The sequence below is a fragment of the Lasiosphaeria miniovina genome (assembly GCF_030549165.1).
Source record: "Lasiosphaeria miniovina strain SMH2392-1A chromosome Unknown B0T26scaffold_8, whole genome shotgun sequence".
In the NCBI taxonomy this organism is placed as follows: Eukaryota; Fungi; Ascomycota; class Sordariomycetes; order Sordariales; family Lasiosphaeriaceae; genus Lasiosphaeria; species Lasiosphaeria miniovina.
This window is the reverse complement of record NW_026848227.1, coordinates 3,301,480-3,771,908: the sequence shown is the minus strand read 5'-3', so window position 1 is coordinate 3,771,908 and position 470,429 is coordinate 3,301,480. Positions and strand designations below refer to the sequence as shown.

Below are 470,429 nucleotides of genomic sequence, written 5' to 3'. Positions count from 1 at the left end.
ACCGCAGTAGTGGGAGATGTATTCTTTGGTTGAGTTGAGCTTGTGTTGGGTCTGCATGACGCGTTGGCGCCATTTCTGGGGTCGATGATGTCTTCCTGGAAGATTCTTCTCGACTGCGCAATGCTGAGGGAGTATTCGTAGTGCTTCAAGACCCGCGCCAGGACACGATTGTACACCATACATTTCGAGATAATCATCTTCAAGGGGTGATAGGCTAGGTTGAGAGGACTGTGGTCGCTGCCGCCGCCGGCCTGTCCGAAGAGAGGTTGTGGCTGTTCAGACATGAATTTGAGCGTCTGGCTGAGCGTGGATATTTGTTGACGGCTGGGTTTGTGGAACCGGGGCGATTGGGAAGATGAGAACGACGGCGGACTTTCCAAATTTTCAAAGCCGCTGCAAAGAGGAACCTGGCGGAACAAAGGTTCATTATCGCTGGGGCTCGTCATAGACTCTAGAACAACATCTGAGGTTGACGAATCGACGAGAATGATGTACTGGGTAGACGAATCGATGAAAATGATGTGCTAGGTAGACGAATCGACGAGAATGATGTGCTGAGGTAGCCTACAGCCACTACAGCCTACAGCAGCATATATATGCACAGTTGACTAGATTCCTAGGCGCACAGGTAGCTGTTTTGTCTAGCTAGCACAGCGGCACCTAACGTATTTTATAAGCGAATGCACCATATAAGCGAATGCCCCACGCCCCATACAAATCAGCACCTCCACCTACAACACCGCTTTTTTCCACCACTCGAAATGCGGTCGCCGTCAAAAGAAGCCAGGCTAATCTTGGCCATTGAGGCTCTCGAAAAAGATACAGATCTTACTATTCGAGGCGCTGCTAAGATCTATCAAGTCGATCCTAAGACTCTTAGGCGCCGACGCGCCGGCCAGCCTTCACGACGCGATATTCCAGCCAACTCACGGAAACTTACGGATCTAGAGGAGAGTACGATTGTTCAGTATATAAGCGAGCTTTGCACACGCGCATTTCCTCCTGGGCTTCGTTTTGTGGAAGATATGGCCAACCGATTGTTACGCGAACGCGACGCGCCCCCTGTCGGTAAGCTCTGGGCTCACAACTTCGTCAAACGCCAACTAGAGCTCCGGACGCGTTTTTCGCGTAGATACGACTACCAGAGGGCTAAATGCGAAGATCCAGAGATTATTCGCGAGTGGTTTGCCCTAGTACATAACACCAAGGCCAAGTGCGGCATCCTTGACGACGATATGTACAATTTCGATGAGACTGGCTTTATGATGGGTATGATTACTACTGGGATGGTTGTTACTACCTCTGATGGCTATGGGAAGGCTAAAAAAGTCCAACCTGGTAATCGTGAGTGGGCTACATTTATCCAAGCAGTAAATGCTCAAGGCTGGGCTATCCCACCATTCATCCTCTTAAAAGGAAAATACCACCAGAAAGGCTGGTATGAATGTGGCCTTCCGGAGACCTGGTACATCGGAGTAACCGACAACGGCTGGACTACAAATACGAAAGGCCTAGATTTTATCAAACACTTCGATCTCCATACAACATCTCGTACAAAGGGGAGATACCGGCTCTTAATCCTTGACGGCCACGAAAGCCACCACTCCGACGATTTCGAGAACTACTGCAAGAAGCATAACATTATTACACTCTGTAAAGTTAGGTGGGGGGGTAAGCGAACACTACTGATTTAGAACATTCTGTATAAGCAGGAGTCCCAACTAACCCTCCAACAAAAGAAAGGGTGATCTTTTTATTTACAAAACTTCAATACAATCTTTGATATCCTCTGAATCATCCGCTTCTTCCGCATCTTCTAAAACCTCTGCTGCACGCCCTACAGCTCTCTGGGCCTCACGAATAGTCTGAATATTCGCAAAGGTGGTATTTGGATCTTCTTCAACCTTCTTCTTCTTTCTGGCTCTTATTGATTCGAGAGTGTGTTCTAGACCTTCAATCTTTCGCTTCCTAATAGCCAGTTCAAAGGCCTGTTCATCCAAAGCCTTACCAATCTTTCTGAGGAAGAGCTTATCCGCTGGCATTGCTTTGATGATGCGTGCGAACTTCTTTGCCTGCTCAACGTAATCACGTGCCTTTCTAGGAGTCCTCCACTGCACCCGATCGTCTCCATAATCCTCCAGGATTGGCATACGGAGTGTGCGAACCTCTGGGGTAACTATAGTAGTTCTTAAGGGGCGTGAAGTATTAGAATTCTTGAGGAGGAGTGGGCTTCTTAGCGGTTTGTTGACATTCAAGGGCCAAAGGCCTGATGCCTTCCATCCTGACTTAGCATTACTCTTAGTAATTGCCTCTGTGCGTGAAATCTGGTAGCATTCCAGAAACGCACGTTTTCCGGCTACAGAAGAGTCGTCAAAGGCGTTAGCAAGAAGGTCCTCAAGCCGTCTGCGATAAAGTCGTTTTAGGGGGCCAAATATGGCCAAATCTAGGGGTTGGAGGACATGGGAAGTATGGGGAGGCAGATAAATAATGTGAATATTGTTTGTGTATGCCTCCCACATATAATCGGCAGTTGTGTGGCTGCCATGGCCATCAATAATAAGGAGTCGTTTCTCAGAGGAGTTTGCTGGCTTGGTGAGAGGAATGAACACATTTTTTAACCATTTGAGGCTTGTCTCATCGGTAGTCCATCCTTTCTCAGTTGCTGTAAAGAACCAATCCTGAAATGGCTTCATATCCAAAGGAAACCATTGTTGTTGAACGCTTTTCCCCTTAAAAATGACCAAAGGAGGAAGGCAACGGCCAGCTGCTGAGATGCATTCGACAAAAGTGGTCCAAGTGCGGGTTCCAGGCTGTTTTTTTTTGAAGCGCCTTAAAGGCACGGCTTCCAATGACAAGGCCGTTGGTTCCTCTGCCTTCCATAATACCAGATTCGTCCTTGTTCCAGCGATTCTCTGGCTTAATCGCCTTGATAGCTGGTGTTTGGAAATGGTTGAACCAAGGTCGAATTGTTGACTCTGTAGCGCAGTTGACGCGGACCGAATCGACTCTCTTGGCCCTCTGAGTCTTCAAAATTCGATTGCGGTTAAGAAAGGCACGGCACCACCCCTTTCCAAGTGGTAAGGAGTCCCCCCTTTCAGCTAGAATACGGCGTGCAAGCTCCCTGATCTGTGCATGTGTAGGGGGCAATCCTAAATCTTGTTGAAGAAGAATCCATTCGACTAAACGATCCTCTTAGGTCTGTGTAAGCCTTTGCTCATCTTGATGAGCAACATTTCGAGGTAGGGAGCCATGTAGACGGCCATAAAGGGTGGAGGGTGGAACATTCCATTTTCGCGCGACTTTGCGTAATCGATGTGTTCTGACGGCTTCCTCGCAAGCCTTGCGGAGGTCTTCTTCTGTATATGAAACCATTGTCAAGAGAAGAATAAAACGAATTGAAGATGAAGAGAATTGGAAAAGAATTGGTTGAGTTATGGGCTTTTTATATAAGAGGGTTGGTTGTGTTCCTCGCTTATCTAGAATGTTCTGGATCAGTGGCGTTCGCTTACTCCCCCACCTAACTTATGCCTCCGCATTCCTCACATCTAGTCCAGCCATTAGATGTTGGTTGTTTTGGGCCATTGAAGAAGGCCTACGGCGATCAAATTGAGGGGTTAATGCGGATGTACATCACACATATCACCAAGGTAGATTTTCTCTATGCATTCAAAGAGGCATTTTTCATCGCCTTTATCGACCAAAACATCCAAGGAGCATTTGCTGGAGCTGGCCTTATACCGCATGATCCAGGCAGGGTACTTTCTAAGATGACTGTTCGGCTTCGAACTCCAACTCCGCCAGCCTCACCACCAAACACCGCACTACCTTGGCTATCTCAGACTCCACAAAACGCCCAAGAGGCTACCTCACAGAAGGAGCTTATTAAAGGCCGGATATCTAACCACCAAGGCAGCTCTCCGACACCTATGCTGACTGCTGTGGACCAATTGGCTAAAGGTACAATGGCTATGATGCATGAGGTGGCCCTGTTACGTACAGAGGTCTCGGCATTACGAAAGGCCAATGAGGAGCTTAGTAAGCGACGGAGGGCTAAAAAAACACGTCTACGGCTTGGAGGGTCTCTTACTGTACAACAGGCACAGGATCTACTAGATCAGAAGGCCGTGGGTGAGCAGTTAGCCCAGGAAACAAGGCAAAGTGGTGGTAGTGCAAGGGGGGCTCGTACGAAGGCTCGGTGCTGTGGTGTGTGTGGAAAGCCTGGCCATAATGCAAGAACCTGTCAGGAGGCTGGAGAATTGTCTGGTTTATCTATTCCTAGTTCAATTATTGTCATTTCCTAGTGTTGTGGTGGAATAGTTGTAGATAATTGTGGTAGAGTAGTGGGGCGTGGGGCATTCGCTTATATGGGGCATTCGCTTATAAAATACGTTATTACAAATGATGCCTTTTGCCGCCGAGGTCTCTGTTAGAGAGAGATTCCCATTTTTTGTCACTCGGCACTCCTTACAAGGGATTCTCGTCGGAAGAGAGCCTGAAACAAATGTATGAGCAAATCGCCCTCGCACAGAAAGCACAGAAAGCAACCTAGGCAACTGTCTAGCCGAGAATGATGATATGCTTATCGGCGTCGTACACGATTTTTGCCGCGAGATCAGCACTCGCCCGGCCCCGCCCAGGGTCTACTGCTTCTTCGAAGAGAGACAAACAAAATTTGGGGCCATAGCCGGTTTCGAGACCGACGAGGTGAGTGAAAAAAAAAAAGAACCCCCCCCCCCCACATGAGAATAACTATAGCCTACAAGCCCAGCTGGCGGTGATTCTGTACCTAATCGTTACCTAGGCATATGCCGTCGACGAATGTCGGGCACTCTGAGCGGGCATCCCAAGGTCAGACTGGCTCTGGGACACTTTGAAATGGACAAGTTCGAAGACAGCGAGGACTCGCATTACCAATCCGTCAGCTCCAAGATCAAGAAAATGGTTGAAGAGTCTAAGGACATCCTAGAGGGTCGAAGAGGGGGTAAGCAGGTTCCCCAGCTATATTGAAAGACACAACACACCTCCCCCCATGCGTTTCCAGGCCCGGCAGTAAAATATAGGGGCGGCTTTGATCATTTTGCTCTCTCTCCGTCATTTGCAGTGTGCCCTCTTCCCACCTGTGCCCCCTTTTCACGCGTGCCCCTTCTCACGTGCACTCTGACTAACACGTGCAGAAACTCCGTCGACCAAGTCAACGTCAGCCTCGGAGCACTCATTTGCCCTGCTGACGTTGCTTCCCTTCAAGGAGGAGCCCAACTTCATAGGCCGCTGCGGCATACTGCAGCAAATTACGGACAAACATGGCAAGACGGAGACGGTAGTACTATGCGGTAGTCCCGGGATCGGGTAAGTCCATGATACCCTACCTACGCTCCCGAGGGCCCGGACCGACTACCAGGTTACTGACGCGAAACATGCAGGAAGACGCACGTTGCTATTAAATACGCACACAAGTTCACCAAGGACTACCCCAGCTCCAGGGTCTGCTGGGTCAACGCCGCGAGCGCAGAGCAGTTTGAGCAATCCTATATGCTCATTGCGAACGCCTCCCACCTGAGTTTGGACGCAGGCAAGGGCGTGCTCGAAACGGTGCGCTGCCACCTGAAACGCGAGTCTGGCGGCCGTTGGCTGGTGGTCCTGGACGGCTTGAACGAAGGGCTGGACCATCTGAGAGCTACCAACGGGCCGCACACGGGCGAATCGCTCTTGGACTTCATCCCAAAGACCTCCCACATCGGCAAGATTTTGGCCACGACCCGCTCGAGGACCGTGGCCAACCGGCTGGTCCAGCAGAAAGAGCACAGCGTCGTCGACCTGCCCGCCATCGACGACAGGGATGCCGCCAAGCTTCTGCTGGGGTCCGAGTCGGCCATCCAAGACGCGGCCAAGCTGAGGTCGGCGGCCCGCGTGGCAAGGGAACTGGGGTCCTCGCCCGTCGCCCTAACGCTTGCCTACGCCTACCGCAGCACGGTCGAGAAGATGATGCCTCTGAGCCGTTACCTAGAGGCGTTCCGGTCGCTGCCCAAGCCGAAGAACTTGTCGAACCAGGCCATCACCATCAAGGAAGAGGCCGGGGTGCGGCGGGCTTGGCAGCTGCTCTGGAACGACCTCGCTGCCCGGCACCCGGATACGTCGCGCCTGTTGCTGCTGATAAGCATCTTGGACGTGCAGAGCCTCAGCACTTCCTTCCTCGCCGAGGCGGTTGCCGACAGGGACGTCGAAAGACACATCCAGATCCTAGTGCGGTACGGCATGGTGGAGCCCTACGTCAACCGCACAGCCGTCTTCGTCACGGACCTGGTTCGCCAGTGCGCCCGGGCGTACATGGTGGGGCGCGACGAGACGGTGGCTTGCGAGGTCAGGGCCCTCTCGCTGATAGCACTGCTTATCCTGCCGCCGAAGCTTCCGAGGAGGAGCACGACAAGTGCGGCGCCCTGACTCCGTGTGCTCTGGCCGTCCTGGAACTCGGCGTCGCGTCGCCCAGGACGCTGCCGCAGTCGCAGCCGAGGCCAGGCGAGACCATGCCCGTCTACTCTTCAAGGTGGCCACGCATATGGCCCACCAGGGCCAGCACCAGGCTGCCATCCTGCGGTTCGAAGCCTGCCTGCAGAACCTGCACCACCTTGGCCTCGAGGACGAGGCGGAAAAAGCCCAGCATGCTCTCGGCGAGACTACCAGGGCCCATGCCGCAACTAAGGAGGTTGGAGAAACCCCGTCCCCGCACAATTCTTCTGTCCTGGTTCTGGCCAGCCCAGGAGGCGGTAGCGGAGGAGGCGGTAGCGGCAGCAGCAGCAGGACGGACGAGAGCGAGAGCCCGCTAGACCTGGACTTAGGCCTAGTGGAAAAGGAAAACTTCAATCTCGCCCTTGAGCAGGCCAGGCAGGGCAACTACCAGCAAGCCGAGAAAGGCTACCAAGGTGCCTGGCAGGCGTCGGAACGGCGCCTGGGCGGCGGCCACTTCATCACGCTGCGCATCATGGGTAGTCTGGCGCAGGCAAGGTGCGCTCAGGGGCGCGTAGACGAGGGGTGGCCCATCATGCAGCACGTGCTCACCAGGCAGAGCCGCCTGCTGGGACCAAACCACCCCGACACGGTGGTGACGCGCCACAATGCAGCCTATGTGTCGGAGCACTTGGCGTCCGACCTGCGCATGCGGCAAGGAGGAGCGCAACAAACGCCCGGGCGTGTCTGGGAGATTGAGAAATATGGCCAGGAACCTAAACTGGCCGGGGATAGACGGACCCACGAGCACGACAGAGACGTAGCGGGTTAAATTAGCCTTTTCTCCGCCTTTGTTTTCTTTCCTTCAGGACTTTCCTCATCTCATCTGTACTAGTATTGTCACACTTTGTCTAGATCGACTAGTTTTCCGACTTGAAAGGGTGGATTTGGAACCACAGAAAGTACAGCGATTATTGGCGGATAACGCAGATGTAGATGTCTTTTCGAATTTATTTGCTGTTGGAAGTCCTAATATGTTTGCGGTCCCCGTCTCGATATTCACGCCAGGACCAGGAGTTCACGCCAGGACCAGGAGTTCACGCCAGGACCAGGAGTTCACGCCAGGACCAGGAGTTCACGCTAGGACCAGGAGTTCACGATAGGACCAGGAGTTCCCAGCTCTGAGATGATCCACAAGTTAGCACTAGGGCCGCAAGTTAACACTAGGGCGTCTTTCCCAAAATAGTTGCTTTAGCTAGAAAAGCGCCATCGCCATCAGGGCGGAAAGCCTCGGTATGGTTACAGCGAAGTGAACCCTGCTGCCACGTAGACCACATGTAACCCAAGATGTGTAGCGTTTGCTCCCTGTGACTCCTGCGCGCTGCATCCTCCACGGACTGCAAGGAGGCTACGACGGGGGACTTGCTCCGAGAGGAGGCATGCAGGACGCGAGAAGCAGCCGACTCCTGCAAGGTCGAAAGATTGGCGTCAAAGTGTCCGTGGCGATTGGTTCCGCGTCGTAGCACTCGGCCCTTTCTCTACTACCCCAGGCGCCAGAGGTGACGCGGCCGTTAGGTGGGATGAGTACAACAGCTAGAGAAGGCAGCTGTTGCGCCATGTCTCAAGATACTTCAGGCCTGGCCTGTGCATGTCCAGCCTCGATTCGGCGAGTCTGCTGATGGTGTGCACTCGGTACCGCGTCTGCAACCAATAGGACGGCGATAGCCATGGCCATGACCGTCTGTTCGTATGTAGGACGTATGTAGGAGTCTAGGATTATGTAGGGGGGTAGAACCAGCCGCCTCAGCCTTCTCGGCCCAAGGCCGCAACCTTTTGCCGGCGTGCGCGTTGAGGGGGCTTTGGGTTGTTTTCTAAAAATAGTTCATGTCGAAATCTCCTGTACTTGAGTACATGACTGCAACGCCAGAGTCGTGGCGTGGTATAGAGGTCGGGGCGGGCAGTTGTGACCTAAACACGCCTACATTCCAGCACACACAAACGCTGAGAAAAACCCAGAGACCGACAAAGCTGCTCCCACTAGTCTCGGCAGACTGAGACTGTGCTTCATATCATACCTACTTACACACGGAGCCAGGCAGCCAGTATAGAAGCAGCCTTCAGGAGGAGCACGCCTAGCTTGAACCGCTCAGGAGCATTCCGCCGTCCTGCATCTGGGGCCGACGGTCAAGCTCTCGGGGGCGGACGATACGGGCAAGCACAACAAAGCCTAGTCAAGCGAAAACCAATAGGCGTAAGAAAAGATCCCACTCGGCCTACTCTTGGTGTATGCGCTAACTCGCCGATAAACAGGCGCCACAAGCCACAACCAACCCGGCCATCGCCAAGATGTCCACCCCAGCTCCAAAAGCACCAGTGCCTGCAAACCCTTGGCGTTACTATGAATCACTGCCTCTGAGTACAAGCAAGGCCCAGAAAGCTCTGCCGGGCGGCAGCACGGCGGTGGCGGTGGCGACGGCGATCGCACCACCACCGTTTCCACCACCACCGTTTCCACCACCACCGTTTCCGCCACCATTGTGGTACCAGCAGTACGCAGCCATCACGCCCGGCATGCCACCATTCCAGGGCCGCCGTGGATCACCCGCCATTCCAACAAGAATCCAGCCGCCACCGCCGCAGCGGAACGCAGGCCCTAGCACCGGCGTGTTCCACCAGGGGGCCAGTCATAATGGACCAACCCTAGGGCCGCCCCAGCAGCAGCAGCAGCAGCACTACACAGTCCCCGCCGCTCTGGCGCTGGGCGGTGGCAAGCAGGAGGAGGTACCTGTAACCATCCAGCAAGAGCCAAAAGATTTGCCTCCCTCTGACGAGAGCGGTGAGGACGAGGAGGTACTTGTAACCATGCAACGAGAGCTAGAAGATTTGCCTCCCTCTGACGAGAGCGGCGAGGACGAGGAGGTACTTGTAATCATCCAACAAGAGCTAGAAGATTCGTCTACCTCTGGCGAGAGCGGCGAGGACGAGGAGGAGGGAAGCCAGAGTGAATCTGATGGGTCGGGAGAGGAGGAGGGAAGCCATAGTGAATCTGGTGGGTTGGGAGAGGAGGAGGGAAGCCATATTGAATCTGGTGGGTCGGGAGAGGAGGAGGGAAGCCATAGTGAAGCTGATGGGTCGAGAGAGGAGGAAGGTGATGACACTAGCGCTGACGAGTCTTAGGATTACCGAGTTTATGAGGTAGACTTTAACCATTACGAGGGCTATCACCAAGCTTGCGAGGACAACGACGATGATGAAGACGATGAGGACGAGGATTTTGAGGACGATGAGGACGAGGATGATGAGGACGATGAGGATGATGATGAGGCTGATGATGAGGATGACGACGAGGATGATGAGGATGATTAAACTGTCATACCCTAAATACCTCGGTAGGTACTAGGTACGGTACCGTACCTAAAAGAGTGCTAGACCTAAGAGCTATTAGGAAGAGGTATGCAAAACGGTAATAGGTGGCCAAGTTGAGTGTCTTCTACCTATTTAATAACATGGTACGAAACCCCACATCTCCAATTCAAGAAGCGAAAACAGGGAGGTGGGAGTTACAGAGATGGGAGTTACAGTGTATGTTCAATATTGGATTAGTTAGCCTACAGATGAATCCAGATTAAATGCCCTTGAGCAGCGTTGGCACAGCTCAAATAACTCAAATCTGAAGCTATATTTGAATTGAGCTGGCTTCGGAAATTGTCAATGTGCGCAGTAAATGGCTCGATTTGCTTGAGCTAGCTAATTTAACTTGGCAAGCTCCGCTCTTAAACGTACCAAAATCTAGCACTGGCTGGCATCCCTGGACCAAAAAAAGCCGCTAAATCCAGCTAACTGCTTCATTTCGTATTCTAATTCTTTGAATATATCATTTCCCTGGGCTAGGACACCCCAGAAATTATAGGGTTGGCTATGGTCAACTACTGTCAGAAGCCAAATCATGTAAAACCAGTCAAGAATGAGATATTCGCAGTGTGTGTATTGGTTAATGTAAGGAAGAGGGAAAAAGGCCACCAGTCCGTGCTTGCCAATCCGACAGAGACCCCGCTGCGGAAACCGCATGTGGAGGGCCGCCAGGGCAACTTGTGCGCTTCCATAGTGCCACAGCCGGCTATTTAGCAACCCGCCAGAACGCGCGCCCGGGATCTTCGACACGGCCTCAGAACGCGGCCACGGCCTTTGCACTGAAGATGACCTGCTGGAGGGCGCCTGTGTGCATTGCTATTGTGGAAGTATGGATTCCATCGCTGGTTAGCCCGAGGTCGATAAGTACAGCGCCACGGGCAGAGCTGGAGGGAATATTGCCGGGCTTGATTTCGTTGTGTGATAGGGGAGAGCCGAGGCTATATCGCCCATAACGCGGCGTGCGTCAGTAAGAGTGCCCGAGAAATAATTATCATCCCCAAGCCAAACCCGATTTGCGAGAGACGGCGCGGTTACGTCCTCAAGGCAGAGGCTATAAAATAAGCTACCTGGCAAGTCAGGAAGGGGTCGCTGAACGGTGCCTCCGGCGGCCTGCTCGCTGCGCTCGGTATTCCACGACTTAAAGAATCCGAGGATTATCCGATCGACCAGTCCCTGGAGCCCACGAGGGCTTTACAATAAATTACTATTTTTGGCCCAAAAGACCCTTGTTTATTGTAGAGGCCTTAGCGCTTGATGGTGGCAAATATGGTTTTGGCAGGTAGCGAAATAACAATATCTACCCCGGCACAGGAGTAGGATGACCCCGCCCAACTTAAGATGTTAAAAACCCAATAGCAATATGGCGCAATAAGTGACAGACGCTCAGTATCAGCCTCGGATTAAACATGTAAAAACCAGTAAGAAGCTACATTTTATCAGTATTAGGAAAGAAAGAGAAGCTTGAAGGAAGATGTCACGGTCGCCACAGGGCTCATGTGACAGAATTGATTCTATTGGCTGCATTGTGCTTAGGGTGTGGCCTGTGCGCACTGAGCACCACTACCTATTTCTCCGCGCCCTGCGCGGACCTGGCGATAGATTCCTTTCTCTTCTTTAGCTTTAAATCCACATTCGTTACTGCCTTCAACCATTGACATCCCTACTGCGTAAGGCGGGCCGTCACAGAAGAAGAGAGAGAGGGATTAGTAAGAACCAGTCTTGAGGCTGTTTCGCAGCAGCTTCAGCAGAACTAAGGGTAAACTACCTTATAAAGAACAGGAAATAGAATAGTTAGACTATTATAAGTAACTTGAAGTTGGTGCTAAACAGCTTCGTTCTGGAAACGTGCCCACACAGGCTTGAGTGGTACTTACATCCATCTCACTCCTACGCGGCGGCCGAGATAGCCGATACCACCGTGTAGAAGGCAGTGCCGGGTTCCAGAGGGATCCCGTCAGGTACAGTCCATTTTTGGTTGTGACGCCATCAACAGGCTCTTCGTCGTCAGCATCAGTTTTTCTCCTTTTCCCCCAGGTATGCTCGGCGTGGATGTGTGTTGGCAAGTCCTTATTGCCGTCCTTCTCGTTCTTAAGGCTCGGGAACTTGGTTATCGTCGTCCTCAAGACCACACGGTCACTCTGCGGTAGGGGCACGTGGCTTGGCAATAGAAACGTCGCGCGCTTCTCCGGAAAGTCCAGCTCCATCCACGAACCACGGGAGGCCGCGCCCGAGTTGATGGCGAGCCCAAACTTGTGCTGCAGGCCGCGCTGTACAACGACGGCGCAAAGCTCGGCGACAAAGGCCGCATGCGCCGCCAGGTCTGGCCCTCCCTCGATTGTTGTGTACTCAAACGCCTGGAGATGGCCCGAGCCATCCACAACGTAGTTGCAGCCGTAGTAGACCTGGCCTGCCGTGTCGGGCGCCATGGGCTCTAGGAAGGGAATCTTCCCGTAGGGCGGCGCGTCCAACTCGTGCACAGCCAAGATCTCACCTTCTCTCAGATGGAAGTGGATATGCATCAACTTGATATTGACGCTCGCCGGCATGTTATGCACGTCCAAAAGCTTTCTCAGGTGGGCGAGGTCTTCTGCGTAGGTCTCGGCGACATATTCTATATCGTGGATGAAGGGGAGTTGGTTATACAGCAACGCTGGAGGGTAAGCGTTCTTGACTACTCCCGCCATATTAGAAGCTTAGGAAGCGACTGTTTGGGTCCGTCTTCTTGACATGATCATTTGCACTTTTCAGTTGCATCAACACACCACCTTTGGGCTTATTGGGGAGTCTGATTCTTCCATTCCGGCGGCAGAATACTCGGCAAAGCGATGGCGTGCATGGTCACATCTCACAAGAGTCATGACCATTGGCTGTGCTCTTTTTCGCTCACTGTATTTGATATTTTGGCTGTGTGGTTCGTGTCCCACACTTTTTCTGTCGCTAAGCCCAATCCGCGTCCCCATCTCGAGCAGAGCCTTTGATTTCGGGGTCTCTGGACACCCCCATCTACCCGTGGGTCTTGCTCTCCAGGCTCCCTCGTTATTCGAGTTCGCCCCCTACTGCGTAAAGCTCAAGCCTGGGCAATTAAGGCAAAGTTTATAGGGTTAATCCTTACCAAAGCCAGGACGCCTCGCTCTCGGGAAAATTATTACATCTAAATTCCTGATGCTTAAGTCAGCAATAATTTTCCTGCGCAGTTGGAAAAAGCAAAGATATTTTTTAGCACAGTGAGAGCTATGAGTCTCCGTATACCAGAGCCTTGCAGTATTGGTAATCTAGCTGCCACCAGCGGCGCCCTTGAAAGCACCTTGGTAGCTTAGACGCCCCTAACTCAGGAGTGCTAGGGCACTCCGGTCGAAAGCATCCGCCATCCCGTCATATAGTTTCTGAACAGCCACTTGGTCCGTCTCAGTAACCGTGAAGATTTCCCCATCACGCACAGGGAAGATCAGCGCGTGCAGCTCCTTGGCCAGACCTTGGAGAGGAGCGAAGTCAGAGGAAAATTCGCCGAGAATTCCCTCAAAGCCCTCAGGGCTCATGTCGGCAGCCTTATCCCGTCCAACAGCACCGAAGTCCATGGTGCACCATTTCCAAAGCCGCGATGCCTTTGGCATGCCTTTCAGTATGTCATTCGCCTCGTCGCGCACGCGGTCGTTCGCAATAGCGATCCATAGAAACACGTAGAACAGGGACTCTAGGTCGTGCCGATATGTATGTCGTTGTCCTCTGAGGATGCCAATGGCCATGAATCCATCTGACCCAACCATTGGCTCAATAGGACGGGCGTTGTCGAGATCCAGCGCGTAGTTAAAGTCAATCAAGACACCCTTGGGGCCGTCTGCGCTATACTGCGGGGTGATGATCAGATTCTTGATGGCGACGTCGCGATGGAGGATCCTCGCATCCACGTAGAGAGATGGAAGCGCCTTAACAAGGTCGCGCAAGACCTCCAAGAGCTCCGTAATGGACGTGTACTGTCGGATCGGACGGCCTAGAGGGGTGGTTGCGACGCACGAGAAAGTTCGGGTGACAAAGGTTTGAGGAAATTGCAGTCCCTGGCGAAGGTCGGCAATGCTCACCAGGTCCTGATAGCCTACGAGCTGAACTACGCCCCAGGCGTTGCGCTCGTGTGCCCGCTCCAGTAGGCGGACTTCCGTGGGCTCTTTATCCTCTCGCCAGGAAAACTTGACGACAGTGTCTGGCTCCCCAACTGTCGATACCGAGGCGGCATAGCAGGTTGTTCCCAGCCCAACTATGTAGTCGTTCCCAGCCCAACTATGTAGTCTTCCGCAGCCCAACTATGTAGTCGGCCGTTGCAATCGGCTCTGGTCGAAGGTAGAACTTGTCGCGCTGGCGGAATGTGACGTAGCTGTCGGATTCAGGTGGATGATGCTTCACAAAAGTATTGAACCCAGCTTCCTCGTCACTCATCAAGGCATAGCCGGCCAGAATCCGCACCAGCAGGTCGGGTCTCTGAGCCAGGTCGAGCCTCTCGCTGCTGTAGGCCCCCGAGCGATCGAAAACCCAGAGCTCCAGCGCAGTCCCGCGGACTAGGAACCCGTGCACGAAGCATCGAGCCGACTGGGTCTTCAACACTTGGTGTGCATGCTCACAGAAGCGTAGGATGTCGTCATCGTCATCAGCCAAGGGAGTATTGTCGTGATGAAATTCACCAAACACCCGGGTGCTGCCTGCAATGGACTGGGCATCGGATGGTTCGAGGGAGATGGCAGCCCCAGGCGTGCCACCCGTGTTGCCGAACGGCTGGCTCTGGAAGTGGAGGCTGGCTTGGTCGGCCGCGAAGAATAGGGTCTGGAACTGGGCAAGCCATTCCGACAACGAGTCGAAGCGAGCCATGTCAGGGACACCGGCAGACAGCTTGCTGATGATCTTTGCTGACTACGTGTCTTGCAATTTGTTCTGCACCACTACGGACTAGGACTTCCCCTCGAACTTCTCGGCAAAGAGGCCATTGACGTTTCGGATGATGTTGCCTCTCAGCTCGTCCCGAAGAGATTGGAGGGCGGCCGCAGTTGGCGTGCGGGGAGGGAGTCCACACGACATCGCGTTCGATATGTGTGCAGGTGCTATTCAGCAAACAGACAGTCAGCATCAGCGGGGAAGCTGGCGTCGGTAAGCTGGAGAGACGAACCTCTGAGGAATTTGGTGGGAACACTTGGTGCCAAATGTGCACGTAGGGGCATGGACATAAGAGGAAGAGAATAAAAGCAGGTTCTTAATGAGTCTGGGGCGGAGCTAGAGTTGAGAGCAAAAGGTTCCTTCCGCAGGAGAGAGAGGAAAGATTAGCGAAACGAACAAAGTGGGGTAATCGGCACGTCCTCAGGCAATTGCCTGAGGTGTCACTTGGAACCCAGGTTTTGGTTTTGCGAGGGAGACTTCACGGCCACTCGACCAAGATCAATGACGACTACCAATCGCCGCAGCAGCGAAGCTACCTACCTAATGATGCATGGAAAGGGATGGAAGGCAACAAGACAAGCAATTAGAATAGACACCTCACGGGGCAGGCAAGCGGTTGGCAAAATAACGCGAACTGCAAAGAGGGATTGGTCTGTGCGGGTGGCTTTACACTAGCAGACACTACTAATTTTACAGCAGACACTACAACATTCGATGGCATCCGACTCACACCACCGCTGTTGGCACCACACCGCCAGTCCATCACCACCATCACTGCCATCATGGCACCGCATTACCCAACGTCAGTGAAGGCGCACCTCATTGGAACAGCTGCATTCCTCGACCACCACGCCCAGTACTTCCACACTGATCTTTTCAAAGAGATCGGCATCCGCAGTAAAACCCAGGGCTGGGACATCCTACGCATTGCCAAGGACCGGAGGCATCCAAAATGCATCGCCTGCGAAAAAGGATTTGTTTCTCCATTAAGTGCCAACCGCCGCATCTAGGCCGCCAAGCTCGCGCTCCAATATTGTCCTCGTCCAGAGGACTGGTACGATATCCGGTGGTCAGTTGAATACCATTTTGGACTCTTTTCCGAAGTCCGAAGGGACGATTCGGATTATTAGGAAGCCAGGGGAGCGTTATTGTCCAGATTTTATTCACCACCATGAGCCTGAACCAGCGGCGGGAACCGAAATCCGAAGATATCACGTCTGGGCGGCCGTCGGATGGAATTTCAAGTCCGAGATGCATTTTTACAAAGTCCCAACAAATACCAGTAGAAAGATGAGCTTACAGACCTATCGCGACGAGATTCTGGAGAAGATTGTTAGTCCTTGGCTTCTCCGTGGCGATGCTTTCGTGCTGGAAGAAGACGGAGATTCAGGGCAGGGAGGTGGAAATTCGAAGCGTGGGAATATCGTGAAGCAGTGGAAGCAAGACCACGGATTGAAGCATTACTTCAATACCCCTAGCTCTCCAGATTTATCGCCAATCTTCGAATTGAGGGAGGGCTGTAAAGCAGTATATCCGAGCCAATCTTCGAATTGATGCGAATATGATGGGCCTGGCAGTTGAAACAGGGCCTGGCAGTTGAAGCATGGAGGCGACTGAGTCGAGCGAAAATCAATGAGTACGTAGATTCCATGGTAAGGCGGATGCAAGATGTGTTAGAGGGCGAAGGTCGCATGATAGGGTGGTAACAGCCACTACATAGAGATACCTAGATTTATATGCAAATCTGGCCTCCAGGGATGTACCTTAAAGTAATGAGTCCGTCTTTTTTTGTCAACCGCTTGCACAGTAATGCCAGAGAGGTGGGGTTGGCCCCACATGCGTTTCGGTCTTGGCACCTTGGCAGGGCTCCTGCCTTAACAGGCTCTCGAGGCTGGCTCCCACACTCCAGTAAGAACCATCCCTTGCATGTTGGGACCCGCGTCGTGCATATGCCAAGCTAAGTAGTTGGGAGAGCCTAGTATTGTGTGTTTTTCGTCCTCTTTTCGTCCCTGTTTTGTCCCGTGTCCACGGTAGCCTCCGTCGGCCCTTGCACACCACCCCTGTCTTGCCCTCGTGACCACGATCTGATGATCCCGTGATCCCGTCCGTTGATTAAACCAGAGCCAACTCGATTCCTTCCATGTGAGCCCAACGCCTCGCTAATCCAAAATCGACATCATTCTTTTTGTCTGCCCCTGTCGAGCCGTCCAACTCAAAATCGACAGCATTCTCGGCCCTTGTCGACCTATCTTAGACATCATCGCCGCCAGCTCGCAGAGCAGCTCGCCTGCGTGCAATGCGCGTCTGCCTCCGCCTTCCCAAGTCTCTGCAACAACCAACGCAGCCGAGATTGGCGGCGACAAGGTGCACAACTCTAGCCGTCACCAGCTCATTAGCCATTCCACTCCCGATTCGCCCTGACGCAAGCCGCGCAAAGTAGACGATGGCGCCCAGCTCGTAGGTCGCCACGATGCCGTGGGCCGCGGGCCGCGATGCTAGCGCGACGTGGGTACGGCGCGGGCGGCCGGCGCCCTCCTTTCACCGGGTTGCTGTCATTATTGGGTGTTGCCAGCGGCTTGTTCATTGTGATTGCTGCCGATCGGCGATTTGACACGCTCGTGTGTGGGTTGTCTGCTATTGCTGCGGAGGTTCGATACTGCAACGATGCTTCGTGGACAGTTGGCGGAGAGCTGGGAGTTTAAATTGATAACGGCACGCAAGCAGCCGGGGGTGGCGGCCGAGATACATGGCCGTGCCTCATGCATTGCGCCAAGGGGACAGGCAACTAACTGGACGTGGGGATCGTGGCGTTGGGAGCTAAATGCGGAATGATTGAACACCATGTTGGGAGCAGCTAGCTCAGAACGGCTTGTCAAGACGCCGTTGGCGGCACAAGCAGACCTTACTTCCAGGCTATATCCCCTTCGCCGGCTCTGGGGATGCGGGTGGCCCAAGGCTTCCAATTTTAGGTCATGTCGTTAGCTGTGGCGCGGCACCGGAGGAAGATGACGCAGCGGTAGCCACCACTATTGGTTACACAAGCTTAGGTTCCAAGGTTCTCTCCAAGCTGCGCCGCCGAGTTTGTTGGCAGTGGGCCTCAGTAGTCATAGCTTCCTATATGACTGACATGGTCATGAACCATCAATGGTCGAGCAAAAATAGAAGAAAGGTAATTAGGAAAACAAGTTACCAAAACAAGTTACCAAAACAAGTTACCAAAAACAATAGACGGAAGTGTTGTTTGGTGCAAGTTCAGGACTTATCAAATATCAATCAGCTTCAAGAAACTTGAAACAAAGTCGGCCCATGACCGCCTTTTTCTTTACCGGGGAGACCAGCCCGTGGTTAAGAGATCATGTCCAACTCGTCTCCCACAAGCACATGTCGTCGGTCGATCTGATTCCCGACACAAGATTTTGAAACGAGTAACATGCCATATCAACAACTCTTGCAGCCTTGCTTGCTTGCGAAGCAGCATAGGTACGTTAACAGACAAGACGTAACAAATTAGAGTACGGGTTTACTTTCGGAGAAAGAAAAAAATTAACCAACATATGATCTCGTGTCATTAGAATTTACTACAACCGCTAACCTAAACCAAACCACCCCCTCTTCCTCAAATCCAGAATTATAAACACATCAGCTAACTCTCTCTCTACAAAACCGCCAAAACACCCGCGACAACCAGCGCCCCTACCGCTCCCGCAACCGACGCCACACCACGCGCAGCCGCAGCCGTCACGACACTCGACGTGGCCGCAGCCGCCGTCTGCACATTCGTCGCCGTGCCATTCGCGTTCCACGCGGCGCCGGGCGCGTGCGAGGCCGCCGGCGGGTAGTACGCGAAGGTGGTCGGGGCCGCACCCAGCGCTGTAGGCGCGAGCTTCACCGCGACGCCCGTGGTGAGCGCCGGCGGCCGTGGCAGAACGGAAGCCGGGACCGACGGCCCGGCGGTCGCGCCTGGCACAGGGCACGGCGTGGGCTGCGGCGCGACGGGCGCGACGGTGACGGGCACAAAGGCCGTGCCGGTGGTCCCGCCCGACGTCCACTTCTGCGGCAGCGAGTACGTGCCGGTCGTCTGTGGGCAGATGGCGGTCGTGATGGTGATGACGGACGTCACGACGGCGCCGTGGAGGGGGCAGGCGGTGGCCTTCTCGGGCGGGCAGGAGGTGACTGTGTACGTGGTGAAGGTCGTGTACGTGTACGTGCTGAGCGAGAGGGGGGTGGAGGAGGTAGGGGCCGAGGTGATTGGGCCGCTGCTGACGGTGCTGGAGTAGACTGGCGCCGAGGTGATGGAGGCGGGCGGTGACGAGGGGGAAGACGAGGATGGGATGGAGCCTGACGGTGGGGCAGAGCCGGAGACGGGGGCGGAGCTGGAGGCTGGCGCTGAGCCGGATGGCGGCACGGAGCTGGATGCAGGGGCCGGACCGGATGGCGGCACAGAGCTGGATGCGGGAGCCGAGCTGGATACCGGGGCCGAGCTGGAAACTGGTGCAGAGCTTGAGACAGGGGCCGAGCTTGAGACAGGGGCCGAGCTTGAAGCAGGGGCAGAAGACGACGCGGGCGCAGAGCTGGAAGCTGGCAGGGAGCTCGAGGGAGGCGCGGAGCTGGAAGCAGGCGCTGAGCTCGAGGGCGGTGCCGAGCTGGAAGCAGGCACAGAGCTCGAGGGCGGTGCCGAGCTGGAAACTGGCGCTGAGCTTGAAGCGGGGGCCGAGCTCGAAGCAGGGGCAGAAGACGACGCGGGCGCGGAGCTGGAGGCTGGCAGCGAGCTCGAGGGTGGCGCGGAGCTGGAGACTGGCACAGAGCTAGACGGCGGGGCCGAGCTCGAGGGTGGCGCGGAGCTGGAAACCGGCACAGAGCTAGACGGCGGGGCCGAGCTCGAGACGGGAGCAGAGCTGGAAACTGGCACCGAGCTCGACGGCGGGGCAGACGAGGACGGCGGGGCGGTCGAGGACGACGGCGGTGCCGACGACGTGGGAGCCCCGCAGCCACCCACGATTGACGGCACGGCGGCGGCGCCCTTGCCAATGGCAACTAGGTCGGTGCCGCAGTCCTCGGCCTGCGCGAGGTGGATATTGCGGTTGTCCCAATCGTAGACGACATAGGCGGCGCGCAGGAAGGTGTCGCCGAGCACGGCAAAGCTGTCCTCGAAGGCGCCCAGCACGCACACGTTGACGAGGCCGGGGTAGTGCCAGATGAAGTCGTAGTATCGCACGCTGATGGTCTTGCCAGCGAAGGTGAACTCGATAGAGCCGCCCTCGCCAGGGTCCTTGCAGTCGACCGTGTACAGGTCGGCGCTGGGCACGTACACGGCCGACGGGAACGCCGCGACGAGCTTGTTGAAGATGGCCGTCGGCAGCGCGCTGAGCGTGTAGCCGCTGTCGAGCAGCACGGCCAGCCCGTTGCCGCCCGACGGCGTCGTGTAGACGCTGACGACGGTGCCGTCGGCCTGCGTCACCGAGATGGCGTTGAGGTAAACGTAGAAGCGCGTCAAGCCGTCGGGCGACTGCGCCGCGGGGACGATGGGCAGCTTTTCCAGGCTCCCGATGTACTTCTTGGTGTCGATGCCCCCAAAGATGACGGAGCCGCGGTCCGTGTCGAAGCCGCGCAGGTCCATGCTGAAGGCGCGGCTGTTGGTGATGCCCTGCGTGGCCAGCGAGTCGATGACGAAGGGGTACGGGCTGGCCCAGCCGAACAGGTCGGGGCCGGCGCCCATGATGCCGACGACGGCATGCGCGGTGCTGTAGGCGGCGCCGAAGATCTGCTGGTTGATGGTGGCGGGGCCGATGCGCACAAAGTCGCCGACGTACTCGAAATTCGCGTAGCCGGTGCCGTACGTGACGGAGCCCTGCACGCCGTAGTCGACCAGCGAGGTCGAGAAGGTGAAGCGCGGCTGGACGGCGCAGTAGGCCGGGTCGGTCGACTGGGAGCACGTCGGGTTGACCCAGAGCTCGGACGAGCCCGTGTCGAACTGCACGGGCACCGACTGGCCGGGCGTGCCAAGGACCAGGCTGATGGTGTACAGGGTGCCCGACTGGCCGGCGAAGCTGTCGATGGTCGTCTGCCTCTTGCGGTTCTTGGTGTGCTTGCCGACGAGGGAGCCGCCCTCGAGGGCCACCACGGGGTACCGGATGAGGCCGTCGAGCTGGACCATCTTGTTGCTGTAGACGTCAGAGGGCAGCGCCGGCGCGAGCGCCAGCACCGCGGCGGCCGGCACGAGGGCCGCCGCCAGAGCAAAGAGCGTGGGTGCCATTGTGAAGGCGTGATATTATGTGATCAGTGATCAGTGATCGGGAATGAGTGGCTGGTGCGATAAACGACACCGGTGAGCGACTGGCAGGGACAGAAACGTCCAGCAGAAACCACAAACAACAACAAAAATGAGTGACGACGGTTCCAACTCCTCGGCCCGTACCAAACGGAAGAGAGCAAGACAGACCCAGGCCGGAATTCCCGGGGACCTGGGTCTTATACCGCCGCCCCCCTTTCTCGCCCGTCCCCAGGCTGTTGGGCCCAGCCAGCGTTATTGTCTCCATCAGGCTAACACGGTGCCCCGTCCAGATCCACATTATTGCGGCTGACCCGCCCCTGAGCGATGAGCGAGAGGCGAGCAGGGCGTTGAGGGGGCCAATGGCCAGCTGGCGACGATGTCGCAAATTTTAAATCGGATCCACACGCCCGTTCCTGTCCAACTCCGCGCGTGGATGGCAGGCGGTCGGTGGGGGCGGCCTAGGCCGGTTTGGAACAAGGTCGATTTAATGCATGTTTATCGAATGCTACGCCCCATGTCGGGGCCCGTTGTGGGTTAGGCCGCTGCTAGACACTGGCTGGGATCGGCAGCTGGCGTCCAGCCGGTCCATCCACGGGGTGTGATTGATATTTTCCTCACTGCTTTTTTTTTTTTGGGTTGGCGGCTTGTTGACACCGAATCTGGGTATATAAGTCAGCTCTCCCCTCGTGGCCGCAGCGGGCTATTCGGTGGGATTTCCGGGTTTTGTACGTACTTGCGGGCGATCCGGGAGTTTGCATCTCTCGCTGACCGGTTCCAAACCAAATCCACCTCGCCCATGCGCGCCAAAGTGTCCCGCCAAGGCCTCTGGCGACGTGCGCTGACGCTCAATGCGGGAAGACTCTCACTCAGCACACCAGCCAGCCATCCAAAGCCCGCAGCGGTGAAATTGAGCTGTGTGGCGCTTGCCGTGCGCTGCACACACACACACACACACACAAAAGAGGCTGAAGTGATGGCCCAGGACGGCCCAGGATGGCCCAGCTTTTGATCTCGTAACACGAGCAACATGCAAAATTGCCAGGCTCTGGGCAATTGGTCGAGCTTTGTTTTGTTGGATTCCCTTGCGATGCTTGTTCGCTGCGCTGGGAGCTGGCAGCCGCCAATTTAATCGAAACTGTGGCGCTCTCTTGGTGCTGCAAAGGGCCGAACACTAGCGCACTCCACTTGATGCCGCCGCTAATAAAAACACGTCAAGGTCAAGGCCCCACTCACCCCGCTCACTCCACTCACCAGCACACTGCCGCCTGGCGATCCAGGCGATCTGCTGCGGCTCTCTCCGGAAAATTAGCTGGGCACCTGCCAAGGCAATAGGAGCAAGCTTGGCAGCCCAAAACGGGCTGCAGCGCGAGCGCATCAAATTCAACCGCGCATTGTCGATCGCCCAGCTGCTGGATTTTCAGGAGTCGGAATGGTGGTTGGCTGCGCGACTTTTCAAACGACGTGTATAGACTCTGCAAGACACATGGCACGTCGTCGTATTATGCTTTTACGGTATCCTTGTCCTGGCGCGGCTGTTACTATCATTCTGTGCTACGTGATCGGACTCTCGTTGCTACTGTTGCACACGAGTCCGCGTCGGTTGCATCCGGCGCGGAGAACTCGAGGTGAGATTTCTCCACATGCGCGCGCGAGTCCGAACGTGGCGTGGCAGCCGAGTAGCATAGCATTTGAAGGACGTCATCGACGTCGGCTTACATTTTCAAGTGCAGGGTTTTATTTGCCCGTCTATTTGGAGGAAAGCACTTGTGCCTCGCGTGGTGTCCGTGTCAGGGCTTCGTCGGCTCATGTGGCGCTGCAGGAGCCACAGCTGAGGTGAATTTGGTGGGCCAGACTAGGTTTAGGTTGTCTCGTGTTGTTTATTACACACTATTACCGAGTAAATTGTCTACGATTTACGTCATTCTTCATCATTTTTGATTGACTGGCCCGGCTGCAAATGGTTTCCACGGTCGTCTTGCCAGAAATCTAGGCCGTTTCCCTTTTTCTCTCCCTCGCCTGGTAAATGTCAAATGACTCTATATAGAACCGTTCGTTCTCGGTCTCTTCTGTTCCTCAACCCCCTCCCCTAACACCTCGGGCGGGAACAGCCACATGTCCAGCGCGAGGCTGGGCGCATCCTCCATGCGGCAGGAGGTCTCTTCGTCAACGACGGCGCCGTAGCGCGGGACAACATCCAACGGCTTGGAGAACAGCTTGTTCACGGTCTTGAGTCCCCGCATCCAGTCATCGCCCTCCTCGGGCAGGTGCGCGGCTAGCTCGGCGCGCGACCACTCGATGCCAGGTGCCGGCGCCGGCACGGGGCGGCGCGGCACCTCTCACCCCACTGCGTCGTGCCCCAGTCGGCCGTCGGGCAGATGTAGAAGCGGAAGTCGCACCGGGTGTGCGTGACCCCAAACCCGGCCCCGAGCGCCCTCCACCCGGCCTCGAGCGGCCGCAGGTTGCCCGCCAGCGGCCCCGGATGGTCCTGCCCAGGTGGTTGCAGTCGCGATAGTACAGAGACGAGGACGGGGATGGGGACGGGGCGCCGCCCGGGTAGGTGCTGTTGTTCTCGCCGTCGGCAGAGCGGATGTTCGACTCGATCATGCGGTTGCGGCGGAGCGAGAGCAGCCAGATGCGCAGGCGGAGCTCGGAAGGAGCCGGCCGAACTGAGGCTATGTGTCCCAGGCGGGAGGCTCAGCCCTAGCCCGCGCAAAGTAGGCGTCGTTGAACAGCCTGTCGGCCGAACCTGACCGTTGGTCATTGCGCCGATTGATTTGGGCTCGGCTGCCCTGGCTGAGCTGAAATAGAACCTCCCACGAGCAATGAGGCGGCGCGGTATTGTATTGAGGAACACTGAATGGGGAACGATGGATCTGAGATAAAAAGACAAAAGATTGAAGAAATACGGGATTCGGGATAGAACCAGTACCACCAGGCACCTAGGCAGGTAGGCATCATGCACGTCTGACACGCGCTCTGGGCACCCGCGGACAGCACCTCGGGAGTATTCCGTAGGATTTTATGCCGATTGCAACTCATGCACCCTCTTAGCTAGGAGGAAGACAAGAGAAAGACGAAAGGAAGAGAGACGAAATGATTGCACAGGGCAGAATTAAAATTAACGCATAGGATGGACCACGCCTGAAGTGCCAGCTGGACTGACTACCTAGTTACTTAGCAAGCGGTTGCCAAAATAAAAGGCACCCCGAAACTAGCCCATGCAGGTCACCCACTAATAACAGGAGCCTTGACAATTCTACCACTTTCCATCACACCACACTAAACCACACACCACTCACCACAATGGCTGTTGGCGATCTGCACCATCCTACTCCTAAGAAGGCCCAAATAACTGGCACAGTCGGCTTTTTACACGACTGCAAGATTCCATTCTATAAGGCAGATATTTTCCGACATTTCGGTATCAGTTCTCGTAGGGGCTGGCAAATCTTGCATAAAGGAAAGATTCGAATTACTAGAAAACCTGGCGAGCGATATTGTCCCGATTATATTCATCATCGCAAAGAAATACCAGCAGGCGAGATCCGGCGCTTTTATGCTTGGGTAGTAATTGGATGGGATTTTGTCGTCTGGAATTGACCCACTTTTCATGGAATTGGACAGGCCCTGGTTGACATGCCTCTGAGCTTCCTTCATTCTTGACTCGGAATGTCCTCATTTCATTCGGAATGCCCTCTTTCGGGCTGATTACAACGCCTCCCTTGCCTTCTCTCCACGAGTATAAGGAAGCGTTCTTTTCTGTACTTTTAGACCTATTGAGCAGACAATTCAATGCGCTGTCAACTTCGATCGCGTGCAACAGATTTCAAATCTGAACTTCATTTTTACGAGGTCCCGACGAATACGAATGGCAAAATGAGCTTGTAAGTGTATCGCGATGAGGTTCTAGAGAAGGTTATTGCTACTTGGCTTTCGAGAAGGGATACTTTTATATTGGAAGAGGACGGGGATTCGGGATACGGAGGAAGAAACATACGCAAATCCAATGTCGTGAAGGAGTGGAAGGAGTAGTATAGATTGAAGCATTACTTTAGCACACCTGATTCATTAGATTTATCGCCAATCGAAAACTGCTGGCGTGCTGTGAAGCAGCATATTCGTGCCAATTATCGCCTTGCCTCAGATTTGCAATAGCTAGCCCTGGAGGGTTGGAAGAAAATTAGTCAGGAGACGATAGGTTGATTCTATAGTAGTACGAATGTGTTAGTAGGTAAGGGTCGGATGACTGGGTGTTAGTACGTGGAGGTGACTTGTAATTGTTAGTAATTTACTATAGTGGGCTAGGTATTCGCAGGTGGTGTGTGCCTTTTATTTTGGCAACCGCTTGCTTGGGTAGTCTCGGACTAAAAAATAAGTGGATCCTGTCCAAGCATGGTCAGCCTAAAATCAGGCTCGCTTCACCCTCGGCTCAGCTTCGGCACACCATTACTCAGTAACTTGATGGAACATATAGAGTCTCCCCCTAGAGAGCAACTATCTAATCATCGAATCGCTACTCGTTTTACGGCTGTTTCTTCGTTATAGCACATGCATAATCCTCTATACTAGAAGAGCCTAGCGTGTTTGAGAAAACCCTCAAAAGTCAAGGAACACGCTCCCACTTCGCCGTAACGATCTTTCTCGTTCCTGAGCGGCCGGTCCCAGCCTTGGAGCTTGGGTGGGAAATGTTCTGGCGAATTCATAAACATTCCGTGGTGCTTGACCGGCCGCCGACTGAGACCCAGTAGAAGGAGTTAGCTCGACTGCTACTACGGCCCTCAGCTTTTGATATTAGCGGCGTGACAAGAGCCCAGCTCAGCCCATAACCGAGGTGATAAAGCCAATCCCCGCCACGTAGGGACGCCGTATTGCATTGCGGTACAGCCGCGCAAGGCCTGAAAGAGCCGGCGGCTTATCCGTGGCGTAGGTTAAGGTCCGCGACGAGAAGTTCTTCACAGCGGTATCACACCAGATCCTAACCCCATGCCAGTCTCTGACCCACAGCCCGTACGTCTCCGTTAGTCGCACGTGGGCACAGAGAGTTTCTGGTTGTGTGGCCCACGAGACCGTTCCGTCCTCGGCAAACAGTTGCTCTCTGCACTCCCAGAACAGCTGCTCCGAAGTGAAGTGGAGGATTCTAGGGGAGAGAATCCTCTCCGCCCGAGCGGATGCTATGTTGGTGCTGACGACTTTGTAGAAGTCTTTTGTGCCCCAGCAGTAGCTCAGGGTGGAGGACAAACCGCGTTCTCTCGTCACCCCATGCCCTGAAATGTCGACCGTGTCGATCAGACGCGCCTTGGGCGACGAGTCAGAGAAGTCCCGAAGATCAACGAGTCTGCCCGGCACAGGGTATGTTGGCATAAGCCCTGTTAGCCTGAGCTCCGGTGAGCTTGTGATGTCTGGAAGAGGTAGCCTGAAACTTGTGCACCTATTTCGAGTGTCGCAGAGGCTGAGCTGAGATGAATCAAGCTCCCTTGTCTGAGTTGACGCGTGTTTGAAAGAAGGCGCCTGGTCGCAATCTCGAAACCTCGGCCCGTCAGGTCTTCTGTATCATAGGGTTGAACTGGTTAGCTTGTATGCACTTCAATGCTGGCATGGAGTGCCAGATAGTATCAAGCAATGAAGCAATGGTTGGGACTTAACTTGAACTCTCAGACACGTAAATCGGCATAGGGTTGGCGTAAAGCTGTTTATCGCTGTTGGACGAAAGAGCGGCCTGGCTGAGAGTTCTGCGCATATTGTAGAACATTCCCTAGCTGGGGAGATTCGACAATAGATGATGTATAGAGCTGACGCCACTTAGCATGTCGAAGCTGGCGGCACAGAAGACAAAATTCCGCATTTTCTCTCAGTGTCTCAGAACACGGCACATGTGCCACGTCAGAGCGCCCAACGTCCGCAACACCAATTCTGTGGCAGTATCCACAGAGTGTACGCGGTGCCGCGGCGAGAGGTGACGGATTGATCCGGACCGGGATGTCGATGCGCTCGTCGAGGGGCAATGGCCGCGCATTTTCCCGAGATTTCGAGGAAAACCGACGTTTGGCCCAAGAGCGCATTTGGTAGACTCTTCTGGGTAAAACTCGGACACTTGAATTGGTATTGACGCTTCTGGTGAGTTAAGAGTTAGTGGCTAGTGAAACCTAAGAGTTGAAAATCCTGAGGCAATCTACTCTATTTGTTAAGTACCGTTCGGCAGGACATTAGGCCCTATGGTTTGGGTCCGGTTAGGGGATCTCCGATAAATGCCACCAATGGAAGGAGGCACGAATACGCGCAACGTCACGTGTTCGAGATACGAAAAGGGAAATTCAGGAACCCACGCCTGGCGGTGGGGCGTGGGAGTAGGTTTGAAATTCTTCTCGTTGCATGAAGGCCTTCGAGTAATCTTATCGATAAGAGCCCACTTCATGGTTAACTTGGTGTTATTACTATATATAAGCTGTAACGGCCAGTCATATCCAGATGGAACGCGTCGGCAGAATAAGCCCGCTCCGAGCTTTACCCCCAACGGCACTTACGTCTAGATCCCAGGCTAGGAGACACCGCAGTCCTTCATGAGGGTGCTGTTTGTAAGCCAGATATACCTGGAATACCACCACCTCAGCTACATAAGTCCCCCAACGGTCGATTACAGCGCTGTTTCTCTAGCCCTCTTCTTTATTGTCTTACAAAGTTATAGTTACTTGATACCTCTCTTCCTGGTTCGCTTGCCTCTGTAACGCAGTGCCTGTACTAGATAGGTCGACAGAGCGCAGATAGTTCGAAGTTCTAATTAACCCGTAATTACAACGGTGATTTCTCGGATGGGAAAGAGAAAACGGTAGTTACGTGGCAAGGGAAAGCCACCGTTACGTGCAGGGGCGCTGGTGTCCCAAAATTAGGCATAGGTTTCCTTACAACACACCGCCCCATTTACGATCACGGTAAGTATAGTCGGGGCAAATTTCGGCCCAGGTGGGCCTCAGTGCGGCTCACCCCTAGCTCAGGATTTGCGACTAATTGTCACGGCAGGTGCCAAGACAGGAGCTGGGAAGCACGTGCCGACTGGCTGCAGCAACTTGGGACGTGATCTGTGCGTAGCCCTGGGACGTGGTCTGTGCGTAGCCTTGACACGTGATCCACAACCCACCTTATTTCCTTACGCCCCGCACAAGCATGGAACTTTCTTTCCTTTTTCTTTCCTTAGGGCCTGATCTTCTCAAACTCGGCAAGTTGCCAACTCTTCGAAAAAAGGACTTCCAGTGGCTTCGTCAAAGTGGATCTACCAAGAAGTAGTGCATTAGTGCCAGTCAGCCACACTATACCGTAACAGTAAGGCGGTCAGAGCGGTATTCTCACCGCCTTTGGCCACTGAAGTTGATCCTGGCCATGTCCGAGTGCGATGCCCGAGAAGTCCTTTTTTGCAGCCAAAACGACGTACAATGGCATCTTCGAGCGACAGCCAATTGGACCTCGAGCCAGTGATTGATCTTACTGGCGCACCGGGAGCCCCCGAAGCCCCTGAGTCGGCCAGCGACTGGCTTGACAACCCCCTTCCAGAGCCCCGCCTTTCCGACTTGCCAGCAGAGTCGCCGCTGCGGTTTCCAAGCCCAGGCACTATAGTAGCCATAGTCGACGACCCAGGCCGACGGTCGACGGCTTCCAATAGTATTTTGGCGGCAGAGTCGTCCAGCGAGTCCCCCCTTGCGTCCACGGCGCCCCCTAATGCCGGTGCATCACGAAAGCGCCCGGCCCCGAAGAAGGAGTCTACCAATAAGCGGCGCGGCAAGCAGTTGGTTGATTTAACCGATACAACCGACGACCAGTCAAGCTCATCAAGAAGGGCATTGCAGCTGAAGAAGGTGGTATTCAAGACGCATATGACGGAGCAATTGATGCTCTGGTTCCAAGAGTGCAAGTCCGAGGGCCTGTTCAATAGCAGCAAGAAGAAGGATTACGCGCAAGTCTGGCAGGACGTCTGTACTCGCTGCAAAGAGGCCTGGCCGCAGTATCCATGGACCCCTGCTGTTATCTCGACGAAATATAATACCGAGCGCTCTCGATATCGCGTATGGAAGGCTCTGTTGGAGTATTCTGGGGTCTCTTTCAACGAGGAAAGCCAACTACCCGAAGCGGCCGAGTCAGTATGGGAGGCTTTCTTCTTACGGCATAACACTCCCACCAGGAACCATACCTGGCTTCAGCACACACCTCTGGGGGATCCAGAGGTCTACTCAGCAGTCTTTTGGCGGGAAAAAGCGACAGGCAACCATATAATGGAAGCTGAAGATATACCTTCCCAGTCCTTTGACCAGATTCTCGATGACGGCGAAGAGTCCGAGAACGATGAGGCTGAACCTAGCGGTAGCGAAGAGGCTGGCAGAGCAAAAGCATTACGAATACTACCAGTTACGCCTGCAAGGAAGTTGACACCGGCACAGCAACACCGTCGTGATACTGACCCTGACTCCAACCACCGCCGTACTAGCGGTTTGTCGGTCTCTGAGGATACAATTGCCGTTTCGCAAGCCTCCCAGCAAAGCAAGACTCCTGATGCTTTTGATACAGCCTTGTATAGCACTCTTTGTAAAGCGGCCTCGATTATGGCCGCTCCGAGGACCCAAGGCGCCACCGATCTCACCGAGGCTATTGTAAGCTTGGAGGCTCTGTTTTCGCAGGATCTCAGCCGTCAGGAGAGGATAAATTGCCGGAAATACCTTCAAAACAACCCTCTGGCCGTAATAGTGTGGAACGCGTTGAATCCAGAGTCAAAGAGAGAGATGGTTGACGAGTGGAAAGTATGAAGTTGAAGTGGTGGATTTGATGGGAGTCAAGATTGTATTCAATATTCAGCTTCGCCAGCCAATTACCATAGAAATCCAAAATCCAACCTCGGCTAAAGCCACCCTTTCGCCCCACCTTATAACCCCTCAACACCAAGGTTTTGGCCGTTAAATATCACCATTTCTATCCTCTTGATTGACGGTATCTACTATACTGAGCCCACATTGCGTCTGCAGCGGTATGGCGAACCCAATCTGGATGCCGCGTTCCGACCGTCCGCCCAGCTCTGGCTGCCGCAAGCGATATCAATTGCCGCTGTTCTGGTCCAAGTACGTCCTCGTGATTATACTGAAGAAGGAAGTTATGTAACGCAGTCACAGCGTATACGATAAATACTTGCTTCTCAAAGCTGTACTCGATTGGGGCGTTCCGAATAATTCTCCACATCCTCTTTATGATACCGAAAGCCTGCTCGACGACGACTCGGATACGGGCGTGCCTTAAGTTATAGAGCTCTTTCTGTGTCTCTGGCGGGTTTTGAGCATCTCTCCAGTCTTGTAGGTGGTATCTAATATTCGGAAAAGGAATTACGATGCCTTGGCGAGCCCCGAAGCCAGCGTCTGCCACATAAAACCGGTTCTCTGGTACACGAAACCTCCTTCCAAAGGCCTGGGCACACAACATCGCGTCGTTAATCGAGCCTTCGGCACCAGCGAGTACGTAACTGAACGAATAATCGCTTCTGACTGCGGCAAATACGTTCTGAGAGACTCCTCCCTTTCTATCACGCCAGCGGGCTTGATCACGAGTAGGAATGTGGGCGGCAATGTGAGTGCCGTCGATAGCACCGATACAACCGTTGAAGGCGTTCAACTTCGGGTTCAGCTCGACCGTCGGATCAAGCCAATCGTCCTCTGGAAGGCGTACAACGTGTTTATGTAAAGACACCAGCATTGGCAAGACTGTATCTATCGTCCTCGCCACGGAGCTTTGGGTAATTTGGAAGAAATGGGCCGCGTTTCGCTGTGTGGCTGCGTGTGCCAGGATATATAGGACCACCATAACCTTCTGCTCAGCCAGTTGATACCGGCTGCCTTTGAGTCCTTCGTTGGTCCGCAGCCATCGTACGAGGGCATGGAAAGTAGGCTTATTCATGCGAAAGAGGTCCTTGAACCGAGTGTCTGCGCCATTGAGAAGGCAATTGGCCAACCGGCGCGCAAATCGAGGGCCACCGGGGTGTATAACTTCGCGTAGGCCAAGTTGAGTGCCTTGCTGGCTTGGTTGGTGGTTGAGCCTGAGCCGAGGGTGCAGAATCGCCAAAACGGCGGCAATGCTGAAGTCACGGCTGGCTTGGAAAGTATCCCACATCGTCGTTATGCTTCAAGCATTCTTGGTTGGTACGAATTACATACAAAGTCAATGTTGAGGCTCATTTCTAACCCTGTACAGACTTTTCCAACCGGTTCTCAGCCCACTTCCAGTGTGGCTTTGCCTGTGGCGCCAGCTTTGGATCTACTTTCCACCGAAAAAGTCACAAATTCCAGCTTTTCCAGCCATCTTGCAACTCGCCAAGTTATGGGCAAAAACCGGCAGAATCCTCGTCTATTTTACCATATTCGGTATGGCTGTGGCCCGGGCGGCCTTGTAGTAGCGTGGTACATGCGATTCCAGGGGTGTTGGCATGAGTTTGGCTGGCAAAATTTTATGAGGTACAAAACCCACTTTTTCCACTCAAAATTGGTGCCAGAAAGGGTCAAGCTCCCTCCGGAAATTCGATCAATCTTGGTCTTGGCGCCTGGGACCTAAAGTACCGAAAAGCTGACAACTCGCCGAGTTTGAGAAGATCAGGGCCTTAGCTTTAGATTCCACGAATACAGCGACCATATTGCAACCTTGCCTCAATTAGTTGACTGTGCGGTGACACTAATACGGACTCGGACAGAAAAAGTTGTCGGGTGAGACTATATAGGTAAATACAAGTCTAACCAGGTCATTAAAGAACAAGACAAATATATACCGGCTGGACCAATGTTCTCTTCCAACTGACTGCCTTAAGCACCCCCGTACTTATTAATCCAGATTCTAGACGAGTAAGAAGTTGGAAATCTTGTTCCAGCAGAGATCCCCTAAAGAAAATAAAAAGAAAAGACAAGAAAAAGAAAAAGAAGGAAAAGAAAGAGAAAAAAAAGGAAAAGAAAGAAAAAAAAAGAAAAAGAATAAAACGAAAGAAGAAAAAAAAAAGTAAAAGAAAAAAAAAGAAAAAAAAGAAGGAAACGAAAGAAAAAAAGAGAGAGAGAGAGAGAGGGTTAGGTAATTGGAAGGCTGGGTTAGAGTCTAGTCTGGACTTTGATGTCTTTTTCTTTCTTTCTCCCCCCCTAGATAACCAACTACAGCTTGGAACCCAGCCCCAGCTTCTCGACTCTGGCACGACTGCCCTCGAGCCCGGCTAGCGTGGCCTCGTCCAAGCCCGGAATGATCATCTCGAACGTGTCATTGACGACGGCATAGTCATAGTACCCACAACGAGCAATGGGCCTGACCCTCGCCAAATCCAGCCGGCCACTAGCAGGGTCAATCGCCCAGTCAGCAATGTACACACCGACCACCCTGCCGACAACGACATCGGCCGACCCGAGCGGCGGGTTCCCCGGCAGGCGCCAGGTCGCATGGTGCACGCACTCCAGGCGCACGGGGCTGTCGCGGACCACGGGCACGGGGTTGCCACCATCTCCATCGCCGGGCAGGCACCGACTGAAGGCCTTGGCGAGCCCGGCAGCCGCAAACTCGTCGGCGCCGTACGGCAGCTGCTGCGCCGAGGCGTTGACGGCGGCGCGCAGCGCGTGCGTGGCCATGTTGACGACGAACTTGCCGGTCGCCTCGGCGTTGCGCACCGTGTCCTTGCGCGACCCGTCGGCCTTCTGGTTCGCCGCGAACATGACGTACGGCGGGTCGAAGGTTAGGTTGGCGAACTGTGAGTACGGTGCGAGGTTGTGTTGCGGTGGTGGTGGTGGTGGCGGCGGGTAGGGGGTGTCGCGTGTGGTTGGGGGCAGCGGCGACGTCGTCGAGATCCACCCGATCGGCCGCGGCACCACGCACGCCTTGAACGGGTCGAACGGCAGGTTGTGCGGCGTCTTGCCGGGCTCGTAGAACATTGTCTCGCTGACGGGGGGTGTGTGGGGGTGTTTGCTGTCGATGAAGCTGCCTCTGGTAATTGATCGAGAGTAGATGTTGGGAGAACTTGCGCAGGAGAGAGCACAGGAGAGAGCGCAGGAGAGAGCGCAGGAGAGAGCGCAGGAGAGAGCGCAGGAGAGAGCGCAGGAGAGAGCGCAGGAGGAAGCGCAGGAAAGAGCGCAGGAGAGAACCCCGCTTTCGCAGCCACTGGTCGTCTAGATAAACCCCAGCCCGACCCGGAATCCGCCTCCCGGGCGTGCATGTGCGGCTCGAGCTTGGGACGGTTTAGAGTGGTGTTTACCCAGCACCGTCGGGTGGCGCTTAATATCGAGACGGACGCTCAGTGGCTTGATTAGAGTATCTCAGCCAGCGGGACGGTCCGAGACACGCAGATCTGGGAACCGAGACACGCAGATGGGAACCGCGGGTGATTGTCTCGTTGCGCTGTTCTTGTACTACCTCGGGCACATTATCCGAGATCACATCACCGCCGTCTAACTTCGCTCGTCCCTTACGAGAGCCCACGGGCAAATGAATAATCACTATCCCATGTGATTACGCGGAGCTACTCTTGATAGTCTACAGTAGCGATTGAACGAACTAATTATCAACAAAGTATAAATTAAGGTGGGTACAGCAGAGAATTAGACACTGAGAATGCGGCGGCCACACCAAAGCCAGCCGGCCGCCGATTCCCAGTTTGAACCACAGCTAATTACTTGTCAAGGCACTCAGATGGCCCACCCGCCCGCCAAGTCCATGACGCGGGCGGGGTCGATGCGGCCGCGGATCTGACGCAGGCGCGCGGCGTTCGCGGCGCCGTACAGCTCGGCGGGCGCGGACCCGGCGAGCGCGTAATTGGGGTACGCGAACAGGCTGGCGCCGGCGCTGTAGATGCCCTCCTCGGTCGCGACGCGCTTGAGCGTCGCCGCCGACTGGCGCATGCGCGCGTACCACCACTCGTCCTGCGACGGCAGCGACCACGAGAAGTACAGGTTGAGCTTTTGGACCATGTCAGCAAGAGTTGAAAATGGAGAGGGATGGGGAGGGGGCGGGCTCACAGGCAGCGGCGAGCTGGCGTGCGGGTAGGCGCTGTCGGTGGCTTTGGAGCCGTAGGGCGTGAAGGGCTCGATGTCGTAGCTGGCGACGACGCCGCCGTGGGCGGCCTGGGCGGCGGCGATGTCGACCGTCTCGTTGTGGATGGCGGCGAGGAAGCGCGGCGTCAGGCCCGACGTCGAGAAGGTGTGGAAGGCGCCGCGCGGGTTGCGCACCTCGGCCACGCCCGTCGGGATGCTGCTGATGAGCGCCGAGAAGCTCTGCTGCTGCGTCGTGTCCAGCAGCGGCACGATGCCGTCGAACAGCTGGAACGCCGCCGGCTTGTCGGGTCCGTCGTGGAAGAACAGCACCATTGGCGTCGGCCCTGCGGTGCCCGCCTCGAGCGTCGTGATGATCACCGCCTTGGGGTCCTTGTTCTGTCGGTAGAACTGCGCCGTGGCGTTGAGCACTTGCTGGACTGTTGTCGGTGGGTACACGACGAGCCCGCCCTGGTTCTGTCAGACCCGCACGGAATCGTTGAGGCACGGGATAGACTCACGTAGACCTTGGGCGGCTGCGGGTGCGTCGCGAACACGGCCGACGTCACCACGCCGAAGCGGTTCATGCCGCCCTTGAGGGCAAAGAAGAGGTCGCGGTTGTAGTCGGCCGAGGCGTACGTGATGGTCCCGTTCTGTGCGCTATTATCAGGAAATGTCACCCGGACCAGCAGGAACTAGTCGAAGAAAACATACCGGCAGCACAATGTTGTGTCGCTTAATTGTGTCGCATGTCAGGCCTGCAGGGAACGAGTTAGTCGGTGTCTCTAGGATGCCTGCCGTGCGTGTTTGACAGTGCAGTATCCTTGAAAGTGCAGTATCCTTGACAGTGCAGTGTCCTCGACAGTGTAGTGCGCACCGTATTGGTTTGTTTTCCTATTCGATAGCGGGTCTGTTAGGACGGAACGAAGACTCGGAGGCACGTAGAATAGTAACGCACCACGAGAAGCCGCCGCCGAGGCTGAATCCGCCGACGCCAGGGCCAGCAACTCTGCCTCCCACGACATTGACGCCTGTGCCCTCCAGCTCGTTGTACGTGTCCGCCCATGTCTGAACGCACACTATCAGCACAGGACCCGCAAACACTTTTTTGCTTCGAAAAGAGCTAGCTCACCCGTCCGAAACCCAGCTCGACCGTCTTCTTGTCGGCCGACAGGACGAGCTGATCCAGCCGCTTGAGCGAGATGTGTACACCGGGGGTGCTTGAGAAGCCCGGGTTCGACGCGTGGCCGCCCGACATGACGGCGAAGGGGGTGCGGGTGTTGCCGATGACCTTGAGCGCCGTCGACAGGTCGCGCGCCGAGCCGACCTCGAGCACGCATGCCGACGTCTGCGACGACGACAGGAACCAGTGGTGCGTGTCGTCGGCGAAGGACAGGGCACTGACTGCAGCGGGGATCACCGTCAGCACTCGACGTGTACCCATAAAAAGACGACGCGTTTGACTAGGCTTACCCGGGTAGATGATCTCGCTGGCCGACGAGATCTGGCCGGCAATCAGGCCGCACGTCACCGTGGCGTTCTTGGTCAGCTGTGTCACGCCGGCGTCTACCGTGGCCACGCCGGCGGCGAGGGCGGAGAAGCGGAACAGGCTGGATACCGAGAAGCGAGCCATGGTAAAACTTAGTATAGGATCGGCGAGGAGAAGGCTGCGGATGAAGATCAGGGGAAGAACGCCATCGGGACCCAGATAGTGGCTGCGGGGAGATATTTAAGTCTGCTCGTTACGGCGATTAATTCTGTCTGCTCGGGTCAGCCCTCTGCTCGGGTCAGACCCAGAATGGGAGTCCCGGGCGATCCGTCCGTTGTAACTGCAGGGTCACTTTGTTCCGAGGGCATTTTGTCAATATTTCAATGTCGTGGTGGTGGTTCGACTGGAGCCCTGTCTTCGCAGGATCTGGCAGAAATTGCGATGCTGACGTGTGGGATTCTCTGTTAAATTCTTTAAGCACCCCTGTCACGCCTTGAGCTCGCAGTTGGCCCGCTTGGTCCTGTTCATGTAGTCTTGGCGCCGGCAGCCAACGAGATGAGATTTGTATGCTGTGGATACCCTTACTCTCAGCTCGAAAACTACTGGTTGAAGTTGACGTTTGAAACGGCGCGGCCAAGTCACAAGTCACCATCGTCACCACTAAGCTTACATGCCGCAGAGTGCTGAGGAATTCCGACTTTGGTAAGCCAGAATGCCGATCGCCATCTCTTCGGCCGACGATCGATGCATTATGGACCCATGGATCAGCGAATAGCTAGACCCCACCACAGATCCAACCGACTGGTCCGTCGCGTCCAGGGGTTGCCGTCCGTCCGTAGAGCTGACACGGAAGAGCGGACGGTGACCGAGCCTCCTGGGAATTTCGTTTCTGCACCTCGGCCACGCTATGACGCCGTGCCAAGGAACCGCCGCCTTGCGAAAACGAATACGACTGTGGCGGCTGTCAACCCACCACGACCGAGACGCCGGGGTTACATTCACCACGAACGAGACGCCGGGGTTACATTCCGCCGTCGTACTGCCTGCCAGCGGCCCGAGGCATGCATACACGTCGCCGAAGAGCCAGTCGTCTGGCAGTTCTGTGAGGGAGGGCTGTAACCATTGATGGATTTTTGTGCCCTCACTCGAGAACCAGCTCTGCCCTCAACAACTCCCGAGCCGGCTGCTGCCCCCAGTGACGGCCCCGTGGAGTCGATGACGGACTCGGGCACTAGCTCAACGGCAAATCTCTCTTGGCTACAGCAGTAGGCTCTTCTTGGCTCGCTGTAAATCCTGATTGATTCCAGCCTACTACAGTCGAGGGCGTGCCGTGCCGTGTAGGCCCAGAACAGGTAGGCCAGGAAACCTTGAATCCAGCATCGTGAGATGCGACAAACTCAATTGCCCAGGGGCCAGCCGATCGCACTCGAATCCGCGTGAGAAGAAATTAGCCCACGTGTTCCCGCATCCTGCGAGGGGTTTTCGGTCGTCCCTTGACCCATACAGATACAGCCAGTTAATCTAACACACACTCGACGAGCCACGTTCTCGAAACAGTCCAGAACTAACCAAATCCACTCGCGCTCTCCAGCGCCAACTCGCACAACACCTCGTTTGCAATTCCAACCACTAATCAAGGAAGGTAGTCAGGTATCAGCATGTCTGGTGTTCCGTCCCAGTGACATCACCTTGCAGCGCGTCGTATCATTGTGTTGCTACCGCGGCCGCGGCTGTGGCTGTGGCTGGCTGCAATGCTGCCACGGCACGGCGGCAGCGGGCCAAGTCGACATCCACTGCCGTGGAGGAACGCTGCTTGAAGCACAGCCCCCTGGCCGCCGACAAAATGCGATCGCCGACGACGACGGCTACAGTTTTGCTTCTTCACCATGAACAACTTACGGCGACGCGTTTTGCGATCTAGCAATCTCAGTCGCGGATAGCATGAGATGTGAACAGAGCCAATTGTGGAAACTTTAATGGTGGTGGTAATTGGCCGTTAATGACTCGATTGTTTGACCCGTTTCGCCCGCTTCGTAATAAAGAAACTGACCACAACTGACCACAGCTCGCCAGTTCGGCCTTACTTGGCAGCAAAACGGCGAAACGAGCGACCGAAACAAGGCCATTGTCCAAGCCCTGACATTAAGGTAGTTCTAGGCTCGAGCTAATTAGAAGTGTGACTCGAGCAGTTGTTATGGGGGGGGGGTTTGCTTTTGGAGCTAGTTGAGGCTTGACCTGAGTTTCGACAACACACCTAAGCTCGTGATATGACAAACAATAACGAGTCGGATGCTCTGCTAAATTTGCTATGCACGCAAACTCGAGCTTCGAATGTCTCATTGCCATTGGTACAACGCAGTGGTAAAGCAAATCAGATGCCAGGCATCCAAAATCCATACAAGCAGAAGAGAAACCTGGAGTTTCTGGAACGCAATTGTTGCTTTCGAGTAATCAGGTAGCCCTAGTCCTTCCCAAGCCTTTCGAAGCCGTTGTTCTGCCTCAGGGTCTTTTTTTTGTGCAAGAAGAGTTACCCCAAGCATGCTCATCGTCGTCAAAGTTGTTTCGTGCGCAGGACCCCACAGCGATTCATACCCCTTCACTGCCCTCTGATACAATTCCGCTACCTAGCTGCGTTTCCCTTCATACAATTTCGCCGATTGTATATACTGCCTTCGCAATGGATAGAAGATTGGACGCATGTTCTGCCGTGTTGCTGGGTCGCAAGACATTCTTGGATCTCTCAACTGCTTTTCGACTTGGAGACTCGTAAATCCCTCTCAATTTACTCGATACGAGGAGTTCTTCCATCTATCTTAGCCTCCCTGGCGATGTGGCAAGTTGCACCCTAGCTCTTGCTTTCCAACGTCGAGTCCATATGCGGTCCCAAGCAGGCGGGCCGGGAGGCATGGAGGAATTGAGCAACGCCTGATAGTAACGCCCAGCTTCGGCCCATTTGCTGAGGCGTTGCAATACACCCGCAAGGCGGAAAGTCATGTGGGACGAGTGCGAACGGCTGTTTTGGGGGGATAATATCTTCTCGGCAACCTCGAGGCCCTTCCTGGCCAGCTTCTCTGCATCCGCAAGCTCTTCTTCCTGCCGCATGGAGTCCACCACAAGTCCCAGAATCGGAAAGTGCTGGAATGTTCTTCACCACAGACAGTCGTGAAGTCCTGACACGCTCGGAGGGCCACCCGTTTTGCATCTCTACGCTTTTATTGAAGCAAAAGTACACCCACGTATCCTTCAATGCAGGGGACCGTTTCGACGTCTCCAGTTCTGAAAACTCGTGTCGCAACCTCGCTCCCAAACCGAAACGGGCGCCCAGCGACATTGTATTCTCCAATGGCGTGATATACTTCCGCAGTTTCCGCAGTTTTGACCGTGAGTCGGTACAAGATGCGCTGATTCACCTGAAGCTTGGACCGGCAGTCCTGAAGCACGGCCATCATACGAGGCAGATACTTGAGCCGCATACCCCGGTCAATGCGGCGAGTCTCGGGAACGGTTTCGAGAAGTTGTATTGCCATCCATGTGGCACCGGCTCCCGCCCCTGTCTAGCGCTAAGTTGAGCTCTTGACGACTAGGCGGACAAGTCTGTGGACATAATATACCCCTTGTTCTTCGAGCCTCTCCTTAATGAATCCCCATTCTTCCATGATGTTAATGGCCCCGTCGGCTTTTAGGCCCCGAATTTCCTTGGTCGTGCTGTGCAACATCGATGCGTCGGTCCAAGAGGCCGGTGCGGATGTGTTGAATGGAAAGGACGTGGCAGACGATGGCGTCCAAACTCGAAGGGGCCTTTGCGAGTTCAGTGCTTGTCTTTTCCGGTCCGAATCGCAAAAGCAGGCTTCACGATGGTCCGGAACTGGAGCATGGGAGAGTGCGGGGCTGAACCTGAATTGCCCTTTTTCTTTCGTTCCTTTTTGCCTCCGCCGGCCCTCCAGGGGCGCCTGCGATGGGTTGCTCGCTACGCTCGAAAGCCGTTCTTTCCATAAGTAGTTCTAGTTCATCTGATCGGCTAATCCTTAAAATTCATTACCCAGGTAACCAAGTTCCTATACCTCGTCAATAACATGCACGCCATAGAAACTCTCGTCGTTTAATACACGTTAATTCCTATTTTGGTTCCGTTCGTTGTCAAATATCCTTCATGCCCAGCAAGTCACCGATTTGTTGTTCCATCCAACTCACATTCCATCAACTACCCTCTCAAATGCCACAAACCGCTGACTAGAGTTAGACCTACCTATCTGTCCACCCTGTCCGGCTAATTGTTACTTACCAAAGCGAGGCATCCCCGCGAAAAAAAGAAAAAAATACAACCCCCGCTAATCAATCAATGATCGTGTACAGGGCGGACCAGCAGTATCCAAAAGTCGTAGACGTCTGCGTCTTCGTCTCAGGCAGCGCCTCGAAGCCATGGCCGGCAGCGATGTCCGGGCGGCGCGGGAACATGCACGCAGGCAGAATCGACGCCGACTCCCAGTCGATAATCGCCTGGATCCGCGAGTCGGGCGGCGGGTTGACAATGACGTTGCCGCCGTGGCAGTCGCCGTGGGTCATGCGCGGCTTCATAGCCACGGCCTCGCCGTCGTCGGCGGCCCCGAGCGCCGCGAGCTCCTTCTGCGTGCGCGCGTACAGCGCGCGGACGCGCTTCTCGGTCTCGGCGGGGTCGGCGCCCGTCTTGCGGCCGTCGGCGGCGACCTTGGGCTGGCCGCGGTGGTCCTGCGGCGCCGCCGCGCGGATCTTGTCCCAGTCGATCCCCATGCGGTACTCGAAGGCGCCCTCGAACATGGACAGCCAGTCCGGGTACGGCCCGCGGTCGATGCAGATGCCGCCGACCGTCGGCGCGAACAGCAGGTGGTCGATCATGGGCCCCACGAAGAAGTTCTTGGCGTGGCCCCAGTCGCGGTACAGGCTGCCGAAGTGCGTGAACGTCTTGGACGCGTCCCAGAGGTCCTCGCTCAGGTAGCCGACGGCCTCGCTGGCGAGCCCGCGCTCCACCTCGCCGGCGTCGACGTTTTTGCCCTTGTACGGGCCCTGGGGGTTCTGCAGCTTCTGCAGCAGGTCCTCGGCGGGGATGCCGGGGATGCGCTCCAGCAGGATCAGGTCCAGCCCCAGCGGGTTCGAGCCCGACGAGTCGAAGAAGTAGATCTTGGGCACGGGGATCTCGAGCTTACCGACGTACAGCGTCGTGGCGACCTCGTTCTCGACGCCGTAGTGGGGTGCCCAGGGCACCGTGACGCGCAGAAGGAGTTCCGAGGGGAGCTGCATGCAGCCGGTCTTGCCGTAGCGGCTCGTGTCGCCGATGCGGATGTTGTTGACGAGGAAGAGCACGCTGGTCGCGCCCTCGTTGAAGTAGCTCACGCGGTAGCCGCCTGCGAGCGGGATCAGCGGCCGGAACATGCCGGCGTAGTACTCAAGCAGCTGCTTGGCGTCGCGCACGTTGGGCGGCTGGCGCCACGCCGGGCGCACGAACCTCATTGGCGGCTCCTTACCCACGGTTTCCTTCTCCTCCTTGACCGTCCAGGCAAGCCATTTTGGGTCCTGTCTGGCGACTAATTCGGTTTGAGTTGGCGGGTCGCAGTTCTGCACTCGGATGGGGAACCTTACCTGCGGCGGTGCCATTCTCTCTTATCAGGCAGCAATTTGTGGTATCAGGAGAAGGAATTCCAGAAGGAATTCCAGAAGAAGGATTTCCAGAAGAAGGAACTCCAGAAAAGGATTTCCAGAAGATGGGATTATTTCCAGTGTGCGCAGCGGCTTGCAAAGTGGTTCTTTCTTCGCGGTTTCCATTTGGTCCAAGGTGGTCTGCCTTTTAATAAACCCCTCTCGAACAGTGTGGTGTTTCCTGGGCGTCGCTGTACAAGGAGAGCCGCCGTGGCTGTCATGTAAACGGGCTGGCTGTTACTAAACGCGGTGGTTACTTAAACGTCAATTGGGCTGTAATGGAGTGAACAGTGAGAATTGGAGAGGTTTGACTCGGCAAAGTCGAGGATTGTTAATCCATTGCCCTGGCCAGTTACCACCGTCTTAGTCTCGATGTAATTGGTTAATTTGAGCCGAGAACTGCCTGCCGAGAACACATCCTCGACCAACAGACAAATTCCTTTAGGTGAGACCGCTAGGTTTCTTTGTGTTCTCTTTCCAGCATTGTTGTTATCCCGACTAGTTAGCGCATTGTCCTGGAGACACAAAGAAAGGAGGTGGTCCAACCGAATCTGGCGGCCAAGCAAGCACCGAGTCACGTGTCACAGTCAAGCAAAGGGGGCACGAGGTGCAAAGGTTTAGAGTCTTCGAGACATCCATGTTAACACTAGGAGTGGTGGCTCTCCTAGAGGCCGGTACAGCTACCAAATGGATACTTTCCCACAAAGGGGCCTGCCCGGCAACAGTTGCCAGACTGAGTTTGCATTCCACAAGAGGCCCTGCCTTGAATATCATCCAGTTCCCAGACTGATTTTTCCCGAGGACCTGCCCTTTTTTTTCCCCACCTAGTAGTTGGTCCCAGACGCATCAATTTAGTGTTTGTGTGTGTGTTTGTGTCCGCCTGCGCCTAGACTAGTCCGAGCGCGGCCGCGCCGAGTCAAGATAAAGAAAAGTGTTGGATGATAATTACTCTGCGACGACCAGCGCCAGGGAAGTGCTGCCCAGCAGCAAAATCCCCTCGTCGTTTCTCTTTCGCTGCCTGCAGCTGGCAAAAATACACCAATCCTCGACCCTCCTACAATTCGGGCTTGGGGTGGCTTGGCAGCCCCGGTATTGTCGCCACAGGTACTGATGCCACAATACCCTGGAATATGGAGAAGGGGTGCTCGTAGTCCACGTGTGGTTGCTTTTCCGGGATGGCGATCTGGAAAGCCTCATTCATGAGTGGGAATTGAGATGTTCTGAGAGTCCTTATGAACAATTTGTTGGCCGGATCCACCTCTTGTTTAAGCTTGGGAGAGAGCGTCGTCGCCATCCTTGGGTTGGCGAGATCGACCTTGGGCTTGGGAGAACGCTTCGGAGATAGCTTCTGCACTAGTCTCCGAGGGCTCAGAGTCTTCCCTATTCTCTTAACCCATACTGCCATGGTTTTCGTATCGTTATCCGTGGGTTTGTGGGTTCTGTATCCCCAGTGGCGAACATTGCTTATGTGTGATTCTGACGCAACCTGCAACGTCTCAGCTATCCGATTGGATGATTCGGAAATGCTAGCAGTTTCGTCCTCGTCCTCGGTCGGTGCCCTGCGCATGGCGTGCAACTCGGTCCTGTCCACGGCAAGCGCAGCTATCAACATGCGCGTATGGACGTTATACATGCCGTCCGCAATTAGGCGCGCTTGAAACGGGAAAACTATACTTTCCAACTGTCCAAGTGGAGCGACTTCGGTGCTAGCTATCAAAAGGTCGAAAGCGTCTCTAGCGGCTTTGGTCTTGAAAACCTGCTGCTGCCCGGTGATTTCCCGGAAAAACTTTTCGTCTGCCAGCGATTTGTGAAGAACCACATGCTTTCTGAATCTCTCGCTGGGCTTCGGATTTTGCAATCTATCGTAAGGCTGAGGATGTGGCCCAGCATCCGCAGAGGAAGTAGCACTAAGAGCGGAAGTAGTTGATCTGCTGCCGGCGTCGTTCCCAAAGGCGAACAACTCGTGGCGGTCGCGGCTGCCTGCGGGCATGAACATCAATGTTTTGGAATCATCGATGAACTTGTCGGGAATGGGGCCGAACCACGGGTAGAGGGTTTGCCTATACGTGTTTTCGTCGAGACGAATTCCGGCCAGCAGTACAAAATCCACCATGCAGGTATGGGTAACGGTTGGGATGAGGTCGCCGATTCTGAAGGTGCCGCCGCCGACAGATGCGTGATATCCCTGACACAAGATTTGGTGGACTCTGATCCACCCGCCCTCGGCCACTGTCTTCACCACGTTTTTCTTGTTCTTTAGTTCTGTTTTATCTAGCGGCTTATTCACAAAACGACCTTTCAAGAGTTCGCATTTAAAGTCCTCCCTGTGTTCATGCTCCGAGACGAGATGCACCGCCGACTTGATGCTAAAACGGTTGTCGAGATATGCGACGAATCTATACTCGAGAATGCCTTCGTAAATTTTTCTCACGTCTGGCTTGCCGAGCGCCGCTACAGTATCGTAGATGCCGAGCATGGTTATGACTATGTCTGAGTGATGAAGATCTCCCCAGATTGCTTTGTCCGGGACCGGGATCGTTGGCTGCGAGTTCTCGTCACCGTTTGGGTGCGCCTTCTGCCATTCAAGGTCTGCGGTGTGGCCCATTTCTTTCCATATATGGAGATAAATCTTAACCGCCTCCTTAACACGGTCAAACTGTGACCTTGTCTTTTTTTTCCACTCATCTTCTTTGAAATTCTTGTCGTATTTAACTTTGAGTGCGTGTAGGACTTCTTCGGTGATCATGTCCGCCTTGAGAATGCCGAAGTCGTTGATGTGGGCGGCCAGTGTCAGGGCCGTGAAAGCACCGCGGGAGAAGCCAAAGAGGGGGACCTCATCACCAGGCTTGTAATAGACAGCCAAGTAAGTGAGAACGTCGAGGAGCTTAGATTCAAATCCTTTGGCAAAAGCCATGTCGGCTGTCTGTCTGACCGATTCGAGAAAGCTCCACTTGTAGGTAACATCCTCGGGGTGGTCGGTGCCTATTCCGGGTATGTATACAGGTATTTGAACGAAGTGCTTTGTCAGGGGAGTGAGCTTTGGGAACTCGATCGGCGGGATAGCTGGTCTTGGAACGCCCTGCTTGTCAGGCACGTCTTCGTTAATGCCGCAGAGCCACTGGTTCCTTTTGGGGATGTGGTCTGTACGGGGTAGGATCGCAGTGGCGAGTTTGGCGACATTGGTTACTTTCCAGAGATCAAGATGATCCGGGGCGTTGTTGCCGGTTCCGTCGCAGCAAATGACGTGCCGGACGTGTTCTTTGGTGTGGTCTCTGTCGTCGGAGAGTCCCCTCCAGAAGTCAATTTCGCGGAATATAGTTCCCTCGTCGATGAGGACGCCATATGTTCCCGTAAGTTTGGTTTTTGGCGCCACGTAGGGCTTGTGGGGAATAGGACCGGTCGAGGATCCAGCGACGGTAGTCATGGTGGCTATACCGAGCTGAGGGTGGCCAAGGTACCTTAGGGAGATACAATGGCGAACGATACAATGGCGAACAAGGTGAAAGCTTGAGCAACCAAATCAAGGACCAGCGTTGAGTTTGGTTGGGCAGCCAGAGCGTTTGATTTGGTCCGAGGGGTCTTAAGAGGCTGTTGGGTGGCTGGGCCGGAGGGTGATGAGAGTGATGTGATGGAGTGCTCATTAATTACAATGCCATCAGTCTATGGCAGGAGCTTTATACTTGATTTCAAGCAGACGACCCGCGAGTTGAGTCCCGACTCGCGCCCCTTCGCGTATTCTCGTGTGGCCCAGTGATTCCACTGGAACCCGTAATTAATTCGCCCAACCGTGATTCAATCATGATATCTGGACCGAAAAGCCCGATCCTAACTGTGCCAGTTGCTATTCCTGGCGAGCCGAGAAGACGCTATTCCTGGCGAAGGAGGCACGTTTCAGCCAAGCCAAGCCAAACCTAAATTCTGTCTTTCACATGCGGATTGAGATGACTGACTAGGGGCCGGGACTTGGGGCCGCCCCCCACCCCCCGCCCCCCAGAAAGTGTGGCGTGGGGTGCGGCAAGGGTTGTTTGTGTTGGAACTTACGCGCAGGACCACAGGCATTTACGAGACCAAGTGAGTGCGGCATGGACGAAAAGCGGCTCGGCTCCGCTCCCTCCCTCCCCATCGGGCTGGGTTCCCCCGATGATGGAAACAGTCAACAGTCAACATTCGTTGCCGGCTCGGGGTGATTCTAACCAATAAGAACGCTAGAGGCTGAGCGCTGCCTAATGAAATGGGGGGAGGGCACAATAAGTGGGGGCCCATCTTCGTGAACAGTCAGCATTCTGTTAGAGATTCCGGCGAATAGGAACACCAGAAACTGATCACTGCCTAATGAACTAGTGCACAATAAGTGGGGGCTCCTCCTGGCCAGGAACGGGTCTGAGAGTGGATATAGGTACGCAAGGAGAGAGGCGCCAAGGTCTAGAACAGGGGAGGCGGCCACTAGGCCGGTTTAACTTTAGTCGACCCCTAAATAGAACTCGACCCCTGAATAGAACTCGAGGGCCGAACTCGGATATTCCGTGGAAGGAGCTCCCGCAGCCAATTAGACGGCGGGACGGCGGGACGGCAAGGACGAAGCCAGCTAAAAAGTGACGTGACTTGATGCGACTGTGGAGTATGGATCCGAGTATACTCGCGAAGGCGCAGATTTGAGATGTCGGATCCAGTCATTCCCAGTCCAACGACCATTGCACAGCGGCGGGCCTGGATACGATGGGTTTTAATGGTGGGGGCCAGCCCCGCCTTGGCAAATGGTTGGCGGGTGCCGTTTGCGCTGCTCTTTCCCCAACTTGTGCTGCTCTTTCCCCAACCCATGGCGTGGCGTGGGGACGCAGTAGCTTCTTCGGTGGATCAATGCACTTCTATTGCGGCTTGTTGATTGGAAAAGTGGGACGGATGTTACGTCACGCCGCAGGTTGGTTTGAGAACTCCGTCGCCGAGACAGGTAGGCGACCCCACTTGCATTTCTCCCGACGTGGAGCTCTTGAAGCCCGTCCGGCCCATTCGTTGCAGCAGGCTTGCCGACGGTGAAGGAGAAGGAGACTGTGAGGACCAGTCGCCAAATTTCTCTGGTCTGCATTTACATTTACTTCATTGCCTCGTTGCTCTTCAAATTGCAGCTGAGCTAATTAGCACGGAGCTTTGTCCGCTCGCTAAGCCTGCGACCGGATCGGACGTCGGGCTCGGGGTTTTTTTGGTTTCTTAGCGCGGTATTTAGCGCTCCTTCGATTTGACGGACCGGGGACGGGAGTGATAATGGCGAAACGGGGTAGCACCGTTGCGTGCGCTTGCCATTGCCATCCATTGCCAGCCAGCACTGCCCCCCCCTGGCTGTCGACGCCGCCGCCAGCTATTAGTACCGTTCCATTTCGCTGTTTCCGCGTTTCTTGTGTTCCTCCCCATCCACGCCGCCTCGCCCAAACCCCAGGATATCCACCGTGGCGGGAGTCCGCCATAGGCAATCCACCGAACTAATTATAATCGCATCTGCGGCGTCGCGACCGGTGAAACGGAGAAATGCCAATTACTGGGGAACTGTGGATAACTAACTAGGTGCGCTTTCAAGTGCCCATCCAAACTTCCCTCGGCCCCTGCGCCCTTTCGCGTACCGCCTCGCCTCGCCTCTGTCAGCTCTCGCTTCTGCGGCTGTTGGCTTGGGAAATGAAAACGGAATCGAAGACGGAAACGGAAACGGAAATGGCAGGCCAGGCGCAAAGTTTGCCAGGGAATGTCAAAGGGCCGGCGCAGAAGGAAAGAAGCCAAAGCGGCGATCACAGCAGCAGCTACCCGAGACAGCAGCATCCGCCTGCTCCTGCTGCCCGGGACTGGATGCCAGCCTGGTTCGGCGGATCACATGTGGTCGTTGGCCCGCGCATCGGCCGCGTGCTCGACAGCGCCTTCGAGGGCGGATCCGACACTGAAGAAAACAGCAGCGCCGCAGTCATCCTGGACAAGCAGATCGCCCTCGAACATGGCCACGCCATACAGTACCGCACCTGCAGCTGGCAAAAGGTACCGCCCTCTCCTGTCCTGTCCTGCCCAATTAATCAATCGACGGCCGCACACATTTTCGTGACTAATAATATGCGCCGTGTCGGCCGACCAATGGGCAGACGGCAGCATTGCTGTTCTCCGAGTACATCTGCTTGGTGAGCAGTCTTGACTCGACAGAGACCCTAATGTGCCACTGACCCTTCTCTTCTCGCTCACCAAGGCCATCATGAGCTTTCCCTGGTCGTATAGTGTGCTTGGGTTGGTTCCTGGGTACGTGCTCGACCGGACAGCAACAGCAGCCACGACAGCATCGATAACGACCATCCCAACCTAACCGTGCGCAGGCTCATCTTGACTTTTGTGGTTGCCATAATCGTCCTGTACACGTAAGCAACCCCCTGGTCGGCCCAACCCGGGTGCCAGTCTGACGCTGCCCCGTCAGCTCGCTCGTCCTCTGGGAGTTCTGCCTACGGCACCCCGAAGTCCGCGATGTCTGCGACATTGGACAGATGCTGTTCTGGAACAAGACATGGGCCTGGTATGCCACAGCAGTCATGTTCCTGCTCAACAACACTGTCAGTCCGGCTTCCGTCCCGCCTCGGGCTCCAAACGAGCGCGCCCAAAGACTGACGCCGAGCTCGCAAACTGCAGTTCATCCAGGTTCGTTGCGTTGCTGACCACCCCCACGCGTGCCCCGACGCACGCTCGCTGACAACCTGCGCCCCGCGCCCCGCGCCCCGTGACAGGCCCTGCACGTCTTAGTCGGCGCCAAGTACCTCAACACTATGACGGACGCCGATGACAACGTTGCGTGCCGCACCGTGAGCTTCAGCATCGTCGTGACGCTCCTCTGCTGGGTGTGCTCGCTGCCGCGCACCTTTAGCATGCTGTCCAAGATCGGCACCGCCTCGGCCATCTTCACCTTCGTCTCGGTGCTGCTGGCCACCGTGTTCGCCGGCGTGCAGACCCACCCGGCCGGCTACGACCTGCTGGCCATCGGCGACCCCGTCGTCACCGCCCTCCCCGTCGTCAGTACCACCTTCGTCGCCGGCATGAACGCCTTTCTCAACATCTCGTACACCTTCATCGGCCAGATCACCCTGCCCAGCTTCATCGCCGAGATGAAGGACCCGAGGTGAATAGCTACCTACAACCCTCCCGACACCAAAAAAAAAAAAAAAAAGAAATCTTCACACTCTGGTTTCCCTCCCCTGAATTAATCTGACCGACGTGCCCTGAACAAAAAAACAGAGACTTCCCCAAGGCGCTGTGGGCGTGCACGGCGGCCGAGATGGCCGTGTTCAGCGTGGTCGGCGCCGTCGTGTACGCGTACACGGGCAACCAGTACGTGACGGCGCCGGCGTTTGGGTCGCTGGCCGACGGCGTGCACAAGAAGGTGGCCTTCAGCTTCATGGTGCCGACGCTCGTCTTCCTCGGCGTGCTGTACGCGTCCGTGTCGGCCCGTTTCGTCTTTTTCCGGCTCTTCCGAAACACCCCCCGCCACAAGAACGAGCACACTCTCGTCGGCTGGGCCGCCTGGGCCGCGATTTTGTGTGAGTCCTGCCCGAGGTCGACGGCATATGGCTAGCTGTCTCTGGAATTTTGTCTGGGTCGGGTGATGACTAACGCTATGATTGATTGCACTCTGGCCAGTCGCGACGTGGATCCTCGCGTTCATCATCGCCGAGGTCATTCCGTTCTTTTCTTCGCGTGAGTGACAAATTTGACCCTCCACCTCCCGGAGTGCGTCTGGGCGCTAATGTGGTGGGCCCACAGTGCTATCCCTGATGTCGTCGCTGTTCGACAGCTTCTTCGGCTTCATCTTCTGGGGCGTCGCCTACTTCCGCATGCGCACGGCCGACGGGCGCATGGCGTTCGTCAAGGACCGGTCCGTCTCGGGCTATCTGCTGGGCGCCGTCAATGTGCTCATCATCCTCACGGGCGTGTTTTTCCTCACCGTCGGCAGCTACGCGAGCGTTGAGGGCATCATCGACGAGTTCCGCGCCGGGACTGTCGGTAGCACTTTTACGTGCAAGACCAATGGGCTTTGATGGCGCTGGGGTTCGGTTTTAATACGGTATTAGCCGGTTGTACATGACTTCTAGGTCGACGGTGTACATAATTACATACTTATGCAAAAGGGGAGGAATCGCAGGCAGTGTTGGACAAGCGTATTGGAGCGAAAAGGAATTGGATAGCTGAGGTGGAATGGGTGAGACAATATACTGTCGTGGTTTGAGGGAAAAAAGGTGCCAATTGCTTCTTCACGAGAGAGCAGGATCAAGGCATTCGGCAATTAGGAACAAGAAATCCAAGGAAGGGTGGTTTGACGTTTAAGGAGGCTTCTGCAGGTTTCCCGACAAAAACGTGGAATCGTTTTGGATCATCAACCCGGCCGCCGCATGGAGCATGACAATGTGCGGTCGTCCGGGTGTTTGCAATGTATGCCTTGGGAAGGTGAGATCGTACACGAAGCTGATGCACATGTGCCTGAACTGGAGTAGCCACCCCGAAAATGTCCATGTTGCACTGTCAGAGATAATCGGAGCCTTGGCGGTGAAATCTACTACTTTCAATCCTCCTCTCCCGACCATGTTGCCGGCTGTGGGCTGCCTCGGTGCTCAAGAAAGACGGTGTGGTCGCTCTCGGCTTTCTCACTGCTTCCGTGTGTCCCGGTCAGGAGTCGAGGAAGGATAGCCTGGGCGACGTATTACGTGCAGTTTGAGTAGTCTAAAAATCAATCGACCCTAAACGGGCTCGTCTTGGCAAGATATCGGTACACTGGCTCAACTAGAGCGTCAGCCTCCCATGGACTGGTAAAATAGGTTACCTGACGGGTCAGGAAGGGGTCAGCTAAACGGAGCCTCTTTTTTTCTTGTTTTTTGCCTCCGGCGGCGCCTGCGGCGAGCTGTCCTCGCTTCGCTCGAGGGAATGGGTGGCTGGCCGAGGGGTGCTAGTTAAGTTTGGCCAAGTTATAACCACGGCATTTCTTGTATTCGGGAGGAATCTGGTCGTCCGGGGTCTCTTTAATTATAGGGAGGATCGGGCGGTCGGGAGGCTGGCCACCGCGCTTGGATTTAGCGCATCGGGCGGTGGGGGCTGCGGTTCAGGTCGCAGTTCAACATGGGTCATAGAGTTTGACCCATGTTGAGCTTTTCGGTCAGCACATAGCATACGCTGAAAGTCAGCCAACCAACCCAAAGTAGAAAAGACCGGCGAGCAAGGGTAGACATCTGCAACGCACAAAAAAAACTAAGATTCAAAATAATATTGCCGCACAACTATTACTCTGCTTCAGCATATGCCCGAACTTGGACTCAAACCCCAATCCAATAATAACAATTCAGGGGGATTGATTCGCAATGGATGCATCACCAATCCACAGAGGAGCAACAGCCGACTTTGAGAACAGAGCCTTCAGGCGCCACGTAGCTTATACCGAGTATGAGCATGAGCCTACGCCGTCCCCCTCTCCTTCAGACGGTACCCTTAGCGATACCGGCGACGAAGAGTCTGCAGGCCATGAGGATGAGCAGGTGCTCGAGCAAAGTGTCGACGATGCGGTAGAACAATTCTGGAACGATGACGATGATCCGATTGCGGAGACAGCGGGAGAGGTCGTCCGAGGGATGGGTTTTACCAAGGTGAGCTGCTCCAGCATATGCTGAACTGTCAAGGATCGCGAACTACTGGGACATGGAGGGGCTGATTTCCATTGCCCCGCCAACACGTGGAAAATCACGTGTTAAGTGGGTGTGACCCGTGTGCTGATGTAATTGCCCCACTATTCCACCTGCTGGGCCAATCACAGCTCCTGGTTGATCGGTAATTCCTTCAATCGTCAAGTATTCGGCGTACCTGTTCATCTCTGGAAGGCGACAAATTATGCGTGCGATTGGCCGAGGTTGAATTGCGAAATTGAGGAGGAAAGTGGTTTATTTTGGGGGGGCTAGGAAGTTGAAGTACTGCACGGACCACGCACAACGGGTTGACAGCCATTCGACACGGACGAAAACCGGCCAATTCCCGGGCGAGAAATTTGAGCCGCCCGAGACGGCATCCGATAGGTCAGCAGGCAGGCGTTGTCAGCGGTCTAAAGGCCTTAAAGACCTTCTCGCAATAGTGGGATGCCCAGAAGTATACTCCCTCTTTTATGACGTTGTTGACGACCTGGGCAAGCCAGCAGCCGTGCGAAGTAATAATCCACCATGACCTCGTATTCTTCTTGCCCGCCCAGTATTCCGACATGTATAGCGCCCGTGTTGTTGTTATTTTGGGCCAGTCATTCACCTCCACATTCCCAAGCTCTTTGATGTCAAATTTGACCAACTCTTCGTATTGTGTAGAGATTCGTGATGGCTTCCTTCGGGCATCAAAAGCTCGCTTCTGGCCTGTGGAGAGGGCCGCGGCATTAACGGTCGAGACAGGCATATTATCGGTAACTCGGGCGCAAGGAAATCGCTGTAGGAATAGAAGGATTCGGTAGAAAGGTCGGATTCGGCTGTTTATTTACGTCGTGATGGTTGTATTGCAGCTTGGACGGTGCATTGCAGCGACCTGCGGCTTGCCCGTCAGTCAGAGATTTTCCCGGGCCTAGGGAAATACAGGGTTGGCCTTGGTCAGGGAGCGCCCTGGACCCAGGAAAATCCGAAAATCCGCCCTAAAAATGGCCTGGCCAATGGGAAATAATTGACAATTCGCCAATTATTTTGGCCCTACGAATTGTTTGAATTTGACCTCAAAATCGTGTAATTGATTGCTCTAAATGGCTATATTTGATCGATTGAATTGGATAAAATTGAGTTGGTGCCGGCGCTGCTGCAAGGACATGAGGCCGGCGAAGGAGTCAATCGGGGACAGAAACCGGTTCTTGGCCGGTAGCTTGAGCGCCGGGGGCGGGGGCAGCTCGAAGGCTTTGCAATACCTGTCCATGTGCCGTCGTCCGTCTCCGTGGGCAGCATTTTGACCAGATCCCGACCATCAATCTCCACTGCTTCAGCCACCCTCAGTCGCTGTGATCAAATTCCAGCACGATAGAGCACGGCGCATTTCGCATGAACTGGAGAAGGCATACAGTAGGAGGTGGATGGTAGAGAGGAAGATTCTGGGGAGAAATCAGGATGTATGGTGAGGTTATTATATACGAATTACGGGGGGGTCAGTGGGAGGTGGGTGGTGGAGAGGGAGATTATGGGGCAGAAATCTCCAGATGACATGGTGCAGTGGGCTGGGATGAGGAGATGGATACGTACGATATTATTGTTATTGTTGTGATGATGTTGGGGTGGTATGAGAAAAAAAGAAGAAAAGGAGAAAAAGGTTGAGCCGGCAGCAGAAGATCAATTTAAAGAGAATCTGTTGGCCCATTCGTTCTTTCCAATCCCGATCCCGATAGGGGTAGTGACTCCTTGGTAACTGGTTTCCTTCCCGTAGGTTTGAAGGTCAAGCTCCTAAGTCAAGGGAAGAACTACCTACTTGTTGAGGGAGTGCGACTACCTGACCAGGGTAAATAAACCATGGCAAGACCAACGAATATAACGCTAGCCTGGCTGCTGTAGGAAAGCCTCACCTGGACGTTCTAAGGCGTTTCCGTCACTCTTATTCTCCCGACGCCGTCATCATCGCCTTTACTGGGTAATGATAACCCTATTAGCGGTCCACCATTATCACAGTGTACTCATGGACGGGCCATGCTGAAAGCAGTATGGTCTTTCTGACGGAATTCCCTTTCTGACTCAAGGCCCAAAGTCGCCCCTTGTGCACTCCACCGGCTGTAAAAACCTTGATACGATTCGCACGCCCCAAAAGCTTCTTCTTGCCCTTCCAGTATGGGCGGCTAGGTTCTTTAAAGTTAAAGAAAAAGAAATCGTCGAACTTAGGATGATTCTACGGACCTGACAAAGTCAAATCCAAACCGAATTGAAATATATAAACCTCTGACATATTCCGCTTCATCCTATCACGCAAGTTGTACCCTTCATACCTATCACCCAAGTTGTACCCTTGCATTTGCACCTGTCACCCAAGTTATTACCCTTTATCGCATTTATTGACGATGGCTGTCACGGCCGGCTTGGAATGAGGGCGGAACTCCTCTATTGGGCGCTATAGACGAAGATTTTAAACTAAATGGAAAAGGGAAAAGAAGCTCAAAAGCCTCCCCTCGCGAGATTCTTCCAGGGCGTCTCAAGGTGGGGCTCTGGCCGAGCTTCCATTAGTCAGTTAAGTTGACCATGCCTATTTTGGCCCAGCCCACTTTTGGCCCGTGCTGAGCCGCCCACTGACATGAATGACACCCTACATTGAAGCATGTAAAATATCGCCAAATCAACCAATTACTATACAACTTTTGACTTCCTCTTCTTCTTCCGAGCTTTCTGATTCGTCAGAGCTGTCAATATCGCGCCCCACTGCTCTCTGCGCGCGCCGAATGTCTTTTATTGAGGCAAACTTGGAATTTGGGCTCAATTCCACCTTCTTCCTCTTGGTTCCCTTTTTGTTCTCAAGCTCAGCTTTCAGAGCCTCATTTTCGTGTCTGAGCTTAGCCATCTCAAAGTCCCTGAGGGTGAATGCCTTCCTGACCTTCCTGAATAGCTGGTGACGTGCCCTGCGGGCCGGGGAGCTGATGTTTACTTTGGCCAAAGCAACCGTAAGGTCCGTAACCTTATTAGGAGTCTTCCAAGTGCCGTAATCGTCAAGCAACTGTTGTTGTTGATGAGCCGTATCCCTCTCTTCATCGAGAGCAGCTAAAGCCGTACTTTTACCGGCTTTGTTGCTATTTTCTAGCACTTGAGGGCTCGTGAGTGGCTTGAGCTTGTTTACCGGCCACAAGCCGGTAGCATACCACCCTGCCTTGCAGTTTTCTTCCTTGAATGCTTCTTCCCGGGCAGCCCGGTAACAGGTCAACATAGTGCGCCGGCCGGAGAACGTTGAATCGGAGCACAGGGGTAGAGAGTTAAACCTCTTCCGGTATGCCCGCTTCAGGACCGAGAAAACCGTCAAATCAAGCGGCTGAAGGACGTGTGATGAGTGTGCCGGTAAGTAAAGAAGCTGAATGTTATTTTGGAAGCAGGTCCACATATAATCATCAGTTGTATGACTACCGTGGCCGTCAACAATGAGGAGCCGGCGATCGTTGTTGGCCGTACGGGTGTTAGGAAGACTTCCTGAAGCCATTTTAACGCACTCTCATCGTCAATCCAGCCTTTTCTTGCGTGTGGAACTTCCAACCTTTGAAGGGACCCATTTTATTTGGGTAGTGTTGTTGTTGTAAGGTTTTCCCCTTCATGATCACCAAAGGAGGTATTGACCTGCCCGTTGCAGAGATGCATTCCACGAACGTGGACCAATTCCGTGATCCTGACTGCTTTTTCTTCAGCTTCTTGTTGTTGGCCCTTTCCTCAGATCCAAGAACCATGCCGTTGTCACCCTGGCCTTCAAGAAGGCCAGTCTCATCTTTATTCCAACGGTTCTCCGGCTTGATCAGCTTGATAGCCGGGAGGGCCAGGTAGTTGAACCAAGCCGTGATTACCGGGGCCGTGGCGCCGTTGAGCCGGGCCGCATCCATGCTTTGTGCCCGCTGGGTCCGAATTGACAGGTTCCGGGCCATGAAGCCGCGCAACCACTTCGGTCCTACGTATTCCGGCTTGCCTCCGTCCACGGCCAGCCGGCGGGCAAATTCCCTGACCGTTGCATGCGTTGGAGGTAGGCCGAGAGCGCCCTGAAGGATGATCCATTCGGCGAGCCGGGCTTCCGTTGTATGCGGAAGAACCTGCATGTGTTCGAATGCAATATGGCGGGATTTGTGGCCGGCCATACGGTTGCGAAGGGTAGTCCTTGGAACGCCACATTCTTCGGCCGCGCGCCGCAACGGAATGCCTTCTCGGACTTTTTGCATAGCCTGCAGCATTTCCAATTCGTTATATTGAGGCATTGCTGGAAAGATTATTGAAAGGGCTCTCGAATGTAGTAGAATTGAAGGAATTTGGTGTTGTTTTGAGGAAGTTGCCGTGTGTTGAAGAAAAAGGATCGATCACATGTGGTGTAAGTGCATGGTGGCTTGCGCATGGGCCAAAAGTGGGCTGGGCCAAAATAGGCATGGTCAACTTAGGTAGATCCCTCTGGCTAGTCGGGTGGATCCACCCGGCTGGCGTCTGATTAGTCAGAGCATCTGGGAGGCCTGGAGGACCAGGCCCTCACAATGGCTACCAACGCACAACTTGAAGACGAAGCTACTAGTAACGGTTCGCAACCCCAGAGCTACACGCATGAATACGGCATTAAGATGCAACTACTTCCTGATCCCATAACCTTTGGTGCACCGGGCGGCTGGCAAGTCACTTGCGGTTTTCTTTGCCACGACCTGTTGCAGGTGATGCGTCAAGGGCTGTTTTGGTCGACATCCAATATTGTGCCCGAAGGCTGTTTCTACAATACGACGTCGGATGACATCCACAAACCTTACACTATGAAACGTGTATGGGAGCTCCGTGAGCTGCCAGACAAGCCCGAACACCAGTCCCGCTAGATGGGACACATCGTCCTATACGCCTCCAAAAGCGAGCAGCTACGGACTGTCCGGTTGGATACGTTGAGTCGAGGAAACGTCTCTCGTTGTTACGCAGAGAGGAAAGATAAGGCTCACGTGTTCAACTACTCGCCATTGCCCGGTCTGGCCAACGTCAACTGCTGGCAGGACGACCTTCATCCCCTGGACGATTCATGGCGGTTTTGGCCGTGGATTCACCTACGGGGGGCCAACACGAGGAGTCGACCGAAGGTAGAGGCTATGCAATGAAGCCTGAATCAACGTTAGTCAACCCCACTACTGTCAACCAACGCTGTCTTTCCGGCCCTTTGATCATTAGAACCTTGCAGCATAAATGAAAAAAAAGCAATGCTGACCGTTTTCATGCAGGGAGTGTGGTTTGGAGTGATGGGGGGGTGGAGAAATGCACTTACTCGACACAAATTCAGAAAGATTCAGAACCCAAGTAGTCGGCTCGATTTTCCGGTATAATTGCGCCCTTGTAATATACATGGGGAGCGTCGTTGAGAGGCTGTCTCTTCTACTTTACCGTGAGGGTGCCGAAAGTTTCTCGCACAGGGATTGGCCAGTTTACGTCCGTATCAAAATAGAAGACAGGGACTGGGGGTCCTGGGGGGCTTGCACCCCAGAAATCCAATAATTAGACCATGAATATCGAAATATAGAATTATCACGAGAATTTGTTTTAGTGGTAGGATAGCTGTCAATCCGTTGTGGGTGGTCCGTGCGGTACCTTCAACTTTCTAGCCAGCTCCCCCGCCAAAATGAGCCAGTTTCTTCGTAATACAACTTCAATCGCACGCCCGATTTATCGCTTTCCAGCTATGAACAGACACACCGAATACTTTACGATTCTTACCCTATTGATCTCTACTAATATATCACCAGGAACGCGTGTTTTTCGAGGCGCCGCGATGGCTGCGGTCGGGGTCCCTCAACCGCAGCCCCCACCGCCCGATGCGCCAAATGCAGGCGCCAAATCTAGGCGGCTATTGGAGATGGATTTCTTATAGTTGCTCAGGCCCCCGATCATGGTGAGGTCCCCGCAGTGGAGCACGACGTCGACCTTGCCGGGAGCTACGCTGGGTCGGGGAAGGCATCGTCGTGCGTATCTAAAAGAATGAGGAAGGTAGTCGCCATGGTGTTGGGTAGTACTATTTTTCAAATGCGGGCCTGCCGACTTGGACTTGGTGAGAAACAGATCGGGCTACCATCTTATTCAAGCTAGGGTTCATCGTCTCTAAGAAGCCTGACGGTGATGATGACGTTGACTAGTAGGAGTTCGCTGATCCCGACGGGGGTGAGCCTGTTTGGTGCCATCGGCGGCGCAGCGACGGCTGCAGCAGCAATGACGCCAAGCGATGAAAAAGATGTGCCGCCGCCACGGCCACCACTGGAATGCCACTGGCGCAACGACACGATTGAGCCTAAAAGAATACTGGCAAGGGCACCCGCGGAAAAAAAGTGCCCAAAAAACATACAACACTAGGGATTCGCTGGTGGTCACCCACCCAACTACTAGTCTAGCGATTAGTGGCTTATCTATGGGAGAGCAGACGGGATCCCGAGTTCTCCACTATCTATGGCCGTATGTATAATGAAGAAGCGGAAATTTCATTTATAAGTATTACAAACCACTCGACTGTTTGGGTCGTCTGTCTGTAAGGAGCACAGGCTCCACAGAATGCTGGGGTTGGTAATTATGAAGATAGAACAAGGGGCAAGCTCCTATCGCATGGGTAATACAGTCAAATTGGAATGCCACTCAAAGTGTATGAGTGCAGTGAATGTGTATTGCTTGCTTGCAGAACCAAGCAAGAACTATCTAAGACCGTGGGTACGGTCATCGTATATATCTATCTGTAGAACCAATAAAAATGGCCGCAGGGTCCCGGCCCCCGTGCCCGGGACGCGGGACTTGAAAGAAAGGTCCCGTGTCCTGCGAACGGGAAACGGGACACCTCTTATTGGCTGTCAACCAGGCCCGGTCCCATGTCCCGCGCCAGAGGCGTGGGACACTCCTGATTGGCCGAGATTGACTCAGCAGGACCCACGGAGGTGCATCCCTTCAGGGATCCGTAACATGGGAGGTAGGAGATGACAGGAGACAAGGAGTATCGTGCACAGATTGCGAAAGACAGGCTTTCAACACACAACCAATGTATGCTTAACCAGATGCATTGATAGCTGCAGAACCGTTCTCCCAGAGAGCGTGCTGCCAGCTCCTATATCCCTTCGACCGCGAACGTGCAACAGTGACATCTTGGGCCCCACACCACCCCTGTCGCTAGCGCGGTACGTCAAATTTACCGAGAAAAAAAGGAGAAGCCTCCTACATACATTTTTGGCTACAGCAGCCGTCTAACGGCTTCAAGATGGATCTAATTGACCCAATTGAAGATTGTATTACAGTTGCCGTCGAACAGGAAGATTTGGCTGCCGCCTGTACGGGCAGCTGCGAGCGCGAGCCCTGCGATGCAGCTTCTTGGCTGCCCAACGAGCCCCCGACCGAGGAATCTGGCGACGATTCCGGCCACCCTTTTGCACCTTTCGACGTGCCCGATCGCGAGCCTACTATTTCGAGCCTCCCCGAGCGAGCTGTTGGTTTATTTCAGCTATTCGTCCCTAGGCACGTCGTCGAAACCTGGGTCAAGTGGACGAACGAATCGCCAATCCCCGGCCCTCAGGGCCCGGCGCAAAGTCGGTCGAGAAAGCTGGCCTGGGTACCTACGTCTTGCGAAGAGGTCTACTTGTTCCTTGGGGTCTTGATTTATATGGGAATTCATAAGGAAAGGACCATCGAGAGCTATTGGGAAAGCTCTCTAAGTGACCGGAATGCCCAGCATCGGTTTCCTCGTTTCCTTGCCCGCGATCGTTTCGAGATCCTACATCGACGGCTACGTATCTTCGACCCAGCATTGTTCGACTGCCCACCACAACCAGAACAACAGCAGCAGCAGCAGCAGCAGCAGCAGCAGCAGGGCCGGCGGCGGAAACGAACTTCCAAAGATCCCGCCAACGAACCTAATATCCCAAAGGTTTACCGTCAGGTTGACGAGTGGTCCAGATTGATCCAGCATGTCTCGACGCAGCTATACGTCCCGGGTTCGCGATTAACAGTTGACGAATGCATGGTCCGGTATACTGGCCGCTCTATTGAAACAACCACGCTCCCGACGAAGCCAATCCCTATTGGCTACAAAGTTTGGGTGCTTGCGCAATCAGGCTATTTCCTCCGGTGGATTTGGCACGTCCATCACAAAGGCCCGGCCGGCACGGCGCCCTCGGCGCGGAAACGGCGTTGTATAAGGCACGGCAGGCACGGTAGGGAGCAGCAGGGCCGTTATCCCCGTCACACAGGTTGTTCCTTTAGAAGATAAAGGCCTCAATCCGACCCAAGCCGTGGTTATTACCTTATTGAATCTGCTACAAAAAGCTAGATATCACGTATTCCCAGATAACCTCTTTCCAACTCCAAACTTGCTACGAGTCCTTCGTAGTTAAGGATTTGGTGCTACGGGCACCTGCCGTACAAATAGCGGTATTCACGCAGTCCTCGTAGCACTTAAGGCGTCCGAAATGAAAGATCTTCCGTGGGGGGAACTCAGAATCATCCCTACAGCCGATGGACAGGTATCTCTTCTTTCTAGCTTCTCTCTAGCTTCTCTCTAGCTTCTTTCCGGCTTCTCTCCGGCTTCTTTATAATTTGCCTAATAAGTTCCCCGTGTTTTAGGTTAACCAGTTTGCGTGGAAAGATAATGCTGCCGTTCTTGCGCTCTCGACCGTACACGACGGCACCAGTTACGTCATCGCAACCGACGCCGCCCGAATGCTTCATCTACTGCTGGACGGGCTGCCCGCAAGGTATTCGGGGCCGACGCCCGGAAAGAATTGCCGATCCCGAGTTTCATCGACGAGTATAATCATTATATGAACGGCGTTGACGTTGGGGATCAGATGAGGGCGTATTACGCCTCGGGGCGGCCGATTCGGCGGGGCGGATGGCAGGCCCTCGCGTGGGATTACCTACTAAACGTCGTTACGGTGAATACCTTCATTTTACAAGACCAAGGGGAGCCCAACTGGGATCGTGCCACCAATTATCTAGAATGGCGGCAGCTGCTTTCTGAACAGCTAATTGGGACCTTTGGGCTACAAGTCAAGACGCGGAAGCAGGCTCGGGCTGGCACACCGTTGGACAACCGGAATGAAACTATTCCCGTTGAGCAGCATGAATTCGTACATCGCGGCAAGCTCTCACGCTGCGTCATTTGCTCGAAAGGGGCCCGTCACAAGAGCCAGGCTCTTGGGGAAGTATCGGGAAATGCGCAGCGCAAAATGACGAGGAAGGGCTGCCGCCAGTGTGATGTAGCATTATGTACAGGGGGGTTATGCTGGTACTTATTTCACAGCTAAATTTACTAGTAAACTCATGTACCTTTCCAAAAAGTCGTCTGATTGGCCGAAAACCCCTGTCGATTTGTCACTGTTGCACGTTCGCGGTCGAAGGGATACGGTTAAGGTGATCTCCTCTCGCCTACAAGCCAAAGCAGCCAATCGCGGCCAACCTCGCCAATCATCAGGGCAGCACCTACTGGTGTGGCCAGTAACCAGATCGGTGGCCAGACCCTCCACTCCCTCTTCCGGCTTCCAGTTGACGGTAATTACCGCCCGCTCTCAGAGACCCCAACAGTTCTTAGCTCCTTACAGCGACGATTTAACTCAATCTACTACCTTATTATTGACGAGAAGAGTATGCTGGGACTGAAACCTCTAGCCTGGATTGATCAGCGGCAGGCTGGCGATCCATTCCACGTCCACGTCCACGGTCCACGCGTCCACGCCGTGGAAATGGATGGTCCGTGCATCCATTTCCATCCATTCCACGGACCTGCCCGTTACATAATCCATCCATCCACGCGAGGGCTCCGTGGAGTGGATGCGTGGAAATGGAAGCAGGGGTGTGAAAGGGTAGGGGTGGTCCTGGTCTGGCCCCTCAATACCCCTGCAATTCAGGTGGAAACAAGCTTGGTCATGGTTGGCCGAGATCTCAGGTACCTATAATACGGTCATTTCCATATACAAATAAAGGTATCTTTAAACAGAATAGAACAGCCATGGGTCTTGGACATTTCGCGTCAAAGGTGTCGCGTCGAACGCGTCCAGACGAGTCCATTCTCGATGAGTACCGCGTAGAATGGCTAAGACACCGGTTATCAGCTCTATGGCTCTCAAGTCGCCAGATCAGGAGAGTCGGAAGGACTCGTGGGACCTCTTCCCTTGGAAAGATTTTCCCGGATACACGCAATCTCAACGCTGCGCGTCCACATCATCATGGATATGGCAATTCGGCTACGATATTGAGAAGAGCGACGATGATACAAAACGGCGATGGGTTTGCAAGGTCTGTGTTGACAGTCGCAAGCCCAACCCTCATTCGACAGCCTCAAGCGGTACGCAGAACGCGGAGATCCATCTCTGGAATGACCACAAGGTCTACGACCCTTCCGGAAAGCGGAGACCGCCCAGCAAAGCAAAGGAGAAGACACCATCGAGGAATATAGCCGAGATGATAAGCTGGATACTCATGACGTGCGAGAGCAGCAGATCGCAAACCAGATCATTGGCCGCTTTGATCGGCTAGTGTTCCAGCGTTTGGTTGTCTCATGGATCATCAACAGCAACTCTTCTTTCCGACAAACTGAAGATCCATACCTCCGTGCCGCTTTCGAGTATCTCAATCCACTCGTAAAGACAACCGAAGCGCATATTACGCACGATACAGTCCGCAGGCGGATTCTTCAGGTGTACGGGGAAAACAAGGCGGAGATCAAGCGAGTATTAGCGGCAGCCCCGGGGTCAATTCATATTGCATTCGATGGCTGGAGGTCCAATAATCGCCACGCTTTGTATGGAATCTGTTGCTATTTTCTCAACACCCTTGGCCAGCCGGGAAAACTCGTGCTCGGCCTTCCTGAGCTGGTCGACCGCCATTCTGGCGACAATATCGCCGCCCATGTTGTCGAGGTCCTTCGAAGCTACGACATCCGCGCATACACATATAATACGGTGTACTTTGTCCTAGAAAGGAGACCATAGATCCCGTGCTAGAGCTCTATCAATGCCGACTTCCGTCTTAGAGCCTTGTCCTCTCACATCCACCTTTCAATCCGAGGTGCATACTTTATAAATAACATTTTCCCTTACGCATTACACATACGGCCATAGATAGTGGAGAACTCGGGATCCCGTCCGCTCTCCCATAGATAAGCCACTAATCGCCAGATTAGTAGTTGGGTCGGTGACGACCAGCGAATCCCTGGTGTTGTATGTTTTTTTTACTTTTTATATTTTCAGCACAATTCGTAATCGCCGAAAATGCACGGCAGGATCCGGGTTACCGAGGTCCGGAGATGTTCCTCGTCCAGCCATAATAAGCCTAAGAGGCCGAGCGTCTGGTCGAAGTCCAGGAGCTTAACCTGCTCAGCTCACTAGAGTAAAAGAAACTTTTCCATGTCGAGTTTGGTGAGCGGTATGGAATATTTGAGGCCAAAGTCGCGCACTGCCGTGAAAAGGTCAAAGAGGTCAAGAGCATCCTTGAAAGCGCCAATCAAGCCAACCGCGCCAATGGCAAGTCCCGCAAGCTCCATTCTGCGAACGAAATATAATGGTGTGATAGAGCTTTAAAGGTCGCTATTATCGCACAAAACTGGAACGGCAATAATTGGGCAGATGGGATGAAATCGTGTGGAATTGGCTAGGAGAAAGGTTCTACGCGACATGCCCGGACATCAGGCCCTATCGGGCTAAAGTCGATGTCAGAAACTTGTTCAAGTCACGAAATGCTACATGACTGTAGCGCTAATCGGGAGCCTGATTCGGCCAGGGTATAACTGAGAAGGATCTTCTAGACTAACATCGCCTAGAGACTGGTATATCAAGACACGGAATTGGGTTGTCGATGACAGGAAACTCCAAGGCCGCTTTTGGTTCAGCGATGTGGCAAGCTTTGCAGGCCGTGAAAAGGCCACCCCATCAGATTGTACCTTTTTCTCTTTTCTTCGTATGGGGTTTCCTCGGGAAAGGGGTCCGGAGGCCGAAATTTTCTAGTTACAATAAAGCGCCAAGTTACACAGATCGGTGATGCACACACATCAGACATCGGTTCGGCATTCACGCTGATCAACAGTACTACTCTATTCTTCCTTATCCATCTCAATAACCCAATAACCCGGCTCCACGACAGCGGCATACTCGGGAGGTGCCTCTCTCCGACTCTCAAGGACCGAAGCAATGCACTGTTGGATTTCGGCGACATCGATTTTGTACGTGTGTTCGCCCGCATGAGCCGCATCAAAACAATAGCGTATATGGCCCAGCGGGTACAGGCGCTCGGGCGGTGCCGACGTCTGATGCGGCCTCCAGTACATGCACCTCGCAAACCCCTTACCCAAGGATTTCCACACGGTGAACACCAAGAGCCGTCCCTCGGGCCGACCTAGACCGGAATCAGGCATTATGTTGACTGCGTAGTCGGTATAGCAACGTGGACAGGATCTCCTAGGTTCATTAGCATGTCGCTGGGAGACGGGCAGGGAGTACGTACGGGGAGCCGAATACGATGCTGTCGCGACAGATACAGCCGGTTTTGTGGAACAGCGCACACCGAAGCCGCGGGTGCATATTAGCTGTTTCCCCCGCCATCAAGGGGGCAACCTCATTATTGAGAGCGGCGATGGGGAACGAGAAGGCGGTGATTCGGCGAGTCTCGTCCTCGCTGAAGCGCTGGTGGAGACCGAAGTTTGCCAGGTTCGGGACGAGGAAGGAATATTCCTCCCCCCACTGGAGGTGTCCGCAGATGGGGTCGGCGTGCGTAACGAGACGGCCAATTTCGTAAAGCGTTTGCAGCGAGACTGTGCGGTCAGGGCCGATCCAGGGCGCAAACGCATCTTGTTGCCGCATAACGAGTGTCGAGTAAAAGTGGTCGATTCTAAACCGTGTGAACGAGAACCCTCGCCCCGTTGATTGGCCAAACGGCCTTGCCAGGTCGCCCGCTAGCTTCGTCGAGAGAGATGCGTCGACTTCATGCTTGCCGTTATCATTCTGGTGTTTTTTATAGGCTTCGGCAACCAAATCCAGCTTAGGTAGTCGACAACCCCAAGTCTTAGTAGCGCGCGGGAGGGGACCTGGCTCTAGCCAAGGTCCATGTGATGCTGTGACGGGTTTCTTCCTTTCCTCGCAGCCTGACCATGCTGATGCCAGGGTGGCCTGTATCTTTTTCAGGGCGGCTAGGGCGGCGGGCATGGCGATAGATTATGTGTGATGTACGAGAAAGGAATGTTTGAGGAACTCGGCGAGGGGAGTGACAACGCATTTTATCTCTCAAGGGCGGTTTACACGTATAGAGTTTCGGCCGTATAGAGTCTCGGCCGAGATACGGTATCGAAGTCAAGCCGAAGGGTCATGTCTCTATAAAGTTTGCGACCGTTAGTTTCATATAGCCGAGGTACTAGCCAAGGATATATACTATCAACCTCGTTCAATGAGATTCTGCATACTTTGCGCGCTGTAGGCTGCCCTCGACCGATACCGTGGGAAGCTCAAGATGATTGAATCAGAGGGGACCTTGAACCACCACACGCCTACTCCGATCAGCCATCCTCGAATAAGGACGTGACATTATCGACGAAAATTCTCGACTACCGCCTGCCCGCTCGTTTTGGCAACGATAATAGGTTGGTCAAGAGCGACTCGGATGTCGTAATATCGTAAATAAGATAAGACATCGTGAATCACCCGCCTCCTCCGTCTAGCTATACGTATCAAATTCGATTGAGAAGGATGATGCCGCTCCTGCCCATAGATGATTGTAACCCGTGCCCAAATTTGCGTCTCTACTTTACTTCATCGTCTCGTGTCTGAGTCAATGAATTACCGGACAGCTCTACGCGGAGGCATAGAGTACGACTTTTGCTGTCCTCCTCCTGGCCGCAAATCCAGGAGGGTTTCCTTTTTATAGTGGGGTAGGTCCACTCAAGGGCATGGGGCTCCTTACTCGGAGCGTTTGGCGTGGGCAGCGGAGGCTCTGGTTGGCTTGGCGAACCCAGGGTCGGCAGCGGCAGCGGCAGCGGGAGGGTTGGCGGCGGCGGGAGGGATGATGGGGCCGGGGGGAGGGGCGGGAGCTGGTGCGGCGGCGGTGGTGAGGAGGGCGGCGACCCGCTCGTTGGAGGTGGCGAGCTGGGCGGTGGCGGCGGTAAGGGCGGTGGTGAACTCGGCGATGGCAGCCTCGAGTCAGCCAGCAGCGGCGTTGGTGGCGTCGGTGGCGGCAGCCTGCCTAGACATCATGGCGTCTAAGCGCAAACAGCTGTCAGTTACGTCTCTTGTAAAGACTGTAAGCGGAAGATGCGGTTTTTAGGCGAACCCGCCCCGAGTATGTAAAAGCTATCGTTGCTCTATCCTGAGGGAGCTGAGGTGGGTGCTATATGGGTAGAAATGACTGAAAACATACCGTTCTCCTGTCTGAGGGCGGCGAAGGCTTGGAGTTGGGCGGCGAGGGAGGTGTTGGACTCAGTGAGTCCAGGGAGGGCTGCGGTGAGGCCAGCAATACAGTCGGCGAGGACGGGGTTGCCATTTTCTCCTAGGGGTCCTTGGGGTCCTTCGGGTCCCGGGGGGCCCTGCGGTCCCTCTGAGCCTTTAGGAGGCCATATATACCCAACAATCGTCCATATTAAGGCCAGGAGGGCAATAGCGGAGGTAATTGCCGTAGCAACAAAAGAGCCGAAGCTTGAGTGATCCGGGGAGAGCGGCGAGGTTTCGGTGGAGGTGGGGGTGCAAGTTGACGACATATTTACAGCTTGAAACGACAACAAAAATGACGGGCAGCTGACTTCATTCGTTCGGCGAAGAAGCAAGCAAAAGAAGAGAGGAGAGAGAGAGGACAAGAGCAAGACGAGACATGTCTGCCCAACGTCCTTCCTCGCTCCTTCATCGCTCCTTCAAATTCTACTGACAGACCACCCCCAGGCCGGAAGAGAGATAAGTGCTTACCTTGCACTTAACTCTAGCGCCTGCCGGGTTACCACCTTCCACATGGACAACACTCTCCTACCAGCTTCAAGTCCCTGAAATATCGGTACCGTCACATATCCGAAAGCAAACTCGGTAGCTATAAGAACCCGTACGCTTTTCCAAGAAAATTAGATACTACATTTGGGAGCTCTGCCTTCACGAGGGCCGCTTGTTTAAGATCCACTTCCGGACATAATGATATACTCAATTTGATAATATAGTCCATTTAATGGCATTATTCACTTAATGGTATTTACCGACATTCTCCATCTTTGATAATATGCTAGAACGACTCCATAAGTTATCACTAGAACCAGAATATTCCAGCAGAAGGTTGGCTCTGGACTTTTTACCCCATAGGCTCTGTAACCCCTATTTTCTGGAGGAATCGTTGGAGTGGAAAACTCAGGGCTTTGGTCAAGCCGTCGGCAGTTATACTGTGGGAAGGTGTGTAATCGACTTTTATTGCTCCACGGCCAACCTTCTGTCGAAGCTAATGGTTGTGAATATCCGCATGCCGTAGTGTGGTCTGTAAGGTGGCTATCTCCGCAGTCACCAGTCGAATGGTTTGCTTGTTGTCACATAGAATAGTGGTATATGTAGTGTTGATCTAGTCGAATAGATAGTCCCGCAAGCAATTGGTTTATAAATAAGCCTTCTTTCGTGGCTTGCACTAGGGCCAGGAGCTCGGCTTCGGTAGTTGAGGTAGTAACTATGTCTTGCTTATTAGCCCTCTAGCCAACCAGGCCGTCTGATGCGGGAATAGCCTCAATCGCGCATGTCAACAATTAACATGCCCCGCACGTGCACACCTGTAGATTGCATAAGCATCTCCAGACTGGTTGAAGGCGGCAAGGCAGGCGGTGTGCAGTGGAATGCCGTATTTTAATTCGGTGCACTTCCAGAGCGCCATTTTTGACTCCTGTATACACTCATTTTCGGCCGCTTTGAGTCCTAGAGATAAGAATCCTAACCGCCAGACTAGTAGTTGACTCCAGCATTCCATATTCGCCAGAAGATCAGAAAAGGGGCGGATTCTAGATGACTCAAGAGCCCGGGCATCTTCCCAGTGATTGTAGCCTCCTTCCGCTATCAAGGTGTGATCAAATGGTTCCAGCGGCTGATTGAGCTGTATGCTCCAGTCTAGGAGCTTCGAGGCTGCAATCTCTGCGAGCTTAATGTTTGAGCAGGTATTGCAGAGCGCCACGGTCGATTGTTCGGGTGCTAGGTAGGAAGGCAGGTCTTGAGTGAGAAAATTCTCAACAATTGATTTGGGGTATTAGAGCACGAACCGAATGCTTCTGGCGGTAGATACGGGGGCTTTTTGGGGTCCCTTCCGGAGCTTGGCCTGTGAAGCTGCGAATCGCAGGAGATTGCTTGACGAGAGGTTCGAGTCGAGATGCGAAGAAGAGAGAAGGCAGAGTAAGCGGATGTCAGAGAAGAGAGAAGGCGGGGTAAGCGGAGGTCGGGGTAATTCCCAAGGTGCACGCCATGGCTCTCGATTGTGTATAAGCCAGCCTCCGAGACAGCTGCTAGAAGTGCCACCTTGTGGAAAGGCGAGCCTAAGGCGGAGACACGCAGCAGAGTAGTGTGGAGAGCTAGGCGTCGGTGTAAGTAGCCCTGATAAAGCATAGCGTTCTGGTGTCGTTCCTCCGCCGGGACCATGTCCGCAGCTTGGGTGGACTGCTAGTAAAGGAGGTGAAGGTGGGCTTTGTAGACGTCATCCATTAATGCCATCCATCATCCCATGTTCTAGTCTAGAGCGCTGCTTCCGTTATATCAGTAGTGTATGATTGTGTTCTTCTGCTGAGGTTTTTATATTAGAAATGCATACTCTACATAATTTCTTTGCACGAAACTCTCTCTTAATAAGACTATTTACGGAAGGGATAACTGAGATACAGTCACTTTCTCAGGCGGCGTCATCCTCGCGAAACCCCTGTATAATATACGAGAAATATCCTTGTAGAAGCGCAGGAGGATGACTACTAGAACAGAGACACAGGAGATGGGAATACATATTTTCCAAAAGTTGGCCCACTCTTTGTTGCTCGGGGCCCAGTCCCCTTGCATGTTAAGGACAGAGGCAGCCGTGCTGATAGGGAGGCAGAAGGTAGCGACCGATGTAAGGATGAGAAGAATCTTGTTCTGCGACATAGTGCGCTCTGCCTCCTTGAGGCTGAGCTGGCTCTCCATAATGGCGAGCAGTGACGTCAAAAGCTGAACGCCCTGATCGTTGCGCTCGATGGTTTGCGAAATGAGCTCGAGAGCCTGCCCTAGATCCATCTGGATGGCTTCCGAGACGTTGTCGAGCCGTTGTGAAGCTTGATTCCCAGCTGGCTGCGGTGGCAACAACGACCATGGGCTTTTAAGAGCGAGTAGATTACAGGTCGCAACCTGCTCTTTCACAAGACTCTTGTATTTCGCGATGCGGCGCCGTATGGTGAATAGGCTTCGCAGAGCGTGCTCGAGGTCGTCAGGGGTTTGCCAACGATTTCCGTTGCGATTTTCCAGAATCCACTCAATGCTGTTTAGGTCCCTGATGAAATATGTCGTCGCGCAGACCCATTCCGAAACGATGATGTCGAACATGCTTCGAAGGACAATTAGTGGCTGTGGGACTCCTGTCGTAATGAGTAGATCCTCGTTTTGCTCACACATGGCGGTAATTAGAGACCGATAAGAGAAGTTCTGGTGTGTGTTGCGCGCCAGCACATCTCGAGCAAATTTCAAGAGCGGCTTAGTTGTCTGGTTCTGAAGCGGTGGGTGTCTATCATCGACATCGAATGGGGGGTCAACTAATACGACTCCTAGATGGTAAGGGGAGAGTTAGCGAGTAATTTCCCAGCAGAGATAGAGTGACACAAGGAAGCTGAGCATTACCAGTCTTCCAGGCACCTTGCGCGTCAATATCAAACCAAGCGGCGAAGTGATGGCGGACCAGGGCAACGGGAGAAAAGTCTGTGCTATTTCCTTCTTTTCGCCGCCGCTGTATAGGTTCAATGCCTCCCGCTCGCCTGTCGTAGATATCCCACCATGAGCCCGTCTTTGACCGAACCCTGTCATCCTCCAACCGGACTGGACGAGTAAATTCGCGAGCCCCGACAACCTCAATGTTGACGTACTGCGAATCTCGACAAGTTCGTGACGACAAACGTGGCACGTGACGATCTATCCCATGGAAGTTGTACCAAGGCGGGCTGTCGAGGTATTCCTCCAGGAATTGTGCCAGTTGTTTCTCCGACGAATTGGGGTATCGAGTCACCAAGAAGTCCATAAACTCCTCGTCCACACGCTCAACAATAAAGATGCATGCACTGGCACCCGGATCCAGCTTGGTCGCCAAGTTGGAAGCGTTGAGATCGTGTATTGTTCCTAGCTGTCGTTTTCCATCGTATAATTGTAGTACGTCGATAGTAGACGCGTACCGGCTGGGCCGGGAAGTGTTGGGAACGAAGGCATTTCCAGCATTCACTGCTGATTTAGCCGCTGTGACAAGCTTATAGATGTTTGGAAATGCTCGTTCTCCAGGCATATCTGCCACTTGGCGAGTGCAAAAACCCCCTGGCGATTGCATGCTGGTAAGCTGAATGCCCGATGCCACTGCGGGATTTTTGGATTCAGATAGATGAGAAGATCTGTGGCGGAAAAGAACGTTCAGCCCAAGTCCCGGGCCATTACCTATATTAGTACCTGCCTGAAACGGGTGCCGGAAGAGCTATAAGGCAACCACAGAGCCTCAGGGCTGCTGGTAACACTTGGGGCGCGACCTGCCGGACAACGCCGACCGCCTTGGCTTTAGCTGATTGGCTCAGAAAACTAGCCTCAGCCTGCAGGCAGATTTGATGCTGGACCACTGCGCCCCGCAGGACCACCTCGGATTCAACCTCAGAAAAAGCCTCAATTCGCTCGGGATCGGTGGGCAATGACGTCTCGGTTAGACCTCAAAAATGGCCTCAACGCCTCTCGGAATTCTGCATGGGTCATGGCTGAGGAGATTGGATGGCTGATCATTTGAAGGCCCCGTGTTAGGCAACAGATGAGCTGCGGAGTGTGGCGCCTCTAATCGACTCCTCGCCTGGCTGGCCCATCCAACCATACCGGTGGGCCCAAACCGAGCCATGACACCCCCCCCCACCCCCCCCCCCCCCCCCCCCCCCAAAAAAAAAAAAAAAACGTGGGCACACAGAGTGAGTGACAAAATTTTCCCTTGGTGCGAGAGGCATCCATCTGCAGTAACTATGCCTTAGACAGGGCGACCCACTTATGCAATCGCCCCCCTTTGCAATCCCCTAACATCATCACGGCCTACCATAAGAATCGTCAAAATACTTAATTAACGTGTGTGATAAGCGAGATGAACAGACAAGCGAGTTGAACACTTTTGACGCGACGCGCCTCCTCTCTACAAAACACCAAATTCCTCAACAAACTCAAATGTCTCTTCCTTCATACGAAGCTAGGGTGAATTTGGCCCTCAGGGCTATTCAAAACGACCCAAAACTCAGTATTCGAGCTGCAGCAACAACATATCAAGTCACGGTAAATACTATACGCAACCGACGCGACGGCAAACCTGCACGACGTGATACTCCAGCCAATTCGCGTAAGCTTACGGATTTGGAAGAGAAAACGATTGTTCAGTACATCATTGAGCTATGTGCGCGCGCATTTCATCCCCGGCTTTCGTACGTAGAAGATATGGCCAATCGATTGCTACGCGAACGCGACGCGCCCTCTGTCGGTACACGCTGGGCTCACAACTTCGTCAAGCGCCAGCCAGAACTTCGGACGCGTTTTACGCGTAAATACGACTACCAGAGGGCCAAATGCGAAGATCCAAAAGTTATTCGCGAGTGGTTTGCGCTTGTGCACAACACGAAGGCCAAGTACGGTATCCTTGACGAAGATTTGTACAATTTCGACGAGACCGGCTTTATGATGGGCATTATCATCCCCGCTATGGTAGTTACTACCTCTGATGGCCGTGGTAGGGCTAAGCAAGCCCAGCCTGGTAATCGAGAGTGGGCTACAGTCATCCAAGGAGTGAATGCTCTAGGCTGGACTATCCCACCATTCATTATCTTAGCTGGGCAATATCACCTTGCTAACTGGTATCAAGAGTGCAACCTTCCGGGTACCTGGCGTATCGCAACAACCGACAATGGCTGGACTACTAATGAGAAAGGCATGGATTGGATTCGGCACTTCGATTTCCACACAGCATCTCGTACGAAGGGAATATACCGACTGTTAATTCTCGACGGCCACGATAGCCACCACTCCGAAGAATTCGAGACTTACTGCCGGGAGCACAACATCATCACACTCTGTATGCCTCCGCACTCTTCACACCTACTTCAGCCATTGGATGTTGGTTGCTTTGGGCCGTTGAAGAAGGCGTACGGCTGTCAGATTGAGCAGCTGATGCGGATGAACATCACACATATTAGCAAGCTGGAGTTTCTTTGTGGGTTTAGAGAGGCGTTTTTTGCTTCGGTTACGGAAAGGAATATCCAGGGGGGGTTTGCTGGAGCCGGCCTTGTGCCGTACGATCCAGAGAGGGTGATATCCAAGCTGGATGTGCGTATTCGGACTCCAACACCCCCAGCTACAAGCCCAACTACATCGCTACCTTGGGTCTCCCAAACGCCACAAAACCCGAGAGAGGCTGCCTCACAGTCAGCGTTCATCAAAACTCGAATTTCCAACCATCAGGGCAGCTCTCCAACACCAATGTTGACTGCTGTGGATCGATTAGCTAAAGGTACGATGGCTATGATGCACGAGGTGGCTCTTTTGCGTACAGAGGTCTCAGCACTTCGGAAGGCCAATGAGGGGCTTAGTAAGCGACGGAGAGCCAAGAAAACACGTGTTCGGCTTGGAGGATCACTTACTGTACAAGAGGCACAGGATCTACTGGATCAGAAGGCTGTGGGTGGGCAGTTGGTCCAGGAAACACGACAAAATGGTGGTGGTGCAGGGGGGTCTCGTACGAAGATTCGATGCTGTGGCGTATGCGGCAAGCCTGGCCATAATGCACGTACGTGCAAGGAGGCTGCAGAATCGTCTGATTCATCTATTTCCGATTCAGTTATTGTTATTTCCTAGTGTTGTGGTTGTGTAATTGAGGGTAGTTGTGGTGAGGTTGTGGAAATTGTTCAACTCGCTTGTCTGTTCATCTCGCTTATCACACACGTTATAGGTTAAATTCTATGGAAAAAAGCATATTCTAGTCCTCGTCAATCGCCCTATATTGCTCAAGCCCACGGGCGATAATTTCTTCAGCTTCCTGGACCAGGTGTGCAGGCCTGGACTTGGTCTTCTTGGATCTCTTCTTGGGAGGCTTTTGACTAGCTTTTTGAGCTTCGTCAATTTCGTCAATAGTAGCAAATCTGTCGTTGGCGTCTATTTTGACCCTTTTACGTGAATAGGGCTTTTTGGATTCCAACTCGTTAGCTAAGAAGTCGTTTTTTGCCTTCAAAGCAGCGATTTCCGTATTCTTCTGATCGAGTGCCCTCCCTACCTTCGTCAACATAGAGCTAATCGATCGGCTTGAGGATCGCCTTCGAAACTTAGATCCTAATCTCGAGGCGGTAACAGATTTTACCGGCGGGCCTATACACACCCAAGTAGAGATTACGGTAATAAGCTAACAGCCTGAATCAATCGCCCCGGTCGAAGACGACGATGACGATATGCCTTTTTCCAAGTATACCTCGCAACGGCTGCAACGTGCCCGGCGAATGCCTTCCCGGTTCGCCGGCTCGATCATCGACCTGCCTAGGAGCTTACCTACTAGCGAAATCAGCCCTCCCTCCCTTAACCTTGCCGCCGACCTACCCGACGACCTACCCGACAATTCCACACCCTCAGATACCAATCTTAACGACGATTATATGTCCTTTCTTCGTATAAGCATTAGTCTTTCTATTTAGGAGCTTAAAAAATACGCTATATTGATGGAAGAGAGCCCAGCCTACTGGGCGGCGATGACATTACACCCTGGGCACAAAAGGAAGTGGGTGGATAGGTTCCTAGGAGAGGAGCAGTCTTTAAAGGCATATAAGGCGTACCGTGATCTCTACCTAGCTGAGTATGCCGTCGTAGCTCTCCCGTTACCGGCATCACTGGCACAGGCACCCCGTACCGGCCCGGGCGCTATTCTTGTCACTCATAACTACTACGACCCGCCTGACGACCCGGACCGGAAGGACGAACTGGCTGAATACCTTACAGAGGGTGTCAGGCCGGTAGATGACATAAAATCTTGGTGGTTTGGTCGTTAGGGCCGTTGGCCACGGTTGTCAAAGATGGCTTTGGACTTAATGTCTATTCCATCTATGTCATCAGAGCCGGAAAGGGTCTTCAGTGACGGGAAACTGATCGTTGGCACACAGAGGCATAGCCTTGGCGACGATACCTTCAATTTCATTATGTGTTTGAAGAATTGGGCATGTAAATGAGGTTTCTCGGGCTTTAGGGCTTTTTTTTTCCATCACCAAGGGCCATTTTACCTACTTTTTGGTGTAGCGGAAGATGCCGGCAAATATTATCAAATCAGTCAAATGCGGCCTACCTGCAAACAAATAACCACTTTTTGCCCTCAAATACAGTCAGCCAGGGCACCACATTTGACTGATTTGAATTTGTGCCAGCGCTGCTGTCCAACAGCGGGTTGCTTGTAGCTGAACCTGAGTCGAAACATCTGAAGGGGTAGCAAGGAACAGTAACACGCACACTACTAGCAGTCATTTCCTCCTCTTCACACCTGACACTCGGTAGCTCGCACTGAGCAAAAACAGACCACCGCTCAACCGCCCGCTCCCTCTCCACATTCTGCAGAAACCGCGAGTCCTGCTTCGGCGGACAGTTCTCCTCGGCCTCGTCCTCGCACGTGAGCAGGTATCCTTGGGCGGCGGTGGGTAATTTCACGCATGCACCCGACTTAAGCGCTACATCTCTCCAGCGGGCCAACGATGTGGGATTCCACCCCCATCATAAACTCCAAAGAAGGGGCAGGGGCCGATACCGCAAATACACCCGTAAGACACGCAGCGACAGCATTAGCGTAACGATCCCCCATGCATTCACGCACTTCATCGAGGATCGGGCTGCGCAGCCTGGTGTAAAACTCCTCTGGCATCTCTGAGCCACCGCGCAGGAGCGACAAGACGGGCTTCCACAGCGCAACTTCGATGAGAACGACGCCGAGGCCGTATATATCGTACTCCTTCCTGTACAATCCCTCAGCCTCTGCATTACGGATATCTTCTGGATGGCGGTAAAGGTCGTTGCCTAATTCCGACTGTGGTCTTTCCGAGAATTCATCCGTGACATCCGGGCGGGATAGGTCGAAACCGGTGATGACGAATTTGTGGCTTCCCAGGTCGGTGGAGTCCTTGCAGAAAGTGAGAATGTTGTCGCTCCGGAACGATTTGTGCAGCTAATTGGTGCTAAGAAAGCGGAACAGCGCCCTTGCAATGCGTTTTGCGAGTTCAAAGCGGTAGCCGAGCGGGCGCTTTCTCCCATCGGAACTGTCCCGATCGAGTGTTTCGAGCAGTGACATGGGGGATAAGGCTGGATCAGCCCAAGGAGGATAGACATAGACGATGCCAAGCCGGTCGCGGTCGCGTTCCCTGATGATCCCGAGCGCACTCGTTGTGTGAAATCCTTGGTCCTCGGAGCTCTTCCCCAGCAGTCGACACAAGTCAAAGGCGCGGAACAGTGCCTTCTCCACAAATGCGGGCGAGTAGCGTTTCAACTCGACTAGCACGTGTATTGTACGGGGTAGCCCGTCCTTTAGTGATGCAGTTCCCGTGCCTCTGGACCGTGTTACCTGATGAAAGGGGTCACTGGTGAGGTCGAAACGGTCAGTGTCAAGAACCCACGCGGAGAGAATTCTCACAAATGAGTCGTCGTTCTGCGGCGTGGGGCTGTTTCGAATTTTCCCGATGTTGACGGCCACGTTGGTGCTGCCGTCTTTGTTAACGGTAGCATTCACTATCTCCTTCAAGGGTGATGGGGCCTGGGATGCCGTGGCATTCGCCATCAACAGTCTCCTCAAAATGTCAGAGTCGTTGCCCGCAATGATATTGTGCAGCTCCGAGATCTGAGTCTTTGCATCCGCCAAGACCTCCGCAGTCTTGGCCGGTCGAAGGAGAATCTAAACTTTGCTAATGAGCTTGTCTCTTTTTGCAATGATGCTGACTTATTCTCGAGACGCTGGCGCTCCTGCAAGATCGTGCTTACGTTGAATTGCTGGAATGGATTGGTCGAGGCTGGAACAAGCGATAATCCATCCCCATCTTTTCCCGGCTTGTCATACCGGGTGAGGAACTTTCCAATCGAGTCGAGCCGGGAATGCAGGATGGCGTGGTACTCGGTGACTCCGCGAAGGATGTCGGGAATTTGGAGCTGGGGCTTGAGAGCCTGATCTTCAAGACCGCCAATGCGGACCAGTCCAGCTGCGTGACACCACGGGATAAAGCGCGGCTGTTGCCAATGAATCTCCACAATAACCTTCATAATGTCCGCCCCAAGCCCTTTGGCGGCTATGACACGGTCGTAAATGTCACAACATGCTGTCAGTGCCCCGATAAGCCCCGCAACAACAGTCGAGTGGTTTGTAATACCCTGCAGCCCACTGGGTCGTCTGTCTGTAAGGGAGCACGGGCTCCACAGAATGCTGGGGTTGGTAATTATGAAGATAGAACAAAGGGCAAGCTCCTATCGCACGGGTAATACAGTCAAATCGGAATGCCACTCAAAGTGTATGAGTGCAGTGAATGTGTATTGCTTGCTTGAAGAACCAAGCAAGAACTATCTAAGACCGTGGATACGGTCATCGTATTTATTTAATTATGGCGGGCCAGTAAGAGCTGCGCTCTTACTTGCCCGACAGGAAGGAGCTGCCTGGCGCCGGGCACTGCTAGCGTGCCGGGCCATTTCCCTGGTGCCAAGACCCTTCTTGGCACCGGGCCACCCCTGATTGGCAGTCCTTCCGTTTGCCTGGTGCCAAGAGCCCTCTTGGCACCGGGCACCGTCTGATTGGCTTTCGACAAGCGGGGCCCCCAGTCTTGTCTGAGGCGCCTGCCTTCTGCAGCTGGTCCAGTACGAACCAGGTTCGTCACGCCTGTGCGCGCGGCTGGTGTTTGGGGTGTCCTTTCCTTACATTTTCGCCGTAATTTCGTCTTATTTAGTCCCGGGGAGCTGCATATTATAGACATGCGAACCGCATTCCAACTTACTGTGTTACATCTTGCTCCTGAATCTGTTTTCTTCCCGTTGACCCTTCCTTTCTCCTTGTCTAAGCCATAGAAACTTTACATTAAGGCCATGCGAACCACATCCCAATCCAGCAGGCACCGCCGCCATCCTTACCCTTGTTGCTTCTAATTATTCAGAACTGCTGTAAAGATAATCAGACACCAGCCGAATTTGTACGGCCAGCAGGGCAGCACGAGCAGGGCAGCACGCAACCCGTAAGCATCCGCAAGAGAAGGGTCATCAAAAAGGCCAGAGTCGAAAAAGAAATAATTCCATTCTTATCTGCACTCGGGTATTTATCCAACTCAGTCATTGAAATCGTCATATATACACGTACATCTGGTTTTCGCCCAGCTGCAAATAATAAAGCCTACCAGGTCCCGGCCATGGCAAGACACCTCCCCAATACATGAGTGTCAATGCGACAAACATGCCCGCGGTGACCGACCCAGGCAAGTGGCAATTGTAGTTGTGGTCGACTACGCCTTCATAAACGTCAGGGGTGAGATACTCCTCAGCTCCATGGTCTTGGGGAAGGGCGAGAGCTGGGGCATTTCCAGCGTCTCGGAGCTTCTGCCCGCTGTGAGGCGGCGCTCGTCATTAACGTATAGTCTCGCGGGCGTCGCGCTGCCGGCGCCCGAGTTGCCCCGGATGAGGGCTCGCAGGACGGGCAGCGACGCGGCCATGATGGTGATCGCGCCCTCTGCGCTACCCCAGATGGTCACGGCGACCGTGTCGGCTGGACGGGTAGTTGCAGTTAGAATTTGCTCTTGTCATGGGAATTGTGCACGAGACCTACTTGGGTCTCCGGCGAGATTCGGAAGCATTGCGCACTTGACAAACGACGCAATGCCAGCCCTGAAAAATGGTATGTCAGCTTCATCCCACGGCAGGTGGATCGAGGGGCAGCACTCACACGATGCCCATGCTCATGGCTATTATGACGCCAAACTTATCTCTCTTGGACATGGTCCATTTCCACAGTATGACAGTGGGGAAGAGGGCCAGGACGACGTCCATGGCGCCCGAGTAGCCGGCGGACCACTGAAACAGGTAGATGATTTTCTTCTCGGAGATGCACGTCCCGTCGACGCTCTTGTCCCAGATGCGGGCGACGGGTTTGCACTTGATCCACATGAACAGCATGGCGGTGCCCATGATGGCGTTGAGGGTGACGATGATGAACCAGATGGCCACCCTCATCCAGCGCTCCGACAGGCGCAGCAACGTCAGGGCGAACGATGTCTTGCTCAGGGTGGCGGCGAGCACCGAGAAGAAGCCGGCGAAGACGGCGACGAACGGCATTTTTGGCAGGTTCTCGGGCCGCATGTCGTAGCCGTGTTTGCCGTAGTCGAGCGCGACGCAGACCGACGTCGTCGATGCCGAGACACCTAGCGAGATCCGTTGTTACGTTTAGCTGCCATGTCGGCGGGATTCTCGGGATAGCAAGGGGGCGCAACCAAGCCACATACCCACGACGCGATGAGCATGTAGTCGTCCCACCAGAGGCGCCGGCCCCTCGACAATTTGCAATATATCCTCAGGCCCACAAAAGCCAGCGACAGGCTGGTGAGGAGCCAGAAGATAGCATTCAGCTCGGGGCCGAGGTCGTTGTGCGGGAGGCCGTCGTCTTCTGCGCGCCGGGCCGATGCATAATTTGTTGACCGCATGGCGAATGCCGCCGTCGCCGCCATGTTGCAGCCAGAAGTGGGCGATGGAGCCTCAACTGCGTTTCGAGGCAGGACTGATCGCTGTAGGGCTGCCGTGACATATGCCACTGCACGGGACCATTGCGGCCGACAGCAAGAAAACAGAAGAGTTGAGCAGAGTCGAACTGAGCTAGGCCGGCTGTCGACACGGGTGATGGAGAAGATATGGAGATGACAATACGGGCGGAGAAGACCGGGAGGTGGGGCCGCGTGCTTGACGTCGCAGGCTAACGGGGGGGCTAACTCTCCCCAGCCAGACGACCGAGGCTGGAGTCGCCAATGAGGGCGCTGAATCGCTCAGTGCCCTCACCGGGCCGGGAGTGCGAGCCGCATTGACCTCTTGGCCTGCTCGCTCTGAGGCGAGTGAGGGGACGCGCTGCACCAGCCTCCGCACTCATCACAGGCGGACCGAAGGGGGCTAGCTGGTGCTTTGTACATATCTGGGGAGGACTGCAGCAGGTCAGACAGTCCTTGCAGCCACGATGTCAAACGTGACTGTTGTCGTCGTATCCCCAATACTCTTGCAGTCCCCCAAGCCTCCCGCTCGGCCTGCTACTCCCTTGCAGTGGCAGTTGCGCCCAGCGTGTTGCGTGCATCTTCGCCGAAGTCCCCCTTTCTTTGGTTCCGGCCCCGGATTATGGACGCGCGGCGCATCTGCCATTCCGGGACCCCGGGTTCTGATCGACCGACTCTGGCGCCGAGCTAGTCGCGGCGAAGGGCACATAACGCCAAGGCATCAGTCGTATTTGCCCAAGATTGTCTCTCCTCTTTTGCTTTGCTTTTCCCCCGCCGTCATCAAATCCCATGTTGCAACTTGTCACACTTGATTTGTTGCGCACCGACTCAACGTTCGTCTGGGCGCCCTAGACTGGACTGCGAGACAAGTCTAGTCTGCCCCGTTCACTCGAGAACTAGCGCGAGGACCGCCAGAGATTCAACCTGTTTCGAGAAGTCCGCCTTCTGCAATGCTGCACGAGAGTGAGAAAGGGGACAGGCGCGGCTACCCAGCCATCTCTAATGAAAAAATGCATACGCTTGGGCGGGTTGAAGGGCTAGCAGGTTTTGGGATGCACACACAGACCAGCGGTTTGAAGTGGGAGCCCTTGAAACGCGGCACCCCACCCTCCACGAACCATATGCGCTGAGTTGGGCACATGGTATGTATTGCCAAGTGGTTGAATTCCGGCGATCATCATGCGCAGCTGGCTAGGCCGATCTAAGGCGATCATAAAACATATTCCTGCGACAAGTCAGTGTCGACTCCAGCCAAGGCGCACCTAACCCCTTCTGACCCGGGTTGGTAGAAAACCAACCACTGATCATTCCGCATCCCGCGCACTCCCGTCAATCACCAATTCGCATCATCCGACGCTAGTTGGCACACCCTCTTGGCACGAAACACCAAACGTATTAACCCCTCCCTGACTGTGCTGAGCTGGCGACGACGACGAAGTTGGGCGTCACTTGGCGTTTCTAAAGTCGGGAAAGCATGCAATTGAATCTGAAATCGTGATAGATTCGTCAAGGTACCAGGGCTGCTAACCGTGCACTGAAGTGCACCTGAAATCTCTTCACTTGTTTTCAACTATAACCTTTTGTTTTCAACCATAACCTTTCGTTGGTCTTGTTGACGGTGGTGTTAGGTTAGAAACCCTGGAATTGACCTCTCGGCTGCTGATATATGTCCACTGGGCAATGCTCAAGGGGAAAGGTGCTGCTTCGACATACCTGATCATCGTCTAGGGATGCAACGGTTCGACCAAATCCTTGCGCGAAATGATTGAACAGAAAAGAAGAAGAGAAAACCCCCAGGCATTCAGACACCCTGACTCGTCGTCTCAGCCACACGTATCACCTTGTCCCCGAGATAGAAGGTGGTTATGCTGGTCTTGTCGCCCAGCTCGTGAGACATGAGCGGTGTGGGCATGCTCCCAGTCCAGTCCTGTGCCGAGCCTCCGTTGTCCGCCGAGCCCGACTCTCGCTCCTCCTGGGAGCCCCCCTTTCCTGGCCTTTCCGATCGCTGCACGAGGATGAAAAGCCCGGCGATCAACATGCCTAGCCCGCCCAGCCCGACGGCAAACCAGTAAGCAGCGCGAAGCCCGGCTAGGCGGACCGCGATGAGATGCGGATTTGAAACGGACAGCGGCGATGGCGGTCCATCCAACCCTTCCACGTTTGCAGCATGGACGAGAGAATTCTTGTGGATTGATCCGGCCAGGCCGAGACCGCAGCTGATGCTGTAGTTGACGACTGTCGCGACGAGGCTTGCCGCAATGCCCTGTTTCTCCTTCGGTAACGCCGTCGACAGCAGGATCGTGGCTGCCGGGAACGACAGGTTCATGGCACCTGGCATGAGCAGGACTGCAACAAAGGTGTTGGCCCAGTACGACTGCTCCAGGGGCATGATGGCAATCAGCAAGCTCCCCAGCAGGAAGAAGAACATGGCAAAGAACATGACCCACGAGACGGCCACGCGACGCAGCAGCCAGACGGTGAGAAAGGCGAAGAAGAGGCCCGTGATGGCCACGGGGAATGTCTCGGCCGAAGTAAGTAGCGCGCTATGGCCGCGCAGATGCTCGAGGAAGAGGTACAAATAGTAGACCCAGATGCCGTGGCTGCTCCACCCGGCAAATACGCAGGCCAAAGTGAAGGCGGCGTTGCGCTGAAGTCCGCGGATGGGGATAATTGGCTGGGTTGCGACACGGAGCTCAACCCACATGAACGTTCCCAGAAACAGCAGCCCCGCCACCAACAGGCTCGGGATGTAGGGGTTGCTCCATCCGACAATGGGCGCCTGGTTGAGCGCAAAGTTGACCAAGACCAAACCCGCGACGCCCGTGACTGCCCCAGGCCAGTCGAATTCGGGCTGCTCGCCGTCGGGGTTTCCGTCGGGGTTTCCGTCGGGGTTTCCGTCGACGTTCTCTTCTTGGTCGGGGATAACAAACTTGGACACGACAACCAGACACGCGCAGGTGATGGCCAGCAGCCAGAAGCACCAATGCCAGGATATGGTCTCGGCGACGAGCGCCGCCAGCACGGCACCCACGGCGGCGCCCGTCGGGCCGGCCGCGCCGAAGCATGCAAAGGCCAGGTTACGCTTGAGCCCGATGGGAAAGGTGCGGCCGATCAGGGCGATGGCGTTGGGGATGACTAGCGCCGGGCCGATGCCCTGGAAGGCCCGAAACGTACTGAACAATACGAGCTGCGACCGGCCGCAGAACCCGGCGATCAGCGACCAGAGGCTGAACCACGCCCACCCGAGCATGAAGATGCGTTTGTGTCCGTGTATGTCGCCCAGCCTGCCTGTGCGTGGGGTTTCCGGGCCGCGAGTTAGAATATGTTTTTCACGAGGTAACGAGTTGCAATTAAGACAAGTGCAGGAGATGTGAGCGGTCCAACTGGGCGTGTGAGACCATAGTCCACACCTAGCTCAATGCTCACCAGCTAGAAGGATGAAGGTTCCGACAGTCATGCTGTAGGCAGCTGAGAACCAGCTCAGGTTGCCGTAGTCGTGGATGTCAAAGTACTCGGAGAGGATCAGAAGCGGGGCGACCGTCTGGTTCATGGCGGCGAGGGACAGGAACTGGGCGAGGCAGAGCACGAACACAAAGACGGCTTCGTGGACGCGATCGCCGCGCGTCGGGGGTGGTCTCGGGCGCGGGGGCGGCTCTGCGTTCGGGGCCGGCATTTTCGTGCTTGCTATTCTTCCCAGCCTGACTAGACTTAGGATGGGTGCTAGATGGGTGGGTTAGAGGTCGAGGGCCCGTGGGGGGACGGCGCAAGCGTATTCTGCAAATTTCGCAGGTGAGAGCAGGATAAGATTGAAGCACAGGAGAGGTGCAAGACAAGTTTAGCCAAATTTGGAGAAAGAGACGAAGAATACCGATGACAGCAACGTTCAGGCATTTTTTTTTGCTCCCATTTCACCCCATCTGCAAGGAGCATTCTTATTGAGGGCGGCGTCTGTGGTCGCCGCCTTCAATCGGGTCCCATTCACCCAGGCTGTGAGTTGATTCCAGGTTCGATTGTTTCTCCCTCGGTGTTCCGGTGTGCTTGCAGCGCAGAAATTCTGCATATTGTGACCCGAGATGAATCCGCCCGTCTCCAATGCTGCCTGATTGGCCCACAAGATGTAAGTGCGCCCTGGGGAAGGCCGGAACGTCTCTCCTGTCGTCCCTGCCCTGCCAGGTTCTGCTTCTCATGCATGGCCGGGAAGGAGCCTAGCGGCTGCCTTGGCTGGCGTGCGAGGCTCCGCTTCGTGGGGAAGGAGCGGCACGCGGGGGGAGGGCAGGCATAGCCACGGTGACAGTGGTCTGCGCGTACTTGGTAGCGGATGCTGTACCTTAATTTCGTCCGCGAAAGATGCAGCGACAGCGCCTGCCTTGTGGCCCCATCCGCGCATGAAGTCGCATCACTTCGGTCGGCAGCGGCGCTTCTGTCTCTCTCCAATGGGCGGGGAAGTTGAGGTAGTGATACTGTACGAAGTACGTACGCGAGACATGTTCACGTGTGCTCCAGTCTTGTCCTAGAGCCTAATCTACCGATTCTGTCCATGTCATTTTCCCAGTCTAAAAGAGCAACGGCGTACCACCAGCATAGTGTAACGCGAGGAAAGACTTGTTTCCTGTCCCAGCCGGACATGGTACAGCAGCTGGCGAGAGCCCCTTCACAAGCGGAGCCCCTTCACAAGCGGAGCTTACATGCATCTGACGATTTCGGACGCGAGGGGAGGCAGTGAATCGGGTGTGGCTACGTGAATACATGTTCCGGAAGCTTGCTGACTCGCGCCACCACCAATCGCGGGCTGCTATCGATGGCTTGGCAAAATGAAAGTCCGCCGGCGGGAATGGTGGGAGCATCATACGTTAACGACGCAGTCTATCAAGCCTACCGATTCGCTGGTGGGCCGTTTCATGTTTCGACCGCGGCGGTCGTGTTTATCCACCCAAAGCTGGCCTGCGGTGTGTCGCACAGTCTCGATTTCACGGCGGGGGGACGGCGTTGGAGCTGCGGGAGGTGCCGTCTCGGTCTTAGCAGCCGTGTCGGTATGCGCACCTCGGTGTTTGACAGCGGGATGCATTAGCAGAGGATATATGTGGTATGCTGGTCCTGCGGGCCTCGGGGCGTGCTTAAATATCCGGTTGGTCTGAACGCTCCAAGTCCTTGGTTGATGCCGACTTCCAAATGTTGTAATTTGGCCTCAAATGCGAATGTCGAGCGCACAGCACCGGATCTGGGAGCTGGAAGCAGTGAAGTCGGGGCTCGGGGTTCCAAGTGGCCGTCTTCACTTGAGCATGCCCCGACCACGAGACAAAGACAGAAATTACTCCCGTATAGAGCCTCGAATTAATTAAGGGTCTAGCCCTTGCAAGGCGGGGTCTTGGCTCAATTAATTAATTTTAATTAAATGTTAATCGCCATATCGCCTGCCTTTCCAGTGCGTGCCAAGGTTTGCTTGCAATCTGTCCTGGCAGATGTAAAAAGTCTAAATGCACGTCTATCCAGATTGGGCAACTGAGTGCTCGCACAGCTTACACTTGTGAAGGAAAAAGAAGAGCCGCCTCGCCTCTGATATGTTTTGATGTCGTGGTTATTCATGACTGTGATCATGAGGAGATTGGGCATAATTAGTGCCGCAAGGTTTGCGCCCCCAAGAGCACATTCATATTAAACATCCAACCTGTCAGTCCTGGGTGCTAGGACGGCAGTCTTTCGGGTGCTTCCCCGGCTTGTTCCGAATCCGACTCTGAGATCCGAGTTGGGCGATCCGCAGTCCCCGATCGCCACTCGTGCCAAGTCTCCGCAACCTGACTTTTGATTTGGTCCAGGCCAGAATAATGAGCTATGGCTTGGAGGCAAGACGACAGCTTTTTGCCCTGGTCTGTCGACAGGCGCAAATAATACGCGACGGCAAAGACAAGCGCAACTGCAGTCCAGGCTGTGCTCGCCGAGACGGGGATATGGCGAGTTATTGTGCTAGCTACGAGTTCTAGCATCATTTGACCGATTGCCCCATATAATGCGCATAGGCCGAAAACAATCCTGATAATCACGTCGTTTTTCTTTCCAGATTTGTTGCTGTCTAGGATTAGGAGCTAGGAGTGAGGATAATTAGACTCTGGGGTCCTTTGGTGTTCATGCGGTTCCGGTACTCACCGCCGACGTGAACGTTTTGAAAATGTTTGTTTGCTTGGCGAGGGTCTCTCCGAGGATGCGGAGCTCACGGATGTCGTTCTCGATGTTCTTGACCATGACGCTCGTCCGGCCCGTGGCACGTGTGTTTGGATCGACGTCAAAGTAGCACAGGTCGCTCCCCTGAAATCTCTCCCAGGATGTTATCGTCCCGGACAGCCCTTGCATCAGCTCTTCAAGAAGCTGAATGACTTGGTGGGATATCCTCTGGACTTTGCCCCAGTCGGCATCCATGGCGTTGCTGGTCTGCTCGAGTTAGCGATTCGGCGCATGTCGAAGGCTGGCCCGAAAGTCCAAAGCTTGACACTAACATATGGCTTGATAGTTCTCAGCAAACTGTGTCCAACGTTGAGCCACTCATCTTTCGCATCGTTGACGCAAGACTCCATTACTCGCAGGAAATACTCCCTGGCGGTCCGGATTGGGGAATCCGAGGCGTATCGACCTCCGGTCAATGGATCCGTGTTGATTTCGCCCTCGGCAGGTTCGTAAAAGCTGAGGTCGTGCTTGCTTTCTCCGCCATCGTGGTATGTATCGAAGAAGCCGTACGCTGTCCAGAATCGGTTATCCATTCCTGTGACCATGCAAGATGTTTGCACCTCGTAAATGTAGATGTCAGGCCCCACGGCCGACCCGTACAGGTAGCTGACGTTTTTGCCATTCCTCAACGGCCGCTTGTCCGCCCCGAGCCTGTCATCGAATGAGCGAATACCATTTGCCCTCCAAGCAAAGCATGTTAGGTGGAATGAGAGCTGAAACGATTGAAATCCAGACGACTACCGCGCAACAATGTATCAGCCGATTAAAAATATAAGTGCAGCGTGGATATGAACCGGTATCGAGTAACCTACTTTGAGCTTCACGCCCATTCCCTGTTGAAAGGTAATGTGCTTGTAAACAAAATCTCTCAAAAAAGGAACCTGATTGCTGGGTGCTGCGGCAGCAATTGCCAGAGTGCACCAGGGGTCGAGGTTTGTGATATACCTGGAGGAGGTTAGAACGTGAAGCGGCCAAGGTTACGCCCTAATTAGCGCTTACAGCACACGTCTTCTCGGAGACGTTCTCTGAACCCTCTCAGGCGTTTTTGTTGAATGGGAGGATATCTTTACAGTGGTCAGTAAGGATTACAGCGTCAGGGAGGTCAAGGTTGGGGTCTAGTGTGGAATGCTTACCTCTTTCCGCAACAGCACATCGAGAAGCTGTTGCCGGCCCAGAAACAGTATCTTGGCCTCTGATTCTTCCTCCTGTGACCTTTCATCCAGAATTGCCACCAGCTGAGATGACAATTCCCCTTTGCCCTCTATCAGTTTTTCGAAGATCGCAGGCGAGCAGAATCTCTGGATCTCGTCACAGATATACCTTTGCGATGGCTCTCCCACGTCCTCGGTGAATGCCTTCAGGATCTTCTCGGCTTTGGTACTGGTTGAGTCGGTTTGCAAACCGCTTATTTCGAGGCAGTAGTTGCCGAGCTCCGTCGAGTAGACTGCCCATCGGTCGGAGTTGAAGATTTCCGGCCAAAAGTGCCGTTTTGATTTTTGTTTTGGGTAGTGATTTGAAGATCCAGGGAGCCTTAATTCAGGTTCATATTTAGATTAGATACGTCAACTGTCAGTGTTCTCCGAATTCGGGGGTGGGGGGTCCCGAGACATTAATACTCACTTGCTCTCATCCCCTGGCTGCGACGAGCCAATCATATTCGAACTCTCTGCCACTCTTGGGGAATCTAAGACGGGGTTTAAAAGAATGAAAGGTTGCTGCTCTTGGTTGAATCTTGAGGGCAGAAGAGGAGTGAGTATTATTGTGCGTGGTTGTTTGGAGAGAAAGCAGTATATTGGTGTTCTCCGGCGTTGTGTTTCGAAAATCGGCTGTCCCGTTTGTCGGTCCATCTGGACCATCGAGTAGCTGTTGTCGGTAAAGCAGACCCGGGGCATCCATGCTTGTAGCCGGTTGATGATTTTCCTGTGGAGTCCAACCACAGAGAGCCACTCTTGCGTATGGGCGGCTCGTGCAAGCTCGTGTACTAGTGAGCTGGTGAAAGAGTGGCTCCCTACCTCGGCTGCAATTGACTCAAAGCCACACGCTGCAAGAGTCTCGACGGCTCCTTTTCCAGCGGACGGTTCACCAGCTTGAATGGCGTGGCAGCAGTCATACAGTAATAACACATCGCAGTCCACTTCGGCAAGCAGAGAATGGATGACAGATGATGGCACAGTTGGCGATTCTCGATGTCGTCTGATCTTCATGTCAGCTGTCTGCCAACTCAACAACGGAAAGACGGCGGCATTTCACCTTGCTGTCCACACAGGACTCCCGCCAGCCTGCTCGTTAGGTCGCGCGTGACCTGCGTAGTATAGAATGATGAGATTTCCTTCTTTGCCGAAATTGTCAATGAGAGTGGCGATTTTTCTGGACAACTCAATGGCTGGCCGTCGGGAAGGTATTTTCCAAGTCTTCGTATCATAGTGATACAAGGCACCAAATATTGACATGAGGGGTTTGATTTCGGCATCGACGCCTAGGTCGTCATCCTCCCAGCTCATTCCGAGCACCTTGACGGTCCTGCAACCTTTAGTATATCACCTTTACCATCGTCTCTGCAAGTAGAACCGTAGATCGTAGTACCAAGATAGGTTTGAGTAAGACATGGAACTTATCTGTGCATGTTCGGCGTGGTGCTGGTTGAATAGGTCGTATCAATTCGCAATATCGTTTGAACACACGATTGAAAGAACGGGCCAACAGAGAGACCAACAATGGTGGTAAAATGGAAAAGGGAGTTTGAAATCAAGCGCCTCTTCTTTGGCGGGTAGGTAAAAGAATAATAAGCACAATTTCTAGCTATTGAAGAGGTGTAAATGTTCGGCATGAGATAAATTCGTTCAGCGCCGTATTATGAAAATGGAGGCCTTGGGCCCCTAAAATCCCCGACAAATCGCTTCGCCAGACAGCGTGGTATAGGTCGCTACGGCACCATTGAAGACTCGGTACCCTCGATACCCATGGGTGCAGCCTCACCTGCATCCCCAGAGACCGAATCGCGGCTTGCATCCAATGATCGGGATGTGTTACGATTACACACAAAGTTACCAGGGAGCGTGCTTCCTGTATATGTGCTGCCGCATGCATTCGATGATGCGTAAAAGGATCTTTGCAGATCGAGCGTCGTTTCTGCGACCGAGGGCGTGCCGACGTGGCAACTTGTCAACGGCAGTTGCAAGTACTAGTGACGCGCGCCGTAGGCCCGCAGCTCCCTGATAAGGACCCGGAGCAGCTACCATTGGGGCAGGCGCAAAGGGTGGGGAGCAGCAGCCTCAGCCTTCGGGGGAAAGCGCGGCAATCCAAGGCAGGACATTCCATGCCTACCTTGCATAAGAGGTGATTGGAACTGGCTTACCAGGGAAAGTAAGGCTGGAGGCTTCACCGCAGCTTTGTCGAAACTCGAAGGCTCCCAATGATTTTTGCCTTATTAAGGTGCCTACCTAGGGTGCTTATCCGTCCGGGTCGCGCCCTCCCTTGTCTGCACCTACCACGTACACCACAAAAAAACGAAAACAAAGGGAACGATGGACTTGAGCACCTTGAGTGGTGTATCAGAATCTGGCCCAGGTCGTGAGTCACTACACGGGCCTGTGGAGTTCAACGCGGCAACCGAGAAATTCCAGGTCAAAGCTCCTCCATTAAGACATGGTCCTGCAGTCTGCGATTTCGAGCCCTCGATGCTTTTTTGGATAAGTCATTCAAAAGGCCGGAAGGGTTAGGGTTGTGCTCTCGGCTGAAAGGAGGGGTAAATCAGCGGTTCCGAGTGCCGACATCCCCAGGCCAAAATGTCCGCACACTCGCTCTTCAGCAGAGAAACTCGCAGAAACCAGCGCTCGAAGCAAAGAGAATCCTCTCCACATTCTACAACATGCCTTTTTTGTCAAATTCCCCATCGAAGTTGGCCAGAAATCGTTTACGCCGGTATCCGAACCCTTTCCCAACAAGCTTCCGATCAACCCGACAACGGTCAGGGACGGTGGTGTTTCGGTCCCAGTCGTCGCAATCTGCTCCTCGGAGGCCCCTAGTAAGTCGTTACGGACTGTGCGCACAAAGATAAAGTGTTTTCGTTAACACAGGGCAGGACTCACGAAGGAACAGACGCCAAATTTGGAGGTGTTGTAATTGCGGGTATGTCGTCCTGGGACCGAGCGAAAACCTGTATTGCGGCTATTGCGAGCATTCGCGATGCCGGGATTGCCAGATAGAATGGTTGCAGATTTCAAACCAAAGCGCTTCGGAATGTCATCTACGACCTGTCCGATGACTCCTTCACTGAAGTCCTTCGACATCCGATACCCTATCTAAACGACGAGAAGTCACCACCAATCCAGATGGCTGGAAAAAGGAATCATGGGCATCAAGTATGGTATGTGAATGGCAAATCATGGGCGGGCATGAGCATTAATTGTATTTTTCTTGTTTCAATGACTTTTAACTCCCTGGCGGAGAGATTTAGAAGGCCCATAATATGTACGTCGTGTGACCGAATAGTTCGGCTCCTATATACTCTCTCCTTTTAGTTACCCTCCTCGACCGTCGCCATCATCTTCGGTCCCTCTTTGACTTGGATGCCGACTACGACCTGTACGGTTTTGATGATAGTTACCCCTTCGAGGATGCGCTGGAAGAACCCTTCGATCCGGACGCTGACCTCGCCGTGTTTGGGCAGCAGGGCAACGAGGACGCAGATCAGATGTCTTGACCAATGATCGCGATATGTCGGTAGGCATCCCGAACCACAAACGCCTCGGTAACTGCTAGTGACAAGCCAGCCATGGGACACATTTGTCCTTTGCGAGTTGACTTGATAACGTCGACTCTCGCATCGCTGTATCTGGCCCACACGCTGATATTTAATTACCCCAACACCACACAGGGGGGCGGAATGGTCGACACAAAGGCGTCGATCGTGACAGCCGCGTAAGCGAGAAGCCGTTCCCTAATGCTCGAGATTTGCCATGAGGGTTGGAACGCATCCCCGCTTTCCCTTCTTCTCAAGTATATGGACTGACTACCAACACCAGCCGCAGCGCGAGCGCTCACCTCGGCGCGAAACGACGGGCCAACCCGGTATATCGCGGCTCGACAAATCCACCGTGTTTGGCGAACAGACATTATCTAACCATTAATTACCTACGTAACGCGATGTCTGACCTAGCACGGCACGAGACTCAGCGAGACTCAGCCACGACCAACCCAAGTGAGCCGGTCGGTCATGCCGCTCTACGACGACGTGTCGGCACGCTCGTGGACACTGCGCAAGCCTCTCAGGGTACGCTGCATGGTGGCGCCGGAATAGTGCTGCAGGTGTCTGCAAAATTACTAGGGTTGTGAAGCTTGGGGGCCTAGAACGGAGAATCTGCGCCGGATGCGAGGGCGTGTGTGTGGGGGTGGGGTTTTCGCCGCATAAATTTTTCGCTACCTACCGTCTGATAGCCAGAGTGCTCTGTTGCGGTCTGGGCCCTGCGAGGAGGCGCTTGGCACTAAGCCGAAATCCCGCAAAGTCGCTGCTGGTGGCTTGTGCTGAAACCTCAGAGCCTTGCCCTTTTCTCGTTCCGACGGAGTAGATTCTCGACTTTCCACAAATGGAAGTTGAAGCCTCGAGAATTGTGAGGAAGGCCGGTGTAGTAATTAACCCATGTCAACAATGTCTGGCTATAACTGTTCATTCTCATCGCGGAGGCGAGCGCTCGAGCCATACGCTGATGTGGCTGGCCCAGGAGTAAGTAGCATCGCAATCCTACAAGTCGCCTGGGACGCGCGTGCTGACTTGGACCTCAGGTTCTTACCGGTTACTTGGGGACAGCATGGATATGCGTTGTCCTCGTTCTCATCCATTATTTCTTAATATTCGATCCAAGCCAGGATCCACTTGAACTTCCAGCTGCCGGTAATAGCAACCACCGTTTGGTCGCCAATCCAATTGATGCCCTGTTTAAGACCATGGTCGAGATGGTTTTCTCACCCACTAGACAGCCGCCAGCACTCCAGTGGATGAGGAGGAACCCCAAGCTCCAGGCCGCATTCGATAAAGTTAGCATCGGTTTCCCCTTAATATCTATGCCCGCTCGCTCTCAACGGTTGGTGTCGTCATACTGACACTCTCAGGCGATCTTGGCTATGTGCGATATCCAGATAGTCACTGGTCTCGGCATTCTCGTCAGTGGATACGCGGACCTGAGACACGGCATCTCAGCTTACCACTTCCTCCTGGTAGTATTGGTTGCCTGGTTCTCTAATCTTACTCATATCGCCGGTCTCACCGTTTTACGCCGATATCTGCACCGGAAGCCGTTCGAAAAGTGGATTCGGCTATCCTTAATGATGATCCTGTCCGTGATGCTTCTCACGGCGATGGGCCCCACCATGTTCTTCAACTGGCCTGCGTGGCAAGGATCAGCGGGTCTCCCTGGCTCATACGCAATCTGCTTCTTCAGCCCTCAACGAGCAATCGAGTGGCACTACGCCGTCGCCGACGTGGGACTCGAGGCATCGTCCAGTTTCCAGTCCGTTCTCATATCGATGCTGCTCCTCGTGTTCAGCCTCGGCAGCCGGGTAATAAAGCTTCAGTCATCGCTATCAAACGCCGTCAGGAGAGCAAGAAGAGCCCTGAGGAACAAATATAAGACCCATATTCGACGTATATATGTGATACAACCTTCCCGGGAGCTCCGTATTAGACAACTGGGGATAAGGAAATTGACATTCTCCATACAAATGACAGCCATGCTCATATTAAGGATCTACGCCGACTTGCTCGTCTCGAATTTGTCAGACGTAAGGCTTCCATCTCTTCCCTATTTCCCATCCCCACGCATCAGTCAGGGATGAAATTTATCAGTCAGGGATGAAATTTATCAGTCAGGGATGAAATTTATCAGTCAGGGATGAAATTGAGATTCAAGCTAATAGCCTATAAGACATACTGGTTACTTGTATCCGCAATATGGGGAACGATAAAGCTATTACTCGCAAAGCAGTCTGTCGTTATTGACGAGGACAGCTGGGCGTTTGGTCAGATTCTTCCGGTTTGTCTTCTCGTCGCCTCGCTCCTCCCGACTGCTGGGATCGTCTCGGAACTTTGGCGGGCTACTGGAACATCTGATTCGGAACCCGATGCTCGTCCAGGCAACCTATCTACAGGCAATAATCCTCCTGGTGCCCGCCATTCTCCAGAACCAGCGCCCTCCCAGTTCGAGGGGCCACATGACGAGTTGGATCAGGGGGACGTGCCCCCTGAAACTCTCGAAATCCGGCGCCTTGTACGTAACAACCTCGATCGCGACTACTACCATCACGGGACATGCTTTTTACAGCCGGCCGCGGCGCTGATATGTCTGCAAATCCTGGCCGTGACAGTTTCTATTTTCACCGACCTAGTCATCTACCCAAGCGAGATCGCCACTAACGTTCTCCTATTTTATTCCAATTTTATTTTCTTAGTCTCTCCCGGTGCTTGTTTGTTTTATATTCATGCTTGCATATATACTGAACTGTCAATCTCGAACTTGAGACCCTGGCACAGACGGGCGTCGTGGGCCTTTATGCTTGCTCTCTTTGGACTCTACACCCTCTCTCTAGTGGAGAGCCGTGCGTGGGCTGAATCGTGATACCTTTAACGCCAATCTGCCGGTAGATGCAGTGATATATGGATTTTCGTGCATCATTCTCGTGCCGGCAGCTGGTACCTACATTCTTCTGCGGTTGCTTTAAAACCCCGTCTCTATACGTACCGTTGACCCTAGACACCTAGACAGGCAGTGACTACGTATCTATTATAAAGTCCAGATATGCTATAATTTGTAATGACGTAGCGGCTGTATCGGAGTGCAAGTGTCGAGTCATCTCAACCGCGACAGCACCTACATCCTACTCCGCGGAAAAACGCGTGTCATCATCTTATTAGCACCTATACCCTGCTTCTTCCAGAGAGTTCGGTAGATATTTGATTAAAGCAGGTCTAGAGAACTATTCGTGCATCTTATATTATATGTCGTCTGCTTTAATAATGCTTTGCTCAAGGAGGGACTTCCATAGTTAGATTTGCTTTAAAAGTGGTATGGCTTGTACCCACCAACCCGCATATATTAAAAGGTTAACGCCGGCATGTGCCGCTCATAGTAGAAAGTCAAGCAATTGAAAGCCACTGATCCGGCACTTACATCTTATAACAAAATGCACGAAGAAGGGGCCGTTCGAGCGAACATGACAGCACCCCCGTCACACAGACCGACACGCGCGAGTGGGTGCGTTCAACCGTGTTTGCTTGCTGCCTGCCGATAATTAAGACAAACTGTATAAGTGTATTGGACACGAAGAGCTGAAATTCACTTGGCTTAGACTAACCAAGTACCGTTTCCAGCTTTCAAAGTTGCATTGATCTCACGCAACCACTGCGCACAGCCAAGAAGCAAAATATCCGTAAGGCTACGGCCATATGTACCATTTTGTTTTTTGTTTTCCGCTATTCTTTAAAGGTCCAGGGATCTGTAATCCATGTTCTTGTGGGGAGAGCCGCCGAGCGGTAGTTATACCACGGTAATAAGTAGTAGACGACGGCTCCTAATCGCTTGGTTAATCTTCGATATAATTCAATTACTCCCTGCTTCTCACGTTACTTAATCAGCCAAACGGAAAAATCTGCAGATCTCACAAACCCTTACCTGGCACCGCTGGTTCCACTCCCTCGGGCGGCTTCATCCACGTAGTGTCAGCGGCTGGGCTGCCCGACCACAGCCACAGATCCTCCGGACACGACCACGCGACTTGTTCTGCCGTCATCAGCTCGTTGACCTCGTCGAACCGGCGGTTCCTCACCAGAGTCAAAGCCCTCTCGGCAAGCCGGAGAAGGCGCGGCGGGTCTGGTTCCAGATCGCCGTCGTCGCCGTCGCCGCCGCTAACACGGCGCGGCCGCTCGCAGTCTTGCGGGTCCCCCGTCGCCGTACTCGGCGGCCAGACCAGCGCCAACGCCCGTCCCGCTACGGCCGTGAGCACGCGCGGAGCGAGCGGCCTTGCATCGTCGCTGCTCCCGGGCTTGCTGCCGGCGACATCTCCCTGCTGCGCAGCAGCAATAACGACGAGGTGCGACGTCTCGCGGCGGTCGACGAGGATGTGGTTGAAGATGGCCTCGGCCTGGTGCGCGTCGCCATCGCCGCCGCGCGCGCGTAGCATGCCCGCCAGGTCCAGAGCCACCCACAGCAGCGCGCGGTTGTACTGGCCGCGGTCGGCGCCGATGAGCACGCCCTGCAGCGCGCCGATGGCCGCGTCCCGCCGCCCGCCGTCCCACTGCAGCAGCTCGCGCACGTGCTCCACCTGGCACGTCCGGTTGAACGGCAGCCCCCCCGCGTCGGCGGCTGCGTCGTCCAGCTCGGCGAGGAGGTCGGCCGCCTTGGTCGTGTCGCCAAAGTCGCGGTACGCCACCAGCAGCTCGATGGCGAAGTCGAGCGCCCACACGCTGGCCAGGCCGACCCACAGCCGGCGCACGCGCAGCGCGTCCCCCAGGTTGCCGACGGCGGCGGGGTTGCGCTGCTTGCGCTGGACCACGCCGACGGAGAAGCGCGCCGACGCGGCGAACAGGTCGTCGGCGCCGTAGCCCTCGGTGCGCTTCTGCACGATGGCGGCTAGGATCTCGAGCGCCTCGTCTAGCCGGCCGAGCTCGATCAGCGGGTAGCAGTACCACATGCGCGCGCTGAGGTACTCCTTGTCGTTTTGGGTATAGAACTTGAGGAAGCCCGTCGCCGCGCGGGCCTGCGTCTCCAGCGACTCGCGGAACCGCGTCAGGTACAGTTCCGTCTCGCCCAGCGCCAGCAGCGTGCGGTACAGCTCCCTGCTGCGCGTGCCGTAGTTCTCGTCTTCGATGGCGACGATGGTCTTGAACTCGGCGTAGGCCTCCTCGTAGCGGCCGTCAAAGGTGAGCGAGAGCGTGAAGTCGGTCCGCGCCTGCAGGCTCAGCGGATGGTTGGTGCCTAGGACTGCGATGAGTCCGTCCTTGGCGAGCCTGCGGATTTCTGCAGCGTCGTCGTTGGCGCCCTTGTCGACGTAGTACCGCCCGAGCCGCATCAGCGCGAGCCACTGTAGCACCTTGTCTTCGGCCTCGGCGTCTCGGTAAGACTCGCTCAGCGCCGTGTACGGCCGTGAGAAGTAGCCGTCGAGGCTGAGCAGGGCCTGGTCCTCCGCCGACAGGCCCGCGGCCCAGGTCTGCAGGGTCCTCCCGGCAGCGAACGCCCGCGAGGCGCTGCCGGCGCAGTCAAACGACCACTCGCTCCAGTATGCGAACTGGGGCTGGTGGAGGAAGCTGGCGGCGGCGCGCAGCAGCTCGTCGTCGGGGTCATCGACGGCAACGAGGTGGAAGTCCCAGTGCCGCGCGGCGTATCCCCACGACAGCCCGGCCGCGGGGTCGGGCGCGCGGTTCGCCTGCAGCGCCTTGCCAAAGTTGCGGTGCAGCAGCTGGCCGATGCGGCCCCTGGACGCGTACTCGGGGTCGAGCAGGCACCGCAGGCACTGCAGCGCGAGGCTCCGGTGGGACTCGGCGGCCGGGAACAGGACCGTGTCGGTGCCGTCGGTGAAGAGCTGCCGCGACTGGTCCGTCAGAAACTCGCGCGTAGACGGGTGGTAGAGGTGCACGCGCCCCTCTGAGACCGACACCAGGGGCTTGCAGTGGTCCATTACCGCCTTCTCGACGTTGTAGGAGCCAAGCGACAGGGCTCGCCCCAGCTCCGACAGCAATAGCGGCTCGCGGGCTTCGCAGACGAGGAGCAAGATCCTGCGGCGCAGTTCGACAAACCTCTGCCTGGCATCTGGCGTCTTGGCGCCCCTCGCGACGGCATCCTGCAGCATCTTGTCGTAGGTGGACGAGAGGGTTGGCGGGCAGCCGCGCAGTCTGTCTACGAACTCGGACTCGGCACACGGCTCCGACAGGTACAGGAGGAGCATCCGCACCCACAGAAACGAGCCCTTGGCGTCGAGGCGGATTCGCTCCGTGACCCTGTCTCGGAACTCGGGCGGTATGCCGAGGCTGTCGAACCTGGCGGCCGCGAAGAGCTCAATGTCTGGCGCCAAGAGCTGCTCGGTTAGGACGAGTTGCACACACGACGGCGCGAAGGCCTCGAGCCCGAGCTGCGGCCGCGAGAATACCGCCACTTGGACGTGTGGCAAGCGAGAGAGAGCTTTCAGGCTCTCTAAGAATTTCTGCACCGGCAACCTGTCGTCGAAGTGGTGCTGGTCGAGGCCGTCGACGAAGACAAACAGGGGCGTCGTTCGCAAAAGGGCCAGGGCGCTCGTCGTGAGACGCCACAATTCGGCAAAACGGCACGAGTCTGGCCCCTGAGTGTTGATGCTTGCGATACTTTGGAGCCGGCTGAGGATGGGCTTGAGCGCGTCGCTGCTTTGGAGCTCGGGACGTCGGAGGACTTGGGACAGGAGTGATGCCGCTAGCATCGAGGGCCCGCGTCGGCTCGAGAACTCGTAATGTGCGACCAGCGGCGAGTCAGGGCGGCCTCGCAGCTTGTTTGTCAAGCTGAGCGCAAGCACGGACTTGCCAGAGCCTAGGCCCGGTATTTTAGAACTAGAGGGGAGGTGTAGACGAGCACGGGGTGAATGTACCTAGCTGACCCTGTACGAGCAGAAATAGATCCTCGCTTGAACTATCGAGCCAGGTTGATAACACTCGGTGGGATTCCACCCATTGTTGTGTCCCTGTTACCGGGTCATCCGCCTGTAGGGCAATGTGCTCGGCCGTCGATTGCTGCAGCCACTGTTGGATTTCATCGAGGACGCGTGGTGCTGGAACCGTATCAGCGGGCGGTGAGGAAACCTAGGAGCCTCGAATAAACGTGGACCAATACCCACCAATCACGTCTTTCTTGAGGTATCCCATTATGATTTCTCTCATTGCCTCCCGAGACTCGTCTATCCCACGTCAAGATAGTTAGGTTGCTGGCTACCCAATTCTCTTGCCGTACTATGTGAAGCAATGGAGGCCTAAAACAGAGTACGGCCATCAAATGGTACGTTGGGCACCGGAGGGGAATGTACGTGTCATTGTTTGGGAATTGGACGGGGCTGTGTTATTGTTTGGGAATTGGACAGGGCTTGTACTGACCTAATAGGGTAGACCTATAGAGGCCCCCTCTGGTTTTGTTCGCTGTTGTCGAGGGGGGGTTGGTCAACGTCAGCGGTGATCGGCGACTCTGTGACACGATTAAGACAGGATTCGCAAACGTGTTATGCAAATGGTTGACAGGCCGGCTTTTTTAGGCCGGCCTTTTTGAAAGCCGCTGCAAGTAAAAGAGGCGAGGAACAACCACATCCGACCTTGGAGGAAGGAGTTCCAGTGGATCACAGCAGCGACACCCTTGCATCCAAGCACGTGCGAGGCACAACAATGCGCACTCACCTTCTAGCGCGGCGATTGCGTCCATTATGTCCTTTTTGCTGCTGCTCGTATTGGCGTCTGCTCGTGTCGTTGTTAGTTGTGAGCGACCAAACACGCGGATACTGTGCGTTCAAGGGGGGCGGAAAGCGTACACATTCGACTGTAAACTGAGGCGGGTGCACATGCAGAGTCAGTTTGGTTGTCTATCCGTCGGCGAGCTGCAGCTTTGGCGGGACACAAACACTCTGTCTGGACCTCCATATCCAATGCCTTTCCGGCTTTCTTTAAGTGGTTCAGGTTAGACTGCAGCTCGTCTCTCTTGGACCGCATGACCGACTCGCCGAGCCGTTCTGTGTTGTCGGTAGGCACTGTATCAGGGTTACCTGCGCGAGGCGATGGCGAGGTGAAGGAAATGACTTACTCCAGGCACTTGATCCGAGGTGGTCCTTGGCCAGCACCAGAAAGTCGAGAATGCGGACATACAAATCGACCACGGCCGCCTCGACTCCCTTGTGCGTGGGGAAGATGGCCGCGGCGTTGTCCCAGCGAGCAAGTTGGTCGACTACCTCGCGGATGCCCTCTCCGGCAATTCTAGAGGCTTCCTCCTTGTCAACTACCGTCTAACAGGCAATAGGCCATTCGACGATCTTAGTCAGCAGATGCCGTCTTATGGAGGCGAGTGGGTAATTAGAGGCGGGGGGTACTGACCTCGAGAAGAACACGGATTGCTCCCCACACGACGGCAGAGACGGTGGGTTGCTGCTGGATAAATATGTCAATCGCCTTGGAGTGGCGGCGGATCTGGTCGACAATCTGATAGTAGAGATTGGCGAGGTGGCCCTTGCTAGCCCGTGATGTGGTAAATTTGTTGGAGGCATCGACTGCGCTGTTTACAAGGTCTTGGGCAGTGATTGGACGCCCCGCTGGCTGGTTCCTGCCACCAAGCGCGATGAAGTTACGATGAGCTTTTGTTTCCTTGCCGGGAACCCTGCTGCTCACCGGCAGCCGACTATTGTATTTCTGGTTGAAGGTCAGTCCGGGCGCCTCGGGTGAGAACCGCTCCCCACATAGCTAGGGTAGATGCAGGAGGCTGCTGCTCTTTTCAGGTAGGGGATCCAAATAGGGCATTCTCCCGGGGCTTTTCCTACCTCGACAGCGGACCCCCACCACTGAGCCTGGAGGTCCCGCACAGCACCACCGTCACGAGACTCGCTCTCCATTTCCCGCCTCCTCTTCGCTTTCTTGTCTTACACGATGCAGATCGAAGGTGGTCGTTGGCCGGCCCCGGCTCTATAAGAGGGTGATCGGCACCCGCTCGCTCTAATTAATTAATTAATTACTTCACAGACAACTCTCTCCGAGCCCCTTTCCAAGTTGCAGCCAGAAGCAAAAGAGCTGTCGCTCCATCTCGTATCGCTGCCCAACTCAGTACCAGGGCGCTCACTTTCAACCCTCCACCAAGGGTGTACCACTTGCCGCCTAATGCTGCACGCACTGGCTGGCTGGCGGCTTTCGACACACATTTCTCTCTGCGCAGAACGGTCGAGCGCCAACATCTGCATAACCGGGCGATGTGATGGTGGTGGTCAGACACGCCTGCCTGGAACCAAGCCATGCTTTGATGCAGCCAGACGAAAAAGGATTCGGCGCTACATTGGCCTCAAAAAAATTCATAGGGCCGCAATACACTGATACATTGGCATGGAGGGGGCCGCCGCAGGCAACACTATCCCGAATCCAATGTGAGGCTGGCGCATACCGGGCGGCGGCACACTCGTGGACCAGTCGTGTCCATTTAGCAGGAAATGTGGCAAGGCTCTGGGCTTCTAGCAATCACGATGGCCCTTGTAGACCACCATCCAAGCACTGACGAATCGTCTGTGCTACAGCCGACGCTGTGTTACGTGATGTGTCATAAAGACCTTACACTTTCGGCATGGTCTAGTACTGAGTAGGGAGCCCAGGCAGCGCCCGCACAGGCCAGCTAATTAGACCGCCTTTTCACGGGTCAACACTGGTCCCTGGACCTGCTGGTGCAGGCCTTTTTCTTCCTCACAACACAACACAATACACCTGGAATAACCTCTTTTTTGACTGCTTTTGCATGTTTTTGGCTCCTAAGAATATGCACCCGTGCCACGCACCACTTATTCTTGGATTCGCTCAAATACACCAACCTCAACAATGGGGCAGAGTCCCCGGTATTGGCCCCCGAAATACGGAATAACCTAGGTACCTACTAGGTATTAACGTACAGTACGTTAATCCCCGGGCATTGATCGCAAAGGAGGCCACGGATAGAGAATCTTAAACGCGGTTTTCGAGGCACTGTCGGTTGATCATTTACCCTGGAAAGGTGTACAGTTCATTACAAATACGGATGATCAATTCATAAGCGCTGATACAGGGTTGTACGGGGAACTCACCCAATCCGTCTGCCCAATTAGTCTGAGAGATGAGAGGTGCAGAAGATGGTGGTGTGATGTTGCTCCTTTCCCCTCATTCGGTAATCGAGCGAAACCCCCCACATCATGAACAGTTGCCCCGAGCCTCTGCATGATTGCGCCTTTTCTTCTTTTTTGCGCGAGGCTCGGAGGATTCCAACTTGAGCCTCAATCTCACCGAGGCTCCCGTGGACATGGTGTGACAATCCAGTTTTTGGGGGCGGGGCTGGCCAACTGACGAGAGAAATGTTTAGGGGAGGGGGGTGGGACGGGGGGGGGGGGGGGGGGAGATTACCTACAGCTACAGGGAAAAGGAGAAAGGATTGCCAGCTGTAAGAATTTGATGCTAAAATAGATAACCGCGTATGCAGGACAGGCACAAGAAAAAGAGACAGGAAATTGGCCAACAAATGGTTAGAAGTCATAATGGAACAATAGGTAAAAGACAGAGAGGAAAAAGCAAGAAAGAAACAAACAAACAAACAAACAAACAAACAAACAAAGAAAGAAAGAAAGAAAGAAAGAAAGAAAGAAAGAAAGAAAGAAAGAAACAATATGGAAATAATAAAAAGAAGTGAGAAAATACATAACATGGCCCCATGATTTCGATGCCCGCCCGTGCTGCACAATCCTCGATCCTCAACGCCGACGTCGCTGCTTTTTTGTGCTTTTCTGTGACGTGCCCTCGTCCGGCCCGCCGCCGTAATACGCAAATGTCGATGGCTCGGCGCCCTGGCCCGAGACATTCTCCTGCGCGTGCCCGCCGTCTCTGTAACCCGCGTAGTACTCCGGGTAATAGGCGGAACTGCTGGCTCCCGGGTGGCTCCCATAGTAGTGGCTGGGCGGCTGCTGGAACTCGTCCTCCGGCCCGCCACCGTGATGAGCCTGGCCCGAAACATGTCCCTGTGCGTGCGTGCCGTCTCCGTAGTCCGTGTAATGAGATGCGTAATACGTGTGAGGGGGGCTGGACATGTGATCGGCCGTATCACTGGCTCCGGGGTGGCTCCCGTAGTAGTACTGGCTCGCTGGTTGATGGGGCTCGCCCTGCTGCTGGGCATCTTCCGGGTGCATTGCGTCGTGAGGCTGGCTGGCGTGTTCAGTGCGAACGGCCTCGTCCTCGTGGCTGAACATGGCCGGCTGGCCTGCGAGTGTTGTAGATATGTCGGCCCCGCTCGTCTCGGCAGAGCTTGCCGCGTAGGTGGTAGACGATGAAGGGGGTTCAATGTCGCGCGGTGTCTCTGTGAATGCGGATGACGAGGCGGCCTCGCCGTCCTGAACCGTTTGCGCCGGGTATGTGGACGGCTCGACGTAGCTGTCGTGGACTGCTTGGCTTGGGTATGTGGACGGCCCGAAATAGCTGTCGTGGACCGCTTGGCCTGGGTATGTGGACGGCTCGAAGTAGCTGTCGTGGACTGCTTGGCCTGGGTATGTGGACGGCTCGAAGTAGCTGTCGTGTACTTCTTGCCCTGGGTATGTGGACGACTCCAAGTAGCTGTCTCGGCCAGGTCTGTCGTCGGCTGCTGTATCGCCAATGTCAAGTGAGTTCATCTGGTCCTCCAATGTTCTGCTGCTGTGGTCGGCTTGCGCTCTTTGCCCCCCGGTTGCTCTCGTGCCCGCAATGCTCTGAGACCGTTGGCTGTGGCTGACAGGGCACGAACTCTCCGATTCTTGATTCTGCTCACAGACCAACTTTTGCTCTACCTCGCTGCACGATACCCATTCTCCATGCTTTCTGCAAAAGTAGCCCCATTTCCCGCCACATTTCAGGCCTCTCCAGTGTTGGTACTCTGCACTCCACCGCGCGTGGTCCTTTGATTTGGCATCCTCGGGTTCCGGGCGAGGCAAATATTTCAGGTCTGGCCATTTCTGGCGAATGTTTTCAGAGTTGAACATGCCACATCCAATCTGGTTATTCCCACACTGGCGGCCTAATGAGCAAGTGTTGCAGGTGGTGAGCTGTAATTAGAGGGGGGCATGGAAAACCTCGACATACGTTGAACTCGGTGTAGGGGTCACAGTGGTCCTTTTTCCCCGACTTCGATCCCTTCTTGTTCCCGTGCCGGGATTGCTGGGACCGCGACATTCTGTTGTATTAGGTTTACGTAGGCTGTAGAGACTACACAGGTCTCGAGTCGGTGGCAGAACAAAGCCACGCGGGCGTATTAGCGCAGGCAGATTTGATGCGGCTATCGTGTCAAGCCCGCCCGCCCAGTGCCTCGACTTGGAATTTGCTGGTAAATGTGTGAATTTAGGCTCTCTTCATTGGGAAGACGGCAGGTATTGCGTGGGGAAGGCAGATGGTGTGCAGCAGCGGGGTTGCTTCCTTCCTCGTCCGTCTTGTTGCTCGCTTCGGCTGCATCCCTCGTGTTTTTTAAGGCCAGCCCAGGAGCACGCACGCCGGTATTAAGTACCTGGTACTGCACCCCCCTGTAAGGTTAGAGTCGCGTACTTCGAGGTGGTGTGCGCGGTGCCTAACCCACTGGACCGCCAGCCCAAGACGCCATTCTAGGGGCCACAAGCTGTCAGGGAGATACGGCGAGGCCGTGGCCGCTCTGCCGGCAAGTATCCATGTGTTTTGTTTTGTTTTGTCCCATCCAATCAATCACATCACAGCGGAAGCGCTGCAGACTCGAAGCCATGCCGAAATACAACCCGTCTCAGGCGAAGCCGGCACAAGGTTGACCGATACTCTAGCATCAGTACTACCAAGACAAGGCAGACGCTGACACCTTTTGTCCTTTATCATGCTTGTCTACGCCGTCAGCTAGGCGTCAAGGGCTGGAGATAGGGCTTTGTGATACCAACGGTATGTGATACCAACGGTACGGTTGTCAGGTGGCTGAAAGTCTTGCTGCAGTGCCAAAGATGCAAAGACGAAAGGCAAAGACGCAAACCGCAAGAGGGCAGGATCCTGCCACGCCAGCGATACAAAAATGCGCCTAAGGGTTAGGGCTAATTAGATAGTTGCATGACGTATCACGTCAGAATCGTCCAATCCATTGGATGGCAATTTTCCCCCAGAAAGCCCCAGTGACTTCTGCCTAGGTTGCCTTTTTCCTCTTCGCTAATTGGAGGGCCTACGTAGCCGAACTCCGGGAGATGTCAGGTGGGTACCGCACTAGTCCAGCACTATGAGTGGGCGCCCTGACTTCTCTTGAGTCTGGGTGTAACTCGAGTTCAAGCTTATTAGTAAGGCTCTGCAAGTCGGAACTATGGCATCAGACGGCAGCCAATGTGGGTCTTGGATAGCGACGCAGGCACAGCCCCGGGATTCGGGGCGAGCGCGCCCGTGCTGAGCGGATTCGGCGAATGCACCTCACCAGACTCCGGGCTCGCAAGCTCCAAGCCTGTCGTTTTCTCCGCCTGTTCCCAGAGAAGAGCATCTGCAGCTTTTCGCCCAGCACAACCTTCCTATTCTTTTCTTTTCGCTCCTCTCTCTCCCAATCAACAAGACAGCCCCGATCTAAATTCGCATTTAGATCCTAGAATGGATCAACACGAAGAATCACCCGCCGCAGGCGCACCACCGACACCGCCACCGCCCACCACAGACCCAGAAAAATGCCGGAAATTATCTCCGTGGGTCCCAATGGTATCCATGGCTTGGGTCTGTTTCTTTGGCGTCTTCGTCCAGGCGCCGTTTGTGCGCATCTACGGCAGCGTCCTCTGCTGCGAGCACGTCCGCGGCCGCGACTGTCTCTTCGGCAGCCTCGAGGACGAGAGCAGGTGCAGACACGTCCCGGCCGTGCAGGCCCGGCTGGTGGAGATCAGCGCCGGGCTGGTGTTCTGGGGGGGTTTCGGTCTCATCAGCGCCCTCTTCTGGGTTCCCGTGTGGAAAAGGTATCGTAATTACCTACCAGCCATCCTCCCATAAAACCCCACAGGCTCGGCCCCGGTGCGAACGGTGCTTAGGATGTGCAGTTTTGACTCTCGGCGTCTCTAAACTAGGGTGGGCGTGCAAAAGGGTCTCTTCTGGGCTCGCTTCTCGTCCGTTCTTGGGGAAGTCGTGCAGGCCGCGATTGCCTTCACCAACGGGAGGATCCCTCTCGGTGTCATTGTCTGGTTGTCTCCGCTCGTTTCATCCTTGTCCGGCGGCGGAGGCATCACTTTCATGGTCCTGACGACAACCGCGGCTGCAGGCCAAACAAGCCCAGGCAGCAGGTAATCAATTAGAACCTGACCGTGTATTTTTTTCTTCTTCTTTTCTGGCCTTCTTCGCTCCTGTCTCTGACAATCGCGCTTCAGTAGATCGAATGCGATATTCCTACTTGACGCGTTATTGCCCAGCTTGGCTGGAATCTCGGCGAATATGATTGTTGGGTGGTGTATGGCGACCTTGGGCCCGTGGAAATGCCTCTGGCTTGGCCTTGTATTCACCATACTCGGCACTCTACTCCTTCTGCCCCAGGCCTGGCAGTCAAAACACGGCTCTCCCAACACGCAAATGTGCATTTGCGCTGCCGCCATCGACGTGTTCAAGTCTGGTTACAGTCTTTTAATTTCCATCTTCCAGCTCGAGGCCCACTGCACACTCGTTCCTCACAACCGACGACGCCTTGCTATTTTTGTGCTGCTGCCTTCACTCTTCTCCAACGCAATGTCTTTTTCCATCTCTACGCTGAGCAGGTTGTATATTCCCCCACGATTCGATCTGTCCGTCGGCGACGCCAGTCGCATTCTCGGCTGGGCCGAGATTCCAACATTCGTCATTATTTTCATCACCACCCTCTCCACCATGCTCAAGGCAGTGCCCCGAAGGGCATCGCCAGCTCTCTCAGCAGGTGAAAGCGGCGCGGACGTGAAACGCGATATCGTCAAGGTCGCTCTTTGCCTCTTGGCCGGTCTCATCGGCAGTGTCCTCCTGGCCTCCGCCACTACAGTCACCATGTTCGCGGCGGGCCTCGTAGCCGTGTTTCCGTCAGTCTGGTACACGTGCTTCACGCGATCGATTCTTACGACAATCGGCAAAGCCGAATCAGCGACCATGGACTTGCTTTTGCTAGACCAAGTGCTCGAGGCGTTTGGCAGGGTGGTGTTTGTCAAAGTAATCGAGTACCTCTTCCACCGTGGGTTAAAATACGGGTGGCCGCTGAGCTCGCCGTACTGGGGAGTTTCAATCATGTGCTTGTTGGCATTGTGTTTCACTATCTGGGCTCGATTTGCTCTTGGAGACCAGGCGGCGGAGGAGGGTCCCGTGGATGAGTCTGGGACGAGCAACGATACAGACCCAACCGAATCGTCTCCGCTGATTGTGCCGGATCGAGAGGATTGAAACCCGTAGGGTGTGTGCATAGCATATGTATATTACTTTGTCTACTCTGAGAGTGACTTACACATGTTGGAGTTATCACCAAAAGTGAAATGGCTTACACCCACCACCACCACGCACACACTAAATGACCACTATCAACCATCTACCACGGCCCAGTAAAATGTCAAGCAATTGCACGGTACCTGAAGAGGGCATATGTGAACCTCTTTACCTACAAGTTTGGATACCAGCTGGTAGGATATACGATACCTAACAATTAGGGTTTAGGGGCCGGGCGACAAGGGCTTATTTACACCCGGCCCCCACCACCAGCTTCCTGCTCACGACCCCTTCTCCTTTCCCTTTCCGTCTTTCCCCGCACTCGAACTCTCCACGTCTGCATCTCTACGTCTGCATCTCCACGTCTGCATCTCCACCCCCCCTCTTTCCCACCCCGCCGCCCTCGCCGGCGCACCGTCCTGATCCGTATGAGGACATGCTCTGGTGCAGTGATATCATCTGCTCAACGAAATGCGCCGTAAGAGAAAGGTGTACCCGAAAAACACAGGAAGACGAGAACCTACTTGAGTTGTTTCGGCATGGGATAAATGAAGAGCAGAAGATGAAGAGGCAAAATCGGACATCCGAGATGCTCATAGAGGGGTCATTGGAGGCGGATCAATGCACTTGTCCTTGTGTTTGTGGCCATCGCAAAGTGAGGGCTTCTACATTCGTACTAGAGGGTAGGTAAAAGGCTTCTTTCCATTGCGCAACGGGCTTTGAGCAGTTTGTTCACCACACTAGCAATTGAGCCCATCTGGCCAAGGCTCACCAGGGCAGCCAGGGCTCTAAACCAAGGGCGTTCACAACTCTGGGCAACTATCTACAGCTTTACTACTGCCACACCTGCAAATAACTTCACCCGCACATCGTTCCAAAATTTTAAGTTATTAGAAATCTGCTCTACGAATACTATTTCCTCCATCTCCTCCAGCTCTTCACAAGTATATCGTAAAAAACTCAAGTAATATTTATGTTAGCTATGTAAAGACTAAGGTGAGATGGCTTTTAATTAGTTACCCATCACCACGCACACACTTAATAAGATGAGCATAGTTAAGTATTTGCCAAGGTGCAGCAAAAAGTGAAGGAGTGAGCTATTGATTCCCCAGTGAACCGGTCTGAGCTCTGATTGCTCACTTCGCCCAGTGTGCTAATTGGTTGCACATTTGGCTTGGTAATATCGTATTTGCTTTAATCGTGTTGTCGGTTTTCCCTTGCTGCGAGCCATGGTTCAAGTAACACGAATGGAAACCAGAGAACTTAGTGTAGATGCAAAGGTGTGAAGGAGGATTCCTTGTCCCAACTCGGCAAAGCACTACGAACAACCAAATCCTACGTAAGCGACGCTCGCACTCGCACACATCATCCGATGCAGTGTGGGGGCCCCATAAACAGGATCCACCCTCTACGCAGGGAATCACACGTTCGTTAGTGCGTATCGCAAGCAGTGTGCATGCTTGCCAGGTACCCCGTTCCTAGGTTGGACCCAGCACAGCGCAGCGCAGCGGAAGCGGATCTCGGATTCGTCGTATCGAATACGCTGGTCGGGACTGGGTCAGCTGACGCGCGTTGATCCGTTCAGGATCGAAAGAGCTTCAAGTCGCTCGCATGATAAAACGCTACGTCAAGGTGGTAATTAATGCAACCAGTTTCGCCTCCGCGTCTTGCGAAACCACACGCCCAATAAATTCGCCACCTGCACTCCCGTTTCCGTACCACGTCTCCAGGTCTACACGTGTACATATAACGGTCTCCCCGCAGTCCGCCAGTGACAGGCTTATCTTGACCGCATCCGCAAATCCAGGCTAGTCTGAGTTGACTCACAACACCCAGAACGAGATGGACACCACCGCCGCGCCCCCTGCGATCCAGGTCATCGACAAATCAGACCACACGGACCAGCGCGTGGTGGCGCTCTCTGACCATGTAGCGGCGCCGCTGACGGCGGCCGGCTCGGTGCGCGTGCGCAGCCGGCTGCTCGCCCTCACGACCAACAACTTCACGTACGCGATGCTGGGCAGCATCCCGCCGCTGTCGTGGCACTACGTGTGGAAGATGCCTGCGGCGCTGCCGGCGCCGTTCAACAACACGGAAAAGTACTGCCGCATCTCGGCGTGGGGGTACGGCGAGGTAGTCGAGAGCACCGTGGCCGGGCTGCCGGCTGGCACGCAGCTGTACGGGTACTGGCCGCTGGGCACGGCCGCCGAAGACATGCGCGTCGAGCCCGGGCCTGCCGCGGGCATGTGGCACGACACCAGCGAGCACCGCAGTCGGCTGATCCCCATCTACAACCGCTACACGGTGGCGGCGGCGGGCGCCACGCGCGGCAGCAAGGGCTGGGACGCGCTCATGCAGCCGCAATTCGAGACGGCGTACATGCTCAACCGCTTCGCCCTGTCGTGGGACGCCGCCGCGTCGCCGCCCATCCACCCGCTCGGCGGCAACCCCGCGCCGGGCCTGATTCCGGACCCCGCGTGGACGGCCGAGGACGCCGACGTCGCGGGCGCGCTGGTCGTGCTGCTCGCGCCGTCGGGCAAGACGGGGCTGGCGCTCGCGCACCAGCTGCGGCACGGGCGGCCGGCGGCGGCGCGCCCGCGCAAGGTCGTGGCCGTGGGCTCGGAGCGGTCGCGTGCGTTCACCGTTGAGACGGGCTTCTTCGACGACGTGGTGCTGTACGACGACGTGGCCGACGCTGCGGTGCTGGAGCGGCTTACGGGGGTTGTGGAGGATGCTGGCGGCGACGATTCGGTATTGGCTGCGCAGGCGGCGGGTGCGGGCGCGGGCGCGGGCGCGGGCGCGGGCGCGGGCCAGCCGACGGCGGCGGCGAGCGCGAGGAAGAAGACCGTGCTGGTCAACTTTGGCGCGCGTGGCGATGCGGGCGAGAAATGGATGGAGGCGTTACGCGCTCGCTGCGAGCGGCTGCAGGTCGTGGTGGTCGGCTCGGAGCCCGTGGCCAAGGCGCGCAGGGTGCTGAGCTTGCTGACGCAGGAGGAGGGCAGCGGCGTCGTGCAGACCAATGCCGGCGGGCTGCGCGAGAAAGCCATTGCCTTGTTGAGCGCTGCTGTGTACCTCCCGCAGCAGACCGCCGCGTGGGAGGGGTTCAAGGCCGAAGGCGCTGTTCCAGGACTGCGTTTGGAATGGGGACAGGGTCTCGACGCTCTCAGCCACAGCTGGGATCGTCTGGCCAAGGGAGAGTATGGGCCAGAGGTTGGGTTGGTGTATGAGGTGTAGAAAGTGGAGCGTTGGTTCGATTTCAATGTCAAGTATTCCATAATCGTCGCCGAGGCGCAAATTGGTTTTGGGATCCTAAACCACTGGCTACATTGCTGCAGTCTAAGCCACACAGACACTCGCCACGGTACGTGACTTCTTCAGGCGTTCACAAATGAGGCGAGACATTCTCTGACCGTTTTTCAACCGACAGCCTGATCATGCAATCGTTTAGACTTACCAGTAGTGCTTTGCCATCCCCTGCAGCTGCGCAGAGAGTAGTGTCAAGGTCAAGCGCAAGGGCGGAGTAGTGGCCCGAATCTTCCCAATCCCGGGCACTTGCCTCCAAAACATCCTTCAAGCTAAGGCTTCCTTTGTTTTCCAGCAAGTGGCACCATGGTATGTACCTGCCTAGTCCGCCAGGTGAAAACGGCCTCGTGTCTGGAAAAAGGTGCGTTGTTCCAAGCACTATGATCGCTCTCTTCACAACCTGCGCACCGTCATGAGGCTTCGCCTCTCTTGTTGTGACCAAAATAGACGCAGCCCCCATTCGGTGTTTGTGGGGTTGTACGTTGTGCTTGTCGCAACAGTGCTCTCTCTGCGCGGTAACGAAGTGGAGACAAGTGCGGTCCCACGAATCTGCGGGGGCTAGGTCCGAGACGGTGATGATAACTTCCCGTGTCTCGCATGGTGAAGGAACGAGCAGGAAATTATATTCAGAAGCGGGTGAAAGGGTCGGCAGGCTGAGAAGTTGGGTCTGAGGCGAAACCTCCGTCACGGCAGTTCTCAGGAGCACAATATCCTGACGCGTTAAGATTTGGTTCTGGAAAGCTACAAGATTGGTCATTAGCCTTCATGGTAAGAGGATTGTGTGTAGGGTAGGAATAACACACCATAGAGTGGAGTCAAAAAATCCGAAGTAACAGGACCTTGAGCAGTATCTGGGGATGCCCCCGCATTTCGAGTTTTGTTCCTCGGAAACAAAGCAATTGCCCCGGGGGAAAATGTCGACATTTTTGCTCCGTTCAAGACCCGATAATACAATGGCCTGCCGGTGGCTGATTTCCCACGCTCGGTAAGAATTAGCGTAGGATACGTTCCGGGGATAGGCCCAACTTGGCAAGCCAGAACAGCCACGACACTTTTTTCTCCAGTGAGTTGGCGAACAGAATCCCCAGAGTCTTGCCGAACCATGACTGTAAGCCTCAATCCCTCCTTGGTGAGAGAAGTCGTTTTCCTCCAGGTCGGGAGAAAGGGCCGGGAGTAGGCATGCATAGAAATGCATCCTGATAGGGCGAAATGACGGGGCGACGGGGCAAGAATGTCGTGAAACATCAACGTGGGCCATGAGAGGGACCTGGACGGTTCGCCCAGCCAATACCATGCCAGGATGGACTGTTCGTCGGATATTTTAATGATCTCTTCTTGTAGACGCCGGAATGCCCGAGATCCTTCGCCGTATATCAGGGGCATGTTGATGTCAAAGAGTCCCATCAAGCAGTAAGCTTCGTCCTCAACTCGGCTTGTCGTCCGTCCCGAGGCCCAGAACATCTTTCTTACCACGCTGACCGAGCTTAGCGGGAGTTTGTGTACTAGAACCATTTCGTCAACGTTGCTGGCTCGACATATCAAGGCCACGAGGGCCTCGTCCTTCTTTTCCCCTAGAAGCTGCCACTTGCTAGAGTAGAACTCGACATGGTGGGGAGCGATCAGCTCCTGTAGCGTCCACCCCCTGGTGAACCACCTCGCCTTTATCAGCCCCTACACGTCGTCGACGTCGCAGAGGTAGGCGTAGCAGGTTCGGGCGAACTGGTACCACTGGTACATGGAATTGATGGCCTCGGTAAGCTCGGCGCTGCTGGACTTGTCGATGCAGCACGTGTCGATCCAAATGTAGTCAAGATGTTGGCTAGCGGCAAGCGCGCAAGCCGCCTCGACCTTGGCAAATCCGGCCCTTTGTCGAGCTTTAGCAAGATCGGCCATGTCGGAGAAGAGCACCTCGTCATCTTCCCACGTATGCGACAGGATGGAATAGGGGGGGAATTTGTCGTCAAGGTTAAAGAAAGACTCGAGCTGCAGGGTGCGAGTGTTGAGGAGCTTCATGGTGGGAGAGAAGCGCGTCAATTGATCTGCGGGCGAAGGTACTTTGACGATGGTTGCCTCTTGCGAAAGGCGGAAAGAGCAAGACACGCAAGCGGGGAGAGGGGAATATGACTGCAGCCTTGGGTCACAGGACGATTTCTGATTAGGTAGTTGGAAAGAGTACTGTAGAGTAGAGCTAACTGACCCGTCGCTTCCTTTTCCGGGAGTGCACTGCTACACCGATGCTGCGCAGCCCGGGCGCAGCTGCCTTATACAGTCCATTTATTGAGACCAGTGAAACCAAGTCCGCGGATACAGAAAGAGCTCTGACCCCCCACTGCAAGAGACTGGACTCGAAATGACGCCAATAACAATGCACCATCAGGCGCTCGACACTGCAAGAGACCGGGCTCGAAATGACGCCAATCACAATACATCATCAGGCGCTCGACACCGCAATCGCGCGCCGAAACACATCGGCAAACCGCCAAACATCCACAAAAGAGCAGTACATGGGAACCGGCGCGACGCGGATCACGTCGGGCTTCCGCGCATCGAACACGACGCCATTTTGCACGAGATAGCGGCTCACGCGGTCCAGCAAGCCTGGCCGCAGTAGCAGCAGGCTCAGCTGCGACCCGCGCTCGGCCGGGTTTGCCGGCGTGATGATGCGAAACGCGGGCTGTCCCGCAACGTGACCATTGCCAGCAGACGACGGCAGCGACGTCCCCAACAGATGCTCCGCGTACGCCGTCAGCAGCAGCGCCTTGTCGCGCAGCGCCGCCATGCTGGTCTGGCCAAACACGGACAGCGCCGCCGACAGCGCCGCGAGGTCGATGGCCGACGGGTTCGACAGCTGGTAGCCGGGCGCGCCAGGCGTCGGCACAAACGTCTTGGCCATGTCGAAGCGCACGCTCTTGTCCGCGCCGTACCAGCCCGCCAGCCGGTGCCGGAACTGGCCCGCGCCCCAGACGCTGCTGCCGCCTTTCGCCTCTCCGTCTTCCTCCTGCGGCCCGTCGCGGCCGTGGTGCCGCTCGTGCACGAACGCGCCGGCGATGGCGCCCGGCCCGGCGTTGAGGTACTTGTACGTGCACCACACAGCGAAGTCGACGCCCCACTCATGCAGCCGCAGCTCGACGTTGCCGGCCGCGTGCGCCAGGTCCCAGCCCACCACGGGCACGCCGCGCGCCTTGGCGTGCGCCGTGATGCGCGCCATGTCGAGCAGCTGGCCCGTGTAGTACTGGATCCCCGGAAGCAGCAGCAGCGCCGCCGAGTCGGCGTGCTCGTCGATGGCCGCGAGGACGGCCGCTGTCGCCAAGTACTGGTCCGCGTCGGGCTGGATCTCCACCATAGACGTGGCCGGGTCGAGCCCGTGCCAGGCGATCTGCGACTGGACGGCGTACTAGAGCCAAGGCAAAAGCATCAGCCTGGCACCTGTGTTGATCACGGGGGGGTGGGGCGCAGCAGGCTCACCCAGTCGCTGGGAAAGGGCCGCCACTCGAGCAGGATCTTGTGCCGCTTCTCGGTGGGCCGGTAGAAGCTCGCCATCATGAGGTGCAGGTTCGTCGTCAGCGTGTTCATGACGACGACCTCGCTCGCCGAGGCCGCGCCCACGATGGGCACAAACTTGCGCCCGCACTCCTCGGCCAGGTCTTGCCAGCTCGCCCCCAGGGGTGAGTTTTCCAGAGCCGTAAAGTGACCATTCACCCCGAGCGACGCCCACGTCTCGAGCTGTGCGTCGACGTGCGCCTGTACCGCTCGTGGCTGTGCGCCGAGCGAGTTACCGATCAGGTAGACAGACGGATCATTGTCGTCGTTCCCGTCTTTTTTGTCTCGGTGGCTGCTCTTGGTTGAGCCGTTTGTCCTTGGGCGCGGACTTGGCGCGTCTGTTGATGCATTGTCAGCAACCGAAACATCAAGGTGGTAGCGCGGTTTGACCGTTTCAGTCTCCCACTCAGTGTCACCTTGGGACGCAGCTACTTACCTGGAACAGTACCATCCAGCGCCCTCTTCTTGAGCGACGCCCTGGTCGGGATAATAAACTGTTCCCGGAGATGGCTGAGCCCGTCCTGAGCGTCCAGTGCGTCTGCGTACGCAAAGGAGTCGGCATCAGGATGGAAGTCGGGAACCCGGCCTGCCCGGAGGATCTTAACCAGGGTCTGGAAGTCCATTTTGAGTAACACGCTGCGAAAGTCGGTGTGCAACTATGGCACGATTGTCACCAGTTCAATAAAGACAGTTCTCTGCGATGCGACGTTGCCCGTCCAGCAAAGTGTCGAGGAGAATTGAGTCTCTTGGAGCCCAAGGTTGAACGGTTGGATCGGTTTCTTGAACCTCTTCCCGTTCGACAACGACCTCTCTGATCGACATTTATATCACCCTTAGCTGCGGCCCCGCTGCGTTGTTGGTTTGTGGCCCCGAGACCGGAAATCGAGGGACGGAAGCGCGACGGACCCACTTCCCGCGCTCCGTCCCCCCTGCCATCCGTCTTCCGTCCCGAGCCTAGCTAGGGGGCCGCAAAGAAAAAAAAGGAAAAAAAAGGTAATCTGCCAATCGTCAGCGTGCTCAAACCCCTGCAAGACCCCGGTCGAGCCATTTTCTGCTCCCGTGACGTTCCGTTCGTGCTTGCTTCCGTTCTGACCACCCTGGGTGCTGTGCAGGCTCTTGCGGACCTAGTCGTCGCCCCCAACACGGAGGCCAATGCGATCGTTTTCAATCCGGCATAAGGAGATAGTGTTGATGGCACAGGATAACACTACTCTCCACCTCTTGCAGCGCGGTTTAGCCAATGGTGCAGGGGTCTTGGGGAAAGGGCAGGGCTGTGATTAGCTAGAAGCCGACTGCGGTAGCGTCGACGTTGTTGGTTAGCACGGCTGGTGCAGGGTTTAATTTTCTGATTACGCTGTCCGGCTTCTCTCCTCCTCTTCCTCAGCGCGGTCTAGGAGCTTTCTATAGTCATTCGTCATTCGTCCTTCGGATCTTAGACCTCACTTATCCTCTGTACGCGCGGACCCGTCTACCTCGGCTTAATTCCATTCCCTCTCTAGTGGTGCTGTGGCGGATATAATATCCTCTTGTGTCGGCCGATCCTTCACTCTCTCTCCAGTCACGTCATCATCGATTTACCTCCCCGCCGCATTGTCTAGACCATGTCGATCCCCCCAGCGATGCCGCCGTTGCTTTCCAAAGATGCTTTCAGCCCTAGCCGCTACCGGGCCCTCTTTGCAGAGTACGCCATTTCCTCGAATGGGTTCCTGCCAGAGAACGCTCCTCTCACCGAGCTATCCGACCCCTACTACGGCCCCTGGGAGTCGCTGATAGCCGAGCTTCCTGGGTCGATAGAGAACAGGACGGTGCGCGATAAAGTCGACAGGCTGCCGGTCCTGTCGGCTGACCACTTGTCAACCGTGGTAGAATGGAGGCGGGCATATGTGATCCTGGCCTTTATCGCCCATGGTTACATATGGGGCGGCGACATGCCCAGCGAGGTGAGTAATATCTGACTTCGTTCGTGGCGATTTGTCACCCATGGCTGACTGCAACTCCAGGTATTGCCGCCGTCCATCACGGTCCCGCTCCTCCGGGCATCGGGCCGCCTGGGCCTGCCTCCGGTGGCAACCTTTGCGTCCCTGAATCTCTGGAACTTCCGGTCGAGCAATCCCACGCTCGGGTTCGCAGACCTCGACTCGCTGCACGCCTTGCACACCATCACCGGCACCGAGGACGAGTCCTGGTTCCTCATGGTGTCGGTGGCCATCGAGGCGCAGGGCGCCTACATGATCCCGGCCATGCTCGACGCGCTCGACGCAGTCGAGGAAGGCGACTACGCGGCCGTGACGCACGCGCTGCGCGAGATGGCGCGCTGCATCGGCCGCATCGCCGCGCTGCTCGAGCGCATGGACGACCGCTGCCGCCCCGCCGTCTTCTACCACCGCGTGCGCCCGCTGCTGGCCGGTAGCTGGAACATGGCCGACGCGGGGCTGCCGCGCGGCGTCTTCCTTGACGAGGGCCACGGCCACGGCGCCTGGCGCCAGCTGCGCGGCGGCAGCAACGGCCAGAGCTCGCTAATCCAGTTCATCGACCTGGTCCTCGGCGTCGAGCACACGTCGTGCGGGAACGACGCCGCAGCAGCAGCGAAGACAGAGCCACCCGCTGCTGTGCTGTCGCCGTCTCAGTCCGGCAACTGCCCGCGCGGCCGCGGCGAGGGCTTCCACGCCGAAGTCAGAGCGTACATGCCCGACCCGCACCGGCGCTTCCTCGACCACGTCTCGCGCATCCGCCCGGGCGGCATCCGCCAGGCCATGGCCGACTTGCGGGCCGCAGCCGCAGCCGCAGCCGCAGGCAGCAAAGTGGAAACCTGCCCGGCAGGCCCAAACCCAATAGCCCCCGGCGAGCTGACGCAGCTGCAGGAGGCGTTCCAGGGGACCACGCGCGCCCTGGCCGCGCTCCGCAACAAGCACCTGCAGATCGTCGCGCGGTACATCATCGTGCCCGCCCGCCAGCCGCCGCCGCCGGCTGCTTGTCCTATGGGAACGGCTGGTGGTAATGTTGGCAAGGGCGTAGTCAACCTCGCCACGGCCTCTTGGCGGAAAACGGCTGCTGCTGCTGCTGCTGCTGCGGAGGCAAAGGGTGGGAAGCGGTATTCTGCGGAGCTGGATTTGCTCAAGCTCACGGGCACGGGCGGCACGGCGCTGCTGCCGTTTTTGAAGCAGGCCCGCGACGAGACGTTTCGCGCGGGCGAGATGGTGTGATAGGAGTCGGGCATGGGCATGATACTGGGGCTGGGATTGGGACTTGGGCGGTCTTCTGGAATTCAACATTATCCATAGCGGATTAATGAGCGCGCTGGTTTCTTGGAGTGGCGAGTGGTGCGTTTCTCTGGGTGGAGGTTTGACTTAAGCAAGGCTATAGCACCTAGATCTAGACCAAGTCGCACGAGCGATTCTAGAGCCGTGGTTGCCTAGGTACGTAGACAGGAAGGAATTGGAACTAACAAGGGAGGCTGGATTTTCTTACACGTGTTATCGGATATTGGCGATTTGTTTACAGCCCATCGATAGGTTAAGCAGCCGAATTAAACTCGTGTCAAGTGACATGAATCAGGATAATTAGGATAATTGGACATCCACACACCCTTCTGCAACTATTTTCCAAAGATCTGCATTATTCTCACACACTTGCCAACTCCCCCAACCCCCTTAAATACATATCCGCAACACTCTAAACGCCGTGCAAGCTCTTCCCCCAACTGAGTCAACAAACAAAGAAACTCGCAACACTAAGCCCGACCAGTCAAGACCTTGAACAGCGACACATTGTTCCAGCTCCTGTTCCCTTCCGCCGCATCGGCAGCGAGTCCTTTGGTGACGGCCGCTGCCGCCGCCTCCGCCTTGCCGCGCGTCCACTGCTCGAAATCCTGCACCTCGCAGACACTCCGCGCCAGCGCCACCTCGACTTCGAACGTTGCCAGCTCGCCGCTAGCCCGCGCCTCGTGGTTGCGCTCGACTTGCTGGATTCTGTCTCAGTGGTCAGCACAAACTCAGACTCTTGTTGTTGTCGGTGGCCGGGAGAAAAGGAGACAGCAGAGAAATGGCAGGACGTACATGTTGCGCACGCCCGCGTTTAGGTACAGCAGCACGGCCGCCGCAAACGCCGGCACCGCGGGCATGGCCTTCCCCGTGGCGCGCCGGTACCCGTCCACCACCTCCTGCATGGTCGCCGCGCCCGACGTGGCCACCAGCGTCTTGTGCAGGTACTGCGCGTGGTTCTGGCCCGCGAAGTCAGCGGGCAAGTGCATGTGGAATTTGGCGGGATGGGGGGGCGACGTACCGCGAATATCCCCGCCGCGAGCTTGCCTATGTCGTCTGAGGCCTGGGATAGTAAGGTTTGTCAGTAATGCTAGAGGGTAGGTGGAAAGTCCAGTGGCGCATACAATCGGCAGGATGGTCGTGTCCTTTTTCAGCCCGTGGTGGAAGATGGCAGTCGTGATGGGCCCGAGCCCGCCCTCGAAGTTCTCCATGAAGATGCCTGGTCTCAGGAAACTGTTGGGCCGCAACACCGTGTCAGTGGCGTTTCGAAAGGGGTTGTATGCAAATGGAAATTGATCCAAAGAAGGATGATCGGAGTCGGCTAGAAAAGGGGACAGTAAACCCACGTCCAGTTCAGCCCCTGCGGGCCTAGCTCCGTCTGGCAGTAGTCCTCAATCTCGCGCTTGACCTTGTGCCCCGGCTCGGTCGTGTCGTCGATGTTGGAGCTGGTCGGGACCGTGCTCGAGTAGACAAACGCCGGTACGCGGAACTCCAGCGACAGGTTGGCCAGCAGCTGCACACCGTCGGTGTCATGTCAGCCTGCATGCGGCAATCCGCCCCCACCCCCGCCCCTGAGTCATTATCATGCAGTCTTGTTACCATGCCCGCCCGCACGGGGGGATAAGCCGAATGATGACAGACAGACAGGCGTGAGACGACCCGTCCTTTCGCGCACACTACCCACCTTGGCCTGGCCGCGCTCCTTGTCCGGCTTCGCGCCGAGTCCCTGAAAGGCAAACACGGCGAACACGCCATAGATGCCTGCGCCGCCGCGGTCGAAAATAGCGCGTATCGAGTCGGGTTCGTCCAAGTCGCCCTCGACGAGCTCGATGTGGCTGCCCGCGCCGCCGCCCGTATCTTCGGCCTCGCGCAGCAGCGACAGCGCCGCGGTCGACCCTGCGTTGCGCGTCAGTGCCCACACCGTCCATTCTTCGGACGCAGATGGTTGCGGGAGCCGAAGCAGGTGGCGGGCTGTCGCGCGGCCCTGCTTGCCGGTTGCGCCGGCGACGAGCACGATTCGCTTGCTCGGTGATGCCATTTGTGGTGCTGATATCGGGGGTAAGTTTGGTTCTTGGTGCTGCGAAGCTCAAATAGCGGTCTTGTGTTTGTGTAAAGATCTAGGTGGAGTAATTGCATGGAATGACAAAAGCGAGACGGAAAAGACGGAAAACAATGGGGTGGAGAAAGACTGCCGCGGATTATACTGTTAAGCAGGTGCCGTACCTGCCTGGGTTGTCTAGATTTGTCCACCTGCTCTTTCCGCAGAATTCCAGCTCCATTTCGGTTCCCGCACTGCATCGTGCATGGTCGCGTCCATATCCAAAAGGGGGCGAGGTACGGAGGTGCCTTTCAAAAGTTTTGCGCAGTGCCAAGAAAGCCACCCTCTTTAATTACATACGACCCTGGCCATCTTGGCCCCCTAGCTCCTTATTCTTTTCCGGCCCTCTCGATACTCGTTACCTCCTTCGCACTTTATTACCTGTTGTATATGCTCAACAATCCTTTCAATCCAGGCTTGAATACGCTGCTGAGTAAGTTTTTCGTTCCAGCAATGTTCCCATGCTCGAATAGCCTCAGCCCTGCTTTTTGGGGCTCCCTTTTTGGTTGTTTCTCTCTTCATCCAGAACCAACAAGGCTCTATCATATTAAGATCAGGTGAGTTACCTGGCCAGAGGAGGCGGAGTACCTGATGGATATCGTATATACGCTGTTGAGCGCGATGAGCGTGTGCGCCAGCCTTATCCTCCTGAACAAGCGTATTCGGCCCACAGCTTTTGGCGAAAGGGATAAGCTTTGGTATAAGGATCTTGGTTTGATAGCGATACCAGTCGATGCCTCCCTTGGATTCTCGTACGAGTTTGCCGTTCGCTTTGTTCCATCGCCATTGTGGTTTTCTGCCTCGTTTCGTAACCAAAGAGAGCCTTCCCATTTTGGTATCCAACTCCCACTCTTCACGCATTATTGGTTCCAACTCCTTATTCCATTCCTCAAGATCCTTCTCAGCTTGCTCCTTTTCAGCCTTTGTTTCCGGAAGCCAACAATGGCAAGGCCCCTTTTGATCGTACGAAAAGCAACCCCAAAACATAAACTCCGAATATCCTTTCCACCGTTCACGAATACAGCTTTTAAGAAAACGCTCATCAGCTTTCCTCCAAATACGATATCCTCCTCGGCGATGAAGTAATACAATAGAAGTTTCATCAGACCAAATAACACGTTTCCAATCTTCTAAAGTCCAATCTTTATGATCAAGACACCACTTCAGTCGTTCCTCCTTCATCTTCTTCGTCAATCCAGGCTTCCTCGTTGGCTTCGTTTTGTTGAATCCTGCTAATTTGAGGATCCTCCAGATTGTGATAGCTGAGATGTCGAGGCCCTCGGTACTGAGCTCACCGGCCAGATCAGCACAGGATTTCTCACGGCCATATCGATCTTTGCGAACCTTGGCGATAACCTTCTCGGTATTTTCGGGGGTGTGTTTTCGTGGACGGCCAGAGCGAGGGGCATCTTCAACCCATTCATCCTTAATAATTAAGGGCCGTATATTTGGATCAAATCCACGCTCAATAGCCCTGGCATATATTCGATTGACGGTACTAACGGAAACCCCGGTTTGTGCAAAGACATCGGCCGAAGAAAGGCCCACAATAGGAGATTTGAGGGTAACTATAAGCGCACGCATGGAAATATCTGTATTTGGCGACATCTTGATCGTTGTGTTGACTGTTGAGCTGTGGAAGCGGGGTTGAGGGGTAAGATTACGTGGCCAAACCAGATGTGGTGTGGTCGCTGATCATTCAGCTAAAGGGGTGTGGCTGGCTTGGCATTGCGCAAAACTTTTGAAAGGCACTTCCGTACCCCCCCACACTCACCTCACACACTGGCACTTACGCGCGTAAAGATCAGCGAATGAGCGGGGCACAAACCTGCCATCTCATCCATATCTTGCCCAGCAAAAATTCAACTTTGGCGGCAGGGCGCAGGAAGACACCAAGATCTCTCAGCCCTCGCAGTCTGGATGCGCGTATGCGTGTCAGCCACCGCAATACCCTAAACGCACAGCAGGTTGCCCCTGCGTCTTTGGGCCTCAAAGCCATGTATTCGAATGTAGTTTGTCGGGTCTAGGCAAGCCACATCGCTATTGAAACGGCGCCTCCAAATGCAATCAGCAGCTTCGCACATCTGGGCGTGTTTCGTGGGATAGGAAAATTGACGCCACAGGGCGCTGCGCCGCTCAACGAGATGGCACAATATAGTGCAACCACCCACACGGCTAGGCGGGAAGGATTTGTCCCGAAACTTTCAGACTTCTGAGGGGGAAATAACGCAGGTATCTCTACTAAAGAGAGTTGTTTGCCTGCATTGGCAGATGTGCTAGGCACAGGCCAAGCCTGGCCTAGCCTGGACCACTTAATGGTCCATGCACCACCAGCCTATCGCCATCATAGATTTCCCGCCTGCCGGCCGATACAGTTTAGCTTCCCCAAGCAATTCATCACCTTTCATACATCGCCGTGCCTCGCATAGCAGAGGCGTAGCACATTAAACTACGCTATTTTGGAAGTCAAGCCCCTCGCGGCTTTTACGTTCCTAAATACTAAAATAACGAATATAAATACAAAGATACTTTATAGATTCCTGAACTACTAATATAAAATTGACCTGTTTTGACGTATAGCTTTCTCTAACCCGTGATCAAAGTTGACAGTGGCTTGAAGGGTCGTGAATTGTCTGTCTCCATCCTATCTAATAATACAGGAAAGAAAGCCTTTTATGCTTCCAAGAAAAGGACAAAGGAACCCTGGTTCAACAGTCTGTTTAGTCGTACTACGTAAGGGACTCAGCCGTAGCAAGGGAGAAACAAGAGGGCATTCGGAAGTCCGGGAGCCCGAAAAAGAGACCAGGGCTGAAAGTAACGAATGAAGGGATACGCAGGGATATACAGGTATGTGACTTGATAATGTGGCTCAAAAGTGGCTCAAAAGTGGGCGACACTTTCCGATAAGATACCTCCGGAAAAGGGGCTACGAATATAGATCTAGTATAGAGTTGCCGCGTAAAAGGTTCTATCCCTGTCTCTCGTCGTAACCTACCCTCTTACCGCAACGGCGCCTGTGCCATCTGTCTCAAGGGTCTGGTTCTAGCCCCAACCCAGCCCAGCCTAGCAGGGCTGCGGCTCAGACAGTGATAGTAATTGTGGGGAAATTCCAGCCCTCGTGTTTGCTCCTAGATAACCCGTCCAATGTAGAAAGAAAAAAATTCCAAAAAAGCCGCGTCTTATTTATTTAATGATAATTAATTAGGGTCCGTAGCCCCGCCCCACCGGCCCACAGCACCCCCGGTATCACGGCTCAGTCAACGTAAAGAGACAGGGCTGCAGTAATCATCGCTGAATTCGTAGAATCTAAAGATGAAGAAGGAAGCTATGACGGGGACCGCGCAGGGCGCGGGGAAATGGGTAGTTGTGGGCCACGTGATACGTCAGGCACAGACCACACTCCAAACAGGAGCCTGTCCAGGCCATGCCGTGACACTACCCCCCGGCGGAAAAGCTTCGCCCCGAAGCTTACGTAATTTTCATGATCCATCAATCTATTCCGTAGTTGAAGACAGTCAGTTGGCCAGGGCTGTCAAGGGAGGCTGACAGTCCTGCATAGACTGCATGTGTTGTTATTGTACAGAGCTGTCAGAGCGCGTAGTGGCCTGACAGGGTGTTGTGACAGGACCGATATCTGATTACTCAGATAGGTCGTTGATGAATTCGCGATCCATACGGTCCTTCAGCTCGCGTAATTCAGCTAAAGTAAGGTATTCGCGACCAGGAACTGGCTTGGCAATGCCGTCAATAGGCTTGACTGCAAGGTCGAGAGAAGCAAGTTCGCCGATATCCATCGGGGTTGCATGGTTGTTCGATTGACCACCGTTGGAATGGCTGTTGTACGAGCCTGAGCCAGGGTTTCCAAGCTTCTGAAGTAACTTGACGAAGTCATCGTAGTTCTTGGGGACAATGACCTGGGTATCAAGCCGGGTACGTGTGACCTTGTTGAGTCCCTTGCGTAGTAGGGAGATCTTTGTGTTGTCAGGCCACGTGTTGGCTTTGGCCTTGTACATCAAGCGTTCGAAGCGCATAAGGAATGCCGCGACGCCTTCATTGTCTTGCTGTCGGCAGCTATGGAACTTGTCCTCTGCGTTCTGGACTTTGTTGGGATCGTCATGGAGTCGCTTGAGCTGATCGATCAAGGTCTGGGGATCGTAATCATCGTTGTCTTCAGCTTCGGTAAGCTGAGGCATTACGAGAGCCTGGACCTTGGTGTCAAGACGACCGTAGACGTAAAAGAATTGAGCCTCATTGTTGCCAATTGCTGCTCCATCGATACGAAGCTTTGCTTTGATTGACGGGAACCAAGTGTCCCAGTTGGTATCGGAGCCAGAGAACTTTTCGGTATCAGGAATGCCAGGCTTCGGGCGACTGTTCCGGCCCGATAGAATCTCTGTAAGCATCGTGATGTTGGTCTCCAGAGTCGTCAGTCTGGTCGTGAGGTTCTCGAGGGTCGCGTTGTGACCGTTGACGATGTGTTGCAATTGAGCGATCTGATCAGCCGGGGTCACGGCCATCGTGAGGATCAGGGTAATCGGCTGGCTTTGAAGAAAGGTCCGATTGCTAGGAAGGAAAAGGATGTCGAATAGAGGGTCCGCCGGTCCGCTGCCTGGCCTTGGATTCTACTCTCTTGCCGCTGCCTTGAACACACGTAGCTAGAAGCTCCCCAAAGGTGTAGCAGGGAAGATTTCGGTCATTACCAGTAACCTTGGCACTCAGGGCGTTAGGTCGAAGGTGGAGGTGGAAAAAAGCGGCGGATTCCGCTACGCGCGACCGTGGTCGTGCGAGCCACAAAGAAAACGCGGGTTCTTTCGGTCGATTGAAGAAGAAGGAGAATAGGATCCAGGCTTCGGTAAGGAAGGCCGTAGAAACGATCTTTAGATTATCACGGCTCAGTCAACGTAAAGAGACAGGGCTGCAGTAATCATCGCTGAATTCGTAGAATCTAAAGATGAAGAAGGAAGCTATGACGGGGACCGCGCAGGGCGCGGGGAAATGGGTAGTTGTGGGCCACGTGATACGTCAGGCACAGACCACACTCCAAACAGGAGCCTGTCCAGGCCATGCCGTGACACCCGGCCCCACCGACCCTGCCAACTCTGGTGGCCATCTGCCCCGAGGGCCCCGTCGCCGTCCCTTACGGCACCGCCCCCTAGGCCCTGTCCCCAGGGGTCCCGTCCACCCGGGCACCGCCGCTCGGGCAAGCACCTATTGGGACAGAGCCCCCAAGAACCGGTTCGCTACTACGAGCACACCTACGACCACGCCAATCACCACGACCACGACCACAACCACCGCCAATAACACCTACCCCGCCTTACCGATCTCGACCTCGAACCAACACTCCCCCTTCTCCACCCGGCTTAACGGCGCTCCGACGCCGACCTCCCTTCCCGTTGTAGGGTTCGATCCCCTTACCGACGTGACTTTACGTACGACGGTATACGACTTGACCTATTTAATACCTATTAACGTTAGTCTAAGCCGTAAGGGGTAAGGGGTAAAGGGGAGGGGGGAGGAGGGTTACTTACTTTCTTATCGGTAGGAGATCCGACGGTCGGCAGGGCAGGGGGTTACGCCGAATGTTTTCTACACACAGCTCAAATCCTGCGTGGAAGACAAATGTGAACACTGCATCCACAGCAAGGAACCGGATACGAGTGATCGGGATTAGGATACCAGGCGTAATTAGAGCCCAGCATGCCCAGAATAGCAAGCCGTGGTGTCGGGCCGTGTACCCCTTATCGAGGGCGGGCGATCTGGACGAAACGAGGGATAAAGCTACCATATCGTGGAATCTAGCTTGGACTCCTTCTTGGACTCTGGTACCGGAACAGAAACCTTCGGGACCAGGTCGGGCGGTTTCCCGCCGAGTGGTGGGTAAGGGAAGTGTGGCTGGACCAGGCTGGTTGTCAAAATGCTAGCCAAAACGTGTCTAAGGAGATGCGGAGGAGCTTCTCATGGAGATATAACGTGTTTTGAGGTCTTTGGGTTCATCGGACCTCGGATCCTGGGAAGTCAAAGTTTAGGAGTGCTAAGTCACGAAGCTTATAGACACGCATGTAAATCCTTATAAATTCTCGCCTCCAAGCCTCCGCCTCCAAGCCTCCGCCTCCGAACCTCTTTCGCCTCCAAACCTCTCTTGCTTCCAAACCTCCAAACGGCCGCACCATTGAACCGTCATCAAACAACTTCCTTCGCTCATAATGTTGCTGCCGCCGCAGGACCCATTGGTAGTCAGCATGGGCAACCCGAGAATTGCGAACGATCCGCTACCGAGGGAATACACCCGAGATTACACATTCGACGTGCGGCTTATTCCCAACACCGCAAGGCACAACCCGCCACTGGACTGGATCGTCGTGGCCGTTTTCAAGTGCCATGATCTGCTGCAGGTAATGCAGAAGGGCCTGTTTTGGTCGACATCCAACGTGGTGCCCGGCGATGCATATTTTACCATCATGCCCGACGTTGACATGTACACGGTCAAACGTGTATGGGGACTGCGCGAGTTCCCTGACAGGCCCAAGTCGCAGTCAAGCTGGGTGGCAGAAATCTCTCTGTATGCCTGCTCGATCCCAACCCTTGCGAACTTTCGCCTGCATCACCTGCACCAGCGGAATATCTCCTCCTGCGAAGCTATGACGGACGAGGGAGTGCACGTTTTTAAATATTCTCGCCTCTTTCCTCTCACAAACATCAACTGTTTTGCCGACGACCTGCATCCGTCCTATGGCTCGTGGTGGTTTTGGCCCATGGATACCGTCGTCGCGGACTGCGGCGCCTTGACTCTAGGGCCGGGGGAGAGAATGGAAGAGTACTAGGGGAAAGTGTGATTCCCCTCCCTATAGCCATAGGAAAGGGGGGAAAGGAAGCCTAGAGCAATTAATGTAATTTTTGCAATTCCATAAACACATAAATGTCGAGAGAGAAAGCAAAGAAATTGGTGATGGCAGCAGCAAAGCGGGCCGAGACATTTCATCTGCTCGGGCCGGCTCACGACTCCTCCCTCGTCAACAAAAGCCCTCCGCGGAGAAAGACGAGACGAAAACCGATTGTCGCCCAGCCGGGCAAATTCGACGCCGGCGGTTGCACCAAACCCTAGATCGGATGGGGCGCTAGGCTGGATTGGGAGTTTTCGTTAGCAAATACTGACGTATTTAATTACTGGGGGCCCTGCCGTCTTTTTCGTTCTTGATTTCAATCGGTAGTCGCAACTCTGCTCGTTGGGAAGGCGCCGCCGCGGTGCTGCGAGCCCACTCACCGTCTCTCGTCAGATCAAGTCAGACTGGAAGGTGCCAGCCGACCCAAGCTCGTGCGACCCGCACCTTTGGATACCAGAGCTCGGTCTTTTATTTGTTCTTGTCCGCCGGGCGGATGACGAGATTTTACTGATGGCTTGCTTGCTCACTCATTCAAAATGCGGCACGTCCTGTCGCGCGCCCGCCTGCGCGCGCGTTCCCCCTTTCCCTGCCGACGCACGTCTTTGAACTCTATTGCTGATCCACTTTGACACTGGGGTGCTCTTCCCTTGTGCCCGTCAACTTGTGGCTCCGCCCCCGACCCGCCCAGTGCCTTTTTACCTTTTACTGTGGAAACCGTTATGGAGCCAGCGCAGATCCGAAGCCATTGCACCAGTCTGGCACAGAGAACGAATCTCGAGGAACACCCCGTCTCCGTCTTGATCTTCGCCTTCCTGCCTGTTTTCCAGGCCTGGTCTTTCGGGCGTGGCGCAAGGTAAAATCGCAAAGACTGAAGCAACAATGCCGCTCCCACGGCCAACGCGGCTGTCGCAATGGAATGTGGATGTTGACCACGTGCTCGGCCCCATGGTGCCGGCGTCGGTGCTGCCGCACCTGCCGTCCGCGCTGGGGCACTTCCTCGGCCACCGTGACCCTGCCGGGCCCGTGCATAGGAAGCTCGGAAATGTTGCCATGGTCTTCTGGGCGGCCATTGGAGTCTTTTCTAGCCTGGCTACCATCGGCGTCGTGGCACAGCACATTCCCGCCTTCCAGAGCCGGCAGGTGCCGACCATCATAGGCAGTCTTGTACGTGTCTCTCTGTCTCACTTTCTGATGGTGGCACAATGGCTGACAGGCAGCAGGGCGCGGCCGCCGTGCTCGACTTCTACGCCATCGAGTCACCGCTGGCGCAGCCGCGCAACGCCGTGCTGGGCCAGCTGGTGTCATCGGTGATCGGCGTCGGCATCGCTAAGCTCTTCGCACTGAGCGCCCACTTCGAGGCGGTGCGCTGGCTGGGCGCCGCGCTGGCCTGCGCCGTCGCCACCGCCGCCATGGGCCTCACGGGCACCGTGCACCCGCCGGCCGGCGCCACCGCGCTCTTGGCCGTGCTCAGCGACGACTTTTTTCATCTCGGCTGGTTCCTGCTCGCCCCCGTCATGCTTGGCTGCGCGCTGATGCTCGCTGTCGCGCTCGTCGTGAACAACATCCAGCGCAGGTTCCCCGTGTACTGGTGGTCACCGGAGGAGACGGGGGGGTTCTGGCGGAGGGGACGCGAGAAGGGTGAGAGCGACGGCAGCGGTGGCAGCAGCAATGAGGGGGATAGCCGGCGGGATCTGGATGGTGCTGGTGCCGGTGCCGGTGCTAGTGCTGCGTCAAGGCCGGGGGACTTGGAGTCATCGGTGACAGAAAAGAAGCCCAACGGGCGGAGAGTGATCATTTCGAGAGACTTGGTCCAGGTACCGGACGACATGGACCTCACCAGGGAGGAGATGCTCTTTCTCGAGGTTATAAGTCAGCAGTTATGATTAAGCACTCAGGCGAGGGAATGCGAATAAGGTCGTGCAGAATACACCACGTTTCTTGGTTTGGAGGGAAACATGGTAGGGCCTAGGAGGGAGTGACTTCAGCGCCGGCGCACCTCGAAACCCATGCAACGAAACAACCAAAAAACATGACCCAACTGTCCTAACCCAACAGATTGGCTCACGCGCACAGCAAGAGAATACAGTAGAAAACACACCCGGGGCTTTGTGGACTGGGCTGGCGAAACCACGGGCCCTAGTCCGCTGTGACCAAAATCGTAAGGTGCTGTCTTTTATTGACCAGGGGCAGATTCACAATCCCAGCGGCTGGGCTGGGCTGGGCTGGTCTGATTGTGGCTGTCTGTCAGTCTAACGGACAAAAGAGGGCTGAATGATGAGATTGAAAGCAGCTGAATCGCAAAGGCAACGCTTGATCGACGCCAACGGGTGAAACTTTACACACGCACATGGACATTAGCCAGACAACCAAAGCACACTGAACAGCAAAAAACACTCGATTTTGATATGCTGGTCGGATCTACCTAGATACAGAACCTACCTATATACGTACGTAACTTAGTGATCAAGAGACAAAGCCAAAGTCAAGACCATTCCGTGTTCCTTAATGATGATAACTGCCTTTATAGATGTATAGATATAATGATACCGTTAAATAATCATCCCCCGCAGGCGCCGCAAACAAATACAAGCCATTGTCCCATTGAAAATTCAACCTCCCAGTTCCACCAGGAATCCCTCCCTACGCAGAAAACTGTCGCTGCTCTCCGCAACGAATGCCTCGGCCTCACTTCCCCGGCCTCGCCGCGAGGGCGCTCGTGACGGCCTGCGCGGCAACCATGCCCCAGGACTGCAGGCTGGTGCAGGCCTGGTCGAGGCGCTTAAGGCGGAAGTCGTCGGTCTGGGTGAGCATGCGCTTGATGAAGGCGATGCCCTCTTCGATGAACAGGTCGTCGGAGGCGACGAAGGCGTCGGGCCCGCGCTCGAGCACCGTGACCTTGTGGGCGAGCAGCACGACCAGCGTGGACAGATATGTGCAGATGACGCCCCTGAAGGCCGCGACAAAAAGAGAAAAAAAAAAGTCAACATGTTGCTCCGTGTGGGATTCCATTTTCCGGGGGCGCGATTGCTGCCGCCGCTGCCGCCGCGGTAGGTGCTTCGGGCGACAGGATCAGCGCGCACGCATCTTATACGTACCACATAACGGCTGTGTCGGCCTGGTCCAGCAGGCGGAACAGCTCCATGCAGCGCCGCGCCGAGTCCACTACGAGCGCCCAGCTCGCGGGCAATGGCGAGACGAGCTTCTCGCCGCCGCCGCCGGGCCCGTCGTTGTCGCTGCCGAGAATCCCCTGGTTGAAGCCGTCGGGGGCGTCGGCGGCGTACATCCTGCTGTAGTCGGTGAGCTTCTTGACCCAGTTGCGGTCGTGCGAGTCGACCTGGTGCGTCATGAACATGCAGTGGTAGTAGGCGAAGTGCATGGTGGTGAGGTGGCGGAGGGTGGCGTGGTCGCCGCGCGCGGCGGGGAACAGGCGCTCGGGCTGCAGGTCGTCGGGGATGGCGTGCTTCCAGGCCAGTAGCGCGCCCGAGAGCCGGTCGCGGTACGCCTGGCGCTCGTCGGCCGTCATGCGCTCCGCCCGCACCGAGTACACCCAGTCGTAGACCTGGCCCTGGATCTGCGCCAGCTGGATCCGGCCCCGGAACAGGTTGAACCACGTCGTGGCGCCGGACGGCGCGATGTTGCCGCTGTTGCTGTTGACGCTGCTGTTGCTGCTGCCGACGCCGCCGTCAGAGTCGATCTGGCCTAGGGTCGGTATGGCGCCGACGCGGTCGGCGGCTAGGCTCGGCAGGTCGCAGTCAAAATCGTAGTCCTGCAGTAGGTAGGGCTCGCGGGCGCGCATGGTGACGTCCTTGTCGAGGACGTAGGTGACCCAGAAGACGCGGTTGCTCTCGAGCAGGTCGTCGGGGCTCATGTACTCCTTGCCGACCTTTGTGTGAAGGCGCAGCTTGTGCACGAGCTTGACTGCGGTGGCGATCAGGACCGAGGACGGGTGGGGGTGGGCGGTGCCGAGGAACAGGATGACGAGCCCCAGGACAACCTGGATGCCCTTGAGGTCCTGGTCCCACATGACGAGCGTGTTCATGGCCGACTGGGCATTGCCGAGACAGCGGTTGAAAAAGTGAATCTCGTCAGTTCTGTCGACGGTGAGGCTCGGCAAGTTAGGGTCGCGGTGACGGATGGACAGGGCCAGCACGACGTTGATGACGGCCCAGGACGTCTCGTTGCGCAGCAGCGGCTGTGAGTAGTGCTCGTGGAGCATATCCATGAATTTGGCACGGAGGAACAGGGGGACGATGTGGTTGAAGTTTGCAAAGTAGTCGTCGACTAGCGGCAGCACGTCGACCAGCGGCGGTAGGTCGAGGGTGGCGCCTAGCTCGATGTCCGTCTGCGGCAGGTCCATCGAGTGCAGGTCGATGTCGGTCGTCTCAGGCATGCGGGGGAAGAAAGAGTTGTCGCCACACATGTCGGCCTGTGCGGCCCACGCCTGTGTTGAAGCTGTTATTGGGTCATTGTTGTTGTTGTTATTGCTGTTGATGTTGTTATTGCTGTTGATGTTGTTGGGGGGTTGGGGCTGGGGTTGTCGGGAGGCGTCTGCGAGTTTTGTTTCGAGCAGAGCTAGGCGGTATTCCAGCTCCTCGTTGTTGCGGATGGCGGGACTGACAGTACTCCTTGGCTTGCGCTGCAGGCCGGGCGTCCACATGCATTCGCGCTTGTAAATGGAGCAATGCGAGCATGTAGGCCGCTCGGCATCGCACTTGATTTTCTTCAGGTGACACAGATCGCAGGCCTATCCGCGCCGATGCAATCCCAGTTAGTATCGGCCCAGTATGGGGTGGGTGATGAGCGTGGACGGGATGATGGGACGGACACGGGGACGGAGTTCGGACAGAGTTCGGACAGAATTTCAGTTTTAGGCGTGGTGCGTGTGCTTGTACTTGTGCGCCTTCAGGCACCAGTGCGAGTTGAGCCCAGTGCAGCTGCAAGTTGAGCCCAGTGCAGTTGCGACTTGCAATGCGAGTGCGACCCACCTTCCTCCGTCCGAGGCCTGGGTGACGTCCGGCTCGGGGTTCCCTCGGCTGCACGGCAGAGTCCATGGCGGCATCTTGGCTTCGGGCCATGGGGGCGATCGGTAGTGCCGTCGACGGTCCAAACGGGCTTGGCGGCGCGTGTGCAACTGCAGTGGGCGAAATGGCAACTATTGCACCTGAATTCGAATTCGAATTCGAATTCCGCAGACCGTACACGTAGAAATCTCGAAAGAAAAGCAGTTCGATGCCCTAGCGTTTATCAGTCATCAATGCATCTGCCCTCGAGATGCGCGCAGAACGGGCCGGATATCGCGTTATTGTTAAATCAAGAAGCGGCGTCGTTTGTCAGCAGGGTTCGGCTCCCAGAAGTCCGCGGAGTTTGTCCCGGATTTGTTGGCCAGGCGAGCCAGACCCACCCCACCTCCCTCTCTCCGCCCTGACCGCCACATGGCTCCAGCGCTCCAGGGCACAGTAGAAATCCTCCTCGCACCCGCTTAAACCTGTCTGAAGCCGGCGCTCGGCACCGATCCACCATCCTGATTTGACCGGTGTCCAAGGTTCAGTTTATTTTAACTCACGTTTTGGTCTCTCGAGCTCCAGTATTCCTGCCTCGTTGATCGCGGGAAGCTGGGCTTGGGAGGGCCTTGGCGGGTTCTTAGCTAATCCGTCCCCCCACTAGCGCTGGCGTTGCACTCCCGTCAATGGTCAATTCCTGGTGGAGAGATTAGCGCACACTCTTCGAGGGATTGGCGTCATCTCTGATTAAGCACGCGTGGCTTGATCGAAGGGAGGAGCTGCCTGCTGCTGAGAGGGTTGAGGTGGGCGCTTGCCCAAGACGAACTAGGCCGGAATACGAATCCCACTCTGGCTTCATCAACTAGCTGTCTGCTGGGACAACTTCTGCTACCGTGCCCGATGCCTAGTCCGAATTGGGCAAACAATCGACCGGAGTGCTACGGCGAGCTCGTCCAGCGATCCTATCTCATGTTCAAGATGCTAAGGGTGGCTATTGTGGGCCGGGCCTCATATTGCCGGGTCATTATCCGCCCGGCACGGCAACGCAGTTCGCCCACGTCGCCATGACCGCATGTGCATGTGCTTTCTTGTTGCCTGCCCCTTAGCTTGAGCCTTATTCAGAGGCCACGCGGAGGCCAACTAGGGGGCAGATAAAGTGAATAGGGATGAATCTGAAATATCACTAACGTGCAGGGTATAGAGAGAGCAATTGTGTCTAGGCAACAAAAATAGAAATAGATAAAATCACCTACCTAATATCTCAATGGCATGGAAGAGTCACAGCACAAAATGAGTCCTGCTAGTAAATGGCTGCCCGTGAAAGGAGATCGTACCAACCAAGCAACACAACGTAAAAGGGGTGAAAGCAAAGGATAGTATGGGGAATCTGAGATGGGGATGCTAAAGTTCTTCGAGCTGGCAAACGGCCCCCAAAGTCGTCTCTAGTGTGCTCTGTAATTAGGTGCAGTACACCGTATATATCCAGTCGGCCGGTTTAGTCCGGGGAATTGTCTCCACCACAACCCCACCACTTAGGTCTCCACCGTCCGCCCTATCAGCCCTATAGAGGGGAAGAACATCAAGAGCCACGGGAGGATTTTGCACCCTTAGACAGCAGAACAGGGGGAAGGGGGTGGTATCCATGTGCCACCGCATGTGTAGCCGATGTTTCTAGCCTGCTTCGTGACTTCGTCCTCTGCGGCGCTCGAGGCAACCTTGTGCCGGGATCCTAAACTTAGTTTTCTAAAGGAGCGAGAACCTTGATGGGAGAAATGGGAAAGAGAGAGGAAGTGATGCAATGCAATTTCGGGGAAATCTGTTCTTATTGGCCAGGTATGCACCGAACACGCTGTAGTGGCTAGAACTGTGCCAACGTCTAGGCCAAGGCGGCCGCCCCTTGATGCCGAAACATTAGTGTAATGAACCCACGCCAAGTCATCTCGTCTTTTTTTATTTTTATCAAAAGAAGACTAGATGCTCTACTACAAGCAGGATGCACTTACGTACCTGCTAGACTCAGAGAAGCGGACGCATAGCTAGGGACCGACAATCCCACTTTGGAAGCGGATCGATGCGGGTTGATGCGGCGGTGATAATAAGGTTAGGACGGCGATAACTGGGCTGCCTCGGTAATTCGGTCGCTTGGCTCCGCTTTTATCTCTGCAATATCGGCATGCCTGCGATGCTACTTAGTGTGGGCGGATGAGCGCGCTTGTTTAAAGTCGGCGCCGTTGAAGGCTCGGTCGAGAGACGCCCGCCAAGGCAAATGGCCCCACGGACTTGGCTCACCCGGGGCTGGCCTGGACCTGGACTTGGACATTGAACGCCACGGAACTGGATGGCCACCCGATGCCGTGCCGGCAAACAACTTCTCTTCTCCCCTTCTCTTATTCTTGCCCTGTTTCTTCGCCCGCGGCGGATGCAAATTCCCCCGCTTGCCTAGTAGTCGCCCAACCTGCGGCACGTGGCGACTTTGTCCTGTTGGTGGGGGCAAGGTAGAAGAAATGACGGTGCAGCCCTAATTCACTGGCACTAGGTATCCATCGTTGGACTGCGATTTTGGCTCCCCGGATTCCCACCGACAAGAACCAGCCGGCTTTGCATGACCTCCCTAGCCTGTAATTGGCGGCAGGCATGGTCCTTATTCCCCCAGTGTCCAACTCACCCTGGCAGTTGCAGATTCGGTCTCCCGGGTCTGACTGCATGGCTATCAAGGTTCGCCAGAAAACTTTCCCTGCAGCGGCCGCCTTGTTGGGCATGCCTTGCCGCAGAGTGGACAGGAACCGGAATGAGGTCCGGGACGTACTCCGCGGAGTACACAAATAAATAGGCTCGATAACTGGCCAAGGTGCGGTGAGTTGGTTGACGCTCGGGTCTATTAGGGAAATGGGGTGTTGCTGGTGTTGCTACTAGCCGATCATCCAGCCATTGGGTTCTGACAGTTTCACCTTTTTGTTTCGACCGCTGCCGCCGTGGGCCATCCAGACCAGCTAGCTTCCATTAGACGCCACTAGAATGTGCCAGCTTCTACCAAAAGTTCGGACTAGCTCTGCCTTTTAACTATAAGGACATTTCAGTGGTCGAGTCCGCCCATGGACAGCCCAGAGCTCGGCGGACTCCGTCGCAGAACCATTGCAGAAACCATGCAGAATACAGTGATGTCCGGGGCGGAACAGAGTTTGAGGGCGAATGTATAATTTGGCAGGCAATCGCATGGCAGGTGGGCCTTTGAATTTTCATCATAAGGATGTCACGCTGCGTAGCACGTGGGTGCCTCTCTTTGCAAGCGAGCAGCAATGGAATCTGCCAACATGATCAGCCCGCTTCCTTTCCAGACATCGAGCATTCACATCTCCCAGGCTCCACACCAGGGCAACTTGATTGCCACTAATGATGGCGCAGCCCTCTCAGGCACCCTCCACGGTAATTCCCTGGCCACCAACAAGCAATACTCGACCAACACCGTCTCACCCTAGTTTCTACCTATGGAAAACGACTTCCATGCTGGCGGCCGACACATAGGGCTAGGAGACCCAACCACCCCTCTTGGAAAGCTAACAAGCATCGGGCGGGTTTTTCCGAGGCATTCAGGACCGGCTGGTGGTCAGGTGGGGTGATGTGACGTTCGCGAATGCTCTATTTGGAATTCAAGTGGCGACATGGACCCCGATGACCTCAACTGTTGGGTTGCGCCTTCCCTCTATTCTCGATTACGGTCACCAGACTGTTCACGGGTGGCACTTGCCCGGCTAGACGCTTCCTGGCCTCTAATGCTAGCACACTGGTTGGTCTCCCTCCCGCTTTGACTGAGCAGGTAATTGCGTCACAACCTACAACGTCAAGGTGCAGGTCGCTGCAGAACCCATCTCTTCGTTCCTTCCACTCGCGTCCTTCACTAAAACCGTTGAGAACCCACCAGTTGTGCCGGCGCGCCAAATGCTAAATTACCTTCCCGTTTTGATGGCTGGGCTGGGCCAGCGTGGGGGGTGACAACAATAATGTGAGCTGTAGGGCTTGTGCGACAGTTCAACCTCCAAAAGTCAATCTCATGAGAGGCAATCAAAGAGAAATCCTCAACTTCTGATGACATAGAGAGCAGCCTTTATTTCTTCGCATTGGCCCTGATATTTTCTAGTTTATAGCTATTTAATTAACATGATGCCATGGGTCGGAATTGGCTGTAATGGACGTTAGTCAATGGTTCTTCAGCCGGTCCTTCCTCTAGGTATCGTGCCTCTTTGATTTGTCACTCGTGGCCAAAGCCCCACCCCTGTCGACTCTCTTTGCTTCAACCAATTAATACTTCTTCCACTGCCCTAGCGTAGGATGCCTTCTAGCCATACCCTCCACCACTTTCTGTGCTATGAACCATCGATTTAGGCATAACCAGTCTGCCATCACGAGGGGGAGATTCAAGCCATGAACTCCAGAGGGGATAAACGCTGGTACAACAGCATTCTCATCGTGGACTCTGCCATGAACATGGTCGGCTTCCCTGCCTCCAACGCAATCGGAAAGACGATACCAGACTGGGATGGCGGCGGGTGGCATCCGGAGGGAGTCCAACTTGTGTCGCGACTCTCAAAACCACCTTTGTCCGCAAAACCGTCTTAAATATTGGGTTCTTTACGCCATCGAGAACTACAGCGCGCTGATTAACCCTTCGTTTATTCTCTTCTCTAGAACATTGCCTCAGGTCTTTCGACGGCGTTTTTATCAATAACTCCCCCAACCAACGTCAACATTGGGAGCTTTTCCCGGTCTTCTCCTGTTGCCTTATCAAAGTCCCCCTCAACGCGGAGAGAAGTAGGCAAGTTCTAGCAGAGTTCTGACACTTCCTAAACTATCTAGGTGGGATTGGTGCGAGCACCTTGAACTTCCATTTCGGAACCGGTTCAATGGAAGGTGTTTTGCCATTTCTCCTCTTACGGTTCCGCATCATTCATAACTGCGCGAATACCTACTTTCCTCGATTCACCTCAGCATTTCTGGGAAATCGACAATATTTGCAGAGACAGCTTCCGTACATTTGAATGTGGCTTGGGCCCACATCCCCACCGCCCGCATCAGCAACTGTCCACCACGCGCTGGTCAATGACACAGCACGCGTACTCTCCACCCGCTTGACCAACTGGTACCTGCATACGACGGGCAGAGAGTTGATAGTGTCGGAGGCTCGGAGCAGGCCGACCACAACTTCGGGAGGCGCTACTCATCAGCCCACGTCGTATCCGTCGTCTCCTCCGAAGCCACGCATCTCATCTCCTCTCGCACAGTTCTGCGTGCAGCAGCAGCATCGTGGCGCCGCGGTCGTTGTGCACATCTAAATCGTAGAACCCGGCCGCAAACAGGGCATCCAGGACGCGGCGAGGCATCTATGCGAAACTGGTGATGCGGACGGCGCCAAGCTCGCCACATCGTCAGGCCCCCCGGCACGAAATTCTCGCTGTCATGGATGGCGGTACCACTTGAGGACGTCCCTTTTTCTCCTCCAGTCCGTTCTATATCCTGTCAAGCTGAAAACTACAGTCTCTAATGTCATCCTTGAAAAACGCGCCACGCACAGCTCCCCCCTTTGCGCGAGGCTCTGGTCGAATGGGCTAGGCTGCACCGGCTTCAGCAGCTACCAAGTGAGTGCATATCAGACTTATCCCCCGGAATCATGATTATCGGCTGCTGCTTAAGTGAACGTGTACCGACAAGTCTCACAGGATACCAACAAGACTTGTTCTAGGGTAGATTAGATAGATCTTGTTATGCATAAATATTCAAAGAACTAATGCAAACGGCAATGACTAAGCCCGTCAAAAACCAGCAATACATCTCTCGGAGAAAAGAAGTCAAATGGGAAAGGATGTGTGGCGGCAATGGATGGAGCAAGGATCGGAGGTAGGGCTCACTTCCAGCTCCAAAACCCGAACATGGCGGGAGTATCCGTATTCCGCACCCGGAATGTCGAATCAGCTTCAATAGGGTCTTCAGTCAGCGCAGCCTGGCATCCTTGGCGTTTGGGTTGAATGGCCAAATAATCAGAAAATGGAACGCCAAATTGCAACTAGCAAACGCGGGCTGCCCCTTCATCCGAGGTCCAAGACCATAAGAGCTAATCGGGCCTCGGCATGAGGCCAGCTTTGTGGTCAGTGCCGTGGGCGGCCGGGGATAATCCAGGGAAAAACCAGTGGAAAAGAAAAAAGAAGCTACGACATGCAGTGACTGGGAATACGTGGAGAAGCTGGAGAGCTGGGGTTAAGAGCGAGGATCGTCTGTTGCAGTGGCCAGCGATCCGGCCACGCCCAGGCATTCAGCTGAAGTGTGAAACGGTCCGGCCCGGAGAGCTGTGTGTCGGCCGTTTCCGACGGCCCCGCAAAAGGAGGGCGATTGTCGTGCCAAGACCGCCACCCCCGGCCGCGCCCCGGCCACGGCCCGGCCAGGGCTGGAACACCGGCCCGCCCTGTCGAACTGCGTCAAAGCTGGCACAAATAGGCACCCGATTGGCCGCAGATGTTTTTCTAAACAATTGTGTTGCCGGGCCAGGGCCGCTTCCATCCCATGTCTCTGAATAAGCGCGGCCCAGCCCTATGGCTCGACACCATGACTCCGAATCGCTGCCGAAACGCGCCCCGGGCACTGCAAATGCGAGCGACACAGTCAGAGACCGCACCCGAGCAAGAGACACAGCGCGTGGAATGGGAACAAAAAGTTTCCATCCCATCCCTTATAAAGACGGCCTGGGCACCCGCAGCCCCCAAACCCGTCCCTCTGAGTCTGGGCAAAAACGCCTTATAAGACATCACACAGGAACCGCTTCGCATTGATTCGGACTTGGCCTCTTTCTTCTTTTTGTCTCCAGTCTGGGCAGGTACAACAGAAAATCGATCCCACGTGTGACCGGACTATCCGCAGGCCGGGCAAGATACGATCGAGCCAACCAGCGGGTCTCCAAGATTGCACCCGATCACACCCCCAATATACAAAAGCAGCACTCTCGCCTGCTTATCGCATAGTCATTCTTTTCCGCACACAGCAATCATGAGATACTCCACAACAACAACGGCAGCCGCGCTGCTCGGCCTCGCCGCCGTGGCGGCTGCCATCCCCAGCACCGTCATCGTGACGGCGTGGACGACGAGCTTCACGACGGCGCAGCCCGGGACCAAGGCCACACCGGCAGCGCTGCCCGCGCCGGGCTCCGGCAGCGGCGACACCAACAACCTGTTCGACGTCAAGGCCGGGGGCCAGGTGGAGGCGTCGGCCGGCGGCGGGCGCGTCGAGGTGCAGGGCGCAGGCAACGTGGAGGGCACCGTCGACGGCAAGACGATCAACTTTGGCGCCGGCGCACAGTTCGAGGCCGGCTTTGGCAATTCTGGCACAGGTACTGGTACGCAGCAGCCACCGCCCGTCGTGGCGGCCCCGCCGCCTGTTGTTTCTGTTCCCGTCCCGTCCGTGGCTGCTCCTGTCCCGTCCGTTGCTGCCTCCCCTGCCCCTCCCGTTGTCATACCCGGCACGGGCACAGGCACAGGCACAGGCAATGACTTTGACAGGGCGGGCACTGGTACGGGCACGGGCACAGGAACTGGCACAGGAACAGGTGAAGGTTTTGAAGGTACTGACACTAGCACTGGCACAGGTACTGGAACAGGCACAGGCACAGGAACGGGGACCGGCACAGACGGTGCCGGCACCGTCACGCCGCCCGGCCCCATCGGCGGCTTCAACTCGAGCTTCAACAACCTGACCAACATGTCAGGGCTAACGGCCGGCGCCGAATCGCTGATGCTGCTCGACCGCTCGTCCAGGGGCCTGCTGTACGGGCTGACGGGGCTGACGGCCATGATGGCGGCGGGCATGTGGGCGCTGTGAACGGCTGCATCCCCGCATGCAAGCGATTTTCAGATCAGAACAGGGCTCCGGATGGCGTGGAGTTAGCGTTGGGTGTGCAAACAGCGAGTAGCTGCTTGGTAGCACCGACAATCGTTTCATATTTCTTTTAGGGCGGGCGAAAAGGGGGTGTTTATTTTCATATTGTCACATCATCCAATGATGGATTTCATTGGATTGGTTTATTGACGTGGAGTTCCGGTGTCCTCCTTTTAAGCCCCCCTCCCTCCCCCCCTCTAGGCGATCCGAGACAGTCAATAAATAGTCCCGACTTGCTCTCGCAAAATCTCGCTTTCCCAAATCCCGTACTGTAATTACGTGGCTAGAATAAAGAACAGCAATATATATCTCTTTGCGCCTCCAATCGAGGTGAGTTACACTACGGGACTGCTGTCCACTGCCCTGTTGAACGTGTCTCAAGTGATGATGCCAAGACAACGAACAGATGAAGATGATAGGCAGTGACGCGTAAAGCGACTAATACAAAGAAACTACAAACCCGAAATGCCGTAACCACACGTTCATAACCCTACCGCCCCAACCAGACCTCCACCAGCCGCCTAATCACGGCCACATCGAGTCGTAAATAAACAGCCAGTCCTTCCAATAATGCTCATAGCTACCCACAAGCCAACTCCTTCCATCCCCCTCGCCACCAACCCTCCACGGGCGCGTGAGCAGGCCCTCGCCCTTCAAATGCCGCTTCAGCGCCACATTGATACTGAACGAGCTCGGACTCACCCCAAGAAAGTAATCGCACTCCAGCAGCACCACGAAATCCACAAGCGCCTGCTGGTCCCAGGTAAGCGCAGCCAACGCCTGCGCGTCGGCAGCGTGCTGACTTAGAAGCATGTGCTTGGTGGTGACGGCGACGCCAGCTGCCGCCGCCGCCGCCGTGAGCCGCTGCGCCTCGGTCTCGTTGCCCGTCGCCAGGTACGCGGCGCCGAACCCGCGCGCCGCCGCTTGGCGTATGTATGCCGCGCTCTGGTTCTCGAAGCGCGGCCAGGCGCCCAGCGCGTCGCTCTCGGTGCGCAGGTGCATGCCGGCGAACGCCCTTGTCGCCGCCACCGGCAGAGGCTGAACAGCAGCAGCGGGTTTGCGCGGCAGGACAAGCTTCTGCTGCTGCTGCTGCTGCTGCTGCTGCGCGGCGAACTGGCGCATGTGGCCCGTGGTCCGGCGAGCAAGCTCGAGGATGTCGGCGCGGAAGCGCAGCAGGCCGCCAAAGGTCGCGGCGAACTCGGGCCCGTCGCGTGCCACGGGCCAGTCGAACTGCACGCCCCAGGTGAAGCGGTAGGCGCGGGGGCGCGCGGCGGACGGCGGCGGCAGGCCGAACTCGGCAGCGGTGGCGCGCACGTGGGCGCGGAAGGCGGCGCCGAACACCGCCGTGTGCTTATTCGGCTCGCGCTGGTCGCAGCCGCCGCGCCGGCCGAGGTTGTGCGGCGTCAGCGCCTCGGCGCGGAACTGGTCTGCGGCGCCGGGGATCGCCGATGTCGAGCCGTAGACCGCCAGCTGCGGGCAGGCGGCGGCGAGGTGCGACCGGAAGTGCTGCTCGTCGAACAGGTAGTCGAAGCCGGCGTGGTCCTGCATGATGCTGGCGAGATCTGACGAGGAACGGGTGCGTAGGCGCGGCAGCACGAGCCCCTGCACGCCGGCCTCGACGGCGTAGCGCACGCACGTTAGGATGTAGCTGCGCATGTTGCCGACGCCGCCTGAGTTGTCGTCGCACACGAAGACGGTGCCGGCCGTCCACGTCGTCTCGGCGCACACGCGTGCTAGCGGCCAGCCGATGAAGGGCGCGTCCGGGAGCGAGAGGTCGAGGCTGCCCCGTGATAGGGGTGCTACGGTGATGTCGGCGTTGCATTGGTTGTAGAGGCACATCTTGGGGAGCCGGCATGACCAGAGTGTGGCTAGGCTGACGATGCAGACCACGACGAGCACGCTCCGGTGCCGAAACATGATGGCGGCCATGCCGTCAGGCGCACCGCCAACGCCAAGGGGTGCGAGAACCGGGTACTCGGGTCAGAGGCGCAGCTGCGAGGGGGCCGTGGCGCTGGGGCAACTCATTGCAATATTGCTTCTTCTAAATATTGTGTGTTCTCGTTCGGAATCAAGCCTCGCTTGGCCGGGCGAGGTCCATGCCACGTTGGAGTGCGTGGCGGCTAAATTGCGTCGGTGCATGGTGGCGGCCCCGGCGTTGCTTATTTGGCCGCGGAGGCAGCATTCCGTGTTTTGCCAGGGAGGCGTTGCAACCTGCATCACCCGACCCCCCGGGCTAGTATTTATCGCATAAATTGTATCGCTCTGGAATTGGCAGAGCTATGGAATCACAGGGAAAATCTCGACACGAGACAATATGATTGACAGTGTTCTAAAAGCTCGATTATAATCGTGGTAGATGGAGAATGTGGAAAAGCGGACATGAAAGTTACCTGCCCAGGATTTTATCAAACTCGGCCTGAACTATGTTGTGTGCTAGATACCTCCCATCCCTGATCGCCTCTTCTACCTGCTCGTTCAGCGGATGGTAGTTCCAGGTGATCGACCGGTACTGCAAAATCTCGTAGAGAGCCTGATACAGGTGGGGGTTCTGCTGGTACACGACACGCTCGGGGCCGGGGACCTCGCGATACTCGACTCGCTCGGGGCCCGGCACCTGGATGTACTCGATCTTGGGAGGCTTACTCTGCAGCTCCCTCAGCTGCCTCTCGTTCTCGTTTGCCGCCGCGATCCACTGATCCACGCTCGCCTGGAGGCCCTTGACCTAATACGCACGCACAAGACAGAGAGGTAAGTTGCGGATCTGAGTTCATGAGGACTTGTATTGATGCTGCAGATTGAGAGACGGCCCCCGCAGAAGCGCATCCTCGTAATTGACAAGGCTCGCACGGCGCTTCACGAACGATCCCGGGCGGGCAAGATCTCGCGCAGCTCGTCGGCTCGCTTACAGACCTTTTCAGCTTCGTCCTCGTACAGCTTTTTGTACCGGTCGCGCTCGCGCGTCAGGTCGGCCACCTCGGCGGCGCTGGTGCCGCCGCCGCCCTTGTCTAGGCTGGCCTGGAGCTCGTCTACGCGCGCTTGCAGCCCCTTGACAGTGGCCTCTGCCGCCTTTGCGTCGGCGGTTTTCTGCCGCAGCAGGCTGATCACCATCTTGACGTCGTCCTTGAAGTCGTCGTAGTCGGGCCAGTGCTCCTCGGGGACCGTGTCGGGGATCTTGACGTCGATGCCGTCGGCGTCGATGTCGGCACCTGTTCACAATCAGCAACCACCGCAAAGGAAGGGGATAATAAGACAAACCCTCGTTGTCGCCGCCCTCATCGACACCGTTCTGGGTATCATCGCCGGCCTCGGCCTCGGCCGGGGTTGGTTCTGCCCTTGGGATTCGGATCCCGTATTTGCGCTCGCCCGGCGCTTTCTTGGCCGTATTGAGTCCAAACTCTTCCCAGAAACCGTCATTGGAGGCTATGTTGAGATCGAGGGGGAGAGAATGCGCGAAGCGGTGACTTGTATGACAGCGGCTTGCCAAACTGTAAGACTCGTAGCCTTACGCTGCAAGAGCTTGATCCTGAAGGAAGAGTAAACTGTTCTCGACAATACGAAGGAAAGCCAGGTATTTAGCTGCGCTGCGGCAAGCTCTTCACTTCCCCCCGCAACCCTGTTGCAGGAGCGCGGAAAGATCGTGTTTGGACCGCCCAGGCCCGGCCGGCTATCTCTGATGACAAACCTGAGATATACTATTGGTTAGGGCACTGCAGATAGTAGGGAAGGTGTCGTAGCTGTCGTCTTGTATAGCCATTGGCGCGATGTGATAGGCTAGACCGCCGCCAATACTGTTGCGAGTTGCCATCACGGGTTCGTTTTCTCAGTTGCATGATTCTCGATGTAATACACTCGTAGAAAAGGCGGCCTCAGCTGCCTCTAGGTAGCCGGACATTATTATTTGATGGAACAAGAAAAAGCTCAGGCGTGGCTCAAACCACAACCACAACCTTGCGAAAACGTGGTCGTTGTTAGAACCCTAACGCGCAGGGGGACAGCGTCCGTTTTCTTAGTCGCGAGGATGCAGCAGGGCCTGCGCACCTCCAACCCGTTAAGCTACGGAAGCTTAATTCTGCTAAAGCGCGTCTTTGGCGGGCCAACTTGCTATCTCTAGCTACAAACCTTATTTTTATGGCTGAGTCGAAAGAAATACACGTCCTCAGCGGTGTTTGACGCGCCCAAGCTGGGATGACTCGATGGAGGGGCAGACGGCAGACGGCAGACGGCAGACGGGAACGACTCAGCCACAAACCTGCCGGATGTCAGCCACACTGGGCCCTCAGTGCCCCGCCAAGAGTCTCTCAGCGCGTCGAGCGCGGGGTAGAGACCGGCAAGCGACCCCACTAAAAAGTTGGCAAATTTTTGGGCGCGCACGCAACGAAATTCGAGCCTCGAATTCCCCCGCCAATTCCCCCGCCAATTCCTCCGCCAATTCCTTAGAAGCGAGCACCCACTGGAGCGAGCACCCACTAGAGGCCCAGTCAATCCCCAACAAAATTAACGGAACCAGCCCAAAATGTCGAAACGGACGGCAGAAGAGGGGGCCGCTGGTGTCCCCCTCAAGAGCGGCGGGCGGCCCGACGCCATGGACATCGACGACAAGCCCGACATGGGCGAGTTCGAAGACGAGTTCGAGGACGAGTTCGAGAGCGAGGACGAGATCATCGAGGCCGGCGTCGACGGCAGGCCAGATGCCGAGAGGGAAGCCGAGGAAGCTGCCGCAATGGACGTCGACAACGGCCCCGCCACCTTCATCGTCGGCCGCACAAAGCTCGATCCGGGCCAGACGCTCGCGCCCGACCCGACCACGTACCGCATGCTGCACAACCTGAGCACCCCGTGGCCCTGTCTCTCGTTCGACATTGTGCGCGACGGCCTCGGGGACAACCGCAGCGTCTATCCCGCCACCATGTACACCGTCTCGGGCACGCAGGCGGAGGGCTCCAAGGCCGGCGACAACGCGCTGCTGGTCATGAAGTTCAGCGGCCTGAGCAAGATGGACGGCGAGGGCGACGAGTCGAGCGACGACGAAGACGACGAAGACGAAGACGCCGACCCCATCCTCGAGTCCCGGTCCATCCCCATCGGCTCGACCACAAACCGGATACGCGCCTTCCAGGCCCGGCCGCAAGACGCGTCCCGCCCGCCCGTCACCCTCACGGCGACCATGACCGAGTCCTCGAACGTGCTCATCCACGACATCACACCGCACCTCGCGTCATTCGACAACCCCGGCTCGGTCGTTAGGCCGCAGCAGAACAAGCCCGTGTCGACGATCCGCGCCCACAAGGCCGAGGGCTACGCCGTTGACTGGTCGTCGCTGCACCCCGCTGGCAAGCTGCTGACGGGCGACAACGACGGCGTCATCTACCTGACGACGCGCAGCGACGGCGGGGGCTTCGTCACGGACACGCGGCCGTTTCTGGGCCACACGAGCAGCGTCGAGGAGATGCAGTGGAGCCCGTCCGAGGCGTCCGTGTTCGCGTCGGCGTCGAGCGACGGCACGATCCGGGTGTGGGACGTGCGGAGCAAGAGCCGGGCGCCGGCGCTGTCGATGCAGGTCAGCAAGACGGACGTCAACGTCATGTCGTGGTCGCGGCAGACGACGCACCTGCTGGCGTCGGGCGCCGACGACGGCGAGTGGGCCGTGTGGGACCTGCGGCAGTGGAAGCCCAGCGGCACGGCGGCCGCGGGCAAGCCGACGCCCATTGCCAGCTTTGGGTACCACAAGGAGCAGATCACGAGCATCGAGTGGCACCCGACCGACGACAGCATCGTGGCGGTGGCGGCCGGCGACAACACGGTCACGCTGTGGGACCTGGCCGTCGAGCTCGACGACGAGGAGAGCAAGGACACGGCCGGCGTGCAGGACGTGCCGCCGCAGCTGCTGTTCGTGCACTACCAGAACCAGGCCAAGGAGCTGCACTGGCACCCGCAGATACCCGGCGCGCTGGTGGCGACGGGCGAGGTGTTTAGTGTCTTCCGGACCATCAGCGTATAGGCTGTATCATGTGCCGGTATTCACGCCTGTGTCCATTTACTTGACATGTGGTTGCATATGCGGCGCGATCACGGATGTCTGCGGGTTGCGGCGTGTTGCTGCAACAGGAGGTGCTGCCACAGGAGGTGCTGCAACAGGAGAATCTTGACCATGCGGGGATAGAAGAGCTGGTTCACGTGGAAATAAGTACCATGCGGAGATGGAAGAGCTGGTTCACGTGGAAAATAAGTACCCCCATTACCTGGATTTTTCTAAATCTGGTTGACTGTCGCTGCGGTTCATGCACTGGTAATGTGAAAGGACAAGGAAATAGGCAGCCAATGGCAGTGATGCGTGGCAAAGAAAGAAAAAAAGTTGCGGGAGCGTTGACAGCGCGCGTTTCTTATTGGTCTGCCGAAACAGCGTTTGGACTGAAGATGCATGACGTTGGGAATGACGTTATGTGCACCCCATACCAACGAACCTGCCTGTCGCGCGGGCTCTTTCCTCGCCACGAGAATGCGCGTCGCAGTCCATATTGCTGGGGCTCGATGGGAAGGTGCACTGTAGGTTAGAATTCAATGTCAACTTCCAGCAGTCTCCGAGTTCAAAATAAAACCAACACCAAGTCTCCACAAGCAACTCTGACCTGTTCTAGGCGTGATTCACTTCATCACTGTGGCGCACCACACTGATCTACCTAGCTACCTAGACAGCCTAGCATTCCGTTTCCCACATTACCGCCTGCGATACTTCGCACAAAAGGGAGCCTACACTGCACAGCTACGCAGCAACGCTCAACATGGAGCGGATTTTGCTGCTCTGCTTTCTCCACGGGTTCAAGGTCAGTTGGTCCGCCCACGGCCCTTGCATCTAATCCGCCCTGGCCAGGCACAAACAGGCGCGATCAACAATGTCGTCGTCGGCTAACACGCAGGCACATGCAACGCCGCCGCAACAGGGGGACGACGACACGTTTGGCGACTTCCCCCAGCACCTCCAAGACACCGTCACCAGCAACCTCCCCGACCACAAGGTTGCTTCGGTCGTCTACCCCAAGTATGAGACCAAGGGCGAGCTGGCCCAGAGCACCGAGGCCTTTCTGGGATGGTGCGTGTCTTCGTGTATCTTGCAGTGCGCGCATCGAACAGCTGACACCTGCCAGGCTCAAGGAGCGGGTCATGGACCTGCGCAAGGAGCATCTCGACAAGCCGTGGCCGCCGAATGACCGCAGAGTCGGTGTTGTCCTCGTAGCGCACTCGATGGGGTAAGTTTCACCACCCGTCACTCGAAAGGGCCTGTTACTGACCAGTCGCAGCGGCTTCGTGGCCAGCGACTGCCTGTTCCGCATCCTCGACGAGCGACGCCGCGACGGCAGCGCGCCGGGCCCCATGTTCCCGCTCATCCAGGGCGTCCTCGCCTTCGACACGCCGTACAACGGGCTCGCGCGGTCCATGTTCGTCTACGGCGCCTTCTCCAACTACCAAAAAGTCAGCAACGTGTTCAACGTCATGACGGCGCTGTCGGCGGCCGCGCCCGCTGGGCTGGCGCGCCTGGCGGCGAAGCGCACCGCCGCCGCCAGCGCCGCCACCCGCCGCACGTCCAGCCCCGCCTGGAAGGCATGGCAGCTGATCGCGGTGCGCACGGGGACGGTCGGCGCCATCGCGGCCGGCGGCGTCGCGGCGTACATGCACCGGCGGCAGATCCTCGACGGCGTGCGCAGCGTGCGCGGGCTCAAGCGCGAGCACGTCGTGCAGGGCTACCAGCAGTCGGTCGACGCGCTGGGCCAGGGGCTCGCGTACGTCAACCGCGGCAACGTCGGCGCGTCCTTTGCCTGGCTGGCCGACCACTTCACCTTTGTCGGCGCCCTGCTCAAGCAGAACGAGCTCAACCGCCGCCTCGAGCGGCTGGCGTCGCTGCGCGGGGTCGGCGTGCGCGATTTCTACGCGTCCCTGGGCGAGAACGGCGTCTGGAGCGGCGGCTACTTTGTACCCGAGCGCACGTTCTGCGCGGTGCCCGTCTCCGCCCCTGGCGGGGATAACAGCGAGCAGGCGGCGCGCGAGGCCGCGCTGTTCAGCCGCCATGTCATCCCGGACGCGACCGACGAGATCGTCGCGCACATGAGCCTGTTCAAGCCGGACCGCAACGCCGACTACGAGCGCATGACCAGCGAGGCGGCGCAGCTGGTGGTCGCGTGGTTTGGCGACGACGCGGACGTGTACGACGACCCCAAGTTCGCCGAGCCTGCGCCCGCCGAGTCGGCCGAGACCGAGATCCTCGCCAAGGCCGCTGGCGAGGGCAGCGCGAGCACCGAAGCCGGCGAGACGGAGGCTGTGCCAGGTGCTGGCGTCGACGAGTCGCCCATCGACATTGCCGCCGCAGCCTCGCTGGTGCCCCTGCCCGATTGTAGCAGCGGGGACCTGGTTGGTGATGGCGATGGCGACGATGACGACGAGCAGCGAAAAGACGACGCCGACGCCGACGCCGACGCCGAGAAGCAGAGACAGGCGTACCTCGCGCACCTCCTCGCTATTGCTCAGTCCACGGGCACCAACCTGCGCTCGTACCTGCCGCCGCTCCCGGCCGGCGTCGCCAGGGTGTCGCTGCCCAGCGTCAGCATGCCGAGTATGCCCAGTATACCGAGTATGCCGGCCATGCCGAGCATATCCATACCTAGAGTCGGCAGTCTGTTTTCGAGGAAGGCGCCGGTGTCTTCTGAGACGGCACCCGAGCCCGCTGCTGCTGCTAGTACCTCGTCGGCTACGACTGCTCCTGCCGATGCTTCCTCGGCCACACCAACAGATAATGCCGCTGCTGGCGGGGAGCAAGACAAGAACGAAGATGGTGATGGTGATGAAGCCAAGCCGGACGTCAATGCTGCCGCGACCGCCGATGCTGCCACTGCTGCTCCCAGCTAGGGACCTAGCTAATCAACTCGGGAAGGAGGACAAGAGCGAAGAGCAAGCGGCGGCGGTGGCCGGTGAATGACCAACAGAATCGATGCCGTTTCGGCGGGCTCCGGATCTTTATCTCTTGCCATTCTTGGTCTGGGATCGGTGCGATAACTGACCTGCCTGCCTTGCCGTGCAACTAATCGTGTGCTCCGTGCCCGATGTGCCGGCACGAAAGGACGGTGCGATATCAGTATCCACAGGGCTACCCAGCCACTTGGTGCCTACGCGAAAAGGCTCGGCAGGTGGCGTCGCTGCGACGGCTTGATTACGCGGGTGCCTTGGTTGTGGGATGCGGATGGGGCGAGATAACGATTAACTAGGCCATTAACACCCTGGCGGGATGCGGGAGTTGGCCATCTCGGTTTGGCCAGCGATTTACCTCGGGGGCGTTCGTTGTACGGGTGTTTTTGCTTTTCTCTTACTCTACCGGGTACTATTCATTACGTATTATTTGCGAATTGGACATGTCAGGTCTATCCGCCTGGTGGTGTGCAGTGTCCCTCCCTATATGATTAGGTGTGCATGCATGCATGCATGTGTGAGTGAGTGGGTGAGCGGGTGAGTGAGTGAGTGGGTGAGTGGGTAGTGGGTGAGTGGGTGATGGGTGAGTGGGTGATGGGTGAGTGGGTGAGTGGGTGTGGCCAGCGACGCAAGACGGGACAAGAGAACTGCGGCACGGCTTCTAGAATTCTCGGATCTGCATGCCCTCCTCCAGCATCGAGGCACTTGCAAGCGAGAGCACTGTGGAATGGTCCTGCTGTGTGTGGTGGCAGCCAACGTTGTCGAGCGCCCGCGCGCTATTGGCCGCTCGGCAGTTCCGCAATAGGCAGTTGGCCATCCCATCTGCGTGCTTGGCCCTGTGGACGATGTCGGCCCTGTGGACGATGTCCAAGCCTGTGGGGGGGCGGGAGCTGTTTATCTGACGCGGAGACGACGCCTAGCTGCTCATCACCAGTGCTACTAGATAGTAGCCGACCAAGACCGTGGTTGTAGGCAGGTACAGTACAGGGCAGCCCCGAGCCCTTATCGCAGCGATCGCCACGGCCCAGCCACGCGCGCCTTACTGCCTCCCCGATTCGGCCGTCGGGGCCCGCCGCGCAGCGTCGCACCGCATCGGCATTGGCGCCCTGGCGGGCCTTGGCAGAATGCTAAACTGCTAAATCGCTGCCCGCGCTTTCTCCCGCGCCAGTCGAGCGTCCCTGGTAGGGGGCAGGTATATTGTGTCGCGGCCAATCAGCGGCTCGTGTCGTGGGGTGTGTGAGCTGGCCCCTGAATATGTACAGACTGAGCCGAGGGCTGAGGTCGGAGGAATGCCGTTGGCCGAGACACACGCGGTGAATGCTGGGTATAATACGCTGATGTCGCCCCGAGAGTCTGGAGGAGTGTGGGCGGTGATTACTCGGATTCAGTGTTTTGGCCATCAAATCGCTCCGCACTCGAGGGTAATCATCAACTACGCAGTTCGAAATGAAGACGTCTCTTCTCGCCGGCCTGCTGGCCGCGGCGGCCTCCCTAGTCGCCGCTGCGCCCATGCCCATGCCGACTCCAGTATGTCGATCCAGATACAATCGCATTGTTCTCGGACACTGACCACCGTAGCCCGGCATCCCCGCGGCGTCGACGGCCAAGACGCAGCTGGCCGCGCTGACCGTCAAGGCGTACGTCGACGACGGCAACTACGACCGCGACCTGTTCCCCACGTGGAACACCATCAGCGGGACGTGCAACACTCGGTAGGCAGCTAGCCATGCTGTACTTAGTGTCTAGTGGTAATGGCTGACGAGACGACCTAGGGAGACGGTGCTGAAGCGCGACGGCACCAACGTAGTGGTCAACTCGGCGTGCGCGTCGACGTCGGGGTCGTGGTTCAGCCCGTACGACGGCGCCACGTGGACGGCCGCGTCCGACGTCGATATTGACCACATGGTGCCGCTGAAGAATGCCTGGGTGGTGAGTTCTGTCTCACTTTTCGTGAAAGAGCCACTGGCACTGGCTGACAGACACAGTCGGGCGCCAACGCGTGGACCACGTCCAAGCGCCAGTCCTTCGCCAACGACCTCAGCGGCCCGCAGCTGTGGGCAGTCACCGACAACGTCAACCAGGCCAAGGGCGACAAGAGCCCCGACGCCTGGAAGCCGCCGCTGTCGTCCTTTTATTGCACCTATGCCCGCAGCTGGGTCCAGGTCAAGTCGACGTGGGCGCTGACCGTCACGTCGGCCGAGAAGACAGCGCTGACGAGCATGCTCAACACGTGCTAGGGGGTGGTCACGTTGTGGATGGAGGCAGAGCTGTGTTTTCTTGATTACGAGAGCTAAGTCTCTAAGGGCATTTGTCTACAGCGTGGAATAGAAAGACCAAAACAGCGTATTGCTCTCTCCTGTACACCCCTTTGGTGACAACCAAACAAGATCAAAGCATGACTATGCAACCCACTCCCCACCCTAAACAGGAGCCATCAACTCTGATGCCCTAGACATTTCCACACCGATGGCGCCTCCCTATTGCCTCGTGAAATCCTACACCCTCCTTCACCTCCCCTCCTCTTCATCCTCCTCCCCCGTCAAGCCCTGCACCTCATCCACTTCAACCACACTCAGCCGCGCCGCATAATCCCGCCTGGCGCGCGCCAGAAACGCGTCCAGCCCGTCAAGGCACTCGACCAGCGTGTGCGGGTTGAACGCGCGGCCCAGGTATCCCTCGACGCGCGCGAGCAGGTCGACAGCACCACAGCCATCGTCTTCCAACAGCGCGGCGCGGAAGCGCGCCCACTCGCCCGGGATGCGTAAATCGTGCGCGAACTTGGCGGCGAAGATGTCGGCGGCGATGGCGCGGCCGCTCGTCTCTGTCAGCTCCTTCTCTGGAAGGGGGAGGGGTGCGCGGACGTACAGGATGTGGCTGTAGCCCCTGCCGGCAAACGCCTCGTGCACGACGGTGTGCACGAGCAGGTACTGGTGGCCGACGGGTTTTACTGTAGACAAGTCTAGGCCCTTGAGCTCCTCCTCGATGGCGTACCACGTGGCGGCGACGTCGGCCGCCTCGATGGACGCGTGCGTCACTGGCGTGTGCAGCGCGTGGTCGAGCATGGCGCCGCCGCTGCGTGTCCACATCGCAGCTACATCAGTAAACAAGCAAGTGTCAAGTGTAAACAGGCAAGTGTCAAGTGTAAACAAGCCAAGTGTCAAGTGTAAACAAGCAAGTGTCCATGTAAACAAGCAAGTGTCAAGTGTTTGCGCCCTCAGAAAACTCACAGGCTCCCCAGGTTCCCGTACAGCGTGAGGAATGCCAGGCTGTCGGCCGTCGTCTGCAGCAGCTCGTCGGGGATGCGTTCCGGCGGCGGGCAGGTTGCATCGGGGTGCGCGGCCGACCACGCGCGCATGGCGTCAGCGTCGAGGTACGCGCGGTGCCGGCCGATCTTCTTCAGCATGTCGCGCTGCAGGAACATGTGTTCGAACACGTGGCTGGGGATCTCGACGTAGTCGCTGCCGAGGTGGCGCCCGCTCGTGATGGCGTGTGTGACCTGCTGGAATAGGACGTGCATGCAGTGGCCGAGTTCTAGTACGGGACGGACGGTCAGCCATATCGGTTTGACGGCAGCTTCTAGGCGTCGGTCGGGCGCATACCGTGGGCAAATGTCCGCACGCCGTGGAAGCCGAGCACGGGGTTGGTCGGCGCGAGGTTGAGCACAAGGCACACGGAAGGGTATTTGCGCGTGCCGCTTGCGGTAGCCGTGTGTCCCTAGACGCAGAGCAGACATGATCAGTATCTCGCCTCACCCACGCTCAGGACAGCAGCATGATAATTAATTACCACGCAAATCGGCCTTGTATACGCCACCATGCCCGTCTTGGTCTTGCCATGATGCCAAAACAAGTCGAGGTACAGGTACCCCAAGAACGCATGCTCATCCACGCCCTCGTCCCACACGGCGAACATGTCCACGTGCTCCCTGAGCGTCAACCGCGGATCCCAGGTCTCGGGAGTCATCCTGTCAAACCTAACACCAAACAGCTCGCCCACGACACTCAGCATAGCCGGCACGGTGTGCTCCACGCTCAGATACGGCGCCAAACACGACGAATCGTGGTCGAGCAGCCCGCGCTCCTCGCATAGCCGCTCGCGGTAGTACGCGTAGTCCCATGGTGGGAGCAGTTCCGCCAGCGCCTGGTTCAGCGTCATGCCCAAATCAACCCCGCGGCACAGCCGGCAGATGTCCAGCAGCACGCGGCCGCGCGGGACGAGGGCGTGCTTCAGCTGGTCCAGAAACCGCGCGACCCACGCCATCGACGGCGCCAACTGGTCCGCGAGCTGGCGCGCCGCGTGGTTCTCGTACCCGCGCACCCGCGCCGCCGCGTCGTGCTGCACCGCGACGGCCTTGAACGTCGGCGCCGCGTGGCGTAGTCTCGCGTGCGCGCCGAGGTACATGCGCTGCCGCGTCGCGGCGGAGCGCGCTTGCCGGAGGATGGCGTCGTCGCCCACGGCGAAGGACGCGAAGGTCTTGCCGGCGTTGGGGGCGTCGGTGCCGCGCGCGGAGCGGGGCTGTGTGCTCAGGGGCGCCGTGTCGGGGACGCCGAGCAGCTCGTCGGCTGTGAACCAGAGGCCGCCGCTTTCGCTCTTCAGGGCGGCGCTGTACGCGCTTCGCAGTGTTGCGATTTGGGCGTCGAGCTTCTGCGCCGTCGCGTGGCCTGCCGGCAGCGGCTCTTGGCGCGTCTTTTGCGCGGCGAGGTGCAAGTCGATCCACGTCTGCGTCTTTGGGGGGAGTGCCTGGTCCGAGCTGCGGACGGCCTTGAGGAGCGCGAATAGGTCTGGCCGTTTGTGCCACGCGCTCCATGCTGCGCTGTACGTGTTCCAGGCCGCTTCCGCTGCGCGCTTGGCGGCGTGGTTGGGGCCTTCCCGTCTCAGCGTGCGGATCATGCCTAGGTCGCCGTCAACCTCGTTCTCCGTGTCGGACCAGGGGCGGACTGTGTTGTCGATTGTAGCGGCGGAAAGGGGCTGGACTGTGGTGGAGATGGTGTCGAGCGCGGCGTCGAATTTTTTGATGATGTCGGTCATTACCTGGGGGATCTCGTCCGTGTCGAACACACGCTGGGGTGGGTGGGGAGGTGTCGCCATGGTGTCAAGTCCTGAAATGCGTTGAATCTTGTATTTTCGGATGAGGCCTCTGTTCTCGTTGGGCGGATGTAGCTTGGGCAGACCCCGAATTGTTGCTGTTGCGGTTAACGAGCTAATAGTCGGGTGGAAAAATACCAGAGGAGGTGCGGCAACCTCGGAGGGCGAGTGGTATTTATACCCGCCCGAGGGCAAACGCTCGAGCCGCTATTGTGTCTCAGCACGAGCGAGTCACAGTATTGCAAGTAATAACCCTTGTTGTAGTAGCTCCGCAGAATGTACAATGTAGGCGTCGACGGGTGAGCACCTGTTTGCCCATGTCACGGAGAATTTTGAAAAACTGGCCGCGAGAAGCTACGCTGCAGAGCAGCTCGAGTGGGTTGGTCTAGACTAGGGGGTCTAGACTAGGGATTCGGGGAATAGCCACATGGCAGCATTACGAATTCGGCTGGCGTATCCAGACGTTTCACTGGCCGCTCTAAACAAGCAAATGACAGGGTGAAGTGGGTCTACCCAGAGCTATATCGCGTTTGAGGGATGATAGGTATAAAACGGGAATAAAGAAGGCCTAAATTAGGGCATCAATCTCCATTCCATCTTTATCAGATTTGTCAAGCTACGAATAATTAATCTCTATTCCATCTTTATCAAATTTGTCAAGGTACGAATAATCAATCTCCATTCCATCTTTATCAGGTTTGTCAGGGTACGAATAATCAATCTCCACTCCATCTTTAGCAGATTTGTCAAGGTACGGCAATAATCCTAAACACTGCCAATCAACATCTTCCACACCTCTCATTCCGGCCCCCTCAAACATGCCAACGCCACCTTCAAGTCAGCCGAAGCTTTACTTGACAGCAATTCCTCTTTGGAGTGTATTTTGACAGGCAATAATAATTGAACGACGTTGCTCGAATCATATCTCCTTCGATCGAATCATATCTCATTCGCTCGAATCACATCTCCTTCGCTCGAATCATATCTCCTTCGCTCGAGTCACATCTCTACTGCCGCCTCCCTGTAAACGACCTACAGCTTAGAGTCCCTTCGTCTCGGCCACCTCTTTTCGTCGGCCTGTGCGGGCGGAAGCCGGCGGTTCAGTTCAGCCTTGCCACTCGTCGCCGCAGACGCAGGATGGTACGTCGCCCTGCTGAACGCGTTGTTGCCGCGGGTGCCTGTGTCGGCCTTGTCCGGGTCGTGGTACATGACGTCAAAACGGCGGGGGTCGTCCTCTGCGTAGACAGTGCGGGCGACACCCCTGGGCTGCCCGGGCGTCCACGGCTCCGAGCCTGCCATCAGCAGCGGGCTGTGCAGCAGCGCGTCGTCGTCTCCGCGCCCGATGGGGACGCCGTCTGGGGTCCGGAGATTGAGTCCCTCGTAGTTCATGAACGGCGTCCCCGAGTCTTTGGGGAGCCGGCTCTGCTGGGCCCTGGCGTCCCGGGCGATGATGCGGTTGCTGGGCTCCGGGACGCTGTCCAGTTTGAACTGCAAGGCGGGGGGGGGGAGGGGGGTTAGCTCGTCGGGGGACAGAGGAGGGCACTCTGGAGCGGAACGTACATATGACACCACTGTGTCGCTGCGGGCAACTACTATTTTTGGTGGGCGCTTAGGCGGGCTCGTTGGGGGCTGACGGGGAGGTCTCGGGTCTGGTACATGGGCTGCGTTTGTATTATTCTGTTTCAGCTGAGGCGTGTATTTATTTCCGACACGCGGACTAGAGCCACCAAAAGCTGGCTCCGTTCTCTCGGGCAAAGGCGAGCGCTTCGGCGTATACGGATTGTCGGGATCTAACGCATCGCTCGTTGCCTGACGCTTTAAACCCTGCGACGAAGCTAGAGTTGCGCTGGCAGACGTCGAATTCGAGGTGGCGGGCGGACCAGTCCGGCTCCCGGGGGAGGGAATGCCGGGGGAGGGAATGCCGGGGGAGGGAATGCCGGGTGACTTGCCAAACCGACCTTCCATGGAGCGGCTGGGTTTAGCCGGAGGCCTGTCTCCGCCCAGGATACTCAACATCTGGCTAACATCTCGCCGCTGACGAGGCTCTTTCCGAATAGGCGGCGGTCGGGTAGTCTGTGTGGTTTAGCCTTCCACACTCATGTCAGTCTGATACTGCCGGCTAGAGGCCCAAAGAAAGATGTACTCCCGTTGAATAGGGCTGACTACAGAAATTCAGCTGGAAGCAGAACGCGGGCTGCAAGTAAGCCGGTGCTTCGTTAAAACGGCGACGACAGACGGGAACATGGCAGCTCATCGCGTTTATATCCGCCGCAGCTAGCTACCTCTCTCGAGCCCCGAAGATGCGACTCGTCCGAACTGCCACCCCTCAGGCTTGATGCATCGCGCTCTATCCCTAGGCCAGCTCATGCAGGTCCGGCAACTCCTGCCCAACACCGTCACGACGGCGTTCTGCACCATACCCAATCCCGGGCCAGCCCATGCAGGTCGCTCCGGCTCCAGATTGAACAGACGACGAAAAATCCCGCCCAGCGCGCCGTTTCCGGTTCCCCTCGTTGCCGGGCCGCCGCGCCGGGCCGGCCGTCTCATGCGCGTGTTACCAGGGGGTCCGGCACCGGGCCGCCGCGGCCGACACGGTCGAGAAACAGCGGGGCCGCCAGTCTGGCCCCGTTTGGCATACAGGCTCAGACATGTGGCAGCCGGGGCCTACCCGGCCTGCGTTCCGGCCGCCCGCCTTGCGAGGTGTTGCTGTGCCGCCCCACCCGTTCCCACACCATAACTGCATGGTCTGCGCCGCCCTCGCACAAGTACAATCTCGCCGCGAACCATTCTCCTATCCAAGACACGGCACCAGTCATACGGGAAGAACCAACGTCAGCACACCAGTCGCACGGAAACACAGCCCCCACAGCCCCCACATTTACGTCTGGCATCAGCAACATTTACGTCTACAGTGGCATCAGCAACATTTACGTCTACAATGGCCTCGGCATCAGCAACGGAACAGAAAATGGACATCAGCCTCAAGGCGATCAAGGACTGCGCCTTCTCCGAGTACGAGCGGCAGATCTTCCACGTCATCAAGGCGACGCTGCAGTCGCGGGCCAAGACGGCGGCCAAGAGCACCAAGATCGCGCAGGACATTGCCTTCTTCTGCATCTCGCAGGACGAGGGCGTCGACGTCGGTGAGACGCTGTGGAACGTGTGGGCCGTCGTCGTCGAGATGGCGTCGCGCATCCCGGCCGGCCACGCGTGGCAGGACAGTTTGGTACTCGGGCTGGACGTGCTGCGCGAGCAGGACGGCGCCGTGCTGCCGGCGGATGAGGACGACGAGGATGAGAAGGACGGGAAGAAGGTATGTATTTTTTTTTCATGCCGCACCGCTTCCCGTGTTTCTCGAGACCAAGTGCTAATGTTCATCCAACCGCAGCCGCTGCTGTGGCAGGACCTGCCGAACCTCGCGCTGTGCGTGAGGGAGAAGTGGATTGGCGAGTCTGCCTCGACAACCAACATCGCTTGTTAATGGTTACAGCCTGCTGACACGCACCTAGACCCGACCGAGACGGCCGAGGACCTCGCAGACGAGTTCGCGCGGTGGCGCAACCTCAACTCGTTCGTGGCGCGGGTGACGAGCGATGAGTTCGCGCCGTGGCGCAACCTGAGCGTGTGGCAGCTGCGGGGAGCACTGGAAAAGACGCCCCTGGCCAACGCGGCGGCCTTTGACACGCGCGTGTGGGTGGCGACGGAGTGGGCCATCGAGTGCGCCGACGTGCTGTACGAGCAGCTGCGGCCCAAGACGGAGCCCGACGCCGCGACGGTCAAGTCGCTGCGCGCCGGCCCGCTGTACGGCGACGGCAAGCCCGTACTGGCCGTCGAGCGCTGGGCCTTCTGGAAGGCGCGATTCGCGGAGCTGCGCGCCGATGCGGCGAACCTGGGACTGAGTGCTGCGACGGCGGCGCGCATCTCGGAAGCGCTGAAGAGCATGGAGGCCGTGCATGCGCCGAAGAAGTAGGTGGTGCTGTTGGACGAGGCTGCATCTTTGTGTGCGACAGAGACTGCGCTGCATCTTTGTGTACGACAGAGACTGCGCTGCATCTTTGTGTACGATAGAGACTGCGCTGCATCTTTGTGTACGATAGAGACTGCGCTGCATCTGCATGAGGGGTAGGGGGTAGACTCAAGACTGCTGCATCTGCATGGGGGGGAGTAGCTGAAGACTGCTGCATCTGCATGGGGTTAGGGTAGACTCAAGACTGTAGAGTAGACTCAAGACTGTAGAGCGATAAGAATGCCATTTCATTGAGAGTTGTCACCCTCAGACCCGTTTTTCTTCATATGGACAGTCCGCATGTGGGTTGTTGTGGGTGGGTTGTCGTGGGTGTGTTGCTGCTAGACGCCTCGGTCTACATGGTAGATAAGGGAGGTTCATGCGGCTCGGACTGTGTCACCACACCCCTTTCTGCCAGTCATTATCAAACGATACGATTGGAACACAACGGCATCGCCCGTCAAGCCGAATACGGGTACCGGGTCCCGTATCCTTCCAACACCGCACAACGACTCCAGGGCACCTTATCAAGAGCCTCCCAGAAAGTGCGCGTCTCGTCGTTATCAGCGTGCGGGGGGGCGCTGCGAGATGTGCAGTTAGTCCAATAAAGGGCTAGAGCGGCCACACTTGACGGCTGCCTATGCCGAACCAAGTCCAGAAGTCCGTAGATCATTTGTCCGGCTGTGCTGCCCCCGCATTAGCGTTGGCAGGTTGGCTGGCTTGGTAGTGCGGAGTGACGCTGTCTGCCCGAGGGAGTTGTAGTAGGTAGATAGATAATAAGCATCTTTGACGGCGACGAGCCGCTGCCGCTGCCGCTGCCTCTGCCGCTGTTCACGCTCTGGAACAGTGCAAGAAAACGTGAACTCGATCCTCGAATCTGAATCTCACCAGTAAAGCAAAGACGCCAAAGACGGCCCTAAACATGCCCTTCCTAACAAGTACCGGCCTCTCCATGGCCAGCAACTGGGCGCTCCTCGCCGTCATCGCCGTCGTCGCCGCCGTCCTGGCCGCAGCTTCCATCTTCTTAACCCACCGTTTCTCACGCAAAACCATGCCGCCATCGCCGTCGCCGCCGCCGCATGCCCTCGTATTCCCACCCTCGCGGCGCCACGCTCTCGCCAGCCTGCCGCAGTTTGAGAAAGCCACTCCACAGCAGCACGAGACGATAACACCGGCAATGCTCCGGGCGCGGGCGCTCACGACCAAGGCGAAGCCCGACCTGCACGTCGACGGCCTGTACACGCCGACGGGGTTCGCGACGCAGGACATCCGCGCGCTGGGCCGCTTCCCCGACTACGCCGTGCTGGCCGGCGTGCGCCACCCCGAGCCGGTAGGGCCCGGCTGGGACATCGCCAGGGCCGTCTTCCGGCCCTACCGCCCGTTCCGCTGGGGCTATCACCAGCACATGGGTGCGTCTGCGTTTGTTTATCTCTCTGCAAGCAGCAGGCAGGCACGAAGAGCTGAGATGTCGTGTGTCGTGCTGACTCTTGCCCAGCCCTGATGAAGTACGAGCCCGACTGGTGGGTCGAGCTGGAGCGCGGCTACACCAAGACCATGGCGGCGCGGCAGGCGCTCCTGCAAACGCACGGCGACAGGATCTTCTTTGCCGGCTCCGGCGCCGCCGACCTCGCCGCCCGCGAGCTGATGGAAATGCTGCTGCAGTTCCTGTGCCGGCGGTACCCGGCGCACTTCCGCCTCGAGCGCGGCGGCGACGTGCTTGTCAACGGCCTGCTGGGCACGGTGACCGACTTGGTGAGCACGCCGCCGCTGCGCGTGCTCTTTGAGAACGTCCCCGAGGACTACGCCATCATGCTGCGCAACGAGGATGACGGGCTGTACTACCTGCGCGCGGCCATGGTGTGTTCGTCGGTCGGGTGGTGAGTCCCGAGTCCCCTTGTTCCGGTCGATGCTTGCCCCCCTGACCCCAGGTTATTGACACCCGTCAGGGACATCGCACAGCACCGTGACTCGCCGCTGCGGGCCATCCACACGCACGTGCCCGACGCGGGCCGCATGGCCATGAGCATGGATCGGTGGTTCAGCCGGCTGGCCACGGACACGCCCGTCAGCCGGTGCAGCTGGAGCCTCGAGGACTGGGAGGTCATGTTCACGTCGCCCGAGGCGGACGCGGGGTGGACGCGCAGCGCGTTCGCGGGCCGGCCCGACGCGTTGAACGTCGGTGACATCCGCCTGCGCTGCGACGCCCAGACGCTGCGCCGCCTGCCCGTCAGTGGTGCTGTCGTGTTCAGCTTCAAGGCCGTCTTCACGCCGCTCGCTGAGCTGCGCGGCGAGCCCTTTGTTCCCGCGCTGCTGCACCGCGTGCTGCGCGACGGCAAGGCGAATCTCATTGGCTACAAGTGTGTTGACAATGTGCGGCGTGTGGCTATGGAGGCGCTGGAGATGTGGGCGGCCGAGCAGGCCGAGCAGGGAATAGTGCCGCCTGACTGGGAGGTGGGCACGCTGGACGAAAGCCCCTTTTTCCCCGGCTGGCGGGAGAAGTTGCGGCGGCAGCAGGGCTTCTAGTCAGGACTCACTGGTATTTAACTGGGGCTGAAGTCGGTATTTGAATTTATTACCGTGTCTGTTCTATTCATCTCTTTGCGATTGGCTGTTGGCCCATTCTTGTCCATGTCTTTCATCTCCTCTCAGTCCACGACATGGTCACGGCCTGTGACCGCCTGAACGAAAACAGAAACCGATTGCCCCGCCCGATCTTGAGCCGCCGAGGGGGTAGGGAGACGTGTCTCAGACGGCTCCAAAGGCTTCGAGATTGTGCAGCATGGATTCCCCATTTCTGAAGGGATAATGTGAAGAAATGCTTGTGTTTAGTGAGGTCTGTCATCGCACAGTCAACTAGATGAGGCAAGGCTGCATTAAGGTCGCTGTATTCGTAGAATCTAAAGCTAAGGAAAAGAAAAAGGAAAAGAAGTTCCAAATTCTGTGCGGGGCTTGAAGGAGTAGGGTTGGTCTGTGGGTCACGTGTTGGGGCGCCGCACAGGCCATTCGGTTTCGTACCCGACCCCGCACCCCAATTGGGATTCCTTACCAGGACCCCTCAGCCAGTTGTCTTGGCACTTGCCAGCCAGCTGCCTTTGCACTTGCCGTGACACGGTCAAGGTAATTCGACGGCAGTGCAGTTCAAATGGCAGCAAGCTTTTTAAACAAACGAAGCCATGTAAAAATTAAGCGCCAGGCATCCGGCCAGTCCATCACGCCCGCCCAGCTCAGCCTCGCTGTGGCGGAACAGAAATGGTTGGCTGTTTTGGTAATCTGGCTTTATTTTCCGTCCTTCTTTGGAGCTCTAGGGAATTAAGACCGTTGGGATAACCAACAATCCCAGTCCTGATGAATATGGGTAGGACGTAATCTACACTGCACATTCCATTATTCCCGCCGACGTCTCTTCTCGCCGCGACTACGAAGCTCAACGTAATTTGCCAAAATGTGCAGCTAGATGCCGGAACCACAATCGCAGTAGTTGATGTAGTTTTACGCGTTCCCTGGTCGGGTGGGAATGAGCAAGAAAAGGCCATAGGCTAGGAGGTAGAAACACAAGGTGAAGGACGTGAGGAAGGTCGAGTATCCAAGAGCCCCCCTCCGTATACCCTCAACTGCCCACGAATTATCCAAGGCCTTGAGAATCAGCAGAAAAAAAGAAAGAGAAAGGAGAAATAAACCCCCCACAAGCAAAAGAAAATGAAACAAAACCGAAAAATCCCCTATCGTCGTGAATATCTTCTTCATCGTTCGGTACACGTAAGCGACGTTCTGGGCCTCCTTTGCCGGCGCCCGGAAAGGTCCGTCTTTCTTTTGGGAGAAGGAATATGGCGGTATGACGGCTCATAAATACATCTTCTTTATCCTTCCTTTGGTGGGCTTCTTCCACCAGGCCTGTCAACGCCAGGGGAAAGAAATCGTCTTTCAACAAGATAACGCACCGAGCCATAGAGCCAAAATAACAAAACAAGCATTCCGGGACTTAGGGATCCAAGTTCTGAACTGGCCGGCCAATAGCCCAGATCTATCACCTACAGAGAATGTGTGGCCCTGGTTGAAGAATTGGGTAGAGAGCCACTACGATATTCAGTCCCTGAGCTCCTTGGAGTTCCGGACGGCTGTCATGGCTGCGTGGGATGCAGTCCCAGAAGATTTTTTACTACGGCTTGCCCACAGTATGCCGAGGCGGCTGCAGATGGTCATCGAAACAGGTGGTAATATAATAAACTTTTGATCAAAATGTAGTATTTTGGGCTGTTTCTTTGACCCCCGAACCCCTGATTTGCTGTGTGGCTATGGCTTAGGTAGGTGGTAAATTGTGGTTACTTGAGCGCCTTGGCTGTACCACACTGACCTTTATTACCCCGGGGGAGGTGTATATTCCGCTGTGGCCCAGATAGCTAGACTTCCTGCAAGCAATCCAGTCATTGCCTTCCTGCTCATGGGGTTGGTTTTGAAATCTCACGGCGTTAGCTAGTTTGCCAGTGCCGTTCCATACCTACAGATCCGTCCAAGTATGCTAAAACCCCCTGTAGTGGAGTGGCCCTGAAGATCGTTATCTTCCTGCACTGTGGAAGATTGACGTGTTGACTGGGCAGCTGGCGTCCGTAGTCTAACCCCTTTTTGGAGCGTGGCGTTCTGAACCTTGCAAGGGGGAGGGTGACCCTCTTTTGGGGGGCTCTCGCCTCCGTACCTGCGCAGGCTTTCTCAACCCGCGGCACCTTTTGAATATAGCGAAGTCAATTAAAATGCAGGTAAAATGCTCCAAAAAGGTGATCAATTGTGTTACAACTGTGTGTGCGTTGTAGACGCGGAAAGCGCGTTCCTTGCAGTGATTTTTCCTGCATTAGGCGGTGAGCCCGGCAGTATTGCCAAACCTCGCCACCATGCCGTGTGTGGTCAATTGGAGCACCCATTCTACGTGACAGCACCTCCGAGATGCACCGCCCTTCAGCTTAGAGCTTCGAAGGACATGATGAAAGCGGTGCCAGGACAGTTTCTTTTGGCCTCAGCCTTCGTACATACGTCACCTAGATACCTTGTACGGAACAAGCCTAGCAAATTCGTTAAGCCTAGGATCGGAAAACCACACAGTCGCCTGGAATTGACCCACTTTTCATGTAATTGAACTACATTTTCTAGGCCCTGGTTAGCATGCCTCTGTACTTCCTTCATTCTTTATTTTTCCTTTATTCTTGGCCTCGAAATGCCCTCATTTCGGGCTGATTACAACAATTCCCTTGCCCTCTCTCAACGAGTATAAGGAAGCGTTCTTTTCTGTACTCTTAGATCTATTTGGCTAGACAATTCAATACGCTGTCAACTTCGATCACTTACAAGACACACCCTAAGCAAAATATAGGTAAAAGAAAGAGCAAAATTATTTATAATATTCTGAAAGGAGGGGGAGTCTCTCACATAACCTAACCTTGGTTGCAGAAGTACATCCAAAATTCTATCGCTGAGCGTAGGGACTGTACTACTTTTTAACACAAGGTAAATAAATCTATTCGAAACCTAGGCAGTCGCCTAGGTCCTGCACTCAATATGAGCGTAGGCCTACACAAGTTTGGTCCAGTTAGCGATGTAATTACGATGCCAGTGCCTAGAGCAGTGCAGCCTAGTGAGGGTTATGAGTGCCTCCGTGTATGGGACGATTCAACGAGGCTCCCCATTAAAATTGGGGGCGTCTCCGGCTACTGTAAAATCGTCCCCATCCACTGTATTCCTCCATACATAACCCTAATCCTATTAAAATCGCTACATCCAAAATTCTGCCGCCACGTAATTTACCACTTTTTACCACAACCCAATTACGCTGCAACCTTCGTATTCCACTATAACCTTCCTTTTCTACTACAACCTTCCTTTCCAACCAAACCACTACCAAAATCATCGCCAACGACTTCAATCAATCGATGCACTAGTAAGCCTTCATTTACTTTATTGTTTACCATCGCGCCCTGCTAATCTAGCCTCAGAAATGCCCCATCTTGAAGAGCTTAGCGATTTCGGTGATTTCGGCGATTCCAGCGAGTCTAGCGATGCGCCCGATGATGGAGATGCGCCCGCGCCGCCCGCGCCGCCACCATCACCACTTTCCAACCCGCCGGCCAACCACAAGCTTTTTACCTTCAAATACGACACCCTCGACCATCTAGTCGTCGATTTGAACGAATGGGCTACTTCTATACGCTTTGGCGTATACAAGCTACGCGGCGCCAATTATGCCAAAGACTTCGGGCCAAGAGTGGATTTTGGCTGTTACCGAGGGAAAGTCGTAAAGTCCAAGGCAACGAAGAACATCACCACCACCGATCACAGGGACTGCCCCTGGCAGGGCGTAGCCAAAGCGCTTGTTTCCAACGACCGGAAATGGATCTTTGAGCCAGCGCTGGCATCAATTCAATCAGGCCAAATATGAAGCCTTATTTAACTGTATTTGAGGCCCGGAGTGGTGTATTTATCTGTGTGTAGGGCTCTCTCTGATTGGGTGGGTTTTATTTGACTTAATTGACGGAATTTGCCGCTCCACCAAAAAAACAAGGAAATCGAGCCCCGAATAGCACCCTAAGACCGGAAAAAAGCCCTCGACCTTCAGGACCTTTATTTCGTCGCCCAATTCTTCGTGCACATGAGGTAATTCAGGGTTTCGTCGAGCATACCATGCCTCTGAGTCCCAAGGATCAGTTTTCCCTGGCTGAATGCCCTCTCGCACTCTGTTGACATAGACGGTATTGACAACAAGTCAAAAGCCATCTTTGACAACCGGGGCCAACGCTCTCTTCTTTCCTTCCACCAAGCCAGTATGTCATCCACCCGCCTGACACTTTCGTAAAGGTATTCAGCTACTTCGTTCTTCAGGTTGGGGTCATCAGGGTCATCATGGTAGTCGTGGGTGATAAGATGACTCCCTCGACCTTCGTGAGGCGTACGAACCGGCACTGGGAGAGGGATGCCGGCGTACTCGGCCTCGTAGAGATCCCGGAATGCCCTCATCGCTTCTTCAGCCCGGTCGCTGCCCAGGAACTGGTTGACCCACTTCTCCTTGTGCCCTGGGTGTAGTATCATAGCCGACCAGTATGCTGGGCTCTCCTCCATCAATCTAACGTATTCTCTGAGCTTCTGAATGGCCAGGCCAACGCTTGTTCGAAGAAAGGATAAATGATCGTCGTCAAGATCAGGTGGTGACGGCGGCGGGGAGTGTAGTGGTTCGTCTGGTAGGTCTTCAACAAGGTCGGCAACAAGGTCGAGGGAGGGCGGCCTGATCTGGCCGGTCGGCAGGCGCCGGGGTAGGTCGATGACCGAGCCGTCGAACCGGGTAGGAAGACGACGGTTACGCTGCGACCGTTGTGATGCTTCCCCGGTAAACAAGACGCCGTTGTCATCGTCGTCGTCTATACCGAATGATCGAGGCTGTTGGCTTGCGACCGTGATCTCTGGATGGGTGTGTACCGGGCCACCGGTAAAATCGGTGACGGCTTCAAGGTTCGGGTGTAGGGTTCGAAGGCGATCCTCAAGCAGATCGATTAGCCACTCCTGCGTAGCGAGGACTTCAGGAAAGGTAGCCGCGCGCCCTTCAAACCACTTCGTGATCTTTTTGAAGGGTTTAAGAATAGACAAAACAATGGAAAGCAGGTGCCAGTCACTTGGTTGTAGCAGGTCGGCGGCGGGCATGCGCTTTTGAGGGTCCTTCTCGGTCAGATTTTTATGGCACCAGTAATCCACTTGGCTCTGTAAACGCACTGCGCGTTCGATCATGAAGAAAACAGAATTCCAACGCGTAGAATTATCGCCACAAAGCTGTAAACCTTCGACTGACCTGTCAAATATAGCCGCGCCGAATTCCTGCGCATCTCCCTCGCCGATCTGATTGCGCGCGACCTGTAGAAAGGATTCCCGGCGTTGTGGTGACCTCCGAATGAAGTGGACGACGTTGTGGAGTTTTCCAACAGGCCCTCTCTTTCGCCATATCTTCAACAACGCTTCTTCCTGCTCGGGCGGTAACTGGCCGACGAAGTCATCGTCAAAGGTTCTTTCGAGGTTAGTCGACTTGCCGAGAATGAAGGCCTGCGCTGCTAGGTTGAGGATGTGGCCGAAGCAGCGCACACGACGCTTTGTGCCTAAGGAATCCCGGGAAAACCGGTCAAGGCCAGGAATTAGCGACTCCAAGGTAAATTTTACTGCCCAGTTGTTCGAATCCACGTTGTCACACTGAAAATAACCGACGCTCTTAGCGAAGCCGTAGTCGTTAACTAGCCGAGAGATGTAGAGAGCCTGGTTCTCGCCGCTGTGAGAGCCTCGAAGGTGGGGCATTCCAAGCAGGTCTTGTTGTATGGCGCCGTCAACATCAGTGTAATGTACGAAGACCGCTAGGTAGGAAACTGTCGCGTTGGAAGTCCAAATATCGAACGAGAGATGCTTCTTGTATGGCGATGCGGCTAACCTCTCACGTAGGGCCTGTTGTTCAGCCTCAAACCTCTTTCGAATATGCTCTCGAATGGTATTGTGCGAGGAAGGAATCAGGGTAGCTGTCTTCTCGGCATTCAGGTCCATACAAAAATCCCGAAATCCCTTATGCTCAACGATGCTGAAAGGCAGGTTCGAGCCGACGACTAGATCGACGAGCTTTTCTTCCAAAGAGAGCTTGTGAGGCAGTAAAACAACCCTCGCGCGCTTTGTATTGACAACTTGAAGCGTGCCTTGCCTTTTTCCGGGCCTATTCATACCAGTAGACGATGACTTGGGTGCGAATGTTGCGTGCTCTTTTTCCAGATGTATAATCGCCGAGCTTGTTGAATCCGCCTTGAACAGGCTCTCGCAATAGTGGCATGCCCAGAAATATTCTCCCTCGATGATAGCGTTGTTGATGATCTGGGCGACCCAGTAGCCGTGATCACGAATCCACGATGTCCTTTTTGGTGTTTTTCCCGCCCACTTTTCCGGTATAAAGGACCCTCTTGGTATTTTTATCTTCGGCCAATCCTTGACTGGAACCCCGGAAAGATCTTTGACATCTACTCCTTCTTCATGGAGCGCATCGTGCTGTCTCGATAGTCGTGATAGCTTCGGAGGAAGGGAGGGAGGAAGATTTCCGGCGGTAGGGAGGCTTGTCGAGAGGGTCGCGACATCAACGGTGGAGGCAGGCATTTTGTCGAGGACTCGGGAGCCAAGGAAGTAGGGAAATCGCTGCAAGAAGGTAGGATTCGGTAGGATTCGGCAGTTTGTTTACAACGGTTGGCGATAGTTGCATTGTAGCGGCACGGCGGCACTCGAATTCAGGGCATTCGAGGATTTTCCCGGGGCCAGAAAATGCAGGGTTGGCCTTGGTCAGGGACTGCCCTGGCGCCAGGAAAACCCGGAAAATTGGGCCTAAAAATGGCCTAACCAATGGAAATATTTGCAAATACGCCAAATAACCGGGCCCTCAATTTGGCCTGTATTTGACCTCAAAAATGGCTTATTTATTTGCAAATACGGATTTCCTTATTTAATTGAATTGAATATATTTGGATTGGTGCCAGCGCTGCTTTGAGCTTCTTCCTGAGCTTCTTCCTAAGCTTCTTCCTGAGCATACCAACCATGCAAATCATCCGCCTGAGAGAGACTTCAACAAGTTGAAGCAGAGTCATCTTTGGCCCTGAGCACAAGGCATTCATTGCTGCATATATCGGCCGGCCAACTGTCCCCAACAGGGAGATTTCCAAAGACTTGCGAAGAGCTTTTCCGGACCTGGATTTCGATCATAGTCACTTACGAAAATGCCGCGCTCGCATTCGCAGACTTGCCCTCAAGGGATACTCGCCATTCCAGGCCACGAAGAAGTTGCTTGACGATGAGCATATCCATTATTAAGTCCTTTAGTCGGTTGATAACCCAAACAAGCCGAGGGGCCTTTTGGGTCTCCTCCCTGGTGTGAGGAGCAGTGGAAGCGTTACCCCTGGGTCTAGTTGTACGATAACACGTACAGTACTAACAACAAGGGCCTGGCTCTCTTCCAAATCGTCCACAAGAACCACCTGGGTAAATTAGTTAGTTGTGCGTTCGGCCTAATCGACAACGAACGTGAGGAAGGCTTCAACTGACACGGGAGGCAATTTCCAACGTCACCACCCCCTCTGCTCATGATTTTGCCCAAGCCCGCCCAGATCATGTACTGTTTCATCCCAGCAAAGTCAACAAACCACGTCATGGCTTTCGTCCCTTTCTCGGTCTCAACTCCAAGGGAAGGGACAACGGGACTTCACTTCACCAATAATTCCACCCTCCCAAAACACCCCACCCTATCCACCCCAGCCAAATAACCGCCCCAGTCCCTAGATATTCCCGTTTGCAGATGCTTCATAGCAACGCACGCCATCACGCGGGCTGGTACGGCGGGAACTCCACCGGTGGCAGCAGCGGCGCAGTGGCAAAGTACGGGCTCCCCGGCAGCGGGCCCCTGCTGCCACTAGCAGCACCCGAGCTGCGCCGGGGACTGCGGATCGGCGTCCGCGGCGGCGTGCTTGGCGTCTGCTGCTGCTGCTTTACCCATGGCGAGCGCGGATCTACTGGGCTGGGATCCTCGGCCGCTGATGCGAGGGTGTCGGGAGCGCAGTGGGTGGCCAGCCGCAGCGGGCTTGGTGGGAGCAGCGACGGTGTGAGTGTGGGCATGAGCGTCTCGGCGGCTGATGGCCGGCGCAGCGATGTTGTTGGTGTTGTTGGTGTCGCCGGCCCTCCCGTCGCCGCGTTGGTATTGCTGCTGCTGCTGCTGGCAGGGCGGCTGGCGGTGCGGACCACCGAGAGGTGCTGCTGGTGCACGCTGTCGGTCGACAGCTCGACGGGCGGGCGAGGCGGCAGTGGCACGGGCGTGAACGTCTGCGGTCGCGTGTGCGCGTGATGCGCCATAGTCGGCAGCGACGTGGCCGTCGATACTCGCTGGCCCCATCTCCCATACGGCCCTGTCTGATACGGCCCTGTCTGATACGGCCCTGTCTGCCGCGGCCCCCGGTAGTGCTTCTGCCGGTGCCGAATAACGCAGCAGCAGCCCGCCGCCAGCACGCCGACCACGAGCACCGCGCCGCCAGCCGCGATCCCCGCGATGCCGCCCACGCTCAACCCCGACGCCGCCGGCGGCGCTAACTCGGTGCTGGGTGCAGAGACGCTGCGCGTGGGCGAGCGGGTGGCCACGGCGGCGGTGCGCGTCATCAGCACCGACAGGCCGGGAGCGTCAAAGCCGGTCGCAGGGGCTGTCACGGTCGCGCCGCCGGTAGCCTGCCCGCCGACGGCGGCGCGGATGTCGGGGGGCACAGCGTACGTGGTCAGCGCGGGCTGGTAGGCGGCCCAGACGTCGCTCTCTCCCAAAGCCACGTTGTGCTGCCCGCCGGCATCCTCGGCGTCGTCGCACATGCCGGCCGTGGCATTCGTATCCGCAAAGGCGCCGCCCACCACCAGCATCTGCCCGCCGTTGACCACGTTGCACGTCATCATGCTCTTGGGGAACGGCTTCGACGTGTTGCCGCCCGCCGAGTCCGCGCCGCGGATCCACTGGAAGCTCGGGATTGTCAGGATGTGTATGTCGTCGTATCCCGTTGTGTTGGGAGGGAACCCGGCACCGCCGTAGATGTAGCTGGCGCCGGCAAGTTAGTTTGTCACTCCTCGTTCCCTGCCACTACCCTGCCACTACCCTGCCACTAATGAAACAACAGCGGAACTTACATGTTGTAGCTGGACTGGTCCTGCGCCCACGTCGCGCCACCACAAAAGCGGCGGCGGGCGGTCGGGGTGTGACCCGACGTAGCCTGTGCGTACCACCTCGCACCGGCAATGTCGTACAGAAAGACCTCATCAAGGGGCTGCGGCGCGGCGGTGCCGTTGCCGTGCAGGTCCGCGCTGCCGCCAAGGTATACCAGCATGCCGGCGCCACCAGCAGGGATGTAGACCATGGCGCCATCTGCGCGCGCGACGGCGTCGGGCCCCGCCAGGCTGCTCCACGCGTTCGCGTCCATGGCGTAGCGCACCAGCCGGCTCGAAGCTCGCGGTGGGCCCGGTCCCCACCCGGCCGCGGAAGCGTTGCTGGCCCAGCCGCCGTAGTAGTACGCTTCGCCGCGCCCGGCCACCGACACGCCGGCCCCGTAGCTGGTCGGCGTGATGGTGTCTGCCGGCGCGGACGCGTCCCACTGGTCGTGGAGGATGTCGTAGCCGTACAGCGTGGCACGCGCCGGCGGCGGCGCCTGGCGGTGGTCGCCCCCAAACAGGTACAGGCGCTTGTTGACGGCGTCTGCCCAGAGCACGCCGCCGCTCACGCTCGGCACTGTCGCGTTCTTAGACAGCGTGGCGTATTGCGGGGGCATGCCGTGCATCTCGCCGCTCAGGTCGCTGTACAGGAAGAAGGTGTTGGTGTAGTTCTGGGAGGACTCGGTGAACGGCTTCCAGTTGACGGAGCCCCCGTCGACGTACAGCTTGTTGTCGACCACGGCAGATTGGTGGCCGAACCGCCGGCAGAAATCCTTGACGGGGTCATACTGGGCGGCCGAGAGCGCGAGCAGGTGCAATGTGAGAAGCTGGAGCGAGTGCGGCCGAGAGATGTGCATGGCTGAGCGTCATCTGTGTGCCCCGGGACGTGCTTCCTGCTTACTTGCATGGAACGAAGCGGCACGTCTGGGAAACAAATGATGTCGGCTGTGGGCGAGAATGGTAAACAGATGATGTCGGCTGTGGGCGAGAATGGTAAACAGATGATGTCGGCTGTGGGCGAGAATGGTAAACAAATGATGTCGGCTGTGGGCGAGAATGGTAGTTCAGGTTAGAATTCGCTCTCGTTGGTTGGCTTGTTGGCTTGTCATGGTCACATCCGAGTTTGGGGTTGCAATGTGGCCGCTGTCGGGTTGACGCGAGATGGGAAAGGGGCGAGATAATGGGGACCCGAGCAAAGACCACGCTTGCATTGTCAGGATGGCGTCTCTGGCGTCACGGACCCAGAGAAGGGAGTAGGCAGAGAATGCCCTTTGGTCTTGGCCCTGAATGGCAGCGGAGCATCGCTGTTTGACGATTGGGCGTGACGGCGTGTGTTATTGCGGTGGTTCCTTGGCCCTGCCCTGGTGGCCAATCATGTCTGGGTGACGGGTTTCTCCGCAGCGACTGCTCAGCCCTCCGCAAAACTCACTGGCCCGGCGGACAAATCAGGGTTCGCGGTCTGTCCAGACTGCCTGCCGAGCTGACGGGACGCAACCCAAACCGCACGGGATGCTCCGGACTATGGGGCCGGCCGGCCAGTCAAACAACTCACAGCTTGCGCTGTTGACGAGCCAAGGTGGCTGAATGGAACGAGGCTGTTTGGAATGGCTTTCGTCTCTCAAGCACCTGAGTCTCGAGACCGACCAAGAGCACACACAACCCAGCAGCAGATTGGCGCAATCTCAACAGAAGCTTTACTAGCCACTGGCCATCAGTGCCCAGGAACAAGCTTATGGTTTGTGCTTCACTTTCTACAGCAGGCTCTCCAAGGAACGCGCCCCGTTGGCCCTACCGAGCCGATGCCCAACGCGTTGAGCCGTCGAGGAGGTTTGACTTAACCCGCAGCCAATCGCGGCAAAAGACGCTGCCGTCAGCCCTACAAGGCATACTCAACGGGAGAGCACACATGGGCCAAAACCCTGTTTTATTTCGTGAGGTGGCTAGGTCCAGGCATACTCAAGCTCCGAGTGGCTGATCAGCGCCAGCCGCGGCTGAAGGCGCTGCATTAGTGCATCCGAAACTCGACCTTGGCAGCCACTTTGCAGCCTGGGCTGCTTGTTATCTTACCTACATCGCCAGCAATGGATCAGCGCGCCTAAGCAGGTACATTCAGTTACTAAGAGGATGGCCAATGGACAAAATGCCTCCATAAACCCCGCAGCGGGTAAACCTAGCTGGTGTCTGCAAGAGTTGAGCGAAAGGTAGAAGACAAGCTAAGTGCAAAGGGAGACGACAAGAGCAGAATGCGAAAAGACAGAATATCCAAAACGCAAGTTTGATCCGTGTGCAAATTAGGCTAAAGGTAAGGTGACAGCGTTTCCTGACCATCGTGGTATCGTCTATACAAGCGATGCTTTCACTCACTCCCTCTTGGATTGCTGTGCTTTCCGCGATAAGACTGTGCCTTCCGCGATAAGATTGTGCCTTGCAAAAGACAATGTAGCCCATACATCAGGTGGGAGGTGGTTTCCTTCTGTCCACGAGAAACAGGACATCAAGACATCACACATCCGCCGTGGACCCGCCATACGAGTGTATCTAATTGAAAGTCCGTCAGTTCAAATTCTCAGCAGACTGGTTACAGACAAGCACAAATGCAAGAAGCGAGAATAACAGGGGCAGCAACACTTGAGACGAAAAGGGGGAGAGAAAAAATGGAAAGAAAGACTCACAGTCTGATCCGCACACCCGGCCGGGGTGTTGTACAGATACGCGCCGGTGTTGACAAACAGCTCCTTGGCGTCGCCGCAGACCAGCCACGCGGCCACGTTCGGCCGCGCGAGGTCGGGCGCGGACCAGGTCAGCGTGTCGCCCTGGAAGGCGAAGACGCCGTAGGGGTTGGTGACGGCGGGCTCGAACCACGTGCGCAGCGTGCGCTGCGTCTTGTCGGCCGCGTTCTCCACGTGCAGGTAGTATTGCGTGTTGCCGCGGTTCCACACCAGCTGCCCCGACACGACGTTGAACTGTCCTGCCGAGGCAGCCGACGAGATCAGTGCCGTGAGGGACGACGACGCGGGCGCCGTCGGCTGTGCTGCGCCCTGCAGGTAGCTGTGGAAGTTCGGTGCGGCGACGGCGCGGATCCAGTACCAGCCTGACTGGAGCGTTGTTGGTGTCGGGCTGGAGACGCCAGTGCTCGAGCTGAGCGCGGTAGTGGGGGCCTTGGTGGACGAGGCCTTGGTGGTGGTAGTGGTGGTAGTGGTTACTGGGGGTACGGTTACGGCGGACGAAGACGAAGAAGAGGACGGGGTCGGCTTGGGAGTCGCCGCTGGGGTGCTCGGGTAGCACTGCGCGTAGTAGGGGCTGGGTTGAACAACGGTCAATGTGATTCTTTGCTCATTCCAGGAAATACTTCATCTTACTTGTACGTCGTGCAGGTGTACCCGGCAGGGCAGTTTGTGGGCCCCGCGTAGCTCATGCCGCCGCACTGGTCGTACGGTGACTGGGCCGCGGCAGCTACCGCGGAGACGGCGAGGGTGCTGATGAAGCGCATGGTGGATTTGCCTTTGTCCTGGGGAGATGCGAAATTTCAGGGAAAGGAAGAAGCAGAGATCATCAGAATTTATCGTATTCCGGTACCCCCGGGTCGACGTGTGGTCTTCTTTCGGGTGGCCAATCCCGGGCATGTCAAATGCTATTCCGAGCAGCAGGCATCTCGGTTGGCGCAGCCGGCCATGCCGTTCGGCGCTGCTCTTGCCGAGTCGAATGTGCAACGCAGCTACACAGCGAAAGGGGAAAGGCGTGCTCGACCGGGGATGTTGGCGTCCCGCAACCCGGACTATTGTGCGTCTGTGCGCCTGATGGACGGGTGCGGTGGTATCGAATATAGTAATGTACCTTGGTGAGCAGGTGGCCGCACATCTGTGGGTCGGTTCCCCGGAATGCTAGGGTAGCAATGCCGTTGTGCGTCTGGACGGAGTGTGGGCTCCGGTTAGGTCGATTTGGTGCTAGTACGGACAAAAGCTTACAGCATTGGCTGGTTGACAAGACAGACAAGTTGGCCGCGGATAATAATTAACTATCGAAGAACGTTCAAATTCGCATGTCGACGTCCCTTGGGGAACGGGAAATACTCCACCATTGAAAGCGTTCTGCGGATCATGACACCTCTGACGTAGCTCACGCGCCCCGCTTGATCTTGCTGGCGTACCAAAGATCTGACATTCTCCCGGAAGGCCGAGGCCGCTTTTGGGAAGAGACCGCCTTTTCGGATCTGAGGCTCGGATCTGCTGCGGTTTCATCGCGCCTGGGCGCTGTCTCTCCGGCGCTACGACTGACTTGCAAAGACTCATCCGCCCGGGCCCCTGGGTGCCAGAACTGCTGGTTGGGGTGTAAGAATATCCCAGAGTCTTCGGAGACGGCGTCGACGGCGTTGTTGTTCTCAGACGCGTGGCTTGAACCTATCCCGCTGTCGTGAAGCGGTGTCAACGCCCCAGCCGCGTCGTCTTCTCCTTCCGCAACCTCGGGCTCGCCCCTTCCGGCTCCCCGCGATCCCCCTTCCGGCTCCCCGCGATCCCTCCAGCGGAGAGGATACTCGAAGTTATGGCCGACAACGATGGCACCTCCCGCTGGCAGCGAGGCCGGACTCCGGTAGCTTCTCCCCCACAGCTTCGGATGATGCGTGAAGAGGAATACCTAAACCCTGTCCCGCTTAACCACCGAGACGGCCGAATCGTAACGGTAGGGTTCAAAGAACCTGTCGGGCACATGCTAGTGAGTGTCTTTGGTAACCCTCCAAGGGGGCTTGCCTATTTCACCCTTCCTCTCAATAATGCGGAGCAGATCCGAATTAACCCCGGTCGTACAGTAAGTACCACCTCCGGAAGCGCCACAGCGATCAACGGGAGCGGCTAAACCCCAGCCTGACTAGCTAGATGCCCGCTTACCGGGGTGAGATATCTCGGCCGCCGTTTTTACTTCTAGTGGGATATAAACCCCCTCTCCTCTCCTCTCCTCCTTGCGTTCCCCCTTTCTTAGCCCCAACCCGTTAGAATGCCCTCGGAAGTAATCTTCGTCTAAAATCTAAAATCCCCTCCCCCTCCCTCTATCTAACCCCCGCAACCTACAAAAATGGTACGAACAAATCTACATCCCGGACCTCCTCGCCCTCCCTAACTAAGAAGTTGAATCCGCCTTTCGCTATTCCGTAGTGGACACGCTAGAAAATGAAACTGATGCGCAAGGGTTCTCAGGGTGGCGAAATATTTTCAATACAGGGATCAATCCATATCGCTTATCGGCCCTATCGATCGATTATCGATCAATATTGATTCAATACTACTAAATCATCAAGGGGGCCCAATAGGTTCGCGGGTCCCGCGAATTTAATTTTTCGCGGGCCCCGCGGATATTAGGTAAGCCTTCCATCCCTGCACACATAGGCATTACAAGTCTCGATTTCCGCAATTTGATTTGGGCCAATATTGTAAACTTTTAAGACTAGGTGATACAGCTCGCGTAGGGCCCGGGAGCAGCGCATAGAAGCAATCGGGGCTGTATTCTGCGTGAACCTGCTTGAGGAATCAGGAGGAAAAACCTGACCCTCGAAAGGAGCTAAACTAGGAAAAGTGGGCGAGGTCTGGCAGATGCGTGGCACCTGAACTGACTGCCAGGGGCTGTCAACACAAGGCAAAAGAAAAGACAAGGCAAAAGAAAAGACAAGGTAAAAGAAAGGACAAGGTAAAAGAAGGGAAGAGGAGCCTTTGGCTTACGATAACTCCCAGGGCTGACGAGCCCAATCCACCCTTGCCCCACCAACGCCTCTATGATCACCGCTTTCGTGACACTTCAAGGGGCTTACCTCACTACTGCTCTGTCCCAACAAAAATACACCCCTCTTCCGCCACTTTGGACGAAATCAAAGCTTGCTGCACTTCAATATCTCTGTCCATCCTCCTCCAGATCTCGCCTACACCTCTTCTCCCGGTATCCAATGGTTCGTCCTCCTTCTCCTAAGCTACCAGAGCTTCAATCCGGTCATCTTCTGATCTGCTCCAATCCAAGTAGGCCATCATCTCCTCCTTCGTCTAGTCCCTTAAGCCTGTTGAGCTAGCACACTGTTTCGTCATCTGCTTATAGTCAAGGCACCACTCATAGCTTGCCTTGCTGTGTCGCAGAGGTAGACCCATTGCTTTCCGGTATTGCTGGTTGCTTTTGATGCTCCCGAGTGGTTGGGCTTTATACCAAGCGTCTCTTGCCTTTGTATATCTCTGATAGATTGCCCGTGGGTCCCAGTAGTTTAGTGAGGCTGAAGATGGACTTGACGAAGGTGCTAGTGTGTAAGCCGACGGTAGTGTAGGTGGCGGTAGTGCACGAGTAGGCGGTGGTGTACGAGTAGGTGGTGTGGGTAGTGGTGATGTGTCTCCGGTGATGAGCTGGGTTGATGGTGTTGCAGTTGTAAAGTTGGTTCTGGAGCTAAAGCTAACTGTAATAGCTCTATATGCCTCTGAGGACATGACTTTGACGTCATTATATGACCTAATGTATGGCATTTGCTGCATCTGGTAATGCTCTTGGCTGTGTTATTACCTCGACAACCTCAAACCTGCTAGGCTCTCGCCTAGTGCTTGATTGTGGTATAGTCGAATTGGCACTAATTTGATCGAGAGAAGAACCTGAACAGGCTGGTGATAAGGGTGGGTCCTTTTTGGTAAGGGGTTTTCGCTGCTCTTCAGCCTTTCTCAAAGCCTCGTGTGATACCCAGTTACGTACTGCGCTGTATAGTGATCCAGAGAGCTTGATCGGCATCTGAATCTGCTGCTTGGCTTGGTTGGACTTTAGCTCTGCAAGTTGGTTAAGCAGCGCGTGCTTTATTGCCCTCCAGGCTTCAAAGAGATCTACTATAGATCTTTTGAGATACCCCTTAAGTAGTCCATGAATACCTTCAGCACGTGAGGTAACCACGTTGCCGAAATGAGGGTGTTGATCAACCCAAGCCTTTACAAGCTTTTCCTTATATAGATCGAGCCAAGTTGCCTTGATATATCCGACTTCTTCGATGCAGTCTGGAAGATACTGCTTTTCAAACTCTTGCAAATGCTTGTAGAATGTCTCCTTATCCGGTGATCTCATAATTGAATGCCAGAACTGATAAAATCCGTTCCAAGCTTCAAGTCCTTGTTGACGTGTAAAGGCTGGCTGGCAATGGCGGAGGACTGCTTTGTCTGCATGCCATAAGCATAACAGTAAAGCAGCGGATGGAAAGCAGGTAGCAACAGCATTCATGCACGCAAGACAGCGGTCTGTCAGGATAGCAGAGGGAAGTCGAGCGTTACAGACCTCGTAGAGCGATCTGAGCCGGTCCAAGGCCCAAACGTAGTCCTCTTCAGTCTCGCCGCTAAGTAATGTAAATGCAATGCAGAAGGATCGCTGGCAAGTGTGAGGGCCTGGTCCTCCAGGCCTCCCAGACGCTCTAACTAATCAGACGCCAGTTGGATGGATCCACCCGACCAGCCAGAGCCCCACCTTGAGACGTCCTGGAAGAATCTCGCGAGGGGAGGCTTTTGAGCTTCTTTTCCCTTTTCCCTTTAGTTTAGAATCTTTGTCTATAGCGCCCAATAGAGGAGTTCCGCCCTCATTCCAAGCCGGCCGTGACAGCAAGCGTCAACTCCGATTATATCAAGGAGCGGCATGCCGTATTTGTTCGTCTTGTATGTGCAGTCCAGCAAGAGGGTATCTGGATAGGCCTGAAGGTATGCCAATGAATCTGGGTGGGCAAATAGAATAGCTGTAAGCCGGCCATCTGGAGCAATCTGCATTCGACTCCAGAACCCTTCTCTGTCCAGCTGGTTGGCAAGTGCGTGGACGGTGCTCTGGCTTTCGTAGACTTCTCGTCTAGTATCTGCAATGCGGTTGTAGATATCTTGCTGGGTTGGTGTCGAGCTGGAAGTATGGCGTATATATGTTCCGATATCCTTAGGAGCTATACCTGCATTCGACAGGCTTGCTAATGTCGATTTATCTTCCTTAGATAGCTTTCGGTGTGCTGGATGAGCGGTTAGATGCTGGCTTAGCTCGTAGTTGTGCAAAGAAAACCGTCTGTCAGGACGGCGCTTTAAGGTCCAGACAGTCTTATCTAAGGATTCCTTAGCCAGTACAGAGAACTGACAGCCGGTTCCTCGAGTAGTTGTCTTCCGTTGCCGTTCATTTGACGGGCTGGGAGGCTTGCAACATCGATCACATGAATATGTGACTGTCCGTCTACCGCTCTTTTCTTTAGTTGACTTCCCGGTAGTGAACGCGTAGCCCCTTTGCTCTGCCCATGTATTGATCGTCTTGAATAGAGCATCTCGTGATTCGTATTCGCCTTCGGGAGGGAGGCAATCGTCAGGAAACGAAGCTAAGCTTTCAAGTGAGGCCGAATTCATCTTTGCTGTAATTATGTATCGCTAAAGAGCTAAGAATTATCTTGACGAGCATAACCACGCCTGATCGCGGTTCTCGACGCGTTCGCAACCTGCGGAGCTATATTATTGGGTAGTTAGGATGGAAGGCTTACCTAATATCCGCGGGGGCCCGAGAAAATTTAAATTCGCGGGACCCGCGAACCTATTGAGCCCCATCATCAAGATACTGCTTAGTCATCTACGATATTAACCTCCTCGTCAATATTTTCAAGAAATACAGCCTTCGTTATAAGGCCTGACCTAATCCAATGTTTCAAACATTCTAGCATCTCGATGGTGGTCTCTTCCAGCTGTGACGGCCCGCCTTACGAAGGTAGGAAAGTCAAAGGTTGAAGGCAGTAACGAATGTGGATTCAAAGCTAAGGAAGAGAAAGGAATCTATCGCAGGGTCCGCGTAGGGCGCGGAGAAATAGGTGGTGGTGCTGAGCAAGTGAGGCAGTGCGCACAGACCACACTCTAACCACAATGCAGCCAATAGAATCAATCCTGTCACATGAGCCCTGTGGCGACCGTGACACTAGCTGCATTCTTTTCCACGATATCGTACGACGACCCCCAGAGAAGACCCTCTCCGGTTCAGCACTCATTACTGGAATTGAAAGGATATTGATAGCCAATTGGGATAGTTTTGGCCAACGGATCCACTGTTGTGATTGAAGCCACCAAGATAGAGCTGAACCTTTGATTAGAAGTGGTAGTTCTGATAGATACTCTTCGAATTCATCTTTGCTTGGTGGCCTTGGGAAGTTCTGAAGATTCCGAAGAAGGACGTTATAGTCATCACCATCATCATCTTGATTTTGCTTCTCGATAAGGGGTGTTGGTAGCTCACGGATGTTATGTTGTTCTGTAAGAGAAGGCAGGTACGTGTAAGAGAAGGTAGGTACGCCTGATCAAGGTGGTCACAATGCAGGCAAGAAGGTAGGGGAGCAATGACTTGTATTGGTGTAAGACTTCAACCTGGCCCTCGCAAAGGAAGATGGGCGAGGGCCATTGTTTATATACCTGCTCAGGGGTTCGGCCCGGGCATCAGTCTGCGGTCGTGGCGCCACGGCGTAGCGTATGCCAGCTGGCAGTGTTCTAGCCAGTTGGTGACAAGTGGTGGGCGCGCACCCTGTGCGCGCAGTTGGTGTTTGGGGTGTCCTTTTCCTTACAGTACGCCTGATCAAGGTGGTCACAATAGGAGCAACAAGCAGGGCAAGCAATGACTGGTATTGGCGTAAGACTTCAACCTGGCCTGAGCTAAAGAGGTGTGCGAAGGCCATGGTCTATATACACGTGAAAGGGGTTACGAGTTATCCTTGCGTGGCCAGGGTGGTAGTGGCGATAGTGCGTGGCCCTGGTAGCGGTGGCGATAGTGGTGATGGTGGCGAGGGTGGCCCTGGTGGCGGTGGCCATAGTGGCTACGAGGGTGGTTTCCTTACATGTTCTTTGAAAGAAATCCAGAGCTTTTTGACTACTTGGCTTGCTAGCTTAATCCACTTCTTCTCCCAATTGTATTTGAGATATTTACTCTTCCTTAATGGATGAAGAAATATCATAGCAATATGGTATGGGGAATCTTCCGTCTTGAGATAATATTTGTCGAAAGTCTTCTAGCTTTGTTGGATCCGGGTTAAAAGGAAAGAATTCGATTCGAAAACTTCTTGGCTCCTTTTATAATGTTAAACCAAAACGTCTATTATAAGAAGGATCCAATTAATTGTTGTATAGTCTCCCTTAGTATCCTTCGTTACTCTAAAGAATGGATTGAGGAAGGATTGAATTGGTCGAAGTGTTGGAATGACAAGGTGATTCGCAATATCATTCTAGTAGTGACAGTCACGATTAGGTTCTAGTTTAGCCACATAGAAGGTGGTTCGGTTGGTGGTTACTTCTTGATTGATCTATCTCTCTTCCGAACTCCGTTGGACAGGAAGAGGGTGTCTTATACATGAACATCTTGGTCACGGTCACCCCTGTTAGTAACCCACTAGGATGTTGACCCCTTGCCCCTAAGAACGTTCTGGAATGTACCGGAATGTACTACAATGCTCCTGTTCCTACAGGAAGAATCTCCTAATCTTGTGGTGAAAGGAAATCGGATTTGAGTTCTTCAAACTACGCTTTTGAATAAGAATTAATAGCTGATTCCTTTTTGTTGCTCATGATCGGAGTTGACAGCGCATTGAATTGTCGGGCCCAAATAGATCTAAAAGTACAGAAAAGAACGCTTCCTTATACTTGCTGAGAGAAGGCAGGGGAAGTGTTGTAATCAGCCCGAAATGAGGGCATTCCGAATGAAATGAGAGCATTCCGAGGTCAAGAATGAAGGAAGTATAGAGGCATGCTAAGTAGGGCCTGAAAAATGTGGTTCAATTCCATGAAAGGTGGTCAATTTCAGGCGACATTTTTCAAGTGCAACCCTCAATATTTCGTGCCAGCTATTCCGCCTTGTGCTGTTATTAAGAGGAATATGTTACGAATCCTTGTTGGAATGCGCAATAGTGGGGCACGCTCAGTTTGGTGTGGACCAATCAGGAGCGTCCCATGGAAGGGACCAATTAGGAGTGTCCCTGGGTCCCGAGGTTCGGGACCACTTAAGGTCGGGGACGCGGGACAGTGTCCCGCGCGCCCGGTGTCCCGAGACCGCAAGGTCTCGGGACCACGGGCCAGTGAGACCATTGTTATTGGTTACACAGTTAGATATATACGATGACCGTACCCACAGTCTTAGATAGTTCTTGCTTGGTTCTTCAAGCAAGCAATACACATTCACTGCACTCATACACTTTGAGTGGCATTCCAATTTGACTGTATTACCCGTGCGATAGGAGCTTGCCCTTTGTTCTATCTTCATAATTACCAAGCCCAGCATCCTGTGGAGCCCGTGCTCCCTTACAGACAGACGACCCTAACAGTCGAGTGGTTTGTAATAAGATGTTGTCGTATACTCGTAGTACTTTGACCGGATCATGAGTAATATATATGATAGGAGAGCCGATTTTACCCTTATGAGTAGGCTCCGATGGCTGTGGCGTGCGAGTATGATCTTTAAGGGTAAACAAAGTAGAAATAGATTCCCGGGATAGTACTGACTCTGAAGGGTCACCCAAGGAGGCCATATTGAGGACAATTGATCAATTTGATGGAGTTGAGGGGTTTGGAGCAGTTCGGAGCGGGGAAATGATCAATTTGATCACTAATCAATTGATATCGACGATATCGGCGATATCAGCTTATCGGTCGATATCGATATGGATTATCGATATCGATCGATAAGATGCCGTCGCCCACCCCGAGGGTTCCTGTATCTCGCTGTATACCTGCAAATGAGGCGCGAGTAGTTGACCTCGGAAAGGTGTGGGTTTTGAAGGTCCCGTTGCGCAGTGAGGTGCTGCCGGGGCCGAAGGGGTTTGTGTTTGATGTGGCGGGTTTTGAGATGGGGGCTTATGAGGTTTTGGGGGTTGTGAGAGGAGAGGAGAGGCGAGGGGGACACTGACTTGGTTAGTTGAATATCGGTGGACAACATTTGTTCGAGAGCAGATGCCTATGGTTTTGGTGTATATTGGTTGTATCGTAAGGGTCTAATCAGGCTTTGAAAAGTTACGGGACAGCGCGTTGCATTATAATAGGTAACATATAACAGCTGATAAAGGCTCTGTCTCTAGCCCCTTCCCCTTCCCCTTCACGTGTCCTTCCTCGCTCCCGACACCCTCTTTGAACCTCGCTCCCTGGAAGCTGCTGATGTTGTTCTCGTCTCATACCCAGGGGTACCGAACTCTGTGAGCCGCACAGTAGTTGACTCCCTCTTCTCTCCTTGGATGTATCGAGTCCACCTGACCTTGACAATCTCATACAGCTGCAGCAGCTCACCAATAGGGCTCCTCCAGAAAATGGGAATCCGAACAATCTCCAGCGACTCGCCAGCCTTCATCTTCCTATGGTATATGTAAAACCGGAAGCACAACCAGTACATCACTCCAAAGACCAGGACCGCAATTCCGTACGTCTGGGGCGCATACCACGCCACCGAGTCACTCGTGTTGGATAAGAATTTCGCAGCAGGATCGGGGATCCAGATGGCGATGAGCGGGAAAGCGTTTGTCGCTGCGAATGTCGCAGCGGCTGCAACGCCAAGAGCGTGTGGAATCGGAGACTTCTGACGCCACTTACTGCCTGGCCAGAGACGAAGGCAGAGAACCCCGGTCCCCATGACGGAGAACCAGATGATGTCCAACCCATAGGCAAATGCTGCGATGCCAAGATAATAGGCGGAAAGGTCAAATCTTGACTCGGACGAGGACAGCTCCACGGTGCCAAAGACGGTTGCCAAGATGACGATCGAAGTCACCACCCAGTGCAAAGCCAGCGCGGCAGCAGGGGCACGAGAGCTGTAGAGTTGGTAGCCCGATCGCGACGGTGGTAAGCGCCGGAAGCCACTTCTAATGGAGAAAGAATACGAAGACGCAAACAACAGGGGGTACGGGAGGATGCCCTCCTTCGCGATCTCCTGCTTGACACGGGCAGCGGTGAAAGTGAAGACGATGACGTTTCCGATGGCCGAGAGGGCGCGGAAGGATCCGCAAATGGCTTGTGTTTGCGCTCTTGAGGAGACACGGCCGATCGTGTGGCTGAAGAACTCGAATGCTTGGTCGTGATTGGACATGAACAGTATGTCTTTTGGAATAACCGCAGCGTAAAGTATGTTTATCGTGACCACGAAAGAGGCGGTCAAAGCGACGCAAAAGAAGGAAACCTGCGCAAAGTTCCGACGTGGGTGTTGAATCTCGGCCAGGACCTGTGAAACCTGTGGTTGGCAAGGAAGGGAAAAGTAGATCTGGGGAGCTGCTCACATAGTTGGCTTGGTGGAAGCCACTGAAAGGAAAGATGGCAAGGATGATGGCCTCCGCATATCTGTACACCTCCTCGGGACTATTAGCCGTCGAAAAGGCAGTGGTCCTATCAAAGTTCGTCGCCGCGACCGATCCGTCTTTCCCGAGCTGGGCGAAGCCGAAAACAATCATGCAGAAAAGCATGGCCAGTTTGGCAGTACCGAAGAAGTTGTTGAGTCTAATGCCCCACTTCCTCGACATGCTATGCAGCAAACATGCGAACGTGTTGACCGCCATGGCGATACCTGCGACCATGCCACGCGTTTCTTCGGTGTTGGATGCCTGCAGCACAGCCACCGCAGAAGCAATCGAGTTGAAGCTCGTGTTGCCAAAAATGAGGAAGGATACGCCAAAGAGGCAGGTGGCGAGGAACCTGGGCCGTTTGATGAAGTAGTTGAGGTAGGGCAACTCTCCACCACTTCGGACAACGGAAATTTTGCTTGTCCCGTCGCCCAGACGGTACCTTGGAACTGTGAGGCCGAGTTCAATGTACACAATCGTGCCGGAGATGGCCATGGTGAGGCCATAGAGCCAGAAAAGGAGCGAAATGCCGATGCTTTGCGTGTTGGAAAAGATGACGGAGCTGCTGTTGAAGATGCCGGAGCCAATCAGACGGTTCAATATGAGGCAGCTAACAGAGTACCAGCCAAGACTGGCGTTGTCTGTGGGAATCTCCTCGACAGTGGCGAACTGCTCCTTCTGCGCCTGCGTGAGGCGAGCCTCGTCGCTTGGGTCGAGGCCAGGGCGCCAGCCTGTGCCACCATCACTGCCGGTGGCAGGTTGACCGCTACCCGATTGTTGGGGCCCGCCTTGGATTGGCTGCTGTTCTGTGGCGTTCATCTCTGAATGTCGAATGTCGAATGTCTCATCGACTAGTGGCAGGGTTAGCGGCGGTGGGACGCTGAAGTCAGCCGGGTGAGCCATGATGTGCCAACTCAATACTATTTAGGGTGATATCGACATCATTTTCTTTCGCGGTAACGGCGGTTAGTCGCACAAAAGAAAACCCCCCACACCAAAAGTCGGTTGGGCCGTCAAACAAGGCGACCGTGGAAGAGAAGGCAACCGGCTGACGCCTTCCCTGGCTCTTACACCGCCCCTCGTCAGCTGAAACCCTCAAGGCTCTGGAGTAGGAAAAGCGCACCCAAAGCAACGTGGGATGCAGCAAAGCACACCCCCAAATCGGGCATCACCGGAATGCAGCGCTAGTACGATGCAGGCCCCCAATCCAACCCATCATTGTGGCTGCCGTGTCGCCCAATCAGAGCGGGAACGAACCGAAAATTTCGACAGGTCTCGTCGCCGAGCATGAAGCGGGTCGCCCTGAAATTTGCCTTGCTTGGGATGCGTGGTTGGGCAGCAGTTTCTCGACAGGAGGAAGGTGTTGTCGCCGACTTTGGAATGTCCAGATCTGCTCCGTGGCCTGGCTGCGTTGCAGTCCAGGTGTTGCTTTCGCGAGGCAGTTCTTTCGATTTTCAGTACCTTACATTTACCTTCCAACCGACCTCTCGGAATATCCATCGCTTCTTCCCGTCGTTGCAGTGCCGACAGTGCCGACGTGAGACTGTCTTAGTTACAGTAAGCCCCTGATCCTTGCATTTGCCCTCGGCCCTGTCAGCTCTCGACCAGCCAATCCTCATGATCCTCCTTGAGCTTCTCGAAATTCTGGAAGGCTTGGCGATCCTCCAGAGGATCACGTCCATTGCCTGGTTGAGCCACGATGCACGTGAGTATCACCCACAGTTGATCGTGCCGTTCAGGGGCAGCTCACACCATCGGCTTAGACAGCCAGTATCAGGAGTTTCGGGAAGAGATTGCAACCCTGGGACAGAACCTCAACGCCCTCCACGATGTGGTGCGTCAGGTTCATAGTGGTCCTGGGGCACGCAATCACCATCCGGTGCAAATGTCGCCAGCCACCGAGAGTCTGACACGGGTCCTCAGCGGTTTTCGAGACACCCTTAATGAGTGTTGGGAACTGCTCGACAAGCGGCGAGCCTATGGTGAAAACCGGGGAGCCATCAACAACTGGCAGTGGCATCTTTTCGTCAAGGACGATTTGGCAATCTTCCGCGACCGTATTGCGGTACACAACATCAAGCTGTCCATGGCTCTGAACTGTTTGAACATAACGAACTTCGACCATCTCCGAACGCTGATTTTGAGCACAGCAGAATGGTTGGGTAGGCAGATTCACCACGAGCAAGTCAGCCCCGAACCCCTTACCGACCATCAGCCTACAACGTCGGAGTGTCAGCCATCTACGCCGCAGCTCGCAGCTTCCACCGCGAACCTCATTCCGGACCCCCTCCACCGCACACTCACAGCCATAATGGAGCGTCGACATGGAAGTCTCGCAAGCATCCCGCTGGCAGACGGGGTGGATGAGGCCGTTTTTCACCTGGACCGAGCAACCAAGAAATTTCAAGAGAATGACGACCACGTGCACACGTTTTCGAGCATCCTTAGCGCTTACTGGCTTCTAAAGGCAACCGAGATGGCTGACGAGTACCGAACTGTTGTGGCACATCCCTCGTTCGTGGAGTTCGAAACACAACTCACTCAGTTTGGCATGACCCTGCCACTATTCTTTGCCCGGTTGGAGGACAAGATTCTTTTGGCTCACCGAGGGGTCCTCAGAGCTAAACCCGATGCCCCTCCAGTTGATGAGATGCGAGACAGGATTGAAAAGGACAAGAACCTATGGCTGGGGTATCGTCGGTCAGGACCACGAAGAGACAACCTCGATCCGAGACAGGGGGACAAAGTCATGCAATGGTAAGACAGTGGTGGAACACAATGCAAATGCGAAGGCCATACTAACAACTACGCATAGTCAACTACATTGTGAGGACACTGATGCCGAAAAGCATGTTGAAGTGTATCAAAACGGCGAAGGCAGTTTGACTTTGATCACTCGCACTAGCAGTTGCTCGGATAACATGGTGTGAGTAGGCGACTGGACTGGGATCAACCTGAGAACCCGTGTCTGACAGCGATGACTCAAGTTATAAAACGGACCTCAACCTCGTCCACTTCGGAGCCCATCCTAACTCAAGCCTAAGCAAGGACTCTTACTCTGTCGCCATCAAGCAAAACCGGACCAGCACAGTTGAGGCGCCCGATACCATGACGTTTCTACAGGACCCAGACCTATTTAGCTTTCAGGAGTCTGTGACCGGCTACAAAATCGTTGACAATCTGTTCGTGAGCCTATGCCGTCTCGCCAGATCAGATCAAGCTAACCTGGAGCAACGAATAGACCTGGTGCTAGAGTCATACGCCAATTCTCACGGGGCGACAGGAAGTGGGTCCTTTGGAAGGGCGTCCAACGGGCCGAGATAGGTCGTATACAGTTGTGGACCTCGAGCAACCGATTGAGTTCAGTGTACGATTCGGTACTCGGGAGAGTCTCGAAGAGCGATCCCAACCTCAAAAGCGATGCCAACCTCAAAATCAATGGCTCTGGTTACTCGACTCCGACTAGCTCAGGCTCGGACCCGCGGGTTGGTTCACGACAGCACGTTCAACTTCAAGACGGGAATTTCGGTACCATTCTCCAGACCCCTGAGTGCCCGTGCCTTGTCATCTTCCTTGCCGATATCCTAGTGGTCATCAAAGGTTAGCAAGCTCTGGACTTGCCCTACCCGTTATGCCAAAGCTGATGGGGGTTGCTCATCCATCTCAGTCGACGACGGCGTCAAAATCAGACCTGACAGGTGTCGTTGCCAACCAGGAGTGGAAGAGGATCCGAAAGAGTCCGACTGCAAGGAGGTGGTGATCAAAGGCACCTCCAGATACATCAACGCAAGCAGCGCCACTGCAATTGATCCTGTAGCTGGCTACAATATTGCTAGCGCTGGAAGATATCAGCGGCGCAGTCTAGCCAAGGTAGAAAAGCTGACACTTGTCACCATCGAGTTCGGCTCGGTCGAGGGCAGGTCCTATCTCTTCAGAACCCTTCGAGAAGCCACACTGACAACCATGCAGAGCGTGCAAGGTTCGCTGAAGCTTTTAAAAAGTTGAAGGAATTGCATCGTCTAAACCGCCAGAGGGTGGCCAACACTTGGCTGCCTGAGAGCGTGGAGATGTGAGCGGGGTTTGGAAACATAGAACATTCCTTATTTTGTGAGCAGAAAAGAAATCCTCTCCAGATCATGGTGACAACCTCTTCCTTCATAGGCTCCGTCCACATCTGTCCAAAATGAATCGCGCACAGAGTCAGTCATCGTGCTGCTCAGCTTTGCCACGAAGGCAATTGCATAGAGTTAGTCATCGTGCCGCTTAGCTTTGCCACAAAGGCAATTGCTAGGGGGGCAGTACTGACCCCCATCCTGGGATCATTCTGACCCCCATCCTGAGATCATTCTGCCGGCCATAAGTTTAAGTCCTTCCACGTGTACATTGCCACCTGTCAAAATCCCATACAAAATCGCGCTAGCACAGTACTCTCCCTGCTCTCCAGTGACTCCGTGGCTCTCACAGCATTGGCAATGGTTCAAACAACTCAATCTTGAGGCTATATTTGGTTGAATTGAGCCGCCAACATGGATATTTGACTAGGTTGAGGCTAGAATTGGTTGATATGGCAATAATTGATGATATTTGACGGCATCTTCCGCTCCAACTAGAAAAGATATAAAAAGTCGTCAAAGAGGTCCAAAATAGCAGGAAAAAATGCCGTGAAGAAGCCCGGAAAAGCTCGTCAACATACCCAATCCTTCAAAACACATGATTTCGTCGAAGCTATCGTCGCCTATTCCATGTCTCTGTGTGCCGAAGACCAGCTTACCGTTCCTGAATGCCCTCTCCGGGTCCGCTGACATAGAAGGAATAGACATTATCCAGGGCCATTTTTGACAGCCGGGGCCAACGTTCCTGACGACTAAACCACCAAGATTTTATGTCATTTACCGGCCTGACTCCCTCTGCGAGGTATTCAGCGAGTTCATCGTTCTGGCTAGGGTCTTTAGGCGGGTCATAGTAGTCATGACACCAACAAGAACAGTCCCTAGACCTAAAAGCGGCGCCTGAGCCGGTTGTGCCGGCGCCGGGACAGCGAGGCCGGAATACTCGGCTCGGTAAAGATGGCGGCATGCCCTGTATGCCTTCCTGGCCCGCTCCTCTCCCAGGAACTTATCAACTCACTTCCTCTTATGCCCAGGGTGAAGTATTGTGGCGTATTTTCTTAGCTTCTGAATGGCCAGGCCAATGCTTGTTCGAAGGAAGAATACATGATGTTGCTGTGGATCGGTATTCGAGGGCAGGGAGTTGTCGGGTAAGTCGGCGGCGAGGTTGCTAGAGAAAGAGTACCGGCGTAATGTACGAAGATCGCGAGGAAGGAAACGGTCGATGCGGAAGTCCATATACCGAAGGAAAGATGTTTTGTGAATGGTGATGCCCTCAAGCGCGCGCGTAGGCCCTGCTAGTGCGTATCGAAGCGATCCTTGACATACTCTCGAACCGTGTTACGTGAGGAAGGAATCAGGGTAGCTGTCTTATCGGCATTTAGGTAGGTCTATGCAGAAATCACGAAAAGCCTCATGTTCGGCCATGTTGTATACAATATTCAAGCGAATGATCGTGTTGATAAGCTTTTACTTCTATATGAGCTTGTGAGGCAACAAAAACGACCTTTCCTTAATGTTCGAAGTCGCTTCCAACGTCTTTTGCTTCTTTCTCAGCGCCTCGACGCCGTCATGGCCTTGAAGACCTTCTCACAATAGTGGCACGCCCAGAAGTATACTCCCTCTTTTATGACGTTGTTGACGACCTGGGCAAGCCAGCAGCCGTGCGAAGTAATCCACCATGACCTCGTATTCTTCTTGCCCGCCCAGTATTCCGCTATGTATAGCGCCCGTGTTGTTATTTTGGGCCAGTCCTTCACCTCCATATTCCCCAGCTCTTTGATGTCAAATCTAACCAACTCCTCGTATTGTGTAGAGATTCGCGAGGGCTTCCTTAGGGCATCAAATGCCCGCTTTTGGCCTTTGGAGAGGGTCGCGGCATTAACGGGTCGAGGCAGGCATACTACCGGTAGTTTGGGCGCAAGGAAATCGCTGTAGGAATGGAAGGATTCGGTGGAAAGGTCGGATTCGGCTGTTTATTTACGCCGTGATGGTTGCATTGCAGCTTCAATGGTGCATTGCAGCGGTCTGCCCGGCAGTCGGAGATTTTCCCGGGCCCAGGAAAATACAGGGTTGGCCTTGGTCAGGGAGCCGCCTGGACCCAGGAAAATCCGCCCTAAAAATGGCCTGGCCAATGGGAAATAATTGACAATCCGCCAATTATTTCGGCCCTACGAATTGGTTGAATTTGACCTCAAAATCGTATAATTGATTGCTCTAAATGGCTATATTTGGTCGATTAAATTGGATAAAATTGAGTTGGTGCTACCCTGGGCTCTCAACACCTCTCTTCCTTCTTCTCTTCTCTAGCTTGTTTTTCCACAATATAGGATCAAGTTGTTACAACACTATCTCTCCCATCTTACCCGGCGGTGACAAGGGGGTCTGTTAACGATAGTTACTTATATAGGCAAAGGAAAACGGTAGCCCTTGGTAGTAGACTAGTGTCCTAAAACTAGGTCCAGGAGCGGATCCTTACAATATACACCCGACTTTAAACCACGGTAACTATAACCGAACGCACCTCGGCTCAAAAGCTCAGGGTAGTGCTCACTGTGCCTCGCCCTCTGCTCAGGTTTTGAGACTAATCCGGACTTGGACAGGAAATGTGACTATCTAGGTATTCAGGTAGTCACAAGAAAAAGGTACTTTTTCACCTCCCCACTCAACAGCGTCAAACAATGCGGAGACTTGCTGTCCTTGTTGGGACAGATTTAACTCTGCCCCCTAAGCAAAACAGTCATCGGTAAAGGATACGCAACACGCATGAGATTAGCTTAGATTCTCTTTCTCCTAGGCGGCCCAGGCCTAGGCTCAAATTCTACTGATAGAAAAAAAATCACAATCAGTCTTGATAGGCAAGGTATACAAGGTAGCCAACTCTCCACTTTCCACTTTCCAACCTGCATTCTACTCTTGCTAGTTGCCACACCGCACCACGTAAACCATCTCACCACCAATCTTGTGCCCCCAACCACAAACAAAAAAAGCTCGCCAAGGCCTTGAGAAGCAAAACAGATCTCATTTCCCCAAGTTCTGCAGCTGCACAAACTCCCAGTACCTCCCACGACGGGCCAGGAGATCCTGGGGGCTGCCGCGCTCAACGACGGCGCCGGCCTCGAACACGTAGACGTAGTCGACGCCAGCGATGGAGCTGAGGCGGTGGGCGACGGCGATGGTGGTGCGGCCCTGCGTGGCGGCGTCGAGCGCCGTCTGCACTGCGGCCTCGGCTTTGGAGTCGAGGGCCGACGTAGCTTCGTCCAGGAGGCTGTTGAACGGCTGTTAGCAAGGCTACTGTGTTGCCGTGTCGGTACTCTCTTACAGGATCTTGGGTTTGCGGAGCAGCGCTTTGGCAATGGCCAGGCGCTGCTTCTGGCCGCCTGACACTTGACTGCCGCGCGGACCGACGTGCGTGCTGAGCCCGTCGGGCAGGGATTGCTGTAGCACGGTCAGACACAAAAGTATGCAACACCAGAGTAGAAAGACGTACGATAAAGTCCCAAATGTTGGCCTGGCGACAGGCGTGCTCGATGGCGGCGTCATCGGCGTCGACGTCGCTGAGGATGTTTTCCCTGACGGTGCCGCTGTACAGGCTGGCCTCCTGGGCGACGACGGCGATCTGCTTGCGGTACTGCTGCAGGTTGTACGCGGGTAGCGGCTTGCCATCGGCGAGCACGTGCCCGGCGCGCGGGTCGTAGAAGCGCTCCAGCAGGTTGAGGATGGACGACTTGCCGCTGCCGCTGCCGCCGACGAACGCCACGAACTGCCCAGAGCGGGCCTGCAGGCTCACGTGCCGCAGCGCCAGGTGCGCCTGCGACGGGTACGCGAAGTCGACGTTGCTGAGCTCGACGTTGCCGGCGATGTCCTCGGCGCTGTCGCCGGACTCGGACGCGGCGTCGATGGCGGGTATGGTCTCCATGAGGGCCTTGAGCCGGGTCGCGGCCTCCTGCGCGCCGGCGACGTCGGGCGCGTGCGAGAAGATGCTGCCGGCAGACTGGGCGCTGTAGATGGTGGCGACGTAGCAGATGAGGAACTCGCGCACGCCGTATTCGCCCGTGGCGATCAGGCGGGTGCCGCCGTACCAGAACAGCAGCGCGCTGTTGAGGATCACGACGGACTGGCTCAGGCCGTAGAACACGGCCATGGAAATGTCCCAGCTGGCGCCCGAGTGGAGCTCCTTTTCCAGCTGGGCCTTGTACCGGGCGCTGACGTCGGGCTGCAGCCCGAAGGCGACGACGGTGCGGATGCCGCGGACGGCTTCCAGCACGATGCTCGTCGCCTTGGTGTCGCCGAGGATCTTCGTCTCGAACTCGGCCAGCAGGCGGTACCGCAGATATCCCGTGACGATGGTCAGCGGCATCAGCGACGCCGCGATGAGGCCGAGCTTCCAGCCGAACGACACGGCCACCACCAGGCCGCCGAACACGGCGAAGAGGGCGGCAGCCACAGAGCCGAGGATGGAGCCGCTGAGGCCGTTGAGGCGGTTCGCCTGGACCGACAGGAAGGCCGTGAGCGTGCCAGAGTCGTTCTGAGCAAAGAAGGCCATGTCCTGGCGGAGGATGGCGGCAAACGCCACGCGGCGCGCGCGCGCCACCAGCCGCGACGACGCGTACGCGAACGGCACGCCCTGCACCACGTAGGCGACCAGCACGAGGCACGAGAGCAGCAGCTGCATGCCCGTCCAGAAGCCGATGCTCAGGCCGCCCAACGTCTGGGACGGGTCACGCAGCCCGAGCACCGTGTTGCCGAACAGGATGGCCGAGATGGGGTAGGCCAGGCCGCAGAAAAAGCTGGCAGCGATCCCGAGGATCATGTAGTTTTGCTCTTGCCGGTTGAGGTTCCAGATGAACCAGAACAGGGCGAACCGCGACGTGGTTGTCTCCTTTTTGACGCTTTTCGGCGCCGAGGGGGCTTCGATATCCGTCTCCGCCGACGCCTCATCGCTCGTTTCCTTCTCATCTCCACCGAGTACTGCGGACGACGCCCCAGCGCTCGGTCTGGCTACACCGGCGTCAAGCTTCTGGGCGGATACGAGCGACGCATATGTGCCGCCCTTCTCGAGGAGACCGTCGTGTGTGCCTAGTTCGGCAATCTTGCCGTGCTCCAGGACGACAATGGTATCGGCATGCCTGATAGTCGACAGCCGGTGCGCAACGGTGACGGTCGTGCGTCCCTGCGTAGCCGCCAGCAGGGCCTTCTGGATGGCGCTCTCGGATTCCGAGTCCAGCGCTGCCGTGGCTTCGTCGAGGAGCAGGACCGTCGGGTTCGAGACGACGGCTCGCGCGATGCCGATGCGCTGGCGCTGGCCGCCGCTGAGGAGACTGCCGCCTTCTCCCAGGACCGTGTCATAGCCCTGGGGGAGGTCCACGATGAAAGCATGCGCGTTGGCAATCCTGGCAGCTTCCCTGACAAGATCAAGTTTTGCGTCATGATCAGCCTGCGCATCAAACTGTCAGTCTCGGACACAAACAAAGCAGAACAGCCAGACCAGATATACTGACAGATTCGTGACGCGTCCCGGCCAGACCAAATGCAATGTTCTCGAACACGGTGGCGTTGAAGATGAACGACTCCTGAGCCACCATCCTTATCTGCGACCTTAGCCACGGCAAGCTCAGCTCGGTAATGTCGCGCCCGTCAATGGTGATCTGGCCGCGCAACGGAGAGTATAGCCGCTCCAGCAACCCAAAGACGCTTGACTTGCCGGACCCCGAGGGCCCGACGATGGCCGTGGTTTTCCCCGCGGGAATGTCGAGATTAAAGTCCTCGAGCACAAACTGGCCTCGCCGCGACGGGTAAACAAGTGTGACGTCCCGAAACCTGACGTGCCCCTCCACGGGACCCTCGGGCTCTCGGCCAGCCGAGTCCAAGGGGATGGGCGACTTGCGCTCCAGCACGGAAAACAGGCGGTTGGCTGATCCCGCAGCCGCGCCAAAGGCATTCAGGTTCGGGGCGACGCTGCCGAGCGTGATGGAGGCGGTGACGGAGGCGAGGAGGACGGTGACGATCTGGGACACGGTGGCGTAGCCGGCGTCCATGAAGCGCGCGCCGGCCCACGAGCAGAGGGCAAAGGCGGCCAGCATGGCCCACATGAGGCCGCCGATGAAGGCGCCCAGGACGGACTTGGCGCGGAAGTCAAGGGCCATGGCTGGGTCCAGCGAGGCGTCGTACTTGGCGGAGAAGCGGTGGCGCGTGTTGTAGGCCATGACGTCGCGGGCCGACGAGATGGCCTCCTCGGCGAAGGTGGCGCTGGAGCCGTAGGCGTCCATGGCGCCGAGCTGGGCCTTGTTGATCTTGCGGGCGAGGCCGCCCATCCACGCGGCGATGGCGATGGGGACGCTGAGCATGACGAGGGCGAGGCGCCACGAGATGATGAAGGCGATGATCTCGGCGGCGGCAAAGGAGCTGATGCCGACAATGGTCAGGCCGACCTTTTGCGAGATGCCGTCCTGCACGAGCTTGGTGTCGTCGGCGATGCGCGTGCCGACCTCGCCGGCGCCGACCGAGTCGAAGAAGGCAATGTTTTGCCGCAGAATGGCGTCGAGGTATGCCGCGCGCAGTCGCTTGGTGATGCGCTCGCCCGTCCACGTGAAGCCCATGACGGTGAGACTTGTAGTGACGATGCTCGTGACTCCTGAAGGCCAGTGTCAGCTGGCTGGCCTTTTAAAAGCACGGTCGCCCAGGCGAGTCAAACAGGTGGCAGACCAATGTAGACAAAGTAGAGCAGCATGTGGTTGATGCTGTCTAGGAACGATTGCAGCGCCTCGAGGGAGGGGGTGAAGCTGGTGAACTGGCCCGTCAAGGAGCCAAACACGACCTGCAAATATGGTCAGCCCAGCGGAACGGTCTTCTTCTTCAAGCGAGCGAGGAGTCGCAACACACAGTCATCAGGGGCAGCGTCGTGCCTGCTGCCATCGCGCAGACTGAGGAGAGCAACATGACGACAATATCCACCGGGGTCGCAAAGCGGAAAACGGCCTTGTAGCCGAGATCTGTCTTTGGGATGTCGACCTGGGCGTCGAGCACGGCCAGCTCGGCCTCTGCCAGGCCCAGCGGGTTGGGGCTGTCATGATTAGAATCTAGAGGGACTGGGACTGCGACCTCTTTTTTTTCCTTGTCGGAGGCCATGGTTGACACTTGACAGCCACTTGGGGAGATGGTAATTACGTACAGCCTAACCAAGAAGAGGTACAGTGTAGTAAAAGCCCAACCAAGAAGAGGTGCAGTGTAGTAAAAGCCCAACCAAGAAGAGGTGCAGTGTAGTAAAAGAGCGAAATGCGAGATAACCTAGGTATCTTGAATCGGTATAAAAGGCAGATCTAAGCAACAGCCACTTGGCTGGGGCGAGGCCGAGGGGTAAGGCAACTGCCACCATGGGAAGAAACGGATGGGAAAAAACCTGGAACCCGCTAGAACTGGAACTGGAACTGGAACTGGAGCCCGAAGCAGCCACTTGCACGGCGCGTCGGCGCCTAGGGACGCCGTGGCCCCGTCTACAGCGCATTTCGCCATGGCCTACTAATGAAAAAAATCGGTTTCCTACAGCCAAACATAAATGCTGCGGCAGCACGCTGCACTGCGTAATCGAGTGAGCTTGGGTACCTTAGCTCAGCTTTCGTCGCAGGTGGAAAGCGGAACGGAGAAACTTGGCAGCGCATTGGTGCGATGGCGGGAGTTTGGTCGTCGGGCTATTATCGATTTCAGCTCTGGCGAAGGGACGGGGGACATGGGAAATATGGGGCAGTCAGATCTCTCTCGCACATTTCCTAATCGGGAGCGAGCGACAGCCTCGGTCCGCGGCCCCATTGGCCACTTTCTCCCAGGTTGCCCCACAACGCATGCGTGGTGCCATTCGGGATCGGCTGGCTCGACCCCGGTTCCTGCCCAGTCAGGCGGGCTGGGGTGGTTAAAGACCAACGCGGCTTGGCTAATGACTGCAGCTTCGTCGCTCAACCCTCCAAAATAAAATTGACTTCGCACACACCTCCACCTCAACCACCGAACATGCGACGACGCGAGCTTGTGCACGCCCATCTATGTCCACACCCACTCCAACCAGTGTGCACTAATCATTATCAATCGCCGCACCCACCGCAACATGGCGACGGATCGGGCGCACGACGCCGACGCAGCGCGTGGCACGTCGCCGTACCAGTACCACGTCTTCGTGGCCGAATTCGACAACGCGAGCCCCGACGGGCGGCTTACGTCGTCCTACAAAGACAGAACTCACGCGCCGAGAAAACGGCCCCATCACAAGAGCCGCCAGGGCTGCATCGCGTGCAAGCGGCGCAGGGTCAAGGTGTGTGATTGAACTCTTGCCTGGTGATAATGTTAACAATTGATAATTATTGACATTGGAAACTGGAAAGTGTGACAACAGGGCTCCGTGCTCTAGCTGCGTCAAGCGGAACGAGCCATGCGTCCACCCCAAGGCCTCGTCTGCCAGCGCAAACAGGGAAGCCGCTCCGGCCCAGCCAAAACTCGCCGCCCAGTCGGCGCCCACACCCACGGCCCCGGCAGATGCGCATGTAGGTGTAGATCCAGATGCGTCAGACACGGCCATCAACCTGCTGCACATGGAGCTCTTCCACCACTTCCAGACCAGCACCGCGGCTACCCTGTCCTATCCCGACATCTGGCCGCAGACGGTCCAGTGGTCCTTCCAAGAGCCCTACATCATGTCGGCCATCCTGTGTCTGTCGGCATCCCACCTCGCCGCATCCCGCCCCCACTCCACCCGCTACTCGCGCATTGCCCTCCAGCTGCTGACCAAGTCGGCCGCCCTGCTGGGCGAGAAGCTGTCGGGCCCGGTCGACGCACAGAACGTGGAGAAGCTCATGGGTGCTTCCCTCCTGATGCAGTACATAGCCTGGAGCCACGTCGGGTTCCTCGACGCCGGGCAGCAGTCTGCCGCAGGCCATGGCGTCCCACTCACACCTGGTGCCGGGTCCTCGGGCCTGGATATCTCCCAGGACCCACTCTTCCGCCTGAGCTCGGGCATCAAGGACCTCTTTTTCGAGTCCTTCCCGGCGCTCTGGGGCAACGACAAGGACAGCGCCTTCCTGTCCACCAGTCTCTACAGCCCGCGCCTCGCCATAGAGCAGACCCTCGCCCAGCATGGCATAGACCCGGGGGCTCACGTAGCCTATTTCATGGGCGTCTGGGATGACCCGCGCTTACCACCTACTCGTACCACCCCGGGGCCGGGCCAGGACGCGCAGCAGCCGCCCGCGCTATCCGTGTCGTCGTCGCTCGCCCGCTTCGAACAGTTCCTCAGCGGCCCGGCGCCCTGCTGCGACTGTGTCAAGCTCCAGCTGTCGTCAACCGTCGCCTTCTTCAAGCGACTCACGTGCCACCGCGCCCCCGGCGATACGCCGTCGCCGTCGCCGTCGCCACCAGAGCGACATGGCGACGACACGGCACCCGTCATCCGCTGTCCCCACACAGTCCAGCCGGAAACCCTCGCGGCACTCACGCTCCCGCCGCTGCAGCTGGGCGCGTCAGACTTTGAGCGCGTGGCCTTTCGGTGCGTGGCGCGCGGCGTTTCCATCGTGCTCTGCCTGGCCGCGCTGGTGTCCCCGTCGTCCTTTGCGCGCATCTGTCCGGGAAATGCTGCTGCGCCTGCGCCGGAGTGGGCGGCGGCCGTCGTCGCGCAGCTGCAGCCCGACATCGAGCGCTACATATTCGTGCTGCCCGTCATCTGTGCCAACGGCTCGTTCCGCGACCTTGCATTCCAGGGCGACGTCCGCGCGCTCGTCGTGCTGCTGTACTTTTACCGCGCCGCCAGGGTCCTGCTGGCCGGCCCGCACAGCTGGTGGGCGTGCGACAGAAGCCGTGTCATGGAGGGCTTGATCGCGCGGGAGCTGCAGGCAAAGGGGTGGGACGTGGGTTAGTCGGATTGGGGACGGGCGCCACGCGGTATTCTGTTCAAGGACGGTGTTTGGCAGGAGGAGCTGCCTTTTCCGGCGGAGGCTCGTCTGGTGAATAGGCCTAAGATGGTCAGATTTACGGGGCAAAGACGTGCGCACTGCATTTCCATTGGCTGCGAACCCGAACAAAGAGCCAGTCGGCCGCCAAGCCCGACTCAAAAGCAATAACCATTGAATCTAGTCTGAAGGGTTCATAATGACTGGAGACTTGCGCGCAAAAAACATGTGAAGTTTGGCCCAGAAGTAAAACTCGACCGAGTTACATGCTGTACTACCGTTTAATCATTGTTTGTTGACTAGCTCCATCCAGCCCTGGACTAGCCCCTGATCGGCCACTGAGCCTGCTCTCGCAATGCATCTAGGAAAAGTGCGCCACGACTACGAATACACACCCGTTCAAAATTACACTCCGATACCTCCCACCAACCAACACTGCCCACGTTGACTTCAAAAGCACCCCTAGTCGGTGCACGCGATGATAACCTGCGGGTTCGGGCGGTACACCTCGCCGTCGGTATCTGCCCACACGACGTTGCTGAAACCAGCCTGCTCGAGGCTGGCCTTCCAGAACAGCTCATCAGCAAGACAGTGCTTGCGGCTGTCGTCAAACAGCCACCAGCCTTCGAGCAGGCCAAACACCAAGTCCAGCCACGCCAGCCGCAGCGCCGGCACCAGCTCGACCAGCGCCAGGAAGCCGCCCGGCCGCAGCAGCGCGCGCGCGTGGCTGCAGCTCTGCACCAGGCTGTGCGTCGCGTGCATGCAGCACGTCGACACCACGGCGTCGAACCGCCCCGCCAGCGCCGCCGGCGCCTCCTTCTCCACGTCCAGCGTCATATGCTCGGTAGCGCTGCCCGCCGCCGCCCGCTGCAGCAGGCCCTAGTACCGCTTGCGCGACGACGCCACCAGCGACGGCGAGATGTCCGTGTACACGAAGCGGAACGGAATCCGCGCGTCGACGAGCGTCTCGAGCACGTGCTTGGTGGTGCCGCAGAGCCCGGCACCGATCTCGAGGATCTCGACGGGCCGCGTCGAGTCCGACGGCTCTGTCCAGCTGGCGAACACGCGCCGCAGGTGCTCGGCCACCACGCGCGACCCCGCCGCGAGCATGGGCGCCGACGTGTAGAAGTCCTACAGCAGCTGCCGGCTGGCGCCGAAGATGAGCTGGATCGGGTCCGCCGCGCCGGTGAGGCACTCGGCCAGCTTCGACCCCGTGACGTGCAGCAGCTGGTGCGTGCCGGCGTGGGGTGCGTCGGCGCGCACGAGGCGCGCGCTGAGCTGCTCGGCCGACGCCTTGTCGGTCTCCACCGGCCGCTGCGTGCGCACGCGCCGGCCGTTGCGCCGCTCGACCAGCCGCGCGTGCTCGAGGATCTCGAGCAGCGCGTCGGTGACGGCCGCGTGCCGCGGCAGGATCGCTGTGGGCGGGACAATGGGCGTGCCGGCGGCCATCTGGTCGAGCGGGCTGCCGAGCTTGGCAAAGGCTTCGACGACGTACGCCAGCACGAGCTGTTTTTGTGCGGGGTAGATCCGCGTCAGGAAGTCGTAGCACCCCAGCTCGCGTGCGAAGTGCGGCATCATTGCCGCGGCGGAGATGAAGTGCGCTTCGACTGCGGCGCGCGAGAGCACACCGGGCCTGGGTGCTGCTGGTGTCTAGTTCTTGGGGTCTAGATGTGCGGCGGCGGCGAAGGCTCCGTTGGGCTTGTCCAGCGTTGATAACATGCGCTTCATGAGCTTCTGGAGCAGCGGGCCCAGGAGAGTCTTGACCTGTAGGGGTGGGTTAGGTCTTTCTGGTGGAATACATAACGAAGGGACGAAGGGAAAGATAGAAGACGAAGGGAAAGATAGAAGACGAAGGGAAAGATAGAAGACGAAGGGAAAGATAGAAGACGAAGGGAAAGATAGAAAAGGGGGGGGAGGGGAAACAACAACAAAAAGGGGCTTACCCTCGGCCGCATCATGATGGAAAAGTGGTCTCCCTCAACGACAAACGTCTCCACGCTCCCGCACAGCTTGTCCCAGCCGCGCGGCCCGAACGTCTTCTTCTCCGACTCGAGCCAGTCGACCCTGCGTCTCCAGTCAGCAGCAGTTCTTTGCTTTCGGCAGATCACAAACAAGCAACAAAAAACTCACCACTCGGGATTCATCTCGTCCACGTCGTTGCCCTGCTGCTTGGCAATCTCACGGCCAACCTCGATGACCTTGTCCGCGATATGCTCGACGAAGCCCACCTTGGCCCACACGCAAAACACGTGGCGCGGGCGCTTGTCCGCGGGCAGCGGCACAGCATTATACTCGCACGAGATGTTGACGCAGCCGGCAATGTGCAGCTTCTGCGCGGGCGTGAGCGGCTTGCGCTGGTCCTCCTCGGAAATGCTGTCGTACATGCCCATCGTGTCGCAGACGTCCACGTCGACCTTGATGGCGCCGCTCAGGTTGCGCGGGCATGCCGTGTCGAGCGTCACGAAGCCGTGCACCTCCTCGCCGGCCGCGATCAGGTCGTTGACCACGGCGTACGCGAACATGCCCCCGATCGAGTACCCGCCCACCAGGTACGGGCCGTGCGGCTGGATCGCCCGGATCGCCCGGCTGTACACGGACGCCACACCCTCGACCGTCACCCCGGGGAGGAAGAGATCGTGCTCGCGCGTCGCGCCCGAGGAGTCGGTGCCCATGAAGGGCGAGTCGAGCGAGTACACGGTCAGGCCGGGGGCTAGGGCTGGGACCTGCACGTACACTGCGGCGACCCCGCCGCCGTCGGTCACGAGGAACAGGATCGGGCCCTTGGACCGCGGGCGGCCCTGCAGGAGGGTCGTCTTGCTGGTGTACTCGGCGGGGTTGAAGGTTTTCTGGGGGCGCGGTAGGAGTGCTGCGAGCCGAGGTGGTGTGGGCAGGGCGGCTGGCGGGGGAGTGGTGTGGTCTGTGGTTCCTGCGGGAAATAGCCGTCAGTGCCTGACCGTTATCGTAACAGTCGCCGCGCGCGAGCAAGAGAGGTCGAAAAATGCAGTTGGGAAGTCCGACCGTGCCTCTCATTATACCGCGGTCATAGACGGACATCAGTTTACACACCATTCACGTCAGCTTCAGGCCCTGGTCCGTCGTCCTGCTGCTGCTGCTCACCCTCACCCTCACCCAGCGCCGCGCGCACCTCGGCCAGCGTCTCGCAGTCGGAGAACAGGCTCGTCGGCAGCTCCTCGCCCGTCTGGTCCTTGACGGCGCCGATGACCGCCACGCTCATCAGCGAGTCGATGCCCAGGCCCGTGAACGGCGTGTCCTGGTCGATCTCGGCCGGCGTCGCGCCCGTCTCCTTGGCGATGGCCGCGAGGATCGCGTCCATGAGGCTGCTGCTGGTGTGGCCCTTGTCGGAGCCAGGGGCGGGCTTGCTGCCCCACGCGGCGTCGTCGGGCTCCGACGCGGAGCTGGCCGGCATCGAGCTGGTGCGCGCCACGCGCACGCCGTCGGCCGACGCCGGGCTCGGCAGGTCGTTATCGTTGGTGATGCTCCAGCTGCGGTCGTCGTCGTCGTTGTCGCCCTCTCCATCATCCACTGGCGTGGCGATGTATCCGTCGTTTGTATCTTCGCCCTCGGCGCGGAAATACTCGCGTAGCTCGGCGATGCTCGTGGCGCCAGAGATCAGCGTCGTCGGCAGCTCCAGCCCCGTCTCGGCCTTGAGCTTGGTCGTGATAGACACGGTCAGCAGCGAGTCGACGCCCAGCTCCTCGAGCGTCGTGCTGTCCTCGGTCTCGTCCAGCTGCGTGCCGATCTCCTTGCTGATCAGCGCCAGCACCGCCGACAAGTCGCGGCTGCTGCTGCTGCTGTTGCTGTTGCTGTTGCTGTTTGTCTGGGGCGGCGGCGCTGCTTTCGCGGCCGGCGGCGTGCGCGTGCCGTTCACCTCTGGCTTGGCAACTCCGTTCGGCTGCTTCTGTCCGCTAGACGCAGGGGCTGCCCGCTTGGCCGCAGGCGCCTTCATCTGGACTGCAGCTGGAGCAGCAGCCGCCGGCTTGGCCACGGGCTTCACTGCCGCAGGAGCAGCAGCAGCAGCAGCAGCAGCCCCCCCCGGCGCCGCCACGCCCAGCATCTTCTGCAGCAACAACTTCTTGATCCGCTTGAACCGCAGCCCCTCGCCCAGCGCGACCACATTACCCTCCTCGCCCTCCTCGACAACCGTTACATCGCACACGAGCTCCTTCCCAGCGGTCCCCGCCACGGCCTCGGCGCGCACGTGGCACAGGTACCGCTTGCCGCCGGTAAAGGCCGTCGTCAGCCGCATCAGGTCGCAGCCCGTGCTCATGCACAGCATGTCGTCGGGGTTGGCGACGTCGGCATTCAGCACGAAGCCCGCCGTCTGCGCAATGTTGTCCAGCCAGCACGGGTCCGCCGCGAAGCTATCCCCCGCCGGCGTCTGCCGCAGGTCGAGCACGACGGCGGCCTCGCGGAACGCGCTATCGATGAATATCTCCGAGATGGACTGGTACGCGGCCGAGTACTCGGTCACGGGCACGAAGATCTTGTACACCATGTCGCGGCGCAGGTGGTGCACGGGCGGGCCGCCGGCGGCCGGGTCCCGCAGCCGCTGCAGCCGGTCCGCGAGCAGGTAGCGGCGGCGCGCCCAGTCCTTGGCCCAGGCCGCGGTGGGCGACAGCGCGACGGTGCAGCGGCAGTGCTCCTTCTTGCCCGTGTTGATGGTGATGCGCGCCGTGGCGGTGCCGGGCGCCATGGACGCCGTGATGCGGATCGGCTGTGGTGTGGACGCGTCGTCGCCGAGGAACATGGGCGACGAGATGACCAGGTCGTACAGGTCCATGGCGGCCGGTGTCGGCCGGTCAGGGTGCGTGCGCGTGTACAGGTACCGCGCCGCGCTGAGCGCTGTCTCCTTGTACATGCTGCTCGGAGCGAGCGCGATGCCGACCACGCGGTGCCCGTCGACGAGCGCGCGCAGGCTAGGCTCTTGGATGTTGGTCGAGAACTCGACTGTGGCCTTGGACAGGTCCTCAGAGACAACGCGGTGCAGGCAGGTGCTGACGTGCGGGATATGTGCTGCTGCTGCTGCGGCGGCGGCGGCGGCGGCGTCTTGTCGGGGGCCGTCGAGGCCGGGCAGCAGGGCCTGGGGCCGCGCAGAGAGCGTTGCCACCTGCTGTTTGAGGGTGACCATCTCGGCCTCGAGCCCGGCCACGCCCCCCTTGTACTGGATCCAGTAGTCCTTGAGGTTGAAGTGGTACGTGGGCAGGTCGGCGACGGCCAGGCTGGGGCGGTACGGGCGGTGGAACTCGGCCCAGTCGACGGCGATGCCGGCCGCGTACGCGTCGGCGGCGACCTTTGCCAGCGTCTTCCAGTTGGTGTCGGCCGCCTTGAGGCACGGCAGCAGCTTGCACGGCGCGCCCAGGCTGGCCTGCGTCATGGACAGGCACATGGCGCCGGGCCCCGTCTCGACGAACAGCGTCTTGTCCGTCACAAAGCCCGCGGCCTGCAGCGCCTTGACGGCCGCCTCGAACTGCACGGGCTTGCGCGTCTGCTCGGCCAGGTACGACGCCGAAAACACGCCGTCAGTGTCGACAACCTTGCCGAGCAGCGTCGAGGCGACGGGCACGGCGGGCGCGGAGAAGGTGACGGCGGCGGCGACTTGGCGGTAGTCGTCGAGGATGGTGTCGAGCTGGGCTGAGTGGAATGAGTAGGGCACCGCCACGTACGACGACTTGACGCCGCCGTCATCGTGCAGGATGGCCTGGATCCTCTCGAGGTTCTTCATGCGGCCGTTGACGACAATGGCGCCGGGCCCGTTGAAGCAGGCCACGTCGAAGGCGCCGGCGCCGCGGCCCTCTACCATGCTGCGGAAGCGGTCGGCCGACGTCTGCACCATCAGCATGCCGTGCGTGCCCTTGGTGCACAGCTCCTCGACCAGCTGCGCGCGCCGGCCCACCAGCAGCAGCGTGTCGGCCACCGTCAGCACGCCCGCCGTGCACAGCGCCGCGTACTCGCCGAGGCTGTGGCCGACGACGGCGCTCGGCGTGAGCCCCCACGCCCGCAGCAGCCGCGCCAGCCCGAGCTCGATGGCCACGATGGCCAGGTGCGCCTGCACGGGGCTGAGCTGGCCCATGTCGGCCACCTGCCCGTCGAGCACGCGGTCCATGAAGCGCGGCAGGTCCATGGCCGTGCACATGTCCTGTAGCTCGTCGAGCGTCTGCTGGAAGACGGGGTTGGTCGCGTGCAGCGTCTTGGCCAGTCCGCAGAAGTTGAAGCCCTGGCCGGGGAACACGAACACGACCGACGGCTGCGCCTTGCCGGGCTTGACCGCCGGCTCGGGGGTGCTGGACGGGCCGAGCTGTGCAGTCAGGGCCTGCTTCAGCTCGACGAGGCTCGACACGGTGAAGACGGAGCGCAGCGCGTGGTGCGGGCGTCGCGCCGTCGTCGTGTAGGCAATGTCCTCGAGCGGCACGCCGGGGTTCGCGGCGAGATAGTCGAGCAGCCGCTGCTTGTTGCCGGTCAGGGAGGCCTGGTTCTTGGCCGACACGGCCACGACGTGGTGGGTGCGCGGGTCCTGGCCGCTGCGGGCCGGCTTGGGGGGTTCTTCGACGAGGACGCAGGTGTTTCCGCCCTGTGCGGAGTCAGCCCCTATTGCACATCTGTTGCAACGCGAGTACGTACCGTTGCGCCGAAGCTGCTGATGAGAACCCTGCGCCGCACTTCGTCTGAGCCAATAAACGGCTCCAGCTGGCGGGGGATGTGGATGTTGGCGCTCTCGAGCGGCGGCAGCTTGGGGTTGAGGCGCGTCTTGATGCCCGCGTGCGGCGGGATGGCGTTCTCGCGGAACATGAGCAGCGCCTTGATGAGTCCGGTGACGCCGGCAGCCTGTAAGTGGTTAGCTGGTGTTGGACGAGAGAAGTGAGAGAAGGAAACTGCAAGAAGGAGAGCAAGAAAGTAAAATGGGATAAAAAACAAAGAAAGGGGGGGGGAGAAGAAAGAAGAAAGAAGAAAGAAGAAAGAAGAAAGAAGAAAGAAGAAAGAGGAAAGAGGAAAGAGGAAAGAGGAAAGAGGAAAAAGGAAAGAGGAAAGAGGAAAGAGGAAAGAGGAAAGAGGAAAGAGGAAAGGGACAAAGAAAGAATAAACCTACACCCCCACCGTGCCCGACGTTCGCTTTGACTCCGCCGACGTAAAGGGGGTTGTCCGGCAGCCGGCCCTCGCCAAACGTCGACACCACCGAGTTCATCTCGGTGACGTCTCCCGACTGCGTGCCGGTGCCGTGCATCTCGACATAGCCGACCTGGGCCGGGCTAAGTCCCGCCTTGCGCAGGACCTCCCGATACAGACTCACCTGCGTGGGCGCGTGCGGCTGGGTGATGGACGGCGCGTAAGCCGAGTGGTTAGTCGCGACGCCTCTAATCACCCCCTGAATAGCGTCGCCCTCGGCCAGAGCATCGGCCAGGCGCTTGAGCACGACCACGCCCACGCCCTCGCCGCGGCAGTAGCCGTCGGCGGTCTCGTCGAACGTCTTGCAGCCGCCTGTCGGCGACACGAAGCCGCCGCGGCTGAGCCCGGACCACAGGTTGGGCCCCGTCATGACGTTACCGCCGCCGGCAACCGCCATGTCGCACCGCCCGCCGAGCAGCGACGCGCACGCCAGCTCGACGGCCGCGCCGCTTGACGAACATGCCGTGTCGACCACGTACGACGGGCCCTCGAACTTGAAAAAGTAGTTCAGCCGCCCCGACGCGAACGACCGAAGCCCGCCCGTGACAAAGTCTGTCCGTCCGTCCGTCCGTCCTTGTCAGCACCGATAAACATCAACAGCAGGAGGAGGGGGCACCGATAAACATCAACAGCAAGTAGAAGAGGGCACCGAGAACAACATACACATCTCAATCTCCTGCGCGATGTTATACTCGCGCCAATCATCCGTCGCCAAGCCGACAAAAGTCCCGACCCGCCTCCCACCATTCCACTCCGGCTTATTCGCGTCATACCTAAACCCGGCCATCTCGAGCGCCTCGTACGTGGCCATCAACAACAGCCGCTGCACGGGGTCCGTCTGCACGCTCTCGCGCGGCGAGACGTTGAACATCAGGTTGTCGAACGCGCCGGGCCGCTCGATGAAGCAGCCCCACGCCGAGTGCGTGGTGTTGGGGCGCTGACCGGAGGCGTCGGTGTGCAGCGCCGCGTCCCACCGCGAGGCGGGGACTTGCTGGTGCAAGTCTTTGTTCTGGACCAGCGTGTCCCAGAACTCGGACAGCGTCTCGCTGCCGGGCAGGCGCGCGGACATGCCGACTACGGCGATGGCGTCCGACATGTCGCCGATGTTGCTGTTGGTCTGCGCAGCGCTGCTGCTGCTGCTGCTGGGCGCGGCCAGGGAGGCGGCGGTCGTCAGCGTAGCCGTCTGCTCGAGGCCGGCGGTTTTAAGTGCCGTGCGCAGCAAGTTCTCGGCGTTGGATGGGCCGAAAACGGACACAGACACGGGCGCGTCAGGGGCCTGCTGGATCCCGCCGAGGGCGCCCTCGACGGCCGTGGCCGGGAACAGCTCGTGCTGCAGGATGTGCGCGAGGGCGTGCTGCAGCAGGCCGCGCAGCGTTTGAGAAGCGCCGTACGGCTGCCCAGTGCCGGGGTCGACCAGCACGGTGCCGGGCGGGACCGGTGCGTCTAGGACCGGCGAGGCGCCGATCACGGCCGCGACGGTCTCGGCGCTCGGCGCGGGGAGGTGCGCCGCGTGGAACGCGCCGTAGACGGGCAGGCGCGCGGTGCGGAAGCCTGCTGCGGCGCAGGTACTCACAAAGGCGGATAGCACGGACGGCGGGCCGCTGACGGTGGCGCTGGAGGCCGTCTCAGCGCTGACGTACAGCTGCTTGTGCACGGGCGTGGCGTGCGTCTGGTGGAAGTGCGCCATGGCCGAGCGGTACTCGGCCGGGCTGGCGCCGCTGACGAGGGCGGACCAGCTGTTGTCGATACCAGCAGTGGCTGGCTCGATGAGAGCAGTGGCTGGCTCGATGAGTGCAGACCGGTGGCGCACGTGCAGCCCGAGCCGCAGCGCCACCACGACAATGTGGCTCGCCGTTGACGTCAGGGCCGGCAGACTCGTGGCGGCGGCGGCGGCGGCGGCCGGAAGCAGGCCCGTGCAGAAGCCGACGATGCGGCGGTTTAGGGCCGTTTCTGAGTCCGCGGCGGCACGGCCCAGCAGTGTGGGGTCTTGCTCCACGCGGCTGCGTGCTGTTAGATATGCTTACTGTGTTTATAGGTAGTCATCTGAGATGGGGACTTGCCGTATGTAGTCGGCCAGCTGGGCAAGACACAAGACGGTGGTCGACAAGACGACGCGGGCGCTGCTCCCCGGCTCGGCGCGGTGCTCGGCCAGGTCCAGGGCTGAGTGGAAGACGGGCAGCGCCCGTCTCTCGTCCTCGGGCAGGCCGGCCACCTCGACCCTCAGCGCCGCGACGGCCTCGGTGAAGAAGCGTCCGAGCGCCAGCGATGTCTTGGACTGCTCGACTAGGCTCTTGAGAAAGGGGCCCGCCTCGGCCGTCTGGTCCCCGAAGAATATGACATTGCTGGTTGCCATGTTGGCGGCTTTCTGTTGGCGACTTTCTGTGTGCTGTGTGCTGTGATGTGTTGTGCAAAGAAGGGCTGCGTTGTGTGTTCAGGGGTAATTAGGTTTAAAGGTTAGATTGTAGGAACAATGTTGAATGAACAGGGTTTAGTTGAAACGAGGCTCTGATTTGGTCTGCACGGTCAGCTGCCACCACCCTGTTGATGTCTATGTTGCTTTTTCAGGGCCAGCGGCGCAGCTTTAATGGATTTCGACCAGGGCCGCCTAGGTCTAGGTCTAGGGAAGGGGAAGGAAGTCTGTTTGTCTCTCGCCTGCTACGCCGTGGGGATGTTGCCAATGCCACGCGCTCCCGAACCAGCAGTCACTTCATCAACGAGGCCAGGGCAAACTGCCTGCCAGTGCTTTTCGGCGGCTAGCAAATATTGGAACCGGACCAAGCCATGCCACGCCACGGCTTCTGCAACATGAACCGACCTCTTCCCTGCCCCGCGGCCGGTCATAAATCATGACTGTGGAGAGCTCGGCCGCCATGCAAGCAAGAAACAGCGAAGTGGTTGGAATTCCGTGTCTCGCCGAGTGCCAAAGTCGGCCCCCTTTTTTTAGTCAAGCCAAGCTTACAGACGGTACATGTTGCCGAAAACGGCAAGACCAGACCCAGGGTAGGGTCCCAGACAGGGCGAGAGTAATACACGCATCGGGAACTCTCCACCCTCAGCGAGGCAGGCCCCAGGCCTAGAGCTGCACGAACGCGCTGCAGCATATCGGGGCGGCTGGCGAGCAAGCGCGGCCAGCGCATATATTCCTTCGGACCCGACAGAACATGAGAAGATGGTGTGGAGGCTGTTGTCTGATGCCTATCGCAGGCCCGATGGATACGATGCGGTGTGACTGAAGAAAAACGTAGTCCGCGGACTTGTGCCTGGAGAATCTCCCAGACGTCGGCCTTCTGATACCAGTGCCACAATCACGTGGCTCGCTGGGTTGTGGTTAGAGAACATGGCCAAGCAGACCAAGCAGACCAAGAAAGCCAAGTAGGCCAAGCGATTACTGACAGTTTGGCAATCAGTGATTATCAGCTAACTACCCACCAGACAGACACATGGACATGAACTTACATGAATGTACATGCCGAGGAGGCATCTCCAACTTCCAAGACGTGGGGTGGTCAGCCAGCCAGCATCTGAGCATATCCCTGCAGCCGCCTGCAGGTACCTTGGCACATAAGCCCCCTGGAATAGGGTACGTACTAGTAGAAGTAAGCTTTGTCGCGGGTAGATGCACCTGGAGCCATGTCGAGCTCCGAGCTTGGCGCGCCAACCAACCCACCCCAAGCATCCATGTCCGTGGCCTACCAAGTCCGTGGCCTACCAAGTCCGTGGCCTGCAAGTCCGTCGCCTGCCAAGTCCGTCGCCTGCCAAGTGCTACCCGACGGCCGCTCGCCGCTGGGTTGCATTATCAGTAAGGTATATCTTGGAGACGCACCATTGGGGGAGGGGGGGCTGGAAAGCTCGGGAGAGCTACCTGCGAGAAAATCGAGTGCATGCACAGACAAAATCCGAACGTGTCGGATGCGATAGATGGATGCGATGGATGGATGGATGGATATGGTGTCATTTTGTCTTGGCTCAGCCCGCCCGGGTGCTGCCCCCGAATGAACGAACGAATGGACGATCCGCAAATACCCCCGCCCCCGCCCGCCCACTGCACTTGCACTGCACTGCGGCGGGCAAGGCAGAGAATAAGGTCGATCGGGGTAAAGGTTCGAGTGTCCTAATGCAACTGCCAAGCAGCCCTACCTGCTGTGTAACAGAAAAGTCGGCGAAGTGCTTCCTTGCTCGTGTCGAGGACCACTAATTAGGAACGAATTGTCTTGGTGGCGCGGAAGCGGCCGGAAGTGGGGAGCCAGCCCATGAATTCACCAGGGTTGACCTGTGCTGACAGCCGATTAAATTCCCGCGAGACGGGGAGGGCACTGCACTGCGGTGCGGTGCGCAGTCCAGCTGCTGCTGCGCTGGTGCTGGTGCTGGTGCTGCTGCTGCTACTGCTGCTGGTGCTGTGGTGCTGCTGGTGCTGCTGCTGCACGGGCGGGCTCTGTGTGACGCGACAGGCAGGTCTGACGCATCTAAGCAATACCAAGCTGTCATTGGGCAGCTTGCCGTGGGGGCTTGGCAGCAGCCGTAGATTTCCCAGTCCGGCCATTAACACCTACCTATCTCCACAGTAAGCACAGCACAGCACAGGGAGTGCCAGGGAGTGCCAGGGACTGGCATGTTGAACGACAGATAAGGTATGTACCAGGTAAGGCAGGAACCTTTTCCGCCTGCTTACGGCAAAGGCCGCGGCCGGCAATCAACACACTTGAACATGGCGCAATTCGCTGCGAGTTAGGATGCGCTGCGAGAGTTTTCTGCCTTGCAACTCTCTCTAGGGCCCGGGGTTACATTAGATTTCTTTCTATCCCCAACCTATCGGCCCTCAATATCCAGACTCCCGGCATTCGGCATCGACCCTCCCGCTCTCCCGATTTGCCTTGCCGGTCTTTGCCTTGCTGGTCTTTGGGATTATCGCTCTTGCCGTCTGACGATATTCTCTATTTCCACGACTTTCGTCGTATTCCCGCCAGTGGCCCGTTTGTGCGGGCTGTTGGGCCGTTGGCTGCGGTAATCAATTTGGCCCCGGCTTGGTAACAACACGTCGTGCCGTTGAACATGCAGCGTGCTGCGCCATAACATTTGAATGTTGTGAATCTTATTAACCAAAACGCAGTTATTGTCCCCGGTGCAGCACCAGCCCCGTATTTCCCAGGTCCTGCATGCGAGCTCTTTAGCTCTCCGTGCTCGACGCAGTAGGCCAATGCCCAATCCGGCGCTCTTGCTCCTGCGCCGCAATCACAACCGCCGAAGCCAAACTGGGGTACCGAGGATACGAATTGCGAGGCAAGGTAGTAGTATAGGACACGCAACTATTCTACCTTATTTCAGCCCACCTAGGCAGGCAGGCGGCAGAGTCAAACCAAGTTCTAGAATAGGCCCAGAGTAAGCAACGTACATGCTGTTTCCATCCTGCATCAGACAATACACGGACAATACACACGGACAATACACACGGACATGCACAACGGCGGCGAGCCTAGAACCAGTCTAGGTAAGACGGAGAAAATCTCGCCCTCACTCAATAGGCCTCGACTCTGGCGCAGCCGCGCTTCGATACACAGTAATACACCCCGCGCGGGCCGTAGGTTAGTTGCCGTGCTACCAACGACATTGATTTTGACGTTGCATGCCAGATTAATCGACGCTCCCATGTCACCCTACCCGCCCCGGCCAACACCCGTCCCAGAAATCTGACTCCCAACATGAACCTCGTAAAGGAAGCAACGTGAATCCTAGGACGGCTTATTTGTTTATCGTCCCACGTGGCACACGAGTCTTCACTTGTCTACTCTTTTCGGATTCGGAGTTCCACTCGCCGCAACCCTCCTCTACAGCCGCTTATCTCTAACATTAGTCAGTCGACGAGTCTAGACTGGACGGACTTACATGTCCCGAATCGGATCGGGGTCGACCAAAGCGGGTCTGCTGGGACACACCCACACCACAAACCCACACCACAAACCCACACCCACCACACAAACCCACACCCACCACACAAACCCACACCCACCACACAAACCCACACCCACATCACACACCCATACCCACATCACACACCCACACCCACACCCACACCACACACCCACATCACACACCCACACATAACCTTCGCGGGAACGGCGGCGGAGGAGGGGCACGTGCCGCTTGGTAGCTCGGCGCGTTGGCGCCACGCCGCTTGGCTTTCCGTCTAGAACCTATTATTGGGGCCATATGTCTCAACGGCGAGATTAACTATCATTCTTGGCGGCTGCGCGAGCCTCATTGGTCAGCACCCGAATGTAGCCAAGTACGCAGTAGGTAGATATCTGACATCAGCGTGTGGGTGCGTCACACTCAGACGTCCGACGACTCGGCACCTCTATATCCGTCGGTCGGTCGGAGTCTCCGGTCGTCGGTTGGCCGCCCGGGTCAGCCAGCGGCGACAAGATGGCGGAACCTCTATTTCTGTGTCGCTCAGGTCAGTAGCCACAGCAATTATGGCAGAATCTCCAGTTCTGTGGCGCTCGGGTCATAAATGACGACATGGTTACCTATCCCAGCTGACTGCCGCGCTGGGCAATGGCTTGGCCGAGCGAAATGGCGCAACCAAAGCCGCGGTTTCCGGGACAATGCCCAAATATTGAGGCTTTTATTGAGCTCATATCCGAAATATGCTGAGCAATGGCGCGTGATGATCGTCAACGTAGAAGTAATTGTTCTGAGCGTCATGTCACGGCCTTCCTAGCCAACCAAGGGCAGCTGTGTCTATATGACAAGTCATAATCACCGCGCTTGACTAGGTACCTGATTAGTAAACTAGCTTTGAATTCAATCGTGTCTGCATGGCTAAGGTACCTCTAACCCGGCTACAATTGCCGTCTTCTTGATATTATTGGCTTAATATTCACCGGGCCTATCAGGTTGTTGCAACAACGCACCTTGTGCGAATTCACAGACATGCAAACTATTGCCATAGAGCAAGCATTATTCGAGACTTGCATTTCCGCACTTGACAAAGCTGTCGCGTGTCTCCGAATTTCCCTCTTTCCACCCACGTCTTGCCTTAAAGACTTGCCGGATCGACATTGCGCTGGCACTCTATATGGCCGCGGCCAGGCCGCCACGGCCCGCCCCGACGACGATAGTTTTGATTTCTGTAGCTGGTGGCGCCGTGGCGTTTTTGCCGAGCACGGTAGTTTGATGGAGATGATGTGAATATCGCCGGAAATCGAACCAGCAGCTGCTTAGCACCAATGTGAGTTGCAGCAAAGCTAAGCCCTTCCCAACATCGGAAATCAACTCATGCCCTCTCACGCGTCCATAACGACATTTCTAACGGCTTTTGGCTGCCCGATGTCGGGTGGTACGAGATACCAGATGGGTGGGGAGATACAAGATGAGATAATCACCGGCTCACCTCGAATTGCGCAAGCTAGGTTCCATCTATTCTAGTCGGAGATAATGTCAGCGCACATGATTCAACCTCAAAATCGTGTGATTAAGCCTCGCAATCATCTGGAGAATTCTGTCTCAAGCGCACGATGTCATGAGTTGAGGCCGGAGAGGACTCAGGAGACTCGGTTTCACCAAACAAGCTCGGATGAAAAGCAGATAGCGAGGTGACCTCGCACCAACGGCGGCTTGTTGAATGCTATTAGCATTGTCCGCGATAATGCTTCTTTTTCCATTCAACTCTCCTCAACAAGAAAAACACTCGGCAGTGATGCCTTGCTCTAACAGCGGCAGGCATCCGAAAATCATCTCAGGTTGCACGGGAGACGACTTTCAGCGGCAGGCATCTGAAAATCATCTTAGGTTGCATCGGAGACGGCTTTCAGCGGCAGGCATCCGAAAATTATCTTAGGTTGCATGGGAGATGACTTTCAGCGGCAGGCACCCGAAAATTATCTTAGGTTGCATGGGAGACGACTTTCGACGAGAACACCTGCCCCTAGAGTCGGTAACTCAAAAAACCCCCGGATGAGGCCCACATATTGCAGAATATTGGCATTGAGGCTGGTTGAAGAAGATGCAGACCAGGTGTGGGAGGCCAAGAGGATTGTCATGCTCGTAGCTGCTTATTTCCGTAACACTGGCCGGAAGTTTCTGCTGCATGCTCACCAATGCTACCGTGCCCTTGTGCAGACCAGACTTGGCCGTGCAGCGTATATGGAACTGAGATAACCAACCATATTGCCAACCAAGCCGGCCAGTCCCTGCTGTCTGATGGGGGATTTTCAAGTTACACGTACTGTTTCATGCGGCCAGAACATTGGGAATTCCAAGACCAGAAGAAGCACCGAACTGAGTCAGCGTGCTGTGCCAGGTTGCAGCAGCTGCCCAGGTCGGTGTTCGGCATTTCTTCCCCGATGCGGTTGCGGCCGTGGGTCAAAGGGGGTTATTCTTAAGACCAGCGCCATGGCGACCCGACGTGGATAGCTTGGCACCGACGTGACAAGTTAGTTGCACCTCGTCAGCTCTAGCCTGCTCCCTTGCACAGCCATGCCCGAAACGGTCATCTCGCGGCTCTCCGAGTCTATCTTCAGGAACATCAAGGTTGTCGACTCGTACCTCAAGGCCAACAACCTCCCCGGTCCGTCCTTTGACGTCGACGCCCCGACCTCTATAGACATTGGCCCCGACGGCGAGCACGTCGAGGAGGCCCGCGTCAAGGCCCTCGAGGGCGCCCTCGAGCTGGTCGACCTGCTGTCGGGGCCTATGGTCGCGCTGAGGCCTCTGGTGTGTATTCGCCCCCCTTGATGACCTCAACGGCATGTATAAAAAAACAAGTGCTCTGACCAGCAAAAGACCAGCGGCGCCAGCCTGCAGGCCATCTCGCGGTGGGACATTGCAAACAAGGTGCCGATCCACGGCGAGGCGTCTTTCACGGAGCTGGCGCGGCAGTGCAGCGTCAACGCGGTCGACCTGCGGCGGGTGCTGCGGTACGCCATGTGCCACCACCGGCTGTTCCACGAGCCGCGCGAGGGGTTCGTGGCGCACACGCTGGCGTCGCGGCGGCTGGCCGAGGAGCCGCTGCTGGGCGACGGGCTGTGGCTGCTGGGCGACATGTCGTGGGCGGCAACCACCAGAACCGTCGACGCGCTCGAGAAGTGGCAGGACCAGGAGCCCTCCCACACGGCCGTCGCGCTGACCATGGGCAAAGAGGCCAGCACGTACGAGCTGATCCAGCAGGAGCCAGCGCTAGCAGCCCGGTTCGCGCGCGCCATGACGTCGGTCGCCAAGTTCAGCAGCCGGCCGCCGCGGCTGCCGCGCGTCAACTTCGTGCCGACCAAGCCATTCCAGACGCTGGGCACGGCGACCGTGGTCGACATTGGCGGGTCGCGCGGCATCGACGCGGTGCTGCTGGCTGGCAGGTACCCTAACCTCAACTTCATCGTGCAGGACCTGCCGCCCATGATCGCCGGCGCCGAGGCCGCGGTGCCGCCGGCGCTGCGCTCTCGCGTCCGGTTCGCGCCCTACAGCTTCTTCACGCCCCAGACCACCGTCGCCGACGCCTACGTCATCAAGCGGTGCTTCCACAACTGGCCCGACCACTACTGCGTGCGCATCATCAAGAACCAGATCCCAGCCATGCGCCGCGGCACCAAGATTATCGTCATTGACAGCCTGCTCCCCCCGCCCGGCACCATGTCGCTGGCCGCCGAGAGGATGGCCAGGTAGCTTCCCACCGCTTTTAACAGTCTCCCACGGTATGAAAGACGCGCTAACCCTTGGGCCGTGCTTAGGGCCTTCGACATGATGATGCTGACGCAGCTCAACGGGCGCGAGCGCGAGGCCGACGACTGGCGCCAGATATTCCGCCAGGCCGACGAGCGCTTCACCATCACGGGCATGCACCCGCTGGCGTCGCCCGCCGACTTTGGGCCGTCGACGGGCATCATCGAGGTCGTGTGGGAGGGCTGAGGGAGGGACGGGATACGTGAGCGGCGTGTACTGTACACATCCGTGCAGACACTCTTGGTCTGGTCTAGGGGAAAAGCAAACCTCGTGTCGTGCCGGCAGCCGGCGTGAGATGTTGCTAGGATGCGAGCATTCAACATTACTTCTTCCTTCCTCTCCGGGGTCGCGCAATACCTAAGGTAACACTACCTACTAGACGTGGCGACCCAACAAAGAAATCGCCCCACAACGAAATCTCTGCCCCTATCATCTAATTTCCCGCCCTTCAACTTCAATACAACATAACTTCATCAATTCAGGCCCGAATAGCTTCAAAATACATCATGTCGAACCGTCGAGAGCAGTTAATTCAATCTGTAATACTTGCAGTTGAACAGGGCGCATCGCAGAAGCAGGCCGTGCATGACTTCGGGATCCCTCCTTCTACCCTCTGCAAACGCATCCACGGGGCAGAAAATCGAGCACAAAGTAAACAAGCTGAAAGAAACCTCTCTAATGCGCAGGAAAGCTTCCTAGCCGACTAGTGCCTCAATGAGGAAGCTGCAGGCCGAGCTCCTAGCCGTCGTCAGGTGCAGAGATTCGCTCAAGCTATACTCAATGAGGCCGGCACGAAAAAGACCATTGGGGAGCGATATGTGGACCGCTTCCTACGCCGCAACCCGGCGGTAAAGATGAAGAATTCAACCTTGTTGGAATCCTCTCAAGTCTGCGGATCTACTCGTGAGGCTTATGAAGCTTTCTTCAAGCGCCTGGCCTTCCAAATCAAGGATAAAAAGGTCATCCCGGTCAACATCGCTAACATGGATGAGCACGGCATGCAGGAGCTCGAGACCCGGGCCGGAAAGGTCATAGGAAGCTCCCTGACGAACCGAACCTACGTGAAAAGCTCTGATGCAACAACCTGGGTTTCAGTTATCGAATGCGGCACTGCTGAGGGCGTTCGTTTGAAGCCCGTGATCATATTTACCGGGGCCAGTCTTCAAGGACAACACTTTCCTGATAACTTCAACCTGACGAAGGAATTCCCGGAATGGAAGTACGATTACTCAATTACAGGCTGGAGCAACGCCAGTATTGCGTTGAAATGGCTCAAGGAGGTCTACCTGATCCAAACCAAGCCCCAAAGGCCGGGCGAATGGCGTATACTGATCCTTGACGAACATTCGAGCCATATGAACGAAAAATTCATGTTAACGGCCTTCCAAAATAAGGTCCAGTTCGCCTATTTACCTTCTCATACATCGCACAAGTCTCAGCCTCTCGATCGCTCGGTCTTTTCACCTTTGAAGAACTATTTCAGGCAAAACACCAAGGCCCTCGCGAGCTTCACATCGTCAGCTCCTGTCAACAAGGTTCGGTTCCTTTACTGCTACAGAGATGCCTCGGGTAAAGGCATGAGTGCCCGTAACATCATGTCGGGCTTCAGGAAAACCGGGATTTGGCCCTTCAACCCGGCTTGTTTACTTGATGACCCCGAGGCGGTCAAGGACAATGAGGCACTCCCGACCCGGCCTTCAACACCGCCGACGACGGCCCCGAACGACGATGACAGGCTCTTCAAAACACCGCACGGCAATCAGGACATCAAGAAGTACCAGGGCAGTATTCGGAATGCCCTCAGTCCGGCTCAGCGGCGTGTGCGGGCTTTGTTTACTAAGGTCGGGAGGTCCCTGGATCTGAAGAATACAAGAGATCGCGTCTTTGAAGGCACAAATTACGCATCTCACAACCGAATTAGAGGCTTCAAAGCCTCGCACGCGTAAGAGGGTATATGAAGATGGAAATGAGCGATTTGCACGTATAGAGGACATCGCCAAGGCACAAAAAGCTAGTCAAATACCCCCAAAGCGGAAAAAAACGGCCCGGCCAGAAAGCCAGCCACATGCAGTCGAAGAAGCCCGGGAAATAATCGCCCGTGGGCTTGAACAATATAGACAGGCCGAAGAAGAGGATTGAGTATTTTTTTGCTAGTTATTTTGTGTAGAAATGGATGATTTGCGCCCGTGGGGTGGGTGTGGGGCATGGTGTGGGTCAATTTCGTTGATGGGCGATTTCGTTGTTGGGTCGGCTCTTTTAAGCCTTGAGAGGCAGTCATGTCGCACTTGCGAAAATTAACTAGTCTCCTGTCCGGACCCAACCAAGGTAATTAGGCAGACCAGTCCCGAAGGCCAAATATGATAACGGACGGACACGGGCATGCTGCGGCTGAGAGGCGTAATATGAAGCACACGCGGTTGAGCACGTTGAGGCTGTGGCCCTAAGGCTGGGCTAGGGTAATCAATTACAATTTGCTCTCCCACCCTAGAACTAAAATCCCCGACAGCCTACTTCTAGACTCTCTGCAGGCCCGGCCAAAATCGGGAATCATTTCCGACGTACCGGAGGGAGGGACGCACTCATGCCGGGGGTGTTGCCAAGTGCTATTTAGGTAACCTCGCACATTTCCCAAACAGGAACGAAGCGACACGACGCCAAGCGACACGACGCTAAGCGGGCGCCGCCCGTTGCAGACGACGCGGCGTGGTATGCCGCAGCGGTTATGCATAAGGGGAGTCCCCCCCTCCGTTCAGCGCTCCCACAAGAGCGTCAGCAAGCCACGCGAATAAGCTGCAGCATGCACGCAGATGCAGTTAGCGCCGCCCAAGCCAAGCCCACACCAGCTTCGGCACCGAACACCTCCCTACCACTCTCGGACGTCGGATCCCGGACCGCCGACAGCCAATACTCCCACCACACGCTCTGTCTTGGGTTACACGCAACCCCCGCAGGTCGCACGGTATTGGCTTGCTTGGACTTTTGGTCGTCCGCTATCTACAGGGCCAAGAATTCGTACCTAAAGTTGCCAGAAAGTCTAGATTTGCGAATAGGGAAAAGCTGAGCTAGCAGCATTACGATTGGACAGCGACGTTCCTAATACTATCTGGGGATCACCCAAGACACCTCGTTCTCGGTCTCTCACGTCAGAAATACGTTAGAATCGCGATTTGTTAGCTGCGAATTAATTTGGTGGGAGAACGGGAACAATAATTAGGCAGCGCTGTCTTATGGGTTAGGTGCGCCTCTATTCGATCGTGGATGCATATTTAACTGCCTACCTATATCTAACTCAATAGTCACCCTTGATAACTAAGATTTTTTCGGCCAAATCCGTTTTCAGCTTGGGACTTGAACAGGAGCTGGGGGCGTACTGAGCACCTCCCTGAGTCGGGGTTATTTCAGGGAAGCGATATTATTCAGGCCGGCTATAGTTAACCGCGATTTAGAATAGGTGATATAAGAACCTCGCAGGGGTTGAACTGGGTGAAATAACTAAAACAACGCGGCGGGCCAAGTCATTATGTCTATCGAAAAACTACCGCTGCTCTGAAAATCACAGAACGTCTAATTACTCCTGACAAGTAGTAGTTGCCGTTGCCCTTGTTGCTTCTCTTCTTCGTGTGTCTCTTTTGGGGGGATCTCGCTTGGTGCATCTGTGAGTGTCATTTGAGGCACGATTCTGACCAGGTTTTGCGGGTAAGTTCCTGGGACGGACTGACACACTCTAAGGAGGAGTGGGCGGGTAAATTGAACCGATGAGTCGAGACCCAACCCGAGCCATGACGTGATACGTGGTCAGGACAACTAGTTCTGCCGAATCACTGTTGCGCTGTGAAACCTCAATATGCGTGGTGCAAACCGCTGCGCCCTGCACGGTTGCTATACGTATACGACCTTCATTAAAAGGATGCCTTGGAGATAGCGCTTGCAATATACTCGATAACAGATTTAATCAATTTCACCGACGAAGAGCGTGGATCTCATAAGGCGCCGTACCCTCCTAGATATGAGATGAAAGACAAAGACCGTACTTGTTTCGTTTTCATTCTTAGCTTACGCCTCATCTCCGGTCATCGAAGCGCGCTGTGAGCCATGTCCGTGACCGTGACGGCGCCACCACCTGCGGATAGCGATAGCGATTGCGCTTGGAATAAGACGCTAAACACACTCGGGCCCGAGATCCGAGCAATCTTCAACGTCGCCTAGGCACACAAGCACGACATATTAGCAGCCGTGCTACGGAGCGCCGAGAAGAAGCGCCAGCTTTGTCTGCACCAAGTACGTGACCCTAGACGTGACAAATCGGTTAGCGACTGATTGGAAATAATTCCTACGCAGTTCGAGTCCTGAAAAGTCCTTTCCGGATCGGAGATCATGAGCGAATGCAAGCGATCCAGTCCCGAGAAGCCGAAGTCCTAAAACTAGCAGCCCTCGTCGACTCTCGGTCGATTCAGTCAATGGAGGCGGCCGTCATCCGACTTTCAGACCAGGCGGCTCTGTCGGCAAAAGTTATGGACAAGCAACGACACCTGGAGCTCCTGAGGTGGCTGGCTTTCCGTCGTGCCGTTTTCTCGCCATCACGAATTCCGCTCCGACTTCAGAGTACCTGGCAGCGGCGCCTGGCTGCTCAACCACGCCGTGTACCGAGACTAGGAAGCCTCGAGCCCGTCTTCTATCCTGCTCGTGCACGGAATCCCTGGATCGGGAAAAACTACCCTCTGCTCGGTTGTCGTCGACTCGTTCATCAGCACGGCTTCGGCGCAGCCCGTTGCAGCCCCCTTCGCCTACTTTTACTGTGCGGACAGTCGGTCGGAACCCGAGCGCTCTTTGCCCGAGGAGATTCTGCGGAGTCTTCTGCGCCAGCTTGCCGTTGACAGCACGGCCCCCACGCGAGACCGTTCCTGTGTCTCTTTCGCGTACGAGTGCCATCTCGCAGCCGCCAAGTTGGACGGCCTGGAACTGCAAAAACTGCGGGCTGATAGTTGCCTAGCGCTGCTTCTTGCCCTAGCCAGCGGAGACCCCCTGATAATCATCATTGACGTGGTGGACGAGATCGATGATGCGCGCCGCCACGAGCTCCTCAACACTCTGGTCCGCTCGGTGACAGAAGCCGACAACGTCGTCAAGATCTTCCTCACGAGCCGGAACAGCGGTCAAATCTTCAAGGTTCTTCCGGCAGCATTTAGGATCAATATCACCAGCCACGACACTAGAGCCGACATGAAGGCATTTGTGCGACGGCAGCTTCACGGCGCTGTGACGCAAAAGAGACTTCTCGGAGGTCACGTACCCAACGAGATTTTTGAGCTGTTAGCACAGAGACTGTTGCCTAGGGCGGGAGAGGTGTAAGACGCCCTTTCAGATCTTCGAGACAACGTATTACGAGTAAGGCTAACCCAGCTTCTGTGTTACTTGTCACAGGTTCTTATGGGCAAAACTTCAAATAAACGGTCTCTGCCGCAAGAAGCACCTCGACGACGTGATTGACTCTCTAACAGACTGGGGGGCAAGCACCCTGGAGAGCATGTACGAACGAACATTTGTTCAGATACTAGCGTCTGACAGGGCCGCTCTCGACCTGATTATTTCCGTATTTTCGTGGCTCCTGTACATGAAAGAGCCGGTCTCGTCTGCCGAACTGGCCATAGCCGTGACGGCGGCCGGCGCTGCATCTCGGCGCCAGGTGGGGGCACGGCTACGTCGTTTCCTTCCTGCCGGATCGGGACGCGTTGCCGGACATAGAGTGCGGGAAATTCGGCAGCGCCCTCCATGCGGCCTGCTTCGTCGGGAACACTGACGTGGCTGAGCTGCTTCTTCAGCGCGGCACCTTGGTCCGGGCTGGCCAGGTATTTGCCAGCCCTCTCGAAGCCGCCATCCGGGGCGGCCACGAGGACACGGCCTTGGCCCTGCTCCAGCACGGTAAAGAGATGATCGGCAGCCAGGCGAGCTACGACGACGCCATCCACAGCGCCGCCATCGCCGGTCTTGCCAGGGTCGTGGATCGGCTGCAGAAGCCCCCATTCTTTGATGTCTTTGGACAAGCTAGCCGGGACAAGATCAGAGACAGAACGTCAAAGGCGATAACAGGAGGCCTAGCTCGGCGTTCTTCGACAGCCCCTCAATAGACGACAGTCCCTTAACAGATAGTCAGAGCCCGAAAGTGTCCTTCCTAGCAACGCCGTGGCGATGGCGGCGCTTCACGGCTACAGGGACTTGGTCGCCTTTCTTCTGGACAGGGGCATGGAGATCGAGGCCGAAGGCCAATTAGGCACACCACTAAGAGCGGCCAGTCTGATGGGCTACGAGCACGTAGCCCACTTGCTCGTTGAGCGCGGAGTCCGGGTCGACGGGGGGGAAGAGTCGCCACTGGGCTCCGCGCTGCAAGCGGCAGCGATACGGGGGCATCCTCGAATTGTCCGCCTGCTTCTCGCTGAAGGGGCCAACGTGCACCGGAAAAGCGGTACATATGGTACGGCCCTAGAGGCGGCTGCGTACCACGGCCACAAAGACGTTGCCGAAGTGCTCCTCGATGCCAGAGCGGACATCGGCATTGAGGGGCTGGCTCGCGATGCGTTCCGTGCGGCCGCCGAAGGGGGCCGTCACGACATTATACGCCTTTTTTTGGACAAAGGCTATACTTCTTCTCTTGTGTTCTGCACGGTGGTTGCCTGTAGCTATTCACTAGAGGGTGAAGACTGTCTAGACCTGCAGCCTTTGCTTCCAGTGGAGAGGATCTGGACACTGAGCTTGCTGCTCAATCTGCGGGCCCAGTGGCTAATAGCCACGAGTTTGAGGCCATCTTCACGGCATTGGCGGGAAGATCGCCGGTTGCAGGCCGCGCCCAGTCAGCTATAAGGCAAGCGAAGCTTCACGCCATTGCCAGCGGACTGTCCGACCTTGCAGCTAAACATCTTGCCCCTGCCAGGAGCTATATTTTCGAGCGACAAGTGGTCGGTGGCTTTCTAGCAGCCTGCGATAGCGGCGACGTGGCTGCCGTTACTGCTATGCTCCGCTCCGAGTTTGGGAAACATTTCAGCACCGAAATACCAAATGGCCTTGACCGCGCCGCGGGTGAGGGCAGCACCCAGGTGATGCGCTTCTTGCTTGAGCACTGCGGGCTTGACCACCAGACACATCTCCCCGGCTGGCGCGGTGAGTGCTAGACCGACGAAGAGAGCCAGGGATTGTCGGTCGTACCAGAAGAGAGGCCTCGCGCAGTGGAGTGGCTGTTGGAGTGGACAATGTGTCGCAGGCACAGCGCCGCAGGCCAAGAGCGCCGCAGGCACTGGGGGTCCTAGGGGGCTTGCCCCCTAGAAATCCAACAATAAGACCATGAATATCGAAACATGGAATTATCACGAGAATTTGTTTTGGTGTTGAGGGGCTATCGCCGCGAGGCTCCCTTTGTCCTACTTGTCAAGATGGACAAGTATGACGGCCCGGCTTGCTTCCCTGACGATGAGGCTATTCCGAGAAATGTGGTGCCGATCTTGCAGTCCTTGCGGGACTTCCAGAGCGGTAATACGGCCTGCTCTCGCCGCCAGTTCCCGGTTACTATTGCGTACGCCATCACGGTTCACAAGTCACAGGGAGCTACGCTTGACAGCAGCGCCGGCACCAACTCAAATTTATCCAATTCAATCGATCAAATATAGCCATGTAGACAGGGTGACCCACCTTTGCAATTGCCCCACTTTGCAATTTTTCCCCCCACCGCCAACTTCCTACCCTCTACCTTCCACCACCAACAACTTCCTCAATACTGGTCGGAATAGGCTCAAAATACGATGGTTCGACGCGTACGAGAGCGGCTAATAGCCGAGGCTATTGAGGCTATTGATCAGGGCGCGCAGCAGAAGGAAGTAGCGCGCCTATATAGGATCCCTGAATCCACCCTCAGCAGACGACGCCGTGGACAACAGGATCCACGACAAGCCCAAAAAAACACCCAGAAGTTAACTGACGACCAGGAAGCCTTCGTCGCCGAGTGGGCTCTTGAGGAGGAAGCTGCAGGGCGTGCCCCAAGTCGTGCACGGCTAAGACGATTCGCACAAGCAATCCTGAACGAAGCCGGGCCCCCTGGGCGAGTTGGTGAGCGCTGGGTAGATCGGTTTTTTACCCGTAACCCCCGGGTAAAGACCAAGTTATGTACCCTATTAGAACGGTCTCGAGTCAAAGGATCTACCCGTGAGCGATTCCATGATTTTTTTGATCGTTTGGAAGCTGTAATCAAGGACAAGAAGCTGGTACCTGCGAATATCGCCAATATAGACGAACATGGCATGCAAGAGACGGAAACTACGGTTGGGAAGGTGATTGGCGATGCCCTCACGTCTCGGGCAGTCCTGACTGGCCCTGATCCAACGACCTGGGTCAGTGTTATCGAGTGTGGTACCGCTGAGGGCAAGCGATTGACGCCCGTACTGATCTTTACGGGTGAAAATCTACAAGGCCAACACTTCCCGGATAACTTCAAGGAACTACCAGTCCTCAAGACCTGGAAATACGACTGTACGCCCACAGGCTGGAGCAATAGCAAAATAGCTCTTATGTGACTCAAGGAAGTATATCTTCCTCAAACAAAGCCCCAAAGGAAGGACGATTGGCGCCTATTAGTCCTCGACGAACACGCCACTCATATCGACGAAGACTTTATGCTTCTAGCTAAAAGAAACCGCGTACACCTACTATACTTGCCTTCACACACTTCTCACAAGACCCAGCCACTCGACCAGTCTGTCTTTTCGGCTGTGAAGTCCTATTTTCGCCAAAGAACCCTCGAATTGGCTTCCTTCACAGCCTCAGCACCTATCAACAAGCAACGCTTCCTTTTTTGCTACCGGGACGCCTCAGAGCAGGGTATGTCAGCCCGGAATATTATATCCGGCTTCCGGAAGACCGGAATCTGGCCTTTCCAACCCGCTCGTATACTTGACGACCCCGAGGCGGTCCGGGACGAAGCTGCAAAACCAGTCCCCCCATCCACACCACCCCGGAAGACCCGGGCAACCCGGAACGACCTCTTCAATACACCTCAAGGTAGTCACGACGTCCGCAGGCAACAGGGCTTAGCCAAGACGGCCACTAGTCCCCGAGATAGGGTCGTCAGGACTATGTTGACGAAGGTAGGGAGGGCACTCGATCAGAAGAATACGGAAATCGCTGCTTTGAAGGCAAAAAACGACTTCTTAGCTAACGAGTTGGAATCCAAAAAGCCCTATTCACGTAAAAGGGTCAAAATAGACGCCAACGACAGATTTGCTACTATTGACGAAATTGACGAAGCTCAAAAAGCTAGTCAAAAGCCTCCCAAGAAGAGATCCAAGAAGACCAAGTCCAGGCCTGCACACCTGGTCCAGGAAGCTGAAGAAATTATCGCCCGTGGGCTTGAGCAATATATGGCGATTGACGAGGACTAGAATGTACCTTTTTCCATAGAATTTGGCCTATAATTGAGTATTTTGACGATTCTTGTGGTGGGCGGTGATGGTGGTGGGCGATTGCAAAGGGGGGCGATTGCATAAGTGGGTCGCCCTGTCTAGAGCAATTAATTACACGATTTTGAGGTCAAATTCAACCGACTCGGAGGGCCAAAATAATTGGCGAATTGTCAATTATTTCCCTTTGGCCAGGCCATTTTTAGGGCGGATTTTTCGGATTTTCCTGGGTCCAGGGCGCTCCTTGACCAAGACCAGCCCCGTATTTTCCTGGGCCCGGGAAAATCTCTAACTGCCAGGCAGGCCGCAGGTCGCTGCAATGCACCGTTGAAGCTGCAATGCAACCATCACGACGTAAATAAACAGCCGAACCCGACCTTTCCACCGAATCCGACCTTTCCACCGAATCCGACCTTTCTACCGAACCTTCTATTCCTACAGCGATTCTAGACATATAACTGTTACGAGAAGGTCTTCACGGCCGTAAGCACAAGCTCGGCGGCAGGCCATTTGCAAAAGGAGCATGCCGAAAGTTTCACGTCGAGGAAGACGGCGTTGAGGCCTAAGTCAACTGGGCTAAAAGCAGAACACCCTAGCTGCGGAACATGCCGGTGGCGCTTTTTCGCCCGTGTAAGCTAGAGCACTCAACACAAATTACTACCGTTCAATGAAGCAGTTGTGCGTATTCAGCGGTGTGGCCTGCGCGAAGGATGTGATGGCGTTTGTGTCTTACACGGCAAATTCCGCAGCCAGGGTGTTCCGCTTTTGGCCTACTTGACTTGTGTCAGCGGACCCGGAGAGGGCATTCAGTAAAGGTAAGCTGGTCTTCGGCGCATAGATAGAATGGGCGACGATACCTTCAATAACATCATGTATTTGAAGGATTAGGTACGTTGACGAGCTTTTCCGGGCTTCAGGGCATTTCTTTTACTATTTTAGACCTCTTTGATAACTTTTTACATTTTTTTAGTGGAGCTGAAGATGCCGTCAAATATCATCAATTATCACCATATCAATCAATTCTAGCCTCAACCCAGCCAAATATCATTGATGGTGGCTCAATTCAAGCAAATATAGCCTCAAGATTGAGTTGTTTGAGCCATTGCCAACGCTGCTTGACAGGGCTGTGCCTGATATCTCTGAGCGGGATTCCTCTTCAGGGCTTACTTATGTGGCTGTCTCACGCGTTGTTAGTCTACAGGGCTTGATGTTTGACGTTCCTTTTGCCCTGGACCAAATCCAGGTCAAGAATGACGTTACAGGTGCCTTGCGTGCGGCGGGTTACCAGCGCCGTGTTGACGCCGGCGAGGTGTTGGTTCCGGGTGTAGCCTAGATAGCAGAACCGACTTTTTCTGCCTCAACACTATGCTGTTTACGTTGTGATGACTCTCCCGTGTTGTTTACTTTTGACACAGTTGACACAGTTGACACAGTTGACACAGTTGACACAGTTGACACAGTTGACACAGTTGACACAGTTGACACAGTTGACACAGTCGAGTCAACCTTGCGCTATGAGTTATGGCACAAAGCGGGGTTGTCCTTGCTAATTTCTTAGTAAAATGGTCCAGGCACCCATTCCCTCGAGCGAAGCGAGGACAGGCCGCCGCAGGCGCCGCCGGAGGCATCCGTTCAGCTGACCCCTTCCTGACTGGCCAGGTAGCTTACTTTAGTATGGCGATTCGATAAGTTGACTTGCTGGAATACGAGCCTCTGCTAGCCGATCAAGGATACGTCGCAGGGGTACGTTATATATGGGGAAAAGTTTATAGTTGGCTTCGGGAGCGTGACCGCAAGTCTATACCAAGTGTATACCGTTCCGCGGGCTAAAACACAACGACAAAGAGAGTGCTGCCAGGCCAATTGCGCCCAAAACCCTCCCACTCCGGCCATGACGGGCAGCGCGGTCAGATTGCAGCTCTGGCGAGATTCTCACAATACCCTCAAACGAGTAAAGGGCTGGTCTAGTTATCATATCAATATCCCCAGGCATGTCCGCTTGATGGATGCCAGGCAATCCTCCTATACGGGGAGGCTCAATGTGCATTGCACAGCCATCTTCAAGCCTTTTTGCTGCCTTCGGTGAGGAAATTACTCTTGAATCTGCCTTGCGGGGTTTTATTTCTGTCCAATCACTACGCAAGTGACAGTGTTTACCGTCTCTGAATTTTGCGCCTCGTCGCTTCCATCTCGACTCCGAATGGACGCCACGCCTGCCTGCGGACATCTGGAGCCCCAGAACTGTAATGATTCATTGCGGAAGTGGATGTCTACACACCACTCTCACTGTGCCAGGCAGCCTAGAATTTTCGCAGCCGCCTTGGCGTCCGAAATTCTCGTGATATCTTCCACGTGACAGAGGGTTTCGATCAAGGCCGAACCGGGTGGCATCTGGACCGCTATATCACAGCCGTCCATATCTCAACGGCTCTGACTTGAAAGAGATGGGCATGGATAGATAAAACCGATTACCCAAATTCACAAGCTGCCGAGGACATCGGTTTCGCTAGCCGCGGGATAATAAGCGCAGAAGTGACTTCACAGCCGGCTGTAGTTCCAGAGTACCCAAGCACACTTGAAAACCAATAAGCCTGCTCCATTAAATTGCGGCTATGTCATACCAGGAAGTCTTCCAGGACGGCAGATTAAATTTTCTCTCTACATACGCGCGCAAGCCCAATATCTGCCCCGAGTCGCCGAGTTTGATGTGTTTCGCAGCAAGGTGAGCGCAGAGTGGCTCTTGGAGCAACCGCCTTCGGAGGGAATACCTTCTCTACAGACCAATTAGGTGCATAGAGTTGTATAGTTGCTAGAGCACGTTTCAACAGTTTCACCGCTGCTGCTGAATCTGATCCCTGAGATCCAAGGGAATAAACTCGAGTCAACTACTGGCGGTGGAGACGAGATTAATGAAATACAGAAGCACTTATTCATACAGAAGCACCTATTCCAAACAAATATTCAATAATTCAATATTGAACGCTGAACCGGTGTCCCCAGAGAATATAGAATAACAAAGGCCCCTATCTCCACCTCGCTTTTTTTTGGGCCTCTTCACAATCTTTTCTTTGTTTCACACAAAATGTCAAACATCTCATTCAACAAATCTCCCTCCCCCCCCAAAGCTCCAAGTTAGATCACCCAACTACTCCTCATCGTCATCCTCGCCATGGCCCTCACCCTTGCCCTTTCCCTTTCCCTTCCCCTTTCCCTTCCCCTTGCCTTCACCACCTTTTCCCTTACCCCGATGCTCACCACCCTTGCCCTTACCCCGATGCTCGCCACCCTTGCCCTTCCCCTCGCCACGGTGCTCGCCACCCTTGCCCTTCCCCTCGCCGCGGTGTTCACCGCCCTTGCCCTTGCCCTTCAGCGGCTCCGCGCCAGCATCGGTTCCAGCTGGCGCGGGCGCCGATACCTCGGGGTCGGCGCGCACGACAAGGTTGGACGCGTCGCCTGGCACCGCGAGGGCTACGGCGAAGGGAACGGCGAAGAGGGCCGCGAAGAAGATCTTGGGAAGCATGTTGACTTTTTGTTTTGTTTGTTTGTTTGTTTGTGTGTGTGTGTGTGTGTGCGTGTGCGTGTGCGTGTGTGTGTGTGTGTGTGTGTGTGTGTGCGTGCGTGTGTAGTTGTTGTATATTGTTTTGGTTGTATTTTGCCCAGTGTGTGTGTGGATAAGATGGTGAAGGGCTGGTGCCGAGCTGAAAGGTTCTGTCAGGCAGGTCGACGCGGCCTTATATACACGGGCTGATCCCTAGATCTGCGGCTGGGGCCGCCGCTCTTGCGTGGCCGGGTTGTGGGAGCTGGTGCAATTCTGATTCCAGCGCACTTCATCAAGACGACGCAGACGGATTGTGGGGGAGCGGTCGTGGTTGGCCGTCTAGTAGTGGGCAATATGGAAGAAAGAATAACTCTGCTCGGAGTGAGAAGCGAGAGCTCCGCGCAGGTCTAGAACTGGCTCTGCTTGTTTACGGTCTGCGGATACCACGTGTGATGGGCTGTCTGCCCGCATCCGCCTGCCTCCTCCAGAGTCATGGTCACCCGGGCTGCAGACCCGAGACGTTAGTTCTATGTTGGGACGCAGCCAGGGTTAGGTGCCGGCGCGTTAACCGACGTGCCACGGAATCGGCTGGCAATATTATGCGACATATTTGCCAGACGATCGCCTTATGGCACCATGCTGTACGGCGCAGAAGCTCGCGAGTCTGTTGGTGGACTAACTTTAGGGTTCGATGCGAGATTTCCACAGGCAGATCCTATTGAGCCTGTCGTCGTGACGACACCACCCGCGGTTCTGTGTGAAGATCATGCTTGCGTGGTTTGTGTTTTGATCGTCGTGTCTGTATCTTGATCGTCGTGTCTGGGGGCTAAAAATAGGTGAGGATCCTAGCCGTCCCGTGCTTGAGTACGCGGTCCCAAGAGAAGCCCGTCTCGTCCACCCCATGTGCTCCCGCTTTGCTCTCCCACGATCTGCTTCGACAGGCCAACGGCAGGCAGGCCAACAACAATCCCCCGACCAGAAGCCAAGACGTTGAATCCTGGGAGCGTGGAGCCCTGCCAAGGCGCATCAACGTGCAGATGGGCAGCAGCGGTTAATAAAGGGGTTCATGTGCGCCGTGCAGGTGTCAACGGCAGAATTCAACGCCTAATGCCGGGCCTGCATTTACCCCGCAAAACGACGTGCCAGCCGGCGCCGGCGGCGTGTTTCCAGGTCTGGCACGCACAGCTCGCGGGCACATGATGATATAGCGAGCTTACGCAACACGCCCGGTTTGATAGTGGCTGGAGAGTCTCGTCCCGGCGGGGAAGCGCGTATATTGGGGCACGTTCCCTAGAAGCCGTCGAGAAGTCTACTGGAGCCTATTGTTTTCATATTGCTGGGTGTAAGCTGCTAACAAGCCCGCCAAATACCAAAAGAGGGTGCATGGTTCCCCGCTCCTTGGGATCCCGTTACCCAGGCCGCGGTTGAGCCTCAAATAAATATACTGTCCAATGGCGATGTAGATGTTACGTAAAAGACCGACGACTGCGTCATGGCGCGAGCAAGCCATCCACACGACATCTCGCAAGTGTTTAGCTCCATGGGCTGTCGCTTTAATACTGGCCGAGGTTCTCCTAACGAGGGCTTGGCAGCTACAAGAACCAAAACACAGAAGCCCGTCTCGCAACGTTTCCTCCAATGTTGATCGTGGAGTCTGGTTGAGCTTTGCAGCCGCGGCCAGAAGAACTCTTGGTGGGAATAGTGAAACCTGTGATGCAGATTGCGGAATCCCCACATTCATGATGGCTGGGACCCGGGGCAATGATGAGAGGGGAATCAAAACATGCGTAACGCCTACAGTAGATGAATGGATGTAATTGCATCAAATTACCCCATCCTGTGTCCTGAGTCTTGTGGATATTGACCAACTCGATGGGAGGTGGGAGGCCTAAGCAGCAACGCGCGTAGCACTGGGGTGGTTGATGTCCCAGGTATCTCAATTGGTTGGAAGCCAAGAAGCAAAGAGGAAAATAAAATGCGGTTACCGAAATGCCGCTGCGTAAGTAATTATCGGTTCGATATACAGAGGTGGAAGATGAGAGTGTCACTGGGAAAGAATGTGCAGGTAGTGTGTTGTCTTTGTGGTACCTAATTAAACCTCACTACGCCGGCTATATTCTGACTTCGTCAGGATCGTTGATAAATACACATGAAGAGTACTAGATGTCTTGGCAATGCAACTTTGGCAGAGAGAGCAGCAACCAGCGTTATGTTGCCGAGGATTAACCATGGAAAATAGGGGCTAAGACGTTTGTTTTTGTTTTCCTTTCCCTACTTTAGGAGCGACTTCCGCAGTTAAATCTATCACCAAAGTCAAATAGTATTCCCATCACCATGCACGCACCCAAACGAAGACAACCAAGCCAGTTGCCAAATCAGACTAGAAATCACATCCCCCCAAACCCCTTTGCCGCCAGCGTGTCTGTCTCTTTTCCAGTAGCCAGACTAGGGGAGGACCTGTTAGCGTACAATTCACCAACCGCCCAACATGAAGTTGGGAATGGCATGATAATAACAAAGCGTTGGGGTTGGGCGAAAAAGCGGGCCACTCGCCTTTGTTGATCAGCCTTTAGATGGGGAGGTGAAAGACAGTGCCGGAGAGTCCTGAGCCGTGATTTATGCAAGAGTGAGCTGGGATCAAACTCTTGGACTTGCCACTTGCCCGCGGGAGAAAAACTCCGGGCAGATGTTGATTTGCGGGGAGTTCCCGCTTTTACTCACTGAGAATGCCGGGGCTGTTGTGTCGAGCATAGGAAAACAGATTTTGACGTCATGTAGACGTCGAGACTCGAGGCTCCGGAACTTCATCGCGATATAATATCGTATTGCACTACGGCCTGCCGTCTTTCCCGACTCGGGCTATCTATTCAGGATCCCACTCAACAAACCATTGACTAATGCCATTGACACAGGATCCCACTCAACAAAACCACTCACCAATGCCATTGACATAGCCAATTTTGCTCAAGCCGAGCCCCTGAACACACCATGCTGTCGCTCCGCACCCTCGGCCCCAAAGTTCGACCACTCCCGCGCGCAGTCGTGCCGGCCGTTCCACCAGTAGGCCGTGCTCAAGCAGGCAGCCGCGGTGGGCACCATTTCCGAGGCCACCGTCTGCGACCACCGCGAGCTTGAGGAGTGCTACCACGAGGTGGTCAACTCGTCCAAATACGAGCACCAGCAGCGGTTCGGCAACCAGTTCACGTGGGAGCTGGCGCGCCACTCGGTCGGCGAGGAGCTGGTCGTGTACCCGGCCATGGAGCAACACCTTGGCGACATCGGCCCCGAGCTGGCCGAGACGGACCGGCGCGCGCACCACGAGGTCAAGGCGCTCCTCAAGGCGCTCCTCAAGGAGTTCCAGGGCATACAGCCCGCCGACATCAACTACGTCCCTAAGCTCAAGCAGCTGTGGGCCAAGCTGGCCGAGCATATCAAGCACGAGGAGAGCGACCTGCCGCGGCTCGAGGGCGCGCTGATGTCGGAGGTGTCCGGGGCCATGGCCAAGAGCTTCGGCCGCACCAAGAGCTTCGGCCGCACCAAGGTCTTTGCGCCCACGCGCAGCCACCCCAGCGCCGGCGAGCACCCGCCCTTTGAGACGGTCACGGGCCTGATGAGCGCACCCATCGACCCGCGCCCATCGACCGGATTGCCGACATGTTTCGCAAGTTTCCCTGGTGGCTGCCAGGAAGGAGTTGAATAAAAACAAAGAAGATGTACGGTTCTTATGTATCAGAGGAATGCAAGGAGACAAGACAGAAAGGGAAAGAGTTTGTTTGATACTCTGCATAGTCCCAAGACCAGGTCACGTCAATGTTATCAATGTTATACATTTTGTTGCCGTGCTGTCCCGCAAGCTGGAAAAAGCAAATTTAATCCACAAAAGTCGTGACTAGCATAACTAGTCGCCCTGCACAACAAAAGGGGAGGACCCTGCGCTTGTAGACATTGGCAATTTCCCACGCGGCTGAAGGTGGCCCAAAGGGTCCTAGGCTCACAATTGTGCATGCCAAGCGTGGCGCATGGGGCAGCATGTGGTGCCAGGAATGCACGCCGTCGCCCTACGCGGCATAGTGTCGGCGCTAGGCACGCGAGAATCCGGTAGCCTGGTTGGGGATCAGAGCAGGGAGGGCCGCTGCGCTGCTGTTCCTTCGAGACAAAACCAGATCGGTCCCCGACAGGATCGTTTCCAGGGCTTGGCTTCTTTTCTTCGAGATTTCTAGAGCAGCGGAACGCTCCCTCACAGTCATTACAGACACATCAATCATGAAGTATTCGGCTTCTTCTCTCGGGCTGTTGCTCAGCCTCGGCCCGGCGCTCGCCGTCTCGAAGCACTGCCCGTGCATCCGGAACTCGGCGCTGTCGGTGCTGACGGCGGACAAGGCGACGGCCTTTTGCTCGTCCTTCCTCGGCTACGACTACGAGCCCATCACCGTCACCACGACGCCCGTCACCACCGTCGCTACCACGGTCATTACCTCGCTCACTGCCACCGCCACCGACCCCCAGACGGTCGATGCCATCGAGATGACGACGTCTACGTCGACGTCGATAGTGTCGTCGACGAGCTACAAGCGTAGCGGCGGCCCCGGCCCCACCCTCATCAACAAGCGCACCATCACCTTCATAAGCGAGCCCACGACTCCCTCAGGCAAGTTCTCTCTGTCATGATGGCGACCCACAGCCGCCGTCTAACCTGACCCGCCACCACAGGACTCGAGCCGTACGACTCGTCCGTCATCAGCACGGCGTGCAACTGCTACGTGACCAGCCCCGCCGCGGCGCCGACCGTGACCGTGACATCGGCCGCGACCGAATTCTCGACAGCAACAAGCTCCTACACCGCGCTCACCATCACCGAGTCGCCGGCCGTCGCGACCGAAACGGTGACCGTTACCGTGGGCGCCTTGGCAACCACCACCGTGGTCGTGTCGGGGCCGCCGACCCTCATCTTCAACCTGGTAGCCACGTACACGGCGAACTGCGTGCCGTACAACTACCAGACGATCAACTTCGGGCTGACCGAAGCCACACCCAGCTTCGAGGGCGCCTTCCAGTACTGCGCCGCCAAATGCCAGAGCTACGCCGGCTGCACGCAGATCTACGTCTCCTGGGACGGGTCCACGTCCTTCGACTGCATGACGGGCACCGTGGGGACGTATGGCTGGGACAGCTCCGAGTTCCAGTGCAACTACCCCCCCATTCACAAGAACGGCTATTGGTTTAACGTCGGCACCACCACCGCGCCGAGCGCGCCGTGAGGGCGGAGCGTCCGCTCGCTTGTAGCACTCTGCGTAGTTAATGTCTAATTTGACAACAAGATCTCTTGGCTCTCCGTGCATGTCCGCAACGTCTCGACTGTAATCATGTTGCCCACTGAATCTGGGGCTGTTTCGTCCTCGTGTTGTAATAGCGGCGGCAGTCCAACCAGGGAAAATAAAGCATGTGGTACGTGCCCAAGATCACCGCCAGGGGGTGTCCGGATCCTACGTTGCCATTTCGCCAAGGCAAAATTCCGTCCCGAGTGACGGGCCCACTCGGAAAGTCACCAGATCTCGGCCGGATAAAATCTTAAAATATGCTTGCAGCCCTGGACGACCTGGACGCAAGGCTTAGGAAGAAGCGAAGCTCTGCCTCCAGCAGCCCTCCGGGTGCGCCTGCGGCGAGCTACTCGCTGCGCTCGAAAATAGTAGGGAGGACAATTGACAAACTTGATAAAAAAGATGAAAGACAGGTAGAGAGTGTGTAGTTGAAAAGGAGGAAACAGGAGATAAAGAGAAAAGAAGAAAAGCGGAAGAAAGAAGAGGAAAGAAGGAAGGAGAGAAAAAAAGACAGAAAGAGAAAAAGGAGCACAGCACAGCCCGTAATCACGCTGTTTGAACAAATCTGGACGGGCTGGGAATCGAACCCAGGACCTTTCGCAGGAAAGACGGCAATCGCCAGGGTACACCGTGATGTGCCTAGGATGGCCGCCTCTTTTTAATGCTAAGCGAACGCTCTACCAACTGAGCCACACGCCCTTTTGTGTTTGTCTCCGTTTGATGGAAGGGTGCGGCAGTAATCTCTCCTTTGGGTTGGGGGTTGTGATGGAGTCTTTTTTTTTTCACTGTGGATGAGAGATGGAGCCGCGAGGTAGGGATGTGCTTGCTCGCCTGCTTGTGGGTTTCTGCACACTGGAGTTTAATTACCGACAAACGAGATATTGGAAGTTTCTTTGCCAGACTGAGCGACGAATTGAAAAAGGAATCAATCACCTTGGCACATTTTGACAAGGAGAAGGCTTTTCTTCCTAAAGCCGAGATTCACCAAATAATTACATCACAAGCCGACCCAAAGATGAGGGGTAGCTGCAGCGAGCCCCCTCCACAGCAAGAAGGCATCCTGTATGACCAGGATTGCCCAGAGTATCAGGCAACAAGCGTCTTTTTGTCTGCTGGCGCAGCGGTACCCCCTGAATTAATTACAATACTTCACAATGCCATCCATCATACGGCAAAACAAGAAAGAATAACTCCAACAACCAAGTTCAAGGTAAAACACATGTAACTGAGCTAACTTGAAGACATATGCTAGGTCTAAAGACTTTATACACATTTATTTGCAACGCCGGTGGAGTTGCAACATGTCGTCTGGAATTGACCCACTTTTCATGGAATTGGACAGGCCCTGGTTGACATGCCTCTAAGCTTCCTTCATTCTTTGTTATTTCCTTCATTCTTGACTCGGAATGTCTTCATTTCATTCGGAATGCCCTCTTTCGGACTGATTACAACGCCTCCCTTGCCTTCTCTCCACGAGTATAAGGAAGCGTTCTTTTCTGTACTTTTAGACCTATTGAGCAGACAATTCAATGCGCTGTCAACTTCGATCGCGTGCAACACAACAGCATTTGAGCCGCCGTCGATAGTACCGACGAACCTTGCTTGCGTCGTGCGAGGGACGAGGTGATGTGGTGTTCTTGCCGGTAGGAGGTAGCCTAGGTAATCTTGGACTTCTAAATAACGCAGCTGGGGAGCAAGGTGTGGATGAAGACAATACAAGATTTAAGTTCGGACGTGTAGAACGAGCCCCCTGTCTCTTAGTTGGGAAAGATCAAGGTTTATTTAGTCTACAACGTCGAGGAATTGTGCAGAGTCCAATGAAGACATCAAGTGGCCGGCCAGGGGGGGAAGTCATGGTTTAATTACTTGAGCGCCTGTGAGAAGGAGATGTGGCTTTGTCACTCTGTATTGAGGCAAAAGAGACGATTCCAAGTATAGTGTGTAAATTAGATCCCTAAAACAAGCAAGCAACCATCAAACTCAGGTGCTGCTTCATAACCTGTCTGCCTTGGCCCAGGAAATCAAGACAAGCAGACATCTTACAGCAAACAACCGCCAAAGAGAAGAGAAATAGTAGCATTACAAGAGCCTGTCATCCCACAACCCAAGTCCCCCCTTCATCCTCCATCAGCCACTATTCACTCATCCCACCCCGCACACTTGTCCCATTCCTGCATCTTGATCAGGCCCACAAGTACACACTCAGCCTATCACCGGCCCCGCAGACCTCACCACTGTTCCCCGTGCAGGCGAAACTGCAATCACTCGGCACGTTGGTGGTCAAATTGCTCGACGCCGCCTGGGCATTGTCGCACCAGCACTCACGGGCATACTCGGTCCCGAACCTCAGGAACCCGGAATTCAAACAGAAGCTCGCGCACGCCTCAATCGTCATGAGGGTGTCCGACGCGGCCATGGCGCCGCCGAGCGCGCGCACGCCGACGCCCTCGGTCCAGCAGCCCTGCGGCGAGAACGCCGTCACAGGCCCGCCGGGGTGGGACTGCGGGGTGAACGCCGGGGGCGTGGTGCCGGAGCCGTAGAGGCTGAGGCGGTTGCCGCCGCCGCACGTCTCGGTGGCGTCGCCGGCGCAGTGTGCCGAGCAGTCGGTCTCGAAGGTCGGGAACGAGCCGGCCGTGAGGGCGTTCGCGCAGTAGCACTCGCCGCTGTACTCGAGGCCCCACAGGGCGTAGGGCGCGCCGGGCGCGTCGACGGTGCAGAACTGCTGGCAGAGCTCGATGGTCATGGTGGTGAAGTTGGCTGTGGAGGCCGAGGCGAGAGCTTTGGGGGAGGTTTCCGTGTAGCAGCCGAAGTAGGTCGCAGTGGCGAGGGGGAGGATGGCGGAGAGGAGGGCGAGGGACTTCATTTTGGCGGTTGGGGGAGGATATAAAGCGATGAGAGGGTTGAGAATGTGTTGTTGGTTTGGGTGGAAGGGCTGGCGGGTTTCTGAGGGTGGTTGCTGATGTTGAGATTGGGGGAGAATATGACAACATCGGTGGGAATCGACACTTACTTATACTTTCTGGCAGCACCGGATGAGGGCGGACTCCTGGTACGCGTCTTCGGTTTCTTTCCTTTACCGCTGTACACTTGGGTATTGTGATAAGAGTTCAAGAGGTGTCCCTCCGTCTTCGGTTCTGGCCTGCCAAGGGTCGGCGCTAGACAGCTACGTCGCACTCTTCTCAGCCAGCCATGGGAACACGAACAAGTCGGACGGGTGCTTTGATTCTCGAGATGGATACCCCTTTTGGCCGTGTATTATCTAGCTGCCGAAATAGAGTAGACGTGTAAAGTGTGGCACATTTAATTACGAGCCTGTTGATGACGGCGAGGGAGGTAATGAGAGGCTTGGATCCTGTTACTGGTCCCTCAGCCTTACGCTGGTGTCTTGAGAGGGAGTAGACACATGGAGAGACACAAGTGGGCTGGAAATAGGCAACTCACTCCAGGGTCATTCGATATCTCGGTTTCTGCGCAGTGGGAAATTACTCGCGCAGCCGAGTTGATTCGACTCGTCCTCTCTCCGCTCTGCCTAAGACGAGAGAGCGTAGCACGACACTCCCGAAGCCTCGTGACTTCAGGAGAAACGCTATGATTAAGCCACAACTCCTCTGGCCGCCGCCCGCATCGTTTGATTGTCGACGGGTGACGGGCCGCCGCGCTGCACCCTCTCCGCGCCATGTATTGACGCCACACTGCAACCCCAACGTCGGGGACCGCGTCACACCACAGCGCCTAGTCTCGCTAGACTTCGCCGCCCCTGCTTGGCGGTGGACATGAAGAGGACAAGGCCGGTACGACGTCGGGTCCCCGCTGTCTTGGCGCTGGAGCTGAGCAGGCAGACGCAGGTCTAGAGCCCATTCGGGTGTCAGTCGTCGGTCCGGGTAGCACGGCAGGCAAATATGTCTCAACGAGAACGCCAGACCTGCTGGCGCCAGGTGAATCAACTTCGCCTGCAGCGCCGTTGGCTAGCCCCAATTTCCCCGCGATTTCCGTCGGACAGCGGCGGGCAATCTATCGGGTGGGCTTGCTCCGCACTTGCACACAATCGATTAATCGCAGCCTAGCAAACAACGGGCACGGCCGGCTGCGTGGCGTCGACAAGTCACCAGCTGAACATGGAACACACACTCTGCTTCGGCCAAGCCCGAGTGCCGCGCACATTGCACTGGGCCAAGACGGGCATCTTGGTGACCACGTCCTGAATCCGACGGTTCTTGGGTAGGAGCCCATATTTGTTTGCCTCCCCGCATACAGGAGAAGAGATGAAACGCATTGGCTAGAGGGCGAAAGGTGGCAGCTGGGGGCGCCGGGGATGCCAATATACGGCGCGTAAGAGGGAGTGTATGCCACACCTACGGCGCGGCGCGAGCACGAATGTATGGGGCGATGTCGAGGGCGGACCCTCGACGTTACATGGTAAGATCCAGCCCTGGCGGATTATTGAGGCTCTTCTGCCAAATTGGATGGCAGTAATTACCTACGCCATTTTCTCAGACCCTCACTTCGCAAACCAGTCCACGTCTGATCGTACGGATCCCGAGCCCCGAACCTCTTTGTCTCTGCTGTTTTGCGGGTCTCCCCTCGTGGCTGCATGTGATATGAAATCCGCTCCCTGCATATGCAAACCCCAAGATGCAGTGCAACGCTCGAGACCCCGAAAAATGAGGTTGACGGGGCTTATAGATGGCAAGCTGAGAGACTGAAAAGAGAAGCAAACATGTTGCGGTTGCCAGACATAACGAGGAACCCCCAGCACGTGCATCCTTGGTTGGCCTGGTGCAGTGGAATTGGAAGCCATCGCGAGGCGTAGTCTAAGTACCTCGCCGGGATGCAGCAACTTGCGAGGAGGCTCTTGCCCCCGGCATTGTAGCGGGAGTTCCCTGTGGTAATTTGTCCATGCCGTCGGAGTGAGCTAACTGCAGGAGCTGAAGGCAGCGAGGTGATTTATTATCCGCATGCTGCGGCTCAGGCGGCTAGGCTCTTGAAGTATTGTAAATCGCGATGTATGAGCGTACGAATCTGGCTAAAACATCTAGCTTTTGAAGTGAAATCAGAGGAGCCGTGCTGATTGGCTGAAGCCAACCATGTGGTGGTGTGATGTGGCATGGGATGGGGCGTAGAGTAAGGAGCGGCAGTTGTTGATGGCAACTTCAAACAGAGAAAGAAAAGAAAAGCGGTCCTATACTCGACAATGGCTCGCGCTATTCAGTGCTCGCAGAAGGAGTATTCAGTATTGTTCCACTCGCCTTCGCTCCGCTGGTGGAAGTGGCTGCGCTCCTCCATGAGCGCGACGCGGTGCTGCCTGGCCTCATCGAGCGTCATCAGGCCCTCGGCCAGCTTGCCCTCGGCGCGCACCATATCTACGACCTCGGCCGGGAGGCGGCCGTGCAGGCTGCTCAGGATGTGGCCCGACAGCTTAAGACCCTTGCCAACGCCCTGCTCGAGCAGGATCTGGAGCACCTCGGGCGGTATCTGGCCTTTGACGGGCGACTGGGGCTCGCCAGCGGCAGTGCCAGAGCTCCCGAAAACGGCCTTGGCCCACCAGTCGAGCTGCTGCGGCGGCACGTTGGCCGTCGAAATGATGCGCTGGTGCGGGTCCACAAGCCACAGCGCAATGAAGCTGCGGTGGCCCGGCTTGGTAGGATCCTCTAGCTCGAAGGACGACACGCGGTGCTGGCTGATGGCCACAGCCGGGTGACGAGCCAGGCTGTTAGCTTCTCTAATCTTCTGGGAGGAGTTCTGCATGGCAGGAGCCGTGACAGGGGCCACTCACAAGACATTGGGAAACGCGAGGAGCCGTCCCTGGCACGTCTCAACGTCGCCGTAGTTCTGGAGGCAGAGGCCGGGGGGCCCTCTTCCTGGGCCTAGGGAAGTGCCAAAGAGGCGCTCGTAGTATTCGTAGTCATCCTGGGCGGTGCGCTCAACCAGCTCCTCCTGATCCTCGTCGGTCTGCATGCGGAAGGACAGGGAGCTCGTCGTCACGTTTTCCGAGTCGAGGTAGTAGAGGGCGGTGGCGGCGATGTGCTCGTTCATCATGCCTTCAATGTGCCAGCCGCCCACCGGGAACTCGGGCTTGTCGGGCGTCAGCTCAACGGTGGCCATCTTGACGATGACCTGAAGCCCCGTCTCCTTGAACTTTTGGCCGAGCCTGTCCCTGCACGAGTACTCGAGGGGAGAAAAGTCAATGGGCTCCGTGAGGACGGGATCGCGAATACCCCTCCACTTCAGCTGAGCTATTACCCGCTCCCTTATTTCCTGGTCACTCGATCCCTCGGGGAAGTTGCCGTACTTGATGCAGTTACTCAGTTCGTAATCGTTAAACGGCAAGGGGCCATTCTGCTTCTCGGTGGCCGCGAGAAGCTGGGGATCGAGTGGTTCCCAGAAGGAAGGCGAGTCGGTGTCTTCGTCCCTAGCCAGGAGGAAGTTGGGTTAGCCGGGAGGAAGTTGGGTTAGGATGTGATGGATACTTGAATCTCTCATGGCCCGAGAAATTCAGCGGGGTGTCCACGTACCAAGCCTCGGGCGGTTGGCCAAACCGAGACACGGGCGAGCCCTTCATGTCGTACGCGTCGTTGAACTGAACCCCGCCGGTCAGAGCACACTCCCAGGCCGGGACGGCAATATCGACGAGCTTCTCAATAACGCGGTAGATTTCGGCGTGGCGCTTGGGGTGCAGGTTGTTGATGTAGCTCGTGAATCTGACGGTGCCGTCCGGGTTGAAGGCGAGATTGGCAGGCAGCCACTGGTAGGTGTCAGACCAGAAGCTATCGGGGATGCCGCGCCAGCCGGCAAGCGAGGAATCAACGGGTGGTGTTTTCGAAACAGGCTCGCCCTTGTTAGCCCACTTGTCGACGGCATCTACGACGCCGACGGCCTCGTCCGGGATGAATTTAGTTTGGCCTAGCGGTCGCAAGACGGGTGCCGGTAGTTAGCCTCGAAAGCGTGGTGAGAGGAGAGCTGCAGCCAGTCAATTACCGTAGACAAACGGATACAACGAAGGGTGCACCAGGTCCAGGACGACTTCGTTGGTCCAGGGATGCCAGTCCGGGTCGGCAGCCTGGGCGGCACGCAGCTTGCCAAAGGCGGCGCGAAGGGCACTGTGCACGTCGGCGGAAACGACAGTGTCGGACTTGATGATGTTGTTCTCGCGCGTGTTGAGAGTGTAGACCAGGCCCGTCTGCTTGAAGAAGGCGGCCTTGCATCTCAGCTCCTGGATGCAATAGTCGAAGCAGGCGGGAGACATGATGCGGCAGCGCGGCTTGGGGATCTTGGTGGTGTCCTTGCCGTCGACAATGCGGGCGTAGAGGGCGTCCTCGGGCTGGGTGAGGGTCTCGTCGCGCCACTTGTCGATAATGGCCTTGTCAAAGATCTTCTTGTGCCAGTCGGGCTTGTCGGTGAGGCGCTCCATGAGAATCATCATGGCCACCTCGCGCACCATCAGCAGGTCCGACGTGGAGTTGACGCAGTGCGGGTGCGCGCCCCTGCGATACAATTGATGATCCGAAGGTTGAGACGGGTACGCATAGGGATCCCCCTGGGGGAAGTAGCGCAACGGCAGTTGCACTCCGGGGTACGACATGGCGACGGAATGCTGCCCGGCAGTTTGCAGTGGAGTGGTGAGAACTGGAGTTGGCGCAGTGAAGTGGTGAGAACTGGGGTTGGCGCAGTGGAGTGGTGAGAACTGGGGTTGGCGGTGAAGGACAAATGGAAATGGAATTGGCAGTTGGAATGCGACGGCACGTGGGAGGGGGCAGTCAAACTTGGAAGAATGTTACGTGATTGAAGGGACAAATGTTGAGAAATCGGTCCAAAATTGGAAAGAGTAGTGCGACCTGATGCAGGGCCGGACCTGCCTGTCTGTATGGCGACGACGTCGAGCCTTCCTTCCTCACCGACAAGTGCCAGCCAGTTTGTGCCTTGTTGCCTGGCGTGCCTAGAACGTGCACGGGTAGCGCTAGCTAGGCCACTTTAGCGCCTTGTTCACTTCACAAAGAGACTCGATGCAAAAAGAAGAGACTCAATAGCCAATTCACCCAGGCTATCACAACGACCATTGACTCCCTCGGTTGGGGTCGAACCAACAGCCTCCAGATTAACAGTCTGACGCGCTAGCCAATTGCGCCACGAGGGATGTGGATTGATGCTCAAGTCTCGGTGCTTGATGCTGTTCTGAATCCGTATTGGGGGTTGTTAACCTTCTCGGTCCGGTGGGTTGCGGTGGGCCGACATCGTGGGTCTGGCATGGCGGCCAGATTTAAAGTTGGGCAGCATGAACATTTTATTGCTCGGTTGGATTTGCTTATAGCCCGGGCTGAACACACTTTCTCACACGCGTAGCTTTTTTTTCTTCTTCCTCAAGAATCCGTGAGAATATCATCGGGGAATTGAACCACCACACCACCACCCCGTGTTTTCAAGCGCGGGGCTGAAGTCGCTTTGACCGACAAGTCAACGCCGAGCCAAATCAAGGGATTGTTTACCGCAGGCCAATAAACTCATAAGCAGTTAACCCCGCACATGCTGACCACCTGTCATCTGAGCAGGTCGTAAAAGGCTCTGAGTGGTTAGGCATCCACTGAACACCAGGCAGCCAAGCCCGACAGTCCAGACTTTACGCTGTCTGAACTCCTCACCATAGAATTCCTCGGAAGGGACAAATTCAACGCCATTAAGAAGTAAATTGCAAAATGGCTCTCCTCAAGACGAGCGAAATCGCACAGCTGAACGACAAGATCGAGACATTTGTGCTCATCAACCCCTCAGCGGCCGACGACGACGACGTAACGCTCTTCGTGCTGCAGCCGCCGCCCGCCGAGCGGGACCCCGCCCACCGCGCGCCCATCGAGTCGAGCATCGGCAGCCTCTGCGCGGCCTGCCGCAGCGCGCTCGAGTACTTTGCCTTCTACCTCTCCAATCTGCCGCCATCGCAAATTAAGACGGCCGCCGACAAGCTGACGGCCGCCGACAAGCTCCCGGCAGCCTGCCTCGTCCACGCGGGCGCCACGACACTACAGGATGGCGACACGGCGCGGTGCCACCTGTGCGTGCAGCTCATGGCCACGCTGCGCGTCAAGCGGGTGGCCATGGCGTCGATCAACGGATCCAACATTGAGATGTGCTGGCAGCAGCCCTCGGACGACACGGCTCCCAAGGTCGCGCGCCTGCACTTTGCGCTCACGCACCGCGGCCACGCCCGGTCGGAGGAGAACTACTGGAACATCCTGACGCTGCGGCTGCGGGCGCCGGACCCGCTCGTCAACGCCGCGCTGGGCGTCACCGACTCGCAGCGCGTGCTGGAGCGCCACGCGAGCACCGACTCGCCGCAGACCCGCGCCCACGCGCTGCAGTGGCTCGCGCGGTGCCAGGCCGGCGCGGACGGCGCGCACGGCCAGTGCAATGACCGGCCCTCGTCAGGTGAGGGGAGACTGCCGACGCGCCTGCTGGACGTGGCGGCGGCCGCGCAGACGGGCGCGCTCAGGCTGGTCGCGCCACTGGAGTCCCCCGGCGAGTTCGCGTCACCCGAGGCCCGCCGGTATGTGACGCTGAGCCACTGCTGGGGCGCGTGGGGCGGCGGCTCGGCAGGGCTGCCCGTGCTGACCGAGGGCAACCTGGCCGAGAGGCTGGTCGCGGGCATCGCGGTGGCACGGCTGCCGCAGACGTTCCAGGACGCCGTGGAGATTGCGACGTGGTTCGACGGTAGGTAACCTCGTCTCAACTCTGGCCGGCCAAGAAAACAGATGGATGCTGACGACGGCAAAGTGCGCTGGCTATGGATCGACTCGCTGTGCATCGTGCAGGACAGCGCGGCCGACTGGCAGCGCGAGGCCGCCACCATGCACGGCGTGTACCGGGCGGCGCTGCTCAACATCGCGGCCGACGACTCGCCCGACGCGCGCTTCGGGTGTTTCCGCAACCGCGACCCGCTGGCCGTGCTGCCGATGCTCGTGCGTCTGCCCCTCCCCGGTAGCGGTGACGGGGGCGGTGGCAGCGACAGTGACAGTGACGGATGGTGGTGCCTCACGCCCGACGCGCGCGCCGTGTTCGAGGGCGTGGCGGCGGCCCCGCTGGCCCGCCGCGGCTGGGTGTTCCAGGAGCGACAGCTGGCCCGCCGCGTGCTGCACTTCACGTCGCACGAGCTGGTGTGGGAGTGCTGTGCGCGAGTGCCGCATTTCGCGAGCGAGACGTTCCCTGGCGGCGGGCTGTTCAGTGCTGCCGCAGTCTTTGGTGGCAAGCCCAAGTTTCAGGCGCAGACGGACCTCGCGGCCAGCGCGCCCGGCGCGGTGCATGCGGCCTGGGCCGCGCTGTGCCGCGAGTACTCGGGCACCACGTTCAGCTTCGCGCGCGACAAGCCCGTGGCGCTGTCTGGTCTGGCGAAAGAATTTTCCGCCGCCCTCCCGGGCAATATGTATCTGGCCGGCCTGTGGCGGTCGACCTTGCCGGGCGCTCTGCTGTGGGAGTCGGCCGGCGGTGCGGGGCGGCTGCCGGACGGCGAGGGTTATGTCGCGCCGTCGTGGTCGTGGCTGTCCATGGCTGGCGCCGTCTCGCCAGCGGCCAGTGACAGCACCACATTGCACGACATCGTCGAGGTCCTTGCCGCGGCAGCTGACCCGGTGCTCCCCAGCGTGCCGACGGGGTCGCTGAACAGCGCGTCGCTCTTGCTGCGGTGCTACATGCGGCGCGTCGAGGTGCGGCCCGACTACGAGGTCAAGCCGTGGTACATGATGGCCATCGGCGGTGGCAAGTACCACAAGCTGCGCGTACTGGGCGACGGCGGGGAGGAAGAGGCTGTCATCGGCAGTATCCTATCGGACGCGTTCGACTACTCGTTTGACGCAGCCGAGGACGAAGATGAGGGTGGTCGGCCTGAGGGTGGTCGGCCTGAGGCCGTCGCGGGGTGGTTCCTGCCGCTGTGCGCGAGCCCTGCGGACGGCTCGAGCCCGCTCGCGCTGAGCGGGCTGCTTGTCGAGGCCGTCGCGGGTGGCGACGGAGATACGTTCCGGCGTGTCGGCGTGCTGCGTGTGTACGGCGCGCATTGCCGGCGGATCAAGTACAGGTACAGGGGGGTGGTGGGGGGGGAGAGCGCTGGCTGGGACGGCTTGGAGCGGGCTTTGAAGACGAGCCATGAAGGCGTGGACGAGGGGGTGGAGTCGGTGGATGAGGGGGTGGAGTCGATGGACGAGGGGGTGGACGAGGGGTGGACGAGGGGGTGGACGAGGGGGTGGACGAGGGGGTGGAGTCGGTGGACGAGGGGGTGGAGTCAGTGGACGAGGGGGTGGAGTCGGTGGACGAAGACGCGGGGGTCGAGGTTGATGATCGCGAGGCAGAAGACATTTCCAAGAAACTTGAGGAATCGGACATGGACAGCGTCGGGGACGAGGAAGCAGTCCAGCCTAGAGCCGACATTGATCTCGGCTCGGGCGACCCGCTCGAAAGACTTTACGCGCTTGATCGTGCGTTGGCGGGGAGCGACCTCGAGGCCCAGTTCGAAAAGCTGGTTCCGCGGCGGATAACTCTGGTCTGAAGCGCCACTGGCGAACCCGAAGTCATTCAAGAAACATGGTTAGGTAGCACATGCAAATGCACAATCGGATATGGAAGCGAGTCCTCCGCTCTGGCTCTTTGAATTGCTTGATCATCTCAACCTCGACGTAAATTGTTCGATTTCTAGATGAAGAGCTGAACGGCCCATTCCCTCATCTTTTGCCTCTGGCGGCCCTCCAAACGTCACTGCGCGGGCCGCTCACTACGCTCCAAAGCATGAGAGAACTCTAACAACAATAGACTACCTAGTAATCACCAAGAGACTAACTATCACGAGCAATGAAAGGTGTGATTCTGGAGCGGGACTGGCCCAGTCGGACTTGGTTTCTTTTATCCAGTAAAAGTAAAATACCGCACCTATCTAAGGCAGGTTCGTATCTGGCCAGCGAAATAAGGCAAACGCTAAAGCCGGCTATAGCTATACGTCTCCCTGAAAGGGTCATATATTTGGTATCTGGTATGTATGAGTGCTTGCGAAGCCTTCTCACAGACGACCAGTTTGTTTCCCAACAAAAGGAAACCAGTGAGCGAATAGTTGAAAGTCGAAGACACCCCGAGATATCAAACCTGGGGATGAAGGGTTTAATGTCGTACAAAGTAGAAAGGTGAGTGCTCAGATTCTTGGCCGGCGAGTCTATTGCAGATTCGATGCAACTTGCTGATGATCCAATGGCCGCTAGTTACTCTCCGCCCGAAGACTCTCCCTGAGAAGAATTACCAGGTTTCACCGACGACGGGTTTGAGAGAGGGTTGTCCCTGCGAACTACCCGCCACTTCTCCCATACTGCCTTGATGCGGTCGGCTTCGGATATTCCCTGCTCCAGGTCAATTGCGTATGGCAGTTCCAAGAGCTCTCCTAAACACAGGAAGTAAGACTTTGTTGTTAGCGTTTGAGTAGGAACCCAGTTAGTGCAGCGAATTAGGGATGATACTTGCCTGGTTTGCGTTTCATCATCCTGTCCATATAACTTCCCTTTAGCACGTAGTATGTTGGTACGCCGGCCTTTCTCTTGCACATCACCAACATGGAATATTCGTCCTTCAACCCCTTCGCCTTTCCCACAACATCATCTCACCGCCGAAAAGCTTTTCCTTGAGGTAGAACCCGGCTTCGGGCTTCGTCCTGTCGAGCCCGGTGATGTGAGGCGTTGTTAAAGTGCCGTCCTAGGTCTTTGGAGCGAAGAGCATCCAAAAGGTGACCCATTTCGTAAAACATTGTCACAATCAGTATGCCGAGTGCGTGGCAATAAGCTCCCCACAGTTTCTCTTTTGCCTTTTTCTCCTCCGGGGTGTTGTTGGGAGCACTCTGCCAGGTCAAAAAAGCTTTTGTCGCACTGTAAACTGACCAGTCGAGTCAGTCGTGGGTCATTTGACTAATGACGTAGCCTGCGCCAGCGGTTTTAGGGTGTATTTGTACTTACGTTTTTATTCACGCATATCTTGGTACCGCTCGGTTTCTCTGCCTTCCACAGGTCGAGACCGTTGCCGGTGGATTTTCCCTTGTGGGCTTTCGTCATGGCACATAGAATAGGTAAGAGAGGTTATCAAGATATCGACATGACTATCAGAAAGTGACACGATTCAGTTCCTGGTGTGCTGAGCATAGCTCTCTGTGGTTTCGCCTGCTTTTGCTAGTCCCATCCTTTCTTGATGAGCGTGGAGAGCTATCGCCATAGCCTTAACCGTCGCCGGGAATCTAGCAAGTTCTAGCGACTTTCTGACTGCAGCGTAAATGACTTTGGATCGAGTGCTATCTTCAGGCACGGCTACAACCTTCCTGACACCTGACGTGTCGCTTTTGGAAGGGACATTTGTCTTGACTCGGCCTTTGAGATTGAGTTTGTCCACGGCGTTGAAGGATATCCCGAGGCAAAACGTAAATCAAGGAGAGTCAGGATAGCAAATAAAGATATTATAATAACCAAGGATTACTTATAGCCGACTAAAAGCGTACTCTTATCGCTAGAACCGATTTACCTGTCACTTCTGCCTACGAGTGTTAGGTCTATTTAAGCTAAATCTAAGACGAAGGGCTTAGAGAGCACCTGAAAGCGGTGAAGCTGAAAACGGCGAGCCGGCAAGTTAGGAAAGTGGCGATTTAAACGGCGGGCTGTACAACTTAGGCAAGGGGTGAGCTTTCGAGCGGTGAAGGCAAATTTACCCGGTCGTTTCAACGGAGGGCCCAGATGACGGCCCGCGCTTAATTTCTAGGCCGATTTCCCGGCTCCGAACGAGGAGACCAAATCTGGGTTGTCCAAATTTGTAGCTTGGTAGCCCAAAACATAGACTTTGCACCGTCAATTCAAATGTTATATCTACTATTCGTGCTCTCTACATGGTGTTGTGGGGTTGGTTATAGTTGCTGTTGCCCAGAGAGCCAGGCAACAGGTATCTGTTTCGTTTGCTGGCGTAACGGCTCACCGTTACACATGGTCTTGTCAGAGCAGCTTTCATCGACGAGATGGCGTTAACGCGACGAAGCAACGTTAAGAGACGGTAGGGAAGGGGTGAATGCCGTAAGAAGCTTTCAGAACGTGTTCGTATGTGTTACAATCCAACACTTGGTACGATTAGGAGGTGGGTCCTGGTCCGTTTGTGGTGAAAGGTTTGTAGTGGAGAATAGGTAAGAGAGGTTCTAACGACGGTACGGGAGGAAGTAAGCTAGTTTAATAGTATAATTATCCTATAACCCTTTCCTTGTACAATTTTCCCGTTATAGCTAACCGCGTAGGAAACCGAAAGAACACTAAAAAAAACACCGCGCTTTCTTAGCGGCTTAGCTTTAGCTTTTTTCTCCTGTCTCATAAAATGACGCGTAGCTCATGGCAACAATGTAAAGGTAATGCGTCATCATATGACGTGTAGAATCAGTAAACAAACTTATTAGTAGGTAGTTGACCTGACAAAGTAAATATGACAAATATTCGGGGTAGTGGATAGCCAAACTGAGGCCCTGGTAAAAGATTGGTAGGAGTGTATTTTGTACCACGAGCTATCTACATTAGTTCACGTTAATTACCCAAGCATTTTCCTTTTACGGACAAATCTGGGCCGCGAAGGGGACTTGAGCAGGCATGCAAACCTAAGTCCTGGTCCCCGACAGTAACGCTCCACGACTGTAGCTGAAGCTTGGGAGGGGGGCTGGGGAGTGAAAACTCCAGAGTGCTAATACTAACGACGTGGCTAGAGGTTCTCGTTCTAAGCTCCTCCACTTCGCCCTGTCACCCTAATTGAGCGGAAAGTGCAGCATGGAATTTTGCAGCAATTTGGGGTGCACTGGTGACGGGCGGGTTCTGTCACAGAATCCGTCCTAGCTTCAAGCGTCCCAACCATCGCGCCAATCCATCGAATCCATCGAGGCCACCATTCTATAATGGCGATTCGACCGATACGTTGATTCCATAGCGCGTGGCCAGCGTTATTCTAGGCTATAGCACTAACGGTTTTGGGTTCGCAATAGAGCGAGGAAGCCGTACTATTGCCCGTGGTCAGAAAGGTTTGTAGGGGATGCGGGTGAGGCCGTCCGGCCACTTTCGCCGCAACAGAGACTTCCCTTCTGTCGAAGGGCTTGAAATTTTCCTGTGGATGGACCTGACCTAACCGAGGGAAAAGCTGGCTGGGAATTCACTTTGCACTGTGGGAAAGGGAAGGAGACTAGGGAGCACTACCTCTACGACCTATAGGTGGAAGACAGGTTTGACTTCAGGGGGTCGACCAAGCACCATCCTGTTCACATCGGACCGATAGGGAGAAGGACAATGTAGTTCGTCTAGCGTACATAGTTCTCTCGGCCGTGCGACATTAGATGTGAAGGATCATGAGGTTTTTAAGGGTCTGTTGGAGGGTTGAGCATCGATCCAGTGGCTAAATGGCTGTCGTGATTTGTCAGAGAATCTAAGTGATACTTGCTGAATTCATTCGCAAGTGAGAAGCGAGAAATCTGGGCCAGACACGGCCGAACCCTGACTTAGGCGCGCTTCGGGCGGGGTTTGGATCTTACACGTACCTAGACGATCGTAATTCAGACCCAGAATCCCCGAGGCTCCTCACATTCAGTCTTCTTCAACCATCGATTTTACGGTGACTTTCGCCAAGGACAGCTTCAGATGATCCCTTTCGCTGTCTGAGAAAATGAAGTCCACTGGAATCTGGGCTGTGGCAGCCTTTCTACGAGTGTTTGTGAGGTGGAACTTTCAGGCGAATTCGTGATTCCATCTCACAAGTATGTCAACCTGGGCTCGGAAAGGTAACCTACCTTATAGTTGGGCCAACGGCACACAAAATAGGGCTGATCAATGAACTTACGCCCCCCCAACACACATACACAGCTTGCCGAGTAGAGAGACACAGCTGTCTTGGAGGGCCGACGGCCACACAAGCCGGGCAACGACAACACCACATGCGGCGCTAATGATGGGTTGAAACTTGCATAAATGTCTCTCTGTCCCCACTGCCTCTCGACCATCTCCCATACCGATTGGGCAGTGGAAAAGCGCCACGATGCATCCTGCACTAATGTTGAGAACCTCTCAAGCGCTTCATGGGCTGAGTCGAATGTATGCATGCCACATTGGCCCCCGTCAAAAAACGAAGAAGTGCAGTTGGGACTCGAGAGCATATGTTGGGTCTCCGGGAGGGCTGTCCCACGGCCACGGCGACTGGCTAATCGAGTTGGCCAGGAAGGGACTGTCACACAGCTTGAATTAATTGGCCATAGTGCAGCGCAGGTAGGTATCGTGCGACATAAGGGGAAAACGCCTTCGGCTCGCTCTGTTGTGCAGAAAACCCTCCCAACTCTCGCCCGCCGCCACGAAAGTCGCAACTGATGGTAGGGTTGCTAATTATAATTATGGGAACCTGAACCATAGCAGGACGTCTTCATCGTTGGTTAGTTTTCTAGATCAAGGGACCTATCCATGGAACCTGAGCTTGACATGGTTCCAAAATGCGTCATTTAAACTTGTCTGGTGTGAGCGCTGCGGAAGGTAAGACAGTTCTTGGGCTAATTAGCTGGGTGCCGAAATAACTAATCGTGCCGGTGCAGCCGGTAGACGCGAAATTGAGGAGAATCTCTATCCTGCGGCGGCAGCGGCGGCGGCAGTCAAGCTTTCTGGGCTGGCAATAGATTCGCCATGCTGAGATGGTAATTACGAAATACGTTGCGCGTGTTCTTATTCTGTGCTGACGTTGAGCTTTAATTAGGTACCAGCACAAGCTGACAACGCGCCCGGTCGTGACGCAAGGCATTAACACTGCCGTTCTCTTTGCGGTTGTGGATGTCATAGCTCAGCAATAATATGTTGAGAAGAAAGGACTCCCGGATGGCATTTTATAGTACAGGTAAGTACCTTAGGTACCTAGCGATTCCTCGTCCTCTTACCCAACGATCCTTTTATCTTAATAGCGATCTAGCATCCTGCCGTCTCGACGTGGTTCAAGTTTCTTCAACACAAAGTTGTCTTCCGGGACAAAATGTCGAGATATTTGCGTGCCTCTCGGTGGATCAATGTCTCTTCGCTCTGACTAGTCTCTTTGCATTCTTGAGCTCCATGTCAGTAATGGAGGGAACAAGTCCATCAGACAAGCTAGAGAAGTCGTACACTACGGTTCTGCTGAGAAATTGGATGGTTTGGCCGTTTGTTCAGCTCATCAACTTTCGGTCTGTGCCGTCGGAACAGCGAGTCATTGTCGTGAACACAATCTACTCGGCTGGAATTGCTATCTCAGCTACATCAAGAATCTTGGGGCAAGTTCTTCCGATCCATCTGTGTGATGCTGCCTGAGCGGGGTAATTACTCTCTTTACGACGGTGAAGATACTCGGAGCACCGAGGGGCAAGCATAGCGCCCAGGGTTACTGGCAGTTGAATCAAAGTAGATTTACAGGGCCGAGCAATAATCTCTTATCCGCCAAGGAGCAGAATACTAACAAAGGACCTTGGCCTAGAGCACTCTCCATTTCCGTGCTCGTTTGTGTTCTTGCTGGAGCCAGACCACTCGCCAATACGTGAGATACACCCTCACACCAACCTGTCCATAGCAGGTTCCTAGTTGGGATTGCAAGTTGACGCTGCAATCTCCAGCAATTTATTTAGTCGCAAATGGCCAACTACCCAAAATCTCATGGCCATTAGTGGTTTATACGTTACTATTTCTTAAATTTCTTCCTAGTTGGCTATAAAGAAGTTGAGAAAAAGAAAAAAGAGGAAAAGGGAACAAAAAGAATGCGTTGCTGACAAGAGGATCAGACGGGAATTGAGCCCGACGTGGGGGTCGAACCCACAACCTTGAGATTAAGAGTCTCACGCTCTACCGATTGAGCTAGCCGGGCTTGAACAATCGTGCTTGTCTTTGTTGCAGACTGTGAGCGGAATCCAGGGACATACGGAGCCTGTTGAGCGGATCTGCGTGGGAGAGTTTGTCGGAACCGTCGTGGAGACTTGACACGGGAGATCCACAAGGCGTGGTTTCATGTACGGGGGGAACCTTGGTCGACAAGGAGATGAACCTTGCCTACAGGGTTAGACGGTGTTTGTGGATCTGGAATCTGAACTCTGATTTGGAGAAGAGATCGAACTAGGCGAACATTCTGAGCAAGACAAAAGGGGCGAGTGGATATCGCCACAACTCTGGATGATGGAGACCTAATTAGGCTAACAGCTATGGGGCGACAACTCGGCGGTCAACAAGCTTTGAGGCCTGACAAGCAATGGCAACAAACACTCAAGGCCGTAGTCGCAGTTTTCAAGCTACGGAAGGAAAAGAAACGAGCCATTTCCGCAAATCACAACAAGGCAACCCCATCAAGCCCGGCGCGCAAACAGCCCCTCGACGGCACCAAGACTCTCCCAGCCCAGCGCCTCAGCACCAGCAGCCAGCAGCGCCCACAGCTCATCAGGGCCCGCGCCACCCGTAACGTCAACCTCAGGACCGCCCAGTCGCGCCCCGACGGCCGTGGCACCGACAACAAACGCCACAGCAAGCGTAACCCACGCGGCAGCATCGTCCGCGACCAAACTGCCCGGCGCCTGGCGGAACTCGACCGTGCCCCGCGCACCGCCGCCGCCGCCCTGCAACATACCCGTAAAGTCCCACTTGTACACCTTGCCGCGGACGAAGTCCTTCAGCTTGCCGTGAGCGCGGCCATACGCCGAGCCCGCGGGGAAAAGGTTCACGGCCTCGACAACCGCGCGCGCGTCGCCAGACACAGCGTCGACCACGGCCAGGCACTCGGCGAGCCCGCGGCCGGCGAGCGCCGGGTTGGCGCGGTTGCTCTGGCACCAGTATGCGGCGGTGCCGCGGCGGCCTGCCGGCACCAGCACGTCCAGCGCCGGCTCGTAGTACAGCGCGGCTTTGGCTAGCGCGGCTAGGTCTGTGGCCGACAGCGGCCCGCGCGCGCCGGCGCGGCTCACGTGCACGTGCGTTGAGCAGTGCGGTGACGCCGTGAGGGTGAAGGATGCGCGCAGGGTCGCGAAGATGGCGTCGAGGTCGGCCGCCCAGTAGGCGTACACGGGGTAGACGGGGCTGACGAGCTCGAGGCCGACTGCGGGCGGGGGGGTTGTCAGTCTCGTATGTGTTGGGAGGCAGGATGTAAAGAAAGGGGGACGTGAACTAACACAGGTTCTTGGCCGGCTGGCTCGGGATGGTAACCTCGGGCGCGATGGACCACTCGCGGTAGTTGTCGGGCGACTTGTCGTTGGCCTCGTTGACGTGGTTGGCCACGCCCGCCTTGGCCAGCCGCTTGCTGAGGTCCTTGGCCAGCGCCTTCCAGCTGCCGTGCGCTTTCTTGCGGCTGCCCAGCAGCAGCTCGATCTCGACGCCGAACTGGAACGCGTTCTGGCTGGCCATGGTAGAGTTGTTGCTGCTTTTGCCGGTCCGGCTTGTGCTTGTCAACAGGCTGTCTGAGGGGACGCTTGCTGGCTGGGACGCTGGGTGGAGCAACGGTGTGGATACGCTCTGCGTCGGAGCTCAACAAGTCTGTGAGATGAGAGACTGTCCTGTATCGCCGTCTGCTTTCCGTGCTGGGACGACGAGATCCGTGTTTGAATTCCTGCATCGTCCATTCCATTTTATACTCGCCGTCTCCATCTCTCGCCGTCTCCGTCCCTCGCCATCCACCATCTACAATTCCATCCTCGCAGCGTCGCAAAGGGGGTTGCCGCCGCGGTTTCACCTAGACAACAACATCCACGGTATCCTCTGGCGGATAGTCGCCGCTTCGCTCGTCACATCTCACATGGCGAGAGCGGTACCAACGAGTCGTCCTGGCTGGCCGCGCGCAGAGTCACGACGCCTCCCGGCAACAGACAAGGCCAGCACGACGGCGACGCGGTGACCAGTCGTTTCTCGACAGTCGGCGAGCGAGCAGTCCCTCCGGGACCTAGTGCCGTCTGCTGCCCCAAGGTGAAGGCAGGATGGGCAAGGATGGGCGGGCGAGTCGCCGGACTGGTGGCCCATCACCGTCGACCGCAAAGTGGGAGCTGGCTCCCCCAACCTCAGACGACAGAAGCCATTGGCAGTGCGGGCCACGGCGAATGATACACTAGTGGCAAGCTCGAGCGGCTCCAGCGTCTCGCTGGCTGTGCCAGCCACCCGGGTGGCTTGTTGGGGGAGGGAGCCGTTGACCTTGCAACATGTTTGTGACGGCGGCGGAGCTCGCACGGGGAGACGAGACGAGGTAGCAGCAGACGCGGAGGGCGCTTAAGATGGAGGTTTTGGACTGGGAGTGCCTGCCCTTCCAGCAAGCGTGGCTCCCGCGGACCACAGCCGCCGTCGGGTGTTGTGTGAGTGTGATGATTGTGATGTGAGAGGTAGGAATCACAACCCAACCAGGACAAGAGTAGCTGGAAGTGGGTAACCTCTGCCCTCGTCTGTATCCACACCTCCGGGCCGGCGTAGGTGGTGCGGTGCAGTGTAAGGCAGATACGTATGTAGTGTAGCCTGACACGGCTAGGGGGCTGGCTGGGTGGCTAGGCTAGGATGTGACGTGACCCCGAGGAAACAAAAAAAGAAAAAAAGCCCAGAAAAGGGGGTGACGAAACGGTGCAGGGGGTAATCAAACAAACGCAATGCGTGGCGGCTGTCCATCTCACTCACACCCAATTCCATACCCCCCTCTTCCCAACCACATCCCTCACCGAAAAAGAAAAAAAAGGGACGTTGCACTCTCGCCGCACCCGAGTGGGCCTGTCGAGCATCTTGTACACCCACCGCAGAGCCGCAGGGCAAGGCGCGAACAAGTGGGGGCAGCGGAAACAAACAAGAAATTGTTTCTCGTCAATCAGTGGTCCCAAGCTCGCAATGCCGTGCATGTAGGATCGGCGTGCAGGATGCTTGAGGATGCTTGCTGTGCGTGCGTTGCTGACAGCCTTGGGGGGACGGCCCGGCTAGGTAATTACCTACCCAACAGAGCGAGACGTGCATATGTTTGCTTGCCTCGATCCATCCATCCTGGCCAGGGCTCGCTCATTTGGGACGCTACCTGGAACCTATTACAGCCCGCCGGCAATGCTCGGAAATTTTGTGAGGCACAGCCGAGCCCTCCACCCAGGGGGGCCGGGGGCGGAGGTGGTGGGGTGGTCGGATACAGACAGAAAAGGAAAATGAAAATGAAAATGAAAATGACAGAATAAGATGCGGGTGTGTGTGCGTGCGTGTGCGCACATGTGTGTGCGAGAGAGAAAGTGTGCTTGCTTAATCCGTGGACGACTAATAAGCGCCGACTGGGGAAAAAAAGGGCTGTTTGCTGGGATGATCGGACTGGCTTAGCCTCGCGATCAGACGTGCACCCCGACAAGAAGTGGACGAAGCGCCAATATCGCCCGCAAATATGATTTTGGGGACCGGGGCCGCACCTCCCGAGTTGGGACGAAAAGCAAAAGTACCCTGACTTACTCGGCTTCTTCCAGCAAGCCTAGTCTCGAACAAGGCAAGACAAGCAGCCAAGAATAGAAAAAGGCAACAGAAAAAGAAAAAGAGAAAGAGAAAGAAAAAATACAAGCTGAAACAGCCGCCGATTGGACAGTGTGCACACTCTCTCTTGTTCAGTGCGCACACTCTCTCTTGCTCAGTGCGCACACTCTCTCTTGTTCTCTGGCGGCTGCGACTGTTGCATCCCAGGCCCCCTTGCCGATCACGACTGGCCCGGCGAACAGAAGCGCTGGCGTTGGCCCGGATTCCTGTCTTGACAAATGGAACGAGGCGCAAGAGGCGAGTCGGCGTCATTGTCGTTTGTCGTGAAACACCCAGCCCTCCCTTCCCGCTGCGCTGTGGCGGCGGACCGGCTTCGAGTGCATATTGGGGGACATGCCAAGAAATGGGCGAGAATCAAAGACAAACAGGCATTATACCCGTGGGGTCAACAGGAGACCACCTGGGACGACAGAGGCATGTCAGCAGGCTCTGAGGACATGTTGAGAAGCCTGGTCGGATTAGACATGGGAATCATTTGCTTCTGTTAGATCGACTTCAAGGGCAAGATTTGAGGGCTAGGAGAATTCAGATCCCAGGAAACCGCAGCGACACCACGGACGGGAGTTGAGTAATTACGATAAACGACATGATACTCATCGCCTGGCAGCTGAGATACAGCAGGACTCGGATGGAGAATCAAGTACTACAACCGAGTGACCAATATGTTCGGGGCCTCAGCTAGACACCTCAGATTTTCTCCAGGGACACCACGGCACTCATGGCTTGGTTCTATCTCGCCACGTACCATGAGCTCGAGATGTTTTGAAATCTCAAGAATAACGTCCAACTCAACACAATGACTCAAAATATGACGAAGACACGCGATCCAAACACGCGGCTTGAACTAATCACGATGCGACATCCGACCCGGAGCTGGTGAACTTGACTCACGGGCATATGAACCCACTTTCATCAGCTGGTTCTGTGAATCTCCTCAATATCAAATAGCCACCTCCTGTTGCCAACTGCATCTTCACTTGTTTTATGGGCCCTTGTTGGCTGCAAGAAAGATATCAACGAGCCTTCTTATTCCCTGCTAGTTCTAGACTACTAAGATAATTACGCGACACGGCTTGTTATCAACATTGCCCAAAACCAACAGAACCCGTAGAACCCGGTTCATGGGCCTCCACCATATTCGTCACATGCCGGTATGCGGGGAGGTGACGTTGTCGCGAAGAAACAACGACCCTGGCCGGTGTCTGCTGTGTGACAGTGTGACCCTGAAAGTGCGCCGACAAGTCGGGGCTGCTTACAGGGGTTAAGGCGGCCGCAGGAGGCCCAGCTGCCTGTCATGCACAACATGGCGCATCAATCCGTAATTTCAGCGCGCTGTTGAGGGCTGCGAGGGCAACATCAGATTGTGGAAACCTTAGGCTAAGGTATTTGAGTGGCCGAGTTCTGACTGTCTAGTCCTCGACCAAACATGCCTACATGCTGTTTCAGGCAGAGGCAGGAACAAAAAACGTCCAAACGTCTTCCCGACACTGCGGTCCAACGAACGCCCAAACCCGCATCGGGCTGACCCCAATCCATCTACTTAGTGCGCCCCGGGAAACGCGTCTTCGGCGCCCCGCCTTCGCCCCGCACTAGTGCGCTTTTGGCAGGCGGGGTCGAGCGCAGGGACCAGAAGTGATTACCTAATAAACACGCGACGACCAATCAGAACGAGCATCGCAGCGTGCGAATTGGACTGAACGCGCAGAGCTCTGGCGAGCAAAGCTAGCTATTAACAAACAACGAGCGCATTTCGAACCCCGTAGGTTCCCTCCGACTGCCGCCGACTGCCACCGCCAAAGTCAACAAGAACGAACAGCAGGAACAAGAGCACGTCCGAAATCGCTTCATCCCTGGTCGCGTCCTCCGAACATCTCAAAAGAGCGAAACCTCGGCGGGAAGCAACACCGACCCTCCCTCTTTTTTTCGCCGTTCAACGCGTCGCGTCAAACCCGCAACAAAACAAGCCCTTCAAGACACGAACCCCACACACCGCAACAATGACGGAGCCTGTCGCGGTCAGCAGCATGGACGAGCTCAAAGCGCTCACAGCGGCCAATAAGTACGTGGTGCTGGACTTCTGGGCCGAGTGGTGCCCGCCGTGCAAGGCGATCGCGCCCATCTTCAAGACGCTGGCGGGCAAGCACGGGGTGGCCGGCGCGCTGGCGTTTGGCAAGGTGGACGTGGAGGAGGCGCGCGACGTGGCGCAGGCGTTCGGCATCAGCGCTATGCCGTCGTTCCTGTTCCTCGAGGACGGCGAGCCCGCCGGCGTCGACGTCGGCGGCCGCGCCAAGGGCCCCGCTGTTGTGGCTACCGACGACGGCAAGGTCACGCTGCTGCGCGGGGCGGACCCGCGCAACTTGATGCTCATCGCCGAGGAGCTCGGCAAGCTGGCGCGCACCGTCGGTGTCGCCGAGGTTGAGCCCGAGGCTGAGTCTGCGACCGAGACCGAGGCTACGGCAGACGAGAAGGCTGAGGAGAAAGCTGAAGACAAGCAGGTACGTGCTTGGCGCAAGTCTACCCCTCTCCCGTCGTTTCTGTCCGGTGCCGGCGAGGCAAGGCGAGACGAGAGAAGACAAAACACTCCGTCCACCAGTCCGATATGCTAACTCTTCACCAACAAAACAGACCTAGAACGCTTACTTGCCAATAAGACTCCGCAAGGACTCGTTCCCCCAGGTCTAAGTCCAGCACGATCAGCAAAGCAACAGACAATGGCCCTCGAAGTCCCACAGTCCGCCCACGATTCTCCTTCGCCTTGCTAACGACTCCCCCTTTCCTATGCAGCGCGACGAGGGTGACGAGAGAAGTGGGCGAAAACGAGCGCCTACAGCGAGACGACGGAAATAACCCAGAAAAGAAGATAGCAAAAAAAAAAATTAACCCGATATCCGCCAATAATGGAGCTCTTGCGGGCTGCATGATATCGTTCTTGGTTCGAGTATGACTATGACGTGACCATCCCTTTTCCTGCAGCAGACACGCATTTCCATCCCTCTCTTTTAATAAGCTACCCACCCGTGTACTCGTTTACGACGTAATTAATATCCCACTTTCTGACAGGAAAAGTTGACACCGAGTAGACAGACAAGCTGAATCACCTTGCACGCATTAATTGAGCCTTTGCCCATTGTGCTACTGCAGCATGTATAAGTAACCCTATATATACCGAATAAGCCTATAAGCAAGTATGTATATGTCCTATTTGTCATAAACAATAATTGCACTCCCCGGTTCCTCGCCAACCTGCCCTGCTTCGTGTGCAACGCGGCAACGCGGCAACGCGGCAACGCGGCAACGCGGCAACGCGGCAACGCGGCAACGCGGCAACGCGGCAACGAGACAAGCAAGACTCCACCCGTATGCCGATACCGTATGCTGTATGTAGTGCAATGCGAAATATTTTCGTGTGTGCTGTGCTATGCGCGCTCTGTGTGGTATCATAATCCCTCAAAACTCCAAAGACTCAAAACCCAGCCAAGCCAAGCCACCCACCCCCAACCCATCATCATCTTTATCAGCGTTGCCAAGTAAACCGAAGCTCCCGAGATCGCCCGCGCGCCACAAGTCAGATAGACTATGTATGCTATATATGCCAAACACAACCCCTCCCAAGTGCGCCCATGCCGCGTTATACCAAGCCGCGGTCTACAAGACAAGCCTAGCCTCACACCATAGCCTGAGACGAAGATCCAACGACACCGTCATCTAAAGGCATCATGCATTTCTAAAAATCTTGGAGCAAGAAACGTCTCATTCATCGACGAGGGTGCCGCAGCGGCCGCAGCTTAGCCGTTGGCGGCCGGCAATCTTCCTAGCCTTGAACGCGCCGGCGCCGCACTTTTTGCACTTGACCTCCTCGCCAATAGACTCGGGCCCGTCGTCCTCCTCCTCGATCTCGCTACTGAGATCCGAGCTCAGGCGGCTGGCGTATGAGTTGCCGCGGCTCCAGAGGTGGCGGTATGGCGAGCCCTCACGCCGCGACTGCACCGGGTTCTCGACGCCGCCAGGGATGCTAATTTTTGGTACAAGGTTCTCATCGGTGCCCCGGGGGCCCTGCACGGACTGAGGAAGGGATTTTCTGCGGCTTGCCGTCGTGTCGTCGCCTCCTGGTCTCGACGCGAACATGCCCGCGCTCTGCCGGCGGGAAGCTTTGTCCTGTTGCTGCGCCTCCTTGTCGGGCTCTCTCTCGTCGCTTGACCCCTCGAGAGGGCTTCGCGACTTGGAGGCCGGGCTACCACCGCTGCCGTTGTGTCCTTGGCCTGCCGCCTGTCCCTGGGCCGACGAGGCCGAGCTGGTTCTAAATCCCGTCATGCCGCGCCACCGGTTCAGGTTCCAGAAGGAGTAGCTAGCTCCCGCCGGATCGAGCCGCAGCGCGTCGTCGTCGTCAGCAGGGCGAAAGGTAAAACTCGGTGTGGGTAAGCCCGGTATCGCCTCCTCTTCTTCCTCCTTTGGCGGGGCTTCGTCCTTCTCCTTTTCCTTCATCTCTTTTCTGTCCCTCTCTTTCACGGCCCGCATGGGCAGCTTTTCTGGCGTGCTGAACACGCTCGCTGTCGGACTTGTCAGGGTGCTGTGTATCCGATTCGCGGCCGGCGATGACCCCCCGTACGGTTGCTTTCTTGCGTCACTGGCCAGGTTGATGGCGCTGGAACTGAGGGGAGTCCTGGTTGCCTTGGTCGGGCTCAGAGAGCGCTCACTGCGCGTCCCTTCGCCCGTGGTTGTCGCACTCGTGCGCCGATTGCCTCCGTTCTCGATATCCTGGCGCCAGCTCAAGATGCGATCCGAGTTTGCGCCGACGGCGCCGAGCTGTGGAGATCCCATCGTAACCGGCCCCATCGACTGGCTGAGAGACCCTCTCCTGCTGTGCGCGGCGCTGCCAGCGCTTGTCCGGGTAAGGACGCTGACGCTGCGCCCTATGCCTCCCCCAACGAAGGCACCGCTGTGAGTAGTCAGCTTGCGGCTGAAGGTGCTGCCGGTATCCCAGCTGTCGTGTCTGCGCTTGGCATAAGCGCAGTCCTGGCGGAAAACCTTAATTATGCCCATGTCGTCAGTCGTGACAATTATGTTGCCGTCGTAATGTGTTGATCTCGCCAGGTACGCGGGGCTCGGCTCAGGTCCTTTAGTGACGTTTGTGACTGCCTCCGAAATCGCCGGCGTGTGTGGTGCGTCGGTACCTAGCGCCACCGCGCTGGCCGCCGCGCTGGCCGCTTCTTCAAGACTGAGCAGCGTCACTGGCGGCGGGTTGCACAGATCATAGATGGGGTCGCCGCTCTGGCCCAGGAGCATCCTTGTCTTGGTTGGCGCAAACAGCGCTGTGGTGACCATGTCTCCATGCGCCTCGAAAAACTCGCAAGGAGACTTGTCTTTGTCTTGTGTCGCGGCATCGTTTCCTGTGAGGTTCCACATGAATGCCTTGCGGTCCTCGCTGCCGCATATGACATAATTCCCGTCGTCTGAGAAAGAAGCCGCGATCTGGCTGCACGCGTTGTCGTGGCCCTTGAGCTTCACCTCAAGAGACTTGTCGCGCAGATTGTATATCCGGATACGGCTGTCGTTCGATGTGATGAGCACCCTGACTTCTCCCTGGCGCGCAATGTCGGTGGAGGCGCGGGACACCGAGGTGACGCTTGGCGCCTTGGGCGAAGCCATGGTGCCCGGGCTTGACGGAGGAATCACCATGGTGTGGATGCCTGTGATTTTGCTTCCCTTTGCGTTCTTGCCGCGCGACGACCGTACGTGTATCTGCGTGTGAAACTTTAGGCCCTCGGTGTCGTAGAACAGACAGAGCCCGTTGAGAAGGCCGGCGATGGCCGTCTTGCCGTCTGGGGAGAAGCCGACGGCGGTGACGAGGTCGGGCAGCTGCGCCGAGAATGCAATCGCCTTGTCTGGGATGCTCCACAGCCGTAGCATGGTATCGAGCGAGCCAGCAAGGAAGAAGCGGTCGTCACGGGGGTGGAATGCCAGCCTAGTGACAAAGTCCTTATGCTTAAACGTGCAGAGACACTCGGCTCTGCTGATGTGCCACAGCCTGACCGTCTTGTCCATGGATGACGACAGCAAGAAGTTATTTTTGCTCCAGCTCAAGTCCAACACCTCGCCCGTGTGCCCCTCGAACTCTCGGATCGGCTGGTTGCGGAATACAGGCGCACTAAGCCTCTCTCCAGTACCGCCGTTAGCAAGCTCCTCTTCCTCGTGCGCCCGTCGCTCCTCGGGCGTCGAGATGACGGCCCATATCCGGACAACACGGTCGCGCCCGGCAGTGGCGAGGTATTTCCCATCCTTGCTGAACTCGGTTGCCCAGATGGCGCCACCCGTCTTGGCCGCCTTCCGCCCGCTAGCCGTCGCTGTGCTGACCGTAATGACAGGCGTCTTGCTCCCGTCGGCCGAGGTCTCGTCGTCCTTTTTCACCGGTTTCGTTCCCACCAGTTCCTGCGCCAGGAACATGCGATTGAACTCCCGCGTCTTCTTGTTGTTGGCTCTCGTCCGTATGTATCTCGGCGGCTCCTTGTGTATCGGGACGTAACCGCCGCCAGCGAGGGGGCGGGACAGTGCCTGACTAAAGACGGAGGCATTGACACCGTCCATTCGGAGCTCACTCCCGATCTCGGAGTCCGAATCCAAGTCCCCGGCGTCCTTCCTTCTGCTGCCGCGCATGCTAAGCCGACTCAGAAAGGAGGGCCCTCTCCTACTTGGTGTGGGCGAGACGCGTCAGCTATGAGTCCACAATATGCGCGAGCCAATGGCGCATGGGGCACGCAGTTCAGGCATGTATATATATATATGCATATATCATTACCTCTTGTCCTTGGCCGCATCGCCCGCCAACGCCGCATGTTTTACCGAGAGGTCTGAGCTGTGTCGGGCAAGCCCTTCAGCCATTTGGATCGGGCTTTCGGATCGGGCGGGATTCCGTAAGCGGGGAGGAATGGAGTGGTCGGTGTTCGTTCTCATGAAAATGTGCTGCAGGGCAAGGCATATCGTTAGGAACTTTTCTCTTGATCAGGTAATCGGGCACCAATGTAATCCCGGACAAGTAATCCGGGACATTGTTGTGTTAGCCCCTTCTCGGCCGCCAACCGGCCAGGTGCACCAATAGCTGGGGCCGGCCGAACCTCGACCGTTCAAAGTGTCATGCGCTCGGCGGGCACAGGGCGGGGATGTTGGCGCTGACACCGAGTTGGACGGGGGCAAGCAAGCGCTCGCTTCTTTAGCGACTTACCTGAGATAACGGGTCGATGGCAGCGTTGGGGGAGGGCAATTGGGCCGTCGCAATAGGGGGCGCGACGCGAGAGGTCCCAACAATGCCGGATGTCCCGGGCCCAGTTCCAGTTCCGGTTCCAGAGCCTGCGCCTGTGCCGCCAGAGACAAAACCAACGTCAGCGACAGCGCCTGAGCTAGCACCAATGCCAGAGCCTTGGGCAGTAGCAGCGTCTAAGTGGGTATTCGTGCCTGTGACAGCAGCAGTGCTCGTGCCCTCGGTGGCAGTCTCTTCGCCTGCATTCCTCGCGTCGAGCTCCCCCTTCCCCCCCCGGTCTTCGTCTTTCTCCGATGGGGTCGGGGCCTGGGTCGAGGGGTTGTGCGAGAGCCTCGTCTGGTTCCTTTTGCTGGGCGCCAAGATTTGCGGCGTCGCTGGGGCTGGCCTTTTGGGGATGGGGGGTCCTTAACATGCATGCGCGTCAGCTTCTAGGCTGGGAAGGGAATGATTGCCTGAAAATAGTCGTTCTATCTATCTGATGTGTGCAGCACGCGGATGGAGTCGGATGAAAATTGCGGGCAGTGGTAAATTAGGTGGAACCGAGCGCCCAAACAGACGGCCGAATCCCGGTCCGCGACTGGAGACAACGGGCGCAAGCAAGGGCCGAAAGGGAGAGACGAGTCAAAGCACGTCGGGCCACTCACCTCGGGCATCTGGGCCAACCGGCAGCGGCTGCGGTGACGTCGAAGGGGGTCTGCTAGTACTTCGGGTCCTGTTGTAGCTGGTGGCAGCGGGCCGCTGGACGCCATCACTGTGCTGGCTGCCAGAGCCCGGCTTTATTGAAGACCAAATGCCGGCCATCGTCCCATCACGGCACTGTGAAGCCCACGCCCAGCTCGCACCGCACAGCACATGTGAGTGCTGACCACCAAACAGCCGTTGCACGTTAGTGTTGGAGGGGAGGGGGGGCCTGTATCAGTAATGCGCCAAGGAATGCGAGGCTCTTCGGGGAAAAGCGAGCGGTCAGCGGCTGATCCAAAAGCCCGCGAGAACGAACGGGTTCCGAGACTGCCGACGTAAGCGACCGCGAGGCGGCCAGGGCGCGCCGGATTGGTCGACGAACGATGGCTGGTTTGGAAAGAGGTCCACCTCGCCCAGGCTCTTGATCTATCGAGGTATCGCGTGGCCACTCAAATGTCGCGCAAGTCGGCGACGGGCCTCGGATTGATGCCGACGAGGAATGCGAATGCGAACTCTGGAACTAGGCCTAGCCTTCTGAATCATCCACGCCGCTGAACCACGCTTCGAGGTTGTTGCAGGATTCGGTGAGCGCTTAGCCAATGGTAAGGTAGGGAGGTAGGCCGCTTTGCTGGGTCTGGGGGCCGCGATTTAGTGGGCTGTCTTAGCGGGCTGCCACTGCGATTGTCGCTGGGTCGTCAGGGCATTCATTGCGCGTCGAGAAAGCCCGAAATGGCAGGGCGTGTGGGGTGTCGCCGAGGTCTAGAGAAGAAAATCAGGCCAAGAAGGGAGAAGAGTGGAAAACAATTCAAAGGAAGTGGAGGAGCCGAATGAATTGGCGCTTCGTCCGTTTGGCAGTCGACGGGCGTATTGTGGATGGCGATTACGTGTGGGCCACCTGGGCCTCCCTCGTTCTTTCCTGTTCCAGCTCCCGTCTCTGAGTGTTGGAGGTTGGCATGGGTGGTGTCTAGGCGATTCGAGAAGCCCACTGTGATTGCATCATCGCGTTTCGACGGGACGGGAGCCCCTCACCAAACGTCAAACGCCGAGGTCGAGATGCCGATCTGATCGCTTGCCCGGTCTTGTCTTCAGTCTCTTCCCACCTTTCGTCTATGGTCTTTCTTTCGCCTTTCCTCATTGGGACGCGTTTCGAGGCCACATCAACGTCAACGTCAACATTAAGAAGCGAACTTTCCAGTTGCAGGTTTCAATTTATCACAGCAGGAATGGGCGCAAATTAATCGCGGAAAAAACAACCTTTAACCCCGGAAAGGCTTAATCAAGGTGTCCCTAAATCCTTAGAAGCTTAAGTCCGGATTTACACGTGCGCGGCGCTATTATTCCCACCAGTTCCAGAGAGTCGGAAGTAGTGCGGCGGAATTATGCTCTCTGGGTAGCTCACTCCCTCCCCGCAAGCCATAGGGCTGGACGGCTGCAGCAAGGGCTGCTAGGGGAAGCTTAACCCTTCTCTCGCTTCAGAGGCGGCCAACAAACGGCAAACCACTGGTGCTGATGACAGTGCAGAAACAGATCTCTGCGACACGATCTTCGTCCAGGGTCGGGTGGCACGGCTCCCGTCTTTGGTTGGGTTTCGGGGGCAGATTCACCACCAACACACACGGATTATCCGTACCTTCCAGGTTACGTACATTCCATCTTTATTTTTTATTGCATTCGGTGTACATACAGAGTGGCAGGTCAGGTACTTCGTACATACAACATGTCAGGGCCTATTGTACGGAGTGTATCCATATGTGCAGTTATATTACGGCGACTCCTCCTCCGTCTGCTGATCCGCCGCCCTCCTCCCCGTCGTCCTCTTCCTCGTCTTCGTCAAGGTCGTAGATGGGATATGTCAATATCGCGGCGATCCCGCCCAGCCCATCCAGTCGCTGCCCGCTCTCGTGGTCGCTGCTGAGCAACTTTGCCTCGCCGCCGTCGTCCTTGACTCTGTCCACCAGGGCGACATACTTTTTCCTCGTCGGGATGTCGAGGCTCCTGAAGAAAGAGTTATTGATCAGGATCACGCCGCCGCCGCGGCCCACGGCGCCCTCCTCCACCGCCTTGGCCACGGGCTTCGCGCCGTACCACGCCCTGCCGTCGTCCTTGCGCAGGCGCTCGTAGAACTGGTCCATCAGCGCCGTCTCCGTCGTGAACTTCTTGTCGCGCATCGTCACCTGCACCTCGGGGCTCTTGAGAATCTCGTTGAGGCTGTGCACGTAGCCGGTGCTCGAGTGCACCACGACGGCGTCCTTGGCGATGCGCTGCAGCCGCTTGTCGGCGCGCTTGGCGCCCTCGCTCTGCATGTAGGCGCGGAAGTCCTGGGCGACAAACCCGGGGCTCGCGAGCAGCATCGGCCGCGGGTTGCTGAAGTCGACGGCGCGCAGCAGCGTAGACAGCGTCTTCTCGTAAAAGGCCGTCATGCCGCCCGCCGTGTCCTGCGCCTGCGACCGCTTCTTGGGTATGTTGCTCTCGACGCGCTGCTTGATGACGGTCCGGAAGTCGGTGATGAGGCAGATGTTGGCGAGCCCCTCGTGCATGACAACGGCCACCACGGCGTCGGGCTTGTCGTCGTTGACCGCCTCGGCGAGCGTCTGCATGGCCACCGAGTCCCATCCGTTGCTCTTCCATATTGTAAAGGGGCGGTTGAGTTCGAGGTCGAGCGTGTGGTACTGGCCAACGTTGACCCACGCGTTCTCGTGCACGACGGTACCCGAGACGTGGAGCGACGATGCCGCCGGGTCGAAGAAGGTCGACGTGACTCGGATGGTGAGGTCGGTGTGCACCCGCTCCGACATGGTCGAGCCCGTGCTTGACGTCTTCGTGACTTTGCGGACCGCGTGGGCCTTGACTGTGTCGGAAATGGCGATCAGGTTGTGCGCATGCCACATGTCCTCGGGTTCGACAGGCAGCAGGGCCACACCCGTCTCGCCGTCAATGGCTTCCAGCCGCTGGTTCTTTGAGACAAATCGCATGTCGTTGTACGTCCGTAAGCGCTAGGTGGTTGGGAGTGGTGGGACACTGACGGTCCGCTGGAGCTTGCTTGTCGATGACGCACTATTTGGGTTCGTCTGGCAGAGGTGCCAAGGTGATCGCGGGGTGCTCTTATCGTGGCTGGTGGGGGAGTGGGGTAGAGGGGAGGGATGCAGCCACGGGCGTTGTGAAGTTGGTCTAAATACTCCGTATACCACCCGCAGAACCAGTGAAGACGAAAAAGTATGTTTCAGGCTGAAAATTAAAAATGAAGACGAGGGTTCTTTAAAGAAAGCCATTGCCGCTTGTTTTACGTGTTAGGGTTAAAGGCTGTTGAACATATTCGGGAAGTTGCTCCCGGTGGCATGTCTTCAAGGTTCGAGCTTGTCTTTGCTCTAGGAGTCGAGCCCGATTCGCACGCATTCATCCTAAGAATGTTCCTTACCAAAACAAATACAAGGCTTCAAAGCAATCTTTCCCACCAACAAAATTTTTCCACGTTCATTACTTACTATTTGCATTTGTCCCAGGTTTCAGAGTGACCATCTAATTCCGTTCTCCGTTCTCTGCCCCCTGCTCTCTGCCAAACAGTCTGGCTCCGGCTATCGGTTGACTTTTCCGTTCGAAATACTCCTACTATTCCGGCGCAAGTTCGGCCGCTCTTAGCCCATCATGAACGAAGAGTTCCGTCGGCTCCTCGAAATAGGCGCTCCTTTCAAGAGGAATAGTTATGGGGCGCCGGTTTTTCCTTTCGCTCGGCCTCCAATAGTGGCATGCTCGCCCATCCAATAATGTGTATTCCCAGACTGGTACTGATGTTTCTTCAGAACTCCCCCGGGTTTTCTGTTCAAGCACTCGGCGACATCTGTTACCAATGCAGCACATCGGCTTCGGAGGACATAATGAACCCGTTTTGCAAGCCGCCCAAGCCGGCTAACCAGGCCGAGCGGGTCAACCAGGCCAAGCGGGCCCAAATAGTCCAAAGGTCAAACAGCCCCCCCTTCGCAATCACCGTATGCCAGAGATGCCAGCTGCTGGTCTAAAATGCGAACCTGTAAGTCATGCATCAAGGGCTATTTCTCTCGAGGAGTGGTTTCTGACCTTTGCAGGTTCCTACTGCGATGCTTCCATTCGTCCAACTCTACTAGGAATGGGTGTTGGAGATACGCTTCAACATCATTAACCAACTTCATCCAAGCATCGTCCAGGGTCATAAACCGTCGAGACATGTGAAGCTCCATATCACCAGTGGGATTGTCCATCTCGACCGGGTAGCTCGTATGCTTCGCCAATATTATATCGGCAGACGCGAGATGATGGACCATTGGGGGATCATCCATAATGGTTCCAATATGTCACAACACCAGGTCGCCAGAATTCAGCTCGAAGAAATTGCAAGCACTCGCCGCTTTGCTGCGTTGCACACTCGTTTAGTGTTCGAAGGAACTCGTCATGGCATGTTCGGATTACCGCACGGCCGACTGGTGGAAAACTTTGACTCCAAGTACAATGCCGAATTTATGGCTGCACTTCCGCCATATGAGAGACCTGGGCACAATTCCGACCAGTTGTACGAAGCGTTCCGGTGCCTGGTAATCATGTTGATCCACGCTCCCGCGACCAATTCGCATGCTAATCACATAATTTCAGATGACTTGGGAAGTGTACGTGCCCACCCTAGAACAAGAGGCGTCGTGGCTGGGATTTTGGGATACAGCTTACTCCAAAATGCCTAGTAATAACAATCGCGATGAAATTCTCAGAATTGTGAGCCTCGGGGTAGCATGGCATGATGGGGGTAACTGTGGAACCCAGAACCTGCCCTGAGCGAAACGGCTGGACTTCACGTGGAGGTTCGTACATCAGCGTGTAGCAATTAGTACCAGCATACTAGAGGTCAGTTAGTCGCTGCATCCAGCGTAAAACATTCTCACATGTATAACTTGGACTTGCAAAGCCCACAGGTGAACAATCACCACAGGGCCAACGCAGAGAATTATAATAGCGGGTCTTGAAAGAATCGGCCAGTTTCATGTCGTCAGTTCTGATTCGTAATCCGCAGAGGAGAAGGGACGTTTCTTGTGTTTTGAGTTTCGGCCATGAGCCTGACATTTGTAGGCACGGCGGAAAGGCTCTGGGGAGGTGGCCAACACATCAACTCAGGCCGCAGTCCCACCACCAAATGACAAGTGCAACGTTACACAGCCGGACACCAGGAGAATACGCTTTTGGCCATTGCTTTGTTTCCCGCAGTCTTATCACATATGTTGTCCAAGACAAGTCTACTTAAGTTAGATCTAATTAGAACCAGGGGAAGCAAGCATTGAATAGTAACAATGGATTCAGTGCTGTTTAATGTACTTTCGAATCACATAAACTCCCGGATTATTTCTGGTAATTACTGGGAAATACTTATGCTGAATTTCCTACCCTGTGGTCAATCAACACTAGTCTGGTGGAACAAGACGGCAGCGGGAGACAAGATACACCAGGCAATTTCCCCGGGACCGAGCACAGCAATTCGAGCGGGTGGTAGCTTGACAACTAGTCCCTGTTCGTTAGCATCCTTCACTCGTACAAATCCAACCGAGTTCATACTGAACCAGAATCTGTCCGAAGGCTTGTTGGGCAGCCGGTCTCGTAAGAAACCTCCTGGCCAAAGAGAAGGAATAGGGGGAAGAGCTTCGAGATCTGTCAACAATCCTTTCCCTTGGCTAAATTCAGTGAGGGAAACGCCTGTGGGTTTCTCTGGTCACTGACCGGCGTCACGTCGTACCTGCCCACCTACGGATTGTCGGTGCAATTTATCATGAAAGTAAGGCAGATACCCCTTGGAATGCGGGTCTTTGACGGGAGGCGAGCGAATTTCGCCGTCGTTCCTTCCAGATTGCACCCACGATGTGCCCACCCACCCATCAGCAGACAGCGGCGCGAGAAGTACCTGATGCCAGGTGTCATGACTAGTGGTGGCAGTTTCCATCCCTGTTTGTCGTTTGTGTAATACCCGCAGCAGGGTCGCGCCGTTCTTTCCACCATGGAAGTTGGAAGTCCCCAGTTCGTCGTCGTTGGCTCTGAGGTGAGTCGCTTCAGAGCCTCCACCCAATTTGCACTCATATTTTCTAGTTTGACCACCCCATGAGCCAAATTAGCTTGACCAGATACGATATATCTTTTCCGGGCCGCGCAAACCCATCGCCGTGCTGTTGAGGCCCACCACACGAGAGAACCTAAGTCGTTCGGGTTGCATGCACCGAGACACGGCAGCCCCTCTTTTCTAGCCACTCAAGTTGTCGTCACCAGACGACCCCTGCACCACGACTCTCGTTCATCGAGCGCGGCGGGCGCGTAACCAGACAGTCGGGTTAGCTACCCTGGCCGACGTGCCCGAAAGCGGCAGCTCTCAAAAGGAGTGCGCACATCATATCTCAGACCTCAAGTCTTTGCCGGCCGAAATGTCTTGCATCGCCTAGGGCACAGCTGCATTCGTCCCGCCTTATCCACCCATCGGAAACTTGCCAAGCCAACACAGCCAACCACAGCGCCGTCCGCACCACCCGCACAGCACCAACAGCATCGCCACAGAGCCAATTGTGTGCTGTCACACGCCGCAACGCCCGTCGTAACCCGCAACTCGCAACCCGCAACCTGACCTGCGAGTCGCAAATCGGTGGGGGGATACCTTAAGCGGGGGCGGGTTAGGAGAACGGATAGTGTGGGCCACGGCCAGCGGTGGAAGTTGCCTGGAATATTACAGAATCCAGGGTATCCATACCACACCGTATGTACCACACCGCAGGAAGTGCGTGCAGATACCCGCGTTGGCAGCTTGGGCATTCTTAGCTGACAAAACCAGGGCACCTGCAAGGAGCAGGTAGGCAGCCTGCGCTTGAGTCGCCCTATCCAGGTGCTTCTGCTGCCCTGCCGTGCCTGCCCTGGGAACCTGCCTGGCTGGCCTGAATCCTCAGTAGCGGGTAAAAAAGCGCCAGGGCGGCACGGATGCGGCAGGCTGCAGCAGGCTGCAGCCTCCCTACGCAAAGCTGTTGGCTGACCGCCTTCATCGGGTTCGCCTGGGCTTGTGTCGTCTTCCTAACTGCCCTGTATTCACCGCAGGCGCACTTTGCTCTGCGTTCTCGGCTCTCGCCCTGGTACACTCTCCAGGCTCATTTCGCTCCCACTGAGGTCGGAATCCTTTCCGAGTCCTCTCACCTTGCTCACCGCCCAGCACTCTGCGCCCCCATCTTACTTCGCTCCCTCTCCGTCTCAGACGCGGACTGCCCGTCTTGATCGAGTCGCGGCCATGAACAGCTTGCTGACGCTGGCGAGCACCACCTCGCTGTTCGGCAGCGGGGGCACACCGCTCCAGGAGCAATTTGAGGCCCGCATCCCAGGCTTCGGCGTGCTGCAGGGCTTCTTCAAAAAATGGCTCAAGGTCGAGCTGACGACGGTGCTCACCATCGCCGCGCTGATGGGCGCGGCGTCGAGCGGCGCACAGGGTCTCCAAGCCGCTGGATCTAAGATGTACTGGTGGATTATCAGATTCCTGACAGCGTCGATAAGCATCGCTGGCAACGACCGTCTCAACCGCGAGGTGCTCAACTGGCTTGGTGCAAGGGTCCTTAGCAACGGCAGTCGCATTCTGACGGCCCATTCTGAGACCATACAGAACGATGCATGGTATTATAGGAGAGTTCAACAGGAGCGAAATGACTACCACCACGAGAAGCGCATGCCCGTGCAGTATCTCCCCACGTTTGGCACTACGTGGTTCGTCTTCGAGCGCCGCATCTTCATGATTCGGAGAATCATGACGAGCAGCTCGCACTACCACAGCGCCTTCTCCAAGGGCACCCCCGACGAGTACGCCGGCGCCCCCGAGGGATCTGAGCCGCTCGTCATTCTATGCCTCGGGCGGACAGAAAAGCCAATCAAGCGGTTTCTTAACATGTGCCGCGACTTTTCGGACAAGCGTTTGTACTCCCTCTGATTTCACTTCACCATCGCACTGCAGCGGCAACAACGGCAGGAGGCAACTGGAAAACTGACTAGATTAATAGAGCGCGAGTCTTTTGTCACAGTTAGGACGAGCAAGCGAAGGCATTATGAAGAGTCTTTCGACACTACGATTTTGCGGCCGCTTCGCCCCCTGGAGACGGTGCATTTCGACGAGAAGATCAAGGCTGAGCTCGTAGACGACATCATCAACTACCTTGACCCGAATACGCGCAAGTTCTACAATGGACGTGGCATCCCGTACCGGAGAGGCTACCTGCTTCATGGCCCTCCGGGAACTGGCAAAACATCCCTTTCGTTGGCGCTTGCGGGCAGGTTCGGGCTAGAGCTGTACTTGGTGCATATCCCCAGCGTCCGCGAAGACGAGGCTCTGGAGAAGCTCTTCACGGCTCTGCCGCCGCGCTGCATCGTTCTCCTCGAAGATATTGATGCCGTGGGGATTAGGCGGCGCCCGGCAAAGGTCACTGAGGACAGCGATGACGAGAACGAGGAAGAAGAGTCCGAGGACGAAAACGACCGCGTGGCTCGATCTAGGTGCACTCTTTCTGGTCTGTTGAACGTGCTTGACGGCGTCGCATCTCAAGAAGGGCGCATCGTGCTTATGACGTCAAACTTTGCCGAGAAGCTCGACAAGGCTCTCGTGCGGCCCGGTCGCGTCGATAGGATGATTTACCTAGGCAACATTTCGCCTCGCAGCGCCGAGCTCATGTTCCTCCGCATGTATGCGCGCGAAAAGGGAGATGGTCCCGCGACGACGGAGAAATTGCAGCTATCCGAGGAGCAGCTAAAGCAGTTGGCGCTTGACTATAGCTCGCAGGTCCCCGAAGACGTCTTCACTCCTGCCCAACTCCAGGGATACCTTTTAAACCACCGCGACTCGCCGGTTCAAGCAGCAGAAAACATGGCCACCTGGGTGAAGGAGGAGTGGGCCCTCATGGATGAGGCAAAGGCGCGGGCCAAGAAGGCGTCGGAGCTCCGGAAGAAGAAGAAGCGGGAGGCCAAGCTCAAGTTGCTTGCCAAGCCAGCAAAAGAGGCTAAGAAGGACGAGGGCGAGGACCTTGATGCCGAAATCGAGGCACTGAAGGCCAAGATGGCAAAGGAAAAGTCTAAGAAAAGCAATAAGGCAAAGGATGATACGGAGGCGGGGCCGGAAACGGCAGAGACGGCAGTGAATGGCGAGGCGGCCGTCAAGGACGACAGCAATGATGGCAAATCAACCTCTGTGAGCGACGAAAAGGACGCGGCTCAAGACGGAAATGCCAAGACGAACGGTGCCGGTGAGACGGAAGAGTCGACGGCCGACACGAAGGGGCCGGCTGACGATACAAACGGAGTCGCCGGGACGAAGGAGCCGACCACTAGGAGTAACGGGGCAGCCAAGACGAAGGAACCGACGACTGAGATTAACGGAACAGCCGAGACGAACGGGACCAAGGTTGAGGAGACGGAGACTGAGGGCCTCAAAGCGACGACCGAGACGGCAACAAACGGGGACTCGGAGACGACGGCGGTGGAGATAAAAGAGGAGTGAAGGTCGGGTTGATTGGCGTACTGGCTATGGGAATAAGTGATTGGCGGGGAAAAGAGCTTCGCATTGGTCGCATTTTTGCCGGGCGTTTTCAAAGACAAGCGGACTTGACTGGGCTGCATCTGCATTCTGCCATCCGCATCCTGCATCTGCACATCAAGCATATTTGCCGGTGTCTGTCGTTCAGGAACTGCTTCGGTCTGGACTCTCAGTGGACATATTTATCTAGGTACTGCGTTAAAAAGCATTCGCTCAGGACTTGTTTGTGATGAGGTGGGTTCTCGTGATGTCTGTCCTTATAATCAGGTGTCGACTCAAGCCAGGCAAGCTGTCATCGCGGCTTCAGATGTCCCGCTGTTGGTCTGTCAGGTGGTGAGTCACATTTGGCATCGCCGCCTCTTGCCACCCGCGGCTCGGCTCGTGCATTACTTATGTAAGTACCTAGGTAGAGTGGGCTTGGCTTGGTTCACGTTGCGGCGGACTGCTTAACTGTCCGCGCACGTGGAATCGAGACGCATTCGCACATTCCATTGATGGCCGGGGTGATGCTCGGGGTGGCCCTGCTGAGGTTGCGAAGGAGGGTGCAAGTCGGTGCTGAGGTCTTAGGTTCGAGCGAGTCCGAGACGGGAATTTGGTTGATAAGAAAACGGAAAGAAGCTCACCGATTTCCTGATTCCTAACGTGGGCGGGCGCCAGGCGCTTCAGCTTGAGCGCCAGACCTAATAGCCCTCAGAGGACAGTAGCTGAGCCGCTTTCTCATAGGCCGGAACGGATTATTGTGGGCGGCTTTCGATAGCTAATATATCGTGATACTGGGTGGCTTTGCAGCCAGAAAGCAAGGGGCGCAGGGCTGAATGTCAATGCGCCTGTCAAATGCGCATCAAACAACACGCGCCATATCAGGACCAATTAGTTCTAGATTTCAAGTGGTATAATATGAGCAGCTCGATGGCCGATTTCTCACCCCTGATAGCACTCTTTTGACAATACCTCGTCGTCAAAGGTATCATCAAAGCCTTCTTTGTAGAAATACGGGGGAGGCCCAACCCATTCACCCTCCTGATCCTCGACCCACGACCCTGGAATCTGTAAAGATGGTGTCTCATCAGCTGGCTCAGGCAACGTCCCATGCGTTGCCATAGTTGGTCTCGTGATCGCAAAACTCCAGTCTTGGATCCCAGCCATGCTTTAGAAATGTGGAAAACTCGAGCAAAGGCTAGTAAATCCTATTTCCCAAATTTCCCTAAAGTGGGATTTGTGCCAATAGGGATATTTGAGGCCCTTTAAAAGCCTCAGAAAAACGGCATCCGTAGTACGTCTGCCAAAGGAAGGGTCCAGTCTAGGACCGTGAGTCAGAAGGTTGTGCAGAAACGTGGATAGAGACCACCTCGGCTCCCACACTTTCGTAAACTCGGGTGAGGAGTATATCTCGGCGTCCCAGCCCAGCGCCTCATACCTTCCGAGGAACTCTAGGTACGGTCCTAGAGTTGACTTGTCTCTCGTAATTATCGTAGACCAAACGGAGATGAATAAGAACCGAAATAGATGATCCACTTTCCCACCATGATGCACAATCAGCCTTGGAAGTTCTAGTTGAATATTCAAAATTTCGGGGTTAGGCCACTGGCTCATGTAATAATTACTGGGAAATCAATACACTAGGTGATCGAGGGCTGCAGTCACAATATATTAGCCTTGAGTCCTACTTTACTGTCACCTCGAAGGAGAATCCAACGCCTTGTTTCCTAGGTGCTTACCGCCTGCCGTGTCGCATCCCTGTTGAAGCAGAAATCTACACATGACGATTGTAAGGGTCGGTGATACGCATCGACACATAGTATGCTGCCCCGGGTTAGATTTCACGGCTTGCGTGCTTTTTCCATCCGGTCTGCCCAACCTACAATAAGCAAGGACAACCCGTATTGACAGACAACATCTGGTGAGGCGAGCACCTGGGCAAACACCTTGCCAAAGCCACATCGCCATCCTGACAGGCTCTTAATATCGGTGAGCTCGTCGGGACGACGGGGTGGTATTTCACCCGAAAGCCAGAGAAGCCCCAGTGGGACGACGGCTCCCACTGGATCGACAGTCTTCGAGCCGTTGACGACATCCACCTTCTGGGAAGGAAGAAGATCTCTGTTTCGGGGGGTTTAGGTGAACTCGCAGAGAGATCATGTGGGTCCCACTCGCTACCGACAACATCGCGCCCGTTGTGGATTGTTCGGACCTCGAACCGCTTGAACGGGGTGTTGTAATGCTTGATCGAAGTAAGCCGGTGACTCTTCCGAGTGTTGCCTGCACGCGTAATCTCAGTATCACGGCTGCTAGATGGCTGCTGAGGCAGGTGGCTCCGCATGGCGGTCTCGATCGCACTCGAGACAGTAGCCTGTATCGATGGCGCCATCGCGCCGACAAGCGAAATGGTGGAGCACGATTCTAGGATCGACGCAGTGATCTTCTGCGCCTCGATAGCGATTCTCTCCTCCAGCGCCGCCGTGCTGTTCGCGAGCGAAAGAGACGCGATGCGAGTCTCGAGGGCGTCAAACCGTGAATCGATGTGTTGCCTAAATTGACAATTAGGAAATATCCAGGAAAGTCCGCAATGGTCGCTCTAACTGGTTGACATAGCCCTGCGCAAGCAAAAGAGTAATCTTTGCAGACACGAGGTGCTCTCTATACGACTTGAACTTGTCCTTCTTCAGCGTCGCCTTGATTGACTTCCAAGTGGCCTTTCTGCAGCTGTCACCAGGGACCGGGAGAACAGTCTTGACCAAGCCTTCAAGCGAAGCGAGGTCCGCAAAACATCGTTCCAGCAGCTGCTGCAGAGGATCGGTGCTGCCCTGTGGAATGGCGCTGCGCGCAAAGCTGGCCTCGATGCTGTGGACGAGGTCGTGGACTAGCTGCACGTCGGCAAGCAGCCACCGCAGAGACACCGGCGTGTCGGCGACCGAGGACCAAAAGTCGTGCTGCTTGATTGACGCCGCGATCTGCGCTGCAAGACCGACTAGGCCCGCGACACTCGCTACTGCGCTGAGAGGGTCCATCGCGGGCTGAACTGGCAAAGACATAGAGTTTGTTTGTTCTGTTATTGGAGAGGCTAGCTAGTACTGCAACAAAAGACAGGAGTGGGACGGCGAGACTGAGACGAAAAGGATGAATTAAATTGTCATGTCATGTCATATCCTAATTTTCGGTCTCTTGTATGTTCCTCTCTGGAAAAACTGCTAAAATAGTTATGCAATCGTGTTAATCATCGTCCAGAATCTCGGATTTGGTGGTGGCAGTGATGAACCCAGAGCCTGTCGGCTCGGCATCTTCAACCGGGAACTCAAAGTAGCACACGAATGAAGGCAGAAAGCGGTTTTTTGAAATGTCGTAATTCTAGTGGAGATACTGTCGAACGCGCTCACCCCGGATAACAAGTCGTTCTGGGGAACTGAAATTCTCCGCTCCCCATAGTTGGCCGCAGTCGCTTTCGTCCTTATACTTCTTTTTCCAGGGCCCGACATGTTCGGCTGTGAGAGTTTCCCCAGTTGACGTGTCGTAGCATAGACGTATCTTGACTTCGGTCAATATAGCCGTCTCTTGGACGAGGGTTATATTCACTGGTATCTGTTCGTTCTCGAGGGGAATTTGTAGGGGATGCTCAGGGTGGACGACGGCACGACCGCCTCTGAGCTCTGGTATTCTGTTTAAATTAAAGCGAGGGGCGGATTCGTGCGAGGACCACAGGACAAACGGCCACCATTCACTTGGATATCCCCATTCACTTGGATATGCTTTATCTGCAATCGGCGCAAGAGTGTAGGGGGGTAGTTTGAGTGCGTCCCAGCCCAGTTCGTGCAAGGTATGTTTGTTCAGGCAGGCAATTTTTTTTCAATTGCCCATTCAGTACTGGGATAAAAAGAGCACCAGGGGTTTCGTTCCTGAAAGACGTGTATTTTTGCGGCGTAAGGAGAGAAGATGCACTCTGGGCCCAGTTCAATGCGGGCATTGGTATCCGCTCTCCATGTTTGATCATGACCGACAGCGAGCCAGAGCCTGAGGATTGAACATCATTGAGATTGGCCGTCGAAACCCCAGAGTTCAAAGTATCCGGAGGCTGAGGCGTGAAGACGGGAAATCCTGAATTTGCCGAGCTTGACCACCTTCCGGAAGGAATCGACTCGGCGGAATGCCGGGGCGGTCTCCTGAGCTGCGGTTGAGCAGGGCTCCCGGCCTTTGAGATCCAGTGGTGGACGGCGTCGTCAATAGTCGGTCGGGCTCCCGGGTCCTTTAATAGCAACGACAGAGAAAAGTCAATCCCACGTTATATTACGTAAAACGAGAAAAGGCCAACTCTGGACTATAGACTTTCCGCAAGTTCCCGAAAGCTGGGCAACATAGCCGTGGCTCCACTCCTGTTAGTGCTCTGCAAGCGCTGCTAGGGACGGATCCAGCGCTCGTGTCAGGCTTGGCTCCGGGGAGGATCGAGGCCCAGGCCAGGCCCCACAACTGGCTGCAAATTTGGGCCGAACCTCAAACTCTTCACGTCATTGCTCCCATGTATTAAACTTCCCCGGAATCTCTTTTTCGGCCCCACTACGCCTCCAGACATCAGCGCTCCCCCCCTGAACCACAGGAATAAACACGGCCAACGCAGCCCTGGCCCGCTCGCTCAACGACTTCACCTCCGCCAACCCCCTAATGAATCGGCTGTTGAGGACCCAGACCCAAGACGACGACGACTGTGACTGTTCGGCGCACCACCACCCCACACATGGACCCAGCTGTCGCCGTTACTCGCCCCCGACCTCACGACGTGCCGAAAGCTCAACGGCATGTCCAGCGCCACAGCCCAGCCCGGCCACGGCCTAGGCATGCCGGGCCCGGATTTGACTTTTCTGACAAGAGACGAGCCGAGCTAATAATGGCGCGTGGCGGCTGCGAAACCCGCTCCCGTGCTGAGGGCAGCAGCTGTCTCGGCACAAGTGAGTGACTCCCCCCCGGGTTGGACCTGCACTTGGAGATGTCTCCTATCGGATCATCTGACTAACAAAATGTCTTGCCCAGTGCCGCTCGTTGCGTCTCGGAAGATGATGCTTGGTGGTAATAGCCAGGCTCGTCTATCCTTTGCGTCGACCGCTTCCAAGCCCCGCCATTGGCTCTGGGGCTGGGCTGCGTGGATTACCTCGGTCCTCGTTGCGTCGACGGTGCTCAACACGGCCGGGCCGCTGCTTGCCGTCTTTTCTTCGTCTTCTACGATGCCGGCGACTCAGGTTGCAGCGAAAGGTGAGCTCCCATTCGCTCTCTGGCTTCAAGGTCGTCTGCACATGTGCGTGTGCCTTCTAGTTCTGTCCAAGAACAGCGCTTACACGCAGTGCAGCAGTAGGACACACGCTGCATCGCGCCGCGAAACGCGCCGGTGCATGCGCCGCGAACGGCGTCATCGCCAGCGAGTACAACGTGCCGCTGCACGTCGGCGCGCTGCTCATCATCCTAGGCGTGTCGAGCCTGGCGTGCGCGACGCCGCTGCTGGCCGCGCGGTTCCCCGTGCTCCGCATCCCGGAGCCGTTCCTGTTCGGCGTGCGGCACTTCGGCACCGGCATCCTGCTGGCTACAGCTTTTGTGCACCTGCTCCCCACGGCCTTCACCTCGCTCAACAACGGCTGCTTGTCGAGCTTCTGGACCATAGAGTACCCGGCCATGCCCGGCGCCATCGCCCTGTTTGGCATCTTTTTTGTGGCGGTCATCGAGATGGTCTTCAGCCCCGTGCGCCAGTTCACGCCCCGTCCTGCCGCCGCCGCCACCGCCGCGCCGCGGGACGAGCAGCTTGGCGACGGCAGCGCTGGGTCGAAGACGCAGACGAATTTGACCCACGTCACTGCCGTGCCAGCTGGCGGCGGCGGTCTCTGCGTCGGCCACGCCGGGGTCGTGGCTGCCGTGGCGCGGGGACAGCACCCGCGGGCCGTGGAAAGCAGCAGCAGCAGCAGCAGCAGCAGCAGCAGCCGTGACAGCAGCATTGCCCCGGCCCACCACCTCAACAACGAGATGGGCGAGGAGTCGCAGAGCCGCGGGCTGACGGCCGAGCAGCAGCGCAAGAAGAGCATTCTGCAGTGCATGCTGCTCGAGGTGGGCATCCTGTTCCACAGCGTCTTCATCGGCATGGCGCTCAGCGTGGCGGTCGGCAGCAACCTCGTGGTGTTGCTGATTGCCATTGCCTTTCATCGTAAGTTGGCTCTCCGCTGTAGGGCTAAGATGCACGGCTGACTTTGGGGACTTTGCAGAAACGTTTGAAGGTCTCGCGCTCGGCGCTCGCATCGCCTCGATTGCGTGGCCCGGCAAGACGCTGCAGCCGTGGCTCATGGTGATGGCGTACGGATGCACGTAAGGCACCTCCTCTCAATGACATGACAACCCAAAGGCGCACCGCTGACTATTGCCCAGAACACCGCTCGGCCAGGCCATCGGGCTGGCCACGCACAGCCTGTACAGCCCCGACTCGGAATTTGGGCTGATCCTCGTCGGCACCATGAACGCCGTGTCGTCGGGCCTGCTGGTGTTTGCCGCGCTCATCGAGCTGCTGGCCGAGGACTTTCTCAGCGACCACAGCTGGGCCACGCTGCGCGGCCGCCGCCGCGTCGTCGCCTGCGTGCTGGTGTTGATGGGCGCCATCTGCATGAGCCTGGTGGGCGCCTGGGCGTGATGTTCTGGAATAAGAAAAAACTTGAAAATACGTCGGCTTGTGGCGAGGGCTGGGGTGATGGCTTTTTGAGAAACGGATCTGGCTTGGGGCGTATCGGAGAGAGGGTAGAGCGTGTAGATTAAATCGCAAAAATTAGATTAGATGAGACTAGCGGTAGCTCGAATCATGATGTCTTTTGTCGATTAAGTGGATTTGGAAGTCAAGCTCTTGGGGAATGTGCGGAGTGAGCTGTTATGCATGAGGGACGCTCTCTTTAGTGGAAACCTTGGCCGATATATGCAGTGTCAAATGAGCATGCAACGAGATTCACCATCCATCTCGTCTGGTCTGTAATTAATGGGTTCTGCAGATTGAAAGAAAGTCTTTTAAGTTTAGTTGCAGCACTCAATGGATGTATGGCGGCATGTGAAAGTCTGGAATTACAGGTGGGTCCCGTCGGACTGATATCGCACATTAGCGTCACAAATTTTCAACAGCTCCTCACTACGGTTGGTGTCCACACCAACAAATCTTCCGTAGTATAGTGGTCAGTATATGAGCTTGTCAACTTTACAGAAGACTCCGCTCGGGACCCGGGTTCAATTCCCGGCGGGAGAGGCTAATTTTTTTTTCTTTTTTCACCTCAACTCACCATTTTTATTGGTACTTACCAGTCAGGGTTTTATCTTTCTGTTTGAGTTTCATTTGAGTTTCCATTAACTTTTGGTGATTCAATTTTTTTCCCGCATTTCCTATCCAAAATCCATCCCACATCTTCAGCTCCCCACAACCTCAAACTTGGTACAATCGTCCTGCGCGCCGCGCTGCGCAACCGGCATGGTGACGGGCTGGTGATTGCGCGCCGCAATCATGGAGCACACGCGGTACGCGCCCGGAGGCAGTCCGCCGGGGACCGCAGCCCGCAACAGACCCCCGCCGTCGCCCGCATCATCCACACCAGTGAAGAAAACAAAGGCGGCCGGGTCCGGCGCAGCCGTCGCGCGCAGGCTGCCAATGTCCTGGATGACGACGTGGCAGTGCCCGAGCACGCGCCCGCGCTCGTCGAGATCTTGCGGCGCCGAGTAGTACGTCGCGCCCGGGTTCGCCAGGAACCCCGCCCGCAGGTTGCGCGTCTGGATGCGTACTGTGAATGTTGCGTGCGCGGTCACCGCGTCGCCCGGCTGCGGCGCCGTGATCAGCGCCGAGATCATGTTGTCTGCCGCCGGCAGCCGCCCCATCGGGATCCCGTTGCACGACCCGTTGCCGTTCTGCCGCCCGTTGGTTAGGGTCTGCCCCGCGCAGAAGTTGATGAAGTTTGCCGCGTCGCTGTGAGTAGTAGTGTGGTCAGTCAGTGGTTCATTGCCTTCGGTCACAGATTTGCAGTGATATAGAGACGCACGTCGACGAGTTCGCCAGCCCCGCATGGATCCCCGGCGTCCCGCTCTCTAGCCCCGTGTGCTGGCTGCCGGTCTGCACCGCGCTCGCAGCCAAGCACGTTGTTGCGATGCTGATGCTGTTAGGTGCTGAGGTGCTGGAAGCGGGTGGCGCCGCTTGTTCATTGCTAATAATGTGTGTCCGTTGGAGCTGGCTGGGCGAGTCGGGCAGAGCGGCGCCGCGCGCGAGACTGCTGCTGCATGCTAGCACGGCAGCTACGAGCCATAGGCCTGGTGATGATATCCGTGGCATTCTGACGAAGGGGGTGAGATGCTGTTTTTTTTGTCGCCAGGTACCCGGGACTGACTGATTTGGCAGCAGCACCGGGTGCACTTAAATATTCTGGGGGTGTTTCGGTTTCTTGCTGCCTGTAAGACAACCGAATGTCTTGTCTCAGACAGACGCTCGGCGCAAATGTCTACTTGAGGAAGTCTAAACTCGCCTCCTGGGTTCAAAAGTCCGAAACAGGTCCGCAGCGGGCGGACTTGCACTTAAATACCCGCCCTCTCGGCGCCTGCCCTGGCGCCGCTCGCTACGTCGGGCTACCATAGCGAAGGCCTCGTGGACATGACAATAGGCAAGCTCTCAATTAATTAGAGTAGTCCCTCGAAGCGAAATCCCCGGGATGTTTAAATGGGTGTTCCCGCTGCCCGCCCGGCTAAAGCTAACAAGTGAGAGTTTTCCATCTTCCATGGCTGGCACTGCCGATGGCCAAGCTTCACGGCGCGGCAGTGGGTTGGCGGCTATCTGAGAGCCGCTGCGGTGGGTGAGACATTGATGGCGTCTTTCTCTTTCCCGACGCAAGAGAATCCTGTGCTGCTACTATGTAATTGGCTGTTATATAATCAGCAACCTTGCCGTTACGTCTTTCTATCTTATCCTGCTCTTTGGCGCGATGCAAACACCTTTCCCCTTTCTCACTGCTCCTTCTCACTGCTTCTGATTGGCTCCTGGTCTGGATGAGACCATTCTCACTCATCTTGGGCTTTTTTCCCAGAGCCTTTGAGAGAGATGGATCGTTAAATTGAATCTTTTATGATATTGCCCCCAAGATAGTCATCCACGTGTTTCTCAAATTCCTTACTCATTAACGTCTCACCGCTCGCCACATTCTAGCTTCACCCATCGTACCGTCCCTTTCGCAATCATCCCTTTTCTAGTTTTCCTTTTCTCCCATCGTCCCTCATATTGAACTCACTGGGGAGCCAAACCGACAACGCCAACCCTGAGGAACGTCGGCTCGCCCGCAGCAATGCGCTTGGCAACCTCTCCAGTCTTGAGCTCGTCGACGTCCCACCACGCGGCCACGTACCGGCCGTGCAGAAAACTCGCCTCGTCGGTCGCGGCCCAGACAGCCCATTGGCCCGGGAGGTTCTCTACTTCTCATCAGCAACAGCAACACCAACACCAACACCAACACCAACACCAACAGCAGCACCAACACCAACACCAACACCAACCGCACCCGAAAGAATGACAGAAGAAAAAGCAACTTACCGTCGTCCCACGCGAACGAAGACTCGTCATACCCGGCGTCGCGCGCCGCCTGCGTCAGCACGCCGCCCGGGTGGAAGCTGACGATTTGTAGCTCGGCGGCGGCCACGTCCTGCGCGGCGCGCTGTAGCAGCACCGTGCCGGCGCTCTTGGTGATGCCGTACGCCGGCAGCCCCTCGCCCTGCGTGTCAAAGTTGTGGATGGCCGACGTCGAGATGTTGACGAGGTACTGCGAGAGTCAGCATTGTCCGCCTGCCGTCTAGGATGTAGTTGGAGACGATGGTTTAATTACCTTCTTCCCGTGCCCCTGCTCCGCCTGCGCGGCAAAGCGCTGCGCGTAGTCGAGCAGCGCGCGCACGTTGGCCTCGTAGGCGGCCCACACGCCCGCCAGCGGCGCCCGCAGCAGCGGCGTGGTCTCGCCGACGGCGGCCGCGCTGAGCACGAGCACGTCGACGACGACGCCGTCGGCGGCGAACTGCGCCCACAGCGCCTCCGTGTCGACCAGGCTCGACGAGTCGGTCGCGATCCCACTCACGGTAGTGGCAGGGGATGCCTCGGCCGCGAGCTTGGCGGCGGCTTCGGCCACCAGCGCGGGGCGGCGCCCTGTGACGATGACGCGTGCCGCTTTGGCCTGCACGAAGGCTCGCGCCGTAGCGAAGCCGATCCCCGCCGAGCCGCCTGATACTAGTACGGTCCGCCCAGCTTGGCTTAGTTCGGGGCGCAGCGGCGAGATGGCTGCGTACGGCTTGTGGTGGAGCGTTTTGATGAAGGTTGCTTCGAGGGGGGATGGCGACATGGTGAGGGTTTGTTCTTGTTGAGGCTGAACTAGTGTGTATGAGTTGTTGTTGTTGTTGTTGTTGTTGCTGTTGTTGTTGTTGTTGAGGCAGTGGCTGGTGTGTATTGAGATGTCGATTTGGCAGTGAGTCTAAGGGGGCTGCTGGTGTTTATATAGAATATTTAATTTCTCATCACGAGAAAACATTTGCGTGCAAGTGAACCTTGTGAGGCCGTTCAATGGTGGCACCCTAACAAGTCCTTGGCTCCAATGGATGAGCGGCTGTCGATCAAATTGCAGCCTGTGTGGTGTGTTGTGGATTTCGCCCGACTCAGCTATTTAATTGCCTGTTGCCGCTCCTTCTCCGTCGATTCTCCGTCAATTCTCCGTCAATTCTCCGTCTTGCCGCTCCCGCACCCTTTCCGCACCTTTCCACTCCTGTTCCGCGTGCTTTCCGCACCTTTCCCGCACAAATTCCGCATATTGTCCATCTGTATTCGGTCTAGCCTGTCTGATTGCCGCGAGCCGGGCTCTCTAGCCTGCGGTGGGGCCTAGCCAGAGCGGCTCAGATGGGCCCCTTTTGGCATGTCTAGGCCCAATCGGGGGGCACTGCAGCGGAGAAAAGGCGGGTTAACGTGGGAGAATATCCGCCTCTGCCGGTTCTCAGTCATCAACATTCCACTCACCACGACTAGTCTAATCCTATGGCCCCCCTACTTGACCTATGCGTCCAGGCCCAGCCAGCACAGTATATCCGCAGCTACCGAGTACACCTGCCATGGCCCCGCCCAACACACTCACAGCACCTGCGGCAGGCAGGCGTAGCTTGAAGCGCAAGGCGTGTTTGCGGTGCACCAAGCTGAAGCGGAAATGCGATAAGTCGGCCCCTTTTTGCGTCCGCTGCTTGGAGACGGGCGTCGCCTGCCACTACCCTCCGCTCCGAAACCCGCTGCGCCATCTGCTGGACCAGCTCCAAGGCACGTCTGAGCGCTCAGGCCTCGTCCAGATTGACCAAGCTTTGTTGGGTCTGGGTGCGGGTGCGGGTGTGGGTGCTGGAGAGGATGGAGAGGCGGATGCAGATGCGGATGCGGATGCGGATGCAGGCGCGGGCACACGTTCACGACATCGACACCGCAGTGCCGGCTCCGACGATGACGTGCCCTGCACCACGCCACCGCCAATCTATCTACCTGGCAGACCTTCACTGCAGCAGCCGGTGCTGCCAGATGCCAGCTGGAGCGTCGGACAGAGCAGCAATGTCGGTGCGAGGAGGGAGGCGGACCCTGTCGACTCGCCCATCGCCATCACAAACGACTTTTGGTTCATCTGTCCCGACACGTGGCCGCGCCAGTACGGCCTCTACCCCCTGCACTCGGACGCCGACAAGAAGCCGGCCGCCAGCGACGACACGCTGGCGCACTTTGTGTCCCTGCTGCAGACGTGGATGCAGGCCTGGACCACCGACGGCCACAGCGTCCTCATACACCGTCACCTCTACTCGCAGGAGGTTCCCACCGTAATCCAAGACGCCCTGACGGCCCTGGCCGCCTACCACGCCGCGGCGGCCCACGGCAGCGCCAAGGGCGTGGCGCTGCGCATCGTGCAGGATCGAGCGCGGCAGCTGGTGGACGCGCAGCGGCAGCTCGAGCAGGCGCAGGTGGACGCCGGGATCGACTTTTGCCCACACGACGTGGCCAACGGCGTGCCCTTCTGCCCGCACGGCGCGCCGTGCATCGCCGTCGCCACGCCTGACCACCTGGCGCGCACCCAGGCCCTGTTCGTCTACCAGCTGGTGCTGCTCTTCGACGGCGACATCCGCTCGCGCGCCCTCGGCGAGCAGCACGTTGAGATGCTCCACAAGTGGGCCTGCCAGCTTGTTGAGAGCACCCGTCTTGACGCTGTTGCTGCCGCCCGCTTGTATTTTGTCAACAGCCTCTGTCTCGACGACCGGGACGGGGTGAACGAGCCCGACACGCGGCAGACTCAGTGCGGCGACAGCGGGCGGCAGACTCAGTGCGGCGACAGCGGCAGTGGCAGCACCAGCACCAGCACCAGCACCAGAACCAGCACCAGAACCAGCACCAGAACCAGCACCAGAACGAGCACCAGCACCAGCACCAGCACCAGCACCAGCACCAGCATGACCACAAACAGCTCCACCACACCGACAGACTCAATATCCACGTCCACGTCCATATCCAGCATCCCCGCCACGGCGCCGGCGCCGGCGCCACCAACCCATCTGGCGTCGGTGATGATGACGCACGACGTGTGCGACAACAGCTGCGGCAACATCGCCAACCGGCAGCAGACGGTGTTCGCGGCGGCGGTGGCGGGCGGCAGCAACGGGTCGCCGGCGCTGGCGCACGCGGCGTGGGTGCTGGCCGAGTCGGTCCGGCGCGTGTACCTGGCCGCCGAGCTGATGCAGTCGGCGTTTCAGACGCTCAAGACGGGCCGCCCGCGCTACATTGTCGACGCGCCCTTCTCCGCCAAGGCCAGCCTGTGGGACGCACCGTCGCCGGCTGCCTGGCTGGCTGCTGTCGAGGGCCGGCCTGCTGGTGCTCCTGGGGCGACGGGGGCAAAGACGTCGCCCGTGCTGCTCATGGTCAGCCGCGACGGCGCCTGGCGCATTATGGACGAGGCCGCGCCCGACCAGGTCGACGACTTTGCCCGCGCCGTGCTCGAGATGACGTATGGTCGAGATAGTGTCGAGACGTGGCTAGTTGGTAGGCGCGCGGCGGTGTCGGCGCGGTTCGCATAACCATCTCGTTCATCCCCCTGCCGGTTCACGAATGCATACTGTATAGGATACTGTATAGTACATGCGTGTCGCAGTCATTGCCGCTCCAGACTCTCGATATCAGGCCCACACTGTCAGCTGTAACTAGTGCTGCCGAACGGAAGAAGCGGAAGTAGGTAATCACGGCATAGTTCAGCGATGAACGTTTCATGCGTGCAGATGCGCACCCTCGGATCAATATGAGAAGAGATGATACTGTGTATTTCCGTTACCGAGTTTGTCGTCCTAGCCGGATAGGTTAGGTATGGAGGACAAGCAACGCTGCAACGGCTCTCTACAGTGCCGGGCCGGGGAAGCTCTCGAGACCCGGGCCTTTGCCACAAGGTCAACAGTTGATGGTACAGTTGATGGAGATTAGTGAGCCTCCCGACAAGCAGCTACCCACCATGGCTTAGTATAGGATCAACCATCAAGACGCCGGGGAGTTGCGAAGAGATGACAGACACTAACTCAAGTACAGAATTCTATTCAGGCAATGCGACCGCCTGCAACAGGAAACAAAATGAACCTGTCGAGCCGCCCATTAAACCACCATCTTCACTCATAAACAAACCCCCTTTTTGTTTGCATGTGTCTTGTTCTAGCTTAGTTGCATCGACACTCAGCTGCGTGCGTGCCCCTGACTGCTTTTATTATGTCTTGTAATGAACTGGGCAATCCCAAAGAAATAAACCAACTAAAATCCGTTCCATGCCAAAGCAACAAAATCCGCTGCCTTACTGCCTTAGTCACTGTCAGGAAGCGGTCAACTGAACGGCTCCTTCCTTTTTGCCTCCGGCGGCCCTCCGGGGGCGCCTGCGGCGAGCTGCTCGCTACGCTCGAAATTCGTTCTTTTGTCAGATTCTCAATCCGAAATTTCCTATTTTAGGTTTATCCGATCGACCAGTCCCGTTTCCATCGACCTCACCCAAGCAGGAGAAACCCCACTTCTTACCCTTCCCTCAGCATTTCCAGTCTGAGGCGCACGGGCTCCATAGACCCCATTCCCCACTCTCTACACCAAGCAACCAGCAGCTACGGCGAGTGTCCACACTTGCAAATATTCCGTAGCATAGTGACCCCGCTCGGGACCCGGCTTTAATTCCCGGCGGGAGAGATATCTTTTTGTCTTTTTCCCTTCCTTCTTTCCTTCCATCCATCCATCCATCCATCCATCTACCTAACTGTATTTTTGGTCGCGGGACCGGGTGCTTGTCCCAACGTCTTTCATTACCGACCAAGCATGGTTAGGTTCCATGCAAAGAACTAAACCCTCGCATAATTGATTCATCGCCTCGCAACTGGCCCCTAGAGATTCTTCTAGGTCTATCTAGACAGGCAAAAACTGAGGCCGCCTCGCACCGGGCCAATCGCGCAGCGCAGTGGCTCGCTTGGCAACGGCCGACAGCACTGACACGGCAGCCAATCAGCCGGCGGCCCTCGCTGTCGAGCGTCCAGCCTCACGGCGCCAGTTGCTCCCAAGCCCTTGGCAGCCGTCAGCTGCCCCGTGCCGTGCGGAATCGCACAACGGGGCGCGGTCGGCTCGGCACCGCTTGGCTTTGTTTCTTGTCGCCATTGGCCTGGCCGGCAGGGCTGCGTAGGGCTTCTGTGCTGCGAGGCCTCGTCGTCACCTCTGCAAGTCGTTGCGGGGGTTTGATTGGGAAGCTGTTTGTTTCGGGTTCTCGAAGGGCAAGGCGGTGCGTGCGGGTTCGAGGCAGCAGTCTCGGGCGTTATGCGGAGTATGAAAGTCGGAAAACTAGTGTCCATGGGCAGTTGGGTCGTATAAAACCCTCCCTGGGAGCCGTCGCTCTGTTTATCATGTCGCTGGTCCAGACCTGACTGGCTCCAGACATCCTAACTCCTTTGACAGTTCCCCTAGAACTAGTGATCTGACGCCATGAGGTTTCTTTTCCGGTCCCTAGCCGCGGCCGCCGCTTGCCTGCACCTCGTCGCGGCGGCGCCACAGACGCAGCCCAGCGACATCTCGCTTCGCTCCCGCGCAGACACGGGCGGCGTGCACTCCCTCGAGAAGCGCCGCAGCTGGGCCAAGGGCATCAGCAAGAAGCTGACGCACATCGTCGACCAGGCCGAAAAAGCAGGCAAGGACGTGGTGGGGGCCGTCAGCGACGCGCTCAAGGACATCGACGAGGAACTGCGGCCGACTGCCGAGGACATTGGCGAGGCCTTCTCGGACGTCGTGTCAGAGATCGCCAAGCTGTTCCAGCCCGCCGTGTGCGCCGTCGTCGCCAAGACCCTCGTGCCCTTCTACGACACGTCGGCCGACATGTTCGCGGCGCTGAACCCGGGCCCGCCGGCCGCCACCAACGCCGACCAGAACTTCTTTCTATACCCCTTCGTCGGCGACCTCGTGCTCGACGGCATCCGCATCCACTACCGCGCCAACTTCGCCCCGGGCTTCTCCGCGCACGGCGTCACCATGGGCCGCGACGTCTACGTGGACAGCTACGCGGCGTCGGCCGCGCCCACGAGCGCCGACTTCTTCTCCACCGTCAGCCTACTGCTGCACGAGCTGGCGCACTGCCGCCAGTACCGCGACCGCGGCTGGCGCCTGCACGAGTTCGGCGAGCGCTACCTGTACGGCTGGTGCGCCGCCGGCTTCAAGTACGCCGGCAACGACATGGAGCGCGAGGCCGACGCCGTCGAAAACCGCCTCGACGGCCTGCTCACCCCCCAGGGAATTCGGTATTACCAACTGTGGCGCTCGCAGCCGGCCGTCGCTGCGCTCGGGTATCCGTCGAACGGCGCGCCCGTGCCGGTGGTTGGCGGCGGCCCTGCGGGCATGCTCGAGCTGCAGTTCGAGCGCGGCGTGGTGCTCCTGAATGCGGCTAGCTGCTTTCGCGTGTTGACGGCCGACGAGTCCAAGGCGCGCAGTCTGGCGAGGTGTACCATCCGGCCGTGTGTTAATAGTGGCGTGGAGATGCGGAGGGCGGAGAGCGGCCCGGCGGTCTGCACCGAGGCCATCCGCGAGGATAACTTCAAGTGCAGGCTCGCGCACACGACGTGGGCCAAGGCGCTCAAGGACGGGTTTACCTGCTGATGGCATGGGTGGCTGGGATGATGTGGCCGGCGTGTTTTGGTGAGATGGAAAGGAAGGGGGGATCAGGCATCACTGTTGTCGACTTTCGAGCGTAGGCGCCCCCGGAGGGCCGCTCAGTTCCCTTTCCCGACTTCCATTGCCAGGTAGCGTGTTTCAAGGGCCCAATTAATTAAAGCGAAGCAATAAATTCCCCGTATTTGTTGATATCCCGCTGTTCGCTCTAAGCCTAGCATAGGAAAAAAGGCCCCTTTCCCCTATTCCAGGGTGAAATATTTCTCTCGTCCACTCAATTAGTCAAAGTCACTTGGCGGGCAATCCCGCAAGAGAGCGCTTAGTACGCCAGCCGCTTGCCCTCCCAGCCAATGTAACCGTCCTTGGACCCCGCGCTCTCGCGGGTGGTGTTGTCGATCTGGATTCGCGAGGCAGAGTGTCAGCCAGTCATCAACCAACCACAAAGAACAGAAGGCTTCACATACCTCTCGCACGGTCCCCGCAGTCACGCTCTCGAGTGAGGTTAGCGGCCCGTCGTAGCCGAGTATGCTGGCGCCTTCCTTGCCCATGTCCGAGTCGAAGAATCTGGCCCTGTCAGTCTCACACCATTTGACCATTCAATGCCGAGAACAACTCACCCCGGATCAACAGCAAAAACCGCAATTCCCTCCGACTCAAAGTGCGCGCGGCGCAGCAGGTGGTTGAGCATCGCCTTGCTGGCAGCGTACGCGCCGTTGCGGTAGGGGACGGTGGTCTCGACCTCGCCCGTAGTCGCCGCCATGGTGCTCACGCCGACAAACTTCGGGGTACCTCTGCCAGCAGCAGCAGCAGCCAGCAGCAGCGGGCGCACTGCGGCGTACAGCTTGAGCGGGCCGAGGGTGTTGATCTCGACGAAGCGGCGCTGGTCGGCGGGCGCGATCTCGTGGACCTGGCCGAAGACGTTGGCGACGCCCGCGTTGGCGATGGCCACGTCGATCTGCGTGATGCCTTGGGCTTTGAGGGTGGCTACGGCGGCGGCTGCGTCCGTGTCCGACTGGCTGTCGATCTTGACCAGCACGACTTTGCTCCCGGCGCCGGCTGGTGCTGAGGACAGGCTGAGCGCGCTCGCGGATGATGGGTCACGCACGCCGGCTACGAGGGTTACGTTGGGACGTGCCAGGTAGGTCTCGGCCAGTCCGCGGCCGAGGCCTGTGGGGGGTTAGAGCTTGGTATTGGTTTATGGGATTCGGGAAGGGGCATGGGTGGTCAGGGGGGGGGGGGGGGGGGGGGGCGGGGGGGGGCATACCGCGGTTGGCACCTGTGATGAGAATGACTGTGGGTGTTGAGGCCATTTTGCAGGAGTGGTAGTCACGGTTCTGTGAATGGGAGACGACGGTGTGCAGTTGATAGTCTTGGTGTTTTTGGTTTTTGGTTGTTGCTGTTGGTTGTTGGCTGTCAAGGTAGGGGCGGAGGGTGGTGAGGATAGTCTGTACTGCAAGGAAAGAAAACCACCCCTCACAGAGCAACGAGACTGTCTATATATACGAGAATGAAGTGTATCGAGTTTCTCGCCGCATCCTAGGCCTCGGTGGTTCCATAGACTGACAAATCTAGGGCTTTGAAATGCAATTTGCTCTCCGGCACGTGTGTGCAATTAACCGAATCTGAGCTAGCCATGCTAGGCTACTTTGGCGCCTTCTGATTTGCTTGATCGGCTTTGATCGTCCCGGGTAGGCGAACTGAGGGCGCAAGACGAATGAAAAGGGGAGGCTTATTCAGCTAGCGCAGGTTTGGTTTTAGCGAGAAGAGGCGGTTGAATGGGCCACGGAGTGCCGTGGCAGTCCACGGAGCCCCACGGCGTTGGCTGCCGGCGTTGGCTGTGATTGGCTGCCCTTGATCGGGCGACTCAATCACCGACTCAATCACCAGCTTGGCTGCGTAAAACGTACCACAGTATTCAGCGCCGGCTGGGAAGGGTTCGGGTTTCTTTAGGCGGGCAAGTCAAAAGCAGCCTCTGTGGTGCACACTGCAAGACAAGGTTCGCCGACACAAGGATCGGGCGCGTTTCGATGCGATGCTCTCTAATTCCATTCGCTTGCACGGCAGCACTGCAGCACTGCTGATTTAATGCAATATTTTCTGGCATGACTAAGGATTTTTGTATTTTTTCTTGATTCCGTGAGCATTCTTAATGTCCGTGAGCATTCTTGATGAGCTTTGATCTAGTTACCCCATCTAAAAATCGGCGTACCCTCCCGGGGTTCATTGGCAGCTGCGAACGCAGGGACTGCTTTTTGTATGGTAATATGCCGTATTTCCTGGCTGCCACCCTGCCACCCAACGTCATACAAGGCGCAAAGGAAGCCCGGCAAAGTAAAAATAACACTATCTACACTCTCACATGCCGGTGGCTTCAAGTCTGTACAGGCTACGCGGACTTTGCAGGCCTTCCTGCTGGCGAGGTAGATTTATGGACTCAACACCGAGGAAATGTATTAACATGTCAACAAATCAGGATTTAACGGATTACTCAGGCAACTGGGCGCCGGCCATGACTTTGGGCTAATTTGTGTGTAAATTAAGGCCTTAGAGTTGCTATTTGTAAGTTACCCTTATTTTGAGGCATTTGGTAACGAATAAATCCTCCAACTAGAAAACACCACGGCAAACACGTTTTCAAGGCTTCAAACCTTGTTGGCCTCAGCGGCCGGGCTGGCACATGGAAGCGGATGGGCGGTAGGATAGTATTTCACGATTTTACCGGCCGAAAATAAGCCCTGAGTATCTCAACTGCCAGCAACTGCAAGGACCCCGAGGGGGTCGTTTTTGGATGGGGTCCCTAGATCAAAGCTCTTCTTAATCCGATCCTGGACGTCGCTTCACTCACAGCCCTAATCAAGCCTGGCCGACCTTAGTGTCAACAATCAGTCCTTTTTGTTCCAATCGCTTTTTCATCCATTCATGTGATTTGCCATATTTTGACATATTTATTTGTCGCTTCATAATCTACTTCAACAAGTATTTCAGATAAATACCAAGTTTAATATTCATCTAAGCAGAGCCACCCACACCAGCATACAGACCCACGCCAGCATACAGCTCGCAATCTCGCCGACGGTAGCTTCAGCAGGCGGAAAGAGGTCATCTTCTATCAATTGCGCCCAAGTGCTGACTGCTTCTCGAAAATGGCTTGGCAAGTTAACTATCTTCGTGAAATATACAAAGGGTACTGGTAGATAGGATAATCTGCGGTGGGGATTGCGACCATAATTATCCTGTCCGGAGGACAATATTATTGCGAAACTTTGAAAAAATTACTATGTGAAATTGATAAGACGCTTTATCGCCTTTCCGGATTGGCTAACCTTTGTGGAAAAGTGGACCCGATTTCTCAGTCTCTGCCATTTGGTCAGCACACTGTCCAAAATTAATGCAACCGGTATCATTGTGTGCATAACTCTACGGCAATCTTGAATCTGAAGCCCGATTTGTATTATAATGGAAATCAGCCGAGATATAAGCGTTTAAATGCTTTCTGGCGTGGTGGGGCGTGCGCAAGTAGTGTCAATGCTAGGGTGGGCTTGCGCACGTGAGTGCCAATGCCAGGGTGGGCTTACGTACGTGACTACGCAAATTGCCCTTTAACCCCGCCTTTAAATTCTTCGCCCACCCCACAATCGCTTTTCTTTTTCCAATAGTTAGTCGTACCGTAGTACCTTTAACGAACCTTACAATCTACCCACTCTTCGTAGCTAACCTCCCTTCCTCCGTAGTACCGTTTTGCCTGTTATGGCCAGGTTATTCGGTATCTATGGCGGAGGCGGCGGAGACGGCTGCCTGCAAAGTTTGCCACACCTGCGGCGTTGAGAAGGAAATCGACCAATTCCGGTCGTTCCGAAGCCCTCGACGGATCGTCCTGGATTGCGCAGATTGCCGCAATCGCGGCAGGCAGCAGGTAAGTCTATTAGACCTATCTTCCTTGGTTTCCATACTAACTTCATTCCTAGAGAGCCGCGTCGAACGCAAGAGTTTCTGCAGCTGCTGCCGTAACCCGCGGACAAGGTCCCGCCTTTGCGCCTCGCCAGAATCTCACCCACACCGTCCTTGCCCAGCGATACCACGAAGGCGGCCGTATCGCTACGGATACCCCCGAAATAGCTGCTGCTCGTAGCGAGGTTTCGGATATCCAGAGACGCCATCGCCTCGAGCGTCGCCACGGCGAAGAACCTTCCCAGACCCCGACAATGAGTAACTTGCTTCGCCAGCAACAAGAGATCCAGGACCTCGCCGTCGACCTCTCACCCTCTACGCAACCGAGAGTGCCTAAGCGACTGGCTAACCAGTTTGAAAATATGGAAGTTATCGATAATAACCAGCAAGCTATACTTCCACAACGACGGCCACTACCCTCACCATCTTCACCTACTCGTGGCCGTCCCCGAGGACGACCGCGCCTTGCACGAAACCCTGTCGGCCGACCCCGTGGTTCCCGTAGACGACGACCCTCCTCCGAACAACAACCCCCTCGCGAATTTGACGAGCTTCCCCCTCGGTTTACAGGAGCCGATTAGGAATCGCCTCTCAACGAGGAGGACCTCGCTATTAAGACGGAATTCGACAAGGCACTTGCTGCCGAGGAGATGCAATACTGCCTACGCTGTAAAGAGCGGTGATTTGACGTGGAGCCTAAGGCGGATGGGGTCTGCAAACGTTGCCACGATAAGGATGATAAGAAACGCCAAGACGAGCCTTTTTTCTTCTCTGCTGAGAACAAGCTGGATTTTGGCAGTATACCTGATGATTTACCCCGTCTTAAGCCGTTAGAGGAGATGTTCGTCGCACGGGTACACGTCAGTGTCAATGTATTTACAGTACGTTATAAGGATACAAGCAAAAGAGGTAATAGCTAACTCAATTTAGGTTCGTGGGCAGCAGTACAGGTATCGTGGGCATGTTGTACACTTCCTACGTGACGTGGGTAAGGTATATAGCGAACTCTCATTATTACTAAAGGATCTGGATATCGTTATCCTTTGGCCACGTGGATCTGAGGGCATGGCCCAGATGGATCGGCAGTTCCGCCGACGATTCCGCGTCCGCCGTGCGGCAGTAGAAGCCTGACTTAGGTTTCTCTCCAATAACCATCCCGGTTACCAAGATTTCACCTGGAATTACGATAACCTCTCCCAGCTCCCTGAGGATGGTAACGTCTTCGACCAGCTAAAGCATCCATGAAGTTGATAAGACTATGGGTTTGCCTGCTGATTTTGGCCCCGGTAATGAGCCAATTAAGGAGCCAGAGCTGGAAGATAACGATATTATAGACGAAGCCGCAGTACCCAACTTACTAATCCAAGAAACCGAGCTCAACCAACTCCAAGGCCGTATCGATAATATCATGATTAAAGATACCGAGAAAGTCCCCCTACAGCCAGCTAACCTACAGCCCGCACACCAGTTACAGATACCATCTATCCGTCGTACGCCTCTCGATGAATTCAACCAGAAATATGCCCTACTTTCCTTAGCATGCCCTACTCTATTTCCCCGAGGTATTGCAGATTTTGTCGAGCCCAGGCAACGCAATATATCCTACCAGGATTATATCGAACACGCAATGAAGTGGGAAGATGGCCGGTTTGCCAGACACCATAGCTTCCGATTCATTGCTTTGAACACACTAATGCGGCAGCAAGCCCGTAATAGTAGCAAGTTCTACGTTAGCAAACACCACCGTACGCCCCTTACTAAGGAAGACCTTCAACAAGCTCTAGCCGACCCTGAGCAGCCAGAGGCTCAGGCTATCTTAAATCGCATTTCGCGTTTTGCAGGTATTCTTAAGGGTACCCGTCCTTTTTGGTATCGCCGCCGCCGCGAGTGTGAGGTATTTGCCTATTGCCTTGGTGTACCAGCAGCATTTATTACCCAGAGCCCTGCCGACTTACACTGGCAAAGCCTATACCAGCATATGCCTGAGTACGATGATTGGAAGGTACTAGGCGAGCATGCGAGAATGGCCAAATCACGTCGGTTATTACGTGAGAATCCACATATTGCAGCCTGGCACTTCCACTTTCGGAATAAACTTGTTACGATCCTAGTTCAGGCTCGCAGGAGGCTGCACGGAGCCTCCCGTTATTGGCTGACGCAAGGAAGTGGGGTAGTTCCCCGCTTCCCTCTGGTGCAGCCAATAACGAGGCGGGCAGTACGATCAGTATGGTCAGGGCGATCAGTGAGAGAACTGACCGCACTGAGCACACTGACCGCACTGATCACCCAGGACCAACGCTCTGATTGGTCCGCCTTGGATAGATATATACGACGACCGTAGCCACGGTCTTAGATAGTTCTTGCTGGGTTCTCCAAGCAAGCAATACACATTCGCTGCACTCATACATTTTGAGTGACATTCCGATTTGACTGTATTAACCGTGCGATAGGAGCTTGCCCTTTGTTCTATCTTCATAATTACCAAACCCAGCATTCTGTGGAGCCCGTGCTCCCTTACAGACAGACGACCCTAACAGTCGAGTGGTTTGTGATAAAACTATTTCGGAAGATTGTACTCGAGAAGTTTAACCTGGCCGATTATTGGTACCGTTACGAGTGGCAGGGCCGTGGTAGTAGCCACGCCCATGGTCTCTATTGGTTTAATGGGAGCCCAGATCCAGATATGTCAACACAACAGTCACGGGATAACTTTACCAGGATCTGGGGGTACCATATCACAGCTCTTAACCCACAGCGAGACCAGGGTGCAGATGAGGGCAATCCCCTATCCCTAGACCCTCTTGAGACCGATACTACTTGGGAATGGCTCAACCGGATTATTAACCGCTGCCAACGTCACCATTGCTCTACAACATACTGCCTTCGACTAACTAAGAAGGATGCTGAGCGAGCTAGGCAATCTGCAGCCAGAGTAGAAGCCGGTGAAGTTGGTGAGGCAGAACAGCCCCCACCGCAGCCAACATGCCGGTTCTTCTTTCCCCACCCCGAGCGGCTAGCTGCAGAGGTTATTAAGAGGGCAGGCAAGAAGTGGTGGTCATTTGAGGCTGAGAGGAACGACACCTATATGAATCAGTATAACCCGCTGATCTCGCTCTATTGGCTTGCCAATACGGATTACTCGCCCTGTACTGGCGTCCAGGCTGTTATTAACTACGCTGCGAAGTACTGTAGCAAGTCAGAGGCCCAGACTAATACATATGCCCAGATTGCCCGTGGTATAATGCCTCACGTTTCCGACCAAAACCCCATGCTTTCGTTTGTATCCAAGCTAATGAATAAGCTGGTGGGTGAGAGGGATTACTCCGCACAAGAGATCTGCCATATTCTACTAGGCCTTCCTCTCCAGGATGATAGCCGGATAGTACAAAGTGTTGATTGCCGACCCCGAGAGCGGCACGCCCGGCCTATCGATATTACTACTGACGGTGATATCGAGGAATCCTCGAATACCTACGATAAGTACCTCAACCGGCCGGTACATATGGAAGAGTTAACGTACTTTGACTTCTTAGAGAACTAGAACTTCAAGGCGCGCGACCCTTCGAGATGGGCAGTATGGCAACCTCCTGCAAAGCCGAGGGTTTTGTATTACTATCCCAGATACAAGCCTATTCGCTCGCACCAACAGTGGCCGGATTTCTGCCGTGTTAAGCTTCTGCTTAACCATCCACACCGTCAAGTTACAGACCTTTACGAGGACGACAATCTACGGTTTGATACCTACGAACTTGCCTACCAACACTGCGCCAGTCAACACTATCACCTAGATGACCATTATGGGGTTGAAGATAATGAGGACTCTAAGCCTGATGAGGAGCAGTTTGAGGCTAGGTGTAATATGCCTGATATTACTCTTGAGGATTGGCACGAAATGGCACGTATGGTTCCTGACCTCCAGCTACCTCAAGAGGAGGCAGATTTACTAGGTCGCCGCGATATCGACCTAAACTACGACTGGACCCACCATATTGGACTATATTCCCACGAGGAGTTTAATACCGGGGGCTATTGGATCCAGCTCCGGGGGGACTCTCCTGGCAATTATGATATTGAGCAACTACCACGCGAGGCATACGAGACTCTCAATACTGAGCAGCGGCTAGTGTATAATGCTATTCTAGGACACTATAAGGCAACCAACCAAGGCCAGAACCCAGCCCCGCTCCGGACCCAAGTTGATGGTGGCGGTGGGACGGGCAAGTCGTATATGGTTAAGGTGATATCCTCTCGCCTACAAGCCAAAGCAGCCAATCGCGGCCAACCCTCGCCAATCATCAGGGCAGCACCTACTGGTGTGGCCAGTAACCAGATCGGTGGCCAGACCATCCACTCCCTCTTCCGGCTTCCAGTTGACGGTAATTACCGCCCGCTCTCAGAGACCCCAACAGTCCTTAGCTCCTTACAGCGACGATTTAACTCGATCTACTACCTTATTATTGACGAGAAGAGCATGCTGGGACTGAAACCTCTAGCCTGGATTGATCAGCGGCTCCGGGAGATATTTCCTAATCGCCGGGACCAGTATTTCGGTGGACTTAGTGTCATCTTTATTGGCGATTTCTTCCAGCTCCCTCCTGTTCTTAATAAGCCGCTATATTCTATAGCAAATGGTTTACGGGATATGGAGATCGTTGGTCGTAACGCATACCTTTCGTTTAATAAGTCAGTATTCTTAACCACAGTCCAACGGCAACAAGGTGAAGACCAGGCTCTTTTCCGGCAAGCCCTAAAAGAATTACGGCAGGCCAAAGTATCTGTTTCGTCATGGGAGCTTCTTACATCGAGATGTGCGATCAAACTGCCTCCGGCTCAGGTCCAGGCTTTTGATAATGCCCTCCGCATCTTCCCTATCAAGGCGCAGGTCAACGAATACAACCATCAGCACCTCCTAGGCCTACGAAAGGCGGTTGTACAGGTGGACGCAAAACACGAAGGCGTAGGCGCAGAGAGAGTCGAGTCCTCTAACGCCGGCAATCTGATCAAACGATTACCTCTTTGTATTGGTTGCCGGGTCATGCTAACGAGGAACCTCTGGGCCAACTTTGGGCTTGTGAACGGTGCCCAGGGTACTGTACACGACATCTCGTGGGCTGAAGGCGCCAACGTGCTAGAAGACCCACCGCAGGTTATTATGGTTACGTTTGATAACTATACTGGGCCGCCGTTCCTACTACCTAGCGGAGAAGAGCTTCGTGATAGGGCTAGGCTGGTGGTTCTTATCCTTAAGGTTCGGCAGGAGTTTGTTCTTGGGGCTGGTACTGGCTACCGGGAGCAGTTTCCACTGCTTATTTGCTACGCAATCACAGTACACAAGTCACAGGGCGCCACTCTCGACAAGGTGGTTTATGATATCTCCGCGCCAGAGTTCGCATCCGGCCTATCGTACGTAGCAGTTTCTAGGGTCAAGACCTTAGATGGCTTAATGTTTGAGTCGCCGTTTGATGGGAGCAGGATATACCGCGAAGTGCCGGTACAGAGCATGCAACTGAAGATAGCGGATTACGAGGCAAGGAAGTTACAGCTATTAGATCCACAGGAAGAGGAGGTTGACTCGAGCGATATGAGCGGGTATTTAACTGATAGCTCTGTTGTATAGATGTAAGAAAAGATCTCTAGAGCATCGGAGTTGTTGGCCTCCGGACAGGGTATTGTCGCTTTGCTTGCTCTCTACGTTATCTAAATAAGTCAACTGTCGCGCTCTAAATTGCCAGGAGCGAGAGAGAGGAAGGAAGGAAGGAAGCGTCCCGTAGCGTAGCGAAGGGTCACGCGACTGACGAACGAAGCGACGCCAGCAATTTTAGCTGCTTTGTCTTCTGTTGTAACGGCACATAGTTACATAATCCTCGGACGTATTAAATCGTAAAATGCGGCCCTAAGAGTTTGAGGAAACAACGACTTTCGAGCGTAGCGAGTAGCCCGCCGCAGGCGCCCCCGGAGGGCCGCCGGAGGCAAAATAGGAGGGAAAGGGGCACAGGAAGGGCCCTTGGTCTCTGGGGCAGAGAGTTTACCAGCAATCCCTCACCGAGCTGGCTTTGGAGACTTCCAGGGGAGTGTTCAATAAATCGAAAGACCTTGCTCTCTTATTCTTCATTCCGCATTTATTTGTTTAGGCCTATTCACGCTCTCTGATGCAGACACCGGAGCTCGCCCAGTCATCGTCTCTCTTTGGAAACTGAAACAGGTTAAATGCTGCCAGGAAGAAAAGAAAAGAAAAGAAAAGAAAAGAAAAGAAAGGAAAGGAAAGGAACGCCCAGTCGACTTGAATCATGGTCGCTCCGGATTCCCGAGTCTGTCACCATACAGGCATGGAGGCCGGGTTCGAGTCGAGCTTGGACATGGTCAAATATGGCGCCGTGCCATGTTCGCGGCAAGGGGCAAGCTGTCAAGAAAGAAAAATAGCCCAAAGTGAGATGCAACCAATATCGGAACATTGAGATGTGCAGCGCTTCAGAGGGCCGTGTGGCGAGTCTGGGAAATCCCACCGTATACAGGCTGGGCAGACAATTACGTAGGCACACGTCCATATTAGGTAGGTGGTAGACACCCAGCCAAGCACACTGCAGTCAGCCAACACTGTTGCACCCGTCATTGATTTGCGTGGCTCCCTATTCCCACGAACCCGGTTGGGCGCGTTGGCTGGCCGCCAGTGTGTTTATTGTCAGGCACCGTGCGGGCAGAGGTCAGCCATGCCGCCAGGCACCGTGCGGGCAGAGGTCAGTCATGCCGCCAGGATTGCCGCAACGCCGTTGACCCGAGAACAGCGTGCGGGGAAGGCAGCGTGCGGACCGCTGGAGCCGTTGGCAGCGGCTGGGCAATGCAACGGTCCGGCCAGGCTAGGGGCGATGGAGCCCCGTGGAGGAGCGCGCGAGTGGAGCGAGGCTGTCGAGGCCTTGGTTTAGCCCGTAGCATGGCGCTCCTGTCCATCAGCTTGCGGGTATGGTCGTGCCAATGGCGGGCCCGGGAGGGTCGTGCTAATGGCGGGCCCGGGAGGGTGCCATAGCCGTGCCTCGCCCGTACCTGCATCTATATTACCCGCTGCCTGAAGTGGTAGTCTGATATTGCTGCGGGGTTTGGACTGTCGAGTCTAGAACTAGTTCGAGCAGTGTCAAGGTCGCACGCAATCCGGCTAATATTTCCTCGCCGCGCCGGGGGTGCTATCAGTGTCCCGGTAAGCAAATTCCCAAGCGACAGCGCGGGGGGAACTTTGCCGAGCAGTCGAATCTAAACACTGTTGCCCACAGGGTTGCAGCGCCAGCCCCCTGGGTCTCGACTCTCGAGCAATTAGGCCCGACCTGCTGGATCAGGTAGGGCGGATTCCAGACCCGGATCCGCCGGGTGACACAAACTAGGTACACTGTACGTACCTAACACAGGTGCACATATAGCCCGGGCAGCTCGCTCTAGACTCCATGTTCGAGCTCCCTCCCTCACCCAAACCGGTCTTTCCCCTCCCCGACTCGACTGCAGCCAGCCAGCCAGCCATCATGCGCACCGCACTCGCTCTCACCGCCGGCCTCGGTCTGGCGGTCCCCCTCGTGCAGGGCCGGGCCGTGGTGACGCGGGCCGACATTGAGGACTGCCTCACGTCGGCGGGCGTGCCCATCGACGTCAAGGGGTCGGCCGACTGGCAGCGCGACGCCGCGCCCTTCAACCTGCGCGTGCCCTTCACGCCCGTCGCCATCTCGGTGCCCACCACGGTCAAGCACATCCAGAAGTCGGTGCTGTGCGGCAAGAAGCTCGGCGTCAAGGTCACGGCCAAGAGCGGCGGCCACAGCTACGCCTCGCTCGGCTTCGGCGGCGAGGACGGCCACCTCGTCGTCGAGCTCGACCGCATGACCAACGTCACCGTCGACGCCGAGAACATCGCCACCGTCCAGCCCGGCACCCGCCTCGGCCACCTGGCCACGGAGCTGTACACCAAGTACGGCCGGGCCGTTGCCCACGGGACCTGCCCCGGGTAAGTCTCCTTCGTTGCTTGGTTCTAGAACCCGTGTTGACCGCTGTTGTCAGCGTCGGTATCTCGGGCCACTTCCTGCACGGCGGGTTCGGCTTCAGCTCGCACAAGCACGGGCTGGCGGTGGACCAGGTGGTGGGCGCGACGGTGGTGCTGGCCGACGGCAGCGTGGTGGAGGCGTCGGAGAAGGAGAACGCCGACCTATTCTGGGGGCTACGGGGCGCGGGATCCAACTTCGGCATCGTGGCGTCGTGGCGGCTGCGGACGTTCGAGGCGCCCAAGACGCTGACGTGGTTCGGCGTCAGCCTGGGCTGGAACAGCTCGACGGCCGTGGCCGGGCTTGAGGCCCTCGAGTGCTACGCCCGCAACGTCATGCCGGCCGAGCTCAACTTCCGCGTTTCGGATTATGAGCGCGGCAAGCCCGGCATCGAGGGCCTGTTCTACGGCACCGACGCCGAGATGCGCGCTGCCATTGCGCCGCTGCTTGCCTCGGCCGCGCCCCTCGCCAACGTCACCGACTCGCACACGGTCGACTGGTTGGGTGCTGCCGTGCACTACTCCTTCTACGACACCATCGACTGGCTGACGCCGAGCCCTGTGAGTTCCTGTCTCTGAAAACGACCCCTTGTAGCAAGCACTGACACGTCTGGCCTGCAGCAAGAGACCTTCTACTCCAAGAGCCTGACGCTCAAGGGGCTGAGCGGCAAGTCGGCGCAGAACTTTGTCGACTACTGGTTCAACAACGCGACGCAGGTCACGGAGCGCAACTGGTGGTTCCAGCTGGACATGCACGGGGGCGCCAACTCGGCCGTCACGCAGCTCACCAGCAGCAGCGCCACGTCGTACGCGCACCGCGACAAGCTGTACATCATCCAGTTCTACGACCGCGTCTCCGAGGGCGTGTACCCCACGGGCGGCCAGAGCTTTCTCGACGGCTGGGTCGACGCCGTCACTAAGCCGCTCAAGGCCGACAGCTGGGGCATGTACATCAACTATGCCGACACGCAGCTCGACCGCGCCACGGCCCAGCGCGTGTACTACGGTGATAACCTGCCGCGCCTGCAGCAGCTCAAGGCCAAGTACGACCCGTCGGAGCTGTTCTACTACCCGCAGTCGGTGCAGCCGGCCAAGAAGCGTCACCACTGAGGGGAGGTGATGGTTGTGGGAGGGGGTCTTGACAAGGAGGTTCTATGGGAGGTGGTAATTAATTAGCAGCTCTACCATTAAAGGTTACAAGATGGATGGATGGATGGATGGGTGGATGAATGGATGGATGGATTAGTGGATGGATGGATGGATTGGTGGATGGATGGATTGGTGGATGGATGGATTGGTGGATGGATGGATGGATTGGTGGATGGATGGATTGGTGGATGGATGGATGGATAAATGGATATAAACACGTACGTACCGTTTAGCGCGTGTGGCTTCCTCAAGTTAGCTTTCCCTCTGTTACCGGTCATTCACTTTCCTGGATCCTCGTACAAATTCACGCACGCGTGGCACCCGCGCACCGCATGATTCGTCAAGAGCAAAGCCTCTTGTTAGTGCCGTACTGCTCCGGGGGCCGATATCTGCACGTCGAAGTCGAAACCGTAATTCAATACGGGATAGCATTACTATTACGAGAACCTGATACGTCGAGTCCAGGCGTCGTTTCGCTGTTTGTAGCTAGTGGCCTTTCAGATGTAAGGAGAGGAATCAGAGGAAAGCAGACAGGAAACGAGGGGAAGCATCAAGAGAATAGAAGGCGGTAAGATAGCCAAGTCGTATCGCTGAGACTGAGCTCGGAGCCATTTAGAAGTCAGAGGCGGGCGATTCCTTCCTACCCATGTTCGTCAACTGGAATCGCCAGGCATAAGGCACTTCCCATAGGATGGGGCGCTGAAGCAGGTGAGGTGTGTTGCGGAACGGTCTGCTCGTATGCTTAATGTCCAAGACGTTCGGTGGCTCCCCAACCTTATAGCCATTAACTTCCAGAGTAGCAGCAGGGCAGGCAGCAAAACAGGGACGCCGTTCGTTCACCGGCAAACCTGCAAGTTCGAGTTGCGGCCAGCAATTCCTGGGATTCGCCACATCTATTCCACCCCTTCTCGGAATTGGGTTGGCCTCTCACTTTCCCTTCATCCGACCCTGAACAATCGCACTGAACAATCGCACTGGACAATCGCACTGGACAATCCGCACTCACTTTCCTCCACGCATAACCACAACCCCTCCTCGGGCGATTTCTCGCCAATTCTACAAAACACTTGACAGTCTACTTCCTTACTTGCAGCACGTCTTCCTGTCCCCGCATCACCACAACCTCCTTCTGAGCTTTACCTCTACAGCTGCGAACCAACGACGAGCACCATTAACCAGCGACATCTCTGTCGTCAGACGTACGGCCTGCATGGTTCTCAACAGCAATTAGCGTGGAAAGCACGGCTGACATGACACGCCTCACAGTCTTGACCTCTCCACTGCCAACATGGCGCCCACGACGGGCTTCGACGTGTTCCCGCCGCTCGACTACACGAGCGACAACCAAGAGCAATACGAAACCTTCCTCACAGCCGTGCTGCGCCACTACGGGCTCCAACTCAAGGGCGGCCAGGTCGTCGAGGGCGCGTCCGACGTCATCTTGTTCCAGCCCGACTCGACCGACGCCTTCATCCTCTTCCGCGACGGAAGGCGCACGCAGCTCCCGCGCCGCTGCGACCACTTTCTGCGCTTCAGTTCGACCGTCACGGCTGTCAACGTCGGCATCTGCGACATTATACACGACGTGACTGCCATGGCCGAGACTCACCATGTCTTCAACAACATCATCTACCGCTGGGACTGCCCCTGGGACTGGGAGGTCCGCTGCCCTGACATGACCCGCGTCGACCAGGCCGGCTGCTGGCTGCGCGCCGAGCTCGCCCTCGCCGCCAAGTGGTTCTACGGCCAGACGCACGACCGAAAATACGTTGGCGAAGACGACGGCTACCTCCAGCGGCCCGCCATGAAAACACGCCGGGCCAAGCGAACAGCCCCCGACACGGGCAAGGGCAGCAACAAGAGGGCCAAGACGGGTCAAAACACGTCCAGCAAACGCGGCAACTGCGCTGGCACCAACGGCAGCGCCAGTACCGCCCTCAGCAAGGCCGCCGACGGCCAACCGTTCGCCCAGAAGCCTGCGCCCGGCAAGGGCATCGGCACCTTCGCTACACGCGTCATCCCCAAGGGCACGCGCCTGGCTAGCGAGCTTCCGCTCGTCACAGTCGAGTACACCGACGACATCCTCTCAGGGCGGCAATCTATATACAGCGTCTTGGCGGCGCAGCTGTACAACTTCGGCGCGCACAAGCGCCCGGCCCACGGCCGCCGCGCCTTCTACGCGCTGACCGGCGAGGGCCACGGGCCCGGCGAGTCGTGCGTCTCGCCCGTCTCCATCTTCAAGAGCAACGCGCTGCAGCTCACCGGCACGGCCGTCCCAACCTCGGGCGTCTTCCCCACAGCCGCGCGCCTCAACCACACGTGCCGGCCCAACATGCAGCACACGTGGAACCCTTCCACGGGCCGCCTGACGCTGCACGCCGCGCGCGACATCCACAAGGGCGACGAGCTGGCCCTCTGCTACATCGGCGCCCACTGCAGCACGGTGCGCTCGCCCGGCGCGGCCGCGCGCCAGGTGTTTCTGCGCGAGCACTTTGGCTTCGCCTGCAAGTGCTCGCTGTGCGCCTCGGCCAAGCCCGGCGCCGTGGCCGCCAGCGACCGCCGCCTGGCGCAGGTCCGCGCGCTGCGCGGCGAGGGCCTCGTACACACTGACAGCAACAACAACAGCAACAACAACAACAACAGCAACAACAACAACAACAGCAACAACAACAACAACAGCAACAACAACAACAACAGCAACAACAACAACAACAGCAACAACAACAACGCCCAATCACAACCCAATCTGGTAGACTGCGAGCTGGCTCAGCGCCACGGCACGTTCACCCCGCGGCCGCTGGCTTCCCTCGAGGAAGCACGGGAACTCATCACCCTGCTGCACGCCGAGCACATCATCGACACGCGGCTCGCAGAGGCGTACAGCAGCGCCGCGCAGCTGGCCGTTTCCGTCGGCGACAAGGCGCGCGCGCGCGCGCTGGCACGCCGCGCGCACGACGTGTGGCTTAACCTCGCCGGCGCCGACCACCCTTCTACGATCGAGTTTGCCGACATGGCGGCCAGCCCTGTGCGCGCCAAGATGTATGCGGCCGCCCACGGCCGGCCGTTCGTCTATGTCCCTAGTGTCTGGGAGTGGTCGGTGAACTTGGCGAGTGAGGCGGAGCAGGAGCCGTGGTTGTGGAGCGAGGTCGATTGGGCTGTTTGCACTGAGGGCAAGGACAAGTGTTGTGCGGAGTGTGTGTTTGATGATGATGATGACGATGAAAATGATGGGGAGAGTGAGGTTTCCCAGGAGAGTGAGGACGCCCAGGAAGAGGAGGACGCCCAGGAGAGTGACGACGCGCAAGAGGAGGACGCGCAAGAAGATGAGGACGCCCAGGAAGATGAGAACGCCCGGGAGAGTGACGACGCGCAAGAAGAGGAGGACGCCCAGGAAGAGGACGCCCAGGAGAGTGAGGACTCCCAAGAAGAAAAGGACGCCCGGGAGAGTGACGACGCGCAAGAAGAGGAGGACGCCCAGGAAGAAGAGGACGCCCAGGAGAGTGAGGACTCCCAAGAAGAGGACGCCCAGGAGAGTGAGGACGCCCAAGAAGAAGAGGATGCCCAGGAGAGTGAGGACTCCCAAGAAGAGGACGTCCAGGGCAGTGAGAACGCCCAGGAAGAGGAGGACGCTCAGGAGAGTGATGGCCACCAAGAAGAAGAGGACGCCCAAGAAGAAGATGCCCAGGAGAGTGAGGACTCCCAAGAAGAAGAGGACGTCCAGGACAGTGAGAACGGCCAGGAAGAGGAGGAGCTTGACGAAGTTGACATTCTTCAGCTTGTTGACGAGGAGGCTCAGGCCGATGAATCTGTTGACGAGGAGGTCGACTGTGCCGAATCTGTCGACGAGGAGGAGGTCACGTCTGATGAACCTGTCGACGAGGAGGTCGACTGTGCCGAATCTGTCGATGAGTGGCGGGTCATGTCTGATGAATCTGTCGACGAGGAGCAGGTCATGTCTGATGAACCTGTCGACAAGGAGGTTAGCTACGCCGAATCTGTTGACGAGGAGGCTGAGGAGGCTGAGCCTGCTGAGCCTGCTGAGCCTGCCGAGCCTGCCGAGCCTGTTGAGCCTGCTGAGCCTGTCGACGATGACCAGGTTATGATGACCGAGGACGAGGCTGAGGTCCTGAACCCGTCGGGGATGAATTCGGTGCTTCTGAGCCTGCTGAGGAGGAACGGAATATGGTGATTGAGGAGGAGAACTCGTCTGAGGATGAGATCGATGCTGCTGAGCCTGTTGAGGTCTTGAGGAGGGCCAGATCATGTCGGCTGAGGAGGACTATGTCGGCTGAGGAGGACTATGTCGGCTGAGGAGGACTATGTCGGCTGAGGAGGACTATGTCGGCTGAGGATGAGAACGAGGTGGCTAGGGAAGGTGACTGGGACCAGTAGAGTAGGTTCTCTAACTAAACCACTGCCGACACTCACGAGCCTCGACTCTGGAGTTGTCACAGTGAGGGTGCGTGGTCAGGAACAAACTACAAATAGGAATCACCTTTGGGGCTAGACTTAGATTGTGATTGGGTGCAGAGATAAATAGCTAGACTCGGGAGATTGCGGAGTAGCAAGTGCCTTTATCGCAAAAATCGCTTGATTTCTATACCTAGTGATGCAGCCTTGCATGTTTTGTTTTAGGTTCTTGACGTCTACGGATGTGATGCACCTCCCCCAAGCTACCGTCGTCGAGATGTGTTGCCTTCTTATTGAAAAGAAATGCTTATTGACGTTGCTTCATAGCGTACGACGGCTTGCTTCTCAGTCATCGCTTGATGATCTCTCCTCACATGGATTGGAAATTAACTAATTTACCTCGAGGACAGGATGAGTAACCAACAAATTGAAGACAGCCAACCCCTTTAGAAACCCCCACTCAGGGCAGGTAGAAATATAATGGCGTTGACCGTAGAAAGCAAGAAAGAAGACGAAGAAGAAGAAAGTAATTACATGCACAACCACGTTACTAACTGGTGGTCGTATCCCTAGAGTCAAAAGTCAATAGAACTAGACCCACCATCAGGCGGAAACATGATGGCGTTGCCGACTCTTGAGCGAAGGCACACTAGCATTACTTACCTTGGGAGTAAGTTATAGATGGGGTAAGGGTAATGTTGCCCTTGTACGAAGTTCACAGCGCATTGAATTGTCTGCCTAGATCCGGTCTAGGGATACATGAGTGAAGGCCTTCTTATACTTCAAGAAAAAGGATGAAGGAAAACATCGTTCAGCCGTACAGGGGGCATTCGAAGTTCAGCCATACAGGGCTTTATTCGAAGTTAGCCATACACGGTTTATTTTGAAGCTCAGCCGTACAGGGCATTCGGAGCTCGCCGACTGTGGCTTGAAATGTGGCTCAGAGTGGCTCAAATCTAGGCGACAGGTAATGATTGGTTCTAGATACCCACGACCGTCTTGAGTACCGACAATACCAACTCTTTCGCTCTACGTGTGTTGACCCTTGAAAAATAGGTAACTACGCCGGCCCCCCCCCACTCCACACCCGCCAGGTCCACAAGTTAATTACCGTCTGAACCACGCCGGGAAGCTTCATCTCTTTGATAAAAGTTTCTGTCACGTGACAACTAAGCCCTATTCCCACACAATCAGCGTCACTTGCGAGATGCATCAGTGTGGACTCCGTCTCTACGATGATTTACAAACCCACAAACTCTGCCATGCAGATCCGCTCAACAGGCTCCGTATCTGCCTGGATTCCGCCCACAGTCTCCAACAAAGACAAATAATTACGATTGTTCAAGCCCGGCGAGCCCAATCGGTAGAGCGTGAGACTCTTACATGTCATCTCAAGGTTGTGGGTTCGGCCCCCACGTCGGGCTCAATTTCCGTACGATCCTCTTGTAAATAACGAACGTTTGCTGACCGGGAAACTTGTTTCCTTGGAGAGGAAATGGTCGTATTTCTTTCTTGTTTTCTTTTTCCCTTTCTTCCTGTTTCTCTGCTTTGTGTTTTCGTGCTGGTCGTTGTCACGTAGCTGTTGCTGATTATGCCTCGTTTTGCACATTCAGTCTGGCTGGTGCTGGCGAGGCTCTTTTTCTGCTCTCCTTTCCGAACCATTGCTGTAAACCCGGCCGCAAAACGTGGCCATGGAGGGACTTTGCGTGTTCTGATATGTGCAATGCTTGATAGGTAGACTGTTGGGTAGATGATGCCCGATGGCCGAGGACGGGTGGCTGAGGAGGCTGTGCGTGCTGCGGCGTTCACATTCTCCAGCAGCGGTGAGGGGCTTCAATTGCCTGTGCCTCAAATATTCTGCTCGAAACTTGCCCTTTGCACTTGACACTCGCCTCGCAGCTTTTAACAAGGGGCAAGCACGGATATCCACGCGCAGGCGGTCGAGCTGTCGAACACTTCGTAGTCCGCGCCCTAGCCTACGCGTGCCACTCGTATCCTGATCACAACGGATCGTCTCGAATAGCCACAAGGACAGAGGATCTCCTAGTCGACCTAGACCTGGCAGTCCAGACCATCCATGACTCCACCCTGAAGAGAACTGTACCCGGGCGCCGGCAACGGGGCATACGAAACGCCATGGTCGTGGTTCGCGGGGCAGATAATGCCTGTCTTGACGCTAGACGCGGATGGGCGGATGAAGCTTAGTCCCAGCGCCATAGTACTGTACCAGGACGCCGTCAAGCCCAGATCGCGCGTCCCGATAGCATGCATTCCGTCCTGGGTGCGGCTGCTGCTCGCCGTCTTCACCGTGCAGCAGCTGGTCGACTGCGCCGACGCTTACGTCGGCGAGCTCGGCCACGTGCTGTCGCGGATCGATCTCGGCAGCCGCGACCGCGAGCTGCCGTACTTTGAGGCGCAGATGAGCGCAAACAACTTGTATCCCGCCTTGCGCGAGGCTAAAATGACCGGCAGCAGCACCAGCACGCCGCGGGGTGGGAACGAATGACGCCCTCGTTCGTCAACTGGAGCCCACATCGAACAATCATCACGTCATATAATTATTTGCGACGAACCATGATTGCAAATCCGCATTTATTCAGCGCCTCGATACATACACGGTCCGACCAAGGATTGCCACAGCATTCCCTCCTGAAACATATTCATCGGCCTCAAGCCTCAAGCGGCGCAACGGTGGGATCCCAGCCGGCGACGGGGGTGTAGCCGTCCGTCTCGAGGCCGGCGACCTCCTCGGGGGTGAGGGCAAAGTCATAGACGTCGGCGTTGGACCGGATGCGGTCGGGCGTGACGCTCTTGGGGAGCGGGATGAAGCCCTTCTGCAGGCTCCATCGGACGAGTACCTGGGCCTCGGACTTGCCGTACTTGTCGGCGAGCTTCTTGAGGGCCGGCTCGCCCCAGCGCTTGCCGCGGACGAGCGGAGTGTAGGCCTGGACGGCGACGCCGCGCGCGGCGCACCAGTCGGTGATGTCGCGGCGGGCGCACCAGGGATGGATCTCCCACTGGCCGGCGCTCAGCACGCCGCCCTTGCCGGGGCCGCCGCGCTCGACCTCGAGCTCGGCAATGTGCCGCTCCAGCTCGTCGAGGTGCTGGACGCCGTAGTTGCTGACGCCGATGCTGCGCACCTTGCCGGCCTCGACGGCCTCGACCAGCGCGCGCCACGCGCCCTTGCGGTTCGCCGACCCGCCGTACGGCGCGTGCAGCAGCATCAGGTCCACGTAGCCGAGCTCCGACTTGGCGAGCGTTTGTTCGATGGTCGCCTTGGCGCCATCGTACGACACGCTTCCGGGCGGTACCTTGGAGGTGAAGAAGATCTGCTCGCGCGGGAGCTTGGTGCCGGTGCGGATGGCTCTGCCCGCGCCGTCTTCGTTGTCGTAGAAGGCTGCCGAGTCGAACTGGAGTCGCGACGTTAATCAGAGCGCGACATCAGAAATTTGCAGTGGAGGAAATGCGCACGTGGGTGTAGCCAGCTTCAAGGGCTAGCTTGGACACTCTTTCAGTGTCTTCTGGGGGACTGCGGGAATCGGCACGTTAGCCTCGGTTGCTAATTGGCTGAAGATGCTCGACAGATGCATGGATGCATGGCCATGAGTCCGGTCCGCCACGGGCAATCGAACTGGGGGAATGTAAGTCTGGGAAGAGGGTTCGCACGTTTGGTAGAGCTGGAATCCACAGAAGACAAGATTAGCGACATCCTCGAAGCAAGCAAGCACAGACAATGCCAGAGAGAGGACGAAGCAAAACTCACGCCATATCCCAGCTGGGGAATTTCGTAGCCGCTGGGGAGCTTGATCTTGGAGTTGATGGTCAGGGCGGCCATTCTTAGCATCAGGTTTCGCAGTTGTTGGCGGTTTTGTTGGCGGTGTTGTTGGTGGTGTTGTTGTACTGCTGTGGTGTTGGTGGTAAGGCAGATGGGATTGGGCTTGATACTCCTTTCTCTGCACCTCGATCGTAGAGGATGTGTCGTGACTTTATAGGCGTCTAATTAATAGCGCCCAAGTCTGAAACTCGGTCACCATGGCATTGGGTGGTGGCCCAAGGCGGCACCAATGCACACCAAAGTTGGAACTTGCCAAGGCTGCCGCTTGGGTTTGTCATCACGCCCAAATCGGTCGAGAATCGTGCCGGCCGGACATTACTGATCAGTAAACTCCTAAGAGCACTGATAAACTCCGAACGCCGATTCAATGCCGTAGTGGCAAGCTCAATCACTGCATCAGCTCGCGATTCGGCGATACGCAAACGATACGCATAGCATTTGTGTTTTCGGACGTCGTTCAATTGGTCAGATGTTGATGTCCTGTTTTGGCCTTTGCTCGGATTTGTCAATCCAAAGAAAGGCCTCGAGTCCGAGGGAAGAGTAATGATTTGTATGCGCTGATCATTGGCCAATCAGACCCGTCAATCGTTAATAAACACATCTCAGCTCTCAACTCCTCTGGAAGATGCTAGCCTCGATGTCAGAAAAGATTATTATTCCAGTGTCATCGCGGGCCAGACGTGAAGCCGTTGCTCCACATTTTCGCTGCAGGAATTGCGTGGGGCCAACTGCCCGCGAGCTTGTGCACTAACAACCACAATTCCGTAGGTCCCGCCAGCTGAAATTTGCGAACGAGCGACGAATCACCCTCAAAATCCCAGCGAACCATCATCCTCAGCCCTACCGCCCAGCCGACACTCGAGTGGCTACCACGCGACTTTCCCTAAGTAATTACCAAGTCTCTGGACTACTGAGGCGGCCTCAACTTTCGGCCGGCCCTTCCATTAGGGCGGTGTTATGGTAATGCCTAAATGCAACCCCCCGGGAATTTCCGAGCAAATGTCCTGTCGGCGCTGTGCCAGGCGTTAATAATCACCATGATGTCACCAAAGTGCCTGCCTGTGTGGTTGGTGCAACTGTGCATTGAATCGAGACGTTTCTGTTCGCTGGGCCGTTTTCTGGGCATGTCTGGAGAGATGGCCCGTGCGCTTATCCGCGATAACGGCCGACTGATAAGGAAAATTGGGGGCCAATACGTTGGTTGGACTTGGGCCAAGCCCCCTTGGGAGCACGATGGATCTGGGGGAAATTGCGACCAAGGACAGTCGGGTCGCCCAAACAGCCGAGACAGTGCGTCGTGCCAGACATCGTTGTCCCTTGAATTTTTGACGACAGCTTCAATCGACTGCCTCCGCATCGCATCCTCTCGCTCCGCAGCCACCGCAGTGCTAGTCGCGAGCGAGCCAACCCGGAACTAATTAATCGAGGAGCGCGTCCGACCTGAGGTAAGCATCATGGTGCAGGTCCAGCCAAACGTACTGCGCATCGCCATCGCCTCCGTGTGCGCGCTCGCCCTCTTCATCTTCTTCGACCCGCTCGGCTTCTCCTTCGTGTCGACGGCCGTGCGCTACAAGGGCCCCGACACGCACGCCGCCATCACGCACATTGTGCTGTTCCAGTTCAAGCAGGAGGCCGATGCGGCTGCTGTCGAGACTGTGAGTTTTGTTCTATTTGTCGGCCCGTGGGCGCGAGTGAGGCCATTCGCGGCTCACGTTGCCAAACCACAACGGCGCGCTCATGACGAATGCCCGGATTGCCGCCGCTGACCCGTCACCACACAGGCTTGTGCAAACTTCCTCGCGCTCAAGGAAAGCTGCCTGTCGCTCAACTCGCAGCAGCCCTACATCAAGAGCATGACTGGCGGCAAGGACAACTCGCCCGAGGGCAAGCAGGTGAGCTACTCTGCTCAGTGACGCCCCCCCCCCCGGTGAATATGCTGACCACCGACCGCAGGACGGCTTGACACACGGCTTCGTCATGCAGTTTACCACGGCCGACGAGAGGAACTACTACCTCGAAAAGGACCCGGCGCACCAGAAGTTCAAGAAGGAAGTCGAGCCGCTTGTGCAGAAGGTCACCGTGGTGGACTTTACGGCTGGCACGTTTTAGTCTACTTAATTAGTCTTGGTCTAGAGATGCGGAGCCGGAACCGTCTGTCTGGTCGAATAGCGTGATATAATCAAATACTGAATTTAATTAGTACAGCCCAAACAAACCTTATCGGCAGAGGGCGTGAGGTTGCGGAGCCGTGAATATTTGCCTGAAAGCTCATGCATGCCAAGCAGAATAGTCTCACCCAACCGGTGCCGCCTTTAATGCCTAACCTAGGTAGGCTAGTCAACCTTTTGACCACAAGCCGGTTCAGTCCACCTGTCGACTGCAAAAGTTGTGAGGCTCATGACCTGCGCGCGCTAGGCAGTTGCAACCTAGAAGCCAGTTCCTTGGGCCAGCCAGTCAACCTTTCTGGTCTCGATGGACTTGCAGGAATATTCGACCTCCGAGGAGGCGGTGGACGAGTGTGGCGCCTCTCCCCCAATTGTAATCATGTGGACAAACGTCGCAAACAGGCCAACACTCCACGTGTTGCCGTCCTTGATCTTGCCCGAGCAGTCTGTGTCGTCCGCAGGGTGAATTTCCGAGTCGACGGCCTTGACCAGCGCCGCGTCCGACATTGGCCTCCCTCGGCATCCTTCAACATCTTGTTAAGCAGAGCTCACCCTCCAAGGTCAGGCGCGCGCTGGCAGGGAACCTGCATCACCGTCCGGGAGCCCTTGTTTGTGATTCCCAGTCCCCCAAGACAAAACACATAACCATGTTCTAGGCGGCTACCCTCACCAGGCCCGGTCCGCCGGTCCGCGTTACGTTTGCTAATTCGACGCCTGTTAGTGACGGGAAGCTCGTGGTTGACCTTTGTGCCATGATAAAAGGGAACACGAAAGGATCGCGATTGAGCGTTAACGGATCTTCACTCATGCACCAGGGTGAGGGGGGACAGGACCAGATGAAGACGTTCGAAAATTGCGAACCGGTGACCTTCGCCCAAGGGTTGCTGGAAAACAACACGGAACTGGGCTTGGAGGACAAAATTTGTCTCGCCGTGGTCCTGTCTTATTCGTTCCTTGACTTCTGCGGTAAGCCATGGTTTAAAGAAGGCTGGACCAAAGACAATCTGCAATCAATGCAGGGTGGCGACACTGTATTTCTGTGCCCTTTTCTGGTAACAAAAGTGCTCTAGGGAAAGGGCTAGACATGGCAAGAGCTGAGCGCAGCCGCCTTGACAAGGAAGCTCTTGGATCACGGAATCTTGCTGTTGGAGATGTTCTAGCAAGATTCTTTTCGCGCACCCCCTCAGGAGCTCGGTAAACCGCTGGTCTATCTCAAGGACACGGCTCAAGGATGGTCCAAGGCCACAAAATGGGATGCCTGCGAAAGATACCAGGCAGCAGTCGAAGCATGTATCAGCGGCGAACTCGTGGCAAGTCTCGAGATATCGTCGACATTGAGCACAGCAGGGAGCCGTAATGACGAATTTGCGAGACCGTTCTGCAACATGGTGCTCGTGCCCTTGGAGGCTGATTTTGCTTCGCAATGGCAGCGGCAGGACCCGGACCGAGCGATAGCGACACTCAATCTGCCCGGCGGCACTGGTTAGCGTCAGAGTGCCTCCTTGAGACCCCCTTCGTCATCTACCCAAAGGGCCCGTACGCCGCAGACTCGGTCGAGGTTGACCACGCAGCCCATTTTGTCACACGTACAGAGAAAGTCCCCGTTGCCGTCTCGATTACCACGGCCCACAACATCCCGCCCATCACCGTGGCATCCGAGTTCGCCGGTTCCCCGGGGCCACGAGGGAAGCCTCTCCGATACCAGGGACTGTCCAGAAAACGCAGAGCAAGTAACTCTCCCCCCCCCTCTCCCCCCACAAAGTCGCTGCTGACCGTTTTAAAAGCATAAAGAAGGCGCAGATGTGGCACAGTCGACCCGAATCGTCGATGCGGATATTCAGCGGATAGCCAAGGTCTGTTCCCTTCCGATTCGGTCTGACCCGCCGGCCTGCCGTCAAGTGCCTTTATCGCTAATCACCTCCACCAGGCAATCACCCACTTCTCTTCGGGCAAGGGCCGCGTCGACATCATCAACATGTCGTCTGGGTCCCCAAGTACACGGACGATCTCAGGCCGGTGTTCGAGGCCCCCACCATAGACTTTTGCCTGTGGGCAGATAGCTTAGATTCCTTAAGCAATCAACTGCATTTTCCCAGTAACTGTGCACCTCGCATGTATATCATGGAGGACGAGAAGGTTGAGAGGGTATTACTGTTACAAACGGTTCAGCCACTCATAGCGAGGTTCCAACGTTATTTTAGAGGTTTGTAATTCCGAAAAGTAGGAAACAAGCGAGATGATGTTGAATTACAATTAGCCCTCCGATGAGAATAAAAACCACCACCACACAGTCGATCGCCTAAGACCGGGATGCAGAACAACCAGGCTGTACCCATAGAGTACAAGGGGAAGGGTGAGGAAGCTATTGAGGACCCCACCCGCGGTGCAAATAAAAATAATTGGACATACGTCGTTCTAGTACTTGTCGGCCGCCGGGTCATGGGCCCGGGCGTGTCGTCACCACATCTTTTCATGCCGGCATAACCAAGACGGGGATACCACGTCCACAGCCGCCGCACACCACGCAAGAAGATTGAAAAGACGCAAATTAATCCGCATTGTTGACAAGCTAATTATCACCCAAGTCAAAGCTAACTACACGCAAGGCGAAGCAAGCGTCTGTCAAAGCCTTGCCGCCCACTCCCTAATTACTGTCACTTCACTCCCAAGTGGACTCGAGCCCGTCGACGCCCGTGGGCCGGTCGGCCAGCGTGGTGATGCGGAAGCCGTGGCGCAGGCCCTCCTGGGGGTTGTGCACGTTGTAGTCGGAGATGGCCGTGTGGGCTGTGACGCGGTTGTCCCACAGTGCGACGGTGCCCTCCTCCCAGCGCACGCGAACCTGGAAGTCCTGGCCGAGCGAGATGTGCTAACCAAGGATAACCAGTCAGCCTTTACTCACTATAGGCATGTGCACGCGGGGCGGCAAGAGGTAATTACTCACGCTAAACAGCAGCTTGAGCAACGCGTCCGACTCCTCGTCGCGCAGCCCAACGATGCGCTTCGTGAAGCCCGGGTTGACGAATAGGGCCTTCTGGCCGGTGGCCGGGTGGACGCGGACGACGGGGTGATCAGACGACACAGGCTCGCGGCGGACGAACTTGCCGTCGCGGCGGGCGCCGTCGGCCTGCGGGACGCCGCTGTGCTCGGCACGCAGGCCCTCGAGCAGCGTGCGGATCGGCGGCGACAGGCGCGCGTACGCGGCCGTCTGCGACGTCCAGCCCGTGTCGCCGCCCGTCGGCGGCACTGATAGGAGCGTGAGGATGGTGATGCCCGGCGGCTGGTGCTCGTACGACACGTCCGAGTGGTAGCCGACCGTCGTCAGCCGGCTCGACCGCCGCTTGTTGCGGTACTCGTTGTCCGGGCCCAGGTAGATGTTGTGCAGCTCCAGGTGGTCCTTGACGTGGGCGCCGACGGGCTGCATGACGGTGTGTTAGGGGGTGAGTTTTCCCGGGGGGGTGGCTGATTCAGACTGACGTACATGAATGTGCAGCGGCCCAAAGTAGCGGCCAAAGGCCTTTTGCCTGTCGATGCCAATGTCCTTGAAGTCCTGGCCGCGGAAGACGACGACGCCGCGCTCGGCAATGAGCAGGGCCAGCTCGTCCTTCTGGCGGTCGTCGAGCTTCGACAGCTGCAGCCCGCGGATCTCGGTGCCGATGACGGGCGTCAGCTTGCTGACCTGGAGGTCGGGGTTGCTCTTAGACAGTAGGCTGGGCTTGTCCTTGGCCGCCGCCAGCCCGCGGTCGTGGAACTTGAACGGCTGCAGCGGAGGGAAGTGCGTCTTTTCATCGTAGACGGGCAGGTAGGCCGCGTAATTGTACTGGTCTCTAGGTCAGGCATGCTCGGTTGAGCCGTTGTAACTTTGTAAGGAGGCTCACTTCTTCGTGTATCTCCTTGTCATACGCCAGAGTCAGCGTGATTGGCTCACTCTCGGCGGCCGTCTTGGTTGTGGTTGTCGTCGACATTGTGGTCTATAATGAGGCACCTGTCAATATTCAGAGTCGCTTGGTGGTGTATTGTGTATTGGCTGAACTAAAGTCTCTTCTGGACTTTCCAGGACGACTTGACGCCCCAAGCATCGCCCGCCGTCTGTCTGTTCGCGTTCTTATAGCCGTGCCCCTTTTCTGTGACCTCTTATTTTGCAACATCTTTTCCTGTGACTACTCGTGCCGATGATCCGATTCCACACTCTGTTTCCATCACGTCAACAGCTCGCAGATGGCGAGTGTCCAGTCAAGCCAAGCCCTCAAACCCCCTCGACAACGGCCATGCGTGAGCAGCACTGTGATGTGTGGGATGGTGCGGGGAAGTGGCTGAGAGGCAGTCGTCTCTGGCGTCAGCCGGCTCGCGTCGTGATTTGGACAGAAATGACGAGCGCCCACACCACCGCCCGCCAACCCCCCACGACACGCCAGCCCATGTTATCTCCGACCGGTTCGGTACTCGTTCTGGACCCAAACGGCGATGCTGCAGCCCCGGTAGCGGACCCTATTCCGGCCCCCATCCATCTTGGCCCGGTCAACTTGGCCGAGCCGGATCGGGTGATGATCTAAATAAAACAAAATAGCGACTAAACCGAGTTTTCCACTTACAACCAACCAAACCATATTATCTCGAGCAAACCGGGCAGTTGCTTAATAATGCAACGTGCGACAAAATATGATCTGGCAACACACGTAGAAAAGGGCAAAAAGAGTGTTTTAGATCTCTCCCGCCGGGAATTGAACCCGGGTCCCGAGCGGAGTCTTCTGTGAAGTTGACAAGCTCATATACTGACCACTATACTACGGAAGAAATGCTGGTGTGGATCACCAGCTGTAGCTTGTGTTTGATGAGTGGAGAGGGTCGACAGGGTGCATAAGTAGTCCACGGGAAGGTGCGACGCGAGAGAGCGATTAATTGTTCGGTGCAACAGCAATCCCCGGGCAATTGAGCATGACTGAATCGCCGAGTGACTGATTCAGACGCGCATCGCCACGCCCTGGCACAGGTTGCTCATCCACGGATGCCGACACTGTGCATCGGAAGAGGGTGCGAAAAGCGATGAGAAGAATAACTTAAAATGACTAAAACTGGACGCAAAGTATAGAAATAGAATGAGACATCCGAAGAGTGAGTAGCTCGGGACCCGGACTGAGATTTTGAGCCGCTATAATGAATGCCGGATCGTGCAACACAGCATACTCTCATTCTCGCGACACACATCTCACCCCACACCATCTCACCGCGATTGCGAGGAAGGGAGTGGCCAACATTCAGCTCCCTGTGTGAATATTCGGGAGAAAGCAGAACTGAAGCTGAAGATGAGGCTGCAGGCGCGGGAATGCTGGGATCGTGAGCAGGATTTCACGTTAACCAATTGTCGTTTCCATTCTTTTTCAGGCAATTGATCTAACTCGCCGCGGTTGGACATTGACAAGCTCCGATAAACATTTAAAACCCGTTAAAGAGAATGGAATCTGCCGATGCTTGAACCTTCAATCGAGCCGAGTCTGGAGAGAGCTACAAATGGCGACGCGAGTCCCCAAATAAGTAATGAAACAAGCCTTTGGGAAGCAAGGATGTTAGCCGCAGCAAGCTAATAGAAACGGGGGTCCCGGCGGGAGCGGTGCGGTCATCGGTCATCACGGACCCATCATTGCAAAAGCGGTGAGATGCAACAGGAGGCGCCGAAGATGTGCGGATAAGAACGGGCAAGCAACGAAGTTCCTATGCTAAGGTCACGATATTTGACCTCGCAATGTGAACTTGGCCGAGGTAGGCCTGTTGAAAGGAAAGAATTATCGGATGAGAAGAGTTTTCCACACTAATCAATCTCGACCAGCGGCCATGATTCGCCACCGACCACCAGCACCCCGCTCAATGCCGCCGCGACCCGAAGGGCGCACGCTAGCTCGCATTACATGCAGCAGCTGAATGCACGGGCTGCATGTCCATCATCCCAAACCCTAGGGCCAGAAGCTCCAAGAACAGCTTCTTAGGAAAAAAGAGACGAGTGCAGCCCTCGTCTGGGCAGAGGCGGCCATCCTTGGTCCCTGTCACGCCTTCTAGGCTATCCTTGCCGCCCGCTTCCGACGGTGCATCCGCTCAGTTGCATGGATGTTCATCAGACGCTATTATTAATGATATTCGCCCCAATATCCATAAGAAACAGCGAAGCCAACAGGTGAGCTGACGAACCCCTCCTCCAACTAATAACTGCAGCAACCACCACCCACGCCGTCCCGCGTGCTGTACCACCACCACCACCTCGTCCGTCAGCTGGCCATTGGCAGCCGAGACACAGTTCTGCCAATAAATAAACAACCCCCTAATTATTTACAAAAAAAAAAGCAGACAATGACAGCCACAGCTGACGAGACGCAGCCGCTGCTGCTGCGCGGTGCCGCCAACCCCGCAGCGCCCAACGCAATCGGCGCAATCGGCGCAGGCAGCGGCACGGCGGCTCCGCAATCGGCCGCCGGCTCGGAGTCGACGGTTGTTGACTTTGACCCCTGCGGCGACCGGGACAACCCCCTGGAGTGGCCGGCGGCGTTCAAATGGAGCGTGGTGCTGATGCTGGCCATGACGGCGTTTACCGTGTAATTGTCAATTATTAACTAACCCCCGCTCCTGAATTAATCACTGACACGCTATCTGCAGAACATTCACATGCATCAGCGTCGTCCCGCTCGCGAACGAGATCAGCCGCGACCTCGGCGGCGACGCGCGGTCCAAGGCCGCGAGCGTGCTCCTCGTGACCATCTGGGAGCTGGGCGAGGCGGCAGGCCCGCTGCTGATCGCGCCGCTGAGCGAGATGGTCGGGCGCTACCGCGTCGTCAACGCCGCCAACGCGTTGTTCATCGTCGCCACGCTGCTCGCCGCCACCAGCGCCAGCCTGCCACAGTTCGTCGCCGCGCGCATGCTGACGGGCCTGGCGGTGGCCACCAACGTGCTCAGCCCGGCGATCGTGGGGGATATTTTCGTATCGGAGCAGCGCGGCGGCGCGCTGAGCTTGGTGTTTCTTGCGCCGTTGCTGGGCGGTGCCGTGGGCCCGGCCATCTCGGGCGCTATTGCTGAGCGGGCTGGCTGGCGCGCCGTGGTGTGGCTCAGTGCGGGTCTCGCCGTGCTGTGCGAGCTGCTGTTCCTCACCTTCTTCCGCGAGACGTACAAGGTCACGATCCTGCGGCGGCGCGCCGCGCGCCTCGCCCGCGAGAGCGGCAAGCCGTTCCGCACCGAGTTCGACGGGGAGGAGGAGAGTGGTAGTGGCAGTGGGGGGCTCGGCCGCCTGCGCGACGCCATGCTGCGCCCCGTGACCGTGCTCGCCGGTAGCAGCGTGCTCGCCATCGTGTGTCTGTACGGCTCTATCTGCTTCGCGTACTATTATGTTATTACCGTGACGCTGGCCGACATCCTGCGCGACGTCTACCACCTGCCGCCGGTGCAGGCGGGCCTGTGCTTCATTACTATTTGTGAGCGGCGTCCCTCCGACTCTTCTCGTTAGCATTGCTGTCTTGGTTACTGACAAACATCACAGCCCTCGGATCGGCCGTGGCCGTGTTCGCGTGCAACCGCAGCCTGGACCCCATCTACATCCGGCTGCGCGACGCCAACAAGGGCGTGGGCCAGCCGGAGCACCGGCTGCCGGTGGCAATTGGCGGCGCGTTCGTGATGCCGGCGACGGTGGCGGCGTACGGCTGGGCGGCCGCGCTGCACCTGCCGCTGCCGGCGCTGCTGGCGAGCATGGCGGCGCTGGGCGCGGCGCTCATGTTCACCATGATCCCGCTCATGGCCTATGTAGTCGACGCCTTCGGCCTGTACTCGGCCTCGGCCATGACGGGCGTCATTGTCGTCCGCTGCCTCGTCGGCACCTTCCTGCCCCTGGCCACGGCGCCGCTCGTCGACAACTTTGGCTACGGCTGGGGGTTCACCGTTTTTGCTGCTCTAAGCTTCGCCATTGCGCCTGTCCCGGCCCTCGTCATGCGCTACGGCGCCCGCTGGCGCCAGAAGTCAGATTACACCAGGGATCAATGACGGCGTGAGGCGGCGAGGTAGAGTTCTGGGGGTAGATTAATAGAGATGTAGACCGTCTGTGCCTTTGCTCGGTGGTCGCGTTGGTTTTTGGCGTGCGTCCGCGATTTGACGACATAGCGACGGCGGAGAGGGAAAAGAAAAACAAAGAAGAAATAAACCCAAAGAAAGAAAAGGAGAAAGGGGGAGAATGGGGAAAAAATAACGAAACGAGACGAACTTGGATATGCCATCTGAAACGACGATTCTGTTCATGTTCCCACCATTTCCATCCCATTCCATCCCATCCCATCCCTTGTCTGGCATCCAAAAAGAATCATCTCGTCCACGGGACAAAAAAGATGGCTGGACCGACCCACGTGCGGCTCGAACGCACAATCTCCTGAGAATGATCGGAATCGGAATCAGGTGCCTTACCATTTGGCCAGCGGGTCTGGTTGATTCCATTTGGCCAGCGGTCCTGGTAGATTGATCGGATTGGGTTTTGGAGTGGAATCCGGCATGAGATCCTTACCCTTCCAGGGGTCCACCCGCTCGAGGTTTGGAGAGAGAGCTCCATATTATTATCGGGTGGGTGCGTCTGTGATGTGATGATGTTGCGGTCTTGGTTTTCGACTACACAGGATGGACAGACGGGGCGAGGTTGCCGGCTGACAATGTCTTCGTTGGTTCCTGTGCATACGGCCGTTCTATGGCCCTTCTCTCGGCCTGTCAGGGTTACCGTCTAGATAAAATATAATTTGATTTGTACATAAAGTTCAATAGTGGGGGCCTAGACAGTAATCATCTCTATCAATGTCTGAAACCGAATGGATGACCTCCACGTCGGTCCATCATGTACCCTAGTTATTATTATGACTACATGACAGAAAATAATTAACAAAAAGAATAGCCCCCTCAAGTGAGAAGAAATATGTATGAGGTCCAGGTTACTAAATCTCAACACACCCATTCCATCATGGAAGCTGATTGACGGCGTTCTCTGTGGTGGGCAGCTCCTGGGACGGCCAGATCCTCGGCTCGGACGTCCTCGGCGGCGGCACTGGCGGCGGCGGCGGCGGCACTGGCGGCGGCGCCGGGGTGGTGTACTGGTACTGGTATGCGACGGGATGCTCGTCGCTGCTGCTGCTGCTGCTATTGGTGTACTGGTATTTGTCGTTGGCCGAGACCCTGGGCTGCGACGGCTCGGCCTTGGCTGCGTCGACGAGGCGCTTGAGCCGGCGGTTCTGCATGACTGCCACGGCGAGGGCGATGGAGACGGCCAAGAGTAAAGAGCCGAGGACCCCGCCGATGATGGGTGCTGTGTTGTTATTTTTGGAGGTTGGCCCGTCGCTGGGCGTCAGGGTGCTGTTGTTCCCTGTGTTGGCCAAGGTGCCACCGTCTGGTGCTGATGTGGTCTGGGCAGACGGCCGGGTGGTTGTTTTGGTGGCACTCTTGGAGGTGCCAGCACCGCTACTCTGGCTGTTGTTCTGGCCGTTGCTCTGGCTGTTGTTCTGGCCGTTGCTCTGGTCATTTTCCTGGTCATTGCTCTGGCCGTTGCCCTGGTCGGTGGTCTGGCTATTCGTCTGGTTGTTGGTCTGGTTGTTGGTCTGGCTGTCGCTCTGGTTGTTGGTCTGGCTGTCGCTCTGGTTGTTGGTCTGGCTGTCACTGTCGCCGTTTGTCTGGCCGTCGCTCTGGCCGTCGCTCTGGCTGTTTCCCTGTGTGGCTTTCTCGGGGGCAGCTTGTGTTTGGCTCGACAAGAGGGTCTTGATTCCTGCGTCGGTGGTTGCGGGGGTGTTTGCCGAGGCGGGACTGTCAGAGGGAGAGAGCTGGCGCACGACAGTTCCGAGCTTGCGGATCAACATGAAGCTGTTCTGGCAGCACTCGGCATCCGTGAGGTAGGCTCCACTGCAACACCATGTCTTCTCTCCGCAGGGTTTCATCACACGGCTGTAGCCCTCTTGTGAAGTGATGCTCGTCAGCCGACAGCTCGGTCTCGGAAAGGGGCAGGAGAGGAAAGGAGGAGAAAACTGACTTGTTGCATTGGGCGGGGGGTTGCAGTACTGAGCGCACACAGGATCCCTCCAGGTGGAATCGGTGCAGCCGTTGATCCATATCATCGAGTCGGGCGTCTTCGAGCCCGAGGACACACACACGCCCGTCGACATGCAAATGTCGCCCGTGCCTTGGTTGCAGCATGCCGAGTGGGAGCCGGATTCGCCCGTCGCGGCCGAGTTGCAGGCTATGATATACTTGTCCCCAACAACGGTGCCGTCCGGGTTGTAGCACACGGCACCACACGCTGCCCGCCTGGCCATGCAGAGGAGGAGGCACACCAGCGGCAGTCTTGTTCTCCCCATGGTGAAAGGCGTCGTGTCACCCAGAGCCAGCGAAGGCGTATTGCCGGAGCAAAGGAGAACTTGATCCAACAAAGCGCAGATGTCGGTGGTGTTTTCTTGGGCCCGGGAGGGCAACAGGGAGAAAGGGGGACTCGGCCGAGTCTACAATTACTAGCGGGAACGGTGGCATTTGACGTCTGACGGCACTGTGAATGGATGGAGGGGAGTGGATGAGACGAGACGAGACAAGACGAGATTGGCCCCAGATCCTAGAGAGCAGGCGACGAATCAACGGAAGCAATGGCCTTGCATGCGGGCAAAGGGCAGAAGCTGTGCGGCGAGGCGGCACAACTGGGCATAATAGGGCTGCGCCGGGGCCGCCAAGCGGGCCTGGGTCCGGGAACAGGAGCCGGCTAGCACGAAGGAACGCCCTATAGTCCCGATTTGGCCAGCTTCATGCACGGATCTTGACGCATCTCCATGGGCTTTCCTCCTTTGTTGGTTCTTGGTGGAGCCGGCGGCAGCTGCCTTGATGCGATCTCACCTCCAGAGTCCGAGCACGCGAATGGCGCCGCCGCCCTGTGCCACGCAGCACCACAGCAATCGGCAACAAAGCGACTCTGGCTTACTATGTAAGTTGCCAAACGCACGTGGAAGGCGTCGCCCCGCTGGTAACGGCGCCGATTGGGCCGTTTCAGGAGCGATTAACTAGAAGTAGTCTAGAAACGCGTTTCATCTCTTCTGCCAAACGGCCCCGATGAGTCTGATAAACCCTCCGGCTAGTGATGCACCCGGAGGCCCCGACCCCAAATTAGGGCCGTGTCCGCAAAAACAGCAAGTGCTAGATCATCCGTAGAGCGAGTCACACATGGCGCAGTAGTCTATTGCCCTAGAACCGCCGATACTATCGGAGCCGATATTGACAATCTCGACGTCCCATTGTTGGGTTGCCCAGCCCGTCCGGCACCGAACACTAAGCTCGCTCATCTCTTTTCCGACGTTGCAGCACCCAACCTTGCTTTTGCTTCGGGCCTCGTCAGTACATGGGGAAAAAGAAGAGACGGTTGGATGCTTTTTTTGCGAGATTCCAGTTTAAGCCATTTACCTCGTTCAGGGGGCAGGTAGAGAAATACATTTTCATTCCGGGCCTAGCAGCCAACCCATAGCACTAATGCCATGGTGGTAGGAGCCGACTCTGCGACGTTGAGCGAGTAAACGAGAGCGCATGTCCAATCAATTGCTTCGACTTTTGTTTAAGCACGTTACCCCCTTTTTGTCTCTGCTTTTTCTGTCTGCCGTCAGCCGACTGGCCTCACCCCGCTGCAGTTTGCACAACCCTTTATCCCTTTCATCCGAAGCAGCAAACCAAGAACAAAGCAAGCCACCTACGCCGGCACTGGCAGCGTTGCCGGGAAGCTATACCCGCAGTTCGGCTTCTTCTCGCAGTACGTCATAGTGTGAATAAACCTCAACTTCCCATGCTCGACACGGAACTCGTGGCTGTCAGGCGCATTCCCGATACTGCCAAACTCGAGCAACACGCTCACGACACCCACACTCTCGTCAATCACATAACGGCGATTCGGCATGTCATACGACTGGATGACGCCGAGGTTACAAGTGTCAGACGGCAGGCCGCGGCCGGTATAGGCGCCGCCCTCGAGGCGCGCACACGGCGAGCCCCACGGCACGGCGACGCTGGCATTCTTGAACACGTCGAGGTAGGCGTCGGCGGCGGCCTGGATAGCGGCGCGCGAGTCGCGCTGCGCTACCGGGATCGCGCCCCAGTCCTCGCCCAGCGCGTAGTGCAGCGTACCCGTGGCGTTGAACAGCCAGTCGCCGGGCGTGGTGACGACGCGGTCGATTTTCGTCAGTCTGCCGCTGTCGGGGCCCAGCCAGAGCTGGGCGCCGATGACGCGCGGTGCCGCGGCGTCGGTAATGATCAGGTCCGTGAAGGACGCGCACTGCGTCAGGTCGAAGATGCTGTGGCTGCGGTCGATGCGCTGCGGCGAAGCTGTCGCGAGCGAGCTGTTGGACCGCCAGCCCGGCAGCGTGCGGCCGTTCTCCAAGTACGTGGCGTTGTCGGCCAGCACCGGCGCCAGCCAGCTGAGGCTGCCCGTGCTCTGCGCCGCGATGTACCGGTCCGTGGCTTCGCGGAGCAGCCCCTGGTTGCACGCCGCGCTTGCGACGGCGGCAGTCGTGGCCAGGCCCCAGGCCAGCGCGGCGATAGTGGAGTGATGCATTGTGTTTTCCAGGGGGAGATACTGGGCCCAAGGTCGTGACAAGACCAAAGCCTGTTGCACGCTGCACCGAGTTGGCTGGCTGAGCTGGTGGTTTTCTATCCCGAAACCTGCATCTCGCGGCCACGGGGCTTGTCAATTGCCGTATCGTGAAATAGCCGGGGCGACCCGAGGACCCAGACCTCCTCACTTGGGATATTTGTCGAATTGAGCCGCGTCATCTCTTGGGGGACTCTTCTCGGCTGTACCCGTATAATAATATGAATAAAATGGCCTTGGTATTCGCCGTCTGCCGGTTTTAACCCCTTTCCAACTTATCCCTAGACCTTCCAAGCCACCCTCAGAGGCTCTGCTTCAGGTCAAGCTCGGCGCGATGGTCTTCCAACTTCCAAGTGTGCGAGAGAGCGGAATGCTCGGGCCTGTAGGATCTGAGGGATTGTTCAAGTGGCATGGATGCCACGTCGGTCACTAAAGTGTTGGCTCAAGACCAAGCCGAGGATTACTGTCCAGGGTCGCCCGCAGTGATTTTAATGACTGTGGCAAGAGCAAGGGCAAGAAAGCGATAACTAGTTCGGCTAGGCATGATGCTAAACCAAGCTCGGAGGCATCTGGCTTGTTTTATTCTCCAAGTCTTTTGTTACTTTCACGTATTGCCCACGACTGAGAGCCCTTGCTACGGGCAGTGATCCCCCCTCGGTAATCGGAGCTGGGGCCCAAGTCTTAATTTAACGTCTCAAGACCCGAAGCGTTGTTATTATTTTTGCTCAATACGTAATTGTCGCTGATTAAGTCGTCTCAGTCCTGTCTGGCAGGATCCAACTCGACGGCTCCCACAACTTCATCAATCTCGACCATGATCTCAGGCGTCAGCTTGTCGAGCGACTTGAGGGCCTTGACGTTCTCGACGATCTGCTCGGGCCGAGACGCGCCAGTGATGACGGACGACACATTCGGGTTCTTGAGGCACCACGCCAGAGCCAGCTCTGACTGTGGGATACCAACCTTGTCGGCGATGACCTGCAAGAAAGGTGTTGGCGTCAGCAAATGACCTTTACGTTTTCGGGTACGCAATAGCAAGATCAAACAATAAAGAAATTAGAGGACAGGATGGTTAGAAGGATGGAAGGATGGAGCGATGTGGGGATGGAGGAATGGAAGGATAGATGGATGGAGGCATGGAGGCATGGGAGGACGGGGGATAATGGGATGACGGACGATGGGACGACGACGAGCGTATCAGATTCTGCAGATGAAAAGAGAAATCCTTGCCTTGATCTTCCGAACCTTCTCAATATCCTCCTGCCATCCCTTGTTCCCGTAGTTGTCGCGCATGTAGCTGACAAACTTGTCGTCGCCCTTGGCGAAGCGGCTGCCGGGGGGCGGGGCGTCGGGCGAGTCGTTGTACTTGCCGCTCAAGAAGCCGAACTTGAGCGGGCTGAAGGTGGTCAAGCCGAGACCGAAGCGGCTGTAGAGACGCTGGAACTCGCCCTCGACCTTCTTTCTGTGTAGGAGGTTGTAGAAGGGCTGCTCGACCACGGGGGCGATCAGGCCCAGCTGCTTGGCGATGCCGCACGCCTCGACGATCTCGTCGGCGCTCCACTCGCTCGTGCCCCAGTACATGGCCCAGCCCTTGATCTCGACGACGTGGTTGAAGGCACGCACCACTTCCTCCATTGGCGTCAGCCGGTCCGGCCGGTGCGCGTAGACGATGTCGACGTACTCGAGGTCGAGCCGCTTCAGCGACGCCCGGAGGCCCTCGATAATGTGCTTGCGGCTCAGCCCGTGGTTGTTGACGAGCACCTCGCCGTTGGCGCCGCCCCAGTTTATCTTGGTGCTAATGACAATGTCGTTTCGGTTCCAGCCGAGCTTCTTGATGGCCAGTCCCATGGCAACCTCGGATTGGCCGCCAGTGTAGCTTTTCACTCCAGGTGGTAAGCTGTGGGGTCCAGAGAGGCCAGAGAGGGGTTGAAGAGAATGAGACGCGGCAGCAGGGTAGGTCAATAGACAGCATTGCGGGGTAGGTGGTTACTTTTCAGCAGTGTCAAAGAAGTTGATGCCGCAGTCGTATGCTTGTTTCAGGCACGCCAGGGTTGTGTCTAGACGTAGCCGGCCACCGTCAGCCACGCTGCGAGGCGTCCACAAGCGGACAAGCTTGACAGGTAGGTTAGGTGGGTAGTTACCGTTTCCGACCTGGCCGCCAAAGGTCAGCCAGCCGCCGAGACCCAGAGCCGATACGTGCAGGCCGGAATTCCCCAGGCGGCGGTACACCATGCCCGTCTTGCGCGGTTCTTCCCAGGCCATTGTGGGTGTATTTGCTGTGGATAGTGCTCCAAACGCGAATGATTGGGTTCAAAAGAGTGCGCGGGTGAACTGCCACGATTGTTGATTGTTCCAAACTTCAAGTGTATGACGACGATCCGAAAAAGAAACGAGGGGGCCTGGCGAATGAGGGGTAGAATATGAGGTGGGATTTTGAGCTCGGGGTAGTGGCTCCCGTCCCAGCTTGGACCTGCCCAATCAGCTGGTTCGGCACGAGCTCTGCGCGAAAAAGGACCACCACGGTCAACGTGGGCCGTATGTGGGCCGTATGTAGGCCGTATGTGGGCCGTATGTAGGCCGTATGTGGGCCGTATGTGGGCCGTCAACCTGGGGAGGTGGGGTAATTAGATGACGTCGGACGGATCTGAGCAATTCTTTCCAGTAAACGGCTTCGGCAGGATGTGTACGGTTGGGAGAGGGGCCCCTGCGTTGGCAGGCGGTTGCCAAGTGGAGGGGGCGGGGGGGCATTAGGGTAGCGCGTATCGTAGTGCGCTTCCAAGTTTTGACAAGAATATTCCAACCTTTTAGAGACAAAGGGAGACGTCCGCACTAGATACGACTAACAACCAACGGCCGCTGACTCCCGAAAAAGGACTTCGAAGGCCAAACATGATTGGTGCTAATTAACTGACGTAGTCCCTTGACAGGAATGTCCCTTGCCAGCAACTGACTGGGCCTCTCGACTCGACACTGCCTAGTGTAGGTGATTATTCCTGATTAAGCGTGGTTTTCCCGTCTCGAGCTAGCAGCCTGGGCTCTCATGTCATAAGCATAGGTTGGCCTGGTATTGACGGCGTAATTACCCAAGGTATTACCCACCCAGGCCGTAATCGGTGGTATTATGTGAGCGACGCTAGTACACTAGCTAACACGCGCCTCTCTTTCAGCGACCAGGGCTTTCGCATCTGGGCCTTTGCGAACAGGGAGACAGGAAGAAAGTGTCCGGGCAGAAAACTGCAGCCTCCACGGGGAGGCTTTGCTGAATTCGCTTCACCTCGGCACACCCGTGAGCTATGTCACCCAAGTGCCTGCTTTTTCGTCTTGCTTTGTTTTGTTTCTGTTTTTGTTTTCGTCCCCGTCCCCGTCCCCGTCCCCGTCCCCGTCCCCGTCCCTGTCCCTGTCCCTGTCCCTGTCCCTGTCCCTGTCCCTGTCCCTGTCCCTGTCCCTGTCCCCGTCTCCATCCCAATCTGCATGCCGCGTGCTTCTGCCGAAGGACAAATGAACCGGGCCGCCGTCGCCTCTTTTTCCTGGGATGGATTCACCGACATACGAGCCAGTTCAGTATCTTCAAGAGTCGTGACCCATGTCTCTGTCTGGGGTCGTATTCATAGGGCGTAGCAACACGATATTCTTCAGCATGGAGCCCACAGACGGCGCTCGTCTGTCGGCCTCTCAGTCTGTCAGTCTGAAACGAGTACCATTCTGTGCCCCATACCAAGGGCCCCGGAATAGTTGCAACAGCTGGGTTGTTGGCGGCGTGAACCAAACGGACATGTCCGAGTCGACTGAGTGCAAATCTCCTCCTGCTTCTGCTCTAGGACTGACTACTTTTAATTCTTCATCCTCACCATCAAACTCAGTTAACTCACTACTTCATCTTCCCACCGCTAGCCGGTACTTTATCTGTCTTCCACTTCTTAACTTTGACTTCTTGCTCCTATTAATTGTGCTCGTTCGAGTCTCGTCCTCCCACCGTCTAAATTCCCATTGCCCGCCCCCTCCCCCCCCCCCCCCCGCTCCCGTATTCGCTGCCGCGTTGGGCATAGGCGCCAAAGCTTCCAGCCATTTATGATACGATCTCGGGCCATTCCTCCCGAACACAATTACCCGTAGTTCGGGTATAACATGCGGTGAATCTTCGGTCTGGCCCACAACACTGTTTGCATGGCTCTGTACTTTCCACCTACGCCGGGTATTGGTGTCATCTTTTGCGTACAGTGCTAGTTATTTCACCTTGGCGGACACTCTCACTCCTCTCGACATTATATCTCCATCTCAGATCATTCTGAGCCAACGCTGAAAGTTCGCTCAGCAAAGTGAGAGAGGAATGAAGGAAGAAAGCGCTCGTGAATTGAGATTGGTATTGCTACTCTCACATCTCTAATGACTAATTACCGCCAGCCCGATCAATACACAAACCTGAAGTCCAAGCGCTTGTTCCCCTCCCCTTCCCGAGCCTTGACGTCGTTCTGGTACTCGGACTGCTCGGTCGGCGACAGCTTGTCCCACTGCTCGGCCTTCTTCTTGTTGAGGTGGACGAGGATCTGGCGCTGGACGACAAAGACGACGAGCGACAGGGCGCAGATGGAGATGAGGATCTTGTTGCCCATCTTGTAGTAGGGCTTGTCGTAGTCGCGGTACAGCTGGCTGCTGATTAGGCTGCCGACCTGCACGATGACGTTGTAAATGGCGGCGGCGATGGCGCGCTTCTTGACGTCGAACGTGTTCTCGGACAGCCACGACGTGACGATGGGGTGGAAATAGGGGTAGCCCGAGATGAGCGTGATGAGGGCGAAGCGCGGCCACTCGCGGCCGCCGTCGGGCAGCGTCAGCAGCGAGATGAGCAGCGGCATGATCCACAGCTCGCCAAAGATGCAGTGCAGCGTGCGCTCGTTGAAGAAGTCGCTGCTCCACGCCAGCGCCAGCATAGTGATGATCTGCAGCGCCGCCGACGGGATCGTGAGCATGTTGGAGTCGAACGACGAGAAGCCGATGCGCCGCAGCGTTAGTGTGAGGTACCCCTGGACTGGTGACGCGGGGATGTACGCCACCAGCCCGACGAAGTACAGCCCCCAGAGCGAGCGGTCCATGAGCGTGTTCTTGATGTCCCGCACCGTGATGGGCTGCAGGATCCCCGTGAGGCCCTTGGCGGGATCGTCACGGAGAATGCGGTTCACCATGATGACCTCCTGGCGCTCCGTGTACCACGGCTTGCGGAAGATGGCGCCAGTGGTATTGGTGGGCGAGGCCGGCAGGTAGAAGAAAGACTACACAATGCCCAAGTCAGCAGGCGCTCTGATTTCTGGGCTGAAGTAATTAATTAATACGCACGATGATGGCAATAACCACGGTGAGCAAGCCCTCGAGCAGGAACAGCCAGAACCAGCCCGTGCGCCCGCCGATGCCGCGCATCTTGAGGATGCCGGCGGCCAGCAGGGCCGAGATGACGCGGGCGACGTTGAGCGTCGACCAGAAGACAGCGAGGCGGACCGAGAGCTCCTTGGAGGTGTAGAAGTAGGTGGCGTAGAGGATTGTGCCGGGGATGAAGCCGCCCTCGCAGGCGCCAATGAGGGCGCGCGTGATGTAGAAGCCAGTGCGGTTGTACATCCAAGCCTGGGCCCACGACACCATGCCCCAGCTGAACATCATGATGGGCAGGACGCGGCGGAAGCCGTAGCGCTTGGTGATGATCTGGACGGGGAACTCGGCGGCCAGGAAGGCCAGCAGCTGGATGGTGGTGCCGTTGTTGTAGTCGTCGCCCGTCAGCTTGAGGTCGACGAGCAGGTTGTCGGCGAGCGCGTTGGACAGGTTGCCGCGGTCAAGCTGCAGCCCGAAGAACATGACACAGAGCCACGACATGAGGACCATGTCCGTCTTGCGCACAAGTGCCTTTTCCTCTCGGGGGGTCCATGTCGCCTCGGGGTCCCAGCGGTGCTTCCCTTCGTAGTGGTCCGAGGGCGAGATGGCGCCGCTCAGCTGGTCCCGTCCAATGGCAATCACGGCGTCGAGAAAGCCGCCAGTGCTGCTCATACCGCGGCTTCTGTCCACGTCGGCGACGGCGACCGAAGGGCCCTCAACATCTGGGTTTCCCATGGCGCTACGTCTCGCGACACGGCGGTCGTGGCCAGAAAGGGGTAAGGGTAAGGGGTAAGCGGTAAGGGTAAGGGGTAAAAGGGGGGTAAACAAAACTCCAGCGAAATGGCCAAGATGCAATGCAATGCAATGCAGATGGAAGAGGGTGCAATATTGTCCCAAAGACGGGCGAAGGGCAAGGGATATTTACTACATGTTGCCTTGAGCGATTTTCGCGTCTCAACTACCGCGCAGCGAGATACAAATCTCTCCAACGGTCGCCGTGCAGCTTCAATTTCGGCCAAAGGATCGGAGAAAACTCTGCCCATCAACCAAGTCCTACGGCGAACTGCCTAGACGGGCACACCCGAGTGCAAGTTTCACGTGCAGCACGACGCCAGAGGCAGGGTAATCGACACTAAGGCCGTGCCGAGCGGGTCGCGTCGGCGGCTTCCAACGCTGACGGCCTCGTCAGGCCACCAGACCCGATGGCTTGTCCCGATGCCAGCGGGCTGTGTGCTCCCAACTGGCTGGCTCGCGCCGCGGGCTCGGGGACGGCGGCCGAGACGGGGATGGCGCGGTGATTGCTCATTCTGGGGCCCGCTGACGCCATCGATGCTCCCCGGTGTTTTCTCCGCCGCTAAGCGTCTCGATGGCCATGTACCCCATCGGCCCCCGCCCGGCTGCAACCTCGATGTGATCTAGCACAACCTCGACGTATGGTTGTGCGTGACGGGCAGGGTGGGAGCGATCCCAACCTCCGCACATGCACGTACACCCGGTCCAGATGCTATTTACCTTGGTACTCGCTGCACACATCCCACAATATTATTAATTATTACAGTATCACTACGCCGAAGCAATTCAGTGCCCGCCCACCTCCATCTGAAATACCTGCATACCTCCCTGCCGACGTGCCCCCAAACGCCCCGACGTCCCCTGTCTCTCCAAGTCTCCAGCCTCGGTGCCCCGTCGTGCTCCTCCCGGTGCCGCCCCCGTTTTCACGTTCGCCATGCCGTCGGCAGCTCCCCGTGCCCCAAAGGTCTTCGGCGGCAATGAGCTTGCCAGGCCGCGAGTCAGCAACCTGGCCTACTCGGGCTCGCTCGAGAGATTCAAGCACAGCGACCTGACGCCCGTCATTGGGCGCGAGTTTGAGGGTCTGCAGGTCGCGGAGCTCCTGAGCGCCCCCGACGACACTATCGCCGACTTGGCCGTCACTAGTGAGTGCCCCCTCGAGCGGCGCCACAAGCCGTGCCAATACTAACGTAAATTTTGTGGCCAGTATCTGAGCGGGGGGTCGTGTTTCTGCGTGACCAGGATGTTACACCAACCCAGATGAAGGACCTGATGCTGCGCCTGACACAGGTTGCCGGTTCGGTAAGCCGTCGCTTTGTCCCTGTTGGAGTCCCAGTAGAGTGCTAACGACCCACGCTGCAGCCGTCGTCGTCGGGCCTGCACGTGCACCCCCTGACGGAAGAGGGCAGCGAGCTGGGGGACCAGATCAGCGTCATCAGCTCGGAGAAGCAGAAGAAGGGCGGGGGGCTGACGCACCAGCTGTCCGACGTCAGCCGCTTCGCCAGCAGCGGGTGGCATAGCGACATCAGCTTCGAGCCGGTGCCGTCCGACTACGCCATGCTCAAGATCCACACGCTGCCGGCGACCGGCGGCGACACCATCTGGGCCAGCGGCTACGAGGTCTACGACCGCCTGTCGCCGCCGCTGCGCGCCATGCTCGCCGGCCTGACCGCCACCCACGACGCCACCTTCTTCCTCGACGAGGCCGCCCGGCTCGGCAACCCCATCCGCCAGGGCGAGCGCGGGTCGCCGCTGAATCAGGGCAAGGCGCTGACGGCGGTGCATCCCGTGATCCGGACGAACCGTGTGTTCCCTCTCTCTCTCTGAGCAAGGACCACGACTGACTAAATGCGCTGTCTAGCTGCGACGGGGTGGAACTCGGTGTACGTCAACAAGGGCTTCACCAAGCGCATCAACGGGGTGACCAAGGACGAGTCGGACGTGCTGCTGGCGTACCTGTTCAACCTGGTGACGCAGAACCACGACGCGCAGGTGCGGTTCCGCTGGCGGCAGAACGACCTGGCCATCTGGGACAACCGCAGCACGTGGCACTGCGCGACGTATGACTATGCCGAGGCCCGCGCCGGCGACCGCGTGTGCTCGCTCGGCGAGGCGCCCTACCTCGACCCGGCGGCCACGGGCCGGAGGGAGGCGCTGGGCATGTGACGGCGCTGTGCTGGCTAATTGTTAATTAGCGATACGAATTAACGATGGTTACCGGGCAACGATTTGGAAGGCTGTGTGTGCATCAAAACAAAATAGTGTTCTCTGACACGGTCGTCATTTACGACGGGAAGTAATTACGTCTTGGTGTTGTTGTTAATAAAAAGAATTAATTAGGACTTCAGCTTGACAAGATATCTTAAAGACAGATTGGCCGTGCACGACACGGGGGTGTTTACTTGCACCCGCATAACCCTCTATGCAACAATCACCACGCCTATGAAACCCGCCTCGCGTAGCCACCGCCATGCGGCGCGTCTTTTCATGGCCCGTCGCACCGTTCGCGAGCTGAACAGCTAGCGGCCGACGAGGCCCAATCAAATCCCAGCCTTCGGACGCCGCCCGTCAGGCCGTGTCAGCCTCAAAGCTTGGCAGGAGCTTGCCCAATGCCCAACGGTTTTGGTTGACGGTTCCTTGTCGACCGTGTCCTGACTCACTGGGCCGAGCTGCAGGCAAGCGGGCAGTGAAGTCGACGCAGCGGCAATGTTGCGGTTTCAGGCCGTCGGCACAGCCACTGCTGTTTGTCGCGATATGAGATGTCGACGCCCGCACGGCGACGAGAGGAGTAATTATTGACTTTGACGAAAACGTATAATTAACTGCCTGCCTCCCCCCGTTGAGAAGAAATCGAACTGTCCCCTTTCACGGCAGCAGAGCAAAGCCCACCACATCTCCAATTTCAAAACAAACCCCCCCCTCGCGCCAAAACAATGGAGCAGCCCGCCACTCCCACCCAAGAACCTGCCGCCCCTGAACCTGCCGCCCCTGAACCTGCCGCCCCTGACACGGCCAGCGATGGGAACAACGGCCCAGCCACCACGCCACTGCACGCCGCCGCGCAGCGCCTCGACCTGCCCGCGATCCGCTCGCTGCTCAGCAACCCCCCAGCGACCTGGCAGGACATGATCAACGCGTCGCTCCCCTCGCCAGACAACGAGGAGCAGAAACACACGCCGCTGCTGGCACTGGTGCTAGCCGCGCTCGACAACGCCAACGCCACCGACAATGACAACGACGACGACGACGGCGTGCTAACCGCGCTCCGCCTCCTCGGCACAGCCGGCGCAGACGCCAACGCGCGCGACAGCGACGGGCTAACAGCCCTGCACCACTGCGCGCTACGCAGCAGCGGCGACAGCGACACCAGCGAGACAGCCCTCGCCATCGCTCGCGTGCTGCTCGTGGACCTAGGCGCCGACGCGAACGCCACGAAGCGCGCCACCGTGGTTCCTCCTCCTCACGCACGTGGGGATGGGCATGAGCATGACGACGGGTGTGCGTGCGGAGCCCACGTCGGCGCCGCGCTGGGAGCCGCGTACCGTGCTGCGACGGGCGAGGCGCTGGACCTGTCGGCGCGGCGGGCCGAGGAGGACGTGACGCCGCTGTTTCATGCCGTTGGAGGGGGCAGCAGCGGGAATCTGGCGTTTGCGGCGCTGCTAGTGGCGCACGGGGCGCGGGCGGACGCGTGGGATGGCGACGCCGGGACGGTCTTGCACAGCGCGGTGCGCGGCGGCAGCGCCAGCGCCAGCGCCAGCGAGGCGGCCGTGGCGTATGTGCTGGGGCTGGACGGGGCGGCGAAAGGTCTGCGGATGGCGACGCGGCGCGGGCTGCTACCGCTGCACGAGGCGGTGCAAGACCCCGGCACGGCGGGCGTGGTACGGCTGTTATTGGACGCCGGGGCGGACGTGGACGCTGCTGTCGGCGAGGGGGAGGGGGCTGAGGCGGACGCGGTGCGCGCCAACAGGCGCGGACTGACTCCGCTGATGCTGGCGTGCGACAATGCGCGCCGCGGCGAGGGGATCTTGGAGGTGATCGGGCTGTTGCTGGACCGCGGCGCGGACCCGAACAAGGTTGGCGGCCTGCAGCAGAACGCGTTGTTGTTGGCCGCGCTGGCCCAGAGCCTCGAGGCCGTGCAGCTGCTGGCGGCGCGCGGGGCTGATATCCCGGCCATGATGGCGGCGGCGCGGCGCAATGATGCTACCGTCAGCCCGCTGGCGGCGGCCGTGGTTAGCGGACATGCCGGGCTGTGCCGGTGGATGGTGGAGCAGGGCGGGTGCAGCGTCGAGGAGCGCGATTCGGACGGGTACACGCCCCTGATCCACGCGGCCGGGTACTCGCGCGGCGACTCGGCCGAGACGGTGCGCGTGCTGGTCGAGCTGGGGGCGGACGTCGAGGCGCGCATCCATGACGGCCGGCGGGCGCTGCATTTTGCCGCGTTCAAGAACCAGCCGCGGTGCGCCGTCGAGCTTCTGCGGCTAGGCGCCGACATCGAGGCCGAGGATGACAGCGGCTGGACGCCGCTGCACTTTGCTGCGCGCTACCACCACGCCATCGTCGTGTGCCACCTGCTGGCCAGCGACGCGGCGGTCGGAAAGCGGGTCCGGGGCGGCCCGCAGCCCAAGAACAAGGACGGTGTCGAGTTTGAGATTGAGGACTTCACGGCGGCCGACCTCGCCAAGATTGTCAGGGGCGGCGGCGAAACCGTCCAGCTGCTGCTCGAGAAGGGCGACACGCTGTCCGACGAGACCAAGGACCTGGTCGACGACGACCTGTGGGAGGACACGGGGAACGCGTGCTGTGTCATGTGAGCCTCGCCTTGGCCGTAGGCATGTCTTTGCTGTCGAATATATTGATGACCTCTTTGATTCTGTTGTCTCTAACGACCCTCTAATACTGCAAATGACCAAGAAATACCGCAATCCTGTCTTCCAGTCACGAGCCAAAGACTCGTCTTCCGGAGAAATGGCTATTATCTTATTCTACCTTACCTAATCAAGGTACGAGGACGCAACGCCTGCCGGTTGGGCCTGTAATTATCCTTCCCCCTTCCCTTTTCTTGCATACGACATGAGCAGAGTAGACGGGGGATATGCCACAACGGGCACGAAATGGAAAAGGTGAGTTCTCGGATTCGAACACGTCAAGCTCGCGGGCGAAAGAAAAGAAAGAAAACGAAAAAAACACTATTGGTTGGACCGACCATGGCGGCCATTCATTTGCAAGTTCACGCACAGGACGGTCAAAGATCAGATTTAGCGCTCGTCGTGTGAAAGAAGCGAGCTTTCATTTGTTCGCGTTTTGTAAAGAACTGAATGAGCTGGCTTCCTGAGCAACTGAGGTAGTCTAATATAATATAGCTATCTGGTAATTATGTTTGTTTCTCAACATGAGGAGACTGCCAGCCAGCCAGCCGGCCAGCCGTTTCTCGAACTGGCATCTTTTCTTCTCGCTTAGGGCCTGCCTTTTCACTCGGGATCCAGCCCGAATCTAATTCCAATCTAGTTAGTCCTCTGAGGCTCTGCCTCAATGAGATACAAATTCATTTCCCTTCAATGACCCCCATGAGGACCTGCCTCCCAGTTACCAGACTGGCTTCTTCCTCCCCCTCCCAGTGTCCAGACTGGCTTTCTTGGCCAAGGCCTGCCTTGTTCAACCACCCATGCTTGCCGGCCAATGCCGCCGTCCTCGCCTGTCTCAGTATTCTTTCGGGCCCGGGTATTCTCAATCAGTGAATCGCGGGGAATGGTCTTTTTATCAAATAAGGTTATTCCTCCTGGTGAAATCGTTCATGGTCACATGAGGTTTGTTCATAGTCCCTCCAAAAGCCATCTCAGTAACAATGGCCCCGCCATGGACAAGGGCCTTTGCAAGGTTGGCAGGGGCGGTGAGGAATACTTTCCATTTGCTGACCTCGGGGTCCTTGAAATAGAGCCCAGTCTTGAGGTGTGCCAGGGCCTTATTGTGGAGTGTGTCCGCCTTGGACGGTTCGACTTTGTTTTTATCCTGGAAGCGGAATATGACATTCATGCCCACCTGAACGAGATGATTGCCGCAGGGTGGTGCAGGGGCCGCCATTTCAAGCTCCAACCTGCTCCAACCTGCTTGCGGGTTCTGTTGGCATCTTGAAGAGGGCTTCCTACGCGACAGTCTCGTTAGGTTGAGTTGGGATGCCCGACCATTCGGAAAACGTGGCCGGGTTCATGATGGCGTGCTTCTTGGTGAATGCGGGCCAATCCGAGCGACGGTATCGAAAACGCCAACAATACTACTGCTCTAGCCTCTAGTTTAGTACAGTACTGTGCATCATTGCAGCCTGCCGTTGAGCACATGGGAACCTAGTGGGATTTCGAATGGGCCAGATCTTTGGTGGTCCGAGTGCCGATTCCCGATGGCGCCGCTTTCATCCGTCTCCCGGCCGACTTGATAAACTGCCCCGATTCTCCTCTCCATCCGCCACCTCCAACCTCCATCCCCGACAAGCAACGGCAGGAACCATAGAATGCAGGAACTACTGGGGGCACTGTTCTGCCCTTCCCTCTTTGCAGACATGATTGCCCTGACTGCTTCCACCCAAACCAAACAACTAAATAATTACCTACATTCATCGCCTCGGAGTCGCCCCAGTTACAGTCCACCCGCCCAGCCGGAAATACTCTGCTGCGCAGAGCCTGTGCCGATCCTCGACCAACACTCAACACCTTGCACCTAGTCCAGTCGGGACTCGCAATGGGCCGGTCCCACGGTCTTGACATTGACGATTGCTGGGGTCTTTGCTCACCACTTGTCGACTCTACCACGCCCGCCGAGCAGCATTTGCTCCCGTCTCTCCCCTGCCCTGCCCTGCCGATGCCGTCTGATACCGAAGAGTCGAATGCCGAGAAGTCGCCAGCACGCCATTCACATTGCGTTGGATCCGTCCGAGGTCGTCTACCCCATTTCCCCACTTACCGTCCCGGACAGGAGCTGGGCGAGCTCTCCTCTTTCCCTACCGCCTTCCTCCGGGTTCGGCCGCCCATGCCCTACTCTCGTCCCCATTGATCAGGGGTTTAGGGGCTGGGTAATAAGGGGGTTGTTTACACCCTTGCCCAATATAACCTAGTGTACTTTTTTCCTTTTTTTCTTGGCCTGCCCACCTCATAAGGTAGGTGGCCCGCCCTCCCTCTAATCAGAGGGCCAGCATTGCTCTTTATCTTCCTTTCTAACCAGTATTTAGAAATCACGTATTTTACCATGAAGTAAGATCCCCAGACCAGTGCACGCAGTAGTGCCTTTTTATTTGTTGTTTTGACTCCCCGGCTATAGTATCCTGTACCTGTACTCTGTAAGGATCGCCTGCGGTTCGCCTTGGTGTTTTTTTTTGTGGCTGTTGTGTTGTGGTGCCTTTTCACCGCTTCGCTATAAATGTTGCTGCGTGGCGCGTGGGCTGGAATAGAGTCGAAGCCCTCGAAATAGTCCAATCGCCTCCCCAGCCTGGCTTGATGGAAGAGCAACGTCTTCCGCATCTTAGGTTAATACGCTCTAATTCCGGTCCAGCGTAAAAAACTGAAGCCCTCATCTCGTCCTAGTATTTTCCTAAATTTAAGAGAGACCAAACTCAAGAGAAAAGAGGCGGGCTATCTGATCAACCAGGAGACCGGGGCAGAGTAAAGACCCTGGATACTAGTACCACTCCTACACAAAATGACGGCGGACTTGACAGCCTCCCGCGGAGTGTGTCGATCGATGTGCAGGGATTTGGATTCGACCAACAGCGTCGTTAGGTGAATTCCCAGCCGTGATTCTATACAACCTTGTAATATGAGCTGACCTCTCGTCGAGGCGTGCCGTCTCCGAAGCCCAGCTCAATTGAACGGGGCAGCCCATCAACAGGCGGCAACTCCTCGCTGGCTATCTGCGCTGTAACCTTGCCGAGTCACATCTAAACATGTGTGGTAGCACAATGTCCGGGCGTCCCAACGTGTCTATATAACAGGGGTAGGTCAGGGACCAGCGATGACGAATACGGTAATTGGTGATTTGATTGATTCCGCTACAAGTCTCGTCTTGGAATACAGTCATCAGCGACGAAACTTTCACCGGGCGCAGGGAGTCTGAGAAGCCGCGAATATAGCCCCGGCGGGTTGCAGTGATAATTATGCCCGATCCCGGTGAAGCCACTGGCAAGGATGCACAGAGTGAGGTGTTGGCCAGTCAGGCTATGGGCTCTATCCCGATATCGTGAAGCAATTAGTACCTTACCCGGAGCCTCGCGCCACCGCACACCAGTTAGCTTCCATCACTTGTGTTGAATATTCAGCCCCGGAGACATCCGGCACGGCCAGCCACGTGCCAGTGCAGTTGGCCAGGTGGACCAACGAGAGCTCTCCCTCGGGAAAAATCCAGCTCTAGGGGTGGCACGCTGCACGCCGCTGCATCTTAACTTAACAACCCAATCCGAGGCCCTCAAACCAAGCTCCTCACGGCTCCTCACCAACTGCCGTCCTGATAGGCCGACATGTCGCCGCCCACATACTGAACTGGCATTGAACATGAAATTTGCTGACCAAACAATCATTTATCGATTTTTATGCACGCGGAGAAACCTCCATCTCTCCCGTTCAGCAGGCCACTTCGACGCCACCGCCGCCGTCGCGGGCGGCGTGCGACAAATCAAGCCTGTAGCCGCCCATACCGCAACGCAACGCACGAATAGTACGGATACACTCTGCCAACAAAGACAATTCGGAAATGCCTGCCGACAGCGAGAGCACCAGTAAGACGGTGCGGCTCGGCTCGGCATCCAACACGCACTGGCCCGGCCGGTTGTGACTCGCCCGTCCTGCCCCCCGCTCGCCGACCATTTCCCTCTCTTCCAGCTGCAGCCGTGGCCGGCGTTCAACGGGGAGTGCATTCACCCCAATCACATGATTAATTACACGAATGATTAGTTGAGTTTCTCTGCACGCTCGAGCAACCGACTGGTTCTCTCTGTCCCCTTTCCCTTTCCCTTTCCCTTTTCCTTCTCCATGCTTTTTGCAACGGTAAATCAGTTTTCCTCTTTGCGACTTCGGGCACCGGGGCCCTGCGGGGAAACAAGCAAGCAAGCACGCACGCACGCCAATACCCTACCCCAAGGCAGCCAGCCAGCCAGCCAGCCATTCATTGGCCCCTGGCTAATTCCTACTCGCTGCGTGGTCCTGTCCTGTCTTGTGTCGTGTCGTGTCTGGCCATGTCTGGCCGTGGCGCGCTGCAGGGCCCGCCCGAAAGGCACGTTTGCAGATCATGTCAATGTAGCACTGCATGCATAATAGTGACGGTGACAATGACCAGGCTGAGCAAATGTCTGGACCGCGTCCCCAGAGACGACTGTCTGTCGATCAATTTCTGTGACACGACCCCCGGACTCCCGAGGGCCTCATTTGCGTCCTAGAAGGGAAGTCGCAAGCGGGTGTTGTTTTCGGGTAGCATTGGCGGGCTGGGTAAGGGTGGGACGGGAGCCGAAACGGGGCATATCTTTCTCGGCAGGGTGGTATCCCATTCATAGCTTTATTCCTACGTAAGGTACAACATACGACGGGATGTGCCAAGCACAAGAGCCGCGCTCGCAGTCAAGGCAGCCTGAGGCAGAGCAAGACTTCAGGAAGATGGCATCATGACAGGGCAATGTGAGATTTGTTCTCGTTCATATTCCTGCCGCTCGGGACAGAGTACTGGCACGGCAGTTCATCCAAATTCATGATCAAATTATGGGCACACCAGAAGGATTTCCGCTGCGGAGAAAGAAAAAAGCCACTGGACGAAGGATAGATGCTATCCGCTCCTTCTGCACCTATTACAGCGTCCGGCCAATTAGTAATTAGTGTTGAAGTGAAAACAGGCCATTCCTTCCCTGCCAGAATCCCAACCCTTTCCCTCTCACCCAGCCCCCTTCCCCGTCTGCCGCAGCTTGCCGATTGGCTGCATCCTCTCGGAGATTCATTCTCACATGAAGCTAGCCTGGGATGCACAATAAATGGACAGCCTAGGCCAGCGCCAGAAGTGCCGACACGGCCACGCCAACGGCCACGCCAAGACCCAGCGTCTGAGACAGAGCGCCACTACCGCCAGTAACGGGCGGCGGCGCCGCCGTTGTCGCGGGCGTCAGAACCTGCAGCGACAAACGGCGGTTAGTTCGGCACACTCCATAAAAACAAGAAAATGAAAATGAAAATGAAAATGAAAAAAAAAAAAAAAAACGCACCTTGTCAATGACGTGCGCGACGCCATTCTCCAGCACAATATTCGCCTGCGTGATGCGCGCGCCGTTGACGTAGTACAGGCCGCCGGGCCGCACCGTGACAGTCAACTTCTCGCCCGTCTGCGTGGTCAGGGTGTCGCCGTCGGCGAGGTCGGGCAGGTACGCGACGCGGCCGGCGACGACGTGGCCCGTGACGAGCGCCGCCGCCGACACGCCGGCTGTGGCGTTGGCGCCTGCTGCGATCGCGTTGTTGCTCGGCAGGAACACCGTGATCGAGTGGGTTGTCTCGAGCGTGCTGGTGACGTTGCCTGCTGCGGCTAGGTTCGCGAATGCGGTTTGTCCTGTCGCGCGCGCGGACGAGGACAGTGCCTGCGGCGGCGTGAAGTATCTAGATGCGTAGTTTGCGAGGTCAGTGGGAGGCTTGTGAGGGGCAAAGGAGTGTGTCGGCGTGAACCCACTTGTCGGTGATGTGGATGACACCGCCCTGGAAGGCAATGTCGGCCTTGATGACGTTGGCGATCTTGCCCAGGCCCGACGCAATGCGGAGCAGCGAGTTCGGGTTGGGCTCGTCGCAGTCGCCATCGCGCGGGGCCAGCGAGCGGCCGACCCAGCGCTTCGTCTGGGTGGTGCTGTTGGCGGGCCGCGTGTCGACCACGACGCTCTGGTTGCGGCCGTCGACCAGGGGCGACTTGTTGAGCGTCTGCTTGACGGCGCCCGGCTGCGTCTGGCTGTCTTCGTTGAGCTTGGTCTGCACCTTGGAGCCCTGGGACTTGGCCTCCGCTGCCTCTGCGGGAGAGAGGGCGCGCTCCGCCAGGCTCCGGGCTTGCGTCGACGGCTTGTCGACGGGCGCGTAGACGGTGCCGGCGCTGGACAGGAAGAGCTGCAGGACTTCTGGGTCTGCCTGGATGAAGTCGGCAAACTGCGACGCGTTGTTGGCGACGAGTGCTTCGATCAGCGAGGGAGGCGTCTGGCACGCTGCTGGCGCTGTGAAGCTCAGCAGGAGCAGCGCCGCGGCCCACGACTGCGACAACATGGCTAATAAAAAGCACGGTTCTACTAGAGAGGTGGAATGAGTGTGACACTGAGCCCTAATACCAGGGAAATGGCTTCAGAAGCGAGGGTGGACGGGGGCTGGGGGGTTGAAGCCTCGAGTAGATGGTCACAGGAAGTTGCACTCTCGACATTTATAGAGCCAAGTCTGTTTACTTGAGACTGAGTTGACAGCAGGGTATTGATACGTCATTGAGGACGAAGAACTCGAGCACTCGGTCATTGCAATTTCGTGACGGCAGCCACTGAGCTTGCAGCAGGCTGCTGTCCTATTGTTCCTTCTCGTCTTTCCGGACATGCATGGGTGATATTGGGTGATTCCCATGCAATCGGCGCCTGCATGGTGCATGATGCGGCGGTGGATATGTGCAAATGCGTCCGTCTGCATCGGTGCCCGAAGCTGAGACCGCGCACACACCCCATCGCTCGCCGGGGTGCAGTCTGGCTGGCTGAACACACCACCGCTGCCGCCTGCCAATGACATGGACCAGACGCTCTGCAGCCACACCCTTGCCAGACCGCTCGAGATGGCTGCCACATCACTTGGCCAGCGACTTGGCCGTAGCGAGTCCAGAGTTCCGCTCAGGCTGTACGAGGGCGGGAGGTACAATACTTGAGGAGCTGGCCAGAGATGAGAGCCCCGCCGAGGTGTTGCGTTGCACTTGGCCGAGATACTTCTGGGCCAGCCAGCCAGCCAGCCAGCCAGCCAGCCATGGCATTGGGGTACCACTGAGGCACTCACACCTGCTGATGCCGTGATACCCACTGCCTTCTCACGAGTTTGCCTCCGCCTCGGACAGCGGGAGCTTATCAGCGGGAGCCTAGAAAGAAATAACTCGAGAACGCCACGCTTCTAGGTAAAAACACAGTTGGTGTTTGTTTCTCTTCAAGGAAGTCATCAACTCATCGGTTCCAACCTCACTCTGCCAGTCTGGTACTACCTTCTTCGACTCCACGCAGACCACACGCAGAGGACATCTACAACGCACCCAACATGGTCGTGTCGGCGGCGGCACAGCCTCCGAGCACATATCTGCTCTGGAAGCGGTTCAGCTTCCCCAGCGACAAGGGCTCGTACGATGCCGTCGCGGTACCCGACTGGGTGGCCAACCAGCTCAACGCCACCTATTCGACCATCCTCGGGCTGATGATGGTGCACTTCTGGTCCATCGTCGTCGGCCTCATCGTCTTCTTCTTCCTGCGCAAGCACAAAATGAAGCCTTACGACCTGCACCCGCTGGCGCCGACGCTGTGGAACAAGCGGGCCGATCTAATCGACTCCATGGTCGAGACCTTCACCTTTGCCAAGGCCCAGTGGAGGCACTTCTGGGTCGGCGTGCTGCTGCTGCTGATCCTGGCGGCGTGGGTGGGCCAGACGGCCATGGGCATCCTCGTGCCGCCGCTCATCATTCTCGGCAGTGCCGCGCCCGTGAACCCGAGCAGCATCTACCTCCCCAACATCGTAGGCCGCGACGACTTCCTAACGGCGGCCACCGTGTTTGCGCTCGAGGTTCCCTCGGCCCTGCGCGCACTCGGCAGCACCGTGGCAGCCAACGATGACCTCACGAAGAAGGTGCGTGTCAGCCAGCCCAAGTCGGTAGGCAAGTCGGCCGGCGGTGACGACATGTTCCAGCTCGACTACGGATACACTGCCACCGGCGCCGATTTCGGGCTGCAGCACTTCCCCGACCTCACCCTCAAAGTCTCGGGCTCATGCTTCACCGACTATTCTTTCCTGACCAGCACGACCAACACCACCACCGACGACGGTGCTGGAAGGATCAAAATCTACACGGTGGACGACTACCAGTTTCTGGGGGGCCAGACCGCTTCGGCCTCCCTGTTTGACGGCAGGCAGCCGACGGCCCAGTTCTTCACCGGCGATGCAGGCCCCGGCGCGGTCGTGGGGAGGCCTAGCAACACGACGTGGGTGGTGGTCGTGTCGTCGGTCGGCCGGCAGAGCTTCAGCACCAGCACCGACCCGTGGTACCTCACCGAGAAGTCCGACCCCGACGATGTAGCGCAGAACAAGGTCAAGCACGGGCGGCCGCCGCTGTCGTGCTGGCAAGACGACGTGTGGTCGTACCGGGGCGTCAACAGCAACGTCATCGGGCTGACCAGCGACATCCTTCCCGGGCTCGCGCTGCCCGAAAACCTGCAGACCATCATCGCCGACCGCCTCTACCTGCCCATGATCTACACGGTCGGCAGCCACCTGCAGACGTCGTCGCTGCTGTCGGCCACAACGGCCATCGGCGAGATCTTCGACGCCGGGTCCGGCACCATGTTCCGCGACATGCAGCGGCTCGTGCTGGCCGCGTACATCGCCACGACCAACATTCTGACCGACACGACACTGTACCCGGCCGACGCGGCCACACACGTGCCCAACATGCAGCGCGACGACTCGGGGCAGGTTCTTGATGGTATTGGCGACTTTGTCGTGTGGAACGCCGACGTGTCGGCGCTGTCGGTCAAGCTGCTCATCGTCATCCCGTCCGTGTTTGTCGGCATCTGGGCCCTCGCCATTGTGCTGCTGTACTGGACGCCCGTCGGCGTCGTCAATGCCCTTGACTCGAACAACATGCACCAGGAGCTGACCAACCACCACCAAGACGCCGTCGTCCGCTACCACGCCAGCAAGGGCGCCATCTGGGAGCTAATGTGAGTGTTTTCCTTTCTCGTAAATGGCCGGGTGGCAGAAGCGTGTGTTAATCAATTGATTGCTTTCTTTCAGACCCAAAACACACGTGAGTGGCCATCACGATCCCGAGGCCGAAGCGGCGACCAAGAAGTCCGATGCGAGCGAGCCCGAGAAGAGCGCGGCGACCAAGACGTCTGATGCGAGTGAACCGGAAAAGGGCGCAGCCACCAAGACGCCGGACGCGAGCGAGCCCGAGAAGAGCAAGTTTGTCTCTGACGTGCAGGTCAATCCCATTCTGCCCAGTCACTCAACGACGTAGTTGCGACCGGTGACCTGCGGATAGTTGTGTCTTTGGAACCGAGTATTTGTCTTGCTGGTTTTCAAAGTGCCCGTACACGTTTGTGCACCTGTCTCATTATCGATTCCCATGTAATAATACCAGTCGGCACAGCTGGGAGGGATGTCGGTTGATGATATTTGCGGTCCTCTGTTTTATTCTCGTCAAGATCACCGAATACATGTATCTAGGTCCGTATTGACACCAGATTTACACGTGCAACCGGACAACTACCTCCCTAATTGCATAGCTCGTGGCACAGGGCAAGATGACTACTTTTAGCCTTTGAGTCAAGAAAAGGGCTCCCTGGAGGTTGCGGCGACAGACAGAACTTGTCCAGATAATTACCTCAAGAACCAGGTGGAAACTGCGGACAGATAGATACCATAGATGAACAACAGCCCCTTCAATGGCGACATGCATGTGTGACGGGCCGGTCCAGTTGTGTAACGCCGACAGCCATGTCGGCCTCAACCGCGGGTGTCTGTCTGCACGAGAATTGCCGTGCCGGACGGAGAATCGCGATGGATTGACCGGCTTCTCCCGTGGCAATGGAAGTTATCGTTTTCCAGTAAATAGTATGCCAACCAATAATTTTCTGGCGCAGTCCGTCGCCAAAAGAAGCGAGTGGCCTGATGTGGCCCGGGCTAACGGCGTAGTGGCGTCATCAGGCCACAGGTGCAGGAGGGCAGGAGCGGATGACCGCACCGCCCAGATCCTACGTTGCCCCTTCTGATAAAGTTGCCCGGCCGCGCCTGCCAGAGAAGGAGCACGGGAAATACCAGAACCAGGTGAAATACTCGGAAAAATCAAATCTCGCAATTCGCCAATTACCGTATCGTGCCCATGGCCATGAACCAACCGACTGCAACGGACAGCGTTGGCAGCAGCAACCCGGACCCCCTCCCAACCCTCTCCAGCTCATCCGAATTTCTCTCTCCTTGTCCAAAGTTTGGCGTGCTCGTGCTTGGAAACCCCGAGTCGACAAAGCAGGAGTTTTTTTCGAGCATCTTCGGGGTCGATCTAGAGAAAGTGAGTGCGTCGTCTCCCTGTCCCTGGCCGGCCATCACCCTAGACTGAACCAACATTGACCTCTCCCCGGCAATAGAAACTTGTCGCAGACGCCTTCAGCAGCGCGCACGACATCGAGAAGGAGCTTGACCTGCAGGGACAGAACGAGCGCCTAGCCATCTACACATCGCCCAACTTTGGCACCGACGACGAGGGCGTCTACAGCCGCGTGTGCGACTTCCTCGCGGACAACTCGGCGCCGCCGAGCCGCGTGCACTGCATCTGGTACTGCGTCGCGAGCGAGGAGGACCGCCCAGTGCACGCTCTCGAGGAGCGCTTCTTCACGCGCGACCTCGCGTCGCTCGCCGCCCACACGCCCCTCGTGCTCGTCTTCACAAAGTATGACGAGTTCGTCAGCCAGGTGCAGCTGGACTGGTCGCGCCAGGCCGACCACCGCGGGCTGTCCAAGGTCGCCGTGTCGCACATCCTGCGCGATCTGACGGCCAAGCGCTTCGCGAAGCAGATCGGCAAGAGGTGGGACGACGTCGAGTCGCGGAGCCTGATAAAGAAGATCCCGAGGGTATGCGTTGCGAGCCGCAGCGAGGTCGAAGACGACGGCCTCGGCTCGACAAGCTTTTACGCGCTTGCTACCGCGACGCTGGACAACCTGCGGGAAAGGAGCGTCAAGACGGCGTTCGCAGCGGCGCAGAGAAATTCCGCCTCGGTTGCGACGCGATGTAAGTTGGCCCCTTTTTCAGTCTCGATGGGCAAACCAATGGCTAATGCCCCACAGTCTGCGCCGACACGGCCGCCGAATACTTCGCCGTCGACACTGGCCACGCTCGCAAGCTGTCCGGCGTTGACATGCGCGACATCATGCCCAACTTCTTCGCCAAGGCCGTCCAGATCTTCAACATGCGGGACAGCGCGGGCGTGCTAACCGACAGCTCGCTTCTCGGGAGGGTGCTCGAAGCCACGTTCGACCCGGGCGAGCGGCTGCTGCTCGACCAGAGCCTGCACTACAGCACGGCCGACTCGGGCACCATGCTGCTCAGCCTCAGCCCGCACGAGCGCGCGGTCCTGCTGACGCAGGCGCTGGCGGGGATCGTGCTCTTCCTGTACAAGCTGGCCGACACGCAGTGGCCGCACGAGGACTTCCTGTCGCCCTACACGCTCTCGGCACGGACGCTGGAGCACGCGCTGCGCGACATCAGCTCGGGGCACGAGAAGGGCGTGGTGCTCGAGACGGTCGAGGCGAGCCCCATTTTCGCGTCGTGCCAGCTCAAGTCGCAGGTCGCCGACCTGATTGCGCGAGCCGTCGAGCAGGCCGAGGACGGGCGCGCGCCGAATTTTGTGGCCAACGGCCGCCATGCCTCGTCGCGCGCCATCATTGTTGAGGACGACGCGGATTTGCAGGAGATTTCTATGAGTTTTGTGAATGACAAGAACCCGGACGACATGGTTCTCCCGTGCGGGCTGTCGATTCTCCGTCTCAACTAGTCTGCGCAAATGAATCGGGTTGAAATGAGATGACGAGGAAGGACCCGCTAGTTCAATGTAACTGTTGGGGTATTTGGCTATCATCAGGACTGGTATTTAACTCAAAGTGTGTCCAGGGGCAAGGCTCTATAGACGAGTTTACATCTATATTTGGGTACATAGTTATTGATTTATTGAATGGCAAATCATCATAATAATGAAACAAAGCAACAAGGCCAGATAGGGAGTATTAATAACTGAGTATCTGATCGAATAATGAGGGAATCGATAAGGGAAAAGGCACCATACGTGTACTGTCAACGGTCAAGATGCCTTGATCGTTAGCAAAGGAGCGTGTTGCAATTCATAGATCACACATCCCTTTTGTGATATCAATAAGATACCTTGGCTCGCTAGTTATGGGGGATGAATGTGAAAGCGCAACGCTGAAACAAAACGCTGCAATTTCCTGAACCAGGAATGAGAGGATGGTGAGAAGTAGTTCCTGGGCTGGCCGAGTGATTGGACCTCCATCGAAGCTGATTTCATTCACAGACACATTGCAGTAATACCTCAACCTCATCCAGTGTCCCCGAGTGTCTAGTCACAATATTCGTGCAACCACTTACTACCTCATTACTACATACATGATGATACACGTTCAGCACAGAGCATTACTCCAGGAAGCGACAACTTGCAAGGCAATCAATCATACCGCAGCCGGCACAGCGTACGGCACGGGGGCGGCGACCTAGTCAACTGGGGCGACCACAGCTCCCTCGTGCGGGACAGTGACACCAGCCTGGCCAGTGACACCAGTCGGCCCAGTTGGGACGGGGACGGCAGCCGAGACAGTAGCACCAGTCGGCCCAGTTGCACTAGCCGGGCCAGCCGGGCCAGCCGGGCCAGATGGGCACGTCCATGTCGACCTCGGCCAGCTCTGCGTGCGCAGCCGGTCAGGTAGATTCGTGTGTAAAAAAGGGGAAGTGTTAGAAAGGGAGAGAGGGGTCGCGATGGTGGTGAATCCCTGCTCATCAGGTAACATTTGAAGTGCAGAGGGAAAAGAAAGGGAAGCCAGCAAAAGATGTAAGCGGGCGATTTGTTCTGCCAGGTTGCAAAGTACGGAACTGATAACTCCCTGCAAGCCGCGAGGTGAGTCGCACAAAGTAAATATTGTCGGAGGCTCACACCAGAAAGAACAGATTTTGGAAGTTGAGTAATTAAACCGGATTGAATGCTTGTTCCTTTATTGCAATGTATTATACGGCTCAACTACGTCAGGTTGCTGTTGAGTCCGCACCTAGCAACGAGATCTCTTGTCAGTTGGAATAACATCTCTTATTAGACTTGCACGACGGTTTTGATAGCAAATTTAGAGCTGAGCTGAGATAGTACGGCAGAGACACCCAAGACAGGGATTCCCTGCCACCTCTCACGGTCAACTACTAGAACCCGCACCGCCTGTGGACTCTATCACAAATAACCTTCGTTATCTTCTTCTATCCAGCAACTTAAAAGTCTGAACGGAGTGGAGACAGACGCACGTCCCCGCCGCACGCGCAACCCGAGCCCTCGAGGGAAAAAAAAAAGGACTTGCCAAGCTCCACCACTTCCGTCTTTAAATCACACACTTCCACACATTCTTTCCAACAAACAAGCATCAGGCAAGATGGCCGAGCGGTCTAAGGCGCCACGTTAAGGAGTTCCAATCCTTAATCCAGGGTGTGGCCTCTATCACACCACATGCTTCCGTGGTCCGAAAGGGCGTGGGTTCGAATCCCACTCTTGTCAAAGCTTATATTTTTGCACATCTGCGGCGGTGTAGTGAAGAATCGCTGGTATTTTTTATTTGTTCATTCCTTCTCGGGTCCATCTTTTCTTTCTGGTTACGAACCGAGATAGGTGTGGCCCAGACTTGTTTTACAACCCTTCCCTATCTGTATCCATGGTCCGTCCCTTCAACAGAGTTGAGTGCAATATCGTCTCTCCCAGCCCCTGCCTGTTAGTCTATCTCGGCGTGCGGCTGCCGGCCGGCAAAGTTGCCCTCGCCCCGTCCGTCGACGTCTTTCCCTTCGCGCCGCGCGGCCTTGACTTGCTCGCGGGCGAGCGACTGCTGTGCTTTTTTCCTAGCGGTCGAGGTGGCAGTGTCAGCATTATATCTCTCCGGGTAACCGCCCCTGGTTTCTTCTATACGCTGCAATGTTTTTTGTAATAAACTCACCTCTCCACGCCAGCCTCGCCGCCGTCGAGCGTGACCTCGCCACGGACGCGGCCGTGGGGCGCGCCCTCGCCGCGCGTGTGGCTAGCGGCGGCGGCGCTCCCTCTCGTCCTGCGCTCGACGACGTGGGCCACGGCGCCCTCGCCGGCCGGGGCCATCTGCTCGGCGTCCTCGTTGTCGTTCTGCCGCTCGCCACGAGGGTCGGACGCGTAGCTCGTCTCGCGGGCCTCGCGCGCATTGGCGGGCTGCTCGCTGTGCACGCCGTGCTCGTGGCCTGCTGTTGGTGGTGCTGGTGGCGGGTTCTTGTGCGAGCGATAGCTCATGTAGTCGCTGCCGCTCCCACCAAAACCGCTCGTGCCCGGAGTGTCGGCCACGGCGAAGTCGTCTGCGGTATGCGACACGGGGTTGGAGGCGAGGGCATAGGCGGCGGCCTTGGGCGGCTGCGGCGGTCCCGACGGGTCTTGGGCTGACATGACGGGGTTGATCGCGGCGGGTGATTTGCCTAATGGAGGTTGGTGCTTGTTAATGCTTGGCAGAACTAATCGGCAAGTCAGGGGCTGTTTGTTTGCGTTGCTTCGGGATGTGTGGTGGTAGCCGGTTTGATGGGGCATGGTATACGGGGACATGGTATACGGGGACATGGTATACGGGACATGGTATACTGCCGGGTCCAGCGCCGATCAATGACGTAGGAGGCGACGGTTCGGACGATGACGTCTCTGCCGTGCTCCTTGGGTTGGGTTCCGCAGCTGCATGTCTCAGATCTGCACGTGTACTGTGTCTTCGTGAACGTGGTGAAAGTCGGAAACCAATTTCTCACTCAATACACATTCGTAGAGTGGTCTAGATATCTTGACTTGGAAACGAATAGTCCAAGAAGACGCCCCTGAAAGGGCCGGCCCGCGCACCCGGATTGCTTTAGACATGGATTCATTCCTCATTACGTCTAATCAGACCTGCTGCTCTCAGTTTGGCTAGCACATCATTCGTTCCCGTTCTTAAGCACAGGTAGTCCAGGCTTCAGGTGTTCCGGGTCGAGGCTCAGACACGGCACGCACTTTGCGCCTTTCCTCAAGCTTCCTAGTCTTTTAATGCGCTGTCACCTTACCCCAACTCAGCGGATACGACGGCTTTCGATACCGACTTGCTGCTGGATTATTGTGTGATTTGCTGTTGCTCTCGTCTAGTCTGGCGGCTAGTATCGGACGGCCTGCAAGTGAGCAGCCCGGCATGGACGCGGACAGCTCTTCCCCAGATAGAGCAGCTGAGGTGGTAGCGGCGGGGAAGCTGCCTTCTTTCGCCATCACGAAACCGCTATCTTTCTCATGGCAGCCGCCTGCGTGCTTGACCCAGGTTCCATCTACCGCCTCCCGCTGCGCAGCTGGCAGGCTCCTGATAAGCAAGAGCCATGCTAGGCCCAGCCGAGTGGCCAAGTCCGGTATCTATACCTGGCCTTCTGATGACGGAACGCGACGCGCATTATCCGCTGTGTGGTGATGGTGTGGTGACGGATTGGCAGTGTTCCTTTTATCTCCGCTACCGGCCCGCAGCCTGCCCGGATGGCGGACTGCGGGGAACCCGCATGGCCTTCCCGGCCGCCCTGCCTGGATTCTGACTGGACATCAGCTGCCGCCGCTTCCGGACTCGGCCCAGACTCGTGTCGGAAAGGGGTTCTCAGTCTCTCAACCTTGGCTGGGACGAGATGACCTCCCTCGTGTCAACCACTCCGCTGTCCGAGCCATGCCTCGTGATGATGGACATGGACCTCGCCAGCTGCAGAGCACATTGCAGAGCGCCCGCCCTCGCCTCGCTACTGCTGGATGCTTATGCCGTGTCACCTGGGCGTGATTGTCGTCTTTTTCTTATCTCGAGACTAGCCGCCGGCCAGCCAACCGCACGACGCCCCGCCAGACGCCGAAAGTCGCCGGCATGACTGCAGTCGGCGATAGCATCAAGACGCCCACACCGGCACTCTGCCCATTGGTGCGTGCCGGGGCTTGCTCTGATTTCCATTATCAAAGACCCCTCGACCACGCACTCTCGGGCCGCCACAGTGCTTCTGGGCCTGCACACCATTGGTCTTGCACCATGCCCGGCTGGTCCGCCATCTCCTCTTGCCGATCCAGGACTAGCTACCCCGGGGTAGCAGCGCCGATTGTGATGCGGGCGTGGGCCAGGGCCCAGGAAGACGGGCTCTAGCCTCCTTCTGTTCGACGAAAATGATAAAGCTCCGACGCCCCGGGAGCCCACAAGGTCCGCACGTCCCATGAGCACGCGTCAACAATCTCGAATCCTTCACTCACCGCTGCGCAATTCTCGGACCGGCCTCGTCGCCGCTCCTCGCATTCATTCCGCTAGGCTGCTTAATTACTTAGATTAAGAGGCCCAGCTTGTCAGGCCCGTGCCGCTGTCCAACTGCGAGGAATCGTCAAACTACGGGTCCAGCCCCCAAGCCCACGATACGACCACCTTCGGAGGGATCACAGCAATAACACCCGAGTATCTCGCCCCAGACCTCCCACGCCGTGCTACAAATACGGCCCTCGAGCCAGCCAACCCATCCATCCAGCATGGCCACCGCCCAGATCCTCCAGCCCTCGGCCGCAGCAATGGCAACCTGGACAGGACCCGCACTGGCACCGGCACCGGCACTGGCACCGGCACCGGCACTGGCACCGGCCGAGACCAAGCCCAGCACGCCCAAACATACCATCACCAGCAGCGAGGCCGGCGGCTTCGACCCGCAGAAGCACCTCAACTTCACACCACCACACAAAGTGTACACTATGTCGGACATCGGCCTGCCAGCGGACACAGGCGTGTCCCCGCTCGCCGTGTCCGACCCGTTCCCACTATTCACACCCGAAGCCGTCGCGCGGATGCGCGCCGAGATCCTCAGCGAGCCGGTGCTGCGAAACTGCCAGTACACGTCCAACATCGCGGCGTACTCGCACCTGCGGGGCTACAGCGCGGCGCACGCGCCGTTCACGCACGCAGCGTGGACGCACCCCGCGACGGTGGCGCTCGTGTCGGCCGTCGCGGGGCTCGAGCTGGCGGTGCAATTCGACTACGAGGTCGCGCACGTGAACCTGTCGTTCAAGACCGAGGAGCAGAAGCTGAGTGAGTTGAGGGCGTATTATGATGGTGGTGCTAGTGGTGATGGGGATGGGGACAAGGGTGGTGATGGGGACGAGGGTGGTGATGGGGACGGGGGTGGGAAGGGCGGGGAAGCGGTGCCGATTCTCGGTTGGCACCGCGATAGTTACCCGTTTGTGTGCGTCGTCATGCTTAGCGACACGGCCGCCATGGTCGGCGGCGAGACGGCGCTGCGCACGGGCACGGGCGAGGTGCTCAAGGTGCGCGGACCGCACATGGTGGGTTGACCCCCTTTTATTCCTCTATATGCTTACCCCTATTATTGTTGTTATCTGGGAGCTGGTGAAGCTCGCAGCTCGGCTGAGACAAAACCCACTGACACTCCTCCTAGGGCCACGGCGTGGTGATGCAGGGACGGTACATTGAGCACGCGGCGCTGCCGGCGGTCGGGGCGGTGGAGCGCATCACCATGGTGACATCGTACCGGCCGCGGAGCGCGGCGGTGCGGGATGACACGGTGCTGACGACGGTGCGGCCCATCTCGCGGCTGCCGGAGCTGTACGACCAGTTCGCCACGTACCGGCTGGAGATGGTAGCCGAGAGGGTGCGCGAGCAGCTGCGCCGGCTGGCGGCGGCGCGGGCGTCGGGCACCGCCCTAGCCACGCGCGACATCAAGCGCTTCCTAGACGAGCAGGAGCGCTTCCTGGCGCACACCAACCGCGAGATTGTTGACGACGCAGACGTTGCCATGGGTGTCCAGCCCGTGTCCACGACCGTGGCACCGGTTTGAACTTGATGCGAACAAGTCGTGTGAGTCATGAGGACTTGGCCGAGGTGGTAGCGTATGTTGACTTGATTGCTGTTCAGGTGTAATGAGTGTTTCTGTGCTTTGTTTTGATGTATATCAGTTTGTTCTTTTCGTTTCTGGCTATGGAGTCGCAGTCTCATTGCTTCCAGGCGGGTGTTGATTACCTTCATACACGTACCAGTAAGACAAGTTGTGAGAACTGAGTGTGCACATGAAAGATAAACACACATGGTGTTGCCCGTTGAGTCTATGGTATTGGTATCCTCCTGTCTACAAGTATCCATATTATATGATGCGAAGACCCCCACAGATCCAGCCCGTCCGGATGGGCAAAAGTAGTATAAAGAAAAGACCAGGACTGGTGTTGGCGAGGACGGCACTACACCGGATGCCTCAGAGAATGAATGACAAATGAATAACGCTTTCGGCCGTGATACCTATGTACAGAAACAGTCCCTCGTCTCCAGGGAATAGGACCCAGATCTAGAATAACGCAGCAACTACTCCAGCAAGGAGGGCGAGGCCAGCAAACACTGTCGCCTTGCCAGCGCCCGAGGTCTTGCTCGGGTTCGGTGCCGACGTGGTGGTGTTGGATCCGTTGCCCGATTCCGTAGTGGACGTGCTGGAGCCGCCGGTGGTGCTAGTATTGCTGGTGCTCCCAGTATTGCTGCCGCCGGAGCTGTTGGGAGCCCCTGAACTGCTCGGAACAGAGGCCCCTGTAGAAGCGGGCGACGAGGAGGAGCCACCAGCGGTGGTCGAGGGTGTGTTGAAGGTGGTGGGGCAAGTCAGGTTGTACAGGGGCTGAGTCGACAGGTTGTTGGTGATGGCAAACTTCATCGTGTTCTCCGGGTTCGAGTCGCGCAGGTTATACCAGAAGGTGGGCGTCTTGCCAAACAGTCTGCGGCAGCCGACCTCGTCCCAGTACGTCTTCGCGTTCGCCACGCTGGGGACCGACTTGCCAAAGTTGGGGCCGGTCGTCGGCCATCCCGTCTCCGTCACCCAGACAGGCTTGCCGCCAACGGCTCCGATGGTAGCATCGTAGGCGGCGTCGAAGAGAGCACCGGCATTCTTAATGTCGTTGTCCTTGGTGTTCTCGTAATACGGATACTCATCGACGCCGACCCAGTCAATGGCGTCAACGACGGCCTTATTAGTGCCATTAGTCCATGCGTCCCACGTGTCGACGTGTCCGACGGGCACATTTTCCAGCTTGGTGCCGGCAACGGCCTTCTTGTATGTGTTAATAAAGTCGACGATGACCTTTGGCCCGGCGCCCACACCGGCCTTGTTGGTGATTCCCGTGACGCTATCACGGTACAGATCCTCGCTGCCGATAGAAATGCCGATGACGAGGTTGGTGAACTTGTCGCCGAGGTTCGTGACGGCGGTCTTCAGGGCGGTGATCTCGTTGTCGATGCTAGCGGTGCCCGAGGTCCAGATGCCAAGCAGAATCTTGGTGTTGGTCTCTATGGCGGCGTCGAATGCCTGAATGGGGTCGGCGATCGAGTAGGCCTGGATGTTTGTGTACAGACGCACGGCATTGAATTTTCCCGGCGCGCCCTGCAGTGCCTGTGCTGTTGTGAACTCGTTCTTGAAGTCGGCCTTGAACTTTGCAGACCGATCTGCGAGTGTCGATCCTGAGTTGAAGCCCAGGTAGTTCTCGGCCGCTGCTGCGCTGCCGGCGGCGAGGATGCCTGCGGCGGCAAGGTTGGATGTAAAACGCATCGTACCGTTATGCGAGATGTCGGATGCCTAGGTTATATGACGGTGCACGCTCGCAAGCTGCGACTCAACGAGAGTGAGGGTGTAACGTCTGGCGACCGCGGGTTCCCTGTTCTGTTCGAGACTGGGCGGGTTGGGTTTAGGATTCTGGCCGTCTGATGTTCGTAGGATAAAGAGCGAAGCTATCTATGTGCAAAGAAGGAAAATAGTCGGTAAGCTGCAATGCAAGTGAAACAAGAACGAATGTCTACGTCCAGATAGGACAATGGGATGTGATGATGAAAAGAATTAAAAAGAGCAAAAAAACAGTTGCGGTGCTGGACCAAGACGGAATCACTGGAGTGGCCAACCCAGCCGTGCCGCCAAGGAGGCCAGGGAAGGGCCGCCCGACGGCACGTGCATCAGCCTGCCAGGGGCAGAAAGGGTGGGTCCCGGGCGATCTAGCGAAACACAGCCCCAAAAACCAATCTCTTGGCCAGATGATGTGCAAAAGCCCGGGGGGCGACCTTGGAGACCGCCTGGGAAAAGGGGATGCAGCGTTTCGAGTTGGGCCCAATCACAAACAGGCCAGAATGCCGGCCTCCTGAGATGCGCAGAAACAGCCAACACACCCAGTGACATCGTCCAATCCGTAGCAAAAACAAACGGGAAAACCGGGTAGAGACGATCCACCACGGCTGCCGTTGTGCCCAACTAAACGTCCCCGTTGACGCTCAAGAGAACCCGCTTGCCCTGTCCGCCCAAACCCGAGCCTGGCCTGCCTTGAATCCTGCATCCTCTCCTGATACCCCCGGAAGGAGTTGCGTAACGGTAACGGGCCTGCCGCCTCTTTTTCTCCTGAATACGAATGTTTTGGTGGGGCGGCTAAAAAGGGACACGACGGACGGGATTTGGGATTTGCCACCCAAGTCCAATGAAGCTCCCACCCAAAATTCCACACGCTGGCTCCGCGGCTGCATGAACTGGCCCCGAGGGACAATTTCCATTTTCCATGCATTCTTTGGAGGAACGATCGACCTCAATGATGTCAATGGCAATGACTCGAAAGCTTTTCGGTCGCGCGCGGCATCGTCTCTTGGGTTTTTAGAAGGCGGAGGATTCGAATTGCAGCCCGCAAGTTCGCTCGCTGCACGCGTTTCTTTTCAGCCCGCCCGCCCTCGGACGCGTTTTTGACGCCTCGTATTATTCTGGCAGCCGCATTCCCCCTTTTGGAGGAGCCAAGTGTGCGAGTGGTAATTATCGTGGCCTTATCGTTCAGCCCCCGGCCTCGCATGCACCATCCCTGTCGCCAGTCACAGGAATCGAGAATTTTGACTCTGAGATTAAGGACTGCCTCGGGAATGAGCCGTCTCTCACGTTACAGTTATGCACAAAAATATAATAGGGATCGATCGCGAACTGTTCAGGCCAGACTGTTTCCACTAATTACTGCCAATGTCTTGATCAGGTAGTTCATCTTGATCATGAGCAGGCAATCATTAGCAAAGGAATCACGACTCTGTGTTACGACCAGTATTTGTTGACTGTCACATTCAGGTAGGTGTTCTCACTTCGCCATGGTCATCATCATCGGTTTTAATATCCATGTTTCTCACTTGAGCATTGTCATTATCAGTTTTTCACTCAACATAGAGTGCTTCACATGACCATTATCGTCAAGTCACAGGGCAACAAAAATGAAGGGGTTCGCGTCCTTACAAGACTTTATTTGTTTCGCGGAAATCTAATTAACCACCGTCTTTACTTTCCCTGTTCAGGGATTGGTAAAGAATGGTACAGATATGCAGTATAGTCGGGGGTCTTCGTGCGGCGTCTCCTCGCTATGAATGGACTCGTCGTCCCAACGATACAGGCACCACGATCCGGCCTCTTTAAAATATGGGACGGAGGCCGTGTACAGCGTATAGAGTTGGTTGTCCGCCTCGATGTCGTCATTTTTCTTGGAGGACATCTCCTCTTCCACATCATGCAGGGGTTTGAAATGGGCGTGCTTGGGGTCCCACATCGAGCAGAGCTCGTACCTGATCACGTGGTACATGGCCTTCTCCCGGACCTCGGAGCCACTTCTGATCGGTCCCTCGTCTTCCGACTCGCTCGACTCGCTCGACTCGCTCGACTCGCTTGACTCGCTCAACTCGTTCTCCTCGTTCTCCTCGTTCTCCTCGTTCCCCTCGCTCTCCTCACTCGGCTCGCTCTCGGCTTTTGCCTGCCTCCTCTCAGCCCTTGCCTGCCTCCTCTCGGCCTTTGCCTGCCACTTGGCCCTTGCCTGTGCCTCGGCGATGCCTGACGGTTCATCCAACAAGACTTCGTTAAACGGTTCGTTGGTCCATCTCGCTCTGAAGGTCCACTCGTGCCATGACTCTTCGACCGTGTAGCCGCTGCAAAGAGGGCGAAGGTTCTGGTCATGCCAAATCGCGGGCCTGTCATTGTTGAGTACGTCCCAGCTCCCGATGATCTGCCCGTCGATCTGCTTCCTAGCGGTATTAAGGACTATATCAACCCACTCAAGGGCGGTGAATTCGTCGGCATTCTTGCCGCCGAGCGCGTCGCGGTAGAGGCGGCACGTGCAGTCTCGGGGCATGTAGGGGTAGTCCAGGTTGAAGTTGGTTTCCATCAGGAATTGCTGCAGCGCCTGGCCCCCGTCTTGGGCCAGGTTGTGTATCGTGTAGCCGCCCTTGATCATGAACCGCAGCCGCCGTATGAGGGCCGACACTAGAATCGGGTGATATGTTTTTCGGTCCGTGCCGTATTTCGTGCATATAGTGACGCCACGGGTGAGGTTTAGCCACACTCTCAACGTAAGAGTCAGCATCTCGTACGACTTGTCGACCCAGATCTCGGCCTCGTCTTTGAATACGCCGTAACCGTTATCCTTGATGTAGCCCAATTTCGCGAGCTTGGCCTCGAGCAGCTCTTCATCCTTGAGCCAGTGGAGCTGCTGGACGTTCGTGTTCCAGTAAAACTTTCGCCCCGAAGCTCCTCTAATAAATATCTCGCAGCACTTCACCTTACAGGGGTTGCAGATTTCGGTGCAAGGCCTGATATAGTCCCGGAGGAGAAGCAAATATACCATGGGCTCCCTAGCAACGTAGATCTCGGCGGGAATCAGCTTACTAAAGTCAGTAGCTCCCGTATTATCCCAATCATAGTGGACAATAAAAGGAAGACGCCGTGCAAAGTTCGTGTCGTCAAGATCAGACATCTTGTCGGCGTTTGGTCTTGTCGATTCTGTGCTTTGGGTTAAAGGGTTAAATGCCCAGGAATAAGAAGATATCCAGGGGCGTGATGTCTAAAATCCGGGAGAGGCGGCCTGGGAGTCGCGGTGGTTTTTAATATTCCGTGGTCGATGAAGCCTGCCATGATGAGATAGACTGTACAGTAAAACTGTCCGTCGCCGCTGTGTATTATTGTGTGGACAGCGGTTCTATTTACCCACGGCTCAGGTTGTTCACGTCACAGCCCAAGATAACAGCCATACATTTTGCTGGAGGGGCTGTTTGGATTGATAACTAGCTCCATATTGTTGGTTGTAAATAACGATTCAGCTATGTATGTAACCAGGTGGATTAAGCCCATCGTGCGAATACACCTGTGTTTGTCCAGTATGTTAGCTTCGCCGTTGTGCTGATAACAAGCCGGACAATGCCCATGTCCTGGTTATTCTGCTCAATGGGGCTAGTAGTATTCCGAACAAAGGCCGTTGTGGGTTAGGGGGCTAGGTTCAGGGCTTAGGCTGTCTTGCCTTCAAGATTTGACCTTTGTCTCTGTTTCAAGACAAGTCACACCCACATCGCAATTCCCGTGTACGAACAGGAAAAGTCTCACATTCAATCAACGGTACGTAATTGTGGTATTTTCTTCTTCGGGAGATCGGGCGCCCTGTTTCAAGATGGATGACATATCGGAGTCAATGTATGTCCGGTCAAATGGAGGACAAAGAAAGACAATAGATATACAGATAACAAGTTTGTTGAAACGAAAATAAGGTCCATGCCACACTCGACAACATGGAATAATAATAAATATAGGGAAAAAAGAAAGAAAGAAAGAAAGAGAAGAGAAAAACCTAGAATCGAATCGAACCTGCTGTTCTGACGCCCAATATTCAAAATTCCAATATGACAAAAATGAAAAATAGGCCTTCATAGTAACAAAATCAAATGCGTAGTAACTGTTTCATTCTCAAAACGCCTTTCTAGCAGTTGCTCTTGGTTATGATTCCTGGTATGCAACGAGAAGCACTGACACCAGCTCGCGCAGCAATGCCAACCAATTGCAAAGACTCTATCACCAACCCCCTGCCTACAGAGTAATTAATTAAGCTAAAACCGATTCCACAGCTTTCACCTCAGCCTCCCTCCGAAGACGGTATCCCAACAGGATGTCCTCAAACTGCGCCTTCGTGGTAAACTCGATATCAACAACCTCCTCTCCACCGTCGCCAACAGCAACCCTGTGCCGGCGGCACTCCTCCTCGGTAGCCCAGAGGAAGCGCACGTGCTCGTTAGGGTCGAGCGTGACCTGCGGCAGCGCCCCGCCCTCACCCTCGACTTGAACCTCAAACGTGAACTTTGCAATGCGCAGCCCGCGGCGCGTGGCGAAGAGATGCGGCTCGCCGACTTGGCGCACGACAGCGCGCAGCAGCAGGCCGCTCTCCTCCCACAGCTCGCGAGCCAGCGCGTGCAGCAGCGACGCGTCGTCCCAGTCGCAGCCGCCGCCGGGCACTTCCCAGCGCAGCGGCATCGAGTCGGTCGGCGCGCGCTGCATCAGCAGGATGCGGTCTTCCTGTCCGTCTCCTCCTCCCGCGGCAGCTCGGGAGAAGACCAGCGCGCCCGTGCACGTGGCGTCGAGCCCGGCGTGCGTGCTGACGTACTCTTTCATGGACACGTTCAGGTGCTCGACAGATGGGTCCCAGGTGAATGTGAAGCCGTCCTTGGGCGAGGGTCGGGGGAGAGGCATGGTGATGTTTCGTGGTGGTGGGGGTGTTGGCCGGGGAGGCTGGGAGTTGTTGCTTGATAAGCCGATGGTTCAGGGGTTGAGGGGAGGCAGAAATTATATTCAGTTAATTAAAAGCCTCTATTTCCTTGATCACGACCGCGGCGTCTCACTAATAAGGACCTCGATTTTGAGTTTGGCGAGAAGAATGTAGTGGCGGCGGCGTCCTTGATCTTATGTGGACGACGGGGGATGAGATGGTTTGGACGATGAAAGAGAGGGCTCCATTCAAGACTTAAGGTGTCACAAATTGGGCGCAGCACATTTGTCCTATTTGTTTGTTGGCCGCCGTTTTACGGCCTCTGGAACCAACCGCACCAGAAGCGGTTTGGCAAATCAAAGCAGACAGACGGCCACAGGCAACGAAAGACTCATTGATCAATATCAAGCAGGCAGCAACGCCACGGAGCCAGCAAAAAGGCTCACCTAAGGGAGGTCCTCGGCCTCAGATTACCCCGAAACTTGCGAGGTGCCCGCAACAAGCCGAGGCGCCAAATCACGTGGCGTCAATCTGGAATTTGACGGCTCTCTCATCATTGCAAGTCAACCAGAGCTGAGAGCCACACCTCTCATACTCTTCGCTCGTAAAACGTTCCGAACAGTCATGGTTCTGTTCCCGATCTCTTCCGGCTGCGGCAGACGGCGCATCTCCTCGGAGAAGCTCGTTGCGCTTTGGCTGCTGTGCAGATGCGAGGTCAGATTTGGGAGAGCGACGGCTCTGCTATTCGCCTTGCAAGGGCTTATTCATCAACCCTCGGGCTAGCGCTTGGCAACACGGCAACACGGCAACCGATCATCTGGCTTCTAACCGACGACAGCTGATGGCCTCTCTCTCTAGCTCCATCTCTCGCATCCGTTCTCGTTGTGCGGAAGTGCGGTGTAGAACTAGTCGACTACATGCTCGGATGACTGGCGTTGTCATGCAACGTAACCTGCCACAATACCTACAAGCTGGCCGTCACGCGAGAGCGGACCGGGAGGCCATCATGTTCTCACAATTTCTATAAAGACGACGGTAGTCAGTCACCAACAGGCGACTGACAGACAGACAGAACGGACAGCAACAAACACTCGACACACACTTCACAGTACCGCAAAAACTCACCTCGAAGCGACTCACCGACCTCAAAGACTTGTGACATGGCTTTGACAGCACTGCCTGAGACAATGAGGACGCTGCTACAGCCCTCGCGCCAGTCCGCCGAAGTGATCCTCGCCACGGTGCCAGTGCCAACGCCGTCGCACCCCGAGGATGTTCTCGTCCGCGTGCACGCTACCGCGCCCTGCGCCGGTGAGCTGCGCTGGGCCGTCGACTTCCCAGACACCATTCCCGCCGACAAGGAGCTGGTGCCGTGTCAAGACCTTGCGGGGACCGTCGTGAGTGCGCCGGCCAGCAGCGGCTTTGGCCCCGGCGACGGCGTCTACTGCCGCGTGTCGGCTGAGCGGGCTGGCGCGGCGCGCGACTATGCTCTCCCCCGCGTCGGCGAGCTCGCCAAGATACCGGCGGGCCTGAGCTGGGTAGAGGCCGCGGCCACACCCCTGAGCGCGCTGACGGCCTGGCAAGCGCTATTTGTCCAGGGAACGCTGGATGCCGCGGGCATCAAGGGCCACGTCGCGGCGAGAGAGCACAACGCCAAGATCCGTGTGCTCGTGACTGGTGCCGCGGGCGGCGTAGGCAGCTGGATTGTGCAGCTGGCATCGTTGTCCGGTGCCCAGCATGTTGTTGCCGTCTGCGGCGCCGACAAGGCAGAAGGGGTCCGACAGCTCGGGGCGACCGAGATCGTCGACTACCGGCGGACTTCGATCGAGGAATGGGTTGGCGGTGACTCAAGCGCGCGAGAGTGCGACCTGGTAATCGACGTGGTCGGTGGAAAGACGCTCGCGGGATGCTGGGCCGCTGTCCGGGCCCAGGGCACACTGATCAGCATTAACACGCCACCCGACATGGTAAAGCCGGCGGGTCTAGGGAGGGAGCTGGCGAAGAGCCTATTCTTCATTGTAGAGCCGCTCGGCAGCAATCTTGCCGAGATCGGGAAGCTGATTGAGGAGGGAAGGGTGCGGCCCACAATCGACAGTGTGTGGGGGTTTGGCGACTTCGAGAAGGCGTTCGAGAGGCTCGAGTCGGGACGTGCCAGAGGCAAGATTGTCATCAAGCTCAGCGACGAAGCTTGAAGACGAAGGAGATGGTGGGAGGGGCTTGGTCGGCGGCAGGAGCTGCGGGTTCCCGGCCGGCATCGTCTCTCGGGCGCGCAGTGGCCATAAGATAACTCGTCGACAATTGATTCAGTTGACACTCTGGACGGCGGTGTCATTCTGCGCTGCACTGCACTGCTCTCTCCTCTGACCAGACCAGACGGCGGCCGAGCGTGACTGTGGGGAATAAGGGTTAGAGTTCCATTGCTGGTTTGGAACGAATGTGGGGAAAGCGGAAGGAGTGCAATGATTGGACGAATCCCCTATGGGGCTAGCTTGAGACAGGGGGTCGGCGCGCTCTGAACAATGGCTCCAGCGGTGTTGGACACAGCTTTTCCCCTGAACGTTTGATCTTCTTGCACGTCAACGGCTTGGTGTCACAGCTTCGTTTACGGTGTCCACTAAGAGCGAGTCAAGGCAACATGGGCGCGCGCCGTCCACCAACTGCGCGAGAGGGCCCTGCACCTGTGCAAGGCCTTTGACTTTGGGCAGTGCAGTATTCGGCCCAGGAGACAGCTCGAGAGATCGATCAAGCGCAGCGGCAGCAGCTAACAAAGGTGACTCCAAGTCTGACGTCCTGCCCTGTCCTCCCCCAATGGCTTCAGGTCTTGCCAATCCCCCGCCGCAGAGTAGCACAATGGCACCAAGAAGTGTAACGTAGGAACTACCTCATTCTAGTCTTTTCTCCTCTTTGTTTGTTTGCGCAGACAAGGTCTTGATTCCATTGGATGTTGTTCCTTATTTTGCCAAGTCCGCCCGCAGCGATGTGCGATGCCACTGAGCGGCCCTGCAACCTTGCAAGGTTTCTCTCCCGACGACTCCGTACTACTATGTACTAGTACCCCTAGACAAGATCAGTCAAGGCCAAGTCCATGCTCCGGCAGCCGAGAGGCTCTGCACTCCTCGTGCCTCGTGCGGACCAGCGTTCCAAGTAGTCCGTTCGGGCTGGGCTGAGACACTGGTAGAACAGCGGGAATGCCACTCACCACCTCGCATCGCCTATACTCCGCAGCAGGCCGGCGGTGTGCACACGTGAATAGACATGGATCGACCTTGGCTGCTGGCGATTTCCGGTCTCTCGGCTTGTTTCGTACTGTTGATGTTTTCCTGTTTTTTTTTCCCTCTCTTTCTTTTCTTGTTATTGGCTTTGGCTTGTTATTGGCTTTGGCTTGTTATTGGCTTTGGCTGTCATGCTTTTGAGTTAAGCTTCTTTTTTACGTCTCCGGTTTCTTTGCCGGTTGGCCTCTTTTCCTTTTTCCTTTTTCCTTTTTCCTCTCTCATCCGTCGTGGCTCATTATATTTCCTTCTTCTGGCACGCGGACTGGATTCGACTTGTCCAGGGACGCAGGCGAGCCCAGGAGCCCGGTCTCCTTCGTACATACGCACTCTTTGTTTGCTTTGCTTTCCTTTCTCCGGGGCTCCGCTGGTCGTCGTTCGGAATAGCTGCCTCCTCTTGTCTCCCACATTAGCATCGGTTGAGCCCGGACATCTCCGCCCATGCAGTCGTCATTACGGCCAGGTCGCTAATAATAGCTGTTGCCAGCAATGGCAGCGTCCTCCTCCCTTCTCTCCTCCTTGGCGTTTCTCATAGCGTTATTCTGCTTCAGGGTCGCGGGCCAGGACCAGACAATACACGACGTGGGCTGCATTCATTTGCCCATCGTGCACTCGACAAATGTTGGCCACTTCTCCAGCAAACGGGGTGTACAGCTGGCGTTGGCCAACAGGTCTGACGTTGCCTACTACGCTCAACGTACATGATTCCCTACTCTCCACCTGCTGTCACGCTTCTTTGCTAACACCGTGGCAGTCAGCATTGGCACGCCTCCCCAGCCCGTCTATGTGCAGCTGGACACTGGGTCTTTTGAGCTATGGGTGAATCCGGATTGCTCGACTGTGTCGGGCGGCGACGCCGTCTTCTGTGACCGAGCCGGCCGCTATGACACGGCAAAGTCTTCAACGTTCAACAATATCGGCACCACCAAAACCTTGCGCTACGGAATCGGAAGCGCCGATATTACCTATGTCACCGACACCATCACGCTCACCGGCAGCACCATGGGTCTCAAGGGCGTCCAGTTTGGCGTTGCCAATGCGACCGAAGACGCCTTCTCTGGAATCCTGGGCATTGGATACGGGCAAGGAATTGCCACCAGGTATCCAAACTTTATCGACCAGCTGGCGGCGCAGAATGCGACCAAGGTCAAGGCGTATACTCTCGCACTAGGCAGCAAAGACGAGCAGGAAGGCGTCATAGTCTTTGGTGGCATCGACACGTCCAAGTTTGCCGGGCCGTTGGCCAAGCTGCCTGTGATTCCCGCCGACATGTCGCCAGATATGGTGCCCCGGTTCTGGGTCGACATGAAGTCCATCTCGGTCACGCCGCCAAACAAGAACAACCAGGTGTACGCAAACAGCAGTATCCCCGTGTTCCTGGACAGCGGGTCGACAATGACGCTCCTGCCGCCTAACCTGACGGCCGCTATTGCCAAGGATTTTGGTGTCAACGCTCCCGATGCGAATGGCTTCTTCCGTCTCGACTGCGCCTTGACGAAAGTCAACGGCACGCTCGATTTTGCCTTTGATGGGGTGACGGTTCGGGTTCCGTACAAGGAGCTTATTCGCGAGGTCCCCAGCACGCCGCCCGCCTGCTTCTTGGGGATAACGCCGAGTTCCAGCTTTGCGCTTCTGGGTGATACGTTTCTTCGGTCGGCATACGGTATGTCCATCGTCTCCAAAGAGGCTTCCACTTGCGCGAATACTAAATAGTAGGCTACAGTTGTCTTCGACCTCGAGAACCACGCGATATGGATGACCCAAGCGGCCAACTGCGGATCGACCCCCGCGGCGCTGACCAACCTGAGCTCCCTCGCATCCGTGACAGGCGCCTGCGGGATGACGCTGTCTGCGGTCACCAACCCGAGCACCTCGCAAGTCTCGACGACGAGCATTACAAGTCCCCAGTCGCCCTCCAGCACACCCCCAGCGGCGGAGGCGACGACAGCAACAACGGGCGGGACTCAAGTGCCCGCAAGCGGAGGAGGGTCTGTTCGCGGCAGTGTCGGGCTAATCTCAAGCCTCGCCATCACATCAGCGGTGGTGCTTGTACATTTTATTTGAGGGGGGCATTGCCCCTTCGCTTTGCATATATTCTTCTGAACATAGTTATTTAAGAGAGCGGGTGCATCTGCATACTGGCGCATATCAATACTTGGATGGGAAATAGCGGCGGGGCTTAATCTAAAGTATTTAATGTCTGCCGCGTCTGTTCGCCATTCCTTTAACAGCGGCGTGTCATGCATGAGTAGTCCTCGCGTGTAGATTTACCACGAAGAATGTATTCACCAGTGACAGAATTTACGTAAATGAACTAAAAGCCCAGGTTTAGGTTTGGCTACATGTTCCTTTATGCGCTTGGAGACTTGGGAAGAGAGTTAGAGGGCATAGATGCCTTGAGATAGTCATTGGTCGTGTTAACTGGTGCACTATAATGAGCGTTCAGAGCTGTTTCCGTGATGTCTCCGAAGAAGACGTAAAATTGAGGGTTGGGGGATGACAAGCTCGTCCGCCTGCACATTTCCCTGATTGTCAAGCCCACAGACGCCCTGGAAACAAGTCGACTCTGCAAATCCAAAATAAAGGGGGGGTGATCACACCTCACATCTCGGAGCCATGACAGCAGAGAGACTTGCGGTTTCAAAACGCGCTGGCCGCTTCACGTGATTATTTAGCATTGGAAATATGCCACTCAAACAAAACGGAGCAATGCTAATCGGCGAGCCAACATGATGAATTCAGTGATGCCGTACATCATCTCCCCTACCCGCCTAACTCCTAAACGAGATAGGAAGCATAGCATGCCGCTTGCCGGCAGACAAAGCTACGCGTACTATACAAAGGAGACGCTGAAAACCAAAAATAGACATGACGGTAGATAGTAAAATCATTCCTCATCCTGGCTGCTGCCTCCAGCGTTTGTGCTGACGTGAATCTCATCAAGCATGACTGTGTCGTCGTCGTCATGATCGTGCCCGGCTCGAAATCCCGGCCCGCACGCCAAGTTCTTCCTCCTTGGGCTCATCTTACCGTTCCTCTCCTCCTCCGTGCTCCCCTTCTCAGGCGGCGGCAGCGTCGGGGGCAGCGGCGGCGGCCTAGCCCTCGCCTTCCTTACCGCGCTGTCAAACCCGCGCACCCAGTCCGCCACCGCGTTGGCAGCGGCCTCAGCAGCCGCAAACTCTTACTCGGCGATGCGGATCAGCGCGACGCTGCCGAGCAGCTGCATCCGCGTCTCTCCGAGCTCCTCTTCGGCAGCGCCTACCATCTGCCGCCGCTGCAGCTGCGAGGCGCACCACTGGCGGTGCAGCCCCAGCGGCCCGCGGCTGCGCTCTGCCAGGAGCAAGCCCGCGTCGAGCTGCCCGAGCTGCTCGCCGAACTTGTTCACGACGTGGCAGCCGGGGCACACCACGACGGTGTCGTCCGTGTCGTAGTGCTTCGCGAGGCACTCGTAGTGGAGGAAACGTCTGGCGCTGCTGTTCGTGTTCATGACTGTGTTGTTGCTGTTGCTGGCCGTAGTATTGGCTCTGTTGTTGTAGGCGTCGTCTTGCATCGACCTGCAATCGGCGTCCTGCATCGGCCCGACGACCACGGCGAATCTATTTGTGCGCGTCTGCGGGAAGTGCTGCGTAGAGCACAGGCAGCACTCCCAGCCGGCAGGGACCAGGCGGCTGAGGACAAGGTTCTGGCTGCCTACGGTCGTGACACTGATCCCTCTGTAATTGACGAGCTCACACACGGCACAGCGGGGCGTCTTGCAGTTACCGCACGTTATGACGGCGTTGTCTGACTACGAAGGGGTCCGGCTCTCTCGCCTTAACTGTGGCATCGAGATTTGAAAGAGCTGTGCGGCATTGGCGGGATCAACGCTGTAGCTGCCGGCCTTGCACTGCGTGATGTTGTCGCAGCAGCAGCACTTCCACGCGCAGATGAGAACGGAGGGCAACGCCTGTTTGGCGTCGGGGTTTCCGGGGACTTCGTAGCCCTGGTGTTGGCCTACGGGTGGCCCTCTAGGTTCACTGTTCATGGATATGGATGATACTGAATCGTCCATATTTCTGCGGGGCGTTGCTCTAGGCCGATGTTGGTGAGTGTTTGATTGCAGATTAGGTGTAAGAGTGGAATTCGGAGAAATGACAGTGACACGACGGTCTATTTGGGTGGAGGCGATCGAGTTTTCTGCTCCAAGGGAAGTTGAATAAAGACGACGAGACAAAACTGGTAGTTGGGATGGAAAGTGGAATGGTTGTGGTGGAAAACGGGCGTGAGAAGAAATTTATACCTATGCAAAGGTGTTGCAGAGACGGTCGCGGTGGATGGACGGTAGACAATAGTAGTGGAGAACACGAACAAGAAGTGGGGCAGCCGTGGGAAGGGTTTCTATTATATATACCTATGTAATCACTCGGCATCCAATGGAATAGAAGTCCCGCCGGCCGCCGAGACTCTCAGCAACTTCGGATGTGCCAGGACCAGGTGACTTAAGCCACCTTGCGCTGTGGCCCAGTCTCAAGCACGGTTCGTGCCCTATCGGCTCATTCATGAATGAGAGAAAGGTGATATGTGACATCTTGAAAATGACATCAAGTATAGAGGTGGCATTTCAGAGATCTAACAGTAGTATACACCATTCAGAGAGAAGCAAGTAAGGCCTAGCTTCTCCTGTGACGCGATTTATATGCGGCTGAAACTGTGAGAAAGTGAGTCCAATATCAAAGTTGTATTACTTTCGCGCATTTATATACCGTAGTGATATGTGCGAAGCCATCATCTAGTTCATCCTCGAAACAGCACTCTAGTTCTCACCAAGCGGCATCATAGCTTACAGGTCACGATAACTTGGACTTTCTAATCAGTTTCCATTATGAAGCTTCGTGAAGGATGCAACCGCTTAGAGTAACCCGAGGTGAAGCTGAGGCTTATACGAATGTGCGAGAAGCGATGAGACTCAGCCAGTGACTGAATCTCCGTCATTCCGTTTATCGTCCAGTGTTCACTTCTTTGAGAAATTAACCACAATCCAAGGCCACCTCTACCTTGAGCACGCTAACTAGTCCTCAAAAATCTATCTGTACGACTAGGAAATCAATATAATCTCATCAAGTGCCTATTTTTCATCCCTTCTAAGTTCTCGGCAATGAAGTGAACTTGTTAAGTCCAGCACGTCATCAAGCTAGATTTCTAGACTTACTTACTTGATCCTAGGAATAATATATTTATTCAAAATGAAACTGAAATCGGGCCAAGTGCTCCTCATTATCAACAGCTAGTGCTGGATGACATCCCGTTTTGCTTGCCGCTTCAAAGCACAACTGACGTCGGCGTGAGGAAGGGTTAGGGGAGTGGAATTAACAGCTGACTAAGTGATGGCTTGGCGTCCCACCCATGTTTTTAACCCCACTCCAGTAACAGCCCCTATGTCAGCTCGCTACCCACGCGACGCGACTCCTCAACTGTCGCCAAAGCCCGGCTCATTCCAAACCGTCCGCACTGCTTCGCACCTGGTGGCAGCGCACGAGATAATTCCACAATGGCGACGACGACGCCGCCTCAGTCTTCCGATGCCTTTGTTGAGACATCCTTTGACTCTGCCCATCCTTTCCGGGGCATTGTGATCTGTGCCACCAGCATCCCGCCCGATTTGAGGGTTCGTGTGCCCTTTCTGCCCCGCGTTTTCTGGCTGCCCATTCCCTTGTCTGCTGACTGACTGTTTGAGCTGACTGGATGAATTTAGATCGACATCGCAGCCAAAGCCGTCGAGCTGGGAGGCATCCACAAGTACGATCTCACCCCCGACTGCACACATCTGCTTGTCGGCGAGTACGACACTCCCAAGTACCGCCATGTCGCCAAGGAACGGCCCGACATCAAGGTCATGGCTCCCGGCTGGGTCGAGGCGGTGCGTGATCTTTGGGTTCAGGACGTCGAGATCGAATTTGCAGCTCTGGAAAAGGAATGGCAGTTGCGAGTCTTTGAGACGGGTGTCGCCGAAGCCACGCCCGCTGATGCTGAGCCAGAGCGTGGCCGCCTCCTCTGTTGCATGACCGGCTTCGAGGACCAGGACGTGCGCGAGCATATCTCCGAGACTATCAAAGCCAACGGCGGAGAGTATACGGGCGATCTCACCCGCCGCGTCACTCACCTAATCGTCTTCAAGCCCCAGGGCCGAAAATACCAGGCCGCAAAGACCTGGGGCATCCAGACCGTGTTAATTCGGTGGGTCGAGGATAGTGTCAAGCGGGGCATGATCCTGGATGAGAAGTGCTACGACCCAACCCTGCCTGAGGAGGAAATAGGCGTGGGCGCCTTGGTCAAGAAGGTTCCTGAAAAGGTGGCGCTCGGTAAGAGGTTAAGGGAAGGCTCTACAGTGCTCGACGACGGCCGGAGGAAGCTGCGCAAGACCGCAAGCATGAAGCTGAACAGCCAGAGGGACAACCTCTGGGGCGACATTCTTGGGAAGCCCCAGACCACAGAGCCGCTGGCCGCCGATGCTGCTGAAGCCACCTCATTACAGTCTGCCCGCGGGGCACCAAAATCACAAGCCAGCGTTGTCGAGCAGGCATCAACAGGAGGCAAGTCGATGGATACCCAGCTGTCGAGAATTGCCTCGTTTGGCGTATCAGAAGGCGGTGATATCTTTTCGTCGTGCTGCTTTTATGCCCACGGCTTTTCGGAAGCGAAGACGGCGATCCTTGTCAATGCGGTTGCGTCCCTCGGCGGTCTAGTTTGCCAGTCGCTCGACGAGGTCGTGTCCGCATCGGGCGCCCAACTAGCCCACCGCTTTCTTATCGTGCCACAGTCATCCCCTCCCGAGTCCCATCCCCGGCTGCCGGACAACGTCCATATTATCACCGAGTTCTACATCGAGAGGTGCATGCATAAGAACCGCTTCTTCCATCCGTCCGACCATGTCATTGGCCGGCCTTTTCTCGCCTTCCCCATTGAAGGGTTTGAGTCACTATCCATATCCACGGCCGGATTTACCGGCGTTGACCTAAACCACGTGGACAAGACCATCAGGCAGCTAGGCGCACGGTACGAAGAAAAGTTCACCGCAGACGTGTCTTTGTTGGTATGTTCATTGCTGTCGTCCGTCAGGAAGCAAAAGCTAGACTTGGCTTTGGCGTGGAAGGTGCCAGTGGTCAACGCAGAGTGGCTATGGGATTGCATCACAACGGGGTTCAAGGCTCCGATCAAGGCTTTCCTATTTCCAGAGCTCAGGCAAAACTTGGACGGTTCCGAAAGAACAGACAAGACAAAAGGTGCGGGTGGGGGTGCCGGCAAAGCCAAGGTCAACCAGGACAGGCTGTTAGCAAGAGACGGAATTGACAAAGACTTGCTCGCCAAACCCGCAGCAAAGCGCAAGACTCATCGCGAGACAAGCTTCCCGTCGTTCTCGGCCGTCGCGAAGGAGATCCAGAGGGCACCGGGAACGGCAGCTGCCCTCCCACCGACTGCGGCAAAAGATTTTCTGCCGCCGGCGCCGGCAGAATGGCCACTGTCAAATGCGACCACGGCACTGCATTATGAAACTGCACGGACACACCAGCCCCAGACGAGCAACAGCGAGAGCGAGTCCGGAGGCAAGAGCAATACCGACTCCGCTCCCCTCTCGGAAACATCCTCCAATGCCCTCAACAAAGCCGTGCCCTCCCCGCAGAAACAGGGCAGCCAGCGCAAGCCCATGAGCCGCGTCACGAGCGAGATTCCCGACTCTGAAGCTACGGACGGTGACCTCTGCCAGCCCAGCGACGTCGAAGACGAGAACGGGCCGGCGGAATTGGCCGTAGAGGAAGAAGAAGACCCCGAGGTGGCAAGGAAGCGAGTCGAGGCGCAGCTCGCTGCCTTGAAAGCCGCTGAGAATAAAGAGCTCACTGACAAGCTCGCCCTTACCGTCCTGGACTCAGCCCTAGCTACGGCAGGGCCATCCGGGGCCAACGAGAGAGAAGCGGGAGGAGCATCAGGCGCTGGCGCAGGGAGTGGTATCCACGACTCCGACGGCGGTGGTGGTGACACAGCTGTTGTAGAGGGTCCAGCTAAGCGAAATAGGCGAAAGCGCGAGATCCTCGGGCGCGCCATTAGCAACGTGTCAGCAGCCAGCAGCACTAGCGGGGCCGCTGGCGCCGACTCGGGCGGCGGCGGGAGCCTGAGCGCTGCGGCCCGTGACGCCGACGGTGGCGAGGGCGAGGGCGGCAGACCGCCGCCGGCCACGCAGCTAGACTACCAGGACCCAGATGCCAAGAGGTTCCAGGAGCAGGTCATGCACAAGATGCTCGGCACGGTGGCCGGGAAGAAGGGGTCTGCGAGGCATGAGGTGCCGACCTTGGCCTGGGGGCAGCAGCAGCCGCCGGGCACTGGAGAGCGGCGGAGCAGTCGGAGATAAGTAGCGGGAGGCGTTTGTTGTTTGGTTAGGTAATTAGCGAGCGGAGGAAGACATTTACGATTTAATACTTGTACAGAGTAGGTATTTACGATGCATCCACATATTCAGGGTAGGGGAGGAGTAAGCATTCCTTCTTGGGTTTTAACCATCATGGGAACGAAGCGTTGGCGTTGGGACAAAAATTGATGATCCCCCTCGCTTTGGGGGGAATTTTCCGACAGATAGAGTATTTAATCGTTAATGACATATATCCAACCTCTAGCTGTTAGACGGAGACACTAAATTATCTGGATGCTACTAATCTCCTTTGCTTTCTTTCTTTCTTCCTGCACGGCTAGTCTGCATGCAAAATACTCGGATGCCTATGCATAGATCTATTTCCACATACAACATGACATACGAGATCGTACAAAAAGAATACACGAACGCGGTACGGAAGACAGGGGGAGATAACTACATGATCAATAATGTCCAATGAAAAGAAGGTAAATAGTGTAAAAGAATTAGAGGGAAAATGTAATGAGATCATTAAGAGCTTGTCGTGAGTCGTCGTGAATATGTCATCATCCCCAAATCTCTCAAGACATATTGTGTGGTCGTGATGGTGGCGTCCGTCTTTAAGCCCCATTGTTATTGCGTGTGCCCTGGGCAAACACCAAACAAAAGTAAAAGTTGAAAAATAAGAAAAAAGGAAAATAGTAGAAATCCAAGGTTTTGCCTTTCCTTCGCCTCTTCTTTTGTAGCCCTCCCTCCCTCGCGATCAAATGCAAAGGGGTATCATATGATGATTATGCTGAACAGGAAAATAATAAATAAAAAACCAGGAAAGAAAAAGGTGTTGTAATCCTATCTAGATTTGCCATGCCATGCCTATAACCCCCTTTTCTCGGCGCACATGCCACTATATGTGGTGGTAATCAGAGGTGGGCGGCAACCTCCGTCAGTGCAGTCAGCAGGGCAGCCGCGGTGCCGCCAATGCCCACAGCACTCAGCGTGCTGCTCTTCTTGGGACGGTCATCGCGGTCGCCACGATCGCCACGGTCGCCGCGGTCGCTACGGTCGCCACGGTCGCGATCCCGGTTGCGCTCCCGGTCTCTGTCGGTGTGACGGCGAGACGAGGAGCGGTGATCTCGGTCTCGGTCCCTATCTCTCTCTCTGTCGTGTTCTTTCTCTCTCTCTCGCTCGCGTTCTTTCTCTCTCTCCCGCTCACGGTCTCTGTCTCGGTTCCTGTCTTTTGGCTTGTCTCTCTCGCGCTCGCGCTCCCGGTCCCTATCCCTGTCTCTGTCGCGATCACGAAGGCGCTCCCGGTCCCGATCACCACGGCTTCTGTCTCGGGTACGGACACGGTCATGGTCACGGTCACGGTCACGGTCACGATCGCGATCGCGGCGAGAGATGTCCGAGCGGCTGCTCGGAGACACCTCACGTGGGCCTTTCCCGTCAAACCGCACACGGTTGGGGTTTTTGTTCTTGAGGATGGGCTTTGGCCCGACGGTACTGTGCGGTGATGCATGGTCGCCGTTAACGCTAGCCGGTGGTGACACAATAATAGGTGGTGCCCTGGCCCCCCTGGCCCCGTCCTCGCCGTCTTCTTGTGAGCTCTGTCTCGATGACGGCCGGGGACGATCATTCTGACGCTTGATCTTGTGCTGGTGTTTCTCGTCGCCTGATGAGTCGCTGTCCCACAGGGGAGACTCGTCGCTGCTGGTGGACTCCTTAGTAGCCCGCTTTCGCTCTCGATCACGGTATGTCTCAGGGCGCTGTTCAGAGCCCTGGCTGCTCTTTTCGGGGCCGATGCTTCTCTCGGCTTGTGGCCGCCTGGTATTGCGGACCTCAATACTCTTCCGCGCGAGCTCGGCGATTTGATCGACCGAGAGTTTCCCGAGGACATAGACATATTGGGGTCGCGCTTCGTAGCGTACACCTTCTTTCTCCAAGACCTCGGGCGAGACAAGCGTACGCTTGATCCTGGTCCATACGGCGTCTAGCGGGATTTGGTTTCCTTTGCTATCAGGGGCCAAATAGCTGCGTTGTCGCGGTGCAGGATGGTGCTGAAGCATGCTAGTGCTGCTCGCCTCAGGGGCCGAGGAAGGGAACTCGGGGAGATCTGGGGCGCATGGGAAAGTCGGGCTACTCCCGTAGGCCGGCGGCGGTGACATGATAGGCGAGGTGGGAGACAGGCCGCTTGAGTACGGGGGCGGGAGCTGGGGCGAGAAGTACTGAGGAGACGTCCCAAATTGTTGATTGCCAGGCGATACGGCGAGCTGCAACTCGCTATTAGGAGGGTGAGGCACGGGCATCTCCAACGGATCTGCCCCTGGAGGAAGATACCTATGGTTCGGTGAGGTGCCAGGCGAGATACTCAAGGACGGCATCAAGCCGGGCGACAGAAACATGGAACCCATCCACGCACATCTGTCGGCCTCGCGGCGGTCAAAGTTCAGCAGGTCTCGTGTCGAGATAAGTGCAGTTTCGGAGGAACTGATGGGCTCCGAATCCGAGGATTCTGACGACGTCCAATGCTGGGAGCGGTGCGACTTGCTTTTCTGCACTGCGGACTGCGAGGTTCTGTCATATGGTTGCAATGACTTGGAACCCCCAGGGCCCGATGGTTGGTTAGTCGATCGAGCCATTTGCAGTGTCCCGTCATAATCAGGGCGAGTGCCGTTGGGTGCAAATGCTCGGTTGGGCGTTGAGGAGGATGCGAGGGTATTTATCATTGGCGGCAGCGACTGGCGGTCGACCGAACCACGAACAGACGATGTCGCCTCGTTTTGCATTGGCCCACAAGGCCTGATATCACTAATATATGCTTGGAGAATGTCCTGTTATGTTCGCGTGAGCCCCAAGATCAAACCCGTATGATGCAAGTTGTTGCCTGGGAATGCAACTGACCTTGTATTGGTGGAGTGTATCGCTGGGAACGCCTTCCATCTCGAGTTCAGTTCTAAAATCGAGCCAGAGGTCTTCCGAAGTGCTCCCAGCAGGTGAAACCGTGTTTCCGAGTAGGCTAGGGGCAATGGCGTCCATTTCGCGCTTGATCGAGTCGAGGTCCCAGCCATCAGAGCCTTCCATCCCAATTCGAGACCTGGCTGGGTTATGTAATTGAACTGTTTCAAGAAAAGTCTCTACCTTTGTCTTCTGAGAGATCACGTCTTTCTGGATCAGGTCAATTTGCTTCTCCTTCTCCTGCAAGTCTACTCCGCGCCTTGAAGTCCCCCCCCTAACAGGATCGCCCGTAACGAGACCCCCTCCCGCATACTTCTCGAGTATCATGGCGACCTTCTTCAGCGTAAAATCGGTGTGCTCCATGAGCGATGCCAGCTCACGAGTGTAGACATTGCTACGGTTCTCGCCGGTGACCGTGGCGGCGAGGTTCAGCAGCGAGTCGGGGGCCTGGATTTCCAAGCCGAGGTGCTGAGTGATGGCCCACAGGCTGTTGACAGCCGCCGAGATGTTGGCAAAGTCTGGGCCGGCAAGTCTCGCGCGGTGGCCCAGATGCTGGGCAAGGGCATCGACCGACTCGATGCTGGGGACACGGTCGTTGGGAGCCGTCATTTCGCCGAGGACCGTCCGCAGACCCAAGTCTTGGTCTCGGCGTCCCAAGAGGACGAGGCTCACAGGAGGTGGTTCCAGTCAATCGGGCGAGTAGGCTCGACGCCACTACGGCAGGCGTGGAAGCAGAATAGCGACGTGGAAGGGAAGAAGAAGAAGCGTGGCAGCGATGACAGCACAAGACAACTGGGGCTGGTACGGGAGTCGGTGGTTTAAAACCAGCTCGTTTGAGTCAAATGGAAGGAAGAAAACTTGATGCCAGTCCAATCCAGTCCAGCCTAGTGACAGTCCGTCTTGGAAAGTGTCGATACCAGGCTGCGGAGTAGCTGGCTGGCTGGCTTTACTCACTGAGTACGGTATGTAGACGCGGGGAACCCCCAGGAACAAAGATCAAAGAAACATGGATTGGGGAAAGGGGACTGAATGGTGGCCAAGGCTGTGGAGAAAAGGAAAAGAAGAAACTGGCGCCGATCAGAGGCTATCGTCGATCGGGGAGTCCCAACTCCCCTCCGCAGGCTCGAAGCGCTGACGAATGACGCGAGCGGGCGTGTTGGCACCTGAGCCGTTTGGCTTTGCTCAGGTTGCCAGCTTGGGTGGGTATGTCATCGGCGTGTGGGCACCACTTGGTGAGGTGACTAGCGGCACACCCACACCAAAGACTCTCTCCACTAAAATAATTACTGCTATCGATGCCAATGGTCTCCTTTCAATGTCCGTTGTGGAATAGTCCATGTCCCGCGCCACCGACGGCAACCCAACCCGAGCTCCAAGGCCAAGATTTTTGCGTGTTCGACAAGTTCGCACAGCGGATCCGTAGCACCGCATCTTTTCGCCGCCTCGTTTATGGAAATATCCTCAAGGGTAATTGCCGAATCTCGTGTGCTGGGCGCCACGGACGAACGGCGTGGAGCCGCAGAGAGGCATCCAACTTGGAACGGCCCTCCAGCTGCTGTGTAAACCAGGTCCCCTGATTCGACTTTCAAACCTTGAAATGACAGGCACTGCATATGTGTATCATTCATTCCATTGCCCATTCCCTTGCCGCCAGAGACCTTAGGATAGCTAGGCCTCAGCGAGTCGGCTGTGCATCGCTGAAACCGCCGTACCGCGCTCCCGCTTCTTATTCCACTTCTTACGCGGCGTGGTAAACGAGACATAGCCCGTCATCGTTATAGGAGCTTGGAATGCACAGGGGATTCTGCAGCAGAGATAAGCGCACTTACAGAAGGCTGGCATTTGAGGCCGGGACTGACTTTGAAGCTGAGGAACACGGTCTAGTATATTAGGTGTGGGAAGCCGTGAGACACGCGATCGTCGAGTGACGTTTGTTGAGCTGCGAGGACCCTGGACCTATGAAATCATCAGCGGGCATAAAGGACCCTCCTGAACGAGGGTTTGGGGCAGGGCTGGCCAATCGTCGGGCAGCAAACAGCCTCCGCCATGACGTCCAAGCTAAAATCCCCCGTTTCCCGCCAAAGAGCGGGGTGTTCTAGAATCCGCTAAGGTGCCTGGCCAGACGCTGCGCCACCCGCCTGGGTGAGCGCTCCGCTGGCCACAGCCGACTTTCCACCCGCAAATGGAACCTTCACACCCTATGACACGGCGACAATAATGCTGCCCCCAGGCGGCACTGCAACGGCATCCCCGTCGCCGCCGATTCACAGTTTGCAGTTCCAACAGGGCTTCTTGCTTGGCCCAGAATCCTGGCCGGCACGGGCTTATGCTGGGTCAGCTCTCTTGCTTCGAGCTGTGCTCCCAACATAGGTAAGGTATTTGGGAAAACGCAACGCGACGGATGCGTGCAGGGACATGACCATTCGGTTGGGCCCGAGAAGCATTTTCTCGGCTACTTGTTATCCGTATTCCAGGACAGTCAGGAAGCGGGCGTCTCCTCTACTCCGTAGCTAGTGCGTATATAGCGTAGCCGGACGTCGGCGATCAACACCGACACCGAATTTCCGTTTCACGGCACGCCGACGGTCTGGCCTGGCGCTGTGCTCCCCATTCAAGGTTACGGCTCAGCGGCCAAACAAAAAACCCAAATGAGCTTACCGACGCGTGATTGGGAAAGAAAAAGAACCTAAGACGGCCATCGCCCCGACCCGAACCTCGAACGAGGCTGTGAGGGCCTGGGCCGCCAGTCCATTCACTAGCCCCCTTGAAGATACCACTCTGGATTCCGGTGCTCTCTTGCCTAGGCACATGCAGTATATACTGTGCATGCTGGCCTCTGAAAAGTACGGAGTGCGGACAGAATCGTCGACATATGCACCTCCTGGAGCTCGGTCTAGAAAGAGAATTACCACTTGTGCAGAGGTCAACAACCAATGCATTGAGTTTCTGTTAGCGCCGGGCTGGTAACCCGAGAGGGCGCCCCTCCATCTGTTTCCCTCAGAAGGCGGCCGAGAGGGGGGGGGATGTAATGTGGTAGGAGAGACCAAGCAGCCTGGAACATACCTTAGGTAGGTGCTACGATAAGGTTGTCCGCCTTGCGGAACACCTGACGCCGACAAAGTCGGGCTCGACGAGGCTCGGTCGCGCTTTTAGGCGTAGGTCTGCGCGCAGGACCTTTAGGTGAGCCACACGGCCATTTCACCCCGGGGGATTCCAGGCCAATGGATTCAATTCCCCTAGACTTGCATTGCAGAAGCTGTGCAACACACACGTGGGGCTGCATCCTCGAGGGCCCCGGCTCATGTGCCGTCGTTAGGTAGCGACACGACTTCAATATGAACATCAAAAAAATATTGGCTGCCAGACTTTTTTGTCATCGACGTGGTGTAGACGCCAAGCTGCCTCCCGCACTCTGCCTCCTTGCCTTTCTCCCTCATGAGGAGATAGATGGACGACGCCCCATTTCACGCTCCGTGGCACAACGTCTGAGACGACGCACTGCGGCCAGCGTCCTCTGACTCGTTTCGACGGCCTTGCCCGCACTTGCCTCATGGTTGGACGATTTGCTCCAAATAGACGTTGGCTTTGACTCCAACCACACCTTCACTTCCTCAGCGTGGCGGCAGGTAAAAAAAAAAAAAAAAAAGGCCAAAGGGTAGTAGCAATGCTGTGGTCATAGCATAATTGCCATGCCGACTTTTCTAGGGCTTAATCTGAGTATTCGTGCTCTTGATGTAACTCATACGCCGTATGGCTCAATGTCTTGACCAAACGCAATTCAGCGTTTGGGAGAAACGGGGAGCCGGCTCTGCCGGTTGCAACCGAACACAGACTATTCCGTGCGTAATACCTTGTTCGGCTTGGCAGTCTTACGGATACCGCTGCTCAGGTTGCGGCTCTGCCGGCTAGCCCATCTTGGCACGCTTGTTATTGTATCACGGTTGGAATAGGCAGGTAAGGCAGTGGGTTGATAGAGCAGATGACCAAGAGCAAGAGTCACATCATGCACCCTTTCCTGCCGTGGCACCATCTCGTACATAATAGCTAGGTATCAAGTTAACTCCGTAGCCGTCCTTACAAAGCCACAGCCCTGGTGAACCGACGACATGACTCCCGGCCTTGGTGCAACAGTTCTGTTCACCTCCAGGGCGTAACACGTTGGCAAACACGCCGTTGTGAAACAGAACGAACGCCTTCCCAACGCCTCGCATCTCTTGGCAGGTGATGCCGGAAAAGACAATCATTGGTCTCCGAGGGTTCAACATGATTTTGACATTGGGTATCTGGATTACTGTGAGTCGCCCAACTCATACGGCCTCTTGGACGATCGTAGGGCCTGACCCGCTCAACATACTCTCCTCCGATATCCTATGAACAGAGTACGACCTCCTTTTCTTGCTGACAAAGAGCCCGATTTGCCTGCGGCTTCGCGGGACGATTTCGGCTCCGGACCTCACCCTCTCCACCGAGATCTTGGAGTCAGTCTTCAGTCCAAGGGGTAGTTCCTCTGTCAATTGGACAGCCGCGACCTTGTTTTTCCCAGCATCTGCGATAGCCTTCCTTGCCTTCTTCGCATAGCTGACCGCCTCGGCTAAAGCGCCTTGCAGACGCACTGCCTCCAGGATACCTTCCAGAGCCACGCTTATTTCGGCTTGGAACTGACCAAAGAAGTCCGCAGAGTCTTGCTGATTGCCCCAGTTCGCGAGCATTGTGTCGAACGCCATCCATCCACCCAGGCCCACAGAGTCAATACATCTGCACATAAGGTCGGCAATTAGCCGGATGCTACCGTCTGGCGGGGCTTCAACATCGTCTTCGTCAACCTGGGACCTATCTAGATAGCGAGTTGTCCAGCCATCCTTGATGAGCTCCATCCGCAGGACGTTCATGAGACAAATGGTCTCTTCGGGCTTGAATTGTCGTCTCAGGCTTTGAACTGTCGCGAGTGCCGGGCACACGACCAATTTGCTGAATGCCACACTCAAGCCCCGCGCCCGCCTGCTGGAGTCGCTGTCGAGATAATACTCTGTAATCTGCAATTCCTCCTCGGCTCGGTCAAGCTCCATATTGACATCGTCGTTGTTTCCGTCATGCTCTTGCTCCATGTTCTCCTTGATTCGCAATAGCTTGGATTTTGAAGGATCTTCCAGCAGGTCAAGGCTCCGTAAAAGCAACTTGATAGCAGAGACAAGCTCTGTGGGGCCAAGTTGCGTGCCAGAGAGATAGCCGAGTAGCAGCTCCATGGTGGGGTCGACCTGCACCAAGATGGGGGCTAGTTGCTCTCCGAGGATGCTGTCAACATCTTCCTCGTCGCGTATATCATCCTGGAACGCAGACTTGATGTTCGGCAACGATAGATGGCCTGCATCAACGAGATAGTTTAGCACGTTGCTCTCTGGTAGCCGACATGCCATCTGCGATGTCTCTGGATCACTGGTTGGACTGTTCCAAGAGAAGACTCTGCTGATGGCATAGAACACCCAACGCCTATCCACTTGGGGATAATCGGCTCGCGAGCTTGGCCATACCCACTCTAGAAAATTCGAGACACTTTCGGGTTCAGTTACCGGGGCAAAGTTGTTTTCGGGATGGATCCTATTCGGCTTCATATCCCTGCTCTTGGTTTGGATTTTGAAAACTCCGGCTAAGAGCTCCTCGAACCCGCTCATGTCGTTGGTTTGAAGAAGCTCGTCAGCCTTTGCACTCTCGCTCTTCCATTCTACCCAATATATGTTGGACAAAGACCCCGGTAAGGAATCCGCAATGATGTTTGATGAGGCGTGCTCTGCTCGGTTTCTCTTTTCGCAAAACTGTTCCCGAGCCACTCCACGTCGAATAGCGTCCGTTAGTAAACCTTCTGCGCGTCGCTTGCTGCTGCGACTCTTGGGCACTTCGATCTGGACCGCAATGAGAGATGTTCCCCGGAGACCAACAGCTAGTTCTCGGCTCGCAAGGTAGGCGACAAGCTCGCAAGAGAGATCGTTGTTTTCTGCAGACAGTCCAGGTTGTGGCTGAGATGCGTCTCTAATTTCAATGAGAGTGGAGGCCTGTAGGGAGTGGTAGAGAGGGTTATAAACAGAAAGGGAGCTCGCTGTGGCGGCGAGGATCGATGTCTTCGATAGACGGAGGAAAGAGGTCATACTAGGGACCTCGAGCTTGGTCTCCAGTCTTGGGATCCCAGAGTTGAACGCATATGTCGAGAGAACACTGCCGGCAAGTTCCTGTAGGGTGCCCGACCTAAGATCAAGCTGATACTTGCATGCCTCAGCCTTGACTGGGAGAGGCGATGCAAAGATTGGAACAACGCTCTGTCGGTTTTCCTGGCGCGGTTCCTTCCCAATTGACAGTGCAACGACGTGAATATATCTTTGCCATGTCCCTTGGGGCCCTTCCACTGAGGTAACCAGGATGAGAATGTCTGGGTTAAAGCCATCGCGGTGAATTGTTTCTTGGAACACCCCAAAGAGTTCGTTTTTTCCGCCAAACATGCCCTCGATGACATCGGTAGCCTGTGCGGACTGGACAAAATCAACTTGAACCTCGGATTTGGAACCGGATGGCAGTTCTTGCGTAAGCAACTGCGGCGACGACTGCCATTTCTTCTCTAATGTTTCACCACTCAAGCCCAGGATCGTACCATCAGCTGTGACAGCAACAAGCTCGTGGTTCGGTAGATCACCACCCGGCAAAGAAGAATCAGAGTACTTGGCGGATGTGGCAGATATGTGAACGATTGGCGCGGTACCGCGATAGGAGTAGGATGAAGTCGTCGATGTTGTGTTGCCAGCCTCCGAGACGGCGTCCTGGAACAACTTTACCTCATTCTTGGAGGAGACAGAATCCTGGGTTGAGACATATGTATAGCGGAGTGTGCTTTTTGTTGAGGATGGGCGCCATCGCAGCGAGTACGGCGCGCAGGTAAAGAAGGACTGCGGCGAGACGAGGTATGCCGTAACGGCCTGGGAGGAGGGTATCTGTAAGGATTTAGCTTTGGAAACTGCAAATTCATGGAGAAAGGGCATCTAACATCGTAGAGGTGAACCGCATCGCCGTCAATGGCAACGCAAAGCTCTGACCGCTTGCGCCTCTTGGAGCTCTGCTGCTGGCCGAAGACGTCGCCAACCGTATGGCGCCCGGGGCCATCTGGGCGGTCCAGCGGATGCGAGAATGCCTTCAGCACGTACGGCTTGTGGATCTGCATCTTGTTGGCCATTTTCGGGTTGTCTCTTGTGCTGTGTCAACCAGTCGCAAACTATTAGAACGAAGGCATCGCCATCTTGAATACCAGGCCTGCGGGCCAGAAAAAAAGTCGGGCCCTGCAGCGAAAAGAAAATGAGTGGGGGACTTAGGCTGGTGGGGCGTCGCAATCGGTTATCCGGCCCATCTTTGATCCCATCCAGGTAGTGGGTCCATCTCACCCCACCCACCGAATACGGTACGACCTTCGATCTTTGCAGGGCGGGTCGAGTGAGGCCCCAATCAATGGCGTTCGCGACGACGCGGGTTAGCTCGGCCAGACGCGCTTGCTAAAGTGCAGACGCGACCACCGAAGAGCAACTCTAAACCCGGTATTCTCTACCAACCCCGACTTTCTTGTGTCGATTGCAACTTCATTTCTTCATCCCATCTGGGCGCTCAATCTATCTACATTTAATGAGCGCCCATTCTAGAGGCGAACCCCGTTTTCCGTGCGACTTTTTCTTGGGGCATGACATATTCCCAGCACCGTCGCCTTTTGAACAGCTTTGGCTGCCGCCGCGAGGTACGTTGAGTGATTCCAGTTGACGGGCTTTAGTGCGCAGAAGTGAACTGACATCTCAGAGACTCTTGCAGTCGTTAGGCTCTTTTTTCCATCCATGGGGTCAACAGCTGTGCTCATGATGCCCGAGAAATTGAGTTCGCCAGCATTCGCGCAACGTCGACCATTGCATCCATTCTTCGAATTAAACCGCCTAACAGGCCCCGCCGCAGAGAGCCTCCCCGCAAACGACACATCCGGAGAGGCCGACGATATTTCACTGCTTCCTGACGCAGCCGCCGAGAAGTCTGGAAATGACGTCTCAGAGAAATCAAGTGGTCCTCGCGCCAAGCGACGCAAGGTTGACCCCGAACTGGACACCGTCGATGAGGAGCCCAAAAAACAGCGATCAAAGAAGAGGGTGAAAGTTTCTGTACCTAATGGCATTGAGAATCACTTTGTAAAAGTGGGCAAAGGCGATGCTAGTGCAGCAGACAAGGATGACACTGAGGTTCAAATCCCGGATAGTCCACCAGAGGAAAACGCCGCTCCAGCTGCTCCATCCCAGGATGAGCAAGGGAATGGCCTTCACACGGATGCTTTTTCTGATATTAGCTCATTGGATCAGCAGCCTGGTAAAACCCTCGCGGGTACAGGCCCCTTGCTGCAAACACAGTCATCAACTCCGGAGAGTGACTCGACAAAACCAAAGAAGATGCTGGTGTTCAACCCTAGGACGGGAACCATTGGCTCGCCACCCAAGCCTAAGCAGCCAAAGATCTTGGGGGGGAAGCCAGGCGAGGGTGGAAAGAAGGAATCTCTTGACCCAAGCACCAAGCCGTCGTCGAGAATCGTGGCCATTAAGTATGGCACCAATTCCGACTCGCGCATCGAAATTGGTGAAAGGATTGGCGCCATTATCAGTGGGCAGTCCCAGAGTCTGCCAGTGAAACCCAAGAAGCCGGCCCAACCTGCCAGTACCAGCACAAATCTCAACCCAACAAAGACTACACATCCATTTTTCTTGGCCAAGGCTAAGAATTCCGACGCAGCTCCTAGCGAGGCAAAGACCGCTAGCTCCGGGCCGCCCCCGGCGCCAGTAAGGGCAAAAACCTTCAGCTCAACGCCTTGCTCGCCCAAAAAGCCCCGTGCTAGCACTTCGGGTGTGCGGCTGCCGCAGTTTGGCGTGAAGAACTCCGGCCTCAAGTTCCCGGGCTCCAGACTGCCGGCGTGGCCTTGGAAAGATATGGTTCATGTGAGAGATAGCGGCTATCAGTTGGATGATATCCATACTACCTCGCCGCTCCCAGCTCGGAAGTCTAAAGGGCATGCAGTGGAGGTTCCTGTGTCGGAGTCTATTGTCAGCCTTGTAACGAAAGCTCTGCAGGTTCCAGCCATGGTGGATGCTGTCCGAAATTTCAACACCGACGACTTCCTTCCCGCGCCCCCTGAGCTTCGTCTACCTCAGAAACACTTCGAAAGTGGTAGCAAGTTGCAATCTGGCATCAATCCTGAGTTGAAAACCTTCCAGAGATCCGCAGCAACCAAGAAGGCAACTCAGCGCAAGGCCTTGGTGGAGGGGGGTGATGGAGGCATACAAGCCCCGCCGGAGCTTGCCCGCCTCTTTCATTCCATTTCCACTTCCCTTTCGGCTTTCGATAGGTTTCAGTGTGAGACTGCCAGTTGGGTTCAGAAGTACGCCCCTAACAGCGCGATCGAGGTCCTCCAGCCAGGCCAGGAGGCTTTCCTCTTGCGAGATTGGCTTCAGGCTTTGATGGTTCGGTCTGTAGACACGGGCTTGGCAGAGGCCGAAAAGCCGAAGGCTGGTTCGTCAAAGGTGAAGGGTGTAGGAGGGGCCGGTGGCAAGAAGAAGAGGAGGAAAAAGCTTGACGGGTTCATTGTGTCGAGTGAGAGCGAAGATGATGGACTTGACATTTTGTCAGACGAAGAAGCCGACTGGTCCCCAAGCGGGAAAGCTGGTATATACAGAAAGACCGTTGTCCGGTCCATTGATTTGGCAAAGACTGAGGCCGATAAAATCGCCAATTCACTTGTCATCAGTGGTCCCCATGGATGCGGCAAAACTGCGGCCGTATATGCGGTTGCAAGAGAGTTGGACTTTGAGATCTTTGAGATCAATTCGAGCAGCCGGAGGAGCGGAAAAGACGTCTTGGAGAAGATTGGTGACATGACAAGAAACCATCTTGTGCAACACCACCCGTCAGCCGCTCGTGGAGAGGAGGGCGACGAGCCAGCAATAGAGGACGAAATCGCCAAAGACTTAAAATCCGGCAAGCAGTCGACAATGGGCGCATTTTTCAAGCCCAAAGCTGCCGCGACCAAACCGAAAAAGGTGGCCAAAGTTGTTGCCCCTGTTCAGCAAAAAGAAGCCAAAAAGGAGCAACCAAAGAGTCAGAAACAGTCTCTAATTCTTCTCGAAGAGGTTGATATTCTCTACGAAGAGGATAAGCAGTTTTGGGCTACTGTCATTGGCCTTGTTATCCAATCGAAAAGGCCATTTGTCATGACCTGTAACGACGAGACTCTTCTGCCTCTCCAGGCACTCCGACCTCACGGAATTTTCCGGCTCAGTGAACCGCCACGAGAGGCTGCGATTGATCGCTTGATCCTCATCGCAGCAAATGAAGGGCATGCCTTGACACGACAGGCTGTCGAAACCCTTTACGAGTCTCGCAACCGGGATCTTCGTGCGGCCACGATGGACTTGCAATACTGGTGCCAGATCGGCGTGGGAGACCGCAAAGGCGGCCAAGACTGGTTCTATCCCCGCTGGCCAAGGGGTTGTGATATTGACGAAAACAACGAGGTTGTCAGAGTTGTAAGTCAAGGAACATTCCAGCCGGGGATGAACTATCTGGGCCGTGACAGCGTTGTTGATCCCAAGATCTCCTCGAGGCTTGTCGAGGAAGAGCTGTTACAACAAGCTTGGGATTCCTGGGGTATTGACATGGGGCACTGGCAAGACTCGGCTGGGTTCTCGTCCTGGGTTGAGACTTTGAGTCCGGTTGTCGCCAACCCTACGGAACGTCTTGCTGCTCTAGAAGCTATGGATGATCTCGCCGAAACGTTGAGTGTGGCAGACATTTGCTCCTGCAAGTCGTTCGCCATAATGAATCAGGTGAGCATTGCACAGTCAAGCCCGACAATTTTGTTCGGGCTAGACTAACTTTCTAGGAACAACTCGATGCCACTCTCCCGGAAATGCCAGCAAAAACACGAGAAGACTTGATTCTTGGATTCATGCACCTCGATGCACAACCTGTAGCAAATGGTAACTGGGTTACCGCGTCGATGGCGGCTACGATGAAATCTCTCGCAAAATCAGCACTGCAAACCAAGGTCGAAAACCTACAAGGGCGCCCCGCTACGGAACTTGCTCCCCTGAACGAGTCACAGGCCGTCGACTCAATACAGGCCAGCTTTAACTCTGTACTGCCTGGAATGCCAGCCATTGCACGTATTGACTTTGCCATGGCTTTTGATGTCATTGCTGCTCCGGATGTTGCCCCTCTGCAACCATCCTCATATCTAGAGCCTTCAGTGTTTGATCGAACGTTCGAGCTCATCGTCCTCGACGTGGCCCCTTACGTCCGAGGCATTGTCGACTACGACTCGTATCTACAGAAACAGCGGCTAAAACTGAGCACGCTATTGAGCGAGGGCGGGAGAGGGTCCCGGGGTTCAAAGCGCATGCGGACCACAAGATCTGCCCTGTCGGCTCTCGAGGGTGGCTCGCGCAGCACCACGCGAGGAGAGAAATGGTTCAAGGTAGATATCAATCCCATACTGGCCACCAAGACTGCCGGAACGGGATGGAGCAGCGTTCGTGCGGAGGAGAGTGTAGCCCCAAGCAGCCCCCCAAGGAGTTCCCCGAACGCGTCACCCGAACCCTCGCCGAAGCGTTCCATCAAGAAAGCCAGGGGCCGGCCCCGGAAAAAAGTTGTTTTGGAGGATATCGGTGACGAGTTGGGCAATGATGTGTAGGCATGTCGTTAGCTGTGTTTAGTACGTGTGGGCTTAGTTTTTGTTCTGCTTTCTAGCCAAATCAAGAAAGCTGGAATAGTTCTCAGTAGCATATATATATACTAGCCTCTGATGGGGGATATAACAATGAATAGATGGATGATGAATCTCAAATCTGTTATCTGCCTAGGACTACCTCCTGTCAGTCTGAAATATTTGAGTCTTTGAGATTTCACAACGCACAGTGAGCCGCCGAACCAGTAAAACTAATAGCACAATTGTATTTACGGCTATGTTTAGGGTTGCGATGTTTCAACAAGATTGATATCCAACAAAGCATCTGTGTGCGCCTACGGCCATGCTTCTAGGGGCGGTGTCAACCAACACTTGACTACCTGCCTCAGTGTTTTCCAAAAAAAAAAAAAAAAAAAAAAAGAAAGCGTCTTGAGCCCCTAGTTGACTGAGCGCCTGCCCATCCAAACAAAACAAGAGTTTGGCAGAAGTGGTAAAGTCTTCCATCATAAGTGCCCATCGCTACCGATAATATAACTCTTCAACAATACGCGGTCTTACAGCCGACCCATCAACCGAAGCCCTACGAGATCTTGCGGGCCGCTCGCGGCGTGCATACGCCGGCTCGAGGTATACTTCTTCTTGGTACAAGTAAGTCCGCGGTGGTGGCGGTGGTGGCGGCGCCGGCGGCTCTTCGAGATCGTACCGCGGATCCGACAAGGATCCTCTCCTGTACCGCGCTGGAGCCGGCGAGTAGTAGGAGCCTCTCCGGCTTTCGGCCACTACAGGGCTGGCAGATTCTCGGGCGAAGCTGCGACGGGCACTACTACTGTAGCTACCACCACTACTGTCGTTGCCGCCCCTGATCCATTCGGTACGGTCACTACGCGTATCGCCCCTGGTGATATATCCGGAGGTGCGGCGGTCACCGCTGCTGCCGCCGCTACTCCATTCAGCATTGTCGCTGTACAAGTCGTCCCTGCTGAGATAACCTGGTCGTCCCCCTTCATGGAAGTGCACGCGCCGCTCTTCACCGCGTGGGTGGCGAGGGTAATACTCCCTGACGCTGTCGTCGCCAGCATGGGGGCTTCGGAATGAGCTCCGGTCGTCCTTAGCTGGCCAGGTCCTCTTCCCGTACAAGTTTTCGTGGTGCACCCTGTGTTCCCAGTCGTCTTTGTCACCGTAGACAAACCCCTTGGGCCAGTATTTGTGGGCGCAGTAAGTTGCGGCAGCCACTGACCCCAGGAATATGAGCGAGCCCTTCACGTATGACTTCACCTTATCGTCGTCGTCGTCGTCATGCTTGGGGCGGCGAGTGGGCTTGCGATCGGCGTAGGCAGAGTGCGAAAACGAGTTGGATCGGAATGGCGAGTTAAAGCTCGAGGGAAACGCAGGGCGAACCGGTGACAGGGGAGGGCTGGTGTACATAGGCATCCTGGCAGAAGCGGGCGTGTGGGCAAACTCCTTTTATGGAGAGTCTAGACCGACTGTCAAGCAGCAAGGGCTCGCAGGGGCCGGGACGGGCTATATCTCCGGTTGCCTGATACCGCGAAAAAGAAAGCAGCTTTTCAGAGTATGTCGAACGTAAGACAGAAAAGGTGCTCTGATCAGACGTCGTAAGACGGCTGCGGTGTAAGGCAGGAAAAACCGGGCTGGCGATGGTGATGCTAGCAGACCCGGTCGAGAAGCCCCAGAGCACTACCTCTGGCGTCTCGGGTGCGGAACCATACAGGAGGGACGGAGTAGGAACTCGCTAGGAAATAAAGAGATAGTAACCGCGAAAGAAACAACGGTGGGGGCATGGGAGATAGATAAGAGAATTGGAATGGGGGGAAGGGGAAAGGGAGGGAGCATGAGGCTGTCGCCCTCGCCGTAGTCAGGTCGCGAGAAGGGGTGAGCTCTGGAACAAACCGAGGCCATCTTTTGGTTCCTCCACGCCGCCGACGGAAACCCGATCTAGCGACCGGCGAGTCTATCAAGAAAAAATGACGCAAGATCAAGATAGCGGGTAGCACGGGAGAAGACGAACGATTGCGCGTATTACCCAGACCATTCCGGAGGGTGGGCTTGAAACAGGACGACGAGGCTCTCAACTAATGAGGCGTCGGTGTGTTGTGCACTTGCTAATTAACTGTGATACCGGGTGGGGGGTCAGCCTGGGTTCGTCGGTAGACAAATTACAACCAATTTCATTGGCGCAAAAGGCCGAGAGATAGATAAGAGGGATGAGATAACAGACGAACGTCTTAAAGAGAGCCCAGCCGTGAAGGCATGAAGCAAGATTCCGACGGGAAGGTCGGGTGGGATGCGAGGAACCTAGAACACGGCGCTCGGCCTTCATCCCTTCCCGGTCGGCGGCAGACATAAACAGCCGCCCTCTAGGACCGACCGCCTGAAGAGCATTGTAGTGTAGGAACGCTCTAGAAGAGCCGAAATACTCAGTATGAGCCATAACTTCATTGCTAGAAGCAGCTGGAGTGGTAAAGGCACGTCGCAAAGAACACTGAGTGTTCTCCTTAGGACTGTGCTTTGCCAACTGAACCAGTTGGGTGGCAGCTCCTCACATTGGATGTTGGGTTCAAGGGCCGCAGCCCAAACTGACACAAGCCAGGGCAGGCTGAAGGGCGGCCCTCCAGAATTAAGGTTTGGTGAACGACCCGCGACAGTAACCTGCAAGTTGCAAGAGCCCCGGGCCTTCTCAATAATCCATCCAATCCTACGAAGCTTGGCATAGTGAAAAAGAGCCTCTCCGTAGTATGTATGGAATACCTTACTATGCATTTTCAACATGTGAGGCTTCACTCCAACGATGAACGTCCTCGGAAATTTGGTTATTTGCACATCTAGAACCCAGAGTGGGCAGCTCCTCCCTTGCATCACAAGCAGCAGCCCGAGAATGCAATGGAAAAGATATTGGGAGAGGGAGGTCGCGTCGCCTGAAAGCAGTGTAATATCAGGGACACAGTGGGAAACAGCTCATACGCAAGCCTAGAGGAATCGCTACCCGTTGACAAAAAATTGGCATAATCGTCTTGCTCAACGAGCATAACAGCGATTAAGCTGAAAAGAACAGATACTACACTTGATCTAAGCTAAAGGCAAAGAGCGCTAAGGAAAAGAAGAGAAAGGGATTTGAAGAGGGAGCCGAGCAGGACGTATTTATACCCGAACGGCCCGGGAACTGCCAATTGTCATAGGAGTCATGCTTTCCCGTTTGGGAATGAGACAGGATGACGAGAGCTGCTCTGAGTCACCAGACAGTTGGCGCCTGCCTTCCCGGTCCCCAACAGCTAGCAGCGCCTTCCAGGCGGCCACCCGCTGTCATACCATTCCGCCTCAACCTCGAGCCCTAGCACAAGCCCCGACAGCATCCGGCGAAGCTGCTCCCCGTCCAACGTCCCGTCTCGCTGGGATCCGTAGGCCGCGGCGATCCAAGACATGTCCTAAGCTGGCCGCAACATGATTGGTGGACTCGCCAATTTCGTCTACTGTTACAGCCTTGATGCTTTGCACCTAACCCATGACAACCACCGGTCTTATACTCGAGTTGCAATGTGCGAGAACTTGATGTCACCCACGACATGATCAGAGATTGGTCACTTCAGCTTGTTCGATGGTAGCCAATTATCGTGGAACCTTTTTTTTTCGAGTTTGGCTGATCGGAGAGGGGAAACGCCGATCACCGACTTAAGAGTCACGCTTTTGGCTGACCTCGAACTAACTCCGATATTTTCGACGTTCCTGTTTATTTCCACGAAAATAGTTACAAATAAAACAGTGCGCAACTTCTCGAGCCGAGTTTGCGCGAGTCAATAGGATGGCAGTCTTTCACTTCGTGAAACTTGAATATTGGAGCTTTTGGAAGGTGGATTCCACTTGTGGTCGAGATGCCGAAACAGCCTCCACAACAGAATGTTGTTTGCTAAGGGGCTCGAGAATTATCCTTCCGGCGTTCGAAGTACCACGATGGGATTCGTGGTTCTTACGGCGGCATTAGACCATCGTCCACGGAGCGTATTTACAGATGCAATGCTACCAATACTATTATGGTTGCTGACTCTACCATTCCCATTGAACTCTGTTGGTTCGCCGGGGTCAACGGGAACCTGCATGGACCCGGAAGGCTACCAAAACTCCACAGCGCGCTTACCGCTCTACGACGCCTCGTGCAAGCATCCCCCCGGGCCCGTCAGCGCGCCAATGCTGCCCTGCTCATCTCATAGCGTGTGTTACAGCTTATCAGCTTTTACTCCCCCAATTTTCTGTGGTTCATCTCAACTATTTAGCTCCATTGGTTGTCCTTGGCTGGTGTCCATGTCAGGCGACGAAGCTCCACCGGTCCTGCCATTTTCTTCCACCACCCTTCTTTGCTGACTCTCTTGCGAGAACACGAAGTTCGGTCTCGTCCAGGCCAAAATTTGCCAGGCGGGCTTTGGCCCTTGATTGGGTTGCCCTCCATGGCCGACACAACTCGTGAAGATACTGGTGCAGCCCAGGTCTACGGCCCAGGCAACGACAACGGAGCAAAGCAGCACACGGTCGAGAAAGGTGAGGCCGCAGCTAGGCCGCAACCGCAACCGCACGGGACCGGCGACGGCGACGGGACTAGGAGCAGGAACGGGCCACCAGACCCGAATCCAGATCTAAAGCCTGAGAACGACGACAAAGCCGGTGCCGGTGCCGACAGTGACGACAGCCAAGACGCGGCACCTAAAAAGAGCAAACCTAACCCTTTCGCCAAGCTCTTCACAAAGCTAGGTCTCGACGCCGGCACGCTAATCATCATGTTCAAGTAAGATACTCAAGTCTAGCCAATTGGGCTGCGCTCTGACGAATATTTCCCGCCTTCCTGCCTACCATTCAGACATTCATTCACCAGGCAATGGCCCGAGATAGCTGAGGTAGCTACCTAGCTTTGTTGACTGACCGTGTGCCTTTCAAAAAGGGGCTCCCTCCCCCCAGCCATTGCCATCGCCATGTACCAATCGACCACCGTAGCGTCATATTTCACCACGCTAGGATATCTTGTGCCCATCATCTCTGTTATCGCCCTGCCCATCCTGCCTAGGGGCAAGTTCCTTATGAACTTGCTTCTCAGCGTCCTCGGCGTTTGCTTGGGGTCCGCCGTAGCACTGCTGATGCTCTGGTCTTCCATCAAGGCTCGAGAGCATACCACGCCGCCAGGCTCAACCAAGATATACAACTCGAGCCAATCAGCCGTCTGTGCGGTCTGGTTGTTTGCCAACATCTACTTCATCAACGTCGTTCGTGCCAAGCTACCGAGTCTCAATATTCCCGTCATAATCTACAGCATCTTGGTTAATATTGCCGCAACCTTTGGCCCACTCATGAGGACCGTTGCCGCCGCCGAAGCTTTTGTCCAGCAACTCCTCACGGCCATGCTAGCCGCCTTCGCCCTCGCCGCCGGTGTCAACCTCATTGTCTTCCCCATTAGCACCCGTCTTGTGGTGTTCAAGGAGTTTGCCGGCCTCGTCGGCCTTCTCAGGCGCACCGTCTCACTGCAAAAGGCCTACTTGGTCAGCATAGAGTCCGAGGACATGTTTGCTGCCGTCACTCGCACCCAGACATTACTAGCCGCCGAAGCAAAAAAGAGACACGGTGGACCAGACAAGCCCAAGCTGACAAAGGAGGCCAAAGCCGCGGCAGCGTTACGGGGGACAAGCGCCTCGTTGAGGGAGCTTTCTGGCAAGCTGCACGCGGATATGCCCTTTGCCAAACGCGATTTTGCTCGAGGGAAGCTTGATGCCGACGATCTTGGGGAACTATTCATGCTCTTCCGCAATGTTTACATTCCTGTCATGGGCATTTCGACAATCATCGACATATTCAAGCGAGTGTCGGAGCGTCGCAAATGGCAGGTTGGCGACGATGCCCCCGAGGAGGTCATTGCCGAGAAGAACATTGAGAAGCGTGTTTGGAACGAAGTCATGAGGCAGATGCACGAGCCCTTTGAGATCCTGTCCGAGGCCATCGATCAGGGACTCGAGCATGCAGCGCTCTGCCTCGAGCTGATTCCCCGACCGAAAAATGATGCTGCACACTCAAGCACAGCCCAGAACCCGGCAGATGAGGACGTTGAGGCTAGGGGACAAGAGATCAAGCCTGGTACCCCCGATTTTGCCAAACTGCTAGACGAAAAAGTCAAGGCCTTCTACTCCAAGAAAGGCGAGCTGTTACGAACATGGGTAAAGCAAAGAGATATAGCCATCGACGAAGAGTACAGCGGCGACCCGCAACACGAAGCCTCCGCCGAACGGAAAGAGCGGTCCCAGGCGCAGCTTTATATCGTGCTCTACATGGAGAACTTGATGCATGCCTCGGGCGAGGCAGTCCAGAATCTCGTCGCGTTTGCCGACAAGAAGGTCAAAGACGGCACCATGTCGAAGAAACGCTTCATCCTGCCCACGTCTCGCCGCTTACGCAAGTGGCTCCTCGGGGCGTTCAGCACCGAAGACTCGTCAGCCGAGCAGTCGCCTGACCTCATGGAAACCAGCGCCACCATTGTCTCTTTCGGTGACGGGTACAACCGCAAGAAGGACCCAGAGCACTTGGATCCTGCCACGGCATGGCAGCGTTTTGGCAACGGTCTCCGCAAAGTCCCGGCTTTTTTCGGCTCCGAGGAGTCTGGATTTGGCTTCAGAGTTGCGTGCGCAACCATGACCATAGCTATCGTGGCATTTTTGGAAGACACGCAGGTCTTCTTCATGGAGCAGAGGCTTGTCTGGTACGTCGTTCCCACTCGCTCTCGTGCGGTTCGTTTTACTGATGTTGGAATAGGGCCATGATTATCATTGCCATTGGCATGACTATGAGTAAGAATTCCAACACCCAGGAAGAACAAAATCTTGATACCGGTGCTAACAACATCCCTCGCAGCTTCGGGCCAGTCTGTCTTCAGTTTTCTTTGCCGGGTCGCGGGAACCGTCATTGCAATGGTGTTGTCTCTCGTTGTCTGGTATATAGTGGATGAGAACGTCCCTGGCATCATTGTGTTTCTGTGGCTCTCACTGTTCATCTGCTACTATTTCTTCCTCAAGTTCCCAAACTTCATTCCTGCCATTCTTATTGCAATGGTCACACAAGTCCTCATCATAGGCTACGAACTCCAAGTGCTCAAGATCGGCGAGGCAGCGTCTGAGCGGACTGGGCAGCCAGTATACAAGTATGTTTGAGCCTATCCGGGATAAAGCGGCCCCGACATTGGGAAAGAATTCGGCTAACTCGGTGTTGTTAGGATATACTTGCTGGGGCCTTATCGACTTGCCAATGTGGCAGGCGGCAGCTTGGTGGCATTCTTCTGGACCATCTTCCCCTCCCCTCTCACGGATCGGACCTGGCTCCGCCGCGACCTAGCTGCCACCCTATACCTAGTCGCCAACTACTTCGGTGTCATCAGTTCAACAATACGGTCAAACGTGGACGGTTCGGGGGGTGACGTGAGCATCCCAGGGACCCCAGCGCATCAGCTATTCAAGGCCGGCCGCAAAATATTCGGCAAAATCATGCTGCTGGTCCCGTCCATGAGCCAGCACTCGGAGTGGCAGAAGTGGGAGCCGACCATCGGCGGAAAGTTCCCACGAGCGGCATACGACGAGATTATCCTCCGGAGCACCCGCATAATGGGTTACCTGACTCTCATGAGCTACACGCTGACGCACCCCACTCTGGAGGAGCCAAAGTCCTCAGGCAAGGACGCCAACAGGGAGACGACAGAAACCGAGGATGGCCAGGACAGGCAGGCAAAGTCGAGACAGCTAAGCAGCCGCAACGGGCCTGCCTCGGACGCCGCATCTATCTCGAGCGAGAGCAAAGAATGGCTCGACGCCCTCGCCGAGGTCCTCTCCGCGCTTGAGCCCGCCCACCACACAATCCTGTCCACCCTGACGCTGCTGTCCAACTCGCTCCTCTCGGGCCAACGGCTACCGCCCTTCCTGCCCCTCCCGCGGCCGTACGAGATGACGCGCCGTCTCGTCAACCTGGGCCAGCCTGAGTCTTTCGAGAGGGAATCCGCCGCCTACGACGACACGCTGAAGCTCGGCGAGCTGGGGCCGAGCGGCTCGAGGCAGACGGCCAGCGGCAACACGGTCGCCAGCCTCCTCGACCCGCGCAACATGGAGCAGCCCGGATATGCCGAGTTCGCCGTCCTCCAGGTGTGCAACACGCTTGTGTGCGACGACCTCGAGGGGCTCATGAAGGCCGTGGCGGGGCTTGTGGGCGTCGTCGACTTCAGTTTCCGCGTCGCCGGGAGCGAATCGACTCTTGGGTCGTCGGGTGGTGGGACCAAGGTCAGCGGCGGCGAGGCTCTCAGGAAGATCTTTTCGAAGCCACTAGCCAGTAATGGGGATAAGGGGAAGGGGAAGGTTGATTGATTGAGCGGGCGCGTCGGAGGGTTTGTTTCCGGAGTAAAAAAGGGTTTGGGAAGCATTGCTTTTATTATGCTGGTCTTCATTTATTGACGACTCCCAAGAAGCGCATTTCCACGGGCTATAATGATGGCAAACTAGAGCAGTTACAGCAAGGACTTATACCCACTGCCCTTCTTCAGAGTAGTTAGAAGCACCGCGGTGTAAGGTTCAAAGTGTATGTACCTCGTTGCATCAACAAATAATTTCCTAAGTTACCCTCCGCTAACAGTTTTAAGCATAATGCCAAGAGTCACCATTCCGAGCGAGACATCAGCTAGAGACACTTCGAAGATTATCTCCGCTCATTGTCCTTGCACCTTTAAAAATCGTCCATGTAAATTCCATGTATATTGTTAGAGTGAGGAAAAGAATGCCCCCGCAGCATTTTCTGACGCAGTTTACAAGGTATCTATGTCTATTTCTATGTCTAGCACCGCCGTGTCGTATCGTCTAGAAGATTATGATACCATAGGGCCATATCATCTCTACTGAGCCGTCTCTATCATGCAACCTTTACGTCTACAAGCAAATGTGTCTTTTTTTTCTAGTGCGCGAGCAACCATCTTTTTATGTGTGGAACCCCTCCCACTACGTTGACTTGGTAGCCCACTTGAGCTCTCCAGGCACAGCCGGATCCGCCTCAACATACTTGCAGGTGCCAAACGTCGACCACAATGAACCGATGAACGAGCCCGATTCGCGGTGGTAGAGGCTTCCCAGCAATGGCTTGAGGGCCTCAGTGGCTTCCTCGGCGCGATAAAATGGAATGCGCCTAGACAAGAAATTAAGCGTTGGTCAGCGATCATTCTCTATTTTGGCATCTCGTAGACCTTGTGGTCGGCCAGGGTGATATGTAGGGAGATGATAACATACGGGAAGAGATGGTGGACAACGTGTGTATCAATGATGCCGTGGAACAGGTGGCGGCCGACAAAGCCAAAATCGCGGTCCACGGTAGCAAGAGCGCCCTTAACAAAGGTCCAGTTCTCGGCGTCGAAATGAGGGACGTCGGGGTGGGTGTGGTGCAGGTAGGTAATGGCAACTGCAGAGAATGATGGTTAGTCGTGTCTAATCTCCTACTCGGGCCAGGGAAAGTAGAACGTACCGAGCCAGTGGTGAACCCAAAAGTAGGGCACTCCGTACAGGAGAAACAGTGTCTGCCATCCAATGATGTGGACCGCAAGGTACAAGCCGTACGCGGTGATGGCGAGGCCGAGATCTGACAGGGCAATGTAGATAGCCTCGCTGGGGCGGAAGACGGAGCTGGTGGGCTCAAAGTGGCTCACGCGCAGCCAGCCAGCCGACTCACGCTGCATGCTCTTAGGGCCGGCTGAGACGTTGAACAGCAGGTACATTTGCCAACCCGCGAGCTGATGGGAGAGGAGCTTAACAAGCTGCACAATGGGGGTATCCTCGAACATCTCAGGGTCCATATACAGGTTGGCCAGACGTGGGGTGAAGCGGTCGGCCTTGGTCTGGGGCACAAAGGCCATGTCCTTCTCCATATGACCGGTGAAGCGGTGGTGGCGGTGGTGAGAGAACTTCCAGCTGAAGTAGGGTACCAGCAGCGCCGAGTGCGCCGCCCAGCCCACCACGTCGTTGAAGCGCTGGTGCGCCGAGAAGCCGCCGTGGCCGCACTCGTGGGCGAGGATCCAGAGTCCAGTGCAAACGAGGCCCTGCACGTAACCGTAGATGATCCAGGCCGCCGTGCGCCAGAGCGTGTTCTCAATGGTCGGGATATAGGTCAGACCCGCCCAGCCGATGACACCGATCATGGCGACATCGCGAACGAGATAGCCCAGCGACCGCGCCGTCGAGGCCTTGAAGCAGTGCGCCGGAATGGCGTCCCTGATAGTCTGGATATCGGGGTACTGCTGTTCGGCCGACGAAGGCTGCAAGGCCAGCTTGGCCTCGGCCGTGCGGCCTTTCAATGTGGTGGTCTGTGTCGCCGTCGTGGTCGCCATGGTTGGAGATGGCACTTCGCTGTGGATAGAGGGAAAAGAGAAGACGGGCGGCGGGAGGAAAAAAGAAAAGGTTAAATCGTCTCTCCGGGTGTCTTCCCTTTTCGTTTCTCCGGTGTCTGTCCTCTTTTTTTTTCCTCCCTTCGGCTGCCCCCCTCTGGCCGTCCGTTTCCTTTTTTTCTGCCCCGGTCATGTCGCAGCTAAGGAGGACCCTCTCTATCCCTCTTTCTCCAGTGCTCCACACGCCTCTGATAGACACACAAGCTCCATAGTCGGATCGCCGATACCAGCCAAGCGGGTGCCGATATCACGTATCCATGCTCGGTAACGGGCCCCTAAGATTGGCATCCGAGTCCGGCACAGGCCAACCCTGATGGCAAATTGCTGCAAACGCGTCTAACCCCCCGTGCTAGACAAAATATGGGGCAGCCACCGAGAGCGTTCCTCGCCAACTCTCCCCTTCTAGCCCAGAGTTCACAGGCTGGGCCCCCTCGGCTCATTCCAAGCACGGTCTCTCCAAGGTTTACGATACTCCGCCGTGGCTAGGTCCGGCCCCTATGAGCACGCATGCATTTCCAATCACAGAGTTGCTTTCGGGGGGCCTTTTTTCTGTCGTCGTAACTCAAACGGCTAGGCATGTGCCAGGCCTCGTGCATTGTGGTTGAGTGGCGGGAAAGAACGAAAGGTGTCCAAAATGGCAAAAAGAGAACACAGAGGCGTGGGCAAGAAAGAAAAATAAAGGACACGAACCCCTACCAGTTTGGTAGGGACCGACCGGGGTTGGGGGCTTGGGGCCTTGGGGCAAGCACGGTCAGTTTCTCAAATCTCTCCTTCCCTTCTTTCACCCACGCTTTCTCAAACCTCAACCGATTTCCCAGGCACGTCAAATTTGCTTTTCTGCCCCTCTCTCTCTCTTTTGTGGATCACTTCTGTGGGAGCCCAGGCTGGGTTAGAATTTTGCATGGTCCAAACGGTCCCGATGCCCCAAGTACGCTTCAAAGACCTGAATCATGCCCTTTCACCCCAGTGGGTCATAGTCGTCTCAGGGGCCCTTTTTGGCACGTGTCTGATGTTACACGACGGAAAAGCCTAAATTGACTAATGAATCCCAGAGCCAAGCAATCAATTCCTCAGTCCCTTCTCTCCTCGCTCATTCTTCCCGCCTTTCGTTAGTGTCTTTCAAGGTTCCAAAATTCCCGTCTCTCTAAGCTGCCTAGCTTGCCCCGTAAAATGAGGCAATTGGAGCTATAAACAGAGCTAAGCACAACGGGTTGGTTCCCTCAGTCGCCTTTCTTTGAGAAACTGGAAGCCCAACACCCAGGCTGCTTCAAAATACGAACACGAGTATAACAACTTTGCTTATGTTACTTTGGTGTTAAAAGTCGGCCAGTGTACACAAACTTATAGTTGATTGTTAAGTAATTATACAGAGCTGATTAGGTAGTAACCCTTAATGACATCGTAAGTCACAATATTCCTCGCCTGATTGAGCCCGTTGGTCAAGGCATGTAGCATCCGGCTATGTTGGTCTCAAACTCCGCTTCTGTATACCTATGATGGGTAGTTGTCTAAGACAAGGTTAAAACAGAACAGACAACTCTCTGCGATCTACTATATATGATCGGCAAGTAGCTTCGACTATATAACCAGTATCTGGTGAGCTGGTAGTCGTTTTCTAATAAACAGTTAGAAGGCCAACCGGATCTCATACCGTGTCTCTCATCACGTTCCAAGATACCTTCGATATTAGGATTTGAACACAAGCTAGAAAATACTTCAGTTAAATACTTATACTACGGATTCTGATTGTGTTGGTTTATGTACAAGTTTTAACAAGAGACTTTCTTTTCTTTAGTTCTGTAACATAGATGGCTTTGAATCGAAGGCAAGAGACAAGCAATTCAAGTGATGAACTAATATCCGCGAGGCTCTATAGACAGATACTCTGCGATGTTCTATGGTTTCAACTGGCAACAATCAAATCTCTGTTTTGTCGGCCCTAGAGGAACAAATCACTGTTTCGACCAACTCTCCCTTTTCTCTGCCGAACTCACTATTCAAAAGGAAGAAGAAAGCGGAACATGATCATTTACGGTTCCTTTCGTCACTTGTTTTTTATACCTACCGATAACCAGTGAGTTACTTCGCAGTACACTCAGCACGCATACAAAGAATAGAGTCATGCTGTGAATCTATATGAATTGACAACTAAGCACAGCCCCTTCCATGATCACGACTTTATTTGGGCTTTCCAAGGATTTCGTAACAGGGCCGACAAGCACGACATACTACTCTTGCTGCAACATGATAATCAATCGTTGGTTTTGTTGCTCTACTTCACAGCTATCTGGCTATCATTGCCTTCCTAACCTCGTGATGCAGAGAAAGGAGCAGAAGAACAGGGCCAGTGGACCCAACTCGCAACAAACCAAACTGAGCAGAACCCATTTAATGGCAAGTCAAAACACCCAGCGTCACAGAAATCGGATCGTATTTTGTCTTCCGAGTTTTATTTTTTGTGGCCAACCGGGTCCTCACACCAGCAGCAACCTTCACCCCTCCGATTTTTGTGCCCCATGCTTGTTCAAGCGTAGCGGGCTATTGTGGTGTCTGTTTGTCCTGACAAACCAAGATACCGTCGAAATTCGAGGAAATCCGATTTGTAGCTTTGTCAACGACGTTTGGGTTAGCTGGGTTAACCCGTACAGTGCCCTTATACCGGAAGAAACAAGCCCCACCGTTCCACGGTAGGATCCTAGCCCGACCAAGCCCCAAACGCGGCCCCCTTTCAGTTTCTCATACACCATGAATCATTGTTCTCGTCTCATCGCTCCTTGCTAATCGCAGAATCATGCTTGACTAGCGGGGCCCCATCGTGCTATCGAAAGGATAGGAACTAAAGTCCATCCATCCTCGACAATTCATGCGGCCCAAGTGTTGGCGCAATCCAAGTGAATGAAACCTCGAAAAAATTGGCCAAGATACCGGTGCCAAGTGAAAAGAAAACAGCCCCTCGGGCCGCCCGTATGTGCAGAATCTAACTTCAAAGGACTTCAACGCCTGCAAGACCGGATTTCCGAGTCATGTAAATTCGTCACAGTTTTCGTGGACTCAAGCATGCCTATTGCTTCCCAAGCGCAAATTCATAAGGTTTGGATCTTTGGCGCGCCATGATTCCGTTGTCAAGGTCAGTAGTAATTGCAACCCCAATAGATATGAACAGAGTCGGAGCCGAGAAAAGATTTTGTAGGCCGTGGTAAATCCGAGTCGTTTTTCTCTCGTTTTTCCGTGGATGGTCGCTAATTACACGTTGCCGAATAAAAAAGGTACAAGATGAAAGCAAACAGATCTGGAACTGGGTATCATTGGTGCTCCGGTGTCGGGTGGGTGATCGATAATCGGAACGGTTGGTGTTGCTGGTAAGGTAGGCTAAATTCGCATAACTTTCCCTAGAACTAGCAATCATGTAACTACCGCATGCGAACCGACAAGCATGTCATATTGGTAAGCAGCGCCGTCTTAACTCGGAGAATATGGCGGAGCTTCGGGTGTTTCGTGTCTGACTGGGTAGAGATTGTCGGGAGTAATCTGCTCACTCAAGAGCCATGATAGACTTCTCGGCCCGTGCTCGCATATGATTGGCATGGGTTTCGAGGCATGACGTGATCAACCGGGTAACTATGATAATGGTCAGTTACTTGATGAACAACACGTGAAGCTTTCCTCCCCAAAAAGAAACCGAGGTAGAAACAGAGAATGTCATCACATACCAGGCCATACAGTAGCTTTGTCAAACATGTATGCTGTGACTCTCAGGATCTTCGACGCGTAGCCTGCGTGGTCGTCCATCTGGATGCCTCCGTCAACGCCGCCATTCAAGCCGGCAATCCCGATACCGGAGGCGATGTCCATCTTCATCTTCATCTCGGCTCCGTGCAGGATTTCTTGGATCTTTCCAAGAAGTTTCGCATCTTCCTCTTCCAATAGCATGATTGCGGGGACTTGGCTGAGGTCAACATCATCCTGGCCGATGATCCCGAGGTAGCGGCCAACGCGATCCTGCAATGTCGCGACCCACTCGGCAAGGACCTGGGCACAGTCAAAAGCGCACATAGCTGACTGTAGTGGTAGTTCCCGGCTTGTCAAGTTAGCAAAAGTGACTCCAAGCTTGTCGGAAAAAGCAAGAGACTCCGCTGCGAAATAGGCGGCCTTCCTCAGGTGCTTTTCCCTGCGTGACATCAACCGGTTGGAGGCTTGTGACTGAGACTGCGGTTGTTGTGTCAAGGCAGGGTTGATGGTACCCGATGACGGGAATTTGGAAGCAGAGAACTCAGGAGAGGATGACTGAGTTGGCGGAGAGTCGATAAAGAGTGAACTCGGTCCAGAGGCGTCGGAGGGATCAGTGACGGTTGAATCAGGGTTCGACGTCGGGGAGTGCTCAGCATGCTGAACAATCTCGGAGCCTCGGGCCAACTCATCAGCCATGCCATCCCAGTCTCGTTGCCAGAACTTCTCTTTTGACTTGGACAGGTTGACAAAGAGGCGGACATAAGCGAGGTCAAGTAACGGGATAGCGTCGGCAGAGAGCGGGCCCATGCCAAAGGGATTTGGGCGTTCCGGGCTGTGGTGGGGGTTATTTGCCCAAGCAGCCTGCCATGCCCGGAGTGCGGGCTCAATGTGGCGGTGCATTTTCTCGGTCTCTTCGTTGGTCCAGACCTTGTTGTGATGGCGCTGGCGTGTTTCCCATATGTAGTTGTGAAGCGCATTGATTAGCACTAAACAGCCGAAGGTGCTGGGTTTCAAGTTGGTCTTGGGGAGATCATTGATATTAACCGCCGATCCAAAGACTTGATGCCCGCTATTAAGGGCGAGCTTCTGCTGCTTCTCGGTCGTTCGAAGCAACTCCCCCAAAGCGTCGTGGAACGTGATGCGGTTATGGTTCGCCGCTGAGACACCTCCCTTGGACTGAAAGCTGAGGCTACTTTCCGCAGAAAAGAAATCCTCGTCGCATGGGAGGTCCAGTAGTATCTCCGAGTTTGTCAGTGCCGGTTTATGGTTGTAGGCCGACACCAGCATGCTGGACAGAATGAAGACGGCATAGAGGGTGCGCTTTCGCTCCTCCATGGCCTTCCAACGCAGCCACTCGGCCTGTTCATCATATTCCTTCCTCGCATTTCCGTTCCAGCCACTATCTGCATCCATCATGTCGATATCATTGGACGACTCAACTCGTGCTGGCCGCAGCAGCTCCGCCCCTTGTGCGAGACTTACCAACGCGGCTGCGTGATTTGAAGCGATCTCTCCGGACAGTTTATCCCCGCAGTTGTGGCCATATACAACATTGAGGAGCATTGCCTGAACCAGCCACACTGGTGTCTCAACGGAGTTGTCCTGCTGCTGTGAATTTTGATCTGACGAAGGAGTTCGCCGGAAGTCTGCTTTTCTTACGTTCGCCTTTCTCATCTCCTCGAGATACAGCGTAATCATCTTTCTGGCCAGCCCAAACAGGTCCGTCGACGTCTGATGCTCCATCTCATACAGGGCGCCAATCGCCGCCATAGAGAGGAGCAGGCACCCACTCCCACCAATACCGCTGCTTCGTCCGTTAGCCGATTGCGAAGGAATTTCGAACGATAGCGTCGGTACGTGGACAAACGGCAAGTGAGGGTGGAAATAGCGCAGATAAGCCCCGACGTATCGCTGGAGGTCGTGGGTACTCGGGAGGCCGCTACTGTGGTGGTCGGAAGGGGTTGTCGTCGACGGCTGTGTGGTCAATGGCGAGCTTGGTGTTGCGAATGAGTATCTCCGTGCACCAAATTGAGACGCCTGGGAGGCCGAGAGAGCACCTAGGATGGCATTTCTTGTTGAATCAGTGATTGTCGAGACGGGTAAGGTGCCATGATTACTACCATTCATCGAGGAGGGCGTCTCCGGACCGGCACCAAAATTGAGCGTCTGGTTCAGGTTCTGACTATTCAAGCCCGAGATAACCGAGGGGCTGAGCGAACTCATCGAAGGTGGGGGGGTCGAGAAGTAAGCATCGCTCATGTTTTTGGAGGGAGGCTGTGGAGATAACGGAGCGCCGTTGAGGAGGTCCGGGAAGACGGAACCGCCCATATCGAGGGAAAAGGGGTTTGACATTTGCGGAGGCCCCATGATAGCAGGCGCCCACATAGAACTTGACCCCACCGCACCAGTGTGATGGTTTGACCCATCCACCATCACGTCGCTGAGACTCTGGCTGGTGGTGCTGATGGCCGAGGGCGAAGAACCGTCGACGGCATTTTCGTTGGTGCCCGTGTTAAACGACATTTGGTGATCAAAACCATTCAGCCAGTCGAAGCCGTCGTCCAGAGACTGGCCGGCCCCCATGTCGGGGAGCCCGTGGGGGAATGGAGACATGGAATCTAAAGCCATGGACGGCGGTGAATCGTTGTAGTGGAGAGCATTGGGGTTGATGGTGGACCGAGTGGATGTGCCGTACAAGAGACCTTCGAAGTCGAAGTCGCCATGGAACGCCATCGCGGGAGCTGTCCTGAGGCCACCCGAGAAGTCCATGCCATTGATGCCGTGCGTCTCTAGCTTCGGTAGGCCATGAGCCCCCCCTCGTTGAGCCAGAGCCGAGGCCATGCCGTAGGCATGGTCGATGTGGTTGTGCATGGGGAGCCCAACTAGGCTAGGATGGCGACTATGGGTCGGCGGCATGCCCCTCGCAACCTGGGCATTGGTTGCCGCTAGTATTTGCATGGCAGTACCGTCAATATGGCTGATGGTGTTAGCTCGGGGCCTCATCGAGGTGGCAGCTGCGGCCGCGGCCGCATTGGTACCCGCGACACTGTTCTTGCGGACTCGTGCCCCAGGGGTGGCTCCGCTCGCGCTCTCCCGGCGGTTACGGGGGCGAGACGAGGGTGTCGTAGTTTGGTGAAGCTTTTGCTGGTGCCGCAGGAGCAAATCCCGACGAGCAAAGCATCTTGTACACTCGGGACACTCGAAGGGTTTCTCCTTGGTGTGCGACCGTTCGTGACGCTTTAGGTGTTCGAGACGGGCAAACGAGCGCTGACATGTTCCGCAGATGTGCGGTCGTGGCTTGTCGGTCTTAGGCGGGGGGAAATTGGTAGGCGTCTTGGTGTTCACAGTAATTGTCGAGGCTTTGGGTTTGTCAAGAAACTCGCGCGGTCAGCTACGCCAAACAGGTCGTCTCTCGGACCGGAGTAGAGGGGTTATTTCTGAGAAAATAGGAAACGAGACGTGAGCGGGCGGAACATACCAGCCTCGTCGCCAGCGGGCACACTGGGCGCGGCACCAGAAGGTGAAGTGGAGGCATTTGACATGACGGCGGCGGCGGAGGCGGCGGCGGCGACAGCTTCAAGGTTGCTGCCGGCGTCGTTTGATACAGTCATAGTCCGAGGGGGAATTTGGCGTCGGACGACTTTGTGCGGTGGGATGAAGGGCAATCAGGCAGGCAAGAGCAAGAGGAACTAGAGCAAGGAGCACTGCAGAGGAGAGTGTGGGGAGCGGATACGAAGGAGGAAGCGACAGCGGCGGGCGGCGGCGGAGCGGTGGGGATCAAGCTACTGTGGGAAGAGGTGTCGAAGAGGGTGAGACGGGGAGGGGCACGGGAGCGAAGTCGACCGTTGCATGCTATTCCGAAGCAATTGCTACAATCCCGCGGTTTCCTCGCGCGCTCGATCTTTGTCTCGACAGTCCCGGTGTCTGCAATCGCATCCCATTCGCGAGGTTGAGGTGAGCAGTAGTGGGTTGCAAGAGGTGAGAAAGGGTTGGTCTGGGCTATGTGATGGAAGAGCAGGAGCGAACCAGAGAGAGAGGTAACTAACGACTGCCTTAGCCCCCAGAGTTCCTGGGTTGCCAAATGCGGTGCGCTGCGGCGGATGGCGAAATTGGAGCGTCAGGCCTGTGTGAGCGAATGACACTGGCAGCTAGCAGGCGACTGACAAGCCCGCTGGGGAACAGCGGCACAGTGCGGGACTCAAATTAGGCGACTACCCAGCTCGGGTTAGTCGCTGGGGCCCTGGTCGAACGATGGGATGCACCCTGGCGGACAAGGAACAAGGAAGGGCCCACAGGCCTGCAACCATCGACAACCCGGGAGGGGTCGCGTGGTACCGGACAAATACCTCAATTGCGGAAAGTAAATGGGTGATCTGCCAGCTTTGGAGGTGTGCGCGACCCTGTTTATTCCAAGTTCACAGTACCTGCTGCAGTCGCTGGACCCTGTCTGTCTATTGGCAGCGAATGGAACGCAAGCAGTGGAGACAGGGCACCTCTCCATCGCCCAGGCGCGGATTGGCTCCCACCGTGAGTCAGAGTACCGGTTACCCGCCAGCGGTCAAGCAGTGTGGGCAGGCTCATAAGACTTCCATGCGGATACACGACGACGAGCCTAGGATATTCCGTACTGCTCCGACTTTAGTATTGATAACGAATCATATTTCACATCAAGAGCTCGATATTAGAAGCTTGGAAAGCGAGCCGGTGGCTTTCTGGGGCGCAAAATTCTGCTGTTGTGTCTTATGTCTCTGCATGGTTTATACGCATCACAGCCAACGTCTTCAGGTCCGCTCGTCTATTTCCTCCGTCCACCTCATGTGCCTGTCAATGCACCTCGGCCAACCCTGGGCAGTGTGTTCTGAAGAGGCATCGCGGCCGCTAGAAGCCGAAGCATATAAGTCGCGCTATTGCATTTCCTATCCTCAGCCTCTGCCGTCCTGTCACCCTCATGACGGGAGTAGACGAGAAGTAGGTAAGGTAGGTAGGTAGCCACCTGTAAACAGCGATTCCGGCCAAGGCCGTCACCGGATAAGCAGCGGCGCAGCCTTGAACTTGGAAGCAAGGCTAGACTAGGCCTGGGTACGATGACGGCACTTTCGGTGGCTGGAGCCACAGCCGTCTGATCGAGACGGTCAAGAGCCTCCTCGAAAGAGGCAAACCAGCTCTACCTTGTTCCGTACGTACTTTGTCGCCTTATTACTGGCACCTCGTCCAAACTACGCAACAAGTCGCAAGGCTCTTGAAACCGGCCAAGTGGACCGACCGCGCAATGCACTTTCTTTGCCTACGTTGGGCAAGGGAGTAGGTATGTAAGGGAGGTGTGGAGGCTGCACATGTACCGCGTGTGCAAGACGGAGCGATGGGATCATTTAGGTACCTTCCAACGGACTCGGCCGCCAGTCTGTGACTTTCTTCACGAGCCACCCTCACATTGCGGATCTAGAGCTCAACTAATGGCTAGGTGAGTGAGTATGTAGGTAGGTAGGCAATGCATCATCTCTCTTCACAACCCAAGTTGAGCACAGAGCTCGAACAACGCCGTGGGCGCGGGACTATGCGCCACGGCTGCTGGCCCGCCCGTTCCTCCTTTCATCGGGCTGCAACTTGCCTATTTCTCTCGCAAGCTTGATGCACCTCGCAACACACCCATCCAACGAAGCCAGACCCAAGCACACTAAATAAAGAGCAAGCAAAGAGTCGGTCCATGTGTGAGCCTAGGAACCTTGCACACAGCACCTCAATTATTGCATGAGCGTTTCGGCCACATTCCGTCTGATTGCTCAGCTGCACGGCGGCCCTTGCTGCTCCAGGTTTAGCACTAGGCGCCTTCACACACACACAGTGTCACAGCAGATTCTCAGACCTTCAACCCGATCTTGCCCAGACGACGCTTTCTCGTGTGGCACTTTTATTATAGTATTGTTATTATTCCATTTAAACAGAGCCTCGGCCCAAGGGTAATGGATAGTCTTCTTTATTTTCCCAGCCAACACACAGGTACTCTACCTTATTAGAACGTCAAGCGACCGCCAATGGACCGAACTAACCTACGGAGTAATGACGAGCTGATTCTCCAGCATCAAAGCGATTGAGTCCCAATTCGGCGGTCGTCAAAATGGACGAAGCCTTGCTGAGGTCTTTGCTGCGACCAACGTGCATTCTTCAGGCTGTGGGCCGCCTTCGTCTGACTGGGCTTGTTCGACACTTCACACTGTATCTACGCACATGAATGGGCAGACAGATGCAGCGGACGGCAGTCAACATCCCAGATTGGCGATAAATTAACCACTCCACTGTCTGGCCTTATGCCCATCTAACTTCAGGGTGGCTGTCAAACATGGTCCCGTCACCACTGACACTGGTATCTCTTGGTGGTCAACATATCGCGGCCAACTTCACGGTGTATTGTTGTTTTTCCCATTGCTGGTGCGGTTATGGTGGACTTCCAAAATACGTAAAGGCACGATGCTGGAACGTTTCTCGATCGGCTTTCTATTAATAGTGTCTGATTCCGGTCCCTGCGATAACTGGATCGTCGCTGGGGGCAGCACGGTGCGTCCTGCGATCAATGATCTTTGGGACTGTGTATCCGCACTCTGCCCTGGATGAACAAGGGGTTCGGTCAAAGGGGTAAGGTAATCGAGAACAGCACTGGAGCCCAGACTCACCCGCTCTTACAAGATTTCTCGTGAGCGTGTAATTAGCTTATGGTGGCTACAATTGATGTAGAAACAAAGAAAAAGTAAGCACAATTTAGTATGCCTGTCTCATATACTTAGTGCATCTAGCACCGAAGATTTCGCCATAAACCCAATCTTGACACGGCAGAGACAGGCAGACCCTCACAGCCGAAGTCGCGCAGAGCACTCGGTCCCTCTAGGTGCTTTCATAGATCGACACAGCCACAGCAGCACGTTGAGAAAGAGACAAATCGTCAATAGGGTGCGCATTGGCGGAGGCGAGTATAGAAACAATGGCAATGCGTACCTAGCTTAATGCTAAGATCGTATTCGGGCAGAGCCGCCCTCCCGCCCCTGAAAGCAGCGTGGCGAGCCAAATTACCTCACCAGTTGGTTTGGAATGTCGGTGGCTCATACTATGCAACTCAGGTTGTGCTGGCTAGCATCGATGGACAGGCGATGATAAGGCTCGTAACAGAGGCTCCTATCATATGCACATCCTGCCCTAAACTGCGTCTTACTGTGGGGCCCACAGATGCACTTGTGAATGTTTCCATCCCTCAGCACGGGTGTTCCTGGTTCGGAGCCCAGGGTGCAGTTATTAGTCGGAGGTCGTTTCCTGAGTGCACACGCGAGGGAGTCAACCTTTGCTCCAGCTCTGTGGTGGATCGAGCGAGCCGGCGTGTTAAATCCGTAGTGGGATGTATCAATGTATCCAGAGATCTTTAATTTATCAGCGGACAGAGTTTGACCTCCCGACCGTCCCGGACATCGCCAAAACCAACGGCTCGTAACAAGCCCTGTAAATACAGACCTACCTTGCCTTACTTACATGGATAAGTACAGGTGTATGGCGCTGTATGTATGCAACATAACAGTGATGACAGTGTGAGTGAGGCGCTTCCTGAGCTAGCCGTTCCAGGATCCAATATTTCTAGTGCGTCTGGAGCTCCAGGGGACCGTGGAGCTAAAGCTGGCATCGAGCGCCGCTGGATCGAGACCGTCCTGCCAATAGATCTGGGCGCGTTGCGACAAGTGCGGATGCCCGATGCCGGCAGTGTGGGTGTTGCGTGATTTCTCTGCTCAGTCTAGGTGTCATTCTACGAACCAATCCAGAGAGCCCAATGACAAAGGCATTTGTTTATGTTCCGACATGGTAATGAATGGTTTTTATGCTAGGAGCCTCGGCGGCCGCCAGTTTCCAAAGTCAGGTTCTAGCTTCCTTGAGCTCCCCCCCCTCACCCATCAGGTCCTGGACCTACCCCGCCATGGGATTGAAGTTGGATTTGGAGGGGCAACCGCGGGGCAGTCGGTGCCCCCAATTTCCCCAAACGTGATCAAAATGGACGGGATAAGCTAGCTGCCCGGTGTAGGTACGGTACGTATGAAACGCAAACCAAAAGATTCGATTCAAACTCCGTCCCTTTCCGTGAGGCGCAAGCAAGCCTGTGCCCGGTTGCTCGTCTGATCAAACGCGACCACGCCCTCGGGGAATTCGGTGGCCCAAGACGGCTGGATTTCACGCGGGCCCGATCTCAACTGAAGACGTGGCTGTGGTTGGTTTCATCTTGGCCCTTGGTCTGTGCAGCGGACGGAGCCTCGCACAGTGCTCCACATTCCATGTTCCACACAGTGAGCGCTCTGCAGGCAGCCAACAGGCGTGCCTGGTCGATTTTAGCGCCGGTGTCGTGCTTCTGAAACGGCCTTCGCTTGCTCAATTAACGTTAATTCCGAAAGAAACTTGGGACTGGACGGGAAGAAGCCGTCGAATTATTTCAACAGCAAACCCCCAAATACGGATGTTATTAGATTTGAAAGACTTCTTCATCCACTCTCTGCCTTCGAATCGGCTGAGTGCATCTAGAAAGCTACAGCTTTAAAGAGCACAGCCAGACGGCGCGGGAGTTTTGGTGGCTCGGTCGAACCATGCCAATTAGCAGCAGCTACCCCTGCTATAGCATCACAGATCCAACCCGTCTCGCTGCATTGTCACTAGATCAGGCGTTTGAACTGTGAGGGTGGGGGAGGACGGAGTTGAGCTCTGTTGACCACCCACTGAGCCGAAAGAAGGTCTTTGAGGTTCTCGCCAATATCGGGGAACGAACATGGTAGCGCAAAGACATGGCATGATGGCCTTCTCGAGGTGTGGTAGGAATAGGATGGGGACGGGTTGGGCCAGATAATTGTTGGAATGTCAATGTTAATTGAAGCCTCGCTCTGTAATGGCCGCCACCAGTCTAGGCTTTATTCCGGTTTTAGACGACGGAAGACGGAGCCAAGGCTCATGGTCGCCTTCGCCGTCGCTGAGATCTGCAATTTCGAGCAGTGGACGGCATCAAAAACCACAATATGGACCGAGGGGGACCGAGAAAGGCACGTCGAATTGGCGCCGCCCATTTTCCGCCCGCCGGGCTGGTCCAGGTTGATCCAGATTGCTTCCCCAATCCTATTCCCCAACTTTCAAGATGAGCCATATGGCAATATAATAAGGGCCTGTGGCACCCAACTTCTACTCCCGTCTGAATTTACCCCCTCCAAGTCGGGATGAATCAGGGGTCGCTCACTTGCACAAAGTGACAAAACACACCTGTGTGCGGTGTGACCCTGCCACTTGTTGGTGATGGATCCGAGGAGGGCCCATCAAGGCAAGCAAGCCCAACCAAGTTCCAGCCTACACTAGGTACAGTAAAGTACCTTTTTCTCGGGGCTAGCCACTCACCAGTCAGGGCAACAGTTCGCTCAGTCTCGACCTATCAGTTGCGGTTGATGTCAGCCTCGAGGACCAAGACGCCTCACCGGGTCAACCGGCTCCTCCCAGCACGGACGGAGGGCTATCCGTTCAGGCATTCGGTTCTCCACGCCAGTCTTGGGATCAAAGGATGAGAAGAAAATAGCAGTATTTCCTCTGTTGCAAAGCGCATCATGTCGAAAGCCAAACTTTGTCCGAGAGCCTTATCCCATCGACCGTTCGAGTTTGGCGTCCGACCCGGAACAGGAAAACGCAAGATGGTCAGGTGCACAACATCGCGGACCCACAAAACACGGGCGTCTTCCCCTTCGTGCAACACTCTGCAGCTAACTAAACTAGTCTCCACTACTTTGACCCGCTGTCGGTTTGCGCGGCTGTGATTCGCTGTGCCGTAGGTCTTTCGCTGGGGATCTGATGGTCCCGACGCCAGCAGAGTGGCTGGTGTGCATGGACGCAGCCCGAGCTTCTTGGGTGAGACACTTAACGACTACTCGAGGCTGGCCTTCTTCAGCGGATTTTATATTGATCGCCGACTGCAGTAGGAATTAGATATGACATCCGGCTATCTGCGAGCTCTACATACATTAGGTCATTTTTTTGGTGCGCAAACATGGGTTAACTGCCAGAGAATCCCTTTTCCCGAAGTCTACGCGCAACAAATCGAAAGTGGCTCGGAAATGGACGACCGGAGTGCGAGGCACAGTAATGTTCAGTAGGTATGGCCTACTATGTAATCGAAAGGAGAGATCGACGTTCTCACGCGCTTTTCTCCCCGTCTGCCTTCCATACATGTCTAGGTAACCACGTTTGTGCAGAGACGAACTGGCAGTTCCTTACAACCTTTACCCACCAGAACAGAATGTGCCAAAATGGGACTCGACCCGGCTTACTACCTTTCCTCCTTTGGACTAAGACAGTCAACCAAACGCGTTCATATGTACATACTCCGGATTGTGAACACCTTTCACCTAGCTTCTCGAGTTCTTCGGACCTCGATGTCTCGATAGCAATCCGTGCCAGCGCGCCGGAGTTGGTTGTTCAACTTTGGCCCACACCCCTGTCAAAGTGAAGACTAGCTCCTGGTTTCCCCAGACCCCCCCCCCCCCAGTGCCGCTGATCGCTCCAAGCCTTTCCTGACCCTTTCCATCCCTGTCCGCCCGCCAGCCAGGCCACGCAAACTCAATCACTTCAATTTTATGTTCCGAGATTCACGCCACGAAGCCCTGCCGAGCACATACTCAGATTGGATACATATACAGGCCGACTTACACTATTTCGTTTAAACAGTGGCCGCCTACAGAGCTGTATCCAGCTGACTTTGTCAGCCGGCGCCGGCTTTCTTCTCTGGCAGAGGTTCTTGAAACACATACAGCACAGACGGATCGTTCCGGATCCTGGCGGTGGTAGAGGAGATTGTCGAGGTGGATAGTGATAGGCTAGTCAAAGTATTGTACATTACAAGCACGATGCATCAAGACTCCGGTTATTAGATGGCTGTCAGGGTCACTGCGTCGACACGGGTAGCGGCGTTCGTGGAGCGGGCTACGAGGCTACTCGCTTCCCTCTCGTCGCCCCCCAAGACACACGATGATGAGCAGACTAGCATGGCATCTCGGCGCACCATAGGTCTGCCACCCCATCTCCTGTACAAGACAGTGTTCCCTGCGATGCCGCGTGGGCGCCCAGCAAAGCCGCCCCGTGATGGAATCTAGATGGTTGTGCAGGACTCTGTCTAGGAACGCCGTAATATCCAGCCGCTGTAGGCACTATGCTGGGGATCCCGCATATGGCTGTTCGGGGACTAGATATTAAACGGGGGTCCTTTGAGAAAGCTATGGTCTCTGTGCTCTGTGCTCTGTGCTCTGGGCTCTGTGCTCTGTGCTCTGGGCTCTGGGCTCTGGGCTCTGGGCTCTGGGACGTAACTACCAGCCTACCTACTTGACCTATATAACCTTGCATCGCAGATGCAGGTGTGGTGGTGGTTGAGTTATTAGTTGCGTGGCGGCGGTAAGTAGCACCACAGCTTGCAGCCAGCAGCCGAGGGCACAGTGCTATGGCAATTCTTCCAGAACATAGACGAATGGCAGCCAGCGGTGCTAAAACGTTGAGCAGAAGGTTCTCGGAACCGATTGGACTCCGACAAAGGTCTCCAATGAAGTGTCCCGCTGTTTTTTTTAGGGCCACAGAAAGATGCCGAATAGCGACGGGACGCCGCCGACACGGGAAACGTTGGGTTCAGTAAGTGAGTGTCCAAACCGACAAGAGAAAGCAATGCAGCTGGTCTCTCGCCACTCACTGCCTACCACCTGGGGATATTTGCTGCATGATGCCGGCTAGCTCATGGCATGGCACACCCTCTTGTCGAGCTACTCTCGCCTCTCTCGACTAGAACTCTAGAGAAGGGGACAACAATGCACATACACAGTAGGTAAGGTAGTGGGCGGTCTGGTAGTACAGTACGGATTTCCCCTGGCTTCGTCCATCCACGCCTCCTGCAACTGGCTCCCAAAGCTGTTGTTCAAGCCGGATTTCACACCATGGAACGCCACGCAAAAGCCGTTTCATTTCCCGCACGAACTACCGGCGATTCGGGTTCTCGAGATTTTCTCCCTAGCGCTGGGGGCCGAAAGTTTACCCGCTTTAGTAGGCCTTAGGTCCCGTCAAGGTGTCTCGAGCTCCGGTACTCCGTCCTCCGCCCTCCGTTCTCCGTCCTCCGAAGCCCGTGTACATCCGGACCGCGACCTACATGGCTGCGGATGCGGAGTACGGATGCCTTGCACCTACCTTACCATACCGTAAAACCATGCTATTCACTCGGCACCTACGGCAAAAACACCCCGCCTCGTTTCGCTAGACCGACTGAAACCCGGTCAAAGTACCCGACTGAGGGCCGCCCGGAACACCTCGGCCGTCCGTCTATATCACCAAGGTCCTGGTCTAGGGTAGAGTGAGTACTTCGTTACCTACCGTATTCCCCCTCCCACACAGACCACGAGCTGGAGGGTTCCTTTTCCCTCCCTTTCCAAGTCGTTCCCAGCTAGGAGAGGTCTCGGCGGGAAAGTCGGCGCAAAAGAGAGAAAAACAAGTGCCACGTGAATTTGGGAGGCTCCCAATAGAAAGACTGCCCGAGAAATGAACAAGCAGAGAGAAAATGTGAGACAGGTTTCTGTCCTGTCACAAACTTCCCCTGCGCCCTGCCCAGTCTGCCAGTCCCAGCCACTCAGGCTGCCCAATTCGTAATTTTTTGTTTTCATCTGCCATTCTGTTTGCTGTTCTTTGCCTTGTTGGAGTCATCCATTCCATACACACGCGCCGAGGGGGGGCCGCTCGGGTGGAGACCTTGCAGGCGGGTGACTCTGTTGTTCACTCACACTCACACGCTCTTTCCTGCCTGGAAAACGAAACCCGCGAAAAGCCGCACCCAGTGAGAACGTTTTTCCCCCGCCACGGTACCACCAGGCAAAGCTGGCCAGTAGACTCGCAGAAATAAATAGAAGAACAGAAAAAAAAGATGGGAGGGGCGAGGTGAAGTAAAATCTCTTTGCGATTGGCTCTGCCTCCCCCTTCCATCGCGCTGCAGGTCCGCCGTCGACACACGGAGCGGGCCCCTTGGCTTTTCGGTCTTGGACTAAGCCATGGCCGCGGCCCTGGACCGATGTTTTTTTTTGTTCCCCTTCCCTTTTCTCTCGTTCTTCATGCAGATGACATATGTTCGAGTTACGTATTTTTGTGGGAAATGTTTTCACAGTCTTCGCCCCGAATCGGCAAGTGTCACGATGACGTCGATAAATCGGCGGTTGTGTATGCGTGGTTTGTGGTGTACATACGGATTACGAAGTGCACACATACAGTACTCCGTAGAGCCTAGGCAGATTGTCTGCCTGGTGGCAACCAGCATGAAATCCATGCGCTACTCACTGCAAGCGCACGTACACGCGCGCACACACACATACACACACACACACTTTTGTTGGAAGCCTGTTCCGTTAATTCCGCGCTTGGCAATTATAGGTAGATGGATAGATGCCTTTTCTTCACCCGCGGGCCGCATCGGCCTTCGGTGGCGACGTTTTCTTCTTTTTCTTGCTTGCCCGCTGACCTTACCTGTCCACCAAAGGGAGAAAAAAAGCCGTTCGAGTTCTAGCTGCACAGCGGTGTGTTGTTAGTTCCCTGTGAGAGCACGTTCGGGTCCCGTCTGCAGTTGCGCTCCGCTGATCACCAGAGCGAGGGCCGCACTTGGCCTGCCACTAATACACACAGCATGGTCGTCCGGCACACAAACACACATACACACACCATATCGCACAAAATGCATATTGAAATAGAAAACTAACAAAAAAGAAAAAAAGGAAATCCAATGCAGCGCGGCACCTCTTTATAATTTCGCTTTTGGTCATTATATCTATGTGAATTTAGTTGGTGGTTGGGTTGTCTCATCAAAACAAGAAAAAGGGGCGGAAGGGGTTTGGCAGGTCTACACATAGGTACATCTTAGGCAAGTAGGTTATGTGCTGGATTACGTCTAATATACAGCCAGGGACAAACGAGTACTACAATAGCTGAGGTCAAGACATCGAGGTGAAGACACCGAGGTCAAGATTAGAATCACCGGCTCAGCTTATCGGCGTGTTGGTCTGCTGGGTCCGACAAACTCGGGGGTGGCCAAAGTGCCAGAAATACCACCGTTCGGGGCCGCTGCCGCGTCGCTGTTGGCTTGCTTCTTGGACTTGTCGGTCAGTTCGTCGCCCTGCTTTATCAGCCTGCGGAAATTGCCCTTTTGGCAGGCATGCTTCCACTCGGGCTCGAGGACCTTCTTGACCAAGACGTGGGCTGCATCGTTGCGCAGCCTGGAAAGAGCCTGCGAGGCTGTTGACGATACATTTCGACTGGAGCCACCCGTTATTTTCTCTAAAAATCTGATCCCCTCGTCGTATGGGTGCTGGGGATTTATTTATTCTCACCCGTCTCTCCACCATCTCGACATCGAGGGGCTGTAGCTGTCGCAGAGCGACCGTCTGCTAGAGCTGAATGGCTGCCTTATCGGAACTTCCCAGCTGTCGAGGGCCTCCTGGTTCGTGTGCGTCCGGGCGGATTTCAGAACAAGGTCGACCCAACCGAGGGGCGAGAACACGTCCAGCGAAACGCCGCCGAGGATGTTGTAGATGCCGCAAGAGCAGCCGTCGCACTGGCGGCGGTCAAGCAGCCACCCATGCAGCTCGACAAAGTCGGCCACGCTGCGGTTCTGCCCGAGGTGCTCGACCGTATACTTCCCACACCCGGCCAGCCACAGCTTGTACACGAGTTTTTAGGGGTGTGCGGCCGCTGGGGAAGCGCTCTTCATGCCCAGGCGGTGCATGATGTGTCTCGTCCACGCGTTCAGCAACCTGCTCCAGGTTGGCTGGTCGATAGCAAGGTGCCGAGCGTTGGGGTCGAAGTTTAGCGTCTTTGCGGGTAGCATGAGGCCGTATTTGTTTTCTGCGGTGATGCCAAGTCGGCTGAGCTTGTCCTCAAGCCTGTCCTTGACGCCGTCAGTCCAGCCTGCTCCGTTTGCAGAGGCGCCCTTGACAAGGGCTTCCAGCATGCGCCCCTTACACATCCCGCATATCTTTTCGCACGGCTGTACAAAGTCTTGCAAGAGCAACAGGTACACGTCTGGTTCCTGTGCTAAAAATTTCTCGGCAATCTCTTTTTGAAGTACTGCCGTGTTGTCTGTCGCTTCTAGGCTGCTGTTTTTGCTTATGTGTAAACTTTAGCTCGTAGCCGACCTGTGCTCCACCAGAGTGATGGGGTGGGAGGGCTTCGAGCTTATATGCAACAGATAGAGAGAGAAACGGCATACGGTACCTGAGCAGGAGTCATAATGGGAATTGTTCTGGCTTGTAAGTAATCCCAGGTTGTTGAGTTCTTTGTTTGTGCCTAGAAGGGGCTCCGTTCTTGGTGTTTGTCAGAGTCCACGTCACGCTTTCACGTATCAGTCGTGCAGTACAAAGCAATCCGTCAATCATCTAGACACCCTCCATGCTCAGATTAGTAGAACTTTCCATGTCGATAGTTGTGGGAGCTAAGGGGGCGTGGATCAGCAATGTTGCCCCTTAGCCAAGCGTATGTTTCCCAAAAAGCAAAAGTCAAAACACAGCAACGGGCAGGTAATAGTACGGTACCTAGGCTGTGATACGCAACCAGAGCAATACAAACACACGGAACTAATCAAAATAAAACCCTTAGTCATTGCCCAGAAACAACAGACGCGGGTCGTAGGAGAGAACGTTGCTGCCCCGTGTACCTAGAGGCCGGGCCAGTCCCAAACACTCCTCTCGGCATTCCGCCGCGTCACTTGAACCTTGTCTCCCACCGATACAGTCAGCACTTCCCCCTCTCCTCCGGCAACAAAAGCATATCGGCCAAAGACAGGCGACCACTTTGTCCCGGCATCTACCCTGCGATCCTTCATAAGCTTCTTCAGCACCGAGCCCAGCTCGCCTTCAGCCGGCTTGCCCGTCTGGTAGTCCACGTTGAGGCTTATGCACCGCGCGCAGTTGCTCGTCAGCAGTAGCGTGTGCCTCTGCTGCTGCTGCTGCTGCTCCAAATCTTTGGTCTGCACATCGATGGCGAGCTCCGCCCAGAAATCCTCGGCCCACGCGGCCTCGCCCTCTCCGTCGACCACGAGATTGGGCCGGAACTTGAACATGGGCATTGGCTGGTTGGCAGGCAGACGGGCGCTGATGTCGTGCAGCGAGGACTCGGACGTGACCAGCAGCGGGGCCACGTCGGTGAAGGTCAGCCACAGCGCCGGGGTTGCTGGCTGTTGCTGCCGAGGGCTGGTTACCAGCGAGGCTAGCGACGACACCCATCCTTTCTGCGGGGCAGCGGCGGTGTTGGCAGCCTTGGGGAGCATGCTGGTTCCAAGCACGGCCCGCCTTCCGTCACCAATGTAGACTAGAACTGTCCGAAAGCCGAACCGCGAGCTGAACCACGCGTCGTAGCCGCCGCCCATGCGGTAAGCCGTTGCCGGGCTGCCGTGCAGGTCGACGCTGATCTTCTCGAGCAGAGAGATATCCGGCTCCAAAGGCACCCTTAATGTCGCTTCGCTATCCTCGGCGGAGCTCGGTGACTGGGGCGGTGTAACTCTGTTAAGATCTGAGTGATGGCTGTCCTTCGGGCTGTGATATCGCACAACGACGCTGGCTTCTTCTGCCGAGCCATCCGGGCCATCCGGGCTAGAAGCGATCTGCTGCTCGAATAGAGCGCACTGCGGGTGGGACGCCAGCTGCATTGCCTTCATGCCGGCCGTGGCCTCGTGCTGCCCTGCCTGGTACAGCATGAAACGCCGGTCATGCTTGATCCCCTGCGGCCCGACCTGGGCTTTCCGGAGCTCGATCCCCCGCAGACCTTTGATGGGGTAGACGTAGAGCTGTTTGTTGTTTGTATTTGTCAATTATCAATTGGGAATTCAATTGTCGGCCGGGTCCAGTTCCAAGGTCACCGCGTGTGACGTGTGCTAATTACTAAGAACACCTCAGGGGAAGCTACTTACAGCTGAGATTTTCATAGTGTCTGGAAGGTGTCGGTGAATCAAAACTGGTGAGCAGGAGGGAGTCAAATGACGAGGATGGACGAACTCAAAGCTCTCTGTCCTGTGTGGATCTGCGGCGGGGGTTGAAGAGGGGGGAAGGCAGCTTTGGTTGGGCCTAGATCGCTAGTGCCTGTCTTCACTCTTCCATATGGAATGGACATGCGGCAGCAGGACAGTGAGGCTGGCATACATGAGATCCGGTTGGTCTTATTCTGCGCCCCAACGGCAAGCAAGCTTATTAAGTCTAGGTAGGTAGGTCTGGTATGTAATGATGTACTACTGTACGACTGTACCTCTAGGGCCCTGCAGGCACCGCGATAAGCAAGTTTTCGTTGACATCTATTCGTCGAGGCATGTGTAAGTCCCACCGTCCTCCACTTTTTGATCCAGTCAAATATCAGGGTGAGAGGAGAACTCCCGGGACAGCCTGGCCTATCAAAGAAAGATATACGGGACTGTTTGTCTATGACCGGATTGGATCACTGGTGGAGCTAATTAGGTTTAGACTGAAGTGTTTGCCAGACTTCGTAATCAAACATTAGACATTGTTTACTTTTCGGTCTCGGGCTCTACCTGGGCAAGCGTTGCTCGAGTTTGAGCATAATTATCGGGTAATCAAAGACCGGACGACTTATTGAGCCGGACCTGGCTCATACCAACGCGGATTAATTAAATAATTAATTCCCTTGAACAAAGCCCCCGAATGATACCCTGCCTAGGCCTAGACCCAGTCGACTCTTACTAATTGTTATTTTGAACCAAGTCTAGTAGCCCAGACGCCTAAAGCTAATCCTGGCAACTGCTTCGTTCACAGAGCAAACCACGGGTGCTCTAATATGCCCTCGGCCGAGATCCTCTGCTCAGGCACGTATTTGAAGATTCTCCGCAGCAGATCAGCAAACAGGGCCATCTCCTCCTCCTGAGCCCTATCGTGGTTGCCTGTGCCGAGGTGGTTGAAATCATGGACGAGGCCACCTGCGAGCAAGTCTTCGATGCTGGAACTAGAACTGCGTTTCTTGGCCAACGGCACACGGGACGGAGGAGCATGCAACTCGCTTTCGTCACCCAGCCAGCTATTGCCTGCTCCCCTCGGCCATCCCGCTGTGTATCTCCCGTCCCCCAGACATCGCCTACGGGCCTCCCATGTCGTCGACCACCACGGCTCCGGGAGTTTTCCGAGGATCTCCACCATGCGCACCAGGTGCTCGTCCGGATCCTCGACGGGGATGTCAAACAGGCGCCTGCCAGCACGAATCTCAAAGAGCGTGCACCCGAGCGCCCAGATATCGCTCGCCGTGCCCAGCCTCTTGTCCAGGACGTATTCTGGCGGGCAGTATTCCAGCGGCGTGGCCAGGTCCTCTGGCAGGTCCCGGACATCGAACGACTCGGCAAAGTCGACAACGCAAAGCTTGTCTGTGACAAGGTCAAACTCATTACCACTGAGATCCAGCAGTCCCCACTCGATCGGCTTAACTAGGTAGGCTGGCGCCGTGAGCGGCCAGGGGCCCTCGCCCGACGCCTGCACGACGTCTACAGTCCTCGGAGGTCCCAGTGTTAGGCGGAGCTCGTCTTCAGAGAGCCCTGCCGGCCCCTGTATCCGCATGAGAATGTTTGCTGGCCGAAAATCTGTGATTGTCTGGTATGAGCAAGATCCCAGCACCAACCTTCCCCCCCGGCACGCGAAAGGGGAAACGGGAGGGGGTTTTTTTTTTTTTTTTTTTTTTTAAAAAAAAAAAAAAAAAAAAAAAAAAAAAAAAAAAGAAAGAAAATTAAATAAATGAATCGGCACCACTGACCTCCATGGCAGATGCCGTGAGAGTGAAGACTGGCCATTGCCTTGACGGCCTGGAAACACAGCTTCCTCGCCTCCCTCACAGGCTTGCCTTTCTCTGCTACAAGATGCGAGACAGGCCTTGACACCACTACCCGCGGCCCCAGCACGGGATACACGACGGCGAAGTGACGGCCATTCGGCCCCTGGAAGTCGAACCGGCCGAGGGGCAGGCAGAGGTGTTCGGCGGCATCGCTCTTGGCCAGGCCCCTCCTCAGAAGCCGGTAGGCGCGAAGTTCGGGGGAGTCGTCGATGGAGGCGCTGGCCATGAGGACTTTGACGGCAAAGTATTGCGTCGTCAGCGCTTGCTGGAAGACGTCGCGGCAGAGCCAGATGTTGGCGCGCCCGCCGTGGCCCAGCTTGTCCATGACCTTGTAGCGGCCGTTTAGCACGTCGCCCAGGTGGACGGGGTGGTGGCCGCCAGGCTCGTAGTCGCAGATGTTTTCTAGCCCGAACGGCATCCCATCTAGCACCAAGCCGTTGTCTCTGAACTCTCGGAAGCTCTCCTGTGGAGATAGAAGAGACAGCACGGGGCTGAGCTCTCCCATCGTTGCTGTCTTGTTTTGTTCTATGTGTGGGGATCACAGCGGTGGTGGCAATGTTGTTGTTCTGCTTTGTTTTGTTTTCCGGGGCTGACTAGACCACCCTGACTTGAAGGCATTGCCAGTGGAAACTGAATTGTTAAGAAAGAGAGGAGGTGTGCGCAGCATCTTGATATTACAAGAGAAGTAGGTAAGTACCAAGCCTGGGAAAGAAAAGAGGCAGAGACGCAACTCGGGCAAAGCCGCAAAAAGGCGTTTAATGACCAAGGACAACAGGATATGACGAGAACGGTTATCAAACAAGCCAAAACGAACACACGGCAGGCAATCCATGCCACATGGCATCCTTGGTCTCCCCACAGGTAGATATGCGTCTGTACTGTACGGTAGAGTCCTGCGCCGCCTCCTGGCGATCCCGTTTCAGGCTGAGCGTCGCACGCCGATTGGCCCCCCAGCCCTCTGAAGGCTTCTGGAAGCTAGGGGTAGCTAGCTGAGCTACCTAGGTAGGTTCCATGCTCGGGCGGAGCCGGGGTTCTGCAAACGATCGGCAGAGCAGAGCAGCGCTCCCCGAAGTCAACGTCGGACTCTTGAAGCGAGCTCGGATTATCCGACTCTCAGCCACCGGCACCAGTCCGAACAGCTACCAAAATTGGGCCGGGTTCGGCTTGTGTAACTGCCTCTACACGTACATGTAGGCACACGTCCAGCAATCACGCCGGATCTCCGGGCCCCGGCATAGCTCTCACGTCATCGACAGGGCTGCAAAAGAAACCGAGCAGGGGGCAGGATCCGCCTCAAGACAAGCTCGACATTGGAATTAGAATATAAAACCAGCCCCGGAGAACGCCTGCATCCACCTGTCCCCCAGACAAACAGAAACAAACGGCAAAACCGAAACCAAAACCAAAATCAGAACCGGGTAATTTGACGACGGCACCATGGAGTCGCACTCGGTTTCATTGAAACACAAGCCCGGCGCCGCCCTGCGCGTTTCGACTTACTTTCCCGGCGGGGCCCAAGGACCCCTTTCCAACGCCCTCGTCGTCTTCCTCAACGGTCTCGGCCTCCCACGCGCAGCCTGGTCCGACGCAGTGGGCCGACTGCTCGAGCTGCGCAAAGTGGCCGGCCAGCCAACGCCGGCACTCTTCTGTTACGACCGCTACGGCCAAGGCGAGTCGGAGCCGGACCCGACCGACCCGCCCGGGACGCCGTACGGGCACGACGCACGTGCCGTCATCGCCGACCTGCATGAACTCCTCAACCATGTGGCCGACAACGAGCTGAGGACGCCACTAGCCGAGACCCGCCTCGTGTTCGTCTGCAACTCGATCGGGTGCGCGCTGGCGCGCCTGTACGCGGCCGAGCACCCAGGGCGCGTCGAGGCCTTCTTGTTCCTGGATCCCATGGTGGCCAACTCGGACTTCGTCTCGCTTATTCCGGACCCGGACGCCCCCGGCTTCGACTCGAGCCGGCTCCCCGCCCATGTCTCGGTCGACGACTTGCGATACGCGCGAGCCATGGTGGCCAAGACCTTCCTGCCCACTGTGCCGAATGGGGAGCGTTTTGACCGGCGAAGACTCGCCGACTTGCTTCCCGGCGCCGACAAACCCATCTTGCCCGACGGGCCAGGTGGGAAGACGCCGCGTCTCGTCGTTGCCGGCCATGACTGGGACGAGTTTGCCGAGCAATGCAAGACGGTAAGCTTTTTTATTTCTCCTTTCGCTATTACCCATTACCTTACTGTTAGGTACCGCGGAACTTGGGCTCGAGCTCGAGACGTCGAACTAAGAGACTAAGAGAGTGCTAAATCCGATGACAAAGTCCGGCTTGATGGCTAACGATGGCGTAACTATAATGAAAGGGACCTATGGCACTGCCCATACCTGTCGTGAATGCCTACGTAAACCCTGCGTGGGGCGAATACAATGAAGGCCTGACCCGTCTTGTCCAACACGAGTCTAGGCCTGGCGGGCAACTGAAAATCGCCAAGGGATGTGGTCACTTTATCCAAAAGGACGACCCCCAGTTTGTGGCAATCGAGATCGATGGCTTGCTGAAAGAGCTGGCCCGATGAGGCTTCTCGAGCGAGGTAGCCACCGGGACACGCAACCCGACGTCTCCTTGGGCTCGTTATCAGTAATGGCGCACGGAGGGATGCCAGTTCTAGACTTGGGCTCCGCGTTGCATTACAGACCTGTTGGCCGGTATAGGGTACGCGGTGACATCGCCGAATTGAGACTCCGGCGTAGATATGTTGAACTTGGAACGTAACGGTTGTAATAAATAAATACGCGATCTATCCTATAGGATCAGTGCAAGTACTGGAGACGACTAACACTATGAAGGGCACATCTGTGGAAACCAACGACACCGCCCAACAAACTCAAACAGTGCCCTGGCCCAAAGAAATACCGAAGCATGACACCGAGTCTCCGAGTCTGTAGACGAGCGACTGCAACAGCACGTTAATACCGGTGGTAGGCACAAACACGGGTGCACGTCTACCATAGTTCAGCAGAGCACTCACCAATTTCTAACCGCCGAGCAGAAGTCGTGGGGTTCGGAATCTTTCCAAAAATATTTGTCGAGGGGCCCGTAGCGTCCTCGCCACCAATCACCGAGCCAGCCCTCGCCCTCGCCATCTCCCTCCTCCCTTGCCTCCTGAGCATAGACACTCCTGCTTGCCTGGCCTGTGCCAAGATTCGTTGCCTAAACAGATCGAGGCGCCTGGTACCAGTTCTCCGGCAGGTCGCCCAGACACTCGCCTACCGTCACCGCCTTGTAGCCGCGCTCTTCGATCTTGTTGAGCATAAACTCGACGAGAACGTTTGCAGTCTCCTCCTGCACGTCGTGGCTGAGAACCAGGAACGAGTCTTGCTCCCGGCCGGCGTCCAAGGCCTGCGAGAACCTGTCAATAGACGTCTGGATCGTGTCTGGCGTATTGTAGAGATAGTCCTTTGTGTCGACGTCAAAGTTGACAATGTGGTATCCCATCTGATCCAGCTCCACCAGGCATTGCTGTTCGCAGGTCGCATAGGGCGGTCGAAAGTAGGCTGGGTACATTCCGAGCACGTTGGAGAGCGACTGCTCGAGATCGTGCATCTGCTGCTGCCTCATGCTCGAGTCGGCCGTTGTCATATCCACATGTGACCATGAATGCGAGCCAACCTGGTGTCCCGAGCTCACCATTCGCCGTAGAAGTCCGGGCCAGGGCGTTGACTCATCATCGAGCCCCTGTATCCAATTGTCACCATTGACAAAGAAGGTGGCCTTGGCATTGTGCTGGTCTAGGATATCCAAGACGTGTCCCGTGTATTTGTATGGGCCGTCGTCGAACGTCAATGCCACCACGCTGGGTACCGTGCAGTGACTGATGATGGTGCCACGGGGGACGGTGCTGGCCGTTTGACGGGCTAGCACGCTCGCGTCTCTGGGAGCAATGACACCGTCTCTGGGGAGAAGCACTCCAAAGGGAAGTATTGAGGGTAAATGCATCGTCAAAAGGGCCAGCCTGTCAAACGAGCGGTGCGGCTAGTTGATAACAATGCTCGAATAACAGTGCCACCGAGGACGAGCAAGGAGATGAGCCAAAATATAGAGGCATGTAGATAAGTCTACACAGACGTAGACCGCCTACCCACCGAAGCCACCCCCAAGATTAACACTGTTAGGTGTTGCCTCTGGCTCCTTGACATTAAAGTACCATAGTGACATCACTTAGGTCTCGAGGGGCAAGAGCGACCAGAAAACAGCACCAAGGTGGTTGGTACCAATACCAGGTATCAAGCGAATAATTCGCAAGGGGCCATTGCCGCTGTGCGCAGCTTTGGGGAACAGACATGACGTGACGTCTAGACAAGTTTCAAAGCCAAATGACAGAGCGGGCGGGAAGGACCCAGTCGCAATATACAACTTCCATGACCCCCCAAGGTGTGTATCGCCCTTCCCATCCACTATGGTGCGAAGAGGGCAAGGCAGCCCGACTGCACGACGAGGCAGTCTCGTTTCCCGGATAGCATCGTGCTCACTAAGTCAAGGTTTAATCAGTTCCAGCCGTGTTTTTCTTCAAAACGGAACTTGCAGACACTGGTCTGAAAACAGCTGGAGAGATGCAATTCAACTTGACAACTATTAGTGGCAATAGGAACGGCGAGAAATTTTGGGCCGAATAAGTCCCCCGGCTGGCCGTGGCCCTCGTTAATTTACCTAATGCTGTACCCTTTAAGTAAGAGAAACGAACCTGCACTAGCGAGACTAAGGACGGCCCAGGGCAAATCGAGCTCAATGACAGACCACACCCACAGGCAGCCAACGGGCGGGGCGCGCTTCATCACGGCCATATATCCGTAAGTGTTTGTGATGTGAATTAGATAGCACCCGGCGCAGATGCTGGCCACGAAGAATATGGACTGCCGTATGATGGGCTGTACGCGCTTAGGCAGTCCGGGGAGAATTGACGGGTTCGAGGGGTGCGGATGGAGGGGGTAGAAGAGCATGGCGAAGACTGGAGTTCAAGAGAGCAGTGTGGTCAGCGAGATATATCCCCACAAGAAGGTGCGAAGGGCATGTATATCCTTTCATCTTCATCACAGGCTGCATGGACTCACCCAGAAGTGCCTGCCCGGCGCGCGTCCAGACCTTGGCCCAGACAACCCGGTCGGCAGAGAACTGGTGCTGCACGAGGACATCCAGAGTGAAATGTAGCATGGCTAGGCTGATGGTCCAGAGGATAGTGTCGAGGATGCGTTCCGTGGTCGGCGACAATTCCGCCCCATCATCATCACCATCATCGCCATCCTCACCCCCACGCTGAATGCTTTCCCCGTGTGTCTCGGCTCGTTTGGCCTTTTTGTTCGCGTCCTCCTTGTTCTTTGCCAAAACAAAGAGATCCCTTTCTTCGGCAAGCTCGAGAAGCGTCTTGGTTGACGGCCCGGATCGGTCCGGCTGCCGAAGCTTGAGGTTGGGAGATCGATCTCCACGTTTTTTTGCCATTTTTGGAGAAGTGACTTGAGCTCTGAGAGAAGCCCGAAGTGAGCCTTGGTTGAAGCACAATCTGCGTGTAAAGTATCGATCGTCAATAGTTGCGGCCGTGTTCCATGTGCTCCATGTTAGAGGTAGGTTGCGTTCCGTACCCGACACGTTCAATACAAAAATACTTCAGTACGAATACCTTGTCAATTTTCCCTGACGCGTCGTATCTACGGAGAAGGTGGAGACGTATTACGTATGGAGCAGGGTGCCTTAGCCCCTTCCTGGGCCGCAAACAAGCGGGCTGCGGCTCAGTTGACATGGAGCACCTAGAAGTTAGTACTGGAAAGCCTTTGTTTTTATTATTCTACATATGCGCATACGGACAACTGTAAGAACAGCGACGTCTTAATTGAATGATTCGTAGATACCTTACCCTTGAAGGCATTGGTTTCGTATTAGCATTACGGACAGGATGGAATATGGCGCCGTAAGGCCGACTCCACTCAACGGCCCTGTCGATACACTAAGAAATCTTTTGGACTGTTCAACTTGTGGTGGTGCATGTGGCACCAGGCAAGTAGGTTCGACATTGAAAGGGAGGCTATCCAGGAGCGTAAAGGTTTTAGAAACACCCAGCCAACTCTTGCTACATAGTAAAAGCTCCTTGACGACGACGCCATTAGGCAGCGCAATGGCAGTTCATTAGACGGATGGGCGTATCCCCGGATTTTCTCTTGACGGCGACAAGCCCACCACGGAAACCCCTCCCTCATGGGGACCGACCGGGGTCATCAGTTCTCTCAAATCGCAAGGTGGCATTATCCATCCCATCGTGATTCTTCCTCCACCCCTGAAAGTCACGTCTGGCTGTCCAAATGAGCGAGAGCGAACCCGCGTTCGTCATTATCATTTCCCAAGGGGCGCTCTCATACGTTTAGTAGTCCAGATTCTTTTCCTCCTCCTTTTCCTGGCGACCCAAGGGGGAATTAGAACCAAGACCAAGACTGTCTGTCTCCTTGTCCCGAATAAATCTGGGTATCCGTACAGCGGAGAGAGCTCGTCTTCGTTTCTACTCGCAATCGATTCTGCCTGGGTTCAGTCTGCATTGGCAGGCACACGCGCGCGACGCATTGGCAGTACTCGGTACCTGCAGATTTCCAGAAAGCTTACCCGGTCTCTAGCCCCCCATTTTAAGCCGCATACCGACTTTATTTTATTTTTTGGGCCCTTTTCCAGGTTGCGCCCGCGATCCAAAGAAAACCGCCGATCTTGCGCTCCTCCCTCCCGCTGTCCTGCCCGCCACGTCCCTGCCAACATCGGGTGCTGGTCGGGGGAGGAGCCACCTCGTTAATCAATTGACCGACGACCACTGACGACTTCTTCCGGCTTTGGATATCTGGCTTTTGTTGTACTCGGCTGGCTACCAAGCCTACCCGGTTTTGGGTTGACGGGGACGGGCGACACAACCATGATGGACTGGCTGCTTGCCTTGGGCGTTGTCGCCGTCGTGATTCCGACGCTCTACCTTTACACGGTGTCGGTCGTGGCGACGCGCTTCCCGACGCTACAGAACAAGCGCATCTGCCTCCTGATTGCGCATCCCGACGACGAGGCCATGTTCTTCGCCCCAACGGTGCTGGCGCTCGCGCGCCCAGAAACCGGCAACCACGTCAAGATCCTGTGCCTGAGCAGCGGTATGCGCAAATGCCCCCCTCAGTTTCGGGTTCCTGCTTTTTGGGAGAAATGCGCTCGGCAAAGACACTCCTGCCTGAAAATGGACTCCTACTGACAGTTACTTGATAATTCATCAGGAGATGCCGACGGCCTCGGCGAGACGCGGAAGCGGGAGCTGGCTAAATCCGGGCTCACACTCGGCCTGCGCAAAGCCGACGACGTCTTCGTGGTCGAGAAACCAGAGTTCCCCGACAGCATGACGGCGACGTGGGACGCGACCGCCATCTCGTCCCTCTTGTGTGCCGCCTTCGCGCCGCAGCTGAGTCGTTCGCGCGACTCAGGCACAGCACCGACGGCCTCGATCGATGTTCTAATTACCTTTGACGCCGGCGGCGTCTCGGGACATCCGAACCACATCTCGCTCTACCATGGCGCCAAGGCCTTTGTAGCCGCGCTAGTGGCCGGCAAGGCTGGCTGGGCGCCGCCCGTGGACCTGTACACTCTGGCCACGGTGCCCCTGGTACGCAAATACGCCGGATTTTTGGATGTGGGGGCGACCTTGGTGAGCTGGGCAACTGGTACCCAGATGAAAGACAAGAAGCATCCTGGCGGACTCGTCTTTCTCACGGGGCTCGCCGGCCGAGGCAGCATCCGTACGGCATGGAAAGCCATGACCACGGCACATAAGAGTCAGATGGTATGGTTTCGATATGGATGGATCATCTTAAGCAGGTACATGTACGTAAATAATTTGAAGCTGGAGAAGATCAAGGGCCGGTGACACATACCGGGCCTGTATACCATTTAATCACTGGTGGATCGCGCAATATTTTTTTGAGTACAGCAGCTATTCCCAAAGGCTCTGGCCCTGGAGAAAACTTGACATATATGACCTTGTGTGGAACGGAAGGCGGGATTCACGTCCCAATGCCTTCGGCCACAATATCATCGCAATAATAAGGTAATGTATACACCAAAAGTAACGCCTACGTGCCGCGCCTCAGGGCTCAAGGCTCAACGATGATGGCCTGCCTATGTCATGTTAATAGATACTGTCGCCGTGACGCCGTTAGTTTTCCGGCTGCCCGTCGATCACGCCTCAGGAAGGTCCCAATCCGTGGTCCGCTCCGGATAAACCTTCTAACCGATACCACATTCCTTCTCTTCATGAGAGTGATACGAGACTTGATAGGAATACCCCAAAGAGCAGGTGGCGTCTTCCTGAGAGGCTGTAAGTCAACGGTGCCAATGGATGGCGCCTCTCTCTCAACCTCCACCCATGTGCCGGGTCTGTGGATCGTCCGGATCTTGTACAGCTCTACCACCCCCCCAGGAATTTTGTACTTGACGACGTTGCGGAACATGTTCCGGAAGATGCCAATGAACTGAGGTATCGTCCGCGTCGCCAATTCTTCGTCTACTTCAATTTCCGAGATCTTATCCATCAAAATGGCACACATGGAGTGGAAGGCATGCCATGTAGCTTCTTTGCGCACCTGGGCCTTGGGCCAAGCTTGCCTTGCCTCGTGCAGATCGAGACCGAGACCCAAAACCAGCGTCTGGTTGTAGTAGGCACGCTCGGCCTCTTCTTCGATACGCTTATAATACGGCTCGAGCTCCAGCATATATTCCATCGCTTCAACGATGCGGTTTCGCCTTATAAGGGACTTGATCAGAATGGTGTACTGAAGAAATCCGGGCTGAATCTTATACTCCGTTGTCATAGTGTCCCAAACCAGTTGCACCGATTCGTGTGTCGTTGCCCTTCCTGGAAACCCAGCCTCTATCCATTCGGATCTAGCGGGGTTTGTTGTGTACAAGTAGGTCCATTGGAGTATATCGAACCAAGTTTGATCAGGTATGCGAATGTTATAACGGAGCGCCAAGAAATCAACCAACTTCAACGCAACAACGATTTCGCCATTGCGACAGTAGCTGCTCACAACGGCGTCCAGGAGTCGCTTCGTTGGGTCGGTGATTGAACCGGGTGGTGTGTGCTTTCTTTCATCCCCCTCTATGATGACATCCGCGGTCCTGGTGTTTTTGTTGTGCCTCCGTTCGCTTTTGGAAATACCGGACTCCCGAACTCTGATGACCTTTATTCCAAAAAACCTTTTCAGGATCACACCTTCCAGAAGCGTAAGCGATCCTGTCGTTCCCAAGGCAACCATTAGGGCACAGCAAACGCGCTCGTCCATAGTATTGTGGTGGTATATCATTTTTCTAAAGAGGTTAAGGGCGTCCTCTCGCAATCTCGTAACCCTTCTGAGAGACTCCACTTTAATGTACGAATGCCGGGTCTGGCCAAAACGATGGTTTGGCGATAAGGCCAGTTGCGTAGCCGCCCTGAGTCGATATGTTTGGTTTCGTCCATAGAGTAATTTGGTGTTGTGAAGGTCAATGGCGCGAACACGCGACCTTGCAAGGTCATACTGGTTATATGAGTGCTCGGTGAGATAACGGGACTTGATGTATTCATCCACGAGCCCCGATTCTCGCAATTTCAACTCGCCAGCTTGCTTCATCAAGAGGAAGATGTTGTGAACGATCATCGGATCGGAGGCTGCCCCAGCACACCTAAAGAGTACTTTGAAGTCGGAAAGAATTATAGGCCGTTTTGCCAAGATTCTCAGTTGCACTGCAGCGAACACGCGCTCCAAGAGGAGGACATTCCCCGTCCGCACACCGAAGATGTCGAAATAAGACCCAAGACTAGTTGACAGGGCCACGCCAGGATTCACATTAATGCCTACAGTCGGGTCAAGCTCTGCAGCAAGCGTCAAGGGGTCGAGGGACCGTAGAAGCTCGGAGAAGGCAGTCGGAGGAAGCCTTGCAAGTGTAGTTTTCTCTCTTTCACCCCGCTCCGCGAGAAGTTCCCGCAAATATTCGGACCTTTCCAACGGATCTTTGAACGATTTGGCAAACACGAGATCTGATCCCGTAGGATCAAAGTTTGGATCCGGTACCTCGCTTATGCTGGTTCGGGGAGCAAATAGTTTGTAGCTCGACGAATATCTGGACGGCACCTTCGGAGGGGGCTCTCGTGTCGGAGGGACGAAAATGCGGCGGAGGAATTTCCATTCTGCATGACTGAGCTCATAGTTCCGAGTTTCTGGCTGCCAAGCGCCTGAATTCTCGCTATTGAAGTTTGTCGCCGTCACGGCGGGCGCATCAGGGGGATCGGTCGCTCGGCTGTTCAACCAGCGATAGCTAGTGGAGTTGAGGCCACTATGCACACGAGGCTTGCGGAAACTGGGCAGCGCAAGTCGAGGAACCCTGGGTCGACCAACTCGCCAGCCGCAGAAGTCGGCTGACAAGTAGAGGGCGTTCATTGGCAGTTTTCGAAAATCGTATCATTATTCAGGCGTGCAGTCCTACTAGCCATGGGTGGGAGCTCCAGAGCTTTGATCTGGCACTTGGCTGGCGGGATGAGAGGGGTGGAGTCGAAGGAAGGGCTGGGGAAATCTGGGGAAAGTGTTTCGAGCTTGGGGAGCTGTTAAGACGATGGACGGACGGCCAGACAGAACCCCGGCCAGCTGCAGGGGCGGAAATCGTTCTGTATCCATACCTCTGTATTTACCCCGCCTTGTCCATTGGGCGAGGAGCATTTGTGGAGTACGGAGAACGGTAATTTCGATTCTCCGGAGTCAGAAGGCTTACCTAAGCTACAAGGCCAGGACGAAATGTAATGCCAGTGAGCCACTCGCTGTATCCGTACTCCAGTTGACAGGAGCTGCCTAAAAAAATCCATATGCAAAGAGGTGGTGGTGGCTCGTGCATTCTCGGCACATTTCAGTTGGACAACCAATTCATGAAACAAGGACAGCACCTTAAGGACCCGCCCATCATCTTCGCCCGACGTTCACGCTGCAACAGAAACTAAAGGCCACCAAAATTTTGCGTGACGCGAATTTCTCATTCGCCATGGCCGAAGCGGGAGATGAGGGTAATCCGGTGTCAGAACCCCTCGACCTTGTGAGGTTGCTGCTCGATGAGGTTGTCTGCGTAAAGCTCAGAGGCGATCGCGAGCTGAAAGGCCGCCTTCATGTGCGTCATCTCTACCTACATTTCCCTATCGACATGCATGCACAGTAACCTCCCTGCCCCGCAGCTTTTGACTGACACATACATCTATCGCTTCAGGCTTACGACAGCCATTGCAATCTGGTCCTGGGCGAGGTTGAAGAGACCATCTATGTCGTCGATGAAGAGGATGACGATGACGAAATCAAGGCAAGCAGACATCCGCTACTCCATCCCGTCACATCATGACTGTGGCGGCGGGCTCGGGGATCTCGGGCTTTACTGACTGACTACCCGGTAGACCGTCAGCAGGAAATCCGAAATGCTGTTTGTGAGGGGCGATAGCGTCGTGCTCATCTCGCCACAGTCACGAGCCTATTGACAATACTGAGGCTATTGAGGCCGTCTCATTTTGGTCGAGCCGTTCCCCGGCCTGACACCCGTCTCAAAGATAGTCTGGGCAAATGAATGTATGGGGATTTTTGCCTTTTATCTCTTGGTTAGCAGCTGAGATACAGCAGGCTGTTTCCGTCTTCGTTACCAAATAACAGGGCCGCCGCGCCCTTGAACCAACATACCGGAGTCCAGAACTTTTACGTTCTGCCCAATAGAGTTTCCGTCGGGCTCTTCCTATTACCTGCGTTTATTCCAATTCTTTGATCCCTTCGGCGTGGCCAAACTCCCAATCATGGTTGGATCATGATATATGACAGGACTCTACAAAGGGACTGATATAGAGTATTCGTATAGTCCAAAATGTTGGGCGCGTTGCCATGGCCACTGTATCTAGTCCACATAAATCTACTATCAAGGGAACGTGGCGATGGTGTGAGGGCGCAGCCAATGCCGACATAACCCGCTATATAACCCGTAGACAAGAACGAGCAATCGTGGGCATGACGCCTGGGACCTCCCGAGTTCTGTTCTCTCGGGCATTACAAGATGTTGCACCAGAATACCATCTGTCACATCTGTCACTGCTCTGGTTATGAGCTAATGCATCTTGCGAAAATAACATCTCTAAGGGTGCAGCATCTGCACGGAAGGAAAAGGCTTTCGCTGTCATTTTGTGTGCCAAATGGCAACGGAAATTACAATTGATTCAAGACCCTATTACTCCGTCTCTAGATTATTTGTGGCACTAGCAGCCCAAGTAATACCCACCCTACCGTTCTCAAAAACACGAATTCCTGCGCTGTCGTTACTGCCGTTAAAAGGTGCAATGCAAAAAACCATACGGCCATATTTAAGAGCATTCGCGCTTGATTTGTTTCCATATGCAACACCCGTGAACGCCCAAAGCTAGAACCCAAATAAGCAGTTAACCATACTCTTGAAAGGCCCTTCACTTTTTTATGCACTGTTATACTCCCCCTTTCAGTTCGGGGACTGCTCTTTCGACTTTGTCTTCTTGGGCCAAGGAGCTGATTGGTCCCGGCTCATCTTCCGGCTGCTTTGGCATCAGCGGATTGGATGGGTCGTAACCAACGCTTTTGACGATACCGAGGCCTTTTGTCCTACCCTCTCTAAAGAGGAGTCGGTCACCAGGAGCCAAATACTCGGGTCGCTGAACAAATCGGAAAGCAACGGTAGCCCGGTCCCCGGTTCGAATGAAAGGGCGGTCCACATCAATTATGGCGCATGTCTGAGATACCGGCCCGACATGCAACATGGCTTGATACTTTGTCTTGATCGTCGTTGCGTGTGAGAGGATGAGCACTGATCTGGTTAGCAAATGGTGACAGAACCTCAGGGGGCTTTAGAAGAGGACTTTGGGCAAAGCACACCTTCGGCAACGAAGTCGCGATAAACCTTTGGAGAGGCGCCATCCGGAGACTTGGATAGGACTACCATTCCTTTGCGGACGTCTTTCCTTCTGACTTTCCTCAGGGCAAACGAGGCAGACTGGCCGGCAGATGCGGCAGGAACACCGATTCGTTTCCTTTCGATAGACCTTATCGATGTTTGTGTGAACCGTCCAAGAGAGTCGGGCCCAATCTGGACATCATCTCCAGCGTGGATGACTCCGGACTTTACTATCCCCGAGACCACAGTCCCAACATGGGGTACACTGAAAGTGTCGTTGACATGGAACTCGAATGGAGCGTCCGCGTCATAGCGGCCGTGGTGTGGGAGGATGTTAAGGAAGGCCCTGACGAGATCCAGATTCTCGCCAGTGACATTGGAAACCTGGAAGATAGGGCAGATGCGCTGGCTGACAAATTGTGTCGCCGTGTTGATGCACTCCTCATGGGTTTTGATGAATATGGGGATCTTTCTTGCCCCTGGACTCTTCAAGATCCGCGTAATCTGGGTGATGGTTTGCTCCAAGATCTGCGGTGGACAAATGTCGATTTTGGTGATGACAACCATAACCGGAACATTCAGGGCAAGAGCAATGCCAAGGTGCTCCTTGCTCATGCCAATAAGTCCGTTGTTCGCTGCCACCATGAGCAGGCAGTAATTAGGGCTGCTAGATAGGAGGCCGAACACGGTAGTCCGTAGGTAGCGCTCATGGCCAGCAAGGTCGGTAAATGTGATCACTTTGGCGCTGCGCTTGCCAATCTCCTCCCACGAAAGCTTGCGACCCGGGGTGTCAGAGACGACAACCTGGCCCCTGGTATCAAACCCCATAATTTCCATGCCCACAGACGAGGTACGGCCAGTGTCGATCTCGTGCTTGTGTCTGAAGAGGTTAACACGCGCCTTGCCTCGCCCGTCGTCCAGGTCTCCCTTGACAAGCACCCCTAGCATGGAGCTCTTTCCGGCGTCGACGTTGCCAACCACGGCTATCCTCGTCTCGATTACTTGCTCCACCGTAGCTGGGGCCTGGCGAATCATGATCTTCCCGCTGCATTCCTGGTCCTTGGTTGCCATCCCGTCGAGCTCGCCACCCGTGTTCTTAGTTAGCAATATCTGGCAATCAGCACGCAGCGTCCTCGCGGCTTCTGTTAGCCTCTTGTAGGCGGTATTCCACTCTTCGATGGAGAGTCGCATGCTGTCGCCATTGTTCTCAAAGCCGATATCAAAGACAGTCTCGGAATGGCCCTCGATGAGCCGTTCATGAACGACGTCGGCAAGCTTCTGTAGGGAGTCGTCATCATTGCCGATAGACAATAGAAGATCTCGTAACCTCACGTTTGGGGCCGGGTCGGAAAGATTGAGGCTGTCGAGAATATCATCCAGCTCCTCATGGTGGTCGACTTCAGCCGGCAGTGTCTTCCCGGTTGCCGTTGTTGACGCCGCCGTGGCCGACACGCCAACCACGGCCTTGGAGCTTGGGAAACGGAGAGCCTGCTGCTTCTCGACGTATTCGGCGAAGTCGCTCAAAGCAGCCTCCCCTTTCCGCTTCTCGTGCGGTAACTGCTTGGCAGGTTTGCTAGCCATGGTGTGGTGGGAATCTGTTACGTGATAACCGATTGTAGGTGCAAGATCGTCAACACATCCGTATCCTCGGAATCATTAGGCCGGGTTATGCTGGGAGGGACAATGGAGCGGTGCGTCAGATTGATACTAGCATGTGATTGTGTTGAACAAGATGAAAGAGGAGAGAGAAGAGAGAGAATGTCGGGTTATGATGGCAGTAAAGTAATGTATCGATGCTTCTCTTATACACCTCACCTAAGGTCTGGCTCGCCGGCTGAGTCGAACGAAGCTCTGTAGAGTCATCGACCACTCCGCCCCAAAGTGAGTAACCTCTAACGTCAAGTCCCTAGTCCCAAGAGCAACAGGGCTTATCGATAACAAAATGGACCTACCCCGCGGCCCCACGTTGACAGGGGGGCAGCTAAGCTAGAGGCCTTTTGGCACAATGGCTGACCTCGTTGTATTCCATCGAAAACCTGAAAAAAGAAGACTCAAGCCATTTCTCCCATCAGGTAGGAACTGCTTCAAGAGCCGAAGGAGTCAAAGGTTCTGCCCATTAAGTTACAGGCGTTCAAATTTGTCTGCACTTTACTCTAGTGTTAGACATTAAATAGTTACGGATTCCGAGCTACTTAGGTAGGTAAAGTAAGTATTGAATAAATGTTGGTTTGTACCATTTTCTCAGAACTGCCCGACCAAACGCCACCAGATGAAGCTCCATTCTATGCTTTGGCGATGACAAATAAAGTAAAAATGACTTTTCCTCTTTAACTTTTCCCCATTTCCAAAAAAAAAAATTCCTAACGCCCACAAGTGCAGCAAAGCTCAGCAAACACTCAGATTGCAAGCCAGGGTATAATACAATCCAACTCAACGAATAATCCGATCCAGCATAATATGCATCGTTATGGCCATGGTGCAGACGAGCGTGCAAGGCCGCGTTGCAAAGTTTCGGCTTCTCCGCCAGTACCCATGCGCCCGCCGTGACCTCTTCGGTGTTCTCTTCGGAACAAGTCTCGCTGCGCAGTTAAGCAGCGGCAGAGCGGAGGCGAGAACGCAGTCCGGATTCCGCGTTTTCCATCCCAAGGCGACTGCTTTTTGTGTTGCGACCCAAGTCATGGTTCAAGCTCAACTCCCTTCAGAACTCGCTATGCCGGTGTCCATTGGTCGATTATGTGCACCATCACCAACGACGCCGTCGAGAGACTCCATAGTCTCGGGGATTATATTATCTCCGTCCAGAAATGTGGCTCGGCTGTATGCAGGTGGGCTTGGAGGTACGTCCTGATAGATCGGGGGCGCTTCATTGTCCCAGCTGATACCAATGCCTGCACGCTGCGTGAGGACGGTAGCGAAGTGCATCCGGAGTATTCGGCCCACGCCAGTGTGGGTCACGAGGGCCGGCTTGTTGACAGGGGCCCACTCCTGTGAGACTACCATTTCAACCATGAGCTGGTGCGTCACCTCGGTACCGTCACGGCTCTTAGTATCACACGCCGATTTAGCATGTTTGGCCAAGTTGTACTCGAGCTCAACTTCAACCATGCTGTCGGTAGGGCTCAAGTAGTTACTCTTCCAGCCCGAGAAGAGAGTCTTTTCACCAATTGCTCGGGTGTCGGTTCGAACAACACCCTTTTTCTGTTCGTCGTCTTGCTGATCTGCACTTTCGACCGGCTTGGGGGTATGTCGACCACAAGCCGGTGCGACCGTCTTAACCGTCTCTTCCAGTCGCCACGTGAGCTTCTTTAATTTCCAGTACTCCATGGTGTTGACCTTTGCGTTATGCTTTGCGATACCGTCCAGGCGGAGAGAGAGCGTGGAACTCCCGATTGGGTGGATCACATGGGGAAAGTGGGCGCTGGCCTTTATGTTTGTCGGCGGGAAAACGCGAACCGAATGGTGTGGCGTCTCAGACGTCGCTAAACTGCGCTTCACCTCGAGCACCTTTTCAAGGCGGACGGGGGTCAGGCATGTGCCGTTGCTCCTAGGGATGGCTTCGGCTTTGATCTCATAGGCAATCGACACTAGCGGACCATCCATGGTGGAAGGTAGATGGCCATCCAGGAGAACAGAAAATGGGAACGAGTGCTCGCCTGTAAGAAAGCACTTGTCAGCCAATCTTTCCAAGCCGGCAAATGAGGCGAACTTCTCTCAGATATGGAATGGAGAAGTTGTGGTAGGCCTACCTTTGGTCATTGTCAATGGCTGAGGGAGAAAGTTCCATGTTTTCAGATCGGTGTACTGGTTGGTGCACTCGTGACAATGGTGCACGAAGGGCTTCTTTTGCGTTATGTGGATATTTAACGTGGCATTGAACGACTCGATCTCGAGCCCCGCCTCTTTGACATTGAGAAACAGCTGGCCCGAGACAAGTGCGCCGGTACTGGTCTCTGCGTCGCCATACATAACGATTGGAGGAGACTCGAGCTTCCAATCTAGTGATACTTGCGCCGTTGCATGGCTTTCCTTTCCAGTGCGCCCAAAGTGCATCACCGGAAACGAGATTCTATGGTGGTGGGCGTTGTCGCGATCCTTCTGCGAGTCCGAAGAGAAACTGCTCGACCGGGACTCGCCCATGGTCAGACGCGGGGTATATGGAGGGGCATGCGAGTCGTCTGTGTCGTCGTCCAGGGACGATGCATATGAAAACACCTGCTCTCGGGTACGGGACTCTCTGCCGTCTCTGCTGGGTGAGTCTCGCCTCCTGGCAGTGCTTGCAGCCTTCTTTTTGGCGAGAATGGACACTTGGTTCTCGAGGGATTGGCTTGATGACCGGAAGAAGTTCACAACGCGGTGCGGCATCTTGCCCAGAGGTATGTACTTTGTACTCACACCCCTACCCAATTAGCGGGGCGGGCGGCGTATTGCCGGGCGGCTGCAGGTGAGGGTGCAAGTAAAACGGCCGGCGTCGGATGAGGTCAATAGAATGCAGCACCCTGTCGAAGAGCCAAGAAGTGTCGGCTGATGCCACTAGACCCAAGCAGATGCGCGCCACCTGTCGTCACAAGATCTGGGGATTCGGCAAGGCCTGAGATGGGGCGGATTTCTTGGCAGATGGGCGGCAGATTCAAGGTCGTTTCTGCGCACAGCTGTGTCCCAGGATTGCCAACCAGACCCAAGGCAATGACGTGCGTTTCGGCGACCCCAACGATCGAAGTCTCTTTTTTTCTCTTTTTCCTTTCCCCCCCCCGCGACGCCTGATGTTGTCTCGGTTGTGGTAGAAACTGAGCTTCCTCTTCGTGAAGGTAATCGGTGGCGGATGTTTTTGCCGTGAATTCCGCTAGCTGGACTTCTTACTCCGTAATTTAAGGTAAGGTGGGTTGGGAGCTGCTTCTTGGTTGATGATATCCCGGAAGAGGTGCGTTCAGAGAGGGAGAGATCCCAGTCAAAGTCCAGAGACCAAACAACAGCACAAAGGGAGGACAACAAAAAATCCAAGAGGCTCCCGGCGACTTAATGTATTCTCTATACGGATTACGAGCTTTTGCGGTTGGCAGCCATCAGTCTGGCGCAAGCAGGGAACCCGGCCTGTCAAAGTACTTGGATGTTTTCCATCAGGTAATTATGTGTCATGGTGGAGGAGGCCACCCCTGACCCACAAAGCAAACACCCCGGTACGTCTTGTCCGTTCTGCTCTGACCGGGCATATGCTGCTGTGTATGTATTGTCCAGTACACGCTGTGAACCGATACCACTCTTCCTTATTAGACCAGCAGGGTTGACCAGTTGCAGCAACATAGGCCAAGGTGGGCGTTCGGGCCTCCATTTTGGAAGCCGTAGACGAGGTGCGGTGCCCCGCTACTTGGGACTGCATAATACATACAGTACTGGCCCAGCCGTCGAGTTCTTAGCCCTGGCCCCGATGTTCAATCAGACTGGCAAGAATAGTGACGGCACCAAGACAAGAATAATAAACCCTCGGGCGTAGCATGGAGACTTACGGCAGTCAGCGCTTACTCAGTGGATTACTGCGCAGCATGCGGTGAACCATCGACTTACTGACCTAGTCTTGATGCCCGAGGTGAAGAGAAATACGCCCAATAACTCCCCGACTCAGGGTACGCACTCAGGTTTCCCGCAACCAAATGTTTGGTATTCTGATTGAACTAAAATAGAGGCAAGCTGATGGGGGATTCGAGGCCGATATGATCACCTAAGAGATACATCTGCGAGTGTGCAGTATGTACAGAGGTGGGGCGTGCATCCTCACCATACCTACGAAATAGGTACCTACATTCGATGTACGTCTAGACATCTTGGTTACAACACCACGTGGTATGGGATGAGTGGGCTTCTACAGGATGTTGAATCCCTAAATATTTTTTAACGGCTGACTTTGCAAGATATCAAAGGCGTCGTCTAAGATCTCATAGGTACCAAAGATTTTCGAAATAAACCCGTCCGGCTTAAGTGCCTCTCAATAACGTGCTGGGCACACGACGGTCAGGTCACATGGGGGCTTGAAAGAGTTCAGGTTCAGTGCCGTCTCCATCTTTTCCGCCAGTCAGCTGTCCACAGAAACTTGCAGCCCCGCCTTGAAAATTTGTAGAGGGCTGACGAGGTTGTGCGCTGTGGGCTTTTCTCCACACAGGTCTTGATCCAACAATCCAGCAACTTTTCGGGAGCAAGCTATTAAGCGAGGCTAGTCGCCGGCACGCCATGGTACATACCTACACACGTAGGAAGGTCGGCAGGCCAGGCTGGTGAGGTGAGCTGATCGGGTCCCAGAATTATGGTGGCTACGACTTTGTCGAGCATCCAGTTTGGCTTCCCCAATTTCACAAACAAGCTCTCCAAAGACACGACTCTCCATTCAGCCTGCAACCCCCCATTGGGTTCGCGTGGGAATAATTAAAGGATTAATTAGAAACACTCTTGCTCTATGGCATTAGCTAGGTGTCGGCGGAGATTTTCATCTGTCAGCCTTTGTTAAGACGGCACCAGTTGATCCGACAAACAGATGAACCAATGCCGCGATTTGGACATAGGCTGTCGCCATTCAGGACCATGCTTGGCCTTCCCCGCAACGACTTTGAGCGCCACGGAAAAGTGTAGCCAGGTAGTAACCTAAAATCGTGGCCTAATCCGATGGTACCAGGAGGTAGGAGGTACTGTACTGAGTAGGACGCCTTTCCAAAGAAACGATGTGGGTATGGAGGACATGTAATTTACGTTACTACGGCCCATCTGATCAATACCTATACACCTTAGGCCTCAATGAACTACAGTACCGTCTTCGTCGGTAAGTACGAGAGACGCCTCGGAGAAGCAGATTTTGACAGAGTGTGATGCAACGTTCTTCAGCTAGAGCCTCATGTGCGTGCCCTCTTCGTGTTGGTTGTTGTTAGCATTTCGTTACATAATCGCCAGACGCTGCCAGCCAAGCAAGCGGCATCCCAACAAGCACGCGGCCCCGAAACACGGACGTCTGATTTGATCGAAGGCTTCTATTTGTACGAGACAAATCATATAGCTCAACCAGAGCACGGGAAAAGAAAGTCAGTGACGTTGCAGGCTGCAGTTGAAGCTGCACATGCCGGCTCACTCAGCAGCTATTCCCCGGACACTGTAATCCACTGGTGCCGGATCTCACCCGTCAATAGCGACTGTGACAAAGACAAACATTAGACCAGAGTCGGGGTTGTCATGTTTCCACTTCTGCTCTCCGCGGATCGACTCTCCGATATGTATCCCTTGGCCCGCGTCGGAGCTGGCCGATTCGCCATAAAACTACCCGTGTGGAAGCCCCCGAAAAGAAAAAAAAAAGTAAAAGACGCTAGGGTCCGAGGTAGATCTGTCCGTGAAGCCTAGGTCCGCCCACGGCTGAGCTCTGGGTGCCATAAAAACTCCACTTGCTCTTTTCTTTGGCTGTAAGCAGCGGGTCCCATTGCAAGTGCCCTTGACTCGAGGAGTCAGTCTGCAGTTTCATATATTTATAAATAAATAAGTATTGTGCACTCAAGTACATACTTACCTTATCGTATTGTAAACGGAAGCTGTGGATCACCGTGAGAGATCTTGAATATTGTATCGAGGCGCATATGGCTGTTTCCGTTGGAAGACTACATCTAGAGCCAACCCGCGTAGTGGATACCGGACCTAGTAGACACTTTTTCTGTGTCGTCGCTAGGGTGCCCCTGTTCGCCTTCCCGCCCCATGAACGCGTAGCGTTGATCCGCACCATCCCCGACCCAGATATCAAGGGAACAGGTTCTGTATTGGGCGCGAACGGAAAGAAGTGGGGTTTGATACACAATGTCTATCCAAGCGCGGAAACAGAGCCTTGCTCCGTTTGTGGATTTGTTAGTATATTAGCTTCCAAGTCGAAGGGCCGGCGGCTAGAGGCGGCTCTATGGGCTCTGATTATTTGCTTCTGGTTTGTCGGTCATCTTGGAAGACGGAAACAGAAAAAAAACACCCCTCCGCTTGGGGTGGAGGCCAAGTGGAGGGCTTTTTCTACACGTGTAAAGTACACTACGTAAAACTAACTCGGCACTCGTCGGATTTGCCGCACTCGGGCCATATGAAATTTTGTTACCTTTCTCAGGAGCCAGTGTCCGTGCCCGGCCCCCGGAAATATCATATTACATATCGATAGACGCCCTAACTCACACTTGAGATAGTTTTCACTATGGGCCACACCCTAGCACAGTAGTGAAAATGAAGATTTGTTGAGTATAGAAATGGTACACGGCATCACCGTGGTTGTTCTTTGTAGGCAAAGCTTGGTAGGAAACTAAAAAAGTAAATAGATAAACATAGAAAGGGGCGTGAGGAAGGGCAGAGGGGAAGACTACTTGGTAAAGAGCGTTATCGTTGGAGTCCCCTACTTTAATGTATTTGTTGTAGGTTAAACCTAATCACAGGAACCAATGTGACATCCAGGTTTAATTCCTCGTATTACAGATATATGCAAGCAAACAACAGTACGGCTATTTTTGAGTACACCCCGAGTTCCTCTCTATCCCAATGGGGTATATTTACAGGGCACAGCCAAATATATAACCAGGAAATCAAATTTGCTGGCGTCTTAGCCCCTGCCACAATCTCCAAGGAAGCTTCCAGGTGCCCCGGACCTTAAATGGATCAAAGTTAGAGCTCTCTAGACGTTGTAAATAGTCCGCGGCAGGGATCGCCTCTAGTAACACGCCAAACCCTCGTCTAATATCAGTACTCGTGCTCTCCGGATCGTCTGGGGAGTATATGTGGTCCGTATCGCCTTCATGTTCATAGTCGTGCCCAGGCCCAGCCCCGGACTGCAAGTTCTTGAGCATTTCCCTGGCAGTGATCAGATGATCGTTGGCACGAGTAGCTACCTTGAAGATGGCGTCCTGCAGAAATTCCGCATCTGGGCCCCTACGAAAAACATCCTCTTCCTTCAGGCCTGCCTCAGCCATAACATCCAGTGGGAGCAAAAGGGCTGGGTTCCGCGTGTTGCCAACGCTGGCGCCGGCCGGACCTTGGACGGGTCGTGAAGGTGCCGCAAGAACAGGTATTCCCCGTAACGTGGCAATAATACCGCATGCCTTGCCAATGTGGCTCGCCAGATGGTCCAAATGTACAGACCGCAAAGGAATAGTACCAAGCGTCGTGTACATCAAGGTGGCGTACGTATTCTCGGCGTAATCCTCCAAGGCAGCCAAATCTGTAAAAGGCTTGTTTTCCATATGCTTTTCTCGTGTATTGATCAAGCGCAGCAGCCAAAACTTCAATGAGTTTGCACCGCTTTTTCCCACCCTGGACGTGAGGCTTGAGACGGCGCTGTGCAACAGGATTGAGATTGGCTCTCTAGGAGGGTTGCCGGCAAAGATCTTCTGCACCGTATCGCGCCAAAACTGTATGCGAAATTGGCCAATGGTCGGGCTAGAGACGGTCTCGGGCAATCGAGCAAGTTCGAGATTGAGTGTTCGTAGCGCATCGTAGGCGTCTCGCGCAGATCGCGGAACGAACTGGCGGGTCAAGTACGCCTCATAATCGCCATGCCTGTAGAGAATAGCATGTAAGAAAGAGCCTTGTCTGGGAGCATGCGCATTGAGTACGAACTTGAGCTGGTTCAGGCAATACTTCCGGGCCTGCTCGACATCTGCGTCGGTAACAATCCCGCGGCGAATTTCTCGCGCCCCGCGGGTTGCCCTCTTCAGGACATGAGCGGCCGCCCGATTGGAATACATGTGGGAGAAAAATGGACCTCTTAAAGCAACAACCTCATCTTCGTAGAAAATACATTATCGGAACGCCGCAAAACATTCGGTCGGCATTGGCACGGTGGGATAAAAGAACAAGGAAGGCGATCTTAGAGTAGCAGGGGGAAGCTCAAAAGGGCGGGGAGCTTCAAGGTGGTTACGGAAACCGGTATCGTAAAGCTTGCCTTATTTACAGTGGAGCGGGAAGCTCTTTAGGGGGTCCTCTCCCCAGCAACCCGCCTCGGCCTGGCGATGTTCTGTTCCCACAAGCCTGTGGGTCAGAGATGCCCGAGCGCTAAAGATGCCTAGACGGCTGAGATAATGCACGTTTCAACGCGTTCCGTTAATAGCTTGACGCCAAAATTCGCGGTCATCAGTCTACAGCCAAAACTAGCGAGTCTCCGACAATGAAACACTTCAACTGCACAGGTCAAAGAATATAGCCTCCCTCTGCCATCCCGCAGCCTTAATTCGGGTCCGAAGGAGTAATATATATCCTTGACTGACAGACACTCGAATTTCATGGCGAACGCCGGATCACAAGAACCTCCCTCCAAGAGGCGGCGTTTCTTTTCAGATGCAGACGAAGAGATCCATACGTCACTGCTAGTCCCTCTAAGCTTCTCGTCGCCGACTGTCCCGAGAGCGAGATTCTTCGAGAACGCAGTTGACCGACATGATCAACCAGGTCGAGCCATTGCTGCCTCTTCTCCCAGCGCATTGCCTGTTGCCAGGGCGCCCCTTTCCGAGCAAGATGTTGCCAGTTCCTTGAACCGACTAGCCTCTCCGCAAACCGCCGTGAGCGCACTCTCAGAATCCGCCTCGACGTCAACGCCATTTGATCAAACAACGTTTGAAAGCTTTGTTGGTGAAAAAATCGGAGCTGATGTTTTGGAAATTCTTGTCGAGACCTGTGGGAATGACATTGAAAGAGCTGTCAACATGTACCTCGACGGAACATGGAAGATAAAGAGAAAATTTCCAACTCTTCCAACGCCGAACCGCCTATCAGCTTCAATCGCAGTATCACGCCAACAAGGTAATCTGACTATACGGCCGCACGATTCTTTTCGCCCAGTCCCCGAGTCACGATACATAGGCGCGTTTGGAGTTGAGGGGTGGGCGACACGGAGCGGGCATAATCTGTTGAAGCACGGCGATGTTATCAAGATTGAGCGCCAGAAAATACAGCCTCCGAAAGCCCCCGCTACCAAAGGGCAAGCCAAACTGGGGGGCGCGCAGTCAACGCCACGCATGAGCTCGGCGGCGAGGAGGGTTGATGTGATCGTTCGCTTTACTGACGCCACCGGCCAAGAACTTGGGCGCCTGGCCAAAGATACTGCCAACTGGGTATCGACACTGATGGACCAACGAATATGCAAGTTTGAGGGCACATGCGTCTATGCCCCCGAGAGACTGCGGACCAACGACACCGTCTTCCTACAGCTCAAAGTCTCGCTATTAAGATCGGCTTTTTTTGGTCGAAAATTACAAACTGCCGACAACAGAACGACCGGTCTTTTTCAGGAAACCGAGACATCGGAAGAAAAAGAGCTCCGGCTGAGACAGGTGGCTCTCGTCAGACTGTTCCAGGAAATTGGTCTCGTTCCTTCGCGTGGGAACGCGGCAGCAGCAAAGGACCAGCGGCAAGGGCTTCTCACGGCGGCCGAGTTGGCCGAAAACAAGGCGAGGGAAAAAACGAAGTCTTCAGAAAAAGACAATCCCGAGTCTTCCCCGCACGAGGACGAGGACGAAGACGGCGAGGAGCTCGAGCAAGACCAATTGGATTCTCTTTACAAGAAGGCCCAGTCGTTCGACTTCAACACACCTGAAGCCGAGCCTGCTGAAACGTTTGCTATGACATTGCGTCGGTATCAGAAGCAATCGTTGCACTGGATGCTGGCCAAGGAAAAAGACGAGCGGAACGAAGACCGGGAATTGTCTATGCACCCATTGTGGGAGGAGTACGCCTGGCCAACCAAAGATTATAATGACAAGGAGCTTTCACAAGTGGCACATCACCCAACCTTCTACGTCAACCCCTATTCTGGCGATTTGTCGTTAGACTTTCCCCGTCAAGAGCAGCACTGTCTTGGAGGAGTTTTAGCGGATGAAATGGGTTTGGGGAAAACCATTCAAATGCTCAGTTTGGTCCACTCTCACAGATCACAAGCGGCTATTCGGGCTAAAGAATCTAGTTCCTCGGTCGGATCGGTCAACAATCTTCCACGCCTCCCGTCGGTTTCTTCAAGCGTTGGCGTCTCAGACGCTCCTTGCACGACCCTCGTCGTCGCTCCTATGTCTCTTCTAGCGCAATGGCAGAGTGAGACAGAGAACGCGTCAAAAGAAGGCACTCTCAAGTCCATGGTCTACTATGGAAGTGACAAGAATGCCGATTTGCTGACGTCATGCTGTGAAGCCAATGCTGCGAACGCTCCCGACCTGATAATCACGAGTTATGGTACTGTGCTCTCGGAATTCAGCCAGATAGCCTCGAAAAACCGTGACAGGGGCGGAAGCCGTGGAATCTTTGCGCTGAATTTCTTCCGCGTCATTCTTGACGAGGCACACAGCATCAAAAACCGGCAGTCAAAGACGGCAAGGGCTTGCTACGAGATTGCCGCAAAACACCGATGGGTGTTGACAGGAACGCCGATCGTAAACAAGCTTGAGGATCTCTTCAGTCTCGTCCGGTTCTTGAGAGTCGAGCCCTGGAATAACTTTTCTTTCTGGAGAACTTTCATCACAGTGCCGTTTGAGTCCAAAGATTTCATGCGGGCTTTAGACGTCGTTCAAACCGTCCTGGAACCGCTTGTTATGAGAAGAACCAAGGATATGAAGACCCCGGACGGACAGCCTTTGGTGGCGCTCCCGCCCAAGCGTATTGAGATAGTCAACATCGAGCTCTCTGAGACGGAACGTGCGGTCTACGATTACATATTTACCCGGGCAAAACGAACTTTCAATGCCAACGTCGAAGCCGGCACAGTCATGAAGGCATTCACAAGCATTTTTGCCCAGATTCTCCGTCTCCGCCAGTCGTGTTGTCATCCCATTCTTGTCCGAAACCAGGAGGTTGTGGCCGATGAAGAAGTAGCCAATGCCGCTGCTGACGCTGCTGCTGGGTTTGCGGATGATATGGACCTCTCTTCCCTAATCGAGCGTTTCACGGCTACGACAGATGATATAGCTGATTCGAATGCTTTTGGTGCGCATGTCTTGGGGCAAATTCGGGACGAGGCCGTCAACGAATGCCCCATTTGTGCCGAGGAGCCTATGATCGATCAGACTGTCACAGGCTGCTGGCATTCGGCCTGCAAAAATTGCCTTCTCCACTACATCAAGCACGAGACAGACCATCACAACGTTCCCCGGTGTTTCAACTGCCGGGAGGTCATCAACTCCCGCGATTTGTTTCAAGTCGTGCGTCATGACGACGACGACGACGACAAGCATAGGGGCTGTCTTGGGAAGGAGATTCGCATCAGTCTTCAACGTCTCGGGACCAGTGATTCTTCAGCAAAGGTTGTTTCTCTCATTGAGCGCCTGCGCGACCTGCGAAGAGAAAGCCCGACGATGAAGTCTGTCGTTTTCAGCCAGTTCACCTCTTTCCTTTCGCTTATTGAGCCTGCACTGGCTCGGGCAAAGATGCATTTCTTGCGGCTGGATGGGTCAATGGCCCAGAAAGCGCGCGCAGCGGTGCTCAACGAGTTCAGAGAGTCCAAGAAGTTCACCATCCTGTTAATCAGCCTCAAGGCCGGCGGCGTTGGGCTAAACCTAACCAGTGCAAAGAGAGTGTTCATGATGGATCCATGGTGGAGCTTTGCGATCGAGGCACAGGCTATCGATCGCGTCCACCGGATGGGCCAAGAAGACGAAGTGAAGGTGTATCGCTTTATCGTAAAGGACAGTGTCGAGGAGAGAATGCTAAAGATACAAGACAGGAAGAAGTTCATGTGAGTATTATTCTGCTCTATACCTAGAATTTCTTCCTTCGCGACTGTATTGGGTAGTGATTTGGCTAACACTTTCTACTAGTGCAACGTCTCTCGGCATGATGTCAGACGAAGAGAAGAAGTTGCAGAGGATTGAGGATATTAGAGATCTACTTAGCTAAGCCAGACAAGCCATGCATATGATACATGTATCGTTGTTGAGCTTGTATGGCAATGGGCAGTGTGTTGTTTGCTGGGCGGGCCACCAGCATGTCAGTAGCCCAGGTCACTTCCAAGTTGTTCGACTGTAGGTCTTGCAGTAACCATTCAGATCATTGCCACCAGCCAACCGGCCAACCGGCCAATGCCGCTGCCCCCCGTTCACCTGGTCTTGTGAGTAAACAGATCGGCCCAAGCCTAGCCATCTTCCGCTTAGGTGCTAGCCCTTTGTTGCCAGACTAGCCTGGTAATTTTGGTGCCGTATCTCCTAGGGTTCTCATCTACGAGACCTTGGTGTCGCCGTGTTTGTACCCGTAACGCGCATAGATCGTCTTAAATTGGTGCGCCGCTCGTACCTGTCTTTATAACTAGACTGAAGCCGGATCTGTCTTGATCGCGCATGGTGATACTTGAACGCTGCCCGAAAAGAGGGCGAATATGGAGCTACGGAGTAGTTTCTATATTAATTATTAGTACAGGTTGGCTCGGTGAGGAACCTAACAGCAGGGCCATGTGGGGTTGTGATTCCGCTACGTTCATCATATCTCACCACGCTCGGGTAAGGTCATCATATCCAGGGACTTGAGTCCAGTGGCCCAGGTGTGGCCTTGGCAAGGTGATTTATTCTGTGAACAACTCCCTTCTCTAACAGGTTTATGAGGGGTTCGATGTGCTCGTGTGGTAAACGAGTCCCTCCCCCTCCCGTCCGGGGAATGTAAACAAAGAGGCGGTATCGGAGCCTCAATATCAAATCTGATTAGTTGTAAACGGGCCATATTGAGGATTATTTGGTTTCCTGCAGCCCTTCGTCTTTGCCAGGGTCCTAGAGGTAAAGTTCGATGGTTCGGTAGATGGGCTGGTTGGCGCAGTGGTCAATGAAAGTCTGGAGTCTACGGTGATATTGCACGAGACTAGACGAGTCAGTGGTGGATGGACATTTCCACATGATTCCTAAAGTCCTCGGAGATGACACAGGCCGTCAAGACGACGGTTTGTGTTGCTAGTTTAGTCTAGCCTGTAAATGTTAACTCGTCCAAACACCATGAGCTCCAGTTCTAGGTCATATAAACCGCTCCCAGTCACAGCTACTCGTACGTTTGATCCTACCCGTTCTGCAGTTCTCGAACCAACCAACCACACTCTTTTCAACCAGTCACTCATTTCAGCCACTCGTTTACGGTTCTCTCGTTATACGCCAAACGCATCTCAAACAGCCAACTTTTGAGGGGGATAACCGCTCGTTTCAGTCATCATTTCAGTATTAATTCCATCTTCAATCGCCAAAATGAAGACAGCCAGCATCCCCCTCGTCGCCTTCTTCGTCGGCGCTCTTGCCTGTCCTCGTGCGCTGAAACATGCGCCGGCAGAGTTCAAATTCCACCTTGCCACAAACATCAACGCCCGGGACGACAAAGCGCAGTATCACGGAGACATGACCTATTATGAGGTCGGCGTGGGCGCCTGTGGACACGATGACAGCGGGCAGGGAAGCGTTCAAAATATTGTGGCCGTGTCGGCGGCTCTCATGGGAGAGGGGCCCAGCACAAACATGTGCAACCGCAAGATCTCTATCAAGGGAGACAACGGAAAGGAAGTCACGGCCGTCATCCGTGACAAGTGCCCCTCATGCGACGAGGGCGCGCTCGACGTCAGTGAGAAGGTCTTTAAGGATGTTGTCGGCGATCTCGGTGTCGGCAGGGCTAAGGTATCGTGGACTGTTATTTAGTTTTGGTGGAGCTCGGAGGACTCGGTGCCTTCAGATTCAACACAGTTACCCATTACACCTGTGCCATGGTGTTCAGGCAACCTCTATTCTTGCTCTTCCATCCAAATGTAATTAATTTTATAGTTTTATCCCAGCCTACTGTCAAGCACTATATTCCCTTTTATTACCAATTACACGCCCTAATTACCAACCCAGAATCAAGAATATGGAGGTGGTCCTATAGGCACCGGAGTAGAAAGTGAAGTCTATCAAGTCTCCCAACGCACATCATTTGGATGCCCACACTCAGAATTGAACCTAGAATCTCCCCATTACGAGTGGGAAGCCGTGGCCATTTAGCCATGCGGGTCTTTGAGTGCTATAGACCTAGGCTGAAGACCTGTAGATCCTACGCCATAAGGCAACTATACCCAACGAAGGATGGTTATGCAACTTTAGGAAGAAACGTATAAATTTTAATAAATGATTATTAGATACTTAGACCTAATTAATTACCTAATAAGCTACACGAATAGGCGGAACGAGGAAAACAAGAAAAATATGATTATCCACAGATTGGGATGTTGTTCTCAGCTCTATGTTGTCCCTGACTAGACAACCTGCCTGTCATCTGCTGTTCGCGATGAACTCGGCCTGCTCCTGTCAACATCCTCATCACCTGTTTCCACGCCCAAAGGCCCGATAGCGGTACCTATGTCCTTGCCTAGTGTGTATGGCCGAAGAAAGAGACCGGCAACGAGACTCGCAACCGCAAAGCTGGTATACTGAGACGCAGTTGGAAGAATCAGTATCAACCGGAAGTTAGAAAGGGGCAATAAAAGGACCGTGTAGATCAAACTTCGGGGAGCGTAGCCTACCAAAATCCACACCGTCCGCAAAGCTCTTGTCAGGGCTTCTCTTGCAATGGCCCGCTGGTCAGGCGGGAGAGAGCTAACAGCTTCAACGTGCGTGGCGGCCTCTCCCCCCCCCAAAAGACCCAAGGCATCCGCCCCAAGAGCAGAAATCAGATCCCTGGCCTCGTCAGCCATCCGGTTCTGAAAGGTAACGCCACCCACTATTATGGAAATAGCCGAGGAGAGTGAGCGAATAAAGCCAAATGTCGACGTTGCTGTGGCAATGTCGCGAGGCTCAGAGATGGCCTGGACAGCGAGAAGAGGCGGCTCAAAGAGCATGCCCACCCCGATGCCAGCTACCAGCTGGGGGATAATGATCCGAGGCCAGTTGGTTGTAGCCTCGAGAAGAAGAAACAAGCCAGTTCCCAGAGCAGTCAGCGTGATACCAATGTAGACAAGAACCATGTACTTGCCGGTCCGCTGGATGAACAGGCCTGTGGACGCCCCCGAGAGACTGATCGAGACGATGAAAGGAATGAGATGAACACCCGACAACAGCGGGCCAACACCCAAGACGGCCTGGAAATAGAGGGGGAGGTAGAATGCGGCACCCAGGAATACAAAACCGTGGCAGAAACACATGGTATAAGCCGCCACATTGGAGGGCCGACGAAAAAGGCGGAGAGGCACGACGGGTTGAACTGCCACCTTCCACTCGTTGAGGACGAACAGCACGCCCACCAATACTCCAAAAACAATCAAACAGACCACAACGGCCGAGCCCCAGGGATACGCAACGCCGCCAAAGTCTAATCCCACGAGAAACATGGCAGTGCTCCCGATGATGAGGAGACTTCCCGTCCAGTCGATGGCCCGGAGTCCATCGCGAACTGGCCGCTTGGGACTCTTCAGCCGAAGCGTGAAGAACAGAAGAATGAAGACGATTCCGGAGATGGGGACTGGTGAATTGTCAGCAAAGTAGGGTTGTTAGTCTAGATATGAGAGAGGGGGATGGGGGGGATATATGAGAATAACACGTACGATTGATCCAAAAGCACCATCTCCAGCTAGAATGTAGCCAAGCAGGTGTCAGAGAGAAATACCTAGACCATGGAAAGCGAAGGGGAAGGACGACGGAGGGTCACGACTGCACTGCCCGGTAATAATTACTCACTTCAGCTGCTGTGCAAAGACGCCACCCAAGACAGGGCCTACCGCGCCGGCCAGGGCCCAGACAAAGTTGGTGAGACCAAGGTACAGGCCGCGGTCTCGGAGCGAGAACAGGTCGCTCACGCAGATGTTGACCAAGGTGGTGAGCCCGGCGGCGCCGAGGCCCTGGACAGCACGGCCAGCAATGACGGTAGCGAACGAGGAGCTAAGGGCACAGATGAGACTGCCGGCGAAGAAGATGGCGACGGCGGCGAGCAGGATAGGCCGGCGGCCCCAGATGTCGGAGAGGCCGCCCCACGAGGGCGTGCTTGCCGTGTTGGTCAGGATGAAGGCGCTCCCGATCCATTGGTACCCTGAGGGGCTGGCCAGGTCGCCGGCGATGGTGGCCGTGGCTGTTGCGATGATGGTGATGTCGAGCGCTGCCACAAAGACGCTTGCGCAGAGCGACGCCATGATGACGGCCATCTGGAGACGCGTGTACGTGTACCTTGTGGTTCCCGCTCCCGCTCCTGCCCCGGGAGTACCGTCCACTTCGACGGCTCCTTCTCCCTGGCTAGCCTCGAGGGGATCTGCGAGCACTACTGCTGCCTTGGTCTCTTGGTTGATTTGCACGGGATCCGAAAGGCCTAGAGCAATTTCCGATGCTCCATGAGAGGTTCCCATGACGAATCAATGCGGACCGTCGACTAGTTAGTGAGGTGCCTAGGTGGGTAGGCTTTTCCCGGAGGCAGGATGTTGATCTCGGGCTGTTTCGTGATAATAATAAAGAGATAATACCGGAAGGGAACGGCTTCCTGGCTTTCGACTAGGCAGTCTGCCAATTAATTATATAAGCATACCTCCTGGGTCTTTTCTCACCAGATCATGCCTCCAGTGTCATAGATAAACAATTAGTTGCGGGCATCTTTCCCAGTAGGTCCAAGGAGAATGAATTCGAGTTCTGCTCACATCACTGTGTTGGCCAATTTATCAAACGACGCTCCCCGGTCCTCCGCTTCTGACCAATCAGAGCACCGGAGTCCGGGCTTAGCAGGAACCGAGACATCTAGGAACGAGCACACCTCTTAGGTAATCTCAAGTTCACATTATAAACAATTAATTGCACAGCCGTTATTAAAGCAATAAGTAGTTAACTACTGTTGACTGTTTACTTACCTTCGTTAATTATTACCCTGGTCAGCAGGCCAGTACCCAGCCCCGGCCCATTCTAATCGACGACGGTGACTTTCCCAAGTGGTCTCTTGGTGTGTAGCCCACTTTTGGCCCTGCAAAAGAATTCGGCGGGGTTTCATTTGGCCCCATGCCTATGTAGGTACCTAGGTAGTCAGCACTAAGTATGTATGTGACCTAGTTCTAGCAAATTACACGTGTATCCGTACTGGCTGGCAATCGGATACGGTGAGGGCGGCCGGTGGCATCCGTAGTTGGTGCTGTCTTTCGCAACCGGACCGAATCAAGTCTGCCTTCGTTGGTGCCATTGACGCGGGCATGCATCCACCGTTCCACCCAGACGACCCGGCAGCCAAACATAGCCACCGTTGCTATAGGTTCTTCACAGCGTCACACGTCCCGAGCACTCCGCCCTTGGCTCAAGCTTAGACTTGGACTGAAGCTCACTTGGTAGTCCGTCCAGTTTTTGCCCTATTTAAGAGGTTGGCTCTTGCTTAAAAAAATTTTTTTTTTGGCGCAGCTCACCAGTTTGCACTGCCGCACTGCGTAGTCTTAGTCTTTGGTCTCGTATCATCATCAACATCTGCCTCACCCCAGCTTCATTCACCAATTACCCAACACCACACCGTTCAACATTCGCCGCTTAATTACACGGCCCCCCCTCTCAAGTTACCGTGACCGTTCACGCACCGCACTCTCGCTGCCATGTCTCTCCGCGAGCAGATGGTCCAGGTGGCCAGGGCGTGGATAAAAGCACACAACGACCGTAGCCCCGACGCCATCAGGGCACTCGCAGCTGACGACTTCGTCGCTCACTTCTTCCCGGCCTCACTGCCGGCCCAGGGCGACAAAGACCGCGAAGGCTACGTGTAATTTCAGGCCCAGGCGTTCCCCCTGTTTGCTACCTACCACGCTGCCGAGGTCGACATGATCGTCGACGAGTCTCAGCGCAAGGTCGTTATCTACCTCGACTCGCGGGGCACTGCCGCAGTGCCTGGCGTGATCGACCTGTACAAGAACCAGTACGTCCACAAGATCACCCTGACTGACGACGTCAAGCTGGTCAAGGTCTTCGACTCCTTTATCGACAGCCAGGCAATGATGGCCTTTATGGGCAAGGTCTTTGCAGCCACGGGCGTTGCGCCCGAGGGCAAGTAATTAAGCACGGGGACATCTTTCAAGACATGTACTGCACACGGCGGTGCAAATCTACAAGTACCAGTAGGATGACGGGGGCTAGGAGGTCGTCTTGCATTAGATGTTTATACTTGACGTCTCAAACAGGAACACGGTGTTGACATATGGAGCCAAAAGCCCCGGAGGATAATTAGATAGCAGTTCCAACTGATGGCTTGAAATGCAAATGTACCGTGTCGCTCGGCTGTTTAATTGACTTCTATAGTAGCCTAATAGTTTGGCTTTTGAGCCCTTGAAAATGCTTTGGCGGCAAGAGCCGCCCGAGCTACATTCAAAGCATGGTCTTCGTCCTAGGTAGCTGGAAAGTAATTAATATTCGCTCCGTGGCGTAGCACTCCCACTAATTTCGGAGCAACAACAAAACCACTTGCCGGGGTAAATGATGTCGTTTCACCCGGGCAGGGAAATTAATCGGCTACTATATGGCTGATGATGTCGACCTGAGATAGCTTGAGTCGCTGGCGACAGTGATAAGGCTACCAACCAACCCGGAGGTCTACCATCCAATGCAAGAGTAGAAGACGGACGAGGACAAATAGGATGGACTGGAATTTCAAACCGAATATCAAGCTATCTAAAGGAGTGTATCGCCCGAACTTCTAGATTACGCCTTATTTTGGCAGTGTGCAAGTGAGATGGCAGATTCAAAACGAGTGATAAATCTGTGGGGGAAACAATGCTAGGACTCGGCCGAGAGAATGCTACCACAACCAGAAGATGGCATACTCAAACATTCAAACGCCCCTTCAACGACCCGTTTGTTCGGTCCTTTGCAACTGAACAAACAATGGACGACTGGCTAGACAGCTTTGGGTCCGGAATTGGGTGTGTGCATTGAATACCCTATTAGAGGGGGCAAGATCCATCATTGGGATCGCCACTGAGAAGAAGTTAGCGGGAAGCACGCGCCGAGAAATTGGTCGATACGAGGGGCAGGAGGGTAGGAGAAAAGACAAGCCTGGGAAAAAGATAAAGCAGATATTGTTCAAAGCATAGGCAAGGTAGGTAGTCTGCACTCACACAAAGCGGAATGTGCCATCGTTGCTGTCGCCACCATTCTTGCATCCGCGAATCTCCCTCCCCAGGCCTTCGTTACAATTGTTGGTCTGGAGGGTCTGCGTGGTGGATGCAATGTTTTGGACCAGGAACTCAAACTTTGTTTTGCCATCGGCGGCGTTCTCACATACTCTCTTAGTTTCGCCGGGCGCGAAGGTGACACTGCCAATCTTGTTGCAAGCGTCGCTAGCCTTGCCAACTGCCACGGCTATGTCGCCCCAGAGATTGCCGCCGGAGAAGCAATCAGCATTGACGGTTGCGGTGAAGCCAAACGCGAGGACTGAAGCAATAGTGGCTGTCTTCATTTTGTTCTTGGGTTGTGTTGTTTCCTTGTCTGAGGTGACGACGGTCTTGTGTCTTTGAGTGTGTGCTGTGGTGTTATACTACGAGGCAGTTGCTGCTGATAACGACAGGAAAGATAGTATCAGGATGGGAACTACGTGCAATTATATAGAAGATGATGCATACTGTAGGATCATCTTGGAATGTTTCCGTGATGGGCTAACTACTGGTCTTGATGGTTGTGGCTGCCACGGTCACTGAAATGGTATGAATGCGAAACGAAACACTGGCTCGGACAGAAATGGGGGGCCGCTTAATAACTCAAACCAACCGAACCGAGCACCGCTAGCTGTGATCACCACCTAGACACACCGTGGTGAACATCGGCGAGCAACGGGGCAATGTTGGGCGCCCTTCTAGGTTCCTCATTTAGCGCTGGTTGGGGCCTACTGTTGACCGATTCTGGCGCACGGCTTAGTCCACAAGGCCGACCTGCGCGCAGTCGAAACACCTGAGTGGGTTGATTGGGGGTGAAAGAAGACCCCGAAACAGTAGAACGCGGCACGGAGCGGAGTTGCCAAGGAACTAAGTCTAAGGCTAGGTCCGAGAAGACCTCGGACTTTCCGGGGCCGCTGTGGGGCTTGATTATTCTTATCCGTTCAAAGCGAGCCCAACTCCGATCACTTGTTGCGGCACGGCCGAACTGTTGGGGCTCGTAATCAAGGTTGGAAAATGCGATGTTGTCGCGGCATGGCCTAGTAAGGTGGTGGTTAGATTGATGTCACGAATCCCTGAAGAAAGCACGGATAAGGGTAGGGCCCACCCGGTTCGAGTGCAACCAATTAGGAGAGTCCCCGCGACCCGGGACAGGACTCCGGGACGCTCCGTCTCCGTATTCTGTGTTCGGGGCTCGGGACTTGGTGAGAAATCAAGACCCTAATTGGCTCACTATGAATTTTTTTCCTCTCATGTAAGGAAAAGGACACTCACCTCGCCAACCACCTGTCAACGCGCACGCGTTGACCGTCTGGCACCAACGGGCCAGATCACTGCCGGCTGGCATGAGCCACTAAGCCCATACCGGGCGCCTTGTGTCACATGCACGTTCGGGACCGAGCCCCTGAGCATGTATATAAACAATGGCCCTCGACCTCTCCTTTGCGAGGGCTAGGTTGAAGTCTTACGCCAATACCAGTCATTGCTCACCTTCTGTTGTCTTCATTGTGACCACCTTGATCAAGCGTACCTACCCTCTCTTACATCGCAGGCTTTTTGTGGGAGCGGGGCAGCGCACGGGCCCACACCGCTTTTTGGGTGCCAAGACCTGCATTCCCGATTGGGGCTAGTGCGGGGTCAGCTGCATGGAGTCTACGGTGGTGGCCGTGACATTACCCCCCTTTACAAAAAAGGCTCGTATTACAAACCACTCGACTGTTAGGGTCGTCTGTCTGTAAGGGAGCACGGGCTCTACAGAAAGCTGGGGTTTGGTAATTATGAAGATAGAACAAAGGGCAAGCTCCTATCGCACGGGTAATACAGTCAAATTAGAATGCCACTCAAAGTGTATGAGTGCAGTGAATGTGTATTGCTTGCTTGAGAGATCAAGCAAGAGCTATCTAGAACCGTGGGCACGGTTGTTGTATATATCTATCTACTGGACCAATAACAATGGTCCCACTGTCCCGTGGTCCCGTGTCCGGGACGCCGGTCCTCCGGGGCTGTCCCGTGTCCCCGGGCCCAAGTGCTCGGGACCCTGAGACACCTCTGATTGGTCTACACCAAACAGGGAGTGCCCCACCTTCACGCATTTACGCAGAGATTCGAACAAGAGACTCTCGATAGCCTACCACCCGCAAACCGACGGATAGTCGGAACGAACGCACCAGAGCCTACAGTATTACTTGAGGTGCTTCACAGACGAAGAAGTATAGTAGTAGGCGCCATTACTCCATAAGGCAGAGTTCGCGTATAACAATAGTATACACGTAACCATCGGGGTAAGCCCATTCGAGGCCTTATACGGTGTTACGAATCCCTGCGTAAATGCGTGAAGGTGGGGCACTCCCTGTTTGGTGTGGACCAATCAGAGGTGTCCCAGGGTCCCGAGCACTTGGGCCCGGGGACACGGGACAGCCCCGGAGGACCGGCGTCCCGGACACGGGACCACGGGACAGTGGGACCATTGTTATTGGTCCAGTAGATAGATATATACAACAACCGTGCCCACGGTTCTAGATAGCTCTTGCTTGATCTCTCAAGCAAGCAATACACATTCACTGCACTCATACACTTTGAGTGGCATTCTAATTTGACTGTATTACCCGTGCGATAGGAGCTTGCCCTTTGTTCTATCTTCATAATTACCAAACCCCAGCTTTCTGTAGAGCCCGTGCTCCTTTACAGACAGACCACCCTAACAGTCGAGTGGTTTGTAATACGTTGCTTGCTTCTCCCTTTGGTACTGATTGAACAGAGTGCTCAACGCACACCGACAACCTGGCTACACCACGGACAGAGGATCCGGTCGGTACCCAGCCAGAAGAAGAGAACCCTGTGGAGTCCAGCGAGGACGACTTGGTCAGCGATTCCAGTAGTGAAGCCGGATCGGCACTACCGGAAGATACGCACCTCAGAGACGCAGACGAGGAACCGGAAACCCTCAGTGAAGGATCAGTTACCCGGCTCGCTCAACAACTGGAATCCCTTGCGTTAGAGGAAGACACCATGGCGACCCAAGGAGGATCGGCACCAACTGCCAACGAGCTAGCCCTTGAGGCTGAGCTGCGAACATCCAACGCGCGAATCGCAGTCCTGGAGCAGGCGCAAGCCCAGGTCACGGGGCCAAGGATCAAGAAGGCTAGGATTCCCATGCCACCCCGTTACGCAGGAGACCCGGAGAAGTTCGACTCGTGGGGAACGCAAGTCATCGCGTACATCGGCTACTACGTAGCCGAATTCCCGGACAGACTGGACCGCATTACGTTCATCGGAGCACTACTGGACGACAAAGCCGCAACTTGGTTTAAGCCTTACCATAAGGCGCTTACCCAGGCCGACAAGGATCGGGACCCCACGATCAGGAAGATCATGGCCGACGGGCACCGAGCAGTGCTTAAGGAGATGGCGAAGTTCTTTGAGGACCACCAACGACTACTCAAGACGGTAGAACGAGTCGATCGTTTACGCCAGACGCGTTCAGTTGCGGAATACGCGGTAGACTTCCAGACCCTCATGCTACGACTCAACTAGACCTTGCAGAGCCAGCAAAAGGCATTCTACAAAGGACTCAAGGACCACGTGAAAGATGAACTCTATAAGGAAGAACGACCCAATACTCTGGATGAGTATATCAGAGAGGCAATCGCCGTTGACGAGCGATACTTCCAGCGGCAGAGAGAAAAGCGCCAGGACAACGAGAGCGGGAAAGGTAACCGCTACAACAAGCCTAACGACAAAAAGAAGAGGCACACGCCAAGCACCTCGTACGGCACTCACCCAGGACCAATGGATGAGAGCGTCGGCGCACTCTCTCAGACACAGCCCAGGAACCAGGGCCAGGGACAGCGCCCACCACGCGACAAGAAGAACGACACTTGCAACAACTGTGGCAAGACAGGCCACTGGGCTAGAGATTGCCGACAGCCCAAGAAACAGGGACAAGGAAGACCTCCGAACGACAGGAGGGCACGCTTCAACGATTCCCAGGCCATTAGAATAGTACTAGAAGACGTCGACGATTCTCAGACCATTAGAATGGTGCTAGAAGATATCGACGAGGAAGAGAGTCCACCGGACTACGGAACCGCGGCACTTGCCTACGATCTCGCGGAAGCCTGGGGACTGGAAGTCCCGCAGATCCCGGAGTCGCCCGAAGGAAGGAGTGACCGCGAAGCTGGACCGGAAGACGAACCGGAAGACGAAGAGAGCCCTGACCATTGGCCCTTCAGCTCAGCCGCCGAAGAAAGACTGGCCGGTCAAGCGGCTACTCGACAAGAGATCAAGGACATCAGGTACTTTCTCGGAAGACTGAAGGAAAGACAGGACCAGATGATCGCTCTGATCGACAGCGGCACTCAGTCGTCCCAGGGACGACAGCTCGCCTTTGATGAGCTAGCTAGACTCACCCTTCAGAGGACCAAGCTCTTGGAACAGCTCAACACCGAAGCTGAAGAGTTTGAGGACGAACCAGCACCGCCTGAAAGCTGGATCAATCCAGAAGAGCGAGATGAGATCTGGCGTACCCAGAGGCCCATGGAAGACACCAAGATCGAAAGGGCTTTTCTAGACCTCGCCAAGATTGCCGAGATCGAAGAAGAGGAGGATGGGGAACCCAGAGACGCACATCAGCTACACCATACGCATCCTGAGCACAAGGAGGTAGATTGGGCGAGTTGCGTTTATGATACTTGCCGGGCCCATCTTTCGTCGAAATGGCGGTACAACTACTTCCTAATCAGGGAATCGGGACAGGCGATTCCCAGGGTATATCGACATGTACCCACCTGGCATACAAGGGTCGGTACGGCTACGGAAGACCATCAGGGGAGGCGGAGATCGTGATCGAACCCCTCTCGCCTAAACCTTGCCGAGAAGGCAAAACCGACTGGAGGACTTGTCGACAGCCAGGCTGCCAAGTCTACCAGAGGCAGAAGCTTGAGGACTGGCACAGAAAGAAGACCCAGCACCTGATCCACTCCAGAAACAGGAGGATCAACAGGGCGCACCGTTCGTGGCCTTCGGTTGAATACCGCCTGGGGGCAGAGACGATGAGGAGGATCGAGCTAGAAGAATCCACCTATCGAAGCCACGAAGAACGGCTCGTTGGGTTCCTCCATCGTCAGCACGAAGAGCGTTTGGGAAACGACTTGCGGGCCTCCAGCAGGCCCGAAGGAAGCGAGTAAAACCCACGCTTCAACGGACCGACACCGAAGATTGGAGGCATCTTACGGTCGGGTCCTCAGAAAGCCCTCAACAACAGCCTTACCCGGATGAACAGGTCATCGGTAGGGTAGAGGTAGACGCTAGTTTCCCACGTGGGCTACACGTTCAGGCCCAGTGCGGATGGAAGACGAAGAACCTTCAGGAGCCAGTCATACTCCTAGCGAAGATCGATTGCGGGAGTGATAGGAACGTCATCTCGGAAGATCTTGCCATGAGGCTCAGAATCCCATGGAGAATGAAGGCAGTACCGTTGCGACTACGGACCTTCGAGGGAGAGCTTATGAAGCACAACGGGGGGCGTTGCACGAGAGAAACCTAAGAACTCCTGATCACGGTCGATGGACAATCTCTCAACGTCGTTTTCGATATCCTACCCTTGAGCAAGCAGGTTGATATACTGCTAGGGGACCCTTGGATTGAAAAGTATAACCCCGATATTTGGTGGTTGAAGGGCGAGAAGTACCTCGCCAGCCGCCAAAAGCACAGCCGAGGCTCGGGACGCCGAACTCGAGGAGAAAACCGCCAAGATAATGGCGAAGGGCCACCCAAGAATACGGGTAGGAGCCAAGATCGCCTTGCAGGCCAACGCAGGGATCGAAAACGGTCAACTGAGCAAGAGGAAGAGCAAGAAGAAAGGTTTATCATGCTTATTCACGCTAGCGAGCCAGATGAGGACGACTTGAGCAAGACACCGGATGAGTTCAAGGGCGTACCACACGAATACTTGAAGTACGACATCTTCAGAGAAAAGATGAGGGACGAATTACCCTCACACGGTCCATTTGACCACGAGATCAACCTCAAGGAGGGTGCGAGACTCAGGAAGCACAAAATCTACCATATGAGCCCACAGCAAGATGAGGCTATGAAGGAATACCTGGATGAAAGCCTACCCAAAGGCTTCATCAGGCGTTCACGGTCACCAATGGCGTATCCAGTGATCTTCGTACCGAAGAAGCATGGAAAACTACGCATGGTTGTGGACTATCGTTCACTAAACGAAGAGACGATCAAGAATCGTTACCCGCTTCCGTTGATTACCGAGATGAGAGATCGGCTTTCCGGAGCTCAGTGGTTTACGAAACTTAACCTACCTTTTGCGTTTGGCCACATCAGGATCAAGAAAGATGAGTGGAAGACAGCTTTTCGAACGAGACACGGCCACTTTGAGTACCAAGTGATGCCGATGGGCCTGACCAACGCTCCAGCATCGTTTCAGGAGATGATTGACCATACTTTACGGCAAGCGATAGACGACTTCACTATGGTCTACGTCGACGATATCTTGGTTTATAGCAAGACCCTCAAGGAGCACAAAAAGCACGTGCACCAGGTGCTGAAAGCTCTTGCGGGAAAGGGACTCTCAGTTAACCACCATAAGATCGAGTTCCACACGCAGAAGACGACTTTTCTGGGATTTGAGATATCGCCAGGGGAAGTTCGAATCGACCTAGTAAAGATTGCGGTAGTTAGAGACTGGCCCGCACTAGAGAACCCCATAGACGTCAAGTCCTTTATTGGATTTGTAGGGTTCTGCCGGATGTTTATTAAGGGATTCGCGGCTATCGCGCGACCGCTTCATGAACTCACCACCAAATATACCCCTTGGGTATGGGAGGAAAGGCACCAGCAAGCCTTCGACTTGCTTAGGCAGAGGATGATTGAGGAGCCTGTTCTAAAGCTCACCGATTTCAGCAAGCCTTGAAGTCAAAACAGACGCTTCAGACTACGCTCTGGGAGCAGTACTCAAGCAAAAGCATGACGGCCACAAGCACCCAGTCGCCTACATCTCTAAGGCTCTCCACGGCGCCGAGCAGAGATGGCAGATTCACGATAAGGAGCTAAAGTCGATCATCTACGCTTTTGAAGACTGGCAGCCATACCTCAGTGGAACGGAACACCCCGTACAGGTGTATACCGACCACCAGAACCTCCAGCAATGGGCCAAGAAGCAGAAACTCAGCGGCAGACAAACGCGTTGGGCAGAGTTTCTCGCGCCATTCAACTTCGAGATCCACTACATCAAAGGCACAGAGAACGCCAGGGCGGATGCTCTTAGCCGGAGACCAGACCACCGGGTCAAGGGCGAGCAAGTGGAATCTCCACCGCTCTTTGAGAAAGACGGAGATGTGCTGCGCCACCCGATCGAGGACTGGTACGACTGTTGCATGGTCTATAGAGTAGACTGGGCCAACGAAAAGGAATACCAGTTCCAGGTCACTACTCCAGAGGAAGAAGAAGACCTTCCGTTCGGTACTACTACCGACGGCCTAGGCAAAGTCTAGTACAGAAACAAGATGTACGTCTACCCGGACGTCCAGGCGGAAATGATCAGGGAGCACCATAGCGCTAGGCTCAACAGACATCTTGGGCAAGCAAAGACGCTCGCCAGAATCCAGCAGTGGTACGACTTCCCCAAGATCAGGTCTCGGGTGAAGGAAGTACTAGAGGAATGCGAGGAGTGCAACAAGAGCAAGGCAAAACGGCACATGCCGTACGGGCTCTTGGAACCACTGCCAGTCGCCGAAGGTCCATTCAGTTCAATTACAATGGAATTCATTACCAAGCTACCACCCTCGAAGGACCCGATTACGGACGTGGCCTACGATGCGGTTTGGGTAGTTGTGGATAGGTTCACGAAGTACTCGTACCTTGTACCTTTCAAAGAGACTTGGGATACCGCACGGTTCGCCAAGGTCTTTTGGAAACACATCGGGTCAAAACACGAATGGCCAAGGGAGATCAACACAGACCGAGACAAGCTCTTTGTCTCCAAGTTCTGGAGGAGTCTTAGAAGAAATGATGACGAGAGGCAAACCTTCAACATCACACCATCCACAGACCGATGGCCAGACAGAGCGACTCAACCAGATCCTGGAAACCTACCTCAGGATCTACGTCAACTTTGAACATGATGACTGGGTCGACCTCTTACCAAGCGCGGAGTTCAGTTATAATACCGCAGTTCTGGAAGCTACCAGAACTACTCCATTCTTCAACCTCTTCAAGCACGATGCGGATCTTAGGCAGGGACCACCTGCGGAAGCACCAAGCGCACCTCGGGCCAGAGTGGTTGCAGATTGGATCAAGGAACTCTACGCCTACAAACAAGGGAGACTTGAGCTTGTACGCCAGCATATGAAGGAGTACTACGATAAAAACAGGCTCAAGGGACCTCGCCTAGAGGAGGGGAATAAAGATTTTTTTTCATTACACGCATGCAGCCTCTAGGGCTATGGCGTGGCCAGTCAAAGAGTGGCGGTCTATCTACCTAGTGTACCAGTAGGAAATAGAGAAAGAAAGAGCTAAGTACATCGTTAGGCGCGTGGCCTTATTAACGTCATAGTTTCATAGTAATGGGGTTCCTTTGGCCAGATTTATACTGTACCACCCTCGGGCCTAGATATGTGACGAACCTGGTTCGTACTGGACCAGCTGCAGAAGGTAGACGCCTCAGGCAAGACTGGGGGCCCCGCTTGTCGAGAGCCAATCAGACGGTGCCTGGTGCCAAGAGGGCTCTTGGCACCAGGCAAACGGAAGGACGGCCAATCAGAGGTGGCCCGGTGCCAAGAAGGGTCTTGGCACCAGGCAAATGGCCCGGCACGCTAGCAGTGCCCGGCGCCAGGCAGCTCCTTCCTGCCGGGCAAGTAAGAGCTGCGCTCTTACTGGCCCGCCATAATTAAATAAATACGATGACCGTATCCACGGTCTTAGATAGTTCTTGCTTGGCTCTTCAAGCAAGCAATACACATTCACTGCACTCATACACTTTGAGTGGCATTCTAATTTGACTGTATTACCCGTGCGATAGGAGCTTGCCCTTTGTTCTATCTTCATAATTACCAAACCCAGCATTCTGTGGAGCCTGTGCTCCCTTACAGACAGACGACCCTAACAGTCGAGTGGTTTGTAATAGGTAGCCGCCTCTATCTTCTTTTCCACGTGAGTTTTGAAGTCTAGTTTTCTGTCCAGAAATACTCCTAGCCAGCAGACTACTTCTACTGGTTTAACCAATATAGAGCCAATAATTATTGGGTCCGTTATAGGTTTTCTCTTGTTGTGGAAGTGTATAAGCTCTGTTTTGGCTTCTTCAAATACGATAGCCTTTTCTTTAGCTAGTTAGAATAGTTGTTATACAATCTCTTCTAATTGTCTACAGTTCTTGGCTGCTGACGTTGACGATACCGATATACTGAAGTCGTCGATATACGATAGTTGTAGGCCCTGTTGAGCCACGATGGCCTCGACGTATAGTAGGAATAGTATTGGTGATATTGGTGAGCCTTGTGGGATTCCGGTGTTGACTGCTGTACTTGGTTGTACGTGGCTTTTAAAAGTAAGTTAGATTTTCCGGCCACTGCAAAACGAGTCTACCCAATCAACCAAGCTTTCTGGTAGGCTACGGTTCTTTAGTACAGTTATCAGCTGTGGTTTGGATACGTAGTGAAACGCTCCCTTCACATCTAGGAAAATCGTAGTGGTTATAGTCAATTTTTTCCTTTGTTTCTGTTGTTGTATATGATGTAGTAGTAGTAAGACTGTATCTATGTCACGGCGCGCAACGGCCGTAGCACAATATAATCCACTACAGGTTGCAAGTCGACGACTTGCAATTCTGGCATCCTTTTGGGGATTCTAGCGCAGTGGTAGTGGGTGCTGTGACCTGGCGCCGTCACAATTGCAAGTCAAACGGCTGTGGGTTCGAGCCCTGCAGTTGCAAATGAGCCCCACCTCTTTAATTGCCCGGCACGACCGATAGGAGATCGGGAAAACAGAGGGGGTTTATATGTGGGTAGTTTGGGGATCTCTATAGTACGATTGAACCCGGATCTAGAGCTCGCGAGTATGCTCGCTCAACTGGGGGGTTGAGGCTCGGGACGAACCTCTAGCGAACCCGGGGGATGTCACGGCGCGCAACGGCCGTAGCACACTATAACCCACTACAGGTGTAAGAGAAGGCAGGTACGCCTGATCAAGGTGGTCACGATGGAGGGAACAAGAGGGCGAGCAATGACTAGCATTGGTAAAAGACTTCAACCTGGCCCTCGCAAAGGAAGGTGGGCGAGGGCCATTATTTATATACATAGTTGGGTGGCTCAATCTGGCGGGTGCCTGGGCCGGGTGTTTGGGGCCAGCTGGTCGCCTGGGCCGGGTCAGCTGTTTGGGGCCAGCTGGTGGCGCCTGGGCCAGACCGGGCGTTTGGGGTGCTCTTTCCTTACAACAGGTTGCAAGTCGACGACTTGCAATTCTGGCATCCTTTGGGGGTTCTAGCGCAGTGGTAGTTTATTGCAGACCTTTGTTTCCGGTCACCTAGCTGTGTGGGGTTTAGCTGGGATAACACTCTACTTTCCTTATTATCTTATTACAAACCACTCGACTGTTAGGGTCGTCTGTCTGTAAGGGAGCACAGGCTCCACAGAATGCTGGGGTTGGTAATTATGAAGATAGAACAAAGGGCAAGCTCCTATCGCACGGGTCATACAGTCAAATCGGAATGCCACTCAAAATGTATGAGTGCAGCGAATGTGTATTGCTTGCTTGAAGAACCAAGCAAGAACTATCTAGGACCGTGGACACGATCGTCGTATATATCTATCTACGTAACCAATAACAGTGGTTCCGTTGTCCCGTGGTCCCGCGTCCGGGTCACCGCCCGACCGGACCTGTCCCGCGTCCCCGAGCTCCAGAGTTCGGAACCCTGGAACGCTCCTGATTGGCCCACGCCAAAAAGTGCATGCCCCATCTTTGTGCATAACCACAGCGAATTCATAGGGATTCGTGACACCTACGAATACTACTATTTCAAGAACGTCACCCTATAAAACAAGCCCTCTACAAAGAAGTAAGGGATGAGCTACAAGAAGAGGGTGATTTTTTTTCTTCATTACACGCATGCAGCCTCTAGGGCTATGGCGTGGCCAGTCAAAGACTGGCAGCCTATCTACCTAGTATACTAGTAGGAAATAGAGAAAGCAAGAGCTAAGTACATCGTTAGGCATGTGGCCTTATTAACGTAATAGTTTCATAGTAATAGGGTTCCTTTGGCCAGACTTATACTGTACCACCCTCGGGCCTAAATAATAGAGAAAATGTAGTGTTATCCTAACAGGACCAACTAACTGAGTAAGGAAATATAGGGATAAGAATAAAGGATAAAGGAAATAGATCAATCTTTCTTGGGTTCTTCTAGCTATTTCATTGTACAAATCCTCGTACTACTAAGGAAGTCCCCTAGGGCCTTTTTTCCCTCGGTAGTGTAGAATAGTATTTGGAGTGTGAGAGGGTAGTTTTTCAGGGCCTTTGTCAAGACCTTCCTGTTACAAACCACTCGACTGTCAGGGTCGTCTGTCTGTAAGGGAGCACGGGCTCCACAGGATGCTGGGTTGGTAATTATGAAGATAGAACAAAGGGCAAGCTCCTATCGCACGGGTAATACAGTCAAATCGGAATGCCACTCAAAGTGTATGAGTGCAGTGAATGTGTATTGCTTGCTTGAAGAACCAAGCAAGAACTATCTAAGACCGGTGCCACGGTCATCGTATATATCTATCTAAGCTGGGCCAATTGGAGCGTTGCTCTGTTGCTCTCTGACAGAGCTACAGAGCATTGCTCTGTTGCTCTCCGACAGAGCTACAGAGCAGCCAACCAAACTGTTGCTCTGTACTCCACCGTGCAGAGCAAATGCGGGTCCTTCTGCTCTGTTCTCTACCGAACAGAGCAACTGTGGGTCCAAGCCCCTCCTTTAACGTGACTAGCCGAGGCGGGTCCAGCCACCCCTGCCCTGCTTCCCAACCAGTACAAACAGGGATTCGTGACACTTCCGCTCTATAGCGTATTTTTTGCACCGTAGTAGTAGGTGTGTAGGTGTTTGGTCCTCCAGACAACCGGGGCATTCGCTACTTTCCGCTTTTCCAATCTTCGCTAGATAACTAGCTAAGAAGCCAATCCCGGTCTTCAACTGCATATAAACTGACTGATTTGGTCGAGGTAGTAGTAGTATTGTGGGCTTGAAGCTGTAAGTGATCAAGTCCCGGGCTACCCTTCTATAGTGTGTGCCTAAGCCTTTGGATTTTTGTCCTATTGCTTCCCTGTCTTCTTGGCTTAGCCAGTCGGTTTTCCAGGCTTTTTTCAATGAGGTCTTAGCTTGTCTTCGTAGGTAGGCTAGTGATACATATGCTTCTTTTGTTGTTTTTTCTAAGCCGGCCTTGACTAGTTGGTCCACTATCTCGTTACCAACGATTCCAACGTGGCTAGGGCACCAGTGGACTTCGACTTTGTGGCCTTTTTGGACTAGTAACCTGACCAGCCTTTGGGCCCTTTTTGCATGGTATGTGTAGCCTTCTAGCCTGGGATTACCGCTTGGCTATCCACGAAGATATAGAAGGTAGTAGACGTAGTGGTAGACGTAGTGGACGTATTAGTGATAATTCCTTGGGCTTCTTCTAAAGCTTTGATAATCCCGATGATCTCTGCGTCTGCCACTTCGATGGTTGAGCCTAGGTTTCACGCTCTGGCCACTATAGGTGCTAAGTTCGCGCTCAGTCGGCATAGGCCGGCTGAGTTAGTGATTCCGCCCTTTATGAAACCTTGTGACCCGTCTGTGTAGAATACTACCATAGTGGCCTTTGCAGTAGGTGCCATAGTCGGGTTGAGGCTCTGTAGTAGTTGTAGGTGATCCTTTTTTGGCTTGTTTTTTCCCACCCTCTTTGATAGTGATTTTTGCTTGGATCTTCTGCTCCCACGGCTTTACCCAGTGCGCTAAGGGTTTCTCAATATTCCAGCTTATTGTGACTAGTTTATTCAGCCTTGTGACGAGTCTAAATAGCTTTGTGGTGGGTTGTATGCTTGGGAGTATGCCATAATCATCCCCTTCTTGTAGCTCATCCTTTACTTCTCTGTAGAAGGCTTGTTTTATAGGGTGACTTTCTTGAAATAGTAGTATTCGTAGGCTATAGTTGTTACTGTCACGGCGCGCAACGGCCGTAGCACCCTATAACCCACTACAGGTTGCAAGTCGTCGACTTGCAATTCTGGCATCCTTTTGGGGGTTTTAGCGCAGTGGTAGTGGGTGCTGTGAGCTGGCGCCGTCACAGTTACAAGCCTTTTCGAATCGAATTTGTGGCGGTAGGATAGCTGTATTACAAACCACTCGACTGTTAGGGTCGTCTGTCTGTAAGGGAGCACGGGCTCCACAGAATGCTGGGGTTGGTAATTATGAAGATAGAACAAAGGGCAAGCTCCTATCGCACGGGTAATACAGTCAAATCGGAATGCCACTCAAAATGTATGAGTGCAGCGAATGTGTATTGCTTGCTTGCCGAACCAAGCAAGAACTATCTAAGACCGTGGCTACGGTCATCGTATATATCTATCTAAGTGGGCCAATCAGGATCCTCAATGTCTACGCCCTGCGGGTCCAGGGCGCCCTGCTCACAGGGCGCAGGAGCCCCACGGGGCACTATTACAAACCACTCGACTGTCAGGATCGTCTGTCTGTAAGGGAGCACGGGCTCCACAGAATGCTGGGTTGGTAATTATGAAGATAGAACAAAGGGCAAGCTCCTATCGCACGGGTAATACAGTCAAATCGGAATGCCACTCAAAGTGTATGAGTGCAGTGAATGTGTATTGCTTGCTTGAAGAACCAAGCAAGAACTATCTAAGACCGGTGCCACGGTCATCGTATATATCTATCTAAGCTGGGCCAATTGGAGCGTTGCTCTGTTGCTCTCTGACAGAGCTACAGAGCAGCCAACCAAACCGTTGCTCTGTACTCCACCGTGCAGAGCAAATGCGGGCCCTTCTGCTCTGTTCTCCACAGAACAGAGCAACTGTGGGTCCAAGCCCCTCCTTTAACGTGACTAGCCGAGGCGGGTCCAGCCACCCCTGCCCTGCTTCCCAACCAGTACGAACAGGGATTCGTGACAGGCACCTGCCCCGTCCGCCCTGTTGGCCTTGGCAGCTAGGCGGACGGGGCGCTTCCTGATTGGCCGCATCCCAAGCGGAGCGGGGACTGCCCGTCCCCACCTCGTTACCCAATCATGGAGTGAGAGAGAGCGCCTCCTGCACTTTTGAACCGGGATCGTAACAAGCTGCTTCCACTTCTAATGCCTTGTAGGAAGAGTTTCTAAACGCTCCCAGCATCTGTTTTACAGCTAGGTTCTATAACCGTTGGTATTTTTGGACTAGCTGCTTTTGGTGGTAGTGGCCTTGGCTCTCTTTATAGTCTTTCCACCATATTTGAACGCTGTAGTCGGCTACTAACGTAATACAGGCTACGTATAGTTGCCTTAGTGCCCTGAACGACAGTCCCTTTGTGTTGTACCGAGTCTTTGTAGGCTATAGTAGACGGCGGTAGCCGCCTCTATCTTCTTTTCTACGTGGGTTTTGAAGTCTAGTTTTCTGTCCAGAAATACCCCTAGCCAGCGGACTACTTCTACTGGTTCAACCACCATAGAGCCATTAATTATTGGGTCCGTTATAAGTTTTCTCTTGTTGTGGAAGTGTATAAGCTCTGTTTTGGCCTCATCAAATATGTAAGAGAAGTTAGGTACGCCTGATCAAGGTGGTCACAATGGGAACAACAAGCAGGGCGAGCAATGACTGGTAATGGCGTAAGACTTCAACCTGGCCTGAGCTAAAAAGGTGTGCGAAGGCCATGGTCTATATACACGTGAAAGGGGTTACGAGTCATCCTTGCGTGGCCAGGGTGGTAGTACACCTCCACCGGGGTTTAAGACCTTAGTGCGGTGACTTACATGGGTGGTTGGCAGGGTTCTGGGCAGGGATTTTTCAGCTTTATCAGCTATATACGCAACTTTCGAATTGAAGTACCTTTTCTAGTAGTTTCTAATATATTTATACCTCAATTCAAAAGCCTCAAAGTCTTACACTAACTCAGCCAAGTCCACCAAATCCATCAAGTCAATCCACCAAGTCAACCAAAAGCCAAGTCAACACAACCAAATCCGCCAAATCCGCCAAAAAAAACCACAATGGCCACTCAATCAACTACGTCAACTGCCAGCCAGTCGTCTAACAGCCCATTACAGGACTGGGAAGACTTACAGGCACCTGAGTTCCCTAACAGGCAGGTGACTAAGAGCCAGTTGCAGGCCTGGCAGGTACCCCCTGCGTCCTTATTAGTGGACTTGCAACTCAGCCAGCCCCCTGACCCTGAAGACCTCCTTTTAACACAACTAAGTCAACAAACCTTATCTTCTTCTCTTTCTTCCACAACGCCCTACACGCCGCCTCGGAAGCACCTCACGCGTGATCAGCGGCTCATCGTTCAAACTTTACGTCAATATACCTGTTGGTTTTACGAAGAGATCATGAAAAGACCGGCTTTTCCTGGTGGAAGGTACAGTCCGCTTGCACACAGCCAGCTACGCCAAAGAAAAGACAGAGGAAAGGAGTAATCCGTACCCCTAAACGGCACCTTTTACAGACTTGGCTCAAGGATGGAAATAACCGCTTTAAGCCTATGTATTCCTTACGCCAGTTCCTCCCTCCACCTCTCAGTTATTACGGTGATGCGGCTATTAACCGGGCACTTTGTGAGCTCGGCATCGTCTTTGTAATCCGGCCCCGGGAAATAGTCCGGACCAGAGAGAATGAAGAAGAAAAAGTCGCCTGGTGCCGTCATCAATTACAGCTTCGCCCTCGCCTGGAGGACTGGGAGGAAATCAGCTTTTCTGACGAAACCTGGGCTACCAATGACCCTATGTGGAAGAAAAGGGTTATGATTTTTCAGGAAAAAGAAACCAAGGCCGATTTCCCTCTGAGGAAAAGAAAGCCCGTTGGTTGGATGTTTTGGGGGATGTTCGCTGGCTGAAGAAAGGGTCCTTCATTCGTCTGGGAGAAGGATTACGGGGGTATTAACTCAGCTAAATATATTCAACACATTGTGCCCCTGATCGGTGACTTCGTGACCGAGAATCCGGGAGTCATTTTCCAACAGGATAATACTCCTTCTCACAAGTCTAAGAAGACAACAAAAGCCCTTCAGAACAGAGGCATCATTATACTCAAATGGCCGCCCTACTCCCCTGACCTCTCTCCTATTGAGAATCTATGGCCCTGGATGAAAGCCTGGCTTGAACAAAATACAGATCTTCAAGCCCTGTCTCTTCGAGAATTGAGGGTCAAGGTTCAAGAAGCTTGGGAGAAAATACCGGAGGATTTACTACTACGTTTGGCTCATTCGGTTCCTAAGCGCTTGGAATTGTGTATTGCTTCAGGGGGAAAAACCATGAGTTTTTAACTGTTGTATATTTTTTGCAATTGATCTTTCTTTATTTTGCTACAATATATATGAATTTTTCGCTGTCAAAAGCCTTATTTTCTGTATGAGCTAGTTGGAATAGTTGTTGTATGATTCCTTCTAGTTGTCTACAGTTCTCGGCTGCTGACGTTGACGATACCGATATACTGAAGTCATCGATATACGATAGTTGTAGGCCCTGTTGAACCACGATGGCTTTGACGTATAGTAAGAATAGTATTATTGGTGATATTGGTGAGCCTTGTGTCCAGTATTAACTGCCGTACTTGGTTGTACGTGGCCTTCAAAGGTAAGTTGGATTTTTCGGCCACTGCAAAACGAGTCTACCCAGCTAACCAGCCTTTCTGGTAGGCCACGGTTCTTTAGTACAGTTATCAGCTGTGGTTTGGATACGTGGTCAAACGCTCCCTTCACATCTAGGAGAATCGTAGTGGTAATAGTTAACTTTTTCCTTTGTTTCTGTTGTTGTATGTGATGTAGTAGTAGTAAGACCGTGTCGTTGTCTTTCGTTATAGACGTTGAAGATATAGAAGCTTTCTAACCCAAATACCTTGATCACTTAAATATCGAGGTTGTTGGCTATATCGTATCTTGGTGTGAATTCTAGCTCACTATTTTTTTTAAAAGTAGGCTATTATTCTAGGCCTGTGGCCTTTTTCTAGCGTTGGCTAGTATAACACTATACTTTGCTTATTACTCAGACCCGATGGTGGTACAGTATAAATCTGGCCAAAGGAACCCCATTACCATAAAACTATTATGTTACTAAGGCCACGCGCCTAACGATGTACTTAGCTCTTGCTTTCTCTATTTCCTACTAATATACTAGGTAGATAGACCGCCAGTCTTTGACTGGCCACGCCATAGCCCTAGAGGCTGCATGCGGGTAATGAAGAAAAAAAAGTAGAGGCGGCTACGGCCGGCCGTCTACTACGGCCTACAAAGACTCGGTACAACAAAAAAGGGACTGTCGTTCAGGGCACTAAGGCAACTAACGTAATCTACCACCTAGCGAGCCACACCACCTTGGCGAGCCAAAATTCCCCACCAAAACACGACCCGCACGCGTGCCCACCACCACAACTGTAGCGATGACCGAAGACAACCAATTGCTTAATACTCCCCAAAGGGTTCAATTAGCCGTCAAGTCTTAGCAACAGAGCCAGTTCAAGTCGATGCGACGGGCTGCAACAGTCTACAATATACTATTACAAACCACTCGACTGTCAGGGTCGTCTGTCTGTAAGGGAGCACGGGCTCCACAGAATGCTAGGGTTGGTAATTATGAAGATAGAACAAAGGGCAAGCTCCTATCGCACGGGTAATACAGTCAAATCGGAATGCCACTCAAAATGTATGAGTGCAGTGAATGTGTATTGCTTGCTTGAAGAACCAAGCAAAAACTATCTAGGACCGTGGACACGATCGTCGTATATATCTATCTACGTAACCAATAACAGTGGTTCCGTTGTCCCGTGGTCCCGCGTCCGGGTCACCGCCCGGCCGGACCTGTCCCGCGCCCCCGAGCTCCAGGACTCGGAATCCTGGAACGCTCCTGATTGGCTCGCGCCAAAAGTGCATGCCCCACCTTTGTGCATAACCACAGGGAATCCACAGGGATTCGTGACATATACCCCACCAGGCATTGTCTGCGCGGCTACGTGGTAGACGACCTAAGTACAATACACAAGTCAGTAACCGAAAGCTATCGGTAGCCGAGGAGACTGCTCTAGTACAGGGATCCTATCAATGGACGAGCGTGGTATGTCCCCGACAATCAACTATACACGCCGTATGGTCAATTTATTGCTGGCTAGTCGTGGTGGAAAGCCGGTAGGCCTGACCTGGGCCCAACGATTGATTCATCGAACGCAACGATGCGATCAAGCCCCGGTATTCTCGCCGTTACGACTACCGACGTGCCCAGTGTAAAGACCCAGTACTTCTTGGGCAGTGGTTTGAGCGAGTCAGGAAGGCTATACAAAAGTATGGCATTGTAGACGAGGATATCTACAATTTCGATGAATCCGGGTTCCAACTTGGCGTACCCGTACAGCAAAAGTACCTACCCGGGCTGACCGCAATGGTCGGCCAATGGTGGCCCAGCCAGGATATCGGGAGTGGGCAACAGTCATCGAGGCTGTCAATTGTAAAGGATGGGCCTTACCACCTAAAATTATCCTACCCGGCAAAGTTCATCAAGCTGAGTGGTACTCTTGCGGTGCGTCGAGAGATTGGTTAATTGGAGTTAGTAAAAAGGGTTGGACTGATGATGATCACTGCTTTGAGTGGTTAACCAAAATCTTTCATTCAAATACTCGACGGCGGGCTGTAGGCCAATACCGACTTCTAATTCTTGATGGTCATGACAGTCATGTCGCCCCAGCCTTTGACCAATATTGTCGAGATAATAAGATTATTGTCATGCAAATGTCACCATACTCCTCTCACCTATGCCAACCACTCGACGTTGCCTGTTTTTCACCACTCAAATCATTCTACGGCAGCTTGGTACAATGAAAACTCTTTGCTGGGGTTAACCATATTGATAAACTTGATTTTCTTATTTTATATATACAAGCCCGACCACTTGGCCTCTCAGATTCGAATATCCGAGCTGGTTTTGCCGGGGCCGGCTTACAGCCTATCAATCCAAGCCGGTTACTACGGAGACTTCAAATTCGAGTCACAGGCGCCACCACTGGCCCAGTCAACGGCGCCGTGGCCGGTCCAGTTACGGGCGCCACCTCCAGCCCAGGCACAGCTGCTGTAGCTAGCTCGGCTATAGGCACCACTGCCGGGACCGTGGTCGACTCAGTCACAGGCGCCACCTCTGGTGCTGCCGCGGCTGGCTCGGTCACAGGCATCACTACCGGCCCAGTCATAGACGCTACTGCCGGCCCAGTCAATAGCACCACCACTAGCTCAGTTAGCGACGCCGTGGCCGGCCCAGTCAATAACACCACTACATCCAGTCCTACTGGAAGCCCACAACTTGCTAAGACTCCTTATAGTCTAATCCAACTTACAGCCCGTACTAGCCAATTACACCAGCAACGATCATCAGAGCCAGATTCGCTAATTTCACAAGCTATTGGCCAACTGCTTAAAGGTTATGAGGTAGCCCTAAATAGTGCTGTCTTGTTGGCGGAGGAAAATCGAATCTTGCGAGAAGAAAGCCAACGGAGGAAGCAGAGGAAGCAACACCGACAATATATAGCCAAAGGAGGTACCTGTCAGAAAAAAGGAGGGTTCTAGAAGGTGCTGGAATCATGGATTTGTCACTATTAGCCACAGACACGCAATAACCTCGCCACCTAGCCATGGCTATAAGAAATGCTCTCTGGCAGAGCCAGAGAGCCTAAAAAAAAGAACACAATCAAGCAATTACAACCCCATCAATTCCACAAGATCCAGTGTGCAGTGTTTCTGACAATTAAGAGTCTTATTCGCTCGACGCACCGATTAGTCAGCCAACCCCACCAAAAACAACAAGAAGCACATTCGACTTGCACTTCTGGATCTTAGACCAACCAATAACTCTGACGACTGGGAGTCGTGGAACCTACAGTTCCAAGCCCAGGCCATAGCCAGCGGCATCTAGAATGAAATTCAGGGGGTGACCCCTTTCCTCGATGAACCTACGGCTCCAAACCCTACGCACTACAAGCATAAGGCTCCCAGCCAATCCACTATTACAGCTAGAGGTAGTACGGCATCTATGGCTGGCGACGACGAGCTCGGCCCAGCAAATCAGCAACCAAGCCAACCAATTACTACTACGGACCTAACGGCTGATGGCCTCCGTACCTACCAAATGGATTGGACAATCTACCAAGCCAACGACAAGAAGTATATGCAGCAATTTGAGAGGGTTGAAAGGCTAAAGCAGTGGATTCTGAAAACTACTAGCCCACACCTTCAACTTACCTCCTGCGATCCAACCATGGCTATTCCACACTGGTATACAGCCCTGAAAACACAGGTTGGAATCAGTGATGACGAGGCTCTCTATAATGCTCGAGAAGCCTACCGAGTGGCTACGAAGCCACTACTTCGAGCCCTTAAAGATCTGATCAAATGGTCTGAATCCTGGGAGCAAGCCATAGCTATGGCACAACGAAAAGGGGTTCCTGAAGCCCTGAACACAAAGACTTGGCTATTCGATTTCCTGGATGCAGTGAAGCCAACTCTTGGCCACTGGGTTACATCGTACAAGCTATCAATATCCAAATCAGCAGAGTTAACCCTGAACTACCGTGCGGTGGCCAACGACTTTCGAGAAGAGGTGCGGCAATCGACGAAAGCCCGCATACCGGTTGGCAGCCGGATAGCAAAAGGCTGGTTTGGCCCCTCTTTTGCAGCCGAAGAAGGCAAATCAGTAAAAGAAACTGATGCCTACCCAGAGGACGCTCTGGATAGCGAAGTCAAACCCGGGAGTGACGGGGGGGAACAAAATAATGGCCGGAAACGACAGCGTGGCTCTAGCTCTGGGAACGGCACTGGTAGTGGTAAAAGAAGGAAGCAAAACGCTTCCAGCCCAGCCAACCGACCAGAAGGCGGAAAACCGAAAAACGGGCCAAAGAAGGCACCCGGTATAGCCACTATATGCCCCTGTTGCGGCCAGTTCCACCATCTAGAAAAATGCTGGTATACTTTCCCGGAAAAAGCCTCTGATGGCTTTGTCGAAAGGGAACACCTTCGAATGAGGGTGAAAGAAGCCCTTCTGAATCCAGATCTTCAAAAGGAAGTGGAAAGGCTGAAAACAAACTCAAGTTGACTAGGCCGTAACGTTCGCCGTTGCCCTGGAAGCTTTCTTATTATAAAAGCAGCATTCCATACAGCTGAGTACCCTCTAAAGGATTCTGCTATCCTTGACTCTGGGACAACGATCCATGTTTTTAATCAAAAAGGCAGATTCAACAACTTTACCAAGGCGCTGGCCGGCGACTTTCTCTGGGCCGGTGAACAACCAATTCAAATCCAGGGGTACGGCGACGTCGATATTCAAATCCAGGGGCCACAACAAAAACGTTGGGCAAAACAACAAAAACAACGCTTTTTACGGCTACGGAATGT

At 55.7% G+C, this 470,429-nt stretch overlaps 127 protein-coding genes and 8 non-coding genes across 135 annotated transcripts; 60 read left to right on the top strand and 75 right to left on the bottom strand.

The window, feature by feature from the left end:
- Positions 1 to 4,575: 4,575 nt before the first annotated feature.
- B0T26DRAFT_681590 (P-loop containing nucleoside triphosphate hydrolase protein) lies at positions 4,576 to 7,273 on the top strand (the record flags this gene model as incomplete). The annotated part of the gene is made up of 5 exons (XM_060440652.1): positions 4,576 to 4,704; positions 4,756 to 4,981; positions 5,175 to 5,346; positions 5,421 to 6,424; positions 6,498 to 7,273. 5 exons carry the CDS (start codon positions 4,576 to 4,578, stop codon positions 7,271 to 7,273), a joined length of 2,307 nt encoding a protein of 768 aa, XP_060290830.1.
- A 1,514-nt stretch (positions 7,274 to 8,787) lies between these two features.
- B0T26DRAFT_794600 (uncharacterized protein) lies at positions 8,788 to 9,995 on the top strand (the record flags this gene model as incomplete). Its single annotated transcript, XM_060446893.1, has 2 exons — positions 8,788 to 9,490; positions 9,629 to 9,995. 2 exons carry the CDS (start codon positions 8,788 to 8,790, stop codon positions 9,805 to 9,807), a joined length of 882 nt encoding a protein of 293 aa, XP_060290829.1. The 3' UTR covers positions 9,808 to 9,995.
- Positions 9,996 to 11,555: 1,560 nt separating this feature from the next.
- On the bottom strand, positions 11,556 to 14,680 carry B0T26DRAFT_744601 (uncharacterized protein; the record flags this gene model as incomplete). The annotated part of the gene is made up of 5 exons (XM_060444437.1): positions 11,556 to 11,613; positions 11,815 to 12,449; positions 13,248 to 14,133; positions 14,192 to 14,550; positions 14,612 to 14,680. 5 exons carry the CDS (start codon positions 14,678 to 14,680, stop codon positions 11,556 to 11,558), a joined length of 2,007 nt encoding a protein of 668 aa, XP_060290828.1.
- On the bottom strand, positions 14,612 to 15,395 carry B0T26DRAFT_815657 (uncharacterized protein). The gene is made up of 2 exons (XM_060447376.1): positions 15,002 to 15,395; positions 14,612 to 14,936 (listed from the first exon to the last, which is right to left on the bottom strand). Exons 1-2 carry the CDS (start codon positions 15,057 to 15,059, stop codon positions 14,785 to 14,787), a joined length of 210 nt encoding a protein of 69 aa, XP_060290827.1. The 5' UTR covers positions 15,060 to 15,395; the 3' UTR covers positions 14,612 to 14,784.
- Positions 15,396 to 18,312: 2,917 nt separating this feature from the next.
- Positions 18,313 to 21,411, bottom strand: B0T26DRAFT_815656 (aspartic peptidase domain-containing protein). The gene is made up of 2 exons (XM_060447375.1): positions 19,565 to 21,411; positions 18,313 to 18,538 (listed from the first exon to the last, which is right to left on the bottom strand). Exons 1-2 carry the CDS (start codon positions 21,020 to 21,022, stop codon positions 18,425 to 18,427), a joined length of 1,572 nt encoding a protein of 523 aa, XP_060290826.1. The 5' UTR covers positions 21,023 to 21,411; the 3' UTR covers positions 18,313 to 18,424.
- A 10,770-nt stretch (positions 21,412 to 32,181) lies between these two features.
- On the bottom strand, positions 32,182 to 32,958 carry B0T26DRAFT_840105 (uncharacterized protein; the record flags this gene model as incomplete). The annotated part of the gene is made up of 1 exon (XM_060447541.1): positions 32,182 to 32,958. The coding sequence occupies one exon, from the start codon at positions 32,956 to 32,958 to the stop codon at positions 32,194 to 32,196; it is 765 nt and encodes a 254-aa protein (XP_060290825.1). The 3' UTR covers positions 32,182 to 32,193.
- A 750-nt stretch (positions 32,959 to 33,708) lies between these two features.
- Positions 33,709 to 35,683, bottom strand: B0T26DRAFT_865167 (uncharacterized protein; the record flags this gene model as incomplete). The annotated part of the gene is made up of 8 exons (XM_060447796.1): positions 33,709 to 33,978; positions 34,039 to 34,521; positions 34,572 to 34,703; positions 34,765 to 34,808; positions 34,928 to 34,944; positions 35,009 to 35,118; positions 35,183 to 35,454; positions 35,524 to 35,683. 8 exons carry the CDS (start codon positions 35,681 to 35,683, stop codon positions 33,709 to 33,711), a joined length of 1,488 nt encoding a protein of 495 aa, XP_060290824.1.
- Positions 35,684 to 39,871: 4,188 nt separating this feature from the next.
- On the bottom strand, positions 39,872 to 41,167 carry B0T26DRAFT_757461 (uncharacterized protein; the record flags this gene model as incomplete). The annotated part of the gene is made up of 1 exon (XM_060446249.1): positions 39,872 to 41,167. One exon carries the CDS (start codon positions 41,165 to 41,167, stop codon positions 39,872 to 39,874), a length of 1,296 nt encoding a protein of 431 aa, XP_060290823.1.
- Positions 41,168 to 41,842: 675 nt separating this feature from the next.
- On the bottom strand, positions 41,843 to 44,830 carry B0T26DRAFT_733463 (uncharacterized protein). The gene has a single exon (XM_060443150.1). The coding sequence runs from the start codon at positions 44,631 to 44,633 to the stop codon at positions 42,264 to 42,266; it is 2,370 nt and encodes a 789-aa protein (XP_060290822.1). The 5' UTR covers positions 44,634 to 44,830; the 3' UTR covers positions 41,843 to 42,263.
- A 2,211-nt stretch (positions 44,831 to 47,041) lies between these two features.
- Positions 47,042 to 49,257, top strand: B0T26DRAFT_744598 (transmembrane amino acid transporter protein-domain-containing protein; the record flags this gene model as incomplete). The annotated part of the gene is made up of 9 exons (XM_060444436.1): positions 47,042 to 47,224; positions 47,326 to 47,361; positions 47,427 to 47,476; positions 47,551 to 47,592; positions 47,649 to 47,781; positions 47,953 to 48,341; positions 48,458 to 48,759; positions 48,860 to 48,916; positions 48,983 to 49,257. The coding sequence occupies 9 exons, from the start codon at positions 47,042 to 47,044 to the stop codon at positions 49,255 to 49,257; spliced, it is 1,467 nt and encodes a 488-aa protein (XP_060290821.1).
- A 1,064-nt stretch (positions 49,258 to 50,321) lies between these two features.
- Positions 50,322 to 51,435, top strand: B0T26DRAFT_733444 (uncharacterized protein). The gene is made up of 2 exons (XM_060443149.1): positions 50,322 to 50,850; positions 51,018 to 51,435. Exons 1-2 carry the CDS (start codon positions 50,569 to 50,571, stop codon positions 51,033 to 51,035), a joined length of 300 nt encoding a protein of 99 aa, XP_060290820.1. The 5' UTR covers positions 50,322 to 50,568; the 3' UTR covers positions 51,036 to 51,435.
- A 5,438-nt stretch (positions 51,436 to 56,873) lies between these two features.
- B0T26DRAFT_518662 (uncharacterized protein) lies at positions 56,874 to 57,336 on the bottom strand. Its single transcript, XM_060435465.1, has one exon. The coding sequence runs from the start codon at positions 57,231 to 57,233 to the stop codon at positions 56,979 to 56,981; it is 255 nt and encodes an 84-aa protein (XP_060290819.1). The 5' UTR covers positions 57,234 to 57,336; the 3' UTR covers positions 56,874 to 56,978.
- A 567-nt stretch (positions 57,337 to 57,903) lies between these two features.
- Positions 57,904 to 59,442, top strand: B0T26DRAFT_807403 (uncharacterized protein). The gene is made up of 4 exons (XM_060447224.1): positions 57,904 to 58,049; positions 58,130 to 58,477; positions 58,598 to 58,893; positions 58,980 to 59,442. The coding sequence occupies exons 2-4, from the start codon at positions 58,130 to 58,132 to the stop codon at positions 59,080 to 59,082; spliced, it is 747 nt and encodes a 248-aa protein (XP_060290818.1). The 5' UTR covers positions 57,904 to 58,049; the 3' UTR covers positions 59,083 to 59,442.
- Positions 59,443 to 62,950: 3,508 nt separating this feature from the next.
- On the bottom strand, positions 62,951 to 64,058 carry B0T26DRAFT_681578 (uncharacterized protein; the record flags this gene model as incomplete). The annotated part of the gene is made up of 3 exons (XM_060440651.1): positions 62,951 to 63,252; positions 63,361 to 63,378; positions 63,419 to 64,058. The coding sequence occupies 3 exons, from the start codon at positions 64,056 to 64,058 to the stop codon at positions 62,951 to 62,953; spliced, it is 960 nt and encodes a 319-aa protein (XP_060290817.1).
- Positions 64,059 to 67,582: 3,524 nt separating this feature from the next.
- B0T26DRAFT_733418 (uncharacterized protein) lies at positions 67,583 to 69,529 on the bottom strand. The gene is made up of 2 exons (XM_060443148.1): positions 68,706 to 69,529; positions 67,583 to 68,632 (listed from the first exon to the last, which is right to left on the bottom strand). The coding sequence occupies exons 1-2, from the start codon at positions 69,397 to 69,399 to the stop codon at positions 67,701 to 67,703; spliced, it is 1,626 nt and encodes a 541-aa protein (XP_060290816.1). The 5' UTR covers positions 69,400 to 69,529; the 3' UTR covers positions 67,583 to 67,700.
- Positions 69,530 to 72,054: 2,525 nt separating this feature from the next.
- On the bottom strand, positions 72,055 to 75,350 carry B0T26DRAFT_757452 (uncharacterized protein; the record flags this gene model as incomplete). The annotated part of the gene is made up of 5 exons (XM_060446248.1): positions 72,055 to 72,241; positions 73,630 to 73,712; positions 73,921 to 74,268; positions 74,428 to 74,988; positions 75,075 to 75,350. The coding sequence occupies 5 exons, from the start codon at positions 75,348 to 75,350 to the stop codon at positions 72,055 to 72,057; spliced, it is 1,455 nt and encodes a 484-aa protein (XP_060290815.1).
- Positions 75,351 to 76,570: 1,220 nt separating this feature from the next.
- On the bottom strand, positions 76,571 to 77,761 carry B0T26DRAFT_657548 (uncharacterized protein; the record flags this gene model as incomplete). The annotated part of the gene is made up of 4 exons (XM_060438794.1): positions 76,571 to 76,830; positions 76,882 to 76,949; positions 77,008 to 77,482; positions 77,560 to 77,761. The coding sequence occupies 4 exons, from the start codon at positions 77,759 to 77,761 to the stop codon at positions 76,571 to 76,573; spliced, it is 1,005 nt and encodes a 334-aa protein (XP_060290814.1).
- Positions 77,762 to 79,838: 2,077 nt separating this feature from the next.
- On the bottom strand, positions 79,839 to 81,482 carry B0T26DRAFT_625561 (major facilitator superfamily; the record flags this gene model as incomplete). The annotated part of the gene is made up of 2 exons (XM_060436170.1): positions 79,839 to 81,103; positions 81,242 to 81,482. Coding segments are annotated over 2 exons (1,506 nt in total), but the record flags the coding sequence as incomplete, so codon positions are not given.
- A 2,472-nt stretch (positions 81,483 to 83,954) lies between these two features.
- Positions 83,955 to 86,635, bottom strand: B0T26DRAFT_794513 (uncharacterized protein). Its single transcript, XM_060446892.1, has 6 exons — positions 86,282 to 86,635; positions 85,652 to 86,224; positions 85,165 to 85,561; positions 85,031 to 85,095; positions 84,844 to 84,976; positions 83,955 to 84,768 (listed from the first exon to the last, which is right to left on the bottom strand). Exons 1-6 carry the CDS (start codon positions 86,530 to 86,532, stop codon positions 84,160 to 84,162), a joined length of 2,028 nt encoding a protein of 675 aa, XP_060290812.1. The 5' UTR covers positions 86,533 to 86,635; the 3' UTR covers positions 83,955 to 84,159.
- A 2,281-nt stretch (positions 86,636 to 88,916) lies between these two features.
- B0T26DRAFT_757447 (uncharacterized protein) lies at positions 88,917 to 90,657 on the top strand (the record flags this gene model as incomplete). The annotated part of the gene is made up of 6 exons (XM_060446247.1): positions 88,917 to 88,951; positions 89,056 to 89,101; positions 89,190 to 89,303; positions 90,008 to 90,064; positions 90,140 to 90,586; positions 90,625 to 90,657. 6 exons carry the CDS (start codon positions 88,917 to 88,919, stop codon positions 90,655 to 90,657), a joined length of 732 nt encoding a protein of 243 aa, XP_060290811.1.
- Positions 90,658 to 92,622: 1,965 nt separating this feature from the next.
- B0T26DRAFT_681569 (uncharacterized protein) lies at positions 92,623 to 97,624 on the bottom strand (the record flags this gene model as incomplete). The annotated part of the gene is made up of 9 exons (XM_060440650.1): positions 92,623 to 92,633; positions 92,695 to 95,574; positions 95,633 to 95,812; positions 95,879 to 95,938; positions 96,426 to 96,482; positions 96,647 to 96,754; positions 96,826 to 97,024; positions 97,113 to 97,475; positions 97,553 to 97,624. 9 exons carry the CDS (start codon positions 97,622 to 97,624, stop codon positions 92,623 to 92,625), a joined length of 3,930 nt encoding a protein of 1,309 aa, XP_060290810.1.
- A 1,832-nt stretch (positions 97,625 to 99,456) lies between these two features.
- B0T26DRAFT_518417 (uncharacterized protein) lies at positions 99,457 to 100,901 on the bottom strand. The gene has a single exon (XM_060435464.1). The coding sequence runs from the start codon at positions 100,739 to 100,741 to the stop codon at positions 99,488 to 99,490; it is 1,254 nt and encodes a 417-aa protein (XP_060290809.1). The 5' UTR covers positions 100,742 to 100,901; the 3' UTR covers positions 99,457 to 99,487.
- Positions 100,902 to 101,923: 1,022 nt separating this feature from the next.
- Positions 101,924 to 102,881, top strand: B0T26DRAFT_733361 (uncharacterized protein). Its single transcript, XM_060443147.1, has one exon. The coding sequence runs from the start codon at positions 102,081 to 102,083 to the stop codon at positions 102,720 to 102,722; it is 642 nt and encodes a 213-aa protein (XP_060290808.1). The 5' UTR covers positions 101,924 to 102,080; the 3' UTR covers positions 102,723 to 102,881.
- Positions 102,882 to 102,905: 24 nt separating this feature from the next.
- B0T26DRAFT_733356 (uncharacterized protein) lies at positions 102,906 to 104,249 on the top strand. The gene is made up of 2 exons (XM_060443146.1): positions 102,906 to 103,009; positions 103,094 to 104,249. Exons 1-2 carry the CDS (start codon positions 102,960 to 102,962, stop codon positions 104,118 to 104,120), a joined length of 1,077 nt encoding a protein of 358 aa, XP_060290807.1. The 5' UTR covers positions 102,906 to 102,959; the 3' UTR covers positions 104,121 to 104,249.
- Positions 104,250 to 106,001: 1,752 nt separating this feature from the next.
- B0T26DRAFT_658924 (uncharacterized protein) lies at positions 106,002 to 107,393 on the top strand (the record flags this gene model as incomplete). The annotated part of the gene is made up of 2 exons (XM_060438913.1): positions 106,002 to 106,880; positions 107,001 to 107,393. 2 exons carry the CDS (start codon positions 106,002 to 106,004, stop codon positions 107,391 to 107,393), a joined length of 1,272 nt encoding a protein of 423 aa, XP_060290806.1.
- An 825-nt stretch (positions 107,394 to 108,218) lies between these two features.
- On the bottom strand, positions 108,219 to 109,475 carry B0T26DRAFT_658285 (heterokaryon incompatibility protein-domain-containing protein; the record flags this gene model as incomplete). The annotated part of the gene is given in 2 exon segments (XM_060438856.1): positions 108,219 to 109,121; positions 109,140 to 109,475. The coding sequence occupies 2 exon segments, from the start codon at positions 109,473 to 109,475 to the stop codon at positions 108,219 to 108,221; spliced, it is 1,239 nt and encodes a 412-aa protein (XP_060290805.1).
- A 418-nt stretch (positions 109,476 to 109,893) lies between these two features.
- On the bottom strand, positions 109,894 to 111,625 carry B0T26DRAFT_744591 (pyridoxal phosphate-dependent transferase; the record flags this gene model as incomplete). Its single annotated transcript, XM_060444435.1, has 3 exons — positions 109,894 to 110,856; positions 110,928 to 111,277; positions 111,439 to 111,625. 3 exons carry the CDS (start codon positions 111,623 to 111,625, stop codon positions 109,894 to 109,896), a joined length of 1,500 nt encoding a protein of 499 aa, XP_060290804.1.
- A 996-nt stretch (positions 111,626 to 112,621) lies between these two features.
- B0T26DRAFT_744590 (Indoleamine 2,3-dioxygenase) lies at positions 112,622 to 114,205 on the top strand (the record flags this gene model as incomplete). The annotated part of the gene is made up of 2 exons (XM_060444434.1): positions 112,622 to 112,942; positions 113,003 to 114,205. 2 exons carry the CDS (start codon positions 112,622 to 112,624, stop codon positions 114,203 to 114,205), a joined length of 1,524 nt encoding a protein of 507 aa, XP_060290803.1.
- A 373-nt stretch (positions 114,206 to 114,578) lies between these two features.
- On the bottom strand, positions 114,579 to 116,675 carry B0T26DRAFT_733342 (uncharacterized protein). The gene is made up of 6 exons (XM_060443145.1): positions 115,947 to 116,675; positions 115,609 to 115,775; positions 115,387 to 115,495; positions 115,284 to 115,325; positions 115,058 to 115,221; positions 114,579 to 114,970 (listed from the first exon to the last, which is right to left on the bottom strand). Exons 1-6 carry the CDS (start codon positions 116,298 to 116,300, stop codon positions 114,733 to 114,735), a joined length of 1,074 nt encoding a protein of 357 aa, XP_060290802.1. The 5' UTR covers positions 116,301 to 116,675; the 3' UTR covers positions 114,579 to 114,732.
- A 1,490-nt stretch (positions 116,676 to 118,165) lies between these two features.
- B0T26DRAFT_733333 (uncharacterized protein) lies at positions 118,166 to 118,733 on the top strand. The gene has a single exon (XM_060443144.1). It carries the CDS (start codon positions 118,172 to 118,174, stop codon positions 118,385 to 118,387), a length of 216 nt encoding a protein of 71 aa, XP_060290801.1. The 5' UTR covers positions 118,166 to 118,171; the 3' UTR covers positions 118,388 to 118,733.
- A 3,727-nt stretch (positions 118,734 to 122,460) lies between these two features.
- B0T26DRAFT_733327 (uncharacterized protein) lies at positions 122,461 to 123,360 on the top strand. Its single transcript, XM_060443143.1, has one exon. It carries the CDS (start codon positions 122,567 to 122,569, stop codon positions 123,182 to 123,184), a length of 618 nt encoding a protein of 205 aa, XP_060290800.1. The 5' UTR covers positions 122,461 to 122,566; the 3' UTR covers positions 123,185 to 123,360.
- Positions 123,361 to 123,939: 579 nt separating this feature from the next.
- Positions 123,940 to 125,456, top strand: B0T26DRAFT_518171 (HPP family-domain-containing protein). The gene is made up of 2 exons (XM_060435463.1): positions 123,940 to 124,408; positions 124,465 to 125,456. Exons 1-2 carry the CDS (start codon positions 124,124 to 124,126, stop codon positions 125,125 to 125,127), a joined length of 948 nt encoding a protein of 315 aa, XP_060290799.1. The 5' UTR covers positions 123,940 to 124,123; the 3' UTR covers positions 125,128 to 125,456.
- Positions 125,457 to 125,641: 185 nt separating this feature from the next.
- Positions 125,642 to 128,631, bottom strand: B0T26DRAFT_733325 (uncharacterized protein). The gene is given in 4 exon segments (XM_060443142.1): positions 125,642 to 126,191; positions 126,340 to 127,742; positions 127,761 to 127,988; positions 128,230 to 128,631. 4 exon segments carry the CDS (start codon positions 128,317 to 128,319, stop codon positions 125,930 to 125,932), a joined length of 1,983 nt encoding a protein of 660 aa, XP_060290798.1. The 5' UTR covers positions 128,320 to 128,631; the 3' UTR covers positions 125,642 to 125,929.
- Positions 128,632 to 135,273: 6,642 nt separating this feature from the next.
- B0T26DRAFT_757433 (uncharacterized protein) lies at positions 135,274 to 136,104 on the top strand (the record flags this gene model as incomplete). Its single annotated transcript, XM_060446246.1, has 2 exons — positions 135,274 to 135,796; positions 135,872 to 136,104. The coding sequence occupies 2 exons, from the start codon at positions 135,274 to 135,276 to the stop codon at positions 136,102 to 136,104; spliced, it is 756 nt and encodes a 251-aa protein (XP_060290797.1).
- Positions 136,105 to 136,368: 264 nt separating this feature from the next.
- B0T26DRAFT_794425 (uncharacterized protein) lies at positions 136,369 to 138,260 on the bottom strand. Its single transcript, XM_060446891.1, has 2 exons — positions 137,233 to 138,260; positions 136,369 to 137,199 (listed from the first exon to the last, which is right to left on the bottom strand). The coding sequence occupies exons 1-2, from the start codon at positions 138,088 to 138,090 to the stop codon at positions 136,687 to 136,689; spliced, it is 1,371 nt and encodes a 456-aa protein (XP_060290796.1). The 5' UTR covers positions 138,091 to 138,260; the 3' UTR covers positions 136,369 to 136,686.
- A 2,414-nt stretch (positions 138,261 to 140,674) lies between these two features.
- B0T26DRAFT_681555 (WD40-repeat-containing domain protein) lies at positions 140,675 to 142,159 on the top strand (the record flags this gene model as incomplete). Its single annotated transcript, XM_060440649.1, has 1 exon — positions 140,675 to 142,159. The coding sequence occupies one exon, from the start codon at positions 140,675 to 140,677 to the stop codon at positions 142,157 to 142,159; it is 1,485 nt and encodes a 494-aa protein (XP_060290795.1).
- Positions 142,160 to 142,940: 781 nt separating this feature from the next.
- Positions 142,941 to 145,056, top strand: B0T26DRAFT_757430 (uncharacterized protein; the record flags this gene model as incomplete). Its single annotated transcript, XM_060446245.1, has 4 exons — positions 142,941 to 142,982; positions 143,040 to 143,248; positions 143,304 to 143,405; positions 143,457 to 145,056. 4 exons carry the CDS (start codon positions 142,941 to 142,943, stop codon positions 145,054 to 145,056), a joined length of 1,953 nt encoding a protein of 650 aa, XP_060290794.1.
- Positions 145,057 to 146,559: 1,503 nt separating this feature from the next.
- B0T26DRAFT_658287 (uncharacterized protein) lies at positions 146,560 to 147,350 on the top strand (the record flags this gene model as incomplete). Its single annotated transcript, XM_060438857.1, has 4 exons — positions 146,560 to 146,640; positions 146,692 to 146,825; positions 146,886 to 147,042; positions 147,099 to 147,350. The coding sequence occupies 4 exons, from the start codon at positions 146,560 to 146,562 to the stop codon at positions 147,348 to 147,350; spliced, it is 624 nt and encodes a 207-aa protein (XP_060290793.1).
- Positions 147,351 to 147,485: 135 nt separating this feature from the next.
- B0T26DRAFT_518093 (uncharacterized protein) lies at positions 147,486 to 148,336 on the bottom strand. Its single transcript, XM_060435462.1, has one exon. It carries the CDS (start codon positions 148,197 to 148,199, stop codon positions 147,621 to 147,623), a length of 579 nt encoding a protein of 192 aa, XP_060290792.1. The 5' UTR covers positions 148,200 to 148,336; the 3' UTR covers positions 147,486 to 147,620.
- Positions 147,908 to 149,450, bottom strand: B0T26DRAFT_733307 (peptidase M3A/M3B). The gene is made up of 3 exons (XM_060443141.1): positions 148,900 to 149,450; positions 148,713 to 148,827; positions 147,908 to 148,644 (listed from the first exon to the last, which is right to left on the bottom strand). Exons 1-3 carry the CDS (start codon positions 149,371 to 149,373, stop codon positions 148,337 to 148,339), a joined length of 897 nt encoding a protein of 298 aa, XP_060290791.1. The 5' UTR covers positions 149,374 to 149,450; the 3' UTR covers positions 147,908 to 148,336.
- Positions 149,451 to 149,550: 100 nt separating this feature from the next.
- Positions 149,551 to 150,539, top strand: B0T26DRAFT_733306 (uncharacterized protein; the record flags this gene model as incomplete). The annotated part of the gene is made up of 1 exon (XM_060443140.1): positions 149,551 to 150,539. A coding segment is annotated over one exon (676 nt), but the record flags the coding sequence as incomplete, so codon positions are not given.
- Positions 150,540 to 150,955: 416 nt separating this feature from the next.
- On the bottom strand, positions 150,956 to 151,856 carry B0T26DRAFT_794390 (uncharacterized protein; the record flags this gene model as incomplete). Its single annotated transcript, XM_060446890.1, has 2 exons — positions 150,956 to 151,686; positions 151,833 to 151,856. The coding sequence occupies 2 exons, from the start codon at positions 151,854 to 151,856 to the stop codon at positions 151,231 to 151,233; spliced, it is 480 nt and encodes a 159-aa protein (XP_060290789.1). The 3' UTR covers positions 150,956 to 151,230.
- Positions 151,857 to 153,166: 1,310 nt separating this feature from the next.
- B0T26DRAFT_794384 (uncharacterized protein) lies at positions 153,167 to 154,485 on the top strand (the record flags this gene model as incomplete). The annotated part of the gene is made up of 4 exons (XM_060446889.1): positions 153,167 to 153,511; positions 153,587 to 153,625; positions 153,689 to 153,925; positions 154,016 to 154,485. The coding sequence occupies 4 exons, from the start codon at positions 153,167 to 153,169 to the stop codon at positions 154,166 to 154,168; spliced, it is 774 nt and encodes a 257-aa protein (XP_060290788.1). The 3' UTR covers positions 154,169 to 154,485.
- A 770-nt stretch (positions 154,486 to 155,255) lies between these two features.
- B0T26DRAFT_658307 (uncharacterized protein) lies at positions 155,256 to 156,727 on the top strand (the record flags this gene model as incomplete). Its single annotated transcript, XM_060438858.1, has 3 exons — positions 155,256 to 155,613; positions 155,700 to 156,081; positions 156,151 to 156,727. The coding sequence occupies 3 exons, from the start codon at positions 155,256 to 155,258 to the stop codon at positions 156,725 to 156,727; spliced, it is 1,317 nt and encodes a 438-aa protein (XP_060290787.1).
- A 7,482-nt stretch (positions 156,728 to 164,209) lies between these two features.
- Positions 164,210 to 164,790, top strand: B0T26DRAFT_733290 (uncharacterized protein). The gene has a single exon (XM_060443139.1). It carries the CDS (start codon positions 164,326 to 164,328, stop codon positions 164,503 to 164,505), a length of 180 nt encoding a protein of 59 aa, XP_060290786.1. The 5' UTR covers positions 164,210 to 164,325; the 3' UTR covers positions 164,506 to 164,790.
- Positions 164,561 to 166,773, bottom strand: B0T26DRAFT_744582 (uncharacterized protein; the record flags this gene model as incomplete). The annotated part of the gene is made up of 4 exons (XM_060444433.1): positions 164,561 to 164,945; positions 164,978 to 165,118; positions 165,168 to 165,809; positions 165,899 to 166,773. The coding sequence occupies 4 exons, from the start codon at positions 166,771 to 166,773 to the stop codon at positions 164,561 to 164,563; spliced, it is 2,043 nt and encodes a 680-aa protein (XP_060290785.1).
- Positions 166,774 to 168,418: 1,645 nt separating this feature from the next.
- B0T26DRAFT_757421 (uncharacterized protein) lies at positions 168,419 to 169,406 on the bottom strand (the record flags this gene model as incomplete). Its single annotated transcript, XM_060446244.1, has 3 exons — positions 168,419 to 168,454; positions 168,589 to 169,216; positions 169,276 to 169,406. 3 exons carry the CDS (start codon positions 169,404 to 169,406, stop codon positions 168,419 to 168,421), a joined length of 795 nt encoding a protein of 264 aa, XP_060290784.1.
- A 5,819-nt stretch (positions 169,407 to 175,225) lies between these two features.
- B0T26DRAFT_733281 (uncharacterized protein) lies at positions 175,226 to 175,544 on the top strand. Its single transcript, XM_060443138.1, has one exon. It carries the CDS (start codon positions 175,251 to 175,253, stop codon positions 175,524 to 175,526), a length of 276 nt encoding a protein of 91 aa, XP_060290783.1. The 5' UTR covers positions 175,226 to 175,250; the 3' UTR covers positions 175,527 to 175,544.
- Positions 175,545 to 177,985: 2,441 nt separating this feature from the next.
- On the bottom strand, positions 177,986 to 180,116 carry B0T26DRAFT_794325 (amino acid permease-domain-containing protein; the record flags this gene model as incomplete). The annotated part of the gene is made up of 3 exons (XM_060446888.1): positions 177,986 to 178,425; positions 178,474 to 179,107; positions 179,154 to 180,116. The coding sequence occupies 3 exons, from the start codon at positions 180,114 to 180,116 to the stop codon at positions 177,986 to 177,988; spliced, it is 2,037 nt and encodes a 678-aa protein (XP_060290782.1).
- A 714-nt stretch (positions 180,117 to 180,830) lies between these two features.
- Positions 180,831 to 183,201, top strand: B0T26DRAFT_757419 (uncharacterized protein; the record flags this gene model as incomplete). Its single annotated transcript, XM_060446243.1, has 7 exons — positions 180,831 to 180,918; positions 180,977 to 181,970; positions 182,029 to 182,139; positions 182,201 to 182,395; positions 182,455 to 182,813; positions 182,929 to 183,133; positions 183,183 to 183,201. 7 exons carry the CDS (start codon positions 180,831 to 180,833, stop codon positions 183,199 to 183,201), a joined length of 1,971 nt encoding a protein of 656 aa, XP_060290781.1.
- Positions 183,202 to 186,083: 2,882 nt separating this feature from the next.
- Positions 186,084 to 190,861, bottom strand: B0T26DRAFT_733270 (multidrug resistance protein-like protein 1). The gene is made up of 7 exons (XM_060443137.1): positions 190,526 to 190,861; positions 190,202 to 190,493; positions 190,025 to 190,136; positions 188,821 to 189,953; positions 186,810 to 188,756; positions 186,642 to 186,757; positions 186,084 to 186,587 (listed from the first exon to the last, which is right to left on the bottom strand). The coding sequence occupies exons 2-7, from the start codon at positions 190,445 to 190,447 to the stop codon at positions 186,341 to 186,343; spliced, it is 3,801 nt and encodes a 1,266-aa protein (XP_060290780.1). The 5' UTR covers positions 190,448 to 190,493; positions 190,526 to 190,861; the 3' UTR covers positions 186,084 to 186,340.
- Positions 190,862 to 191,417: 556 nt separating this feature from the next.
- B0T26DRAFT_757417 (uncharacterized protein) lies at positions 191,418 to 193,215 on the top strand (the record flags this gene model as incomplete). The annotated part of the gene is made up of 2 exons (XM_060446242.1): positions 191,418 to 191,621; positions 191,692 to 193,215. The coding sequence occupies 2 exons, from the start codon at positions 191,418 to 191,420 to the stop codon at positions 193,213 to 193,215; spliced, it is 1,728 nt and encodes a 575-aa protein (XP_060290779.1).
- Positions 193,216 to 193,710: 495 nt separating this feature from the next.
- Positions 193,711 to 202,783, bottom strand: B0T26DRAFT_681541 (uncharacterized protein; the record flags this gene model as incomplete). The annotated part of the gene is made up of 12 exons (XM_060440648.1): positions 193,711 to 194,115; positions 194,155 to 194,302; positions 194,384 to 194,881; positions 194,966 to 195,012; positions 195,192 to 195,312; positions 195,379 to 196,174; positions 196,315 to 199,837; positions 199,888 to 200,091; positions 200,354 to 200,503; positions 200,555 to 200,982; positions 201,094 to 202,430; positions 202,521 to 202,783. 12 exons carry the CDS (start codon positions 202,781 to 202,783, stop codon positions 193,711 to 193,713), a joined length of 7,920 nt encoding a protein of 2,639 aa, XP_060290778.1.
- A 1,323-nt stretch (positions 202,784 to 204,106) lies between these two features.
- Positions 204,107 to 204,657, top strand: B0T26DRAFT_733255 (uncharacterized protein). The gene is made up of 2 exons (XM_060443136.1): positions 204,107 to 204,213; positions 204,293 to 204,657. The coding sequence occupies exon 2, from the start codon at positions 204,353 to 204,355 to the stop codon at positions 204,623 to 204,625; it is 273 nt and encodes a 90-aa protein (XP_060290777.1). The 5' UTR covers positions 204,107 to 204,213; positions 204,293 to 204,352; the 3' UTR covers positions 204,626 to 204,657.
- Positions 204,658 to 208,905: 4,248 nt separating this feature from the next.
- On the top strand, positions 208,906 to 210,327 carry B0T26DRAFT_681540 (O-methyltransferase; the record flags this gene model as incomplete). Its single annotated transcript, XM_060440647.1, has 3 exons — positions 208,906 to 209,142; positions 209,212 to 210,080; positions 210,150 to 210,327. 3 exons carry the CDS (start codon positions 208,906 to 208,908, stop codon positions 210,325 to 210,327), a joined length of 1,284 nt encoding a protein of 427 aa, XP_060290776.1.
- Positions 210,328 to 215,840: 5,513 nt separating this feature from the next.
- On the top strand, positions 215,841 to 216,774 carry B0T26DRAFT_624972 (ankyrin repeat-containing domain protein; the record flags this gene model as incomplete). Its single annotated transcript, XM_060436152.1, has 2 exons — positions 215,841 to 215,972; positions 216,289 to 216,774. Coding segments are annotated over 2 exons (618 nt in total), but the record flags the coding sequence as incomplete, so codon positions are not given.
- Positions 216,775 to 222,723: 5,949 nt separating this feature from the next.
- On the bottom strand, positions 222,724 to 223,098 carry B0T26DRAFT_757408 (uncharacterized protein; the record flags this gene model as incomplete). Its single annotated transcript, XM_060446241.1, has 1 exon — positions 222,724 to 223,098. The coding sequence occupies one exon, from the start codon at positions 223,096 to 223,098 to the stop codon at positions 222,724 to 222,726; it is 375 nt and encodes a 124-aa protein (XP_060290774.1).
- Positions 223,099 to 226,104: 3,006 nt separating this feature from the next.
- On the top strand, positions 226,105 to 226,816 carry B0T26DRAFT_681537 (uncharacterized protein; the record flags this gene model as incomplete). Its single annotated transcript, XM_060440646.1, has 2 exons — positions 226,105 to 226,134; positions 226,181 to 226,816. The coding sequence occupies 2 exons, from the start codon at positions 226,105 to 226,107 to the stop codon at positions 226,814 to 226,816; spliced, it is 666 nt and encodes a 221-aa protein (XP_060290773.1).
- Positions 226,817 to 227,161: 345 nt separating this feature from the next.
- B0T26DRAFT_733216 (uncharacterized protein) lies at positions 227,162 to 228,561 on the top strand. The gene is made up of 2 exons (XM_060443135.1): positions 227,162 to 227,764; positions 227,827 to 228,561. The coding sequence occupies exons 1-2, from the start codon at positions 227,380 to 227,382 to the stop codon at positions 228,372 to 228,374; spliced, it is 933 nt and encodes a 310-aa protein (XP_060290772.1). The 5' UTR covers positions 227,162 to 227,379; the 3' UTR covers positions 228,375 to 228,561.
- A 439-nt stretch (positions 228,562 to 229,000) lies between these two features.
- Positions 229,001 to 229,133, bottom strand: B0T26DRAFT_t256. The gene has a single exon. It is a non-coding gene; the product is annotated as a tRNA-Ala (tRNA).
- Positions 229,134 to 230,622: 1,489 nt separating this feature from the next.
- On the bottom strand, positions 230,623 to 231,288 carry B0T26DRAFT_609521 (WSC domain-containing protein; the record flags this gene model as incomplete). Its single annotated transcript, XM_060435877.1, has 1 exon — positions 230,623 to 231,288. A coding segment is annotated over one exon (666 nt), but the record flags the coding sequence as incomplete, so codon positions are not given.
- A 2,351-nt stretch (positions 231,289 to 233,639) lies between these two features.
- On the bottom strand, positions 233,640 to 236,013 carry B0T26DRAFT_657139 (uncharacterized protein; the record flags this gene model as incomplete). Its single annotated transcript, XM_060438760.1, has 4 exons — positions 233,640 to 234,111; positions 234,208 to 234,843; positions 234,947 to 235,334; positions 235,410 to 236,013. The coding sequence occupies 4 exons, from the start codon at positions 236,011 to 236,013 to the stop codon at positions 233,640 to 233,642; spliced, it is 2,100 nt and encodes a 699-aa protein (XP_060290770.1).
- Positions 236,014 to 236,491: 478 nt separating this feature from the next.
- Positions 236,492 to 236,565, bottom strand: B0T26DRAFT_t255. Its single transcript has one exon. It is a non-coding gene; the product is annotated as a tRNA-Asn (tRNA).
- Positions 236,566 to 237,121: 556 nt separating this feature from the next.
- B0T26DRAFT_865082 (heterokaryon incompatibility protein-domain-containing protein) lies at positions 237,122 to 240,082 on the top strand (the record flags this gene model as incomplete). Its single annotated transcript, XM_060447795.1, has 3 exons — positions 237,122 to 238,130; positions 238,194 to 239,563; positions 239,692 to 240,082. 3 exons carry the CDS (start codon positions 237,122 to 237,124, stop codon positions 239,953 to 239,955), a joined length of 2,643 nt encoding a protein of 880 aa, XP_060290769.1. The 3' UTR covers positions 239,956 to 240,082.
- Positions 240,083 to 246,232: 6,150 nt separating this feature from the next.
- B0T26DRAFT_t254 lies at positions 246,233 to 246,305 on the bottom strand. The gene has a single exon. It is a non-coding gene; the product is annotated as a tRNA-Lys (tRNA).
- A 422-nt stretch (positions 246,306 to 246,727) lies between these two features.
- On the bottom strand, positions 246,728 to 247,931 carry B0T26DRAFT_876776 (putative amidoligase). The gene is made up of 2 exons (XM_060448114.1): positions 247,591 to 247,931; positions 246,728 to 247,517 (listed from the first exon to the last, which is right to left on the bottom strand). Exons 1-2 carry the CDS (start codon positions 247,820 to 247,822, stop codon positions 246,778 to 246,780), a joined length of 972 nt encoding a protein of 323 aa, XP_060290768.1. The 5' UTR covers positions 247,823 to 247,931; the 3' UTR covers positions 246,728 to 246,777.
- Positions 247,932 to 251,943: 4,012 nt separating this feature from the next.
- On the top strand, positions 251,944 to 252,628 carry B0T26DRAFT_744573 (thioredoxin-like protein; the record flags this gene model as incomplete). Its single annotated transcript, XM_060444432.1, has 2 exons — positions 251,944 to 252,377; positions 252,598 to 252,628. 2 exons carry the CDS (start codon positions 251,944 to 251,946, stop codon positions 252,626 to 252,628), a joined length of 465 nt encoding a protein of 154 aa, XP_060290767.1.
- A 1,704-nt stretch (positions 252,629 to 254,332) lies between these two features.
- B0T26DRAFT_618858 (WD40-repeat-containing domain protein) lies at positions 254,333 to 257,303 on the bottom strand (the record flags this gene model as incomplete). The annotated part of the gene is made up of 3 exons (XM_060436034.1): positions 254,333 to 256,631; positions 256,740 to 256,903; positions 257,163 to 257,303. Coding segments are annotated over 3 exons (2,604 nt in total), but the record flags the coding sequence as incomplete, so codon positions are not given.
- Positions 257,304 to 259,636: 2,333 nt separating this feature from the next.
- B0T26DRAFT_658666 (uncharacterized protein) lies at positions 259,637 to 260,851 on the bottom strand (the record flags this gene model as incomplete). The annotated part of the gene is made up of 1 exon (XM_060438892.1): positions 259,637 to 260,851. The coding sequence occupies one exon, from the start codon at positions 260,849 to 260,851 to the stop codon at positions 259,637 to 259,639; it is 1,215 nt and encodes a 404-aa protein (XP_060290765.1).
- A 656-nt stretch (positions 260,852 to 261,507) lies between these two features.
- B0T26DRAFT_517580 (uncharacterized protein) lies at positions 261,508 to 262,038 on the top strand. The gene is made up of 2 exons (XM_060435460.1): positions 261,508 to 261,903; positions 261,959 to 262,038. Exon 1 carries the CDS (start codon positions 261,623 to 261,625, stop codon positions 261,890 to 261,892), a length of 270 nt encoding a protein of 89 aa, XP_060290764.1. The 5' UTR covers positions 261,508 to 261,622; the 3' UTR covers positions 261,893 to 261,903; positions 261,959 to 262,038.
- Positions 262,039 to 262,779, top strand: B0T26DRAFT_517581 (uncharacterized protein). Its single transcript, XM_060435461.1, has 2 exons — positions 262,039 to 262,441; positions 262,500 to 262,779. Exons 1-2 carry the CDS (start codon positions 262,130 to 262,132, stop codon positions 262,674 to 262,676), a joined length of 489 nt encoding a protein of 162 aa, XP_060290763.1. The 5' UTR covers positions 262,039 to 262,129; the 3' UTR covers positions 262,677 to 262,779.
- Positions 262,780 to 265,146: 2,367 nt separating this feature from the next.
- Positions 265,147 to 267,390, top strand: B0T26DRAFT_681526 (P-loop containing nucleoside triphosphate hydrolase protein; the record flags this gene model as incomplete). Its single annotated transcript, XM_060440645.1, has 2 exons — positions 265,147 to 265,816; positions 265,925 to 267,390. The coding sequence occupies 2 exons, from the start codon at positions 265,147 to 265,149 to the stop codon at positions 267,388 to 267,390; spliced, it is 2,136 nt and encodes a 711-aa protein (XP_060290762.1).
- Positions 267,391 to 268,858: 1,468 nt separating this feature from the next.
- B0T26DRAFT_517551 (uncharacterized protein) lies at positions 268,859 to 270,540 on the bottom strand. The gene is made up of 4 exons (XM_060435459.1): positions 270,007 to 270,540; positions 269,285 to 269,954; positions 269,145 to 269,229; positions 268,859 to 269,060 (listed from the first exon to the last, which is right to left on the bottom strand). The coding sequence occupies exons 1-2, from the start codon at positions 270,456 to 270,458 to the stop codon at positions 269,285 to 269,287; spliced, it is 1,122 nt and encodes a 373-aa protein (XP_060290761.1). The 5' UTR covers positions 270,459 to 270,540; the 3' UTR covers positions 268,859 to 269,060; positions 269,145 to 269,229.
- Positions 270,541 to 272,299: 1,759 nt separating this feature from the next.
- On the top strand, positions 272,300 to 274,075 carry B0T26DRAFT_757395 (ZIP zinc transporter-domain-containing protein; the record flags this gene model as incomplete). Its single annotated transcript, XM_060446240.1, has 5 exons — positions 272,300 to 272,360; positions 272,443 to 272,661; positions 272,759 to 273,598; positions 273,657 to 273,756; positions 273,817 to 274,075. 5 exons carry the CDS (start codon positions 272,300 to 272,302, stop codon positions 274,073 to 274,075), a joined length of 1,479 nt encoding a protein of 492 aa, XP_060290760.1.
- A 509-nt stretch (positions 274,076 to 274,584) lies between these two features.
- On the top strand, positions 274,585 to 274,672 carry B0T26DRAFT_t262. The gene has a single exon. It is a non-coding gene; the product is annotated as a tRNA-Asp (tRNA).
- On the bottom strand, positions 274,639 to 275,734 carry B0T26DRAFT_733182 (uncharacterized protein). Its single transcript, XM_060443134.1, has one exon. It carries the CDS (start codon positions 275,476 to 275,478, stop codon positions 274,831 to 274,833), a length of 648 nt encoding a protein of 215 aa, XP_060290759.1. The 5' UTR covers positions 275,479 to 275,734; the 3' UTR covers positions 274,639 to 274,830.
- Positions 275,735 to 276,566: 832 nt separating this feature from the next.
- On the bottom strand, positions 276,567 to 277,778 carry B0T26DRAFT_794289 (uncharacterized protein; the record flags this gene model as incomplete). Its single annotated transcript, XM_060446887.1, has 3 exons — positions 276,567 to 276,864; positions 276,986 to 277,211; positions 277,275 to 277,778. 3 exons carry the CDS (start codon positions 277,776 to 277,778, stop codon positions 276,683 to 276,685), a joined length of 912 nt encoding a protein of 303 aa, XP_060290758.1. The 3' UTR covers positions 276,567 to 276,682.
- Positions 277,779 to 278,535: 757 nt separating this feature from the next.
- B0T26DRAFT_658273 (uncharacterized protein) lies at positions 278,536 to 280,518 on the top strand (the record flags this gene model as incomplete). Its single annotated transcript, XM_060438854.1, has 3 exons — positions 278,536 to 278,777; positions 278,991 to 279,743; positions 280,101 to 280,518. 3 exons carry the CDS (start codon positions 278,536 to 278,538, stop codon positions 280,516 to 280,518), a joined length of 1,413 nt encoding a protein of 470 aa, XP_060290757.1.
- A 1,553-nt stretch (positions 280,519 to 282,071) lies between these two features.
- B0T26DRAFT_517447 (uncharacterized protein) lies at positions 282,072 to 284,011 on the top strand. The gene has a single exon (XM_060435457.1). It carries the CDS (start codon positions 282,434 to 282,436, stop codon positions 283,592 to 283,594), a length of 1,161 nt encoding a protein of 386 aa, XP_060290756.1. The 5' UTR covers positions 282,072 to 282,433; the 3' UTR covers positions 283,595 to 284,011.
- B0T26DRAFT_517465 (uncharacterized protein) lies at positions 283,760 to 285,081 on the bottom strand. Its single transcript, XM_060435458.1, has 4 exons — positions 284,871 to 285,081; positions 284,224 to 284,773; positions 284,071 to 284,170; positions 283,760 to 284,003 (listed from the first exon to the last, which is right to left on the bottom strand). The coding sequence occupies exons 1-4, from the start codon at positions 284,914 to 284,916 to the stop codon at positions 283,926 to 283,928; spliced, it is 774 nt and encodes a 257-aa protein (XP_060290755.1). The 5' UTR covers positions 284,917 to 285,081; the 3' UTR covers positions 283,760 to 283,925.
- Positions 285,082 to 287,375: 2,294 nt separating this feature from the next.
- B0T26DRAFT_681518 (uncharacterized protein) lies at positions 287,376 to 288,237 on the top strand (the record flags this gene model as incomplete). The annotated part of the gene is made up of 4 exons (XM_060440644.1): positions 287,376 to 287,519; positions 287,572 to 287,883; positions 287,924 to 288,055; positions 288,136 to 288,237. The coding sequence occupies 4 exons, from the start codon at positions 287,376 to 287,378 to the stop codon at positions 288,235 to 288,237; spliced, it is 690 nt and encodes a 229-aa protein (XP_060290754.1).
- Positions 288,238 to 295,059: 6,822 nt separating this feature from the next.
- On the top strand, positions 295,060 to 296,675 carry B0T26DRAFT_657731 (carbohydrate oxidase from Microdochium Nivale in complex with substrate analogue; the record flags this gene model as incomplete). The annotated part of the gene is made up of 3 exons (XM_060438807.1): positions 295,060 to 295,532; positions 295,586 to 296,126; positions 296,187 to 296,675. 3 exons carry the CDS (start codon positions 295,060 to 295,062, stop codon positions 296,673 to 296,675), a joined length of 1,503 nt encoding a protein of 500 aa, XP_060290753.1.
- Positions 296,676 to 303,793: 7,118 nt separating this feature from the next.
- On the bottom strand, positions 303,794 to 304,959 carry B0T26DRAFT_657405 (aldo-keto reductase; the record flags this gene model as incomplete). Its single annotated transcript, XM_060438781.1, has 3 exons — positions 303,794 to 304,534; positions 304,596 to 304,653; positions 304,874 to 304,959. 3 exons carry the CDS (start codon positions 304,957 to 304,959, stop codon positions 303,794 to 303,796), a joined length of 885 nt encoding a protein of 294 aa, XP_060290752.1.
- Positions 304,960 to 306,413: 1,454 nt separating this feature from the next.
- B0T26DRAFT_757384 (stress responsive A/B barrel domain-containing protein) lies at positions 306,414 to 307,068 on the top strand (the record flags this gene model as incomplete). Its single annotated transcript, XM_060446239.1, has 3 exons — positions 306,414 to 306,614; positions 306,741 to 306,851; positions 306,913 to 307,068. 3 exons carry the CDS (start codon positions 306,414 to 306,416, stop codon positions 307,066 to 307,068), a joined length of 468 nt encoding a protein of 155 aa, XP_060290751.1.
- Positions 307,069 to 309,783: 2,715 nt separating this feature from the next.
- Positions 309,784 to 311,086, bottom strand: B0T26DRAFT_744563 (dioxygenase-like protein; the record flags this gene model as incomplete). The annotated part of the gene is made up of 4 exons (XM_060444431.1): positions 309,784 to 309,990; positions 310,066 to 310,539; positions 310,603 to 310,941; positions 311,000 to 311,086. 4 exons carry the CDS (start codon positions 311,084 to 311,086, stop codon positions 309,784 to 309,786), a joined length of 1,107 nt encoding a protein of 368 aa, XP_060290750.1.
- A 741-nt stretch (positions 311,087 to 311,827) lies between these two features.
- B0T26DRAFT_t253 lies at positions 311,828 to 311,915 on the bottom strand. Its single transcript has one exon. It is a non-coding gene; the product is annotated as a tRNA-Asp (tRNA).
- A 1,147-nt stretch (positions 311,916 to 313,062) lies between these two features.
- On the top strand, positions 313,063 to 315,202 carry B0T26DRAFT_733145 (major facilitator superfamily transporter). The gene is made up of 3 exons (XM_060443133.1): positions 313,063 to 313,702; positions 313,764 to 314,572; positions 314,638 to 315,202. The coding sequence occupies exons 1-3, from the start codon at positions 313,461 to 313,463 to the stop codon at positions 315,132 to 315,134; spliced, it is 1,548 nt and encodes a 515-aa protein (XP_060290749.1). The 5' UTR covers positions 313,063 to 313,460; the 3' UTR covers positions 315,135 to 315,202.
- A 280-nt stretch (positions 315,203 to 315,482) lies between these two features.
- B0T26DRAFT_t252 lies at positions 315,483 to 315,565 on the bottom strand. The gene has a single exon. It is a non-coding gene; the product is annotated as a tRNA-Arg (tRNA).
- A 522-nt stretch (positions 315,566 to 316,087) lies between these two features.
- On the bottom strand, positions 316,088 to 317,798 carry B0T26DRAFT_876754 (uncharacterized protein; the record flags this gene model as incomplete). Its single annotated transcript, XM_060448113.1, has 2 exons — positions 317,146 to 317,798; positions 316,088 to 317,070 (listed from the first exon to the last, which is right to left on the bottom strand). Exons 1-2 carry the CDS (start codon positions 317,468 to 317,470, stop codon positions 316,088 to 316,090), a joined length of 1,308 nt encoding a protein of 435 aa, XP_060290748.1. The 5' UTR covers positions 317,471 to 317,798.
- A 494-nt stretch (positions 317,799 to 318,292) lies between these two features.
- On the top strand, positions 318,293 to 319,167 carry B0T26DRAFT_733140 (uncharacterized protein). The gene has a single exon (XM_060443132.1). The coding sequence runs from the start codon at positions 318,675 to 318,677 to the stop codon at positions 318,903 to 318,905; it is 231 nt and encodes a 76-aa protein (XP_060290747.1). The 5' UTR covers positions 318,293 to 318,674; the 3' UTR covers positions 318,906 to 319,167.
- On the bottom strand, positions 318,898 to 319,635 carry B0T26DRAFT_624194 (uncharacterized protein; the record flags this gene model as incomplete). The annotated part of the gene is made up of 1 exon (XM_060436136.1): positions 318,898 to 319,635. A coding segment is annotated over one exon (738 nt), but the record flags the coding sequence as incomplete, so codon positions are not given.
- Positions 319,636 to 320,484: 849 nt separating this feature from the next.
- Positions 320,485 to 321,960, bottom strand: B0T26DRAFT_744560 (NADP-dependent oxidoreductase domain-containing protein; the record flags this gene model as incomplete). The annotated part of the gene is made up of 4 exons (XM_060444430.1): positions 320,485 to 320,706; positions 320,959 to 321,604; positions 321,719 to 321,785; positions 321,870 to 321,960. The coding sequence occupies 4 exons, from the start codon at positions 321,958 to 321,960 to the stop codon at positions 320,485 to 320,487; spliced, it is 1,026 nt and encodes a 341-aa protein (XP_060290745.1).
- Positions 321,961 to 324,134: 2,174 nt separating this feature from the next.
- On the bottom strand, positions 324,135 to 325,758 carry B0T26DRAFT_744559 (major facilitator superfamily domain-containing protein; the record flags this gene model as incomplete). The annotated part of the gene is made up of 2 exons (XM_060444429.1): positions 324,135 to 324,995; positions 325,060 to 325,758. The coding sequence occupies 2 exons, from the start codon at positions 325,756 to 325,758 to the stop codon at positions 324,135 to 324,137; spliced, it is 1,560 nt and encodes a 519-aa protein (XP_060290744.1).
- An 807-nt stretch (positions 325,759 to 326,565) lies between these two features.
- On the top strand, positions 326,566 to 328,425 carry B0T26DRAFT_517264 (alpha-ketoglutarate-dependent taurine dioxygenase). Its single transcript, XM_060435456.1, has 4 exons — positions 326,566 to 327,020; positions 327,083 to 327,177; positions 327,238 to 327,679; positions 327,737 to 328,425. The coding sequence occupies exons 1-4, from the start codon at positions 326,813 to 326,815 to the stop codon at positions 328,039 to 328,041; spliced, it is 1,050 nt and encodes a 349-aa protein (XP_060290743.1). The 5' UTR covers positions 326,566 to 326,812; the 3' UTR covers positions 328,042 to 328,425.
- Positions 328,426 to 330,134: 1,709 nt separating this feature from the next.
- B0T26DRAFT_608075 (ankyrin repeat-containing domain protein) lies at positions 330,135 to 330,413 on the top strand (the record flags this gene model as incomplete). The annotated part of the gene is made up of 1 exon (XM_060435850.1): positions 330,135 to 330,413. A coding segment is annotated over one exon (279 nt), but the record flags the coding sequence as incomplete, so codon positions are not given.
- Positions 330,414 to 335,878: 5,465 nt separating this feature from the next.
- B0T26DRAFT_657503 (FAS1 domain-containing protein) lies at positions 335,879 to 337,127 on the bottom strand (the record flags this gene model as incomplete). Its single annotated transcript, XM_060438792.1, has 3 exons — positions 335,879 to 336,004; positions 336,098 to 336,482; positions 336,553 to 337,127. 3 exons carry the CDS (start codon positions 337,125 to 337,127, stop codon positions 335,879 to 335,881), a joined length of 1,086 nt encoding a protein of 361 aa, XP_060290741.1.
- A 118-nt stretch (positions 337,128 to 337,245) lies between these two features.
- Positions 337,246 to 337,867, bottom strand: B0T26DRAFT_517255 (uncharacterized protein). Its single transcript, XM_060435455.1, has one exon. It carries the CDS (start codon positions 337,682 to 337,684, stop codon positions 337,364 to 337,366), a length of 321 nt encoding a protein of 106 aa, XP_060290740.1. The 5' UTR covers positions 337,685 to 337,867; the 3' UTR covers positions 337,246 to 337,363.
- Positions 337,868 to 338,138: 271 nt separating this feature from the next.
- On the top strand, positions 338,139 to 339,812 carry B0T26DRAFT_659224 (uncharacterized protein; the record flags this gene model as incomplete). Its single annotated transcript, XM_060438932.1, has 1 exon — positions 338,139 to 339,812. The coding sequence occupies one exon, from the start codon at positions 338,139 to 338,141 to the stop codon at positions 339,810 to 339,812; it is 1,674 nt and encodes a 557-aa protein (XP_060290739.1).
- Positions 339,813 to 340,829: 1,017 nt separating this feature from the next.
- B0T26DRAFT_733121 (uncharacterized protein) lies at positions 340,830 to 342,842 on the top strand. Its single transcript, XM_060443131.1, has 3 exons — positions 340,830 to 341,157; positions 341,234 to 341,873; positions 341,930 to 342,842. Exons 1-3 carry the CDS (start codon positions 340,972 to 340,974, stop codon positions 342,634 to 342,636), a joined length of 1,533 nt encoding a protein of 510 aa, XP_060290738.1. The 5' UTR covers positions 340,830 to 340,971; the 3' UTR covers positions 342,637 to 342,842.
- Positions 342,843 to 344,278: 1,436 nt separating this feature from the next.
- B0T26DRAFT_t263 lies at positions 344,279 to 344,406 on the top strand. The gene has a single exon. It is a non-coding gene; the product is annotated as a tRNA-Leu (tRNA).
- A 211-nt stretch (positions 344,407 to 344,617) lies between these two features.
- Positions 344,618 to 345,306, bottom strand: B0T26DRAFT_681501 (uncharacterized protein; the record flags this gene model as incomplete). Its single annotated transcript, XM_060440643.1, has 2 exons — positions 344,618 to 344,741; positions 344,837 to 345,306. 2 exons carry the CDS (start codon positions 345,304 to 345,306, stop codon positions 344,618 to 344,620), a joined length of 594 nt encoding a protein of 197 aa, XP_060290737.1.
- A 2,262-nt stretch (positions 345,307 to 347,568) lies between these two features.
- Positions 347,569 to 348,683, top strand: B0T26DRAFT_628427 (uncharacterized protein; the record flags this gene model as incomplete). Its single annotated transcript, XM_060436225.1, has 3 exons — positions 347,569 to 348,010; positions 348,065 to 348,207; positions 348,321 to 348,683. Coding segments are annotated over 3 exons (948 nt in total), but the record flags the coding sequence as incomplete, so codon positions are not given.
- Positions 348,684 to 349,220: 537 nt separating this feature from the next.
- Positions 349,221 to 350,462, bottom strand: B0T26DRAFT_659204 (glycoside hydrolase superfamily; the record flags this gene model as incomplete). The annotated part of the gene is made up of 1 exon (XM_060438930.1): positions 349,221 to 350,462. The coding sequence occupies one exon, from the start codon at positions 350,460 to 350,462 to the stop codon at positions 349,221 to 349,223; it is 1,242 nt and encodes a 413-aa protein (XP_060290735.1).
- Positions 350,463 to 352,212: 1,750 nt separating this feature from the next.
- Positions 352,213 to 353,661, bottom strand: B0T26DRAFT_757367 (uncharacterized protein; the record flags this gene model as incomplete). The annotated part of the gene is made up of 1 exon (XM_060446238.1): positions 352,213 to 353,661. The coding sequence occupies one exon, from the start codon at positions 353,659 to 353,661 to the stop codon at positions 352,213 to 352,215; it is 1,449 nt and encodes a 482-aa protein (XP_060290734.1).
- An 896-nt stretch (positions 353,662 to 354,557) lies between these two features.
- B0T26DRAFT_733103 (NUDIX hydrolase domain-like protein) lies at positions 354,558 to 355,868 on the bottom strand. The gene has a single exon (XM_060443130.1). The coding sequence runs from the start codon at positions 355,416 to 355,418 to the stop codon at positions 354,777 to 354,779; it is 642 nt and encodes a 213-aa protein (XP_060290733.1). The 5' UTR covers positions 355,419 to 355,868; the 3' UTR covers positions 354,558 to 354,776.
- Positions 355,869 to 356,594: 726 nt separating this feature from the next.
- On the top strand, positions 356,595 to 357,626 carry B0T26DRAFT_744552 (uncharacterized protein; the record flags this gene model as incomplete). The annotated part of the gene is made up of 1 exon (XM_060444428.1): positions 356,595 to 357,626. The coding sequence occupies one exon, from the start codon at positions 356,595 to 356,597 to the stop codon at positions 357,624 to 357,626; it is 1,032 nt and encodes a 343-aa protein (XP_060290732.1).
- Positions 357,627 to 359,020: 1,394 nt separating this feature from the next.
- B0T26DRAFT_516897 (aspartic peptidase domain-containing protein) lies at positions 359,021 to 360,939 on the top strand. Its single transcript, XM_060435454.1, has 3 exons — positions 359,021 to 359,400; positions 359,458 to 360,366; positions 360,427 to 360,939. The coding sequence occupies exons 1-3, from the start codon at positions 359,193 to 359,195 to the stop codon at positions 360,765 to 360,767; spliced, it is 1,458 nt and encodes a 485-aa protein (XP_060290731.1). The 5' UTR covers positions 359,021 to 359,192; the 3' UTR covers positions 360,768 to 360,939.
- A 651-nt stretch (positions 360,940 to 361,590) lies between these two features.
- Positions 361,591 to 362,754, bottom strand: B0T26DRAFT_757363 (uncharacterized protein; the record flags this gene model as incomplete). The annotated part of the gene is made up of 3 exons (XM_060446237.1): positions 361,591 to 361,822; positions 361,889 to 362,416; positions 362,495 to 362,754. The coding sequence occupies 3 exons, from the start codon at positions 362,752 to 362,754 to the stop codon at positions 361,591 to 361,593; spliced, it is 1,020 nt and encodes a 339-aa protein (XP_060290730.1).
- Positions 362,755 to 363,995: 1,241 nt separating this feature from the next.
- Positions 363,996 to 367,339, top strand: B0T26DRAFT_733101 (uncharacterized protein). Its single transcript, XM_060443129.1, has 2 exons — positions 363,996 to 364,347; positions 364,435 to 367,339. The coding sequence occupies exons 1-2, from the start codon at positions 364,231 to 364,233 to the stop codon at positions 367,081 to 367,083; spliced, it is 2,766 nt and encodes a 921-aa protein (XP_060290729.1). The 5' UTR covers positions 363,996 to 364,230; the 3' UTR covers positions 367,084 to 367,339.
- Positions 367,340 to 368,000: 661 nt separating this feature from the next.
- Positions 368,001 to 370,641, bottom strand: B0T26DRAFT_658946 (uncharacterized protein; the record flags this gene model as incomplete). The annotated part of the gene is made up of 4 exons (XM_060438916.1): positions 368,001 to 368,230; positions 368,294 to 369,287; positions 369,342 to 369,908; positions 369,979 to 370,641. The coding sequence occupies 4 exons, from the start codon at positions 370,639 to 370,641 to the stop codon at positions 368,001 to 368,003; spliced, it is 2,454 nt and encodes an 817-aa protein (XP_060290728.1).
- Positions 370,642 to 372,614: 1,973 nt separating this feature from the next.
- On the bottom strand, positions 372,615 to 373,172 carry B0T26DRAFT_516818 (uncharacterized protein). Its single transcript, XM_060435453.1, has one exon. The coding sequence runs from the start codon at positions 372,969 to 372,971 to the stop codon at positions 372,687 to 372,689; it is 285 nt and encodes a 94-aa protein (XP_060290727.1). The 5' UTR covers positions 372,972 to 373,172; the 3' UTR covers positions 372,615 to 372,686.
- Positions 373,173 to 374,339: 1,167 nt separating this feature from the next.
- B0T26DRAFT_657382 (uncharacterized protein) lies at positions 374,340 to 377,245 on the bottom strand (the record flags this gene model as incomplete). The annotated part of the gene is made up of 2 exons (XM_060438780.1): positions 374,340 to 377,006; positions 377,060 to 377,245. 2 exons carry the CDS (start codon positions 377,243 to 377,245, stop codon positions 374,340 to 374,342), a joined length of 2,853 nt encoding a protein of 950 aa, XP_060290726.1.
- A 253-nt stretch (positions 377,246 to 377,498) lies between these two features.
- On the top strand, positions 377,499 to 381,944 carry B0T26DRAFT_733094 (uncharacterized protein). The gene is made up of 3 exons (XM_060443128.1): positions 377,499 to 377,794; positions 377,856 to 380,909; positions 380,966 to 381,944. Exons 1-3 carry the CDS (start codon positions 377,741 to 377,743, stop codon positions 381,773 to 381,775), a joined length of 3,918 nt encoding a protein of 1,305 aa, XP_060290725.1. The 5' UTR covers positions 377,499 to 377,740; the 3' UTR covers positions 381,776 to 381,944.
- Positions 381,945 to 382,159: 215 nt separating this feature from the next.
- Positions 382,160 to 383,332, bottom strand: B0T26DRAFT_516790 (uncharacterized protein). The gene has a single exon (XM_060435452.1). It carries the CDS (start codon positions 383,198 to 383,200, stop codon positions 382,289 to 382,291), a length of 912 nt encoding a protein of 303 aa, XP_060290724.1. The 5' UTR covers positions 383,201 to 383,332; the 3' UTR covers positions 382,160 to 382,288.
- Positions 383,333 to 386,652: 3,320 nt separating this feature from the next.
- On the top strand, positions 386,653 to 390,447 carry B0T26DRAFT_516761 (uncharacterized protein). The gene is made up of 5 exons (XM_060435451.1): positions 386,653 to 388,511; positions 388,565 to 388,599; positions 388,664 to 388,949; positions 389,022 to 390,367; positions 390,429 to 390,447. The coding sequence occupies exons 1-4, from the start codon at positions 386,743 to 386,745 to the stop codon at positions 390,154 to 390,156; spliced, it is 3,225 nt and encodes a 1,074-aa protein (XP_060290723.1). The 5' UTR covers positions 386,653 to 386,742; the 3' UTR covers positions 390,157 to 390,367; positions 390,429 to 390,447.
- A 333-nt stretch (positions 390,448 to 390,780) lies between these two features.
- On the bottom strand, positions 390,781 to 392,156 carry B0T26DRAFT_658841 (bifunctional D12/D15 fatty acid desaturase; the record flags this gene model as incomplete). The annotated part of the gene is made up of 3 exons (XM_060438904.1): positions 390,781 to 390,964; positions 391,066 to 391,234; positions 391,298 to 392,156. The coding sequence occupies 3 exons, from the start codon at positions 392,154 to 392,156 to the stop codon at positions 390,781 to 390,783; spliced, it is 1,212 nt and encodes a 403-aa protein (XP_060290722.1).
- Positions 392,157 to 395,536: 3,380 nt separating this feature from the next.
- Positions 395,537 to 399,672, bottom strand: B0T26DRAFT_516724 (fungal-specific transcription factor domain-containing protein). Its single transcript, XM_060435450.1, has 3 exons — positions 399,421 to 399,672; positions 395,924 to 399,301; positions 395,537 to 395,831 (listed from the first exon to the last, which is right to left on the bottom strand). The coding sequence occupies exons 1-3, from the start codon at positions 399,551 to 399,553 to the stop codon at positions 395,746 to 395,748; spliced, it is 3,597 nt and encodes a 1,198-aa protein (XP_060290721.1). The 5' UTR covers positions 399,554 to 399,672; the 3' UTR covers positions 395,537 to 395,745.
- Positions 399,673 to 409,989: 10,317 nt separating this feature from the next.
- B0T26DRAFT_681485 (uncharacterized protein) lies at positions 409,990 to 410,967 on the bottom strand (the record flags this gene model as incomplete). Its single annotated transcript, XM_060440642.1, has 3 exons — positions 409,990 to 410,257; positions 410,333 to 410,605; positions 410,756 to 410,967. The coding sequence occupies 3 exons, from the start codon at positions 410,965 to 410,967 to the stop codon at positions 409,990 to 409,992; spliced, it is 753 nt and encodes a 250-aa protein (XP_060290720.1).
- Positions 410,968 to 411,654: 687 nt separating this feature from the next.
- B0T26DRAFT_681484 (uncharacterized protein) lies at positions 411,655 to 412,920 on the bottom strand (the record flags this gene model as incomplete). Its single annotated transcript, XM_060440641.1, has 2 exons — positions 411,655 to 412,782; positions 412,906 to 412,920. 2 exons carry the CDS (start codon positions 412,918 to 412,920, stop codon positions 411,655 to 411,657), a joined length of 1,143 nt encoding a protein of 380 aa, XP_060290719.1.
- Positions 412,921 to 413,507: 587 nt separating this feature from the next.
- On the bottom strand, positions 413,508 to 415,576 carry B0T26DRAFT_516579 (kinase-like domain-containing protein). The gene is made up of 2 exons (XM_060435449.1): positions 414,741 to 415,576; positions 413,508 to 414,570 (listed from the first exon to the last, which is right to left on the bottom strand). The coding sequence occupies exons 1-2, from the start codon at positions 415,321 to 415,323 to the stop codon at positions 413,753 to 413,755; spliced, it is 1,401 nt and encodes a 466-aa protein (XP_060290718.1). The 5' UTR covers positions 415,324 to 415,576; the 3' UTR covers positions 413,508 to 413,752.
- A 679-nt stretch (positions 415,577 to 416,255) lies between these two features.
- Positions 416,256 to 417,391, top strand: B0T26DRAFT_658465 (Alpha/beta hydrolase fold-1; the record flags this gene model as incomplete). The annotated part of the gene is made up of 2 exons (XM_060438874.1): positions 416,256 to 417,014; positions 417,179 to 417,391. 2 exons carry the CDS (start codon positions 416,256 to 416,258, stop codon positions 417,389 to 417,391), a joined length of 972 nt encoding a protein of 323 aa, XP_060290717.1.
- A 635-nt stretch (positions 417,392 to 418,026) lies between these two features.
- B0T26DRAFT_744547 (uncharacterized protein) lies at positions 418,027 to 419,031 on the bottom strand (the record flags this gene model as incomplete). The annotated part of the gene is made up of 2 exons (XM_060444427.1): positions 418,027 to 418,747; positions 418,955 to 419,031. 2 exons carry the CDS (start codon positions 419,029 to 419,031, stop codon positions 418,027 to 418,029), a joined length of 798 nt encoding a protein of 265 aa, XP_060290716.1.
- Positions 419,032 to 419,519: 488 nt separating this feature from the next.
- On the bottom strand, positions 419,520 to 420,309 carry B0T26DRAFT_657334 (uncharacterized protein; the record flags this gene model as incomplete). Its single annotated transcript, XM_060438776.1, has 2 exons — positions 419,520 to 419,821; positions 419,925 to 420,309. 2 exons carry the CDS (start codon positions 420,307 to 420,309, stop codon positions 419,520 to 419,522), a joined length of 687 nt encoding a protein of 228 aa, XP_060290715.1.
- Positions 420,310 to 421,759: 1,450 nt separating this feature from the next.
- Positions 421,760 to 422,743, top strand: B0T26DRAFT_659214 (putative deacetylase LmbE-like domain-containing protein; the record flags this gene model as incomplete). The annotated part of the gene is made up of 2 exons (XM_060438931.1): positions 421,760 to 421,982; positions 422,100 to 422,743. The coding sequence occupies 2 exons, from the start codon at positions 421,760 to 421,762 to the stop codon at positions 422,741 to 422,743; spliced, it is 867 nt and encodes a 288-aa protein (XP_060290714.1).
- Positions 422,744 to 423,102: 359 nt separating this feature from the next.
- Positions 423,103 to 425,499, bottom strand: B0T26DRAFT_876725 (mitochondrial ATPase expression-domain-containing protein; the record flags this gene model as incomplete). Its single annotated transcript, XM_060448112.1, has 2 exons — positions 423,240 to 425,499; positions 423,103 to 423,183 (listed from the first exon to the last, which is right to left on the bottom strand). Exons 1-2 carry the CDS (start codon positions 425,292 to 425,294, stop codon positions 423,103 to 423,105), a joined length of 2,136 nt encoding a protein of 711 aa, XP_060290713.1. The 5' UTR covers positions 425,295 to 425,499.
- Positions 425,500 to 425,886: 387 nt separating this feature from the next.
- B0T26DRAFT_744535 (uncharacterized protein) lies at positions 425,887 to 426,367 on the top strand (the record flags this gene model as incomplete). The annotated part of the gene is made up of 3 exons (XM_060444426.1): positions 425,887 to 426,009; positions 426,106 to 426,195; positions 426,287 to 426,367. The coding sequence occupies 3 exons, from the start codon at positions 425,887 to 425,889 to the stop codon at positions 426,365 to 426,367; spliced, it is 294 nt and encodes a 97-aa protein (XP_060290712.1).
- A 952-nt stretch (positions 426,368 to 427,319) lies between these two features.
- Positions 427,320 to 429,807, bottom strand: B0T26DRAFT_516498 (P-loop containing nucleoside triphosphate hydrolase protein). The gene is made up of 3 exons (XM_060435448.1): positions 429,744 to 429,807; positions 427,773 to 429,462; positions 427,320 to 427,704 (listed from the first exon to the last, which is right to left on the bottom strand). The coding sequence occupies exons 2-3, from the start codon at positions 429,370 to 429,372 to the stop codon at positions 427,349 to 427,351; spliced, it is 1,956 nt and encodes a 651-aa protein (XP_060290711.1). The 5' UTR covers positions 429,373 to 429,462; positions 429,744 to 429,807; the 3' UTR covers positions 427,320 to 427,348.
- A 672-nt stretch (positions 429,808 to 430,479) lies between these two features.
- On the bottom strand, positions 430,480 to 432,153 carry B0T26DRAFT_744533 (uncharacterized protein; the record flags this gene model as incomplete). Its single annotated transcript, XM_060444425.1, has 3 exons — positions 430,480 to 430,499; positions 430,533 to 431,444; positions 431,538 to 432,153. 3 exons carry the CDS (start codon positions 432,151 to 432,153, stop codon positions 430,480 to 430,482), a joined length of 1,548 nt encoding a protein of 515 aa, XP_060290710.1.
- A 4,048-nt stretch (positions 432,154 to 436,201) lies between these two features.
- Positions 436,202 to 437,694, bottom strand: B0T26DRAFT_516378 (Squalene/phytoene synthase). Its single transcript, XM_060435447.1, has 3 exons — positions 437,395 to 437,694; positions 436,668 to 437,334; positions 436,202 to 436,607 (listed from the first exon to the last, which is right to left on the bottom strand). The coding sequence occupies exons 1-3, from the start codon at positions 437,520 to 437,522 to the stop codon at positions 436,365 to 436,367; spliced, it is 1,038 nt and encodes a 345-aa protein (XP_060290709.1). The 5' UTR covers positions 437,523 to 437,694; the 3' UTR covers positions 436,202 to 436,364.
- A 99-nt stretch (positions 437,695 to 437,793) lies between these two features.
- Positions 437,794 to 441,835, top strand: B0T26DRAFT_516312 (SNF2 family N-terminal domain-containing protein). Its single transcript, XM_060435446.1, has 2 exons — positions 437,794 to 441,490; positions 441,573 to 441,835. The coding sequence occupies exons 1-2, from the start codon at positions 438,057 to 438,059 to the stop codon at positions 441,649 to 441,651; spliced, it is 3,513 nt and encodes a 1,170-aa protein (XP_060290708.1). The 5' UTR covers positions 437,794 to 438,056; the 3' UTR covers positions 441,652 to 441,835.
- A 1,138-nt stretch (positions 441,836 to 442,973) lies between these two features.
- Positions 442,974 to 443,414, top strand: B0T26DRAFT_757343 (uncharacterized protein; the record flags this gene model as incomplete). The annotated part of the gene is made up of 1 exon (XM_060446236.1): positions 442,974 to 443,414. One exon carries the CDS (start codon positions 442,974 to 442,976, stop codon positions 443,412 to 443,414), a length of 441 nt encoding a protein of 146 aa, XP_060290707.1.
- A 276-nt stretch (positions 443,415 to 443,690) lies between these two features.
- On the bottom strand, positions 443,691 to 443,763 carry B0T26DRAFT_t251. Its single transcript has one exon. It is a non-coding gene; the product is annotated as a tRNA-Thr (tRNA).
- A 241-nt stretch (positions 443,764 to 444,004) lies between these two features.
- On the bottom strand, positions 444,005 to 445,882 carry B0T26DRAFT_744529 (MFS drug transporter; the record flags this gene model as incomplete). The annotated part of the gene is made up of 4 exons (XM_060444424.1): positions 444,005 to 444,178; positions 444,272 to 445,206; positions 445,289 to 445,314; positions 445,422 to 445,882. The coding sequence occupies 4 exons, from the start codon at positions 445,880 to 445,882 to the stop codon at positions 444,005 to 444,007; spliced, it is 1,596 nt and encodes a 531-aa protein (XP_060290706.1).
- A 1,410-nt stretch (positions 445,883 to 447,292) lies between these two features.
- B0T26DRAFT_876719 (uncharacterized protein) lies at positions 447,293 to 448,157 on the top strand (the record flags this gene model as incomplete). Its single annotated transcript, XM_060448111.1, has 2 exons — positions 447,293 to 447,454; positions 447,509 to 448,157. 2 exons carry the CDS (start codon positions 447,293 to 447,295, stop codon positions 447,743 to 447,745), a joined length of 399 nt encoding a protein of 132 aa, XP_060290705.1. The 3' UTR covers positions 447,746 to 448,157.
- Positions 448,158 to 448,630: 473 nt separating this feature from the next.
- Positions 448,631 to 449,145, bottom strand: B0T26DRAFT_757340 (uncharacterized protein; the record flags this gene model as incomplete). The annotated part of the gene is made up of 2 exons (XM_060446235.1): positions 448,631 to 448,664; positions 448,805 to 449,145. The coding sequence occupies 2 exons, from the start codon at positions 449,143 to 449,145 to the stop codon at positions 448,631 to 448,633; spliced, it is 375 nt and encodes a 124-aa protein (XP_060290704.1).
- Between the last annotated feature and the right edge of the window lie 21,284 nt (positions 449,146 to 470,429).

Coding starts and splice junctions, on each gene's coding strand:
- B0T26DRAFT_815657 (XM_060447376.1), bottom strand. CDS start 15,059: ATGTCCATGCCCCTACGTGCACATTTGGCACCAAGTGTTCCCACCAAA. Junction 14,937..15,001: donor TCCCACCAAATTCCTCAGAG/GTTCGTCTCTCC, acceptor TTTGCTGAATAG/CACCTGCACACATATCGAAC.
- B0T26DRAFT_815656 (XM_060447375.1), bottom strand. CDS start 21,022: ATGGCACCCACGCTCTTTGCTCTGGCGGCGGCCCTCGTGCCGGCCGCC. Junction 18,539..19,564: donor CGCCGTCTAGCTCTGTGCCA/GTCTCCAGCTCC, acceptor ACGAATGTGCAG/ACGGCGGCTGCGGCCACGTC.
- B0T26DRAFT_733463 (XM_060443150.1), bottom strand. CDS start 44,633: ATGACTACCGTCGCTGGATCCTCGACCGGTCCTATTCCCCACAAGCCC.
- B0T26DRAFT_733444 (XM_060443149.1), top strand. CDS start 50,569: ATGGATGCATCACCAATCCACAGAGGAGCAACAGCCGACTTTGAGAAC.
- B0T26DRAFT_518662 (XM_060435465.1), bottom strand. CDS start 57,233: ATGTTTTTTGGGCACTTTTTTTCCGCGGGTGCCCTTGCCAGTATTCTT.
- B0T26DRAFT_807403 (XM_060447224.1), top strand. CDS start 58,130: ATGGATCTAATTGACCCAATTGAAGATTGTATTACAGTTGCCGTCGAA. Junction 58,478..58,597: donor GGTCGAGAAAGCTGGCCTGG/GTACCTACGTCT, acceptor CGGAATGCCCAG/CATCGGTTTCCTCGTTTCCT. Junction 58,894..58,979: donor GTTGACGAATGCATGGTCCG/GTATACTGGCCG, acceptor TTGCGCAATCAG/GCTATTTCCTCCGGTGGATT.
- B0T26DRAFT_733418 (XM_060443148.1), bottom strand. CDS start 69,399: ATGCAATCGCCAGGGGGTTTTTGCACTCGCCAAGTGGCAGATATGCCT. Junction 68,633..68,705: donor GCAAGGTGCCTGGAAGACTG/GTAATGCTCAGC, acceptor CTTACCATCTAG/GAGTCGTATTAGTTGACCCC.
- B0T26DRAFT_794513 (XM_060446892.1), bottom strand. CDS start 86,532: ATGAGCTGGGAGGATGACGACCTAGGCGTCGATGCCGAAATCAAACCC. Junction 85,096..85,164: donor ATGTGCTGTTGCGGAAAGAG/GTAAGCATTCCA, acceptor ACCACTGTAAAG/ATATCCTCCCATTCAACAAA. Junction 84,769..84,843: donor GAATGGGCGTGAAGCTCAAA/GTAGGTTACTCG, acceptor GTTGCGCGGTAG/TCGTCTGGATTTCAATCGTT.
- B0T26DRAFT_518417 (XM_060435464.1), bottom strand. CDS start 100,741: ATGTTCAACTCTGAAAACATTCGCCAGAAATGGCCAGACCTGAAATAT.
- B0T26DRAFT_733361 (XM_060443147.1), top strand. CDS start 102,081: ATGTGGGTCTTGGATAGCGACGCAGGCACAGCCCCGGGATTCGGGGCG.
- B0T26DRAFT_733356 (XM_060443146.1), top strand. CDS start 102,960: ATGGTCCTGACGACAACCGCGGCTGCAGGCCAAACAAGCCCAGGCAGC. Junction 103,010..103,093: donor CAAACAAGCCCAGGCAGCAG/GTAATCAATTAG, acceptor ATCGCGCTTCAG/TAGATCGAATGCGATATTCC.
- B0T26DRAFT_733342 (XM_060443145.1), bottom strand. CDS start 116,300: ATGGCATCACCGAGCAAGCGAATCGTGCTCGTCGCCGGCGCAACCGGC. Junction 115,222..115,283: donor TCGCGGCGGGGATATTCGCG/GTACGTCGCCCC, acceptor TTCGCGGGCCAG/AACCACGCGCAGTACCTGCA. Junction 114,971..115,057: donor AACGCGGGCGTGCGCAACAT/GTACGTCCTGCC, acceptor CCACTGAGACAG/AATCCAGCAAGTCGAGCGCA.
- B0T26DRAFT_733333 (XM_060443144.1), top strand. CDS start 118,172: ATGAGCGGGGCACAAACCTGCCATCTCATCCATATCTTGCCCAGCAAA.
- B0T26DRAFT_733327 (XM_060443143.1), top strand. CDS start 122,567: ATGTTGCTGCCGCCGCAGGACCCATTGGTAGTCAGCATGGGCAACCCG.
- B0T26DRAFT_518171 (XM_060435463.1), top strand. CDS start 124,124: ATGCCGCTCCCACGGCCAACGCGGCTGTCGCAATGGAATGTGGATGTT. Junction 124,409..124,464: donor CGACCATCATAGGCAGTCTT/GTACGTGTCTCT, acceptor GACAGGCAGCAG/GGCGCGGCCGCCGTGCTCGA.
- B0T26DRAFT_733325 (XM_060443142.1), bottom strand. CDS start 128,319: ATGGCCCGAAGCCAAGATGCCGCCATGGACTCTGCCGTGCAGCCGAGG. Junction 127,989..128,229: donor CAGGCCTCGGACGGAGGAAG/GTGGGTCGCACT, acceptor CGGCGCGGATAG/GCCTGCGATCTGTGTCACCT. Junction 126,192..126,339: donor GCCGACACAGCCGTTATGTG/GTACGTATAAGA, acceptor CGCGGCCTTCAG/GGGCGTCATCTGCACATATC.
- B0T26DRAFT_794425 (XM_060446891.1), bottom strand. CDS start 138,090: ATGGCCGCCATCATGTTTCGGCACCGGAGCGTGCTCGTCGTGGTCTGC. Junction 137,200..137,232: donor AGCAGCAGCAGCAGAAGCTT/GTCCTGCCGCGC, acceptor GCTGCTGTTCAG/CCTCTGCCGGTGGCGGCGAC.
- B0T26DRAFT_518093 (XM_060435462.1), bottom strand. CDS start 148,199: ATGTGGACACGCAGCGGCGGCGCCATGCTCGACCACGCGCTGCACACG.
- B0T26DRAFT_733307 (XM_060443141.1), bottom strand. CDS start 149,373: ATGGCGTGGGTCGCGCGGTTTCTGGACCAGCTGAAGCACGCCCTCGTC. Junction 148,828..148,899: donor ATACAAGGCCGATTTGCGTG/GTAATTAATTAT, acceptor CTCTGCGTCTAG/GGACACACGGCTACCGCAAG. Junction 148,645..148,712: donor CGTGCGGACATTTGCCCACG/GTATGCGCCCGA, acceptor GTCCCGTACTAG/AACTCGGCCACTGCATGCAC.
- B0T26DRAFT_733290 (XM_060443139.1), top strand. CDS start 164,326: ATGATTTTGCCCAAGCCCGCCCAGATCATGTACTGTTTCATCCCAGCA.
- B0T26DRAFT_733281 (XM_060443138.1), top strand. CDS start 175,251: ATGACTTGTATTGGTGTAAGACTTCAACCTGGCCCTCGCAAAGGAAGA.
- B0T26DRAFT_733270 (XM_060443137.1), bottom strand. CDS start 190,447: ATGGCCTCCGACAAGGAAAAAAAAGAGGTCGCAGTCCCAGTCCCTCTA. Junction 190,137..190,201: donor CGACGCTGCCCCTGATGACT/GTGTGTTGCGAC, acceptor CCATATTTGCAG/GTCGTGTTTGGCTCCTTGAC. Junction 186,588..186,641: donor CTCCGCAAACCCAAGATCCT/GTAAGAGAGTAC, acceptor GCCGTTCAACAG/CCTCCTGGACGAAGCTACGT.
- B0T26DRAFT_733255 (XM_060443136.1), top strand. CDS start 204,353: ATGCGATGGATGGATGGATGGATATGGTGTCATTTTGTCTTGGCTCAG.
- B0T26DRAFT_733216 (XM_060443135.1), top strand. CDS start 227,380: ATGAAGTATTCGGCTTCTTCTCTCGGGCTGTTGCTCAGCCTCGGCCCG. Junction 227,765..227,826: donor CGAGCCCACGACTCCCTCAG/GCAAGTTCTCTC, acceptor CCGCCACCACAG/GACTCGAGCCGTACGACTCG.
- B0T26DRAFT_876776 (XM_060448114.1), bottom strand. CDS start 247,822: ATGGCCAGCCAGAACGCGTTCCAGTTCGGCGTCGAGATCGAGCTGCTG. Junction 247,518..247,590: donor CCAGCCGGCCAAGAACCTGT/GTTAGTTCACGT, acceptor CCCCGCCCGCAG/TCGGCCTCGAGCTCGTCAGC.
- B0T26DRAFT_517580 (XM_060435460.1), top strand. CDS start 261,623: ATGCTCGCCCATCCAATAATGTGTATTCCCAGACTGGTACTGATGTTT.
- B0T26DRAFT_517581 (XM_060435461.1), top strand. CDS start 262,130: ATGCTTCGCCAATATTATATCGGCAGACGCGAGATGATGGACCATTGG. Junction 262,442..262,499: donor ACGAAGCGTTCCGGTGCCTG/GTAATCATGTTG, acceptor ACATAATTTCAG/ATGACTTGGGAAGTGTACGT.
- B0T26DRAFT_517551 (XM_060435459.1), bottom strand. CDS start 270,458: ATGTCTTTGCCAGTTCAGCCCGCGATGGACCCTCTCAGCGCAGTAGCG. Junction 269,955..270,006: donor GCGCAGGGCTATGTCAACCA/GTTAGAGCGACC, acceptor TTGTCAATTTAG/GCAACACATCGATTCACGGT.
- B0T26DRAFT_733182 (XM_060443134.1), bottom strand. CDS start 275,478: ATGCGGGGCTGGCGAACTCGTCGACGTGCGTCTCTATATCACTGCAAA.
- B0T26DRAFT_517447 (XM_060435457.1), top strand. CDS start 282,434: ATGAGGTTTCTTTTCCGGTCCCTAGCCGCGGCCGCCGCTTGCCTGCAC.
- B0T26DRAFT_517465 (XM_060435458.1), bottom strand. CDS start 284,916: ATGGCCTCAACACCCACAGTCATTCTCATCACAGGTGCCAACCGCG. Junction 284,774..284,870: donor CATCACAGGTGCCAACCGCG/GTATGCCCCCCC, acceptor AACCCCCCACAG/GCCTCGGCCGCGGACTGGCC. Junction 284,004..284,070: donor CTGCGGGGACCGTGCGAGAG/GTATGTGAAGCC, acceptor TCGCGAATCCAG/ATCGACAACACCACCCGCGA.
- B0T26DRAFT_733145 (XM_060443133.1), top strand. CDS start 313,461: ATGACAGCCACAGCTGACGAGACGCAGCCGCTGCTGCTGCGCGGTGCC. Junction 313,703..313,763: donor GCCATGACGGCGTTTACCGT/GTAATTGTCAAT, acceptor CGCTATCTGCAG/AACATTCACATGCATCAGCG. Junction 314,573..314,637: donor CCTGTGCTTCATTACTATTT/GTGAGCGGCGTC, acceptor CAAACATCACAG/CCCTCGGATCGGCCGTGGCC.
- B0T26DRAFT_733140 (XM_060443132.1), top strand. CDS start 318,675: ATGTCCAATCAATTGCTTCGACTTTTGTTTAAGCACGTTACCCCCTTT.
- B0T26DRAFT_517264 (XM_060435456.1), top strand. CDS start 326,813: ATGCCGTCGGCAGCTCCCCGTGCCCCAAAGGTCTTCGGCGGCAATGAG. Junction 327,178..327,237: donor TGACACAGGTTGCCGGTTCG/GTAAGCCGTCGC, acceptor CCCACGCTGCAG/CCGTCGTCGTCGGGCCTGCA. Junction 327,680..327,736: donor TCCCGTGATCCGGACGAACC/GTGTGTTCCCTC, acceptor TGCGCTGTCTAG/CTGCGACGGGGTGGAACTCG.
- B0T26DRAFT_517255 (XM_060435455.1), bottom strand. CDS start 337,684: ATGTGGCAGCCATCTCGAGCGGTCTGGCAAGGGTGTGGCTGCAGAGCG.
- B0T26DRAFT_733121 (XM_060443131.1), top strand. CDS start 340,972: ATGGCCATGAACCAACCGACTGCAACGGACAGCGTTGGCAGCAGCAAC. Junction 341,158..341,233: donor TCGGGGTCGATCTAGAGAAA/GTGAGTGCGTCG, acceptor CCCCGGCAATAG/AAACTTGTCGCAGACGCCTT. Junction 341,874..341,929: donor CGCCTCGGTTGCGACGCGAT/GTAAGTTGGCCC, acceptor AATGCCCCACAG/TCTGCGCCGACACGGCCGCC.
- B0T26DRAFT_733103 (XM_060443130.1), bottom strand. CDS start 355,418: ATGCCTCTCCCCCGACCCTCGCCCAAGGACGGCTTCACATTCACCTGG.
- B0T26DRAFT_516897 (XM_060435454.1), top strand. CDS start 359,193: ATGGCAGCGTCCTCCTCCCTTCTCTCCTCCTTGGCGTTTCTCATAGCG. Junction 359,401..359,457: donor CGTTGCCTACTACGCTCAAC/GTACATGATTCC, acceptor ACACCGTGGCAG/TCAGCATTGGCACGCCTCCC. Junction 360,367..360,426: donor GTTTCTTCGGTCGGCATACG/GTATGTCCATCG, acceptor AGTAGGCTACAG/TTGTCTTCGACCTCGAGAAC.
- B0T26DRAFT_733101 (XM_060443129.1), top strand. CDS start 364,231: ATGGCGACGACGACGCCGCCTCAGTCTTCCGATGCCTTTGTTGAGACA. Junction 364,348..364,434: donor GCATCCCGCCCGATTTGAGG/GTTCGTGTGCCC, acceptor GGATGAATTTAG/ATCGACATCGCAGCCAAAGC.
- B0T26DRAFT_516818 (XM_060435453.1), bottom strand. CDS start 372,971: ATGCATTGGTTGTTGACCTCTGCACAAGTGGTAATTCTCTTTCTAGAC.
- B0T26DRAFT_733094 (XM_060443128.1), top strand. CDS start 377,741: ATGACATATTCCCAGCACCGTCGCCTTTTGAACAGCTTTGGCTGCCGC. Junction 377,795..377,855: donor GCTTTGGCTGCCGCCGCGAG/GTACGTTGAGTG, acceptor GACATCTCAGAG/ACTCTTGCAGTCGTTAGGCT. Junction 380,910..380,965: donor CGTTCGCCATAATGAATCAG/GTGAGCATTGCA, acceptor CTAACTTTCTAG/GAACAACTCGATGCCACTCT.
- B0T26DRAFT_516790 (XM_060435452.1), bottom strand. CDS start 383,200: ATGCCTATGTACACCAGCCCTCCCCTGTCACCGGTTCGCCCTGCGTTT.
- B0T26DRAFT_516761 (XM_060435451.1), top strand. CDS start 386,743: ATGTACCAATCGACCACCGTAGCGTCATATTTCACCACGCTAGGATAT. Junction 388,512..388,564: donor ATGGAGCAGAGGCTTGTCTG/GTACGTCGTTCC, acceptor ATGTTGGAATAG/GGCCATGATTATCATTGCCA. Junction 388,600..388,663: donor TGCCATTGGCATGACTATGA/GTAAGAATTCCA, acceptor CATCCCTCGCAG/CTTCGGGCCAGTCTGTCTTC.
- B0T26DRAFT_516724 (XM_060435450.1), bottom strand. CDS start 399,553: ATGACTGTATCAAACGACGCCGGCAGCAACCTTGAAGCTGTCGCCGCC. Junction 399,302..399,420: donor GCCCGCTGGCGACGAGGCTG/GTATGTTCCGCC, acceptor ACAAACCCAAAG/CCTCGACAATTACTGTGAAC. Junction 395,832..395,923: donor CAAAGCTACTGTATGGCCTG/GTATGTGATGAC, acceptor CCATTATCATAG/TTACCCGGTTGATCACGTCA.
- B0T26DRAFT_516579 (XM_060435449.1), bottom strand. CDS start 415,323: ATGGGAGAGCTCAGCCCCGTGCTGTCTCTTCTATCTCCACAGGAGAGC. Junction 414,571..414,740: donor TCACGGCATCTGCCATGGAG/GTCAGTGGTGCC, acceptor AGACAATCACAG/ATTTTCGGCCAGCAAACATT.
- B0T26DRAFT_516498 (XM_060435448.1), bottom strand. CDS start 429,372: ATGGCTAGCAAACCTGCCAAGCAGTTACCGCACGAGAAGCGGAAAGGG. Junction 427,705..427,772: donor TCGCGACTTCGTTGCCGAAG/GTGTGCTTTGCC, acceptor TAACCAGATCAG/TGCTCATCCTCTCACACGCA.
- B0T26DRAFT_516378 (XM_060435447.1), bottom strand. CDS start 437,522: ATGTATTCCAATCGGGCGGCCGCTCATGTCCTGAAGAGGGCAACCCGC. Junction 437,335..437,394: donor TATTGCCTGAACCAGCTCAA/GTTCGTACTCAA, acceptor TATTCTCTACAG/GCATGGCGATTATGAGGCGT. Junction 436,608..436,667: donor TGCAGGACGCCATCTTCAAG/GTAGCTACTCGT, acceptor AAGAACTTGCAG/TCCGGGGCTGGGCCTGGGCA.
- B0T26DRAFT_516312 (XM_060435446.1), top strand. CDS start 438,057: ATGGCGAACGCCGGATCACAAGAACCTCCCTCCAAGAGGCGGCGTTTC. Junction 441,491..441,572: donor CAAGACAGGAAGAAGTTCAT/GTGAGTATTATT, acceptor ACTTTCTACTAG/TGCAACGTCTCTCGGCATGA.